The sequence below is a fragment of the Lonchura striata genome, chromosome 9 (genome assembly GCF_046129695.1).
Source record: "Lonchura striata isolate bLonStr1 chromosome 9, bLonStr1.mat, whole genome shotgun sequence".
In the NCBI taxonomy this organism is placed as follows: domain Eukaryota; kingdom Metazoa; phylum Chordata; class Aves; order Passeriformes; family Estrildidae; genus Lonchura; species Lonchura striata.
In genome coordinates this window covers 21,850,089-22,426,804 of record NC_134611.1, presented here as the reverse complement: position 1 = coordinate 22,426,804, position 576,716 = coordinate 21,850,089, and the positions used below count along the sequence as shown (strand labels likewise).

Sequence of the window (576,716 nt, the reverse complement as noted above, 5' to 3'; positions counted from 1 at the left end):
TCATCTCTTCTCACAATTAAATAGGCAGAAGGTGTTAACTGAAGTTGTTGGGCAGCTGGTTTAGGAGATCACAAAATTAATTGATTTTTCCTACATATTAAGTTGTGGAATTCATTGATATTCAGCATGGTAAATCCTATGAGTTTAGATGAAAAAAAAAAAAAAAAGGAAAGCCATTAAGACTATTAAGCACATTGATAGAAACTCTGATGTTAAAAAATAATCATCAGGAAGGTATGGTGGGAAAAAAGCACAGTCCAGCCACGTTGTCCTTCCCTGCCTCCTGCAAGGATCCACTGCCAGCACAGCTGGAGAAGACCCTGTGAGGCTCAGCCCTTCAGCACTGCACTGCCCTCTGAGCACAGACTCACCTCTCCATGGGGAAGCTGCCCACTTTGGGAGAGATTCATGCTCCCTGCAGGATTTCAGAAGCATCTTAACTGACACTTCATAGATGAAAAAGAAAGAAAGAGCTGAGTTTTCACTACTACTTTATGGGGGCAGCATTGCTGAAAAGGTCATGCTGGTATTCCAGGTCTTACTTGCAATATTCATTTTCAAGATCAAAGCCACAAAATCCTTGCCCAGCTTAGACAGGTGCATAGCCACCCAGGAGCAGCGACCATGTGCTCTGGAATTGTCCCCTGCAGCCATCAGGTGACTGGCCAGAGCGAGCTCACAAAATGCCACCACAAAAGGTGCAGGTGAAGTGGCTGCAGGTGCAGGTGGCTGAAGCTCTGCTCTTCTGCAAGGCCAGAGCCCTGGTTAGGCTGTCTCTGAGCCCTGCACTTCATTCTTTCCATATAAAGCCCATGGCTTGCTCAGACCTTAACCACCAGGGAGAACTGCAGAATCTGCAGCTGCAGACTGGAGGATCTTCTGGGTGGAATAATTCAGTGACTGGAAGACTTTAATGCATATTGCATGAGTGAATCAGCTGATCCTTTTAATGCAAGCCTCTTATTTTCTTAACCCCTCCTCTTCCACACTGGCTATCTAAAGAGGAAAGAAGTTGACGATTACAGGAGTGTCAGCCATGGGACAGTTTCACCCTGCAAACTCCAAATGGAAGTTGTGTTGGTAGGATCAGTGCTGTGACTAATGTTATCACTGTACAAACCCTCTGTTTTGTGAACTGTTACTTTTTTCTTTATCCTTTATAAAATGTCAAATTGAAGATGTCTAATACGTGTAAATAATGCAAACTGAAAACTAAATTATCAACACTTTAAAGCAGCATTAATCTCACAGAACATCTTTGGCATCTTTATGTCCTATGTTGCCACTGGGCAACTAGAAAGATCTATCAAAATAACACTAAAGTACTAGTCCTTGAGGACTACGTGACATAATTCTACAAGTGCAAGAAATTACTCAAGAAAGATAATCTAAGAAGCATGCTAAAATACCAAAATACTTCTAAAAAATAATAGGATACAGACTGATTACAAACTTTCCTTATTCAACTTTTTATTAAAATGGAGCTATTTTTACATATTTAAAATACTTTATATCAAAATTACACAATATTTATGAAAACATTTGTATGCAAATGGATAAAAATACATAAAATCAGAGCTAAGCAATATAAAGCAATATATAGCGTGTTTCAAAATGTATTTCAGGACTAGAATACCTGAGTGTACAATAAGCTGGTTTCCTGCATTTCACTGATTTTAACAGTTAAATTTAATAATGTATCTGATCTCATATAAAGCACTTTGGTTGGGAGGAACTGCATGGAAAAGGCAGAGAACAAGCAGAGATATTACTCAAGGCCTGTCTTCAGAATCTTCGGCCACATGAAGATCCACTGTTTGAGATGCTAGGAAGGACTCCCACGTAGCAAGGCACTTAAAAAAACCAAACACATACATATGAGCACAGCAGAGAGATTTTGGTAAACTGTTAGCCAAGGAGAAAAAGAATTTAAAAAATAGCAGAATGCATACACAGTGTCACAAGCTCCTTTTGTAGGACCATGGTAAGAACAAAATACGGTTTCCTAGGCAGCTCAGTGATATGCAAAATGTTAGCTAACATGCTGAGTGAGCTGTAAAGGTCAATTTTACATAATGACAGGCACACACTAGGAGCACTGTAATTGTATGTTGTAGCATGGAAGATGCTAACATTAATTATGCTCTTCTTTAATCTCTTCCTTTAGTTACAGGCAAAGATCTCTTCCAAACAGAAAGCACATTGTCAGCCACTGCTCCCTTGTAATCTCTGTGGATTCCTAATGTATACCCAATTTTCCTTCCAAGTTAAATTAAACCTTTTTTTTTTCTAAATAAGGAAAGAATTCATTTTTCCCCAGAGTAATGGGAAAGAAATAGAACCAGAAAGGCAGACGCTGGGAGTAGGGAAATTGTTATCCTTACAAGTGGTATTTCTCGGTTTATGGAAAAATGTATTTACAATTGTAAAAAAAATTTTTTTTTTATTATAAGCATTGATTCTGCAGGCAGTAAAATGAAAAAAAACAGAAAACCAACAAAATCCCCAAATTACTTTGGTTCAATTTGGCTTAAATGAGTGTTGGCAGCTTGGTAAGCCATTCTAAATCATAAATTAGCATTGAGAGCCATGCAAGGCTGTCACAAGGTAACCTGTAGTGAGTTGATGCTTGTTACCCAAAGCACCACGTTTCTACTATTTCAAGTCTGCCAATAGAACAGGACAGGCAAATTGCTACAGTAATTTCCTTGTTCTGATGCTATTGAAAAAAAGCCCTTGTAATGGAAATGTTCTTACAAAATTTTGACTTATACATTCATACCTGCTGTTTTTGACAATGCAGCTGATTTACTACTTCCTCTACACCATTTTTTTCATGAAGAATCGTTATTATGCATCATAAGTAAGTCTTCTGAAATTTCCCAGGAAATATATATTAAAACCTGGACAGCACACCCCATTTACCTGAACTTTGAATTAAATCAGTGCCCTGAAAACAGTGTTATTTCCTAACTGAAATATTTTGCCATAAACTATTCAAGCCACAGCAACTTGCTAAGCCCAGCTCATTGAAATACCTTTAATCCATCTGCCATTGCTTAGGAGACATGAAAATGACCCTGCTTAAACTTGCAGCACATAACTGTTGGACATTTCTTGTGAATGACTTCCAAACTCTGCCATTAAACATGCAGATTTAATCACACTACACTGAAGAGCTAGGTCCTGGTATAACTGTCTGTGTGTAAGCAGATGAGTGGGAGGAGCTGATAATGTTAAATATAAGCTCAAAACAAAGAAGACACACAGGATGACTGGATCTGGGGGAATCTATGATTATTCAAGGATTCAGAACCAGAGATACCCATAAAATAAAGGATGAGAAAAGTAACAAGAAAAAAACAAATCAGCAGTAGCTTTGTCTATGAAGACATAATCAAGTACAACATGTGGGTCTGCAAGAAAATGAGCAGTTAAAACAGCCATCTGAACTAACAAAGAAAAAGTATGGGCTTATTTTTGCCCAGATTTTTGGCTATTACCAGGCATGATAGAGATAATTCCTGTTAGTCATATTTTGTCCCCTAGACTATGGATACCATGAATTCACTGCCCCAGTCTTTCTCTTTGGATCTTGCTGACAAAAGCCCCAAGTAACTTCTGCTGCTATTGCACACAACAACATTATACTACTGTTCAGAGTATATCTAAGATTTGAATTACTGTGGACAGAGGGAACTAACAGAGCAAGATTCATGTGGAAATCTGCTTTCTTCATTGACTTTTTGGAGAAATGTTATTTTGCAATGGTACACCAGGAAGAAACAGTGAAGATACTGCCAGCCTGAAGAGCGATCTGCAAAACTGAAATCTGATTTCTCATTTAAAAGGTATTTTTGACCTTTTGTATAAAGCCTTTAAGTTTGATCATTAGATTCTCCCCTACTTCATGTCACACTGTGGCAGCTGAGTCTATCTGAGAGGCTTGAGCTGGAACTTAGGCCTCTTGGTTTTGAAATGTCAGTGAGACAGCTGCTAGCAATGTGTCTTCACTGTGGCACTCAAACTCATCAGTTTCTGTTTGTTGGAGCCCAGCCTGGATCCCCATCCTAGAAAGTTGAAGGTGCAGCTGTTTTTCTAAGCTTTTTCTAGGTGTGGTACAAAAAAATGTCGCTTTTTTCTTGAAGAGTCTTTCATTGGCAATGACAGAGGTTTTTCTGAACCACAGTTTAATTGAACTACCATGTAAGTCCATGTTTGCTATTCCATAATTTCAGTAACGTTAATTAGAACACATGTATTAGCACTGGCTGCAATGTAAAAATGGCTTTATGTTATCTTTGCAACACTGAGCCAAGCCGATGTTAAAATGCAGTCATAATACACTGCTTAACCAGACAGATATGACTGAAGTCTGTCCAGACAAAGATGCAAGCATTTTTTTCACACAAGTTATTTAGCTTTTAATTTATCCCTGTTGATATAACCAAAACATGTTTTTCAAAATGTAACAGCAATGGTGGCTCATTTTACTGTCAGACATCACAGTGCTGCTACAGCTGACAAATTTTATAATTAACCACACCAAAACAAAACTAGGTCCCTGTGCCTTAGGCTCAAGCTTTTCACATTGTGAAGCATGAACTGCATAAACGACATTTTGTTAGTGATGTATACTTCAACATTATTACTGAATGACTTTACTCCATTCTCCTGGGAGGTTGAAACTGGAGATCAAAATAGAGGATTAGCCGGTTTTCACAAAGGAGACAGAGAGGAAAACAAAACCCGGAAAATCCAAACTGAGGAAATTAAATGTGTTTGCACAGGATTGAAATTCATAATCCAATTATCGTAAAAGCCCGATGGAAAACATAAAAAAAGCCTAAATACACAAAATTAAATAGACAAGAACTTAATAAGGCTACTTTACCTAAAATATTCTGATTACTACTGGAGGACACATATCTATTCTGCAACATCATTCTTAGAAAAAGCAGCAAAAAGTTCTTCCTGTAGTACAATTACATGTATAATGAAAAAGGAGATATAAAAATAGAACATGTAGTAAGGATGCTAGCAGAAGCAGTGTGTCACATGCCATGTGTGTTTCTGTTCCAGTTCCCAGTTATCCATGGCTGATACCTTAAAAACAGCATATATGAAGTCTTGTTTGTGTCTCAGAGAGACAGAAAGTATTTTCATAATTTCTGTGTGCAGAGGAACAAAAACTAGGCTGCACAGAAATAGTAATTCCCACTCCAGAAAACATCTTCCCAACATTATTTAAAAAAAATTTAAAGGCTGAAGTGAATGAGGGTTCAAAGATGGATCTGCCTTTGAAGCAACCTGCACAGGAACAAACAGGCTCACAGAGGGGAGCTTTTGAAAATCTTGTGAAGTTTGGTAGCTGAACTCCCAGGCATGGCTAAAGTAGGATGTGATCACCACACAAGAGCAGCCAACTTTCTGCTACATGACCAAATGACTGCTTAAATGCATCATTACAGAGGCCTCTAGGGCAAATAACAAATCTCATCTATTTATCTACAGCTTTTACAAGACCGAGGGGTGAATAAGGGCTTTGGAGTTATAGGGAAGTTGCTGTAATGGGGAACAAGTATTGCTTTGCCCTAATGAATCTTTTAGATCAATTTATGCCTGTACAACAATGTAGGTCACAGAAATATACTAAATTGTGCTTGAAACACTTAAGAAAATCAGGAAATTATTTATATTTTTGAAAAATAGTAAAGTGTGCCAGTACCAACAAGAATCTGACTATATCAAAGGTAAATGATTATATGATTAAGATGCAAGGGTTTAACAGGATTAATTTCCCATGTGATAAGTAAAATCAAATGCTATGCTTTAAAAGAAAGCTTCATCATGCTCTAGAAAAACCACATTATTTCAATGCCAAAACTAACTATCATCCCATTTTAGGAAAAAACACCAATCTGTCTGCATTTCCTGGAGTACCCAACAAGCAGTGGAAACCCAAACTCTCGTATATTTGCTGGATTTACAATGTATAACTAGTCTTTGGGCAGGGCTGTAAAACCTAGCCCCTTATTCTGGTGGTTTTCCTGAAAAGAATAGGTTGTTGCCAAAATTCATTGGCTGCTTATGTACTTCCTATACTAAACCCCTGAGAAAAAATGAAAAATTTAGCATATGTTTAATTGCTTCTGTTCTTTGAAGCCAGAGTTCAACAGTGCCTGGTTTAGTTCTGCTAGTCTGCAGCAGCAACACTTCAAACCTGCCAGCTAAGAAACACTGCCAGCACCACCACCAACTCTATCCTGCTTTTGAGTTAGTGATGCTGCATCTTTAGAATATCTATTTCTAAATTAATTAAAATATTCATGGTGACACTCAGTTTCTCAGATGAAAGCTCCACCCTGTGGACAGTTTGTGATTCCAGCTGTTTGGCAGATACCTCTTCTGGACTAAGCTGTTAGACAATGGTGTCATGCCTAAGGCTAGATGAAAAGGAATAAAATAAATGGTACAGTGTTAACATGTGCTGAATCAATGCTATTTACTTCAGAAATAGGAGGAAATTTATAATTTTTTAAAAATTAATACAATTTAATATTGTTCATATTGTTTCATATTTTAGCAATGCATTTACTGTCATTGTTAGTACAATATTATTTTGCATTTAAGGCTTTGTGGAATACAGAGAGACTTAAGGGTCTATTCAACTTTTTTTCCAGAGGAAAGGAAGTACAGAACTGTATGAACCACTGAGACCAGCTACAGGAATACCAAATGATTGGTCTGTCATGGTAATTACTGGCTCCCAGATGATTTTAAATATATTATAACAAAGCTTGCACACTATCACTTGAAAGCTTTCATTTTCACAGGCCTGCACAGGAGCACCCTGTAAATCTGCAACACTGGGCTTTTATTCATGTCTTTGTTACCACAGCATCGAGAAACACAAAACGGCTGTAGAAACAAAGGAACACTTCTTATTCAAGTTTAATAAATGCAGATAGCCAGTGAACTGGAAGACTACAGGAATAACTCTTTTAAAATTTTCAATCGGGAGAATCATAATCGCAGGTAACACTTTAGAGTAACATTTAATTAATGTGAACATTAATTCAGCTTAAGGAAGAGATACTCCTTTATGCTAGCTAAGTGATGCTTGACAAGTTGGCAGCAGAATCCTTAGGCAACTACAGGCAAACATAAGGTCATATTCTTTGCCCATTTTGACAAAAATGAAATGTGGAAATTCTAGTGTACTTTGACATGCTGCTGTGTTGTTTTTGACCACACTGGCTCGGGTTTTATACAGTTTTGAAGGGCTGAATTCTCTACTGCAGCAGCCATCAGAAAATACAAGATGCCTGTCTCTCAGTACTTTGTGGTTCCCAAAATTTAAGGGCTGCAGAGAATGGCTGTGAACAGAAATGACTCCTTATTTGGTTGTGTACTTACAAAATGCAGTCAGCAAGAGGAATAATGAGAAGCACAGTGAAATGCTGCTGTAGAGAAGGGAATGGGACACTGGTCATGAAGAGGCACCAATAGTTTAACTGAGGGGTGGGGGAAGTTGTGGAAAGGATGAGAAGCAGGTAGTCACTAAGCTAGAAAGCAGGAGATGATTCCTCATAGGAGCTGTACAGAAGGACTGGATGACTGAATCACATTCATAGCATCCATTGTGCCTGGGAAAATGCACAGAACATGCTTTGGGGAAGAGAAAAGGCAGGAAATAACATGAGGAATGTTACAGCAAGAAAAGACTTAGTAAGCATCAAATGGTGCATCAAAAGTCTGAATGAGTAACTTCAGACATGTGAAAGAATGCTAATGAACCAAGTAATAATTGAACAAGTGAGAAACACTGTAACAGACACTGTGTTTGTGCATGAGTTTAATGAGTCAGACAAACATTTAAGGTTGAATTATCTTTCCTACTGAAAGCATAAAAATAATATTCTGCTTCTCAGGTTTCTGAGACTCCTTTCCTGAAGTTTCACTCCTAAACAGTAGGAGCATATGCCAGAGCTTCTTCTCCTGCTACTTTCTGGAGTACACACTTGTAGTTTGAGATACACAGGCCCCTGACATTAATCAGTAATCACTTCTTTAATAATTAACCATCACCATTAACCACAGGTCTTAAATAAATGAATTTTAGGTGAAAACTCCCAATCGAAATATTAACTTTATCAAGTTCTTTTGAATATCTGAATTAGATAATGATTTTCTGATAAAACAGAAAGAAATTAGTAAGTGCTCACTTTGCAAACAAGGAGTCGTAGACTTAGCACAATGTTTCTTATTATTTCAACTGCTTAGTAAGATAAGGTGCTTTTTAAAAAATGTAGATCCACAAAGATATAACAGCAAAACCATTTAATGAAGATTTCAATATTCAAGAAAAGCACCAACAAAAGATTGTGCCTCAGTATACACCAACTTGTCTGGTATTTCAGAGGCTATTTAAGAAGAACCTCCAGCAGTTACAGAGACAGCTGAATAATTTTCTACAGTTGTGGCTTAAGAACAGTAATTTCATGTACAATATGTGCTTTGGTGCTCTGGATTAAACTTCTAATTCAGCAAAAAGCATTTCTAGACAGGAAAAAGAACCAAACAATTACTTTTATGTTGTAGCTAATCATTCACAAAGAAAATATTCTAATATATTCAGCATTGTTGTAACATACATATTGCTGCTATAGGAGTCACAGACCATCAATAAATGAAGACAATGTTAGAGGATGCCAAAAGCTTGCTGCCTGATTTCTGAAAATATTTTGATCTTAATATGTAACAACAGATTGTCAATGTCCATGCATCTCACAGACTGCATGTTAATTAATTAGACTTGATGATCAAGAGCTGTCTTTTCAATTATGTTTTAACAAAATGATTTGTAAAATCAGAGCACTACCACTGGCTAATGTACAATCCATAAAAGGCTCAGACTACAGGGCTGAAGTTACATATACCAAAATATATCTGTGAAAATGACTAATTTATGATTAATAGATGGCTCACTGCATTCTGTTTTTTTCCCAAAAGTAAGGAGAAATTATTTTTAAAAACTTGCAAGACATCTGGGGTATTTCCAAAATGCGCATTTCAATCAACATTGAGTTTCCCATGAGGAAACTTCACAGTTACTGTATTTTGTTTTCAAATTGTCCTTCCTAGCATATATTCTTGGAAATTTTTATCAAGAATATTACCTGTGGCATTTGAGCTGAAAATAAAAATATGATGGAATCACATTTAAAGGTTTTCCTCATACAGGTCTGAGCCTTCCAGACGGCTTCTTCATACTCTCACAGCAAAATGTTTCCAAACTGAAATATAGCAGCTGTCATTGAACCAAAAATCACGTTCCAAGTTGTTGTGGTTAGTAAAACAAGAGTGCCCTCTGTCGATGATGAACTCGGGATCAATGACGTGGGCACAATAAAATATATTCTGCTTGAAATCTGTCAAATTAGGGATAAATGCCCCGCTATTCCCACAGAAACTGATTCCAAAGTTATCAAATGTTTGAACTAAAATGGAAAAAATCCTCTTTACAGAGAACCCATGGACTTCTTCACTGAAAGAATGAAAAAAGAACATTTTTGTGAGAAAGAGTTTTACCTCTTCATAATAGCGGAGATTATTCTCAGCCACATTCAAGAACGTTGATCTCATATCCCACTGCATGTTCTGCTTCCACCTGTCCCAATCCGCTTTCAGAGCATTATTGGCACGTTCAACTTTGTCTTCAAGTTTCCCAATCTCTTCTGAGAGCTAAACATTAATATTGAACATTAAAAAATATTAGGAGAATCACCATTTCCAAAATTATTAATTGACTGTAGTGGAGACAAAGAGAACTGCAGAACCAAGGTTGGTATTTAACTTAGCAAAAAAAGTATTTCCCCAGGGATAAATTTGAAATGAATTCTTAATTAATAACTCACTACAACTTCTGAAACATTAATAACAGAAAATAAGGACCAGAATAAAAGTGTTCCTGGAGATCTATTTTTTCACTTAGAGAAGTTACAGACTGTGGTACCTCTTCACTAGCACATGACATTAATGAATCAAAAAAGAAACATATAGAGGGCTTTACTGAAGCAGAATCAATTGTACAAATTAGTTTTGGCATGGAAAACTGAGAAAATCCTGTCAGAATCTTTGATAACAGTAGGGGGATAAGACAGCAGAAATCAAAAGCACAAACTTTCTGATTTCTTGCCTGTCACATTACCATCTTTTCTTGTGGAACTGTGTGTGAACATATGAGGGAAAAAGAAATACAGAAGTAGAGAAAGAAATTATATGAAAGGAGTTTCTTCTACGGAGAAGAAACTCACAGCAATCCAGGAACCAAAACTTAGAGGGCTACTCTACAGACATTACTTGCTTCTAATTGCTGTGAATGCACAAGCTGACTTGTCAGCTGATGGCAGTAAGTGGACAGTGGCCCTGTCTTTAATGAGTTTTTTCTGGTCTTCTCATTAATTCGGTTACCTACTGTCATTTACTCATCAGCTGTGTCTGTTCTGGCTGGCACCAGGTCACAGAACAAGGTAGATTTGTGGCTACAGTGCAAAATCATGTGCTGGGACTGCAGAGCCACTGTTTGCAGCAGTAGGGAAGGCAGGCACAAACACCACCCAAACAAGGAACATCAGGCAGGAAAACTTAATTCCTTGAATTGCTTCCATTGCAACTCGGCCTCCATACATTTCTTCTTCATCCTTATATTCTGCCATAAAGCAAACAGTTTCTTCCTGTGTAAAGTTAGATAGCTACTTTTGTTTTCTGCAGAGCTGGTGTTTTCATTGATAGGAAGTTCAGGATTCCAGGACTAACTTCCAGGATTTTTAAGGAAAGCTTATGCTCCTGGTAGAACACAGAAATGTCAGCACTCAGAGCAAGACATGGAAAGTCTGGGTGTGCAGCCTCCAGCTTGGACCATGCAGGAGAGAACAGTGATCGAGTGCAACAGCAGTGACACTGCCATCAAATGGAACCTGGATCCCATTCTCTTAAAGGAGTCAAGGCCTCCTTAGCTAGTAAAACTGAAAATTTCATCTCAATCTATGTAATCCACAGTCAATAACAAACATTTTTAGTTAGATTTGATCTCCACATTGATTTTCTTTGCCACACTTCTAGGTAGATGACATACTGGTTATTAATGAGGAACAAAATGAAAAAAAAAAGTATTTCCACTTTACTGAAAAGCCCAAGTTCAGTTATCTGGCCAAACCACTAATCAAGCTACAGACAAGGGTAATTTCAACTATTAACATTGCATTCAAAATGAAAAGGCTAATCCAAAGTTTAAATGTGGGGGAATTACCTTGAAAGGAATTACAGACAACTGGATTTGGTATTTTGACCATGTTCCATGCTAATTGCCTTTCCTTCAAATACCAAAAAATGAATGCGCACAGAATACTAAAAATGATGACATTTTAAAGATGATTTAGAGTAGGAAAGGCAGTTGAATCCATTCTCTGCTTTTGCACAACTACATGTTGTAGTAAGAACATGATATGGACAGGTAGACTCTGTTATACAGCTCTGCCTGGATATGCAGTTTAAACAACCCACTCGAAAGCCCCAAAGAAACCATATGTTATATTAAGGCAGGGACTTGGACTTAGGTCTAAAGGCATCATTCTGCATGTCACCAGGTCAAGTAGACATGTTCAAACGTTCAAGGACTACTTTTTCAAAACTGAAAAAACTCATCAATGCTACTCTCTTTAGCTGCCATGACAGCAGAAATTAAAGAAAAATGGCTTGGACTTAAAAAAAACACCTAGATTTTGTTAAGTCCAAGCCAAAACACACCTACTGTGCTCCTCATTTACAAGGTGTAAATTGTTACAATTGATCCTGCAAAGTAACCAGGATTCTGAATCCATTTTCTTCCATTGATCTCACAGAGGCAGCCAGTGTGAGAAATGAAATCTCCTGCCAGTGTGGCCAGAGGCCAGCACAGCACTAATCAGACATGGGACCAGAGCACAGGAAGGTGGGAGCCAGGCTTTGCTAGGGCAGAGTGCTGATAGACATGGACCATGTGACTGTAGCCAGAGACATGGCCCAAGAGCCAAATTACATGGTGACACAGCATTTTACACCATCTCACTATGCAAAATAGCACAAATTTCTATCTGCTACGTGAATTAATCCTACAGCTTGGTGATACTAACTCCTTTTTAGCCTGGAGTTAAAACACAAAATATATTCAGAATGTAATAGATTCAGCATTTCATCTCATTACTTCTCAGTTTCAAGACTGAAAACTAGAATCCTTAAGTTGGCATTTAATGCTTATCTTGCTCTGTCAGAGCACATTAATACCAACATTTTTTCAGAACTATTATCAGCCCTAGTGGCAAGACTAAAACTGAAAAATGCCCGAACTATAGAGGGATACACTAGCATTGCTGTATAACCTTCAGGATGGAGTGTAGGAATCATGGAGCAGCATATCCCATTATCTGTACAGTCACAGCTCTGGAGGTAAGAAATGTCTAAATAAGCAGGAGGGTATGAAAGTTAGGCTCTCTCTGTCAGAGCCTGCATCCAAAATCACAGTCTTGAAACCATCCATACCCTGAATAACTGTTTCCTTTGTGGACCAAATTTTGGAGTAGAAACCAAGGTTTTGGCTTTTGTAGCAGCACCACAAGCAGCTTTCTAACACAGCTCAAGAAAACATTTTTTTCCCAGCTGGTAAGTCTAATGTCCCATAAGGTTTAATTTGCAATTCTAGCCTATTTCATCTGCACTGACCTTAAGGATGTTTTACATTCTTCTGCTGTACAACCCTGTGTTTGTTAAATAATTTAATGTTTGCCACAACCAATACTAAATATCTCACAGCCTTTTATCAGCTCTAATGACAGTCTGAGACTCCTTATCTGTGGTGGAAATGTACTTCAAATGAGATTAGGGTTCATGTCACTCATTGTCAGCAAAATTTCTGGCTACTAGATTGCACTGACAAGTTCAATCTGACATCTATGAGATCATTAGAAGCTACAGAAGTTCTGCTTAGGAATAGATATGTGCAAATACACCCAAACTTGGTGTCTGAGACCAGTTCCAACAACATACCTGTGTAATGACCACCTTTATTAAGAAGTAAGTCTGGTTAGAAGTGTTAGAAAAATATTTCAACGGATGATAAAACTGAAAACACACTAAAAAAATTACCAAGAAAATGAATGGTTAAAAATAGCAGTACACCATTCTCTGTTGCCAAACTATCCTTACTAGAAAAACGCTTCAGCTTCTAATTAAGAAAAAGTCTTCAGGATACAGCTGCCACTCAATTAGAGAACACAGGATTTTATTATCAGATTAGACTAACAGACATCTGTTTTACTGCTCTTCTGAGACTGCAAGGAGAACCAGGCTCTCAAAACCAGGATTTTCTGAAATTACTAAGAAATAGAGGGGTTGGAAATATAAAGCAAAGATCTGAACACCTGGATAATCAGAGTGTCCAAAGCCTTTACCAAACCATAAATGCAGATATGGAATAGAGTGAAAAAAATAAGTTTGGGCGAACTCATTTCAAAATCCTACTGGAAGCAAGTACAAACATCTCATGTTGGATTTGATGTAAACCATTGTCAGTATCAAATCAACATGGTACGATCAATACTATGCTAAAATAAAAATATCCCCTTTTGATTTCTAGCAGCTCAGGAGAAGGGAGTGCATGCATGTTGTCTGAGAGCTCCATCCCATTTTAACAGAAAACGCATCCTGAAAAGATAGCTCATCCTGCCAGGCTATGGTGTCTTTTCTGCAGTAAACAACAATGAGTCTGGCTGCTAAACAAGCTGTATGGAGCTCAATTCATCACTGAATGCACATGCCATGGCTACCCAACTCCCAGCCTAGGGGCCCTCTCCAACTCACCATTTTTTGTGCATTTTAGAAGAGCTTGAGGCAATAAAGAAAACAAAAACAAACAAACAAACAAACAAAAAAACCCAAAACAAAACCAAAAAGAGAAAAAAAAACAAATTACAGAACACAAAATTTCTGCTTCAGGAAAAAAAAAAAAAACAAAACCAGAGATATTTACTTAATGTCTCACTGCAGTAGACAGAGGCAAATTGTTATAGAATATACCATAGCCATTGTAGATATTGGAATTCAGCAATATATTCTTACTTAGTTATCTCAGTGCCAAAAAGATCAAATGAAAATATGCATTTCAAGTGCCAAAAACTATTCATCTCATCTTTAAAAATTATTTATCTCATCTTTACGTGGAAGCTAATTAGAACAAGCCAGATAAAAAATATCTGAAATGTTAAAGATATTATTTTTTTATGTACTAAAAAGTTACTAGCCATTTTTACATATTATTTGCACTATATAACACTTGGTGCTAATACTGTGCTAAAAGGACATTATTTAGGCTGGAGAACTGAATAATCAAAAATTTTAAAAATGCCAGTTCTCATCCCAGAGGTTGTTTTTAATTGGCTACTGAGTCTTGCTGGTGGTTTTGGGGATGCCTGTCCCCATGGGGTACCAGTTACAGTCTGACTTCACTAGCATGAATGAAGGTTTCATACTGGAAGCAAAAAAAAATATCCCTGGACCCAACTAGAAAAAACAGAAACCTGTAAAAACAGAATGCAGAACATTTTACTTTAAATAAGTTTAATGAACAGCTTTGCTGATTCTAATCACCTCCTCTACCTCTCCTACATCAATGAAGCAGCAGCTACAAGAGCTCTGCAGCAACTGTTACTTTCCTTAACTCCAAGTGTAGAAGCAAACAGAAAAGCTAAAAATAAGCCATGGTACAGTTTGTGTTGACAAAGGCCAGTGGCCCAGCTACTGAAGTGCTGCTTCTTTCTGGTGATGGCCTTTGCCTGGCACAAAGAGCTGCCAGAGTGGGGACAGCAGCTCAGGGGACGCGCGTCCTCCTCCCGCGCCTCCCCTGCAGGTACAGCACGGCCTGCAGGAGTCCAGCTTGCTGAAAATACTCACCACATCCTTCTCTGGCTTTTTACTGGCTAAAGCATCAACTTTGGAATCCAGCTCGCCTTGAATTTGGTCTCTCCTTTTCAAAACACCCTTAGTGTGGAAAGAAAAAAAATAAAAAGACATAAACTGCACCAAATTTTAACTCTTTCAGAAAATCATCAAAGAAATTTGCTTCTTGATAAACAAGACCACAGAATGATACCTTTTAATAATTTTTACATGATATATGTTTTATATAAAAAATTAAAATGAAGGCTTATTTTTGCATACCTGTATTTTATCTTACAGGTTTTTCAATAAACTTACTAAATCAAAAATCAGTGCTACAAGATTCTGCCATACACAATATCACTGCCAGTTGTAGAGCAGAACTGCTACAGGAGTTTACTTGGTATCAGCTTAATTTATAATATATTCATTTAAAAACAGCAACCTGAGTTTGCCAAATCTCCTGAACAGAAATATCTTCTTTGAGTAAAATTTACAGTATAAAGTAGAATAATTAGAAATAGTATACAAGGCATTATTGAAATTGTGACTTTAACCTTTAATATTATTTTGTAAGTGCCAAATATAGTTCTGGTAAATCAGAAAAAATAACAAAAAATCAGATAAAGTTACCATAGGAATGAAAGCTTTTCTACCATTAATATGGTTTATTTTCAGCATATGCAATTTTTACCTCCTTTGAAACTATCTTATTAGGTATTGGGTTTTTAGCATAATGTAAAAAAAAAAAATTAGAAAGGGGAAGCAATATCACTCGTTAAGCTACTAAATAGGAACAGTATTACAGATTAAATTTCCATTTCTAATGCTCATTTGCTCTGAGACCTTGATGAAGCCTTACAAATGTCTCTGTCTTTGCTTCCTCATCTGTAAAAGCACACTCAGGTATGCTTATGTTGCAGAAGTGTTTAGTCCTTTTGAAAAAAATCAGAACCAGGACATATATAATTACAAATCTCAAAACCTTTTTTACATTACCTTTCCATAACTGGTTTTACTGCTTCTTCTGCAGAGATGTTCAGTATTCACCTCTAGCATAGGGCATGTTGAAACAGCACAGGGCACGAGCAGCTCTACCTTCTCTAGCTCTCTTATTTGACTGAGTTCTCTATGAAATCTTGACACTTTTTCAAACACGATAGAATAATTCAAGAGCTTAATTTCAAGTAATTTTTCAATGTTTCTTTTTAAACAGGTAATCACTATAAAAACCTGGTAAATCTGACTTTGGGCTTTTCTGAGCAATAGATCAGCAATATAGATGAATGCTCATCAATACCTTGGAATCTTTTGGTCAGGTAAATACAGAAAATGTTTATCTGGAAGCACAAAATCCACGGATAATTTTATGTGGACCCATAACTAATTAATGCTGTAATCTGTACCCTGAGGGAAAGCAGATTTGTTCTGTGTGTCTGTTAGAAAGGGGCTGGTCCAGATGTAAATATTTTAGTTATGCATCTAACTCTTTTCCTAGTTACAGGCTGAACTTTCAACACTGGAAAATACAAGGATTGTACTGTATTGATCACATCTTGCTCTGCACACTTGCTTGTGATCTTGGCAGCACTGGACCAAGGTCCCTGTGATGAGGGGTTAAACACACCTCTGAAAGGCTTACTAGTGGTTGACTTCCACAGGTATTTTTAGGTATTTTATTTTAGTGACTAGTATTTCCCTCTTCAAAGTGCAAGGAGGGAAATAAGCAGATGGTGAATGAAGGGAAAGGAACAGTTGTGGAACAGGAATGAGCTACTGAAGGAAGACTTCTCCCCTGGACAGGACCTCATGTCTGCCTAATACTGTGTTGCAAATGCTGAATCAAGAAAGCTATAAGCGGAAAAAAAATGCAGTGGGCAACAGTAAGGTGTGCAGGAAGAGCCAGGTAATCATCCTGGGGTTATCCTCAGCAATCTTTCTATGCTCTGCATGAAACAGAACACCTGAGAAAGGGTGAGCATGAGTCAGGCTGCAAAATAGAAGGCAATGGGTGGGCAGCATCTCCTCAGTAGCATGAAGACTACAATTGCTTATGGGTAACATAGAAATTCTGAAACATAAGGTTGGAAGTGGAAAAGAAGATGACCTGCAATTGTTAGGACAGTAATCTCTTCAGATCTTTAAGCAAAGCAGCACCTGCCTCCATCTACCAGAAAATAATGGGGACTGTAAGATACGGTACATTTTGTATGGCCCCTTTTTCTGTGAAGCTTGTTTTAAAGACAGCAGTCATTGCAGCAGCAATTCCTAACTCTCAGTAGCTAAGCCTTGAGAAAGTGGCAATACCCTGCAGAGTGCCACCAAAGTCTCAGTTCACTTGGGTCTTGCTCTACCTGTGGGCTGTAAGACTCCTGCAGCCCCTACCCAGAAACCACTGCAGCAGAAGCTGGGCTCCCAGCAGTAACACAAGAACAGATTCTGCAGCTGGCCCTGCTCAAAATCTAGACAAAGAGGGGTTTGTACACATGTTCTGCTTTCTGTAGGCAGCAAAGTGGGAATTATGACATACTGAATTCAGTTACTTTATTATGTTGATTATCCACCAGCACCGACTGTATCAACTTGAGTCTGATTTTTTACTTCCTCTCCAACTGTAAGCAAAATACATACATAAAGGGAACTGAGAGCAGTAGCTTATGGCAAAGACTAACACATGCTTATATAATGTTGCGGGGACTGGAAGTTCCCAGCTGTTCTGGAAAAAGAAAACATACTTAGGAAGAACTCCTAGAAAGGGAAAAACCTCTCCACTCCTTTTCCCACACACAATCTGTCACTCAATGAGTTCATATTTTGGCAGTGTCAGGGAAGGTCTTTCTCAACTGCTGTTCCCAAACCCTGATTGCTACAATGCAGAGCTCACTGAAGATGGCAAAACTAGACACCCTAGCACAGCTAGCCATGGCTGTCTGCTAGGCAAAACTATCAATCTCCTCTTATTTGGACGGGGCACCTCTTGCCTGATAGGCAAGAGAAACAGGACCAATTGGATTCCTCACTAATGGACACGTATGCTGTGCATATACTGAGTAAATACCGGGACTGTGAAGTCACTTTCAACAGCAACAAATTCTCTCCTGGACATGGTCACTGGACTAAGCCAAATTTTATACTGAGTCATAAAGGGTCCTCCAGGAAAGCTTACCATGAGAATTTCACTGTAGAGAACGTACTCATGCAAAACGGGCAGCAGGTGCTCTGAGAGCCCTGCCATTCGCCTCTCCGTGGCCCTGCAGCAGCGCTCGATGCAGCCGGCAAGGCCCTTCAGAGCGTCCGCGATGTCTTCTTCCGACGCCGACCACAGCGTGTGGATGGGGCCGTACTCCTTCATTTCACTGAAATAGTCTTAAAAGGAACATATACACGCATTACTCTTCATTAATAGAGCTCTAAGTGATACGAATTGCAACTTTGTATTTACTGTGAACCAAGCGAGACTGATGCTAATTTTAAATTTGCTCAAACGACCAAGATAAGTAAACTCCAGTTCACTGTTTATCATTAAACTAATCAATTAATTTATTGTAATTAAGTAGCTTTGAGAAATCTATCAGCAAAAGTGCCCCAGACATTTCACAACGACACACATACTCAGGAAGACCTGAAGAGCTGTGAATGACTTGCATTACCTCACACTGTCTTCATACAGGAACCACAGCAGCTGGTCTGACTTGCTGACTTCTACTGCCCTGAATTCCTCTGCTTTTGTATTCCTCTTCCTCTGCTTCTTTACCAAATAGTAATGTTCCAAATACAGTCTCAGTTATTAAAACTAGTTATGTCCCAAAAGCTTCAGAAAAAACACTTAAGTTCACTCCTGCTCAGCAGGTATCTCCTTTGGTAGTTTTTATTAATTTAAATACAGAGATACCTTATTAATTACTTCTCTTATGTTTCTGGACCAAGTGATAATCCATAAACAGAGAAGGCCCACAAATCACTGTGCCATTTGGTAGGGCTAAACATGGGCAAGCTGCAGTTCAGAGGAGGAGACTGTGAACACATTGGTCATGCATTGAAAATGGAATTTTGTCATTACTAAATTTATAATGAAGAAATGTCCTAAGAAAGATGAAAGCAGTTGTGTGGCATAAAGAGTGTAATTTTACTTTGAGATTATTTGGACAAAGAAAAGCCCTCTATGGAAGACATAATCAAGAACATGTTAAGGTACTGCAAGCAGGAATGTTCTCTGTATCAAAGCTATCAACAATTCCTATTCACAGCAGTGTGGCCCTGCACACAAGTGTTCTGACAAGTGTTGTTCGGACAATCTAGAAAGAAAATATAACCTACAACATTTGGGAGCATGTCAAAATTCTTAAGCTTTTCCAATAAATATTTTGGCACTGCTACCTTCAACTTACAGACCTTAGACAACTACTTTCACTGGAGGGAACAATATCAATAGGAACTCTTTTCATCAAAAAACTTTTCTTTTATAACACCCTTTCAATTAAGTGAGGACACACTGAGATCTGGTACTGCACAAGAAAGGTCAAGGACTCAATTATTAACATAGTGCAGCTCTTCAAATTATATTCTATAATATAGACAAGTAAATACTTCAAGTGCTGCCCAGTGGAAATTCTACTGAACAGGCACAGTCTGAGATCAGGATCATCTCAGAATCTCAGGAAAGTCAGTAACTTAGCATTCCAACTAGGTGTATGAACTGCTCTTACTTAAGAAAAAAATTCCGATTAATCCATTCTTCTTGAGAAAACTCTAGTAGGCACAGCTTACCATGACAAAAATTATGTCAAACACTAAAGCTATTAAAAAATTAAAATCTACTTTGTCAATTAAAAAAAGGTGCAGAGCAAAACTAAACAAAGTTTAGAGACCTGGAATCAAGACAGTCTCATGTCACAATGAGATTGCACAGAAAACTGTACATTCCCTTGAAAGTTAAAAACCAAAGGTCAGGCAGCCTTCCAAAAACCACATATTAAAACATTCTTCTATGTTCCTTATAAGTAGCTGAATGACATGCTAAAACTCTTCCTAAGAAAAAAAATTCAAACTTGAAGGTCTGTCAAAAACATGATCAGAAAGAATAACACAATATAAACATCTCCCTTTTTCCTGGAAAGAGTATTTTGCCTGCCACAATGAAAACTAATTTACTTTTTAATTTCTTAAATCAATAAAACTTTTATAAAAGTTTTCTACTTACCCCTTTCTTCCTTGTAAATTCTATGAGCTATTTTATCTAGTAAGTTTATTTTCTGACTAAATGTTTCCAGGTAATTGTTCATTTCTGTAAACATTTCAGGACGATTTTTAACTGCTCCTCTTACTGAGGATGCTACAGCTCTGACGGTCTGTCCCATCCTGCTCAGCAAACCAGGACCCTGCTTCTTGTGGGAGGAGAGTTCCTAAAGACAGAACAAGCTCTCTTTACTTCCAGGTACTTTTGTTAATTCTCTGAAAACAATAAATAAAAGCAAGCTTTTTTTTTAAACAAAATTACATACATAAACCTCTGTCTTTGTAGTGTAGAAATCTTATCATTATTAGACCATGTCAGAACCATCCCTGTCCTGTGCATGTATTAGCTAAGCCTTTCTGAGCAAACACAGGCATGGCATGTATGGCAGTGTCACAAGAATGGTTGAAGATGGCAGAGAACCTTCACCCCTTTGCTCTCAGGGTGAGTTAGCTAGTTTGCAATTTAGCTTTTTGAACAGGAAAGCAGAGGTGATGATTGCAGGAATAAGTCTTTGAGAAAAGCAGACAGTGCTCCTACTGGAGAAAGTAATCCATCTATTTTTTTAAAACTCTTTTTATATGTTGCTAGAATAATCTTTGCTGAAATTCAGAGGCAGGCTTTTCTGAGTACAGAACTCCAATTTGCAACTGGACACATTTTGCAACAATGCAACAGGAAAATATTGGATTTTTCTTTTATGAGATTAGTAAAACTTAAAGAAAAAAAAAGACACTGCCATGCCAAAACAGTAATTAATTAATACCACTGTTTTACTCATGATCTTAGAAATGTATACATTTATCAAAAAACATGCAGAGTTGCAATACTATGAATTTGCCACAAAAATCCAAAATGCAGTAACAAAAACAACTTTGGAAGGTACAGCAATACTTATGGTCATGTGCATGGTTACCAAAGCCACAGAAGGAAAGGTAATCTCAGGTTATGAATATTCCACAAATCCCTGCCTACTTCTGCCACTTCTTTAGCAAGCCATGGGATCACACTACTGAATACTGAACCAGGGAGGCTCCTGATACACCCTACTTACACAACATGTGGTTTCACGTAACTGTAAATAAAAACACAGTCATTTTACCCAGGCTTGTGCAGTAAGAAAAATTTTGAAGTCCTCATTAAAAGTTAAAGTTGGATGGTCAGCAATACGGTTCAAAAATTTATGTAAAGCTTTTCTTCGAGTCTCAATGAATTCATCACTAAATCTTTCCACCATTCCTCTTATTATGAATTTTTCAGGCAACGGCTAAGGAAAAAAAGAAGAAATATATTGTTTAATTTGCATAAAATTCAGAGTATTATAATAGTTCTTCTGCTTACTAAAAAACATAGGTATACCTTGTAAAATCCACCATGCAATAACCCAAAAGCTATATAAAGTTATTGTATTCAACTAAGGTATACAATTTTTCTTGTAATATGCAGTGCAGAAGAACACAAGCACAACTAAGAATGGACATAAATTACTGCAAATTACTGCTAATGCCACAATTAAAAACCTAAGGAATACCTTTACGTGATTTTTGTCACATACATATAAAGATAAGAAAAAAAGGTTGGCTTAGGATTTATGAAACTTCAGAAGCTGAAGAAAGACCTCAAACATCTCTGTATTAAACTGGAGCCATCTTATAAACAAAGAAAAAGAACTTAAGTGTTAACAAACAAACAGGAATAATCAGCGTTGGATGTGCTTCTTCAAGTTTGCTCTTCAACCAAATGAAATCTTGGTATCGTCTTCGAACTTCATATTCACTGGAGTCAAATTCACCTCGGGTTGTCTGAAAACCAAAAGCACAAAAAACAGTCTTAGGTTAGCATACCAGAAAAAAATGTTTTAGATTTTGGAGAAAACTGAGTACTTGAGGGAATGCATATATTCTATGTGGTCTCTGTTACCGGTTTGCTGCTATTTTAAAGAACAATTATCAACTCCTTGAAGAGTTAACACATCCTCTTTCAGCAAGAAGTCAAAGTTCTATTGGGGAAAAAAAAAAGTGAGCACTAAGCTGCACTTTGCGCAGTGATATATAATGATTATCTTAGCACAATGTTTCCAAATTATTGCAATAATTACTTTGGTGTGGCATTTTTCTTTCAGCAATCACAGTTATGTCTGTTACTTTAAGGACGCTTCTCTTGAAGTGATTAGTAGTGAAGAAAGTCCATTTTTAGCACTTTAAACAAAGCCCAAAGAGCTGACACACGTCCCTGAGATCTGGTGACATTACTCAATAATCCTCACATTCAAAACATGAAAACTTCAGCATATCACAGCAATAACACTTCCTGCACTGCTTAATGGATTCTGCAGCCTATCACTGATTCCAGTTTTGCGGCCCCCTGTTATAACTTGCCAACAAAAGATTACAAAATTGTCAGACCCTGAGATTATTTTACCACTGCTCTGTCTTCTGGAGGCAAGCCACAAAGAGCCCATGTTTTCAGTAATGTGTGCTATTTAGCATTCTTTGTTCCACAGAGATTTATAACACAATGCAAGTAAATTCTAAAAACCTCAAAACATGCTTTTGTAATCCAAACATTTTTGAGGGTTGAACAAAAATTTTTCAAGGTATGTGGGAGGAATGCTATTACTTTATCATCAACAACCAGCACTCTAAATTAAGTTTGATAAGAAAGGATAGAAGAGATAAAAAAAGCAAGACCAATCCAACTTACAGCCCTTTCATACTTGCCTGAAGAAAAAATGTTCTTTCGTCTACAGAAACAGGCATAAAGTTAAAATTATTGCTAGCAACATAACAAAGATAGCTCTCTTCGTACTCATTAAATATTTTATGAGGAATTGATATCTCTTCTTATTTAAAGATAATTCCCATTTGAAAATATGCTTTTAAATGAATCTTTTAAAAAGAACTCAAAGTCAAATAAATTAACAGTGCAATTCTCAAAATGGAGCCTGCAGAATATTTACTGGTAATCTCAGAAGACCTGGCTGGTCTCACATGGCTGACTTTCTTCCTTATTTCCTGTAAATAACTTGCATTCAGGACAACTAAAAATACACTTAGTTGTTTCCTAATACTATTTTTTCATTAGAGAATTGTGACAGTTTCCCCAGAAATCACATGCAACTATACATGGGAAGCAAACATCCATGTGTTAGTGGATGCTGCAATTAGAAAATAATGGAACTGAGATAATGTTTATGCAAGACACAAGACTGGTAGCCTGTAAGTTATGCAAAAGTCGTCAATACTTGTGCTAATACAGTGCCTTCAAAGTGGATCAGTTCTTTGGCTGTTTCCTGTTCCTGCTGAAGATCACAACAGAAAATGTTATTGTCTCACAGCACTCATTTTGCCATTGAAGAATTATTAACTACTTTCTCAACATAAAGAAACAAAGCACATGTGTATGCAGCCTCACACTGATTCTTTTTCCATTATATAGCGCAGTTTCATGCAGTTTTAGTAGTTTATAACTCATGGCAAAATTAAAGTTTAAATTTAGCAATATGCCAGAGAATTATGTACAAGAAGAGGGAAAATTCCAATTGTTAAAAAAGTAAGCCATTAAAGCATGAATGGATACTTACCTTTGTGACTACTCTGTATGTGATAAATGTTTCAATGGCTGTAATGTGGCTTTCAGGATCATCGACTGTAATGAAGAGATCTCTTAATTCTGGCCCATCTTCAAATTTATACTGGTTTATCATTGATGAGGGGGATATTGGCACTGAAGGACTGAATGAGTTTACCTCAGTCAGAGATGTATCCTACAGATAAGATATGAGGACATCCATATCAATAATCTTTGCATACAAACACGTCTCTGATGCTAAAATGGAAACCTTTAAAATAATCTGATAGAACAGATAAAACTTGTAGCAGATGAAAGAATTATATAGTACCTAGCAAGTCTATTATCCTTTTCAGTATTTGCGTTGGTGAGGATGTAAGAAATGAGATTTATTCTAAAATAGATTAAAGAACAAAATACTACCATTTGAGAAGAATGTTATGCATAGCTAGAAAGAGAACTTGCCTATGAATAGTAAAATTAGTTATGAATGAAGCACCCATTAATTGTGTAGGGTACTTTATTTTATTAAAATTGTTAGAAGTCAGTTACTGAGGACTTATGATGTTTGAAATATCTCTAATTACCTGAACAGGATGGATAAAAAAATGATGATTCAAAAAACTAAGGTAAATCCAAATCAGAATTTTTACTGGAATTGGCTATTTCAGTTTGCATTTATTTTACAATAAAATTTGAAATGGAAAAAAATTAAAGGTACATAATTTTTTTTTTTTTTTAAGGAAAACAGCAAGTAAGGATGCAGTACAAATTTGCTGCTTAATTCCTAAAAAAAAGTCAAACCACTGTTCTGCTGAAGTGAAAAACCTGTTTTTGATACCACTGACCACTTCCACAGAACTCAATAATATGTCCCCATAACAGCTGCTTCTGCTAGTACATTCAATGGTGCTCACTCAACTGCTGAGAAATAAGGTGGAAATTAGAAATGGGCCAGAAATCTCATCTTCTTCCTTAGATACAAGTCTGGGTGAGATCTACTAATCTAGAATCTTGAAGGATACAGTTACTATGAAAATCAATTGAATTCACTAACGTCATAAAAGAGCTTAACAAATTAATAAATAATGAGAGATAAAGAAATTGAAATAAATAATTGAATTTTAAGTATCAAATACTGCATACAGCTTTTTTAATATATGCAATACAAAGAATTATTTTCATAACAAACTTTAAATTAATCTATTTTCTAGATGTTTTCTAGAAGCATTCCACTGACTACGAGTGGCAAAGAGTTACCCTCTCCAGTGCCTTGTTAACTACGGAGGAAGGAGAACAGGGATGTAGTTTAAGAGAAAACTGCTCAAATGCCAGGACTGGAATAGTGCGAGTCCACACTAACCAGGGTCACGGCATCATTCCAAGGCTGATCCCACAGGAATGAAGGGAACCCCACTTTAGTGCTGCTGAACTGTGTCAGAGTTGCTTTTTGTCTTTTGAGTTCAACCAGATCAAAACTTTCTCTGGAAAGAAACACCTTGTTCTTTTTCTTCGGATTTATCAATGTACTCCCACAAATATGGAAGAGACATTTATACTAGGAATTATGCCCAGAAAGTGCTTATGTACTCGTTCTCAACCCATCACTTACATGCAGTTCTTTGAACAGGGAGACAAAAGCAACACAGAAGACTGAAGACAACACTTTAAATATTACACAGTGGCTTCCTTGTATGACTGTCAGACATTTTACTTTTTCTCAGTGTGTTTCTGCACAACTTCTATACAGCCAACACTATTCTGAGTCGTGCAGAATAAACAGAGCTGTTCCCAGAGCCTGCTAGCACTGGCTGCCCATGGTCTAGATGAAGAATGAGGACTGCTAGCTCAGAGCAGCCCATGCAATTCAAAGTGCTGAGGCAATGGGAAGTTTCTAGGGAAAGAGAAATGCATGTGAGCATGAACGGCCTATAATTTGAGGAGTAATGACTCTGCAAAACCTAAATTGGATCAAGGTAAATGTGTTTCATATTTTCTCATTTTACACGGAGCATTAATGTCATAATGCTTCCTTCCTTCTAGGTTGCTACTAAAAATTGCTCTATTCATGTGAGTGTCTGAAAGTATATGTTTATGTGGAAAGGCTTATGAATATGTGCTTTGAGAAACAAAATATGGGCAATAAAAATCCACAGAATAAGCAAGTCTTAGGGTTTTTTTAATACAGCTCTAGTATTCACATGCACACAAATGAATACACGTGATTTTTAAAGAAGCTTCTATCTCTTTATCCTCATGATAGTTCAGGTTTACTTCCAGTAATTATTGAAGTTCATGTGACCTAAGCCTGATGTCATCACAGAAGCACAGTTTAAAAAAACCATGATAATTTTCTATACAGCTGTAATTTTGTGGTTGGAACTGTATTTGTGTGCATAGAGATGAGGGCAGGAGTTTTGTAGCACAGGAAAAACAGACAGCTCTCAGGTTGCGTAGCCTTCTTCCTCCTCATCCATGCAAAGAACATCAAGGCCCTGTCCCAGAAAATTATGTCCTTTCCACACCTCCCCTGCCCCCACTTATCTGCAGTACCCCTTCTCTTTCCAAGCCCCTTCCCTCATGACAGAGCAGCTGGCAGAGCTGCATGTGCCAGTTCACAAACAGGTTCATGACTTTTATTTACTAGCCAAGAGACCAAAGGAACGGAAAATCCATGAGCTCCTCGCAGCATGAGGGCTCTTTTCTGTGTCTCCTTTCTCTAATACTTGCAGCTACCTTATCTCAGTCTCACATTTGACTGCAACTGGTCAGTAGCACTCCAAAATATGTAAGGGAAGAAAACACTCCTGCAGCCAGAGCAGCCTCAAAACAGGCTATGCACAGAGCTGAGACTGCAGCTCTTTGGAGAAGACACTAAGCCTGGGGTTTGTCTAAACAATGCTCCCTCCTAGAGAATAGGTCCTTGACCCAAGGTTACCTCTGTGCTCCATCCATCCATCCATCCATCCATCCATCCATCCATCCATCCATCCATCCATCCATCCATCCATCCATCTCAGAAATGATCCAGAGCTTGCAATAATCTCAAGCTAAGATCCAAAACAGGTTTTGAGATAAAGGACATGGGGCAGACTTTGTCTTACAAGTGAATAGCTTGGTTGTTGGAGCATTCTTCAAAGAGCAAAGAGATTCAGGAAGACTGATTTATAAGTGCATTTTTTGGCCAAGGAACTATTCTGCCTCAAATCCTTCATGAACTTGAAGAAAAATCTTGAAGAAAAATTAATTTCTATGGAATTCTGAAGTGGCATATACATATTTTTCAGAAATATCATTAAGTTTTCAGTAATTATGAAATACAGACAACCACTGTGAAACAGAGTTTGAAAGCAGAGAGGCTAAAGAATTTAAGTATTAACCAAACTGCTGACAGCTTTGTCAGTGCTACATATCAGTTATCAAGGAATGCAAAAGATAACTGAATGGGTATTTGTGATACAGGCAGTACTCTATACTTTGAAGCTAAGGGAAGAAAGGTTGAAAACATTCCATCTGTCTGACTCATAACTCAGCTCCCAGAATTTGTCTCTGCTGAAAAGAATTACAAACTTTTTCAGTGGCAGTGGAAACTAGGATAAAGTGAAACGCATCTCACATCATGAAATGCTCTATCAGAGCTGCTGAAGATGCTGGTCTCTAATATTTGAGATATGTCAGAGGATACCAGGTCAATGGTTAAATGTCTATGGATTTTCATAAAATAAAAGCCCAGTGTTTACATTCTGAGTAATAACTCAGGGTATTGAGGTTGACAATTCTTAAGAATCTCATTTTTCACCATTTTGTTAGCTGGCACATTCCACTGCCTAGAGTGAGAAAGCTGAAGCTGATGAGAGTGGCAGGCAGCGAGCTCTGCATGGCTGCTGCCATCCTGCTTGGCCTGCAAAGGCAACACCACTGCCTTACAGACACTGCATGAGGAACCCCATTAAGATGCAATTTGAAACAAGGCAGTCTTGGAACACTATGTTAAGGAAAAAATGGTTTTACAAAACTTAGTTGTAAGCTACATTTAGTCTGTCAGATTCCTCTGAATATACAGAAAATTAATAAACCGGGTGTAAAGCCCAACCAATGTCACAGATTTTCATCAGCTCAAAAGATCAGATCTCAAATTGCACTTGAAAACAAACCATGAATTTCTGGTTTATATATACAACCACTACATGCAGGTATCCAAGCTTTGGAAGGAAAGCTGTATTTTCAGATGACAAATTTTCTTGTTTGCAGGAATAACTTATCATGTAGCATGCATTAACAGTAGTTAAGATTTCATATATGTAAAAAATATTTGGCACTAATCCAGGTAGAAATTTAAAGATCTCACTATTTGCGATAAAGCAGCAGTAACTTGTATCAACTCCACTTGTTTTTATTTTTCATTCCCAAGGAGAATTGCTCTTGATATGGAAGCAGCATAAGCATCAATACACTGTGTTGATAAGCAGATACCTTCATGCAGAACTGCCTGAACTTCACCCACAAGAGGAAATGGATGAAAAGTGAGCTTAAACAACTAAAACTATATTTTAGCATGCAAGTTCAGTGAATCATTCACTGGTGCTTTCTAGGAAAATATAATTCAGCTCAACCCTAGTTATGCTTCAGAAAAATACAGGTAACTTGGTGAAATTTAGCCTAATCTCTTGCAAGTTACAGACTTTTAAATCATGTAAGAGTCCCTTCTGGCCTTAAAAGCCATGAGTTTCAGGACTTCTATTACAGTTTAAATACATAGCAATACATACATAAATTCTATTACAGAGTTTAAATACATAGCTCCTAAGAAGGAAGTCCTTATTCCTAGTAGTATTCATTCATACCACAACAGTGTTTCTCACCTACAGAAACATAAAACCCACACATTTACTCCCTATGACAATCTGTCCCACTGAAGAGAAATACATTGTCACTTCTTCAAATGGGAAATGTAACTGCTATTTCTCTGCCATGGCACACATCCTGTCACAGCAGTTCACAAGTCTCAGATGATGAACACCCTAGCCCCATACACATTTTTCCACCCTAGCTCTCTGTATGCATTTACATCCTAGATGCTGCCTCGGTAAGGCAAATAGATTAATGACATGCCCTCTTCTTTAACTACTGAGGAGACAAGAGGTAAGTCTTGTCTTAACCTGTACTAAATCAGTGCTAAATGAGAAACAATATACGTGGAAGCCATACCCTCCTTCATTGGTTTAATTAAAATCAGCACAATCAGCCAGACGGGCACGCATATACCTGGCTGTGTGCCCTCTGAAGGTTGACACTGATACATTGTCAGTTATGTTCATTTTATTCTCGTCATCAAAATTCAGATATTATCTTCTCAAATCTCCCAGGCGAAGGTGTGAGACTTCATCTTTTAAAAGAAAACTCAAACTGAAACTTGGAAACATTAACTTACACTCAAACACAACTGCAATTACTAAACACGGTTGTTTATTTAATAATTTACAGATACATATATGGCATCTGACGAACCTAAGAGATGATAAGGGTACAGCGAGTCCAGATTAGATGGCACATTTCAGGTAAGCGCAGTCATGACTCGCACTGCTGGTCCGAAGCAGCGACTCCGCGTTTCGTGCCCGAGAAGTCACCCGGGACCGCGGGCGCCGCCGGGCGCTGCCCTGCCAGCCCCGCGCCCCGGGCAGCCCGGCCCGCCGCGGGGCCCCGGGGAGCGCCGTGCGCGGGGCGGGCGGGCAGAGCCCGCGACCGCCGCCCGGGGCGGAGCCGCCCCGTCCCGCCCCGTCCCGTCCCGTCCCGTCCCGTCCCGTCCCGTCCCGTCCCGTCCCGTCGCACCACCCCGGTTTCCCCGGCGCCCGCTGGGGCAAAGTACCGGCGAGCCCGCCCGGCCGCCCCCGGCGCGGAGGGCGCCGCCGTACCTTGCTGAACACCTCCAGGTCGTCTTCCTCATCGTCCAGGGCCAGCACCTCGGCGGCGGCGAGCAGCGGCCCCTGGGCCGTGCCGAGGGCACCCGCGGCGAGGCGCGAGTCGGCCCCGGGCCCTTCCCCGCCGGCGGGGAGCGCCAGTCCCGGTCCCCGGCTCTCGGTCTCCATCCCGCCCCGCCAGCGCGGGCGGCGGCCCCGCCGCAGCCGCTCCCCGCGGGACCGCAGTTGGCGGCTGCCCCGCCTGGCTCTGGCCGCGGCCGGCCCGGGACGCGCCCAGTGCGCAGGAGTGGAAGCGGCGGCAGGAGGGCCGCGCTGCCGGGCAGGGCTGGGAGCGGTCGGGGCCGGGAGGTGTTGAGCCAGCCGGCAGGCCCGCACAGCGGGGACTGCGGCTGCGGCCTCTGCGGAGGCGGGACGGGGCGGCTCAACGCCCACAGGCGTGTTCGTGGCGGCGTGGGGGACGCCGCCCGGGCCGCCCCCGGGGCTGCCGGGGGACTGGGCGAGCCGCCCGCGGGGCAGCCGCTGGCCGCAGGGTGTCGGTCTGGAGAGCTCCGTGCGCTCCCGGGCACCCGCCCGCTCTGCCCTCAGCAGCCCCCGGGCCCGGCAGGGCGTACCCAGGCTTGCTTTCCTGCGCTCTCCGGGTTGGTCTTTTTTCCCTTCTGGCAGGCACTCAGGTGCCGCCACCGGGGCAGCAGGCAAAACCCACGCGTTGCTGCTTTGTCTCTTGCCTCTCGTGCAGCTTCTCTTGAGCAGCCGCTATGTCGCTCGTAGCTGGACCCCTTCGCCGTGAGGTCAGGGCGTGGCTGATGCTGAGGCCAGGGACTCTTTGGTGTCAGAAATGTGCTTGTGAGAACAAAGTGACGGCACGTTACATCAGAAAAGCAGCGGGGAGAGAGACACCAAACATTTAAAAGCAGCAGAGCTGTCCTTTTTTTAAAGTACAACCATCGAAACTGTGGGATTTGGAAGTTGCCAGTACCGAGCTGGAAGCAATGGCCGGCGCTGTTGGTTGCAGGAGCCAGGGCCGAGCGGGCAGGGGAAGGCAGCGCTGCCCTGCCCTCCAGAGCTGCCCTGGGCTGGCCGTCAGCGCTGCCCGGCCCTGACACCGACTGCGGGCCGGGCTCCTCAGCGTCTGCTCGGTGTGGAACCGGGCACCTCTCTCCAGGCGCCGCCTGAAACAGCTGAAGTCAACTTTGTTGTTAATGTAAATTTCAGGAGTTGTGGGCGGGCTCTTAAACAGGCAGATACAACATTGTCTTTGTGTATCTCGATTCCCTTGCTGTCAAATTAGAAAAGGCAAGCCCTGTAATCAAACGAAAGCGTTTTGAAAAGTATTCCTTCGTGAAACACTGCAGGCAGCTGATGAGGAAATACATTTGATATTTCACGGTTTTCGGCGAAGTCTTGAACCACAACTTGAAATAAAGGGATTAAAATAAAAAACACCAAACGTTCACTGAACTGTGCAAAGAGACAAAGACTACGTCTGCCTAATTAGAGAGTGTTTACCGAGACATTTTAATTTTTGTTTAAAAAATACTCTAAAGTTGACGAGGAGCCGGGGGCAGTGGCCCGCTCCACGCCTCCGGCGCCAGCAGCGTTTGCTGCAGGGGTCTCGCACGGAGCCGCCGGCAGAGGGAGGTGGGATGCGCCTGTCCTGGAGCCCGGACACTCGCTGATGCCCGAGGACCTTTCAGTAAGTGCAAATAAACAGTTTCTGTAGTATTAAAATAACAGCTGACCCTGGTACGAGATGCCCAGGCTTCTGTTCTTGCCGGCCCTGTGCAGACTGTCCCTATCCTACTGCTCTTTGCTGTTCCTCAGCTCTGAGCCCCTGAGGAGCCCGGGGCTCCTTTGGTGTGCTGCCTTCCTCACAGGCAGCCCCGGGCCCTGGGCTGTGCCGCTCGCCTCCAGGGGCTGCAAGGGCGTGCGGGGCTCCTTGTGGTGCAGGTGCTTCTCACCGGGGTCAAATCTCCAGCTCTGCCTACCTCTGTGTCTTTTACAGCTCCTTTCCAGTGTCGTTGCTGCTCCTGTCCCCTCTGATTACCTTCAGCTACCAAAGACTGTTGAAAAGGGACTATTACAATATATATTTTCTACTCTGTCTTTTGTCCATCAGCAAAAAGTATAGCTAGTTTATTTGCTGACTTTATCTATAGCTGATAGCATATAGTTTCCAGTGGCTTTGCCCTTATTTCCACATGTTCTGCTAGAGGCCTGCAGGTTTTCCAAATAGAATAAGTACTTACAACCTGTATAATGCCCAAGTTTTTAATATGTCTATTTAAATTCAGATGATATACTTGTGAGGCAATAACAAAATAAAACTCATGAAGGACCACAATTTCAGACAATGAACATCAGAGATGATAAATAAAGGGCAGTCAGTCAAAGAAAGTATAAAATTTATGTACTGTAGACTTGAATATTAAGGATGTTGCCTGAATCATACTAATTTTCCGAAGTTTTACTGTGCTCTTGGTTTTTTTTTTAATTTCTGTTTGAGAGAAATATTACAGGATGCTTTAATTGGATTTTTTTCTTATTATAGCTTTTTATTAGCTCATTAATCAAGCTTAGGAAGACATATTTTTATATTCCTTGCTTGTCATGCTTATATTTCTGTGCTTTATATTTGAAGTATCAATCTGTATGGAAAAGGTATTCATTGTCCTTCACTCTGGAAGAATATGCATTGCATTTAACAGCCATTTGGAAGTTTAATCATCAAAAGGACCTCTACTAAAACAAAATAGGAGACTGTTCTGTGATCATTTTCAGCTGCCCTCCCCACCTCCCAACCCCAGTTGTCACTAATTTGTATTAAAAGGGCCAAGTAAGCCAATACATCTTCAGGGTACCTTCCCACCCATGCTGGGTCCCAGGATCTCTCCCCTGCATTGTTTAGCAAAAAGATCATTTTTCTGACTCAGGGACTTTGTGCTCATTTCCTGCTGTAGGATCAGAGATGACTCAAAATAGTTGAATAATTGTTCTATTCAAAGATATTGCAGATAATGTAAATACAGAGCTACACTTAGCAAAGGAGATTTGTGGGTTGCTCTTGTACTTTTATTTCAGAAGTGCATTGCTGTAGATCCTGGTTTTTCTTCATGTGTGTATATTCACCAGCTCCATGTTTCCTGAGCACCAGGGACTTACACATTTTACTGCAGATAACCTTCCCTGAACCTGTGGAATGAGATCTTGGTAATAATTAAGTCAATATATTAGATGTTGTAGCATGAATATTTTTGCCCCACTTATTTAAAGAAGTAGGTATTGCACTGAAACAATACTTTTTGCTAAATAAATTTTAACATTCTGTAAAATACGTTTTTTCTAAATTCCGATGCAATTTTCATGAAATACCCAATCTTCCCAGGCCCTCCTACTCATGAACACTAAATGGAATATTCTCATATGCTAGGGTTGAACTGCAATCACCTCCAAATTTTATTTATTCACTTAAGCCCAAAAAGCTATTTTGTATTACAAAAACGTCAGTATTATTCCTACTTGCATGTTCTCTTTTTCTTTGGTAAGAGTGTTGATCTTAGCTAGTAATCCCTTCCAGAGTTGCTTTTCCTTTAACAAATTAAATTTACAAACACCGAAGCAGAACCAAGCTATTCCTTTGCTCTTATGTGCAGGCTGCATATGATCCCTTTAGGCCACAATACCACGTTGAATACTTAATGTTGACTTGTCAAGTTTCACCAACTGCACAGTGATATGGACAGGATTAAATCTTGTTTCATTTCACCATCTCCCTAGCCAGGCAGCAGCGGGGCATGGAGGGCTCATGGTGTTTTACTCTGTTCCAGCACTGCAGTGCAAATAAGCGTGTTAGTGAATCTGCTGACATTCAGCACCTTGACGCAAATGAGAACGTTTTTCTAGGTCTGAAATGGATTGTCAAGTAGCATTCTTGTCAGGGTTGTGTAGTGCATAAGCAGAAGTCATTATGTTTACACCCAGAAGATATTTTGATGGTGAATTAAGGGCTGACCTTCATATCATACCATTTATTAGAGCAAGCTTTTTAGTAAGCTCCATTTAATGGCTTAGAATAAGGTTAACTATTTATGTTCCCTGCCTGAACTCACAAGGAAGTTAGAACATCAAAACTCTCCATATTGTGAGCTGCTTAGTTTTTCAGCTGACTCTTGTTTTGGGGTTGAAAGGTAATGTTAAGTTCTTGCGTTATTTTTGTTGTTGTTAATTTAAATTTGGAAGATTTTTAAATTGGAATATTGTAAAATGATTCATCTGTCAGATGGTGGATATCCTGCAAGCCTATTTTTTTCAGAGACTATTAGACTGTTTTTTCTTTCTGACTGCCCAAAGGAAATTACAATGTAGTGTACTCATAATCATGTTATCTCTTTTATAGCTGCAGATGATTTTTATGGCATTGCAGCTGTACAAACCCAGGATCGATATCTGGAGATATGCTATCCTTTTAAGTTATGTTACTGCCAAATTTTAGACGTGAAAAGATTCCAGGTGAAGCACTATTTGGTCTCATATATTTTACAATATCTAAAACCAGTTGTCAAGCTTCATTAGATATGAAAGCATCATTTTTTTGGGGGGTGAGGGGGTGTAATACTTTGCAATTTTGTGAAATAGAGTCTATCTGTTCTAATATAGCATTGTCTCTCCTGCTAAAAAAATTGTTTCCTGTTTTCAAATAAATGCTGGTGTCCTAGTTTTTTGAGGAACTGTATATTTAGCAATCTGTACTGTATGGCATGAAATACTAGAGTATCTCCTAGTCAGAAAGTATGCAAAAATACTAATACATTAAATACATATAAAGGCTTATTGAATTAATTTGATACAGGAGTTGGAGTTCTCTCTGGTTTTAATTTTTCTCATGCCTAGTTGGGAACTCTAGGTAAAGAGAAACAGATTAATACTGGACCTCAATTATTCTGTTTATCAATGACCAGGTGTAGTCCTGCTTGTTAAATTTTTAAAAAATGACAATGGTTGATATGAATGTTATTTCTTTACAAGTGTCTGTTTATAATCCATTTAAATTAATCCATTTAAATAGTGCGTTTCAGTTGGTACAGTGTAAGGGCTCTGAAAACACTTTGCAAACTGGTGGTCATTTTTTGACCTTTAGGCACAGGTTTTGCCACCATTTCAAGGTTAATTAGCCTTTACAGAATTACTTTGTATGGATTTAGCAATCTTTATTGTTTTCACATGCTTTCAGTGACCCTCAAAACTTTTTAGTAGGTAAACCTAAGTACATTTGTAGTAGATGTGAGTACTTAAACCAATGCAGAAGACACATCATGGTTGAATTAACACTCCATATTCATGATGTTTTAATAGACTTATTTTTTTAGATAGCAAATTTGTGTGCCTTTTGCCCTAGTTTATTACTAACAGGATGACTATGTTCTATATATGAGATTTTTTTTCTAAGTGCTCAAATTTACATCTGAACTATTGACATAAAATTTTGAACAATACACAATCTAATTAACAATTTAGTACTAATTGATAGAAAGTGACCTACATATATATATATATATATAGGTATTCTTAAAACACATAGAAAATCCATATTGCAGCTACACTGCTGGAGAATCTCTCCCTTTTATCTGAGCTCTTCCATAATACTCTATAGTATAATCCCAATTGTAAAGGACAGTGATTCAAGGTCATTCTTGCTAAAAGTTTCCACTTTTTGTTCTACAAAGATCAGAAAAATTTTAAGAAGCCCCATCATCATAATGCAGAAATAAAAGTATGGTCATGTTTAGTAGATTATGACCCAGAGGAAAGAATGTGAAGAGCATGGCTGCAGAGAGGAATTTTAAGTGATGTATGTGAAACTGCCAAAATGAGAATTGCAGCTGAAGGAAGTGAGCCAGCAGTCTAACTACAATCAATATCCAGGTTAAGTAAACAATTACACTCTGCCACAGCTGGAAGAAAATCCACACAGCCTGACAGACTACCTGAAGTGTCTTCAGGAATAAATTCTGAATTTACTTCTTTACTTCATAAATAGCTTTCTTGTCATTTGCACAGACTGTAACTGTTTGTTGGTTTTTTTGGGGTTTTGGTTTTTTGGTTTGTTGGGGTTTTTTTTGTTTTGTTTTGTTTTTGTTTGTTTGTTTTTGTTTTTGGGTTTTTTTTTAATCTATAAGGCAAAAACTCTTCTCAGTGTATGAAGAGCTGTTTTTAGGTCCTGGTAAACAAATTATGCATTTGAGTTAATAGTGGAGGTTGTTTTAAACATCTGGAAACTGGTGAGACTCTGAAGTGACCAAAGAACAATGTATCTTATCAGACAATCTGATTGGTCAGGGAAGCAGGCTTATGAATAATTTAAAAATATGGAGGACTAATATTGGGGTCTTTTGTGAGCACTGAGCTTACCCAACATAGAAGATGTCAAGCTTAAAATGGAAACAGCTGTGTTTACAATATTTTAGGATAGTTTTATTATCAAAGATTAATGTGTGGAAAAGCTCTTTTGTGAAAACTTGGCAGTTGGTCTAAGATTCTTCTTCCCCTTGACATCCTCTTCCTCTCCTAACTTTGTTATGAAGTTGCTAAATAGCTCAAAATAATTTCAACACCATTAACAGAGATGCCTAAATCTCAAAAAGAGCTGAGATAGATTTATAGAAGAATTAATGTTTTTTACTCTGTGCCTTAGGTAAATTTCTTACCTCTTAGGTAAAACATCTGAGGAAACCCCAAAACTTTCCTGCCGGAATACATACATATAAAACTGGTAGTATAGTAGATAGCTGTTCTACTCATGTGCCCTAATTTTATATTTAACCCCTCCAAATGTCTTCATGATTTAAAAATATCTGTTTCTTCTGGTGGACAGTAAAGTGGCAGAGTATTTCCCATTGCTCAGAACACATAAAAAGCAGCAAACCAGCTACTGTCTGTTCCCCCACCACTGCATGACATGCTTGGGATTAGCTAAACTTTGTGGTGTATCTGTGGGAATGCTATATGGCAAATGTGTGCATGAGACAAGGGGAGCAGACTAGATTAATTTTGTAGATGGGAGGTTTTTTAATTTCCTCTTAGCATGGCTTAGTGTGTTTGCATTGTGTGCAATTTTGGAGGCTTTGTGTCTTCAAAACTGAGAAGTATTTGTCTTCAGATATTGAGAAGAACTATTGCCAAATTCTAGAAAACAATAGCAGAGGAAACAAATTTCAAGACTTTATACCATGATGTAGTCCAAGAATAGAGTGACTTTGGATGGTGTGGTCAGACTGCAGCTGCAAGAGCTCTAGATCAGATGGGAAGGAAGTATTCCAGCACATGTGATTTACAGTGGCAACACAAGCAGTCATTTGCTTCCTGTGGTTTTCTCTTTTGTGAGAAAATGGAAAAGACTAGATTGGTCTGTGTCTTAGAGGGAAAACAATGGGCTTAATTAGGTCATTATTATATTCAGCAGATTTTTCACTTAGGGGTGATGTGATAGCAATGCAATGATGATGTTGACCCAGTGGATTTGCAAGAGAACTTCTGTTTAGAATGGGGTTGGTGGATAGACTGTGGCATTGAAATATTGTGTTCTGGTGAGTTGCAGTGAGTTCTGTAGCTAGCATTGGTACTTGTTTACCACTGAGAGAAAGAGAAAAGCTGTTAGGCAAGATGAAACTGCAGGGGAGAGTAGGTGTACCTCCCCAGCTCCTAGGAATTAATCTTTATCATTTTACATGAAAGCATAAATACATTAAATTTCTCTTCTTTATCCATCTTTCTGATAAGCAGTTGCTAGAAGGATGCTGTAGACTTCAAAAAGGAAGACTGTGGGAAGGAATATATGAGAACTTAAGAGGCATGTAGTACAGTATTTACAGTTAACCTACTCCATACTCTGAAAAGGTTTAGAAATCAGAGAGGTCAATTTCTTCTGCTTTAAGTATGCAATTGTGCTTTTCTTATCCACGAAGCAAAGTTATAAGCTATTTTTGGCTTTGTTGAGCTTCTGAAGCATTAATAGAATAATATTTTCTATATGCCATATCACTTAAGACAGCAAATGACCATCTGCTAGATTGCATTTCTCAGCCTGTGGCCACATATACTATAATAGTTGTTTTGGTGTTCTGTAAAAATTTCTCTTCAGACTGACTAAATGATTTATGCTACCAAATTGTTCACATTTATAAACTGTATATTAAACTATTGAAATGGACTAAAATTTTAGATTTTTCTTGTTCTCATGTGATACACTTGAGGGAAAAAAGCAATGAAGAGAGCACAATTATTAGAAAGGGTACATTTTCCATGTGCAGCATCTCTGAAAGCACCTTTGGTTTTGCTCAAGAGACATTCCAGTTTAACCATTCTTGCACCTTTGAGACTCTATCTTAGATGAGCTTAAACTCAATAGCTGAGTGTAGGGGGAAGGGCCTCAGTGGTAAACTCATCTGGTTTTGAACAGCTGGGAATTACTCCAGCTCTTTAGCAGGCTGGAATACTTTAGGATTGCCTTCATGTGAATTTGTATCTCCGTGTTTCAGAAAGACCTTCAAGCCACCAGGAGGAATGATACAAGGCTTGGAAGACTTATATTTGGCTCCCACTCTGCCAAAAATATCTTGTGTAATTTCCTATAATTTGTATGGGTTCTGTTTGAAGCCCTGTGGTGATAAGGCAATACAGAAGTGTTTTGGATGTAGTGCTGCAGCCATTCTTGCCTCCAGCTATTCCCTCTAAAAGAGTCGTTGAGTAGATAGGAGCAAATCTCCTTTGATATCTGTGTGCCTTTTGAGGGCTTTAGGAGCATCGCCCAAGAAGATTCCTAATTCCTGTGCTTTAGTAGAACTGATTCAGATTATTCACAAGACAACAAATTAGCTGAAGGCTTCCATGAAAATATGCTACTGGTTTTAGGATGCTTTAACTTTAATTTTACATGCACACTGGAACCCAGAAACATGCCTGATAGCAGTAAAGAAGGGAGGAGAAAGGAAACAATAAAAGCAAACATGGAAGTTATGAACTTAAACCCAGATGAAAAAAGGTTTCAACAATCCCCTGTTTATGCAATTTATTTAAAAGTGTAATCTAATTAATTAATCATTTTTTGCTCATCATTTTTAGTAGAAAAAACCCAGGTAATGTAGTAACATGCAGATCTGCATGGAAGCTGAAGGAGTGAGTATCCAGTAAAGGTATGGCCTAAAATACAAATGTTTTTTAAACAAAATTATGTCTATTTAAAAAATGAATTAGTCAATTTTTAGGTAACCATAATGCAGAGTGGAATGGATACAAATTATGTGGTAGTTGATCAAAAGGTAGATAATGGTATGTACTGCTGCATACTGAAGAACCTGAAAATAGGAAATAGCTTCAGTAAGCTGCCTCTGGGGGCTGAGGTTGGCATGATGGACAAATGAGTCTGAAGCCAAGAAACGGGGTAAGACAGATTTTTGGACTGCCCAACCCACATCCTGTTAAAAGAACAAGTCAGTTCAAGTGTTTTCCAATGATGATGGAGCTGACAATTAGCAGAAACACAATTCAGAAAGTGAGGGGATGTGGCACTGAGATAGGCTTTAGTGGGTGTGGTGCATTAGGTCAAAGGTTGGACTTGATCTTGAAAGTTTTTTCCAACCTTAATGATTCTATGTTAGATGGATTACAAGTGTGTAGTGGAAAATAGGTGAGAAATCTGATGCGGTAATCACAAAAGGTAGAATTGCACATTAATTTATGAAGCAGATTAAAGAAATCAATAGCTTTAGTGTAGCTATGTTTTTTGAATCAAAAACACCTCAAAATCAGAGAATGATAGAAAAATTCTATTAGTCTTGTGAGTCTGTAGGGTTGAATTTGCATACTAAAAGGGATCTTTTTAAAGCATTTTATGTTTTAACATTCTGTGCGTGGTTAAAGATTTTAAGTACTACTAGGAGTTGTGACCAGATGGGTGGGCAGCCCTGCATATGGAAGTATTTAACTTCTTCAGAATAACTTGGAGAACAAATGCTGATAGTACTGGTTATTTCTGCTGATAATAGCTGACAGTTTTTTCACTTCATCAATAAGGTTTCATTTAAATAATGAAGATATTCTAGATGTGCTGATTGAGGGATGTATGATGTGTGATTCACATAAAATTAAATGACAAGAGGAAAAGAAATCTGTATGTAACAGAGGATTTCAAAGCTCAATACTCTACAGATGTGAATCAATCTACCAAAGAAGCCCTGAAACTTAAATATAGAAAAGGTCTGGAACTTCCTTTTTCAAAAGCATTAACACTCTCTGGCATTAATACCTGGAACAAAGAAAGAAGCATTGTAGAAATAATATAACTGGATCAATAGCCATATAATTAAAAGTATATTAGCAGAATGTAAAAAGATTGCAGAAAGGACTGACAGGCATAGAAATGTATGCAAAAGAGTTAGAGAAGGATAGGAGCAAGGTGAATTAAAGTCAAGCAGAGCTAGACCTTGCACTGGATATTAAACATGATAAAATTATTCAGCCTTAAGCAAGCAGTTTCAGAAACAAACTACTGAGTTTGTTTCATGTAGTCACTGTTCAGGGATTAAATGTATTGACCTAAAAAAATGAAATATTTTATTCTGTCTTCATCAGAGGCATTGGTGCTGATTGTGGTGAGAAATGGAGGTTGCATAGTAGGAACAAGTCCACAAGCTTAATAAAAACCATTGCAAATGAGATCTAAGCATTTTGGTGAAGGGTGGCGACCAACAGTTCCTTGGCCTGAATGGCACTGGTTTATGAAGTCTCATATCTGACCGCAAATACACAGTGATTAGAGAGAAGGAATAATGACCCAACTGGTTATAGGTGTATTAATCCCACCTTGAGGCCTGGTAACAACTTTTAAAGGAAATCCTTGCTGTACCTGCAAATAAATGCCAGACTGATCCCAGCTGTGGTTGTGAACGGGGCTGTCACAGGGCAGCGGGTGTAGCAGCGCTGCAGGCAGTGCACACACACACCTCCTCAGACACCACGTGTTCTTATGGGCCAGTTTACCCCAGCTTTGGGCTGCAACACTTCTGTGTGATTTAGATATTTAAGTAGTATTAGACTTATTTTAAGTGTCTGAGCATGGCTTAGTCTAGAAATTATTCTTAATTCATTGCCTGTAATTTAATTTTCATGCATACTGGGTAGATCAAGATTTGCACAAACATGAATTTCAGTTATAGGCTAAGATTGTCTCATAGAATGCACCAAAGCTTAATATAGGTGCAGAACAGTGATTGTGGAGATTCCCCTCCCCACAGTGATTTTGTGAGACTCCCCTCCCACTGACTTTCAAATGCAGTGAACTCTGTAAAATTTTAACTTTCTTCTTGAGGATGAGAGAGATTGTGAAGAACACACTTGAGTCTACAATGGCTTTCCCATAATAATCAAACCCACTGGATGAATTTCGAATTTTGTCCTGTAAGGTAAGTGCTTTAGACCCCTTACTAGCACTAGGCATAAATTAAGTTGCAAATTACAATCTGTTCAGAAAAATTAAATTTATTTCTAAATTGTATTTAAGAAGTGAAAAAACCCACAGACCTTTTACCAATAGGTTTCCTGAGAAATTAATTTTCTTCTTGACCATCGGAACCAACAACTTGACAAAAAGCATCCTAAATACCACATTTTCCTCTACCATACCTACAGGGACTGTAAGAAAAATAGGCTTAACCCAAATATCAGAGAGAAAGTGACATTTTGTGACTCATGGTCTTCCCCCCAGTTTAGGACTGTCTGTTGAACTGAAGTTTGAGAAGTTCTTTCCAGAACTGAGATGATGTGGTGGTGGTGGGCATTTTTAGAGCATAGGTAATTTTAGTATTAGAATTACTGCTTAGAGTGCTTATTCTTTATAGAGAGTGCTGGAAGAGGACCATGTAATAAATAATAAGTGTAGGCAATGCTGATAAATTAAAAATACAACCTGGCTTTAGAATTTGCTCAGAGGAGTTTGTTAATCTTTAAATTTTCCCAAAATTTGATATCAAATTATTGGTAATGCCTGGCATCCTTTGTAGGAATGTATTCCTACATCACCAAAAGAGCTCCCATCATTAGTGGGGTGATTGTGTAATCTTCCATTGAAATATTCCACACCATTGGTGTTTCTTGGCAGACTGACATGTTTTCACTTGACATTGCTGTAACCTCTGGGAAAGAAAGCCCTACCTTTTGTGAATAATTCATTAGAGAGCCATCACACTGAAGTATTCCCTTCTTTTGAGGGAGCAGGGGAGGGATACCAAAGCTACTTACTTTTGCTTTTGGGTCTTTTGTTTCTTAATTTTTTTAAATGCTACCTTGCAGTCTTAACACTTCTGAAGTATTCTTTCATAGGAATCTTCTCTACTAACATAGAGCTCAGTTCTGATCCTTTGGTTTGTGAATTAATACATATAATTTTTCCAAAGGGTTCTGGATCAGAGCAGTAGAAAGCTGCTGATGCAGTATAGTCTTTCTGATAATGCCGGGTTGCCTGGAACTGGACAATAATGCCAGTAAATCAAACTTTCAGAAATTCAGCATGACTGGCTGTTTAGTAAAATGTGCTAAAACATGTTTGAAATGGCTGTGTAGACTTACATTGCCAGCAGTGAGCATGTAGGACACAATACACTCCTGGCAGACACAGGGGAAGGAGCCCTTTTGTATTTGACCAGAGAATGAAGGGCTCAGTGCCCACAAGTGTATTTAAAGCACTGGTGAAAATGTTTACATGGAGTTGGTTTGTCTGACTTTTGAAGTGTAAAAAGTCTGTATATTCACTTCACCTGGATAAATATTCCTATTGCTAGTAATGATTTTAAAAAACAAGTTGAAACAGAAGACCCAGTTACAGCTTTTTTAAAAATTTATGTTAGGTAAGCCTTTTTTTAGGTAGCCTGTTTGAAGGTTCTACCAATGACTTTTTTTTCCTAAAATTGTTTCAGTAGCAAGTGTTCACTTTGTTCTTTACTTTTTCACTTGTAGTATGTATTTTTTCATGTCTGCTAGAAAAGCTTGATTCTTAGTTTAAAGCATGTTCTTGATAACAGACAGGCAAGGGCTGGATGAGCTGTTCTATTCTTATGTGCAATATCTTGGGTATTTGAAGGGCTCTTTAGTGATCCCTTCCTCTAAGAAGCTCAAATAATTTCTGGTCTTTTATTAATCTGTCAGAGCAGGGGTTGCTTCTGAATTTATCTTAGTATTTCTGTCTGAAACAGCTGTGCTGCCTATGCTTCAAATTGCCAGCATTAAATCAACATAGTTTTCCTCCTCATTCTTCATCAATTTGTCATATAGATAAGCCCACTACCTGCACTAGCAATCTTCCATTATCCACTGTTCTTGCTGGTTTCTTCCATATACTCCCATCAACACCCGCAAAGGCTTTTTACCCTCAGATATATTCTGTCTTTCTCTCTTTAGTTTTTTAACTCCACTGCATAAGACAGTGTCTACAGATAGCTAATGACTCTAAAATTGAGCATGACATATGACTTATTTTGCCAGTGATATAGCTAGGTGATCTGGACTTTAATATCTTGGGATCATATAAAGGAAATTAAAAAATTATAAAGCAGATAAAAAGAAAAACAAACCACAAGAAAAAGGCATCTTGATGTTTTTTGTTATTTATGTAAACTCTAACATCAAAATTTCTTTTCTAATTACTGAAACTATACACACTGAAAATGTACACATTTGAGGAATAGAAATGAATACACTGCCCTCCATTATGCACTGTGCAGAAAGTGTCCTTCATGATCAGAGTTCTACCCTATGAAATTTAATCTTCATTCAGATTCTTCTGGGTTTTTCCATATATTTGCCTGTCTTTAAATGTGCTTTTGTGACATCTGTATATGTAACCTCCATAACTAAGATGTGCTTATTTGCATTGTAAAAGAGTAAAGTGTTTCCAGTACCAGTGTTATAATGAATACTATATTTAAAAGATCATGCCTCATTTTTCAATGTGCTGTGTCGGCAGCAGTGTTGTAGTCTGTCCTGATATTTCACTGTATAAATTAGACAGCTAAGGAAGGGAAAAGGAGAGCAGCAGATAGATTGAATGACCTGTTCCATATTACAACACACAACTTTGACAGCATGAGAAGCAAATTCCTAGCCCAACCTACTAAATAAGGAGTCATCAGAAATGTAGTCCTGATTTTTAGGAAGAGGTTAGGAGTTTTGAATTGTCTTGAATTTTTTTTTGTCCTTTTTGTGCCTCTCTACAAAAATAATTATAACTGTATACAGTGGCTGTTGTAAACCTCTTTGAAACCATTTCAGAAAATACTGATTCCAATTGTCATTCCATAATGGTTTTCTAAAATGGAAAAAAAAAAAAAAACAAACTTTTTTTTCATAGAAAGAAAAACATTTCAAAAGTTTCTGGTTTTCCTCCTTGGAGCTCAAAAAACAAGTTGAAAAGGGGCATATGCTTTTCAGTGTGTAACTTCCATGTATGCACATACTGGATGCTAAAAAAAGAATGGATAGACTTTAAAAAAAGGAATAGATATATTTACATGGAGAAAGATCAGCAAAATAGTCTAAACACCTGAAGAAAGAAATAGTTAAGAATAGAAAAAAATGGAGACTCCTCTAAAAATGTTGGGCAAGATGTTTGCAAATAGATACTTTAAAGGAGGTGAATCCTGTTTCAAATCAGAGCAAAGCTGCTGGTTCCCTTTGCTTCCCTATGGCTGCTGCAGGTGCCCCAGGCTTTTTCCTCCAGAGCAGCTGTGCTCCACTGACACAAACAGCACTTCCTGGGGACTACATCTTCAGTTACTGGTGCAAGAGTCATCCTAATGTGCAATGGGATATTTCAGTCATGCTTTCCAATGACTACTAAAACACAGCACTGCATAAGCAAATCAAACTGCATGCTTGCAGATAGAGCTGCCATTGACACAGTTACCTGTCTGTTACTCCCTTCAAAGAGGAGCTAATAGAAAAATTGTAGGGCAGCAAGGAAATATGTGAAAAAACCCAAATGCTTAGTGATGTAGTCTTACTACTGTCTGTCTTCCCATCTCCCTCCTAATTTTCTGTTTCAGCTTATGATCTCCAAAATACTGAGTTTTCCTAGCTCAACTTATTTTTTGCCTCACATCACAGAGAATGCCTAACAATGTCAAATATAGAAAAGCTGATTCAAAGTATGCCTATGTCTTCAAAAAGGTCACAGTTTTTACCTGCATAAAGTAAACATTTTGCCTGGGAGAGTGCAATGTGATATACATTAACAGAATGCTTTGCTTTTCCATAACAAAGGTCTTTTAGTTTAGAATTTGTGCATTATAGCAGGGGTAAATCCAAATGATGATTGTAAAGTTCACAGCCTGTTCTGCAGGATAGAAATTAATAGGATAAAGGATAGAAATTAGTAGGATAAATGTTGAGAAATTGTAGCATAATGTTCCTTTCTCTTCCCTAGTATCCATATTTAATATGCAAATATTAAAAAGGAACCACATTTAAGTTGACTTTGGTGCAGCATGCGTTCCTGGCTTCTCAGGACCTCATCCACAACATGCAGAATTTATCTGCCACAGATTTTTCAGCTGTGGAGGTTGCTGATCTCAAAAGAGGTGCAGGATTCTTCACCTAGCTCTAAGGGTTTGTGTGTCAGAGTAGGATGCTGTTGTCTGAAGGTATTGAGATACCCAGTAAAGAATAATGTACACTTCTTGGGGCAAATTAACAGGGACTTAAAAGTTCTTCTGGGTGCTTGGAAACTGAGCCCCACAACAGCCAACAGTTTCTGGACCTAGGCTTTTTTATTTTCATAGCTTTGTGCTTTGGTCATTAGCTTATTCTGCCTAGTTTGCAGCTCGTCAGGTTTTTAATTTGAGAAGTTAAGCCTGTCATCTGGATCCATGAAGTTGTATCTGTAATATGAACAGGAGAATAGTAGCACTTCAAACACCAGCATGTATTTCAGGCAGACCCTGTATACTCATAAAATGTTAGAATTTAGGATCTTTCCAATGACAGCCATGTCTGCTTTGTTTAATGTCAGGCTTCTGAAAGATCTTTTCCTAGCCAATGTTGTTTACCTATCTGTCCCTTAAAGAGAAAGAAGACAGTTCTTGCATTTGAGTTACTCTGTCCAGCTGGAAATGTGTAGTACATTCTTTATTCTACTTATTACAGAGTATGTGGTACCTCCTTGAGTATACCAAGACCACACACTTGCATTGTTATTGTTCATGACATTTGCCAAATGATTTACACTCAAATCTTATTTTTGTGACAGAATTTCAGTCTCATCTTACATTCTCTAATTATTTTGTCATCAAAACTGTTAAAATTCATAAGTGAGGCAGTTTATTTGGAAACAATTATGGTTATAGCCTAGATATTTCCATCTAGGCTGTGTTTTTGAAACATAGCATTTGGCTCTGCAGTATTTGAAAAACTCAGTGATTGAAATCTGAACCTTATGCTACCATGATATAAAGTATATCCTGGTTTTGTTGTCTGCTTGGGGAGGAATCAGGTTTCAGCTTAAATGGTCATGGTTGTGCCTCTGTATTTTGTTTCTGGTAGGTTGTTCTACAAACCTGCAGAGTAATGATACAGAATAAAAGCCTCCTGAATACATCCTAAATGTTTTGACATGCATATGTTTTATAGATATGTAGATTTGCCAGCATAGAATATTTGTAATTTCAAGGTTTTTAGATACCTTATAGTTTGGATAGGATTTTTCTGTCTCAGAAAAGAAATGTCTCTTTATCTTCAAGTTATTTTTTACAGTAGTATAAGGCAATTATAAATATGTCTGGTAAAAATAGTCTCCTTTGATTAATTAGTAGGTGTTGCTTAAATTCATCCGTTTCTTTATATATGTATGTGAATTCAAAGACTGAAGATCAATATGTGTGGAAAAGTTAAGAGCTGCTGGAAAGGGGACAGTGGACAGTTACTCAGCTTCAGCATAATTGAGACTAGAGATGCAGACAACTGCATTTAATATTGATACCTGTGCCTAATTTTCTTCTGATGATTTGTGTAATTTCAAAAACGTGATTTTAAAGGTGAAGCTTTCTATGGAGCTGTCAAAATTTTATATTTCACATTTCTGAAATAATCAAATTACATCCTATACATAACTAGAGAGACTGAGGTGCTTTTCATATACAGTACTGCACTTAGCACAAAAACAAATGCTAATGTGACTATCAGTACAGGACCAAACTTTATCTGAGATCTAGGGTGTTGCCATGGCAATTCCAATTGTTGGAAAAAAATTTCTCTTTTGTGCTTTATTCTGACATTAGATTGCAAAATGATGATTATGAAGAAACATACAACCAAAAATGGGGGGGTGGGGGGGAATGTTTTATGGAGATGTAAAACATACTTTCTGTCATATTTACTTTTTCTGAAACACCAAGTCTGTGCCCAGATTGTTACTAGCTGTATTTTTTGCAGATTCAGATATATTGTTATTTCTCAAGCTGCCATAATAATACTCAATGTTATTTTTCCCAAATGTAATAATCAACATAATAAGGAACTCAGAGGCACATATCCCATTTCCTATGCAAAATATCGGCTTCTAGTGTATGTTATACTGCTGATGTGGTCCTTTTGCTTTTAACAATACTGCCTATGTTAGTTGAAGCATATCTAAAACACAGATCTTGCTTAAGTTATTTATATATATCAGCTCTATAATCTCTGTATAATAGAATAGTTTATCCAAGCCAATAGATCAGTCATTTCTGTTTAGTTATAAAATTGTTTTTCTACCAATGCATCTCACTGTGAGAAAATTGATATGGCTATTACCTGTTCCTTGCTAAATCAATACACAACAAGCTTTAAATAAATCAATAAATAAATAAATACACACTCCTACGCCCCCCCAAAAAACCCAACAGCCAAACAGCAAACCACACAATACTTCCTAAAAAGAAGCAAATGAAGGAGTACAGTTAAAATGTGCTTTATGCTTTACACTGCAATTCATGCTGAAGTTTATTGTGCATTCTTTTATGTAGGAAATGTGTAAAATGGGAAATGTTTCCAGAAGAGAACTAATTCTTGCAGTGCTGCATTGCTGCTTTATAAATAAATCATTGTCCTTTCTCTATTGATCACTGGAACAATCCAGTGGAAGAATGCTTAGTGCAGCCCTTTGCAGGATGGCTGGATTGAGAGAAAAAGCCGAGTAAGTGGGACCCAGCAGCAGGGAATTGGGAAAATCCCACACTAGTTAGAGATCAGGTTTGGTGCATGAAATTCCTGACTTGTCTTTTACTTCCAGAAAAACTGGACAAAGCAGCTGATTTCTACAAGATATTCTGTCTTTCCATAATGTCATTGATCAGGAGAAATTAAATGTGCAACAATACTAGTTGTAATAAGTGGATGATGCTGAAAAATCTGTGTTTAATGTATTGTGATTTTTTTTTTTTTTTTGAGAACACACACAAGAAAAAAGACCTTCCAAATTTACTTAATGATCTCAATTATGATATTTATTTGTCAAGAAATAAGGGCTAAAATCTGCCAGGAATATGTTTGAGTTTACAGACTCTCAGAAATAGTACTGCATTCCTGTGAGTTGAGGTGGAATCTGAATTTTATTTGGTTATCACAGATAGCCAAGATCACAGCTTGCCAATCTGACAATTTGATGATGTCTGATTTTTCAGGACTTCTGGTATCAAGCCCCAAGGCTTTTCTGGGAATAGGAGTTACAATGAAGAGCTGAGAAATACTATTTGGGTTTGCATGTCTGACCAATAAGAACAGTATTGGATCTCGGAGGCATATACTTTTTAAAACATGGATTTTACTGAAGCCTGTGGTTGTCATCTATAGCAAGAGTGTTATCCAGAACAGTTCTAGAATAGAAAGTTCTTATTTTTCATAAAATGAGATTTACTGGTAAATGCAGCGCTCAGCTGATGGCAAGTTATTCAGGGTCATGGTGATGTATTGCTTTTAGGGCATGTTGTCATCGCATCATTTTTTTCTGTTTCTCATTAATTACAAATACTTCCAGGATGCGGGTCTGTAAAATGTAATTATTTATTCCACTGGGTGTTTTATCTCTAGTGCAGCAATGAGAGGCAGCACATGCTGCCGTGTTCTCACCAGCGCGCCGTTGGGTGGCTAACAGGAAGCAAAGACTTTGCTGGCTGCAGGCGGGCGGTGGCGAGGAGCGGGGCGGCTCGGTGGCTCCGGGCGGCCCCGCTGCTGCCGCGGTGCCCGGGGCTCCTCTGCCGCGGCCGCAGCTCCCTGCTCAACGCCCACTTGATGGCAAAAATTCTCCCAGCTTGAATGGTAAACCTGGACCAAATGGACTGCAGGAAACAAATCTGGAGGTACAGAAAGAGACTACGTGTCGATGTTGCTAGCAGGGCAGAAAGCACCTGGCGCAGCCCTAGTTTCCATTGGACTGGCAGTGGATGGGCTTTCCCTTTCCTCTCCCAGTGTCCACGTACCAATCGGTATAATAAAGTTCGTGCCTTCTGCTAGGATGCTAAAAGGCCTGAAATTAACATGAGCATAATAATCCATGAAGTATTTCGTTATCTGAAATAATGCGATCTATTAAACAAACAAAAACCACGGTGTTTATCGTTACTCCTGCATTTCACCGTCTCCCTGTTCCAGCTGGAGCGGAGCCTGGCCGCTGGCCACTAGATGCCACTGTTGTATAAGGACGTGTTGGGCGTAATGCCTCAGACAATGAGTAATTTACTTAGAGAACATGTATGTGTATAATTAGGAGTCATCAATGTCTTTCTTTTAAAATAAAATAAGTTTACCATATCTAATTAGATATTTCTTATAAGATGGATTTAATTCTAATTGGGTAAAGCTATGCTACTGCTTTAAAATACAGCAAAGGATGTATTTGTATTCACTTTCACAGTTTCCATATTTTTTTAGTCCATGCAATAAATGGATCTGATTACACCTTTTAAATCGATGTTCTCTCAAACTGGCATGACATAAATGATTGTTCTGTCATTGTGATTTTACTGCCATTGTTTTCAGCGTGTGAGGTTTTTTAGTGATATCTCTCTTAATCTCATTCTGTCTTTCCCTGTCCTCCTGATTATGATCTTAGATCTGCATCCAAACTCAAGTAATCCATTTAAAGAGCCAACAGTGGCCACCACAGATGACTCTGGCTTGACCATGACAGCACAGGTTTTCCAGCAGCAGTGAGCTCAGTCATCCACAGCTAATGAGCCTGAGCTCCAGAATGTCTGTTGTGCAAGGGGCTTCTTTAAAAGCTCAGATTTCCTGTAGCTGAATGTTTTCAGCGAAAATCTAGATTTTTCAGATGTTGAACTGTAGGCAGCCTATGAAAAATTCAAATTCAGTGGTTTTTTGGAGGGAAAATGAAGACCTTAAAACTTCAGTGCGAATTCCAAAGGCACTGGCTAGTCATTGTGACACCTGGTGTGGGTAAAGCTTACACCCCTTCCCAAAGCAGTTTCATTAGTGCCTGAATTCTCTTCACCAACCTGAGTTCTGGATTTTCCCACCAAAATCCTGTGTTGCCTGCTAACGTAAGAACTATGCTGGTTGTTTCAGATCTGTGGGAGTTTTGGTATGGGCGATCTTCCTCAGATCAGCTCTAGTGACACCAGGCTGCAACACTGGCCACTTCCACCTTATGAGTGCTCCCATCAGGCTATTCCTGCCTCTGTCTGACACGTGAGCCACTCCTGTGTTTCCCAATTATGACTAGAATGTGTCTATTCAAACTTGATGGCATCTTTCAAATTACTTTGAATTATCTCCTGAAAAAAGCTACTTCTGTAACAGAACAATGGCAAAGTGATTTTAGAGTAACTTTCAGATTGTGGTTTATAACTGTGTTGGACCTCAGAAATAGCTTGCCCCAGAGGGCATGGCTTTCTCTGCTATCCCTATCTCTCATATATCAAATTATGGATTATTATACAAAAGTTGTATCTCTGTCTTATTTATTAAAGTGTTGGTTCACTAAATAAAGGATCTCAACAATGATTTCAGCTGGCTGAAAACATGCTTGAAATTTATGTATTTCAGTGAAAGGTTTTCAACAAGCTCTATTTCTGAAGCTGAAGTACTTCAATTCCCAATGACCAAATTCATTAAAATATAAATTAGCGTAAAGAAACATATGAATCACAATGGTATATTTACATATCATCAATTTGGTGTGCCTATAACGGTTTCTTCATGTAGAGTAACAGCTACTGCAGTTTTCACAACCACAGAATTGAATAAATGACTGTGGGGCAAATAAGAAAGCAAAAAGGACAAGGATGAAAATTCTTTCTGCTGAATGGGGAAAAATACTGCAGAATTCTGCAACTGAAATTAAAACCTGTGTTAAACCAGTTTCCTTCACTAAGACATATCTTAGCCAATCAATTAGCATTGACTGTCTCAGTATTCTAATAATAGGAAAGGATTTAAGGAAATGTCATGTTTCGTTTGTATTTTCAGAACTGTAGCTAATTACTGATTATTGCACAAGAGTGAATATCCTCTAAGAAATAGAAGTGAAGAGGATGGAATGAGAATGTCTTATCTCAGGGGAGTTAAATGATCCTCCTGCAGTAAGACCTTTGCATCCTCAAAAGGCAGCAACAGAAATTTCTCATAAAGTTTGACCTGTTGTTCTGTAAGTAATATATCCGAGACTCCAATACAGAGTATCTTGTCAGTTCCTTTTAATAAATGAAGCTGAACTGATACAGAAGCTTGAGTAGTTTCTCTGACCTGTACCAGTTCTCTGCTCTATGCCTTCACATGTATTTCCATGAATTGTTGATACACTTGGCCAGTGAATTTTCTGTGGCTTCAAAGCTAAGCGTTTCACTTTGCCTTGTATAAAACACGCCCAGAAGCTGGATTCTGAAGAAAATACGTAGAGGGGAAAATATTGATTTTAGATGTTAGGATAATCTAAGAAAATTAAAGGGTAAGGGAACCCTTTTTTCTTTTTTTTTAGTATTTGTCATTTGTTGCAAATACTTCCCAGAAAATTACTTTGTAGTGAAGTAATTAGCTCCACATAGCAAACATTAACTACAAATATTGCATTTTTGACATCCAGAAAGTGCCATGACAGTCTTAAGAGATGTTGTTCTACATCTCTTCTTCATCTTTCCAGGGGACAGGAGGAAGAAATGATTGGTTAGTCTTCAAGAATGATGGGCATCAGGTTCATTGCTGGATTTTCTGAAAAGGCTTGTGTTTGATATCATAGAGCACAAACCCGATTAGCTCTAATGTAATTTGTTAGCTTTTGTGATGCAACTCAGTGTGTGTCATTGTGCATTCTCTGATCAAGTAATGTTAGGGAGAGAGTCAAAAGAGCCAAATAGCCACGGATTTATGCCCTTTCTAGAAATGACTAGGACATTTTGAATCCTATAGGAGAATAGACCTTTACATGTCTAACTTACCTAGAATATCTTTAGGAATATAACTTTTAATGCAGTCCCATCTTTCAGAGTCATCCCAGTGTTTCTAGATAAAATTGAAGACATATATGAAATATATATCTTCATATAAAATATGAAGACATATAAAATAAGGAACTGCTGAGTTTTCATCAAACTGAGAAAGAATAAATCATAAGATGTGAAAAAAAATGTTTCATGACTAAAGCTTTTAAAACAATGCAATATTACTGTATTGTCATATCCCACTAGTTCTTCAGTCACATGAGAACACAAAACATGTAAGTAATCTAAGCATGACTATTGCTGCTCTTTAGGAAAATGGTTCAATAATTCATTGATCTCCCATTGCTTAAGTTTACTGCCTAAGATATAATCCTCCTTTTTCTTGATATGGTCAATTTTTTTTGTAAGTGGAAGAATTTTTAATATTCAACTTGGTAGCATTTGAAATCAGCCTGAAATAGAAAATTTTATGAGCGTTTTATAAACTTCATTTAAACTGAATCCTAGGAAATGTGGGAAAAAAGTATTGCAGATGAGTAATTTTTAAGGAATTGGGAGGAAGAGACACCATTATGTAAAGGAATGTTTAGTATCAAAGCATATAAATAGCTTTAGCTGACAGCAGAACAATAACTTCAAAAGTTAACAAATCATTCTCAAATTTTGATAGAAAAGGAAGCTAGAAAAAGAAAGCTAGATTTATTCCATTCTGAAGATAAGAAAGGCTATTTTAATTGTGATTTTAAAGAATTTTTCAGACATGCTCAACTTTTGATTTCAGTGTTTTTCATCCTGATTTGCACTAATAAAAACTAGGTGCAAATGAGTAGTGATGAGTCTGTATTGAAGTTAAACGAATAGTTGAAAATGTCTATGAATATTCATTTAAATTCAAAAATTAACTCCAAATTGATCATGCCTATGACTTTGCGAATTTGCTTTCTACAAGCATGCATGCGCTTGAAATTACCTTTCATGAATATTTGCAAAAGCAAATTTTCAATTAGATATTTCATATACTTGCAGAAAATAATTTTTCAGTGATATATTTAATTATGAGATTTGGATTTTACATCATGCTGCCTGATATTTGTGATCTGTTCTGTGGGAATGCATGTTTGAAGGCCTCCGGGAAGGTTTTAGCTGGATGGAACACTTTGGAAAACCTTTATCTTGTGAATTAAAGGATTCATCAAGAATCACAAACAAATGAGAATATACAAGAAAATAGGAAACTGTGCAAATTTCAACTTCCATTTGAGGATTTTTAAAAAAATATATTGAACATCGCACTTCAGCATTAAGTGAATCTTAGAGTCCAATTGCTCCTCATTTGTGTTGTCAGGCCATGATCATGGATGGCCAAGTTCAGTGACTATGTCCAAGGAGAATAATTTTAAGGAAGTGGATGTTTGGATTTTTAACCATTGAAGACAAGAATCATGATAGATTGCAATAGCTGATAATTTGGGGTAGCTTAGAAAAAGTGGTATACATGCAATGACTGTCACTGGAGCTCCAACATGGGAGTTTCAATTAGAAACTGACTTCATGAAAGAGATTCTAGATCTAATAAGATGTTTGCATAGAACTGTTCTCATGGTGTATCCAGTTTAAATGTTATCTAAAGCCCGCTGACTTGCAGGAAGAACTGACACTATAAACATATTCTTACTAAGGGACACGAGAGAAATGAGAGTTTGGCAAGTCTTCCATGTCAGGAGGAGAAATCAACACCAGCAAATGAGATGAGAGGATGGGGTGTGGGTCTGCTTGGTGCACGTATTTTTGTGTTTCTAGAAACAAGGAGAAGCAGGAAGGATGCTTGACCCTCCATGGATGCAGTAGGATCAGTTCTGGCCGGAGCTGTGGTGTGTGGGGAGGCTCAGAGGAAAAGCTGCTGGCAGCCTGTGGAGGTGACCACGGGACCCCACGGGCCAGCCCAGAGGGGTGAGCTCACCCACCCTGAACAAGGGGAAGGAGCTGCTCAGGGGGAACAGCCTGAGTGAGATTTGCACCTGGCCTTAGCAGCCCCCTGTGCTACTAATCTTGCAGGGGAGGAGAGGTCCTCATCGATAACGGCAGTCTAGGAATGCACTTCTAAATTTCAGTTTAGTTTTGTTTTGTTGTGCACAGGAGTGTAACCACTTATTTTGCTGGACTAAATGCGTCCTGATTTCATCTTTCACCTTGGCAGCTGAACAGCATATTCCCCATGGCTGATTCAAGGCACTTTCTTACTGGTGGAGCAAGGAAATACACACACACAAGTATTCCCTCGGAGCAGGGAGTGGTTTCCCAGCTAGTTACTGGAGCCAGCTGGAGGGCAGGTAACAGGCAGTGCTGAGTCACTCTCTCTCATCAGGCACAGCCAGTGCCTCTAACAAGCAGCAGGGGAGGGGGAGATGGTTTATGATGCATAAGGTACTATAAGAGATATCATACAACTCAAAATAAGATATTGAGTACCTTGAATTCCATGTTCAAATATTTTGCAAGCTCAATATTTTCCACTGTTTATTGAAATAAATTTGTAAGTAATTTAAAGCCAGGAATTATTTGGGGAAATTTCTGAGTGATTTTTAGATAATTTAAAAACAAGAAATGTGGGATGAATAAATTATTTTGTTATATTGCATCTTCATCTCTAGTTTGAATAGTGAGAGAATCTGGCCCCAGTGCCTAGAAGCCATACTCAAGGATTGGATTTCCTGTGTAAAAGCTATACAGTCCGATAACACAATTGTACTGCATATTCAGTTTTGATATGTAACCTTTTAAATAAATTGGAATACTCCTCGTGCCTATACTGGCACACACAGAGAGATCATAAACAATAATTTTGTAAAGGTCACCTCCTCACTAAGCGCTTGAGCTCATGGCAAGCACAGCATAGGGCTATTAAAGGACCTTTATGCTTCTATTTTTGGTGTCTGTTAATATTTTTGCAGCTTCAAAGCTCTGTTTAATATAAAGGCTGTGTAGTGTCCCATGCCATGGGTCTGTGCAGGTCTGTGCTGTGAGACCCTGGGCTGCCTCCCTGTGCATTTTCATGGCAAATGCCTTCTGGCTGTAGGATCTGGGGTTACTCGCAGCGTGGAGCAGCATGCCCGAGGCTGGCAGCATCCTTCCTGCTGGGAATGAGGGGGAACACAGCAAGATCCAAATGGTGCAGGCTTTTGTGTCAGTAGCATCTCAAGACAACCAGGTATCAGGAACCTGGGCAATACATGTGTCAGCAGTGGCTGAGGGATCTGCACAAGGTGAGAGTTACCAGATGCTTGCCAAGTTCAGCTGCATAGCACATTGCTCAGATTTTCCTGCTGCTGCCCTTCTAAGGTGCTAATGAAGTTGTTAGTTGAATAATTTTTTTTGGTCCAATAATTTTCTCTTGGTCTTGCTTGTCTCAAGCAAAATATTTTGTCTCAGAGGAAATGCTTGGAAGTTTATAGTCCATCCAACCAACATTAAAACCACATATATCTGCTGGTCTTCAGAAAAAAAAGCATTTTGTTACAAACTCCCTTTATGCTATACCCGTTGGAACTGTTCTTTCCTGTGATTGACAACATTGCCTAAATCAATATACTTTTATTTTCAGATCTCTATTATTTTGAAGAAATCTACATTTGTCCTGCTGACAGTGTAGGGAGAAGTTATTCCTCACTATAGTGGCATTAGAGGATACCCTCAGCAGGGTAAGTGGAGTCTATCTGGTGTCATTAAAATAGCCCCTAGTCTGAATGTGTGTGATATTTTCTGGGGGGCAGTAGAGCAGGAGGCTGAGCTGGTGCATTTGAACTCTGGGATTATTTCTTTCCTCTGCTGCCTGCTGGTGTAAAGCCACCATGGCTCACAGAAGGAGCAGGATGCTTGTAAGGATATTGGCCATACACAGAGGGGTTGTAACTGGAAAACACCACAGAGTGCCTGGAGAAAGGGTGCTTGATGTTGCAGGCATGGTCTCTCTAGTGGGCAGAGGTTGGTGCTGCCCACACAGGAGGTGGCTCATCCATCTGCTTGTGGGGACACTCCCACACCTGCTCTGGCAGAGCTGGAATTGCCCCCATCCCAGACACAGCACTATGTAAAGCCGGGGTCAGAGCTGGGGAACAGCCCAGGTACCCTCCAGCTTCTACTGCTGCCATCTGTGCTGCTGTGGTGTTTATTCAATACCTAGAATTTTGTTTAAAATTATTTCACTTCTCTCTCAGTGAGAAGCCCTTGAATGTACGAGTCAAAGCTTTGATTTTCTCTTCTGTGGAAGACCTGTGCCCAGCACCTGTCTGTGATCTTGGGGAGGTTACATGCACTCAACAACACAGCTATGTCAGCCTGAAAGTTTAAATAAAGTTTAAAGAGACACTCAGGTGTCTCTTATCCTGGAAAATCTCTTCACTCATTCTGAGTGCAAGCTGATAAAAATCCCTATTTCCTAGATTTAAAGTATCAATGTTGTTAGCTCCTTCTGCATTAATAGATTGTCTATTTTATGGGGTTCTTAATAACTCTACTAAATTTTAACCAATGTGCATGAATGAATTTTAAGGAAAGTCATAACATTATAGAAGTATATATTTGTACTTGTTCCACATTACTATACAAACTGTAGCTGTTTTTTTCACAAGCTGATAATTGTAGCTAGTAATTTTACTCCTTTGGCAGCATTTGTCTGACCTTCCATGCTTTCCCCTGCTCCCTGAATCAAAACTAATTGTTGGTAAAATACTACATAATCTTCCCAAAAAAGGGATAGAACTTCAATCTCATGATAAGAAACAAAAGAGGTAATTTCCCTTGTGATTGATAAGCATAATTTGTAAATGAACCTGCTTTATGGAATGGTGAAAAATGGTTGAAGCAGTTAAAAAAATTAATTGGATATCCAGAAAATAGATTCCCTGTAAGAAATAATATAGATTTGTAAATGCAGAATACAAAATTATTTATAGACATTGAATGAACAAATGAATTTGGCTGACATTGCCTTCCATTTACATAGAAACCATCTTTCACATTTTCTGTGTAGAGCATTTTCTATGTTCTGCTGTGACTGAGGGACAAACAAAGCACATGAGTCCTTTAAGGCAAGAGGAAAACATCCCGAAAGTCATTTTAACTGATTCCAAGAATTGTGCAGCAGGCAGAGATTCAGGGCACATGCAGAGATGGGGGCAGTGATGCCAGGGAAACAGCTGGTGTCTGGAAAGCCCAGTTTGCTGCTCCCCTTACTGCTCTGCGTGGAGACTGGGATGGAGCCCTTGGCTAATCAGGCCAGGCTCCAGCCAGGACACTGCTGGGGAGATTCTGGTCTGGAACTCGTGGCTTGGGAGGCCCCACCCAGCTGGGATTGAGTACAGCAAAACCAGGACCTAACTCCACAGTGCCATGGAGAATTGTAAAACCAGCTTCTTGCTTGAACACACAGACTCAAGTGGGAGAGACTGTACCAAAGAAGGGTTTCTAGGGTGGGCTTGTTTCAGTTCCCCTTGCACGGTAGACATTGCTCCCAGACTACATGGATACACGTGGGCATGTCTGGGTACTTCTGGCTCTTTTATCACAAGACTTGGAAGCAAATTTTTAATCTGTGGGCCTTTGTTTCTCTAATTCTTTCTGATCACCCCAAAGCTGAACAGCTGGTGAAGGACAAAGATATGTGTTTAAGGCACCAGTGCTGCAAAGAAACACAGTGTGGTTTGGTTATGTCATGTCATAACAGCATCCAGCACATTTCTTGTGCAGGGGGACCTAGGTGAACATCTCAATAGATGCAGCTAAATTGCACAAGCAGAGTCCAGCTCCTGAGCTCCATGGAATGGCAGGAACAGCTGGTTTAGAGGCCAGGGAGGATGACTGTCTGATTCCTCCTCTTCCCTCTGCATCCTTTCCCATCTTCTTGGTGAGAAGTACAAGAAACACCCATTTATTCTTCCTAGATGAAACTGTAGCTAATCCATAATGAGACATGCTGGTATTCTTTCTTGCTGCTCAGGTTCATAAAACACTCAGCAAGTTTTTCCAGGCTTAAAGATTCACTGAGATGAGCCTTGCATAGTGACACTGTGTGACCAAAAGCAAAGTGCAAAAATGCCTAAAATTCAGGACCTCAGTTCAACTCACTTTTGTTGGGACATTGCAGACAGGATAATGACATATGAATCCGAAAGAGAATTTTTGTATAAAAAGGCTAATAAATGTTTCCAATTTCTTCCACAGGCATTTTAAAAAAATGAACAATTATGCTGTCCTGTTCTGTTTCAACAATGAAAATAGTAGCAAACTATTTGAAATTAGCCATTCACAGTAACCGTGGCCAGGGAAAGGAAATGATAGTGTCAAGGTATGAGGGAGAGAGAAGCAAAAAAAAAAAAAAAAAAATAGGTTGCCCATTCTCCTTTCTTTCATCTCTTGCACAGTTTGGCAGAGAGTTCGGGAAGGGGCTTTTCGCCTCTTCAGGGAGAGACATAAACTTGGACCACACATTCTCAAACACTGCCAGCTTGTCATTCAGCTCATGCATTCAAGATGTTGCATATTAATAGCACTCCCTGATGACTAGTGGGTAGGGGTCTCTCCACCTATACAAAATAAGCCTCTTGGCACAACAAAGTACAAAAGAGGCCCATATAGGGAAAAAATGCACTTGAGAACTGGTTTGGAGAAACTCTGCACAGATGCTCATGTGCAGATGCATATTTCAGATGTTTTTTTCCTGATTAGCATGCAGCAAACTCACCTGTTTTGCTGCCTAAAGGAGTCACAGTGGACATGGAGAAACACCTGCGTGAGTTCAATTCTGTCTCCCTGTGGATATGATTTCCACCCTTACTCCACTGCTGTTCCATGTAGCCACTGAGACCCTTTCAATCCCCCTCTTGGACATGCCTAAGCCAGCAAGCACAGAGAGGTGCTTTGGGATGGAGACAAAGCATGAGCAGTGCAGGGTGCTGCATGTTGAGATGGGAGGAAGGGAATGAGTGGGTGCATTGGTCACACAGGTGCATTGGGGATGCTCAGGCCAGATGGGTTCTGGTGTGGCTGAGATAGTAGGATGCGCCCCCAGGACCTGCACAAGAGCCTTGTGTTTGTCATCTGCAAATGATCTGACACTCGGCACATACAGTGTTTCACCTGAGGTCTGGTCATGAGATTGAAGCAAATGAAGCAGGCTGTCTCCCCCTCCCCTGCAGTGTGCTGGTTACACGTGTCTGCTGTTAATTCTCACACTGCGCTCTGCAGGCAGATCCTACACACGCATGGGGAATAAATTTCCTTTGTGCTCTGCTCCATTGTAGTTTACTCCAATGGCAGAAAGCATAGCTTAGTTCTAACCATGTGTTTTGTAAAAATGAGCCTCAGGAGGAGAAAGTGGGGAGAGAGTTGCTTATACATGTGTCGGTATCTGATGCAATCCGCAGTGTGAGCCACGTTTTTCTGGATATTTCAGCATACACTGAGAATGACACATGAGTAGTCCAAGCTATTTTCAGAACTGACAGTTTTCCTTTTCACTCCAACAATTGCTTCTTCAATACACTAGAGTATGCAAAGTGCTTCAATAAACTTTTAATTGGGAGTAGGAGTAACAGTGAAACTAAGGGAAAACTTTAGGCAAAACAAGAGCTGACCTCAGCTCATACCTGTTTTGCAGGTTTGTTGTTAACTTTTTAAAAGAGGCTGCACACTTTGGCATTGATGGTTTCTGGCAAGGCTTTTCAGAAGAAGTCCTTTTTATGATGTTCTTGACCCAGGAGAGATCCAGAAATCTGCTTTGATGGGAGCCACGGGCTAAAGGTGTCTGGATATATTTTGATCTAAGCTCGTAGGTATTTCTCTAAAACAAAATATTCAAAATGTTTGAGATTTTCAGAAAATTTCCTCAGATCCTTACAACAGAAAACAGATTACAAGCAAAACTCTCTCATCTACAAGATAAATGTGAGATGGATTTTGCTATAATGGTACTTTCATACCCTTTGCCTGAAGTTTACTGACTGACACCAAGAACGCAAATATGCCAGGGACAGGGTCTCTACTTTTTCTTAAGCTGTCAAAATCAATTAGGGATCTGAGGCATGGTGGTGTATTTCCTAGGAACTTAATTTCTTTCTATTACCCTCCTGACAAAACTAAGCAATCTCTTTGGAGCTTGCAAAGTAAGGTGCATCCCACAGAGCTAATGCTGTGCGCACTACTTGTAGAAAGGTATGTTTAACAAAAGCTGCATTCTGGATGCCCTCCAAATATCATTACTATTGTTTAATTTCAGCTGCAGTTCAGCATCTGTTTAAGATAGTTTCAAAGATAATAATCTCACCAGACAGATACAAAATACAAAACTGATATTTCGTTGCTCAATTATTTTGTTTACTAGTGGTGTTAAACCACTCTTTTTATCTGAATCATGCAGAAGAGCTGTGGGTTTTTTACCTTTAAGCTCCTCTGAAAATATAGCTGTTTAGCATCAGTACCTATTTCTTTCCAGATTACGTTATATGAATGAGTTTGATAAGAGTCACCATGGTGAGGAAAGGATAATGGAATTTCAGGTAAGAGTTCTCCATAATGAATTCATTCCTTACAGCATGTTAACACCCACCCATGGAATTAGGGACCTTTGTAACACAATGCAACAATTTACTAGACATCACAAAACACCAATTATAGAATTGGACTGAAACGAGCTGCCAAATCCTCTGTTCCTGATAAAAGAAGGATAGGTATAGTCATGCCAGCACATTTTAACTCCTTCCTAAAAATTCACTTGGGTCCATTGTGAACATCCTCAGTGATACAGTAGATTGACTGCAGTGCTATGTGTATGACATGAAAGTAAAATAAAATAAAAATGAATAGGTCATGAACAGCAGTGAATATGAACTCAATTTGGATCATATTTTTTTAAATAATTATAGCAGATTGTTAACTTTGAGAATCTCCTGATTTATGCAAGGGAAAATGAAAGAGAGTTGGCTTCTATATTGTATATTTAGCGTGATAAAAGGAAGCCAGTCTGCATGGAAGAAGTGTGCAATTGAAGTTCCTCAGCTGATATTTTATAAAGGCACAATTAAATGTCAGTACTTTACAAAGAACTCTTAAATCCTAAGACTGAATTTCGTCTGTTTTTACTGGTAGCAGAGTACCAAACTGTAAGCAGAACTGAGCAGGATCTGACTTTCCATCACAGACAGTTAATAATTAAATCAAACATTATATTCAACAATAGAACATATGCATCAGCTTCTTTCAAATTGCATTTCCTTCCTGTTAGATCCATTAGTGTAAACCAGACTGCCTTTAGAAAACCCCTTATTGCTGCTGTCTTTCAGCACAGTTCCTGAAATGGATAATGTGGTGCATATTATGGGCAATTACACAGAACTCCCTAGTGACAGGGTTTTAGAGTTTCAGAATAAAACAGCTGGAACTACAGGGCTGTAAACTAATCGGAAAAAGAGACAATAGTAGCACATTTAATGCACGTTGTTAGAACACAGACAAAGACTAGATGTGAAATACTACATATCTCTATACCTACTATATTGCACAGCATCTTCACTGCAAAATCCTGTTTAACTCTTGAAAGACAAGGCAGTCAAAAGCCAAAGATTTTGTCATGAAGAAATGCATGCACTGCTCCATAACCGGAGCTAATTAGAGGAAGAAGCCTTGATCCAGAGCTGTGGTTTTCTCTTAATGTCAGTGTAGTTTGAATCAAATCCAGAACTCTATTCAAAAATTATAATTTATTAATGAATGCATAATGAATACATACCTACATATGCTAAAAAATGATGTCTCCATCCCTCTTTTACTGTTTCAATATATTGAGTATTTAGCATTTGTGTTGCAAAAATTGCATTTGCTCTTTGATATATCTCAGATATTGCCACAATGCATAGTGTTTGATCCTCCATCAGTTTAAATTGATGGCAAAGCTCCCATTAATTTTAGTAATACAGCAGTGAATTTTTAGAATAGCATATGCATCATTTAAAAGCACAATGACCATGATTACATGTGTAATCACAGTAATTGTGCACACAATTACTGGTTGGGTATCTAACTGCCTTTCGAAAATCAGTTGCTCTACTCGTGTGTATACTCACAGTAGTCACTTGTGAAAATGCAGTGCAGCCCAGAGCATCCCCACCTCTGTGCTTGCCCCTGAAATACTACGGGGGAGGACTTGTCTCTGGCAGTAGGGATGTGGGATAGAGAGGTATATGTTTACATTGCAGTGATTTGAACCATAAATAAGAAAGGGAGAGAAACAGCTGCAGTATCTCTTTGGGAAAGTAAAAATGTAAAATTACTTCAACTAATTTTTCAAAAGGACAGAGACTGATTTGCACCAGCTCCTGTCTTGTGAGCCTCCTTATCAGCAGTGTCCAGCAGGCATGGGCATGTTAATGTTTTATAATGGTATGGCAAAATGATCAAATAATATAACAACACCATACTAGAATATAACAAAAAAAAAATAAAACCAAACAAAACCACACTGAGTAAAATTTTGCAGCTTAAAAAATTCAGAAAACAACTAAAGTTTTAACATAATGCAGTAAGTTTCTTAGAATTCAGAACCCAAGAATCAACTGCCGTGGCTCACTCTAATTTAAAAGGTGACCCCTTTTGCTCAGAAGGTTGATTCCTGTAGCTGCAGAGGTATAGAAAAACACATCCTCCCTAGAAAGGGATAAGACTTCCAGATCCATCCTTTTGCCCAGTGAAATGGTAGCAGGAGAAGGTTTTACACAAACCATTTTATCCAGTTGTCCCCCACAGTCCTGGCCTCCCTCCTCCCCTGGGCCATGGCTTTGCTTTCCTGGTAGCAGCTTTATGACCCCACAGTGGAGGGGAGGGATGGAGGAGCTGGGCAGGCTGGGCCTGGCAGCCTGGCCTGTGCTTCTCCCAAGGGAAGGCTGGGCCATGAGTCCACATGAGGGAAAGCAGGTGTCATTAACAGAAAGTGAAAGCACCCTGTCCCAGGGGAGGAATGGGCCCAATTGCAGGGCATGGGAGCACTGGATTTGTGTTAGAATGAGAAGCAGCACAGCCTCTCCCTTGCTGGGCAGGGACAGCCTACAGCACTCACTCCAAGGGACTGGGCAGGACAGGATCCCATGAGAACGGGTCCCACTGCAGCCCTGACCCTATGGGAGAGGCAACTGTTTTTTCAGATGGAAGAATCAAAAATTGGCAATGAATGAAAAATTAACTTTTTCTGAGGCTGCCAGTGGCTGGAGGAGGGCAGCTGGACTGAGAAGCCTTCAGCAGACTACATGTTGTATGTTTACCAAGGAGGAAACCTTGTAAAATGTGCTGGGGCAGATGTAGTGGTTACAAATCACATGTGCTGTCTAATTAAGATCTCAATATCAAATGTTGTAATGTTTGACAATATCTGGTTCTCGACTCACCTTGTTTTAGAGGTGGCAATTTTGAGGCTCATCTCCATATGCGAGATTTCAGTCCCATCAGAGTTTGGGAAGTTTGGTCCTGGGCTCTGGTGTGCTGAGAAGACAACAAATGTATAGTCTCTGTCAGAAAGAAAAGGGAACAGTGGTCAGATGCTTGAAAAATATTTCTTCTGCTACTGGAAAGCTTCAGCACCTTTCCCTTCAACAGCATCAGCTTGTAGCTGAGTTCACTGCATGCACGGCTGTGCTCCCTGGATTCTCAGAGCCCATGGCTGTAGTGACTTGACATGTTTTCAGAATAGCTTTCTGTAAGTTAATCCAGATGGCATGTCCTGTTGCCTCTGTACAAATACCTAGTAAATAGTTTTTAAAACTTTCTTGAAGCACGATTCCCTTCTTGATTCTCTACAACCATCCTGCTGATCATTGTAGCAGATTCTGTTCTTAATTTCACTACAATAAATGTGAAGTAACCTCATTGACATCCAATCAGAGTGGATTTCAGCTCACTGCATTGCCTTAGGTCTGCAGTCTTGTACACAGGAGCTGTTCATGTAGACTAAATTCAGTACAGAGCATTAAATACTGTCACGTTTGTAATTAACATTAGAGAGCGATATGAAGCCTTGAAGCTATGAAATCCCTTAAGTCCTATAGAAAACATTTCTTTATACAGATCTCAAGTGTTTTTTGAAGAAATTCACCCTAAAAGATGGAGAATTGCTGGGACATGAAGAACATAAGGCTCTAAGACTGTATATTGGAGAAAAGTTCCCTCAGAAGTGTGCATTTAGTCACCTTTGGTGACACATGCTGCCTTGCCTGTCACCTCTGCAAGTGTGGCCTCACTTTCACTGTTATTGCAACATGTGTCAAATGAAATGAAAACAGAGATTTGGGAAAGGATATAATTAACCTACTTGTAAACATTAACCTTAAATATCTTGCTAATTATCTCACTAATTTAATCACTGCAGATCTCAAACTTGTTTGTTAAATATTTAATTCTGCAAATTGTTTTTGATACAGAGGTGTGGGGAGCTTTCTGTGAATGTAAGTTACTTTGTAAAACTCCGTAAAACCATTGTTATGTTCACACTTCATTGAACAAACCCTGCTGTCAACAAAACTTTTAATGGAAATCACAAGCAACTGTGCCTTGAGGCAAAGAGATATAGTGCTCTATTATTTTAAAATCTAATGAACACATTGTGTGGAGTGTAGACCAGGGTAAATTTCTTCCTGCACATCTTCAGGTTTGATTCTATGAAAGTCTAGACTAGAAAGCTCTGGGTTTCCTTGTTCCTTTGGTTGCAGTGAAGCAATACAGCTTTTTCTTACCTAATCACCTCTGTATTACTTGAGTAACTCAGCAAGATTATATCCTTGAATTTCAGCCCTTTTTATCAAGTCACTACCTTGGGCTACAAGGAACCTAAAAGGTGTTTTGATACTCCAGTTACAATGCTACCCAAAGTGCCTCTAATTATTCCTGAGAGGAAGCTCTCGAATTTGGTAGTGTTTGTTGAGAAGCTGAAAGCTCTGTTTTTGTTCCTTCCTCCCTGATGGGAAGGGGGCTGTGCTCGTGCTGCCTCCTGCAGACACCCACGGCACAGCCAAGCATTGCAGGGCATGGGGACACCTCCAGTGCTGAGGCTGGGAGAGGAAACAGGTGGGATGTGGGTGCTGGGAACACCCCGGATGGAGCGGAAGGCTAAGACAGGACACGCTGGGGACATCCCGGATGGAGAGGATGGCTGAGCTGGGACACACTGAGGAAGGAGTAGAAGGCTACACCAGGACATGCTAGGGACATCCTGGAAGGAGTAGATGGCTAAGCCAGGACACACTGAGGAACAGCCTGGATGGGAGTGGATGGCTAAGCCAGGACACACTGAGGAACAGCCTGGATGGGAGTGGATGGCTAAACCAGGACACACTGAGGAACAGCCTGGATGGAGAGGATGGCTAAACCAGGACACACTCTTGAGGCTGGAGGCGCCCAAATCCTCTGTCCCATGAGAAGGCAGGGACCCTCAGCTGTGCAGTTCTCCCCTCAGACAGGAGCCCCGTGTTTCAGGCTGTACCCCCATGGCAGTTCTTTGTCAGTGTCATTTTCTCCATTTCTTCTTAACTGAGGAAGAAGGTGGAAGATTGGGATTTGTGTTTCTGACTGTAATTCTTACTAGCAGAGGAAAGTGCAAAGGTATGCTAAAGTCAGGTGGCGGCACACAGCAGACCTGTGACAAGAGCCATTTGATTAGTCAGGTGTCCATATAAATACCTATTTGGGACTATATTACTACCTTATCATATATTATTTAGAATTTCATCCTGATTGTCTGTGGTTGTTTATTACACACTTATGTACTGGTTAGTTCAATAAAAAAAAACAAATTTCTATGGATTTAGCTGAATAAAGCTCTGTTTGTTCCTATTAGTTATATGAAGTTCTTTCTATGCATTATCTCAATTTCTGGGCATTTTTCCCTTAATTTACTCCAAAAATTACTTCAGTACTAATGAATACTGAAAGACAGCCAAGACAGGAAGAACTTTTGGACAATTTATACAAACATGACAGATGATAATAGATTTACTGTAAACATGTCAGGCACAAAAGACTTGACTGCTTTTTTAAATACAGTGATACTGGAAAAGATTTATGGATATTTTCAACTCTTCATTAAAGAGAAAATATTTTGAAACTATAGGCTCTATCCTTTTATCCATTTTTGCCTTCCAGGCTAAGTTGCAAACCTTTGATGTTTTCTTCACCAAAAAATAAAAGTAGTTATGAATTTATTTCTTCCAAGTACTTTCATTTTTGTGTCATTTTACAGTTTTTATTACATTCCTGGCAGTCCAAATGATGGTGTTTGGAGAGTACCTAGAGTCCACAGCTCTAAGTTTTCTGAAAATAAAGACTAAGTTCACTTACTGATGCTTTCTGGCTACTGTATTTTTTCTTCTTTAGTAATAAAAGGTTAATGAAATCTCTGAATACTTTAACTGCCTGTTAGACCAACCAACCAACCAGTTAAAGGTTATTCTATTCTAAATGACTGGACGCTATTTGAATTGATAAAAGTTAACATGAAATAGCTAGTATCTGTTGGATCAGGTTAATAAAAACCAAAGTCTTAGACATGAAAATCATGTATAAATATGGTTGCTGTAGTTGACCCAGATATCAATTTTTACAGCCAGGTGTATTCTTAACTGTTATTGTCGGAGTCAGCTTCCATGCCCTTACAAATCAATAGCAAGCCTTGCTTTCAACTTCAGTGCAGCTGATGTTGTTGGCAGTCAATGGTTTTGCAAGATCAGTTCAAGATACTGGAATGGTTTCAGAGAATTATTGGATTCTTTCTTTCTAAAGTAGTGTTAAACTCATAAGTAGGAATTTAAGGAATTTAAACGTGAAAATATATGCACTTGCAATGCTTCTTAAAACTAGTGTATCTTGCCAAATCTCCTATCAAGTCAAAGCAGTGCACCAAAATGATAGCAGAAAGGATTTTGCAGTGCTCAGACATCTAATCTGGCATACTCACAGTGCTGAGCATGCCCTCATTTTTTGAATAGTGGGAAAAGATGGAGAAAGAGGAGATTTGGGTGGAAAATAAGAGTTTTCATTGCAACCTTAGAAGAATGTTGGCAATTTTGTAACAGAATGATTTAATGTTCTGAGACCATTCAAAGGAAGGCTGGAGGCTTAATAAAGGCTTCATTTTGGAAGAATGGATAGCTGAAAGTAGTATTTTACTAATTCTTATTGGAGGCACATTTCCGGCTTTTGAAAATTAATTTAAGAGCCACAAACCAACACACATTTATGAATAACATAGTGCTGTTGGAAATAATGCAAATGTCTTTATAAATAACGTATTATAGCTTAAATCATTATTTTTAATGCCTTTTTTTTTTTTCCTATATGAACAGGTCTGTACTGGTCTGCACTAATTAAATGTAGGTAGGTTTGTAAGGCCAGATCATCATTACTTCTATGTCCCTGATTTAAATCTGCAGTAAAACATTTCTCCATTTAGTTTGGTGCTTTTGTGTCATATTTCATACACTAGTTGTCTCTTAATTAAATCCATGATAGCCCACCAACACAGACTATTAAAATAACTATACTTTGCACTTGACATATTTATGAGACAGATTCATAAGAGTATAGACTGATACTTGAACTACTCACTGAGAAATGCTAATAAGATTATGATGAAGGTAAGATTAGAACATTCGTCTCCTTTTCACTTCTCTCTTCTTTATAGGAATTTATTTTTATAACTGCAATTCACTATTTCTATTCCAGGCTCTTTGATGTTGCTGTATATACCAACAGTTCTTTCTGTGTCGATTTATTGTGGCAATGAAGAGTGGGAAACCGCTAATTTATATCACCAGGAAAGTGCATAACTGTTGTGTTCCTTGAAGTATGAATGTTTGCAGACGTCTGTAAACCTTCACATGGGACTGACATGTTCAAGATAATACCTTTGGAACTGGGTGATGAACAATATGGATGATGGTAAAGTGCTACTTTGTTTTACTTTTATTGTCTTATTCCCTCAACTCTCCTGGTGGTGTAGAGCTGGCTGAACCTGCTCCTGGAGGAGGGAGGCGACAGTGACATTGTGCCTGTGACCCCTCAGTGCCTGTTTCTGTGCCTGTGACCGCTCAGTTCATGTTTCTGTGCCTGTGACCCCTCAGTGCCTGTTTCTGTGCCTGTGACCCCTCAGTGCCTGTTTCTGTGCCTGTGACCGCTCAGTTCATGTTTCTGTGCCAGGCAGGCCATGCTCTTGCCCATCCCTCAGCTGTGGCAGATGCAGTGGTGTGTCCTAAGCTGTGCAAGCTGCTCTGGGCAGCTGGACTGTCACTGCAGTGTTGGAAATGGCCTGGGTGTATGGCCTCAGTGGGTAAGGAAAACAAGCAAATCCACAAATCATATCACTAGAAAGACTATTAGACATATGCTAAGATTTGATCATTCACCTGTATAGATATCTTGGAATTGCCTTCTTAGCATTATATACAGACAGAGCTGCTGATATAATTTGTTTGTTAACTTTCTTAGTAATTTGATGTGGAAAGTTCAAGGAACTCCATGTTTGAGAAAAATGTTGCTAGAAGTGAAAGAACTGATAAATGAAAACAATCAAGGATTTCTATCATTTTTCAGGACCACGATGTTCACATCTTAGGGACCTTTCCTCTCTATTTTTTCAGATTCCCATTCTTGCATGGAAGAGCTTCCACTCATCATTGTTTTGGGGTCCAGGTGTGGGTATAAATGGAAAGGTCTCTAAATACATGCAGCTTGAAAGGAATGTATTTTACAAGGGGAGTCTATAGAAAGCCATGTCTACATGATGCTCAGATGTTCAGGAGGATAAATACATTGCTCTGTTTCATCCTGTTATTCTCTGTGAATGCAACAAAAACATCAAATTCTGGGATTTCATTTAGAAATTAATACAATATTAGAAAGTAAGAATAATAAAGTTATATTAAATATTTCATCCTCTACAGAAATAAACCAGATATAGTTCAGGGAGCTTCACTAAACACATTAAATCTAATAAAATTGCCTACACGTACTCCTGACACTAGTAGTAATTAAAATAACTTGTTTCAAAAAACTGGTTCTATACATGAATACTTATTGGCAATTATTTCCAAGTTCTTCAAACCAAAGATAAAGTAATTTGATTCACACACAATGTTCTTGTAAACGTGGTTCATACTGGGTTTTATATGCAGCTTAGGACTGTTAATTGCCATTTTGAGCCTCACAGTAAAATAGAGTTCAATATGTCGCTTTTTCTGAAGTATTGAGAAATGTTTGAGAAATGCTTGTCTTAGTCTAATCATCTGTGAATAATTTATTTCTGAGTCCTACTTTTCAGTATAAATGGATCTGACTTTTCTCAGAGCTTCTCAAGTCTAATCAACTTGTTGCATTCATTTAATTAAGGAAATCTGTAGCAAAGTGTGAAGTCTAAGTACCAATAGGCCTTTTTTGTTCTGCAAAATTAGTGTATTTTCATTGTGAATGTGATTGTGATTGTTTATACTGACAGGTCGCCTCCACTGAAGAAATCAGTGTTTTTTCTACACTTATGGGTCAATATGAATAGCGCATAAACTGTTTTCTGAACTGTCTCTCTTATAGTAAACCCACCACCCAGCTTCCCAAATTCACACAAAAGCAGCTTTCAGGCAATTCTCATTTCTGGAAGGGTTATGAGTGTTCTTCCATGCCCCAAAGGGGAAGAAGATATAATAAAGGTATAACATACTAGAGTGGGGCTAAGAGACTGACTTTTTAGTCACAGTTAGCCTGAAAAAGATAATCATACTTGAGGATTAAAGCACTGGCACAAGCTCATGGTCAAGATCTGCATGCCACAGAGTCAGCCACAAAGGGCTGAGCTAAGGTGCTGATTCAACATCCTGGCTGTTTCCCAACTTTACATAATTTGTTCTCATTTCTCTGAGAAATCAGCATTCTAGGAAGGGAATAGCTGGCACAATAAAGGGCTTTGGCATCATATATGCATTTGTTTTTAAAAAGGCCCTATATTTATTTGCTAATAAATGTTCAGAAGTCCATCATTCCTTTCATATTTATGTGATATGAGGAATACTTTTTATTAGAAATATAGAGAGATGCTGTGGAGATTGACATATTATTTTTTTCTCCTTATCCTCAGACAAACTCCAGACTCAGAGAAAAAGTCCTCAACTCTGGTCTAAAATACTGTCCAGTGCTTATGGGTTATAAAATGAAAATCATCAAAACTGTCCTTGACAGGATGTTTCTTTCCATTAGTTGATTAAAATGGTTTATTGTTGCCTACAGCATTGTTACTTTAAATGTATATTTTAACAAAGAGCAGATGTGGCCATGTCTTGCACTGTTTCTCTTTCTGTGGTTTCTGATACAGAAATGAATCACTACCTTGGCAGATCCTCCTGTGGGGAGGGAGAGGGAAAGGTGAGGGATTCAGCAATGGGCTGGGGTATCAGCTGGGAGGGGGTTGTGCAACAGTACTGCAGAAAGTTGGAGGAAAACCATGCAAACCTTCAACCAGCAAGTGCTCAGAATAGAAGAAATCCCCAAAATCTTGAATTATCTGCCTGCCATTGCTGTATGTTTGCTCTGATAAAGCAAGAAGTGGGTTCTGATATTTTTTTCAGACAACTCTTAACGTTTCAAATACAGTGTGGAAATGGAGAGTAGCTGATCCTAAAATATTAAACAAGGTTGTACCCCCATGAACTCTCATCTATCCACTGCTGTTACAAAGAGAACTGAAAAAGTCAAGTCTTTGAGATGTATGTTAAATTTCTTTGTTTCTTTCCCCTCCATGTTTGATGGAGGAGCTGAAATCTCAATACAAATCCTATTTCCAAATCTAGGGGTCATTTCAAGCAATAGTTACAGAAAGGTACCTTTCCATTCCCTAGCACAATTTTTCTAAGGCATGTTGTCATCTGATGATAATAGGGTCTTTCACTAGCCAATCTCAAATTATTGGCCATGTGACCTTATATTCAATAAATATTTATTTGAGAATCATAGGTTAATTAATTTCCATTGTTTCTGTTTTAATTCTATACATGCTTATACTATACAATTAGAGAAAAACACAGCCACGAGTAAATGTTGCTCATACAAAATGTTTCTATTACCCTTTACTTTTAAAACCATTAATAGATTATTAGGAGATGTAAACATTGGAGACCATGGATCATATTTGCATGTTAATCAAATCCATGAATTATACATTATTTTCTATGGAGAGTACTAGAAACAATATTCCTCCTTTCTTATAGCTATAAAAGCTGGAGGTTTCCTGGAGCACAGATCACATCCCCTCTGCAATACCTTCTGATAGAAAGAAAGAAATCCAGCTTTTCAAAGCAATCTCTCACTAAATGAAATAGATTTGTTTGTGTTGCTTTGCAACACACAAGTGTGACAGTTCATTTTAAACAAAATAGTTTTAATAATGTCATTACTAATATCTCTTTGGTCATCTCTCTGAAAAATTGTGTTTTAATAGGAATGTTTCATTTTAATAAATGGCAGAAGAGGCAAGCTGCCCTGAGTCAGCAGGAAGTGGATATACACCAGAGAACAGGCTGATTGTGTTAGATTCATCCAGAACATTGAACAGCACACAGACAGTCCAAGAAAAAGCAACTGGCTGTATTCAAATGATTAGTCTTACTGCTATGCTGTAGCACAGATTCACACATTCTTCTATTATTCCTTGACCTTCTGCCAAAAACTCCCACTTCAAGTAATAATTAGAATTAGTGTTTCCAGTGCATGCTTCCATCTTCCTAACAAACAGTAATGAAATGTGGCTTTTACAAAATATGCAGTTAATTAAACTTTTTTTTTTGAACATTGTTTGATTAATACAGTTCCCCTGTGCTAGCCCCTCATTATGCCTGACTACCTGGGATTGGTGAATTGAAAGAAAAGCACTATCAATAAGATGAGTGAGATTTCAGAATTTTGCACTTTAAAATTGCTTGTGCTTTTAATTTTTTTTCTTTTTCTTTTGTTTAGGTCTTGGAATAAACTGAAAAGACACCCTTTATTTGTAATCCTGTTTTTTTAAGCTGAGGACAGTATTATATAACAACTCTACGAATACCCTCAGTGTGAATTTGAAGAACACATATATCAAGTGCTACAAGATAACAAGTGCATTTCTAGGCAAGCTTTTTGAAAAGGTGTATCAGCACTGTATTGCTTAATAACACTATGCAAATAGATATTCTGATTTAATTTTAAAAATATTATTTCATGCTTTTTAACTGTCTGCCTTAATTATCCAAATGCTGAAGAAGTATAGTCTTTTGATTGATGAGAGTTCCACCCCTTTACCCACATCCCTGCAGATATGAAGCTCCACAGTTTAGCACCATAAATCACTGTGATTGTAAAACTTAACTACTGTATGATCAGAGATCACATGCAGTGGTAGCCTGGATATGCATTCATCCTTCGTTATGAACGTTTTAGGGCTAAATTTATTCTGGATGTTTGGAGAAATATCTGTTTCTTCACTTAAGAAAGCAATTCATTTTAAATAAGCAATTCTTGCAACATTCTTGCAACAATTGGAAATAATCACAGAAGTCTTCTATTTGCAATCTTCATTAATGTGAGTTATTTCATCACTTTAGGAGAAATCTTTTCAGAGGAAAACAACAATTAAACCCCTCCCCCCAGACTCTGACAGCTAAGGATCTATGGATCAGCCATTTTAGTAATTAACCACAATTCCTCTGATTTGTGAATTTCCAGATGATGAGGCAGGAAGCAAGTTACATCTTGGAGAAATTGCCCTCAGGAGAGAGGAAAAACTATTGCGAGGTTGACAGCACAACCTTGTACCGGCACAGTTTCCCTTCCCCAGTGGTTCAAGGAGTTCCAAGCACCCTCCTGTAAATCATCAGCTCACATCTATTTATTATCTTCCAGCCCAGTGCACAACACTATCTGTTACACACGGATACCAGCAATATTGCAAGGTGGACTCAAGGGATAAAAGACAGCAAACCCTGCACACCTCCTATGCCTGAGTCACACCCACTATAAAGCCAGGCTCTGTTCATAAAGCTCATGCTGTTGTCAGAAATGAAACAATATGAACTGTTCTGGTTCAGAGTAGTGTTTTTGTAGTGTTTCTGCAATATGCTTGATCTTATCATCTTGATATCTTTGTGTTATTATACAGAGACAAAATTTATCTGCATAGTAATGGACAAAATGTCATTAAAATATTGCTATTCATTCAATGATTGTTGTTATATTTGGACTAGGCACCAGCTTCACTCTGTGATGCTTGTCCTGGAATATCAATAAATAAATCATAAAAGCCAATGCTTCAAATATTGAAAAATTCACACTTCAAACTGTGTTTTGAACTATACTGAGAGCAATGCCTCAGATTGTCCTTTTGCTTTATATGAACAGAAGAAATTCAAAGTAGGAGGAAGTGTCTCCTGGGATTTGGCATAGGGGAGTGCCACAAACCATCAGCCTTCCTGTCTCTGCTGTGCCAACGAAGCCTCTCCTGGGATGTACCACGAGAAACACACAGTGTGTCTGGGGAGTTAATGTGGCTTCAGATGAAATTATCTCCTGCAGAATCCATCTTGCCTGTTGTTTGAGTGCATGCAAAAGAGCCAGGCAGTGGTGAGGAGCCAGGCCACAGCAGGACAGGTGAAGGCACAGAAAAAAGTAGAAGCATTTTCCTATGACTCTGTTAAGTGAAGTTTTTGCATCACAGACTTATGCCGCTAGTGAAAATGGGACATCACGCCTCTTTTTCTCCTTCTTTCTGGAGCCCAAATTTGGCAAGAGCAAACTTACTGAAGTCCCCACTCTGTTGCCCATTTCACTCCTCACTAGTAACAGATACCTATATTCTATGGTGTGATTGACAGCATTAAAAGGAGAAATGAGGGCAAATGTCCTTCTGAAAAGTACACTCTAGTTCAAGCTCAAGTGTTTGGGCTGATGCCCAAGTTGCAGAATGACTTTCCATGGTTTGCATTGTGTGGGGGACCACTAGGCAATTCTAATGGTTCTTTTTCTTTTGCTTTAAAAGCACTGAAATTAGATGAAAGCTAGAAGTAGGAATGGTATTTTGTAGTAATTGTAAATGCAAAGCTAGATGAGCACTAGAAGTCACTCAGGTACATCTATTCAAAGGCCAGAAGAAAAAGCACTGCAGGTATTCAGTGCTTTATCTGATTAGAAAACAGCCTGGCACAGATGTGATTTCTGCTCCATATATCAAGCTATGGCAGGCTTTTGCTGCTTCATTATGAAAGCATGTGAAGTAAAATAGGTTTTGGAACATAAAAAATGACAAATTTGGAAAAATATCTATATGCCAGATGGGTGTAGGAAGAATCCTTGTGACAAATATATTATTAAGGGAATATGCATAAGGAAAGAAACTGTGCCCAGTTCTTCCAGGGATGGACAGGCAGGAAGGTAGCGTCTCACTGTGTCTAATGTATTTTCATCTAATCTAAATCTAATTAATTATGTTGCATCGCTGACAGACAATCTGGGCACTGCACACAACAATGGAAGGCTGCACCGGGGCTTCGGGAGGGCTGGCGGTAGCTTCGCCCTCGCTGCTTTAGTTCTCGTGGCCGGGGGAGCAGGCCGGGCTGCCGCCATCCCCGCCGGGGAGGGCAGGGCGCGCTCATCCCGGCCCGCCTGGCCTGCCCGGGGCGGCGCCGGGAGCGCCTGGGCGCGGAGCGTCGGCACTCCGGCGCGGCTTCTGCTCCCGTGCCGGGAAGAAATAGGAGCGTTTTGGCAGGGGCTGTCGCGCTGCACTGCTGCTTTGGGGCCGAGCTGGTGTCTGGGCTGGGTCCGGCCGCGCAGCTCCCGGCTGCCGGGCAGGAAGGGCTGCGGCACCGGGAGCTCGCCCCAGCTGCCTGCCCGGGGCCGAGCGTGGGCAGCTCCGCGCCCAAGGGCCGGCACACGGCGCACACAGGGGCGGCTGAGCTCTGCTCCAGCAGCCTCGGGGCCGGCAGCAGCGCCGGGCTCGGCCACGGGCAGGGCTGATGGACCGGGCCCTGCCAACTTGGGCTTCGCAGTGTGCGGCCGGTGGGCTCCTCCCGCCCAGACGGGTGGGCCAGGCCTGCGGGCCCTTGAGGAAACATCACTGCCTCTTCTTGAAAGCAGGCAAGTCAGTATTTCAGCTTCAGGAGCATAATAACCCAGAAATAACCCACGCTCTGGCCGGCCACTCCCATCTGGGCGGCCGACCCGGTCTGATGAGGTCGTAACAGCAGCCAGAGGAGCTGCCAGGGGATAATCACACGCCGAGCCTTTGGCTGTTGCCAGAGATGTAGAATACCTGGTCTGGGTTCAAGGTGTGGCGATCTAGCCGTGATTAATGCGTTCAGAACTGAAACAGAAATGGAGGTAGGGAGGGTGGTATGGCAATCGTATCATTTGGCTTCACATAATTTGATTTTACTGATGCCTCATCCACTATCTGATTACTCTTTTCCTATTTAATCCCAGCCAAACCAGGAGGCTTTTGCTCACAGGCTTTTAGTACTATTTTATTTGGCAGTTATGGAATAAAAGAATTTTAGTATTGCCTTAGAATTTCTCCTGACATCTATCACAACCAATCCAGCTCATATGTGGGTGAACTGTGTTTTGATCCAATTATAAAATTCTATTGGAGTCTTGTTACATTCTTATCCCATGTGCATGTTGAAAAATTCAAGAGCAAAAGAAAATTCTACAAAATGTTTCTCATTTACTGTAGGCTTGGAGACACAAAACTGCATCACATAGTCATTTGTGGAGGCTAATAGCAAACTAGAAAAACAACGTATTCTTCAGGAAAAACCCACCCTGTTAATCAGCAGCAAAACTTAGAGGGAGAACAGTACAATCTGTGTATAGATATTACTGGCAATCGTCTTTTGGAGACACAACATTACTTTTGTTAATTGTTGTAACAAGAACTTTGTTGATGTTCGTCCCAGAAGTTACAATGAAAAAGGATCTGCCAGTCTGAAGACGTTCTGGAGGGTGCATAAAAATGACAAATTTGAAAGAACCCAGACATAAAACGACCAAGGTAACACACAGCTAATGTCCCAATGGATTGCAATGACTATAATACTTAAAAATGAAGATACTTTACATACTCTTAGCATCTCTATAGCAAAAATGCATTATTAAATCAACAGCCCATGCACTATTTGATTACCATGATGGAGAAGTTGATCTAGGATATTTCTGTCTCAACACTTTCACTGTCTTCAGGCTGCAAAATATAATAAAAGGAATTAGGTGTCTTCCTTGCTCATCGGCTATAGAAAGCCATGCAGAGGCGTAGCTTCACAGACAGAGTGCTGCTCCCAGGGGAGGAAATGCACTTGCTCCAAAGCTTTCTGGCTCCATCCTGGTGGAGTCTCTCATGCACCTACAATCCAAATCCCCGTCCTAAAGCTGGGATGTGCCAGGACCAAGCCAGCAGCCCTGGGCTAGAGCCAAGCAACAGTGGCAGGGCCAGGGCCAAGTCTGGAGCTCAGACTTCAGCTGCGAGCTGTTCAGCCACATGGAAAAGCCAACAGCTCTTTGACTTTCCCAAATACTGCTTGGAATTCATCCCTTTCCCTATCGGCCTGTAGGGATCCTGTAGCTGCCCCTAAGAGCAGGGGCTGGGTGGCACTGCTGGGATGGACCTCTGTGCCCTGGCCAGCTGAGCTGTGTCCTCCGTGTGAACCCCAGGCCACTGTGCACCAAGGCAGCAGCAAGGCCATGCCGGGGGTGGGCAGGACACGGGTGGCCCTGCAGAGTGCTGGCACAGGCACCCTGCACTGCTGGGCTGGCTCAGCCTGCCCATGCTGCTGCTGTGGAAATGTGCAGGCAGAGGCTGGGAGGGGAACACCCAGCAGTGGTCACCAAAGCTGAGAAACCCAGCTACATACAAGGATGAGAGATGCATGTGTGCCCACGAACCATGTTAGGTTGTTCCCAAGGCTGTCTGCTCTTGGTTACATCAGTTTGGCCTCTCTGTGATTCCAGTAGCTTGATAGTCCCCTTTTCCTTATTTCTAGGGTACAGACTGGTTGTTGGTCCCCCCCTTCTGGAATCCTGTCTGTTTCTGCACCCCATGGGAGGCTGATAAACGTGGCACCTTTCCCTATGGCTTCCCCTGGTCACTCTGAGGCCCATTATTAAGCTCTGACACAAAAATCTGTTTAGTCACAGAAGCAGATTGCTTCCATGAAGCACAGAAATGTAATTTGCCAGTACTTAAGCTACAATATTGAATACTAACATGAAGTTCCTTTCCCTTTTCAGTTCTTTATAGCAAAAAATACTTGGTGTGAAATCTTGTTTCTATAAGGGTCAGTGATAAAAATCTGCATCAGTGACAGAGCAGCGTCTGCCCTTCCTCTGGTGAGTGGTTTTATTGGTTTTGCATTTAAAGCTGTTCCAATGCATCAGTGCTTTCATTGCCAGTCCAGAGCACTCCTACACTTGCGAAGCTGGTGAAGAGGTCATCTCCATATTCCCCTTGCCCCGGCCGTGTCTCAGGCAGCAGGGCAGCCCTGTGGGGTTTGTCCTGCAGTGCCAATGGCCAGGGTTTCAGCTCTGAGGCAGAGCACACCCCAAGAGCAGCCGTAAGCCAATACACCTCACCTCAGGCTCCAGCCCACTGTAGTTAATCATTAAATAATTCTCCTGGTGATGTTATCCAGTGCTGATAAATTACAGATTTCATTGTTTTGCCTGGAGCGGCATTAAATTGTGTTAATTTCATTGAAGATTGACACTGGCTTTTATTTCCTTTTGCTACTGTTTTGTCCTGTAAAGCGACACTGTCTACAGACTTCAGATTGCTCATATAATTGGTACAATAGATTTTTTTCTTATATTTGGAGAAAATTTTAATCAGAGCCTTTGAAATACCAAGAACCTTGAGATCAATAAAATACTAATGATAGTGTATTAGAAAAGAAATATTAACACAAATCAAATAGCTTTTAAAGCAACGTTATTGTTGACTATGTTTGTTTTACATGTGATCTCAGAATGATTTCTAATTTTATACAGCAGTGAATTTATTCCACCTACAATACACGTTTCTGACACAGGGTTTTCTCAAAAACTGAAGATAAAATACATTATACATCTTCCTGATGAGCCAAATTTTCATCGGTCTGATTCTCTCCTTTGGCAAAAGAAAAAAATATCCCCAGGTAGTCCTACTCTTTTCAGGCAAAAGAAAAAGGCTGTTTTAAGTTAGTGTGATCTTGATCTGTTCTTTGATGACAAATCCCACCTATTTTGGAACAATTAACATAACAGTTCAATGGGTATTGAATAAAGCATATGGAAAATTTTGGAGCTGTAATTTACAACTAAAAAAATGATATTAAATAACCTCTGTACCAGCAGGAATGTGACGCCATACAGTAGACTGTTGTGGTAAATAAGAGAAGGTTTTGATTGTGCACTATTGTAGCTCCCTGAGCAGAATGTTGAGTTCAACTAGGAAATATTGAATAAAACTTCATATCCCCTCTGAGGCTCCATATCACATCTGGTATTTTTAATAGAGGTTTTTCTCAAGGTTTTCATTAGGGTACCTGGGGTTTGCTTTGGTGGGGTTTTGTAATTTTTTTTTAAGCACATGGTATAATGCAGTCTAACCCCCCACTTTGCTGTAAATGTGCACAGAAATTAATTGAACAATAAATTAGGTGTCAGGTGCCTCCAGGCACTGATAGGTATTAATGCTCCTGAGCAGCCTCACCTGGGGCATCCCACCCCCTCCAGGGACTGAGGATTTAAGCTCAGCCCTTTGCATCCCCCTGCTTATCAGCAGTGCTGTGGACCTGCTGCTCTGCAGCTCCTGGTGGGTGCCCCCTGCTGATGTGGACTCTGGCCTGTGTATGGCCTCCAGGCTTGGTGACAGAGCTGTCCTGTAAGTATGGACTTGGCTGGCAGTCTGTAGGGGGGTATCTGGTTTGGACCCTGACCTGCAAATTATGCCCTAAGCTTGGCCCCAGGCCTGTGTGGCTGCTGTGAACGTGCCTGATGTTGGGACTCATGGTTGAAGCTGCCCTGCTCTCTCCATTAGCTGCTTTGTGACTGGTCCTGGTCATGCCTCCCTGTCCTGCTGGGAGAAAACATAGTTAGTTGAATTCAGTTAATACTGTAATGGAGTTTACTTAACCTGGAGGAGCCTGCCCTATCCCATGTCTTCAAAGCCTATTTTGAATTAGAAAGGCAAGATTTCTAAGATTTCTTAGGAGCATAAGGAAGTATGTAGACTTCATATCTTGAAGCAATTCTTCTGCAATAGCCTTTCAGCTCTAGTGTTCCAGACTTTTCCTCAGAGACACAGGGACAGGGGCTGCAGTTCCTGCAGGGATGCAGCTGGTGGAAGCCAGCTGACACAGCTGTAGCTGAGGTAGTGCTGTTCTCTTATCTCCTGTGCAGCCAAAGGGTTTCTGTGCTTGCTCACTTGCCTGATCTTGTGTTAACCTATTCTGTGCAAACCCAAGCTATTGTTCAAGAATTTTGTAAGTCAAGCCATAAGCCTCCTGGCATCTGTGTGTTTTGTGGGGGCCATGGTAGAAAATTTGGGGTGGTGGGAGCTGAGAAGAACTGGAGGGTTTGTCTTAGTTTGCCTTTTTTTGGGACAGAGTGTTAGAAAATGACTTGATCTAAATTGCATGTATTGTTTCAAGAGAAGGACTACAGTTATTTGCAGCAGAATGGATTGAGTTAAAATTCTCCAAAATACCTCCTCAATAAACATCCAGCTCTTAAGAAACTTGGGGCACTGTTTCATACATTTAGCAGAACAACTTACACATGTAGGCCATTTAAAGACATGGGATAAATAAAGCGCCTTATGTTGCATTTCTCCACCATTTAGAAAAATATGGAAAACAGTGTTACTTTGCCTATGTTTTTGTCCAACTCCATACAAGGCTCATCTGACCACCAGGAGGACACAGGATAACTATGTACAGGTTTTAAGCCTTACACTCAGGCTACTGCTTGGGGAGGTTTTCCAATTTTCCTTAAAAAAAAATGAAACAGTCTCTTTATTTTGCCAGATTCTGATAGGGCACGTTTGAAGAAGCAAGAGTGTACTTCTCTGGGATAAGTGCAGGGTTCTCCTCCAGGATATCTGCAAGTGTATTTAGATGTGTGTCTGTAGTATTAATGTGAAGGTAACAGAAGAATATGGGCTTCATCCCACAAAGTTGTAGACTGGAACACCTGCCAAATCAGATGCTTTACATGTGGGGTTTGATTGGCATAATCTTTGAATGTTTTTTGTTCCCAACTGCTCTATGTAGCTTAGCCTAGAAGCTGAAAAAAACTGTGGGTCCCTCCAAGTACTTGGGATAATATATTCTCATTTTAAAACTATGGTTGAATATATTGAGTAAGGGAAAGAAAGGCATGAAATCAAGACTTCAGAAGCAAAGCAAGGCAAAAAGTCACAATGTTTGTTTCATGATGTATCTGGGATCTTACCACCTGGAGAGGTTTGAGAAGCAGACCTTCCAAATAAAAATAGCAGAATACTAAAACATTAATAGTAAAAAGCAGTGGTGAGGTACTTCAAAAAATCTACATTTTACAGAAGTGTAATCATGATTTAAAAATACAAAAACACTGTGACTCAAAAGAGGGAGAGCGTGGGTGTTTGCTGGGGATGAGTCAAAAGAGAAGAAATTTCAATTCCAGAAAGCAAATGCAAAAGATGAAGCTCTGTAAGTAGAGCCTGCAAAAAGGCAGACCAAATTTATGCATTTGTTCTGCATCCAGGGTTCACCTCCATGCTATGCAGAAGTCATTGATTAACTGACATTAGATTGAAATGGGGCAATTAGACAGAGTAAAATGTCTACAGCATAAATTATACAAGAAAAGTGTCTGAAGAGAGCCTCCCCTTTGTCTTTAAGACTTGCCAGCTGTTCCTTTTCTGCCTTGTGATTTTTACCTTTCCAGATAAGCATATTCCTTTCTCTAAATCAATCTGACGGAACAGAGCTGACTGTGTATCACAGGCTACAGCTGTATGTCCAGATACATTTTTAATAGGTCAGCCAGTCCAGTGGCAAGACAGCACTGATTCATGTTAGCAGAGGAGGAGGAAAATGATGCTGTGGAAGCACCTACAGCAGAAAGCACTGCACACTTCCTTGGCCCTGATTACTTTAAGCAGTTTGTCACACGCTTAAACTGAAACATGTGCTTTGGTCCCTTTTGTAGTCAGTGAATCAGATGCTCAGTCTTCTACAGTATTGAAAATTAATTACAAGAGATGGAAATCCTGCTGTTTTCCAGTATAAATAATGGAAGTAAATCTCTGATTCGTTGACAAAAGAAAGCTGAGGCAGTTCTGTAGCTATACTGGCTCGGTTCTCTTTGCTTCTAACAGTGCAAAAATGTGTTTAAATGCTTTTTTGCAACAGGAACAATGAAAACTGGGTGGGTTTTTTTAGAAACAGATTTCTTTAAGACTCCTCTTGTGGTTGTGGCTACCACAGTGTGATCCAAAAACACCTTAGTAGTGAATTCAGCTTATTTGTAAAGGAAAACTGCTCTTTGCCATGGTCCTAGGGTTGTGTGAGTCTCCATGCCACGAGTATGCTTTTGCTCTTGCTCTTGTCCCACTGCCTGGAGAGCCATGGATTGTTAATGAGGCTACCTGAACAAACCCTTCTACAGAAGCACAGAGCAGTTTGAGATATATCCAAGCTGCCACTTTCAGCTGCAGTTTTTACAGCCTGTGTCCATTTACCAAGCCCAGACCTGACTGAATATGAATGGTCACAGTTATGGCAGCACAGGCACACTTGATTCTTTCTCATATCAGTACTGAACAGTGTTTGAGAGTAGAAGATGTGCACAGACCCATCTTATAGGGGATGTTTGATTTGTTCTCAGGGTTGTATTTTGCTTCCTAAAGGCTGCTCTGAGCTCTGACAGGAGTGGGAAAGGCAGCCTGCCCTGATACACTGGGGACAGAGCCAGGCATCTTTACAGTGCAGTGTGCACTGAAAGTCTCTGAAGGACTACAGCAGGTTTGGCTTTTGTCCAGTATAAGCAAAGCAAGCCTTAGCATCCACCTGTTTGAGCAACACAAGGAAAGACCACCTGGCTGTGCTATACAATGACATGGAATGGGCTGTTGTAAATAAACTGGGCACTAAGCATTTCCTGATCTTCCCTTTAATCATGATAACAAGATTAATGCATAAGCTTTTCCACTGTAGAATAATGTGCAATTTGTAGTGTGACCACATGAGATGAAGACTTGATCTTTTGTAAAGTCCAGGTTAATGTTTACAAAATGGGGAAAGGGGAAATGGATGTTTAAATTGTTGTTGGCCTATGCCAAGTGCTTCAGCAAGTAGTCAGTCCTATGCTGAATGCAAGATTTGACAGTGAATTGGCCTGAACTGGTGGTATCTGCTGGATGATCTCTTCAGTTTTGCACTTAACTTTCAACATATTGTCCATGTAATTCAAGTGGTGTTTTCATCCATTCCTTTTCAGGCCTTTGTATAGAAAGGCAGACTTGCTATTTCTGTGTGGTTCTAGCATGGCACTGGTTCTGAGATGCACAAACCTGATGGTATCTCCCCACTTATCTGCAGCAGTCAATACCTGATTCCAGTTTTATCAGGACTGCCTCAAGCATAGGAATGCCACGAAAATCAGGTGTTTATCCTGTTTGTTCAAATTTAATGTGCCCAGTCAAGGAAAAAGGAAACCATGTAAGCATTTGGCTAAGTGGCATTTACATTAATTTTGTACTGGGCTTTATCTGACATGTCAGACACAGACTTAGTATTTCATAAACATGTCTCCCAGCCTTCAAAAATGCAGATTTATGATTTTGAAAATATTTTACCTAAGCTGAGAGCATTTAGCTTTTCATAATTGGGTTTAAGGGTTGTACATATCTCATCCACTCCAATCTGAAGAAAAAAGTGAAGTGTTGCCATTTTTCATGTATGGACCATGAAAAGGTGAAGGTTGACTCTAATGACAATATATAAAAAGAGAAATGTCTCATATGTGCTTGTTCAGTAATTTCTTGGTGGTAAGGAGTATTTATACAGCGCTGAAGTTAAAATATCTGAATATCACAAAGCATGATGATTTTGTAGAGTGAACTTTTATAACTCATTTGAAATGAACCTGTCAGTCATCATTAATGGTCTGTGAAACCCTATCCCAAGGTGGTGCCAAGTCTTTCTCAGAGAAACATTGTGATAAGCTCTGCAGTGTACACAATAAATCAGGGAGTTTCACAATGAGTTACATGATAAGCTTTGCAGGATTGCACAGTAAATCATTGAGTTGAACAATTACACAGTAAGCCTCCTTAGTTTTTTTCTTTATGGGAGCATCTATCAGTAATGGATAAAAGTCAATATTCATATTTTTATACCACTTCTACTACCTATCTCAAATACAATTTATGGACACTTCTTAAGGTTGGTGGTAAGACCACTCTGTTAGCCTTGTGTGCCTGCACATTTGTGATACAGTTAATGCAGTACTGGGGGGCAGTGCACAAGGAGCCTAGAGAAGTCTAAAGACATTGCTGAGGCTGACTCAGAGATGGGAAAGGTACCCTTGGCTTTCAGCAGAGCTGTGCCAGTTTACAGTAGCTGAGCTGGCTTTTGTCTCAGTTCTCCAAGAAGGTATGTACAAGGATTTCCAATTTATGCAGACATTCACATTCACTTTGCTCTACCTTGGTTTTCACTGTCCCATTCAATTTTTTTCAGTCAGCATTGCTATAAGCAGCATCTTTCCTCCTAAACTCAGTTTTATTGATTCTTGTGGTTTACAAGACCATTCCTCTCCCTGCCAGCTCCTCTTATGTGATTTAACCTCTGCACCTATTTGGTAGGTCCTATCCCAATTTATTTTTACCCCCAAATTTCAGCACTTCAGCTGTCTCCTGGACATCTCCCATTGATGTTTCCTTGTCCTTCAATGCTGCAGGCTGAAACTTAACTTCTTGCTTTTCCTCCCAGGCTAATGCCTGATGCCCCTCCCTGCCTGTCTTCAGGGCTCAGACTTGTCTTGTTTGCTTTTCTTTCATCTCCTCCTCCCTCCTCATGTCTCGCTGCTTCCTAGAGACTTGCAGGGCCTATTGCCAAGTGCTCCAAACATTCAGTTTGCATTCTTCTTCCTTGGCAGAGCCTCCTAAACTCCCACTACTCCACCCTTTGTGTGCTGCTTCACAAATGCACACCTTCTAATCTTCCAATCTTGACACGATTAAACAATAATAAACTAATTTCCTGGGCCATTTTGTCATGGTTCCTGCAGGTGTATAAACTGTTGGTGTCAGATTGTAGGAGATGTCTGCCTTTCAAAGAGGAAGGAGTTATGTTTGTATTAATTCTGCCTCCATAAAGCATTACATACTGGAAAGGGCTGTCGTGCACACCAGAACTGCAGGAGCCGAACCTCCATCTGCAGCACGGCAGAAAAGCTCCAGTGACATCAGGGGCTGTAGCTCAGGTTTGTGCTAGCTGAAGGGCTGGCCTTGGGTGGGGACTGTGGCGTGCAAGCGAGGAGTTACTGAGGCCCTTTTACCTCTTTTAGAAACCCACTGCAGACACAAAAAACCACTGGAGAGGATCTCACTGAAAAATAATAAATCTTGATACAATGCTTTGTGGTTTTAGAATGACCCTTCATATTTGTTTTATTGAATATATTGTTAGAAAAATAAAATATTTTGGTTCATGAGCTTCAAGCTGCTGCTGTCTTCTAAAATGTAGGCATGATGCCTGTAAGTGTACATGAGATTTGCTAGTGGTAATCTGTTGTATATGGTGGTGAATTCAGGAAGGACCCCAAGTCTCTGTAAGCCAAGGTTTGTTGTAATCACTGAGAGTAAAGTTCGTGATTTTGTCTGTTTGAAGTCACCTTATTATTTTCTATAGATGTTCAGTTGAGGTGGTTGTGAGGTTAGGAAGAGGGAAGGAGAGGTGAGAAATATGGAACCCTTTCTAGTCTGTGTGCAAGGCAGATCATGTACAGCATACATTGCTAGTTTAAAAGCCCTCAAGAGGATGCCACAGGGCTCTGATGTAGCAAGATATGTGCAATATCAACACTTGCTGCCCTTATTTGAAATGTCATAAAATGGGATGTGTACACTTGGTGCGGAAGGCGGCTGTGTAGCCTCAAAGAAGTATGTGTAGGTAGTATATTGCAGCTTTTTCTGTGTGGTGTGCTTCTGTTGTAGCCAAGCTACAGATTAAATCCTGTCTTGTAGCTGGTGAAAATACTGGCACGTGCCGTTGCATGAACAGCCTCCACACGTGGCACGGAACATGGGTGTTCCCCTTTCGTAGGGGAGCTGCCTTATGCTGGGATGCAAGGAGCCTGCAGCTCAGGTTTGTGATTGGGGTGTGTGTGTTTGTAAAGCATAATGGGGGGAGCCCAGAAGCCTCTGGGAAAGCTGGAATTGGGATGAGGCTGTCAAGACAACAGTCAGACCTATATGTGACCCTCATATGTGCAAGTGTAATGTATGTATTGACACCAACTTATTAAAGCAGGTATTAGGAGCCAAGAGATAAATTTACAAAAGGATTTTATACTTGGGAGCTGGGCCTTTGAAGCTGTTGTTCCTCTCTTTTATAAAAATCAGGAGACATGCTGAAATTGCAAACTGCCTTGTCATCCCTGGAATCAAATCTTCAAATGAAGAGGAAATCTTTTCTTTTTCCTAGAAAAGATGTACTTGCTGGGTCTTTTCAGATACCATTTCTATTTGTGACAGGAACTTTTTCAAGGAAATGAGCAGAAGGTAGAACAGCATGCTGCTTCTGATTGTACATTTCTTAATATGCTTTAGAAATATACACACTGGCAACACTTTTACAAGAAAATACCTCATCTTTCATTAAAGAATGACTTATAAAAAAGCCTTGACTTTTGTATGGCTGTGTATTTCATTAGGTATATTTCATACTTCTCTAACAACTCCTAAATGGCAAATAGTCCTGAGTAGTACTGGGAAAGCAATTTGCTTTAAATGGTTCATTTAGGTGAGTTTAGCAATTTTATTTTGTATATTAACAGCTTTTCTTAGCTCAGCTTTTCCACTTATCAGAATACAGGTGTTTAGTTATTGACAGAGATCGTGCAGAATCTCTGTAAAACAGCTTTACAAAATCAAACATTCTTGCTTTCCAAATGTTATTTTTAATTTCTCCAGATACAATACCATGAGCAGGTAGAGTTAGATTGTTTAGCACTAATGGGGAACACATCTGATTTCATCAGATTTCCTGTAAGCTATAGGAACTGTGCGTGCCAAAGAGAAACTCAAAGTGAACACTAATTCCAAGATAGCACCAGAAGTCAAGTTCTGAGTGTTTTATATAAATGTTTTTACCAAAAGTCATCTTGTAACTTTGATCCTCCCAACGTGCTACTTCTAGCACAAATTCCTATGAAGAAAAACAAAAGCACAGAGTAAATAGAAAAGCAAAGCCCAAAAAGATTCACATCAGCAGGCTTTGCAGTGAAATCATAGTTTATTCTCAAGCAATGATTTCTCTTACTTCCTCCTTATTACCCTTATTTACCCTTCCTTTATCTCAATGCTGGAGTTAAATCAGTATACAAGTGCTTTTCTTCTCTGAATGTCCTTTAATTTGACAGCCTCATGGCCTCAGTGCCCTTCTTTGCCAAATATTGCCTTTTTGTAGACACGAGTTAATTCCTATCATATTGGGAGACAGGCTTGTGCACAGTGAAAGCGCAGCTTGCAAACTGCTTCGTTTCTTTCCAGCCCCTGAGGAATTCTGAATGTGTCAGTAAGTGCAGATAAAACTATCAGCATGTTCCTTCTGCTTTCTTCTGAGAATTTTTCTCAGCCATATCCTAAAATATGGGGTGTTTGTTTTCTTTTTATTTTGCCCACTGCTTGCCCCATCCACTTTCTTTCCATCTCCCCCATTTCCCACCTCCCCTGTAGGAATGCAATGGCAATATATCTTCACTTAATCTCCTTGCTGCAATTTGTTTGCGTGGCTGGAAGGAAGTGCATTGTCACCCATGAGCCTTTACACCTGCCAAAGCTAATGAGCTATGTTTGACCCTCATTCTGATGGATTATTTAGAACTTCACACCCCTAGGAGAGTTGTAGTGTCCCAAAGGAGCAGCTGAGTGCTCCTACAAGTATTTCTAGAAACAAAAGATTTCATATGCTTTCTGTAATACAGATATTGTTGAATAGATCCTATTTCAGATCTAAAATGCATTTTTTCATTGAATATCATAATTCAAGTTTTAATAGCAGAAATATGATAATGGTATTTTTACTGACAGCTGATGCTTCAAAAGTTTATTTGGACCAACGGAGGTGATGCAGAAACAACAGTCCTTCTGCCTGGCCTGACCTGTGGTCCTGTACTTTGTTTTTGGTGTATGTCTTGTCCTCCTAATCACTGACAGCAGTGACTTTACTCCTGAGTGATGGAGACTGAGGTGGGATCAGAACTGGGTCCTAAAACTCATTGCTTTGGTGACATAACTCAATTATGACAAATAGGAAAAGGAGGTGGGTAGTTGCTCTAAAGATATTAAGTGATTAGTGATGGGTGAATATGATGTTTGTGGTCTGATAGGAAAAGCACTCAGAAAACTGAACACACATTTTCCAAAGCTTGTCTGGTGGGGAAGGGGGCCATGAAAGGCTGGTGGTACACCCTAGAGACTTTTCCTATGTCCATCTGGATGTGTAGCAGAGAGGGGGAGTGCTGCCAGTGGCACTCTGCTGATGTGGGGCAGGTGTCCCCAAAGAGAAGGCAGGCTGGTACTCACTGACTTGTTGGGGTTTTTTCTTTTACCTCTATGCAGAGACTGTTATTTTTTGAGGAATTTTCAGATTAAAGTCTAGACAACCTAGAGAGCCTTTCAAAAGATCCACAAACCCTCTGAGTCAGTGTGTTGTATTTATCTCTTAAGGAACCTTGTCATTAGGCTCAAATTAAAAATGAGCTGTCAGTTTCTATTAATAATTAATGCCAAAATGTTAGCACTTTGAAAGACTGTTTCAAGTGTAACACATTCCATTTAATGCTGAACAGTTTTATATTTACAGTAATTCCACCTTTCATCCCTTAATGTCAACCTCTAAATCTTTAATGCTTTAATCACACTTCTTATTTTGATATCCCAAGTGAGCTGTTCTAACCTGTGTCCACTCCCTTTCCATAAGGTGCACATTTTATACTGGAAGGTTAGTCAGCAGCACTTGTTAATTATTAAGGAAAACAAAATGCTACTGCTGGAAAATTATGTTTGTTCCCAGCTGTATGTGTTACCTTTAATCTGTACTGACAAGAAGCAAGAGGAATCATAAAATAATCAGAGGAGCCAGGAGAGAGGATTGTTTGTGAAGAACATTACCCAGCAGAAATGTAGACAGCCTTGATTTGATTCCATAAATGAACCTAATTACTGGGTAATGCATTTTTCTATGGAAATAACATATCTGTAAAATATGTAGCTAAAAGAAGGCTTTGTGAATTTGAAAGCAGGTGATTTTTGCTTTTGAGCTGTGATTCCTATAGCATATTCCTGGACAGCACTGACTCACTGAGAGCTTTTGTCTTGGGCATAGGCAACACAAATATTGTCCATTCTGCAGCATATGTCCGTGAGCCAAGTTCTTTATTTGCAGCCTTCCAATTGTGAATAAGGGAAAATTCTGTAGAGAAACAGGCCACCTATGTGTTGTGAAGTTTTCTTTTTAGAATGCACGTCTTCTGTAAATATCCATGATATAATAAAATAAATACTTGGAATTTTCTTAACGTCAAAGCAAATAATGAATATTCTAGAGAACTAGAAAAGGCACATTACTTGTAAAGAAAGGAGACATTTTTGAACTTGTAGCTATAAAATATATTGCTCCAATTTGTTTCCCTGGCTGTTTCAGTGAAGTGAGACGTAGCTATACAGTGAAGGGTATTTGTGATCAAATTTACATAATATTAATGGGTTATAGAACAATATTAAACTAATCATCTACTGCCTAATTATTGGGATCAGTAGGATGAGACTTCATCTTGCATCTGGCAGATTCTTGTGCCATATATAACATATATATCTACCAACATATAATAAATTTACCAATTTATGTTAGAAATTTGTTATTGAGATGTGTTTTCTGGGATAGATATTTAAGACTGTTATCCATATCTTTTTTACACAAGTCCTATTGCATGGAGAAGGCAGACAAGGTGTTTCACTGTAACAGAAACCTCAGCTTGGCCCTTCCTGTGCAGAAACTGAAAATAAAGTCTGGTGCTGGGGAGGGACCTGCTTTGGCCTTTGGGGGCCCCTATGAATGGGCCCCACAAGGCAGTCCTTGTATGGCCCATGTTTTCATCATGTATGTTTGTTGCTGGGAAGGCACCCAGTCTCTGAATTGGAATGCTAACCATTTTTCTTTAATAATATGTTAATTCTCTTATTCCCCTGTGTCATGTGGTCCTTTTCTTTCGCCTTGTTCATGTTTCTCATAGGTGTACTTGAAAACCTCTCCATTGGCTTTGCATTGGTAGCTGAGAGTTCAAACACGTGTGCAACTCACAGCAAGTACTACCTCACTGCATGGCAATTCTTTTGAAATCAGGGGACTGTTAGACTGAGACCCAAAAAATCTCTATCCTGTTTGGCCTGGCCATTCCCACGCAGGCAAACAGAGTGTTGTGTCAGTCATGTAGTATTTTGCACCCATTTCACCTGGCTGCTAGTGGAAGCATGATGTGGAAAGTGAAATTTGATACTGTATTATGATCAGTTCTAGCAGCATTTCCACCACAGATGCATATATTTCAGTGAAACCAAACTGGAGTAAAAGAAGGTAGGCTATTCTCAGCCTATGAATTTACTCTTGTATTATCAGGTCTCAGCAATATTATCTGCTTCTTTTATCAGGCTCTCATTGTTTGGCTTTTTTTTATAATTATATGAAGAGTGGATGAAGTTCTATTAAGTTATCTGTGACTAGAAAAAAAATTACTGCACTGATACTTTCAATCCTCACTGACATGTAAAAAAGGCATTCAGAGTTTACTGAACCTCTGCCTTGCACATCAAAAAAGAAATAGAAAAATTCCTGCTGATACATTATCATGCAAGCATCCAATTCAGTCTTGTCTTGCTGTGGAGACATGCACAACATACAGGAAAGACTTAATATTTATAAGATGCCCAACAGGACTAAACAAATGGACACATGTAGAACGTGTATGTTATTCATTACAAACATGATTAGTGTTTCTATATAATAGATGTGTTGTTAAAGCACAGTGGATTCTTCGAAGTTTACAAGTTTGTTATGAATTGATTTATTCATGAAATGCTTTGTTTCTATGACAACTTTATTGGTTTGCCTGTGGTCTAAATACATATAGGCATGGCAGGAATTCTACAGTACAAAACAAATTACATGCTCCCACCTGAATGGCTTGATGCCTTTAGGGAATGTACAGAAATTGTCCACAATGAGGGCTGAAATCACCATAGACTGTGCCAGTATGAGAGGGCTTACTTAATAAAGAAAAATGCTTAAAGGTCTTCCACAGCTTCCAACTCTGCAATAAAAGCAAAAGATGGAAACGAAGAAAGGAATCTGGCAGGAAAACATAAAAGGGACCCAAAATCCAATTGCAGAGATGCTAGTGTATTCAAGAAAAAGCCACAGATCAAAGACCAGCACTCTCCCACAAATAGAGCTTGCAAGAAGCTATTAATATTCATAACAGATCTAGACCTACAAAAGAAACTAGAGACCTATTTTTTAGTAAAAAATTAGTGTGAAAGTATAGGAAATTTGTTGATAAAAGGATAGGAAGGCTTGCTAGGGCAACACAAAATGGCATCAGAGAAAATCAATAAGAGGATCAAATAACAGAAATGAAAATACACTAGCAATAATTAAGACAGGGACTTGTAAAAGAGGTCAGAAACCTAAGGAGAGTAACAGTTTTCAAAGCATGCAAGACAAAAATTGTGTAGTAGTGCTTCTGTGAGTGACCCCATGACATAGGGGTCTCTCCAAGACCGTATTTTAAACTTTGGTGGAACGATGATGTGTTGGCTCCTCCTGTCCTGTGTGATGCGAAGTCTTTTGGGAAATGATAAGCAAGAGCAGCAGAAACTGAAAGCTTTCAAAACAGGAGCAGCAGAGAGTGCAGTTCCATGCAAAGCAAGTTTTCCAGAAATGTTTCTTAATCTAAACAAAGCTGCATAGTATTCTGGATCATTTTTAGAAAATTGGTATGAGAATTTCAAAGGGAAGAAGGGGCACTGATAATCCTCTGCCTAGCCTGAAACCCAGTGTGAAAATGCCTTAAATTAGAGCCAACCAGTGCAAATGCAAATTCTGTATTGGTAAACCACAGACTGCATGTCTAGCTCTTCTGCCTCTCTCGGGAACCTGTGCTGTGGTTTAGGTGTTCCATGCTCTCTTGGCTCAGACCAAGTTTTTGCCTTGTAATTTGGCTATTGGGCTGTCATTTATTGAAGTATTTCACTGATTTTGTCTCTTATCATAGAACATTCAGGGGACAGGCATATTTTGCAGCACTATGGATTTAAGGATGTACTGCCTCCTTTGCACTGCAGTGAAGCCAGACTGTACGGCCAGTTGGGTTTGGTACCTAAGATTTGGCTCAGTGAGTGCCTTAGTCAAATATTTTTTCATTTGTTTTGCATTTTTGAACTAGGTCATCTGCTTTGAAAGGTGACCAGGCTGATGGAGACAGGCACTGCAAGAGAGGCAGAGTCCTGAGGCCAGAAAGCAGAGACAAGGAAATGCAGGGAGTGAGATGGGAGGTTGCACATGGCTTTGTGCAGGGCACACAGCATTCATAGCTCGCCCACTAAGGTAAGAAGCCTAAGACAATTGACTAATTTGACATGGAAGCACTGATAAAATAAAAAGCTTCTCCAATTAGTGCATGCTCTCTATTATTTCTGACTTGTGTTCTGACCCAGTCCCTTCCATATTCCTAATTGCCTGTGCTGCACTAAGTGATACTGCCTTCTACACGTTTTTATGAGCTGTGGTCTCCCACAAGAGGAGAGATTTGTGAGCAGCAACTTCCATGATTTACTTGAAATTACACTGTTGCTTCAGCTGGTCAAACTGAGTATTTAAAAACTATGGAATATCTACAGACATGGACTTTAGAGGGAGGGAGTCATCACCTCCTAGAACAGTGAGCCTAATTCTCAGCTGGTCTTCCCTGTGTATCCATCATGCTTGTTTCAAAGCCTTTCATAGTAGCAATGGATTTTTTAGGGGTTTTTTGTTTTAGTTTTCTTCATGCTGGGTATAAGCCCTCGCAGAGAACGGAGTGTTGACATCAGCCAAATAGCTCATTATTCCACCGTGCCTTTGGGACTGAAAAAATGCTGAAGTAAAACTACTGGGTATGCTGAAACAAAATGCAGGGTTTTTTTGTTTCTTTAGTTTTCCATTTCTAGATACTAAATCTTCTGTCTCTGGAAGTAGTTCCCTTTCAGGATTCAATCTGGATATGAAATGTGTGATTTCTTTTCTTTCTCAAGGAAAAGAATAACCACAAAGTCTTTTTCCATTACTATTCCTTTCTTACTGGTTTAACCCCTATGTGGTGCAAATAATGCATTTTCAATTTAGCTTTTAGTTGAAGGAAGTACATAGGCTGAGCAGTGGAACAGGGTATCCTTCAGTAAGGCACGGAGCCAAAAGTAATTCTAAATCTTCCTTAATGAACTGGTAGAGGTTCTGCTTTGCACTCCTGAAATATCTGCTGGCTTTTCAGCACTGGTCACAAGAGACCTAACAAAGAAGGGCTTCTGGTGGAGCACAGCAGGGCACCAGAGGTTTGATGTCCAGAACAACTCCAGAACCTAAGGTACCTGGTCAGAAGCCAGTGGTGGGGCAGAGATGGGCAGCCTGGATGTGCATACCACTCAGCTGTTTTGTTACAGTTCTTTGTGCATCCTCTTCTCATTTTGCAATTGGGAGATGTTTGGAACACGCATCACAGGGAGTGCTGCAGCTCCAGCGTCCAAGTAAGATTGTGGTACACACATTGTACCATCAAGTGCTGCTTGTAACAGATCAGCACAGCTCCTGCTATGTAGTGCATGTGTTTCAGTAAAGAGTAGCTTTTGACAAACCTGCTTGGCAGTGAATTTAAAAACTATTTTTAAAGTCTCATAAATGCTTTTATGGGCTCTTTTAAATGTTGTCTGAGCTATGGAGGAAAATGTTATAGTTTATCCCATAACTAACCACAATATTTAGTTTAATGATGGCTATAAAACAAGTGCAACAAAGAGAAAACTGTCCTGAACTTTCTTGACACTGTATTCAGCAAATACTTGCTCTTTACCTGACACGCCATCATTTACTCCCTCAGCCCTCAGAGAACAGCATGATAACTGAACTATCGACACAGCAGAAGAAATCATAGACAAGGAAAGTAAACGGTGATATTTTGAAATTAATGATGTAGTTCACTTGAGGCACTGTGTGCCTAATAATGAAAAATCTAGAGGGAAGAGTTTGCTTAATGAAATTTTGAATATCTCTGCATTTCATTCATAGACTGTGGAATGTCATATATGCCTTATATATCATATAAGGCATATAAGGATATGCCTTATATGATCTGATGTGGTAAGTTTATACAGGCAGTACTTTCCACACACATCAAATGCTTAATAAAAATACTCCTTTTCACTGTTTCTCTGGGTTTGGGCTTGTGTGTTTGTGTGTGCATATACATGCATTCAGAGGGGCTGGGAACAGGTACCCTTTTTCATTAAGTAAGTGACATTTTCATGCTGGTACAGCATCTATCTATCTATCTTCTTTCTGGCAAAGCTGTGTGCTTTTCAGTCAGCATCTGACTAAAGATCAATGAGAGAAAGCTTTTTGAAGGTGCTTTCAGGTCCTGCGGCAAGGGAGATGATCAGAAAGCTGCCATAAGCTTCGGACCCACTTGACAAATGAGGAACTATTTTGGTGCTCTGTAAACTGCTGTCACATCAGTTAGAAACACTAATTAGAACTACTTTGCTGCTGAAAGTGTCCAGTGCATTAAATACCACTTCTGCTTATTGCAATTAGCTTATCCATTGACTTACACTTTCTACCACAAGACTATCAAAGATGGAAATGCATAAGGGAGTGTTTCATAATTTATGAGGGAAATTAGAACTGAATGGCAAATAGCTTTTGCCTGCTACCCTTTGACCTTTCATTCCTTGCAGAACATGAAACTCACATGTGAAATGTGCTCATCCTTGTTTTTTTTCTAGCTAAGAAGAGTCAACAAACCAGGATGCACAAATAAGCAAATATCAGACTGCCTTTGTCTTGGTGATGTGGAGATTAAATTATGTGGGTAGCTTCTGAAAAGCAATAGGACATTGTCATACCACACAGTCTGTAAAGAGAATTTTATACACTTCCTGTACTAGTCTTCAAATTGGTTCTTGTTGTTAATAAAGCAGGGAGATATTGTTCAATAATTTGTACCATGTGGAATTGGTGGTAACTTTTAATGCCATTTTGAGTTTTACAGGGTAAATTTCCAAATGAAACATCTAGTAAAGAAGTGAAGTTGTAAGGATTCAGACAACTTTATATTTTTGTTGTAAAGTTAAATTTTGAGTCCATATTTAAGCATGCCTTAGGAATAAGAACAAGGAAGCAAAATTTTCTCATACTGTAAAAGCCAGGAGTAGTCCAGCCGTTAGGAATGCCATGACTCTACATTGTACATGGATGTTTTTAGCAGAGAGGGAAAAAGAAAATATTTCAAATAGCTGACTTGCAGTCTACCACCCAACAAAAAATCATGAGGCTTCATTCCTCATTCTGCTTTTTTTACCTTGGTCTAAGCACTTATTCTTTCTGCTTGGATTCCCACTGATGATATTAGTTCTTATTTTGGCTGCCAGGGTATTAAAGACCAGGATTTGTAATTTTAAATATAAGATGGCAATCTTACCACCACTTATACTTTTCAAGAGCTGGAATTATTTTCTCCTGAAGTGCTTTTTGGGTTTTTGTTCTCAAATTTTTGTTGTTCTCTGGAACCAGTCCAAAGAGCACCCATGTTCTCTGCCTTAAAAATTAGTAAGGTGTAACTGTAATGCACATTTTTTTTTTCTAAAGTGCTCTTTTAAATATGCAGACAGAAAACAGAGCAGCAATAGGCAGTTCCATCTAAAAGCTCCTAATAAGAGTCCCTTCAATGATCTGATTGCAAATATATTAAATTCTCTCTGTCTTCAAATTTTTTTTGATGGATGCAGAATATCTGCCTGAAGCCCTGTATTTTGTCAGACTGCTCCATACAGAAATATTTCTGAAAAAGTAATTACTATTTCACTTTCAAAAATTTAAATTGTAAAAGATAAAATACTGTTAATAAAGGAATGGGCTTGCATGCACTTATCAAAATGCAAGTATAAATTATAGTTTAAATTTGTTTTGTTTTTTTGAAGCTATTTACAAGCTTGGGTTTTTTGGTGTTTTAGGAAAGAAAAGTGTCTGGAAGAGCAGAAGAGAATTGCAGTATCTTAAGCCATAATTGAGCCTCCTCAGCCTGCTAACACCAGAGACTGAAGCAGTGATCTCATTTGTGCCCTTTACTTTTGCTGCCTGTAGCTGGGAGAAGGAGAGAATTGGTTTGGTTTTTTAAATTAGATTAACTTGTAAACCAAACCCAACGATGAGGCAGCAGACCATAATTCAGTGTTGCATGCAGAACTGCCTGAGGCCTGCTTTGGTTTGGAGCAGTTCAGCTCTTTGGGCCCTTGGGCAAGCTGCACTCCCTTCAAGTGGCTCTGCTCTTCTGGCTGCCATAGCAGGAGCACAGTGGAGACATTAATTTTTTTTTTTTTTCCCAGAAATTCACTGCATTTTTGAGAGTTTCTGGCTGTTAGGGAGATTCAGATCCATATGGAAGTTATGGAAAACATTTGAGGTTCAGCTGAATCCACCAGCAAAGGTGCTATTGATGCCATTGGAGCCAAGAAGCAATGCCTGGGCAGCAGGAGTGGAGTGTGTAAGCCTCTTTCCTTCATTTCTAATTGTCTGCTGCCTTCTTTTAAGACTGGTAACCTTAGATCAGAGGGAAAAAAGGATTATTTTTAAGCATGATGAAATTTAACTTGTAATTGCTGTTTCCACAGCAGCCAATTGAGAGGTAAGAGCATAGCTTTACCAGACAGCTCATAATCTCTAGGATTTACAGATGCTGCAAATGAGCAGGAAATCAGGGCAGCAGTGACCTATCTGGAGTGCAAGTGCAGTACACACAGATATCCATGCTAAAGGCACAACATTCCTAGCAAATTTTGTCTCTCCTGTGCATCTTTGAAAAGTTTGATGTTTGTGCCAGGTTTCACCTAGTATTCATCACTAGGTGAAATAACATCTGCATTGTATTTAATGTTAGTTTTGGTAGCTCTGCTTGAGACAGGGTGCCACAATATATTCCATTGCTGGTAAGTTTTGACAGGGAAGCAGTAACTTTCTCATTGACTGCTTCCCATGATGTTTCATGTTCCTGTAAAATCAGCTACTTGGAAAAAAGCACAGTATTAATTTTACCTTGCCTTTCCCTTTCTGCTGAGAAAACCCCTGTAAAAAGCAGCACTTCTTCAGCTGTCCGGTGTCATGTGTGTGCTGCAATGCACGTTTTGAGAGCCAGCACTGATATGCAAATGTCTTTCATTTAAAGTCCCTCTATGGTGGCTGGCTAAATTTCTTCCATTCTAAGAAGCAATTTGGTTTTCTTACACCACAAAAGGTAAGCAGAAGAAAGTCTGCTGTCATGTGCATGGTACCTATTGAAAGCCTGCCCTCACACAAAATGTGCCATGGGAGAGAGCTCACTCCCTGCACCACCATTGGCTCCTTGGAAGCAGCAAAGCCCCCAGCCCTGAGCAAGGGGCTGCTGTCCCCTGGGCTCACTTTCCTGCCTGCTGTTTGCCAGCAATGCAGGCACAGCTCGTTGGCTGCTCAAGGCCAAATCTGACCTCCGTGTGTTGGCTGAGACTATTGATTCTGTTGCTCTGGTGCAAGTGTAAGGGTTTCTGTCCTAGAGCGTTGGTAGTGTTAATCAAATTCATGTGTACTTCTGAGTGATCACTGAGGAAATTTTAAAATCCATACCCCATATAGAATGTTCTGAAAAAAAGTGTTTGTTTTTGTCATTCTGTTCACCAACTGCTTTTCTGGATTTGTGTAATCAACAAATATCTAAATGAAGTATTGGCAATCTTTTTTGTGTAATCCCAAAGAAAACATGGAAGAGGAAGTTATACAAGTAGGTTTAGATAATGTCTTTTTCATGATATCAGGGAATCTTTTTTGTTCTGCTTTAGACATTTTTTGTGATTTTTTTTTTCTTTTTTTGTCTTGTATAGAAGACTCCTAGCCCACTAGGGAGACTTTGGGCTTTCTCTAGAAAAAAGGTTTATCTGTCAAATATCTCGGTTTGTTTCCTTCCCCACCTACTACTAATTTTAACATATCACTCGCTTGAGCAGCAATAAAGTTTCTTTAAGTGACTGTATGTGGGCTATGTGAGTGTGGCCATGTCCAAGAGCTGGAGCAAGGGCAGGGAGCTTGGCCATTCAGGTCTGTGCCTGGTGGGGGTCCCTGGCTGCTCTTGGTCCCTTTTTCCTTGCTAGAGGGCGGGATGTTCTGGGGGAACCTCTCCAGTGCAAGGTCCCCTCCTGACAGTTCCCAGGTATTTTTCCATGGAGTGCTGCTGGGGTTCCAACTCCACCTTTTATCCCCTGTGGCCAGTCTTACTCAGCTGCTCTTGGTGTTGTGGAGGCATAATTATACAATGAGGTTTTTTGAATTGATAGAAATTATCTAATATTTATATTAGATATATATATTAATTATATTTAATTTAACCAGTGTATATATCAAAACTCCCAACAGAGCATGCATGTCTAGGACAGCCCAGTTGAATGCAGTTGTCTTGGGAGAAAAAGGCTGTTTGTAAATTAGAATTGGTCCAGAGATATCATTTTGTGCTCTGAATTAGTGGGATAGCAAAACTCTTTGTATCAGCTTTCCTTGTCTGAGAAAAGCTCTTGTGAACTGTCATAGTCCCTTAAAACTTCTGTAGATTGAAAAATTCCAGTGAGGATTTTAAAATGGTATTTGAAAATAAATATAGGGTATATAAAAATACTGAATAAGCAGCTGAGCAGTAGAAAACGCTAAGAAAAATTGCTATTGTGTAAAGATATATAGTTGCAGCAGTAGACTGATATCCAGTAATTTACTACTAAGTTCTAAAAACCAGATGACTGCAAAGTGTTTGCTAAACCATTCTTTTTCATCTGACATGTGGTTGGATTATGTGAACTGACTCACCATTTAAATGGGGCTATTGAGATTGGTGTGTTATTGATTCAGACAATCCTTGACCCCAGGGATAACACTTGCTGTAACAGAGGAAACTGGCTTTTAGAATCCTACATCTCTTTCTGCACCTATGTTATTTGACAATACTGAAAACAAAAAGATTATGGAAGCAAAGAATGAGTTAATACTGGCAAATTCAAGCACCTTGTTTGATGAAATTCTGCTGGTGTACTCCAGTAGAAAAATTGAGAAGTGCTGAGACTTTAGATTCAAATTCTTTTCAAGAAAGCTATCAGTGGGCCAGGATGCTTTCAGAACCTTTTATTTTTTTTTCAGAGAAACCTTAAAATAACAAATAAATAATGCAGAAGACTGATAATCACTGTCTTAACTGAAAACTTGCACTTTTTTATTTTAAGGCTATCATCCCTAGGCCTGTTTGTCTACTTTCTCAATCTGCCATTCATCAAATTCTGAACAGTTATCAATCTCCAGACATTGAGCAGGTAGCCTGGCACTTGCCCAATAGGTACTGGGTGATGCTGCAGCTGTTGAACAAGCCCTTCATCAAAAATTATTCTTTTGCTTTTTATCAGCTGTTTCAAATCCTAGGTTGCAAATCAGTTGCCTCCTTTTTAGTTACACAGAAACAAAATGAGATGCACCTGAATACTTTTAAAAATAATTACTTCTAATATTATTTATCAAGCCAAACATTCATCCATCCTCATGTCTTTCTCTGTAGACTATAGCCCTCAGTCCTTTCTTACTCTTTCATATGCAAACACTATGTCTGTGTTATAATCACTGAGTATAAGTCAGATAAAAACAAAATCTGATGTATTAATAATGAAAATGTTCTTCTGAATAAAAACATGGATTACCATGGAATTTTTGCTAGGATTATGCTGAGAGCCTCAGAACATGTCTCTGTAAGACTTATTCTTCTAATCAAAGTGAACATCTCATTTTTCTATGCCTTTTTCCTAAGCAGGTTGACAAATGATCTCTTTATATGTACAGCTTTTCCTAGGCACAAAATTTCACTAAAATCATTTGGGGAGAGGGCAGTGTCTTATGGGTGATCTTTCTTTAGTCTCTCCAGTGCTATTGAAACAATATGTAGACTGGGTTGGTCTTTGGGAGCCTGAAATCTCCCACTCTGAATGGTGTTGTGAAAACAAATCTCTTTTTGTGTGGGAGTATCTGCACAGAACAGCTGATGTGGGCTCTCCTTGCAGAGCACCGGCTGCCATGTTCACACTACTGGCTGTAGGTTCTGTGGTGGGAGGGAGTCAAATGTGGCTCCCAGTGGGATGTGTGTGTGCTAGGCTTTGGAGATATTTCTCTTGGAGTTTCAGACAGCCCTGAGCCATTTGTTGACCTTTTGAAGGATTCCTAAAGCTGTTAGTCAGAAAGCATTAGTGTTAGATGCTGGCAGTTCTGAATGGTTTACATACAATATGTTGTTTCCTTTGCTTTTACTTGCTTAGATGATGCTTTACCAGTGCCAAGTGGTGGCAGACAAAAAGTTATCAAAAATGGGTATGGACATGGATGGAAGGAAATGCTATGTGTGCAGAAATCTTGCTTTCCTCTCAGGACCTAGGACTACTGTTCACTGAAGTGCCAGTAATGTGTAAAACAACAGCCCTGCCCATGCCCACAAAATGCAATGGCAGTGTCCTATTGCCATCTGTGACTCAAGTCAAAGCATAGCCAGCACAGGTTCAGTGCATTTTTCCTAGTAGTAAAAAAATCTGGTAGAGTCTTCACAGTTATTCCTAGATGGATCAATGTAGCATAACATAGTAGTGTACAGATCAGATGAGTCATATTGAAGCTGACTCCATGCTGACAGAGAATTGCTTTCACTTCAGCAAATTCTTGAAGCACCTCATTTCCTATGAGCTAGATTATTTTTTCATAAATTATGGACAACAAATAAGATATGTTTTAGCCCTTGCCTTTGTTGCTGAATGTGGCAAGCTGATCTGTGAGTAATGGAGCCAAAAAGAGCAATCTGTTCCAGAGCCTCCACAAAGTTTTCCATTGTTTGGGGAACGAATCAGTCCATTCTCTACGTGAAAGGGAAAGTCACGCTTAGGAACTTGATTTGTTGCAATGATCTTCTTTAATGTATTGCAGTGCTGCTGACATTCTTGCTGATATTGGGGTCCTTTGTGTGCTTTGTATCAGTTTTATTTTCTTGCCAGGAAATTGGCTTCCTTATGTGTATAGGTGCTTCAATCTTGGATCCTATCGAGCCCAAAAGTGTGCCTGCTAACATGCTCCAGCCCTGAATGCATTCACAGTGGCACAGAACCAAGGTATGAAAAGCTGGCATTAAGGGTTTTACCCCATCTTCCTATTGCAGAGTTAAATTTTTTCTTAAAATTGACTCCTGTTATATGGGGCATAAAGTGTCACTTAAGAGCTCAGAGTGATATTTGGAAGGGCATGGCTTTTGCCATGACTCAGGTGGTTGCTAGATTGGAGCTGGTTCAATGTTTCTTCTATACTGAGACAGGACTAAGAGAAAAATGTAACTTGAATTCATGTGATTTGGTGAATGCCAACCTGGATGTCCACTCCTCTCCAAGAAGAACAAATTGGTTTTAACAAATTGGAAATTAAAAAATTAACAAATTGGAAATTCCTACCTGGACCTACCTAAATCTAGAATAAGTAGTAGGCATCAGTATTAAGAAACCTTTAACAAGAAGAAAGAAATGGAGACAGAACTGAAAGAGGGAAAGGCAGTGGAGGTAAAATTAACCCATAAGAGCAACTTCATCTGCAAAGATGGGGAAATGGAGAATGCTCAATTTCCTTTCTGATGAAGATGAAGAGCAGGTTTTTATTTTCTCTTAAAAGGATTGTATCATGTATATAAAAAGTCATTCACCATTGTCAGCTGTTACTGTACCTGCTGGATAGGCAGAGAGAAAGAGCTCATTCTTCCAAATGCCTCAGGGACTTGAATAGGGTATGTGAAGAGTGACTAAGGAAAAGGTGGTAGTCGCTGTTCTTCATTGTCTAGCAATGTGGATTGCTATAGGAACAGGGTGGAAGGCCCTGTTGGGTTCAGGGCTAGGCACTGAGACTGCATTTTTGCCCTCTTGTATAGGACTGCTGACATACTGATCCCTTCTCAGTTCAGAAAAAAACTAATTAAATAGCTTCTCTTTCCATGACAGCACAGGCAAAGGCTAGGAGGACAAGGCTCATGCTGTTATCCTGAGCTCCCTCTGGAGTCAGCAGAGCTGCAGCCAGTGGTGCTCAGCTCAAAGCTTTCATCTCCAGGATCTTGCCATTCTAGTTTTCTTGCATGGTCAGACTAGCTGGGTGCAAGTGAATCCAAGAGGTCACAGGTTTCACCTGTCCTGTGACTTGGGGAGGAAAGTCTGAATTCTCAGCTTACTGGCAGAGAAATGACAGTATAAAGAAAATAATTTTATTTAAGATTGCTTATAAATCTTAGCAGTTTTAGGGCAACTCACTACAGTCTAAGGCCACCCTCGATAAGTTTGGGATCCCAGACATTTGCAGTGCAGGGCCCCTATTGACCCCTAGTATCAAGCTGTGCTGAGGTGGGGTGTCCCTGCTCCTGCTTTCCAGGACATCTGTGACTCTCCCAAGCTCTTCTGTTGCACCTTTTATGCTTCATCGAGCATTTGTGTTTGCTGTGTCCTACAGAAATGCCCTGGTGTTCCAGTGACCAGAGCACTGCCCCTCCCTGCACCTTGCCCATTAACAACCCAGCATGTGCCTCATTTGGCAGGGGGAAAAGGGACTTGCCCAAGGCTTCCCAGCATCTCAGAGGCTGTGTAAAATCCGTGCAGGGTCACTGGTGTAAATCCCAGATGTCCTCTGGAGACTGGAAATGCCTTCCTGAGCCACTTCAGCTGAGATGCAGCTGAGTCTGATCCATCAGCTTAAGAGGAGACTGGAAATGCTTGTGAGAAGTTGCTGCTGCTGGGAAAGGAGTTAATTTTTTTCTTCTTCTTCTTCTTCTTTTTTTTTTTTTTTTTTTTGTTTGTTTGTTTGTTTTTTGTTTTACTCCTCAGTTTTTCTCTTTGCTCCCCAGAGAGGAATGTGGGCTCAGCTTACAATGAGTTAGGACTAGACCAGACTCTCTTTAAAGAGAGTCTCTCTTTAAAGAAAAGCCTGAGATTCCAGGGAAGGATTTTGTTCATTTTGTCTGCTTCTCTGTAGAAGATGCTCATTAAAAGGAGAGTCTGAATTTCAAGAGCAGGCCTATTAGAGAGGTAGAAAGCAACTCTGAAACTTGACTTTGGATCCTGATTTCCTCCAAAGTCTTCTGAAATTCATATTTAAGCTGCCGTAATGTGTTCTGCTTAGATATATGCTTTATAGAATATTTCTGGGCTCTACCAGGCTCAATTAACTTCTGGCAGATTTTAGTGGTCGTTTTGAAGCACATTCTGTGGGGTGTGTATTTCAGGGGTCATTCGGCAGTGCCTCACTACAGAGAAGAGCACTATTGAACTCCTTGGAAAAGCTATGAAATTTCATACACTGGCTGCAACCCCAGGAGACTAATCCAGCCCCAAACACTATCACTCTTAGATTTGTGTTTCATTCAAGAAGTCATGAAGCAATCTATTTCGCTAGGGAAAAAAAAAAAAAAAAAAGAAACCATTATTTTATCATCATTCTGAGTACTTTCCATAGGAACAAAATTTATAAAAAATGCCTGAGATCTTTGAGAAGTATCTCAGTTGTGCAGAAAAGCATTACATTGATTGTGAACTTAGCCTTTCTCTGGGTTTTTCTGCTTGTCATTTTTACTTAAATACAAATATTAATGGAGACCTAAACGTGCCCTTTTGCTATTGCCCTTTATTTTGCTTTTCTATAAAGATTGCTCATAATCCTACAGCTATCTTTTTGCACTTTAAAAGGTTCTTGCTTCTTATTGCTGTCAGGATAATAATGCTGCATCATTCCACCTAACTACCAATAAATAGAAATGCAGAGCCATGACTTCTATTCAAAAGCATGCAGACTCCTTTGTATGTTTTGGTATATATAAAATATATCTTTCAACTTGTAGCTGTAGTACAACATCTGAATTAAATCATGACTTATTCTTTCTATTAAAACTGTGTTGTCCTTGCCATTATCCCTTTTTCCGGTAAATGAGTACAATGAAAAATTGATTCTAGCTGTATTGGACTGCAGCAAAGTAACAAAAGATGATTGTTACATTATCAAAGTCCTCTCTGCATCCATAATATAAGAATTGAAAACACCTGTCTTTATCTTCTCAATCAATATTGCACCTGAGTCACATTTTCCTGGAAAACACTTTAAAAGGTGTCCACTGTATGTTATTTAGATTTAACAAATGCATTATTCAGGCTGTCTTCATTTATTTTGATTACCTGAGATTGCTCTGCCATCCCTGTGAGTTATAAAAAGCCTAATATTAAAAGCCACACTAGACTAGTATGTCAGTAACAATATCAGATGGCTTCTCTTATGTGAAGCCGTGTGACAGCTGAACAAGTACACTTTGTAAAATGTATGTGGAAAACTGGTGTTCAAGTGGGACATTTCATGTCATGGCACTCTTTCTATCAAGTGGAGCAGGGCAGAGGGCTTCAGTCAAAGGTAGCTTGACCAGTATGACCCAGTTGGAAGCAGATTTAGGGAAGTGACAGTGGACATTAGTCTGCATTTCTAGAAAGGATAAGCCAGAGCTGGCTGCCTGACACTGTCAGCTGTGCTTTACAGACATGCTTTCTAATACTTATAACATGCAATGCTTAAGAGCAGCTAATTTACTGCATGTCTCAATAGCAGTCTGAAAATGCTGAACATCCAGTAAGAACAGAGAAATAAGTGAGCAGCTCTAGAGACATGGCCATAATTTCAACATGTACATTTGCATATTCCATCTAATGCCTCAAGTCAGATGCCTAAAATTAGTAGATTTATTTGGATGTGTGGAAATAATTGTGATTTGTTTCACAGCAATCAATTTGTGATGCTTTGATTTCCCTTTCTGCAGAATTAAATTATTAAGGGGCAAATATGATTTTCAAGATACTTTTTATCATTCTCTCTGCTTGAAGTTTTGGCAAGTTTGACACACTATAACCCAACATTCTGCCATGAGTAATAAATACTAAAAAAAAACCCCAATCAAATAAAAAACAAATTAAGTATGAGACATGCAAAGAAATGAGGGACAGCAGGCTAGTAGTACCTTGCCAGTCCATATCAAATTATCGGCAACCATGAGAGACAGCAGCAGTGGTCTGAATGAAGAGACTCTGCCCCTCAGCTTCTGTGTGGGGCAGTGTTGAGACTGCAGGGAGTCAGATGAAGGGTTGAGCTGTTCTTCAGAGGTGCCTTCATGATCCTCTGCACACAGACCTCCTTTCTGGCAAGTCCCATAAGGCACAGGCTAATGGGAATTGCAGCAGGTCCATCCCAGCAGAGACAGGGCTGCTGCAGTGGTGTTTAGCAAGGGGTACCTGCTCCAGGATTTGAGGCTGGTACAGTCCTGCCCTAGGCAACAGGGAGAGATGATGGTCATCTGAGCCCTGCTCCAGCTCCTCAGCTCCCTAAACAGAGCTGGGGCAGGACTCAGGGCAGAAAGAATGTCCTTGCTATCCAGGAGAGGTCTTGAACTACACCTGATTGCTGTTTGCATTGTCCCCAAGATGCCTGGTGGTGACCCACAGTGATGTGACACACACTTGGGAAGCAGGAGTAAACAAGCTTGAGTGTTCAAATTTTGGTCAGTACCTGAGGCTAACTCATTCCAACTCAGCCCTGAAGAGCAAGAGGCCACCCCGTTCTAGCAGTGAAACCATCAAAGCCCCTGCCTACGTTTCTCTTGCATTTGGCAGGAGTACCCATAATTTTTTTCCATCTCCTACCCTCATTTTGTTTCTGTTTAAAAATCTTGCTTTTTGTTTTAGCAGAAGAGTAAAAAGATCTGCTTAAAAATTAACTTCAAAGCCCTTAGTCATTGCACAGCTACAAGCACAGAAATATTCCCTTTCAGTCTTTTTTATTCTTTGTTTTGGTGTTTTGTTTTGGTTTTTTTTGTTTTTTTTTTTTTTTTTTTTTGTTTTGTTTTGTTGTTTTTGTTTTGGGGATTTTGTTTGGTTGTTGTTGGGTGTTTTTGTTTTTATAGCTGGGCAAGGAAAGACTGGACCTGCTGCTGCAGCATGCCCTGGGACCACCCCATTCATGCCCCACTGACCCATCAGCACAGTATTTATTCAGGATCCAGTAAAGCTGTGATATTTCCTCACTCATTTGTGCTGTTCCTCAAGTCCCACAGGGGTCAGACCTTGCTGTGGCTCTGTACATGGGCACCAAAATGACAGGGGAGCAGAACAGCCCAGGCAAGTGCCAAGCCTTGTCTTCAGCTGTCCTGGATATTTAAAGTGATAATACAGCAACATCTGAAGTTTGCTTTGGCTCAGGGGAGACCCTGAGTGCCAGGATGCCTCTGTCAAACATTTAACCTTTAACTGGCAATATCACAGTGATACCTTGATGGGAACAGGTTTCTCAGGAGCTGTGCGCACCTCTGCTGCCAGAACAGCCTTGCTGGTGGCATTTGGGAGCTTCTACTTCTGCTCCCAGGCAGACCAAAGGTAAGGAGAAGAACAAGAAATAAGAAATTACATGAAAAAAATGTGTCTAGCTCTGATTAAAAGTTACTCCTATTGGAACTGTACCTCCATGCATCTGTCTGGCCCCTCTCCACATGCCTGTCCCCTGCACAGAGGTGTACACAGAGGATATCTTAGTTGAATTTCTTCCTCTGCTCAGGCCAGGAGTGTTCAGAAGGCTCTGCCTGCACCACTGGGGGTGGTGGGAGGGGGCTGTACACCTGGATCTATGGGAACCTGCAGTCCTGCTATCTGCAGAAATGAGCTGCAAAGCTGCTGCTTAGCTCTAACCCTTAATATATTCATATTATCTCATCAATGCAACTAGCAAGTGAACTAAAAACTGAGTTTATGATGAAATTCTGGCTTTCATTACAGAATTTTGTACCTATTTAAAAAATATATGCAGGAGCATGTTGCTGATTATTTTGAGAACCTATGCAAATTTATTGATTTGCAGTAGGAAAGGCTTGCTGTGAAGTGTAAATTAAGCCATTTAAATCATCTTGCATGGTAACTGGAACATGAGCTCTGTTCGCTCACTGAGTTAATACCGTTTCCCACCATTGTTTTACAGTTGTGCTTGTGGTCATTGCTGGCCTAGAAGAGATAGCTGCTGTCCTCCTGCTTACCTTTGGCAGCAGATAACCCTCCTGCTTTCTGGGCTGGATTTTGTTTGTTGCTATTTGATGGTGTCCCAAAGCATGCTGGCTGCTCCTTTGGCCATGCAGGACTGGCTCCCCTCAGCAGAACAGGACACAGGGTCCTTGAGTGGGGGCAGGCTGCAGAGCCAGGACATCAGTGCTATGTCAAGCTCTGCTTTTCATTGCTACAGGTTACTTAAAAAAACTCTCTGTAGGCAGTTTCCACCTAAATACTTCTGCAAAACATGATCGGGGTCCTATTCAGTTTCATCCCCATCCCAAGTCACCAGCGGGTCAGATGTAATTGAAGATGAGACAGATCCTAATTTTTTTTCATGTCCCTGCATGTGAACATATGGAGGCTGTTTTAAAGATAGACCAAGGGAGATATTAACACATAAATCCTGTAGATAGTTGTATTGGTTTTCAGGCAAATGTACACATGAACATGTTTTCAGAAACATGGAGTTGAAGGCTGAGGTAGAAAAGATTCTCTGGAGTCCCTAACTGAAGCTCTGCCCTCAAAGTGGGGGATTGCACAAAGTAACACACCAGACAGGTGAGGGCTCCTTTACAGGTGCTCTTCACTAATTAAAAAGCTAAGATGGAAGTTTTCTGTGGTGGAATAACTTTCCCCTTCACCTATGTTTTATGCTAACATCACAGTATAGGCTTTTAATGAGTTGCTCTCAAATCTGCTTTTTCCTAACAATAGAAGTAGAGTCATTCCGTAATTGAAGGGTTATTTGATACAGGAATAACGCACATATCCGTCAAGGCAAAACCACCTTGACTTTTGAAGGCCTTGCACATGATGCACATAGCATTTGCCCTTTTAGAAAAGCACAGGCTTTTAGGGTAACAGACCACTGGCTGAGTCAAGTGATATTGAGTGGCTCAAAACTATAACTCAGTCCTGCTATGCAATGCTGCATCCATTCAGGGAAAAAAAACAATGTTCTAAAACTTCCAGATGAAACAGAGAGAAAAAGTTAAATGCAAATGTTAAAATGCGTGTTTTAGTTCTCACATTTTACAAATTTAAGAGGTGCTGAATTTTACTGACAGTTTTCTTGGCAGCAAGTGAATTCCAAAGATGCACATGCAAATATTTGTCAAAACTGAATTTTCAATTTTGCATGCATAAGGATTACTCCAGAAGTGCTGGCATACTCACTTGCTCCCAGAAGAAAAGTAATGTCATGTGGTATGTCTGGCCAATCACAGAAAAACTGTGTATTTTTAATTTTAAATATTCTGATTAATCCATAGAGTAAAAAAATATAGTGAAAAGGAAGTCACTGAATATATTTGAATAATAAATTTAAGATGGTGTGATTGGCTTATATATATTCTCCAAGCAAGGAGAAATAAAATTAATCAAATAAATTATTCATTTTGAATTATTTGTTCAGGTCTGTTTTTACAAGTAATGCCTACTAGTGATGTCTGAATTTTGCAGTTTGCTACAGAAGCTCTCGTATCATGTGTCCTGTTGTCCTGATACCCACTGCTTTGTTTGGGTCTGACTTCTTCACAGGTGAGTTCTGCATTTGCTGTGTTGGTATATCTTCCATGAAAGAATTGCTAAAAGCAATCAGGTCTTTAGTAGCAGGCACTGAAAGTCCAAGGTTCTCGTTGACCAAAAGCCATTAGAAATATAATGGTGCCCATTTCTACTAAATCATTAGAGCACAAATAGCATTGCTCTGCCTTGGCCTTTGAGCAGAATTAGATTCAGGTTAGAGTGCATCTGTACGCTTACCCAGAGAAGCACTCAGTGCTGCTGTCCTAATTGCACCCCAGATATCCAGACCATATTTACAGAGAGGATTTAATGGTTCTGCCACCAAAAGTCTGTTAGCCTTTCATTGCATTTATTTTCATCAGAGAATCCAATCCCTGTGTTCTCTGAGATAAATACAGTAATTAAAATATAATTCATCTTTCTTTGATAGCTACATCATGTATGATACTTGTCTACAGTCTTGTTCCAAGCTCACAGAGGAGGGAGAGCACAAAGTTGAACTATTTAAGTGTTTATCAGTCTCCTGACATTAATAAAGCCCTGCACTGGGAAGGGGACAGTGAGTTGCTGAGCAGAACTGGGCCCGGAGCAGCAAACCACCCCTCGTGGTGGATGAGGAGCTGAGTGTGTGCAGGGGGGCTGTGGGGCTGTGAAGGGCAGTGTCTGCAGCTTTCCTGCAGCCCCAGGTCTCACCACTTTTGTGAAGCAAAGCAACGAGGTGCTAGAGCATCATTTTCCTCCATCCACTAAAGGTGAGTGATGGAATGACAATTGATGCTGCAGCACAGTCCTGCTGAGGGGAATTTAAAGTGCTAAACAATGTGTCTCTGCTCCAAAACTTACGTGTGAAACTGGGGGTTTGATCAAGAGCCTGCCAGCCACATCCTGCTGCCCAGACAGCAGCCAGGGCTGGTGCACAGGGGGATTGTGACAAGGCTGGCAAAACCTGGAGCAGAATGGTCAGCTTTTTTTTGTAAAAACTGCCAGATGATTGTGAATTTCATTGCCAAACATGGCTCTGTTTGAAACACAAAAGTGCACAAATGTAAGTGGCACTGTCAGCTCCCTAAAAATCACATTTTTGGAAGTCTGTAATAGTTGTTCTGTTCCATATGTGGAGGGATTTTTATGAAATGTTCCAGGCAGAAAGTGAAAAACTCTGTGGTATACTGGCACGATAAAGCTATCTTGCATGAATGCAGTGCTTTCCACTTAAAGTGACTTGCATAAGTGGAAATATTATCCCCATTTTGCTGATGAAGAAACTGAAGCCCAGCATTTCCTTTGAGTCACATCCAGTGAGCAAGGATAAAGCCAAGAATGAATGTGCTGACATGCAGGATTTCCCATTGCCACCAGACAGGTTGTCACCACTGAAAATATTTCATTCTGACTTTATAGTTGTCTTCTCCCTGATTAAAGTACCGTCTTACTAACCACTTTATTTCAACACAGTAGAAAAAAGGAATTGTCTGTATTTGCTTCAATCTGTTCTCCAAGGCATCTCATAATGTGGCAGGAGACCTTGCAAGCTGCACTTGCAGTGACTGGGCACACCAGAGAAGAGGCCGTGTCCTAAATTAGCTGATGCAACTGGTGCCTGCACTAAATCTATTTCTGTGCAGGTCTAGAATATATGGAAGGCAGCAAAATGTGGCTCCTAGAAGACTTATGTTGTCTGTAAGGAATCATTATAACTTTGGTTAGAATTGTTAACCATTCAGCAAAACGATACAAGACGTAATTATGTGAGTTATTGATCAATGTGTATTAAGAAAGACCTCCATATAGGTCATTATGAAGCATTATTTGGGCCTCCAAGTGCATCAATAAAATCATTTATTCCTTCACATGGGTACTAAAGAAGACTTAGAAAGATGCCATTTGCAGAAAGCTGCTTTTGCCAGTAAATTATATTTACATCTGCTGCATATGGATAGGCGGGATACAAGCCAAGTATGTGATGGTGGGAAGCAGCTTGCTGCTTCTGTTTTGGGAAAGTTCATCACGGTTGAAATTTTGGACAAATTAGATTCTGAATCAAGCTAGAGAGACAGCAGCAGATGAGCTCAAAACTTTAGTTGCTCCAGAAACTCCATTCAGAATAATATACTATCTCACGTGTCTTGTCTCTCCATCAGAGTTCTGAGGATATTTTCTGGTTGCTGATGAGAGCAGAGAAGAAGAGAGGATCTTGCACTGAAAGGAAGAAAAACACCACATAATCTGCTTCACTCTGAGTTTTGTGTTTGGAAAATAAGGACGTGGAAGAGGTCCATCTTTGCTGCCATTTGGATACAATTACAAGAAAAATTAAAAAGGTATGAAAGGCAAACTATGCCAGTGGGAAATCTGGTCTTCTGCAGTGGTTTGTGCCCAAACACAATATAGATGACAGATAAATTCAACTACACTTTTTGGGCAAACTGTAATGCTTGGAGATGAAGGATACAGGTACAGGCATTTTGTCCTCAGAGGCAAATGAATGCTGCAGTAATTTCCCTGGTACAAAACCAGAGCTGAACATACACCTTCCACAAGGTCCTCTGGCCTGGCTTTGCACCTTTTTAGGCTCTTGTCCTGCTGCCACCTCCCTCCATTGGGCAGCAGCTGGGGGCTGGTGTGGAATAGCCTGGAGCGTTATGATCAGGGTCCAAGGTGGGATCTCAGCCCCAGGGCTCCCCCCTGGGGAGGAGCTTCCCCTTCAACAGGAGGATTCCAGGCAAGAGCTGCTGAGGCGTGGGTGGTGAGCAGCTTTTGCCTTTGCTGGTTGTGCATTTTGTCCCTCTGGATGAGCAAGAAGCTGGATCTGCCTCCCAGTGCTGTGCCTAAAACAGGAGGAAAGCACCGTGTCTGGAGGATCTGTCCAGCAATGCAGCCTGCACGTTACTGTTGCAAATCAGGAACACAGTGCAGATCCTGATGTTGTTTTGCAGTGCAGAAAAAGCAGCCTTTTCTTTAGAGAATGTGATAAAAATGGGCTCTGGCTTAATCTCCACACCTGAGGCTGGATTAGTGACTCAAGCAGGCAGAGCTACTGTTCTGTAACCCAAATAATGTCTGAAATGCAGCTCGGTGGAAATGGCTGCACTGCTCGTTTAGGGAAACAAACACAGAAGGAAGGGGGAGAATGAAGGGCTTTTCAGTCACTGTGCTGATAGTTTGTTGGCTTGTAGCTGTACATATGGAGAGCTGGCTGAAAGGTCACCAGGTGCTTTCAGGGCTGGCTGCTGACAGGCGAGATGTGTGTTAGAGTGAGTGAGCAGGCTGTGCACAGCTGTCCCTCACTTGCTGGGGATGAAAGCCTCATGTGGTGGCAGAGGGGCTCAGGGGCTTCTCAGCATTGCTACTGCTGGAGTGCACAACAGGGCCCTTTTGCAGGACTCTGCAGCTTACCAAAGTCATGGATACTGACTGATCCCTGTGCATTCCCTGGCCAGGGAGCCTCTGATACCAGCATGGAGCATCCTGCAAGGATGCTACTGCCAGCCTTTTCTGCCCAGGGTGTACCTGTGCATTGTCTCACAGCACCTACCTCTGTTTCTCTAGCAACTATTTCACTTTAATCCATGTTCTGAGTCACATAGACAGTGACAGCTCACAAACAGTGAATATTTTGCAAATCTAAAATAAAATTTTCTTGCCATGGATATAGGGGCAGAAGACCCCAGAGAAGACTGAAGACCCTTTCCCAAGCCCTCACAGGACAAGTGCTGCTGAGGCTGGAGCAAACCTTACTCTGCTGCAGGCAGACTTCTGCCTTAGACTCAGTGGCTCCTGGCAAGTAAAATTACAGCAAGTACTACAGTGATTTGCAGAAGTAAATGTTTATTTCACCACTAAAATGCAAATGTCTGGTGTAGTCCCACAAAGTGTACACGCCTGCTGATGGCACTTGTTTGTGGCTGTCCAAGTTTAGATTATTTTTGCCTCTCAAATTTAATAATTTTGACAAGTTAATTTCAGCCTGTTCTTGACAAGGAAAGTACCTGTGAGTAATATAGTTTTGGTGTGTGTCAGTACCAGCCCTGGGCTCTGCCACTTGCCTCCAAGACTGTTTCTTTCAGTAAGGGGCACACCCCGCTCTCTCATGGGCAACATGCTGTGTGACCAGTGTTTTCTCTTTAGCTGGAGGGAGTAGCTAAGCGTGTGACTAAAATCCACCACACCAGAGACAGCTCCCAGCAGATCTCAGAGGAGCTGGCATGTGTCTGCTCTGGTTCCAGGGCTCCCTGGTATGCCCTGCTCCCAGTGCCCAGGACCCCAGGCATGCCTCTGCCTTGAGCATCTCTGACTGCACTTACTCCATCCAGCCCCTCCTCTACAGGTGATGAATACTTGGGTGTGTAAATTCAGAGAAAATTTAAGAAAAATTGGCTAGAGAAATTAAAACTGCCTCAGGCAGCTTAACTTGTACAGCAACACATACAGTACTTAGCACCCTAGATTTCATTATTCTTAACAGCATAACTGGAGTCCTATTTTCACACATTAAATATTCTTGGATTTTTTTTCCCCAATGAGCAGACATATGATTTTTTTTTCCTCTGCCATCAACATGCATGTTTTGTCCTTTAAGAGACTTTTTTCAAATTGGAATACAGATTAGTTTTACCTACGATTTAAAGAACTCCAATGCTTGGTAAGGCCTCAGTTCCTGTTTTTTATGGAAATGCATAGCTGTGGGGCTATGGGGAACTGCTCACTGCTTAGCACTTCTGAGAGCAGAGCTGTGCAAGAATACACTATTTTCACATCGAGGCTTTCACAGACAATGTGAAATTTGACTGTTTGCCATGAAAAAACAATCTCCTTAAGCAGGAATAGGCATGCTTTTGTGCTCTCCCAGGCCAGACCTGCAAAACCCTGAGAGCATGAAGGGAGAGGAAATGTCAAAGCCTATAACAGGCAGGGACCAAATGACCAAGGCCCATTGTATGTGCCTGAGGTAGAGGCTGAGGGTGTATAATGAGGAGACTGGCAATATCTGTGATTTCTGTTTGCCACTGGAAACAGTGAGGGGAAACGCTGGAAACCAAGCCCTGTGGCGGGCAGACTCCCAGGTAAGACACCCACGGTGTGGGTGGGAAAACACCAGAAGGCATTTGCTGAAGCAGAGTGGGGGAAGCTGGGGGTGGCCAACCTGGTGGGGGGAGGTTGGGTAAGTCCTGTCATGGGCTTTGGGAGGGTTGCTAGCATTGCTGTCAGTATTACCTTTTCATTTTCACTTCTTGGGTTAAGACAGTGTGTGCAATGAAAACTTGTGTGTCAGGGTTTCAGTCAAAGGCAGTTTTTGCCCACACACCCCTGCCTAGATCTTGCTGGGCTGTTTCGTCACATCCTTCTAAAGCCCTAGAGCCCTTCAGGGTGAGATTTGTGCAACAGAGAGCTGTTCATCAGAGAGGAGAGTCCTGAGTCTGCCAGCTCACTAAACATGGGTGTCTGCATTTGAGAGGGCTGAGCAGCTTGCTAGGCTCCTCTGCTGTCTAATATAAAGCCCTATGGACTGAAAAAAAGTCTGAGGCTGCTTGTGGACCTGAATCCCATGCTTGGCACTCTGTGCTGTGAGACAGAGGGTCCCCTTGTCTCTGCCTCACGTATCTTACCCTCCCCTGCACTCCCAGGCTGTGGGTCCCTGCTGGTGCAGTGCTGTCCTGCTTTCAGGAATACCAGGCTACCTCATGTGAAGTGTCAAGTGGCACTAGACATTCATGATTAGGAAGTCAAATCCTTCTGTAATTGTCCTGGGACCAGAGTGAGTGAGTGCTCTGGTGCAGAGTATCATCTTTCCTAAGATGATCTTCAGGTGTTTCAGTCCTGCTGCTCATTAAACTTAAGCCTCACCTGCTGGGATGATCTGGGCATATCTCATCTAAATAATTCTTTGCTATTCCAGGGGCCTTAGATATTCCTGGCAGCTTTGTCTGTCTTGTTCTCAACCAGTGAAGCACAATTTAATTTTAGGACTTGAAACATTTTACTCTAATGAAGTCTCTGAGTTTAGAGCACAGGTGAAATGTAGTAATTTATATGGTACAAGAGGTCAAACTAAATGAACTAGTAGTCCATTTTGGCCCTAAATTATGAAGTTCACAGAATGATTTCTAATAATTAATGCATTTGTAAAACATGGATGCCTTCTCAGGAATAATCTGCAAACAGAAAAACAACTTGTTTTGTTAAGCAGACTGTGACAAACAGTTCTTCCAACTTTATGCTATACAGACATGTATTTTTGGATATTCTTTGGGGGGAAAATCTACTGCAGTCAAATCTACACAACCTGCAAGAAAAGAATCTGAAACAAAACTAAAGATATATGTAGATTATGAAAGGTAGAGAATCAGGTTGGAATTCTAATGTAAATGTATGTCACTATCAGTAGAGATCACTTGTAAAGCACTATTTTAACTTGAAAAGCCAAGAACTAGAATATTGAAGTGAAAGTCTTTTTGCATGTGCATTTAGAACAAAAGGCACCCTGTCATTAGAAATTATATATAACAGGCAGATGAGGGTTGTTGTTTTCAGTGTTTGGTTTAAATGCAATAAAGATGAACAAAATTAAAATATGTTCATTGATGCATGAGGATGAAGTCAAGATCAGAAGTACAGTTTCCTAATTTTTAGATTTATTCAAAGACTCTTCCTTTGTATTAACTGCTACAGATGTTTAATGAATACTTAAAACCAAAACACCACTTCCCACCTCCCCCCCCCCCCCCCCACTGTGTTCAGTGTGTTTTGTACAGGCAACCTGATAAAAAGAATATCTAGGAGGAGGGGAAGGCAAAATCAAAGTTGATGTATCAGAACATCTACTGCATGTCTAAATACAATGAAATTTGAACTGTGTGGGTGTATTCACTGATTTTAAAGAGCGTTCATTGATTTTAGTTTTATTATGTTTGGAATTGTGGTATGTTACACAAAGACCATTTTACTGATCTTTATGATTCCATAAAAGCCTATAACAATTTGGATAAAACTGGCTGCTCTGTATTTTTTCTTTGTTTCTACTGTTAGACTTTATGCTTAGCTCCAGGTATAATGAGAACACAGAGCTTTCTTCTCATCTCACTGAAAATTATAGAAACATTGCTACAGGCTCTGGGGCATCCAGGCACAGGATACATCCTGGATCCTTCAACAAAGACACCTGGTTTGGCCATGTGTGGAGTTGGGATATTCTGAGGCTGACATGAACTGAACCTGTGGTAACAACAGAGTGTTGGAAAGGTACCAGTAAGACCAAATTTCCATGAGATTTCAGAGGTGCAATGCCCTGTTCTGATGAGATTCTCTCCTCCAACCACCTGTCTGAAAGTTCACTTCCCAATGTGAACATGGAAAGGATAAGCTTGGTGAAAAGGTGAGTCAGTGTCCAAGCAAAACTCTGAATTTTTCCTTTTTCTGTACAAACAGGAGGGAACTGTAGTCTGAGGAAAAATAAGACACAATATCCAGCAGTGTCAGATATAACCAGGGAATGGTAAGAGGACTTAGAGCAGGGGAGTGGGAGTCCTGAGAGTTGGGGAATATTTATAACTCTGCAGAGATCCCACTGTGTGGACTTGGACAAAGTGCTCCAGATTGATGTGAATATCAGTAGCGATACATAAGACCCCTGTTGGCTTCCACAAGCTTTGAAGTATGTTTGAACCAGACTTCAGTGGCTCAGTATGCACTGCACTACCTGCTCCTGTTCTCCCAGGCTGAAGCACAGACCTCCTGTGTGGAGCTGCCAGGACAAAGCTTCTTTTTCTCCAAGACCTGGAGGAGACAGAACAAGGATGCAAGGTATTGGAAAGAAAGGCTTTTGTGTGGAGAGACTGGACAGTGAAGGACTGGACGGTGTCACCTTTGTGGGAAGAGGCCCCACCTGGTTGGGCACTCCTTGCCTTGGGTGCCCAGGGCAGTTTTCTCTGAGCACAGCAGGGCCTGTTGGACACACTAAGATGTGGCAATTAATCCTTCTGTGCCAATTGGCCAGTCCTTGCAAGGAAGTCTGATAGGACAGTGTTACCACACAGCTGGAAGCCAGAGGGGACAAAAGGCCAGTTGCTGCCAGGCACAGGTGAACCTTGTGTGTAACCTGCACCTCCCAGCCTGTGGCTGGCAGCTGTAAAGCTGCAACTGTTTTTCTGTTCGGTGAATGAGGTTTTCACTATGGTTTCATTTCATCTGATGGGTGAGACGTATTTCCTACAGTTAAGTTGAACAGACAGCACATCATCCTGGCTACATTTTTCAAGGGTGTTTTTAAGTTTGTGCACACAGGTTTTCCACAAGGATGCACTTTTTACTCATACTCTCCCTTTGCTAAGTTATAACAACCAAACCATGCTACATTCAGACTCCTAAGCTTTGAGATAAAAAAAAAAGATTTTCTGAGGAAGAAAGCTTACAGTCTAATTAGTTGATGGTGTTTCTCCTCACAGTTTATACTTCTGGATTGAAGGTTGAGGCAATTTAAGCACTGGCTTTCACCACAACGAGCACCCAGAGCTCAGATAAATTCAGGCAAAGCCCAGGCTTCCCAGGCACAGATTGTATGCCCTGTAGCACCAACCAGTATAAAGATGGAGACTTTAAAACTGATGCTATTATTGCTGATCCCAGCTGGAGAGATTTTGGTGTTAGAAATAAGCTCATGTTTATAGAGATCTTTCTCTAATCCTGGCATGTTTCAAAATCCTGGGTGAGATTTAGTTAAATCCTTGAAGGGAAAAGAGATGAAATTTTAACCTCAAAATCCACAACAGTCCTGAACATAAATGGACACCACAGGATCATTAAAGAGCTTATCTCCATCTCACAAACAGGCCAACACTTGCACACACTGTCTGTGTGTCACAGGGAGGTGTTGCACACCAGCGAGCTGGGTGCCACGTCAGTGTGCTGGGGATGCCTGTGGCAGGACACCAGTAAACTCATGCCACTACAGTCAGTGCCACTGCTGCCCAGACTGCCTTCCTCTTCATTTATTATTAACTAAACACAAGTGTTTGTTCATCTCCCATGCTGAGACCACTGGGGTTGGGAGTAGAGGGGACACAGCACTGCTGTGTGGGAGATGGGACTATGTGGGCAGCATGGGTTCCTTGCCTCCTCACTGGCAACCATGCACAAATTAATGATTAATTATCACTCAGAATTCTACTATCAACAGTCTCAACTGAATTACTGTGCGAGGAGAAGGACCCAAAATGGAAAGTTTCTAGTTTTATGACACCAGTGTCCTTCAGGAAACTCTAGTTCAAAGGGCACTGTTGGCAGTGTAAGTGCTGGGGGGAGGAAGCCACATGCTGCTGTGCTCTTGGTGCTTTGCCATGCTCTTTATCTTTCCCAATTAACTTCTAGAGTGTTCTTTCTACAGCAGCACCAGTTCAGTGGCTGTGAGTGGAAAGTCAGCAGCCCTAATGCAGCAGCACAGCAGCATATTTCCATTAGATTTCTCCAAAAGAGACTCTTCAGGCTTCTGTGAGAACATATTCATGATTTTTTGCATGTAAACTGGTCTCTTTCAAGATGCTGAGTTGTGTTCTTAAAAAGTATCCTATTTAACCCAACAGCAATGAAGCTGAGAGCTATGGGTTTGCTTTAACTAACTGGTTAATGAATTTTTCACCACCACTTTGTTTCACACATTGTCAAAACAAGAAGCTTGTGCTTCAGAGGGGAGGCTGAGTAGACTCCATTATGTAGACTCTTTCAGTGCTAATTTTAAAATTTATTGAGGGTATTTGTAATTTTTTCTGTTTTGAAAGTATCCAGTTGCACTTATTTTTTATTTTTTTTTTTAATTTTTCAGAACTCTACTGATTAGACTCTACTTTTTGAAGCAGTTTCTTTTCTGTCTGGATTTAATGTGTGGTTTGTGTGCTCAGTATTCTATGTGTTTACTATATTGCAGGGCATACACCACAGACCCTACATAATTTTGGTTAGTTTAGGACAGACGATCCTGGCTTTTGTGAGAAATAAATTTATCTTATCAATGGCCAGTAGGATAGTCAGTAGAAACGTCAGATCATGTGTGAATTCAGGTCTCAGACTGACCATGGTCTGCAGGTACAGTTAGAACCTGCACTTGAGTGCCATACAAGCAGAAACTCCTCTTCATGTAGACAGTTTCCCTGGCTGAAAATATCAATTTCCTTCTCCCTTGCTGGGAATACTGCAGTAGTCTTACTGAGAAGCTAAGGACAGGAAAGTTCTGGTGCAAATTCTACTACGCAGTTTTCCAGGGTGGTATTTTTAGACAACATTGTCTCTTGCATTCATTGTGCTCTCCCAAAGACATGACACTATGGAGAGCATTAGAAGGTAATATTTGTGTTAACAGGATTCAAATGCACTCTGGTTTTTAGTCTGATTTGCACCCACATTTAATTGTTGCAGGATTTTTGTGCCTGACAATAATTTACTGCTGGTGCGAATGTCAAGATGTAGCCATTTAGCTCACTGATTTGTGGGAGCAATGAGGTAATTTTATGCCGAGGTCCTCTCATTTGTATCTGCCAGCAATGCAGAGGCAGTCTTTCCTAATCAAGCATTAAAAGTTCTTCTTGATTAATCTCTGACTTTGTTGGAGACATTCCAGATTTAAGCCAGTGTAATTCATTTCAGGATCAGACCCATTAAGCGTTTTCCAATGAGTAATATACTTTGTCACTCCTCTGCTCTTAAAGATTTCCAGAATCACAGAGGTAGTGGTGTCGATCTGGGAGATACATGTATCTTTTGACTCCACTGACACATTCTCTCCCATATCCTGACTTTTGGAGATTTTTCTCTAGGTGAAATTTCTTTATTTCAATTTCTTTCTGCATTCAGCTGGAAGAATTAACAAATGGTGAAGTGTGATACTGTCGATCCAGTGCTCTGTGTGGCCAGGCAATCAGGACAGAAATAATTAACACAGAAAGTGGCCTGCCAGTATCCTGCTGAATGAAATTGGAAGGAGTTCAAATACAAAAAGATTTTTTAGCTTACCACTTCTGGGCTACACATAGCAATAGCCATTTGGAAGGACAACTGCCAGCTTCCATTTCAGCTTGCTTGACAGCACTAACTAGAGCACTAAGAGCATCACTCCATTTCAGCAGGAGCCGTTAGCCAGATTTGAGATGCGAAGCATTATTTCGAGACAGAGGAAGAGATCAAAGAGGGAATCAGGTGCTGCTCTGATGCGTTGTAAGAAGGTGAATTCCTCTGAACATGGAAGCAAATGTGGTGTGGGGAGTGCCTCTGGTTTCTAGCCTGCCAGGCAGCCACATGTGATGTCCCGGCTGTATGGAGACCCTCTGCTCCCCTGGGTGCCTGCTACTTGCTGCTTCCTGCCACCCCCCTGTCCCTGTCTGTTGCAGCATGCCACCATGCAGGGACGATGGCTGGGCACGGGCACACAGTGCCCAGCTGTGTCGCTGTGTCTGTGCCTGTGGGGTGATACAGGAGAGGGGAGCTGCAGCTCCTGCAGCTCTCTGAAGACTACTCTTCCCTTCCTCTTTCTTCCAGTTTCAAAGATGGCTGATGCAGCATGAAAAAGAACAAATGGTGTCTGTAAAGGTCCCTTTAGGGGCAGAGATTTCTCCTGCTGGAGATGTGACCATCCCCTCTTCTACCATGGTGTATCATGGTGTACTGAGCACCCGCTGAGCATCCAGGTTAAAGATGTCTTTGTATGACACTGCTTTGCTTTAGCTCATTTCCTTGGCTTTGCCTCCCAAAATGCTTGCAGAGCCATCCTGCTATAGCAGATTCCCATGCAGAGAATAAGAAAATTGTGCTTTGCATGCTGTAAACTGGTTATCTGTTCTGATAAAAACTACAGCCATACAGACAAAAATTAGTTCTGTCCTGGCAAGCTCAGAGGCTGCTGCATACCTTTCCTGCCCTACAATTAGCAGTGTGTTGCTTTGTCTTACATCTGCCTACATATTCCTTTCAGGAATATGCTTGGCGCTTTCAGTGTTTTCAGAAATGGCAATGGAGCAGACAAATAGGAAAAACAAGGGAAGAGAAAAAATTAGGAGTAGCAAGCTTCTGAAATGGTTTTCCTCTGGAAATTGTTCAGACTGGTGAACTGAGATGCCTGTGGTGAGACTGCATTGCTCTGTGTGGGCTGCCAGTTTGCACATACAATGAACTGTACAGCATTTCTTCCAGGATCCCTAGTTCTGCCTTCTCCTGCTTAGTGGTCCTGAGATTGTCCACTTGTATCTCTGCCACTGGTATCTGTCATGGACAAGCCATTACCCCAAGATCTTACAGACCATGACCTTGCTCCTAGAGCTACTGGACACCCAAAGGAAAAGAAGTGTCATGCAGGAGCTATGCGTTGTTCATATTTACAGGTAAGTCTTGCCCTTCCTTTACTTGTGTTCTGTGGTTCTTCTTGTTGAGCATGAAAGTGATGGTCAGTCTCCTCTCTCTGTTGCAAGATCTCATGATGGACACCTGAAGAGAAAGGAAGAAGCACTGGGATCTAGCTGAGTATTAACTTCAGAAAATGGCTTTATTAGCTGCTTGTGAGAGTAGTGTTTCTCACTGACATTGTCATTTTCTTCCTATCAAATGTCCATGTTTCTCATTAATTCCTATCAGACAAATAAATTCTGATAGGAATTCTCATTAATTTATATCAGATGAGCTCTGTTGTCTTGGTCTGGGGAGCTGTACCTCTTCTTAGAACCAGACATGGGTTGAGAATAGCACCATAATGATTATGAATAATTTTACTTCAAGTTTTTCCATGACTTCCATTGCATCTTTTTTTTTTTTGCCTCAATTTGAAATACAATGAATGTATTTCCTCCTTCTCATGCATCCTGAATTCAAGTTTTAAAATGGACCTTGCTTAATTTGACCTTATCTAGCTAATTTATCTTGTGCCTGTGTTGCTAAACAATGTTAAATGGAGCACGTTTCCTTGTATCTTCCCAAGTAACTAAGTCTCCTGCAAAATTCAGGCTATTAAAAGTGAAGGTGATAGGAGAACCTCCAAGAAATAAGTGAACTTAATATAAAAATTTATAATCATGTCAATTCCACTTTTTAAACAATTTCAGAAATGTTAGTTTGCTAGAATGGCTGGTCAGAAGCACAAAGGTTAGGTTAAGCTTCCTTCGTTAATGGTTTGGCTCAATGCACCCAGCAGTATAATGTATTTTATCAGTGAGGGAAATGATATTGGTTTAAGAGGTTTCATGTAACAGTCATATCCTGGCCAAATGTAATTTTGAAAACAATCAAGGCCATTATGGCTCACACAGAAAGAAAGATAAAGACAGATAGCTGTATATGGGTTTTTAATAAGTAATTCACCCTGGGTCTTGAAACATCAGATTGCCAAGTAATATTATTAATGTATAAGCATGTTGCTAAAATCATGTATTCTTTCCCATTGGTTGACTATAGATATGTTTCTGATGCAAATATCATGTAAGTGTATTGAATCCAAGCTATGTAAATAGACTATATAGTACATCCATCAAGCAGTTGACTAGATTATTCCACACACTAAAGAGCATTTTCTGACATCAATCTACATTCTGCCTAAATAGAACATTTTTCACCAATGATATTATGCATCATTTACTGTATATTTGATACTAATTGTTCAGCATATCGATCACCTGTCACTCAGAGTTTAGTGATCTTTGCAACTTGTCCTGGCAACTTGGAAGTTGCAGGCGCTTGGTTGCCCATTGTCTGTGGTAGCAGACTGAGATTTCCTGGACAGCACTGAAATCTTGCCCTGGGCAGGCAGCATGGAGAGGAGTTAAGTGGGGGTAAGGGCCTGCCAAATTGGTACTTGAAAAAATTACACCCTTTTGATTTTCAGAGATTAGGCTATAGCAGCACACAAACACACTGCAAAGGTTAGCAGATGTCATTTATTCTGTGCTTTTCTGTTTGGAAGCAGTATTTCATTAAAGGGTCAGGATGAGGGCTGGCCAGCACCCTTTACATGGATGAACTGTGCCATTTTGTTCCCTGAGTTCAGGATGCAAAAGGTCTGCACAAGTGTTTAAAAGCAGGGATATTGAGGGACTGAAGAGTCTTTTCTGCATGCAGACTCTGCATAGAAGGCAGTTACTCATCAAAGGACAAAACATACTGATAGCTAAAGGATGTGGCTCTAACTATCAGAAAATCACCAACCACCTGATTAAAAAGGATCTGTTTTAATATAAATATGTTGAACTCTGATCAATTTTAAACATCTGCTTCATATATGAAAATGTGAAGATTATTTTAAAATAAGTTTAACTGCAGCTGGAGGGGAGCTGTTAATATTGACTGTTCTGTATTTCTCACAGCACATACATTATTGAACTCAAAAACTACTGGAAGCAAAGGCTTTATAAATAGGAGAAGAATATATTGATTTAATAATTTCATTCGTTCAGCAGTTCTTTTACAACATTTTTTACAGCACAGAGTGGGGACTGTCTTCTTCCCACGCACTTTATTCACCAAGCAGGTCATATCTTTACTGTATTTTGCCTTATAACCCTTCTGTGTTCCAGGCCTGTTGCTTTTCAGGCTATCATAGCTCCTACTCCCTCCATGTAAAATTGCTGGCTTTACTCCTCTCCAAATCTTTGCTTTAGTACCAGGAGTGCTGGAATGCCAGCAGGGAGCCTTAAGGTCACTAGGGGTAGTCAGGCATGGAAGGACTGAACTGAGCAGCCCACAGGAAGGAGAGAGGAAGGGGTAGATTGAAAATTTTTTTGATGATGAACAGTACATTTTCTGGAAAACAGCATTTCAGGAAAATCAAAATAGGTTAGGGTAAGACTCAACATATTTACAGCCAAAGAAAAATATCTGGGAAGTGGCAGGTGGCAAGAAATTTTGAAAACCTTGAGACAATTCACTCTGATATTTAAAGAACCCAAGACTGTTGATTCTTTGCTTTGAAATGTGTTTCTCAATTCCAAACGGAATTGAAAGAGGGGAAAAGATTATGGAAAGGATTAAAAATAATCCCAACTTGAAGCAAATCTTTGTCTGGAGTTGAATGACAACTGACTGATCTGATTTGAAAAAAACCCATGGGTTTTTTTCAGTTGCAGAACTCAAGTTTGTTATTTTTCCAGCTTCACCCATAGAGCCCCTGGTGACATACACAAAGCGTAATGGATGTACATACTAGCTGTTTCTTTCTCAGTCATCTGTTTCCACTCCTTTCCCACATTTTGCCTTTTTTTAAGAAGAAGAAAGGACTTTACATTAACTCAAATACTGGGCCAAAATCACATTAAAAGAAAAATATTCAAGAACTAATATTAACACTGTCTTAGTGGCTTTGCTTTTCTCAAAGGCATGGTCCTACACTGGTTCTATGGGGATGTTGTCTTCCTCCTGCTCTGGGAATCTGCAGCCTCAGAGGCTGTCCATGTTTCTCATGAATTCCTGACTCTCAGGTTCCAGACTTCTGCCAGAGGCTTCTCTGGCTCAGTCTGGGGATATCTATAACCCATTACCAAGCAAGTAAAGGGAATTCTCACATTCAGGTGATTGCCTTTGCCGTGTATGTTTTGCTTCGGATCTTTTCAGCTGTCGTGGAGGCCTTCTTCCCAGGGGTTATTTATAAAAGATGCTTTGATTCAGGCAGCACGTGGGTTGTATGTGTGTCAGGTAGTGCACACAGTGCGCTCCCCACAGTGGCTCCTTCTTCCTCTCTGCTCTTCTCTCCCATTCTCTGCACAGTGCCTTGGCTGCCCCTTTATCTCTGCCTCCTGGCTCCCTCCCTCCCACCCGCTGCTTCTGTCCTCCAACACGAAAGAAATTTGCTGGATCCACAGCTGTTTTTGGAGGGAGAAAATTGTGTAGCAGCAGCTGCGGCAGCAGGCATTGCAGTGAATTACATGAGGATACAGATTATCTGAGCACTTGTTTCAGAGAGGTACAGCTTATCTCAGATGTAGACTCTGCATAAGCAGTATGGAAATGCCAGCAGCCCAGAACAGTGCGGCTGCCTCCGTTTATTTAGGCTCTTTCCTGCTGGGGCGGGCATGGCCCGTGTGGGGAGGTGGGCACGGTGAGGTCGGGGGCTGCAAACAGACAGCTGTCCTGCCCACACCTCTGCCTGCCCCCAGGCATGGTCATGGCACCCAGAGTGGCCAGTATAAGCTCCTCAGGGCAGGAAATGTTTCCCTTACTTACCCAAGAAGTATAATGCAGAGCAGCAGTGGTTTATAAATAATAGATGTTTAGAAACACTCAGGAAAAAACCTTCAGTAGAATCTACACAGTGAAACCTTACCAAGGCATCCCTGAGACTGCCGGAGCCACAGGCGCGGTGAGCGAAGCCGAAACGTCCCGCCATTCATCTCCCTAACAGTCATCGCTCTCTGCTTTACATAGCTGTTTACTTTTCCAGGCATCTTATGCCACAGCATTAAGACACAACAGGGTGTGCTTTACTGGGACATTAATAATACATCGGGTGCATTGTGAGCCGTGACTGCAAAGGCTGAATGACTTCAGTAGCCCAAGAAATGTATTAATGCTCCAGTAAACCACATCCGAGAGTGGTAATTCAAGTTTTATTTTGTCATTTTATTAATGACGCAACTGACGTGACATTATGTGTGACTCCATCTAATGGCACACGGGCAATGAGGGGGCAGCAGGCCACAGGCAATGCCAGGCACATCAGCCTCTGTCCCCTGCATGCAGGGAGGGCAGCTTTGGTCGGGGGATTTTAACCAGCTGTGTATGCTTTGGGGAAATAGCACAGCAGTAGTAGAGACAGCCCATGCAAAACTGTCTGACATATACAGGGGGGCTTATAATGTTATGAAAGGGCACATATACTACCTGAAATGGGAAGATGGATCTTTTGTATATGCCTAATGCTGAAACTAATAATATCTTTTGGTAGGAAAACCTGGGATACTTGGTAGTCAGAAATGATGAAAGATAGGAAAAAAAGAAAGAAAATTATATCCTAAAGATTTTGAGAAATAAGGAAAGACAGACACCAGTTTATAGAAGCATCTCACCTCATTAAGCATCTTAATTTCCTTTTATTGTCCATACTGCACTGAAGCCTACAAGATGTATGCATGATTTATAAGCAGTGCTGTGCATCAGCTGAGCAGTTTTATATAGGGCTCTGAAAGGCTGAGGCACATGTGACACTCGGGTTTGGTTAGGTGTTTCTGCAGTGTAAGAATCTTGCCTGATTTCATTAATGGTGTTACTTGGCTCTGCCATTCTTGCATGTTATTATTTTGATAAATAAAGTAACTTCTATACCAAATGAAGCCAGGTAAGTATAAGCCACTTTACTTGGATATAATTTTAAAATTAATTCATACCTGGATTGACCTGCATTTCATTAAAGTCCAGTAAATAAATTATTGATGCTTATTTGGACCCAAGAAAGCTTTATAGATAATTTTATAGTAATTGAATATATTTGTTCACTTTAGCATATTTTAGATTTTTTTTACTCTTGATTGTATAGCTGTGCAGTCATAAAGAAAATGTAAAACAACAATGAAAAATGCCGGTGTTCAGATCCCGAGATAAATCCAATAACAGCTGTGACAGGATTGATTACAACAGAATCAGCAAAACCTCTAGCCTCTTTAATGTGGTTTGAGACATAAAGAAGATAATGAAAGATGTTACTTGACAGTAGTAGGATCTATGTTTAGAGCTAAAAGCAAACAGCTCTGAATTTTGGGGTTTTTTTCCTTGTTGAAATATTTTTCCACTGCAAAATAAGATTTTTGGTCAAAATTGACATATTCATGAAATCATGTTAATTTTGATGACATTTTCTTCCAAAAAAAAAAAAAAAGGGGGGGGTATTTTTCAAATGAACCTTTGGAAAATTCTATTTGGAAAAATTAGATAAAAATGAAAAGCACTTTTGGAATTAAATTATTCATGTGTATTTATTGTTTCAGTATCATTTTATACTATGTTACTAGCATTATCCTCTTTTGTGCTCATCTTAGAGAACCTAGTCCTGTTTGCCTTCTCTGCACCTTCCTGCATCTCTGGGTAATTTCATCAAGCCAACCATCAGCTACTGTCCTTGCACAGCTAACTTGCAGATCTACCTGTGTGCTCCCAACCTGTCTCCTCAGTCCAGCCTCATCTCTGGGCTTGTTTCCCTGTCATTTCATGTAGACGACAGTCTGTCAACTCAAGCCCAATGGGGAAGAGACAGAAGTTTTAATCTTCCCCAATTCATGCCTTCCCTGCTAGTCCCCTCTTTGATCACAGCAGACAACCTCACCATCCTGCTTGTCACTCAGGCCCATAATTTGTGTGTCATCTTTGACTCAAATCCTTTCTTAGGTCCTCACATCCAGGATATGGCATAATCCCAATGACTGCTCCTTCTTAGCCTTGCTAAGGTGTTGCCTTTCCTGCCCATCCCCACCGCTGAAGCCCTTGTCTAGCATCTTCTGTGCCTCAATTAGTGCAACACATTTTTTATCCAGCCTTGACAAATGCAACATAGGTCTTTTGGTGCCCACTTAAAATGACACTGTAAGTACTATTTTCTTAAGCCATCAATCTCCCATTTTTATGTCCATTCTTCTTCCCTCTCCTCTTTCATTGCATCGAGAATTACCTATTTGTCCTCATTTTCATGCTTTATCACAGTATGGATCCAGTTATCAACAGCTGCTAAGTACTGCCAGGTGGGGTGACCCTGATGCCAGCTCCATTTGCCCTCATGCTCAGACTTGCACCCCCAGCTCCTCCCACTTTTGAGAGGACCATCCTGCAAGCAGCCACCTTGAATCCTCCTTCCCATCCCACATGAAAGTTTCCAGGTCCTCTTTTCCTGACTAAAGCTGAGCTCTTCCTTTGCTGCCTGTCCCATTGCTCACTATCATCCTGTTTCCCTGTGTATGACACCATTCATTTGCTATGCCCCAGTTCTGTCTCTTGCCTCATGTTGTAAGGCTTTAGGAGCATCTTTCTCTTTTGCCTAATAGTTTAAGGTTCAGCCCACAATCAGGTTTCATGGGGTACAATCCATTATACCTGTGTACACATTACAATAACATGAGCAGTTACTCTTCATTAATATTATTAATGTGAGAATATGGTAAGGTATTTATCAACCCAGGCCCTTTTATTACTTACTTAATATTCTACTGTTTTATTTTCCTTAACTTCTATATTATTGTTTTTATTTGAATAATTAGCTTTGATAGCTATTAAGCAAATATCTGAAGCCTCCTCTAGATCAAAGCATCTCCCACTTCTGTTATAATGAAACACTTGAATTCTTGGACAGTCTGAACAGAAAACCTAGGTAAGAGTCAAAGTGTTTCATTACAAACAACAAAGAGATGTTTTGATCTAGAGAATGGGATTTTAACTATTAATTTTTCATCTTTAAGATAAGATACATTGTAAATATAAAGTGAAATCACAGTAAAGTTCAGCTATTATATTGCATAATTTGCAGAATATGTTGTGGGAACTTATTCATCACATGAGGTGTGTCAGAAGCCTCCTTGGTCCACCCCCTCAGATGCTGTGAGTTTCAAAATTCAGTACAAAACCTGAATTTAAAGTTGAGAGGACATTGCTGGGAACTTTCTGTGATGGGAAGGCCAGTCAGGCCAGTGCCACAGTTGGTGTTGGTCCTACAAAGAGTGACTACAGGGGCTCTGTCTGATCCAGCTAGTGCAAGCCACAGCTGCTGCTAGCATGACACTACAGCTTCTGGGAAATCTCAAATTTGCACTGTTAAATTTCAACTGACTTTTTTTAGGTTTTTTGTTTTGTTTTTTTTAATTCTTTCTATTCTGGCACATTCTGATACCTGACAATGCTCTCATTTACGGTGGGTGTGAAATAGCTGCCTTTCCCATGAACAGTTGTTCAGGTTCTGGGTTTTGCAAGTATATAATTTACACTTCCACCTAAAATATACCATTTTGCAATTTTACTTTGCTAACAGAATGCACTTTAGTGTGGATATTTTGCAATGTCACCAGAAAGTGGGAGGAGAAAAGTGTTAAGGACTGCCAAAAAAAAAAAAAAAAAAAAAAAAAAGAGGGAAAAAATACTGTAAAAGATATATTCACTGTATACACAGGGAAGAGTTATATTCTCACAGAATTTCCCCTAAGCCATGGCAAAGGTGACCACTTCTTAAAGAGTCCTCCCTGTTCCTGGTGAGAAATCCACAGCCTGAGAAATCCATAGTGCCTCTTTCAGGGAGTGTGAGGTCTATGGAGGTGCTAAACTCCCAAAGATCCTTTTGGGAACCAACAGATGATGGATTAATATATTTCATAACAATCTCCATGGAGACCAAAGCTGGGCTGGCGTGCTCCAGGCTGATGGTGATAGAAAACCCTGTTGGCAATGTGGATTAGTGGGTGCTCCTGTCAGAGTCAGAGGCTACCCTGGATGATGTCGTTTATCTCAAGTGTAAATCAGATGTGACTCAGCGGCAGACGCTGCGCAGCCAAACATGCAGAAAAGTCGCGTCAGTGTTGAATCAAAGCCTGAAACACAGATCATTATTTCAAGAGAGTTATGAGAATGCCATTAGTTTCAAGAAGATGATCAGCACTGCTGAAGAAGTGAAAGCCAAGAATTAGAGATATACTGATAGGAAGCTCTTTGGATTTATTAACTGTTTTGTTTGGACTTATTAAAAAGGAATGGCACCTGTTAAAGTATATCACAGGAATGAGCTATCTAGCAGCCCCAGGGCTGTGACTGAAGGGGAGCTCTATGATAAGGTGAGGGCTCTCTATTGCTTTCCAATGACGAGGCACTCAGTTTAAAAAAAAAAAAAAGTTTTGCTTTATAAATTGCTTGTTCAATTCAAGAGTTTTCTCGAGCAAATGGCCCAATTCTCATGAAATACATATATCTGGGCATGAGTCTGAGACATTTATGGTAAATATGACAATTCAAAGTACTCCCATAGCTGTGTTATTTAAGGACAGGAGCCAGCCCTGCCAGGGCAGTCGGTATTCCTGCCTCCTGAGGGGCATTTACTGGGGAGACCTTGGCAGTACCCAAAATATTGCCATTGCTGTGGAGAACACATACAAGTGATAGTGCTTTGACCATTCTTTTTTTGCTGTCTCTTCACAGTGGTATTTCAGGCTGCTGAACTGCAGGCTGTGCCCTATGTCTGTCTTTACCGAAGCATTTCTGTAGCTACTGGTGCACTTCAGGTGCTGCAGGAAACAGACATGTTCCCTCATCCCCATCTTTCCACCAGCCTCCTCGTGCACATCCTGCAGGCTTTGCATAAGCAAGAGCCACAGCTGAAGCAGCTTGGGGCTGCCCCTAGCAGCAGGAGCATCCCATCTCTTTCTATTTCCTCTTGCTGTCTCTCATCTCTTTCAGTGTTTAGTCGCATTTTGGTGTCGGGAGCTTTCTCTCAGTGCAGAAGTGAGCTGGGTACTCTGAGGTTTGAGTCACTCACTGTACATACACACCCCTGGGTCCTTTCAGAGAGGTGTTTCTAATCCCTTTCCTTGAGGGTGTGTTTGCCCCCCTGCTGCCTGCTATGGTCCCCACCACCTTGCTGCCTCTGAGGTTTTCTGCTGTGTGTCTTAATAAGCAAGTACAAGTCACAAGGTAAGATAAATCTCTTCATCTCCTTTTGTTACATCTGTAACAGCCTTTGAGTCATGTCAAAACAACTCTGGGCTCACTTACCTGCATTCAGGAAATTCTTCTTTACCAATGTACACTTCAGACTGTGTAAAAATGAGGCAATTTCTTTTAAATTGTAATTGTCAGTGAGAACTTTGAGACACAAAAGATGCAATCCTGCTATGTGGAAGGTTAAAGAGCGTAGCTTGATAGGTTCTAAAATACTTTTGCAGGTGGATTTCCAACATGTACCTGAGCTATTTACCATGCCACTTCAACTAATTGTTTCTATTCAGACCATTTTCCTTTTCATTTTAAAAGTAGCGATGTGTTGAACCTTGCCAGAAAAACTGAGTCAGCTGGTTACCTTTCTTTTTTGGAAAATAATCATTCTCTCCCCCTATGATACTGCAATAAGATCAGACATCCTGTTTTACACTGTTTTCCACCACTGCCCCATGGGGATGATTGGTCTTTTGTGCATACTCTTTTTTTTTTCCATTTGGTCAAATTTCGTTGCATCTTATCATTATTAAAAGTTAGAGAAGAGATTGAAGACTGATTACAAGAATATGGTGTACTGTGGGAAAAGTCTAGTTGTACAAAAGCTTTATTTAGAGCCAACTAGTTCGTGTTCTGAAAAAGCTACTGCAGACATCCCTGTTGTTTTTATTGATCTTATAGATTCAGTATGGGGGCATTTAGAGTTTAGCTTTGCTTTGGAGACTGGCATATTTTATTTGAGTTTGCTCAAATTTCAACAGATTAAAATGATCTGACAGCTTTTTGAATGTTGGTCTGGAAAAATAGTTTCTCATACAAGGTGAGACAGCTGTCTCCAGAAGAAGAGTTATCCCTCTACATTGTCACCAGATTTCCTGATGTCCAGAAACTCTGGTCAGGTAGGAAGCCTCTGCCAGGGCAGCCTGGCAGGTGGCATTGGGTCCAGCATCCTGCTCTGCAGGCACCTCTCTTCTTGCTGGCACTGTGCCTCCTTCTGGGGCTTCAATCAATTCAGATCAAGCAAGTCCTGAAAATCAGCTGGGAATCCAATCCCCAACTCCCTATGCCATGTCCCTCGCTTTCCAAATCTTTACTGCAGTGGCATTTTCTGTATTTTAAACAGAAATGTTTCAAAACTGTGATATTCCCAAGAATATACAATAGTGCTGTAGTTGCTATTTTACTTAATATTAAAAGGTTAAGAAGCCCATGAAAACATATAGCTGTGTGGAAATTAATGATGCTTATCTCTTGTAAACTACTGCTGTATGTGTACCTATCCACTCATAATGTTTTAAAATATACATAGCAGAGTGCAGATAGTGATAACACATTTGATTTTATCTGCTGCAAATATATATATATTTGTATGTCAGACAAATAACTTCTCTTTCTACACTCTCTATTGATAGAATCCATATAAGATTTAATCTGAGTGTGCTTTTCCATGTTATTCATCTCAACTGTGCACTCAGTAACTTCAAATATTTAAATTGGTTGAAAGTTAGAATATTAATGGCTGTTCTTAGAAATTTAGTAACAGTTACATTTTCCCAGCTGATGGATACTGTCACAAATGGCTACTGCAGGAGTGTAGGTAGGTAATTACTCAGCGACAATTAGGATCTTAGCCCAAGTATATGAAGATTTCCTAGTATATGTAAAGGGAAACACTGGAGCACTTTGAGATCCTGCTTGCTGTAGGAGTGTGTTACCAATCCTAGCTGATAAACCTTGGAGCAGCTGTTGGCAGCAGTGTTGTGTATCACCTAGGTGCTAGGTCTGGGAGAGTGCAGGTTACCCCCTCCAGAGGACACAGTATTTGGTGTAGATTAATGTTGTTTACTCTTAAAATATCAATCCTGGTAAAAGAGAAGACTGCTAAGGAGAAATACAGTTTCTCTCCAAAAGTGCAGGTTTTCAATTAGAAAGACAGAAAAAGAAGCATAAAATTTGCAGAGAATTCAGCAGGCAAGGAAGCAAGCCGTGTGCAATGTTACCCTGCAACTAGCTACCTCCTCTTAGTGCAGACAGAACACATGCTTCATTTAAAACCTGTTTTTAAATACACCCCTAATTATGAAATCATTACCCGAGACCTGCGTGATAAGGAAAGAAGAATTATTATATTAACCTGGGGTCCTCCGTGAACTCAGAGGCATCACAAAGCAGCTCTCCTGCAGTCAAAGCCTGCGCACTCCCTCTTTTCTCTCATCCAGTGAGTCACTTTTTCCTTTTAATCTCCTATTAAAATCCTTTCCATCCTCTTCAGTTTATGACTCTGTTGCTGCAAGGTGGTTTGTGGCACTCGGTATGGCTAATCCTTGGGATCGCATCGTATTGAGAACAGAATAATTGAAAACAGCTTGAAGCAGTTGTAGTTAGGCACACAAATCAATGACAGATAATCATTTAAGCACAAACTGAAACAGACATTTACATGGAAAATAATCATGGCCTTGGAGTTACACCCTGTTCTTGCCATACAAAATCTCTCATGGATTTGGCAGAGTACCATCGGATGCAAAATCTCATTGCCAACGTGCCCATTCCTTTGAGACAGCCCTGGCAAACCCCTGCCGGAAATCTGAGCTCAGCTGTAAATAGGTTTGCATGAAGAGCTGTCCACCTTTGGGTGAAATAAAACTGCACTGTGTGAGGGTCATGGTCTGAGATGAGCAGCCCAGAGCAGTGCAAAGCCACAAGGCTTTATGTGTGTGGCTGCATCTCCCCTTTCAGGCTTCTGCTCCCATCCCAAGGCCCCACCAAGGGAGGGGTTATGCTCAGGTGCACTCTTCTGGGTGTGGAAGAGAAATGATAATGAAGAAAAATTCCTACATTGGAATGTTTCCTGGCTTGGTAGTGCAGATGGGAGCACATATTTCCCTGTCATTTTGCACTGACAATCATATTCATACCAGCTGGTTAAAATGTTTTAATAAATGATTACCTGATGAGAACACTTTATCATGGCTATGGTGCTGGGCTTTGCTCATTTTTGCCACATCCAAATAACCATTCAAATTAAAAAGCAGAAAAAACCCCAATATAATTTAGAATCTTTAGAAAGACACTCGGAAACCTAAGTCCCAACTCCCCTAAAGAGCTCTAATTTGAAGAAAATATGTTGGGGATGTTATATGCTGTCTGTTGCTTGTCCTCAGGGGCTGGAAGAGCTGAGCCTCCATCCCTGTCTGAGGGTCCATTCCATAGCCAGATGAGTAAGTGAGCATTGTTATTTGTGTGGGTCCCACAGCTCTGAATTTCTCTGGGTGAATTTCTCTACAGAGAATATTCCAGTGTGAATATTCCTCTCTGCTTCTTTGTGAGGCTGGGAGCCACAGCTGGCCCAGCACCACCCAGCTCTCTCACTTCTCTCCTGGCTGCAGTGTCTCTGCCAGGAGCTGGTGCCCTGCTGCTGCTGTGATGCACATGCAAGCACAGAAACCATCCCAAAAGGACTGGTCTGGTAAGTTATTACTAGTCACATCTGCTTATACTTATAAGTGGGCAAGTGGGGTTTTAGCCTATTATTTAACCTTTTGCTTTGAAAACATCAACACCTGCACCAGAGAAGTTTCAAAAGTTTAGTTGCCAGTTTTTCTTCCACTTTACATGACTCTGGTGAAAGGGTATTATTTATCAAACTAAGAGTATATTATAATCTTTGCAAAATGGTAAAGATCAAAGACTACCTTGCATCAAGCAGAATTACAGTGCCATAACATTTTTTCTTGTTACAGCTGATATCAATCACAGCATGACAGCAAGCCACAGAGAATATTTTTCACTCGGTATCACTGACACTACAACATCTGAAATACAGCAGCCAGCTAGCATGTGCTCTGGGTGTGAAAGGGAGCAACCGGCAGCATCAGTAAGTGCCCTCAGTATCAGTGCCATTAAGTGCAGCCATTTGGCAGCAAATGCATGCACACAACTTTAATTCTGCCCACGGCTGGTATGGCCTCGTAAGGGAAGAGATAAAAGCCTTTATGAGAGAAGAGGGCTTGATTTCAAGTGACAGTGGTGACATTTTCAGCAATGACCCCCGAGTGCGGCAGAGTCTGCCATATGATACTGCTGCCCCAAAGGCATGGGCACCACCTTCCTCTCTCTGGGAAGAGGTGGGAATTTGGATGAGTGGTGAGGCACCGACCCAGCAGAGCCCTGAATAACATCTGGCTCTGCACACAGTGCCACTGCCAGCAGCTTTCCTGCACCAGCCGTGAGCCAGTTACTTTCTTCCCACGACTCACAATCATATCTTTGTTTTGTTTAGGCTTGAGAGTCTTTTCACCATGGTCACAGACTACCCAAGGAAAGGAATGAGATTTCTCTTGCTCCTCCCCAGGACCCTGCCAGGCTGGTGAGTTCTACAGTTCCAGCACTTAAAGTCCTGCATGCATTGTGTTCCCCAGACTTACCTCTGGGAGCATCTGGTGGAGAACAGAAAGGAAAGGGGAATTATGCGAGATCTGTTTGCGTACATATCCCTTCCATCTCTCCTCTGCACAACAAAAGCCAGCCCATGTACTTCTTGCAATAGATACAAGTCCATAGCATCTTTCCATGCTGTGCTCACAGCCTGTGCTTCTGCCAAGTGCCACCTGAGCTCCCAGCCCCCCTGGGCCCTGCAGCAGGAGCTTGCAGCAGTGGGGCACACTGAGGTGCATCCTGCTGTGAGACAGCACCAGCAGGAGCAGCAGGGACCAGCCTGTGGAGCCAGTGCTCTGCTGCACACAGGTGGGAGCCCAGGAGCTCCAGGCAGAGCGAGGCTGTAGTTTTATTGAGCAGTATCGATTCTGGCAGTGACTGGAGCACTTTGGTTTCTGTATCAGGGTTATATTAATGTTACAATTTCATAAAATGCAACTTCACTTCAAATGGTCCTGCAGCTGTTTCTCAGGCACTTCAATCTCTTTGCAATGAAGAAGAAACAAAGCAAATTCAGTTGTACCTTGTGTACAAGGTTCAACAAATGTAAACCTCTTGCATTTTAAGGATTCTTTTGCTATTTGAATACAAAACTGCATGGTTTAAGACAAAGTGCCCATCTTCAGTTTTTCAGACTTCTTTTTCTTTGCTGCTGAGAACCACACAATGTACTTCCCTGCCAGTTACTAAAATGCTTCTAAAAACTTGAAGAATTATTTGAAAAAGGGTATTCCTATTCCTTATGCATAAAACATGCATGCATATTCATATAAAACATTTAGAAAAATTTGTACCAGTTATAATTAGCATGTTTTGTGCATCTATTTTCTTTGCTATTAAATAACAAATTTGTGGTAACCATAGCAACTGGAACATCACATGATACTGGTGCTATTTTAGGGATAACACAAGTACCTTTCTTAAAGAAGCATTCACACCTCTAAGCTATGAATTTTAATAATTTTCACGATAAAGTATTTGTTGGGTAGATTGTATTCGTTCCTCACTCTAATGTTGATTTAATGTGGAATGCACTACCTTTCATTGCAGTGCCTATGACCACTTAAAAGCTGCGATGAGTTCCTCTTGTTTTGCAAAAAGGAAAGTGACTTAAGAAAGGTAAAAGAGAAGCAACGTGTGTTGAGGGGGAAAGTACAATAAAATGAAGGATTTCTCTTATTGTTTCTGGGGAAGGAGCTCCCATTGGTCATGTGCCTCTTCATGCATGAATGGAAGAAAGAAGGAAGGATGTACTTTAATCCTGGATTGGTATAACACCCACTGGAATAAGCCAGAGGTGTTGCATCAGCTCTAGCGGAAGATGGGAGAGGCCCTTGGGAAGTTCTTTTGGGAAGAGACCAGTTTGGCCATCTAAGCCACTTCCCTCCTGCTGCAGTCAAGTGTGTTCTTCTACTAAGTATGTGCTGTACACCACACCTCATACTATGTGCCTTCCAAGACACCTCTGAGCCTCATAGCTAATGAGATAAAGAACAAGAGATCAAATGCCACAACAGCAACAAGCCATTGAAAGAGATTAGGTGGCAACAAGGTCAGTATCCACATGCTAGGGTAGGGATTCTCTAAAATAAAGTTTTCTATAGTGTCATATTAGAGATAAGAACAAAATGCCTCAAGAATCCCTGCCAATGTTGTGATGAATTGAGGAAAAATGGAAGGACATGGAAGAAATTCTCTTCAGTCTCTGAAACTGGTAATTCAGTTAATTGTGAGAATATAAGATAACCAAACAGGCGCAGATGAGAAATGAATGCTGTTAAAAATATGCTGCCCACACTGATGTTCTAATGAAAAATGCTGGTTGACATGATTAATTGTTTTATCATAGAAGTGTCTGTAGAGATGAAACCCACCCTGAGCTTTCAGGATGGTGTTATCCATCTCCCAGAGCAGAGGTAATGAGGGATCATTCACCCTGGGTGACTCAGGCAGGTGGTTTGGGTTAATACACACACCGAAGAGGCCATTAGGTAGGGAATTACTTTGCCTGAGTCCACCTGCCAAGGTGGAGTTTGGAGCAGAGGAATTTTACCAGAAGGTGAAGAAACATGCTGGGGTTGAGGAAGGGAGCCATGAACTGGAGCTCTGAGGAGACACAGGAGTATGTACAAAAAATGAGGGGTTGCAGGACCTGCCAGGGCTGTGCTGGCAAAGGGCCCTGATGCCCAGGCAGCATTTGGGGCTGGAGGGTGGAGCCCCTAGCACAGCTCAGCAAGCTGCAGGCAGGCTTGGGGTAAGTTGCAAGGAGTAAAAATTAAGGAGAAGTTCAAGTTTATAAACTCACCTAGATTAAAGTTTACAAATCTGAGCCAGACTAGGGGTATGAGCCCAAGTAAAGATTCAGAAAGTAATGCTTTGCCTCTGGCTCCACTCTGTTCTGCCTGCCTTCTGTTTTCCTCAATTCAGGTGTATCATTTGGAATTTTTTTTAACTTCATCCTTTCTTACTTCTGACTTCTGTTTTATCAAGAAAGTCTGATTCTTCTTTGTTTAAAAAAAATATAGGGGTTTTCTTTTCATGAATAATTACAAATTTTCTACTTCAGCTATTTGAAAATTATGGATTTTGTTTCAAAAAATGCTATAGCAAACAGATTGAAAAATAAATTAAAGCGAACATTTAGCTATCTCAAAAATTGAAAGTTTTGATTATCCTAAACTAACCCTTAATTGTTTTCTATCTTAGCTTGTCCCCCTAGATAAATAATCCATGATGGAGCAATCCTTTTTCACCCCTCTTTTGCTACACCCCTGGAGACTTGCAGTGCTTGTTTGAGGAGGCCCTGGCAGGATGTGCTGTGCAGGGGCTGCCTGAGAGAAGAAGCTCCCTGCTTCCCTCCCCGCTCACCCCATGGGTTGTGTTATCCCTTTGGGATTCAGCCTGCTTCATTCTCTCTTGCTGCAGCTCTTGCTGTGCCATGTGTTTCTCTGTCCCCTCCACCAGTGGTTGGGGCATCTTCTCCCTTTGCCTGTGCTCTGCATAGGGACTGGTTCTTGGCTTGGCTAAGGATCTCCATCTTCCCTCCCTCCAGCGCTTCCCTCATCTTCCATTCTTGTTCTCCTCCAAATGCCTGCTTCTTAAGGAAAGTTTTGGGAAAAGATCTAAAAAGGCAGCAGTTTTCAGGGGTTTCAGCTGAGCCTTGAGGGGTGAACCAAAAGTAAACCTATTAGAGGCAAAAAGGGAAAGTTGAACAAAATGTTTTTTCTCTTTCTGCAAGACAGGAACTTCCCAATCTACTTTCTGTTTGGAAGGGGAGCAACACAAAGAAAAGGTTTGGAAGATGCTGGCAAGTGATAAAATACAAAGACATTCTTTTTCTTATATAGTAAATGAATGGTTTTCTGCCTTGCCTTTTGTTAAAGCTCTTAATCCAGCCTGTAAATAGGCACTTTCCATTTGGACTGACTGTTTTAGATATGAGATTAGAGCTGATCTGAAGTAATAGGATGAGAAAACAGGAGAGAGATATATATGAAAGAGAATGATACATTGGCTCACACTTCTGAACTTTCTCTTGCAGCACTTCTCGTATACTGTATGTAAATGTTCTCAAGTACAAAGTGCACTTCATTTTACTGCAGACCTAAGCTAAGGCATGGGCTCTGAGAGCCTGGCTGTTTGATCCCCGGGGGAAGCCCACCTGCCTCAGGGCAAAGCACAGATTCTCTGCCATAAAGCAGAACTTGAGAGGTAATTTTGTTGTGTGGCCTGATTTAGGCTTACAAAATGCTGGAAGAACTCTGCATTTAAGGATGCTGGAAGTGGAGATTCACTCTCCCAGATCCCAGAAATGGCAATAGGAAGCCTGACCAAGCAAAAAAGTCAGCAAAACAGGGACTTGGGACCAAGAGAACTCTTAATCAAAAAACAGATTATCTTAAAAGGAAAACTGTATTTCACATTCATGAAAAAAATTTTACTTTTTAAGCTACACAAACTTTTGCAATGAAGCTATAGCGTTTCTGGCTGCTTCTTTGGGACTATTCCATGGCTTTCTGTGAGTAAGGCTGTGGCATTGTTCTTCTTGGATTTGGAAGCCCTTCAATTCATATTCAGCTGCTGTGGAAAAAATCCTAAAAATTCACAGACTTGTCCTGTTTCCAAAGACACTTCTGACCCAGGCAAAGTATTCTAAAATCCTTAATAATTTTCTGCTTACTGAAAAACTTCACTGACTGAATAGGAATTTTTCCCTAGTCAGATATTAAAGGCAAGAAGAGATTTCTAGTGTGATTCTTAAAGATTAACATATATATATATGTCTATAGGCACAGTGAGAATATAAAATATGATGCATATATTTTCTTCTAAATTTAAAATGAATACATTAATCACTTGCTTTCCATTCTGTATTTAGGAATATTTAGATGCTATTTGATGCTATTTATATTTTCCAGGGTACCTCTTCATAAGAATAATTTTTTTATTAGGTACTACTAGGGCTGTATTTTAGAAGATATTTTAAGCCATATAAAGAGATAAACTGCCAACCAGCACCATCAAGGTCATTTGAAAAAGATGCTCAGACTAGAGAGCTGCAAAAACAAACTTAGTTTCTTCCATTTCTTGTATTATACCTGTGAAAACCAAGTGGAACTTTGCAGATCAATAATTAGGCTCAAGGAAAAAAAAAAAAGTACTTGAACAAAATCTCTCTTGTGCTGCTTACATCTGCTTTATGCATCAGCAGAAGTAAAGATCAATATTTGTGAAAGTAGTGTCCTGAACAGATTTCCTTCCCCATTGAAAATACTGCATGACTAAATAGGAAACCTTTAGAGGAGGGAGTGCAGGATCTGCCCTGGGTTCCCAGTCTGAAGCTGTCAGGGCAGAGTTGGTTGCTTGTAACACTCCCAGCTTTTCCACTGAACAGTATGAACAACAGACTGACATGCATGTGCCTGCTCTCTTTTTATTTAAAATAGTCTTTATCTCCACTGTATACTGTTCCAAGCTATATGGGCAAGTTCTTCCAATCTGCTAGTGGCTTTTGTTTTCTTTTCAATGTAAACCTGTTATCTGTCAAATCCACGACTTACATTAAGAGCATTTTAAATGGTTTTCAGTATTTGTATATAATGCATGTTTTCCTGATCAGCTGAAAGCTGTAAAAAGTTTGCTTTGAATTCTTCCCTAAGATATCTTTTTAAATACCAGTAGAAGGGAAGTTTTAATTCTGTGCTTTAAGCAGTACAACCACTTGAATATCCCGTATTTCAAATACAAAGCCAGAGTATTTAAAACATAAAAATAAATCCTTTATTTGGCTTCAGTATCAGTATGACTGTTAATAAAAGGTGTGTTCTTCATTGCCTGTTTTAACATGACACGGAAAAGGTTTCATTTCAATTGAATTAAATCTCAACTAAGTTAACTAATAAACAGGAATATCAGGTGATGGCATGGCACCACCCAAGTTGCTAATGCAAAATGATGAGTGAGCAGTGAAAGGTCAGTCCTGCGACTGGGGCCTGCAGATGCAACCTGATTTTCATATTGATTGTGTTTTCCAGTGGGCTTCAGGTCAGGAGCTGAGACCTCGGGGCTTGCTCTGTCTGCAGCTGTCTCACTGTCTTCTTTGCTTACCTTGAGCAAGTTCTGCAATATTGCTGTACTGCTTCTCCAAGGATAAAATAGATCTAATGTTTATCAGTGTTGCAAAGGCATCAGCGCTTAGGAAAAGGTCTTAGGTGTTCCCTACGAGGAAGATGCTATGCACAGTAAAAGATTCACTCTGTATGTGTATGTATATATAATCTCAAGGGTTAATGTTTCTCTGCAGGATTGCAGGATATTTATTTTTACCCATTATTACATCCATTGTGAATTACTGTGCTTTTTTTACAAAATGGGTTTACAACCAGGAAAAGAGAAGATACAGGCACCTGTTCTGGGAGGGAAGTAACATAGAACTGTATATGTTATACCAAAAGCATTTGTTGATACATAACAGATCAATATGCAACTGCATAATAAGGTTGAGAGATGAGATTAAATGTTCAAATAGGTGTACTAATTAGAAGGGACATGTACATCCACGTATAGAGAACCTGACTGTGAGAAAATGACAGAGATTCAGCACTACAGTGAATTATAAATGTCAAATTACAAGGATGCATGTAAAAAAAGCTTGTAACTGTTAAGAACTAGACTCTGTATTCATGTGAAAGCTGTTGCCTTTATCATCTTCTTAGATCCCTCTAAGGTGTTCTGTCATTCACTGTCAAATTTTCTACGTAAGATAGTAAGACGTATGTCACACAAGTGTCCAAAACTGCTCCTCTCCCTTTGTCAGGACACACCAATATATTTAGAGGGATTTGTAAGCAGAAGGAATATTAAGCAGGAGATCTGCTTAAGTATTAGCAGTCAGTCACAGAATTTTTCCCCCTCGGATGTGACAAAATCGAACACATGATGCCCAAAATGTAGGGGAAAAGGGAAGCTGCAATGTGTGTTCAGATGGCTGTGGGCTCAATAGGTTATTAGCCATAGTCTGCACAACAAAAATGGATGCTAACTAAATTTTGATGTGCAAGAGCATGTGTTTAATTTGCAAGGTATTTTTTTAATTAAAAGGTAAATAGCATTTATAATTCTTCTCACAGACTGAGAGCAGCAATAACACCTACGGAGCTCTCAAGACACCTGAAGAACTACTTTGATGCATCTGGTCCCTGCGGTAGGTACATTTAACAGTTGACTACTTAAGTGATATTTTTTGTTTTTACACAACACTGGTTATTTCTTCTAAAAATTTCTAACCATCAGTTGCAAGATATTAGTTGCATGAAATGTGTAAAATACTCAACCATGAAAGTGTGGTGAAAGTACCTCCCCAAGTATAATTGACTTGACAAGACATTTACCGTGGTGCAGATGACTTGCATGTGAATGTGAAGGACTTCACATGAATATGAAGGGACAAAGTCTGTCTGCACAAGCTGCGTTCAGACCCTTCTGCACACAGGCCTCACAGACCACAGCAGTGGAATCACAGCTTCTGAGGGTTCCTTTTCTTAGCTATGTCCTCTCCTTCAACACAAGTTTCCAAGCTTGCAGAGTTTATAGTTCATTTCCTCTAAGGTCTTTGAAACTCAACACCCCATTACAGGTTTTGGGCAGTTGAAGTTCCTTCAGCAGAACCCATCCTTCAGCCAGGGTGCTCCTCACTCCCACATGCTGAGGCGAGTCCATGGCTGCACCCACGGCAGAAGCTCTCCAAAGGTTTCACGAATTTGTCAACAGGGCAGCTGAAGCCCAGAAAGGAACCGAATGGGAAGGCAGTGCCAGCTCAGAGGTGGGTGTTGTGCATGGTTGTGTCACCCTGCTCACTATACTGCTGCACTCTGAAACCTGAGCCTCTTCTGCTGGCCCCCAGCAGCACTCAGCAGCCACAACTGCTGTGGAGGGGACCTGCCCAGCTCTGAGAGACAGATGCCTCGCTTGCCAGTGGTCTTTAGGGACAGCATCTCCAGGTCATTTTCCAGTGTGGAGCCCAGCAGCTCACATTTTGTTAGGCTGCTTGAAGTGAGTACAATGGCTGGGAAGAGATGCGCGCTGCTGACACCAGTCTCTCTAATATGTTAAAGCTGGATCATGTTCTGCGCAGAGGGTCTGATGGTATCAGCCTCCAGAGAATCAGTGTCTGACACTCCCAGTCTGTTGTTCATATTGGTTTGGTCTCAGCTGAGCTATTTCTAACAACGAAGAACATATCTGAGCGAGTTACAATTTGCTGTAATCATATTTTTCCAGTTTTTCTCTGTGATAATTACTCCCATAAATATCATTGCTTCACCTCAGCTCAACAGAGTGCTCTCTGTTTCTGTGCTCAGTCTCAACCTTCCGTACTTGGATTGCTGGGGAAGAGCAATGATAGCATTTGTTGTTACCAGAACCACTCCAGCTATGGGACTGTTGGGGTTTCCCGAGCTAGTTCTGTTTCTTTGCAGTATCAGCTGTTAAAAATTGCCTTCTGAATTGAAAATTGTGAGAAAATGCATTAAACTGCACCTATGTTTAAATTAATTAGTTAATGATAATAATAGTAATAATAATTCTTAAAGGTTTGAATTGGTTTTCAACCATGCAGAGACTTGAAAACCAGAACCCAGGATGCAGATTTTCAGTTAAATCTCTCTGGCTTTACTGCTGGTCCCTGGGCTTAGTTTAATGACAGAGAGTGTTTTTAATGTAATCAATGGGCTGAAGACCTCAGTAATTCTAGTCCCTAGCATGGATGCTAACAGCTTGTCTGAGAGCCTTGAAGCCCAAAGACTTTATAAGAGTATTGTCTGGTTTTGACTGCTGGTTAAGAGTTACAGAAACATTTCAACTTCAAAGTGCCAGGCACCAGCAGTACCCAGAAAGGAGATGCTTGGCGTGAGACCTTAAGATGCAAGTGAGTATGTGGGAAATAAAAAGAGGCAAGAATAGAAAGATTGCTGCCCCATTTTAAAAGTGGTAAAATGTGGCAAAAGACTAAAGGACTAGCTAAAGTTACCTCTGTTGCCTGTGGCAGACCTGGCATTTGAAGCCATGTCTCCAGATTTCCAATGTACCCTCTTAACTACAAGGCCATTCCTCCCCTCCAGAAAATGATATATAGGTATATAAATGTGCATTGATGTAATGCCAAGTTATAAACCACAAGCCTTTCAGAACTCATGTCCCTGATAGATTACAAAAGAACTTGAAGTCAGGAGAATTGTGGTTTGTCTGACCTTATGCTAATCATTCTCCCTACTTGTGTCTTGGTCAAACTGAAAATGGATAGAATAATGAACCCTTTTGAAAACTGTAATTTCTGGGTGTTGGTCATGACCCAGTTTTTATAAGTTGCTAGGGTATGGGTATAATCAGGGAAATGGAGATTCTATCTTATGAGACAAGACTGAAAAGCTTGATTTAAACAAAAGAAATTATGAGAAGGAATATTAGTACACTGTGAGGGGAGTAAATATCAGAACTAATTAAGTTCAAGGACAAAATTGGCATCCGAACAAATGGATGTAAATGGGCCCCTAATAAACACAGCCTGGAAATTTTAAGCCAAATTATGAGATTCTGGAACAGTTTACCAAGGGGAATAGTAGAGCCAGAGAAAGTAAGGGCTTTTACGTGGATCTGAATCAGTTTGTGAACTGGGTATCATGCCTCAGAGAACCAGTCTGTCATCCAGACAAGTCCAGTGTCCCCAGAACACCACCAGGATGTAACATCAGGTGATGTTCTGGAAAAACATTGTGAATGGCTACTTCTGTCTCAAATTCCATCCTTTGTATTCTGTTTTCTAGGCTCCTCAGTTCAGAATCTCTTCAATTCTCTTATTATCTCACCAGCCTCGCATTTGAGGTGTTATTCAATATTTCCAGGTAATCCTTCTTTGCTTTCAAGAGCCGATGCAGGAGCATACCTGGAACAGGTCAAGGTAACAACATTGAACTAGAAACTCCTCGTGTTGGCTGCTGAGGATGGGAGAGCGAGGTGGCGGCAGGGGCGTGCAGAGGCAGGTGGCAGGGCAGCACACACAGCGTTCTTCTAGAACAGCTGAAGCCTCTGTGCAGAGGCTGGACACTACCCCCACGGCGCATCCCTCTGGAGTAGACGCCTGCCGAGAGCCTGCTGGCAGCGTCTTCAGTGCCTTCCTTCCCGAGGGCAGGCGGCCGCTCCTGCTGCTGGAACAGGAGAGCGCAGATGCTGGCGCAGCCCCGCACCCCCGGCGTCCTGCCACGGGACGGGGCGGCAGACCCGGCTCGCCTCCTTTCCTTGCCCTGCCTGTGCCCACACCCTCGTCCCCCGCCGTCACCCCGGGCGGGGGCACCGCCTCTCCCCGGGCGGGCGGGGCGGGCGCTGCTGGGGCGGGCCCCGGCCCCGCCCGGCTGCGGCCCCGAGCGCGGCCAGCAGGGGTCTCCGCCGCTCCGCCCCGCTCCGCCCCGCAGGCGGGCTGCGCCCGGGGACGGCCCGGCCCGGCCCCGCTCCGCCGGCCCCGGCAGCCCCCCGGCAGCGCCCTCCCCCGCCTGCCCGCAGCCCCCGCCGCGACGGCGCTGCCGCGGCTCCGCGGGTGCGGCCCGGGCCGGCCGGGCCCCGAACGCCCCCGCGCAGCTTCCGCCCGCCGCGGCTCGGGGCCGGGAAAGCGGGACCGGCGGAGCGGCAGCCCCGGCCGGGATGGGCGGCGGCTGCCGGGAGACAAAAGGCCGGCGCGTGTCCGCCTCTGCTGCAGCGCGGGGTGTGCGGCCGCTGCCCCTCCCCGGGCCGCCTGCGGCAGGGACCGGGTCTGCCGCCCGACCGCAGCCCAGCCGCCCTCCCCGCCTGGCTGCGGCTCTGGGAAGAGGCTGTCATACGTGAGGGGTGCTAGGCAGCGCGGCGCAGGCGGCCCGCGGGGGCCGGCGGCTTGCCCTCCGAGCGGATGCCGAAGCCCGTGTGCGCAGCGTTAACCCCGGGCAGGAAGCGGAGAGAGGGTAATAGAGCGAGTCCTTACAAGCCCGTGTGGAGGTGTGATGGGAAAAAGAAAGGGAGCGGCACATTTTATTAGGCACTGAATCTCCTGAATTATAAGTAGCAAAACCCTAACGCCGTAACTCTGGGCTAGTTGGGTTTTTTTATTCTGGTACAGCGTTTTGCTCGTTACCGCGTAAGCGGTGCCGGTGCGTGCGGAGGCACGGCAGAGCGTGACTGCCGGAGTGGCACCGGGCGGTGCCCAAAGTTCCCGCTGTCCCCGCAGGAGCAGGAAGCATCCCTTTGCGTTGGGGGGCGAGGGGCTGGGGCGGAAGGAGGGGCTGCTGCCGGGCTGCCCCCTCGCAGCCGCCGCCGGAGCCCGCCTGGCTTCCCGTGAGGTCTCCCTGCGATCAGGAGTGAGAGAAGCAAACTCTGAAGTTGTGCCCGAAGAAAAGTTGCCCGACTGGAGAAGTAGGGGAGATCCTGAGTGTCGCCACCTGCTCAATCCTGTTTGATCCTGGGTTCTTCCTGCTTTTTCTGCAAACCCAGGGTAACAGCAGAGTTTGCCTAGGAAGCTTGCCGTAGTTTTATGCAGACAAGGGGAGAAAGAAAACAACCCGTCTTCAGAGTGGCACCTCGCCTTGTTCAGTCTTCTCGTCTCCTGGCCAGGGCTGGAATGGAGGCTAAAGGCGGCCTGAGCAGTGCTGGTGCTGGCTCTCCCCACTCGTAGCCCCTCCTAAAGAAAACACGTCTGAGCCCTCGTGGTGAAGAACCAAATCCGACAAAAGTTGGATCTTTCTCGAAGAGGGGCCCGGGGGCGCCGAGCCCGGCGGCTCCCGTCCGCGGAGCGCTCGACAGCGGCGGAGCGCTCGCCGCGGCTGGGACTTGACCTGCAGAGGGCAATAGTTGGACGCAAATGCCAACAAAGGCAGCGGGGCTCGCTGGCTCGGTGCCGCGGCCGGGACCCGAGAATGCTGTGTAGGTAGGCAGCAGTGCTTAATTAATGTATATTGAAACAAAAGATCGGGTAAAGTGTTTGATTTGTCTTTAGGCTACGTTTTCAAGGCTAATCTAATTCATAACCGTTAGATTTCTTTAAATATATTAACACAAACTTCCAGGAGAATCATGGGGTTGACTCCAGAATTGCCCTAAATGATAATTGTTTACCGGAACGTTTACATTCAGCTGCTTGGATTCGTATTATTGGCGTTATTATTCTTTGCGACTCAGACAGGAGAGATGGAAACGAAGGGGAACTTTCCTAATTTTTGTAGCGATTGTCAGGGCGACCGCGCAGACTTTGTAGGAGGAGGCGGCAGCCGCCCGGCGCCCTGCCCGGCTGAGAGGGGCCATTGTGTGCGGGACCGGGCCCCGTTCAGCACCGGGCGGGCGGACAGCTCCGGCCCGGCCCGGCCCGGAGCCTCCGCCTGCGCTTGGGGCGGGCGGATGAGCACTCGCCTTCGCTTGCCCTAGCAGTCCTTCTCCCCGCTGGTAATGCATTCATCAGGGAGTGGAAAAGAGCATCCCGACGGGCGCACTTTGTCTCCCCGTCGGTGTGTGTAGACGCGGCTGCCGTAGGCGTCTGTGACTTGTGCACATATATGGCTTTAATAATTACACATAAGGCTCTATAACCTCATAATTCAAGAAAGACTAGAAAACGCGACCGAATTGGAGTGTTGGCAGCAGGGGTGATTGCAGGTCTGGATGCATACTCAGTCTCTTCCCAACTGGCCGCCCCCTTCCCCCCCCCCCCCCCCCCCCCCAAATCATATTTATCTGAGATTATGTCAAATTTCAGTGATCGGAAATGTCTTGCCCAAGCCCCATTCCCACTGGAAAAAGTCAAAAGGGCTCCTGGCATTAAGACGACCTTGCGTCATTCCTGATGAAATTAGCAGAGCTACTTGTTTAGAGCTTTGCTAAGGATGCACTTTGGTGACAGTAAGAAGTAAGAAATTTGGGGTTTAACCCCACATCTAAGCAGGATCTGTCTGCTTTCACTAGCTGCAAAGCCTGAGACCAGCACTTGAAAGCGCCTTAGACCCGCAGTCCATTTTTCACTTGTCTTTAAGTGCAAGCGATGGGAATTGCTAACCTCGGCTAAGAAAATTTCATTTTCCCCATCTTGCTAAACGGTTCTGGTCGACATATGTTTGTTATCAGAGAGAGGTGCTATGAACACAGAGCCATTTTCTTAGCAGCTCTTTGACTCTGTGTTACCATAGTCCCACACGGCATTGGTCCTTTCCCGTTGGGAAGTCATGAATAAGAGACTATGAAGCTTGCACGTCAGATCTTCCTCAATTAATCCACCATTAGCATGTTCGGGATCCTCTACTGGATGGTTAACAGCAGCATTGGTAACTGTATGCTGTCCATACCCAATTATGCTCTGCTAAAAATGAACTCTGCAGAAGAACCTTCCTGAGCTGTCAGTGTCTCCCGTTTTCCTATTTTAACGCTTGTGTGTAGTGGCAGGCGACAGATGGTGTAGATCAGATCGATTTGATTGCATTAGGCGATTTTTTTTTCCTCCTCTCTCCCCCCGACTCCTTTTCTGGAAGCCCACATTCATCTGAGAGGCGATCGCCGGGGACATGGGAAGCAAGAGCAGCCGCCGATGTGTGAAAGCAACGAGACATGGCCAGCCAGAGGCGCCGGGGTCCCTTCACGGGGTTTGTTAACATGGTAATCCGGCACCAGGAGAGAAAGCTGCTTTCTGCTGCCCAGAGCCCATTCCCCATCACACATCAGATGACTCCCTGGCTTTACACACAGTTGGAGTTTTGCTCGAAACGTGGATTTAAAGGGTAAGCGCTTCAACGGAGGTGGATTTCTGGTTGTTACTCGGGTAGGTGGCAAAAGGAGCGATCTTCCAGCGATTTTAAAAAGAGGCTCCCTTTAAGCGGGCATGAATATTTGCTTCTTCCTTTCTTCTCTCTTTTTTTTTTTTTTTTTCCCTGCGCCCCCTCCCCTTTCACCAGCAAGCCCCCTAATTCAGAACAATTTCTTACACAGAAAGACGTCGCGCCTCTCTATTGACGGTTGGGATCAATATTCCCCCCTCTGAAATTTGCTTTTCGTGGAGAGCCCGAGCTCTGCTCAGACCTTCGCTCCTGATAGCTTAATTGTTTAATTCCCTCCATCCGATCCCCTCCCTTCTGTGTGTGTGTGTGCGATGTGTGCGTCCCCCTCCGCGGGCACGGCGGAGGTGCCCCCCGGGACCCTTCCGTGGCCCCGCCGGGCTGGCGCTCCGGCGCCCGGGCTCTTTTAGCGCGGAGCGGGGCGGCAGCGCCGATAAACATGGCTTTCCGGAGCCGCTGAACAAAGGTATTTAGTGCCGCGGCGCGCCGCCACGGGCACCTCCCGCACGCCGCGGAGAAGGTGCGAGGCGGGCAGCGCGGCGGGGGCTCGCGGCCCCGGTGCCGCGGCCGGGAGCGCCGGGGCCGGGGCGGGCAGGGGCGCGGGGCGGGCAGGGCCCCGGCGGCGGCGGCGGCGGCCCGGGAGCGGCGCGGCGGCGGCGCTCGGCGCTGTCCGTCGCCACGGGTGCTGAGGGGCCCGCGGGCGGGGGCGCGGCGGGCCGGGCCGGTGCGGGGCGGCGGGGCCGGGCACGGGAAGTTTCGGCGGGCGCTGCATTAGCGGGGAATAGTGGGGGGGCTGTTGTTCGGGGAGGGGAAGGGCAGTGTCAGATGGACACAGCCAGAACAGCGCTGGCGCCGCGCGGGGTTGCGTTTCCCCGAGAATCGCATTCTTTAATATTTAAAAAAAAAAAAAAAAAACAACAACCCAAAAAAAAAACAAACAAAAAAACCCAACCCCACGCAAAGTTTGGATTTCTGCCTAATTCTCGATGCATTTGTGGAGCGCCTCCCAATTTCGGAGAATATCGGTCTAGGGTATCAGTATAGAGTGTTTTCGCCATGACTCGGTGCATTTCACTTTTTCAAACGGCTTTTGTTCAAGTTGAAGGAAACCCACTGCATCAGTTATTTGAGTTCCAACAGCTAATAGGGTGACAGCCTTCAGTTTCACAGCAGGGAAAAATTACAGTGTTTGTTATTTACTTTCCAGCTGCCATTTAGAATACGACTAGAAAGCTTGCTCTGTTACAGGATACAGGAAATAACACCTAAAATGAGATTAAAACAGAGGAGAGTGTGTTGGAAATAATTTTTAATTTTTTTAAGCTAATGTAGCTATCGAAGTATTTTTTTTTCTCTCTCTCTCTTTGTTTTTATCATTTCTTTCAAATTCAAGTAAGAGTCTATGATACAAAACAAATGCTGTCTTCTCGTATGTTTTCATAGGAAGCATAGTGGTAATACGTCAACAGAGGCAAGGGCTCATGTTAAGGAAGAAATCTGTAGAAAAAGCAAGCATCTTGTATTAATTTCAGTTGGAATCTAATCAACAAGCTGGTCAGTCACCGAGTGCAGTGGATAATGAGGGCTGTGTGTGCTGCATAATTACTGATGGCTTGAAGAAGTGCGGAGTACCTCTGCTCTGCGCGGGTTCGGACCGTGCAGTGCTAATTTCATTGCCCCCTCCCCATCACTCACACGGAAGCTGCTCTTAGCATCAAGAGCCGGGGTGAAATAGCACGGAGAAGTTCCTTAGCGCTAGGCGAAGTGTGCCGTGCCATGACGTTGCAGAGATCCTTTCTATTTAGTTGGCGAACAATAAACGTTTATTATCACCGCGGCAGATCATCAGACAAAGCTTCCCCCTCCCGCCTCCCCCAGGCACGAGCGCTGCTGATAAGGGAACCGCTCCGGGTGACAGGCAGAGCCGCAGGCGCCATTCGGAAATAACTTCTTTTATTATTGTTATTTTTCCCCCGGTTCGCCTTTTGCAAACCCTGGCAGGGCGGCGGCAGGTGTCAGGGCGGAGGTGCGCTGCCGCCGCCCCCGCCCGCCGCCGCGGAGCCGCCTGCCCGGCTCGGCGCCTCGCAGCCGCCCCGCTCCGCCGCTCGGGCACGCGCGGCGAGCACGGAGTGCGCCGAATCTCTACTTTGAAGCCTTTTTCGCCTTAGATTTTGTGGCTCTAGGAGGCCTGATAGAGGAGTGCCTCTGCTGAGATCGGAGCCTTTGCTATTTTTTTCTTTGATTTTTTTTTTTTTTTTCCTCTCCATTGCCTTCCTTTCCGCCCTCCCTCCTCTTGGTAGCACATCGAGTCAGTGTGAGTCAGGACTCGTAAAATGCATTTCCAAAGCTCAGATGAAAAGTCTCTCAGGCGTGTCTGCTGCTTTATCGGAGCTTTCCCAAGCCCACCTATGCAAACAGATTTGTAATATTTGTGTGCTTAACCGTGCATCTCTTTTACAGGAATCTGTTGCTGCGTATGACATCTCTTGCAAGCTCCCAGAGAGAATTGATGGCGCATACAGCTAGGGAATAGGATACCAGAGAAGCACAGAGGAAGAATCCAGGCAATCACCAGGTAAAGTCAGCCTTACTTTGATTTATTTCCTTTCATCTCGCCTGCAAGCTCTTGCCCACTCCAGTAAGGGAGCAGGAGAGCAGAGGGACTGTACCTGTGTGTATTAAATGCCTACTCGTCTCGTTCGCTTTCTTAGGATGGGAAGGTTCAGCGTCCACTGGATATGGGACAAGATCGCTTGGCAACCCTTGTGGATTCTCCTTCTTCTGGAGGCGAATTATAGTTATGGATTTATTGTCCCGGTGCAGCACTTCCACCAGCAGCAGCAACAGCAGCAGCTTTCTGACTCTCTTCGGTGACGGGTATTCTTGGGTGGATAATACGGATTACGTTGTTATTGCTTAAGAATACGCGTAGTCGAGGAGAGTACCGGCGGCGGGCAGGCAGGCAGGCAGCGCGACCGCCCCCAGCCCACCAGCTGGCTCCTCACCTCCTCTAGTTGCCAAGGTAGCACCTTTTCCATCTTTTCCTACGCTTTGCAATGTTTCATTCTGTGTCTCTGCCCGGGCGGGGGGAGCTCGAACGCCCTGTCTCTTGCGGAGGGGGGTGCCCGCTGTGTGTGCGTGCGTGGGAGCAAGCCCAGGGCTGGGGAGGGCCGCGGCAGGCTGGCCAAGCTCCTCGGCAGAGGGTGGCCGGGGGAGCCGCGGCCGCTGCGGGCTGCGCCCTCGCGGGCAGCGCTCTTTAGGCTGCGCCGGGGCCGGGGGACGGCTCCCGCCCCGTCCGGGCAGCCCCGGTGCCCCGCCACTCGGTCGGCAGCCCCCAGCCCGCTCCGTCCGCGGCCCCTCGCCCCTCTCCCGCGTGGGACGCGGATGGGGAGCCGAGGCGGCCGGCCTCGCCTGCCAGGGGTCCCTCCCACGGGACGCGGAGTGCCCGCAGGGCCGCGGCGGCCCCGGCTCCGTGCGCGGCCCCGGCAGAGCGCGGGCTGCCGCCCCGCCGGCGCTCACGGCCCCGCGCCCGCAGCGGCCGAGGCGTGCGGGGCTGGGGTGCCCGCGGGCGGGCAGGTGCCGAGCACCCCGTGCTAGCCAGGCGAGGGACAGCCCGCACGGCCACAGAGCGCCCGACGCCCGGGGAACCCCTCTTCCCCGGCTGCCGAGGGGCTCGGCCGTCCAGCGGGGCCGCTCCGGGGAGCAGTTTGAGGCCGCTTGCTTTCAATGAAAGCAGTGCCCCTCTTGCTCTTTTACCCTCACCCTGCAACCTGGTGAGGGCAGGATTAAGAATCCACATTCACACCAGCTCCAGCCCAGCAGAGTTTATCAGATTCTGAGGCCCCAGATTGAGACACAAGTTCAGAGCCAGAGCTGAGGGTTTTTTTCCCCTGTGGTTTATTTGTGCCCTTTTCAAGAGCTCAGGACTCCCCAAATGCTACTTGCAGCTGGACAGGTGGGAGACACAACTAAGGGAGTGCTGATTCCTATAACTGGCCAGGACGTGCCCCATCGCTTTCACGCAGAAAAAGTGCGTCTGTCCTTCTCTCCAATCTCAGCAGCAGGGTACAGGATTTGATTAAAACCCTGATCAGTCTTTCAGATGTTGTGCTTAGGGAAATCCAGGCATAGCATTCATAGTTTCTGTCTTTTTCCCCCCTGCTCCTCTGCTCACAAGCCTGGCAGGAAAAGGAGCAGGGTGTGATCATGCCTGTCTTTTGCCATCCAAGGCCTCTCCACATGCCCATATGATCCTAGGTCTTGTTGCCATGTAGTCACAATTGTAAGACCAGATTTCAGCCTTAAGTGAATTAGATCAGAAGCCATTTTAAAGCAAGACCAGGAGTCCTGTGATAAAACAGCCTTTTTAAATGTATCCTTCCCCAACTTCCACTATGATGGGGCTAGGAATGATTTTTAATGTGGACAAGCCAGACGTGGGGTGATCGTTGACAGCACGAGGTGGGCTGATGGAGAATGTCTTTCTCTCTGACTCTTGCTTAGAGATTTAAATGCTGTCAATGTTCTACTTAATAATTTCCAACAACTGCCAAAGCAATCTTAGTCTGTTGCCTTTAGTAGTGAGTGGAGTGCTGGTTGTAACACAGACGTGTGGATCTGTTATTCTTTAGACACATCTTTGATGCTAGCACTCTGATCCTTGTGTTTCTCTAATATCACTTGAAAGCAGATTTTTTTCCTTGTAGTTTAGTATGTTCAACAGCCTCAGAAAAAATGTTAAATTATGCTTTAAAAAGACATGATCGGCTGCTAAGCCATAGTCAGTTCAGCACCGTAACACAGCCACATTCACAAGTGCTGCAGGAACAGCGATGGAAACACTGTTTTAAAATCCAGGTTTGTATTACAAACCTTCCTCCGGTCAGAGCTTTTAGTTTACATTTTCCATTGAGTCATGACTTAGAATATTATTAAGAGTTCCCATTTCATTACATGAAGAGCATGGATTTGTTTGCTCTTTGCTTGGTTGAGTGCCTTGTGTAGTATGTACTGGAGTTAGCAAATGGCTCTTTATACTTGGTTTCTTCTAGTTGCTTTCTGTAAAGCATGATGAAATGGTTTTGCTGAATAATGCCTTAATGACAGGGCTGATGCATTTTTAATGCATGTACTCTTTGTCATTGTCAAAATTAACATTTTGATGATTGTAGATTTCTCTTCTCTAAAATCTCTAAAATCTTTTGGGAATTGCTTTGCTATGTGGGTTAAAAGAGTTAAAGTGTAGGATCCAATTGGAGAAATACTGGATATGCTTACCAAAATGATTCTAGAATATTGTATAAATGCTCAGTGTGGACTCTTGGATGATGTTTCCAGTAGCATGACCTCAGAGGGACTCCCCCCATTTATTAGTAGTTCCAGGGGTCTGTCACATATACATATTGAAGGACAGAAGGGGTCATTTCTGAACAACAGACGTCTAAGTAGTGACTATTCATGCTGTGGGTCTGATCCTGGCAATGCACGTAGCTTCCATGGGACTGCTCAAGAAAGCAAGCTTGCTCATGTTAAATCCAAAATATTTAGGGCCAAATCCTACTATCCAGTGCAACAGCAAAGTCCCAATTGATTGCACTGTGGGAAAGATTAGACCCCTAGTGAAAGGGATTTTTTTGCAATGCTAGGCTTCCTACTTTGCTTTAGAAATTGCGAATTCTGTGTGCTAAAAAAAATAAGTCTAAAACCTCTCTGCCTCTAGTAGTCAAATAATAGTTCATTAATGGCAAAAATTACACTAAAAGTTTATAGTGGAACATTGTAAAAAATTACTTAAATAAGGGAGTTTAATTGTTTCAGTATGAGCACTTCCTAAGACATTTTAGAATGAGGTTTGTGGCAGCACCAACTGTGCATTAACAGCTATTTTGGTGAGGGCATATTTAATTAATTCAGAATGCTAGATTTCTGTTTTAAAATGGCTTTTGTAATCTGCATCCTGGTAGAAAATCAAATTAAAAATTTACCCCAACAATAATTACTTGAACTTAGCCTTGTCTTTAAAGGCCATAATCCTAGGAAGATTTATATCTCTGGTAATTTTCTCTGCTGGAGTAGCCTTGAAGGCTGCTGCCATAGGTAAGTGTTTGTCACGCCAGGGCCCCCAGAGCGGCCCAGGCGGTTGTTGATGGCAGAGCAGGCGCTGGTGTGGCAGCGGCCCTGGTGCAGCGCAGGTGACACTGTGACACTGGCTGTCCCCCACCCTGCCCGGGCCTTCCCAGAGCGGGGAGCTGCCCGAAGGACTGAGTGTATCTCTGGGCACACCGGGCACATCATGCCCCATGGCAGGAGTGCGAGTACAAAGAGTAGTTTTGGTCCCTGCAGTCCTGTGCAGGCAGGGTCACAGCCCTGCCTGGGTCTACCCACAGTGTGAAGAATTTCTCTGCTTAGCAGTACCCTAAATTAAGTGTAGGGACTGCCACTGGACTTCAGGTGCTCTTTCCAGAAATATTTAAAACTACAGCTGTTACATATGTATATATCCCTGAATGGTATAAATATACTTATTTACACACAGGCAGCCCTCTCTGAATTCAGAGAGCCTAGAGCATAGCAGAAAAGCCCCATTTTCCCAGACCTGACAGAGGCACAACACCCACTCACCTCAGCAGGAGCCATGCTGTTGCAGTGGGTATTTATGACCTGTGTTATGATTCCTCTTGCTGCTGCAAATTTGCCTAAAATAAATGCCCACAGTGGTGCATGTAGATGTGTACAGCTATGCAGATGTTTTTACTTTCTGTTTTTAAGACTACATATGATTTTGAGGGGAGTGTAAGTTTTCTTCCCATAACAAGCTGTTGTCTTCTGTGTCAGTTTAGGTGGCTTCTAGTGTTCATAGGTTTTCCTTGAGGGAACTGAAAACAGTAATATCTATACATCCACGCTGCTCCACAGATACTTCGCAGCTGGAAGAATAAGCTAACTAGCCTCTTTCTATGCCTTTTTACATCACACTAGCTGTAACGTACACAACGGATTTTTATGCACTTTTTACACTTTTTACTTTTTGTGCACTTTACGTACACAAAAGGGTTTTTCTTCTCTTCCTTTTAATAGATCACTATTTTTCTGAAAAGCATCGACCCCAGGTATTACCCATAGCTGTTATGACACCTCACCATTTAGTGTTGTAATGGTAAATCATAACACTCATTATTAAGAGCCATGAATTTTTACCAGAATCATCATCTACCTCCTGAAAGCTTTAATGGTAGAAGCATTTTCTGGGCTAACGCCCATGATGATTACATGTTTTTTATTGCTATCATTTAGTAACCAAATTGCTCAAAAATCAAAGGACCTGATTATCCCATACCTGCAATGCATAAAGCTATTTATAAATGTTGGCTCGATAATAACAATGACTCAAGAGAAATTTAAATGACAGGCCAAAAATAAGTAGTCTAAAAGTGAAAAAACAAGCCAGAATTCATAGAGGTGATGGAAAGAGTCTGACTGCAAAGGACAGAGAGGATCCTGAGGAAGGTAAAGAGAAGAGTCGAGGAGGTGATGGTAGCAGGTAGATGTGACCCAGCTTTTCAGAGGGCAGAGGAGGGGTGAGGCACCAGGGACTGTAGGTGAGGAGGCATCGCAGTGTGGCACTGGAAGTATGTACCAGAAGGGTAGAAACCAGGCCTTGAACACAGGTTTGGTAGTTTGCTTTCTGGAACAACAGTATCTAGTTATGAGCAGCCAACCACAAATTAGGTGAAGTATTCCAGAAAGTAGAGTGGGTTGATTGATGGAAAAAATAAGAGCCTTGAAAAACCTGAAAGGTGGTTTATATGTATTTTTATATATACACACGCACATATAAATATATATGACTACACATATCTAACCAAAATTACATAGTAATGCCCATATAGATAAATGAAATGAGTATCCTGCTTTTGAAATCATTCTCCTGCAGAAACCAGCAGGAAAGCAGTGTAGCCTGGTGTGTGCAAATAGACCTAGAAGCTATGTACAGAGAAAATGCAGCATGGCTATCAAGAAACATTTCCTTTCAGTGAACCCAATACCCCTCTAGCCAGTGGGGATGATATAAAGCAGCAAAGCAATCTCCAGGCAGGACAGCCCTTGCCTGGGAGAAGTAAGATGAACTTGGCCAAGAGACAGCAAGCAGTAGTCACCCTAGGAGGGCTGGAGAGCCGTCTGGGGAGGCCTCTTGCCTCCGACTGTTGCAGCAGCTCCATGGAGCTGAAATGGCTCTGATAATTTCTCAGCACTTTATACCACTAGAAAGAAAGGGCTAGGCCCACAAGAGGTAACTTACACTTTCCAAACTACTCGAGAGTATTTCAGATTAAGTAGATATTTTATCCATTTTGAGGTCAGTTGTCACCACCGTGTTGTTCTGTACCAGCTCATCTGAGTTGCACACAATGTACACCCGTTTCCCATTATTGCATGAGGCATCAAATGTGGAAAAATATAGCTGACTTTAATATTAATTGCTGATTCATAACCTTGTTTGTATTATCAGTGGTTCTTTCACTCGGAAACAATCAGGACAATACCACAAAGTTTATTAATGATCACAGGTCAAACCAATCTTTTAAATCATTGGAAATCAAAGGTAAAGTGATCAACATGGGGCTGGTCTTCTCTAATTGGAGAAAGAGGAACATTCTGAACCAGAACAGTACAGCATGCAATTGTGCAGCCTGTTACCAAAAAAAGAACCATCTTACAGAGGCATTTACATAGATAATGTAGATTTCGTATGACTACTTTTAGATTATCTGCTAGTAATAGCCGTGCAGATATTCACATTCTCCTAAAAGATGTTGATACAAAATCAAATAAAAAAGCATCACTAATTACTACGTTATTAAGGATTTATTTTATTTCTTCAATTTAGGTGGAAAATAGAACAGGGAGGCTTTATGCACTAATGCTTCCCACCATCTGGAAACTCTTCCTTTAACAATCATTCTTCAGGAGATAACTTACCTGGTTACTCCAAGAAAATGCATTTTGTATTGCCCCTTCGTCAATTTGCCGTGATACATTCTGCTGTTTTACAGTTTATTGCTTGCTGTTTTACTGGAGCAGCACTTATTACAGTCTTGATGCTCTAGTTGTTAAAAATGACCACTATGGTAAAAACTGTTTCTTGTTCCCCTACCTTCCTCCTCTGCCTTGCTGTCCCCCTCCCTGTTTACAATACATGCAGAAGATTTGAGGGGGTGAAAGGGATTTTCTGTCTCAACATGTTTTATTTTAGAAATGTCAGGATCATTTAATTTCCTAATTTTTTATTTTTTTAAGGTCTTGAACTATGGAGGAGAGTATTGGAAACTTTCTCAGACCTCAGCTTAAGATGTGATGATTTTTCCATTTTTTAAGAAAGACACCTTTTTCCCCACGTGTTTGCTAGGGTCTGAGTTATACAAAACATAATAACATAATTACTTTCATGGTTTCAGTGCAATCCTTTCTGGTTTTACTGCTCAGTGTCCTTTGTTGTGTTATGACATCATGTGGCTGTCCCATCATGTGTCACACATGTGAGAAATCCATTTGCCTTCAGTTGTTCAAAGAACCTCTTGATGAAAATGGCATCTGCAAGTCCTGCTCTAGGAAGCAAGAGCCAAACCCACTCCCTTTTGCTCTTCTTGTTTGGGTGCTTGTATTTCTATTTAAATTCTTACCAGCGAAGAAGGCAGGACCAGTCCAGACCCTTGGTTAGAGATGAATATAGACATGTTTAGTTTTCTTTTTCTGGAGCTGCAGTGAGGCGGTGCTGCTCACTCTGCTCCAGCCTGTCTGGTAGAGAGGGAGGAAAAACTCCAGTGAGGCAAAGGATGCTGAATGGGTGTGATGAGAAATCCAAGAAAAACAAATCAAATTAATAAATCCACACACGCAATACCTAGCTAGGCTTTTCAGATTTTAGTTTTTATCAAATGCAATTCTATTTTAATTATTCCACATTTCTTGTATGCAAAACTTAAAAATGTGCCCTGTAGAGAGGCTCAGAACAATAGCTCTGCTTTCTCCAATAAAATTTCTCTTCTGAGATTAACTCTGGAGCTAGCAGTGAGGTCAGTGTTTCATTTCATATAAGTCAGCTCATGCTGACAAGGGTCTGGCCTTCTTAGTGATGGGCCGTTTGCTGCTCAGAAGTGTGAGGAATGGCTTTCTGAAATATCGATAGCTCGCCTTCACTAGAGTTCATGATCAAATTTAGCTGGCAAGTATCAATGTGCTACAGCCAGACTGCAGGGCTGAGATGCTCAGGCTTGGGCCAGCTGCTAAGGTCTGCTTCCTAAATCAGAGGCTAACTCTTCCATTAGTGTAAATCAGTGGTTTATAACGATGTCAAATGAGATTTGTGTCAGAGTGGCCCAGACTACAGCCCAGTCTTGGGATTTGAAAAGGAATAGAAAAATTAGGCTGCAACTATCAGAATTCTTTTTTTCATTTGGTCTTGTTGTGCATAGTTGTAAATGTGCCTATACACATATGCATTTTGTTCCCATGGACTTATGGCCATGTGGTTGCCATTTAACATGGACCTAAGAGCACAGAATCTTCCTCCTGGTGTGGTTTGATTGACATGTGCAGAGATCTCACATAAAGGCTCTGGGATCCCGTTTTTCATCCATAAAAGGAAAGCAGGCAAGCTTCATCCCTGGCTAAACCCTTTGCACAATATACATCAATAATGAGGCAGCATCTATTTATACATTGCTCACTGGAAATGACTGAATTCAGACAGAAGTTGGTGAGGCAGCCTGAGCTCCACCAGCCTCCATGGAGTCTATTGTTAGTACCCAGGATGACTCCTTCAGGCAAATGGAGAAGAGAGGCACGATTTGGAGCCTACCATGCCAAGAGAGGAATACCAGCTTCCACACTTGGCAGGTGGTGTCTCCTCTCAGAGAATGCCTTCTCTGGCTCTGCCAGAACTCGGCAGTCGTGGAGGAGGAATGCAGGAGAAATGGTCACAAGAGCGCAGCCCCACTGCTGCTCCCCAGGAAGTGGAATGCTGACTTGGGTTTACCCACAGGGCGAGAGCTTCCTTTCTTTGTGAGATAGGGATATGCCCAAGAGGGAATGGGAGGAAGGCAATTCTACCTCCATATACACTGATGCTGTCTTGCCATATTGTTGCAGAAGGTTTTCAACATTTCTTTACCTAGAAAGAGAAGGATGCAGTAAAAAAGCCCTATTCAGCGTTATGGCATAGGTTAGGTACATCTGTGTGCCAATTGTCCACCAACACGTGTCTGTGATGATGAAAACTGGCTTGTCTGTGAAATATTTATCATAAATAAGGTACTCAGAACCCCTTAGCAGAGCACAGTCCAGACAGTGCTTTTGCTCTATATCCTTCTTCACTCCTGCTTTTCCTCTGTGGCTCTTGTGTACTTTGCCCATATGCTCTAAAGCTATTTTGTTTTCAGTTTTATGTATGTTTTATGTAAATTAGAAGAATCAAGCTCCTCTGCTTGCTAAATTATAAATTGAGTGGAAATTGGCCGACTCTCTTTAGACTATGTAAGTTATACAAGATGTAAGTAATCAAGCTCAGCAGGCTGGGTTGGGGAGGGAAAACACGTCAATAGTGTGGGCCACGTGAGCTGTGTCCATGTGTCTTCGTGTGCTGCTGCTTGCCTTTGCAGCCTCAAATATCTCTTTGCTCTGAAGTGCCAATCTAACTCCTTTTAGACCATTCTCCAAGATGCAAGTTTATTGCCTCCTTTAGTAGTTTGCTCGGTATATTCAGTATGCCTTGTATAAATGAACTGCTCTTAAACGCCTGTTTCCACTCTCTTGCTTTAGGATCAGAGTAGATTCAGACTGCCTCCTCTGGGAGCACTGATTCATTTTCCTTCCCTTCTTCCCCTGTAAGTTAAAATGCCTGTTGATTTTAGTGTCTGTCTCCTTGGCTTACTCCCTGCTTGGCTCTATTTCCCATACCCCACATGGCTTTTCACATGCCTGAATCTTGCCCTGGGTTCTTTTCCTTAGTAGCCCACTGCAACCTCACAGAGTAGGACTGTGGTGCAAGAGCAGGAGCCTGGCAGTGGCTGTGGCAGCCAGCCTGTGAAACCCTGCCAGGAGAGCAGGGAAGTTGGTTGGTGTCTTGGGTCTTGGTGAGATGGTGGAGAATCTGCTGCAGACCAGAAAAGACAGTCTCACTGTAGCCTGTTACGGCACCAGTTAGACCAAGATTTTAGAAAAAGGGGGCTTAAAATCAGACACCTAGGCCTATCTTTACACAGTCAGGTAGGACCAATGTTGTTATAAGCAGATATAAGTACTTCTGAGAGATGAGACTGATTGCAGTCTCAGCACAGACAGGCCTTGGCTGCACCAGCATCCACATGCTGCCAGAGTGACCAGAGCAGCCTTGTGCTGTGGGCAGCAGCTTGTCCACCTCAGCAGAACCAGGTTGCATCTGGGCAGAGCTTGGGGTAGCTCTGCTCTCCATCTTTTAGCTCCATGGCAGGCAGTGAACAGAGAAAAACATCTTCAGAGAGGCAGTGTAGTGCAATTCTTATCAACTGACCAACATTTTAAAGTCAGCATCATGGAGATTGAATCCCATTGCCATGGAAAATACAGGTGAGAAATTTATTGCTCGGGGTGGGGGGGAAATTGTGGGCATTAGGTGGGCTCTGCAGGCATGGCCCTGGGCACAGACCTTTAGCCGGCAGCCTGTCCCCAGGTACTGCACAGCCCTGTGTGCTCTGCTGACTCTGGGAGGGTTGAAGCATGTGCTCAATGAAAAGGGATCCCAAATGAGTAGTCACATGGCCTTCAGGAGTCTCAGGCTAGGACTCACGGCACAAAGGGGACTCTTTGTTCAGGCTGTGCCCTGCAGTTATTTGAAAATGCATGCTTTTTCTTTTAATTCATTAAATACTTTGATTCAGTGATACACCTTCAGAATGTGGTTTATTCTGTGCAGTCAAATGTTTACTGAGGATGATAAAATACATCCAACCTGCCTTTCTAGAGCTGCATCTTTTACTTCAAAAGGAAGGCATAACCTTTTGTTTCCTGGTGTAATTTTTACTGAACCTCTGCCTACTTTATTTATCAGGCCACATATAAATTTATTACCACTTGTGTTTCCAAATAAATGACTCATAGGTTGGTAAGTAGTCTATAAGTCGAGCTGCTATTCCTTGAAACTCATAAAAGGATGATTTTGGTCCATGGAATTGTTAATTAAAGCTGCTTTTCAATACCGAAAAATTAAGTTAACAGTAATTAATGTAGCCAGCCTGGAACCTTAGGAAACTACTGCCAGCAAGTGTCTTTTGGTGCACTCAAGAGGATGCAGTTTGATTGTTGGCACCAACAGACAGGTTGGGAATTGTAAACATGGTAATTAGCAGTAAGTTTCTGGATCTCAACTTGCCAGACTGGCAGTCTGATTCTTGGAGTAGTTGTCGCATGGGAGGAGGGAAAAACAAAGTAAGGGAATTAGAGCAACCTTGCATTGCTCCACCAACATATGCCACTGGACCAATGTTTTTCTTGGCAAAGATGTCTGACAAAGCGCTTAGAAGCAGCATTGCAGCCCTACTGCAAACTGTGAACCTCACTGCAGGCATCAACCAAGCAACTACCTCTGGCTCTTCCATTTAAACTACGAGTGTTGCTCCATGGTAAGGAATTTCAGAGCCTGAGATCCTTCCACTCCACCTCTGTGGTGGAGCACAGTGTTGATAAGGTTATCAACAATAATGGGATTAAAAGAGTTAAAATCCAGCTTTTGCAGTAATCCCGGAGTATTCTATTGTTGAGCTATCAAAGATTAAGGTTATAGTAACCTTATTAATCCTTGGTGTAGTGTAAATAAAAAGGAAATGTCAACCTTAATTCCACCATGAAATTAAATCTTTACTTCTCTAAATGATGATTCAAACGCAGCTTACTGCAGCCAATGTGGTTTATGAAAATGCGTAACCCATGTGAATTTAAGAAATCCAATCTGAGAAACAGAGAGAAAGGGGTGATAAAACATGACACTTGTTTTGTTTAAAATGAAAAAAAAAACATTCAGCTTGTATGTCCGCAGAAACTATACCTAGAACCAAAAAAGTATGGAAAGAACTAGGAAGGGACTGAATGCTCAAGGTGTACATCCATGTGAGGCAGAGAATGCAGCTGCCAGCCCACAGCAGAACAGCCACCCCTGTGCCAGAGAGCAGCCACAGCACTGCTGGTGCTGCTCCATTCCTGTCCTCTGCTTGCAGGACACTGCGTGGCCCTGTTAGTCAGTATGAGGGACAGGGTGCCCTGACACAAGGGCTTAACTGAGCATTGATCCACTTGTGCTTTCAGTGCCAGAGACAATGTGATGAAAACCAAAAAATGTCAGAAGTGAAATGATTGCTGAACCTCCCGCAAACAGCAAGCCTTCACAGGTGCTGGTGTGAAGGGCAGACGTGATTTCCAGAGGGGTGGGAGCTGCCTCTTTTGGTAATGGATGGTTTTCTCCTCACTTGTGCTGGGCACAGCCCCTACTCACCCTGCACACACAGGCTGAACCTATAAGTAGGTCTGAAATTGCCCTCTGGGACTAGCTAACTAAAAAGAAGGAAAGACAGACAGAGCTTTGCTTCGAAGTCAATGGGATCTGTGTATCTTTGTGGAGAGCAGATGGGGAATTACAGTAAGCAGAAGTGGGCTAAGTACCCTTTATTATGCTTTTTTAACTTGGAGGAGAAATAGTGGTAAAATGGGGTGATTCAGAATGATTCTGCATATTAAGTATCTTAGTCACTCACTGCAAGTCTAGGAGAGTAGTAGTTAAGTATCAAGGAGCTGCCAATAGAACTGAGCTCTCTGGAGGGCAAGAGGCATTGCCAGAGAATAAGAGATGGTTTTGGAGGGGCTGGGAAAGGGGCTTTGTCATCTCAGCAAAACCCATTTACCCCATGGTTTCTGCATGTCCTGGGAATTACTGGGTTTGTGGACTGATAGAGCTGGAGACGGGGCATGTTCTGCATCTTCATATTGTTTGCTCCATTTCTCATAAACTCTGATAAAGTTGCATGATGCAACTCAGGCTCATAAAAGAACTCCTTTTAAGATAGGTTTTTTCTTCTTCACTCACTGAATCATGCTCGTCTCTGGTGTGAATTGTCACAGCTCCAGAGCGTGCACCAGTTCAGATGTGCCCGCTGGGTCTGGGCTGTCTCCATCCCCTCCACAGCTGCGCTCGCTGCCACAAACACAAATTGGCTCGCTCTGGCTCTTCTCGTCTTTCCGCAGCGTAGGAACAGATAATGGGCCCGTGGGGTTGTTCAGAAATATTGCTGGTTTCCAGTGCTAGCATAATGGTCCCTTCTAGGTAGTATCCCTTTCCTGGACAATTTCCCAGTAAAATAGTAAATGGCAACTGCAGAGCAGTAAAGGCAATGGCGTATTTGTTTGACTGACATTTCCGAGCCTGCAGAGCAAATGCAATTAGGATCCACATTGTGCTGCAATTTCCTTTCTTCATTTCCGTGCCTTGGAAGAACTACTGTTAGGATCAGCTTAAGTTTGGTCCCTGCTACCTTAGGGTGGTGGAGATGCTCCAGGGATGGAAGACAGCGTGTGCCCAAGCCTGTGTGAGCACCTTTGCATTTGGACTAGTTAGCACCTCAGAGGGCTCAGCTGGGACAGGAGCTGCTGCCACTCCCCTGCTGGCACTGCAGCCCCAGGCAATAGTGATTTTGTTAGTGGGTTTGCACTTCTCCTGGACTCAGCAGAGCTGACACCAGGGTGGCTCTGTGGCACCAGCCCTGCACTTCTCACTGGGGAGTAATCTCTGTCCATGCCCATGATTCTGTGCTGGGCAAAGCACCACAGGGTTTGGGCTACCCTGGCCTTCACCAGGGGCACCCGTTGATTTATTTGGAATATTGCAGGATCAACAGTTGATGTGCTTTGAGCACTTTGATACAGACTTGGCAGCAGAAAGAAATGTGAAAAAACTGTTGATAATCATTCAGATTTGCCTGAAGGAGGTAATTGAAAACAAATTGCTACTAAGAGCCACGGCCATGGTTAATTGTGGTGAAGCACTGTGGGCCACTCACCTGTAGGAAAAGGCTGCTAGAGGATATATGGGGGTCAAAATTGTTTCTGCCCTGGTGGAGAAAGAGGGTCTCAGTCATATAATTTGGTTTATAGGGTTACTCTGTAGAGCCTAGATTCTGATATGAAAATCCAAGCCTGCAGAGAAATGCTTTAATGGCTGGAAATAATGCAGCCAGTGATGGCAGGAGCAGATGTGGCTTGCCTTGGTGGCAGGGGGCTGGCCAGGCTGTGTGGCATCCCTTCTGCCACAGGCAGGTCCGAGTTGACCCCCACAGGAGAGGCACAGGCAGCTGTCACATCCCATCTCAGCAGGATGGAGTCTACAACGTGCACAGAGCCTCACAGCCTGCTCCAGCTGTGAATTTTACCTTTCATGTGGAACATTGCTGCCATGCACTGTTCTATTTGTTAGCAAATTTAAACATTTGCTAACAAATGCTGTTCCTGGTGCTTCTTGGATGTCTGAACTCAAGCAGATGCTGATGCCTGTGAGCTGATGAAGGGTTTTGCACTGTGGGTCCTCTTGCACAGGGTCAAAGAAAGCCGGGACATGGGGTGGCATTGATCTGCTGCCTTGGGGTGACAGGAGGGGGTCTGCCCTTGCTGGGCAGTGGCTCCCCAGGACAAAACTTCTTTGTCTCTCAGAGAAGCTCTTTCCAAAATGCTATTGCAAGGATTCAGGAGATGGTAAAACAATGATAAAAAGGATGATACAATTTTTACTAAATTTCACTTTTTCTAGATATTTTGAATCAGAATTCCTGCAGGGTAAAAAAAATAAATCTGCAGCTTCCTGTATCTGGTGACAAATTCCATACCAGCCTCTTTCAGGACAGGTCTTTGCTCCAGGTTCTTGAATATTTGCTTTGTGCTCAGGGAACCAACTATAGGAGCACACTTCAGCCTGTGCTGCTCTGTTTGCTACTTGTGCCAAGGTGCAAGCATGTGAAAGACAGGACAGCATGAAGAATGGGAACCAAAGTTTCTTAAAGCAGTCTAAATGCAGGGTAACCCTGCTGAGTTTGTGATGTTACATGAGCATTGGCTGAAACAGCTCTGAGGGTTGGGCTACCCCAGTTGGAGCCTCAACTGCAGCATTTCAAAAGGGACATTAAAGCATACACATGTAGCACAAGTATTAGAATATGAAAACCCCCATCTAATCTGAGGTATGGGAAGAGCCATCACCTATCTCTCTTTGGAAGAGAGAGATCCTTTGATAGTTCAACATACCCTTATATAGAAAACCAAAACTTGCTGATCTGACTTATTATTGCTATTATTGACAGCATTTGGGAAGTTGTGTATTTTAGCCATTTCTCTTCCTTTACAACAAAATACCCAAGTGCTGTCCATGCAGAAAAGCCTGTTCCCAAACAGTGAAGCTGGTTTGACAGTGTTAGGGACATGCAGTCATGCTCCCCTCTGTGGGAGTCTTGCCTGCACAAGAGCTGCAGGCTGTCAGGCTTTCCCCACTGGAAAGGCAGCTCTGCTGCACAGGGTACATGAGCAATTGCTCTTGTTTTTAACATGTGGGATCATGAGTTGCTGGGGTTGAAAAATACAGTCAGAATGAAAATACAGGAGACTGACTGAGAAATCAGTGAGTATACTACCTGGATGCTCCAAATTTAGATATTGTAATTGATAAGGGATATAAAATAGATTACTTTTTTCAAGTCAAAAGATACTCCATTAGTGTGATGCAATCTGTGTTTGTTTTAAGAATACAGCTGTGTTTTACAGTCAGGTGTGCACCTGTATGCGCAGACACATGTGAATGGAATAACTGCAGTGTTCCAGCACTGCCAGGAGTTAGGTGCTATAGGAAGTTGGCAGTATGGAATGTACTATCAGCTCCAGGGTCAAGCACACTACCTTTACAACAGCATGGAAGTCTGAGTGATGCTGGGTGAGAATGTTTTCCCCTACATAAATGTGCAGGTGGTAAATATAAGTTCACAATCCCCATATTTTCCTTTATTTTCTCTTTAAGCTGAAGGGAAAAAGTTGTGGGGGGGGGAGAATGGGTTTCCTATGGAAGGAAAAGTTCTTGGGAGGACAACAGCTCTATGCATGCTCTAAAGGTTAATGGATACAAGGAACTGCTGAGCACAAGGTGTGTGTGGTGGGTAGAAGGGGTTCACAGAGGGCCAGGTGGGGTCACCTGGGGCCAGGACATTTGGGAGCTCAGGGAGCTTCAGTGGGCAGGGTGGGGGATTACTGTCATGAACGGACACAACCTAATTCCCCAGAAGAACAACAGATAACCGCATGCTCAAGGCCAGTGCCATGGCCCTGGCTTTGTCCCACGCCCAATGTGGCTCTGCCTGGAGGCACGGGGTGCCTGGGACGGCAGCTCCGGCAGCTCCGGCAGCTCCGGCAGCCCGCTGCCTGGGGCTGGGGCTGGGGCTCGGTGCCGGAGCCTGGGACAGCAGCCCGCTGCCTGGGGCTGGGGCTGGGGCTGGGGCTGGGGCTCGGTGCCGGGAGCCTGGGACAGCAGCCCGCTGCCTGGGGCTGGGGCTGGGGCTGGGGCTGGGGCTCGGTGCCGGAGCCTGGGACAGCAGCCCGCTGCCTGGGGCTGGGGCTCGGTGCCGGCCCCGCGGGCTCTGCGCGGCTCCGCCCGGCCCGGCCCGAGGGGTGCGGCTCCATGGCATCAGCGGGGCCCGGGCTCTCAGCCCTGGAATTCCTCTTGCATATGCATAAAGTACAGCGTGGTGTAAGAGGGTGTGCATGGAAGGAAGCTGAGGAAGCCAGGGAGTTCTTTACTATGGTAAATATTTATATTATTTAGACTAATACAGTCGTTGAATGATTTTTTTTCTTCCCCATAAATTTGGTATTACCTTTAGAATATGAGAGCAGGAACTCACTGGAAATCATAAGATAGAGGTCTTGGTTAAAGAAACTGCAGCTAAGGACCTCTTTCTTTTGGAACATCCAATCTTTCTACTGATGGATTCCAAATAGCTACTCTAAAGCTCTGTGAGACTGAATATGATTTCCAAAGGATATATCCCTACAATTATTTAAGCCCGATATTCACCAGACAAAAGCTTTTGTTGCATTAAACAAATCCCTGCAGTTCTCTGGGTTAACCTGCTGCCCAGTGAAAAGCTGGGGACACCAGATTGGCAAGTGGGTGCAGAAAGGTAGAGGGAATTGGTCTGATGAGCTGAGGAGCACAAGCCGGTACCGTGACCCTTGCTGCACCCTCCCTGCCCAGCACTGCTCTTCCAGGCAGGATTCAAGCCTCTGATACCTCAGTTTTCCTGCCCAATTACATGAAATGAAATCAGGACAAAAACTGTTTACTACAGCATGTTCTAGTTTTTGGATCCAAACAGATTGCTGTACATTGGGTGTGAAACTCCCTAATGTTTTAGAAATTATGCTGGAACGTCTCTGACTGACAGCTCTAAGCAGAGCACTTTCTGAGGTTATGTAAATGCCTAAAAAGAAATCTAACCCCAGATCTTAGTTGTGTAGCAGATTTGAGGCCTGCGAATTCTAGGCACTGCCAGATTTGAAAACCCGGCTGCTACCTTACATAAATACTCATAAATACTTACAGTAAGTGTCCTAAAAAGATCTTTGGTTGCCCAAGTGAGCTAGAAGAAAGCATTGCAGGGCTGCCCCATCTCTACTGGTCACAAAGAACATGCAATCTGCCCAGGGCTGCTTCAGCAAGAGTCGGGAACCTGCCCCCTTCACATCCAGATAGAGCTGTACATACCAGGGATCCCATCCCAGGCAGAGGAAGGAAGTTATTTTCATTTATGATGCCCAGTAACAGGGCAAAGAGACCTTTCCTTCTGTGTGTGCTCTAGCATGACGCAGAAACAATTCTATCACATGTTTATAAATTCCACCCGAGTGTTGCAGCCCTTGCTATGAATCTCAAAAGTGTGTTCAAGATTTATTAGTATTGGGCTCCTTCTGACACAAGGGATGTGTGGGACAAAGAGCAGCAGCTTCTGTGTTATAAGGAAGCACAAAAAATATGTCAGTACACTTGTAATTTTGTGCTTCTAGATGTTGCTATCCAAATGCCATTGTACTTGCAACTATTCTGTGTGCATTAAATCTGAGGTGCAGAATCCTATCTCATATTAAAAATGTGAAAGTAACATTATAATCTCTCTAATGTTTTTGTGAGAAATGTTGTTAGCTCTTATAGCCTTGTCCTTTGTGTGACTTAAGGCAGAAAACCAAGAGTTGCTGCATTTTAAAAAGTTCAGAAAGATGTGCTTAACTTAATAGAAGTCTTTATTTCCAGGGTTTGAATAGGTATGTAAAAACAAGGGGATTGAATAATTGCAAAGTTGGTGTGACAGAGCACACTAAATAATGGCTGTGATTAATTTTGTAGAACTGTTAATGAATAATTGGCAAAATGTTTTCTGTATGCAGCAACTTCTAGAACGAGCTGACTCATTATTGCATTTAAGGAGTGGTACCTTGAGTTGTCATCCGATGCCTATTAAAAATTGCAATTGATTTTTTGTTTTGGAGAGATTGAGTTAGGGTCCTAAAGGACCTGTGACATTTTTCAAACAAAACGCCTGTTGTTTCCTTAGTTCTTTGCTGCTTATCCCAGACTAGGTAAGAAATCAACAGTAAATTACAGCATTGCCCACTTCTCTCCTGAAGGGAGCAGAGGAGAGGGACAGAACACCTGAGCAAAGGGAAAAGCTAGAGGAGGAACAGGGCAGAAAGGAATGACTGGAAATAGCAGACAAAGAGTAGAAATGGAGAAAAAAGCAGAAAGGAAAGAGAAGCAAAAGGAGACAAGGGAATGAAAAGTCAGAGAGCATGGGGACTCACATGGCCCATGGCTGCCCTGATGAGCTGCTGCTGGTCACGGGCCCTGGCTGATGTTCATCCACGTTCAGCTAGCCCGAGGTCTACAAGGAGCATGACTAAGCACCAGTTCCCAGCTAAATCTCAGCAGGTTTACTGCTTGCCAACCCGTGACAAAAGATGAAGTTATGTCCTATCTGGCCACACACTGGGCTGTAGGTCCTCTTTTATTTTTTTTTTTCTGAGATGTTTCTTGCTACTATCAAAAAGAAAGAAAAAAAAATCAGTGGTTGTGATTTAGAGGAGCTAAGTATTTAAAATAAAATATACATTCATATAAAGTGATTTCATATAAAGATTGAGTGATAACCAGATGACTGAAATCAATGCATCCTTATCAAAGGCCAAAGATTATTTTGTATGGTGTTTACACACTATTTCTGTTCTCATTGTACCCTCTTACAGATGTACAGATGGGGACAGTGAAAAAAATATGTTCCATGCAATTACTTGCTGCTGCCTTATAAAAGGCAAAGCCTAGTAAACCTCAATATGGAGTAAACTAATAGCATCCTTGTGAATGAGTAACCTGAGGAATTTTGTCCTACTACTGATAGTAAAAGAAGACCTGTCAATGAGATTCAGCCTTCATAAGAAAAATAGGTTAAGATAAGATTTGAAAGAGTTTGGCTTGGCATTTCCAACCAGTTGAGAATGAATTCTGGACTAGGGTTGGCAAGAGTTAAGAGCATATCTTCTGTAAGTCTTTGTTTTGTGCTTTGGAGAGACTGGTACACTTGTACTCTGGTAATCAGAAACATCTCCTACCCTCACACAAAGAGTAGGTATCTGATAAATGCTCTGATCACAATTTGTGCTTTGCTTTCCTCATCATCAATGCAATTTTAAAATCATGTTTCAGAGGAAGTCCATGCATTCCTCACTGAGCAGGAATAACCCATCAGGTCTGAGCAGGAAGAGTTAACGTCCTAGACACAGTGCTTTGTACAAAGCAAAGAATATAAAGAATATTCCAGGAAAGCCATAAAGAGAGATGATGCAGTAATTATTTCTGGGATGTTAAAAATACTGTTGTGCTTCCAAGTTGCTGCATGAGCCTGCCTGCAGTGTCTGGCTCAGGGTGACTCTGGGGATGGCACTTTCACAGATATCAGCAATGCAGAGTAGTCCCAAGCAGGACCTGAAACTTTAACATGTGATGAGGCCAGAAGGTAGTTTGGTGCAGTGATAATGATTTATTTAATGCAACTAATGTGTGTAAAGATGCATCTGAGACAGTGTGGGTCTGCCAAGAGCATTTTCTTGGACACCACAGTGATCAGTCTAGGCTGGAGGTTGAAGTCTTGAGTAGAGGTCTGTGGGATCAATCTTCTAATTTTTAGTTGGTTTGAGCTGTTCTTAAATAAACTTTCATTAGTTAGGGTGGCACCACTATGTCTACTTCCTACTGAGCAATAGGAAGACAGAAAGAGCATCTACAACAGTAATAGTTTTACACAAATTGATTTAATGTCTGGAATAATTGGAAGCTTTCAGAGCTTGGATGAGGGATGAAGGAGGTGGACAGAAAGAGGTGGAAACAGAGAGGAAGAAATCTCAGCCAGCTGCAGACAAAGGAGAAATGTGTCTGTTTTCTTCTGTCAGCTGAAGCACACCATGTTGCTCATAGGAGCAGGGAATGCTTGTGGCACACCTATGAAGCCATTCTTGACTTTGTGACCTGCTTAGTGACAGGTGAACAGGTGAAGTGGGTGTGCTGCCTTTTACACCCTTCCAGCGTCTCACTCCACAACTGGGACCCACCACAGGGTCCTTCGGGCTGTGGTTTACTGAATGGCCTGCTAAGGGGCCTAATTACAGTCTCAAATTCCCAAAGGTTTTTCTAGTCTGTCTAAAATATTTATGTCTGCAACAATTCAGCCCTGTTTATGTATCCTTTTTTTGCCTGCTGGGTAAAAAGTAGTCTGGCTTTTACAATGTGTCTCTATACAGGGTTTTAGTAGCTTGGATTGCTTTTATATGTTTATAATGAAAGTAACAGCCCCTTAAAAATTGGATTATTGATCATGGGAAGACAGTAGGTATTTTTAATCTTAGGAGAAAGACTACAAATAAATCAAATTATATGAAGTATTTTATTTAAAGGCATTTGATTTTATTAAAACTGCTACATCTGGTGTTTGTATAAATAGAATAATTCTGTTTCTTCATATGAGGGTTCAGAGGAAATCATGGTAGGAGTTAGTGCTTCTCACTCAGTAAATTGTACTGATGTCAATATGTCAAAATTAAACTCTTCCCAAACTGCAAAAAAAAACACTGAAAGATTAAAAAGTAAGGATTTGGATGGCTGTAAAATTCCCATTTCAGCTGATAAATTATCCTCAGGAGTTGTGATCTTTACATGATGCACTGAAAATGTAGGATACCATCATGTGCACCTATATGTACACCCATACATACATACGATGTGTAGTTTAGTATGTGTGTGTTTGTATATTTCTAAACCTAAATGCCTACATACCCATTGCACTGTCATGAAGCACCAAGGGCTGCTTCTGGCCTGGCAGTCTGTGCCACTTCTGTGGATGTCCTGTCCCACCTGTACCTGTAGCAGTCTCTCTGACTGTCCTGCTTGGGATGTGGCTCTTCTCGCCCTAGTGATGATGAACTGCAGCACAAACACCCTTCCTGTCCTTGTTATCACCAGGTGTCTGAATTTGAGGGTTGGTTTGCATGTTCCAGATGTTTGCCAGATTTGAACACAGGAATGTGAGGCCAGTGGGCTGAGCCTCATGAAGCAGAGAAGAGAAGCATTTAGCCTGGAATTTACATCTTCCATAATTTCCAAGGGTGAGGCAGAAAACTGGTTTCTCCCTGGGAGAAGTCAACCAAAGAGGAACTGTGCCTTCAAGGAGGTGGGACTGTGTGAATGCCAATGGTCTTTGTCATTAACCAGCTCTATTCAAGCTGGATGAGGAGCTGACAGGATCTGTCGATTAAATCTCATGCCTTCAAAAGACAGGAACAAAATCACCACTGTAATGTTTGGCAAAGCAAGATGTTTTTGTTTTCTGGCAAGGGTTTAACTCACGTGCAGCCCTGCTACCCTCTTAGGATGTCAAAGAAAGAGGCTTTGCAAGTCAAATGCTGCCTGCCTTACCAGCCTGTCTTACCCCAGTGATGAAGTGCTCCAGCATCAGAAGTCACCTTCTGTGTTCAGCTGAGCTCAACTGGAACCGTGCTCTCTGGCTGTGCTGTAAGTGGCTCTGAAGATGTTACAGGTGCAGAGCTGTGCTGCTGTGTTTCAAGTGATCATAAAAACTCACTGGATAAATTGAAAAAGTGTGACTTTTCATTGTAGCAAGCTTGGACTGGATAAGCAACTCCATCATTGTGCTAAGGCAGCAGATGCAGTCAGTGTTTGGAGGAAATGGTTCATGACCTGATGATACTTCCCAAGAGGTTCAATGAGGAAAAAAAGGATGCTGGAGGCTTCTCATGTCAGAATAACACTGGTGGGACAGGCAAGGGAAGCAGAAGGATCAGACAGTGGGAGAGAATGAACAGAAAGATGCAATGCAAGCAGAAAACCCCTTTGCTGTGCTTCAGGCTTACTCTTGCACTCAAAGATGTGGGACAAAAAGCAAGAGCTTCAGGAAAAGCTCTTCCCTGAGGACCAGCAGAGCATGCCAGGAGGGTGCTGCAGCCATTGTCTCTGCAGCCAAAGTGAAGAGCAAAGCCACAATCTGATGGTGTTGGGCTGCAGCAGATTCAAGATCTGGATCACCCTGAGAGTTGGGTCCGATGGCTCTCCAGAACCAAGGAAGGCCCTCAGGCACTCTCTCCAGATGGGGATTCACAACCAGCTGGGATAGGGTGCTACTGAATGCTGGGATGGACTCGCCCCAAAAGCATCACATCACAGCTGCTCCTTAGCCAGGCAAGTGTGGATGGGCTGTCAGGAGAGCATTCCAGTCAGCGAGCAGCTTGCCCTGGGAATGGATGGTGCTGGTCCCAAGTGAGAGCTGTGACCTGTGCAGGGCCCAGGGCAGAGGAGGCTGCCCAGGGACTTGACCCTGAGGAAGGGCAGCTCTGAGTCTCGGCAAAAGCCAAGCTGGTCTTGCATAAATTCTCTGCTGTTTCAGGCTGGCCAAATTAAACATGTCCCTTACCTTGTCTTTGTCACAACTTTGATAGAAGTCCCAGGTGTGGCTCGGAGCTGCCCCTGTTCAGGGCACTTGGTGGGGCAGGAAAGGGCAGACATGGAGCCTGCCACTGTCAGGGCTTGGCCATCAGACTCCCACTGAGGTGACTCACCGAGGAGCCCTTGGGTAGCAGGTGGACACAGCCTCTGTTCCCTGCTGACCCAATCCATGCAGAGGGCAGCTGTGCTGGAGCCATGGCTGCTCCCTGGAAGGAGGAGAGAGAGATCAGAGAGGGGAATAGTGTGGGCTGGGAGAAGGGAGAAGGTGATAAACCAGCTCCTCAAGGCAGGGACTGAGGTTGATATGCTGTGGTGAGCTGCTCTACCTGACAGGACTTGCCCTGCCAAGGGTAGGTCATCTTTCCTTTGACTCAGGAGGGTGTTGGGGGGTGTTTGCTAGGCCCAGAAACCAGTCAGTGCTGCACTGAGTCTTTACATGGTCAGTTGTGGTACGTTCTGCTGCCCTGTGATCTGCATTTTCTATTTTATTATTTAGGTGAGTTCTGGCTCTTGCTGTCTAGGGGGAATTTCACCTAAGTAAGCACTGGGAAAATTTATCTTTATTCAAATCATAAGCACAAACACCTGTGACATCATTTTTCACTGTAGTATTTTGTATAGGTTCTTTTTAAAGAAGTTAATAAAGCTGGCAGCACAACTCCATTGACTCTCAGCAGAGCACCTCTCTCATTCCTGAGGTCCCTTTCATAACCAGTTATATTAGCACCATTTGTTAGTATCCTGCTTTTCTCTTCAGTATTGCCACGCAATGTGCTTTCTTTTGTAGTACCTAAAGCTTGTGAGATAACTCAGTTTGCCTCCCAGTGGGGGAGAAGGTAGCTGTAATCTGTGTTTCACGTCTTGGGTATCTTGAAAGGACTAGAAATCCCAAATGCAGTAACTTGTGGGTTTTCTGTCTTAGAGAATTAGGATGTCTTTGCATTACTGAGCAGGCAAACAGTGAGCAGTACTTGATCAATAAGAGGCATTGCCAGAGGTCTGCTATAGTCTACCACAGCTGACGGTAAGTGTTGCTATAGGCTATGGAACTAGGAATATAAAATGTCAAATGACAGTAATAATTCATGCATCCTGGGACATATAAAACCAACAGCATGTCAATAGCTGTGGCATGCTCTGCAGAAAATATGCAGGATTTAGACATTGCAGGAGTCTGTTTTATTTTAAACTACACTTTCCTTGATGAAATATAGACTTTCCCTGTTTGTTAAAAGCATTTATTTTCAGTTTCATGTTGCTACTACTCTATTAACATTCTAAGAGCCACACAGCTCAAAGGGGGCCCTGAGATTCAAAAAGCAAAATATATGTATTTACTGAAGAAAAACACATAAAATATTTATAAAACAGAGGGTGCAATACTATTTGAGATTCATGGACCATTTCAGCATTCATAAAAGCAAATATGGTTCTCTTGTTGGTTTCACCTGGAATCAGACTTTACTAGAGAGGTTACCCAGGAGGGACCTGTCTTAAAATGAAACTTATTACAATCATTAATTTTACATGGAAAATCATTACATTTTACATGGAAAGCAGAATGTCTTGTGAAATAAGTGAGAACTTCTCCAATATTCATCTTCTTTAAAAATACTTCAGGATAATTAGTATCACTTTTCTTTTACAAAAAGATATGAGAGAGTGAATTACTGCATCTGGGAGGGCATAGCAGGCGTAAGAGGAAAGATTGTGTGTATCTGATACTTGTTTTCCCCTGTGCCGTTGCTGCTTGGGAACCTAAAAGTGATGGGTGCTGTTTTACTGGCTAAGGCTCCCATAAAAATTCTTCAGATGAAACTTTAATGAGAGAAGGGTAAAAATATATTTGAGCAGCCCTATTCTTATGCTTTCAGGTGTTTGCTCCTGAGAACCTCAGCTGTGGGTTGTCAGGCCTCAATTTCTGTACATTTGCTTGAAAGTAGAAGGGCAAGACAGAAAAGTTGCATGTCCCTCATGATTATATGAATATAAGGCTTAATATACAGGTAATACTTCTAAAAGAATGTAAAATATTAACTGAAAAAAGAGAGAAGGAAAAGCATCACAGAAAGAAATCCACTACACATTATTTAAATCTCCCCCTGCAAGAGGCTGAGGATTCAAACACATACGAGTCGTCTGCTCTTCCATGTGATAGCAGCCCTTCTGCTTCAGAGTTGCACAGTCCTAGCTCTCAGTTGTCTACTTGAGAATTTTTTTAAAGTTACATATTCCAAAAAATGTCTTAAATATAATTTCCATTATTTGAAGACCATAAAGTGATCTTGGTGCAGTAGACTGTACCTATATAGACAGGCACTAATAAATATTTTGGCACATCTTGCTGAAGCTAGCTTGAGATGGAGATGATTAAAATAAATAAAAAGCAAAATTAATCCTGCTAACTGTCTGAGACCTAAGAAAAGGGATGTCTTTGTTCTGACGAGAGCATCTTGGCTCATTCTGCTCCTTTGGCTTGGTTTGGGGAGGATGTATTTAACAGTCCTCCCATGGTACTTGGCAAATATAAAGCTGTCACATTGGATCCTGCTTCTCTTTGTATTAAAAGAATGTCTATGGTGTTTATGTTATGGGAAAAAAGCACTATTTCTACTTATTGTATTTTCATTGTCTCTTTTCTTATGACTGTACTGTTTGCCAGCAGCCAAGGGGCCACTTTGATGCTTGCTTTGATGCCATGGTTTATTGTGTTGCACAGTAGAGCCTATGGTTTTCCTTTCAAATCAGAGCTGGCATACTGGGTGAAAAAAAAAAAAAAAACAACAAACCAAAAATAAAGCTTTTCTATAATTATGGTTATCTCATAAAGTCTGCATTTGTTACAGCTGCTGGGGTGTTGGAAATCAGTGTTTGTAAATACCTATATATTCTGATTTGTTTTCAGCCTCAGAGATGTTTTTGTCTGTCTGTGTTCCTCACCCCCGGCCATTCATGCAAGCAGCCTTCCCTACCTGCACGCCGAGCTGCACTGCCTCGGGAAGATACCAGCCTGTTACCCAGCTTATCTGCATGGTACAACTTCACCTTGTTCCCTCTTCTCACTCTGAGGGATTAGCATCCAAAGAAAACCAAATTAGTCTTGTACCAATTCACCCAGGAAAAGCGAGTAGCCAAACCGACCAGAAGGTTCCTGCTGGCAGAACTGAGTGCAGAAGGAGGCTGGCAGGGTGTGTTCTTTGAGTGCTGCCCAGCTCCACCACGCTCTCTCAGAGGCCCACAGGGACACCATGGGTCCTGCTATGGGGATCCAGACTCTCCTGTGCCCACAGGAAACCCCACTTGCTGGCTCCGTGCTCCATGTGGCAGTGCCAGTTAGGATGTGTGTAATACCTGCTTGGATGTGTCTGTTGCTTTTCTCCATATGTCTTGTGGTCATCTGCGGACTGATGAGGAACCATTCTGTTTCCATTTTGCTGATGGAAAAGGAGAGGCTTTGAGAGGCTGAGTGATTTGTCCAGGATTATGCAGCAGATCAATGGGAGAAAAGGGGATCAGGCCATTCCACACAGGAGTGCCTTTAACTGTCCCATGGGCTTTCTAGGGAAAGGCATACAGGTCCCCAAAGGGGCCGCCCCCAGCAGTGTTCCTCCATTATTTCTATCAGATTATTGCTGCAAACAGTGGAGAAATGCAAAATGTATTATTCATTTCTCCTACTCCTAAAATCAATAGCTATCAAAATACAAATACAATTTAAATCAAAAGGCACTTATTGAGTGCAGATCCTACTAATTAGGTATGATTTCCCAACAATTTCTTAAATTATTTATCCAAGGGATGGGTGGAAGCACTTTATATGTCCCAGAGTGAATATTATAAACCTGTTGTCATGATACAGAAAATGTGAAATGTAGTGCAATGCAGTGTGATTTGTAACCTTGATGAACTAATGTAATATCAATAGACATCAATCTGTGCAAAAAAAAAAAAAAAAATCTGTCTCATCATAACATCTAACAAGATATGTCAAAAGTCAATAACCTTGTGAAATGGACATGTACCATGAAGGTTACAGACTTTGCTGCTAAGAATCAATTAAAAATGTAATACCCACTTGCAATGGAAATTACTACACCACACCAAAAAGGAGATTTACATCATGCATGGACATTTGTCATAAAGGCAGCTCCCTTCAGGCTAGCTGTTGGCTCTGTAAGCAATTCCACTGTAATAGATGGCCTTTTTTTTTTTTCTTATGCTGGTATTGCTTAGTTTAGCCCCATAATCAACACACAAAAATATTTATGCCATATCCAGTTAAATATATTTTTTAAACCCATACAGAAAAGTGCCAATGGTTTTGGAGATTTTTGTGTAAAAATTAGAAAGCAGCTTTCCTGTTAAGTGGAAGATTTACAATTGTCAGTCAATAATGTAGATCAATGTTCTTCAATTTTTAATCATAAGGATTTTTCTCAAGGATTTTTCTTCTTTGGATCTTAATTTTCAAACTTATACTCTCATCCATACAGCAGATCTTAAGGTTCCACCACACCAACCATGCATCAAGTGAAATTCTTGGTCCCATCATATAGGTGTGATACCCACTCACCAAATGCTTTCCAATCAGTGACTTAAAATAAGAGTATGAAATATTATATATGTTTTCTCCTCAGTTTTTGAAATTAATTGATAAAATATTCACTTTTTAGGTATTTTACTTTACCATTGTCCTCTGATAATAATTTCAGGGCAAGTGTAACTTTGAGGCCAAAACAAAATATTTGAACGGGGAGGGAGGCCCTATGGCTTCAAAGACAGCAGCATGTGAGAGGCTGAAGTTAAACTATCAGAGTAATTCAGAGCTTAAACTTTTAGCTTGGTGCTTTCTTCTGTAGCCTTAATGGTGATCAGCTCCCGGGAAAGCCATCGTGAGCCCGAGCAAAAAGCTGTAGTGGTCCCGAGTGCCTGTGTGCTTCAGCTGCTGCAGGCAGCCCACGGCAGCTCGGCAGCGCTTCAGTGCAATCGTGCAACCGGGATTCAAGGCTGAGCCATAATTCAGAATTTCATGGCATTTTAAAGCACGAGTCAGAATTTTAATGGTATTTCAACCTTCCTTATTAGTTGCAAAATAAGTGTCTTTCAGCCGGTGTTCTGCAAATTCCTTCCTGGTGGTCTGTAAAAGACATGGCTTGAAAGTCAGAGCATTGGAGGTGAATGCCAGGTGTGTGGAAATGGATCTTGAATTGGTGGGAGGAATAAGAAATTCTGAAAAAGCACTGCAATAAGATGGCATGGGATAATAAGGGTAGTAGCAAAAAGTTTAAATAAGTATGCCACGAGTAAATTTGATATATAGGATAAAATCAACTTCAGTTATTCAGCTTGTATTTTTGTTGGTTTTAATTAATGAATGTTTGTCTGGCAGGTATGAAAACAAAGTTCAATCTCAGAGTGTTTGAATTAGAGCTCCTAACTGCATCAAGTGAAAACAGACAATACTGCATTTAATGTTTTGCATTTTCTCATTCTGTTTAAATGTGAATGAGCTATCTGGAAGGAATATCCAACATTGCAGATACTGTTTGGTTATATATTCTTCTTGTCTTCTTTTCTTCTGTCTAATGCTTTTCATACATGCTTAAAAAGTGTGTGGTTGTATACATGATTGTATATTAGTGACTGCAAAGGTTACCTAAATTGAGACCATGGACTAATTTTATTTTAAATGCAGGGTAGAAGCACATCTCTTTCAAACAGATTTGTGAAATCCCTTTTGTAAGTTCAAATCACATACAGTAATGACCACTCAACTGAGCTCCTACACACACAATTTATTTGCAACAGTACTAACAAATGCATCTATAAAATGTCACTTGCATTTTGGTGTTCTGAAGTAGGTTCGTCCTCTCCTTTGCCCTGGAAGATTCAGCCCTCTGTTATTGTGTAGAGGATACTAAAGAAAAGGATGTGTTTTTCCTCATGGAGGATGTGTTATCTACTCTATAACGGTACTTGATAGATATTTTGTATTTTGCCTGGGTCTCCCTTTGAGAGAGGCGTAAGATTTTTCTGAGTTGTAACTAACACTGTTTTCTAACCATGAATTGTTATAATTATATAAGATTATGAATATAAGTGAGGTAATAAAACCAAAGCAAACAGTCTAGACTATATCTCTGGATTGTATTCATAGGTTAGAAGTGTGTGGTTTTGCTGATTTCAGAGGGTATAGTTTGGAAACGATCACATATGGAAGACACCAGCTGAGGGGCTATACCTTACCTATGAGCCTACATCAAATAGGTCACGTAGCCTTTTTCCACAGATGTCCTTTCCAAAGATAAAGGTGTGTACATCCTGCAGGTGTTTACAGTGGGCAAACTGAAAGCAAACAAATAGAAATGTGTTCATTCGATAAATTTCTACTGTAAATGATTTTGCCTTAAACTGTGGAAGCATCAAAGAAAAGCTTTGCAGAACAGCTTCTCCATCATTGAACTGGGGTGGCAGAGGATTGCAGCGTTGCTGCCTGGCGTCTGCTGAGGTGCAATCTGCCCTGCACTTGTCCTGTGAAGCAGGAAAGTGCTGTTATATTTAATTTTCAGAGAGAGAGAGAGAGCTAAGACATGGACAGAAACCACGGGACTTGTCTGCACACCGAAGGGAACTCTGCAGAAGCTGAGGAGTTGAAGAAAGCTGTGTGGAGGCCACGGCTAATAACCTAAACCATTGGACCATTCTCACAAAATCTGTGTTGCCAAGTCTGTTGCCACTGAAATCTGAAATCAAACATTAGCAGCCAAGAACATCATGCTAATTAATTGCCTCAGGAGGACACAATTTCCAAGATCTAATGAAAGATGGAAATCCAGCTCCCATATGTCCCATTTGATAGCCCAAGAAAACACGGACACATGTTCAAAGAAACAGTGACAAATGTCCAAGTACTCGTCTCTCAGCTGAATAAAACTAATCACCAGGCCCAGGGATAGAAATGGCTGCTCGTCAGCACCTAGCCTGAAAAGTCAGCCCAGGATGTTGCTGACAAACCATTTTTATTCAGAATGTTGAAGGCAGCTTCAGAAGGTGACAGCTGAATACCACAGCCCCTCTGTTCTACCCACAGAACAGCATTACTCCTGCCTTGCATGCAGCTGCCTTGTCATGGTGCTGGTTTATTATAAAAAATAATAATATGGAACAAAAAAAGTTAGCGTGTCACATTCTTGACAAAATACTGGGGAGAAGACAGAGGTATCAGTGTAGTCACAGATACATGCCAGGGCTGCCTTGCAGTGCTATAAGCTTGTCCTTGCTTGAACTTGACATTGCTGTAGCTGGGATGTTTGTGCCAGGATGGCAGTGGTGCTTAGCCCCAGGGAAGCAGGGAGGGCTGGCCAGCCTCAGCCCTCCCGGGAGAGGCAGGCCTGCCTGGCTGTGCAAGCAGAGCCCCATTGTGAATGGGAACGCCCTATCTCTGTGTGGCTCTGAGCTATATGGAATTGTTCAGCCAGCTTAAAGACATCATGTTTCTTTTAAATATTTCTCGTTTGAAGGATCCGTACCTGCATGAGGAGGTCTGTACTATGTAAAGACCACATGCTATTGTGGCTGCACTCACTGTCTGCCCCATTTCAGGAGTCATCCCTGTGCACGGGAAGTTCCTGCTCCCACTCCTGCTTTGCTGGTGTGAGGAGTTTCACACAATTCCCAGGTTTGTTTGGATAGAGTTGAATGATCAGCTTGTTGTATCAGACCTGACCATGAGGCATGAACATGTTTTGCTTGCCACGACACCATCCCCAGCCTGACTGCCATGCTCAGGTAGGGAATGTCTTGGTCCCAGTGAGCAGGCTGGGAAGCCCAGTGCAGACAGGGAAGGAACACAGCTATAGAGCAGGGCTGTGACAGGCCTTGGTGTCTAATCCAGGATTTCCGAGTGACAACTCATCCACGCAAACTTCATTAGTATTTGCTAAGTGGTCAATTCTTGGAAGCATGCAAAAAATTTTCACTTTCCTCTTTTTACATATGATTCATATGAAACTTCTAATCTAAAAAGAGTATATTGACTCCCTGTTTAGTAAAAATGGGCATGAGGAAAGCAGGTGCAAATTGCACAGCAAATTTTCACTCTTAAGTATTGAAGAAAATATATTTTATTCTGTCTATCCTGAGGAGATTAAAGAAAAAAAATAGGAGGGTCGAGGTAAGTAATTGTAGAACACTATCAATTGTGTATTTCCTCAAGATCACTCCAGTTGTGCAGAATAATGGCATTTCTGAACTTCTGTAACTTCCACCACACAGAGGCACAGCATTTTGACAGGACTCAGTAAATAATTTAAAATCATAAGGGCCATTATGCAGATTGTGTGATAAAGTTAGAGGTAGGGTATTTTTCTGCAATTGGTCTTCAATTTCACTCTAGATTTTAGGTGACATAAAGCTCAAAAGGAGCTCCTAGTGCTACTCTCCCAGAGATGAGATCAACACTTATGACGACATGTTTTGATGACACAGCTCAGAAAATTGAAGAGATTATTATTATGGAAGGACCAGGGTGATAAGTACTGTGTTATATATGAATAACTGTCAGTCAGACAAGCCAAGAAAGGTCATAATCCATTATATTATGTCATAAATGTTATAATAAACTGACATCAGGATGGTAAACTGGGATTCCTGCACTTTTTAAAGTGCTGCTGTTCTTAAATGACACTGTCCTGGAAAGACATGTTGATACTAATTTTTCTCTCAAAATAAAAGACTTTAATGATTCTCAGCAAAACAGAATTAGTATTTTAAATATTTGTTTGGAGTTTTTAATTTTACGTTTTTTTTTAAGAAACTGACTGAATTATCACAACAGTATCCAAGGTACCATGAACAGATGAGAGGAGAGACACAAAAATTTCTGAATATTTACTGTCCCCTCTCCTTTATTTGAATGGTAACTTTCACACTTCACTCAGACACCCTCTGGAGCCATTCCAGCTGAGGATAAGAGAAGCAGGGAGGCAGAGGTGGAAGTTCCTGGCCTGGCTGCTGACCACCCCAAGTCAGAACTGCACCTTTCTGGAATTCACTCCCTTGACATTAACATTTTTCCCAATATCAGATATGAACTGGGGTGATAGTCAGGAATGTATGACAGAGAAAAAAGACAATAGTAATCATATTTTATGTCTTTTGATGCCCAGAGAGAGCAGGCAGCTCAGTGGATGTTACCAGTGCATGGCTCCTCTGAATTAGCCCAGGCTCCCAGAGGAGGATCACCAGGGATTCAAATGAGACACTGTTCTTGCCAGCACCAGAAGTGCTCCATCCATTGCTGACCACCTACGAGCCAGCAGTAAATGACTGTCACTTATGTAAGGCTGTTCCCATCACAGGCTCCCAAGTGAGAGTAAGGGAGGGGAGCTCTGAGCCCATGCAAAACCAAAGCCTTGTGTCCACACTCACTAACACTGAAAATCCTACAAACAAACTGTGTAATGCTGAAATGTGGGTGCATCGGGGGTGAAACAACTGCACCACTCGTCTCCAGCTTTGGAGGGAATGGTATGGTAAGCTCCAGAAATGCAAGAGGAATTAAGGTGAGTTTTCACATCCCACACAGAAGCCAAAGAAAAAAAGCAGGGTAAGTACTTCTGGAAGGTGCCATGCTATATTTACTTGACCACATCAGATCAGAGCTATGGTTTTATGTCAGAACTTAGAATTGCACATGTCCAGCAGACTCCTGCAGATGTATGGTTGTGGTACCAGTGACGTGGGCAGGAGATAGGGCTGGTGAGTCACTGCAGCACTTCCTGCAGGAGCTGCCTGTCTGCAGTGCATCCACTGCACTGCTGATGGAGTGGGGCTTGCAAAAATCACCCGTCTAGTCTAGCTTGTACAGCCTGCAAATAAGCCATGTTTGTACCATGCAGGTAAAATGTTCAGGGTGAAACCAATGTGGGCTAACTTGAATTGTATAAATAACTGCAAATCATTACTCCAAATGAGAGCATAATGTCTGGAACCACAGGCAGGAAAATACATTTACAGACTACCAAATTATCTTGGGATAATAGTGTAATGCTTTTCACTGCTGTACTTTGTGTTCTTATAGCTGAGCAAAGAATACTACAGCTGGAAAAGGCTCTGAATTTTAAAGAGAAGAGATTTCATAAGTAGAGTGCTTCCACATAAGAGACTGCCTTTTCTGTGTTATTTTAGCGGAACATTAGAAAACCCCCAGCAAACAAAAATAATTATTTTTTATGACTTGGAACTACACAGAATAACAGCTGATGATAAACAAACTTTTGGACAATTTGTCTATTTTATAATGTAACCTGCAAAGTGCTTCCTCATTCATATGAGGTTACTTATCCCTGTGATGGCAACAAAATGCTTTTGATCAAATGTGTTTTCAGAACTGGCATAACCAAATCAAGTAGCTAAGCTGCTATATCAGTTTGCATGCACAAGTGCTGTTTGAGTATAGAATTTCTGGAGCACATTTTTAGAGAAAACAGAGTGCCCTTTGAAATCTTGGAACTAAAGCTATATAAATGCCCTAATGCTGTTTATGATGTCTGTGGAAATATATGACACTCAAAGTGCTTTTAGGATGTTCCAAAGTATATCAAAGAGCATTAACTTCAGCACAGCTGGGAATGTCCCCAGATTCACTTATGAATACATGTTTCTTATATCCTCTATATTAACTATAGCTACATACAAGGCCACACTTTATAGCCTTGCTCATTGAGAATAATCCACAGAGTAAGCCTATTAGGTAAGGTTTAGCATCTACATTTTTCTGCTCACATCTGCTTGCCTGACATATATAATCTGCCTGGATGTCACAGTTTACATCCTATTTTCATTGGATGATAATGAAACTTGATCAGTGTCTTCATATCCTTCTCTGTCGCTCCAAGAAATATTTCTGCTTGTCAGGTCCCCCTTACCAGGACCCTCTGGTGTGACCCTTAGCCAGGTCCTTTATTAAAGGGTAGTGCATGCAAGGCTTGAAGGCAACTGTGCAATTTATCTTTGTGCAAAATGTGTGCAAAGTGCTACTTACAATACAATAAGGAAATAAAAAGTGATATAGCAATTTCCTAACCTGAATTTTCTGTACTTCCATTTCTCTCACAAAGGTCTGGCATATCACTGTTTTAGTAGCAATAAGTCAGTATTTGCTTTCTGAAGATTTACGTTTCTGCTGAAGTCTTATGAAACTGAACTGTAGGCACCTCAGTAATTTTAGAACAGCTTAGTCTGAGAGGTAAATTAAAATTAGGGAAAATTAGACCATTTTTAATGAGATGGTTATTACACTGAATAATGATGATTATGGCTTCTGCTTAATAAAACTGTCAGCCAGTGCAAAATATATATTAAGGGAAATTGCATTCCATTATATTTTTATCAACTCAGAAATCTGGTGTGTTGCTTTCCCAAAAACCATGGAAATAATGAAATTTTAGTCAGAGCTTCCTTTTCCAAATAGGATCAAACATGGAGCTTTCGGAAACAGCCCTTTAAAGCCCTGATGTAAATCCCATTAAATCTAGTGTTTGTGAAGATTTCTGCTGACTCCTGTGCCATGAAGATCAGAACTGCACTAAAGTGAGCTGTGTTCCCCCTGTTGTCTCTACTAAATACCTAGATAAGACCACACAGTGAATGCACGCTGAGCTCAATGCTTGCTGGCACACCTGCTTTTCTCTTTTGATTTACCTGGCAAATTAGGAGGTGAAAACAAAGAGGAATATTACCTATTATCTACTCTAATCAATGCAAAAATTAAATCCTGCTGTGGAAATCTTGGCATGGAGGCTCCAGACACTTAGAGATGAGGCACCTCCCCAGAAGCCTGTCCAGAGATATAAATGACCAGGAAATTTGAGTGCTCAGCATTTTTTTGTTTGAAAGTAGGCACAATATCTAATGCTGCCTTCAGCAAGAGCTGCTATCCTGAGGAATGAGATCTGGGGTGGCTCTTTCCTTTGTGCTGGGAGTCTACATGCCAGAAACTGCCAAATGGGCCAAAAAAGGGAGGTGGGAAGTGAAGAGTGCATTCCTACTACCACCCCTTCTCTGTGTAGGGTTCAATCTAAAAGGATATGTTTTTGTGGAATAATTTTATATAAACTAAAACACACTTTTCTTACAGAAAGGTGTTTATTGCAACTGCAGTATAGTACAAATTCCGAGAGAGATCAAATAAGCAGCAAAAACTGCATGACTCAATACATGCCTGTGCCATCTGAACCAGGGAGCCAGGGCACCGAGGTGAGCGAGTGGTGCATGTTAAAACCTGGAGACCATATAATTTTATTTTTTGAGATCACTATTCCTCATAGAAAGAGCAATATATTCTCTTAAATGAGGTTGACAACATGATTAATAAATCACAGCACGTGTGTTTCTTAGGTTTTCATCACATTTTGAAACGTTTGCTAATCAACAAGATTTCTCCATTTATGAAGCCCATTTTGTAGAGTTCCATAAAACAGGTTCAACAGTCACAATTTCATTAGCATTATATTGTTGCCATGGTAATGTGGTACCAATTCAATGGATGAGCTTTTCATCCTGGGCTTATAGAATTGCTCTTCCTGTCAAAAATACATCTATATGGAAACAGCAAACAGACCTGTACTGGAGTACAAGCACAAAATATCACATGCTAATTTGCTAGAAATGAATAATAGCATCAGACCCAGAAATCATTAGAAACATGGTAGAAGTCACTACACACCATACATGGCAAAGTCACACTTCAAAATTAGGGAAGTTCCACACATTCGTTGATGCAGTATTTGAATGTGTTATTTCAAAAGCACTTGGCTCTACTGTGATCATTCTCTGAAATCCTATTAGGAGGGCACAGTGCAACTGGGAATATTGGAGGAAACAAAAGGAGTAACACACTAAAAGAATAAAATGTGAGCTGAAGTTGCGTTGGTCCTTCTCCCATTTGCGTGTTCTGCAGCATGTTCCGGGCTAATTGCTGCCAAATGCAACACCTTGTTTCTCTGGTCTGTAAAACTGGGATAATGCCCCCCCTGCCCCTGTGCAGGGTACCTGGTGTATATCAAATAGTGAGTGATGGCTGGTATTGCTGAACGCTGTCATTACGTCAAGTAGAAATGCTTTTAACAGCTCTGGGAAAACGCACTGCACAGATGTACAATTTGAGAAATGTCACTGGGAGGATCTGGACTCACCCAGGGCAACGCAGAAGAGGTGACAGACTGAGCAGGTAACAGTACATACCAACTTACAGGGGAAGGACACTCACATCATTAAAACATCATGACAGTTAATAATGTTTAAAAAATAAATATTGTAGGCTACAGGAGAACTATCTGCAGCAATCTGAGCAAGGAATGCAATAAACAGCAATACAAGGCAACAGTGGGGTGGCTTGTTTATAATATGTTAAAATACTTTCTTGTGTATTTGCACTGTTTTTTATGATAGTTTCCTATTTAGATAGGAAAAATCTTTTACCATCCTGACACATGATGTTCAGTCTATCATTTCTTAGCTTAATCATGTTGTGTCTTTTGTAGCAGCAAGGGTAAATTGCAGACAGGATAGTATTCAGTATAATCAAAGATATGTTCCACCTTACATGATAAGTTTTGTCTGATTTACAAAAACAGTGTCTTCTCCAGCTGAGTGAGGAAAGAGAGACCTTAACTTGAAGATAAAAAAATTCAGAGAATAGGCTTCTCCTCCATTAGGATGCTATTGTTCACACACAAAAACATAACATTGTTACCACTATTATCTATTTATTTACTTTGACCACGATATAGCAACTGAACTGAGGCTGGGACCTACTTGGCTAGGCACAGCAAACCCACACAGAGTGCTGCAGTCTCTCCTTCAGACAATTCATAAGCCACAAGAGAGGACAGAGAGGAAAGAAAGAGACAGGGAGAGACAGCTTAAGTAATTAACTCTCTAGGTCAGAGAAGTCAGTGGCAGAAGCAACACAGATCTCCAGTCCCTGTACTCTCCATTGGGATGCCTGTCCTGGTGGGGGAAGGATATATTTGGAGATATCCTCCACCACATTCTGAGGGTTCACACTCATACACAGAGCCATGCTTTACACCCTAATTTCAGTGGCTGCATCTGTGTTGCTGAGCAGGGGCAGCCTGAGGCAAAGCTTGCAGTCAGCTGTGAAGCCCACCCCTATTACCTATTAAAACACCTTCAGGCTGGCTCCAGGGCAATCCTGTTAATCCTCTCAGGGACAAAGGCTCAGGGATACCCTAGGTTTTTTTGAGCATGTCAAGGGCACCAGGGTCAGGGTACCTGCCAGAGAAATATTAATGGGTTTCAACACCACAACTGAAGCAATAGGGATCAGGCTTTCTTCCTTTGGAGAAGGGACTTCCAAATTCAAGCTTGAACAGAGGGAGGGAGGGGGAAAAAGACAGGAGATTTTGGTCACAAGAGCACGAAGTCAGTTTACTTCAGAATTTGAAAGCTTTGATCAGGAATATCTTAAACTAGGAAAGCATTGGCTTCGAGATTTTCTAGCTTTCTCCTCTCTCTGTCTCTCAAAAATCCATATAAAGTAAACCCTTTAGACTCTCGGTGAAGAGACATTCATCTTCTGGTCAGTAAATACTTTCTTGTGCTGTGTGGTGCCTCCTGACTTTACTGCTGTTGCAGCCTTTTAAAATGCTTCCAGTAAATCTCATTCAATTTTAACGTTAATTTTTTTATTAAGGAATCTGAAGAGAGTTTATAATAATCCAAATTTAACTTTTTAATAAAAGCAGCAAATAATAGGCTAGCATAGATTTGATCTCATATACATATCTGATAAAAATTAGATCTGTAGTAAAATTTGTTAGCCGGGAGTCTGTTGTCATCATATTAATGAATATAAAAGCTGGCAGCTTCAAAATGGCAATATTACAGTAAGCCTACTTTTTTATAATGGTTTTGTGTTGTGCATTCCATATTGATGAAGATTAAGATTTAGCACGCAGAAGTAATATCCATTATGATGGGATTGTCCACAGTGAATTGAGTAGGACATTTGCTTAATTAAAAGTATTTATCTTAGATGATTTAAGACATATGTCCTACTACTGAACTGATGATGTAAATTAGTTTCTTATAATCAGTTCACCACTGATGACTCCTTATACTAAATAGAAGAAGAAAAAGGTAAGAGAAGAGTCAGAGGAAAATAATAGATGCCACTGCCAGAGAATTTAAAAGAACTTCAGAAATAATAATTAACTAACACTATGTCTTGAGCAGGAAATATACATAATCACACCCCTAATGCAGAGATCTAATAGAGCTCTAAAAGGCTGAACTTCAAGCAGAAAATTTGGAGATGAAAACATGAACACATACCCAGATTCCCTCTCCTATCCACTGTAGCTGTACCTACAGCTGGCACAGAGGCACTGGCGTTTGCAGGACAGAGCTTGGGGACAAGAGGTGGCACCAAGCCCGTGGTGGGTGTAGCTCTGTGACGTGGTGTGGAGTGTCCTGTAGGGGCTGGGCAGGGCACTTCCCTGGCTTTGGGCAGGGGCTGGGAGCTGAACTGCTGGGGCTGGCAGATTAGGACAGAATGGAGAGCAAGGCCAGCATGCCAGGGAGGGCAGGAACCAGTGTGATCTGCTCCTCAGGGTGGTTTTGTGTTTATAAAGACATACCGGGTAGTTTAATCCCTTACACAAATATACTTTTAAGGGAGAACCCCAATGGGTGGAATGTTTCAACCTCTCTTAATTTTACAGTCCTACAGCCCAAGTTTCCTGGACTAGTCCACCTTCCTTCCTTCCTCGCCAAATGACTCATGGAAAGCTGTTATCTTCAGTCCATGGAGAGATTCAAACATCAGCAACTTTCTGGGGGTGCTGCTACAAGGTAGGGCCGCTCCTTCAAACCCTCCCATCCGCTCAGCTGTGCTGCTGACATGAGAAGCTCGAGACTCCCGCTGCGGAGACCGACTTGTCTGCTTCCTGGGAACCCTGCAAAGCTGCCCCGAGACAACTGGGCCCTCCATCAGCCAGACACAAAATCACTCACTAAATAGTTTTGGCTGAGGTTGTTGGACAAAATCTTCATAGACAGAGCCAAGACAACAGGCAAGAAATATTTCTCTTCTTCATGCCACATGTTGTTTTTCCATTATTTCTTCTTTTCTCCTTTTTACACTCCAGGCATATTTTTTCTTTCTACATAGGCTAATAGGAAGAAATGCTATGGCTTACTCCAGTCATTTAATTTAAGTAATTATTTTTAATTCTAATTATGAGCATTCAAATAGAAAGTGGCATTTGTTGATCTATTGTACACTTCTGAAACACTAGGAAAAAAATCTGACCTATTCTCTGCTAATGCCTAGATGACATTTTGGGAACAGGAACCACCCTGGGAAAGGCATGTGCAGTATGGGAGCTGTCAGTGGAGTGCATGGCCATGAATGTGGATTTGATCTGTCCCTGTAATTTTCCAGGTGAGCCTCAGACTCTGCCTACAGCCTGTGCTCCCAGATGACAGCCCCACGATGGCAGATGGAGGGACATCCACGCACTGCACTGGGCATTTGCTGCTCCCAGAGCTGCCACATGCCATGGGACCCCCAGCTGCTGGATGCCTGATGCAGCTCAGCTGCTGCTGGAGATGTGTTGGGGCTGGCTCAGCCCTGCTTGCTGCTGCCTGTCTGCCTTATTCTTCTGAGTTATGCCCCAGCCTGCTCCTGTGCTGTTGTGCTGTCCTGTTGGTGTGCCTCCGGGCTGTACTGAGTTTTCAATTATCACAATGTACAGTGCAGATGCTATGCAAAACAGCCAGTGTGGCTGAGCATGCTGAACTCAGGAGAAACACAGTTAAATAAAAGTACTACTATAATACCAGGAGGCTGATTGGAACCACAAGATACCAGTGTCATATCCTGTGGCTTTTATGTTGGTTGATGTAGATTTCAGACATTAGAATCTAGCTATCCAACAGATAACAACTAGAGGAAATGGATCTGGGTATCTTCAGTTGTGAGTAACTGATACACATTTGCCAATAAATGCAGAACCTGGTAAACTGCAGAAGAAAGAAGGAAAACATTTGAGATACCTACAAATATGTATGGATATATAGAGAGCTCTGACTTTGGAGAAACAAGGTGTGGTTACTTGTCAACTCCAAATTCAGGCAAGGAAATAAACAGCAAGTGTAGGTCTCAATTTCTCTATTTGTACATGCAGTAACAAGCTCCCAGATGATAATGATATTGAGATATCTATGTGGGGATAAAAGACTATGACAAAAAAGCAAGAAATAAGCAACAAATACAATAATGTCAGACTTTCCTGTTATTAACTTCTAGAAAAGCTTAACAGCTGGAATTTTAAAATGTTTTACGTAGACAAATGTAAAGAGAACAACACATTAAATGTGTTTTTTTCCAAAGGAAAATGAAATAGGCATACAGAGAAAATTATTATATTTAGTACTCTCAGGGCAAATTCTAGTTAAGGACTATGAAATAATTTGAAAATATTAATGATTTAGCCTCACAGCTAGCTTTCAGGGAGATAATAATGATAATTATTACTATAAATAAATAGTATCATTCTTGCTCAGAAGAATGGAATATTGACGCCTAGAGAATTCTGTATTTGTCCAAAATACAGAATACATTTTTCTGTGTTTTACTACTGTAACCATCCTCCTCAAGAACTATTATATATTAAGATTATCCTTTTCAAAATACTCTTTGATATACTACTGAGTTTATCAGTTCTGAAAACCAACAAAACGAGCTTCCTTGTGAAAAAGTGCCAGTCAACATCTCCATTTGCATGTGAATTCTCTAGCAGTAACATTTCTGGTAAAAAAAAAAAAAAAAAAAAAAAAAAAAAAAAAAAAAAAAAAAGAAGAAGAGAAAAGGAATCATGAAAATCAGTACAAAATCTGTCAAGGCCCCATCTGTGACTGGGTATCAGAATATCACTAAGAAGCTCCGAGGAACAAAGTTCATTCCAAGTCTAACACATAGAGAATTTTGGTTGATGAAATTAATTCAAGCAGGAAGAAATGAGAGCACATACCATGAAAAACTCTGTTCCTCCACTGAGGATCGAAGACAAGAAGCATCACTGTGTGTGGTCTTGGTTTTGGTGCACAAAGCCATGCTTAAACACTACAATAATCAGTGTGCTCCTGTCTCCTTTTGATAGCCAGCTGCTGCTCTGAGGAGTGCCAGGGAATGAGGCACCTCTGGTCCTAACAAGATGAGGACCCCGATTACATATGATTGTTGCAAAAAGGAAGATTTACAACCAGCTACCTGAAGTAGTATGGAAACAAAATTATAGTCTCCACCCTGGCCTTGAAAATCCCTCTACAAACATGTTTATTTTCTTCTGAATGGGAATATATAAAGGCTGGGGACACTTATTTGTAGGCTATTTTTATATCTCCTCTTCAGGATCTGAATCTTGCATATTAATGAACTACACAAAACAGGAAAACCAAACATTAACACCATTCTAATGCAGCATACTATTTTTCTTTCCCTTTTTTTTAACTGTTAGAGTATGCAAATGTTCAGTTAACTGGTCCTCATGTTTTCTCTTTATTGAATTGCTTTCACTGTGGCAAATAAATATTCATAAAGAAATGTGGACAATAAATCATTTCAAATAGTTCAAAGCCATTTTCTTTCTAGACTGCATATATTTTCGGCTGTAACTCGCCTTTAATATTTCACTCAAAAGACAGACTTGTAGAAGGACAATAGAGATAATGTGTCAAGTAGTAATTAAAACAGGGAGTAATGATTAAAACCATTTTGATCTACATTGTGCTCTGCCAGATTCATAATCTCCTGTGTTTGTTAGGATGACATTCTACTCGCTTTATACAGAAACTCAAAATAAACTTCTGTTTGAAGACACTGCAGAAAAGAAAAGATTTCAGCCTCAAGCTTGTGAGGTCCAGAGCCCTTCCCGGCTCTGGAGTTCAGGTGTATCTTCTGTACCATCCTAGCAAGATAAACTCAAGCAGGCCCTGTCTTTCCTGTTAATATTGTGACTTCTCTGGGAAGCAGTTCCAGCTACAGAGCAGAAGACAAGGAAGGGTCATCCCAGTGTGTACAGGTACATGTTACCTGTCTCACCACTTAGATTTAAGCTAAGAGCTTCAAAAGAAATGAAATTTAAAGATCTTATTAACTTATAAATTTAGGGATCTTGGTTCAAATTCAAGTAATAATTATGCTCCTTGTCTCATTGTATGTTTTGGCTGGTAATACACACATTTGGCCCAAACTCATTATCTTTCCTGATATGTTGCTGACTTCAGGCTGTGATTCAACAGAGCACTTATATACAGACTTAAATAAATTGATTTAGGAAAGCATTCCTATTTGTGTTTAATCTTGGGCAGACATTCAACTTTCAAATCAATGGGACTTATGAAGAGCCCTGACCTTTAGGTCTAAAATATTTGCCAAATCAGTGCACTGATAGAAATATATTGGAAAAGACACATGTCTAATCAGAATTTTAGTCTCTACTTTCAAGGGTAAATACCCATAGATAACACATTATTCTGCTCAAGAAATCAATTTTATAGAATTTATCAGAAAGCATTAAGTCACATTTTCTGTTTATATAAAAAACAGATGAACAGTGTCATTCCCTGATAGTGTATCTGTAATATTTTTCAAATAAATAAATAAATTCAGGAAAAGTGCTGGCACAAAACAACATTCATAACTATTTACCAATACCTTCTCAATTGCCTAGCATGTGGCAATCCTTTGGAGAGCAGAAAGGTGGAAGGTGAGACAGAGAGATTTTGATATCCCACAGACTTGAAGAAATTTGCATATGAAATAGCATGGGAAACTCTTTCCTAAAATCAGCACTTATAAGGGCCATTTATATACATGTGGAATTTTGAGAGATCACATATTTTTATTACAGAATGAGGTCAGCCAGGGTAAAACTATGGATGTTTCTGATATCACCATGTAGAGATTATACAAGTGCACCTATAGTCAAATCTATGAGATTAGAAGAATGATCTGGGAAAATAATTGATGCTATGATTCTATGAAATAAAATAATCATCTTGCTGTTCTTAAAAAAATATTCGCTCTTTGGTTTATTATGTTATTAAGAAGGCAAACAGAGGCTCTCAAACTTTGATCATGGAATGGAAACAGACATAAAAGGGGAAGTAGATTACAACAGGTCCCATCATGTCATGTAATTTGAAGAGTGATGAAGATCATAAGAAGATGCAGGAAGAATCAATGGGTGCTGCATTTCTGTACAACCATTGAGCAATACTGTGATCCACGTCATCCCACTGGGTTCTGTGGGCAGAGTTTGGGAATAATGCACAAAAAGCAGCTGTTGAGCGTTCACCTGGCTCACACAATCACATGGATCTATCCCAATGCTGCCTACACTCCTTTTGGAGGTGGTGAGTCAGGAATATGGAGCTGCTGTATACTCTGAGGTATACGCTATACACTCACTGCATCCATGCTCTGAAGCGAGGCCCCTTCTAGCAAGGGAAAGCACAAGGGTCTTATCCTTCTCTATGACTCTCATATTACCAAAAAAAAAAATCCCCAAAAAAACAACCAATACAAAACCTAAATCTCCCTTTCCGAGGTGAGGGGGAGATTACAACAAATACAAAACAGTCACACAGTCACTGCCTCTGCTAGGCGTTTCCAAATTTAGTCATGAATTGGAGGTAAATTGGCTAATTTAAGTCACCTGCTCTCAATGAAATCAATTAGTGCCTAGCAGGCTCAAAAAGCTTATGAAGCTCGAGGTGAGTGGGTATGGGTTCTCTGTGGATGAAAGGATTTTTCCTGTGTGGGGAGAAGGTCTCTAATCAGTTCTTTAGTTTCTGCTGAAGTCATACTGCTTTATTGAACTTCATTCTAGAGGTATGTTTTGCAACTGATTTAAAGAGTTTAATTTTTTTTTTATCTTTCCTGATACCTTTGCTTAGAGTGTAGTAATGTTTTTTCTATGCTATGTATAACATACAAGTCATAGGAAAAAAAATGTTTCCTGCTCATCACTAGTATTTACACTGTTGTATCTTTTGAGGAACTAGGAAAAGTCACCAGTTCTGCTAACAATCATTATTCTTTTATGCCTATTCCTGTTGTCAGAGTTTTTCTCCTTTTTAACTGATAATATTATGATTTGTATCTGAAAGTCACTTTGATGAATCTGCCTTTTGACTTTGTTTTTTGGTTTTGCTTACTGATGTCAAGTTCTGAAATATAATTCATTTGCTCTGAGTTTGTTGGAGATAGGCAGATTTCTGAACTACTGGATGCTTAACTTCATATCCTAAGCAGTTTAGCTTTTTTCATTACCCTTTTTACTAAAGAAAAGGATAGTGTACTCTTTTTCAAATGTGTAATATTAAGGAACATGTCAAGGCATGCTAATCATAAGGAAGGAAGTCCTACAGATGTTCAAATTCCTTTGCTTTTAGCAACAGTTTAGCACCTATTATTGTCATTCCCTATAGAGCAAAAGAAATTTATATTTGCACTGTACGAACTTCAGACCCTGATGTAGTAGTCAAGCTAATGGGAGATGAAATGCAACACAGATTAGAGTAACTTGATGGGAAAGAAATACTTGTTAATGCTCACCCACAGAAGTGGGGAAAGAAAAAACATTTCCCACTGCAAACATATTTATTTTTTCCATGTTTCCCAGAATTTGTGAAATCACCTGAAATTAGTGGGGTTTAAAGAACCCATGTGTATCTTGCATTGTGTTTGAATAATTTAATTATGTTCAAAGCCTCTGTATTGGAAGGATGCTTGGTTATGAGTTTTGGTTTTCTTTTTTCTTTTTTTTTAATTTTCCAGTCTTCTGGCTTTTCTCCAAGCAGGAGAATAATTCTCACTTATAGCAGATGTAGTCTATCCCTTAAGACTCAGGATCAATCAGACAGAAGGTGATTTTTCTCCTTAGCATCCGAAGATTTACTTTGGTTTAAAAGTCAGCTTTGTGTCCTGCAGACCCATTATTTACTAGAATACATACTGCAAAATCAGCTATACTTTGTTTGAAAATTAACAAAAACTAGATTGATTTCCCTTCAAAGATAAGCAGCTCATCACAGAGGAGTAAGAAAACAAAAGGCTCCTGATGCTATGACAGAGTTAAAAGCAGAAGTTTCACATGGATGATGGGCAAGTGAGCAAAGGGAATGAAGAAAAGGTGGTAGAATGGCGAGAAGGGGAGGGGATTAAAAAAAGGGGAAAGGTGTATTAAAGGAAAAAGATTGGACTAAAGAAGCACATGCAGCCCTGGGGGTATGCTTGGGGCACTTCAAAGAAGTTATGAATAAAAAATCCTGAGCTCTCCTGCAATGTATATATGGATAACATAGATGGTACCTTTATTTTTGCTTCAGATTCTCATTTACTCAAGTAGGAATTGAGGTGTTACATACTAAACCTTGGCCCAAACAGACTTGTATGTTGGGTGCTTTTCTTTACTTTTTGTATTATATATGGTAGAATAGCAACCCTAAGCTTAGTTGGAAGCCTCTAGGCTTCTGTGGTGTAGTAAAATAGCCCTAACAGAGCTGAGATTCTGGACCTAGATGTTCCCTTAAAATGGGACATGAAGGGTCTGTTTTGCCTTTTAGGTTGGCAGTAGTTAATTGAGAAAGACTTTAATCAATACTTCCTGTAATTTAGACCCGATGCAACCAAGAAGCCTGTCTCTGAGAAACTTTCCAACAGGGGTTTGCAATCTCCCAAGGACTCAATGGTATTTTGATGAATAATATTTCTAGCAGGCTAATTTTCTTGCTAATTATCATCAAACACCTAGACAGATATTCTGCTGTAGTAGATATGCTTTGAAAATAACTAAAGTCCCTTCAATCATGAGCAAAAGGAAATTAAAAATTCATATATAAAGTGATATAAAGATTTTTAAATCTTAAAGCAGTATTTCATTACAATATCTTGGTGCTAAGATACATCTTATAGCTGATAGATAAAACACCCCCCATAATTGATTTTGAAATTAAAATTCACAATCCATGGATAAGAGCCCTAAATTTTATATTAAAAAATAAATAATGTTGTAGACATTCTAAATGGCAAACTGTGTTCTCCTCCAACCAAATGTGTTCTGACCAAAGGGATTATATGCATTTTCGGTTTTCTTGAGTGCTTTATTTCCACTTTAAAGGAAAAAAAAAACCTACAATGAAGCTTACCAAAATTCATGAAGAACTTTTGGCATGTAAGTCCCAAGTGTATTCTTTCTATTCCAAAGCATTTTGAGGTTACACTTAGTCATAAATGTTTCTAGTCTACTTCATTTCATTCTGTGCAAGTACTATAAGATGGAGGAACAGACTTAAAAGGAAAAAACAAAAGCAGGTATGTCTCTCTCTGCCATAGTCTGCATCCTTCCGGATCCATCCTGGTGATGCCAAGGCTTGTCCCTCACAAGATCACAACTACTGCTAGCAGGTAGTACTTGCTCGGTGTCACGTTACTGGAGCAGTGCGAAATCAGATCCAAGGGAACCTGTGTTACCCTGGCTTTACTGGGAGCAGGGGAGTTCCCTTCAAATGGCTGGGATGTGCTTGCAAACACAGACCCCAAACTCGGAGCTGGCATTTGAGGATACGATGAGAGTAACAAGTGTCCACCCAACAGATGGGCCAGCCAGGCTGGTACAGAGGGTTCAGCTGCAGCTCTGGCTCTGGGTGGGAGCTCCTCAGACAGGCTGTATCGTCAGGCTTGTATTGACTTTGGTATTTACAATACCTTTGCCTGTAGGATTATGATCAATTTCTTCTGTGATTGAGAAAAAAGATTAAAAATACAAAGGTCTTTTAAATCCGATGGTGTTCTGCTCCTTTCAGGCTTATAACAAATATCCAATGACAGTGATATAGGTTCTCTCAGCAATAAGTGTAAAATTACAAGTATGTACATGTATGTGATCTCATTGTCAGTATTTGACAAGCTTAAAAAATGTTTTGGCTATAGTAGCCACTGATGTAGGTGCTATGCAGGGGTCTTTCAAATTTTTGGAATGCTTGAAACTGCAATTTGCTGTGTGGGCTAAAAGGATTGTATCTGTGGCCCAGCCAGGTGGAGATCAGACCTTCCTAGCTGGCTGTTGTGGCAGTAGTCCATCTAAGCATTCTGCAAGAAGGTGGAATGCAGCATAGCCAAAAGTTGCCATAGCAATAGATTATTGTGCAGTTAGAGTAAAATCTTGGGTATGTGCATACTACAATTAAAGTGATAATTGCTTTGAACTTTTGGGAAGGAACTCTAATGGACATAATCTTAAAAAAAACACAAAAAAACCCCAACAAAACTAATCAACCAGAAGGGGAAAAAAGTCATAAGAACATAAAACCTTGTATTCATTTGTGCAAGAAGTGGGCAGTTCCACAGCACCATGATTTGGGTTTTTCTCCTCTTGCTAAAAGCTAAATTTGTGTTAGGTAACTGACACCCAGCATGATACAGTACATTTTTTTTGTCAGACATATCTTTCAGTTTCTGTGAAATTTGTTGTTTTGCAGCATGAGACTTATATGCAATACACAGTAAAGAAACACAAACAAACACAAATTTAGGCATTAGACAAAGTAATTTTGTTTTATTTGGTGGGGGAAGATTTTTTTTTTAATCATGTTCTATCCCAGTTGTAATTTTCAGTAGAAATAAGATGTCTTACATTTAAAAGAATGTTTGTTATAATGGGTTAATTTCCAAAAGGAATCTGGTTTAGCTCAGATTTTTTTAAATCAAATTGATTCTGCTTGATTTGATGTAGTGATCTAATATGACCTTGATTAAATTAGAGAGAAAATGATGATGCAGACTGTTTGTCCTATTGACAATTGCTACCTTAGGCTAGGATGGCAGTGAATTAATGTCTTGCCCATATTTGCAGGGACCTTGGCTAGGAATTAATTTTTTCTATTCACTTTGACCTTGCTGAGAAGGCAATAACTGTTGCTGATTGTAAAGTTAGACTATTTCACTGGTTCAGAAATAGCTACAGGAGCTCACTCAAAACAGTCCAAGACAGATGACTGGCTTGCCATCTTGCCATCAGCCTAGGAGTGCAGCAAGGACATAGGGAGGTACCAGAAGTAATTTATATTATTTGAGCTTCAGTTTTCCAGTCAACAGCTGAGATTGTGGATAGTCTTTATACATCATCTCACACCAGCAGCTGGGGGCTACAGCTACATACGAGATTAAAAGTGGAAATTTGCTTTCTTCCATGCAGTGTAAAGGTCCTAGGTAAAAGTCATCTCTCTATATAGCAAGGTAGGGAAGAGATTTTCTTGAACTGTCCCATGGAAAACCTGTTTGTGTTTGTTTCTTTTGTCCTATTTGATGGAAGCTAGAGACCAAAATACATGCTGGTTACTGCTTTGGAAGCTCCTGTTTAATTTTCATCCCAAGTTCTATGTTACTGTACAGCAAATTTTTGTTAACTGTAAAGCAATATAGAACTTTGTATGAATTACCTGTGTCTGTTAGTGCTGATGGCTGTTAAATGCTATTACAAAATTCAAGTTCCAGTTGAAGTTTGTTGCAGTGAGCACTGCCAAGACCTGTATAAGACGATAGCCCCTATTAGAAAATTATTTTCAATATATAGTCTTAACTGTGTTTAAATCTTGCAATAGGAGCAATACCTTTCACTGTGTGTATGGCCACAACTGCTGAAGTTACAGGACAGTGAAAATGAATATTTTCCATGTAAATGGAACTCTGTAGGAAGCAACTTGCAGGCATATAAAGAGTATGGTTTAAAATGTGCAGTCCTGGTAATGTTAACAGCACTGGTGAAGCAAGGAAAGGTTTGCTGTTTTAATGGCAACCCAGTATGTATTGAAGTCAACGTGGAAAGAGAAAATGTTGATTTTTGTGTACTATAACATCTAAATGGGAAGATGTCTAAGAACATAAAACTAATATGTGTTTTAACACAGCTGAACAACTAATGTAACTTGTAAATTGTCATTTCTAAGCAAGAAATGATGTACTACCTCTTTATTTTTTTTTTGCTGTTTCAGTTAAAACTAGGACTTCTCTGGTAAACCTGCCTACCAAGCTGACTTATGATGAGACTATCATACAGCTCCTATCATTTGCTATGGTTTTTCTTTTGTAGTGCTCTCATTAGTGCTTTAGTAATAGATTTTGCAGTGATTGCTAGATTTTTTTTGTTTGGTCAAAGTGCATAGTTGGAAGTGTTATAAAGGTACTAACCTAGCCTGCTGCTGTTGCTCAGTGGGCTGATGTCATGTGGAAAGGGGAGACTTCCTCAACCCTTAGTGTGGGGAGATTTACTTGTGTTTAACTTGTCTGTCAGTGCCCCAGGAAAGCTGAGACCCTTATGCCTGACCAGTCTGTCAGTGTCCTGTTTGGAGTAGGCTTCATTGAGCAGTCCTGCTGGATTGGAGGGTGGTTCAACTGACTTGGGGAAACACCAGCAGTGTAAGGGAGACCCCTCAGGTATTTCCCTTCATTTCAGTTTGTGATCTTCTGCCAGTAACTGCCAGTGTTCACAACGGATTTACACTAACAGTTTACAGAGTAACACTATTAATATAAAATTGTGACAGGTTAATGTTAGAACGGTGTTGGAGATAGTGTCTGACTGCAAAAATATACTTGGAGGAATAAAATGTTCAGCATGCAGAGAGCATGATTCTTACCCAATGGGCATTCTGTGAGGGGAGAAGACTGGTTGAGGCTGCTGACTATTCCCAGCAGTTGTGATGGAGTCTTCCCTAACTTCTCTCCCATTCTCAACTGGCTTGTATATAATTTCTTTGTTTCTTTGAGTAACTGTAGTCAGTAACATACCTTTGTTACTGATTGGTGTCAAATTTTCTTACTTCCCTTTTAAAGATACAGTCCAAGAGAATGCAGAGTGCCTGTCCAGTGAGGGGTGGTCACACCTCAGAGGTGGGGAACTTTGAGATGGAGGACTATGTTAATATTATTAGGCTTTAATGATGCGAGTTCATCTAAGGAGAGGGATTTCACCACAGTTGCTGGCTCAGCAGTGGGTCATCTTCCCCTACCTCCCCAGGCTGACAGGTGGTATGTGGTTTATCAGCTGAAAAGCACCATCAAGTTCCCCTCCTTGAAAGGATTTCCACAGAGCCTGGCCAAGGTGTCTTGTCTCTGCTTCATCCTCTATTCCATTCCTGTTAGCAGGTGATGGAGAATTATTGTGGAGTAAGTTTTTAAGTCATGCCAACCACTTTCCATCCAGGGAGTATCAAGTGTGATTTATCCTATAATTTCTGTACTATTAGAACCCCTGTTGAGATGCTACTATAACCACCCAGTTTCTTCTAACTGTACCCTCCCAGTTACCTGTCCACAGGGTCCCCAGTCATTTTCCCAAGATGGGATTTCAACCATGAGAGAAAAGGATATATTTCAGAAAAAAAGGACTAATTGCAATTGTTTGTAAGGATGTTGAATTACTATCAATTACTGTATTTCTCTTAGAAAAACACAACCTTTTTCACAACTACACAACCTTTAGTAATTCCTTTTTGAACTACTAAATTTAGAATGATACAAACACACAGTTTGTTTCAAGGATGTTACCCTGGTGGCAGTTTCTCTTTAAAATATTGTAATTTAAAAAAGGGAACAGTAGCCATTTTGTTTGTCAAATGTTTGTTTTATGAGGCATTTGGAATGCTATCAGAGGTGAAATGAGTTATGCTGCAACTATAGAGACTAATAGTTAAAAAACAGTAGTATTTTGTAAATAATTCAAGAGGCTGGTTTGTACCATGTTAGTATCACTGAAAAGCAACAAAACTACATAATTTCTTAAATCTCCTGCTGATGCTGGGATGAATCCATGCCAATAGCTCAGTGAATATATTGGTGGCGTCTGTCTATTTTGAAGGCAGATCTTCCTCTGATCTCATTGTGTGCTTCCCTTTGGAACTGCAACCACAGAAGTATTTAATTTTGCATGGTTATAAGCTAAGCAATAACTCACCATCTCTAACATTTACCTGAATGAAGAAATACTTGCTGTTGCCAGAAGTTAGGTATGTAGTAAATCCATTCTATAATAGCTTGGCAGTCTGACTTCTTGGAGACTTGGGTGCCTTCTCTGTGCAGGGGAGGGAGAGCCAGCTGACATCTACAGCACTCTTGCATGAGCCCAGTATCACTTTTCTTACTCCATTGCTGCACAGTGAAATGGCTCCAAACCAGGTCTCACTCAAAGGGCAGACCTCACCCTTGTCAGAAACTAGCAGCCACAGGGAATGTAGATGATGAAAATAATACCCTGTATTGGGCCTCAATGCAAATGGTCTGTTCCTTCAGAAAAGAACTTAGTTTTCTCTCTTCTCACCCGAGAGATGCATATGTCTAGAAGGCAGCACCCTCTGCTTCTAACACCTGGAGCTGAACGATGAATGTGAGACCCCTTCCACCACAAAAATTATGATATCTCAGAGGCAACTAAGGGATTTCAAAATATCAAAGATCATAATGTATTTTGTGGTGGGTTTTTTTTCAGAAATTATAATTTTCTCAGAGATAACTGAGTGCCTGCCCAGATTCTCTAAAAGTCCAATGTACGCTTCCTAAAAAGTATTTACAACTTTCTCTCCTTCATGCTTAGTGGTCAGAAATTCTATCTTAATCTGAGCTCTGTAATTGCTTGTGTCCAATCATGCTAAATGTGTACACATTTTAGCTTATAAACACTCATATTTTTTGACTATTCCCTTAGCTAAGGTCCAGCAATATAAGAAGCATATTCAAAACCTGAAAATAAATTGGGGCACATACAGAGAAAACATTCTCAGAGTAGTACAAACCCAGTACATCAATTTAGCAATTCTCAGGCTTAGTAATAAATAGAGAATTTGTCTACAGATATCATCACTAGAGACTGGAGGGAGGACAAATTGCCAGAATTTTCCATCCCCTAAAATATCCTAATGAAATATTTCATGCCATTTAAATAGGAAAAAATATGTCAAGCCAGAAACAAGTTTTACTTTTTAGTATTTCTTTGAATTGCATGGTTATATGATAGTGGTTATCATAAGATGTTTGTGGTGTAAAAATATATGGGTTCATTTTTCTTAATTTTTTTCCTAAGATGATCACATTGAAACTTGTGGTCCTCGCTACATTTTGAAAATTATTAAGCTCTTTAGGAGACAAGCTTTTGTTTACACTGATACAGATGGCTGGAATAAATTAGTGGACTCACTAAAGAACAGCTCATTTGTAGTTTTAAATGCATTTGGGCCCACATGGTGGCCATTTTGTTACTTATTCATCTATTTGTGCTTTGCAGATCAATGCCCAAAGGCTATGTCTGACTAATGGTCAGAGCTTCCTTCTTGCAGAATTTATAATTATGTGTATCTCACACCTAAAGGGCATTGGTACTCCTGTACTGTGCCATACCCTGGGTGATCCTGTAGCTGCCCTCTCTGAAGATCACTGAAGAGTAAATCCAGTTGCAAACAAGCAGAATAGAAAGGCAGTGCACTTCTTCACTACTGTGAATGTTTGAAGTTGAGCGTTTTCCTTAAATCAGTGAAGAAATGCACAAGTTGTAATTACATACTGCAACATCAGTACTGCTATTTGGGAGAGGTAGTCAGAGTAAGCTTCCCTAAATTAAGTCTTGAATTCAAGTCCTCCTGTATTGGATTAGGATGGGTGAGGATAAATGGCATAGTTAACTCTATGGCTCTTCAGTTATGCACCTTTCAGAAACAGTACAGTAAAACCTGTCCCTTTCATACTTCAACTTTTTAATGTGTATATACTTGTTTCCTCTTTGATGCCAGTACACTGAAAATGTGAAACACAAATCTGATGTTGATGAACCTGGCACTGGAACCAGCAGCACTGCTTTCAGCTTTTAACTTGTCCTGTTTAAAGTCACCACCACTGCTACTATGACTCCTAATCTAAGGGAAGAAATCAAATCTGAGAAGCTGTTGTAAGCCTTCAGAAGCAGCTTATATTCTTTGTGGCATTTTCTTGCTAATCCCATTTCTCTTGGACTCTGTGCATACTGGATATATAACCTTTACTTTGATTTTGGTTGAGCCAAACTAAGAGGGCAGAAGCAGCAAATAACTGAAATACAAACCTTTGCACTGTCCTAAGTAGTAAGAAGGTAAAATAGCAACTTGGGTTCACTTCAGGCTTTCCCAAATCCCATGAATTTGACAGGTGAACTTGCTTATTTGTAATGAGCAATCTGGATAGCTACATCAGGCATTCAGATGTTGGGAGATGCTAGCTGTGAGACTGTAACCATCATTCTTCATCATATGCAATGAGGGAGGAACCTGATCCTGGAATAAAAATAGTGTGGGATTAAAGAGTGCCCACTGAGTTCAAGGTACAACTGCACAGCAAATTGAAGTCTGGAATATCTGTCTCTCTAGTACTTCAACTGATGTGAATCGGGGGCAGTTTTGATGAAAAAGTGGGGAGCTGCTTGTACCACATATCAGTACATGGAGACCTCTAGGCTCCCTAATACATCACTGCCAGAATTTGAATGCTGAACTTTTGGAGTTTACAGTTTACCCTTTAAACTTGGAGATTAACTACTGCAATGGCTGGAGGAGGTATCCCTTGTTTTAGATTGCAGGTTGTGTTCCTGGAACCGTTTGAAATTGAAGGACATGGTTTTTCTCACCGTCTGCTGCCCTGCCCTCCTTTGCTCTCCCAGTGAGGCAACCATTCCCAGCACAAGGCTGTAGCTGCTCTGGTAGCAGTGAGTGCCTGGAGCTTTTCTGAGAAAGTTCACATGCAATTATTTCTTTGGCATGTGAACAAATTTTACCTTAAGAGCACCAGGAACAAAAGGTTAATGGCAATTTTTAAAAGCCTATAACTCAACCAAGCCTCAACAGCATTTCATGTCAGAAGTGAAAGCTAAGTCTTTAGTATCCCTGTTCTGTTTCTGCTGCTTTAAAAATCCTGCTGGCAGGAGAAAAAATTTAAAGTCAGAGGCTTAACACTTAATGAAAAAAAGCCCAAACTATATCTGGGCTGTGTAACACTTATTAAAATATCTTATAACTTCTACTTTAGAGAAGATTAAATGTTTGTATTCTGATGCATATTTTGCATGTCTCCCTCTTTTTGTCTATTTCTTTCCTGAAACAAAGTTCAGCTATAAACATGCTCAGTGCTGATAAAAGCACTATTTGCTTTGAGCACTACTTGCTCAGAATCCAGGATTCAGATGGGTGATCCATGGAAGGCCAGCTCTCCCAAACTGCTGGGGAAAGCTGGCAAACAGCAGCAGGCTGATACAGACTGGCTGACTGCCATGCTTTAAAGACATTAAGTTGATTCTCAGTAGAAACATGGAAACAGAAATAAGAGGAGCTGTGAATTAAAGCAGAGTATGGTTAAGCCTCAGAATCTCTTTCTCTGACCTGTGTGTATTGACAGAGTAAGTTTTACTTCATTTGCTGGGAAAAAAATCTACTTCCACGAAATCTACATGGTGTCAATGTTTATTTGTTTCACTGGTCAAAAATCCTGTGGTGTTGGGTTCATTTGAGTTGCTAGATTACATGGGGATAACTAAGAAATTACAACTTGCAGAACAAGACAGAAGATGTGTATAATGGAGAGTTCAGTGCCTGCTGCTAGTCTCTTCTATGTAAACAAGAACAAATGGAGGCAAACTCCAAGTGCTTGGTCACAAAGAAGTTTATTTTGTGTACATGGAAATATTCCTTGTGAAAATGACTTGCACTTAATGTACTTGCATAGTCAATATAGTGCTGTAGGTCAGGAGCAAATATAACTAGATAACTCCCTAGCTAGCATCAGACCACTGAGCTGCTGAGCAATGTCAATATTAGTGAAATGAACCAAAGACTCTTGGATTTGTTAGAGATAAGTACTAGCAATGAAGGTGATCCTGCTTCTGATTCTCCTGCCAACACTTCAGCTTCTTTACATGGGTGATTGTAATCAGCAAGAATTATTATGCAATAATGCTGAAGCAGAGACTTGAGAAAATATAGCTCTCACTTGAGACACAAAAGACCACAACCTTATTTCTTCACATCTTACAAAGGAAAAAACCCTTCCATTGGGCATCTCTAAAGTGCTCACTTAGAGATGGAAAGAAATAAAATAATTACAAGGCAAAGAAAAATTTCCATGGTATTCTGTGAGAGGCATTATCTCTGGAGACATGAAAGGAAAAGGTAAACCAATTCTCTGCCACACCCAAAGGGTCACCAGTGTCCAGAAGCTACTTAAAGTTTTCCAGACTTTTTGTACAGTAACTAAGAGTGGAAAACATTTTTTTTTAACGCTGTACTAAGGTGGGGATAATAAAAACTAGCTGGATAAAATGAGCACTGTAAAAAGAATGGACAGCAGATCCCAGGTATGTTTTAAGAAGGGGAGGAAGAACCCAGGAAGCTTCCTGGCATGCACATTGGGGAAAAAAAAAACCAAACAAAAACAAGATTAGTTTTAAACTCCTCTATCCTTGTGAAATGGGGATAAATGTGCTCTTATTTTGAGGAATCATAGATGTGGCTAAATGAAAGTACACTTTAGAAACAGATGTTAGTGTTTGGTTGGCTGGCTGTTTTGGGCGTTGTTGCTTCCCGAAATGGAGACTCCTTGCTTTCTTTTTAGGCCTGTTCCAGTGGGAATGTTTGTTTCCGTGATACCGTAAAGATTGTGTTTCCAGTGTTAAACAATGGCAATGTTTGGTAGGCAGTGACCCGGCCTTCGCGCACCACTCCCACCTGCTGGATGGATTCTGCGAGGGGAGTCTCCCGAGGGGGAGGGACGGCTCGCTGTCCCTGGGGGAGAAGGGTGAGGGTTCAGGGACAGCCCGGGCCGGTACTGCTGGGAAGGTGTAACCCTGGCAAGGGTCCACTGCTCTTTGCTGGCCGGGAGGGTGACCCCAGGCGCAGCAGAGCTGGCTTCGGCCGTGGCGTGCCGGCTGCTCCTGTGGGATTGTCGGGAGTGGATAAACACAGCCAAAGTGGCGTTTGGCCCTCCCCGCGCAGCTTCTCGCCCACCGCCAGGGAAGGGGAAGGGGCAGGGGCGCAGGAGGCCGGGCGCGCACGTGGGGCGAGGCACAGGGACCGTGCGGAGGGCGCAGCGGCGGGGCGCGGCCCCGGGCCGTTCCCGGCGGGGCGCTGTGTGGGGAGCCCCGCGCAGCGCTGCCGCCCGCCGCAGGCCCGGGGAGCGGGGCCAGGAGCGCTGCCCTGCCCCGCGGACCTGCCCTGCCCTGCCCTGCCCCGCCACACCTGCCCTGCCCCGCGGGGCGGCCCCGGCCCGGCGCGGGGGGCGCCCGCCCACCTGGGCGTTGCTGCCCGGGCTGCCGGCTCCGCCTCTTCCCGCTCTCCGCTCCCTTCCACTCCGGGACTGCGGGGAGCCGGGGGAAGGCGGTGCGGACACCATGGCTCGTGTGCTGAGCCGGGACCCGGTGGACATTGAGGTACCCACTCGCCCTGCCGGGACGTGCGGCTGTCACTAGCGGGGAGGGGGCTGTGTCCGGCGGCGCCGGCGCCCGATAAAGTTTGGCGGCGTTAGGAAGTGCCTCGCCGCTGCCCGCCCGGCGGTGCCCGGAACCTCGTCCCGCCGCCCTGTGCCGTGCCGAGCTGACCAGCCCCGGTGCCGGCCCCCGGGGCTGTCCTGCCGCCCGGGCAGCCGCAGCCCCTGCGGGCCGTGGTGCCGGGGCAGCGCCGGGCGCGCCGCTCCGGCCGTGCCCTGCCCCGTCCTGGCCGCGGGGAGCGCGGCCGGTGCCCGGCCGGGGCGCGCCAGGGGTGGCGCCCGGCGCCTCCCCTCTGCTCGCCGCCTCCCGGCACTCCCCGGCGAACTCGAGGGCAGGGTGTGACCGAGCCCCGTCTCCCCGTGAGCTCGGGTTCCGGGCTCTGGCAGCGTTCCTGCGGGGCAGGGCTGCTCGGGGGCCGGGACCTGATGAGCCCTGGACGGTCCCGAGGTGCGTGGCCGATGGCCTCGGGCTCAGCGTGCCGTGGCTGCCTGTGGGCCAGCGGGGCTGTGCGAGCCCCAGCTCATCGCTGTCCCGCCGCGCACCCAGTCTCCCCGGACCAAAACAGTTGCATGGAAGGCTGGGCAGGAGGGCCGGGGTAGTGCCCTTGCTGCAAGAGGCGCTCTCACCTGTGGCACTTAAGTTTTTTGCATGACATTCCTTGCTGAGGGTCGTACTGGCTGCTGGAAGTAGGGTCCGCACCTGGCCTTGGGAAGGTGGAGCTGAGTATGCTGTGAGCAGGTGTGACCAAGGCTGGTGCCCTGGCGCACGTGGTGAGCTCCTGCTGGTGTTAGCCAGGTTGGAAGGTTGGACTTCAAGGTAGCATTTTCCCACCTTTCACAGGACCTCACATTTGGCTGTAAACTTCAACTCTTAGTGAAGAGTCTAGTAAAACAAAAGCAATGATAAACGAACTTGTGGTTGATAGTCTTGTTCTAGCCTGACACAACTTCGTGTTGTGTTGACGTGTAAAATGTTTAGTTTGGGCTATTGCAGCTCACTGAGGCCCAGACGTAATACACAAATATGCACAGCAAAAAGTTAAACGCATCTCTAGGTCAGTTGTTACTGAATTCTATCATTAGTTCTCGAATTGAGTTTTTGTGTCTAGTCCATTTCCTAGTTGACATGCTGTTTAAGCCATGACTAATGTCCAGAAATGGTCTTGCAGATACTCTGATAAAACTGAAGCATGGAATGGATGGGAAGAATGAACTATCACAGAAGTCTTCCTGGAAATTAGGGAGGCACTGTGGTATGAAATCAGCACTGCCTGTCTTTTACCAGCTCAGTATTTATAGAGCAGCTAGTCTTGGATTTTTCTTTAAGAGTTAAAGTTAATTTTTCTATGACAAAGGTTTGATTTTAGTTGTTTGGGTTTTTGAGTACTTTCCTGAAATTTTTAATGCAAAATATTTCTTGTATTGCATTGTTTTGTATTTCTAGATACTTATTACTCAGATTCAAAGAACAGTGTTATGCTAGGATCCTGTGTTGGTAATAGTATGCAGTACTACATGATTTAGGAGATGGGTTGATGGATTTTTTGAAGGGCTGGTGTTTACTTTATTCTGAGGTTTCAGATACAAATGTTGGTCAATATCTTACTGTATTTTTGTTTTCAGCAGTCATTTAAACTAGCAAGGAAATCAACACAGTCTCCTTCTAACAACATGTACTGTCTGGTCCTTCCCCCATCTGTTCAAATAAGTTTAGTCATTGTATGGTTTGTGTCACAGATGAATATATCAATAATTACTGATAATCTAATTGCAGTATTGCAAACCTGTGTGGTTTTTTGTTAATTGGGTTTTTTTTGGGTTTTTTTTTTCTTCCCCTGGATAGGACTTTATTTTTTTTTGGGGGTGGAAATACTGCTTTTTCAAAAAATGTTTTATCTTTGTCCTTGAAGTAGGGACAGTGCCTTCTAGCTAATTCTGTCATTGTAGAGAAATAGTCTCATAGCTTGTTAAGTGGAGGAGTCTATCAACATGAGCACTGGCAGCACAACTTGAATATTTTGGTCACTTTCTTGGCTACGGTATAAAAACTGAACCAGTGATTTAATGAAACTTATCTCGATGGTTAGTAATTAAAGTTCATATAATAAAATATTACAAACGATCTCTTAAGTCCTGGTGCTACTTTACAATGTATTTAAATAGTTAAGGCAGGATAAAAAGACATGTCATTGTTTAAAGAAGAGCCAAGAATCTGTGTTAGAAATAGCTAAAATCACTGATGGTTCTCCAAGTTATTTTACAGAAAAAAAAAATTCCAGGAAACTGTCCCTAAGAAATCTTGTCCCGTTTGCTTGGCTTAGCCAGCAGCTTCAGCCTCTGGACCTAACTAAAGAAAATGAATAAGTTACATGGAGAGTTGTCTTCCTAAAATCTGCTTTCCAAATTGCAGATGACTAGGTGTGTTTTGATTTAAATGTTTTTGTTGTGATTTATTTGCTTTTGTCCAATTTTGGTTTTTTAACACTAAAATAAAAATAACACCCAAAATACCGAAACAAAACAACAGCTCTCCCCTCAACTACTGGCAACTCCACAAACCCCAAACACTGCTTTTTTAAAAATAAAGTCAACTATCAAAGCGTGCTGCTAATATTCCTTGGACACTGATACACTAAGCAAAAGGAAGGAAAGCTTGTTTAAAAATAGCTCCATGTGAAAGTATCTACCTTGGATTTATGGTATAAGGACTTGCTTTGGGTTTTTGTTTATTATCTCTCTAAATCTTTACAAGAAGTTTTGAAATCTACACTATGAGGGCAGCATTCCCTTTCTAACTTGTAATCTGAAACCGTTAAATGTACATTTAAGCTCCAGAGAATATTTACAGACTTCATTTAAACTTCCCAGTGATACTCTTCTCTTTTGTTTCACTTGATTCCTGACTATCACTGTGTGTAAACCATATATAATTACATCTATTGCAATCTACAGGGTTCTTTGAAGAATTAAAGTTGTCAAATCAAGTACTCGGAAATTAATGAATTGCAAAATAAATATAATAGGATCTCGAATTACATTGTTTGGCATTGTTCTATGCACACTGTGTTTTCTTGACTGCATTCCAGTGTTGCTCTGCAGTCTCTTATCTTTTTACTTGGTGATGTTTGGGTAGTGGATACTTTCCAGCTCTTTGCCACCCAGACTACAATCTGGGGAGAAGAGTAGGTCTCACAGTTTTTTGGAAGGGGCTTATTCACAGCAGAGCAGAGACACTTTGCCACACTGTTGTCACAAACCTGAAACATTCACAGAAGATCAAAACCAGCTCCCCAGGACAATTTAGTATGAAAGAGCAGTATCGTTCTTACAGTAGGTTGGCAGTATGTTGGTCCTTCACAGATCTAGCCTTCCTTCTGAATCATGCCTTCTGTAGATTTAAGGGGAGTTGGGTGTTGATGAGTGGGTAATTCCCTGCTAGACCAGCAGTTGGGTACCTAGAATGCTGTCACAGCTGTTTCCACCCCAGCACTGATGCTTGACTACTGAGAATAAAATGAAAGGTATGAAGGGCTAGAGCTATGCTCTGAAACTGCAATCAGGGAATTGTCTGAGAATTATCAGGGTAAATTTGTGTCACTTTCACTTAAAATGCAATGAACATTGCCACTGTAACTATGTTATGCTTTCTCTTCATTTAGCTTCAGAAAGTATAAATGGCTCTTAAATAATGTATTTTTATTTCAAAAGTTATATAATTCATCCACTTATTTCTTTGGTTTTACTTCAGGGTTCAGAGGAATGTTTCTTTAGGGCCAGAATGTGCCCATTGGGTGCTGACCTTAGTGAGAACACAAGAGGTCCAGGAGTTCTTCAATGCTCAGTAGGCAGCGTGTTTGTTGATTTTGAGTTCCTTCAGCATCAAGTTCTACACTGCTGTCTGAAGGTCCTAATGAATGTGGAATGAGGTTATGGGCTGTTTGAGCAGCTCACTGGTGGTTCAGACAGCACATCTGCACTCAAGGGCTGCAACTGGTTCCAGAGTCAGCCAGGGGAGCAGAGTCCCTTGTGCCATGTTTCCTTCTGCATGGAAGGGTCACTTGGGAAGTGCTTCTAAGTCTTGAGAAAGCATTATTGTACAGCCTGCAAATTCCACAGTGTTTTAATAGCAGGTTTGGTGGCGGTGGCAGTTCTTCATTCCCTGGGATAAACTTAGTAGCTATTACCTAGCATGGGCTAGGACAGGAAGGTAGGCAAGTTTCACTTGTCAGGCTTATTTTTCTCCCAATGCATGTGCAAAAACTGCAGGTAGAAAGGTATGTCTGAGAGCTGGGCTTGGTGTGCTCACAGTGGGAAGCAGGGCTGGGGTTGAAAAATAAGGAGTACTGTAAAAAAACAGGAAACCTCCAACAAGATAGCAGGGAACTCTACTAGTCAGCATGGCTCACAAAATTGTTAGGCAAAGGTTATGTGAATAAATAACTTTCTTTGATCTAGGCTAGACTTTTATTTTAAAAGCCCCAGTTATTACAGTGTCTCTCTCTGTTGTAAATACCTGTCATTTTTTGAAGTTCCATAATGAAGCTTTAATACGTAGAATGTTTTTATGCTACTGCTTTATAGCTTGAAGTGATGATCAGATGGCTGTTCCAGATTGATGGCTGTGTCTTCCTAGGGTCATTTGTCAAGCAGTCAGTGAGAAAACAAAATTTCCTCTTTAGCTGTTTTTGCTTAATGAATTTCTCAAGTATTTTCATTGTTTTAGTGATTTTTTTGTAATAAACTCTTAGCTGAGTGGAGCAACAGTTATAGCTTGATTACTTAGACCTTGTGGAAGATTATAGACCACAGTTATAATGTCTGTCTTGGACAATTGAACAATGATTTACTCATCAGGTTAAAATTTGATCTGGCAAGTAGGAAGGAAAGTCTTCTGTGTGAAACGTGTTTTCTTGTCACGTTTTGTATGCAAATCCTGTTGATGCTCAAGGAATTATGTATGGTCTTGCCTCTACTGTCGATAGTCTGCCAGATTGTAGCAGTCAAGCCCTCCAAATAATTATATTGGGGAAAAAAATTGACTTGTGCTTTTCATTTTTCTTCAACCTTTGTGTTTTAATGTTACTTACAAATTAAACTCCCATTTTTTTTCCATCCTTAAAATTTTTACTCTTTTTGTGTGGTCTTTCATGTAAGAACTGCTATTCCTACCCTTCTTGTAGCTGAGACTTACGAGTTATCACTGTGGTTAGCAACCCTGAAAACAAGAAGGAACTAAAATTCATTTTCTTTTAGTTACAGAAATTAATTTCATGATGATTTTATGTTGTAGACCAAACTGCAATTTTATTCTTTCCTCTGTTTAGTGTTACATCTTTTAAGAAGGTTATATGCATGCTGATATAGAAGGTTGTATACATGCTGCTATAGAAAGCTGATATCCATGAGGCACGATTTTGCCGATCAGCTGTGACAAGAATGCAGCACTGCAGGGCAGGCATTTGAGATGCATTTGAAAGGGTGCAGTTTTAGCAGCAGGGCAGGACTTGCCGAGTTTTCAGTGCAGCCCAGAGGGGTGTGGCTATGTCTGATGGGCTGGCGTTTGCTTGCACCCAAGATTGCTTGGCTCTCTCCATCCTACTGGCCAGTCTACATGCATGGTGCAGTTTGTGCTACCCAAAGACACAAGCTGCTGCTTTTCAAATTAACACTTTGAAAAATTCTACTGTCCATCCTATCCTATACCATTTTGCCAGTGTCAGTAAAATGACCCAGGGAACACAAAAGTAACTGGCACTGGGTTGGGAACACAATTCTAGTTAAAATGTTGAGAAAAGCTGAAATTCCTGGTGGCTGCAGACAAGCTAGATTGAATATGTCCTGTTTGTTCTGGCTATGCTAACCCTTTGACAGCACCGAGTTCAAATCAAAAACTGCTTTCTCTCCCTCCCTGGTTGCCTGGCAACCTTCCTCCTCTTATTAGCATATGATTTCTATTCCTTTTTTTATTTCATCAGTACAGTGTTACACACTCTGCTCCCTGCCCTGTGCTGTTGCCTTTGAGAAGAGCAGGATTTGTGCCTTTATATGAGACTTCGGCAAGTATGTGATTTGGCAAAGAAATCAAACATTTGGGATTAGGAACCTTTGGCCATAAATGCCTTATCAGAAGCTCAGAGGGTGGTGTTTGTGTGGGCATGTTTTTCAAAGTCTTTTCATTTTCATTTGCTGTCATTTTTATACTAAGGGCAGAATTCTTGCAAATCAGCACAGCATAAATCTCTGGCATCTCTACATGTGCAGAGCATCAGTTTGAGATTGGCTACACAGATCTTGGGGGGCATTTTGGCCTCTTGGTCTTTATGCAGTTCTGTAATGCAGTATGCAATGCCATAATTCAAAATATAAATTAAAAAAAATTTAAAAAAAAGTTGTATATATACAGGTCAAACTGACTGGGGAAGAAAGCAGCTAAAGAAGTAAGTGGGAGAATTGAACTAAATTCTTCAGTTTTCTTCTCATAATAATGCTTTTTTGAAATAAGAACATTTTGCATTTCAGTTGGCCCGGTGTATTCTTTTATGAAATAACAGGTGTTTCAGACTGGGTCTATAGTTTAAATTGCTTTTTTTTTTCTGTTCATAGACTCTTACAACTATAATAAATACCCCCCCTTTTTGTTTTTTTTTTTTTCTTCTATTGCATAGGGCAAAGATCATTAGATTCAAGTAGGAGTAGAAAAAACAACAGTAACAACAGAAATTAGACACAGTGAGGAGGAAATGACAAAGCATGTAAGTTTGAGGAGTGTTTATATCAAGATATTTAAAGGAGTTTTTTCTTAATATTATCCAAATCATAAAATCACAAACGAAATAATCTACTTTTTCAATGCCCTTGTTCTGAAGGAGGGTCAGGTTTCTCAGGAAGTATTTAAGGGGGTTTCTAGGGCATGTAGGAAAAATAATTAGGGAGGCCAAAGCTTAGTTTGAACTTAATTTGGCAACTTTTGTAAAGGATAATACAAAATGTTTTTACCAATATATTAGCAGTGAAAGGAAGGGTAAGGCCAACCTTTGTTTTCTACTGGATATGGGAGGGAACTTTGTAATTGCAGATAAGAAGACAGAAGTGCTTAACACCTTCTTTGCCTCAGTCTTTAGTGGGAAGACAGTTTGTCCTCAGGAGAACTGTCCTCCTGGGCTGGTAGATGGTGTCAGGGAGAGGAATGGTCCCCCTGTTATCCAGGAGGAGGCAGTCAGAGAACTGCTGAGCTGCTTGGATGCTCATAAATCTATGGGACCAGGTGGGATCCATCCCAGGATGATGAGGGAGCTGGCAGATGAGCTTGGGAAGCTGCTCTCCATCATTTACCAGCAGTCCTGGCTCACTGGTGAGGTTCCAGATGACTGGAAGCTCTCTAATGTAACACCCATTCACAAAAAGGGTGGGAAGGAAGATCCTGATAATTATAGGCCAGTTAGCCTGACCTGGTAAATTAGCATAATCTGGTAAGGTTATGGAACAGTTTATACTGAGTGTCATCACACAGAACTTACAGGCCAGAGTGTCAGACCCAGCCAGCATGGGTTTAGCAGGGATAGGTTGTGTTTGACCAGCCTGATCTCCTTTTATTGCCAGGTGACCTGCCTGGTGGATGTGGGAGAGGCTGTGGGTGTTGTCTGTGGACTCCAGCAAGGCCTTTGGCACTGTCTCCCACAGAACACTCCTGGAAAAGCTGGCAGCCCATGACTTGGACAGGAGCACTCTGTGCTGGGTTCAGAACTGGCTGCATGGCCGGCCCAGAGAGTGGTGGTGAAGGGTGCTGCATCCAGCTGGGGACAATCACCAGTGGTGTCCCTCAGGGGTCTTTGCTGGGACCAGTTCCATTCAACATCTTTATTGATGACATGGATGAGGGGATTGAGTCTTTCATTAATAAATTTGTGGATAATGCTAAGCTGGGAGCCTGTGTCAAGCATGTGGGAAATATAGGTTGGCTATTAGGAAAAAGTTTATTACAAAAGGGTAATAAAGTTCTGGAATGGTCTGCCCAGGGAAGTGGTGGAGTCACCATCCCTGGATGTGTTTAAAAAAGATTAGATGTGGCACTCAGTGCTGTGGTTTAGTTGAGGTCTTAGGGCATGGGTTGGGCTTGGTGAACTTGAAGGTCTCTTCCAACCTAGTCATTCTGTGATGCTATGATTCTTATGCTGTGGTCTGAGTTTGGCAATTTCTCTTCTTTCCTCTGTCAAAATACTTAGACCTTCCTTTGAAATATCTGGGTTCTTACCGTAGTCATAGATGCCTCCCTAAACCAGTGTGGAATTTTAAGTGGTTTTAGGTCTTGCAGAGACTTCACTATTTGAATTAAGAGTAAGCCCACCTATAAAAGTATTTTATGTTTAATAATGCTTCCAGTATTTAAAGATATAATTTCATAAAGCATTCTTAGTTTGATAAATATTAATGTATGTGATGTTGGTATTTAATTTGTAGATTTAAAGTGATAAACACAATGAAGTTCTTGAAATGCCAAACCTTTCATCTCTGCTCAAGCCAAGGTTCAATTTTATTTTCAGTATGACATTTGCTGCCTGAAGTGTTACAAGTGACTTGACCTTAAAATTACGTTTATTTTAGTTCATTGAAATGGTTGGCCTTTCCAGTTCAACTTGACACCAACAGTGAAAATGGGAGAAGGCAGACATGCTTGCCTGAGACTCTATTTGAAAGCAAATTAAAAAAGTATCTAGGTGATGAATCTAAATATTTCCATTTAGATGGGATGCTAGTCATCAGTTAAAGGCAATCATGGTGCATTCTGACATTTTAATTTCAGGTTCAAAAACAATTATATATGTAATTAAGGAGCAAAGTGTCCAGGCAGCCAACCTGTCTGATTTACGTGCCTTGTTGGTGTGTGTGTTTTTTTAATAGAGGTACCTGTGCACAACACTTTGAGACTGTAGAAGGTGGAAAAAATGAATGTTTGATTTTAGTTAATGTGTTTTTCCTAAGGACACTTTTCTTTCAAGTATTAGTCACACATTCAATGTCATTAGGTTTGTCTTTATCATAGAGATTGGACTCTGTGCCATTTGCAAAGAGGTTGTTGTGATAGCTAGTTTATTTATTAGTATATTGCTGCACGTTTGCCTTGGTTTTTGGTGTGATTTTGTTAACTGTGCTCTGAGAGGCCTTATTTAAATTGGAATGTCCATTGGAATGAACTGTCCTGGCTGGGTTTTTCAGTCAACAAAACATTTGTTCGATGTGGAGAGAATGAAGCAGGCTGTTGTGCAAGAAATGCATGTCTGCTAAGGCAGGGATGTTTTGTTCTGATGTGCACTCCGTGCAGGGCTCTCTGCCCAGCCTTGAGAGAGGTCCTCGTGCTGCCCAATTTCATCTCTGTCAGTCAAATAAAAAATGAGAATATTGTGCTCTGAAGGGAGCCCTTTGCACTCTTGCAATGAAAGGACAGAAGGCAGGATGAGCTTCTGAGAGAGGAAAAACGTGCTAATAAATATGTGGAGGGATCTACAGGGAAGGAGAAATAAAATATACATTGAAAGCAAGCTATTGCTGAGTTTAATAATCACGGCATTTTCCTGTCCAGCTGTTGAACTGTTAGCATCTATACTGGCATCTTGCTCATTATAAAATGCTTGTGTTTTCACTGAATGTGAAGAGCATTCTATGAAACCCAACTCTATTCTGCTCTTAACAATAAGCTGACTACCCTTCCATCCAGGCATGTCTAGCATCCATGCAAAACTCCAGAATTCATTTGTGAAAGTCGGTAGAAGCGTTAGAATAAGTTATTAAAAATGTAGACCCATAATGGGAGTAAAGAAGATTGGAATTATAAAGGGAGGTTTTACACCTGGAAGTTATTATAGTTATTTAGATTGAGCGAGAATAATAACCAATTGTTTTCTAAGATGTATGACACATTTATGAAAAACCTTGAAGGATAAATGGATCTTTTTAGTATGCTACTTCCACAAAGGACTCTATGAATAAAATAATAGTGAGAGAACTCTCAGTGGATGCTGAATACTGCTAATTGATGAAATTATTACTTATTACACTGCAACTGAACTCTGCTTAGAAACACTATTTTCAGTATGATTTTTTGAAAATGACAGCTGAAATGTAAGAGGCTTTGTATTGAAAGTGAATAGTGATAATTTCTTGATATCTTTGAAATGAAAGATATTTCAGTGACAGTTAAAATTGAAAAAAGTGTTTTTTCTTAAGTGCACAGATCATGGACTGTGACTATGAAAATAAAATGAACTTTTCTGAAATCAATAAAGTGGACTTAATGTGGATTTATGAGGCATTTTAAAAATAACTTCAAGTATTCTATTTATAATAAAGCAGTCAATTATTTGTGTCAGCAGTTTTCATATTATGTCACATTTTAAGGTTAAAAAATGGATTTGTGAGATAGAGTATAGCTATTATATTAAGGAAAACTCTTAATTCTAAATTAAATCAGTATTGAAGAATACTGCTGATTTACTGCTCAGGGCAAAAATGGGAATAAGGACCAAATTTTCCTTGGTTTTCTCTTGATGAAATTAGAGCCTGCTGTCCTTCTTGGTATATCTAGTTAGGCCTGTATACTAACTATTATGGATTGTTATCAGTAATTGGTGTGAGCATCTACGCTCAAAAGATCATGTATAGTGTAACATTTTGGAATAGAATATGAGTGAATATGAGATCTAATTTTAGCCTTAACAAATCTGTTCATTAGTGCTAAGATGAACTTCTCTGTTAATTTCAACAGACTGCAGCATCAGAGGGACCAAGTAGGCTTGTGCAAATTCATGCACACGCTTGTGTGTGGAAGTGCATGTATGCTACAGGAACGCAAGATGGGAGATAAAAAGCGGTTCCCTGGCTTACTCTGTTTCTGTTTTAAAGTTGTGTTTGCTATTGCCCTTTTTTCAGTTCCAATTGAAAATGCAAAATTTGAAAGATTTTAGGAAGCACGAACATAGCTTTTCAAAACAGATGGAAGTGAGAAAGTGACAAAAGAGTTTGGAGAAAAAAAAGCAAAGATAACCACAACAGAAGCTGTTCTAGAATGCTGGTGATGAAATGTAGAAATAAAATAAATACAGAACAGAAAAAAAAGAAAATATGATCTCCAAGTATCTATAGACTAAGTAAAGTGTCAGTAACAAATACTAAGCTGAAAGGCCAATACTCTTTTGTTAGGATAGGGAATGATAAGAAAGAGTTTCTGGAAGACTGTAGAATAAGAACCACTTTTTCAGTATAGCAGAATAGCTTGCATACTGCTAAATCATGTCACTAGGTGAGGAGATAAAATGAATTGATTTAGGAACCCCAAGAAGTATTTAGCACAAAAGCGAAGTTAGATAATTTTAAACTCCCAGTATAATGTTCTTTATGCACTTGATCAATGAGCCCTTAGTGAAAAATACAGAAGTCTTGAGAGTTGGGCTAAAACTCTTTTAGTGCTGGAGCAGCATTCATGTCATGTTCTCTGATTTGCTTTTGTAATCTTAGTTGAACAGCAAATCAGTTCAACTTCTCATCCAGATTTTCCTTCCATCCTGTGCAGGGCAAATCAGGAACATGGGAATGGAGGCCTTATTGTTCCAGGGGTGACGCCAGTCATGATTAAGTTATTTTACAAAAGTGTCTGTTCTTGTAATTATTTGTGACACTTCCCCAATTTTTTCCATATTTCAAATGGAAGCCATATTTCAAATACTCTTGTATTTGAGTAGAGTTAAGTGTTTAAACTTAGAGTTTCAGGCTGAGAGCCATCATCCTAGAGGCCGGTGTATAAGTCCAGGAGAGTGAGAGGGAACAACTGTTGTGGTTGTATACCTCCTGTCTCTTTGGTGTTCTGTGTGAATCACCTCCTCAGGGGCTGTAAGAAGAAGCTTAATTGGGCATGCAACTTCCTCTTCTGGAGTTAGTTACCTGCCATTACTTAGAAAGTTTTCATGACTGTGAATGTAGGCCCTGACTCAGGAAAAGGGAGAAAACAAATAGCTAAAAGAAGAGCTAACCTGAAGTTGAGTGGAAAGAGCTCAACATGATTTGGCAACATCCTGAGCTGCATCAAAAGAATTGTGGGCAGCAAGTCAGAGGAGGTGATTCTTCCACTCTTCTGCCCTTGTAAGATCTCTGCCTAGAGTACTGCACCCAGCTCTGAGGTCCCCAACATAAAGAAGATGTGGACTTTTTAGAGTGAGTCCAGAGGAGAGCCAGAAAAATGGTCAGAGGGTTGGAATACCTGTCCTCTGAAGACAGGCTGAGAGAGTTGGGGTTGTTTAGAAGAGCAGGCTCAGGTGAGACCTTAGAGCAGCCTTCTGGTACCTAAAGAGGACCTACAAGAAAGCTGGAGATTTTTTTAACAAGGACATGTTGTGATATGCCAAGGTGGATTGGCTTTAAACTGAAAGAGTGGGTTTAGGTGAGATGTTAGGAAGAAATTCTATACTGTGAGAGTGTTACGATCCAGTTTAAACCCAGAAAAGCAAGGAAAATGAAGTCTTTGTGTACAAACCAGAAAGAACTTAGAATGTTCAAAATATAACCAAAAATGAGATTAAAACCAAATGAGGTTAGATGTTGGTGCCAAAAAATTGGTATGTTTTATTTAATAGTAGAAGAGGCAAAGAGGAAAGAAAGAAAATAAGTGTGCGTGGGGGCTGGGGAGACAGGGAGAGCAGTGGTTAGATGGAAGCATATCACCCATCCGAGGGTCCCAGTGATGTCTTGTTGCTCCCCTCCATCTGCTCTTCTTGGTGGTGAGAGTCCCCTGCCTCATGCCACATGCTGAAGAGTATGGAATTCCATACATTAATACACAGTGTGGGCCAGGTGGGAATGACCATGTGCCTCCCTTGTATCTGTTGCATCATGCTGCAGTGCTCTGGTGCAGAGTCCAGGGACCACTTTGGAGGCCTTTGATGGGCCGTGTCACCCCCTCTGCTGTGGATAAGCTGTTCTTGGGGTGAAGGGCCCCTCAGCTGGGCTCCTCTGCCTGATGGAGGATGGGTAGTCACTGCCTCTCACCAGAGGCCTTCCCAACACACACCCAAAGTCTCTCTCCCCCACCTTTTGGTGCCAGGGTCTGTTCGACCCTGGCAGCTGACAGCCCTGGGGCTGTTGTCTCCGCCCTGAAGGCATTAGGCTTGTACTTTATGAATGTACCCATCCCTGACTTGTTACTTTGTCTTATCTTCATCTCAGAGGCCCATTCAGGGTGTGGAGGTCATCTCTTTAGCTTTTGTAACACAGTTCTGCTGTAGTAGTCAAAAGTCTTTCATGAAAATGTTTAAGTTATAAACCATAGTATTTCAGTCGCTGTGGTGAGGCACTGAAGAGGTTGCCCAGAAAAGTTGTGGGTACTCTTCTCTGGCAGTGTTTGGGGCCAGGTTGAATGGGTTTGAGGAACCTAGTGTAGTAGAAGGTGCCCCTGCCTGCCCATCATATGGGGGTTGGAACTGGATGAGCTTCAAGGTCCCTTCCAACCCAAGCAATTCTATGATTCCATGACGTAAAGATTAAATCCACAATTCTGAAGCTGTCGGGCACAGAAGTACGGGAAGATGGTACTTACAGAAGAGTAATCTTGGTACCTTTCCTTTATATAGTTTCTAAAAAATGTTACTTCTGTTACAGCTTTTCCTGTTGCTGTTTCTTCTCGTAACAAACTGCAAACAAAGGGATACTACTTTGAGATAAATGGGTTTTAATACTTCCATCCTAATTGAATGGTAGTATTGTGGTCTTGTATCTTCTGTTCTAGGGAAGAGTACTTGGAGCTGCCAGCAAGATGGGAATTTTATTTTTTCAAAAGTCCAATAGTTAGATTTTGATAAAGCTTGAAATCCACAGCCTTAGAATCATTACAGTGTGTTTGTAGGAGAAATATTTCATTGTAAATTTTAGAAAACCTTACAAATGATACAAATAGTTCTTCCCTATTCAGAGATCTCACAACAGAGGTAATTTTGCTTAATAAATAAAAGAATTAGAAAATAATGCTCATACATACAGCGTTCTTTAATAAGTATTTAAAAGTAGGTTTTCTCTATAAGCATGAGACAAAGTATAATAGATCAGAATCCAAATGTTTGCTGGCATGTTTATAGATTTGGCAGCTTTATCTCATTATTTTATTTGAAGAGAATCATCTCTGTTTCTGCCCCACGCATTCATCAGTATTTAATGTCAATAAGATTTGAAAATCAAAATTGTAAGAGTAAAGCTCTCCAAGGAATTGTCTATATTTCCTATTGCTGATATATGTTCCCCTCTGATCTACAGCATGTGAGTCCCTGTATACTTACAGTGTCATGTTTCTTTGCTTAAAGGTGTCAACATCACTGTGTGCTTCTGCAAAAGAAGACAATGACATTTTAAAACAAAAAGGAGAAACTGGGAACAGTTTCCTCTTGCCTTTCTTGCATGGGCTGTCAAATTTTGTTGCTTGAAAATTAGGTGTGGGTTTTTTTTTAATTATCAGACATTTAATAATATTTTGTAATATGACTTTATATATACTTACTGCTTATAGGATAGAATTAACAAGCCCTTCACATTTCCATTTTATTTATATATGCTAATTCTTTTTTCCCCTTTTGATTAGGATGCTCTGGTGTATGCACAAAATAGCAAGTCTGTAGTTCCATTGTCAATTTTGCATTTTACTATTGTATTAAACAATTGCTATTGGAATTTTTGTAAGTGTGCACAGTAGGTGCAAAAAGGTAGGCTTACTTGTTACTTCTTCATGTTGCAACAGATTTAGAAAGTCAGTACTGATAGTTGGCATGTTCTTGGAACAAGTACAAATGTTCACATTTGTTTCAAGCACTGAATGTACTAGATCTTTCGGATGTATGTTGTTAGTCTCATCCTTGCATTTCAAGTTCATTTACTGGACTTTGAAAATCACCTTTTAGCAAAGTTTTCAGAACATTGCTTTGCTCAGCTAAAATTAGTTCCACTGATTTTGCCAATGATTAAACTTAAGCAGTATTAACTTTGCTAATTTCTCTCCTCTGATCAAAAGTTAGTAGAGCATTCGCTTGCCATTAACAAATGTGTCTCTAATGCAAGTTTGGATTTTGCTTAAGCAAACCCTCACAATTGAGGGTCCAATTCAGAGATTCAATTATGGGGATACAGTGGCCTTTTTTTGGTTCTGACAAAATTTATTTCCAAAGGCAACTGAGCTTGCTTTGTCTTGTGATCTGTTTGTCTTGTAGAAAAATATAAGTGAGATGTAAATGTATGTGTATGATAACGATCCTTTATGCTGTGATTCTTTCAATAAATAACTCTGTGTGAATGAGCACTTACCAAATAACATTTGTATTCCTCATGTAACAGAACAACTTAATGTGCAAGCATTTGAGACATAGATCAATATTATACTGACGAAACCAAAAAGTTCTGATATACCTATGATGAAAACCTAATATTTTTCTGAAGTTTTAAGTTTTGATTTGTAAAGGAGGGAGATATTTTTGTTAGGAAGATGAAAAAGGTGACTTTGAGTGTAGGGGGTATGGCAGACTGGAGACCACGTATGTGCTTACTTCTAAGGTAACAGCAGTCATGAAACTAAGAATCAATGTTGTTTGTTTTGCACTTTGCCAATTAGTTGGATGATTAAAGACTGTCCAGTTAGGGAGAAAAATGACTAAAATATTAACTGTGTGTGTAGAAAGATAGTTGTACAAAATTTTAAAACCTTGTACTTTTAAAGGCTATAAATTAAGTAACGTTTTATTCAGCCAAATGAATACAAATAGTGAATTTGACACTGATTAAATTTACCAGAGCTATGCTCAGCTATGTCTTCTCTGAATTTTGTATATAAAGGCTAATATTTTTGGATATGGTGTATTGTTTATAGTGTGACAACATGATCGTGTCACAGAGTGTGGTGTCCCTGGAGGGGCTTCAGAACTATTCCTGTGTTGTGGTGAAGGTTAAGCCTGCTTTAGGCTGTGTGGTTTTGATATATATATATATGCTTGTGTTAAAGGCATGAATAATTCACTGATACTGGTACTACTCAGATACTTCAGTAAAGCCTGGAGGGTGAGTATTTGCTTTGGTTTCCCCTGTGAGGGTCAATGCATTTCTACAGAGATTAGTTGTGTTGAGGAGGTAGCATACAGAGTTTCCAGGAGCATAATTTACCACCCAGAGCCCTTCCCATAGAGGAGAGTGGTTGGTATCTATGGGAAACAAGTAACACTTCTTTGGTTTCATTTGAATAAATCTTTTAGAATTTACAGTAATGCCTAGCAAAAATGCATTGCTGAGTTAAAGAAATCAAGCGCTAAGTCTGGCAGTTAAAGTAACAGCATGATTGTGTAAACCCTGCTTAGGGTTGTGTAATTTTGCTGCTTTGTTAATGTGTAATCCATTAATTTTGTTATGTAACAGAAAGTGCATGAAGTATAACACACTTTTGTTAATGTAGATGTATTCATGAGTAAGAGTTTCCCGACTTTTGTGGGAGTGCTTTAGAAAACTGCTCATTTTGATAAGATGTAGTGTTTATATATTGCAGGCAAATCTGAGGACCGAGAAATTCTGTAGTGATAAATTTGAAAATCCCAATATCGAAGTACCTAGTAATGGATCTAGGACTACACCTCTAGGATACGGGTATGCTGTGAGGGTGTCACAGGGTAAATTGTCTTTCTTTAAGATTTAGAGGCTATACGAAGAGTGGAAGAAATCAGGAAAGTGTTTGTTCTGCTATCAGCAGTTTGTCTTGTGATGAAATGAAAAGATGAAGATACAGCACTTAACTGCTATGTTAAAGGCGTGTGGCAGTGCACAGGTAGCATATGCTTATCACTATAGCATCCATTGGCCTTAGTTCTTGATCCATTTTGAAACTATGAGCTTGTGTAGCTCAAAGAAGAATTTTGCCTTGTGATTAAAAGTAGAATCTTTTTCCTGCTGGGTTTGAGCAACCTGTGCCCATATGCACAGCAGGATACAGGGTCAGGCCTCAGTCCTTTGAGCAGATTGGCTTCTCCATCCCTGTCTCCCAGGAGGCTGCAGTGCTGCTGCCCCTCTGGCACTGGTTCATAGGCTGGTCGTCTCTTCAAGCAGTGGAGCCCCATCTTCCAGCTCACGGGACCTTGAGGACGGGTTTGTAGCTATCACAGTAGTATAAAGGGCCAGTTCTCAGGCATGGACAGGAGACGACCTGCAGAATTTGTCATTACTGAAGGAGATCAGAGGTGTTGCACCTTGTCACACCGTGATATACTGGAATAAAATATGTTCACAGTCAACTTGTGGCTTTGCTCACTTGTGCAGCCATTTGTCTCAGTAACAGAAAACATCTGGTAATTTACAAAAATAATTTCTTGGGGGTTTCCGTTGGATTTTCCTAAGGCTGACCACGTTCTTCCCCTGACATTTGTGCTCATTTCACATTTCATCAATCTGTCTATGGGTTTTGTTTCTTCACAATTAAACCAGGCCTGAAATACTGTGAAAGCATGGTCTTTTCACCTTTTTGAAATTTTTTCATGAATTCATGAATTCCTAAGATACATTATCAGCCAGGTTACATAAATAGTTTGTAAAGGTTCTCATCAGTTCTGATTTTCAGTAAGGAAACCACAAGTATCGATTTGTGGGATATTCTGTCATAAATAAGCTTATGGGAGAGATTCACAACATTGCCCTGTATTATTGCTGGAATGGCAAGTTACATAGAGCTAACTTTTGGAAGACATGACACCATAGATACTTACTTTTTGAAATCTTGTGCTTATCTTCTAGTGTAACAAATTCCCCTATGACTAGATCTTGATCTTTCTGATTTGGCAAGGAAACTTCCATGTGTATTGAGGCCTTTACATGGTGTGTAAAGTCCTGCATCTGACTGTCAGTGCTTCATGCAGCTTTCCAAGAAATAGAGTAGATGTGAGAAGTAAAATGGGAATTAGGCAATTCAAATTAGATTTTAATAGTAGTTCTTGCCTTGGTCATCTTCTTCTACACTGATGTGGTTTTTCAACAAAGTTCCTTATTGTGGGTCATCTAATCTCATGAAAACAAAGACATTTGAGTTCTTTAGCCTTTGACTGAAGAGCAATTATACAATTAGTTTCATATTCAGATATACTAGAAAATATTTGTGGAAAAGCCCCAGGTATTTGTTTCTGTTAGTGAAGTAACACTTGCATGGCTTTGAAATTAATTGTTTAGTATGCTCATTACTCTTAGAAAAAATAAATATGTTCTCATTATGTTCACTTGGTGAGCATATGTATCTTGCAATACATTTAATGTTACTTGCTGTGAGGGAGATTACAACTCTTTTTAAGGAAATTGGGTAGATTAATGGAATGGGGTGGGTTAAATTGCTCTCCACATGCATTCCCTAGCATGCCTGGCCTACTCCTGTATTTTAATTGATGTATATAAAAGTGTTCAGCTGAGTTCAGTCCTGTGAAGCAACAGGATTAAATAAGGATATCAGCTGTGTATTGCAGGGGCCAGGCTAGGGAAATGAGCTGTGTGCTAAAAAACAAGGAGACTGATACATGGGACCTTGTTTTGTGCCTGGTCACAGTCTGCATGTGAACTCTTGCATTTTCCACATCTTCACTGTGACAGTACATGTACTGATCTGTGGTGAACTTCAGGAGGTGTTTTGGGGCTGTTCATGGGAAACATTCCCAACAAGCTACAGGATGTCCACAGAATCCTTGAAACAAGCAAATATTTACTTCATATTTTTAAGAATTTCACTGAGTTTTAATATCACAATCTGTGACAGTACCTGACAATAGATTTTTTTGATCTTTATTCTTGCTTTGAATTAGCAGTAACAAATATGAAGATTATTAAACACTAAATACTCCTGGTGTGACTCATTGGTTTCAGTAGGAGGCTCTCCAGAAGAAGAGTGATCTTTAACTGTTGAATTTTTCCAAATATATTGTTTTGAATGAGAGACAGAGTCCACATAAGCAGGACATCTTGCTGAGGTTGTTTCTTTTGGGGAGAAAAATATAAAGCCAAAGATTTCACACCACAGTGCTTTAAAGAAAAGCTTTCAAAATTTGAATTAATGTCATAATTTACAAAGACACTCCTAGACTTGCAGGACTTTTTGATGACTGTCTTAAAGTTACTGCAGTCCCACATCCCACATGTGTTCTGAATTGTACTTTTTTTCTTAATAACATCTCCTCTATGCCTACCCCCCAGTCTCCACTGGCTTTGGAGCATTCCCAGTGAGCAAAGTGCTTCCATAACTTTATATTTTGTTTTGCAGAATATGCACTTAATTAGGAACCACATTTAATTGAAATAGCTGTTTCTGATTTCAGGAAAAGAGTGGCTTTATGAGATGAGAATAAATAGTGTGTGACACTTTCATTGAAATTTAAAGCAAAACATGTTTAGAACTTTATGTTGCATCACTGCAGAGCATGTGCCAACCTGTCTTGATTTACCTGAAAGTGCTCTATCAGGGACAGGACTCCCAGCTGGAGAGTGTATCCTATCCTGGATGACTGCTTTGAAATCACTTACTTGGAGTAATATTAATTCAAATTCCTGGTAAATTACTCAGTGTGATATAACATGCTGTTTTAAAACTTTTACAGCCTTTTCATTAATAGATGATAGTGAAAATTAGAGCTAGTATTTTTTGTGTAGACTTTTTAATCATGCCATTTAAAGTAGAGGCTAAGCAATAAACACCTAATGAATGGCTTATGGTAAGTTTAATATCAGAAGCTGTGTTGCTGTTGGCACAGATCAACATAACCATCTATCAATAAATTCTCAAAATTTAAAAACTGTAGCTATGACTTATACATGCTAGTCATTCTCAATGTACATTACATAAGAGTAGTTTATTGCATTTAAGGGTACTTGCAACCGAATTCGATATCTATTAGACATAACAAATATGTTCCTTTCTAGAAGAGGATGTATTCTGAAATTGAACCATTCTTCTATGTTTTGTATCTTTTAATAATTGTTGTGTTTTAAAAGACCTGAAAAAAATAATTGTCATTGGTAATTATTAAAGCAATTCCTTAAGGTAATTATAGTTGAGCAAGTCATCTGCAAAATATATTTGAATTGCATTCCACAGAGATGGGCTCCTTGCCTTTTATCCCATCAGTGAAATCTTCAAATTAATCTGTGGAAATAGTGAAGGAAACTGTAATACTTTGGTGGTGCCCATAATCATCAGTGCTGTGCAGAGTTGCAGCTTTAACTCGACTGTTCATGTTGTGCTTCTGTGCCACGAGTCACAAACTCAGCATGGGCTCAATTCACTTCTGTGTCCTTACTCATAGCCCCATGTCTGTCTTCATCAACAGAGTGCCACAATGGATTTCTAGTGAACTGCAGTATCCTTATATTCTGATTTGCAGCCATTAATGATAATGGATTTATATCTACTATTAATGAAATAAATGGAGCAGTTATGTAAAAGTGTAAAGAAAAAATTTATAGGTTCTGCATTACTGTACAAGTAGCATCTTGATGTGAAATCCAGAGTTAATAGTACTGTGAAAAGGGATGCATTATGCACCTGCATTCTCTGTTGGGGAAGCTTGAGTCTTGCCCTTTCAACATCTGGAAAGATCATCTGTCAAGAATGAGAGTTTTTGTGGCAGAATAAGCATGGGATTCAGAGAAGGAAGATTGCAGGCACCAAAATAATTCTCCTCACCAATGAACTCTTCCCCTGCTCAGATGGCCAGTGTGTTTGAAAGACTGGAGGTCTCAGGTTTCCTTTCTTGCATATCCAAATATTTTATTTTTGTTTAGTTGTGTGTATTCATTGTTATTTGCAATACATACTCTAGAACTTTCTTCTTTAATTTTGCACTTACTGACTGACCCATCTGAATTTATTTGTTAAATTTACTAAATGTCTGACTAGCCATAAGCTGTGAAAAGCCGACCAGGGAACTGAAATGAATAGGAAGAAAACACCCTCACTAATTTAACTTCTGACACTTCAACTGACCCAAGAGCATTTACATTATTTTCCCATTTAAGCAGTTAACTTCTGAGTTGTTCTTAAACACTAGGGAGCTCTAGCTAGAGCAGCCACTTTGGTCAGCAATCCAAGATTTAGGCAGGTAGTCTGTTATTTATGTAGTGGAAATATAAGCAATTTTATATTGTATATGTGATTTAGTATTTTAGTATTTTCTGTGCCAGTTTTATTTCAGATTTAATTCTGGGACATGCTGTGCTACGTAGTCCTTTTGGATTTCTGCAACTGTTGCTCTTGGAGCCATGCTCCTGCTGCAGAATTCCAACAGGAGCAAACATATGGGGATTCTTCCGTCCTTGGCTTGCCCCACCATTTGTTCCATGTTTTAAACCAACTGGTGCTGTACCCAGTGGAGTACATCTGTTACAGTTTAGTGCTAGAAATTTGCAATTCATTTCAGTTTGCTAAAATAATATTCATGGCCAAGCATGAAGCAATTACAAAAGAGAGTAGACAAAATCTTGCTGCAATTTTTATGTGATGCAGAATCTACTGCCCAGCTTGGGCAATTTGGGCACTCAACAGTCAGGTACTGTTCTGACAGTTGAGTTTGATTATCCTGAGAAAATCAAGGATATCCTGAGACCTCCCTTATGTGGATGTCCCTGCTCTGTTTTAATTAAGGGCAAAATAACTTGGCATAAATAACGACTGAATGCATTTGGTTGTTACATCTTGCCTGAGGTACTCATCTGGGGAACACCCTGAACTGGAGAAGAGTCTTTGCTGCTGGAATTACAGGGGCACATTCAATAACAACCTGTAACTCTTGCAGAAAGTAAACTGCATGTAGGTTGCTAAATAGTCTATATGTTTTTTGAATGTTGTACCTCACTTTGTGCTTCAGGCAAGCTGGGAGTTACTGTGTTGGGCTATGTTGTTGTTTGCAGAGGTGAGGTTTCTGGTTTGAAGGAAAATTGGATTACCAATCATTACTTTCTGAGTAAAGCATTAAGTAGTTGAATAGAAAGTGACTCCTTCACATTTAAAATAAGAAGTCCCCATAATCAGCTCAATAATACAAGAGATAACTGTTTCATTGTAATCACCCTCTGAAGCAGATATTTAAAATTACAAAGAATCACAATATAATATTCATAACCCCGTCACACTCATCATGTTTCTCTAAGTCAGTCTTGCACATCTTTGACATACAGTAACAGAATAAACACACTCTGCTCATCACAGTGGAGACATGTAGTGCTAAAGCCAAGGCTTTTTTATAGCTAAACTTGCAAACTAATTCCAGAAGTTACAACCAACAATGTGCCTGTTTTTGTTCTCCATCACATACCTGAATCTGGATCTGTCTTTTGGATGCCTTTCACACTCATCCCTTGAAATATACAAGGTTGCTTTTGCCATAGAAGTTGGTTACTTGCCTGATTTGTAAAAGAGTTTTGATTCCAAAAATTAGATTTAGTTGAGTTACACTAGGATAGTGCAAGGCATTGCAAACTTCATTCTGCCTATGTTTTCAGACCACCACTATGACCTAAAAGTATGGCTACCTTCCTGAGATTTATTTGTGTCCTGGTAAATAAAAGCATTTTAAGATAAATTACTTAACTCATCAGCTCACTAGGCTTAGAAGGAGATTGTTTTGACGGGGAAATTGGAGTTTATACTGAAATGATGAAACATTCAGAAATAACCCAGATATTTTAAAATGTTTTTGCTTGTTTTGCTTTAGAAGTGTTACTTGAAGTGATACAATGAACCAGAATTATGTGTTTCTATATACTGTACATAAAAAATATCTGTGAATGGAAGCCATTATTAAAGCTACTAAATATAATTCTGTTTTCTAGTAATCCTAGAAATGTCTTTAAATATTCATCATCTAAGTGGCATGGACAATACAATCTAAACAAATTAGTATGGAGTTGGGCTATAATGTGGAATGATTGCATTTGGTTTTACAGAGCGCTGTAAATAAGCGTGTAAAGTGTGATCTAAGAGGCTTTGAACCTCTATGGAAATTTTAATCTATATTTTAATGTCTTTTGTTCTTTTTCCACAGAACATTCTGGCTTTAAATCCCCGAAAACAAACACATGCAACTCTTCACTCAACTGCAGCAAAGAAACTAGTCAAGAAGCAGTGGAAACGGAATTCTGACAAAAACTGTTCAGTAAGTGCACGTTTATCATTGCATCTGGAACATGTTTATCATTGCATCTGGAACAATCATTGAGGCTGAAATCACAGCTGTGGGAGAAATAAATTAGTGTTATTCAGTAGCCGCATTTGGCTTCTAGTTTGTTCCTGTAGATACAAAGTTACTTTGTGATGAGCTGTTTACTTTTCAGAACCTATTGCATACTTTTTCATTTTTGGTGATTTTAGTAAGTGTTTGATACAACTTTTGTGCCTTTTGTTTTGGAGTCTGATCCCTCTCAAGTATTACCATGATGAGCTCCTTGATTTCCATGGGTATCCTCTCCTGCCACTTCCTTCTTCTCTTTCTGTTTTCCAAGTGTCACACTGGACTGAGCAGCACTTAACTATCCTTTCTGAGACTTTTAAAGATAATTTTATTTTGCTACAGAAATAGGGGAGCCTGTCATATGTACCTATTTTTATATATAAATATATAAAGCTTAGATTAAAATGTGACTCTGGATTTTAAATTTTGTGCATTGTATTTTTCAGGAAATAGTTGATTTTGGAATACATATTTTTCTTGCTGTAAACTATCTATATTCTGTATTTCTGCCACTATATATCAGCATTTTCTCTCTAGGTATTTGAATTCCTAGTCTCAGTGTGATATTTGACTAATCCTATCAGACGTTTTTTGTCTCTTTGATCTCTCATCTGATTAGAAGGTTTGTACTGTTTTTACTGTCTTCCTACAGGTTGTCTTACATAATCCTCTAAATTCAGAAACCTTTTAGGTAGAGTACTAGTTTCCTTATGGGCATAATCGTATTAGTGTCTTTTCATAGTGTTGTCAAAACACCTTCTCACACTAAAAAGGAAAATTCAGGTAGGAAGTTAATTTTCTTTGTAATTAAAATATGTTATCCAAAACCCAAGAAAGCACAAACCCAACCAAAAATGCTGAAAAGTTCCTCAGTTTCTTAAAATCATGAAATGTTTGTGAACTTGAATGATTATTTTGGGATGTCTGATGCAGATAGTGCCCACAACTATCTGTTTCTGCTGCAGAGAATGTTGGGCTGCTTAGCAAGTAGGCAGCTGCAGTTTACACTGTCATGTTTTTAGGTGACCTGAAATCAATACCAGGCTGTAAACTCCTCTGTTTTCAGAAGGTGTTTGTTAGGAAGCTCAGGTATCCGTGCAGCAGGGCAGCTGGGTATCTGTAGTAACCTAATTAGCTGTTTCAATGTAAATTATTCTGGTTAGTTAAACTGTAACATTCATAGAAATATTTTACTAATGGGTGTGTTAACACACATTTCCTAAAGTGTCTAGGCTTTCAAATCACTTTGTTATCCTTGAGCTGTTCTTTGTGTCAGCCTTGCTTGATTTTTTTTCATTCAGTTGACTCATAAAGTGTTTGATATTTGCTGTTGATTTTGAAAGTGCATTGTTTTCTAGAAATTGTCTCTCCATGTTCCTGTTGTTAGCTGTGTAGACACCTCATGGTGTCTCAAATATTTCTGGATTCCCAAGGTCTGACCTTGACTTGTGCAAACACTGTGGATTGGGGTTTATTGCTAGCTTGTGGGCTTTGTCTGGATTCTCAGTTGAAAGAAATTCTGAACGTTGTCAAATATTGTAGGATGATGTTTTGGCATAGGCTTGGAGTCTAATAAACAACTTGGTTTTATAATTCTGCAGTACTACCTGGAGATCTGTGTAGTTATTAGCACCCTGTCCTGACAGGAATCTGCTTATGGGGCGCAGTTTACAGAATTAAGTGTTAGAAAGAAACAAATGTGTATATGGGCAGATATAACTACTTTCATTGCGAGTAGTTTTAAAACTGCCTTATTATGTATTATTTGGTAGAAACATCATATTATTTGGTTTGCAAGCTATTATAGGAAATGTAAAGTGCTAGAAGGACCTGTAAAGAGATAGTCCTTATTTTTAGATGGGCAATGATCCTAGTTTTTAAAACTGACAAACTTTTCTTTGCTCAGAGATATGTAACTTACTCTTATGGTATAAGATTTACCACATAGATTACTATTAGCTTACCATAGGAGAAAATGCCCTGAAAAATGAAAAATATCAAATATTTGTCTGGTCTCCCATTGCATAAAAGACATCACTAAAAAATAAGAGACCTTTTACATTCTCCAAATCATTGTTGTTGCGTGGTGTTAATAAAAAAATAAAATGGTTGAATCCTTTCATTGCCTCCCTAAATTAAGAAAGCTAATTTAGGAAAGGATTCATTGAGCAGTTTTCTGTTTTGGTCTGAAGAGCCACTGGCGATAATATGTAGGCCTGCTAATGAATAGATCATCCTCCATTTGAGGTCCATATGAACTTTATTTGTTTCCATTTCCTTAAAATCTGAATTTGACTTTTAACTTTGGATTCTTTTAAAGCTGTTCTGATGCTGCCTTTGCAGAACTACTGTTGAAAGGAAGGTGGGAGTATGAAAATACAAAACTAATTAAATTAACAGCCCTCAAAACTCTGAACAAAAGCTGCATCTGCTGAGGCATGCACACAGTGACTTTGTAATGTCTAATAAACTTCCAGATGGCAGACTTACATATTTCTTCAGAATAATTAAACAAGTGAAATTTTAACTCCTAGCCTGCTCTGAGACACTTTGAATTACCATTTAATGAGTTCTGAAGTGGGAATGGAATGTCAATATCTTTACTCAGCATTGGAAAGGTATTCTCCAAGAGGAAGGTTCAGTTATGCTTTCAATGGGTATTATTGTTTATTTACTATGTTAGCAACCAAGTGTTGCTGTAAAAATTATTTATAGCTTTAGGTGTAAGATTAGTCAGCTTTCCTTCAGAAATTTTAACTCAGATTTGTATCAGAGTAGGAAAACTCTGTGTCATCCTCAGTAACAGTGTTAGAACTAAGCATTAACACTCTTGTTTCTTATGAGTCATGCTGAAAAGGGGTATAAATAGATGCCTCTAGTTATCTGGGGTTACAAAGATTTCTGTTGTCCAGAAAAAATTCAAAGTAGAAGAGTTTTGAAATGGCTGTTCTAACAGTAAGCATTAAAGAAGGGTGCAAAATTTAGGTCACGTTAGATCATCAATTTACAGATAGAACAAAAGCAAAGGGATCAACTGTGAAACTGTGAAGATTTGCTTTGATTTCAGGTCTTTCCTAAGTAGTTCAGGATTGTTTAGACTTTGGTTTAATATTTTTATTTATTGTTTCCAACTCTTTATAATTCTATTTTTGTATGTATTTTGTGCTTACCTACATTTAGGTCGCCAACTAGGGAGGCAACATTGTGTGCATTTGCATTGCACCCAGCACACTGTTTCCTTGCTTTATGAATAGGGTTTCTAAGCATTATGAGACAAATTTTGTTTTAACTTGTACATGTGCAGGTTTGTAATTTAAATGAAATTCACCTCCACAAGTTTTATAAATTGATTTTCCACTGGAGAATTCAGTGGGATATTTTAGTCCACTCTTTTTGGTAATGAAATCTTGTAGATACCTACTAAGGATAGGTGAGAAATTGATATAGATCCACCTATGTATTCAGACTTGCTTCAATTTCTGCATTTAGAAATAATTGTAACATTTGCTCCAGATGGAAATGCTGGAAGTATTTCAACACTACAAGAAGGTGAAAAGGAAATGGGGTTTAAATTGGTTTGTAGCTAATTGCCATAGCCTGTAACAGTATTGATTTTCTGGCAGTAGTAGCATTGTTCTTTGTCCTTACATGTGCTAAGCCTGATCAGCATTGTGGAAAAAGAGCCTCTCTTCCATGAACAGAATAATTTTGATACTCACCTCTTTTTGGTTTTGGTGGTTTTTTTTTTTTGTTTTGTTTTTATTTTTCTTTTTGGCAAGTGCTCACTTTGCGAAAGAGACTTTAACTGTACTCTAATTTTTTCCATCAATTAGAGAAAACCAAATAACCAAATTCTTCACCTTGTCTTTTTCTGTGCAACATTAAGTTGCAACTACCAGATTGCTTTGTGTTAATGATGGAGCTTGAGATCTGCAATTCATGGCAAGATGTAACAGCTCATGTTGCTCTTTACGTTTAGGGGACAAGAGTACTCCCTTAAAACAGTAGTAATAAGAGCTTGCTAAAGCGTCTAAGTGCTTTTCCCTTGGATAGTATTTCTGTGTCTGTCATTGCTATATATAAACATCTGTATAAAGAAATTTTTTAAAAAAAGGTATGTAAGTACCTCTTGATGTACAAATGTCCAGGCTTGCATAGAAAAATCTGTAAACAAGATGATCTTTCTCAGCTATAATCAGCTGTTACTCTAAGTGTTGCCTTCCAGTGAGGTGGAAAAAGTTCACGTGATTTTTGTGCCTAATCATGTATCATGCTTGCAGAATAATCAAGTTAGCATTTTGCAAATAACTGATGGATTGAAGCAGAAATAGTGTAAATTGCAAACAAGTAAATAGAAAACCCAGTACACCGAAGGCCTGAAATCAGGAGCCTTAATTAATAAATGCTTTTTCAGTGAATAATTTGTCAATTTCTAGACATGTATTGATGATTCTGTATTTATAAATAAAAAATAATCCCAAATATTGTAAAATAGAGAACACTCATTAAAGGAAATCAACTCAATTATATTTATAATCTAAACGTATAGTTTACCTTTGCAAATATTTATTTTTGTCTTCATTACATATGAATATGCAAGTTTAGCTCTTTTCTGAATGGGTATACAATGGCAGATGTCTCTCTAATCGCTGCTCTATTCAAACATTAATTGGTAGAACATATGTAGAATTCTACTAGTCTGAATAGGTATAGGATAGCAGCAGTCTCTTTAATCACATCACTATTCAACCACTAATTGGTGTGATGATTAAGGGACATTAGAGGGAGCACTTTGACATCTGATTCTTTGAACTGATGTCTGCTTGAGCTGCGCTGTATTCATCATGGCCAGACTGATTTCTTAAATAAAATGCTCTGATTCCCAAATGTGGAAAATATTGCGTTAGGATCTATTGAGGTGATTAGGGAATTTGAGAATGATTCTTTTATTTAACTAGTGATTGACTGTATATGCACAAACTATTCATATGAATAATACATGTGTTGCTGAGTATCAGAAAGAGCTGAGAAGTAACATCAAGAGATTTTCTCTTTTCTCATAGTGTCAATAATTAAATATTAATACGCATTTTAAAATGTACCAGTTTAATCATTTAGCAGTCAAATTTCTACTCATGCATTTTTTAGATTAACTAATTACTTTGCATTTTCTCTTATCGATAGCATATGCTGGCATTTATAACCCTTTCACTGGAATAAAGTGGTTTACATGTTTATATATGATATCACATGTACTGACTCTAAGAAATGCACATTATGAATTTCCTTGAATCTTATGTTTTATATTAGTTTCAATGTCTTAACGTGTTTTCATTAGAATATCTCAATAGCTCCTAATTTGCCTAGATGTAACAAATTAGTGGTTTTATGCACATTTTGTGTATTAAATTGCAAATATTGGGTGATGGCAAGTTGTGCCAGATGATTTCTTAGTACTGCACAAATGATTCCTTCTCACCCTGTGGCTCTTCTGGGGTGCTGTGCAAAACCACCTCCAACCCTTCAACTGCTGCTGTTCAGAGTTCTTCACGTTTGGTGTTCCTCTTATTTGATATTGGATGATTCCTCTTCTATAGAGAAGCATTCACTTTTTAGTGAGCAGCATTTAGTCCCAGGTATATTTCTGATCTCAATCATTTCAAAACTGAAGTGTTTCAGAGTTGCAAATTGTTTAGCTTTGCACAGAATTATATGACAAAATGAAAAATGCTTATCTGCTTAAAGTACTGAATTCTGGGTAAGTCCAATTCATTCCCTTTCATTAAAGCTGAGCAAATCAGGGTAGAGATAGGATCAGAAACCATTTTCACTATCAACTTTCAACTTCTGCTTAGTATATTCTTTCAGATGTAGAATTCTGTGTACTTTCCTGTGGTTACTGGATGGAGATAGAGGTGCCCTCTTACACTGTTTTTTTTTGGAAAACAGAAAAAATATCAAGACTAGCTTATCTTTCTTCAGACCTTCTACTCCCACCTTTTTTTTTTTTCTTTTGCTTTTGTAAGTTACTGCCTATGCTGAAACCAAGATTGCTCTTTCCTCTACTAGTCTTCCCTCTTCTATAGTGAAGGCCATCAGACATGTGCTGTTCCTTCTGCAAGAGTGTTGGATTATCTGGTATTTATGGTCCAAATTCTGACCCATTAGTTTGGTTTGATTTTGAAATTCTCTTCTTGCCTTTTGAAATGTTTAGTATCTCTTCCTTCCCTGTTTTCCTTATTCCACCAAACATTATGACAGTAGAAGCCATTAGTACATTAATGTTTTCCAATTAAGCAAGTCACTAAGGTCTTGGGTGAATCATGAATCATCTTGATTCAGATTATTTTTTGGTGATAGAAAACAGCCTTGTTGTTTTTCAGTTAGTTGCACACTCACTGGATATTTTTTTAATCTAGTCTCCATTTTTAGTTGGCTTATGAAAATGGGCTGTGGAATAATTGGGGGGGAAGAAGTTTATTCTAGATTTGCCACATCTGCTCTGCCAGTTATTCTTGAGTTCCTTCATCCTCTGAAAGAAAGAAAATAACATTGATTTAACATTGATTTTACATGCCCATGTTGGCGCTTCTAATATCACAATGTAAGTTTTTAATTTTCTCTGCCTGGGGGTATGATTTCTGTTTTCACCTTTTTCCTTTGTTTTTTTTGTTTTGTTGTTTTGGTTTTTTTGTTTGTTTTTTTTTTTTTTTTTTTTTTTTTTTGTTTCCCCTTCCCCCAGTCCCCCTCTGTAAAGGGAAGCATGATGTCTGTCTCTTCTGACCTTTTGGAACCACAAACCTTCTAGTGAGTGCAATTGATAGTGTTCCATGCATTGCTTCAGTTAGTTCCTTGATGACTCAGTGATACATGAGCTGAATCAGTCTGATTAAAAAGAATAAATAATTTTTTTTCTGTGCTCAAGCCTGTAATGTGATGTTCTTGTTAAAAATATATGTTTTATGTTGTAGTTATGGCTATACCATGCTATTTTCATGAAGAGAGCAGGGAGAGCTGTTGATTCTGCATCACCTATTTGCTCTGTTGCACATAATCTGTACTTCTCTTCATTTTCTTCTCATGTATATGGAACAGTTTTCTTACTATCATTTTACAATTTTTCTCTTCCTTTTTAACTTAAATTTGCATAACTTTCTGGTTTTATTCCCACAGTGTTTATGCAGTTCATTTATATTTAGAAATTTGTCTACTCTAGGTATGTGTCATAGTTTCCCTGCTTTTATGATTTTGATTACCAGGCCATTGAGGGAGGCATAGTATGATCATAAAGGCATGCTAAGAACAGTCTTTTGGGTCAGTTTTTGTTTTGTTTGTTTCCTTTTTTTTTTTTTTTTTTTTTTTTTCCACTTGCTTTGCTTAGGAATAGTTCCCCTTTGTGAATTTCTGTAGGGTTTGCCCTTTCTCCTGTTTTTCTTTACTGACCAGTATAACTCTCAGGAGACATACCAGAAGTTATATTTTCTGAAGTTCTCCATCCTCATTCTTTTACCCTCATCACTTTCTGCACTTGGAATTGATTGTAATCTATTACAGAGGTAAGTCATTGATTGTAAGACACTTTGATTTTTTAAATGCAGCCTGTAAACCACAGATCCTAATAGTGGTAGCATGCAAGTATTCTTTGATGTGATAACTGACAAGCTTAATAACAGTCATTTAATCATAAACACAGAATTTTAAAAACAATATGAACTCTTACCAATCTTATAAATTCTGATATAGATCTGAATGGACTTTAACCCTTTAGCAAGTGGATGAAGTCATAGAATAAATACAGAATATACTTTTCATCAATATTTTTTTAAAGTTAGTTCAATATAAATTCTATAGAATAAGGTAGACAGTTCAAAAACATTAATTTTGAGAAGATGATTAGTATTTGAAATATCCAAAATTTATTTGTAATTTGAATCCCAATTTGTAAAGAATAGTTTCACACTGAACTGTAAAACAACTTCAAAAAGTTAAGACTATGAGGATTGCTCATAGGGAGTTGAAACAAATGAGATTGATTGGCAAAGCAGGAAATGTAGAGGGAAAGATGAGAACTTTCAAAAGTCAAGCTGAGTCACTCTGGGTGAAAGAAATTAAAACAAATAGTAAAAGGTTATTCAGCTATATAAAACAAATAGTAGAAGATTCTTAAGCTGTTTAAACTAAAAGAAATAAAAGAACAAGCAAAGTCAGTGTGAAGATAGGATTAAGTATCTTAGGTATTGTCTGAAGTCTTTGTAAATTGTTGTTCCTACTTTCAGTAAAATGGGAATAAAGCAAGAGGTAGCTAAAAGGGGGAGAAAAGTGCAGAAGTGGAAATCATGCCTGACAGGCCAGAAGGAAAACTTGAAGTGTTTTATGTTTGAAGTTAAAGGAACAGAACAACATCCATAAAATTATCACAGAAAAATTGACATGTGAAATTACAAGCTTTGTAGTAGAGCAGTTCTTGTTTAAAGAAGAGGTGATGCAGTTTGCATGTGTTAAAAGACACAGAACTGATGGGCAGCTCTCTCTCTGTTGGTCTCATACTGGCAGCATGCAAAACTTCGAAAACAAAATTTGAAGCAGAGATTTATTAAGTGCATTAGGGAAAATGGAAGATAGAATAAGGCATATTGGGCTTTATTCTTGGGGATAAATTGTGACACACTAACAAGGATTTTGGGTTTTTATTTTTGCCAATTAATAATAAAGTGTCATCTGCTTAGATTAGAATAGGAGCATGGATAAGGAACTGGCTAGAGGGGAAATGAGAGTGAGAAGTGCTTAAAAAAGATCTGCTGGGCTTTTAGCAGAGCTTTTTGAAGGATCAGTCTTCAGATTCATAACATTTAATGTTTTCATTAATGAGCTTGACATAAATATTAGGAGCATGTTACAAGAAAGTTGACACGTACTGTCAATACAGAAGGAACTACAACATCATAAAGAACCATGTGACGCTGAAATTTAGAATAAAAAAGATAAGAATAAATTTAATAGTGCAATTAGGAGGATGTACAGCCAAGGGCTGAGGATGAGAATGACTAGGAGCCTAATATCTGGAATTAAGCAAAAAGAAGATTTAGAAATACCAGCTGATCAGAGGGTGATGGTTCCCTGAACTGGGTAAGAAAATCTGAATGTGAAATGAATGTGAAAACAAGCGGTTAGCTGTGATTGTCCAAGTCGTCACTTATAGTCTCCTGTATGCTTTCATGTTTTGGACTGTAGGGGTTATGTAGAAAAAATTGCTTTTAAATCTCATCAGATGCATAGTGAACATTGACATTTTCATGGGGAAAAATGGTCTGCCTTCAAGTAAGGATCTGGTTAGTGGCCAGTAAACAAGGCTGCACACTGAGCCCAAAGTTGAAAGGCTAATGATTAGGTGTGCCTTCTCTGTTGTGTTTTCTAAATCATGAAACACTTCTATGTAAAACAGCATCTGACAGTGTAATTAAAACTGGGTTTTCTGCATGCATGTGCAGGAGCCAAATCAAGTTTTGAAACCTTTTTTAGGCATTTTAAATATAAGTGCCTGACTGTGCCATGCCTGTGTTTGTTTTATGGTCTGTATGATCTATTCTGTTCTTCTGTTCTTCTGTGTGCCTTACTTCAGCCTTCTGTTTTTATGAACATTACTCAGGCAATGAAGTTAATTGTGTACCCGAATGTTGGTTTCTGTCCTTTTTTTATTTGTGTGGATCATTTGCAACCTGTCTTTACTAAGTAACAAGTTGTAGCTGATAGATGTAGATTTATGCTGTTAAATATCTTTTTGAGGTATGTGGTCTCTGATTTGCTTTCTTTTCACTTGCTACTGATGCAAGTGCTATGCAGACATTAAATGGCTTGGAGGCTGATTTAGCTATATATAAAATTTCTAAGCAAGAATGCTGATTTTTTTATCCCCATCAGAAATACAATGTTAACATTTTCATCATTTTGTGGGGCTTCATTGTAGGTTTGTTTTTGGCTAAATGATGTAGTTATCTTTTGTTTTAGCATTTCTAGTTTTTGACTTCTCTTCCAAGACTCCAAATATCCTTAAAGTTCTAGTTCCTTGCATAAGTATCATTTCATTCACTTTCTTTCTCAGAAGTGGTTGGTGAAAGAAGTCTTTCACTGCTGTGGAACAAAAAAAAAGGACTTTTGGTGAAACTAGCTTAGAATCTTTGTAACTCAGCTCATGGTGAATCATCAATACTTTGATAAGTGTGGACTTAATGAGCATTTGGTTCTAACTTTTGAAGACAGAGCCCATAAACTTGCATTTTAAAGAGAAGTGTGGGAGAATTCACTTTGCTTTGACTTCTGTCATATCTGAAGTATTTAGAAGTAATAAATACTGAATGTCTTTTAATATTGAATCTATAGTTTTTGGGGACAAATTTCAATTTCCTTGTCCTTCCACTTCATTTTTGACCATGCTTGGGCCATTTTTCCTACCCTATACAATCTGCAGGCTAGCTTTATTTTTGGAATAAAGCTGTCAGAAAAAGCCAATGAATCTCAGCCACTAATGCATCCACAGTAACTATTAAGAGTTGCTTGAATTTAACACATTTTAATTGCATAAGAAATCTTATTTACATTGTGTTTCTCAAAGATTGTAACAGTAGTAGTATTGATGAAGAGCAATAACATAAAAGTTGAACATGTTTTACAGAGTCCATTAGAGACCAGAGGGCAGTGGGCATCGGAGTAGGTGTGTAGCCATTTCTTGTGCTGTTGCTGATGCTTTCTCTGGAGTTTTCTTTTTAATTTGTTTTCTTCTGCATTTATTTGTCAGTGAATGGCCAAACAATGTGAGAAGGATCTTGCATATATTTGTAGCAATAAGTCTGAAAAGCTCTGTTGCCACCAGGGCTCTAGAAAAGCTGTGGAGAGCTACAGGGTGTTGCTAGGCAACACCGCATGGCCACAGATAGTATTTTTCTTTTAATTTATTTATTCTTCAGTTTGAGTGTGTCCTGCTTGGAGCCATTTGGGTAATAGTTAAGCAAGCACATAGAAATCAGAGAGCTGCAGGAGTGGAATAAAGGAATGCAATATAAAAATATAAGAAAGGAAAAGCTATGACACATAATTAAATGACCAAGAGAAATGAAATAATTAGTAAGGACTAGAGAGAAAAAGTAAACAAGCATGAGGAAATAAGAGCAGGAGAGAAAAAAACCCAAGATATGAAAAAAAAAGAGAATAGAAAAGATAGGGCATTATTGAAGAAAAATTAAAAATTGAAAGCTCAAACAGTTTATACACAAGGGGAACTGGGAGCTTGCTGCATAGGAATAAGAATTAAAAATCAGAGATAAAAATGACTTCAAGAAGAAAAGGGAGAAATTTGTAATGATGTTAAAAGAATGATTTTTGTTTCTTTTTGATTTGCATCATTCTGTTTATTCCTATTACTCTGTTAGCCCATATGCAATAGTAGCAGTGACACTTAGGAGCTGGGACCTGATTAATAAGTCCAATATGTTTCCCAGAGAGGAAAAATAATTTAAAGTAAGAGTTTCAGTGTTATTTAGAAATTATTCAATCTGTCTGTTTGGAAATAGCATTTTCAAAACTAGGTTATTGCATTTTATAGAAAAAATGTGGGTGATTATACCAAGGGTGCTAGGTCAAGCACTGGTTGCACAGAGGGAGTGGGTTGTTCATACTCTGTGAGTTAAACACGATAAGCAGGGGCAGGTTTGTCCTGTGCAGTGTTCAGGGAATTAAAAGGCCTTAATTTGAAATAGTTGGAGCCATTTATAGGCTTGAATAGCATAGCAGTGTGAGGAAGATTCTGTGCCAGAGTCAGCCTGGCTGAGAGACCCATTTAATTAGCTCAGGAGCTGTGCTACCTGGCTCAAATGTCTTGAGCACTGTTTGTAGGACCCGAATTAGAGTCCTCCAAACACTGCTAAGCCAAATTTAAATCTAGGAGTCCTGTACTGCAGTTCTCTTCTGGTGTATCTTGGCTCTATATGGCCCCGATTGCTTGGGAATTGCTGGGAAGGTGCTTGGCTGGTGCTTTGGGGCATATTTGTATTGTTCACCTCAGCTTGAACATAGCAATTTTCAAGAGACTAACAAGAAGGGGAATACAGCAGCCTGAGCTGTCTGAAGGTAGGCCAGAAGGTTTTGGGAGAAAGCTATTCCGATTGAGACACGAAAGCTTCCAAAGAAGTAAAAAACCTTACAAAGAAGACAGTAAATGGGATACAGAACCAGAAGAGTGCATAGTGCCATAGTGTGGTATTGAGTAGTTAGTGCTCCTCTCTAACACTGTAAACGGAACTGAGACCTGAGGCAATATATTTATCCTGGATCCTGTTCTCAAGCTACATGTGAATAAACAAGCAGCATTTACAGCAGCATTCTCTTAATGCTCTTTTGAATGCCTTGCTGGAAGATGAAGCTACACATGAGCCCTGTTCATTTCTGTGTATAGGAAAGTTATTTTTCACATGATTTCTTACAGAAAATAGTACTACTTATTTTCCTAAATTTCTTCTGGAAGATTCTAAAGCTTGTTAAACATACATAGTATCTTCAAAGAAGTTTGCACTTACTTGAGCAGTTTTCCCTCATTTTTGGTTATGCCTGTATGTCTGTAAATAGGTGTCACAACAGATAGTGATAACTTCATAGGATCTGCAACCATTGTAATAGCCTCATACCTCTGATTTTCTGAAATTTTTCTGGAGAGGGAAAAGGCATTTTAAGTGTTTGTACTGTCCTACTTTGTTGTTTCTTTCCCACACTGTCCCCACCAAGACTTAACTTTCTTAGCAGTGAGTGTAAGCTTTTGTTTTGACTAACTTGTCTTGATGCATGATATTTAAAGCTATAGTTGTGTTGACTATTAAACAGCTTTGTGAGTCTTTCTGCATTCTTATTCATGCTTTCCTTTTTTTTATTTTCCACTTCCATTTGTTTTTTCTGACTGTGTATATTACAGAGTCTGAGGTCGCTGTCTTACTGTGTCTTTTGCAATAAGGTTTGAGATACTAGTCATTACTAAGCACGGTAAGGGATGCATGTAATTATAGTAGTTTTTGCACAATCTTTTTTCTATATAGTATTTTGAAAACAGATTTTAGAAAAGTCTAAATCAGAATAGCTGATTTAGCTATTTTAGATGGCAATTAATATAAAATGTGCTTAAATACTTGGCTTTTCTGGACATCTCAGCAAAAGGACATGTGTTTTGAATCTCAAAGAAAATGGAAATAGAAGAGAAATTACAGCCTATTTTTTTGCCCAAAGATATGTGATTTGTCACTTATGTATCTTCTTCTGGCATGTGTCCTGTCACCTACAGTTACTTCTGAGTTAACATACAGTTAAAAACTTAAGAGCTGAGGTAACATTTTGTTGGGTGTTTGCATATGGTATCCATACTTTGTGAATGAACTTCAGATTATTATTATTATTATAATTAATATTATTATACAAGTATTTAATTATTACAATATTTATTATAAAATTATTTAATTATTGCTATTTTTATTCTTCAGGTTTTCATTAGCTATGATAGTGATGGAAAATCTGAAAAACAATGCTAACACATGTGACACAGCTGCACCAAAGTCTTGATGCAAGGGTTGTGGTTTACTGTCTGCAGTCTTTTTTCTAGTACTTATTTCTTTTACTTGGATAGACACTTCTCAAGTGAATTGAATATTCCCAATTATTCCTCTGAGGAAATTTAGTCTCAGTTTCATATTTTGTTTCATTGCTACTATATAAGGCACTGTTACTTAAGTAGCAATGTGATACTGATGGTAATTTTTGATAACACAGTAACCCAGAATATAAGTGTATATACTCTCCTCTGGATAATTTACCTGGTCAGATACCTGATGATATCTTAATATTTTTTGTGGAATTGTTTCACTCACAACGCTGAAGTATTACACATGTTGCTGTTTTGATCTCCTAAGTCAAGCAGACAGAGGATGGGATTTTTCCTACTCCTTCTTCCAGACAGATAATTAAATAATTATAAAATAATAATAATAAAAAAATATAGAGTTCATTTGTTAGCTGTGGGCACCCTTTGCAAACACCCAACAAAATGTTACCTCAGCTCTTAAGTTCTTAACTGTGTGTTAACTCAGAAGTATCTGAAGGTGACAGGAGACATGCAGGGGAAGATATATAAGTGAGTTGACAAATCACGTATCTTCAGAAAAAAAAATAAGCTGTAATTTTTCTTCTATAAAGTCATATTATGTACTATGTTATGGAAGTCTTTTAGATATTGGAGAGAATTAGGAGCACACAATTTAGCAAGTAGTATGTGGAAGGGGGTGGTGCACGTGTTTCTAAAACTGGCAATAGAAAGATGCGATCTAAGATGTGATCTGTAAGGTTAGGAGACAAGGACCTTGGCATGACCTTGCTGTTGTGGTTTAACCCCAGATGGCAGCTAAGCACCATAGCCACTTTCTCATCCTGCAGTGGGATGAGGGAGACAATAAGAAGGGTAAAAGTGAGAAAGCTTCTGGGCTGAGACATGGACAGTTGAGTAGATAAAGCAGAAGCTGCACATGCAAGCAAAGTGAGGAATTCATTCAATACTTCCTGTGGCAGGCAGGTGTTCAGCCACCTCCAGGAAAGCCTGGCCCCATTGCACACAATGGGGACTTGGGAAGATAAACACCATCACGGAATAAATAAAGTTGGAAAAGACCTCCAACCAAAAGTTGATGACCTCCAACCTTCATACTGCCATGCCCACTCAACCATATTGCAGAGAGTAACCACTCTGGACCTCCCCTCTTCTCTTTCCCCCAGCTTTATGTGCTGAGCATATGGACTGGGATATGCCTCTGGGCAGCTGGGGGCAGCTTTGTCCCCTCCCAAATCCTTGTGCACTCCCAGCATCCTTGCTTAGGGTCTTGATGCTGAGTAAATGCTGCTCAGCAATAGCTGAAACATCCCTGTGTTATCAACACTGTTTTCAGCACAAATCCAAAACACAGCCCCAAGCAGCTGCTGTGAAGAAAATTAACTCTACCCCTCCCAAACCTAGGTGTTTTGGCAAGACTCTTATGTGAAACCACGAGAAATGGTGGAAGAAGATTAGCTTCTGCAGAACTGGTTGGGAGAAAAATTTATTTACTTTTGTTAAATACTGAGGCAACAGCACAATGAAAGGCCACGACAAAGAATTTTCTATCTGAAAAATACTGCTGTTGGACAATAAAATGTGCAATGTAGGAGACGAGAGGTGGCATCCTGGGCTGAGGAAGCAAGCTTGTTACATATAATTTGCTTTTATTCCACTACATAAGGCAGGACCATACTGTTTCAGGATGGTGTTTAAGCATTTAATAGTAAATTTATCTTTAAAAAAGCTTTCATATTAGATTATTCTTTAGCTATGCATGAAAAATAAGAGGTATCTTCTAAGTTAGTACTTTCAAATACATGGGGTTAATTCCTTCAATTCTTGATCATTTTGGTTCTAAAAGAACGAAGGGCTTTTGGGTATGTTTTTCCTTATAGTCTTTGTTGAAGGTCAAGAACATAATCTGTTCTGTAGGAGTACAGTTCTACCTACATTTTAAAGATTCTTCCTTTTTTCCCAGGTTATGAGCTCTGTAAATGTTAATTCTCAATATGAGTCTGGTCTCTACCTGCATAGTCTCATTTTGTTTAATCTGAATGAGTCAAGGGAATATTTATCTAAGCAGAGTAAAGAATCCCAGGGGAAGAGCAAGCAGGGTTGAGGTATGTGGAAGTAATAGGAGTGGAAGGGAGTATAGCATTTGGGATTTTTTTTTCTTAGTCATTAGTTATATTTTCACTATCAAGTAGAAATAGTATATTTAGAAATTCTGTGAAGAACCTGTGTCTCTTTATTTAAACTTAATGCTCTTAAAGAATTAGATTGTAAATTCATGTTGAGAATACCAGGCTCTCCAAGAGGAAAAAGCAGGACTACAACTATATTAAAAAAGAAACAGTGTTTAGATGAAGCTTTTGATATTCATGATGTGTATTGTTCTCTGCTACTGAACCCTGTCCCGTAAAGGGAAGCAGTCATGCAACTGTCCCTTCAGATGCAGGCAGACCAGTAGTTTGTTGCCAAGTCTTCTATTCATCTGCTGATTAAGTTTAACATTTGTTTTTCAAAGAGAAAGAAATGTGGGAGGCAAAGGTTTTCTTTTTTTTTTTTCCCTGAACATTTTTTCTCTCTTTTAAAGCTGAGTCACAAGAGAAAGGAGCATTATAAATTGTCCTACCTAGTTAGTGGCATCACCTGTGTTCTCTGCTCCATTATTATTATTTCCAGCTGTGCCTCTGGTTTCTTGCATATCTTTTGTAGCTCTTTATTCTTCTGAGTTCCTCAGTCTACGATTTTTTTGTTGCATGCTTGGTCCTTTCAGAATGTTTTTTCTCACCCTCCGTGTATCACTACTATCTGATGTGTTATCCATTGCCAAAACACGTGGTGTCTGCATCTGCTCTGACTACAGCAGGTTGAATTCAAGCAAGATACTATACCCTTATGTGAACATGAAGACTGTGATAAATTTGCCACTTGAAATTTCTGCATGAAGCAGCATGAAAAGGAAGTTAGCAGAATGCCATCTCTGCACTGAACATCTTTCACAGTCCCAGTAAAATTGCAAACGAAAGTGTTAACTATGTTTAACAAGTAATTAACTTCTGTATGATTACCTATCTTTAAGGATTAAATGTGCCATACTTTAAACTGGGAAAAGTTAAAAAAAATCCCAAATTGTCTGCTTTCATTTAAGAATTTACAATTGTTTTAACTGTAGTATTTTTGTAATAATTATTACCAAAACTCCACACTGGCAGTTCTGGAAATCAGTACATGCATCAGTATTTTCTGGTATCAATCCTGTATTAACAATATATTCCTGTTTGTGGAGAAAATGTGATACTTGTTCTTGAGTTTGCCTGTGTGCTATTTTTAGTGTCTTAAATTTACTGCTAAAAAAATCTTGAGAAAATTAACATGGTTATGCTAATGAGGCATTGATTAAAGCATGCCACAATTCTATGTAGTGATTTTGCTATTGGTTCTTATTTTATTACTAACACTTAGGCTAGATTTCTGTTGGAAGTCTGTTTTTTTGGATGTACTAATACTTATACTTTCCTAAGACCTTGTCTGGACAATGTAGCTGTATCACATAATGAAAAAAAATGTTATAACAAATATTCTTGTATTATGAATGGCATGCAGTCAAATGTTATGTAAATACCTGAGGGCTCAATATACTTTCTGCAGATATTAGGAATATGTCTGTATTTTAAATTTTTTTTTTTAAAGATATGTTTTTCCTTTGAGAACAACTGGTCAGTTAGCAGTTTAAAGCTGCTCTTTCCCCCCTTTTTGAAAAAGAACCACTTGAGAATGAGTCACAGCAAATAGGAAGAAGGAATTTAGTAAGCAGACATTGCAAAGATGATAATATGTTGCAGGTATGATCAAACAGTCCTTTTATGTGTTAGTTTTTAAGATTGCTCTTTAGGTAAGGCCCTCTGGCAAATGGCATCAGTTTTGTTTAGTTGCTCAGTATGAAGACAGTTTCAGGAGGCTTCCTGTATGGAATACAGCTATTGGCTCTTGAATAACATTAGGGTAAAATGACTTACATACATTGCATTTATTCTATAGCAGATGGGAGCTTAAGTCATTGAGAAGAAGATCAATGGAATCATTTAGCTTTTTGTGTTGTTTCAGTATAGAAAGACAGTCTGTTCCAAATCAAGAGAGGAGTCTGCTAAGAATGTTTAGGTTTCATTGAAATAAAGCACAGTTCACATCAAAAGAAGATGTGCTATTTCAAATTCATAACAATTGACTATTAGTCTGTTTTTAATATTTTTCTTTGGCATGTAAGCCTGTTTAATTAGATTCTACTCTCTCTGTTGTTTCAAGATTCCATAAACTGGAGTCTTATATACCAGCTGCTAAAGCAGGAGTTACTGTCTAAATGATATTCACAATGAGTATTTGGAAGGTTTACAATTATACCCTTGCTAATAAATTGTGCTATTTTCCCCAACAGTTTTAAGTGCTAATCTTCAGAAGGCATTTTAAAATTAGCTAAAATTCTGTCAAGAGATTTACAAAAATTGTTAGCATGAAGATAATTATGTCACAGTCCTTGGACTCCATCTCTGATTGTGTGTATAAATCAGAAAATGTCAGCTGTGTTTTCCCTTAATAATTATCCTTGCAGCAGTATATTACAGTTTGGATTACTATTATAGTGTTGCTTTAGGTTTATAAACCACAAGTTAGTTATTTCTGAAGTTTTCTGCTGATGAAATAATTCACATTTCTGGAATAAGTGATTATTTGTGTTAACACTTCATATCTATCAATAAGAAGATCAATATGAAAATCAGTGTTCTACACTTTTCTACACAGTCCCCCAAATATAGGCAGCTTTTTTGTTACTATTTTGTTAAAGGAGGTCACTTCTACAGTATGGCCAACATTTTCAAAAGAGCTAGCTGATGTGGTCACCCTTGTGGCATATGTGGAATTTGAAGTTCTAAGGACTTTTTGGACCAAAACTTGAGAATCTTTCTGCTGTAATGTCCTGGATGTAGATATTTACAGAAGATTTTGTAGGTCCTCAGTAGTTTTGATAATTTGTTGTTGGAACCTACCTCCTTAAGCATAATGAGTTAAAGTATCAGAGTAAGCTAGTGAATCCTTCAGAATTTGGACTAGCTTCTCTCATTTTAAGGACTCAGAAATATAGGTACAAATACACGTAATAAATTAATAAATTAAATTTGTCTGCTTAAACAGTAGGAAACTGACACAACATACTCTTGGAATCTTTCTCATGGATTATAAAAAAGAAAATGGGAAAAATGGATTTGTTTTAGCATTAGTAGTAATAGTAAATTTGAGCTGAATAGGCAAGAGCTCTTGTCTTTCAATTGCTGTTAATTCCTTAGGTTTAATACTCAGGAAATTTGATGTTAAAAGTGTGAGATTTACTCAAACTTTGGAAGAAAATTTTCTAAAACCATGCAGAAGCAATGAATTCTGAGAATTCAACAATCATAGTACTAACCTTAAAAACCTCTTTCACAGAAGAGAGATGGTATTTCAAGTAGGGCTTTTAATTTGGCAGTGTATCAAGAAGGATAAGAGATCTACTCAACTTCATTGGTGCAGGCTGCCTTAGAATAGGTCTTACACTGTTGTCACTACCAAAGATTTTTATTTCTGAACTATCTCAAAATGTGTGTAGAGAAATAATCTGTAATTTTGAAAGTCTTCTGTGAAGAATTTCAGGATAGATTTAAAATAGCAGGATATGGCTTAGTGTGAGTCCACTCTTGTTCTGATGCTTGGAAGATTTATGGTTGATTTCAATGGGAGTGGGGTCATATTTAGCCCTACTAGATGACAGAATGGGCAAGTTTTAGTTACGGTCTGCCAAGACTGACTCTTACTCCTGTTGTGGCAGAGCAGAGGCAGCAGTGCTTTTGTCATTTAGGGACATCCTCAGTGGTGACACTAGGCAATAGACTGTTGTTGGTTTCTGAGCTACTTCTGCCAAGTTCTTCATTTGACTCAAGGGGCCAAATGAAGAATTCCCTTTCCAATAAGTCAACAAAGAGGCCTTTTTCATCCAAGACAAAAACATAGGCAAGAAAGCTAAGCTGATGAATGTTGAGGGATGGGTTTTAAAAAGTGTGACTTCACTTTTGCCAGAATATCCTAGGTTTTTATTTAAAACTTGAGGGTTTCTTTATTTCTATTCTTACTTGATGGCCAGTGTCAGAGTACTTTGGACTTGTTACTTCAAACAACTGAAAATATAGAATTGTGAGCACATAGTCTTTGCTCCCAAAGCTTGCAGTTTATTTTATTTACAGAAATTGTAGCAGGAAAAAGTAATATTTTCATGGTTATGAGAGGAAAGGCTTTTCAGCTTGTTCATTAATCTTCGTTCTTCCCCATCTTCATACACTCATTATTCATCCTTCTCATTTATGATTATACATTTTACCAATCTGCTGTGTGTCATGCCACAGATAGTTGTGAATATCCAGTCCACATCTCCATTTTTAACTAGTTGTCATGAAGCTTAAGATCTCATATGATAAATAAGCCATTTATTTATAGATAAAATATAAATACTTGCTTCCTGCTCTTGCTTTTTAGTACACTAAAAGAATTCTAAGTATTTATCCTAGAACCCTATAAGAAGCAGTATTTAGACTTTTGTGGGTTTTTTCTGTGTAATGGTGTTTTGACTTCTGGTGACCATGTCCCTAATTGCAACTCTGTTCTTTTTCTTCTCCCAAACTTCTCAAGGGTGATATTTAATTTAGTATTGTGCAGAACTATAGATCTGCCAACAGCAATAACATATAGACTCCTATACAATTATTGAATCAGAGAGTTGAAACTTCTAGACTGTATCTATACCCACAAAAAAATCACTTGGCAGTGAGCCAACAAAAGCAATGTTTTGATTGCTTGCATTTTGATTTTTTTTCTTTGGCTGCTGGTCAAAATGAAACTCCTTGGGTTTGAATTGCTCATTAGACTTAAATATATTGTAACGTATTATGGGCCAAAATACCCTATGCAATATGCTTATACATATAAATTATTTGGTAGCATGGATAATCAAATGAGCTCAGTTTTTGCTACTGATTTAATACTTCAGAATGTAAAACTCACCCTGGTCATGGTCTACTGAAGTTTCCTCATTTCCCAGACATATTCTTCAGAGTATTCTCATGCTTAAAATTTTATCTCAAGTCTTTCTCAGAAACTGATATCCTTTCAGATGATATACAACATTGCATGGGAGCTGACACTCAGACACATGAAGTGCCATCTATGCACCTGTAGCTACACTTATATTTCAGACACCCTTTTCTCCTTCCTCTGAGATGATCAAGCATGCTTGCATGAGTGGAAAAGCAGTGGCTATGCTCAGCAGTTGCTTACTCTCCTGTTCAGTACAAATGCAGTAACTGATGACATGGTCCTATGAGGTCATTCTCCTTCATGAGTTTCCTTCTGGCTCAGTTTTTAGCTAATTTTCTTCTAATGACTCTATGGTTTGCTCTCCAACTACTGTACCTTACATGAGAGCTATTTGGCTGAAAGTAGCTGAGAAAGATACTGTCGAAAAACAATTCTCAGAAATGGTAGAAGTAAGTTCATCTTCTTGCCAAGTGAATTGGTACAGCATCTATTCTTTTAGTCAGTAATTTTGTTTTCTTTTTTTCTTCTGGGTTATCTGGTCATTTTTATATTGGGTGTATAGTTGAGATGGAGTATTTTGTGTGTAAGACTAAATGATCACAGCGTTTTCTTTAGATATGGGCCACTTTTGTTGTCCTTCAGCCAATTAACACAGTATGGTCTATATAGACAAATAGCAACTGAACTTACTTCAGTTGCTATTTACTTCAGCATTTTCTATATGGACAGGACCAATTATTTTAACTTAAGTCTTGAGATGAGTTAGTTGTGCTTTGGATAGTCTGTTATTTTTACATGCTTTATCACACAAGGTCAAGAATGAATTGTGTGATGCTCAGATTTTTTGGACCTGTTGTGAGGTGCTGGTGACACAGGATTGTTAAAACATAGACACTTGGAGCAATATTCCAAATTTTGTTTCCTCTGATTTCTATTTTCCTGGAGGATGGGAGGTTTTATTTTGCATGCATAGTTACTAGCATCTTAGTATTGATGAATTGACAATCCTTCATTAATTAGTATTGTTGATTTGGATTTCTTTTATATATTTTAAATTACTAGCTTGCCTGTATGTGCTTAAAGCTGAAGATCAGTGTATGCTGATCTGATTAATGGAATACTTCATTGTATAGCTTCCATATTGCTTTTTCAATCCCTTGGACTCAAGTATGATTTTGCTATACAAAGGACAACTTATTGTAATATAAACAAACAAATCACTTTAATTGTGGGACAAGACTTACTGTGACATGCATAGTTTTTACAAAGGAGGAAAAAGATGTCAAAAGGTCCAAATATGTGTAGCTCTGTTAATTTTTCTGCTCATAAATGTATTGTAAAAGCATTAAAACATTGTATTAAAAGATCTATAATCTTATCTAAAAATAATGATAGTTTAAATCTTAATTGGACAAGCAAAAATACCTTGCTAGGTCATTTATAAGAATCTAATAATTTTCTTTTCAGTAATGCTTTTATAGCCTCAGATTGAATGTAATTATAAAAGTAAAGAATCAATGCAAATAAGAAAAAAAACAATAGATAACTCTTATTGTCTTTATAACTAGTTTTAAGATGTGGTCTTAAAATTAATTCATTTATTAAATACTGTGAAAGCAATATGACCAAATAATAGCACCCATAATTTCTTTAAAATTATGGCTACATATACAGCCTGGCAATCCTGCCTTTGAGGTTGTTAGCAGTAGGAACTATTTTGCTTGCAACTTGTTTCTTTTAAACCCATATGGCAAAATTATGCCTCCCAGAGGTAACTTTTGGTAATGGAGAAAGTTGTTGGAAGAACAGGGATAACCTAAAAGCCTCCTGTATTGATGAAGCCTCAAGAGAACATAAAAATCCTATGGAAGATGCAGATGATTAGAGAATTCTTGTTCACTGGTATTTCAGACTCACTTTGTACAGACACAAATTACTGCACTTTCCAGCATCTTCTGAATCAATTTTACTGTCTTTGTGGCAGCAGAAGAGAAGCATCAGTGCTCTGAAGTAATGGAGCCAGTCACACATTTAGTAATAATTTACAGAATACATCAAAGTTTTACTTCATTTATTGTGACAAAATTGTTGGCTTCATATTACTTTTAGAAATATTGGTCAGCGCTAATCTGGAAGAAACATTGTAGCTGAGATGTCTGTAAACAATTAGACTTTTCAATTTCTGTTATGTTTTAAAAATTAAATAGGAATTAAATATGACTGGTTTGTTACAACAATACTGCCTGTTTCGTTGGGACAAAATTTATAACTTTTATAATAATAATAATAAAAATGCTCATTTAGGTTTCTGTTCTCCTGTGTGCTATAGTAGCATTGTAGAGAGAAATGATAAGTCGTAGTACACAGAGGTAAATGAAAAAAACATTAAAGAATAAAAAGTAAAACTTCTATAAATTTCGTTATGGAAAATTTATAAGACGATTTCCATGACAACCACATAATAAGATTCATGTTTACTTTAATTCTGAGTTCTCAATGTCTTTTTAATGACTCCTATGTAATTAAAACAGAATGCATAATTTGAAGTAATATAATATAAATCAGTTTTGTTTGCATGATGCTGAATACTGTTAATACTTGTACAATGAACTGTTTAAGAACCTTACATGTCCATTTGTTGCAGAACTGTGAGAAACTGGAAAATAATTTTGATGACATCAAGCACACGACTCTCAGTGAGCGAGGAGCACTTCGAGAAGCAATGAGGTAAGTCTGGGTCACCATAGCAACAGTCACAGATGTGGTAAAGAAAGAGTCATTCTTCATTATTGGGGGAACAAATGAGTTCATTGCCACCATTCAGCTCTATTCTCTAAGGTATTAATTTGTCAGTGGAGAGGCTTCCCTTGAGGCTGTACTTTGGTTTTGAAGCTGCATAAATGTTAAGCCTGACTGCACAGTAAAAAATGTAAATGTTTAATTTGTTATTTAAAATGCTTAAGGGGTGCCTTGCTTTATATTTATACTAAACTGCGAGTGAATGAAAATATTGTTCATCTAAATTCTGTAAGTGTTAAAGCAATTGTACAATGGTGTCTGAACAAACCTGTATTTGCTTTAAATTGATTTTGATTTTTATATATGTAGTTTGTGTGTACTCTGATTTTAACACCAAAATTATGTGATTTTGGTTTTTATAATGGAATGTAAGAATCTGTCTGGTCATTTATGTGTTGTAGAGATGTATATTTTGTTTAATATCATCATATTGTTGCACTTAATACTTATTAGAGGAGGTTAAAATTAGCCAGAAGATGAATTTTCTGCCATCTTTATTTGCACTGCAGAGTATCTGGTACAGGACTCCAAAGTCCTGCCAGATACAGTGCCTGGAAAAGGGAGTGATTACTATGCAGAAAGGTGGTAAGTTTTTCTAAACTAATTTACTGAATAATCAGGAAGATGTTATTTATAGTATTATCTGTGAATCAGAAAATTATATAAGCTTCACTTTTAAAGGTTTTGAAATTGAATAGTAAAATGTAATGATGCAAGCATAGTGTTTCATCTCATTTGCCTGACATCAGGGTAACTTCTTACACTTGAAGTAGTACAGTAAAAAATAAAAACAAAAAACAACTATCCCCCTAAGAATCTACTTGAAAAAATAAATACACCTATTTGCTTTGACTGTGTCCGTTATCCATTTAAATTTATGGATGTGTGTGAATGACTTGATTTGCATGACTTACGTTCACGATGCTCATCTCATGTACACTGACTTTTTGAAAAGGTATCCTTACCTACAAGTATTCTGAACATTTCAACTACCAGTGCTGCAAATAACTGTAATATGTTTAGGGTTTTCTCCCGGTGTGGTCAGTCATCTGTGTACATAAATCTTGCATGTAGTGTCAGTAAATGGAAAGTGATCTAAGATAAAGATTAGGGGACTTTTTGGCAAATGAAAAAGCTACCTTTAGTATTTCTAACAAATTTGATTTCAAGTTCCTGCTGTCCTGTAGCAGTGTTCAGGTTTGTGATGTTTTGCAATACATGACTCAGCAGGGATAATGTTTTAAAAACTTGGGAGCTGACAGCTCTTTGGTGATCAACATTAAATAGCAGGGGGAGCTTTGGCATTTCAAAGGTCATATTTCTGTTACAAAGCCTGTTTAGAAGATTCTTGTGGTTCTTTGCTGTGCACAAGCACTTTACTATCTCATAAATTTGTATCCTGGCTATTTTTGCTATTGTTCAAGCCATTTTGAGAAATAGTTATTGATTGTGAAGAGTGACATATATTGTGCGGTGCTGGAATTCTCTTAATTGCAGTCAGTATTATATGGTTGGTTGTTTCCAGAGTTGCTTTTTTATTTTAAGATAAAGAAAATACCTGCCTTACTAAATTTATACTGTTATGTGTTTTTATAATACTGAAGTGCCTCATGAAAGGTGCGAAATGTTAATTTAGAAAGGTATCTGCATGTAGGTGTACATATATTTCTAAATATGTGTAAAATACACTTGTTTTAGGTTGTGTGGTTCTTTCAACTGCTCTATAGTCACCTCACTTATGGGTGGCTGCATTTTTCTGTTTGGATCCCAGGATTATCTGTACATGTGTAATTCAGATGGTACATTTCTACAGAGTCAAGTTCACTTTTCCTTTCCATAACAAGAGTGGACATTGGACCAGGCATTGGAGACATAGATTTGCTGTCCTCAGTATTATGAGGTACCTGCCTCCTTTGGGTAAGGGAAGCTCGTGGAGAGGGTTGCACATTGCACAAAAGCACTAAAATCATGTGGGCATGAAAGCAACAGCAACAAAAAAATCCTAGTTGGATAGCTAAGTGGATATATGTGGATCTCAGATGAGCCTTTAGTTGAGTGGGCAGTCTGCCCAAATCCTCTCTGATTTCCCAGAGTGGTATTACTGGTCTGCCAGATGAGAAAGACAATGAACACTTTTTCCCAGTGCTCCTGTTTGGAACGAGACCTTCCATTTTAACTTCATCCTTGAGAAAAATGGCCAGTTTTAATAAGGGTTTCATGCACTTCTAGTCTATGAGTATCACTGTGCTCTGCATAAACAAATACTAATATCCAAGAAGGGTCTTGTTCTGTTTCCAGCTCTTCAGTATTCAAATTGAGGACTACATGAAAATTATCTTTCTTGTTTATGTATATAGACATATGCAAAATAAACTTTCTGACATGTTTTGAAATTATGACAAAGCCTATGAACTTTCTCTACTTCTACTTTACACTTATTTTAGATTTTGAATGAGATAATGAGTTGATAGTAGTTTGCCATTATTCAGTATATAAAGAGTGGTATTCTAAGAATTTGGTTTACTTGTGATTGCACATAAAATCCATAAAGAATTCAATTCAGTTAATGTTTTACTTATTTGGTTAATGTACTCCAAATATTTTATTTATTACTGTATTTTAATGCAGCTGCAAAGCAGAAGTAAACAATAAAAATCCATTAGTTTTTTGAATTGGAGCTTATAAATGCACAAACTATTGCTTGCTTACCTTGAATGTGTATATGATAAATTAATTGGATATTTAATGTAGTAACTTGGCAGAAAAATATAGCTATAAACCTATAATGCCAGGTTGTATAAGTAAAAGCATTGCTATTTTGTTAAACAAAGCTCAATTTGTTTTTAATACATAATCACTGAGAAAAATCTGGATCCAAATCATCAGTAAAGTTTCATCTAGAATTTTAAAGGAGCTTTTAGACTGGTTTTTCTGCTATGAGGGGGATAAATATTTGAGGAGCAGGAAGTGGTGTAGCTGAGTGCTGACACTGGTAGGCTTTTCATAGGTGATGAAACCAGAATGTGGGCTGCTACAGTAAGCATTCCTCTGGGAAAGTAGGGTAGACTAGCCTTGAGGAGTCTTAAAATTAAGCAAACAATAACGATAGCCCTGCACCATTAAATTATAAGGTAACTTGGAGAAGTGTGGCAGAAATACAAACTCAGTTATTAATATCAAATTAGATATTAATAAATTACTAAAATAAGGTTTAATGAGTTACTTGGTTTAAAAAGGGCAAATTTCAAAAAGCAGCAGACACAGCTGGCAGGAATTTTTTCCTGCTGAATCTGTTCATTCTGTGTACAGGCATTCATTGTTATCATCAAGAAGATAATCAGAATTGATGAAATTGGGAGACTGAAGATCTAAACATGTGGTCTCTGCATTTTATTGATTGCATACCAGCAAAATATTTTTGAACATGCATCCCCCATATTTGTATATTTATACATGTATTGTCACTATACTAATATTTTACATGCCTTATATAAAAACCACACCAGAATGGAAATTTTTTTTTAAAAGACAGATAAAGATGAAATATAAGTCTACTTAGTTTTTTTTTTTTAGAAATCGTTTATTAATTGCACAGAAAATAGTTTCTTCCCACTTTGATATGGCTTGTCTTATGCATAGTCTGCTTTGGAGATCATTGATCTGGACCATCTTTCCAGCTTAGAGCAGGGTCAAGTAGAGCAGGTTGCTCAGGGCTGTGTCCAACAAAGTTTTTTCGTATCTTCCAGGATGGATGTTTCACAGACTGTCTAGGCAAACATCCTCACATTTAACAAAAGCAAAACTCAAACAAAAAGCTGTCAACACCTTCCCCCCCCAGCTTTTTTTTTTTCCCCAACAGAATTCCACTTCAGCTTTTGCCTGTTTTTTTTCCCTTTTGCTGAGGACTGCTAAGCACAATCTGGCTCTGTTGTCTTTATTTCCTCCCATCATATATTTATACATTTTGATAAGATTCCCCCCCAAGCCTGCTCTGCTCTGTGTGTCCCCAGGTCCGTCAGCCTCACCTCGTGTGACAGACACTCCAGTTCCTTCATCACCTCAGTGCCCCTTTGCTGGGCTCCCTCCTGTACATCCCTGTTTCCCTTGGCCTGGGGGACCCCGCACAGGATGCAGCACTCCAGAGCAGAACTGGGCAGCAGAGAAGAATCTCCACTCTCAATCTGCAAGTAATGCTGTACCTGACACAGCCCCAGGTGCTGCTGGCCTTTGCTGCAAGGACTGGCTCATGGTTCATCTTGTCCTTCAGGACCCCCAGGCCTTTCCTGCAAAGCTGATTTCCAGCTCGTTGTTTGCAACCCGTACTGGTGCCAGGGGTTGTTCCTCCCCAGGGGCAGGATTTCATGGTGGGTTGGTTTGGTTGGTTTTTGTTTGTTTATAATGTGGTTTCTGTAGGCCTATTTCTCCAGACTATCAACAGCAGCCCAACCCTTTAGAGTGTCACCACTCAGCAGGTGGTAGAGTGCTTTTGAACACTGTATATATGTTACTATGTGATTTAGACCTGTGTCTAGTGTACATCTCATGAGCCTGGTGTCAGACAAATGAAGCCATAGCATTTCAAACCAAACTTTTTCTGAGTCTAGTGTTGTGATTGCTTACTTACCAATTGAATTGGTAAGCCACCATGGTGGGTTAAGGCAGTGAGCAATCAGCAAGGCTGGTGAGGTGTTAATACGTAAATGGGTCCTACTTGTAGGCGGATATGGAGATGGTCTGTCTTGTGAACACTGAGTATGTGTGAAAGCTTTGCAAGTCAAAATTAAAGCTGAGTATTTTTGTGTAGTCTTGTTATTAAAGGAAAATTGAAACATAATCATTCGTGCTTTGAAATGGGAAAGTTTGCTTATCTGCTTAAATCAGTATAAAAGATACCAAAGTTCATTTAGAATTTTCCTTTGCATTCATATATTTGCATATGGTTTTAGATAATATTAACAAGGGAGTGAAGCTTCAACTGTGATTTCCAGTTTGCTAGAAACAGTTTCTGTTAATGATGATATTCACTGTTGTCTTGACAACTGTGCAAGCTGGGGTTAGTAATAATCAGGCTTCTTTTAATATGGTCTAGACTCTCAGATGTATTTGACAAATAGTTTCTATGACTGGGCAAAACCCAAGAAAATTGCAGTGTAAGAAGTTCCAAGGTTTCACAAGTATTCATTATTTGCAGAGTAAAAGCTGGAAATTTAAACACGTAAACAAAACAAGTCTGCAGTGTAAACTACAAAATATGTAGTAACCAATTTGTTAGGGCTTTGGCCTGGGATCTGCCAAATGTGGATTCATATTTAGGTTTTGAGTCAGGCAACTTGGTTTTCCCATTTTAAAAAGCACCATAGAGCTCTAAACTTAGAGAAACATAGACATGAAGAATAAGGGATAAGGACAATGAAAATGTCATGTTAAATGTGTTTTTTGTTTCCTGTATTGTTCTTAAACTGTTCTGAGAGATAGGACCAATCTCAGGTAAATAGGGAAGGTGAATTAAGAGCAGTAAAGGCTTCTGAGTTTCCTGATTCATGTCCCAGAGATTGTTCAAAGAAATCCTTCTGGGGAGGTGGAAGCCTTTGAAGTGAATTCCAGTATTCCAAAGTTCTGTACTTCAGTAAAGCCTTCCATACTTTACAGCATTCTCCTGGTGAAGCTGGCAGCCATGGCTTGGACAGGTGCACCCTTTGCTGGGTTAAGAACTGGCTGCACAGCTGGTCCCAGAGCGTTGGGGAATGCTGCTGCATCCAGCAGGCAGGTGGGTATCTTTATAGATGATCCGGTCAAGGGGATAAATTTGTGGAAGACTCCCGGGTTGGATGGGAGCGTTGATCTGCTGGAGGACAGGAAGGCTCTGCAGAGGGATCTGGCCAGGCTGGATTTGTGAGCTGAGGTCAGTGGAGTGAGGTTCAATATCGTGGAGTGCTGGATCCTGCTCTTGGGTCACAACAACCCCTGCGGTCCTGCTGGCTGGGGAAGAGTGTCTGGAAAGCTGCACAGTGGAAAAGGACCTGAGGCGCTGGTTGAGAGCAGCTGAACATGGGCCAGCGTGTGCCCAGGGGGCCAAGGCCGGGGCCGTCGTGGCGTGTATCAGGAATAGTGTGGCCAGCAGGAGCAGGGCAGGGACTGTGCCCCTGCACTCGGCACTGCTGAGGCCACACCTCAGAGCCGTGCCCAGCTGTGGGCCCGTCACCGGGGCAGGCACTGAGGGGCTGCAGCCAGGCCGGGGAGGGGCAGCGGAGCTGGGGAAGGGCTGGAGAGAGACTCCTGGAGGAGCGGCTGAGGGAGCTGGGCTAAGTCTGGAGGAGGCTCAGGGAAGAATTTGCCCTTCTCTACAACTCCCTCAAGGAGGGTTTAGCAAGGTGGGGGTTGGCCTCTTCTCCCAGGCAGACAGAGACAGGACAAGAGGGCATGGCCTCAAGCTGTGCCAGGGAAGGTTCAGGTTGGACATCAGGAGGAATTTTTTTCACTGAAAGGGTTGTTAAGCATTACAACAGGATGCTCAGGGAGGTGGTGGAGTCACTGTCCCTGGAAGTGTTTTAAGAAACAACTGGATGTGGCACTTAGTGCTGTGGTTTAGTTGACAAGGTGGTGTTTAGTCAAAGGTTGGCATTAGTGATCTCAGGGATGTTATCCAAACTTAAGTCTAGTGGCTACTTTCATAGCATCATTGTGTTAATGTGTTTATTTGGTACTGAGGGAGTGAGTCCAAATTTCTCTTCTACTTTCTTCTATATTTACATTTATCTCCTGTGCAATCACTTGAATGGTGCTTTGGGCATGCTTTTTGGGGAAAGCAAGTGACTGCTTCTTGCGTCTTTAACAAAAATGTTGTGCTGCTTCCAAACTGCAACAACACTTTGCATCTTGGGGTGACCAGCTCATATTCCTCTGATATATCTATCTCAGCATCAGGAAGCAAACGCCCTTTACCATGGAGGACATATTAATTAGGTAAGCTACTGACCGGATTATTAATTCAGACCCTTATTTAGAATGCATTTGTCTTAGAAATATTTCCTAAAAAAATTAGCTGCAGAGGTGTTCTCAGAGTGAAAACAAAAACCCCCAAAAAATACCAAAAAAAAACCCCACCCAAAAAAAATCCCATACAGCTGTGGAGTTTAGGAAATATTTAACTTACTCCCCTTGGAATTTATTTTCTATATATGCATCTTCACAATTTTATAAATTTACCATATTATTAATGGCTTATGGAGATGAGATGCTGCAAAATGCTCTTGTTTCTAGTCATGTTTGGTATTGCATAGAAATGCACGTAGAGTGTTAAAACACTTGAGAACTTTTAATAGTACTTCCATTATGAAAACCCATGTGGCTAATATGAGTTTAATTTTGAGTGCCATTTTGAAATCAGAACTTCACTATCATTCTTAGTTTACATTACAGATCAAACAGATTGCCAACATCACTTGCACTGACGAAGCATTAGCCATATGCCTTCGCAGTGCAAGGCTGCCCTGGATGAGGATAGCTATGACTAACCAAGCTGCTTATGTGCTAGAAGCTGTTTAGTGGCATTAACAAGGCACTGTTAAGCTGTGCCCATGCAATTTTACCATGCTCTTTGTTGGCTAACTAACTTCTGAGTCACCCACTAGCCACCCTTTGAGAGCCTGAGATGAATTGCTCAGATCTGGCCACGGTGGAATAATTTCTGTCTATAGATAGATGCTGCAGAGCTCTAACACCAAGCATATATAGGAACCCATTACATTAATGTAATTATTTTTGGGATAATTATTAGAACTTGCATTGTCTTTGTCATTTCTATGGAGAATTAACTTCATATTTCATTTTGCAATTAAAAATAAAAAGGTTCTGATATGTGTCACTCACTGAAAAATTTGTGAAACTAGTGATAATGCTTAATTTTTGCACTAAAGAATGTAACTGCATTGCCTTATATATTTGTTTCAAGTATAAATCAAGAAAATTATAAAGTACCTTGTTTTGGGCTTGATTGTGATAGACTGTTCTGTTGAACATCAGCTTCATAGTACTTTCCACAGAAATTTTAAGACTGAAATGAATTTCCAAGTTTGTCAGCTGATTGCTACATTTTTAATTTATGAATTATATAATTTTTTTGGTCCAGTGACAGGCTGGATTATTTAGATGTTACAGGCCAAGAGATCAAGATAAGTTAGATTGTTTTCCTTTGAATGCTCCTTTAGTCACCTAGCCAGGATAAACTGATGAATACAACTTTCACTCATGATGTTTCTGAATGGCAAATATGAAACAATACTCATTTTTTTTTTGCTATTCCAATTGGCAATGTAGATTTGCAGTTACTTTACATCAGAGGTTTGAATTATGCCTTATAGTGTATAAAGCCCATACATGGATATAGAAAAAAAAATTGTTAGCAAAATAGCAAAATAAATAATATTAACAGATTTGGAAACTAAATTATAATTGCTACTTTTGTTTATATACTGAAATGTGCTTTAGAAAGCACCTTATATGAACATTTTTGATAAAATGTTGTATGTTTCTCATATGCCCTTTTATATGTATTACAGTGACCAAAATATGCTTTGGTCTGTTCTGAGTATGGTAAATACATTGTTTCTGTATTTGTCTGTAGTATTCATAAGAAATATTTCAGAGGGTAGAGGAAAAAAACACCTAGTTTGTGTCACTTCCACTGAGGAGAGCCTGCTTTTGGCTTTGAACAATTTAGTTTTATGATTTAAAGAAAAGAATTGGATAGTAGTCAAAATTTGGTTTTTAGCAAACTGCAGGAGATGTTGTCTGATGTTGGTGGTGAAAGAGATTTTGAAAACCACTGTGACAGATGGCTTGCCACAAAGACTCCAAAGGTGGTGTGCAGGGGGTGCAGCATCGTACTTTTCAGTGACTAACAGCCACTCGTGCAAACCCAGTAGAAAATTACACTACAGAATTTGGAGTTCATTCCATGGGTTCCCTCTTTGTTGTTTTTTAAAATGTGAAGTTTGAAAATATTTCTGAAATGTGTTCTTTGCTACCACAAGCATTCAGGAAAATGCGTTCTGGATTGCCAGAGAGACAATGTATACAATATGGACTAGCAGCTTATACATTTCAAGAAGGTTTTGGTTCATGACATATAAATTTTTTTAAAAAGTACAGATATGAGTGAAGAAATTTTTCTGGTGGTTTTGCTATGAGCCATAGCTTTTTGTAGATTATTTATGCTTGATTTTATGTCGCAGGGTTTTGGATGGTTTAGGTAGAAGGTTGCATTTTATAATTTTAAACTAATACTGCAAGTTGGGGATGTATACAGAAGCTGAATGTGTTGCATCTTCGGCAAAGAAGTCAGATGTTTTAGTGGAAGATGTTGAAGCTCATGCTGTTTTATTTAGAAGTCATATGTTTAATCTGTAGCCAGCCTACTGAGAGTACCACATTCCACATGTATTTAACAAAGGCCATTTCCTACAGTTTTGTCTACAGTCAAAAAGCAGTCTGTCTTTACAAATGCTGTTTTACATAGATCTGCACTTATTTATTTTCAGACATTTAGTGTAGTTCTCAAAAGCCTGAAAAAGTGTAATCTTTTTTTCCTCCTTTGTGTTGTCCCTGGACTTTCTGTTGCCATGAGTGTCTTTGAGCACATTCTCTTTGGAGTTCAGGATACAAAGTAAAGCTAAGGGTTTGAGGAAAAAAAACAATCTTCATTGAAAATTGCATTATTAGGTAGTGTGTCCTTCCACTGTATGTTCATTGTTGCAAAGTAATCATTATCTTTTCTGATTATGGTGGTGTGCTGATTTGGGTGGGATAGTTTGCTTTCTTCACAGCAGCTGCTCTGGGGCTGTGTTTTGGATTTGTGCTGAAAATAGGGATGTTTTAGCTATTTCTGAGCAGCACTTGCACAGAGTCAAGCCTTTCCTGTTCCTCACTCTACCCCTCTGCAAGGATGCTGGGAGTGCAAAAGGAGTTGGGAGGGGACACATCCAGGCCAGCTGACCCTGACTGACTAAACTGCTTTTATCTCAACCCATAAAGTTTCACTTCTACCATTCTGATTCTCTTCCTCATTCCATCAGGAGGATGTGAATGAGTGGCTTGGTGAGGCTTAGTTGCTGGCTGGGGTTAAACCATGACATGTGTTTAGAACCCCTTGGTTATAATGACTATTATTAGCTACTGCTACTTTTCTTTTTTTGTTGTCTCTCAGGAGTTCTAGATTTATATTATACTGGCTGTTGCAGTTTTTGGATGTAAGAGCAAACATCCATTTTCCTGGAAGTGAAGTGTTTTTTATGTTGGGGTGAGGGTGTTTGAGAGATTAAGCTGTGGGTCCAGCTGTGCCCTTAGATATTTACCTTCCATCAGAATTAATCTGTCCTTCCCCTGTGGACTTCCGAATTTAAATCCTGTTTATTTACTTGAGGCTGTTTGGGAGACCAAGAAAAGATTATCTAAATTTAATGTTCTAATGGAATAAACTTGTTTATTGAAAGTAAGACTGTAAAATGTATTGGATTTTTTTCAGTGAGACAGTTGTTAAGATACACTGGAATCAGTACCTTACATTTAACTAATTGAATACGAAATTTAACAGAAAGAGTTTCCCATCCTTATTTCTTCAGAACAAAGATTCCTACTTTACATAGGAATCTGTTTCATTGGAGCTTGCTGTTGAAAAGTTGATGGGCAGCTATTTAAGCCCTAGACCACTTTAGATTTTTTTCACAAAACCACCCAGAAGCTTTCACTGCTAGTGCCTAAGGCAAGGCTACTAAATCTCAAGGCATCTAGAGCTTAGGATCTTAGGCAACAATTTGTACAAAGAAACTGCTTACAGAGTGAGACAAATGTAAGAGTTGTCCTAGAGAATAAAGGGACAAACTATTCTTGATAACACCTCCTGCCATCTTGAATGCCCAGGACTGCATATCTGGGGTGTGCTTTGTAAGGTGCTCACAGTATTGGCAGTGACAAGGTTCTCTGTGGAGCAGGCATTTGTAGAAGGCTTCAATTTGTATGTATTTAGTGTATATAGGTTGTTCAGCATTTAGTTCTGGGCCAAAAATTAAGGTGATTAGTGTTTTTTGTGATTTGTTGGTTTTTTTTTTTTTTTTTTTTTTTTTTTTTTGTTTTGTCTCCAGGAAGAAAAAAAAATGGTATTTTCTGTAAAGTAAGTCCTGAACTGTTCTAAATATTACCATAGAATTGCACCCATTCAAATGAATTTTAATAGTTGATCTCTATATGTAATGTAATGGAAATAATTATAATGTGATTTCCATCAGAATACTTACAAGATTTGATTTATAATCTGATATCATTACAATACAATAATCTTTTAAAACAAATAAATTATTTTAAAATTATTGGACTACTTTTTAAAGTCCTATTTTTAATAGGATTTAATATTTCTACTATTGTCACATTAAAAATTAGGGATTGCTATTACTATAGATAGTACTTTTTAAATTTAATAAAGTCATTATGGCTGCTGTCTTTATAATGACTATTACTTTTATTACTACTATCAAATAGTAGTGTTTAATGGTACTGATTAATACCACAAATAGTTTTCTTGCTACTGTTTTGCCTATTGAAGATTTTTCCACATTTCTGGTCATTAATTAGTATTAACCAAGCATTTCCTTTGTAACTGTTTGTGTCAAATGAAGAAAAATATTTTAAAATTTACATCTGACAGTATTACCAAAAAGGCAAGAAAACACTCTCTGAGGAGTGTTTTAAAATAGAAAAAAAAATAGAAAATAATTTTTCTCTTTATCGTACCTCATATATCTTCCTGATTGAGCAAAAAGTGGCTTTCCTAGTGCCTCTTCTTGCTTATCTGTGTGTTTCTAATGAAGAGAGGATGCACTTGAGCACATGCAGAGCAGTTTCTGTTCCCAGGGAGCTACAGTGGCTTGCTTGTCTCACGGCTGGCTGTTACATGTTGGGCTGTGCCTCACAGTATCCACCCCTCAGTCTTCCCATTGCAAATTTACTTGCATGGCAACTGCTGGTGCTGTTAACCCTCTTCTGTCCTGAAGGATATTCCCTTGTGGCTTCTCAGATTAAATATTTAATTGGGGTGGGAATTGTTCTTGTGATTAAAGAACTATACAGAGCTGTTTAAAAATATTTTAACATGAATGGTTCTATATTTATAAAAGATTCTGGCTCCACTGAGTGTGTTCCACTGAAGAGAGTTGTGGAGCACGGCTGGGAGCCGCTGGCCATGTGGCTGCAGTAGCCTGAACAGAAGATGTTTCTTGAGTGCATCTTTCAGCCTGTGCTGAGGTGCAGCTGCACAATTAGCAGCGTGTGGCATGGCTTCTCCCTGGTAGTTAGAGGAGCACAAATGGCTCCTGTGTGGAGCCACGCGTTCAGTCATGGCCTGCCTGTAAGGTGCTCGGTGTCACCTCCCGGCCGCCGGTACCAGCTGTGCGAGTGCCAGGGGGGGATGCTCCCCTGGAGCATGCCAGCTTCCATGCTGGCCCTGGCATGGCTGGCACAGGGAGGCTGGGGGACACGCATGTCCATGGCGGTTGCTCAAGCCTACAGGACTAGGTTAGAAGTGAGCTGAAATAAGCACTTTTCAGGAAGTGTTATGTCAGGTTTAACGCTGGTTGTTTTGTTGTAGAGACCCTTTGCTTTAAGGCCACACTGCTCATAGACACAGTCATTTTCAGGTATCTTCTGCAATTAGTGATGTAGCCATTCTAGGCACATATCCTTCTGTAGGCAGAATCATAGGGAAAGGCTGGTTATCACCTCAGAAGAGAGAGACCCACTCTTCACCCAGTTGCAGATGAAATCCCTGATTTTCCTTTTATACTACAGGGTGGCATTTAACCAGCAGGTGCTATACATAATTTTTTCCCCCCTTTTTCTTAGTTGAAATAGATCTGTTTCAGTAAGTGTAAAACTCCCTGCTTCTATGATCAAGCTGTATTCCTTTATTCTATTTGGGTACATTGGGTGAATGAAGACTTTACGTCTAATTTGGAAAGGTCCGAGTAATCTTCTTGCTATTGGCAATGCTAACTACTCTTTCTCCTGCTAGTATAACAATGTCATAATACATAAAATTTATTGTTTTAAAACTAAAAATGAAAACAGAGCCTTAAAATGTAAATTCCCTTAATATTTTGTCTTCTATCATACTCATTTAATTCTTGATGTAAAACAATAATTCATTGCTTTTGTGCTGGGAGCACAAAGCCACAAGTTGATAATGGTAACTCAATGTTTGTAATATAAAGTACTGTTCCTGTAGTGTGGTCCAATTACACAATAGTAAAGCAGGGATGTAACACAGCAATGCTGCTTTCCTATTTGTTTCAGTAAGTTTAGCACAGCGGGAAACGTGGCATTCTTCCAAGGTAATGCGTCAAGCTTACAGTTGGATGGAAGTGCAAAGGAAATTATTCCAAGACTTCATGTACCAGCTAATAACTCTCACTGAATGTATGCGACAATTGTCTTGTGAAATGTATTTGATGTCATTTCACTGCAAGGATTTTACATTTTAATTTTGGGATATTATGGTATTCTAGAGATATTTGAAAAAGTTTCTCTGTAGGTGCTACATTTACGGCATTGTAGTTTTAGTAATAAAATGCGATTTCTGTCTGGCTAGAGAGCATGTACACCCTTTTAAAAATATCCTGCTCTATCTTCTGAAATCAGAAAGAAGTACTCCATTAATTAGTTCAAATTATGTACACTGTTTCTCCAAAAATGTCCTATTTTTTGAGGAAGAATATATCTAAAACAAAAATCTTAACTGAAAATATATGCATGATAGCAACAGAATGTCTTCTTTCTTTTTGAAGTGTGGAAAGTAATAATGTATCAGCCATTTGGCAGCTGGGAGAAACCAGAACTGTCGCGGCATCTTTTTTGGTAGTCATTTTGCAGTAGAGACCTGGGGGTTGAATAGGAATCAGAATTTTTGCAGTTTGTCTTATTCTTCATTAGTTTTCACATTGCTTTGAAGCCATTCCCCAAGTCAGTAAATATCACTGTTGCACTGTGGTGTCAACCCACTGCGACTGTCTTAAAGGTACATTGATATTCTTTATAGCTTTGAACACTCCTCAGCAAAATATATTCATTTAAAATACCATGGCAGTGGCTTTATAAACAGTTTTGTGGTATATCTTTTCATGTTTCAAATGTGGTGAGGAGCATTAGCAAATAGTTCACAATTAAGGAGTTAATCTTTAGCCTCACTAACAGTCTTGGAACAGAGGGTGTCAGTGCATACTAAAAACAGTATTGGGTTTTCTTTTTGTGAACCACAGAGTGATCAGAGTACATCAGTTAGTTCCAAACAGGCTATTGAATGCTATCATAGGTAAAAATACCAGCTGTACTGCACCTGGTTTGATTTTATGATTATAAAAGTAAAATTCCTCCATCTCAGGCTTTTTTTTTTTTTTTTTTAATCCCCAGTGCTCATTTTTCAGTCAGCATGCTTAGAAGGGTAACTGACACCGCTTGTTCACATTTTCTCTGTGGTAGTAAGTTTGGGCATACAATAAAGATAATATTTACTACTAGTGTTTAAAGCTTTCCAAAGGTCTTTTAGTTACATACATGCATACACCTTTCTTGAAGCATTTCTGAATGCCTTTGGCAGTATTGATCTAGCCAGTGAACAGTTTGTTGTCATTGACAGTATTTGTTGTTCCAGAGGGTGTGTTTGTTCTAGCTGGTGGGAGTTGTTTCAATGATGACATGTGAAAAGTGCATTAAAAAAAATAACAGAGGAGATACGCAGGGGTTAATCAGCCAACTATCAGCCTTGGCCCATGCTCCTGCAGGCAGAAATAGTATCAGGTTTGGGGAAAAAATAAAAGACTGCTGAGCTTGAAGACCTGAACAGGTCCAGCAAAGCAAACTACGGACAGTTATTAACAGGACCGAAATTGGGGATTAATCACTACTGATATCCCATAGTAATTCCTACTAGCATCAAGAGCACCAACAAATTCTCCATGCAGTTAATATGGTGAGCTTGCTGCCTACAATGTGTGTTGTGTATATTGTCAGCATTTAAGGGTCCTTGTGCATGAGGATTGCCTCACGCAGTGGGGAGTGAAAGAAGAGCGTGTTGAGTGGACGAGGGTACATGCTGATTTGGCAAAGGATATAGAATGAATTCCTGGGTCAATAGTGATAATGATCAGAGTGCCTTTCTGATGAATAATTAAGTATGGGGTGGTCAAAATTTTCCTCTCAGTAGTGACATAATTTGGCATAGTAAGTGCCAATATTTAATGAAGAATACACATTTGGGATTGTCCAAGCTGCTTTAGGCTCTTACAGCTGCTTTCATAGCTTTGTAAGCTCTATTTAGGATTGTAAAAAAAAAAAACAACCACCAAAAAAACCCAAACCAAGCAGCCCCCTTCCCACATTTGAACATCACCTGTCAGGGGTTTTGGGGACAGCAATAACAAAAAGAGGATCAGTCAAAGATAAAGATCAAAACCACAGAGTGACAAAACATGCTTGTCCCTGGATATCCTCGATCAGAGTATCTGTACAACACCTTGCTTTGCTTTGATGACTAGTGCTGACACTGAGATGGTGCTGCTTTTTCAGTAACAAAACTCCAGCTGAACCACTGAGTCAGTATATGCAACATGCTGTGATTTTTTTTCACCTATTTCCTTGCAGACAAACAAACATACAGTGAGAGAACAAGTCATTACAGTATGCATTTTGAATGCTACAGGCAGTCCTGAATTAGAAATAAAAGATGAAATCTAAGTTCTATGAAAATAAATAACATCTCCCTTTAATCCAAAGCCTCATACCTACTGCTATACAAAGCAGAATGACTGGAAAGTTAAAACTTGGTATTTTGTTTATTGTTGTGAATCACTCATTAATTCCCTTGCTAAATTTCATAATTTAATGTTTTCCAGACCTTTAATTATTGTGGCACTGAATTTTCACCAGTAAATTTGTAATTATTTCTGTGCATTGTGTGGCAGTGTTGTCTTTTTTATTTAGTGTGGAACTCCTTTTTGGCAGGAGTAGTGCAAAATAATTTTGAGTGTTTGGAGGTGAAAGGACTGTACCACTTGGATGAAGTGAGGATTATTTCTGAAAGCATAACCTACACTGTTGTTGCTGTCTTAAATATGTCTTAGTGCTTTATTTGCTTTTATATTTAAAATAACAGTTTGATGGTTAACATTTGAAATTCCTACAAGAAAGGAAAGAAAACTTCCAGCTTTTTTATACTGCATCTTGGTTGCAGTGGGAACAATGGGTCAGTGGCACTAAGTATGGTCGGATAGTTTGCTCATTTTCCTCCAGTGGATGGATAACAATCAGTCAATACCTTTCACTCTTTCTTTATTTTTATATAAAAAAAAAATATAAGGAAAAAAAAGCAGTGGGGAGGATTTTTTCTCATCATCATCTGTGATTGCCATGTTATTTTTATGTACGGGGAAGATTCTTTTGGTATAATCAATCTGCTGCTACCCATTTTACTGCCAAGCATTCCTTCTCTATGGTAGCGTAATGTTACCTAGGGAACAGCTTAAAGCTGACACATACAGTGGTGCCACAAATTAATTTCACAGTTATCAGGATATAGGGTGATAACAACAACATGAGCTACTGTGAAATTACCATTGTTCCTATTGAGTTACAGTGTAATTATTACTTTTGTGGCAACTATGCAAATAACTCATGTCACTACTGTAGGATGGGATGTGCGTTCCTTTCTCTGATTCAGTATTTTGTGCTTCAGAGACATCTTTATGTGCTATAAACTAGAACTCTGCTTTGAATTAAAAGCTAAATATGGTTATATCTTCACAAAAAAGAAAGATGAAAAAGAGAAAAGCAATACTTAAGAGACTAAAAACCAAAATACATTGCAGTCTGTCCATTATCACCTGGAATCAGATCTGCAAATACGTGATAATTTAATAAAATAATAACCACACTGTTATTCTTTCATTATTTCCGGAATGAGAGTTGGAACTTTTCTTCAAAAAGGGAGCTTTGAATTAGTTCTATTATGGGATATTTGAATTACTTCTATTATGGGATATTTTCAGGTTTCTTTGCTGCTGTTTTGGTTTGGTAAAAGGGACAGGTGAAGAGATGTTTTATTACATTTATTCTTATTGACAAGTAGGGAAAAAAAAAATTGTGGAGCAAGATGAAGGTGCTGTTTCCAGTATATAAGATGGAATGTATCCTTGGCCCTGGACATTAGACACTGGTTAAAACAAACCAGCTGCTGAGGGTTAGTGATGGCAGAAGACCATGTCCCATTGTGTGGTGAAGCTGGCACAGGTGCTCCTTGTAGTGCTTGCTTAGAACCAGAAAGAAGTAAGCCTGCTTTGGGGGGCTGCAGGGCAGCTTACGTGTTTTCAGAAAGGTAAGATCTGTCAGGTGGTTTTGGTTTTCTTTTTCTACCCATAGGCTGAGATTTAAAAAAATTCTTATGGAGAGCTTGGATGTGCAGCTTGCAATTATGTATGGATAGATCACCATAAGAAGCTTTCAAGATTTTTATTCTAGATAAGTTGCTAATGACCAGATTTTCAAAATTGCTGAGAATTCAAGAGCTTTTAATATTTAAAAAATTAAAGAAAGAATATTTTTGAGATGTGTCATTTAGAAAAACATCGCAGCTACTATTGCATGTAAAGAATGAACAAATGAAACTTGATTAAGTAGGTCCATAATTGTCCAAGAGAAAATCCATATGTGTAAGATAACTCACTATTTTAAAAATTGAGAGCAAGACAAATTTCCCTGAAGGACAAAATTCCAATGACGGGCAAGTTTTTTTTCTTTTTTTAGGGTTTAGTGAAACTTCATTGACAAATAATTGTAATGGAATGATACCCTCTGATTCCACCCCCCCCCCCCCCCCAATTTAAACTCAGTTTATATTTTGTAGTATATAAAAATGAAATTGAAGAAAGCATTCTTTCATCTTAGTTATGACTTTTCAGATATTATTTTGCAAAATAATGTTTTTAACTAATGTTGAAGTATTGTCTTAAATTGCAAATAGCTTCCAAAAGGAATCTGTTTCTTCAGTTCTTGTTTCACTGCATGAACAGGAATACAGAACAGCTTGACGAACCCATTTCTGTGAAGGAATAAATGTAAACAACATTCTGAAGGAGCTGTCTGTGTCCATGAGCATTTCTAAAATGTCTGTCTGTACTATCAAGATTTGAGCTGCAATAGTTGGGATGTTTTTCAGTAGTTTTATAGTTTTAAGTCTGTCTATAGAAAAGCAGTGTTCTGTTTCTTTCTTGTTCTGGATTTTTTTTTTTTTTTTTTTGTTGGGTCAATACAATCTGCTCAGGTTTTGCACTGATGGAATATAGCAGTACCATAAAACCTTTGCAACTGATGATCTGGGGGGAAGTAATCACAAGATAAATAAACCTTATGTTATGGCTCATTTATTATCCATGTGATGAATAATGGTGGAAAAGTGTGTGGTAATTAATGGACTGACTTCATGGAAAGACTCCTGTTTATCATATGGTTGTTGCTCTTTCTAGTGGTTTGCTGACAAGTATATTTATTGCAGTATGAGAAGGTCACTAATTAATATGGATATTATAAGGCTTTGTGATAATACTCTGAAAAATCGGATTGTTTAAAAATTCTCTCTCTGTCCTGTTTTTTCAGTTCTATGCATTGAAAAGCTAAGTCAAGATTTGATGCCCAGGTGCAGTAATCTTTAACCCATATAAATTACATTTGAAAGAAACACCTTGAGCTTAGCAAGAGTTTCTGGAAGATCTGGTGCAATCCTTGCATGCTTTGTTAGGAGTCAGCCTTGTGGAGGCAAGTCATAAAGGTTTAGAGCCACCAAAGGTGGCTCATTGTCCCAGTTTTGGAAGGATTTGGGGATCAGGGTGGTTAGTTGTGGTACTGTGGGGAGCTTCTGCTGGAGCCATGAGTGACCCAGAAGCAGAAGTTCATTAGAAAAATCAAATGTATTTTGTATACCTGATGACCCAAACATAAGTGTTATATATTGACAGGTTTTTAAATGTAAGTAAATAAAATAAAGTTTTTGAGGTTTTTGGTGGATTTTTTGTTGTTTCTTTTTTTTTTAAGAATGTAATTCTGAACCATATGATGGACTCTTGTCCAATGTAACTATGACCTACCACCACAATTTCTTGATAAAAATCTCTGTCAAGACACAGAGCAAAAAACAAGAATAATTTTGTTACAAAATAGGTAGTATCAATTATTTTATTGCTTTTGGGATCATTTATTTATGGTTTCTTAGCTTTACTAGATAAATAAGGATAATTCCATGCTGAATGTAGAGATAGATGATGTTGTAAAAGAGCAAGGAAGTTTAGATGTCTTCCCATGTTTTCAAGTTAAGAGGATGATCTCAGGTGGTTGTTTTAATAGATTTCTTTCCCCTCATCCATGATGACCAGTTTCAGGTATCCTAATAGGGAGATAGGAGTGTTGGTTTTTTTGGTTTTCTTTTTTTTTTTTTTGGTGTTAGTCAGTTAACCTTGTCCCTTTCAGTTCCTTTTTAAATTTTTTTTTTTTTCTCCAGGTTACTTTTTAATGGTTACCCTATGTGTCCCACTAGCACTTCCCTAGTGAAGAGGGACTGAGCCAAGTCATGTACTGTGTAATCTTTCTTCCTTTGCTTATGGAATAGCTGTAGGGAAGGTGGTAGCTTTCCAGACTGATCTTATACTTTCTTCTTCAATCTCTGTGTAATTGATGAGTGGTCAAAGTTCTCAGCAGAAGCTGCCTGAGAGCTGAGGTCCGGCCCTGACTGCCAGGGAAGCAGATTAGGATGTGGTAGTTTACAAAGGGTCAAACCCAACATAATAACTGAGTCACTCTGCTGCTGCATGGTCAGTTTAAGCCTCTGAAGTCAGGTCTGTAAGCAGAGTCCCGGGAAGGTCCTTTGACACGTTCTCATGACCCCTGTCAAACACAGGCAGCCTAATCTGAACTGGAAATAGAACCTGAGCTATAGTATGCACTGTAAATGCAGATAAGTGGATGTGGTATTGGAATGGTTGTGTGTAAAGGTGAGTAAAATATTTTTTCAGGAGTGTTGCTGGAAAGGGCATCAGAGGATAAGGTACCTGTCGTTTTTATGTTCTCAGAACTGGCACCACTTTTTCCTTCACACTGTGACTTTATCCTGGATAAAAAATGAACCATATGAGAATGGGGGAAGTCCTTAGCAATGTTTCAATTGATGATAGGTAAGCTTTTAATGTGAAATTTGCATGTCTCTTCCTGTGTGTCACAAGTGCTGACACTGAGAGCACCTTGGCCATGTCCTTAGTTGAAAAAGCTTTCCTTGGAAGTTTCATCTTCTGGAAAAGACTTAAAATGGCTTGACTGAGATTGTGGCTCTTTACCAGATTGAAAACTGTGGACTTCTTGCTTCAAAATAATAAACCTACAAGTTCTTTATGCAGGGCCACTGAAAATTAACAATTATCATCTGTGCTCTGAAGAATATAAATAGTTCCTCCAGGGAAAAATACATAAATCAATGCCAAATCTCACAAAATTAAAAAAAACAAATAACCTATTTCATTTTGGCAGGGTTGATAATGGTCTGATCCTTGGCTTCAGGGCCAACATATTTTTCTAGGTCTACATAGAAAGATGTTCATGTCATTCTGCCTCTACAGTAAATAAAAAGCTGGATCAGCTCTCCTATGTTGTCTGTAATGAGTTCCAACTGGAGTACTATCCCTCCATCCTTGGCAGCCTAGGCAGCTTTTCAGTGGAAAATTTTCTGTTTCTCAGAAAGCAAGATTTTTAACCTCTTCCTTGCTCAGAAAGGTACAGACACTGTAACATTAGAGATTACCTTAAAAACTGCATTGAAGTTTTGAGATTTATGGACATTAGTATATTTTGTGCTTAGCCAGAAGAGTCCTTCACATTCTGACAGGTCTTATTTCTTGTTTGGAGAATCAACTTCCAGTTTTGCTCTTTGTTATAAGATAGAAGTTCTGGCATCCTTTGCATCAAATAAAGCCTGATACTAAGAGTTGTTTCATACCAGCTACTTCTTTATGATATAAATTTCTTTATCTCTCTCTCTGCCCTGCAATTACTCTGCTCAGTAGTCTTTCTTAATGTTTTTTCTCATTGAAATACTAAAGCCTGCAAGAAGATGAAATTATTTGCCTGCTCAGTTCACCTCTGACCAAGGCAACAAGTTCAGCAGTAATGAAGTTTTAACTGAAGGCAATATATGGCATTGTATATCAAACAATGCCAAATAGGTAAAACTCTATTAGAGCAGAAATGTGATCTATACCATCTTCCCTAGGAGATTATATGGGATTAAGGAATTCCTTGGAAAAGAATGAACTCTTTTCATCATTCTTACTAAGATCTGTGACAAGCTTGCTTTGTCTTTCTACTTTGTCAATTTTCCGATTCCCATGGTGGATGAATCTGATCTGGCGCATCAGTGTGCTGCTTTACAGCTATGAATTCCTTCCCTCAGCACACATGGGAGACTCAGCAATGTCCTGAGCACTTTGGCCAACACTGAGAAAGCTCTTGCATTTAATTTTAAATGAAGCCAATTTCTTACGCTTGAACTTGAACATGAGCTTTGGTGTGTGCACAACATAGAGCCACAGTGCTTGTGTTGGTAAAGGTAATATCTGTGCTGTATGTAGTATTTATGTTGGCTCATGGAAACAGATTCAAGCCCTAGGAATTCAGCTGTTGCTTCTTTTGAGATGATGCCCTGCCACGTGGCCAGTGACCTGCCCTGAAGCAGCTCATTTGCTGGAAGTTCTCAATGGATCAATCCTGACTTTCATCCAGAGACTACCTTCTAAGAACACTAATACTCCTGTAACACCATGGATAGTCATGATCTTGTGTGAGTACATTTCTGTGAGGAATAGAATTAATAATTAATGCATGTTCCCTCTGTGTAAAACAGGATAATCTCTGACAGATGGTGATTTTTAACAAGAACATTGCAGCAATTCAGCATGAAAAGCATGTTTTTTCTGTGTCTCAAAACTAAAAGATGCTTTCATGGAAGTATGTAAAACCTGCACGGCTTTCTTGTACTATGTTACTAGTTTGGGTTATAGATACACTGAATTTTTGTGAGGGTATAATAATAGTGGAGGTAGTGTGATTTTGTCATATTTCATGGCATTATAAAAATGTCTGAATACTTCCTGTCAGTTGTGCTTATATGTAGGTGAACAGCTGAGAGAGAAAACAAATTGCTACTAATAGTAGCAACTTATTAAAAAAGTCTGTCAAAATATTTTTTATCATTTTTACTATTATGGGTAATATAAACATACAACATTTGGGGATTGTTATATGCCTTCTATAGTGTTGTTGAGGAAAGAAGATATTTAATCAGTTCTTAATATTTTTTTGCTATGAAATGCTCCCCAGAGATTTGGAGGTCAAGCTGGGCACCTATCAGTAGAGTCAAGCTGTGCTGGTCTCCAAGGGAAGATCATCTGTCTCTTTCTGAAAGCTGCAGAGATGTGTATTAATGAATGATGGAATGGTTGATGTGCTGTCAGGTGCTTGTCCAACATCAGCATCAGGCTGATGTACTAGAAAGACTGCCTGCTATGCTATAAACATGTTGTATATTTAGATTTTCTCATTGTATGTAAAAAAATGTTAGAAAAAAACATGCACCATTGCATACTTCAGATGGATGGATGTCATTGCTTAAATGAAGGCTTTGAATCACAAATGTCTGTGCAAGTAGCTATTTTCTTCCATTTGTAAAATACTCAGCTAACTATTTCTCAGAATGAGTAATGTACCATATATAGCACCACAACAGTGTCTATAGTGCTCCGTGTAATTCTAAGCAGAAATAGATATGTTTATTGAATACAGCATCTAGTTTGCATCCTTGGAAGTATCCATTTGGACCATCTTTCTCTGGAAATGGGATTTTTGAAATGCTGCACATCTGTTCCACAAAATCTATTTTCCAAGTTTATTGAACAGTATATAGTATTTTTCAAAGAAATGAACTGAGTATTTAATCAGTTTCTATATTGAGGAGACTGAGAACATGTGAGAATATCTTTTAGATGACCAGTCAGGTAAAGTACCTGGTAGTTATGAGACAGTGGAGGGAAATTACTAAAGTCACTTAGATGTTGCCACTTTACCTTCCTGAAGCCCAAGAGCACCTAAAAGCTGCCAGAGTACTTAGGCTGCACTTCCATAAAAGAGCTTCTCAACACTGAACTCTGTAGTAGGTTTCCAAATAGGCTCCAAATAGGTTCCACATTGATTCAGTCCCTCCAGGTTAACTAAGCCAAATGTACAGAGGGAGCTTAGAAACTCTCTGATACCTATAACTAATAGGTTAGAGGTTTACCAAGTGTTTCATGTGTTAAATATGTGAGTTCAAATCCCTGCTCTTCTTGATTTTTGAATAAGTGCCTGAATTTAGAACTTTCACAGCTTAGGGCTCAAATACAAGTTGTCTGATAATAGTTGCTATGAAGTTGTTTTGATTTTTTTTTTTATTATTTTCAGATGGAAAAGCAGAGCTTAAATTTAGTTCCTCATTAGCAAGTGCATAGTGGTAACCTTTGGTAAAGGGAAGGGATGGCTCTGGTTTGTCTCTGACCCTGTCAGATACTTAGCAGCTAGCATCTTGGCTGTTTTTTTGAGAGTCTCTTACATATATCCCTATCTACTCTGTCCATTCATTTAGTGTGTGTTAGGAGCCTGAATATCCAAGTTGAGTTGAAGAAGTCAGCTTTAGTTAACTTTGGGTCTTCAAAGCTCAAGTCTTGCCTTTGAAGATGAAACAGCAGTCAAAAATACTGCTTCAGTACGTGCATTTTGAATTCATGGAAAAGGAATAGCACGTGCCTGATAGGCACAAAATAAAAGCTAATTCTCTGAATGAGAGGTTACACTGCTGAATGTAAGATTTAGAAGGTAGGATATTTAAAAATATCTCTAAAGTTTTGGAATGGTGAGAAGAGCAAATCTTCTGTATCTTCAAGCCTGAACCACTGAACAGGGTCATCCAAGTGATTTGAGCAAAGGTAATTCCAATGTGTGTGGCAATGCAAGTAGGTGTATTGCAATTCTCAAGATAACTGTTATTGTTCTAGTCCTGTTTGTGTTGAGGTGAATTAGAAACAGCTCAAGGGGATTTCATCTGGGATGGCTGGGTTCAGTTTAAAATTCAGAGCTCCTTAGATTGTATCCACAAGTATTTCTCACCATTCACATATCTCTGTTTTATATATCAAAGCCTCTGTTTTTCACAAGTGTAAGCAAATGGGAGAGGATAACCACGGAGAGTCTAAGAGCTGTGTTAAAAATTACATATCTGTCAGGAACCCTCAAGAATTTCTCTGCCTTGGGCATATTTCAGCTCTTACTGTTCTTGATTTGATAATTTGATTAAAAATCTTCAGATGAGAGTGGATCAATAACAGTGTGTCTGCCTCGGTAACTGACTTTGTCTCTCTTGTTATAAATGAGATTTAGCTTTGTATTCTCTGAGTTTTGAATACACTAATCTTCTAACACCTTGTTTTATATTATAATTTCAGTATTAGCATAAGTCATCAAAATAATACTTGGACCTGGACCATGGGAGAGAGATTTTATGATAGGAGCCATCCCAATGTTATAGACTGCTGCGGAGACTTGAAGCAGTGTAAGGAATGACTGGGAGCTGTGTATGCTGCTTTCCACTCTGATGTCACTGGGATGAGGCTCTGTAAGGCCTGATGGTTGCTTTAGGAGTATGTGTTATTAGTGTCGAGTATGTGTGGTGTATGGGTGTGTGGAGTGAGTGATCATCTCACTGCATCTACTGGACAGAGGCTGGAAGTGGAGTCTGCACTGAGAGTAAGAACTGTAGTAGACAGATCCAGAAATGCTCTGCATATCAGAGCCATGAGTGAAAGGGAAATAGTACAGTAAAGCAGTGTTCAAAAAGGGAGAGGTATGCCTGTCCCCTCCACGTGAGGCAAGTATGATAATGTGGTACTGAACAAATAATGGTGGTATCTACAAATTCACCAATCTGTAAAATATATTGTCTCCTTAGTTTGTGTATCACTCCATTGAGATCAATGGGTGGTTGACTGTAATGGACTGACAATTGTCAGCTTTACCTATGTTTACAGACTGAGATAAAGAAAATAAGTTGACCTTGTCTGCCAAATAAGTTCCATGAGTGTGTTTTACATCTGGAAGACTGCTCACACCTTCTAGAAAATCTTTTAAAATTCGTAATGTCTATAGAGTTTTGTGGAACAGTAGTCTGAAATCTGGCTTCTTTTTCCTGTAGAAGTAAGTTGACTTGTAAGAGTATAAAAAAATTTGAAGTTCTATGTTAGTACATGGCATTAGTACTGCACTTTTTAGTATTTAAGTTAGTTATTGTAGCACAGTGGAAATGCTCAGAGAGTATTTCTGTAGAGTTAGGAAGAGCCTAATAGCAGTTTATTCCAAGAACAAGGAAGATTATTCTTTCTGCACTGATTTGCAGCAAGGTTATGAAATATTATGAGACTTGCTAGGCTATGCTGTTATTGCAGTGGATCTGGGAGACATATTGAAGTTACCAGCCTTACACTCTGTTTTTATTTCATAGCATTCTGGTACTGTGAAGTTGAGGGAAGCTTGAGTACTTCTTCACTTTTTCTAACTCCAGATATTCCTGAGCATGTTGCTGATGAAAATACCTCTCTCATGAATGTATGCTGGGGTGCTAGGGCTTTGGAAAGGATTGGAATAAATAGCAAATGAAAACCTTGGAGTGATGATACTGCTTTGTATCTCATGTACTTGCTTTTATGCCATTGCAGTGTAGTTTGTTGATATTAGTGTTCATTTCCATGTGGACGAATTGGATGGGAATTTAACCTGGAAAAATTGTCATTACCAATAGCATACAATTGTAAAAGAAATCCCAATGACTACATGTCCAATATTTTGAGCTTTTGTTTATTTTTTTGTGATTGTGTTGTGGCATGTTATGGCCTTCACATTGGGAGGGCTGGAGTACTTTTTACTGATCCTGCTGCATTTACAGCTCTATAACTCATTTTGGGGAAGTTTGTGATGCTCATCTTGCAACTGGGATGTGCATTCAAACAGGAATAAACTGTTGGTTCTTTGTTCCAAGATTGGACTGGTGAAGCATGAACAGTTGTCTGTAGTGTCCAGTATATCTCTATTGGTTTCTTACACTAATGTTTTCTCATTTTGCTTACAGTCTACTGACCCACTGAAAAGATAAGTAATGAAAATAATTTCATGTTTAATAAATATTTTTCAGCTCTTTGGTTGTGGTTTTAAACAACAGTCCTGTTAAAATTTGAATCAAAGATATTGCACTGTTAGAAGTTGCAATGTCACCATGAATGGTATGATTTTGTTAGTGGTATATCGGCCGCATGAAACAATTGCCAAATCAAGTTCTATACCTGTGTGACAAAATTAAAAGCTTTAAGTACATCTCACTAATGAATTCTGATACTTTTATCATATGGTAAGTGTTCTCAGTACAGATTTCCTAGTGTTGTTTATGGACTGTATTTGATAAGAGGGAGTGTGGATTTGTACAAAGCTGCTGTGTGGTGCAAGTCAGAATATGCCTCCTCCTGAGTAGACAGCTGCCGCAGTAATGTCAAGAAGACGCCATGCTACCTTCCCTGTGGCTTCTCCAGGTGCTATAATGCCTGAAGGAGGTGAAACTGTTGCAGATGTTAGCATCTGCAGCAGAATATGGCTCTGTTGATTAAAACTTGAATAGTCTAACTACGTTAGCAGGAATTAACCCAAAGTGCACTATGGAAATAACACTTCATGTTACCAATACCTTCTTTCTTCCTCCTCCTCCCTCTGTGTTGTAAAATAAATTATGTGTTTCTTCTACTGACAGGAACTCTTGAGGTTCTTTTTTTTTTTAATATTGTCAAACCATTGAATGCAGTCAGACTTCAAAAAGTAAAAATATTTGGATTAAACTATTTTGCATTAGAATTAGCTATACATTTGGGAACTACAGCATTCACTTTACAATCATGATGCACATAATTAAAAACTAAATAGAGTAAATTAATCTGTAGGCTGTAACTTGCCTGCTGGATGGACATTACAGTGGATGCATGGTCCACTCCTCTGTGAGTACACATAGTGTTCATTTTACAAGATCTAGAAAGCATCTCTTTACTCAGTGTTGTACGTGATGTGTGTTTTCTGTATTCTGGCACAAACTTAACATAGCAGAGGGTGAAGTAGCAAAATTTGGTTCTGGAAAAACGGATGAAGAAGGATGAATCTTATGTGTAAGTGACCTAGAAATGCAGGTATAGCTATGACAGGGTAGGATGCAGGTGAATTTTGTGAGGACTGGCTGTGTGAACATGTGGGCAATTCCTTCCCCATCTAAGATGTACCACGGATATGGAAAGTATGTACAGTTGGAGGTAAATAGCTGTCCAGCTTCCAAATTCTTTCTGGTAGCATTTTGTGGTAGAGGTATTTCCAGGCAAGCCTAGTTTTAGGTTTTAAGAGAACTACTTATGGGAAGAACTTTTCTTAAGTCTCTTCATGTACTGAGAGTTACAGAGTCTTACTGCATCTTCTCTTAACTGGCAGCAGCTTTCATTTCATATATCTAACTGTGACTTATATCTGGGCATATTCTTGTTTTTGTATTTCCTTGTTTCTTGTTCTTGATAATGGTTCTTGATAAATGCTTAGTGTTAAAATCTGTATATTATCTACTCATTTCTGGAAAGGGGAATTACTGCCTTGGTTTCCTTCAAACTTATTAGAAACTCATGAGGATGTGCCTACATGCCATTTACCTGTATAAGTGTTTGCCTGGTTTTGGACAGCATTTAAGATGTGCATGTACCTATTTTAGAGAGAATTATAAGGACCAGTGATTTTTAGTTAGCTGGTAGGGTGATGCTGCTCTTCTGAATGTGGCAGTGCTGTTGTGCTGGGCAGTCAAGGTAGGGGATCATAGTTCAGGTGAAAAGCTGCTCATGTGATTCCTGGGTCTGCTGTGGTTTGGATCTGGTAACCTTGAGAGCATCCTATAAACATCCTCTGCACCACCAGGCTTTTTCTGGGTGAGGGGAAAGCTGGCAAGAACTTTCTGTTGTGTTCATTCTTCAAATTTTTTTGTTTACACTAGGATTGATACTTTAAAAGGTGAGAAAAAATTCAAAGGAAAGGTAGGCTACATTATGTATTATAGATCAAAACAATGTGTTGGTTTGTGGGGTGGTCTTGTTTGTCTGTTTTTTTTCAACCAGGATATAAGTCAAAGTTTTAGTTTATAATGTAGCTGCTGACATTAGGAGCAGTTCAAAAAGCTCTGAAAATTTAGCTTCTTGCATCTCATCTGCACTACATATAATGTCTTGTAATTTGAGGCTTCCCTACAGCAGAAGCCTCACGCTACTCGTCATAACAACATTCTTGGAGATTTTACCCTCTCTTAGTGCAAAGTTTCATTAAAACACAGACTTTGCAGCTCGCTAGGTACTGCAAGTAGGAAACACCCCCTGTCACCTAGCTAGGCTGCCTGTAGGCTGGAAGCACTCTGGAAATTGTAGCACTAAAAGGCAACTGTCAGAAGGGACTGATGGTTAGAGGCAGGAGTGCTTCTTCTCTGGAGTTAAGTTGCCTTTTGGCAGTGTGGCTCTGTCAGGAAGATGTGCTTAACATGCTGGCTAAAAATAGGAGAACTCTGAGGCCTATCATCCCTGAGCCTCTCTTAATACCACAGATGGTTTAATTTAGAGATTGCTAAAGTATTTTGAGGGAATTTAAGTCTCATTAGGTGGAAGGGTCTTGTTTCCTACTAACAAATTTCCTTTTATTGAATAACTTTGGATTCATTCAATAGAACTATTAGGTACCATAGTCAAACTTCAGTTTCACTGTATGCATCAGACGGATGGATGCTTTTTGTGACATGTGAGAGTGGAGGTTTCCTTCAGAATAGTTTTTTTTTTTTTCAAAGTTGTTTATTTACAGACTGCAGCATTGGGATGGCACTAATGTTTTTGTTAGCTACTGATTTATGTCAGCCCCAATCCAAATAAAACATTTGATTTGTGCATTCTATTTTAAACAGATGTGCACATGTTTGTTCCCTTCAGACATACTGTATTTTATCAACACGAGGGATCCTTATTTCTTTTATTACAGTGTGTAGTGACTACCAAGAGACAACAGTGTAGCAAGAAAGTTACCTAACTTTAAATTCAGACAAGAAGTGAGAATCTACCATTCAGAATATATCTTCAGAATGTTTCATACAGCTGGAAAACATTTGTGAGAAAAGCTGTGAATATTGTTTGGATTCCTGTTTAACGGAAAAAGATGACAGCTTCATTTTAATACTGGTTGTGATATGTTTGGTGACATACTTGACCAGGTTAAATAATTTTATTCCATGTGGTAATCACAGTGTACAGAGCACTGTTTTGTTCAGTATATTTTGAATGTAGTCTGTTATCATGCATTAATCTTCAGGGTTTTTTTTCTTTAAAAACAATCCTGAAAAGCTAGGCTCCAGAACTTAGATGTAAAATAAAATGATTATTTAATCTAATGATGCAGTATGCACACTTGATAAATTACACTTTATTTTCTTCATGAAACTGATGCAGAATCTACTAGATACTTTCTGTGTGATTGCTATTGCAAGTTGATCAGAGGATCATTAGGGGAAAGACACTTCAAAAAGTCCTCTGTAGGATTTCTCATTAGTGTGGGAGTATATTCCTTATTGCAGTAATTACTGCTATACTTAGATGTAGTGCAGGACAATGTAAAGAGAACTGAATATTGTGAATGTGTAAAGATATCCAGTCTTTCCTATTTACCAGTAATTTCAAACATACTTTGTGCTTTTTGTTTAAAGAACTTAGTTTCCTGGAAGTATTAAATACTAAATATTAATTTGCTTTAATAATAACAGGAATTTGGCATACTTTCAAAAATTTTCACAGGCTTGTAACAGTGCTGGTCACAAGACCTCTCTGAGCATTAAAAAAAGCAAAATTTAGAGACTTGAAATGTTCCACAAATTACACCTCTTTCACCCTAAATAGAAAAAGCATTTTATTGTATGACATAATCCTGATCTTTGCAGCTGAGGCTTCATCTGTATCTAACAGAAGTTGAAAAAATATGTTCTATACTATGAGATTTTGTATTAGAAAACAACTGTTTCATTTGACATGCATAAATATAGGGTTTTTAAAAACAACTGTATTTCAGTTCATTGTCATGCAGATGTTAAATACAATTACCTTGGTGCTCCAGTCAGTGTTCATTCACAAATGTATGATATAAAAAAAAGTGATGTAACATGTCGTTATTTATTAAGGCATTTTCTTTTATCAAAGGAGATTTTAAAAATGTCATTAAAGAACTGAATCACTAACTTCTAAATGTACTGGTTCTATTTACAGTTTAGTTTTCCTTTAAAAATGTCTAATCAATAGGCCTCCAACTTCAACAGAAATCTAAAAAAATAAAACTTTTTATTTCTACATTCATATTAATATCTGTGACAAGAATTCTTCATCTGACACTCAGCAGTCTTGCTGATGTTCAGTTACAGCCTAAATTCCAGGTAACTTTTGAATTGCCTTCACTTTCCAGAACAAATACAAGTAAAAGTAGCAAAATTATTGCTACAACTTCACCTTGTGGTACACTGAAGTTAAAGACAGATGTTTCAATTACTTCCTGGGTTCATGATTTTGTTTGCTTGAAGTAACAGATTGGGCATTATTCTCATGATTACTGTAGCTTTTCACCGTAGATTTACAGCAGAACTGTAGGTTTCTGTACTGCAAGTACTGGTCCCAGAACTGGCATCCTGTAGCATTCTGAAACACTTTGCCACTTGGAATAGGTTGGGAACGAAAAACTTGGCCTAGCAAGGTGTTTGTGTTTAGTTAATACTTACTACTGTTGGGTTTTTGTTTTCTTTTTCTTAATTGACATTTTTCCCACTTCTATTTCCCCACCCCTGGATACAGTGTGTCAGTAATTGAATCTCTTATTTCTTCAAGAATAAGGTAGTAATGTCATACTTTATATTCATGATAAATTCATAAAATATTTAATAGATACTAGCAAGGGCCATTATGAACTATGTAAAAAGATGGAATACTTCAGGGCATTTGTCACACATAATTCATGGCTGATGACTAAACTAATTTCAGCTCTTCTGGTTGAGTTGGGTTGAATACCACACCTTACGTTGCATATATTGTAAGAATATTGAAAATGCTGTAACTCATTATTTTTTTTCTCTTAATAGAAAGGTAACACTAAATCACAACATCTGAAAACAAATCTGGTTTCTTGTTCTTTTGGAACATAAAACTTAGTTAAAATGTTTGTAATATTATTTGTAGTGTGTATGTTGGGTAAATAGTACATAGACCGTAGTAATGAGGTAGATGCATTAAGAAAAACCCTTCTTCCTCCAAAAATAATGGTGCATGCAAAGCAGTACTATAGTTGAACTATAGCTGAATGATTTTTTGCCTGAATCTAAAACCAAAATATGATGTTTAAATTTTTTCATGGAACCTGCATCTAACTGATGTCTATCTCTACATGGTGACTTAGGCTTATACTATAGGAAAAATGTATTATAGAGAAGGATTAGAACAGGTACAATGTTACTGGTGTGGCAGTAATAGGATTCATCCAGTGAAGCAATTACTTCAGTTTAAAATATGTGACTAGTAGTGCGATCAGAAGCAACTTAGAAAAAAATAACTTTATATTTTCATGCTAAGCAGAAAAATGCTGGTGAGTGATATACTCCCACCAGACTGATGTTGAGAGATATGTCAGAAGGTTGTGTAGAGCTATTTTCAGGTTCAGAATAATCACCCAAGAGTTTCATTTAACCATGTAATATTTTTTCATCTTCTCAAAGGCAACAAACATGCAAAGTATAATATACATTTGACATGTATTTTTAACTGTGCTAGAAAATCACTAATTTGCACAAATGATAGGGAGATTCTTTTATGAATTACTGAATCGTGCAAATTATCAAGTGAACAAATACAATAAAAAAAATAATGTATCACATAATGTACTTAGTCTGTTTTGACATTTGTGGTTCAGTGTTGACTCTTTGTGCTAGTGCATCATCCTGCACAGTGCTAGTAAACATATTCAAGTATATTTTAAGAGAGTTCATGCTGAGCTATCAGTAGAGCATTTTTCCCAAGCAGTGTCACTCCCTCTTTGCTGAAAACAAGGAGAGGGTTATGTTGCTGTACGTAATATATTGTGAATATTTCTATTGCTTTTGTTTTGAATTGAGGACAGAGTTTTCCATGGTCATGTTTTGTTAGCAGAAGAATGTAAGTTAGGTTGCTGTATCTTAGCATGTGTAAAGCACCAAAAAGGATTTGTAGAGAGATCTTCCAAAATACTCTCAGGAACTCTGCTCTTAATTACTCTGATTTGAATTGCTTTTTTTTGCATTTTGGGAAAATTAAAAAAAATTTGAGTTATAACTATCAAACTCCTGTCTCTCTGAAAAGTTCCTGATCTTTGCAGGGGCTGAAGAGACTGGTCATTGATAAGGAAGTGAAGGGATGAAGAAAAGATAGAGCTTTTACTGTTCATCATTCCTGTCTTAATTTCCAAAAACACAGACTTCTTATGACTGGAAGAATATCCCATCTGGTTTTGCAAAAATTGCTTCAGTGTAGGAAACAATAAGTAGAAGCTATTTCCAAGAAATTGTTTCCAGTCATAAGAGGACTAGCAGTACATTTCACATCCTCAGTGAAATGGGAAATTAAAGAGTGGATAATTCTATCTTTCTGCTATTCTAGACTTAAAAAGAAAAACAAATTGCATTGACTAAATTAGAAATGACTAAACACCCTTTAGTTGCAGTTGTTGTCTTCCGTTGCATTGCTTTGTGTTATGTGGTTGAACACATATTGACAGCACAATGAATACCCAAATGTTGGTTTGAATTTATACTGGTAATATTTGTTGAACTATCTTCAGAGGCTGAAGATGAAACCTAAGTAGTTCTAGTATCTTTGGGAGTCTTTCTTGACTGAACAATGTTTAACACTATGCAGTCCATCATAGAAAGTACAGCCCCTGAATATACCTGAAATGGAGTTGGAGTGGGATTTCAGCACAAAGTAACTTTCCTTTTCCTGCTTAAAATTTGGAAGCCAATATCAAGATACCTTCATGAAAGTGAGCTAACTGCTTTTAAAATTGCAAACTGGGCAAGTCCTGCCAGAGAGGAATCTGATAAAGCAGCAGCATCATTCACAATCAAAACTCTTACTGGTGTACAGTAACCCCAAATTGGAATATATTCTGCTGTGATCAGGTCCTGGCCAAGGACAGGGGGAACAATAGGTAAACTTGCCTCCTGACTTCCTGGAGCAAGGGATGCAGGAATGGAGCAGACTGACAGTAGTAGCTGTCAGGGAGGTTTTCTTGTTGGCTTAATTTGTAGTATGGGTACAGAGCCTCAGGATTCTTACTGCCGAGAAATTTAATAAGAGCTCTCTGAGTTTGCAGCCAGCAGACTTGGGCATTCACCTGGAGTAAAGAAAACAATTGGCGTCCCTCACTGTTAAGGAAGAGAGACACTGGTAAGTAAGCTATACCTGTGATTGTGTTGATATCATTGGCTGCATCATAAGATCCTGTAAATCCTGAGGTATGAAACTCTGGAATTATTGGATGCATTCATTAAACCCTAATGCTTCTGGGTTAGAAAACACTAAAATCAGAGCATCTAAGTAGGAACAGTTGGGGAGTTGCTAATGGGTACTCTGTGTGATTTTGTGTAGAGGAGGTACTAATGGAGGGTGGAAGAGAAGCATTTTGTACTGATTCCTAGGTTTCTGAAATGTCTGTGTGACTAGTCTGAGAAATGCAGATCTTTGTGGATTTTTTTATATATAAATTTTAATATTTTTCTGTAATTGTTTTCAAATAACGGCATAAAAAAGAATTGCCAAAAGGCAGACATCTGCTCATTTGTAGCAAGCAAAACTATCTACCAAAAGACACTATTTAAATCCTTCCACCAGGTTTTTGAAAATACAGTGCCTTTGGGAAATGGGAAAAGTGTGCTTTTTCAGCCACACTACATTTAGAGTCCGGGGATTGCTGTATTTGATGTAGGTCTAACAATTTGAGCATTTACAAAGAAGAACAATGCCACAAATTCAAGAACAAGTGATCCATCAAACTGTCGTGAACCAACAGATTACTAATTTTTTTATGAATCCTAAGATTTCTTAAAGCTGTGGTTCTCTGAAAAAAAACCCAAACCCACATTTCTTTTAATATTTTTCCAGACAGCACTTAACTGCTGAGCCATCACAGAAAATGTATTCATTCTTATGCCATTAACTTCAGTATGGAAGGAAATGTGACAAATACTTTCTTTTATATAATCTTAAAAGGATGTGAAAATTCTCTCTGCTTAGCTTGTGAAGGTGAAACCTAAAATGCAAGATTTTTGTGCCTTCCTTTTAGCAACAAGTATTTGTCCTATTTTTGCAAACTGACTATTCTTAAGTTGCCCTCCCCAAGTCTTCTTGACATTGAGAGTCCAGAGTTTATGCTGGTAGATCGAGCTTTCTTTGCCAATATATGTTGACCTAAAAGGTCATGCTGTAGTGCTCAGAAGTCAAACTGTTTCTAAGATTTTCATGTTATACTTGCAAAATCCTTGTATATATTTCATATTTTAGATCCTTTGGGTACTGTTATTTTAACTACAGTAATTTTTAATTATCCTAATTTTGAGGTGCCTGTTAAAGTGCTTAAAATAAGCATTTAATTTATAAGGAAGTGAATACTCCTGTAACTCCTCTAGTCCTAAATAACTTGAGACAGACATGAACTCAGATTTTTAGAGTTTGCTTATCTCTGTGGGAAGCCTCAACTGTAGATAGATAAGCAGACATAAATTTGCCATTTTAAAAGGCCATTATTCAGCATACTAGGAGAAATTGCCAAGATAGTGTAAACCACTTGGGCCATGTAGTCCAGCCTTTTGGCCATGTAGCTGGTGAAACTGTAAAGCTTGAACAGCTCTCTCCAATTAAGTAGTTTGCATGGAGGAGATTTGCGTATAGGAGATTTCTACACTGGAAGAAGGAAACTGTGAAGAGGTACAAGTATACAGTGGAGTGCTTCTGTGAGGCAGCCTTGCTACCAAGGGAAGCAGATGTTAAATTTATTTGGTAATCTACAGAAGGGCTCTTTCTGTATTTGCTTTGTTTGTTTGGTAAGTTTTTTTATAGCTTTGTTTTGGTTTAGTGTTTTTTAGCTGGGGGAGATGCCCAGCTAAAAAAAAAATTAAATGATACATTGATTTCACATAATGTGAAGTGTGGACAGTAACTTTTAGCTATGTCATTTATTCATAGTATCATACTGTGAATGCATGAATATTGTAAAACTTTTCCCAGTGAAGGTGGTTATATCAAAATCTGGATATAGCACATACAAAATCAGTCATTTAGTCTTAATGAGTTAGTGTATTTCCCTCTTGCAAATAATTAAGACTGAATTATCAACTGTCTACTATTAAAATGTTACTTATATCTTTAAACTTAATATATAAAGAACGCAACATTGATTTTTAGTATGATTTGTTTTTACTCTGTGCTCACCCCTCTAGTTTCCCTCTGTGATTTCTGTAATTCTGTCACAATGCTCTTTCCATTTGCTGAAGGGATGGTTTTGAATCTATACTTTTCAAGTAAATTTAAGGTAGAAAAGCAAAGCCAAATACTTATCTTAAACATCAAAGCATGAAAGTAAATGCCACCTTTTTAAAAAGATGCCTATATATAATAAAAAAGGTAATATTATTAGGAGTAAGAAATGCACCAGTTATTTGCAGTGTAGAAAATCAGAACTGAAATAGCAGGCAGATTTCCTTTTATCTGGGTCTTGATGACTGAGCATATTAAAAAGTTGCAGTATCACTTACTAAGGTATCTTAGACAAACCTCTTCATTTGAAAAAGAGGATGAAAGGCAGTCCTTGTACATGCAATTTCTAGACAAAATACTAAATCTTAAAATCCTCTGCTGAATTCTTGCAGTTTCCAAAAGAGGGAAAAGACAGGAGTAGTGGCAAATGGTTCTCAAGTCAGTAGCTGCAGCAATTTTAAGTAAGGAAGGGTGAGGACACTGAAGTGCTGGGAGCTCACTTCTGAAGTCTTGCATGAGGCTGGCTTAAGAAACTGCTTAAGCATTTTCATTATAAGCAATTGAATGGTCTGACTGGGTCCCACTGGGGACTACGTATATTAAAATAGAGCACAGTTAAGCAGTCTGCTAATGAGCTGGAGTGCTCACTGTCTGGAAGGACTGAGCTTTATTTAATAAGGAAACTCTGCCTTTCTTTCCAAGTTTTAAAACTTGGGAAAAGGTGGCCAGCTGGGGTCCATGACTTATCTTCTCCATTGGAAGAAGCATCTTTATCAGGTTTGCAGTGCAAAGGTGACTGACCTCTTAATTTTCTCTGGAGTTCTAAACTGTAGTAGCAGCCAAAAATTTTAATTATTTTTTTGATTCTGCAAATCTGAAAGCAAGAGCAATTGGAACCTTTGAAATTTTTATTTTTAATCTGAAATTCAATTATTTAATTTGTGCTTTTTCCTGCCTCCAGATTATGCCCTGTATAGGGTCAAATGTTCAGGTGACACCAACAGCAAAGCTAAAACCCTCCTGGTCTTTTACCCTCTTTTCTCCCACATTCCTACCCCTTGCTAATAGCATAATGAATTGGGAAATTGTGGGAATGCATTGTGTGCAGAAATCAGTGCAGCCTGACTTGAGTGGCAGAATTCTAGATCAGCATTCAGTCAGATATGTGGATAATTTCAGGGTGATGAAAAAGAGAGAATTTGGGAATATTTTGGTACTCAAATCCTAAAAAGGGAAGCTTTAGCTTATCGTGCTGTTACTGCCTTTCCCAAAACTATTTTTTCACAAAAGTTCTTTGTTTAATCACTCTTCTGTTAATTGTGATAGAATTGCTGGCATGCCTAAATTTCAAGACTGATTGTGGTGCTGTAGTAAGACAATCCATTTCTTCTGGGTTTGTAGTTTTTAACTGAGAATATTTTCTTAAATTTTCAATTAATGCATTTTAGTTAGGTTAGATTGTATCATAGGTTGTTTATAAATGTTATTCTTAAATTTAATCAGTGTTTTCAATGCAAATAAATGGTAGATTTGTGCTCATGATATTGAGATATTGAACAGAGTGGCATTTGTAAGATGTGCATAGATGATCAAGTCATTTTGGGAGAAAAACATCTTTGACTAAACTTGTGAAGTGTATCTTTCCTGAAGTGAACCCAGAGGAGTTTTGTTGATGTTAAGATAAAAAGACAACAGGTGTTTCATATTTGGGAAAGGTAATTTACAGAGGACAAGAATCATGCCACATAAAACTAATTTCTGATCTAAAAACCCTAGAAAGGATACTTGATATAAGTAAAAAAAATCTGTAACACTTCTGGGAGAATAGTGCAGGCGAAAGAAGATTATTGTGTACAGGACAAGCCATAATAAAAGCTGTCAGTTCTGTCAACCTTTCTGTCTACGGTCTATAGAGGATTAAAAGGATATTGAACATCGTGTAACAGCTGTCTCCTATGTGAAAGGGATCACTGTTCTGGTGAACATGAATGTACCCGTTTAAAAAGCTCCATAAGGCGGGGTGTGGCTGGGCCACAAGTGGCTGCTTTGGCAGGTAAAGTGCTGCTTTCAAGGACTTGAAGAGCACAGTGCGAGGTCTAACAGGTACTATCAGTGTTTTACCAACAAGTGGGTTTCTTCTGTCTCTTTTACACTACCTGCATAGTATGGGTACTATCAAGTTTATTGTCACAAGCAGGAAACTATATTGTGTTCCTATGATGTTGAGAAAATACTAATTAATATGTAGTGTGGAATTTAATCAAGTGTTAATAGAGAAGTTGTAGATTGACTTTAAGTATTTGGTTTTTGTAACTCTAAAATCTTTTAAGATTTAAATAAAAATATTTTGTTAGCAACAGTAAAACCTTTAACTAGACAGTTTTTCTGTGACAATTTAATGAATTTTGAATGTTGATTAATACTGTTGAAAACACAGCAATTTCACAGTACTTACTATGAAACAAGAAAAAGAAGAGCATGCTTAGAATTAACATTGCTGTAATGCATGGTTGAAATTACTTTCACCATCAATATAAAAAAAAGTGATTTCTAATATGTCGAAAAGATGAAACAGTTTTTCTGATTTGGTATCAGCTGATATACATGCTTTGTGCTACAGTATTCTGTAAGCAGAACTGTGTTTTCTATTTTTAATCTCTCTAACTTGCATAACAGCTTTATTCAGCAACATTATAAATTGGAGAAATGCAATTAAAGTAATATATACAAGTTATATGCATGACGTTGGTGAAAGGCATATTGGAAAATGATTGAAAAATTCCCCGTCCCAGTAAGATGACAGGAGGAATTGAAGGAGAATATCACTTCCCATGAGCAGTCTTGGAGCAGGCTGCTCCCCTCAGTGCAGTGCGGGCAGAGCCTGGCTGTGTTCCCACTGCTCAGCAAGGGGTTAAGAGGAAATCCCACCCACCTGCTTTTCCTCTGCTGGGCTCCATTTGTGTGTCTGATCGCAGACCAAGATAGCTCTGTCCAAAGTATGCAGAAGACATGCCATTAAGCAATGACAGTTTTAGTGCAGAAGTGGAGGTTTCTGAAGGGCTGCATGGTAGTTGACAACAGCTCAGAAGATGGACTGTGAAGTGACTGGTGCACACTCTCCTACACCACTGTCATTAACACCTGATGACAGACAGTGGCTCCTTTATTATATTATCAACATTGTCCATTAAAATGAAGTTATGATGGAAGGTGATAAAAAGTTACAGGACAGAGAAGTGGAAAAGTTTCAGATGAATGGGGAAGAAAGACTACAGAAAACAGGAAGAACAGCCAAGCAGAAGCAAAGAGGAGAGGAGAGTTCCTGCACTCAAAGGGGATTCAGAACTAGATGAGAAAAGAATTATGGCTGTGTAGAGAGCCAAAGAAGAAAAGAGAAAATGAGGCATTGATGAATAGAATGATTTGGAGCCTATGTCCATATGATTCACCACCTCTTAAGTGTCCAAAAATAACCTTGTCTGTAAGTGCCATTATTCTGCACTAGGGTAAGAGGTTTTTGTGTCTGAAGACTAAGTTTCAACTCTGATAATTTCTTCTTTTCGATAAAAAGCACCTCCCTTACAAGTTCTGTAACTGCCAGCAGCAATGCCACATCTGTCTAATCCTGTAGAGTGCCTCTATTTAAAATTTGCTTCCTCTAGTAATGTGAACTTAGAGACAGAGTAGTGTCACTTTTTATGGATCTGCAGAAAGCTTACAGGACTTCAGGTGACTGAAGAGGCAACAGCAACAGTGTGGGAGTCTTTCCTTCTTTCTTTAGATATGAACTAGTATTGTCAATTTACATGATACTGAATGTTTTGTTTCTTACAGCTCCTGTGCATTGCTAACAGGCCTGGCATTTCTCACAAATAGAATTTTTCACATGTCATTCTGCAATATAACCTAAAAGACTGCTGCCTTTCACCCAGTATTAAATATCCAGAACCAGGATATCTATTAGTCTGTATTGCTGTGTTTTGTATGATTTTTGGTGCCCTTTATACTAGAGGTGTTCCTTGGCAATTAGATTTGTTTTTTCCTTGGTTTTTTTTGTAGTCCAAAATTGTTTTCACAGTTGATTCTAATTTAAGATTCTGCTCTCTTTGCCACATTGTACTTACACAGCAAGGTTCTTGGCCTCTCATGTGAGAATTTCTTTTTCTGTTTCTTGACTTTGAATATTCCTGTATTATTCGTCTTTGGTACTCATCAAACCCATGTATCAGCTGTTACAGTGTTTTGGTATTTAAATACCTGACAAAACATCTCCCAGTTAGTCTATAATCCTTTTCTCCTCTTCTATCCATTGTGAAATGCAATGAACACAAAGACAAAAAAATGTGGGATTTTCTTCTGTGAATGTTAGTTTTGGGTGTCTGTTTGTTTGTTTAATTTTAATTAGGGAAATAATGGCAGGTTTTTTTGTTTTTTTTTTTTCAGCTGCCAACAGTAAGTTTTCATCAATGGCTTACAATTTAAGTAGTGGATCTTTATCCTGGTCTCTTATCTTTATTAAATGAGTCTATATATGTCCAAATCTCAGTTTAAGTTTGTCCTTGACCCTCTTTCAGTACAGCAAGAAGCAAGACTGAATGGGGAGAACAAAGGCTAAATTACACAGGATTAGCCATAAGTAATTAAAAGATTGAGCTTTAGGAGAAAAATCTATGTAACGCTCTTCATTTCGGCCATCAAAGGCAAGGGGCATTCAACTTGGGATTTAGATTTATTTGGAAATAATAGATTCATTTCTTCCTGACATGCAGCTTTCTTATTTCAGTGCTTACCGTCCCCAGCTCAGTGTTTAGAGTGGTGCAAGAGACTTGGAACTAAGAAGAGCCTGGTTGGGTCAAAGTTGGGTCTCCTGTTCAAACTGACCTCTTATTTACTGGGTGCAGTTAGCTCTACCATTCTCTCACAGTTAATTGACCAAAGCCTCAGAAAGTACATACAGACCTTCATCGGGGCTATTTCTCTGAGTAGTGGTTAAAGTTTTAGAAATTTCTGCAAGTATTAGAGCTGGAAGCCTTTTTTCAAAATGACTGTTTATGGCCTGGAGAAATGAATTAGGGTTCAATTTGCTTCTAAACCTCTGCCAACAGTATCCATAATAAAGGTTATTTGCTCTGTTTTGTGATACATGAAGATTTGATGGGTTATCAGCTACAATTTGTTGAGGAATATTACTCTGGATTATCAATTTCACCTCCAGTCTTTCAGCATTCATATGATTGCACTTCAAGTAATGTTATTGCCAGTTACATAGACAATTGTTTGCTGCATTTTTAGGTAACGATACTACTAAATTGCCCTTCTTTGTTTGGAAGCAAAAGTGTGTTAAGAACTGGCCTGTGCCTGGAAATGGGATTGTTGGTCAGATATTTTAACTTTAAAATCAAATATTGAGTAATACTTCAATAACTGTACAAAAAAAGCTATTAACTGAAAATTATCTTTGCTATGGCTTTCTTTTCTCTTCTGCAGTGCAAAGACTGGGGTGTTGCCTTTTATGTGGAAATTACTATGCATGTTCAGTGAACGTGGTGTCTTTTAAGATTCACAACAGCCTATATGTTGCTAAAGGAGATGCTGTTCCATGAACAGTGGGAGAAAATCCATTATATAGGGTGTTTTCTGATAGTTGATAGGATTTTTCCTATATTTTTACTAAGGAATGCTGAGATATATTTTCTCAGGTTATCATAGGTGCATAGATAGTCCAGAATGTTGTTTGTTTTGTGTTATTTATTTTTTTTTTGGTAATGAGCATACACCTCTTCATTTAATTTACTAGGAGCTAACAGGTGAATTAGAAATACTTAATCAAGATTTCTAATTTGTTTACAATATTTTGAACCAAAATCATAGTCATAAAATAACCTTCTAAAATGAAAGGTGGGATTTCTCAGGGTGGGAGGACAGTTGAAGGGAAACAAAAGGAAGTATAATGCTTAATAATTCTCCATTGGTATATGCATGTGGAACTGAAGCTCATGGTAATTGTTGGTGTGTTCCCTTAACCAGGGCATTTTTGAAAGGATCAATCACTTGTAGCAATTTATGTAATAACTTTCTCATGTGTGACTCTACTACTTTATTTATTCTTTCTGCCTGATTTGCCAGAATGCGATACCTTTGCTCCTTTGTACAGTAAATGCACTCTGTGATATCTGTGATGGTACGGTCAAAGGATAATTTATTGTCAGATAGAAAAATAGGTCAACACTAATGTCACTTGATGATCAACCCCCCAAGTTTAATAAAACACCTCACCAGCATGCATTCAGCACAGTACTCGATGTTTTATTAGGACTACAGTACCTTACAGTACCTAGCTATAGCAGGCATGTAATTACTGAGCTGTCATGGTGATAAGTGGGATTAATGGCAGCCTGGTGCACTTTAGTCTGCCGAGTGCCTGGAAGATGGTATTATTATAAGAGAAAGTCTGGACTGGCATATTCATGGCACCCTCCCCTCCTCCCCAAAGCTCACATTCAAATTTGCGTTACCTGCCCCTCCCAGCAGCTGACATTTTCAACAGCTGTTATTTGTGAAGCATCTCAAAAATCAAAAGAGAAATAATTTGGTAAAGATGCTTGCTAGTCTGAGCAAGTAATCTGTACACAACTTATCCTGCCAGGTGCCATGCCATTTTGACATGAGATTGTTCTATGTATAATTCACAGAATGTATTTTATGTTCAGTGTGCTTTCTCTGATTTTGAATACAGGACTGTCGTATTTTGAAGAAAACCTCACTGAGGAAAGTGAAGAGTAAAAAGTCGTAATGGAATTGATGTCTTTTTTAATTGCATGATTTTTGAGTTCTGTTATTTCCTTTTTGCTTACACAGGCAAACTGCTCATCTGAGTCCTCATAGTGGTGTTATTTTGTCTATCACATCTCCTTTTTTGCTGGCTTCTAATACTAGAATGTTACTTTTTTTCAAAGAAGAGAAATTCTTGTCTGCTTAGAATGCTAAAAGTATCCTCTTGACTCCATGTGCTGGCCACAACCTTTTGAGGTGCCCCTGTTCCACCTTTCCTTGTTAAGGCCTTTTTAACATGTACCTGTTGCAGGTAATGCTGGGCAGTGTTATCTTCAGCTGCCACAGCTAAACCTGCCAGTGCTTTTCTGACATCCCTCGAGTTGAACTGGTAACCCAGAGTGGTGTTGAACCCATGTTTGTCTTCTGCAGTTTTCCCATCTTTTGCAGCTTGTGAGACCTGTTTACATTAAGTATATCCTCTGGGGCCTTTTTTCTATGACTAGTCTTGTGATAAAATCCAAACAGTCTCTACCACGTGTGCCTTCAAATTTTGTTGGTGCCATATCGTCTGCAATACTCAGCTAGATAATAATGAATAATAAGATGAAGGGCTAATTAATTTCTATTTAACTAGCTTTCCCTTCTCTCATATTCCACCCTTAACTGTAAAAATGACAACAAAAAAACCCCTGTTGTGTGTGATTGACAAAGTTAGAATAGTGTTTTGCTGCAGGAATTCCAATAATTTATTTCCTTTTAATGTACTCTTAATTTCTTTCTATATAGTCCACTGGCCTCTTGTGGCTTTTCTGTGTTTTAAAATTCTCTGTCCCAGCCAGTTCCACAATCTTGTCACCTAGCACTGAATAACAATAATTAAGGTAGACTTGTGGAACTTACGTAAGTATCTGGGCTCAAATGATACCTAAAACCCAAATTTTATTTAATTTTCCATATATTTTTAAACCCACAATTTGCATTAATTCTGACTGTTACTAAACCAGTATCAAAAGAGCATCTGTAATAACCTAATTAATTCTGAGACAAATAGTGAAGCATTTGACCTGTGATAATCATTGATCTATAAAAGCAAGACTGTGTACTAATACCTTTGTGCCTAATAGAGAAGCATTTTACTCCTTCAGCTGACTTTTATCTTTTTCTTAGGTTTGCTTAATGCAAGTTGTGTAGACTGTCCTGAGGACTTAATCCTTGGATGGGACTGGTGCAAACAACCAGACCGTCACACCCCCATGTGTGACTATGCAGAAACAGAAAATCAGTTTTATTACATAGGATGTTTTGTCGCCTTATTGCTTATTTAGGTTTTGTCATTAGAAATGACAGGAAGAAGGTCTTAGGGGTTTTGGTTGGGAGTATGTATAAGACTACTGAATTATTTTCAGAAGTCATAGCCTTGCATAGAAATTCAGGAAATTCATAGAAAAGTGACTTGAAAATTCATCAGCTTTGGACATACAGTAAAAAGTAATTCCCTCCTTTGTGAAATACTGTTGCTTTTGTATATCTGATGGTCCAACATTCAGCATTTATTCCATAATGATACTACCAGAACTTAGTTAATAAATTTAGATTCATAGCACAGTTTTTTTTTCAAATAGAAAAATGAACTGGTCAGAAGTTTAGCAGTCATGGATTCCAGGGAAAAAAAATGCCTCTATGTAATTTGAGGGTTTCCTAATACTTGGACAGGTGTTATCTATGTGCTTGTAAATGCCTTCCTATGTAAAATGCAGTCAGCAAAACATAACTAATCTCTGTTGATGACAGTCAATAATGATCATGTAGCATTTTGAGGTTTTAAATAGAAATTCTGTGTGTTATGCTCTATTGCTTTGTGACTTATCTTTTAGCATGCTTACATGAAAATCTTATGCTTTGGCAGCACTTAGATTCCATGTCTCCTTGACATACTTTCTTTTATTCCTGTAGATGTTTAAAGTGTGCAGATGCCCCCTGTCAGAAGAGTTGCCCAACTAATCTGGACATCAAGTCATTCATCACAAGTATTGCAAACAAGGTAAAGTTGGGCTTGCAGTTGTACATGGCAGGAGATAACAGCTGTTATTTGCAAATTTTGTGGGTGAGATTGCATTTTGAGGCTTATCTTTGTAAAGTCTTCAAAATAAAGTGTTTAGAACAGACATTTTGAAGCTTGAGTCAGCTAATTTTGATTATTTTTACTTCTGTTCTGGGCCTGTACAGATAGTGTATAGTGCAGATCAATTTCTTCATGTCACTTTTCCTATAAAGTTTTTGGATTTGATAGTTTTCAAATACAATGGTATTCAAAAACCTGAGCATTACAACGTCATTATTTAACCTTTCTGCTACTTTCTGCTACCTGAGTTATTACAGTTACAAATCTCTCCTTTCATTAAACCGGCGGGGGGGTATTGGTGGTTTTCTATTTTTTTAGAAGGTATTATAATTTAAATTTCCTATTACAAGACTGGTATAAAAATGATAATCTCAAGCAATATTATCTTGTCCTTTATAGTAAGAGTTTCTCTTTAATGCAAGCGTAGTCACTCACTGGGACTGTTAATAACATACTGCAGGAATAAACGGGCCCCCCTCTTTGGAGGTACTGTACCTTTTCTAAATAGGCTACTATACGATGATCATAATGAAACCTTCAAAACCTTATTCTGAATTGTGATTTACAAATTACTTTTAATGGTCATAAATAGAAATAAAAGTTACTGCAAAGCTGCTGTGAATTATAAGGACATTTGGGATAGCCTAGAGATGACTGGATATTGGTTGCCCCATACTTCTTAATGCTTACTTCATATCTGTGGAATCATCAGCTGCTATGTCACGTACATCTGTATGAACCCAACTAGACTCATAAACTACTGGGGGTGCTATAAAGATTGTGTCTGCTTTTTATACTCTTAACATTTTCACTGTTCCATGCATTTGAAAGGGCCAACACAGGTAATGCTGAGGGAAGTATGTGGGCAACAGCAGCACTTCCATGTGCAAGTGAACAGCCACACTGCTTGTATAAACTGGGTGGTATGGAGAAGACACCAGTAAATCCTGCATCTTAACAAGAAACACTAGGATAAGAGGAGATACTAAAATGTGTGTATCAATTATCATGTAACTACATGTTGCTGTGGTTTGCAGTAATTGGCATTATGCCCAGTATATGCTTATAGACTGTTTTTGTATATAATCTGTATCCTGTCACTGCTGCATTTATTTTCATGAATGTAAGCATCTGTTTGCAACCACAGTATAGTTTGTGGCATATTGTTGCTTATTACCTCTTCAAGCATCGTGAAGCAGGCGAGCAGAGAAGGTACAAGGCAGAAATGGAACTGCTATTCTTTCATCTGCCTGTATCAGGAATAGTGTGGCCAGCAGCATTACCAGAGAGGTCATCCTGGTACTCAGGATGGTACATCCATCATACTCAGTACTGGTGAGGCCACACCTCCAGTGCTGTGTCCAGTTCTGGGCCCCTCACTTTGGGAAGGATGTTGAGACGTTTGAGCGTGTCCAGAGGAGGCAATGAGGCTGGTGCGGGGCTTGGAGCACAATTCCAGTGAGGAATGGCTGAGGGAGCTGGGGGTGTTTAGCCTCAAGAAAAGGAGAAGCAGAGGTGACCTTAGCACTCTCTACAACTCCCTGAAAGGTGGCTGTAGTCAGGTGAGGTTGGTCTCTTTCACCCGGGAGCAGCTGGCAGAATGAGAGGACACAGTCTAAAGCTGCACCAAGGGAAATATAGGTTGGATATTAGGAAAAAAGTTTTTTATGGAAAGAGTGATAATGTGCTGGAATTATCTGCCTGGGGAGGTGGTGGAGTCAGCATCCCTGGATGTGTTTAAAAAAAGATTGGATGTGGCACTCAATTCCCTGGTTTAGTTGAGGTGTTTGGGCATGGGTTGGGCTTGATGATCTTGAAGGTCTCTTCCAGCCTAGTTCCTGTCATGCTGTGTGATTCCGTGATCATAGTGCTGTAGTTTGTTTAGGAAATCTAAAACAAATGTTATGGAAGTATTTTACCAGAAAAGGGGCCTAGTTATCAAAATATAAAGCTGGGAATGAGCAACTAAGGAAGATGGATTGAAGCCTGCAACAGAGGATGTCAGAAAAAGAACTAACACCAGCAATATCCTTTATACAATAAATTTGGTGGGTCTCTTAGACTCTGACCACCTCTAAAATATGATGCCCCTTTGTAACTTGACGGAAAGAGTAATTTATTTTAAAGGCAGATGTTTCTGTTACAGAGCAGAGACAATAAAAGTAGGGTGACTTCAGAGCTTTGGGAGTTATGTTTTGGCAATGCTATACTGGAATAACATCAGTAAACTTCCTTGAACGTTTGAAGTAATCTTTGCCTTGCTGAAGCCAATGAGTACATGCTTACTGATTCTAATAGGGCCAGATTTAACCTGTCAGATGGTCAGTGAGGTGGATCAACCATACAGAATTTGAGTTGCTTGATGATGACTTTTGAATCCTCCTGGAAGCTGCAGATGCATGGTAAGATACTGGCTTTGTCCTGATCAGGTGACCTGATCACTCGGTGTTTTATCAGAATATCTTGGTCCAGAAAAGAATTGCAGCTTACTACTATTCACTCAGTAGATATAACTTTCTTTGTGGAGATCCCAAAGTATCTTAGATTACTGAAATGTAGTCACAGCATATCTTTTTGGACCCTATCCCTGCCTATCAATATCTTCTGTATCCACTCTAAAACTTATGATAAAAGGTGTAACACAGCTTTAGTAACTGCTGTTACCTCATTTTTATATCTGGCTGTTTTGTAAGGAGCTGGAAATATTCACACACAGGAAATTTGGAAAAGTTGGATATTTGGTTTCTGCTGTTCAAAATGTTAGGATGGAAAATTGAATGCCTAAATCAGCACTGCTTCTGTTAATTCAAGTTTGAAGTGTGAGTTTACGTAACAGTTTTATGCTCTTCTTTCTCTCCTTACCTTATAAGAAGAAATCTTACATGGCATGATTGTGGAAGCATTTCTCTCAACCCTAATGCCGACTTTAAAACTAAATAGCCAGCCAAACAAACAAAAAGAATAAACCTCCCAAAATCAGAAGTTAGTAAAAACCTCTGGGGGAGGTTTTTAGCAAGTGGCTGAATTCATAGGCTGAGAAACAAGGCTAGAGAATCCTGCATGCCCATGGCCGGGGGTTTGGAACTAGATGATCTTCAGGGTCCCCTTCCAACCCAAACCAGTTGATGATTCTGTATTTATAGCCTCCATGTCACTGGCTATGCCTCCTGTAATTCATATCCCAAGCAACCTAAGGAAACTAACAGTGCAGAGGGAACCCAGCCTTGACTTGATGGCTACAGTCTGCTGGGTTGAATTTTCCTTTTGATGTATTAGTTTGTGATGCCTTTGCTATAAAATATCTCTTGTAACAAATTCTGTTATTCAGAGAAATTACAGGAAATTCCTATGGTTTACTTTATTAATGGAATCTTTTTATAGTTGTAGGTATGTACTCCTGTTTTTACAGGACTGCATTTTGAAACTCCTTGCTTTCTGTCAAAGTTACAAAGTGGAAGTTGAGAGGGGGGTACCAAAAGTTGAAATGATTCACTTGAAATCATGACCTCATCTAAGAGGTCTAAGACAGATCTAATCATGATCTAAGAGCCCACTACCATGGGTGCTCCTGTGGTGTCCTCTGCTCTCTTTCATTCTGCTGCTGTGGTGGTACCTGCACCATATACTTTTAGAGCAGATAGAAGACAAGAATAATGTGCTTTTGAACACTAAAACATATCATTTATAATTTTGATAATTTTTAATGGAACCAGAAAGTAATTTTTCACTTTGTTATGCATTGTGCTGAACTTCTATTGAAATAATAAATTAGATATTATCATTCAGTAGTCTGAATATTCAGCTTGATGAAAATTTCTGTATTATTGTCACTGAAGTTGTTGCTTAAGATGATCAAGGATATTTTGCATGTCATTGAATATTGTTTTCAATATGATAAATTTGTTTTTGCTGTTTTCATCTTACAAGTAAACTTCCACTTCTAATCCAAAAGCTTATAAATATGTATGATAGCTTCTAGAAGAAATAAATAGATGAAACATAGAACATTCAGGTGTTTTAGGTCAATAGATTCAGGGAATTGGGTACATTTTCTAGACTTACTGAAGATCTGTGAATCTCTCATCACCCACTTGAGAAACTTGCTTCAGCTAGTTAGCCTTCTACTTGTTTAGAGAAGATTGTGTTCAGTAAATTTCCTGTCCTTATCCTTGTGTAAGCAGTATTTCACACAGGTATTTATTTAAACATGATTCATTATTAATATAGACTATTTAGACAGCAGTAAACTGAAAATTAATAACTTTGTCAGGTATTAAAAAGCTCTATTCTATGTTGTTTGTTTCGTTGGGAAATGGCTATAGCAATCATAAAGGGTCAGGGATTCTTGTTCTCTTAAGCCTGAGGCTTTTTAGATATTTACAGGCCATGTACAATGTAGCTGTTCTGCCTTTAGACCTGAGCTCTGGAGTAGAAGAGGGACAAGGGAGGAAGGTTGTTCCCAGGTTGAAAGGGTAATTGAATTGCCTGACTCAATGAGCCTTGAGCCTCTTTGAGAGCAAGGATGTCACTTATGCTGTATTGTGTTAGCTGCTGTGACTCAGTAGAGTCTAGGCCACAACTTCTATTCTCTTTTCCATACAAACTGGATTACAACTCCACTTTATAAAGGTACAATTTATTCCATTGTGTTTTCCTAGTTCGTGTTTCTCAGTTCATAAAGACCACTTGCAATTGTGTCTCTCAGAGATCAGACTTCAGATTCACCAGGCACACGTTACAATTTTTGTTTCCAAATATCAGGTGATGGCAAACAAGAATTCTGACTTCCAGCTGTCCACTTTAAATACCACCACATAGCAAAACCTGTATTCCTTGCTTTATAATGAACAAGTGCTGTCTTAGTTGTTTATTTCTTTAAAAAGAAAAAAAATACGCTGAAGAAAGTCCAAATGTGTTCAGCTGCTGCGGGAGAAGCTTTGCCCCTCAGCCCTGAAGTAGTACCAGGAATGATTTTAGGATTTTATGCCCTCCTTCCTTGTGTTGCTATGTTAAAGCAAGAGGGAATTTGTAAAATGGAGCTTTAGCACTTGACATCATTTAGGACTGGCACAAGCAAATGTTTTACAGCAGCAGAAAATCCTACCATTTCCCAGAAGCATCTCTCAGCCTGAATACTTGTAGGGTGTGCAGCTTTTCTCCTGTTCTGCAAAACAGTGCCATAGAAGCAGCCCTTTAGAAAGCAGCAGCTCCTCACATGCTTTACCTTTGAACTGCTCAGGGAGAGAGTCTTGGAGCTCTTTGTTATCAGACACCTTTATGGTTTGAGTAGTAGCATTGAAAAACAACTGTTGGCGCTCACAGGGATATCAACTTTTGTTACACAGCACAGGCAGAAGGAACGAGTGACTCAGCCTTTACAGTCTCAGTCTGTAATGAAGAACTGGGGGTACAGACGTATTTTTTTTGTTCTCTGTACTCATAGAACTCTGTCACTGTTGCCCTCTGTGACTAGCTCTCACAATTTTATTTGAAGCCATGCATTATTACAATTCCTGACATTGACTCTCCAGTTTTTCCTGTATTCAGAAAGACCATCTTCTCCCATATCCCTTAGTAATAAAGATAAGCTGATTTGCACTGACACGTCAACTGTTTTTAACAGAATATTAGGCCAACATTAGAAAAAGAAGAACAACGACAAAGAGCTCAGTGCCTCCCCAAAAATCCCAAACCAAGTGAAAATCCCACACTGGAAAACAAACTTAAAAAAAAACCCCAATCCCCAAAATCAGCAAAGCCAATGCTGCCCTCTGGATAAAAGGTAAAATTTTGTCCTTGGGCTGTGCAGAACACTGGGAGGGAAATAGAGGAGGGAGAAATTAATGTCAGAAGCAGTAGAGAGAAACTTGTGGAACACAGGGGAAAGTTTTAGGATTTAAGAGGAACCTTTTGGTTTAAATGAAATCAAAGAAAATTTGTGTGGGATTTTCAAGAATGAAATTCTTTTTTTTTCAGAGGAGAAAACAGAGAGGGAACAAACTGGAAGACAGAGAAGGATACTAAGGGATAAGAGTAAATCTGAAGTTTGGGAGATTGAGGGAGTAAAGGAAAATATGTTTGTGGTAATACACTAGAAATAAGAAAAATGAAAACTGTGGACAGAGGAAAACAAGATACAAAAAGTTGTGGACTTGCTAAGAGAAAATAAATGAAGAGAAAGGATTGCCACAGAGAAAGAGTGTTGAGAGACATAGGATTATGACAGGTGAGAAAAACAGAATGATGGGTTTTTTTCTGTGCCAGAGGAACTCTGACTAAATTAACAAAAGACATCTATATGCCATTGCAAAAACTATAGAAAATGACGAGTCACCGTTCATATGTGAAATACTGTAGGTGAGGTGCTGTTAATACAATGGATTGTGGAAGTCAGCTGCTAGGTGACTGGTAGTAATTATATACCGATATTAATCACAATTAATCTTTAAATACTACTTTGAGGCCCCAGGGTTTTCAAAAGTGCTGTTTTATTTAGCTTTCTCTGTTATTCATAGTATATTTCAGGTTGCTAAATAAAATAGTAAGGAAAAAATAATTTAAAAGAAAAATTAGGAATGATGTTAAATTAATGCACATGAAACAGTGACTTTTCTTGAGATGTCTGTTTGTACTTAGTGTAATGGAATGGCTGACAGCTGGTTTCAGTCGCCGTAGTGTAATTATGTAGAATAGACTTTTGCGATGACACTATGTCAATTAAGGAATCTCTCACATTCTAGACTACAAAGGACAAAATGACAGTACAAGATATTTCTTCCGTTCTTTTTCATAAAAAGATAGTGACACTGTGTGAAATTACAGTCCTGTTATGATGACACAAGTCAAATGATGTGAAAGATTTCTGGATTGATTAAAAATCATCAGCATTATAATATAGAATATGTATGATTTGATAAGTTCCTGTTATGTTTTGTTCATTCTTCTTTGGAAGATATTTGGGGGGGGCTGACAGACTGAGGGCGTTTCTTGTTATATTTGAACTGGTGTGTGTCAGTGTGAAAAATGTTCCTTATATAACAACGTACTTTAAAAAGTGATTCTTCGGTCTGTGGAAATGTTTTAATCCAATACATCTTGAGTAAATTTTAAAGCTATTGCAGAACATGAGCTAGAATAGGAGGAGGCAGTGATATTTTCCCATGCATTTTGCTATGTCTCCCTTTTTTAAACTTAAATCCAGATGAAAAAGAATTTGACTGTTTTCTTCTTTCCTTTTAAAGTATTCACACTGTCTCCAAATTCTGATAAAGTCAATGTATTAATTTTTATTACATAAAGCATAATAATGCATATTCTCCATTTTTTTTAGAAAACTACAATATCAAAAGACCATAATGAATTTATTTAAAAAGCTCTTGAATTGAAAGAAAGAATGCTATAAGCATTTCCTGATAGTAAATGCAATTTCTTCTGGTCTCTCAATATTGATCCTATGTGTTTTAATAGATTTTTTTCAAGTAAAAAACAGTCTAATTTGCATGCAAATTATATAATGCTTCCAAATGATACATGTGGAGATCCTCTTTTGTCTGTTTTCCTGTGATTACTGATATTTGTTTAAGGCTTCTTTTTGTTCCCTATGTTAGCAATGTAGTATTTATTGACATTTTGTTGTAGGAAACCACAAAACATCTTATCCAGTTAGATTCATTTATTTCCATGGAAATGCACAGGAAAAAAATTTCTATGAACAAAGGCATAACCAGACATTTATCTCATTAAAAAATTCAGAAACATTCTAGTTTTAGACTTGCTTCCTCTGTGATGTCTGTTAGAAACTGACCAACTGAATCATCTTATTATTTAAACATCTACAAAAATTACTCCGAACTGTTAAGGTAGCTTGCATTATTCCATGCACTAAAGTAACTGTGTTGTTTTAATGAAGCCAGCCTCCCTTTAATTATGATCCTTTCTCATGTACAGCATGTGCGTAGTTACCAGCCTGCCAGGTCTGCGTCTCTGCATGTCTATTTTATATGCAGCCTACTACACACTAGTTTTGTGAAATGAAGTGATCAATATTTTTTTTTTTAAATGTGAATATTCTATGAATATTTTACTTCTAATGCCATTGATAGATATAATGATCTATACATGTTTTCAGCTTAAAAAGGATAAAGCTGCATAAGCAAAATGTTTGTGTAACTAAACATTTTAGATACTATACACATACTACAAACTCATTTATTACTGTCCTAGCATGCTTTGTAGTTTTGTAACACAGTCTGCATAACACCACTCTGTGTAACTTACTAGACTTACTGCATTTATCTATCAGTTTTTGTCAACTATTATAAGAGAGTTTTCTAATTTTTTGGTATGTTAGATAATTGCACAGTAAAGATAGGATAAATGATTATATAGAATAGAAGGACAAAGAGATGAAGCAACTCAGAGCCAGGCACATGAAGGCCTGCCCAGAGCCCAGCCTGCACACTGCAGCGTGCCCTGGCAGGCAGGAGCTTTGCAGGTGGACTTGCTCTTGTGCCACTGCACAGTTGTGGTAGCAGCACATGGCAATATCCTTTTGCTGGTAGAGAGCAGGAACAGTGGCAATGGGAACAGGGCTTACACTGATCTTCAGGAGGGTAGAAGAGGAGAATAAGGGAACTGTGGCTCTTCTGAGAGAATGTTGTAAGTAATTGTGTTTTGGCAGACCATGAAATCAAGTCCAGTCCGAACCTGTGCTTCCAGTTCATCTCTAGAGGTGCCCACGTTAGCGCAGTTGGAACACACTAATGAAGGAGTGCAGTACCCTTGCCTTGCTGTTCTCAAATGTGAATTTTAATTTATCACTAGAATTATTTTATGTGCTAAGACTAGAAGATATATGCTGATTGATAGAATTTATTTAAGGTCTTAATAATTATCATGGCAATGTGTACTATATAGTTTTTGATACTCTTATTTGAAGAGAATGCAGTTCCTTTTTTCTCAGGTGCTACCACTGCTAGTGCCAGCTGCAGGAACTCATGATCATGACAGCAATATCTCAAAACTTCCCAAAGCAGGTCTCTACCTTCATATACTCAATCATATTTCTCCTGAAGTAAGAGCTCAGCAGTAGCTGGCCTTACCCCCATTGAGTCTTCAGTTCCAGCTTCCTTCTTACCAAACTCTGGTATGGTGTTCTGAGGCAGATTTCCTTACATATCCCCTTAACAAACTGTGATCTTGGTCCTATACCTGTACTGACCCTGGGCCTTTCTGAAGTCACTTGTGCCCTGTCTTTCTGTAGCAGAGCTGTGCTCAAAGTTTGGTTTGAGCTTTCAAAAGAAGTAAGATGTGCTTACTTTCAAAAGAAGTAAGATGTGCTGTGTATTGGCACAGCTCAAGTGTGAGAATATACTTTATATATGTAAGAAAATTCATTTTAAAAAAGAAATATTTAACAGCTTTCCTTTCTAGGCATAATAACTAGGTCTGTATATAGATTTTAATTACAAAGCTGAAAAACGTAGAAAATCCTTAATGAAGTTGCTTAAATGGAAATGCACTTTGTTTCCATTGAACCAGAGCTGGAGATAATAAATGTAATGGCACTGGACAACACAGGAAGGAAAACTGCAAGTCTGATATGAGTGAAACATAAAAGAGAACAAAAGTTTATTGAAAACCATTTTGTCTTTGAGTTAGTGAGGAAAAGAACTAGTACTAATTTGTAATTATTTCTTTAGAGTAGAAGAAAGGAATGGCTAGATGCAATTGCCTGAGGAACAGGCATCTAATGCCACTTAGGATGCTGCTGGGTAACTAGGCTGGTCTCATTGCTGCTTCAGAAAGTTGTGGGTCTCCTGCATTGAGTTTCACCTCTGCTGTATTCAAATTTGTGTCAGTGACATTTCCAATATAACTGGACTTCTGTAATTTGCTGCCAGATTTAGCTTGCAGTGTCTTTACAGGTTTTTTAAAGTATCCCTAATAATCTGATATCAAAACAGCATAATAATCTGGAAGAACAAAACTGTTTGCTAATACATACAATTCCATTTTAACTAATGCTCCTTTACATTGGAACAAATGAGAATTGGGAATAATATAATGTCACCACAGGGGGAGTAGCTGAAGGTTCTTCAGAACAGTTGCATAAAGGGGTTGTCTGTTCAGCCAGGATTAGAATTTCAGTGGGATTTAATACTATCTAAAGAAATCACATAAAAGTACGCCTAGGCAGCTGGTTTGTGTTTCCCAGGTGATGGACAGAGGCTTGTGGTCTGCAGTAGACCAGCAGCTGTAAGCAAGGAGTCCAGTTACATTTGCAAATACATTTCTTGAATGTTGGCATTTTCTTGCTAATCTCTGTACGTGTCTGTATGATCTTCTTTAACTTTAGAGAATTATATGCTCAGTCTAATGATATGCCTGTAGTGAATTTGAACCTCCCAAACCAAACTCTTGTCACCCACTGTTGGTTAAATTGTCAGATCTTGACACTGCTCTTTTTATTCCTGAGTGGATTCTTACTCTATGTGGCAAAGTACTTGCTTTGAATAAACACTTCTGTGTGCATTATCCTACCTGATAGAAAGTCCCAGGCATTGCACACAGGGTCTGCTATGACCAAATACTTCACAGTGCTTGAACATCTTCTCTCTGTTCTGGGTCAGCTGCCCTGGGACGGGACAGGACAGGACAATGAAGGTACCTGCTATAATAAACAGTTTCTTACTGGTTATGATTACCGAGGACTGGAATATAAAAAAGGTGGTGCAGGAGGATATACTGTTTTTCAGCCTTTCAGTTACTTCTGGTGTGTAGAATGCCGAAATGAGATCCAGCATTAATTTCTCACTAAAGAAACTTTTGTGGAACTTCAGCCATGTACTAGTTCTAAGGGTACTGTATTGCCTTCTGGTCTTAAGAGGTAACTCTAGATTTAACCCATCTTCATGGACTTGATGGGACTTTTAGAGGAGGTGGGAAAAGTGATTAAATTAAGGAACAACTACATGCTATTATTAACTACACTTCTATACTGACAACAAACAAGAAAATACAGTATGTAAAAAGTTTGCTTTAGTTGCAATATGATTTCAATAATATAGGTGCAGAACTGCCAAAAGTAGTTCTCTCCCTTTAAATGACATTTCAGGTCACTCCTGGCATTTCCTCTGATTCTTCTTTTTAAGACTATTATCCAGCTGAAAAAAATCACCAGAGGTTGTTTTCTCATGGAATCAGACACTGGGAACTTGCTGAAGTCCATTCCTTAGAGTTTTTTATTCTTGTATGGCAAGAATCCTTGCTACTTCTCATATAGCTGGTGACTATTGCTTTTTGGAAGAAGTCCACTGAATGTTGAGAATCTTTGAAGTTGTGAATTGTAGGTAACATATTTAATTAGTTCCCTGGTTTATGCTTTAAGGAAACAGGAAAATAAGTGTTTGCCCTGATTGCTGTGTCTTGAGAAAAAAAAGAGATCAAAAAGAATTCAATAGTGCAATATCGACAGGTGGCTACATGGGAAGTCTTCTCATCATGTGTCTGGGAAAATTGGCACTACTGGTCTTGCGTGAAGGACAGGAAGATCCACATAGGTGGTGTGCACAGATGTGTAAAATAAACTTTTCGTTCCTGAGCTGTAAAGAACTGGTAGTGTAACCGGGACTTTCTGGTCATACCTATAACAAGGGTTGCAACTCATCTACTGCCCAATTGACCTAGAAATTGGAGAATATTTTCAAGCATATAATGCAGCAATTGTAGTTTTTGAAGGTAGATTTGTTAAGCTACTAAAAATCCTACAACCACTTCAGACTGAAGATGCTTTTAACCACTTTACAAGCTAAAAAACAAAAGCTTACCTTTGCATAATCCACAGTTTTTGCTGACTTTCTTCTCAGTGTCTTTGATGGAACTTTGCATAATATATGAATACATTTAAGTTATGTCAATGTTATTTAACATATATGCTTATATATTATTCTACTACAAAATTCTCTCTTGAAGGTTTGAATTTTTGCCTCATTGGTATGTGACTGTCGTCTTTATTTTTTCCTTTCTCTTTTTCCTTCAGAACTACTATGGAGCTGCCAAAATGATTCTTTCTGACAATCCACTTGGCTTGACATGCGGAATGGTGTGTCCAACATCAGATCTCTGTGTTGGTGGCTGCAATTTGTATGCTACTGAGGAAGGACCAATTAATATTGGTGGATTGCAGCAGTTTGCTACTGAGGTAGGTAGGACTTGCAAATGCATTAAATTCTTTGTATGTACTATTGAATATTGCCTGTGGTTACCTTTGTTAATGATTTTTTTTTAAAATTTACTAAGAAAATAAAAGCATAAAAAGCTAGAATAATTATAATTTTTCTTACAGCACACTCAAATGCATAGAAATACATAATGCAGTACATTATAGGAACATAAGGAACATTATTTGTGAACAAGATGGTTCTTTAGACATACTGGTAGTTGAGACAATTTATTTTATAATGAAAGATTTATTTCAGGTGAAATTGTGGATGTTGCTCAAGTAGGCTACATGGGGAAAGATCAAGTGCAGCTGAATCTGTAAGTGCATATTAAGGAGATGCGGAACTGTTCTGGGCATAGGGTAGATTCTATAGCAGAATTAATGGCTTTGAGACAAAGGAGAAACTTCAGATGATTTTTTATTTTTATTGTCCTGTTATTCCAAACCTAAGTACATACATAGTTTGAGGTTGACCTAGTGATACCATGAGTAGCTATTTATATTGGTACAGATTCACAGTATATATATGTAAATTTACTAGTTCATAAAGGTAGATGCATATTTTGGCTACTGAAGCAAAGATTGTTACTTGCTGCTTCATGTTAGAAATTCTTTGCATGGGTTTTTGTTGATATTCTCATGCATTGCTTGTGATAATGTAGTTTTAATGCTCCAAATTCTGTCTGAAGAAAGAGGCAACTACTCATTTGTTAACTTCTTTTGAGGGCATGGAGACTTTCCACCTCACTCAAGGTCTCAGGTGGTACCTCATCTGATCTATCTGAAGTAACATTTTGTAAGAATTATCATTTTGGCCTCTGTAAAAGTGAGGAGTTATGGCTCTATTAAAACCAACATATTCATGTGTTAAGTTTGCACATTTCTATACAGTCATTAACTAATGTATGTGTCTCTATTCTGTATCCTGAGCCATTTGGCTGATCTTATTTACAAACATACAATGAAGTTCCAGTCAACTTTGCAATGCCTGGGAAAAAAAAACAACTTTGTAGAACAGAACCAAAATAGAAATGCAAATCAATCTGGAAGTAACAGATCATATCTATAAGACCAGTATTTTCCTCTAGTGTCAAGCATAGACTTCACACCCTCTTCTCAATTGCTATAGGTCATGATTTGATGACAAAATATTACTATCTGCTGCTGCTGTTCTCTTTATGTGTTTGTATCCCTCCTTTCTTCTCTCCAGGAGACTTGTAAATCTTCTGGAGCACCTGATAAACTTTTCTGCTAGCTGTTGCTGAATCTTCTCTTCTCTCTCTCATTTAAATACTTATCCACTTCATTTTTCTTGAGATTTAACACACAAGGGTAAGAATCCAAAGTTCTCATTTACAGGATGAGATTAGAGACACTGAACTGTGTTAGTTCTATGTTTATGTTCAATAGTTGGGCTTTATCAGCTTTTCTTCTAGTGGCCTTTATTCTATATGTATATAAAAAGCTAGTTGTTGCAAAGCAGAAGAATTCTTTCCTTAAACCCTCTACCAAACCAGAGATAGAAATCTAAAACCAACCAACCAAACAAAAAAGATTAAACAGTTGGCAAGTAGATCATAAAGACAATGATGAAATATTACTGTTTAGGAACCAAATGCAAGTAATATCTGTTATAATTTGATTTGTGTCTTCTTTTAGCCCTTATTCTATGATTAATAGAGAGGAATTATGACTTGATAGATAATACTAAGTATCTGCCATTTTTCTTCAAAAATCTTTAGAAATCTATTAAAAAAAACCCCCAGTGCTAGCATAATGATTGATATGAAAACTGCAGAGGATGAATGGTTTTCAATGTTTCAAGTTTGTTTAAAATTGTTTGTTCCAGGAGCTCTAACAGATAAAATTGTTATATAGTTCTATAAGGCAGTCCAACAAAAAGAACATTTCAAAATTTTTTTTTATCTTTAGTATTTTCATAGTATCTATGTTTCTGTACATCTAATATATAAAAAAGTAAAAGAAAAAAAAAATGTTGTTTATAACCTCTAGGTTTACTGCTGTTTAACACAGAATTTGTGTGTATTTCAGCATTCTTAATTAGTAATAATAGGCAGTTACTTTTGCAATTAGTAATGTTTTTACTTTTCAGTTAAATTTTACTGTGAAAGTAGGTATAGTTGAAAAAATTTAATGGTATGAGTGCTTCCAAGTAACAATCATTATAAAAATAGAGATTATAATATTGAAGAAGATAGTGACGTACTACTGTTCATACAAGAATTGGCCCAGATAGTGTGTTCACAGCTCTCTACCTGTAGAAGTAACTTAGCAAATTGTGTAATTTAGGCATGCAACATGTGTTAGTCTTAATGAGAGCTGCATGGTGATTCTCATGCATGGTGTAATATTTGTCCCACAGGGGCTTATTTACTGAAAACTCCATTGTGCATGAAGCCAGTTTTAGGCTTTTTTTTCCCTTGGAATTAGTCTGAGGATCATACACTTGATGCATTATGAGAGTGAGCAATAATAAAAGGGCACAACTGCTAGCTGAGATAATAGATAAAATTGCAGTAAAGCAGGAATGTGGATTTAAAATGGAAAATATATGGGTATGACATGTGCCCGTTTGTGTTTCTGAACAATGACTGATCATCTGTTCATACTGCAGATAAAGCTCCCTAATTGTAAAATATTTGTCTTGCATACGGTAGAACAGTAAAAAAAAAAATGGCACCTTATGTCGCCTGCATTTTCCTTCTGCCCTTTCATAGTTTTGTTACTATGTTTGGCTCATTCTCAAAGTGAATTGTAATCCAGCCTGAGAAAATGTGAATTTTGACGATTAAATGTTTAAGTAGAAGATGTCCATTTGTATTTGTGATGTAAAATGTGTATACTGGGATGCAGTTACCATGGTAACTGTTGCATCTAGAGAATAACACAGAGTAAATCTCACTATTACAAATGACGAGTGTCAAGCTCAGGTTACACCTGCTACTTGCACAGGTCAAAATTATATTAATGCCTTTATCTGTCTCCTTTGCCCAAGTACTTCAGAATTGGGAAACATCCGTTTCTTGAACACAAGTTCAGTGAAAATATACTGAGATTGCCGTGACAATACATATAAGCATGAGGTATATGGCTGTCAGTCCCAAAATGAACTAAAATCACTGGTTACTCAAGTACAAGTTTGCAAGCTTGTAGTGAAAAGGAAGTGAGGTCTATTAACTTATCTGCTGTCATATTAGTAAGAAACCTTCAAATGATAATGTTTTTGGATAGACTTTATTGAATCTAAAGGTTCTCTTCTGTTTCTGTTTAATCATTCTGAGTGGTGCAGCACAAGCTAAATAAAAACTGTATTATTTTGATCTCTGCATACTAGATATAAACACTAGATCATTTAGTACTGTGGCTCTTGTGCCAGTTACAGTTGTGGTGATTTGTTCCTCTTTGGAGATACATTCTGACTGCTGCTGGAGCAGAAAGAAATTGGAAAAGGAAATTTGATACGTGTTTTTCTGAAAAGAGGGATTGTATGAGCTTACCTTCTGCTCACCTAGGGACAGCTCAGCAGAGTACCTGGGCTGGAAGGAGTGTTCTGGTGAGGGAACCTGAGTGCTGAACCTCCCTTCTCCCCCAGCCCACCACAGTCAAGGGAGAAATGTTTTACCTGAGGGCTTGCCAAGGAGTGGCACACTGTGCCCTTGGGCTTAGGTTCCTCTTTGAGTTGCGAAGTGATAGCTCTGATCACTCTGTCCTGCAGCTGTGAGAAGGTGGTTCTCATGGGGCTGCTATTCCTACAGTAGGATGGCCTTGAGATACCAGGCTGGGCATGGATACATGAGCTGCATCTGCATGAGAAGGGTTGTTCTGGAGAGCTAAGACAGCAGGACAAATAGAAAAAGCCCTTATTTGTGAGTATTAATTTTAATACATCTTTAAGTAATTGCATATTTTAAGTCATCGTGAAGTCCACAATAATAATAAATAAAATTTCAGGCTTGGCTGAAGGGGATGGTGTTGTTTCTACAATACAAATTTGTTTTCTACAATAGTTCAGGGGATGAATCTGAGGACTTCTGGTTTCTCTGGCCAATGCTGAAAGATTTCCCGATATTTTGGCAAGTTATATAAACTTCTCCAAAGCTTTTTTACAGATAGTAAGCATTTTTTTGTTTGTTTTTTAAGGCATTTACATGAATGTTGCTAAGTCCATTTAGTAGTAGGGTTCATGAAATGTTGAGATTTGGACTCTGCAGTGTCCTAGATCCATGGGATATCTTAGGACTAGAATAATGGAGGTTTAAAAAGTCTTTAATAAGATGTTTTGGGGCCTAGTTTTGTAAGCACTCACCTATTTCCATAAAAATCTGAAGTATTGCAACTTTAGCTCTTAAATTGTGGAGGGAAGATCAAGAAGGTTTCATAACTAGCACATGTCTGTGGAAAAAAAACTTCATGTAACATCCTATGCTATCCACTGCAATTAAATGGAATTAATTGGGTGATTATGTAATTTGACAACTTCAAGAAGGTTACTGTACATGCAATTTGATTTATTTTGTATTAAAATATGTGCAAAATATGATATTTGTCTTTAAATATTCAGCTGTCCCATATTAATGTAAACCAGCCTACAGAGAAATATCCATGGAAACCAGTGGGAAAGTGTGAAACTAGTAAAACCAGTTTCTAAATGTTCCTGATTTCATTGCCTGTGTTTTACTGTCTGTGCACTAGTAAAATGTGATAACAATTCAGTGTATACTGATACACTTTACACTAAAATTAATCCCAGCTAGATTCTAATATCTATATCAGTAACTGTTTGGTATCTCAATGCCTTAGTGAAGGAAGCCTTTCCCTATCTGCATTCTCAAAAGCAGCTAAAATGACTTGGCTAAAACTTTGCAGGAAATTGAAACTGGAATCAGTTGCTCAGCAATTGGAACCACTGTAGTTTGTTCAAGTGGGACATTTTGTGGAACCTGAATATGAACTCATGTTTTGCATTATTTTTATATATTTTGGAATTCTGCTCTTTATTTAATGTTTTGGAACATGACCCCTTTGCAGTGAAAGCATGCTTTATTTACAATAGAGAATACAACAAACTGTTGAATTTCATACTGTAGAGAGCACTGAGCAAGTGCACTCACACCTTTACACACACTGAAGTGATGCAAATAGGAGAATTATGATATATTACAAACATGTGAATCATGAGGGGATTTTTTTCAGTTGTTGGAACTTAGCAGAATAGATTGCCTGTTTTGGTTTGGTCAAATTGGAGCTCACTTGTGGACTAAGTCTCCATGTTTTATAAGCTGGGATATCCTGTTGGAGGACTCTAATAGACATAAGACATAAGAAGTGGATAGAATTAATGTGGGTTTAATTTGAATAGGCCCTTGACAGTGAAGTAATGATAATTGTGTCGTATTTGACAAAAAGTTGAAGACTAAATGCCTAATGTTATTAGCATCTGTTGTTAAACTATCTGATCTCCTTTGACGGTGTATGAGAACCAGAAGGAAAGGCAGATATGAGGATGATGACTGAGGCTTTTCACTGAGAGACTCTGCTTCAAAATTCATCACTTGGTCTTATTTTCCTGAATAGGTCTTGGTTAAAAAGCCCTGCAAAACAAAATAAAAACTCCATCCAAACACCAAACAAGAAAGAAATAATGTTTTTGAAACAAAAGTGGAAAGAAGGGTAATAGTATTCAATTTTACCTGCATCCTGAGCATAGTCTGAAGCAGAAAGGACAGTTGAATGTAATGTGCCACTGAACACTTGCTTGCCAGTTACTCATCTCTAGCCACCAAAGGATTTATACAGGGGAATTCAGTGGTATTTAATTAAGTGACTTACAGTATAGGGAAACTTCAGCATGAGGTGAGTAAAAATCTTTTGAAATGCATTAAAGCAGTTTGCTATTTTCACACAGTTACCCTGCCAGCCTTAATATGCAAAACTGCCACTGAATTCCAGATGGCAAGATACTGCCACACAAGCTGACTGTGCTGCATAAAGACAGTTTTACCCTGTTTGCAAATAGGCAGAATTAAAGTTGACCATTCAGCCTGAACTCCTAGGATTTTCTGCATGAGTGCTTGGTTTCTGAAGCTTAACACTGCACTACAGTAGTGTGGAACTTCAGTGTAACATTTATTTGATGGGTATGACTATTCAATAATACATATAAAAATAGTTATGTTAACAATAAAGTAAATTTGGTAGTAAATTTGTTAAGCATATGCATATTCAGGGTGTTCAATATGCACATTAAATATGCAAGTTATATAATTTTTGTTACTGAATAGCCTTCTTAAACAACTATATGAGACTAATGAAAATTTTCTATAATTCAAGCAATTTCTTATTAATATAACAAAGCAGACATTTTAGAAATATCATTGCATTTGGGTTATCATAATCTAGTTTCACAGTGCAATATGAGCTTTTCAGCCTGTGAAATCCATTAATAACCACATTAAACTTTCCCATATTGTATGAATTGTCAGGTTTAAATGATTCTTTCTTTAAAACAATTATCTGTCTCTTGCTTCATGCAGTTTGTTAAACCGCTGTGTCAATTTACAAAGACTGGGGGAGTTTGACACAGAAATTTTAGAGAGGGAAGGAACTAATCATTGGTTTACCTAGCATGAGTGCTCAAGTGCATATGAAGAAAATGAACATTGATTCAATATATAAATGAAAAATTCTAATCATGACTGGAATTGCAAAAGTTTAATGTGAAAACCCTTTGCTTCTTGAGTCGTAAGGAAAGTAAAATCTGTTGGTAAGCTTCTAAATAGTTTAAATATGATATTTATTAAGGCAAATATCAGTGTATGTATTTTAGAGGACTAGTCAGTACTTAGGGAACACAGCTCTGCATTGAAATAGGTGGGGAACAGGGTGGTCTCCTGGTAGTTCTTGAGATGCTACACTGAGAGTGTTTGTGATAATACTGAGAATCCCCATGCAATGCACTCTGGAATTCTTTTGTCTGCTACAGTTATATACTGCTTGGGTTAAACATTTTTCTCCTAATGCCTAAAGTAAAAAGATGTACCTGTGTTCTTCCATGCTTCTAATGTTTAGTAGCCTCTAAGGCTATAAGTCTATTATTTTCCCTTTTGTAGATCATACAAGATAGAGACTCAATTCATTTCCCTACAATTTATGTAATTGCAGAGGAGAATGAAATCTAGTTTGGGCAATGCAGAATATTTCTGCCTTTGCCTCTTACCTGTATATCTGAGTATAGAACTGATTTAATGCAAATCTGGAAACTTGTGTGATATTACCACCAGGTTAGCGGCCCCCTGGGTTCTGTAGAAATGCACAACAGTGGGCAGAGATAGTTCCTAAGTATTTTTAATAGTCAGGACAGGTTGGAGCAGATCATCAGCATTATGGCGGTGAATGAATAATTGGGGCATAGGGAGAACAGTCTAACTTTCAGGTGTGTCTGTGGTTTTTGGAAACCCATTTAAAGAGTAGACAACAAATTAAATAAGATAGGTAAGAAACTGAAATAAAGTCCTATAAAAAATATCTAAGAGAAAGCATCTAAAGCATGGATTAACAATGAAAATATAGCACTGAAGACTAAGTGTGGTTCCTAAAAAGCATTTCAAACCCGCCTAAAGTTTGTCATATACCACCTCTAAAATTCAAGCTATAAGTGATTTTCCCAGGATCATTCAGGTTGTCTCTTGAGGAAGCAAAGCCCCTTTACAGGCACTATAATCCTTTGCATTACTTACAGAGGTATTTTTCTACTAGTGAGAATAATTTGTTTGCAGGGAAATTTTTTGGCATTGCAGAGATTCTCTGCCATCTGGCTGACTTTGCATTCTTATTCTCTTACTGGTAGTCTGGATCTGTCTTCTCTGTACAAGTTATAGTAGTGAAAAACCTGACTTCAGAGATTTTTAAAACAAAAAGGCCCATAGAAGGACCAAACCTTGCTAATACAACATCCCTCACAAATGCACAGATCATGTCATTTGGAAACCTCTAAAATGTTTTGAGTTTGCTATAATATATCAGCTATGTGACAGTACTAGCAGAAGCTTCCATCATGTCAGTCATAATAAAATTTAAGGAGGGAATGTGAAGTGTTTGATCTGTTGATTGTATTGCTTTTCAGGTTTTCAAAGCCATGAATATTCCTCAGATCAGAAACCCGTCCTTACCTCCTCTAGAAAATATGCCTGAAGCATATCAGGTGAAGATAGCTCTTCTTGGTGCAGGACCTGCAAGTTTAAGTTGTGCTTCCTTTTTGGCTCGACTGGGCTATTCAAACATCACCATATTTGAAAAGCAGGAGTACCTTGGGGGCTTAAGGTAATGAAACAATGACAGCAAAGCAATGTTTCCAATTATTGTAGAAAGCATAATGAAAACTGTTGTACATACATAGTTTATATGTGATTGCTTGACTTTTAGCAAGGAAGAGAATAGAAGATTTCAAATCTCTAAAAGTCACTTCTTATTTGAATAATTGATCATTCGTGTTAAAAGAGGAATAGTTCCAGGCAAATTTAACTGAAAATCTGGTGGCTGTCTCCTATATTCTCTTTGTATGTTAAATTCTGGGGTGCAATTATTATTATCAAATTAACATATTAGAAAATTATCAGAAAGCATTTTCCCTTATGCAGAACTTCAAAAATAAGATTAAATACCTGTATCCCTAGTGAAAGAAAGTTTAAAATTCTTTAGACAGATAGTAATTTAGGTTTAGCATGCTTTCCCGGACTACCTTGTGCAAATAGAGGTGACAGTGGCAATCAGTCATCAGTGGATGCAGCTTTAGCAGACCATGGCATATGGGTGAAATAAACCCTCTGCAATTCAACTTTCAAAAAATTACAAATACAAAAAGGAAGGTACGTTCGCAATTTTCTTGTATGGCAAACCCTTGGCTAGTATTTGCAAGTACACTAGAAAATTAATTTTTGCCACTGCAGTACTGGCTGTGGTCAAATCTAGTAGCTTTGTTGGAATCCCTTTTTATGCGATAATTCAGACACTGACTAGTGGAATCCAAGCCATCCAGAATCAAAATTAAATTCTACAATTTAAGATGTGTAAGAGTACCAAATGCTCTCACACAATGTGTTTAAAAAATAAAAATTGTAATGAAACAGAGAGAAAAAGAAGGGTGATGCACTTACATTTCTTAATGCAGCATCACTGGGATCAATAGAGTTGACACGGTTAATGAAATTGATCCATAATGTCATAATGTCAAATACTTATTCAGTGCTCTGCAAGAAGAGAATTGGTTTTGAAGAAATTGAACTGATTACTTGCATTTTTCCCAGTGAGGTTCAGAATTATTCTACCCAATTACCAAGGTGTTAATCCATAGGCATTTAACTGTGAAGCTCTTTTACTTGAACTAGTTACCATAGGGGATTGCAAATTTAGTATGTGAAATACCTATTTACCTGTTCAATAGCACGTGTTGTCATAAATACCAGATGAAAATCAGTCTGTTGCTGTAAAACAGTCAGAATTAATAAGAGGTTTAGGTTTTTAACAAAATGGCTCTTTTTGGTAACAGGTTGGACTTGGCAATACAGTGCAGGACTTCCTGCAGGTGCTTCAGGGACAATGTGCTGTGGTACAATGCTACAGTTGCTTAGTACGTGCTTGTGTATTTGAAGCAGTATGATCTTAAGTTCTTCATGGTTTAACTTGAATTTAAAATAATGTTTTGCCTGTTTCCCCTAATGCAAAAAGCCTTACACAGAGTTTTGCCTGTTCTGTTAGTATCCTTAATAGTCAAGGAGTGTATTTTAAAATATATTTCTTTCTTTTGAGTCTTAACATGTATCAATCTAGGTCAAATTTTACTTCTATTCACTGTAGAAATGCTCATGTGTGTTTTAAAGACATCAGTTCCTTTTGTCCTTATTTTAATCTTGAAACAGAAGGGAGGCTGGCCTGTGGCAGAAGTCATCCCTTATTGCATTTCTAAGTATTTGCAGCATATCTTTTAACAAATGTAGGTTATTGATGTGTGTATTTTGAAGGCTTCATGAACTATTGCAAATTGCTAAGAAGACCAAATCAATTTTGTATTTGGAATGAGCTGTTTCTTATGGCAGTGTTTTTGTAGTCTTAAAGTTTTTTCCAATTGTTTTTAATTAGGTTGTTTCTTGCATCATAGCTAATTTTCATAATATTTTGATGCTAGAAAGGTGTCTAGTGATTGCAATTCCTGTGGTGGGATATTTAAATGTAACATAAATCTGTGCTTCTCTGAACATGTTTGGATTTTTCATATTTATGGGCAGGTTTTCCTGCCCATAAATATGAAAATTTCACCAGTTGTGTAAAATTTATGCTTTATAGTAGAGTAGGCATGAGCACACCATACTCTTGCTTAGAGACCATGAATAGGCTTTGCTCTTTGGCTCCTATCCATGCCACTACTTTACAATGTACCAAAATACTTTCACTATGCCAAGGAGTTGTCCCTTGAGCAGGAGTAAATTGAGGTCACTAAGAAACACCAAGCACCTGTCCAAGCACCTCTGACTTGGGTCAAATTTGAGGTCAATGTGAATTTGTGGGACACTTGGCATCCACTGTGTTCCTCCTCCATCTCTGCCCCTTCTCCTTTTCCCCTCTGTCTCTCCATTACAGAGTCAGAGACCATTTGCTGCTGCTGAAAGAAATTGTATCAGAATTATTGATGTATAGTTGACTTCCATAAAAAGCCTATTTTCATAGTTAATGAGGTATACATGTAGGTATACCTCACAGCATAAAACTAAGTGTTTAATAAGAGCAAAAAAAAGTGTTTTCGGATTCTACCAGCAATGTAACACAAGCAGTGGTGTTCTGGGAGCATATTGTGGAAATGTCAGGGCTTCAACAAATACATAGGTGGCCTGGAAAATAGAACTCTCCTTTTTTTTTTATTAGATTTCTTTATTGAATCTCTGTTGCAGAATCATATTGATACATTAGTTTCTGCCTCAGACACCTTTATTTAGCATGACTTGTGAAAGTTGTATTGACACATTCATTATATCTGATATTTATAACACTTCTCATTGCATACTGGTCAAGAAATGTGTAAAAAGAGCAGTATTAGAAGAAAGGAAGAACACCAGTTTCTTATCAATATAATTAAAGTTGATGCAACTTAAAAGAAATAAAACTCTTCTAGCCTGTCCAAGTAAGATGCTGAAGATGGTATGGTTACTATCCATATGTAAAATAAGCTGCAGTGAATCTCTTGTGCCTCTGCTTTGTTATGGATATTACAGATTCAATAATTTGAAAACAGATTAGACCTTTTGAAGCTTAGAAGTATCTGGGGAGAAGCCTTTACTTTTCTGCATATTTAGGTTTTTATCTTTATTGAACAAAAGTATCTAAAGTTTAACTTCACTGTGTTTATCTGCCACATGTTTTGCACTAGGAATTTCAAACTGGCATATATAGATTTCATTTCACTGGAGATAAGTATATATATATATTTTTAAAATATATAATATAAAATATATATATATATATAAGATTTGTATCAGTAGATCAGTAGATACAAACTGAGATTCTATACTGGCACTGCAGTTTTCCCCTTCTGTGATTCTGGGAACTTGAAGATGTCATTCCTAATCTTCCCCAGGACGAAAAAATGCCAGTTAATAAACATTAAGTTGAAAAACAGTCATGAAGTCAACAGCTGATAAAGTATTTGTCCATCCTGAAAAATAATTAAAAATTTATGAAGTAGAAATGGAGGTACAGTTTTAAATACTCTAGCTCAAAATAGCATATGTACCTATTTTAAAAAATTGTATGGGAAATTTGATACTCATATTGGATAGCTTAATGAAAGATTGCTATGTCACTTTGCTTTCAGTAGCCATGAGGTCTTTTTTTAAATGGGTATCCTAAGCTTAGTGTTACGTATTCTGGTGAACAAAAGGAATGGAGCTAAAGTCCTTTGGAACTCAACATATATTGATTAGTCACGTACAAGACTGAGCAGTGTTGGCCTCAAGGTATACTGCCTTTCTGGCCTATATTTTTAGCATTGGATGAATAATGCTTTTTTGTCACTCTAACAATTAAAAGTCAAGAGTCACATTTCAGCACATTTCCATTCACATATGTCAAAATTATCTAAGGTATAAGTATTTTAGCAAATAATAATAAAAAATATAAAAATAATATTTTCTTAACAGTTACAGGCATTTTTATTTGTTTTAGTATGTCTGAAATCCCCCAGTTCCGTTTGCCATATGATGTAGTGAATTTTGAAGCTGAACTTATGAAGGATCTTGGAGTGAAGGTAATGAAAAATACATCCTGCCTATGTATAGCTCAAAGAAAAAAAAAGAAAAAGAACTCTGCCAAAGATTAACAGCAAAATGTCATGCACATTAGTAAAGAACGATTAAAAGCTATGCTAGACAGAGGCAGGAAGATGCTTCCTCTTGCTCAGGGCATTTGTCTGTCTCCTGTCTGAATGCCACTAGTTTGGAAAAGGGCAATCAATAGTTCTCATCTGGAATGCCTGCATGTGATTAATTGTCTGTAAGAAACAAATTCCTAAATTGCTTTAGGGGTTCAATGTAGCTATTGGAATGATTTGATTTTTTTTAATCAAGTTTTTTTCATGCAAGTTTGGCACTACTTAAACCATTCATACTTGCTACTTCTTTTGTTCGTTCTCCCTGAGTTTTTTTTCTTAATGGTTTATCATACAGTCTTGCATCCAAGTTAATTTTATAATAAAATGCATCAAATTAAAGTGTTAACATGATCATCTGTTATAAACAGTAACAGTCCATTCAACTTCTTGGAAAGCAATATTTATGCATTATTCTGTTAAATAAATGTGTGTTGTTTATAGATAATGGGAACAGTGATTTGTTGTAATTTAGGACTTGAGCTGAAGATTTAGATAGTATTTACAATTGTTGCACATTTTAATAGAAGTTACAAACTTAGAAGGTACCACTGGATCAAAATTTTGAGTACGAGGAGGGATATTTTATGTTTAACACACTAAAGCCTTCCATGAAACAAGAAATTCTTGCATTGAATTCTTTCATGTTGATTCTTTTTGTAAAAGAAGTAGACTGTTGTCACAAGACCTGAGTGAGAACTTTATCTTGCCTGGGTTTTATAAAAATGCTAGTAAGATGCAAGATAAGGTTTAAAGTGCTGCAGGTCTGTTTTTCTACTTTAAGGTTCTCTTTGCAACCCTTGAAAAGACTGACAGAATGAATGGAGGTTTAGTGAGGGATGGTGTTAAACAGAGCACTGAGACACCTTTAGACAAAATTACTGGGCATAGACTGCTGGGAATCCTTTGTAGCCTCAGTTCCCAGGGCTCTCTGTTATGACAAAGTCTCTAGAATGGAGATGGAGATATGGTGATAGAGCCACCATGTCATCCTGACCTGTAAGTCCTCTGTGGTTCTGGAGTGCAGCAGAGAATCTCAATGTAAATTTGTTTCCAAGCTCTGCCATTGGTTTGCAATTGACCCTTTGGCAAGCTGGTTAAATAAGTACCTTAGCTTTGTACCTCTTTAAGCTGGAAATATTTTCTGGTGTTTACTTAAAGCATTTAAAATCTGTGCTGAAAGGTGCTGTGTTGTGTAAATGCTCAGTAGCGCTGTTTATTCAAGTAATTCCACTGAAATTAGTAAGAATTAGTCAGCTAGATAAGGATTACTGAGGTAGGCCCTAGAAGTATTATGAATCCTCACATACAATAGCATTGCTATTTAAATTCCTTCATTAGGTTTTCATAATCTAGGTTTTCATAACATATGTACACAACAGGATAAAAAAATGTAACGACAATTTATGGAGTGTCTTTTGTTGCAAGTGACTATGGAGTCTGTATTGTTTTAAGGATTGCAATAGGACATAGCTTTTCACCGCTGATAAAATTTATACTAAATCTCCAAAGACAAAGAAAGTCAATGTTTTAAGTAGTGTGATTTGTATTTCTGCCTTTTTTTCCCCACCAACCTGAAAAGTGTACTAAATGAAATATAGGCAGATTGAATAACAAACAAGATTCACAGTGACTTGAAGGCTAAACTGTTAAGATCACAAAGTAAAGGGCTTACACAACAGCACTACATTTTGTGAAGTAAAATCACATGTGATGTAAAAAACCTGAGGGAAAACATTCAGGTTCAGAGAGTCTAAGATGTGGAGATAAAAACACACCTACCTATGTCAAGAAGTATGAAATATCAGAAGAGGAATCACATACACTTTTTGTGCTCAAAGGGCTTGGTGTTAGGAGTGATGAACAAAAGGTGTGTGTATCTCCAGTTGCATGACCTCTGCACAGGGACTGCGTCCTTGGTTTCCTGAGCATGCAGAGAGCACCATTCCCTTTCCACACCTACAGCTCCTCTAGGGGCTCAGCCTGGGCAGTGGTTGCTCAGAGCAGGACTGATGATGGAGAATGGCTCTTCAAAAAAAAAAAAAAAAATAAAAAAATTGCACCTTTTGCTTCTGGAATCAAAAAGTAATTGATCAGAAACAAGTATAGATTATAGGTGTGTTTTGATTGCTGTAAGTTATTTCTTTCAATAAATGAATAAATGAACACCAATTACTGCACTGTGGACACTATTTCTTGTCTAAATAAGGATTAACATTTACAAGTCTAAATAAAAACTTATATCATTAATAATTTTGAAAACGTTTGTTAGTTTACCATGCAGAATGTGCTGCTTCATTATAATTGCAATTTTTACCAAGCAATTTTTAATTCTTTCAGATAATTTTTAGGAAAGGCCTTGCAGTGGATGGAATGACACTCTGTACACTGAAAGAAGATGGCTATAAAGCAGTCTTTATTGGAATAGGTAAGAAGAGCTCATGGTCCCATGTTTTGTCCTACTGAAATTGAAGAACTGCCTAGGAATAAACTGGAATTTGTATCTTTGTTAATAACATGATGGGAGAAAGCTTTAATTTGGTGAATTGTGGAAGTATGGAATATAAGAAAAAAATTAAAATCAGGAAGCTAAAATTAGTGGCCTTAAGAGGATTACTAAAAGTTTCAGATTTATATTACAGCTCTTTAAGTAATATGTGAATGTAGCCAAATGGGTTGATTTATTGTTTGTTTAGATAGTTAAAAATGGATGAACTAAAAATTTGCTTGTAATTAATTGCCATATTGGCCTAGAGGGATACACAAGTATAGTTTTCAATTTTTGCGAACAGCTTACTACACCCACACAATTACTGAGTCTATATGTAAGCCAGTGATATCATGCTTGGTTGCTTTTTTTCTTTCATCCATATAAAATGTGTAACATCCTTCAGCTAGGCTGTAGTGAAATGTACTTATGGAGTGGGTTAACAAAACAAGCTGATTTTGTTTTGTACAAAACTGGCATCACGGGTCTGTCTTTTCTCATATACTAGAGAAGTCCTGCGCCTCTCTGCTGTTTGAATCATCACTTCTTTTTAATGTTAGATTAGAATTATTATCCATTTACAATTATTTTGAAGTACAGCTGGACCCATTGCTGCCATATGATAGGCATGTTGAGCAGGCATTGTCTACAGTTGGTATGAGGCTTAATGCTCTTTATTGATCTAGACGTTGCCTAAGTGAACATAATAGGAAACAAGTTGTCCAACTGTTCCTCCTTCCTATTATTGATTACAGAGATGTAATTCTTAGTACAACGACAACTGTTGTTTACCATCTGGTTATGCAGTATAATAAGCTTTGCAGGTCTATTCTGTCGTGTAATGATAGCACAGAGTGTTGTGATTTATGTAATCCTAAATCCTCACATTGTTAGAGAACTTCCATGTATAGAAATTCTGATGTATCATATTTTGATGTAATTGTATACGAGGCAAATGGTGCAACTTTTATTTTTTATTGTTTTCATCCATGTCTTTCAAACCACATTGTGAAATTTCACCAATGAGGAATTAATTCATAAGAATTTGTTTTCTGTGAGTCTAGCACTTAGGAAAAAAAATCTCAGTCATTTTTTTAACATCAGCATCATTCCTCTGCATTTCTGACTCAAGCTTAGAATAACAGTTCAGTTTGGTGTCAGCAGAAATGACCACTGAGCACTTCACATAGAATTGGAGTGTTCAGTTTATTTATCTGGGTTTATTTTCTGACCCTAATAAAGCTATGCTAATATAAATTTTTTTTGGTTAGAAAATATTTATGTATATATATATATATATATATATACACCTACTGACAACATTTTGCCATACAGATACTAGGTAAAGGGACACAGCCAGAATTTTAATAAACAAGAGAAGGTATCTGAAGCATAATTCTCCTTATAGCATGTGTTCATTGATTGTACTAGGAAACAGAGGGTATAAATGCTAATGGAGGATTATGTGTACCTACAAAATTTTGTTATTGGACACTACCTTGCATTTATGATGCCCTTTCTGTACCCCTTGTCTGCCTGTCATCTGACTTTTGCAGTACTGTGTAAGCCACTGGACTTGTGGCCTTGCATAGCGGTAGTGAGAGAGGGGGAGGGCATGCTGAGGGGTTGTGTATCTGTGGAGTTGAAGTTATTAATGCAATAGAGCATTTATAAGCTCTCAGCAGCAGCCATTTCTCCATAATGAGTCTGAACTGCATTTCTTTTTGTGTTCTTTGTCTACTGAACAAACATATTCAATGAAATACCACATTTGGACATTACTCTGAGTCATAGGGGTAAAATAATTATGGAGCTACTTACATAAAAAGGAAGATTTATTTTTTGTTGTAATTTGCTTCAGAATGAATTTGTGCCTTGATGGAAAAGAAAAATGGTAGTTTTAAATTTTCCCTGTTAGTGGAAAAAATAAATAATGAGTGTGTAAAAGAAAATGAAATCCCTGATAGGATGAGAGTACTGTGTGAGAGGGCTTGTTTGCAGCAATGTGATCTTTGAAGAGCACACCTTTAGTCTTGCAAATAAGATGTAATTTAAGATTTGCTCAGTTGGGATTGTACAAAAGTCTATGTGTGATTCATGAAACAGAAGATCACTTGTAAATCACCAGCTACCTGAGGGCAGGTAGAGTTGCACAGAGAACTTGGAAAACTATTTTTCACACAGTCATGCATCAGGGAAAATCTGTTGCCTGTGGGAATAGTGTGTGGTAGGGAAAGTGCCCTCCACTGTAGGTTCTGTCAATGGTAAAACACAGTGACTGAGGTTTGAGCATTCTAGCGAGTGACCGTATTCAAGAAAAATGGATAGCAAAGGCTTTTTGTGAGAGCTGTTTGGACAGGTGTTAAAAGTGTGCTCTGATCAGTTGTTTGCTGTGTTTCTGACATGAGAGGTGAGCATTCCTAAGTTCACTAAACGCAGGTTAACAGACTTATTTGAAATTAATAATAACAAAAGAGTGTGCTTTGCCTCAATCCTTTTCTTACTGAAGCATTGAGGCTACAATGATTTATCTTAAGGGGAAAGATGCTCTCCTCTGCCAGTATATGTAGTCACTGGCTCCAAGTTGAGAAGAATACCTTGTTCTAGACTTGAAAACAATCAGGTGGCCAGTATGTGTCACCAACATTTGACAACCTCTGGGGTCTCAGTGTGAGTCACACCTTACCTCCATCTTACCTTTCCCAATTAGGTTGTGAAGACTGATGTGAAATTTGGGGTTATAAAGGCATATGTTGAGCTAGGAAAGACTAAATCCTAGGAAAAGCTTTCATAGTTACCTGGATAAGCAGTAAGGATCCAGCTAGGCAATGGCAATGTAAGAGATACACCATGCTTCTGGTTTTCTCCAGCAGCCACAATTTCAGCTTACAGCTGACATAAGTATTAAGGGATAGTCCACGAATCTCAGCTTCTTACATCAAAATTAATACTAGACAATGGCATGAGTGATAATTTTAAAGGAACAAAAGGTAGCACCTAAACAATGGGAGGAACAATATTCTTGGAGTTGCTACTGTATTTTTTTAGTTCTTTTTTTCATTGTCATTTAGGTAGGTGCAATTTCTAAACATAGTCTTATTTCATTGAGCAGTTAAAAATGCTAATTAAGAATTAGACATTAAGAATTATTCATTTAAGTTTTCATCTTAGAATTCCAATTCTCTTCCAGTTACAAAACTTCTGGGTTTGTTACTCACAAACATTAATTAATATGAATTAAGTCTCCCAATTAAACTTTCAAAGTTTTAAAACCAACCTCTAAAAGTAAGCATAGAAAAAAAAAATCCTATCCTGTTCTGATTTGGAAGATTACTCAATGTGCTCTGCCTTGAATCAGCTCTGCTTTTTGATAAGGGTTTGTGGAGAATTTGTGACTGAACTGACAGATCATTTTGAAAATCTTGCTTAAAAAAAAATAGTCTTGCATCAGTTGCTGCCTTCTGTAAACACCATAGAGACTCAGGGCAACAGAGAATAAGCATGCTGAGAGCAAAAGGAGAAATCAATGAAGGGGTGAGGGGCTTGAGGAGAGAGCACGTGGTCCTCAGAGACAGCAGAGGAAGGCAGCCAAGGGTATCCTGTGGGGAGCAGAGCAGTCTGAACACTTTGTGTTACTGTGTCTCTTCATGGATTTTCAGAGTGGAATATGATTTTTACCAATAAAAAAATCCAAAACAAAACACGTGTCCATGTCTCTCATGGCTATCAGAGCAAATGCAGAAATACCAGGCTGTTATTAGTCATCCTTCTAGAAGTTCAGCTGCATTCTTTGGAAAACAGGATTCTGTTATTCTTTTAAGACTCCACAAAGCATTTCAAATCCTTTTTGAAAGAGAAAATACATAACAGGTTCTTTATAGAACTATGTAATTGAATATAAATGAATGAACTAAATATTTAAAGGACATTTTTATGTCACATTCAAACGACTACATGGAAATACTCTCACTAGAAACATATTTTCTGCAGACTTTTACAAAATTCTCTAGCCTTATTCTCTAATATTTTATCATAACATAGGTGTTTTATGTAACATTTACACTGTCCTTAGAGAATATCAGATAAAAATATATCCTCAAATAATATTTTATTTGGTAAACTTTTAAGAAAAATCTAAAGCACTCATTCCCAGAAATCGCTTAAATGCTTCAACTTCAGTGTTTGTAGACTTAAACTTGCAGCACTAACTTTCTACTTAACCTCTCATTGAGTAACGAAGCTTTGCTTGTTTATTCCTCCATCTTCTGCTGCTGAATTGCTGTGGTTAGTTTTATTGTATATGGGTATTCAGGAGTCTATTAAATGCTGTGAAATGATGGGTTAGGTGAGTGTACCAGGTAAATTTAAGCAGATTGTTGTTTGAATGTATTCTAAATAGTATATTCTGCTTACAAGGGTTAAAACTGTACATCAACCAAAAAGAAAAGAAATTCCTTGTGGAATGAACCTTTGTGGTAATTGCAGTCATTCTTAGTTAATTAACATAACATTCAAACAATGATATAATAAGATCATATAATTGATTGGAGTGAAATTACACACCAAAAAAAAAAAAAAAAAAAAAAAGTAAAGTGCAAGCATTAATGTACCTTGTTTTAAAAAAAACTCTGCAAGATTGATTTACTCTCTCTTTCCCAAAAAGTAAGTAATCTCCTCATGCCTGTTATTATCTTCTGATTAACTATGCAGTGCCACCTGGTGTGCAGATGGGAGGACTATTACACATCAAGAGCTCTGTTCACACCCACCCACACAGATATAAACCTACATGGCAAAAAGTGAACAGATGTTCATTTTGCTTGTGCTATAGGAAAAAATTGTACATCGTTCTCCTGATTCATAAACTAAATTTGGAGGACATGAAATCTGCATATGGGGCCCATAGGCCCATGGCCAGCACAGACATTTATGGAGGAAATATGTAATGTTCAAAATAGTTCTCATTTCAGGTTGTGAACAGAGTTTTATTTGCTTGCTTCTCTGGTTTTGGTTTACCTTGTATTTCTGAGTTTTCTTTTTCTTTTCACCTGCAATTTCACTTACCTCCTCCAAAGGAGGAGTTTAGAAGCAGAGTTTTTTGAAAACATATCCAGGATTTATCTGTTAGTTGGTTGCTTTTCAGAGTTGATTTGTGTTTCTTGGTGTTTGTGATGCTGTGGGAGGCTGTTAGGGCCCTTAGTGAAGAGCTGTTTGTCTCAGTGCTAATGTAACAAGTCATGTAAATGGCAGTGCACCACGGTGAAAGAGCTTTAGGACAGGCGTTGTGCAGCCTTAGGCTCTTAGGATCACCAGCTCCCTTCTTGGAGGGTCTTTGGTATTGTTGTGTATTATTTTATCATTTCATAAATATTTTGACACTTTACAGGTTATGTAGGTTTTGCTGCAAGGAAGCCAAAGCCTAAAGACAGGCAGATAAACGACTAAGGGAGAAAAATAATACTTTGGAAGGTAGTGCAGGAAAGAATGATGCTGGAAACACAATTAGCTAGATACTCAAAATAAACATGTGCCTGGTGTAGTTTCTGGGTTTATTTCATTGCCCCTTGTATACAAGGGAGATGACTGTTTCAGAATCTTGCCAAAAAGTGATTTTCACCAAGGCTTTTAAATGGTGACAACAGTAGTCTTTTAAGCACTGGTATCCATATACAGCTGAAGATTTTAAAGGTTAAAGAACCAGGTGAAACACTTGAAATTATAGTTTATTGTTGCAAGCCAACATATTCAAATTCATGTATCTGCAAAAAGCTGTGAACCATTGGTATTAGAAATAATATTAATTAGAGAATGAAATAATTGAGATAAGTCATGAAGCCAGAGTACTTTGAAGAATTTGAAGGGCAGCAGTGGTGAAGAGCAGTGGCAGGATCTGGGCAAAGCTAATTCAAAATATTTCATAATTGCCTTACAGCACCTAGACTAATGTCAAAATTAAATTTTAAAAATGTTTTTAAAATAAATATTCCATGAGAAGGCCAGTAATAGATGTGTTTGCACTTTTTAGAAAACAGAATCCAAACTTCACACTGCAAATGCCTGAAGTGAAGTCCCAAGGAGGAAGGTCTGCACAAGTCTGTGCAGTCAAATATAGGAGTTCTTTCTAATCTGCCTCCTGGAGAGCCTTAGCTCATGGCTCACAGCTTGGAGAATAAATGCCTCCTTCTTTAACACTGCATTTCTTGTTTCATATCCCATGTGAATAATATTCTAAATGAATTATACAATCAACTGGTTGTATGAACAAAACTTGTTAACTTTTATTTTGTCTTCTACTACTCTTTAATCTAAAAAGCATTCTTATTAAAAACCAAATACATTGAAAAAGGAACTCTGTGAAGAACCTGTTCTAACATGCTATAGCAGCTATTGAACTTGCTATTATTTCTGATGCAGCATCTTTCCTGGAGACCAACCATGTACATCAATTCAAGAATTTTTATTATGCTTGAGGCATTTTTTTTCTACTGTTGGCATTTGTTGTTAGCTGTTATTTGAGCTCTTTAGTCCTCGGTACTGCTCTGGATATTGGTGGAATATTCCTATGTATACATTGGAAGCACTAGGCAGTTGAAAGTTTTTAGGGCTAAGATTCACAAAACAGCTTATAGTTATGCTATATGTTAATAGTCTTAGGACACTTTCACAAAAATACTAATAATCTGCCCTTGGGCATCCTCATGATATTCACTTGTAAATTACACAGATTTTTCTGCTTTTACTTACTTATCTTTCCTACCAAAACACAACTTACCATAACAATCTCTCCTATGTATGTTTTACAAAACACTCTCCTATCTTTTTCCAAGCTGGACAGTCTGCTTGAAGAACTGATCATCTAAATATAGCAAAATTAATTTGATTCGTCATTGAATATGACAAAATTAGTTTGATTCTTACTGTTTTAAGAGTTGTTAATTTTTTTGTATTTAGCAGATTATGTAATCTAACATTATTTAGCGCTTTTTAACATTCAAGCATATATTTTTAAGCATTTTTATGTTTGAGGTGTATAAAAAAAGAAAAAATGGTGAATGTTATATTTTCCTATTTTGATGTTACTCACTTGAATGCTTTACACCTAAAGACAAGAGCTATGCTTGCCTGTTGTTTACAAAAGTTCACTCCATGACTCAGTTACTTTTATCTTTTAGATGTACAAATATTAATTATGCTGCCATTTTTTACTTCCACATTGATATTCAGACACAGAATGAACAACCTCCTAAAATGCAGTTTGTGAATTGATCCATATAATTTACTTACTCTCCTTTTTTTTGTAAGAAAAGTGTATGTGGATTTAATGCGATCAGACACTTTTTGAAACATTGCTCTACCTACTGTAGGAGGACTGCCATAATACAAAATCTAAATAAGATCTTTAGAAGTTTCCTCCATCGTATTTGCAAAAGATAAAAGCCTGATTAAAAACAAGGCTTGTTGCATTTATTTTTTTGTTTTAAAAGATTATACACAAATAGAGTACCACAATCTCACTTACTTAGTGCCAATTATTGGTGAGAAGATAACAAGAAGTTTTTTGTGTTAATGAATAAAGTGTTAAGCAGTCTTCTTGCCTTATTTATGTCTCAGAAATATAGTGTTCCTGAATCCATATTCCTTCCACTGCCCACTCAACAATGTATCCCCTTGTTGAATTGAATTGGCAAAGTTAAGACAAAACTGGATTTGTGCTGTGGATTTGTAGTACATGCTGAAAGAATTTTAGACATTGCTTTAGGAGATCTTGCTCTGCCACTTCTACTTCATGAGAGTGTTGCCTTGGAAGCCACTGCTGGGCATGGGCAGGGCTCAGGGCTTCCATATGACCCAGGAGGCTTCTGCTTCTCAGTCCTCTGCGTCCCTTTTCATCATTGCTTGGCAGTCAGGCCTTCCTTGAGGAGCAGTTTGATACAGTGAAAGGCAGTTACCTCATTTTAGGGGAAGGCCCTGGCAGTCCTTGAGGCCAGTTTTGGTTCTTCACGGTTCTTCATTTACCTTGGAGCACACGTGCTGGTGATTCTGTTTCTGGATGGGATTCACAGTCTGAGGGCCTTCTGAGTCCTGTAATGTGTGCAGTGTGCGCCCACGGGAATCCCTCACTCCCCGCTTCCAAGTCAACACATTAATTGGAAGACTTTCCCAGAAGCATTTCTAAGTGAACTGTCCAATGAAGTGGCCTCGATTGTCATGGGAAGGCGCATCCCCTGCCCTTCGTTAGTTTTAATGCCATGGGCGGTTTTAAAGGGAGCAAATAATCTGAGAAGAAAATTCTACGTGTGCACTATAACAAAAATCTTTAACTAAGCTATATAAATGTTTGTGCTGCTGTGTCTCTGCTTTTGCATTTATGCTGGTTGTTCTGGCTTATGAACCACTTGCTATGGTCACGATACTTTAAATTCTAATCTAGACTTTTTTAGTGTTCTAATCTATACTTTTCAGATAGGCTCCTAATATCATTACTTTTAGTATGAAATTTAAAATAATTATGCAAATGCATATATTTATGAATAAAAAATTAAAGGCTAAGAGGCATACAAATATTTCTGAGTTTGTGATATGTTGGTGTGTTCTATAGATTTGAGATCAACTTTGTCATTCCTTGTGCATAAAGTCACATAGATAGTCTTCTCTGTACATTTTATAGTATCAAAACATTAAAAATTTGACACTTGGTGACATCATAAAGTGTGGGGTACATAGAGTAATTAAGATTGACTTTTTCTGCTGTTAGTTTTCAGCGTGTTAATGCTAAATTTACTGTAATTTTTTTAAATAAAAATTGCTTATAAGACTAAAATGCAGAAATAAACACACAAAGTACTTTGAGTGTTTGGATAATGGTAATACAAATTACATCTTTATCTAACAGAGAAAATTATTTTCCAAAGGCTGTCCTTGATACTCTTTTTTTGAAATCCTTGGGATATTGTTTGTTAATTTGTGCTAAAAAAGGTACTGAGCTCAATATGAACCATTAGAGAAGGTGCAAATGCATTCAATAGCTAGTGTGATAACTCAGTATTCTCTCAAATGATCTTTGGTGATCATTTTCATAGGAAGAAAAGGGAAGAATTATAATAATTTAAAGATCAACAGATTTCAGCCAATTAATCTGTAATGTTAATATTGTCATTGTATTGAAACTTGCAGTGTATTACTGCATTTCTAAGAGTTGTCAAGGTTTTTTTGTTACTGTTCCATTGATCTAATAGGAGATGGTGTAACTCACTTCAGATTTCATAGGATTATTTTTGTTAGAAATGTTTCTTTGTCTATTTGTGGCTATTGATAATAGATGTGTATTTGGGTGTGATGCATGTGTTTAAACAGATCCTAACACTTCAGTACATACTAGAATGTCAGTACCTGATTGTTATTTAAATTGAAATTTGATTATTAAGCATTGTTAAATATAATTTTGAAATAATACAATATTTATAGCTTTTTCACTAATACTTTGGATTTTTAAAATGCGAACAGGACTATCTTCCAAAGGAAACAGTTATTCTAATTTTATAGATAGCCTGTTGCTTAGTAGTTAGACATTGGAAATATCACAGTTCATTATTTCAATATCTGAGTGACTTAGACATTATTGCATTTCAGTTTCTTGGTAAACACAGGCTTGATGCTTCTATTATGGCCCAGCACAAATCTTTTGTAGGTGAAAAATGATGGCCGAATTTTTATCTGTGAGAAATTTATGACCCTGAGATCAGTTCAGTTGGTCGGAGCATGGTGGTAATGTCACCAAGTTTGTGGCTTCAAGCCCTTCATGGGTCATTCATTAAGAGTTGGACTTGATGATTCTTGTGGGTTCCTTCCACCTCAGTGTATTCTGTCATCTGGAAATATTTGTTTTGTTAAACTTCACCAAGTTAGATAGGAGTCTCTCCAAAAAAAAAAAAAAAATGTTCTCAAAAAGACTACATACTTGAGTGACCACATAGCCTCTTTTTACATTTTTTTATTGCTTGTCTCCTTACACTCAAAGTTTGAGTTCTTGATTGTATGAAGTCTCTTGCAGAAAGAAATTTGCAGTTAGAGAAGACAGAGTGACCATTCTGTGCATGAAGCATAATGTACTTGATTGTGGTCTCTGTACTAATCACTGGAGTAAAGTTCTTGCCCATTTTCTTTCTGTAGTAGCTGCTTGATAAAAAAGCTTGGTGGAAATTTGCATTAAAAAAAAATTCCTTCCTGCAGTAGACAGAATCTGAAGAAATCACCCCTAATTGCTACAACCTATGTCTTTGTGCACAGCTTTTTCTGGAAATCCCAACAAAACTAAGTAAAGAAAATTCTGAAATGTTAGCACTCTTTAAATTGTAGGGACATAAGAGTCTTAATACAACCTCTACATTGACAAGTTGGTTTCTTATTTTTCAGATGCAAATATGGGCCTTTGCATGTGCTGAATGTGCCCTTTATTGTATTGAGGCATAGAAATCACACATTGCAGCTCAGTCACTTCTGTAGACCTGCCAAGAACGGAATATGTTTATCCAGCTTTGGAGGGTGAATAATCCTAGATACAAGTGTACTGTTCAATGTTCTTTCAGAAAGATGTAGAATATGCAAACAAAATGTTTAGTTAAAGGAGAGTTGAGTGAATTGCTGCTGTGGCAGGAGATGGTAGTAGTTTTTCACCTGAAGCAAGCTCATTGCCTTTAATTTTTCACTTGGTTAATAACAAAAATATGTATCATGTACAGCACAATAGATCACTGGAAGGAAGCCTTGTGGTGTGGTGATCTGCTGAGGGTGAGACTTGGGCTCTGGCTATTGTCATCCTGACTGAGTTCATTCTTCTCTAAACTCATGTTGGAAGATTGAAATGTAGCACTGAAAGGACTGTGAAAGTGCTCAGTACTGTAAAATGCTGTGGGGAAGCCATACTGTGTTCCTGCTGGCAAATGTACAGGCTGTTTCTCAAAGCTACAGAAATGTTCATCCCTAAGCACTTGCAGTTGTGTGGCTTACCCAATTTCATTTCTATTCTAGCATTTTGAAAAAGATGTGTAACAGCCAATAGAGCAGATGAAATAATTCAAATTTTATTTGGCATTATTGGTATGAATCCAGCAATATATCAATGATCACAAGGAAGTTGAAATTTTCTATCAGAACTTCTTACTCGCATTGAAACATTTTCTTTAGATTTTTCCCACCAGGATTATGCTGGTAAGGGTGTATTGAATCTTACATACTGTTGTCTGAAATGAAATTTTAATAATTTATCGAAAATGAAATGTATCTCGCATAGTGCCTAATATATATTTATTTCAACCTTTCAGATATGAAATTATCTAGACCAGAAATAGTTTGCTTACATGGTTATATTTTACTTAGATGTTGGAAAAGAGCTTTGAAGACTGATTGCATTTGTGTTGCCAATTTGAAGAGCTGCCTGACTTTGTTTCCTTTGGTTCTTAAAGAAAAAATGCTTGTGCTTGTATAACACCCCTTCTAAAATTCCATGTAGTAGGATCTGCCATGCAGTAGGTGTTTCTAATAAGCATTCAGTAGTAGAAGGGTCAGGGACTAACCAGTGAATAAAAGTCAAAACTCAAAATGAGGTGCCTTTCCTGTTTAGCACTGGGCAGTGATAGATACTGATAATGTTTGATTAATGAGCAGCCGACTTGCACTGGGTGAAAACATCTGTAAGAAATGATTTATTATTTCAAAGGTATTGGAAGCTTACTGTATCTTGTAGATTCAACTGTGTGTGCCTGAATAAAATAAATGAGATGCAACATGTGAAAAATGAAAACACATTACTTGTAAAGGATATGTCACAAGCAGGGTATTTTTGTTCAAGTACACTTTGTCACTTTGGGGATTTTTAATGTTGGTCTGAATACAAATCATTTAACTGGCTCATAAAATCAACCTAGTTGGAATTCTAGCATCTATCATTGAGACAGAAATGAGGGTTAAACTTAATATGCTGGAACATTCCTTAAAGTTTTGCATTTGGCATCATACACAGCTGTTGCAACTGTACATGTAAACAGAAAGAGTTCTCCTAGCAATGTCATAGGAGTGAAAAAAATGTAATGATACCATTTTAACATTAAAATTAGGAAAGTTAATTATTAATTATTCTTAAATATTAGGAAAATTAATTAAAAGTTAGTGTCATTGACAGTGGTAAAATTTCCTGTAAATTTGTCTATGAACCAATGTCTGATTCTCTTCTCCCTACTCAAGCTGTGTTTGAAAATGAACAATGACTTGTAGATGGAGATTCTACTTCTGTGTACTTGCAATTTAGTCCTATAGTTGCTGGGTAGTTCTTTAGCCTGCCTTTGGTTTATAAAGTGACCTTTTTCAGTGCTACGTGTCAGTGGCTGTTGATCCGGTGTCAGGTCCCTGGGTTCTGTGCAGAGCTGCCATGGAGCTGGGAGCACAGAGAGCTAATGATGGTGCAGACTCACCTCCATCAAACTGCACTGTGTGTTCAGACAAGCTGGAGTGCCCTGACTAGGATTAGAGAAAACTGCCTTTTCTCTAGTTTTGGAAATAGAAAAGGTGGGACAGTGGAAATGTATTCCACTCTCCAAATTTCCCCTCTTTTGCTGGGTCAGTGACTGTGAAAAACTTCTTGGTAATAGGTAATTTTTGTAAATCGTGATATATGCTGTTTCATAAATCTACACCTATTATGTGGATATACCTTATCCATTTTCTTACTTTTCTGTTCTAATTCAGTGGACAGCTAAACTATTTTTCTTCTTGGGATTAATCACTGATTATTTATATGTGTACAAATGCTAGTAAAAAAAAATACATGTTTCTATGCTGTGCAAAAAAAAGTATAACCTGATAAAGGTCTTAATAAAGGTGTGCCAACTTTTGGTAAAATTGGATAATACACTGAAATGTCCCTTGAACCTAAATTCACACTGATTTGTGTATGTAAGTTAGTACTGAATAGCAAAAGCCATATTTAGTTCCCTAGGGTCAAAATTGTTTATCAGAAATTTTGTTTAAGATCTTTTTTTGGTAGATTCTATTCATAGCATTTGATCTGTTCTTCATGTTGTTTTGGTCTTACAGGGTCTGATATATGGGAGTTAACTAGTAGAAAAAAATCATCTTTATCTTCAATTCTTTTTCATATTATATCTGAAATAGAAAGAAAAGGAAATTATCTTGTCCTTGGACTGTGCCTCCAGCCAGTGCTTTAGAGTCTTTAAGTAACATCTTATTCATGGAGAGGTTGGTTCATCCTCTCATCAGACCCTAGAAGTCACTTTTCTAAGACATACTAGACAGTTAAAGCTATTATGGAAGTGGAGGGCATCAGGTTTTACTGTCATTGGATTTCATAAAACAGAGCTCCAGCAGTGACAGCTCCCTCTCTTTAATGTGGAAGCCACAAATTTACTACATGAAAGGAGTGACCTTTCAACCTACGGACTGAGTAGAGTTAGAGCAGCTTGCCAACTATGAGGTCTTGGTAGCATCTCTGCAGCAGGTGCTAGCCTAGAGAACATATGGATCAACAGCTGGATACTATCTCCTCTGAGCACTCTCAGGATCCTGACCCATTCGTATTTATGGAGGGAGAGGGGGAAAAAGCCCCAGCATCCAAACCAATCAAACCCAAAGAAGTAGGTAACTAAAATTTATAGTGATGCTACATGGATGTTACAATAATTTAGTCTAGAAGCCAGATTGAAACTTCAGAAGCAAAAGCTGTCAAAAACATTGTTAATGTGATAATTTCTGCACTGAAAAATCTGGATCCTTATTCTTTGGTCAGGCAGCTAAGTCTATAAGCAGTGAAGCATAGAAGAGGTCAGATCTGCTGCAGGCTTATTTGCAGGCTTCTTTTGTAAAAAGTATGCAAAAAGCCAAGGATGATATATCCCCCTTTCCTTATTGTCCACCAATTTCACAAGAAAATCATACTACACCGATAGTTAATACATCTTTCAATGTCCTTTTTTGCTGATTCGTTTAGTGATTATTGCAGCTTCTGAATTAAACTGCCTCACTGTGTTGCAGATGACTACTAAAATCCCACTGAATTAAGGTTATGATTAAGGACAGAACTGTTTAATGCAGTCAGATTTTTGCATGCAACATGTTCTATTTTTTAAAATTTTTTTTTCTTTAATATCTTTGTAAAAAATGCACAGTGAAATCTGTATTTGATCTGTATTATTACACATTTAATTAATTAGTATTTACAGCAAGTTTGATGCCTGGCCCTTTGCATATATGCAGAAATGGAAAATAAAAAACCTTCTAATGATATTGCCTTGCAGTTCTGAGCAGGAACCACACAAAATACACTATCACCGATCTCAGGAGTGCCAGAACTATGCTGCTACTACTTCTTGGCATGTCACCTTTTCTAAGCACTAAATACAACTATTTGATCATTCCCATTTTGTGGCAGAGACTTTTTCTTAAAGGCACAAGGTAACTTCTTCAATGGTTGTGGAATAGGCAAGCAAAAAGCAAGACAATTCAAAGTAGAAAGGTCAAGTTTATTCTCCAGTTGTAAGTCTGGAAATTCAGTCTTCATTGCTAAGACTCTCCAGACAATAAAATTTTCCCAAGACTGACTTCAGGTTAGGTGGCCTAGAAGATGAAGAAGAATAGGAAAAGAGAAGCCTGGTTTAAGCAGGTTTATGTTTGCTTGATATAACTAGCAGACCAAAGAATCATTTAACATCCTCTCTCTCCAGTTTGTCAGAATTCAGTTTAAAAAATGGATTAATTTTCCTCATGTGTGTATGCATCTGTGGACATCTCGGAAAAGGACTCTGTCAAGGGTTGGTCCAGCTGCTGTTTCAGTTGCAGCAGTGCATAAGGGGAAGGAGCAGTGTCACATATAGGTAAGGACTTGAATCCATGATTTAAGTTCCATGTGTTTTGCATAGAACAGTCAGTCCAGCTCACTAGACAAGGCAGGTTTCTTGGTACATACTAAAATCACTTGGGAAATCTGTGGTTGAACATATTGGAGCTATTTCTCATACTTTAGAATGGTAGGGCCTCGTTGCATAACAAATGCTTTGAGGTCAAAGGAAGAATTTTATACAAGGGCAAAAAAGTATTCCTAAATTTTAAAATTATTTTTCACTATTTAAAAAAAAATGTTCATAAACTGATTAATATGTCTAAAAATGTGTTATTAGGATTTTTTGGTGCCTCTTGAAGATTCTGCCACTGTAGAATCTATATATGTGTTTTATTGGCATTTTAAAATTTGAAAACAGATTCAGGTCTTAGTGCTTCAAATGTGCATGGAAATGAGTGAGTAAATGTAAGGATCCCTCCTTAACTCAGGAGTTATTCACAAAGTAGTATTCACAGATGTTGAAATACATTTTGCAGTCATCTTTGTTGGGTGTATTACATCCCAGAGAAATGCAAAAGTCCTCGAGCCACTGTTATTTTGAAAAGTCACTGATTTGGGGTCCTTCAGCTGTCATTGTTTTCCAGTGCAGTGAGACTTTGATAGTAAACTGCCATGCACAAGAATTATAAACTAATGCTGCAAGATAAAGTTCATTCTGCCATTGTGTGCTTTTAAAATCCTGTGCTATTTTTGCCCATGTTCTTCAGCTGGGATGGAAGTGTATCTGTAGCAGTATGACTAATTACCTTTACATGCATTTATCACTAAATAAACTTCACACAAGACAGCAAGATTGTTTACTTAAGCAGTATAATACAGGGAATGGAAGATAGCTCTAGAACATAGGATTACATTGCCAGAATGGCACTATTTATTAAGCTATGATAACGCTAATGTTCCTTTTTGATGTATAGCATGTGTGACTTCAGCTGAACTTGTAGAGAGCCTTAAGGATGTTTCATTGAACATTTAGTATGGCAGCAAGCCAGAATACATTTAGCCTAAACCCAGATGACAGGTTGGTAATGAGGTAGTGATTGATGACCACTGCTTCCATATGAAATCCTGCTTGATATGCTAGGGGGGAAATGCATTGCTAGCTCTTTTTATTTCTTTTTATTCCCTCTGTATTAGTTATTCTTACTATGGAGGAGTAGCATTGGCTGCTGGTTATTCAATTCTGGTTTCACTTTTGGATGAGAATTGAGCACTCAGCTGAGACTGCAGAAGCACAGCCTGATGCTACATTTATATGTATTTCAAATCCTAATTTCAGTGGATTTTTATTGTCAAAAACAACTGCAATTATATCACTTATGAAGCAGCCTATAATATTATTACCTGCCTCTGTAATTTTACAAGTCTTTATTCACTTTCTGTGCCATCTAAATGGCATTGCTTTCCCTTCTGATATAAAAAGAGAAACTTGGCCCAAGGGTTGTAACACATGGGTCAGGCAAACAACCTAAACAAAAGACTGCTGATTATTTTGCCCAGTCCTTGTTGAATGCTTCTGTGTAAAGGTACTTCACTCATTATTTAGATGAGGGGCAAGTTGGTTCCGTGCACTAAGGAGGGTATTTAAGCCATGTCCTTCAGCCAGATTCCAGACTGATGCCAGGATTAGCAAGTAAGGGTTAGGAGGAGGCAGCAGAGGCCTGTAGGGGTTATATCCATAGCTGTACCCAGTCAGACAGGGTGGATATTAGATGTCCCCAAAGCTGGAGGATAACTAATGAGATCACATTAAGGCCTGGTTAGAAATCACCCAGGGATGCAGCAAAGGGCACTAGGGCAGCATAAATATCTAATGTCAAAAGAGACTCATTATTAGCGTTTTCCCAGGCAGAAGTGACTTTTGGTCAGGAAGGGGTGAAGAAGCTTGTCACCCTAACCCAAGTGACATTGCGCTTCCTCAGAGCAAATGTATGAGCAGCAGAAATGGGATCAGTAGTAAGGAGGTTGTGAAGCAGGGCTCAGGCAGTTTCTTCTCTTTCTGCTTCCAAAGATGTAGGGGAAGTTTTCATGCCCTCTGGAGACAAAATGACTGACTCTTCAATAAGGAATGAATGCAATATTAGAATGGCAGATTTGTGGGGTGAACATGCATTGGACCCAAATGAGGGAGTGAGGCCAGGAGCGTGCAAAGTAAGAGCTAAAGTAATCAGAAATGCCTCTTGGTGAAAGAGAGGGTTCTTGTGGAAGTGCAGTAGTCTACAGACACAAAGGAAAGGGATAAAGGAGAAAGGACGGCCACAGCACAGGGCTGGATTCAGATATGCAGAAGAGAAGTTTATCTCTGTGTGCACAAATGGAAAATGAGTATGTCAGGAACCATCATCTGGTCTGTCTAGGTCATTTAGCTTCCACAAAACTAACATTGTTTTTCTTACTGAATCATACCCCTCTGATGTTTTCATTCTTGTTGTAGCTTTTGCTTTTACACTTGCAATCTTTTTTGCAAACTTCTGTTTATTGCATAATAAGCTTTTTGAAGACCACTGGTCTTCTTTTTCTGTTTGGAAGCTACCCATATCCCACATGTTCAGTACCAGAAATTAATACCTTTTAACTTAGATATGTATTTCATTTGAACTTTCCATTCATTTGGCACTTCCATTGCCTAAATTCCTGTTTATTGCTGTAGCATCCCCAGGCAGGCATCCTGTGAGCTGCAGCATTTGGCAATTCAAGTTTGAGATAAAAAACCACTTTCTTTTGGATGTTTTGAGTGAGTTTGTCAAATGTTCACACCCGTTAACTGTCCTTAATTGAGACAACCACGTTTTGTTGTTCACTGACCAGTGACAAGATGGAGCAGGTCCATTGATTTTTACCCTATTCCTCAAAAGACCTTAGTTTTAACAAGTAGTGGCAAGTGAGGACATAGTCTTTCAGTGGAGATTAATGGCCATATGGTGTTGTTGCTTATACACTGGAAAGCTTAGTTATTTACTGTAAAATCTGACTCAAAATTCTATACGCAAATCAGAAACTCCTACTTGGTTTGTTTCCATAACAACACACAAAACAACATCAATCACTTATAGTAGAGCGCCACACTCCATAATTAGGGATGCAGTTTTAAGAAGTGTGGGAGGAGTTCTGTAAAGTGTTTTTATGTTAAAAACAACATTAAGCCTTGTTCTCAAAAGCTTATGCACAAACTTCACTTAACAGAATGTAATTAATTCCATTGGCATTTATGGTATGTCTCCACAGTTCTGATGCAGTGTCTGGAGTGACTACGCATGCCCTGCTCTATTGTGTCTGAATGACTGGAATATGAGCAAGGCTTCCTTGAAGGCAAGCTTGCCTTCTGTATAGGGAGCAAACGTGGAGTTTACCCCAACAGTCAGTCAGCTGACCACTTTACCCTACCAGGCATGGATTTCAGTATGAGAGTAAATGCTTGCAGTACGACAACCTGTAATATTGGAGAAAAGTGACAGCAAGAAAAAACTGCTTAAAGCACTTTATGCAGGAAAAATATTACAAAATTTGCTGTGTATCTTTTAAATGTAGAATTTAAGCCAAAAGGATATCTACCATATATGGTATTTTCCACTGGTATCAGGAGTATTCATACCTGACATGGTGGAGAGTACTCTCCATGCTGTCTTCACTATCACAGTCAAGGACGGATACTGCCATATAAAGCTGTTACAACAACATGACACCTTCAGTGAGGCAGTCCCACAACCCCACTGATGCCTTGCAGTAATTTACAGATTGTATCAGTTTGAAATAATCAAATGAAAATTATTACTTCTCCACTCTACTTACTACTTGGCTAAAAAATGTGGAGAGTTGTGTGTAATTGGATTTTTTTTGTGTTGTTTGTTAGTGTTTGGGGGGCTTTTGCTGATTTTTTAAAAATACACATTATCTATATTTTAAAGAACAAACAAAATATGCTTTAAGTTCTCCTGGCATTTTTGAGGCAATAACTAAAACATTTTCTCTAAAGCATCTTGTAGCTGACAAATCCCTGGGCCCTTAGGCAAGCTGTGTTTGAGTCTTGTTGCTTTCAGCTGCTCCAGAGACAACACGTGGTGTGTGCATAGGAAGGAAAGGCTGAAGGGGAAAACCCTGAATAAAATGAGGGACAGTTAAAAAAAAAGCAGATAAATGGGAGAGAAGACAATAGCAGAGAAATGGGAGACAAGAATTTGTATAATGAAATGGAACTGAAAAAAATTAAGGAAATAAAAAGAAAGAAAAGGTAGATAGAATACATAAACTGGATAAAAAAAAGGCAAATAGGGGAAATAAAAGTGGAAAGACATTAGATTATCCATAAAGATGATAAAATGGGAAGGATTAAAATAAAATAGAAGCTCATATAGTTGTTCTGGCCACATTTTCAATAGTTTTCTTCCTTTGATAACTTGTCAGCTTTCTCTTTAAAGAAAAAGAGTGACTGAATGGAGTAAATGTTTTACTGAGTTTTGATCCTTTCTGTCATAAAATATTAATTGTCATGTATACCAAATAAGTAAGATCTAAAAGTTAAAAAAAAAGTATTTGCATGAAAACCTCTCCTGACTGATCGGCTGTAGTAAGTTCAAAGATGGGGAAATGTGTATATTCTGAGGAATTCTACACCAGTTTTGATTATGTTTCTTATTGACCTCAAAGAATAAGCATATTGTTATATCAGTATATATATTATGGGATTTAAAAAAACCTCATAATTAAATCACAGCTAAGGTTGCTAGGTGACAAGTAAGAGAAGCTATATAATTAGACATGTCCCCAAAAAAAAAAAATCAAACAGTGGAAAGTAGTAATCCTAAAGGAAGGTTGCCATTGTCTGTAATGACACCAAATGACCATCTCATTCAAATGTGCACTTCATTAAAGAGTCACCTCCTGCTTGGCTTCTGCAGCTGAGGTCTCACTACTCTGTGTGGAGTCGGTGGAAACAGGGAGACTTTTAATTAAGTGTGACTTTTGATTTGCTCTCAGAATATCCCTTTGACAGCATATTATTCCTTGGTTTTTAATATTAGCAATCACATGTTTTTCCCAAAGACAAAGGTAGTAGCTGCCCACTGATATGTGTGAGTCTTTCTACCTTTGTCAAACCTGTACAGGCTACTGGCAAAATAGCTATGATGTGACACAGTCTGTAGATGTAATCCATCTCCTTAAAGCAAGGAAGGAAATTAGTTGTAAAAACAAGCATTTTACAATAATTAATAGATGTTGGGTTCTCGATTCCTGTCTCTAGTAACTGGGGAGCTCTCCCAGGCCACCAGGCCTTTCAAAGACCATAGAGAGTGGCCTTTCAAGGACGTTGCTCCCATCTCTCATCACCATGGATGATTCCTGTGTGGGGCACGGGTGGTCTGGGTTCCTCCAGCACTCCAGTTACAAACAGGATAAATCTGCATGCTTCCCACACTGTGAGAGTTCTAGCTTGAAGACCCACTCTTCGAGCCTTTTAAAATCCTGGAGTGTGAATTGCCTGGAAGCCATCATAACCTGGCTTCTATTGCATGGTCCTCAGCAAATTGCTTAAATTTCTTTGCACATCTGTAAAATGCAGGGATAAATGTTGATCTCTTATCTGGGTGTTGAATATTTTGAGGATTGACTGTTTGTGTAGCACCATGCAAATAGAAAGTGCTACAAACAGTAAGCGCTATTTGTTACTCTTGGTATCAAAATAACTCATGCAGCCAAGCGTAGAGTTTGGCTTGCTGTCTGCCTACCTGATTTGCATTCCTACATGCAGTGAAAATACGAAGGTGTTGCTATAATATCAATACCTGCATTTTATAAATTTTATGACTCTGCTGTCTGGTCAGAAATTCCTTATAACATCTGCTATACATTTAATTGCAAGGCTTCAGAAATTTTAAATATTATGTTTTCTTCCTTTTTTCTTCAATGTCACAACAGCATTCCATTTATGGCATCTTTTTCATGGCTTCATTTGCTGAATATGTATTTCTGTTTATTTCTTCCCAGGTTTTTAGTTGGATGTAAGATTTACCCTTTAATAGTAAATGTTTGCCCATTCTATAAAATGTATGCAATTAGGAATTTTGGTTTCAGCCCAGTGTTCTAAATATGTGTAAATAATTGAATGAATAAATAAATAAGTAAGTAGTGAAGTGTCCTCCCCTATGATGCCTCAATAATAATATCTTTGTATCTTGCAAAGACTGCATTTAGAAGCTATGTCACTTCTTCCTCCTTCAACATTTTTTATTTAGATATTCTGAAATATAGGTTTCATTATTTTTTTCCTGAGATATGAGTCTCTAAAAATGGCTTTTTTCTTTTAAGTTGGTGATAGAGATGAGCATGGAAAAAAAAAAGTTGTCTGATATATATAAATGTGTATCTGCTCAGCACTTGATGTCAGGCACAAGGGTTATTATAATTGTAATCTCTCCCTCCAAAAATTGAAGGGCATGAGCTTTTGGGAAGACATGTACTTAAAGGTATGGAGCTGTACCTGTGCATATGCTTGGTGACATGATTGCCAGTGCAGGGCTAATGAACTTTCATCCCACATGCTCTACCTTCAACATGCAGATTTGATTTTGCATTTGAATGCATAAGTGAATACTTGTTTTCTATTTATATATATACTATAATCAGAAATAAAGAATTCAGAATCAGAGGTAGACTTTGTTTTTAGCAGATGATTCTGTTTATCTGAGTCCCTCTCTGACACAAAACTGTTGTTGCTAAGGTTAATTGAAGTCATTCTATGTCTAATTTTATATGTAAAGCAAAACTAATTTATAATTTAAAATACTTGTGTAAAAGTCTTGGTTCCATATAACTGATTTGGTTATGCTGTACTTCTGAAAGAAAATTTTATCAGTAGGGCAGTGGATGTACAAATCAAGATTTTCCGTCTATGCGATGGAATCTTTGCATGAACTTTAAGGAAGCTCTAGGATTGATCAGTATCAGTTGTAACCTGTTATGAAATGACATGAGAAATAGAATTACAGTTCTTACATGTTGCAAACATCTACAACTGTAGATAGTGATATTTGAGAAGTTGTTTTTAAATGCTAACAACAGAAATAATCTGTGAATGGAGGAAAATTGTATTCAGATTTGATTTTACATTGTTGTCTTTATCCTATGGCCTGATTTTTCAAGATTATTGAGTCATTTTGTTGAAAAAGGCAAGCCCAATTCCATCATTTACTCAGAAAGGGACTGTGAGTAGCAAGATGTGCTTTCTGCAAAAAAATGTGTGGGACTAATTAGAAGGATGGAAGGAGTTTTTGGAGAGAAGACATTTCAAAAATTAGCTCTTGACCCTTGTGTGCGATCTGTATTTTCTGTTTTTCCATGTCTGAGCTTTGTTTCTTTGCAGTGTGGGTGTAGGAAGAAGGGGTCTGATTCCTGGTACACTACCACTGGTTTGGAGAGCTCTGTAACTGATAGAAACATACCAGCTATTGAATTTCTCTGTTCTATGAGTGTCTGGTACCTATGCCCTGATAGGGAATACTTTTCTTTTACCTAACTGTAGTAGTGGATTTTTTAAATCCCAGATGAAAAACTCAGAAATCTTTCCATGGCTTAGGACCTCAACCAGGGCGTATTTTGTAGAATTGTAAAATAATTGGAAGGGGCCTTTGGCAATTGTCTAGTGTAGCCCCCTAGCTCAAAGCAGGGTCAGCTGGAGCAGGTTGCCTAGGACCATATCCAGTTTTGAACATCTCTGAATACATAAGCATGCTTGCTCTGAAAGTCTCCTGGCACTCCTGAGGTTCTTTTCCTCCACATCAGTAATGTACAGACATACAGATCTTTTGGCAGACGAGGGATGGGTCCCAAAGGTACTTAGGCCCAAATCAATCAGAGTATTTAGGTGCAAGCCTAGGAAGGGGTTTGTTTGAGGTACTGTACTCAGTTTGGTCTGTAACACCTGTAACTGTGTTACAGTTAATGTCATATTTCTGCAGGGAAACCTTTTTCAAAACTTGATTTTATTGTGAATGCTTTACAAACTATCCGACTTGCCTAGAAATCCCTACTAGGATTTTCTTCTGGCACTTGGGTAGTCACAGAAGACTTCCAATTATGTTTCTAGATGTGTGTTTGTGTTAAATTTTTTTTTTTACTAATGTGAAACTAAGCAAGTTTACTATCTTTTGATCTTCTGCGTCTTTTCATTTCAACTCTAAACAACATATTATCTTTGATTGTATTTTATAATTGCATATAATTATGTAATTATATAATTTTTTTTTTACTACTGTCAGAAGCTTTTAAAAAAAGGTTGGTACTTTTTAAGCATTCAGTTTTCCTGTTATAATATTACATTGTTATAATATTACTGTTATAATAGTACATTGTTATAAGATTACATTAATAAGTTGTTTCTCCTTTGTCCTTTGCACAGTGTTTCTGGTAAGGCAGACATAGAATGTAGCAATTTTTTAGCATAAAGAAATTGGATATAATATCTGCTTTCCTGATTTATTGATTAGCCCAGGAAAGTTCGATAGCTAACTGAGGGTTTCCAAACTGTCAAAATATTCAGTGACAAGTTGATGTTGACATAATTGAAGTTGAATGTATTAATTTTATCTTAGTGATCTAGAAATCAATGCATTTTAATACTGACTTTGTTCTGGGCTGGATCCAAAGCACAGTGAAGGGCATAATGCTGTGAACAACTAAACTTTTTCTAATTGTGCAGCTTTCAGCCATTTCAGATAGTGGAAAGCATATCAAGTAGGTAGGTCTAATTATGGACAGAGAGCAAGAGGTTTATTGACAGTGTGTAGAGATTAATTCGTGTTAAAAAAAATTGTAATATTTAAAATTAGCTTAGTCTGTGCTTATATGTTTACATTGTAGCATATCCTCAAAGCCTTTGACAATTTTGAACAAAAGTTACCTTTTAGTTCAAAACACACCAGCAAATCCATATAATTCCATAGATCCCCAAATAGTCTTTGTTTCAATAAGCTTGCTTTTGTGACTCTCACAGAAATTTATTTTCAGTTTTCTTCTGATGGATTAATAGAAAAGGTGCATTTACTAGAACTGCCAAATTCTACATTTGACAAGAAATTAAACCTATTTTAAAAAGAAAGAATAGCACAAGCTGCATCTTAGATTATGCTAGTTCCGTTGGATTTTGGCACTGGAAACTTGAAATTTCAAGAGCAGATTTTACATACAACAGAAACCTCTAAGCAAATTGAAAGTGCTGTTTAGGATTCATAGAGTAACAAAATGCATACTCCATCTCTGACATAATTTGTCTTGAGGTTTATGAAATAATTTTTCATCGGATTATAATATTTAAAGTAATTAAAGATATAATTTGCTATTTAATAAACAATGCATTTTGTAACTTCATTAAAGATGCTGCCTTTCTTAATTGTAATGGTCCAAAAGGTTGTCAGTGAACTGTACGTTAACTGCAGAGATAATAATGATTTTATATGCTAATAATTTTTAAATTAATAACTCATGTAGTTTTTCAGCCACATGGGGAAAATAATTTACATTCTTAAAGCTTACTTTGGTATTAACCACTTTACTTGGGGATGGTGGATATCCTTGTATAAAATGTTTGTTTGTTTTACATTAGCACTAATGCAAGCATGTAGGACTCACTGGTGTGAAAGGATTATAAACAGCAGCATTGGACAAGCATGAACATTTCAGAGAGAAATCCTTGTTAGAGGGACCTATTGGGACTGTGTAACTTGATTTTCTATTTATTGATCTTGTTTTTGTTACCATTTGAAACTCTCTTTGGAGAGAACCTTCCTATTGTAGTACTACAAATACAAAAATCTGCACCAAGCAGATATAAAGGATTCATGTTCACTCCCAGGTATATTTTTGTGCCTTGCTTGGCTTTAGCATGGGTTGGATGCATTTCTAGAGGAAATATATGCTCCCTTGGGAGTATTTGCATCATCACTGCAGGTAATTTGAAAAGTCTGATTTTAACTTTCTGACATCTTTGTCATAGAAATCTCTTCATGGACTGAAAAGAGACATACAGTCCTACCTCACTGATGCTTTATTACAAAATTTTTTTTTGCTTAAAAAAAGTATAGATTTCCCATTTTGAATTATTTGCTTCCCCATCAAGAGAATAAATTTAAGAGGAGGAGGAAGCTTCTGTGAATGCCTGTACAGGTATCTGCACCTACAAGCCAAGTACCTGACCCATGATCTCCAGTGACCATGTTTCACTTCATCTTCCTGACTGCTGGCCATTGAGGAGGCATTTGGAGATGTGCATCACTATTTCTTTGTCTGTTTTCTAGATAGTAGCCTTACAGCATTGGAGGTTCTGCTGCATTGTATTTTTGACCCAAAGTCTCAGATTTAGTGCCTGTCACCAGTATGGGAAATGCCCAAGGAAAATGCAGGCACTTGATGAAAATGGTATAATTAGTTAATAAAGACACTCTGTCTTTAAGTGAAATTTTGTATTAAATATATGCTGTTTATATGAACATATGCTGTTCTTGAGAAAGGAATTGAGATTTAGTTAATAGATTAAAAAAAAATTCAGATAATTAATGAGTTCTTTGTAATATTTACCCTTACTCAGAACAAGACTTTGTCAAAGCATGAATTTGCTTAGTTATTTCCAGTATGGAAGGCTATGAAGGAGTAGCTATGCAGTAGCTGTAATCTTTTTGTGCTGATCTACCTGTGTAGGAGAATATCAGTTTAACAGAATATTTACGTGGAACTCCTTGCTAAAACTGCTTTTAGAAGGAAAGGCAGATAAAGATGTGCTTAATGATAAGGACATTGATGTGTAGGGGGTAAATGACCTCAGTGAGAATGCTTATTGACCCTCCAGCATGTTACAAGAATGTCATATTTGTTGCAGGCTATTCTGTACTGATGGTGTGTGACAATCTGAGAAGATAAAGCCTCTGATGACACATACTTATTATTCACCTGCAATTATAAAACTCCGTGTGATTTTTTTCATAATTCATAGTGAACACTGGAGTATAATCATGTTGAAAGTGTCTCTTCAGAATGTTGCTTTAAAGAAATGAGTAAGAAAATCTTCTCAAATGTTTTGATAGATGAATCATGGCACTGGAGCTGCTGATGAGGAGCCAATATAGCCAAGTCTATAAATAAGCAGTTACGAGAACTCTGGAAGCATGAATTCTGGTAGTGTGACAGATTCAAAAAGCACTTTTTCTACTGGAGTAGGTTTCAAAAGTTGCTCTCTTCCTATTCTACATTCAGATGCTGTTGTCTAATTAGGCTAATTGGCTGGCAAATTTGCCAGCTTTTAAATTAAATTAGTTTGGAGGTGAGAGAACAAATACCATCAGAAATGTGATTTATTCTTTCTTTCCATAATAATTGTTTCTTTTTAACTGAGTAGAGCTAGGCTTTATTACTTCTAGGGAATTTCTGCTTAATTTACTGTATATGACACATTTCCAGGAGAAAGGAATATTGGCAGCCTATTACTAAACCTTTAAGCAAAGTAATCATAATGGAGAGACTGACCTCCACCTTACTTGGCAGTAATGGATAAAGCTTCAGCAAATAACAGTTACCTGATGTTATTTTAACAAATTCACCTTTCCTTAAGTCAGTACACGTGCATTTTCTTGTGTTTCTCATTGCTTCTGAAGATCCAAAATACACTGAGGGTAATGAGAATGAATTATAGCTTAGATGTGTTTTTTCTTTCAGCTGCTGGTTGTATTAAATCCACAGTTCCTGTGCAGACCTACAAATCTATAACATCCGTTTCAGATGAATTTGGAAACAAGGGGTTGCGTTCTTGTATTCTTGGTGCAGAGATTAAAATTGATCACAGCAGACACAAGGGAGCAGATTTGAGTATCACAGCTCAGTGTGGTTAACTGGGATAGTGCACGGCTCCTGTACTCCTTAACTGTGCACATACAGGTTACGAATATATTGATTGCAAGGGTCAGGGGAGGCTGCAGGGAGGTTATGCTGCATGATGCTATTTGGTAATTTTTAAGGGACAAGAGCTATGAACTCTCATAGCATCTGGGACAGGTACAGTTTAAACCTGACAGATGGAGATTTATGTTTGTGAGCTGGCAAAGCCCTTCAGGTAGAAATAATAAATGGAAATTTGATAGGATGTTTTTTTTATCATAGGTCAAATATTGTGCTGTAGAAAAAGGGAAAAAAAGCGATTTAATTTTCATCAGAATGTACTGATGATAGGTTTTCAGTTGTAGATCTGTGCTACATGATAATAATGTTTAGAAGTCTTTTCTTGAGGCATGATTTTAAAATATATGTAGAGAGTGTTTAACTGAAGTGATTAAAAATGCAGAGTAGGTGAATGATACAGTAGTAGCTACTGAATACATTTTATAGTATCTTTTTGCTCTTTCATGTGGATAAAATCAGTATATAAATATGCTAAGATTTAAGATGAGACAGTACAATACATTAACAAAGAACTGGGAAAAAAATTGTTTCCTATATTGCAACTTCACATAGGGCGTTAATTACTCATTAGCTTTTGGCAGACCCTGATGAATGACATTGATGACTTCTACATATAAAAAAAAGGTGAATCCTTGTAATATTTTAAAAATAGGAATGATCAGAAAATCCTGTATTTTGCAAATATTACTTAGCATGTGGGATTTATTTCCTGAAGGAATAAGTTTTTACAAATATGTCTATAGATCCAGTTACACAGGGTGCAAAGCTGTGATTGACTCAGCCTATTGTTTCAGTCACTGTATTGAAAGAGAATGGGAGCTGTGGATGTAGTGTGCAGGAAAGGATAGTTTTGGGTTTAAGACAAATGACTGTAGCTAGATATTTCTATGATTCTTTACTGCTCTCTTCCATCAAATTTAGGAAACAGTATTATAAAAATCAGTGGTTAGAATTGCAACACAGATACCACCTATTGTCTATTATATTCCTCATATATCAAAAATGCAGGTTGATTTTAGGTAGTATAAGTTGATGTTGTCTCAGTATAGCTCATTGCAACTTCCTTGCTGTACAGTGCCTGAGGTCTGACAAAGGTGTTATTCCAGAATATTAATGACTTAATTACTCTTAATATATTTCTGCAAGATAAATTTGCTGCCTTTGATGTTTTTTATCTGTTGCTTTGTGATAATGTAGAGGCTTAGTATTTATTTTTCTTCATGATGCCAACTGAGTATTTGTGGTTTTTTCTTTGTGAATGTTTATCATCAGTTTTACTCTCATTTTATCCATTCCCAGTGTATTTATTGTATGTAGGCTCTATTGATACAGCTTTTCAAGATTTTTTCCCATGTTGTGAAATGAAAAATTAATATGAATAGATTTTCTATGCTAACATTTGATTTTCCCTTTATAAATTTTCATTTGCTGAGATTATTTAAATATACCAGCATGACTGCTTATAAACAGGGCATATTAGACAGTTAAGTTATAATGAGTCTGCTTGGGGAAAGATATGTCTCCATTGCAAACAGGTATGGTAGTATTTTCTGCTTTCTTTTCAGGAGTCTGTTGCTCTCAGTCTCACAATCCAGTTTATTTTGCTTTCTCTCCCATATATTTGGATTTTCTGTTCTGACATATGGTTTCTGAGATGATGGATTTTTTTGTGTGTCCTTTTAGTTACTGATAGGCAGTCCCTGAGGAGGTAATGTTGCTTTGGGGCCACTCAGCACATTTACTGAACATGAGTAAGCACTGGGACCAGTTTCTGTTCCTCTAGAGTGCTACAGCCTATCACACTGGCAAGTACTATCTGGCTGGTGTTGGGAGGAAGCACAACCCCCTGTCTTTCCTTTGGCAGGTTGCTGCTAGGAACAAACTTGAAGAGGGAAGAGGGAAGAGGGAAGAGGGAAAGGAACTGACATCATTAGCATGTTCGATCTGAAACTTCAGCCTTCCTGGTTCAAGATTGCTCCTGAAAAATGACAGCTCAATTCCATGGTGGGAAGTGACCAAATTCCAGTCAGGACTAAAATTCAGTTTAGCTTTATTGTAAGCAGACTGTAGCAAGCTCTACTCCTGGGTGGAATGATGCATTCTTGTGGTAGAGATGGATTGGACTTAGACTGCTAAATGCATTTTCGCTAGTGACCTTTTCAAATTTGTCGCCAGTATAATAAATGTTGCCAAGATGACTTAAGAAAGGTTTGCAGCAATATTCCACTTTATTCTTTACAGCAGATGTTTCTTCAGTTACTCTGTATTACAATTTACAGAACTCTTATGTTCTACAAATCAAGATTCATAGCAAACTGTTTCAGTGCTTTAAGTCCTGCAATAAACAACACCAGGCAGAACAGAACCAGAGGGAAGGTAAGCAGACGTTTGCATTCATCCTTCTCTGTGATAAGGTTTGCTTCACAGTGATCTTCTCATTTCAGCAAGTTCATTCGCCAGGGCTACCAGCTAACTTCCTAAAATCCTCAACTTGATTACTTCAAATATGGGGAGCATTAAGTATCAGTTTCCAAACACAGAAGAAAGGCTAAAATTACCATCTGTTTCTTAATTTAGAAATCTGTATATGTTTGTGCAATCTAGTATCACTTCTAGTGTGTCCTGTAAAGAATTATGTTTTAAAAACACTTAGTGATACAGTATGCTTCAGTTCCGACGTATGCATTTTTATAGCGTGCTTTTGGAGGATAAGGGCTCAAAATGTTGAGTTCAAAATCTTCATGGTGCTTAAATGAATAGCCACATATTGAGATTTGAAAAATTATCACATAATTTCTCCTGACTGTTGTTTTATCATCTTGAAACACTGATGTCTTTCGTGCAAATACAGTATTTTAGTTATACTTGAGTGTTGCCTTATTAAAATTCAAAGCCACAGGTCCCATAAGTTGACCATAATAAAATTAAAAACAGCAATTAAGACTAGATAGAAGTCTGTAGAGGGTACACTAAAACCTTTAGTACTGGACTGATTACAAAAATATCAAATGAAGGGTGGCGTCTGTATCTGATGGGGCTAATTAGTTATGGTTAATCTTTGGACACTTTGTGATTATGGGATCCCTGGATGTGGTGAGGGCAGACCACAAGGCTGGTTTCTATTCCATGCTCAGGCAGACAACACTGTATTGTCATAATCCTGATTTCCGTCACTCACATGGATTGATTCTGCCTGTCGTTCCCATCTACACTTTCTGATGTCTAGCTCGTGTGAATTTTGGCTACCTCTAAATTTGGCTTGGTCAATTGGTGCTCAAAAGAGAAATTGGATTATAAGAACAAATTTAGTGCTAAATAATCTGACTCCCTTACTCCTATTATTTCTTTATCATTTGCAAGACTTCAGATATTTGTCTCTGTGTCTCATTTAGCAACAAAGTAAGTTGTGAGACCTACAGACTGCATTGCCCCCAGGTTCAGCTGCTTATTCAGATGTTTTTAACAGCCATGGTATGGATATAGCTGTTCAATTTAGAATGCAGTGCAGCAATTGAGTATGGCTGATGCCGGTAGATGTGAAGGGTGTTTTCACATATGCTGTACACACTGTTCCTTCTAACTTGAGGGTAAGAGAAGGCTAACCCTAGTGTAGTTATTTTACTTTTTCCCTTCTAATTTTCTATGAATGAGGCCTTTAGCTATTGTTAGGGAATAACTCCTAAAAACCTTGCAAGTATACATTTTCCAAAGAAAATAAATCATTGATAAAAAATACAGAAAAGGAGCAGTTATATTACAAAATTAATCTACCAGACTTACAGAGAAAACAAATTTGAAAGAGCCACCTGCTGTGGAGATGAGGCAGTAATCTCAACAGCAGGAAATAAAGGAAGGGAGGGAGAAAATACAAAAGCATAGACATTAAAAAAGTAATTAAAACACTTATCTCCATCAACATACGTATCAAACAAACAAAAAAAACCCAACCACCTATAAAACATACTCTATGGAATGTCACAACAGGAAGTAACAAAACTGTCCCCATTAAAAAAAAAATCTCCAGCAAAACGAGAGAGATTCTTTACAAATACGAGCCTCAAAAGTATTTACTGAAGTGCTAATCACTATTGGACTGACCTTGAGAAAAGCTGAGCACTTGCAGAGTATTTGCAACTTTTCTGAAAGTCTAGATACCCAATATGAATATTTTAAAACTGTAGAGAAAGTTACTGTCTAGATAGTAATGGCTGTCTTTCCATGCGTAGTGCATGTCATAGCATGAGTTGTACTGGTATATTTAGCATAATCAGCTCTGAGGCACACTGTATTTGGACTATGGATTTCAATATAGATAATTTTTAAATTGTGCAGTGTTGACCCATGGACAGCAATGTTGTCAGTATAGGTGTGGGTGAATGTGGCTTAGAAACAAATATGTAGAGTATATCCCACTGCATACAAGTCGTTTCTGTCATGTCTAGGTAAAACTATACATTTGACAGTTATGAAAGTTTAGTTTCAGTGTAATCATTCAAGAAAATAACATATTTAAAACTCATGGACCAATTTATACATATAATGGATTGTGTGACATGAAATAAAAGTGCTTTAAATATATAGATTTTGATCTCTAGTCCCCTAGCCCACAAAAGAGACTTGTTCAAGAAGATCAGAGCAATCAGAATTATTAAAGTAGTCCTTATATCTTGGATTTTACAGTGTGCCATGTACCTTTGTAGTCACAGTCTAACCATATGGTACCTGTAGCTGCAAGTCTCTGGGCAAGTGTGAAATGTCATCAGATGTGCTACATCTGAAATATCTTTGTATGGGCTCACAAGGAGAAAGTTGGAACACTCAGTGTGTAAAAAGGCAGGGACATGGGACAAAATGGTGTTTTTCTGATAATTTAAAAGGACCCTTTCAGAAGACAAATGATGGGCTTAGAATTTACCTTCAAAGGGAAATTACCGTAGCTCTGTACCTACTTTAGCGTATCCTTTTTAAGAAAATCAAAACAAAAAATATTAAAAAACTTAGTCAACAAAAGAATTATCAGAAAATGTAATTTTCTCTATAAAATTCACATCAGTCTCTGGCCATCAGCCTTCCATGGCTCCTTACCCCAGGACACATGAAGGGGCACAGCCTTCTCCTGGCCAGAGGTGCAGAACTGCTGCTGCAGAATCTGTGCTGCCTCCTTGCCAGGCTGTGCTCAAGTTTCTTCTGCTGAGTAGCAGGCTGGGGCTCAGCTTGTCTGGGCTCAGCCTCTTGGATATTATTTCAGAAGGTTTGCACTGCCACTGGAGCAGATATGCAGAAAATCAATCCTGTGTTTCTTCTCTCCAGTTCTGTATGGGATTCATGGATTTTTTCTCCTCATTCTCAGTAATATCTGACAGTTAAAGTCTTTCCACCCAATCGTATGATTTCCTGTAATGAAGGCTGTGAAGGACAGGAGAGAAGTTTTCCTTGCAAATGTGATTTTAAAAAGTCTGATTTAACACAGAAACAGAAGCATGGTGATGTTAAAGAGGTGGGAAAATGTCCTTGCCCTCTAACTTTCTAGCTCCAGATGTGTGAAGCAAGAGAAAATTTAAAAAATAATCCATAAATTGGTGAATGGGGTTTGGTGTTTAGTTTCCTTGTTTTAAAAGTTAGAAAAAAGAATATGCATAGCCAGTCAATCACATTTTGTTTATTTTTGATTGAATTTGGATGAATGTATGCATGCAATGTAATTGCAAAACATATTTGAATGATTCAATATTTAAAAAATGTACAAAGTAAGTGTCTTCACTTTTAAAAAGTAGCTCTTGGTATTTTCAAACACAGATTGCATTCACCATCAAAATTCAGTATTATCCAAATTAAAAATGAAGGCAAGAAACCTTTTCACTGTTTGATGTGAGGAAAATGAAGAAAAAAATGTTCTAGTTAGTTTTGTCCCTGTAGGCTCCTGTATATTTACCCTTCACCTTCAGCTCCATTTTATCTTTTTGTCTGGAGATGTGTTTTTAGTCAGCTGCCAGTGAAAACTACATTTGACCCTTACCAAGGATGAGAGCTTATTTTGTGGGTCAGTTATTAAGATCAGTTGAGAAGTTCATTTGAAAATGCAAATTTGCCCAGCCATGTCAGATTACGGTAATCCAAAGAGCAGGTTCAGGCTCGGAAGCATAGCTGTTGCTGGGGAGAGGGGATTTGATCAAAATAGGAGATAGATATGCAGTGCCTGTACTTGCTTTAGTTTCCCTTTCCAGATCAGGCTCATAATTAGAGTAGTAGCAGACTTAGCTGATTGATGTGTTGACATGCCTGGATTTATTTGGCACAGCAGCTGAGTGGACTTGGTGCCCTGCTCTGCAAGCCAATCCCTTACGTTGTCTATGCATCAGTCTGGTACATTGCTGTGTTCATCTGACAAATTTACTCTAATCATTTAGCAATTCGTATCTCAAATGGACTAGGGATTTGTATCTAAATTTTCTGTAAGGGAAAACAATGGACTTGAGACTGTGCATGAAGAAATTTGATATGCATCAGTATTGTGAGAACAGAAAGTACAAGATCTTAACAGGAGGCAGATTATGTTTTTGCTAATACATATGTGCACATGTATATTTTTATGTATATATAAAGGATATAAAAAGAAGTTAAATTTGTGTTTTCCAAAGCCGCTGTTGTAGTGGTTTAGGACTATGGAAACTATAGGGTGTGTCATACATGGGAGAGAGGTGCTGAGGAATTGCAAACTGGGGAAGGAGTTGTGGGTTCAAATGAAGGAAAGAAGCAAAGAGACTAGTGGTGCCTACTGAGAGATAGCTGGAGCATCTGGAGATGGAAAGCAGAGCACAGCAAACCAGAGGGCCAGGAATCAAGATGAATTGCTTTCTGTGCTGCACCTGACCCAGATTGGGACTGTCTAGGTTAGATTTTGCAAAGCTGAACTAGATCTGTCATGCAAGCTGTTATTTTCACAATGTTTCTACTTTCTCTATTCTTAGTAAATGCCGTTTTCCACAGGCCATGAGGCTTCATTGCGTGGTTTGGATATCAGTTGCTTCAGAAGCTTGTTCCCTGGCATCAGCAAGCAAAGCAGCTGAGGCTTCAGGCAGCCCAGGGCTGTGGCTGCAGAAGATGGGGGCTCAGCACAGCCCTCTGCTTGTAGAAGGGTGTGCAGAGCCCCTCCAAACACCAGCAGGGGAGCTGCCTTTCTAATCTGCCTCCTCTTGCCTGCCCTTCAAAAGAGTTGTTCTTCAGTGCAGGGGAAGGAAATAATTGTTATCACTAGCTATTGATACAGATTATTTAAAGATGGAAGATGTGGGATAGTGACAGATTGTTTCAGAACATTAAATACCAAATAAAAAATACCATATAAAAATACCGTATAAAAATCTATTTAGATAACTTGCAAGTGGATTTGGAGAACAGAGAACTGATTTACTTGGCTTCAACCTAAAAAGTAGGGAAAAGACCTTGTATTTTTCTCAGCATTTTTTGTTGGGTGGCTCTTGGCTATGTTGTACTAGTGTGTGAATTCCCTTTTTCTAAAGGCTCTCTCTGATTTATCTTCAAAGAGTATTTCTCTTGGTTCATTATTTTGACCTAAATTGTGTCTTTCATAGGTGACTGGGTTTTTTTAAAATTTTATTTCTTCTCGGAAACCGTTTGCTCAAAACTGCATTTTTCCTCTACAGCTATTTTTCGTTAAGTATTTGCTGTCCCAAGAAGCTATTGGCTATTTATCAATATTTGATCTCTCTGTAAAGCATACTTCTGTGGGGTGAATGTTTATTATGAAATGGTGTCTCTAAAGTGAATCTTATCTGTTCTTGATCTCTTTCTCTGTCTGCCTCAGTCTGCCTATATCTTCACTTGCCTAGTGGCTTGAAGAAGTACTAAATCTCTCTACTTTAACAAAAGTAAATGCAGTAATTACAATAGCAAATACTGAACAGCAAAAGCAGATGCATCAGAATCCAGCACAATACAATTTCCAGCAGGTGCTTAGCAAAGAGCTTCAATCTGTGGTAAGTGTTTATAAGTATAAAAGAAGAAATCCCCTGCATGTCTTTAAAATGTAAATATCACAAAATGTATTTTCAGGGAGTTTTCAGCAAAATGAAAATAGTAAAATAAATAGCAGATAATGCCACGTATATTGACTACCTCTTTGGCAGTTGTTTGGTCATATCAGCCAGGCTAAACATTATTGAACCCAATGTACTCTTAATCCAACTCCTTTTATTTCAGTGATGAAACTGAAAAGACTAGTGATGAACCGAGACAAAAAAATATTGTAACACTTCCTTTATTATACTTTTTATTCAGCCTATGGGAGCTAAAATACTGATGCTGTTAGAGACCAAAGAGTTTTCATTAGGAGATGATAAAAGCAGTAAAAAAAAAAAAAAGAAAAAAAGGGAAAAAATATTTTGAGGTCTTCTCTTTGAGTTTGAATGGAAGCATATTAGGTGAAAAGGAAATTATCTTTAATGCAGGCTGCACATCCCACTAATGACTAAAGTGTTTCTCCCAAGAGTAAACTGAGGCCTCTGAGTTGGTTTATGGATATCTCAGTAGACATGGTTGCATTACTCTGTCCTCTGCCTGCAGGCAGTCACTGAGAGCTTTTTCTGAGGTACTCTTGTTGCCATAGATGATTTTGCAATATATACGCAGAGAAAAATCGATGCCCTTTTAAAAATAGTTTGTTTAATGCATTTTCCATATTGTACTTTCAATAGTACTAAGTATTTCTGGCAGCCTCTTAATATATCCATTATTCATTAGCTGAAATTTCAGTCTACCCAGAAAGTACAGCATTCAAAGGTCTTGAAGTTCAGGATGTGCTAGTATTTTTTAACTTTATTTTTCTGAATATCCAACTATAGATCAGTGTTGGCTTCAGATTCGAATGTTCAGCAACTGAGTCATGATTTTTCTTTAAAAATAGAGATCAAATTTCAGGTTTGCTTTTTGTCTTGTAAGCCTTTTGAATTCACTGAGAGTAAATTTTGTTTTGTTTCACTGAGACTAATCTAAAAATGTTATTTTATTTTTCTAGTATTATATATTAAGTTATATATTATATAATTTCATTCAGAGTTCTACAGGTTTGAAAAACTTCCTTCATATAGGCAACTCATGAAAAAGTACTAAGTTTTCTCATTAGGTAGTTCTGGGCATATGCTGTAATGAGACAGATTTTTGTGGCTTAATTAATACAAAAAGACCCCAAACCTTCCCTATTTGGAAAAGTGCTCTTCAACATGCAATTCTGCATTATTGTAGATGCTAAAATTGTGTTGTTAGGGTTTTCCAGACCAGTGTGTCTCAAAGAGGAGTAATATTAGTCTGCTGCCACCCATGCCTGAGAGGAACACAGGTTGCTTTGTATGCTCCTGTTCTTCCTGCTTGCTCTGAGGATGCCTCAGTGCTAGTATGTTTTCTTACAAAAATTGTTGACATTTACTCAATTTCAGTATGTAATTATCAATTAGCATACTTTTGATAATATTATGAGGTTTTAGATGTAAATATGAAAGTTGAGACTGTTGAAAATACCCTGATTGCATTTGCATTAATAAAATTTCTTAACTGGTGTGTTAGCTGGGCTAGCTTTTGGTGCTGTCCAACCATTCACATCAAGATGAGATGATGTTCTTTGGTAACTGGAAGATGCTTTTTGCTGCTTTCTTTTCTAACTGAAAGGTATTTGTTGCTATTAATTGTTGTGAAGTGAATCCTTGTCTGTATCCTATGGATTCTGTTTAAATGTGTGCTTTTGATAATGAGGAAGAAATGTCAGACAATCAGGACTTCAAGGTTTTTGAGAAAATAATCAAGAATGGCAAAAAAATGATGGTGTACAAATACAGATCAGACCTACAGCACTGCCATTTGTCCTCCTCCCCTCATTAGTTAAGCTGTTTGTTAACTGCCTCATTTGTATTATCTACTTTTGCACCCTGTTCTCTCTAATCCTTTCCCCTGCATTTGTTTTGTTATGAGTTATACAAGTACACACATTGTTGAGGAACCTGATTTTCAAGTGCTTGTACTATTAAACAATCACCAGTTAGGCAAGCTGCAGACTACAAATGTGATGATTTGCAATATTATTTTGGAAACATCTAAGGCTTTGTGAAAGTGCTTGTATTGACAGTGTTTTGAGAACATGCATGTAATTCAAAATATATGTTGGTAGCTAAAATTTTGTGTGTAATTCTTATGTGCCATAAAATATCTATTTCAGGTTTGCCAGAACCAAACAGAGACAGTATATTCCAAGGACTGAGAATGAATCAAGGATTCTACACATCTAAAGACTTCTTACCTTTGGTAGCAATGGCAAGTAAACCAGGTGTGTGGTGCTATGTTCTTGTTGTAATCACATTCAGTAAGTCATTAGCAGTTATATCAAACTGGCTACAAAGCAGCACATCCAGTTACAAAGTACCTTCCACTGAATATGTCTGGGACAGGGTTTTCTCTTGGTGAGGGGCAACCTCAGGAGCATGGTCAACAAAGTTATTCCCAGAGATTATAAACTGAAGAATCATGTATATAAATCTAAATTTACGGCAAATAATTTCCCCTAATAAGTTATATTTGTTTTTTTGAATTATAGTGAAAAGATAAACTTCTCCTCTATATGAAGTATTTTGATAAAAATAGTATATATAAGATGGTTTGAAAAAATCTGATATTAAAAAAGATGTTTCTGACTTGTATAAGCAGCTGAATTGTAGATTGTTGATAAATTCTTTTACTTGATCCCAAGTCATATGCTGCACACATTTAAATCAGCACTGGCTCCTTACCAGTGAACTTACAGTCTAAAACTCAGGACAACAGGAGTATGACAGGAGTTAATAAGAAGGTGCTCAGTTCATAGGCACCAAATGCAGTCTTGTTTTATGATTTCACATCTTTCTTTAAGCTCACAGGTAGCTGCATTTGCCCCCTAAGGAGTACAGATGCTTTCAGTGTCCCTGAATATGAACTCATAAGCCCCAAATATGTGATTTCTATACCACATTTCTTCATGGTCTAGATTCCCCAAATAAAAAAGAAATTCATATGCAGATGTTCTTTTATTTATTTAGGACAGAGTGTGGTATTTTACATCTAACTTAATATAACTTGTTTAATCTACAAATTGATTTTCATTTCAGCATTCAGAAATTTCTTTTAGCATCAGATAGGATTGCCTGCTTATTTAGTAAACTTTTCTTAAACAATTTTGAGGAATATATATTCTGGGGCAGATTATTCTGCTTATAAAAGTGAAGTTTATTATCCCACTTGATGCAAAATATTTCAGAAGGGAAATTCTGCATCCCATCTGTCCCATCTCTTTGCTGTTTTCATCAAATGCTTATTTCTGTCTGTTTTCTTAAGCTCAAAGTAATCTTAAATGATTTGGGAGAAAGGGGTAAGATTTTGGGTTTGCTTTTTGAAGGCAGAAATGCTTAAAAATAAAACAAATTGAGAATATGCAGTCCAACACATTTGTAGATTAACAAAGGGAATATAAATTCTGCAAAACAAAACTCTCTTGAAACATTTTGACTAAAAATACTTTATAGACTTCTAAGATATGTAGCAGTTCCATACTGTAAATCACCTGTCTGCATGAGGCTCTAGATACTGTGATCCACATAGTTCAAAATATTGCAAAGTAGCTCTCCTGATTAGCTAGCATATGTGATAATATGGGGTTTTTTATATTGTCTACAATGGGAAAAAGGATGAACTTGGAAGAACTAACCTTTTCTGATTGACAGTAATAGATAGATCTTTGGTGTTGTCTGTTAATTAACATGGACTCTTTTACTTAATTTTACTGTCGCTAAAGCCACCTTTTGCTCTTTAAGGCATGAAATTGTAAAATAAAATATACACATACTACATCCTACTCTATCCTCCTTTTTCACTGTGACAGTTATCTAAATAATAGACATAATAGACTTATTCATGGTGAGATACATATTCTGCCTGCTTATTAATTCTGAATGCCACTTGTTAATACACTTTCCTAAAAAAGGGTTTCCTCTTGCAAATACATAGCTGTGAATTTACCTCAGGAGTGTGTTCCCAAGAGCAAAGCAGGCTGCTCTGACTGATCCCTTCTAGACTCACACTCTAATGGCACTGTGAGCTGCCAGCCCCCTGCTTCACTTGTGCTTTTTCCACTGCTCAATTTGTATGGACTATTAAGTTCACTAAAAATAAATGAGAAAAATTTAGAGAGAATTTTAGACTGAGAATCTTAATAAATAAATACTAAATGTGACACCACATACATGGGCGGGGGGGATTTATATCATTTGTCATTTGCATTTGCAAAATGCATTCATTAAGCATTTTTCAAGTGGAAAGAGAATAGGTGTATTAGGATGTTGTTTCTCACTCTGCTTATATGTCTAAATGAAAATGATTGTTTACTTCAGTAATACCTGTGTTCCACAATTCCATGTGAAAATCTGCTCTAGCAGGATACTTGAGTTAAGGTACAGTAGGTAAATGGCCAGCTAAGTACCTCCTGACAGGAACTGTCCTGGACTCGTGAGAATATAGCTTTGTATTATTTATGTCAATATTTTTCAACCATTTGTCTAATCAACAGTTGTTATGATGATGTTATGATGTTATATATCACTTAAACATGTGATAAAAGTGCAGTCTCTTCCAGGTAACAGACACAGTTCAGTTTTACTTAACTATTTCTTCTTTAATTGAATCATTAAATACAAACTGTAGATGATAAACATATAAATGTTGTCATTTTCTCCATGTAACTTTTTACAAATTATTTATAGAAAACTACTGTAGATTAAACATTTTCTTCCAGTAGAAAACTAGGAATTACTGTAACAATATTATTTTTCTTCATGTTCAGCTGATGAATAGCCTCAGAGAACCATGTCACCACCAGAACAGTGTCAGTGCATTATAGAAATCTGAGGGGACTGATGCTGGTAGACTACCACACAAAATTGTAACTAATAACAACTGGTCATCCTTTTTTGTTCTTTGTTGTTTTTTTTGTTCTGATTTGTTTCGTTATTGTTTCAGTTTTTTTTTTTTTTAGCTGGAGGATAATGAATCTTATGGGAGAGAAACTTACTTTTTGAATAAAAAAGTCTCACAATTCTCGTTTCAGTCTGACACGACCCACAATCCTACAAACATGTTGTCATTTGAATTCTTTCTCAATAGAAAGATGCAGCTGCTTAGAGTACTGACTATGAAATTATGTATATGAGCATATCTTAAAAGGGGGAATAAAACTGTCTTTCAGTGGAGCAGAATAATTTGATAGTGACACTCCATGCTTGGAAACTGTAAGATGCAATTTTACACTGCTTTGAGTACAAGTACCTTTTGAGCTGTCATGCAGAAATGGTTTCTCTACTTGAAAACGGGGTTTTCCTTTTATCTTTCAGGGATGTGTGCCTGTCACTCTCCGCTGCCACCAGTCCATGGAACTGTGATTGTGCTCGGGGCAGGAGACACTGCTTTCGACTGCGCAACGTCTGCTCTGCGCTGCGGAGCTCGTCGCGTCCTCGTGGTCTTCAGGAAGGGATTCACTCATATCAGGGCTGTCCCAGAAGAGGTAAAACTCAGTAGCAGCATTTCTGAGAAGGCATCTTAGGTATTTCTATGTGGCCTGAAAGCGTGCTACAGGTACTTAGCAGATATCTGGTAAAGGTTTTGTTTATAAAACCTTTATTGAAATGTATGAATGTTTATTAAAGATCTGAGGCTCACTTTGTATACTTTGTATTTAAACAATTTTCTACTGTTGTATGTTCCCTGACAAGGCAGAGAGATGTATTTGCAACCAGGGAATAGAATTTCTTGTAAGTTAGGAAATGAACTAAAATTTTCAATGTGGGAATCAAACAGCCATTAGAGTATTGTAGTTATCTCTTCAGATCATGATTAGATCCTATGATGATATCTTCTGGCTGTTGTTTAAAGAACCTCAATGATTCTGACATTGCCTTGTGAACCTATAAAAGGCTTTCTTTCTTTCCTTTCTTGCTGGTAAGAAAATTACTTACAGTGATTTTGGCTTTGAGTCACTGCCAATGATAGTGAAGCAATGCTATTCATCCCATATTTCAGGATTCTGTTTGGTTTTTAATTTGGCTTTGTACTTTGGTATTTATTAGGTCATCTGTACATTTTGAAATTATTCTGCTTCCTTAATTTATATGTGCTACAGGAGGTTATTTTCAGATTTTTCTTTCTTATTTTGGTCGTCTTTTTCTGTTTGCATTTATTTGGTACATTACACTTTTATATACTTGAGACTAGCACACCATCTAATGCATCTTTATCATTTGTAGCAGTAGTTGGTTGTCTGTTTCAAGAATGTGGGCACCTGAGATCTTCCAGAAGGGAACTGGAGCTGCAAAGAAAGTAATAGAGGGTTTCTTGGTGCATGATTTACTTCTGTTGCACTTCAGTCAAGAGTTCTAGACACAATGAGATTACTGAAACCATTGTACGGCCTTTCATAGAAGCCTGGGTAAATTTCTAAAAGTTGTCAATTTTTGTACTCATCCAATCATGCAGTGAGCCTTGAAAACAGTAAAATAAAAGTAGCTTTATTTAATAATGGCCATGATAGAATCATGACAGGTGGGATATTACATATTCAAAAAATTGTGTAAATAGAGACAGTCAAATTCTGAAGATGATTGACTTAAGCAGTTTTACCACAGCAGAAGATCTTAAGTCTGTATTGTAACTCAGAAAAATGTTGCTTGTACATGGTAGTCAGAATTTAATAAAATCTTAAAATCATAGTAAACACTAATCAGGGCATGGACTAAGTTAATATTAGGCCACTTCTTAAAAGATATTTATGTAAGAGAAATCTTTTGCCCTCAAAGAAGTTAAACATATTCAAAGTAATGAAAACATAAGAAAATATATTGGAGTAATATTTGACTTGAAAGTTTACTTACTGCCACTGCCTGATTTGATAGCATGAGAGACTCTGAAGCTGACAGGAAGATGACTGGCTGCATACTGGACATGGCTGATTTCTGCTATAGTAGAATCCATGGTAACATCTTGAGTCAAAAAAATGTTTCCTGGTTGGTTTGTTTGGGGTTTTTTCCCATGATAATGCAGCATGTTAAAGTTATATATTTTATTGCTTCTACTCCACAGATGGAACTTGCAAAAGAAGAGAAGTGTGAATTTCTGCCTTTCCTCTCTCCTCGGAAAGTTGTTCTTAAAGGTGGACAAATTGTTGCTATGGAATTTGTTCGAACTGAACAAGACAGCGAAGGAAACTGGAAAGAAGATGAGGATCAGGTTGTCCGTCTGAAAGCCAATGTGGTGATCAGTGCCTTCGGCTCCATCTTAAGTGACAGTAAAGGTAACCCTGAATAATGCAGATACAGACTGTTCTTTTAGCTGCATGTCCTGTCCTTCAGCAGTTTTGTGAAATGAGTCTTCTGGAGGTTACTCAGCTTGTGACTGCTGGTCTTCTTACAAGGGTTTGTCTTTCAGGTGCACCTTTTAGAAAAAGACTGGGGGGTCTGGTAACTAAGCAGTTCTCTGCATATTGCTGTATAGAGCTGGAACTCAGCATTGAAGTTCAGTTCCTCAGCATATATTTTCCTTCTCAGTGCAAGTGGGATCTCAAAGAAACTCTTGGGAATTTCTTCTGGTCTCATTAATTAACTCTAGAGAAACTCATTATGTTACATCTTTAAGCTGAACTGTTCTGCTCTCTGAAATATCTTTTTTTTTTTAACTTTGCAAATTAAACAGGCATTGAAACATTCATTATTCTGCTTCAGCTGGTCTGGGTATTACTTATTTCTTGTGCATATACAAGAGAACTGAGACTTCTCTCTTACACAGTATTTCTTAGTTGCACTTTACAAGGTTCTGTCTTAAAAATTAACGATTACTTAATTCTGTATTAAAGATACAGAAATTGGTACATTGATGACATTTCAGAGATTGGATGAATTGTCTCCATTTAGCAGAGAGATCAACATTAATACAGTCAAGAGCATGGGAGCTGAGCAGTGTTTAGACTGTTCTCCTCTGACACTAGGTAGATTTTAGGAGTTCAGGAACCTACATTGAATGTGCCTCAGAATAAAAACACTGACTCAGCAGAGGACACATTGATACAATGAGAAGGTCCTGCTAACCTAGAGGGTCATACAGGTTAGCAGGCTCTGAAAGCCTTGGTGAGCAATGTGCCTGCCTCTCCAGGGCATGGTCATACCAGCCAATTAACCCATGACTTGTTGTCATGGTCTTGTTGTCATGGTCCAGAGCATAAATGCTCTCATAGAGGACTTGGCAAGTGCCTCAGATTGCACAAGACCAGGAGATTTGGTATTCAAATTTCTCAGCGTAATGTACTTTTGTGAATCTTTGCAATCAAGTAAAATGGTAACTCCTCAGTGATGTAAGCAGGCTCTAAACCTGAATGATGTACTCAGCACTGCCTGCTCAGCATTCAGTTGTATAGAATGGTAAACCATCCTGCTACCATGAGGACTCTAAATCCTCTCAGCCTGGTATTTGAGGAACATGTGAAGTGAATACCAGGAGCATTCCTATCTTGTATGTGCTACTAATGCTTTGGGGGAGTTTCTTGCATCCTAGGCAGTTTCTAGACAGTGACTGCTTGCTGGCCTGCTGCTGCCTCCTGCTCTACAGGGCACAGGAGAGAACAGACTGCCATTCCTCTTGGAGCTGTATTGCTGTGGAAAGACTGGCATTTATGTAGGTCATATATTAAGGCTCAGTCTAACCTCCAGGACACAAGAAGAGGAAGATTAAGGTTTTTCTTAAGAGATTCATTAACTACTCTGATGATGAGAATTTTGGCAAATTTTGTTAGTTTTGTGGGTAATTTTGCTTTTAAAACCCTGTGTTTAGGTTTTTTGGAATGGTTTCTAGAATTGCATGATGTAAATCAATATTAACCTATTCAGTCAATATATTTTGGTGTGATTCATAGACCCCATGATACAGGAGCGATTCTGTTTTCTCCCACGTTAAAAATTATCTCAATTAAAAGATTGAACTTACTGTGCTAAGCAGCCAGTAAGTACTGTGCCATAGTACTGTGCCAGTCTTGTATTTCCTAGGGCACATTCACAGTCTAAATTAATTGTTGAGAGGTTTTTAAACAGGAATATAAAATGGGAGGGGAATTGTCATGCAGTGAGCTGATCATGAGAGAATAGAGTCATTTACTTTGGGAGCGAGCAAAATACCTCAGTTTCATGCTGTATTTTTGGTGAAACTGCTGTTAGAAGAGCAATCAATAAAAAGGAAAAATGCAAGTAATTTGTTTTGTATGTTGTAAAAGTGAAAAGAAACTAAGACTCGAGTGCATAAAGTACTTATTTTGAGCATACAATTTCAGTTGCCTTTAAGTCCTTTTTTTTTTAAGCTGTATTAATGAAAGTCAAATTTGCTTTTCGCCATTGAGCTGTATTACAACCAAAACTCCAGATTACTTCAGTGTACATAACAAAAATAAATGAAAAAGAAAAAAAAAACCCACCAAAACATTTCTTAGTGTTTTGTTGTGTTTTTCTGTTTTTGTGGTTGATTGGTTTTTCTAAATTAAGTACACTTCTGTATTCAAGATAAGAAAATATTCAGGTATTCCCCATCGGAAGATGGAGATGAAAATACTTGAGGTACTCAAAACTGGACAATGCCATGAGCAAACTGATTGGACTTGGAACGTGATCTAACTTTGAAGGGGGTGGAATAGGCAACCTCGAAAGGGCCCTTCTGGTCTCAATTATTCTGTGACTGGGTGACTCAGGTGCAGGTTGAATAAACATGTTAATTGCTGCTCATACAAAGAACTGTCAATTGACCTAATTCACAAGGCACCTCGGGGAACTGCAAATGTAGTATTGGTATGGGCTAATATAGCAGGTTATATCCTATAAAAGCTGGTTCTGCTGATAAAACAATAAAGACAATACTGTCAAAACTTGAGAGATTAAAATTAGACTTAGCCCCAGTTCAACAAAGTGTTCAGGGCAGCCTTGATGCTCATGTTGGAAAGTTTTGTAAGAAGCCATAAGTGTGTGGGTGACTGAGCAGAAATAGCTCATAGGTTAGAAAGTTTTTTCTAGTCTATTATCCTCAACAAGATGTTTCCTATTCTTGCATGGTAACTATTAAATTTGCAACTGAGATTCCATGCATTCACAATAGGTATTTAGTCTTTTTTGTTTTGTTAATATAAAATGCTGATGGTGTTTTTGAGCAACAGTTGTAGTGGATATTCATCCTCCCATAGGGAATCATATAAATACATCACTTACTTTAAAAAATTGACTCCTAGTTCCATTTTGTGTTCCTGGAGTTGCTTATAGTTGAAACAGGGGTGTTGCCTTCTAGACTGTTTCAAGGTTACTATTTTACTAAAACCAGTAAAAAACCAGTCTGACAAATTGTTCAAATCCAGCTGCTGCAGAAGGAGTAAGAAAAATGTTTTGCTTCTCCTTGAAGAAAAATTTTTTTGCAAGTACAGGCTGCTTTATTTTAACTGCAAACCCTGCAAGAGCCTTCAAGCCATTGCAACTGACCCACAAAAATAAAGAACTGCGAGAGGAATTTTGTGCTTTTCCTTTGGCTATTGATTTTTCCTTAGTTTGTTATTTTTGAGGCTTACAATGTGCTAGTGAATTACTGAAATGTCTTCTGTCACCATTCCTAATTGCAACTACTCAACATATACACTTAGAGTTTTCTGTGCTCCCTTACACTGTGTTCAGCCTCTGCATCCTGCTTAACACCAAGTCCCATTGATTTTAAAGTCTGAACTTTGAATAACCCTTTTCTAATCCTTCTGATAAGCAAAGGGAACAAGGCTTTAGAACTGCAAAATTTTGTAACAAATGCCCTTGTTTGTATTTATTTTCTTGAATTTCCAATGAGAACCATGGAGAAAGTATGGAAAATAGTACTGAAAATGCACTACAAAATTCAGTGCAGAGCAAAAGACTAAGCCAGGATAGGGGGCTGGCAACCTAATTTTATTTTTGATCCTCTGTTTACCAGGCAGCAGCAAAGAGGAAGAATTTGCATATAACCAGAACACTGAATCTTAGCATGATAGTAATGTCTGTTTTATTTTCTTGGAACAGCAAAAAAGAGAAATGAAAAAATATCCAAGCAAAATCCAAGTACCACCTTTATAAAAAATCCCAGAAGTAGTAAGTTATTTGTGAGCCAAAAATATGTTTTATGAAAATGTTGATATTAGGTAGGTATTGCATCATTGACTGAAGGGCAAAACTTTATTTCATAATTCCAGGAATCAGTCATAACTTTCAGATATTTTGCTTTTACTTTTAGTACAACTGTCATCTTTCTTGGAAACCGTAGCAGCAAACCCCAGGCTTACTGCTCCCCTAGAATAGTTTCAACATACAATAAAGATAACTTTGCCCAAGTTGTTTACAATTTTATATTTTAACCCACTCATAGTTAATTTTTATGTCTGCAGTTTGAAAAGCATTTGCTAGGGAACAAAAGAAAAAAAGTTTGCAGAACTCTGACCTTATAAGTGAAAAAGATTTTAATTTTCATTTGATCAAATACAGAACTCCAAATGGCACAGAAACCAGGAGTTCTGGAACTTGGAAGGACTGTTGAGTTTTCTTCACAGAACCTACTCAGACAACTGGGTAACTTTGACCTCAGAGCACTGAAGCCTTGACTATCTAATGAAAGAGCAGAGGGGAGGAGGAGAGGCTGTGATACCCCAGCTGGGAATGCCCTGGCATCTGCCTGCTAGCACAGCATCTGCCTTGCACCAACAGGCTTTGAGGCACCAGATTTATAAAAAAGTTTTTACATAAAACTTGAATTTATACATGTTCAAAAGAGTCCTATTGAAATAGATAGGAGTTTTCCTGCTGAGTCATTTGGAATAGGATTTTTCTCCACAAATAGGTTTATTGAATGAGTTTGGGTGCAGCAGTTCCATGCTCTGAAATCATTACCCGTTCCCAATATCAAAAAGTGGCTTCATGACGATTTCTAAAGCCTTGTTTACTTAGGGCAGAAATTGTACTCTTTGAGTTGATGCACGTCAGACACTTCAGCTTGCTGATGACAGAAAATAAAATCACTAGCAGGTTGCAGCAGGACCCTGTCCCACTGTAACTGGACCCAGCTTTATCCAGTCAAACCACTTTTTAATCCTATTCAGACAGTAGTGGGGTAGAATGTTAGAAGCATGATTGTGCCTTTCTTTATTTGCTGGGCATTTATACTGGGCAGTGTCAGCAGTTAATCTGTTAGTACATGTGACAGCTGTAGTTATACATTTCAGATTAAGAAAGTTACTGTAGATTTGTATTTTTCAGAAGTAATGCTACTATTCACTTTAAAGGAATTCTGTAAGATGGATATCAAAAATAACATTAATGAGCTACTAAAGCTAAAATTATAGGAACTTAACAAATTGGTTAAACATAAAAACCATTAAACTGTTTATTGAAGCTTCACAGATATACTGCAGCTAATGAGCATTTCTGCTATTTAAATAAGCCCAAATTGAACACACATTACATAGATGCATAATTAGTCATGGCAGTCACACAGAGACTCACTTTTAAAGCTTTATTTGAGAAATCTTTTCCATTTGATTTGTTTCGTTAATTAAAATATTTTTTCTGTATTCACTTATATTTTAATATTGTTTTTGCAAATGCTATAATTTGCTGCTGTGTTTCCATTTGTGTTTGTTTGCTCTGTGAATATAGCGAATTTGGAAAATATATTCAGCACTGTCCTTTTGTTTAGTATTATTTGTGTTAGCATCAGTCGATAGCGGTAGAATAATTAAATTGTATGTTACCTTTCATCCAGAAGGATCTTTTCAAATGATATGTAATATCTCACTAGGCTGGGGAGGAGATTGCAGCACAAACACAGGATTGTAGTTTGAATTTTCAAGAAAAAAGATATGTTAGTTTTAAACTTTGAAGACTGAAACTGAGAGGGTGAAGGTTTTTAAGGGTACTTTTTACCTCTGTCTCAAATCATGCACCAAACATTAAATACCTACTTTGCTTGTTCAGTGTCAAATACCAATTCAGAGAACCAATAGTTCAAGTTCTGATTTGGCTCTTGGGCTCTCTCTCGCCCTTGTAGGGGCAGAGAAAGGACTTTGCTTTCTGAAAAGTTCTTCCCTGCTTTGTGCAGGAGGTCTGGGAGGTGCTGCCTTCAGCCTCCCAGCTACACCAAGTATCAGATCCAAATTGTGAGGATTTTAGGAGCTCTTATATAAAATGCTTTTGAACCATGCCCTTTTTTTATATAACCTAAATCTTGGAGATTATAAGAAAGAAATACATAGCAGTTGGATACCATGTCAACCTTGCCACCAGGGAAGTGTTTTTTCTCGATTTTAAAAATACTGATCAGGCAGACAAATCCCCAGGCCTGGAGAGATGTTTCAGGTGAAGATATGTTGGGCATTCTTCACACTCAAAAAGCTTTTGGTATAATTATCTCCAGACAGCTATTTTAGAACAAAGCAATTCAAAGAGATTTGAGAAAGGTATTAGATATAGGACAACAGAAGTAATACCCTATTTTTCCACAAGATGAAATAAGTAGTCAGAACTCCCAGTTTTACATAATTTCTTTTGAAAAACTACATTTTCGACAGCATGTTGTCCTCAGACACCTTTTCTATGGTTCAGTCCTGTCTCAGACAGAAGTCATCTATTGAATCCCCACTACCAAATCCTGCAGTACCAATTTTTCTTCTGTTTTTTTTCCAAACATGTCTTTACAAGCCTGTACATATTTAACTTGTGAGAGCTGTCTAGACTGCATGCTGAGATGGCACCACTGCATGCAATAAGTTATCCTATATATGACAAATATAAGATGATCAAAAGCTTTCTTGAAGTACAGACAGTCTGAGGCACAAAGAGAAAGTTAATGTATTGATTTCTGAAGGATTTTTGATAATGCTGCTATCAGCCAACTCTTTCCTTTAAAAAAAACCCCACACAAACAGAAAAAGCCCAAACCCAAACAAACCAAACTCCTCATTTTCCAGATGAAAAATGTCTCAGTCTGAAAGTTGTGTTCTATGTGATCTTTCAGTAATTTAGATATTTTCACAGGAAATAATTTCTTAAGTTTTTGAGTTTGTTGCTACCCAAATATTATTTTTGTTAACTTATGTGCCAGGTGGGAGAGACTGTGCAGGCAATAGGTCTTGCAGATAGATTAAATACTTCTGGTAGAAAATCTGCTACAGGCTTTCAGCTTAGAACTGTCTTCTCTGACTCAGGCTTCTGAACAAGTTGCAAAAAATCCTTTGAATTTGAGTCCTCTGGATATGTTTGTAAATGCCGAGGCTGAGGAGGAGAGTGTAGGTGGGACAAATAAGTGACAGTGTTTGTGTCTTGCTTCCTGTTTAATAATTTTGCCCCTTATTATACATATCCTCCACTTTGAAATGCACTTCTAATATATGATTTGGCAGTGAAAGGAGACACAGAGCCTTGGATGAAAATCCCATCACTGTGATGTGTGGGAAAGCTGTGTTTGATGCTTGCTCTGTACTGAGTTGTGTGCTGGAACAATACCATGATTTTGCCCTTTGTGTTGGAGAAGTCTTCATCTTAAACTGGCAGGTTTCTCTTTTACATTTATGACAGTGCAACTACATCAGTTTAATTGACCTTGGCAATCTGCATCTGCCAGTGGTATGTCCCTGAGGGACATTGCAATTTTAAACTGCATTTTATTGCAGCATGTTTGGTTACTGCACACAAAAGCAATATAACCCCCCACCCCCCCGTTTTGATAGATGCCATCAAAATTTGCTAAAACTATTTATTGAAAAGATTATTCTCTTTATCAAGCTACTTTGAAGTGCCTTATGTATGTAGAAATTTAAAAAATATTAACAGAATATTCTTTATGTGTATTTAATGACACTTATATAATGCCATGTGGTATAAAAATATTTTTTATTTTCAAATCTAAATTATTTAGAGAACAATAATATTTCAAGTGCAAAATTACTATATGTACTGTTTTCTAACAGCATGATAAAGATCTTTTAATACATGCTCTAAAAAAATTCAGAAATTGTAGTGAAAAGATACAAAATATATTGTCATTTTCTAACCATTTGATTTTGATTGTGCTTTTATGATATTATTCTTAATATGTGCAACAAGTTTTGAAGTGAGCCGTTCTTCCAGGATGTTCTGGGTTTGAATATTAAGTCAGGATGGCTTTGACTTAATGAGAGATATCTTCCTCAGCATTAAGTTTTCTTATTGTTATCAGCATATATTTGACAGATTTTAGCAATAGTTTTTTCTTTCTTTTATTAACATATCTGTCATTTATTTAATTACAGTCAGAGAGGCCATGGCACCTATCAAGTTTAACAGATGGGGTCTCCCTGAAATAGACCCAGAAACGATGCAAACAAGTGAGCCCTGGGTGTTTGCAGGGGGTGACATTGGTGGTCTTGCCAACACTACAGTGGAATCTGTGAACGATGGCAAGCAAGCTTCCTGGTACATGCACAGATACATCCAGGTGACTTCTTCAAAAATATTTTTATCTTTCCCAGCTTGATCTGCCTTTAGATACTTCAAAAATATTTTCATTGTGGTTTTGATTCATTATACAACTTTTGAGAAAAAAATACATAGATTATCTGGTGATTAGAACATTACATATTAATTCATCTTGGATCACATATTAGAGTTTGGGTAGATGAACTCGGCTTTCTTACATTTTCTTAACACTAAAATTCAAGCAACATTTTCTTGGCCCCAGCTCTGATTTCCACTCAAGGGTAGTAAGCCTCCCTGCACAACAGGCACTGCGAGCAGAAGCCCTAATTGGGTAATTGGGGAAAAGGAGTGAGCTCCTAGGTATTAAAAAGTTAAATCTTCCAGTAGTGCATAAAGTAAAAATTAACTACTGCCAGTGTTGTTACCTGGGGAAGACATTTTTAGTTTACTAATAGTTTACAGAACACTCAGGTTATCTACACTGGAACCCAAGCTTGCTCTGATGAGACTGATAAGTTGGATACAAGAGCTTAACAGAAACTAAACATTAAATGCACAGAGGCAAATAATGCAAAGGAGAATTTATTTGAGAAATGTAATATGTACAGACTTGAAAAACCTGGTAACCACATGACTCCATTTGGTTCTCCTTGCACGTTGCTGACTCTGCCCTAATTTTTGTAGTAGATGGGCACAAAGTCTAGAGGAGCTGAACAGAAACATCCAAGGCAGAGACACAACCTGGAAAACCAACTGACAAAAAGCGTGTTCGTAGTGCAGGGGCCTTTTAAGAGACGTGATACATGATTCATTCTCCCACATAAAGAGATTTGAACAACTGAAGTTGGGACTGTAACAGCTCAATGTCTTTCTCCCCCATCCATCTGCTCAAAGCCTCTCTGATTGCATGTTTGTGCAATTTCATGCTGTTGGGGTCTGATTTCACTTCCTAAAAATACTTCAACTGAAAGCTTGTTGTTAGTATCTGTGCATATTTTTTCGCACTTGTTCTAAAGCACTGTTTGTGTCCTGCCTTCTTAGACCCTATGAAAATGCTGAGTGTGAAACATCTTTAATCCCGGACCTGCTTGCTTAATTTCTCAATGCACAGTGATTTTGGATAACTGTGGTAGAGGAGAGAAGGTATCTCCTCCTTTTTGTCTCCTTATTCAACCTCTTAGAAATACAGGCCACCCTCTCTTATCATGCTGCTTCCTCCACAAAGCTTTTTTTTTTTCTTTTCCCTCGAGAATGTATTTAATACTTTGGAAAAAAATTTGAATAGTCATGGCTTGAGAATTAGAATTTTAAATCAAGCAGACTTGTGATATTAGAGCATTTCTGTTACCCTTTGCAGGTTTCAAGGCAGCTTATTCAACCTTACAGTCTCACCAGGAAGCTAATGGGAAAGCCTTACAGCAATCTTTACAGGAAAGTTTCCAAATGTCAAGTGTCACCTTTCCAGCTGTTAGATGAATGGGTTGCCCAAGGGCATTTATTTGGATGTGCAGCCCTTGTAAAATCTGGTTGCTGTGGTGCAAAATGCTGTAATTTGGCAATTTACTTCACCAGTGTTTGGAGGTGGTAGAAATTTTAGCGTCTGGAGGAGTTTGTTTTTAAAGAAGTTGTTTAGAAAAGGATAAGAGAGGATTGCATTGCCCTGCGTTTATAGGGCCAGGTGTGTGCACGTGTGCCTGCCTTTGTGCTTGTGTGTGTGCGCATGCGCCCCTTTCACAGCTGAGCTGTATTCTGAAAACTTCCCAAAAGCAAATGAAAAAATACCCTTGCACACCACCTTACTTTCTGCTGTGAGATTCTAAAGCAGGTAAACATCCTGTGAACTGAGTGTCTGAATCAAGTACACATTAAATTTTAAATAAATGTATTGATACTGTCTATGTTTCAGTTAAGAAGTAGGTAGCCATTTCCAAAATCACTGACTATTTCAGCACCAGGATCTATAAATGATGCAGTCAGTCTTCATCAAAATAAAACTATTCCATAGGATTTCTCAACTAGTCCAAGACAATGTCAAAGAGTGCAACTCAAACCCACCATCCTGACTACTTGCAGAATGCAGGCACGCTGCTTGTATCCCAACCTACTCCAGGCAAAAGGCTAAATGAACAGATGGGGCTGATATGTGCCCTGAAACTCCAGTCACTGCAAGCTCTGGCACGTGGTCAAGTCAGGCGTGAGATCCAGACTCCAGGACTCTTCAGCAGAAATGCCTTATGTTCAATACTGAGAGTTATTTACAGAAGCTTCTTGGCTGCTCTTATGCTGGAAACTTTCCATCATTAGTTGCCTAAATATCTCCTGTGTCTTAACATATTCCTCCCACTATATGAGGCATAGGTTCATCTCAAAAATTGTTGCCTGCAGCTGTGTCAGGTTAGTTTCTATAAACATGACTGGTCAAAGCCTAACTAAGGATAGCTGTAGTAGAACCTGTTAGGAAATACAGTCAGTCTTCCTAGAACAACTCCTTGCAAGTCTTTAGAGATCCAAACAGAATCAGCCCAAGTCATCTGACTTTCTACTACTCACATTTTCTCACAATTCAAACTTCTTTTGTTATTCCGTGAATGACATAAAAATTTCAGTTAAATCATCTTAGTGATTTATTTAGCTTGGGGATTTTAAGCCTTCGCTTTTTGTCCAACGGTGACTTTATGATCCTGTGCAGAAGCAATGCAGGCTGCTGTGCTCTTCTAGTTCTCAGTTACCATTCATTTATTTTTGAGCAGTGAATGGATTTAATAGTATAAGAGTTTAATATTCAGGGTAACTCACAATTATTGCAGGACTAACTTTTAATTTTCTATGCCTATCTTGAGAGCAAAGACAGTTACAGTATTTTCGTCTTGAATGACTGTGCCAGTCGTAATGCTTCACTCCTGCTCTATTCATACACTTACCTGTGAGCTATTTTCCCATATATGACAGTAAAGCTGCCATTTGCTTCTCACGAAAATCCCTCTTTAAAAGTCACTTTTTTTTCTAAATCACAGTAAGTTTTCATTTATTTAAATCTATTTTCTTCTTTACTGTAACCTTCCACTGTGGAAGTTTCTTTTTTATTTTTCCTAGACTGAAATGTACATGATACATTTAGAGAACAGAGGCCTACATCCCAACTGATATAAATTGCACTTCACTAAGACATTATTCAAGGTGAATTTTAAGCATATCACAGTGTTATTTTGAACCACAATTGTATATTTTCTATTTTTTCTTTACCTCTGCTGCCAGAAAATATATGGGCTTTCTCTCTGAAGGGTATAGTGTTGATTCTTTATCAGGATTGACCATTCTCATATATTCCTTGAGCATGCATGAATATGCATTATTTCATAATCAATACCAGAATTGAGAGGTTCCCAGGAAGCTTGAATTTGAAGCCATTAGTTATGTTGTCTTTTTTTTTTCAGGATAACTGCAGAAAAAAATGAATGTACCTTTGTTTAGCTAGAACAACGTATGAAACACTAGCAGGCAGCAATAAAGCACCATTTGCAAAAAAGGTGAATTAAAGACAGGTTCAGGAAGCCTTGTAATTTAGTTACTAGCCCCTGAATAAGCAGTGTGTCTGTTACAGAGAGAGAAAGCCAGAAAGGAGCTTAGAAAATCTCTGTCAAAGTGGACAGAGCCCTGAGTAAACCTGCTGTAGCAAGGATGCTGGACAAGACAAGTCCTCACATGTCTTTCCAACCACAACCATTCAGAGATTGTATTAAATAATATAAACATACTTACCACAAAGTTAATTAATGGAGAGAGGATAGCAGAAGCAAGAGAGAAAAGACATGTTTTAAGATCAGACTTCAAAATGGAGAAAGCCAGAGTAAGATGGAAGCATTCAGGAAAGCTCTTCCAGGCGCTAGGACTTGTGGAGAAGGCTCTGTGTGAAAAATAACAGTAATACAACTACTTGCTTTCACAGTCCATCTTTGTTAAAGGCCAGAAAATGTAGTTAGACCATATCACTCTGGTTAGGAATTTTCCCCATCTAAAGAAAATTAATGTCAAAAATTGCATCAGGTCTAAGGCTGAGTTCCTGTCTCTCAGCCCTGCATTGCAGCTCCTGTGCTTTTGCCCTCAGGCCAATCCTTTACTCTGTTTAGGGTGAAGTAGACCCACTGCTTGCAATGTGCTGGGGATTTTTCACCGTCCTGTTCCAGTCTCCAAAAAATTGTCATGATTGCAAGAAGTACCTGTAATATTGGTAGCTCAGCTGGTTGGTATCAAATTAAGAGGAAGAATGGACCACACTTTTTGTCCTCTACTTCTGAAGATCAAGAGAAGAGTTATTATAAATACTCTTGGCTGCAGGCTTTCTTTTCCTATTTGTTTGTGCAATGTCAGGGAAATCCTTCTTTATAAAGATTTTTTTTTTTTTTTGTCTTGTATAGGATATATTTCCTATTTTACCACAGATTTGATATATTTTCTATTTTACCACAGAAAGGTCACTAAGAATCACTTTCAAGCAGCATTCATTTTAGGTAAGAACAGCTTTTTGAGATTTAATTGTCCTGCTTAGGCAAATAAACAGTACAGTGGAACTTCAGCTTCATATTCAGCACTCTCTGCCCCTTTGTCTATAGCAAATGACACAGTTGTACAGGCTGTGAATTGTTTGTGATCAATCCTCAGACTGAAATCTAATCGCAGAGAACATTTGAACAATTCTGAATAGCAAATTAATTCAAAGTAGAAAATTGGATTTATTGCTCACACGTGCGCAGAGTGGAGTTGACCAAACAATTTTCCTTAAGCCTTTCTTTGATGTCATTCTGCAAGAATGAAAATCAAAGAGTTTATTGTAGGAGTTCAGTATATCAGTGTTGATTTCTGCTGATTTTGAAATCAGTAGATTTTGCCACTTTCAGATATGTAGGAGACAAAAAGTGCTAGTATTTAAAAAATGCTTTAATTTGAATTGTGTGATCCAGGATTTTCTGGTTTGGCATTGCAAACATTTTGCAGTGGATGAAATCAAACTCAAAGTAAGAAAAAGATTAAAAAGATAAAATTAGCATTCATTTCCCCCCCCCCCCCCTCCTTTTTTTAGTTGTTTTTTTTTTTAATTTGCTGATAACAAAAGCTTTTGAGATGTGGAGTGCCAAGCTGTTTGGTTTTGGAAGAACTCAAATTCTCCTGGTGTAGAAAAACAGCCCTGTGGGGTATGACATGGAGGAAGCAGTGAGCACTCAGGGAGGACAAAATGGGGCATATTTGGCTTTTTATGAAGTGTAAATGCACTGGCCTTCAGCTGAGAGAGGTCATGATACTGAAGCCAGTTGGGTCTCAAGTGTTAGGGATCTTTAGAAATTAGCTTTTCTCAAAATGTCCACTGTTAGGGACCGATTCAGGTTTATATCATTCAGGCTAGGACAATTCCACTGCTTTTAGGCCATCAGAAAATTTGGCCCCAAAATGTATCCTTTTTGTCTGAAGATTCAAAGATCTGGCATCAGAATAGAGTGAGGGGAATCCACACAATCCCAAAACAAAAAAAACCCTCAGGTTTTAAACCAGCCTAGGAAACAAAAGGCACACAAAATTCCTCATTCCACCTGCGCTTTTTTAGTTTTCACAGGTAAAAATTGATTAAATAAGTTCCTAGAAACAAACAAAAACAAAAAATCAACCAAACAACAACAACAACAAAAAAACCAACCCAAAATCCCCAAACAACCAAAAGGCAGCAATTCCTGAGTAGCTGAGGTTTTTAGTCTGCTGCAGAAAGTCTTCCCCAAACTTCAAGTACTGGTTCTTTTTGTCCTGATGAAAAAAGTCTTCTTTTTAAAGACAGAAGAAACTGCTGTGCTCTTAGCTGTGACTTACTAGTCACAGTGTAGGGCTTCTTTGTGTTAGAAGTTTCTGCTTTGTTTCTTTGTGATTTTATTGAGTCAAGCATTTGAGTGAACAAAGATTTAAATTCTACCCACCACAGCCTGATCAGGATGTTGTTCGGTATCCATATATGGAAAAAGCTTTTCTGTCTGCAATTTTTATATTTTTAGATACAACATATACATTAAATACTTTTCACTGACTCTTCAGAGAAAAGACTCTTTCAAATGAAAACAAAAGTAACTGTGGTGGCACAGCCGTAATGTATATGATGTTTTTGATGGCAATCAGATACTAACTTTTTTTATCTTGAAGAATATTCATATTGCTACAATTAAATATAAACTAAACATTAGTTTTTCATTGGTATGCCATTGTGTAGGCTGTATAAAAATCTTTCAAAGTAGGGGAAGAAGGTTCAGAGGTTCAGAATACATAGAGTTAGGGCTGAGTGATCCTCCACATGATGCTTTCCCTCGTTTTTCACAGTTTCTTATACTTTTTATAGATTGGCACCTGAGAAGAGAACTAGAAAGGGTCTGTCTGCATACCCTGGGTTTTTTCAATCTCACTGTTATGGACTGCTGTAGGGAATAGAGATGGCTCTTCAGAAAGGCTGAACAAACCTTTGGACTGAACCAGACTTATCAGTACAGGATGTAAAGTAAATTTTTCTTCATTATTTTTGTTACTGTCAGTGTTATTTCCAGCATAGCATAGTATTTCAGTATTTCAGCATGAAGACTGTTTGGCTGAAGATGTTACATAGGTGAGTGTTTGCATGTTTTTCTGATTTGTAAGTCTGAACACAAAATAGAGTACTTAAACTTTGGGTTATTATATATTAATTATTCCCTTATCAGGACTAATAATGCATTGTATAAAAATAGGTCAGAAAAAAATATTCAGTGGTTTAGTGTTGTTGTTTGTTTGTTTGCTTGTTTTACAGTCCTTATATGGTGTTGCAGTTTCTACAGTTCCAGAACTACCTCTCTTCTATACTCCTATAGATTTAGTGGATATCAGTGTAGAAATGGCTGGACTAAAGTTTCCAAATCCTTTTGGCCTTGCCAGTGCAACCCCTACTACTAGTTCTTCAATGATTCGAAGAGCATTTGAAGCTGGATGGGGCTTTGCTGTCACTAAAACATTCTCCCTGGATAAGGTGAGGAAATATTTTAATATATTTTAATATTTCATGTGTATTTTGCATGTAACCATATCTTTGTATAATTGAAAAATCTGAATCTTTGGGGAATGGCTCTGTTATATCCAACTAGCATAAAATAGCAGGGAATGGTTATGATGAATTGTGTAGCTCAGCTAGTCTGTGAGCTTTCTACAGTGCAGTGACAAAATTTCTGGTTCTGTTTGTTGTTACAATCTTCCCTTATATTGCCCCAACTTCTAATAGTAGTCAACGATTAAGTGAAAAAACTGGTTTTTTAAAATACTGCAGTGAAAATGTTTTCTGTGAAGGATCAGAATGTAAAGGGAATGAGTAACAGCTTTGTCACATAACTCATGAAAGGCAGATTCTGTGCCAGAGGCTGCCAAGATAAGCCATTGAACTGGAGGTGCAGTTGCAATGTGATCGTGTGGCTGCAAGGGGGAGGCTGGGTGGGAAGTAGAAGAGAAAGGTGGAGGCAGCATAAAACCAAGCCTACGGAGAGAAGAACACGGTGACATCAACCTTCAGTAACATGTAGTGGAGGAGGAAGGAGTCAGAATTAAGTCTTGAAGCCTATGGCTCAGTGTGGCACCTTAAAAAAAAGCATTTTGTGTAGTTTTAAGCGTGTAATTGCTTGTTTGAATTCAGAATTGCAACTTCTTGCTACATTCAAAATGATGAAGTGAGACTGAGCAAGGAGTTTAGTGAGTGAAAGAAAATAATAGCTTTGATAAACAGATCACAGAGAAAAGAAACAGGTTTTGAGTGGAGATGTAGATATGGTTTGACTTGTGGAGAGAGGAAGAAAAGGTGAATCCTTTAACATAGGCCTGAGCAACAGTGTGAGTAATAGCAATGTATTGTTAACCAGTAACATACAGTAGTGTGGGCTGAAAAAAGCTTTTGAATTTAATTTGGATACAAGGGCCTTTTATTCTTGGTTCAGAGAGGGGATATACAAGGGTACTGATGGATGGAGCAGAACAGAGAAGGTGGATTTGTTCCTCTTCCACCTTTCCATGGGTAAATACCATAGGTAAATTAACTATAGTGGGTGCCCCTCCATTATGGGGAAGGTCTAAGGACAAAATGCTGTTTGTTGCAGAATACTGTAAAATATGTCAGGCTGGATTCTGCTGTCTCTTACACCTGAAGTAGCCCTGAGGGAGTAAGTGTTTATCTGGATTGCAGATGTGGAGATTCCAATCTACTTCACAGGGCTTCTTATTACAACAATTTTGAGGACATAAATATCATTAAAGTATGTTTGCAACTGACTTACATGTATAACATACCATCAGCTGTAATTATTCAGTGCCTAGACTACAGCCAACCCGTAGCAAGTACTGAGATTTATTTTTTTAACAGTTTTATTGCTGGTATGCTGGCAGTTCTGCCAGACTGCACGTTGATTACTGTGCATCTTGAGAGCTAAATAGACACAGGCTGAGTTCCAGCTTGGGTGGGAGTTCAGGAGGAAAGACATAATGTTGTAGGAAGTGATGTTGGTGCTATACTAAGCAGCAGACTCTGAGTCATTTCTGAAATGGCGACTGCAAAGTGTTCCACTGGATGCCATGCTCTGGAGGTGTGACTCAGATGAAGATATTTCAAGTTTTTTTTTAAGTATTTGTTGCAATAAGATATTGCAGTTATTATTTAAGTTAGTAAACTAAGAAAAGTGTTATCTAGTGAATTCTAGTTCAGTGATTGTTATTTCTGCTTAAACTTCATTCTAATATTCTGATACTGATTTGTGTTGTGTCTAATAGAACAGTGTCCCACCCAAGTGCTGCCTAGTTTTTCTGTTACTGTGTTCTTCCTAGTATTGCACTTCCCACAGGTATGTTTCTGGCATGATTTGAGATGCTTGGCTGAGAGGTGCTGCAGAAGCAAAATTGCTTTTATTTATCAGAGTAACATGGTACTTAATACTTCAAAAATAGTTATTTCAAATGGGAAAAAAAGCTCAGTAGGGTACTGCAGCTCTTATATGGAAAGACTGCTCTTGTTGACTTAATGCTAGAACAAGTGGTTGTAGAGAGTTGCCATAATATGCTGATTTTTTTTGCTAATTTAGCTTCTGATTATGTAGACATAAATCTTGTACAGTTTTCAGCAGGGAGCAGAATGCTCTCTTGATCTGTGATACCAACGGTGGGGATTTCAGACTGAGCTGTCCTGCCCTGTCAGCTAGTCAAAGCAAACTACGCAGCAGGATCAAGAGCAAAGATTTCCTGATCTAAACCTGCGGAGTTGGTGGGAGGAGGGGGAGCAGCTCCCCAGACAGAACAGTTCCCAAGAGTGGAAGAGCTTCTGGGAAGGGAGATAGCTTGCTAGATGCAGTTATTGGCAGCTGAAACTTTTCCACTTCAGCCTTGATTGTATGTGGTGCAAGTAGGATTCTGTGCTCTTCTCTTGTGTCCTCATTTTATCTGTCCTGATAAAACTTAACTGATGGGCTTCATTCTGATTTGCCAAGCATAACCTGCCTGTGTGGCCATGGAGAACTTAGCGGCAGAAATTCTCCCTTTTCTAGAACCAATGACTGAATTTGCCACTGTGTTCAGATACTGATAGAGCAAACCAGTGAATTCCCTGTTTACCATGCGCATCCTTTGGCACTTCAGTGAAAGAGACTGATGAAGGCTAAATATGAATGAAATGAAAATATGTACCCAATCATAAATGGTGGTGAAAAGCATCCACAGCCCAATCACAAATTTCCATACATTAACTATGGTGTGACTGTAATTCTCATAAGACACAGGATTTATTCCATATGAGCTACTTCTCCTTTTCTCTCTTCCATCATCTAGCACAGAAAGCTCCTCTAAAACACAGGGCCAGGGATCCCTGCAGCCCATGTACTGCCTTGTACAGAGGAGTTGTTGGGTAACAGTGCTGGAGTTCAGCCTCTGGACCATAATTTACTCCCCTAGTCTTTCTAATGCTCATGTATCTTGGCCTCACCTTGAAAGCTTCACATGCTGCCCAGAAGGAGTTAGCACAGAGCGCACTGTTTGGTGCCGTGCTCGCTCCCTTTTTAAACACCCACGTACCTTGCTCATAATTGTCTTCATGACAACCTTTGTAGCATTTTCTTTTTCTAGGGTAATTATTTCAACTGGGAGTGATTCAGCAAATTTTTTTCTTGCATACTACTATACTATTGTTAAAACCTACAAAACAGCTAATGTAAGGAATAGCTGAAATTCCTTCAGGGTGTTTATACTTTGAAATATACTGCGCTCTACATACTTTAGAAAGTGCTGGATATTAGCGTAGAGTAAATATTAATCGTAGGGGATTGCTTCTGTATGTGTCTGGTGGTATCTGGGAGGGAGATGGCGACTTGTAGAATTTTATTTATTAAATTAAAAGTCTTTGCACAGCTGCTTTAGTATCAACTAGATTTGATTTCTTCCAGAAAAGGGAATAACTGCTTTTGAAATGGACAATCACTAGGAAAGACAAATGGTAGCAGAATAGAAGTGTCTTTTCACACACATTTTTCTACATTCATGCCTTCCCTTTTTGACTGCAGGATCAATAGCTCATTGCTCTGTTGGTTCAAATAGTATTTCTGTCTTGTTCAGATAACTGTATGCAGCAACATTATTTGTAAATTCTGTTTGCAAGGTATTGAAGGGAAATGGGGGAGCTGCATATTATATAGTCCACAATAAATGGATACCAATTATTACCTCTTTTAGAGCTTAGATGAACAGAAAATTACACGCAGAATGACACATACTGCATTCATTAGACACATAACTGTAAGTGGGAGGGTTTTAGGAGAAATTTTATAGTAAGCTGGATTATTTTCTAAGAATTTATTAGTGAGTATTGTTTAGAACACAAAATTTGTATTAAAACCTGTAATCAGAAAGTTTGTATAAACATAGTATCAAAATAAATCAAAGGTTATATGAGGTGTGTACATCCCTGTGCCATATCCACTACCACAGTGAGGAGTTTAGAGCAGAAATTAGGGTTTTATCGGCTGAATTCAGGCTTTGTTGTTCTTTTAGTGCATTGTATGGTCTGTTTAGAAAGATAAAAAAAACAACTGGGTTAGCAGAAATGTTTGCTTTGATTTTTAGATGCTTCCTTCACTTCTAAAATTTAATTCTAATTAATCAGATACATCTGTCTTTATTTTATTGTGACATGCATTGATTTGTGATGCTGTCGCTTTCAATAATGCAGAAACAGTTGCCTTTATTATGAGAACCAGCAGAAATCAACATGCAGACTAACTTCATTTTTAATCTTTTTTTTTTTCATTACATATGGAGCAAGTTGTGTGGATGATTTTAAAAACAAGCTACAATTAAAATGAGATTAAATCTGAACTAAACCATAGCGGAGGAAACTTTCTAGCTGTAATATATATATATGCAGTTTACAGATGTAGATTTTACAATACATTTTCAGAACCATTTCTAAATAAAGATGATTGCTGACAGAGAATTAATTAATTTGCCCAGTATATATTACATTTCTATGTGCTGTTATTACAATATACATATGCAGGCTCCAGCTAGCTCTTTCTCTGTACATTTGCACTGTGTGCATCTCGCTTCATAATTGAAGGTGGTAAAAAATCATAGTACAATGATGCATTGTTTTCCATAACATTAGTATTTCACAGAAGTGAATCTGTATTACAAAATGTATATTTTTGTATGATATTACAGCATAGTAATTTAGATTAAACTAGTTATAATTTATGGTGCCAAGCCAAAAAGCTATTTAAGATGCATTAAAATGCAGAACCATGACATTTGAAATTCTGATGTTCTTAATATGACAAAGGTTATTCTATGGAGTTTTGCTATAATATGAAATATTAATATTTCACAATACAGTTTTGATGAAGTACAATTTGCCTAGCTTGCATATGATAAAGAAATTAAATGCTTACCAAGGGAGTTCAGTGAGAATTAGAGCCCCGCCTGAACATCTGCTTGAAATGTTATTATCCTGTCCTACTGACAGCATCGCTCCCTCATTGTTTTTAAAGATTGACAGCTGAATATTGTACTGATTTCTGCAGCAAATATGTCTAGGTGAACTTTGTTTGGTTTTTAGGAATTTAGAACATGCTTTTGATTTCCATCCTATAATTTTTTTTTTATACTCTTGACATTTGTAGATGCCAGATTGAGGTCTGGTATGCTGTAGCAAAGATAGACCATTGACTTGCAACGAAATGCCAGTTGATATCTCAGTAAACAGAAATATTACTATTCTTTATTGTGTGGTCTGTATGAAAGCTGTATGGGCTTTCTTTGGGGAGACAAATGATCAGATTGTTAATGTCAAATATAAAAGGGACTGTTTGCCTTTCTACTAAACAGCATTAGACAACTTTTATTAACTACATTTTTGAACAGAAAAATTATCATTTTATGGGATTCCTTAGCACACAACACTCTCAAGTTTAATTATTTTCTTGTTTTACAAGTTTTTAAATAATTATTATTGGTTTTCGTATCTTTGGAGTTATATCCTTCATTTTGTTTAATATTTCTGAAAGAATTTTAATAAGAAATATGGTCTTTGTTTCATAATTTTTGTATTTTTAGATCAGTGCACAAATTCAGCAATGTTTAACAGGAGAGGTAAAAGGCTATGCTACAGAAGTGCTATGGAATGTAATTATTATCTTTTAAAATGCTGTAGTAATGCCTTTTTTTTTATAGAAAATGTGTTATTTAGCTATAAATAAGGAACAAATAATTCTGTGAATCTAAGTAGCAGGAAAAAAACTTTCCTCCTTTTTCCCTGAGAAAAACTGTTTCTCTGATGTGTTCAACTTAAGGATCGGATTTCATCTCTCTACTTAGTTTTATCCTACCCCATTTAAAGAAGGCTGGAGACTTCTTTGTATTCAAATAACTTCAAAACCTTCAAAATTGCTGTCCTAGGAACTAGAAAGGACTGCATTTAACCATTCTTTTTCCTCAGTCTGCACCCCTGGTGATGTAGGGGTTTGGCGTTTTTTCACCATGGCAGAATCCATCTGGAGAGATGTAGCACAGCTTGAACATAGTGAAGGAGAGACCAAAGATCCCAGGCCTGAGAGCTTTAACAAAAGCCAAGATCTTTCCTACCACAGCTGAAGTCTGCACCAGGTAGATGCCCACCTTAAACATGTGCAGGCATGCATCTTGATACCAGTGAATTTGCAAGTGAGGCACTTTGGACCATTAAAAAATCTGGTTTTGCCATGAGTAATTCTGGTTATTTTGGCCACTTAATGAAATATGGCCAATTAATATTTCAAATGCGAACTGCATTTTTAAAGCAAGAGTTTAACAACAATCCGTAAAAAGTTTCTCTCTCTGTGATTGTGTTTACTACTTTGGAAATGAAAAACTTCCTACAAGTTTGTGAAAAAAAAAAATTCAACCTCTGGGGGAATGCTTAGTCCCACAGTTTGTGTAGCATTAAATATCACAGAAATGCTGCACCACTTCTGCAGTGGGAGTCTCTTTTCTGCACGGAGTCTCTCATGGAGAAGTCTGTTATCTCAAGGCGTGGAGCACAATGTGACAGTTCATCAGTGGAAGACAGAGGGATCTGTCATGCAGGGGCGTTGCACTTTGAGTCAGTAAACCTCATCTGTGCTGAAGGATGGATTTTTACAAACAGAGGATCAGCACTTTTCTTCCCATGTTATCACTTTTTATGCCATTCACCCTCATGGAGCAGAGTGAGTGTGGCTGGAGTTTTTATGCCTTATGCCTTGAGCTCGTGGCATAAGTCCCACAAAGTCTGAGATGGCAATGGCTTACCTTCCTCAGAGCTGCACACAAAGCTGGCCAGCAAAGATAAAACCAGATACATGTCTAAAACTGGTTCTTGGTAGGCTGCAGGATTCTCAGTTATGTCTAAAGTATTTGGTTTCTGTTCATCTGGAGACTTTTTACACAGTATTTAGAGATTGTTTCTTTTTCCAGTCTTTTTGTTCTGGAGTCTGGTTTAAAACAGTATAGCCAGAGTGCATATACATATACAAAGTGTAAGTGTGAACATTAATCTTGACCTTGAATATTTCAGGCAGCTTATGTATAAAATATTTATAAATCAGTCTTTAAGGAATTTTTTTATCTGAAAACTGTTGTGTATTATAGTGAAACATAGTGAAACTTAGATTGGCATAACTGAGGAGCAGTTCAAGTGTAATTCTGAAAGAGCATACAGACTGCAACACTGAGTATTTTGCTACATAAGCCTTTATATAAAAAATAGCTTCCAAAATTAGGAGTGCTCATTCCTTCTCAGCATATTATGTACTGTTTTAATAGTGACCAGTACTTGCATGAGGACATAATTTCTGTTCATAATGCGACTATTACCCAGCCGGTCAAACAAAATGGATGCAAATTTTACGCTGGTTAAAAGTCAGAACAGTATTTCTTTTTATCCTGGAGATGCTGCTTTGCTCTTTACTCATTTTGCTTTATTTACCTCATTCTTCTGAAAATACCTGCAAATATTTATCAAGAGAGAGACAAGGAGAGCACACATGCATGATTTTCCAAAACTGCAGGATCTGCAGTTGGCTGTATCTGGAGTACTCAATGTTTTTGAATATCACATCCTGAATAAACAGGATTCTAAAAAGCAAATATGTAACATACTTGTGTAAAATACCATTCAGCTACGTTTTTCTGTGGTTGCTTTGTATGTCCTTGGAAGGTTGTTGGTGATCTTGAAAATGATTAACATAATTTTTTGTCTGGAAAGAATTCAGCTAAAGAGGCAGTTTGAACGTAAGCTAGAAATTAGCAAGTGTAATTCTGAAATTTAGAATTTTCACATATTTTCCATTCTCAATTCAGATTTGTTGCAAACCTTTCATTTTATGCCAGCCAACTGCATTTAACTTTCTTAAGTGGCATTAATATATTTTATAATTTATTAGAAAAGATTGTAGGATATTTTTCTTAATAGTTATATTTACAGCATACCTAAGACAATCAAAGCATAAAGCCATACTTAACATTTCTGCATTTCATCATTAATTACAAACTTCCCTATTTTTTGAAATTGTTATGATGCACTTTAATAGCTAACCACAGACATTCAGGAAAAAATGAAATCCTTATCTTGTCAATATAGAATTCAGAAGTTTCCCTTCTGTCAAGTCATTGGCTTTCTGATTCTCCCCATTTGATTAAGTGCATGTGTTAGAATTCAGGATTTTTTGCTCATTTCCACATTCTAATTATAAAAATAAATCCAAAATACCATCTAGACTCCAGTCTAGGCTTGCTGAGATACTGAAGTGGAATAAAGGAAAAGCGGTTGTTATGATTCAGTTGCTCTGATTTACAGCTGAGCGTTTTTGCTGAGGTCTGCATCCACTGCTGTGGCCAAAGGCTGGCTTCTGCAAATCCGGGGTGACCCTTTGTGTCCCCCCCGTGCCCCCTGGCTGTGGGGTGGCTGCTTCTGTGCTCTGCACCACAGGCTGGGGAGACCTGAAGCACATCATGCAGCAGCTGTTCCCCAGGATTCCTGGCTGGACCATGTGGTTTTGCACGATGTTTGCAGAAATGTGGGCCCAGATTGACTCTACGGGGATGCTGAGATTGGTGTCAAGCATGTATATGGTGCTGTACATCTCGTGTTAAGAATTTTGCAGGCATTAGATGAAATTATGTAACTATCTCTGAACTGGCATTGTTTCCACACCTGAGTTTACAGGGTTTAGCTTAATAATTTTTCAAGGAATTTTTGCTTATTCCACTGTAGCTTCTATGTACAGGTGATACACTTCCCTTTAAGTGTTTGAGTTATCCCAGGTCTTGAGTTCCCACTTGGTAAATTAAAAGGATAAGGCTGTGTTCAACATCTGATTTGCCTACACAAGAAGTTAAGAAAGCAAAAAGCTGATTTTTGAATCTCGTGGTGATATAATTGCATTTACTCCTGATTGACATTGTTGCAAAAGCAGAATGAAGCCCCATATGTTTAAAGAAACTGACAGGTTCTTATGCTAAAATACCTATTACTAATCCAAATATGTATGTGAGTGTATTCTATATAACGTTTCTTATCATTATTTGAGATACAGAATTATCTATTTTTTTTAAACTACAATAGTGATTGTGGGATTTTATCCTTCAGTCAGGTAGTCTATGATTTTTGTGGATAAATCATCTAGAGTTAGTTCCAGGAGGACACAAGTGTATCCATTCTGTGAACTTTGGAATTTCTACTTTAAGAATTATCTAAAAAGCTCTTGTCAATGCTAATTGCAAAATCCAATTTTCAGTCTGTAGAAAAAGGAACACACATTTTTAGGAATCCCTTAATATTCATTTTATATTAGTCTTCAATTGTACTTATAATACAATCTTGTATTATAAAGACATACAACTTTAGATTTGTGTGGAGGACTTGATACTGCTTCAAAAATGATTTCTACTGAATTACACTAATGCTATTTAATTATTATTGACTATTGACATTTTATACTTCATTTTTGCTTTCCTGGTGCATTTTAGACTATGAAGCAGTTAATTACAATGCAAGCTCATTGGTCTCAAAAGCAGCTATCACCACCTTTTCAATGTTCTAGAACATATATTTAAACTTACAATATGTTAGTAAGTTTTATTTTTTTTTCTTTAACTTCTGCTTGCCTGGCTTCTTTGATTTAGTGCAGTATAAGAGGAAAAAAATTAAATTCCTTAACCACATTACAAATGAAAAAGACATAAGCTAATGCTATAGCTGAACGTTTCTTTGTTAGCAGCTGACCTTCTACTCCTAGAGAAAACAAAGTCTTGGCTAGAAGACAGTTCAATAAATGAACAGGCTATATATTGATTTTTCTCCCTCTTCCCTTGTTATGTAATATGATTTCCCTTCCCTTGCAAGGGTTGCTGTTGTACAGGATAGGGCTGGGATCACGGTGGTGGAAGCGTATGGGAATGTGTAGACTAAGGAAGGCTGTCACAGCAGTCAATAAGATCTGAGAGGTGTTGACTAATTGCCTGCTAATTACACAGTAAATTGTCTAATTAAGCTGATGGTTAATTAGGGTACGCTCGCACAGCAGTCTTATGGAATTTTTGTCTGATGTCTGGGAAGCAGCTTGTGTAATTGGCAAACTGGTAAGGACTGGCAGAGACCATGGCTGGGAAGCAGGCTGCCAGTAGATGACAGAATAAGGATGCGTTTGCACAAAGGTTGTCATGTGAACACGCAGGGGTTTGTTAGCCTTCTCCAGCTACGTGGCAGCCAGCACAACGAGGAATCGAGCTGAGAGCTGCTGGAAGCTGTAAATAAAATAAGGCTTAAGCATGTAATATTAGAAAAGCAGTGACGTGTGCTCTTTTATTTTAGTCAGTTTGAACTTTAGATAAACACAGGGTATCAAAATTCTCATGTACAGAACTTCACCAAACTGTGTGACTTGACCATAGCAGTAATTATGGTATTGTGATGTATTTAGTGGAGTCCCAAAATGATCCTTTTTCCAGGGAACTGCTGTATGTATGTTGTTGTTGAAAAAGTATACTTGTTAATAAGGATGCTTGCCAGTCATCATAACCATCATGTGTGGCATTAATGCACTTTAATTGGCATCGTGTCCATCCCTAAATGTGACAGAGTATGAGCAGGTCATAATGGTGTTCTGAGTAAAATATGTGCATGCTGTGCATAACTATAATATCATTAATGAAAATCTAGATTCCAGATTCTGACCCAAAACCAATGGGAAAGGTCAGGAATATTAAGCAGAGAGAACCTGGGCAGGAGTACAGACATCAAATTCAGCCAAGCATGAGTTTGTTGTGACTTAAATTTTTCATTCAGTAAAATGACGTGGTATGTGGACTTTCTTGAAGTTCATTACAAAGGTAAATATCCTGCAGAGTCAGAATTGCACAACACATGATTGGGTCTTCGCATGACACTGTGGGTTAATTTTGAGTTACACATCTGCAAAATCCATGAACAAAATAGCTCTTTGTATCTTGTGAGCTAAACCAAAGTGTGCATGTATATAGGTACTTATTTGTTAAGAATGTTTTGATGTCACTTGAGCAAAGTGAAACAGTATCCACCTTAATTTCTGGAAATCACATTTGTTTCAGAGCTCCACATCGTTTTACTCCTAAATAAGCATTTGGGTTATGTGGTTTGGGCATATAAGTGTCTTTCTGGAAGAAAAAGAAAAATTAAGTGAATTCTGGATTGCTGCTGAAACTTGGTTTTCTTTTTTTTTTTCTTTTAAATTCAAACCACACGTACGTTTCTTCTTCCATAGAAACATAATTTTAAAACAATCAAAATTGGAAAGATTAAATTAGACTTTCTTTGAATTAATAAAACAAATTTTATCCTGTGATCTTGCTGCTTCTACTTACCTGCACAGTTAATAATGCCTTAATGTAGCACCTTCTATGTAGTGAATGTTAGTTTATGATTTTTCCTTCAAAAATAATTGGGTAAAATCATGGTACATTAGGAGCATTCTCACTTTGCCAGTCATCACAGGACTCCAAACACTTACAGGCTAATCTAAAAGGCCTTAAACCTTCTCTGAGGGGAATTTTAACAATACTTGTAATGTTGCTCCTCAGTGTATATTGCCACAGAAGAAAATGCTACAATTCCCCTGAATCAGATCCTGTGAATTGTTGCATAAAACTAAAAAGGTGAAGTACATTGATTCAAGCCAAAACTATACAGGGAGGTCCTGTGTACATAATTTTCTTTCAAATAAAACATACTTTAAATTTACATTTAATATTTATATGTAGGATTTTTCCACATCCATCTGCACATATGTAAAAAAAACTTCTTCAATTAATTTTGTCTTACTGTTTTTAAGGTTTATTCTTTAAAAGTATTGCAGAAAGTATTGGTTTTTCCTCTGACAGCATATTCAGAGCAAAGCTCACTTCACCAGCCAACTGCAGGAACTGAAAGCATACAGTGCAATCATCATAGTTGCTTTCATTTTCTGTCATGGGGCAGCAAATGGATACATTCTAATGCATTTTATTCTCTGAAGACAAAGAAGGGAGTTCAGAGGATAATTGTTACCTTATTATATCCTTCTAAAGGAATTTCTGGCACATGCTATTATGATTTATGCTTTAATAAATCATATAAACCTAGAAAAGCATGTTTCTAGTAATTCACGTGGTATAGTAAATGTATATGTGTAAAGCCCTATTGCAACATGACAATATGTAATAAAAATTGTATGGCAACAATGCTGCTGTTAATCATCAATAGCCAAGTTATATTAGAAATAATTTGTTTTAAACCTACCAATTTTTCTCATATGCAATATCTGATATGTCTGTGGAATCTGTAAAAATTGGAAACATTACCCGAATGTCCCTAATGCAGTCTGTCCCAAAGCATCTTGCTGGTCCATTGTCAAGCCTCATGCTCAAACAATGGAGTGAGAGGAGCGCGGTGTCGGCTTTCTGTTCAGCTTTATTGCCTGCGATGCTTCTCTCCCTGTGTAGTTCAGGAGGGTTCCTGTTTGCACCCTTTTATTTAATCTGTATATCAAGCCATAGAGAAAGTTTAGTAAAGTGGCATTGATTGAAGTGTTTTCAATACTCAGCTTTATAACTCTCAGCTGATTTAGCTGGAGCAGCTGATTGCATTGTTCAAGTGTTTGTGGGAGACTGGGGCATGGTTGAAAGCATGCTGAGCAAAAGTCAATCCAGACAAGATAGGAGTGATGCTGGGATCGTTAGAGGAAACATCCAGAGGCTACAGCAAGAGAATTATCAGTCCTTCCGGCTGAGGGATGCAGTTCCATTCCAGGCTGTAGCTGCAACAACAGATAAGAGCCAGCAGCCTACACCCCTTTTATTTTCTGAACACAAGCTTTGCCATGAGTATCCATGCTTTGTATTTCAAAATTAACCTACTGCCAGCCTGTGCTATATTGGACTGGGTCTTAAATCCATCCAAATATTGTCAGTGATGATGAACTTTGTGGCTTGAATTCTGCCAAGGGAATCAAAACTGCCCCCAGCCTGTGCTGCCTGTTTCGGGGGCACTGGGGTGGAGCAGAAGGAGATGCTGGCAGTTCACAGAACCCACTTATTGCATGTGCTTAGAGCTCCTACCCAGGGTGATCTGTAACAGCCCAAATCCCTTAAGTACAGCAGAAACTTGAGCTTATTTTTCTTTCCTAACTTTGTAAGAATTGAGGAAAAGATGAATATTGGGTTTCTTGTTGCTACTGGATTTTTATTATTCTGTTTAAGTTTATACTGCTGCCAAGAACAGTGTTCTCAGAAGGTCAGTTGATTGCTACTCTTGTGTAGGAGGTATATTTTAAAGACTGACAGGATTACCTGAAGTAGGTGATTTCACGTGGAGGTAACACAGGTCTCAAACACATAAATAAACAAAATCTTATATTCTGGATATATTCAAACTCAGATGAATTTCTCTCTTGATATTTGTGGAGTTTTTTGTTTGATAGCCAGGAATTTTTTGTGCCTTTTAGAAGAACAGAATATTGGAATCCATGTCCAAATTTTTTGGAGTATATATTTTTGAGTGTCACATTTCTTAAACGGTTAAATTTCCATAATTGCTTATTCTAGGCTAAAAATCTGCATCTATCTTGGTTAAACTTGAACAGGTCTATCAGCAAGAACATTCATAGTAGTATACAATAATTTCTTTTTTCTAGAAACAGAAATGCAGATTTAATTTTCACTTCACAATAATACTGTCTATATACAAATACATAGGTTTTTTTACTTGAGCAACTTTACTTTCATAATATAATTTACATTTTCATTTCTATTTTAACACTGTGATTAGAGAAAGTTCTAAAAACATGTCAGAGAGTAAGAATATATCTGAGAGTAAAGTACTAAAATGATAAACAAAGGACCACCAATCTCATTACTTCTTTCTTATGCCCCTCTCTACAATACTAAAAGTGATGCTTTGCTACCCTAACAAAAATTGTTCTTACTGTGTGTTGGGACTTACATACCTGCAGATACATTAGCTCTGTCTTGTGATGTTTATTTAATTGCTTTTTGGGTGTTGTGTTTTGTGTTTCTTACATTCCTCCTTTAACAAAATTTAAAAAAAATTAGTTCCAGAGAGTGCAAAGATTTAATGATATTTTAAATGATCAAAAAAATAACAATTTCTGCACAGTGACATATTTCAAGCTCTGCTAAAAATATACCTGATGGTTAAATTTATGCAGAGGAGAGACTTGATTCTGTGTCCAACATCCTCCATGTCTAGCCTATTCAAGGGTTCACATTCCTACTAGGTCTCTTTCTTATGTGTGTTCCCTGTCTTTTAAGAAATCTTTTTCCAGCCAGCCATTTCTCTCCCTAAAGGAGCAGGTATCATGGGCAGTGGAACAGCCATACCTCTTTGGCCTTTGCAGCGTGCACTGAACTGCTTCCTGCTCCTACTGTAAATGTTGGAATACAACATCACCCCTATTCCTGCTTTTTATCTATTAGTCAGAGTTCACATTGTGCTTGCTGATAGTCAAAACCAGTGTTAGTGCCTGTTACAAAATAATATGACTTAATAGCATAATTGAGGATGTAGTATTTGCATTCAGCTCATGTATTTACAGTGAAGTGTCTTGATACTGCCAAGCTCTCGGGGACAGTAACATCAAGTGCAACAAAGACAAACATTTCTTTTCCAAGTGGTGGAAATGAGAGTTGTTTATTTTAAGAGATCTTATGTAAACGTAACTGGGGGAGGAAAAGTAAGCCAGCATTGCCAGCCAATCCACGCCTGCACACACATATCTCGGCTGGCCGGAGCTTTCCCCTTTGGTACCGTTAGAATTTTCATTTCAAAAAACGACAGTCTGCTGTGGAAGCAGTAAAAATGTTCAACCTGTGGTTTAAATTATTGATTTTTTTGAATATTGAAGCAGTATTTCAAATGGGTTTTGTTTGAGTTACTTCTGGGTAGAGGGTTCCAGAGGTAATTTGATATCTAAAAGGCTGTGTATTTCAAAGCTGTTTCAGTCTTTTGAGTTCCTTCAGCTGATCAGCTGATTGGGTAAAATACCTTATTGTCTCCTGAATTGCAGGCAATAGATAAACTGCAGCTCAGGGTTAGCACATAGACCAGCACACAATGCTCTTGGTGATTTCTTATGTGTACTCGGTGTCCAATCAACTGACAAAAAATACCTCATTTATTTTTAATGCAGTAACTTATCTCCACTTTAAAAAGAAAAAAATTTTGAGATGCTAGTTTTCACAATCAAGATGGGTAGAGCTCTGTTTCCTGTATCGCTTGGCAATGATGCATAATTAAAACAAGGTGAATTCATTGTATAAAATCCAGTATGTGTAAATAAGAAGTAGATACATGTGTTTTCACAAATAGGTTGTTACACTACTGCAGAACAGAATGGCTGTAGTGAAAGAGAAGACACTTTAAAGAACTCAAGTTCATTCCCAAAGGGCTGGGGTGTTGGTGGTTGTGCATGTACAATGTTTAGGAAATTAGCCATTTGCACAACCCTTCGAATCACAGAAAAAAGAAAAAAAGGCATTACTTCAGTAAGGCTCAGATCTGGCAGTGAAGCCATATTAGAATTAATTTTGGAGTTGATGGGAACTGTGAAAACTAAATTAATTGCAGGAATGGATCTGGTTAAGAAGAATTAATACACTAATGACAGTAAATATCACAGAATAATGGTGTGAATCAGATTTTAAGCAGGTTTTTCCCTTAAGGAGGCTATGGGTTTAAGAGTACAAAAACAAAAACAAATTCACTAAAGTGTGGATTATGTAAATTAAGTTGTTATGCAATTTATTTGGCAAGTATGCATATATATGGCATATATGTTTAAATAAAATTAAAATATATGAATATAAGTTGGGAAAAGGTGTGTGGCATACTAGTTTGTGTGTGTGTAGGTTAAGAATTTGCCAGATTTTGTTGGTCCTCTTGGGATCTGCCCTACAGTGTTTTACATTGTAGTTTACAAAATCCCATTTAAATCCTGTGAGTTTCTGCTGTACTGGAGTGTGCACAAAATCATTGTATCCATCCTATTCTAGGTGTGCAGCAAAGAAATCTGCCCTGCTCTGTACTGGCTGCACTAGGGGAAGGTTGTCTAAAGTAGCAGAGGTGTAAAAATCCAGACCCCTAATGTCTCCAAAACCAGAAACATGCAGTCTGTACCTGCCTAAATACTTAATTGTTTTGCCCATCAAGTGAGTATTGACTGTGCTGTATAGATTAGTCTCCATGTGGAGAGATAAGCTTTGGCTGAGGAGAGTCCCGGTAATTCCTGGGTGTGTGAGGTTGCGCTGGGTGTCAGAGCTTTCCTTGGCCCTGATGCAAACTTGGCTTCATTGCCCATGGAATGAGATTGCTCCTGTGATCTGGCATGTGGAAACAAAGGGTATATCCCATTTCTTAGTGACGTTTTGCAGTGACCTGTGCTTTAAATTCTGTGGTTCCATGATAGGAAAAAGGAGGCAAAGACAGCCCCCACATTCTATTTATCGCTAGTATAATTATCCCAAACCAAGGACTACTTGTGGGGCTTCCTCCTTAAGTATCTTTGTCTCTGACTTTTTGTGTTTAGCATCAGAAGCTTTTGAATCCTTGCCGAATTCTAAGTCAATATTTTATTGGAATAAGCAGAAAGCCTACAAGTCAAGCTGCCCTCTCTAGCTCAGGACAGATTTACTCTTAGTATTCCAGGTTTGAGCATGTAAGGTAAGTCTTTTGGACCAGGTCTCAGCTGTCTGTGCCAATAATGGTGCCAGAGATCCAGCCACAGCTGTCGTATACTTTCTTGCACCCCTGTGACAGTAATAGTGGGAACATCTACCAGAGATTCCCAAATGAAACCCCGACTCAATTATAGTGTCTAAAAGCCAACTTCCTATTGATTTCCAGAGAAATGGACTTCATATCTACCTTATCTGTGTGTGCTGCTAGATCCTCTGATGAGCATATTTACTTAGCTGACAGACCTGAGCAATGACTCCAGAGAGGGCTGGGGTTTGGGGCCTGGTATACATTTAGTGAGAGAGGGCATGCTTAGCTTAGAATAATGTTTTCTCTTGATGGTAAACAGGAGAATGGTCCTGCTAGGAATTTCCATGTATCATGGCTGCTTTCAGTTCTTACAAGAATATTTTAATGAGCTTTGATCTTTTTGCTTTATTAAATTTGTTTTATGTCCCACAGGGTGTATTTTTAAAAGCCAATACAATGTGTCATTTTTCATGGGCATTTAAAAATGGGCATTTGGCCAAGCTACTGCTATGAGAACTTCAGGTGAATGTAGAGGAAAACCAGACTTGAGATGGGGCTTCAGTGTCTGCCACAAGCAGATGGGAAAGAGGGCTTGTCTTTTGGCATAAACATTCTTTGTGCACTTCAGCACTTCTCTGTATGGATTTCTGCCTGTCAGAGAGGGCATAACATCTGCAAACACTGAATGTTTATTAAGAGCTCAGTCTGGAAAAGCAGAATCAGCCCATCAGGCTGGAAATCTCCACTTTGAAGCTCTCAAGTGGAAAAAGCCATCTCTGTCTAGATTATTGAGCCCGTGTGTGGTGCCCCTCATGCTGACTGACGGATGATCAGGCGGTGCTCTCAGAGGAGCTCAGATCTCCTGACGACAGACGTGGGCATGCTGCTTCTACCCTTCCTGAGCCTGCTCCATCCAGGGTTTGCATTCCCAAATGCTCTTACTGGGATGTATGCATCCTATCCCAGGTTCCATATGAGCTGTCCTGCCAGAGAAGTACAGTGTTCTAATCAATCAAAATATGCCAGCAGAGTTTGTTCCATGATGGCAGGAATCAGAAAAAACCTGCTAGTCGTTACAAAAATGGTAACTAATTTAGTATGATAGTTTAATTTGCAGTGCAAAGTTTGAGATGCCTTGCAAGTTGATTCATAGAAAAGTAATTTTGAAAGAATGTTGTCATTTGATTTGCCTTTATTTAGCCCAAATCTGTTCTGAAAAGTATTTCAACTACCTTTTTTTTGTCTGGGAACATAAAATCTAACAGTTGCCATGCAATACTCTTACATGTGTCCCTACTCTCATAGCCAATACAAAAAGGAAAATGCTTGGGCTTTTTTAAGAATTTCTAGGTAGAGGAAATCTCCAGTAAAAATGAAAATCTATTTTAAAGATCCTCTATAAAATGTAGTGCTGAATTAAAATGGGTCTGAATCTCTTACAAAATGTTAAAATGCTGAGTTAAAATTCACAGGGGCTGATATTTTCATGGTTTGTTTATCCTCATGATTATGTTATCCAGATCTCTGTATAATCAGGCTCTGAGAATGTGGCTTATCCTTGAAATCCCTGATCTTACAAAAGACCCTTTGACTTCCAGAGGACTTTTACATAGAAGAAGATAGAAGGAATATGTTTAAAACAAAGTTAATGTTCAAGAGCTCAGTTATCAAAGTAGTAATCTGTGGTTAGATTATCATTGGACTGTAAAGGAAAATAGTCCTTTAAATACTTCCACTTTCCCTATACCTTTTTTCCTACAACTTGAAATTATTTAGTGTTATCTGGAGGACTGACACTTTTAGAGTTATATACCTAACTATTTAAACAGCAACCAAATAGAATTGGTATTGTTTCCTAACATTTCTGACCCCTAAATACACAGTACTGTTAATCAATGCTTGTAGTATTTAACATTCTTAATCCAAATGGAAAAAGCAAATACGTAAGTAGGTTCAAGACATACCTCAATATTTGCAATTCATCCCCAGCAGAAAATTTAAATACATGCTTGAAGGAAGTAATGTGACTCTCATTCTAATTAATCAATCCAGCAATAAAAAATATTTTGGATTATATATAAATTTAAATGTAACTTTGGTGATCTGTAACCCCTGATGTTGATTCTTTATGCAAGAATTTTAGCAAGTCTTTAAATAGGATTGTAGTTAAAACATTTTTATTCTTGAAGAAATCATATATTTTTTCCCTGAAGGAAGGCATCTAGTCTCCCTTCCTCCTATGAGAATATAATAGTCTTGATTTACTTAAAGAAATCTGGATGAAAATATTTTAGTGATAGTTCACAGTTTACTAATGGAGTTTAACAAAACAGCCTCTAGGAACAGCTAGAAATACATTGATTATATGGCTTCCCTGTGAGAAAACAGTAATTAAAATTATATCACAGATTCTATCAGGACATGTTAATATTTAATTAGGCAATAAATGAGCTTGGTACAGGTGTCCAGAGTTGTTGACAGGAGCTTTTTCAATCCATGTAGGACTGTCTCTTAAATAAAGTTACCGCTTTGCGTTTTTCCAGTATGAAGTTACATGCCTAATTAGCAGCAATTAGTATTACAGCATTAGAATTATGAGATGAACTGCAATTCTCTTCTATTTTTCTTCTAGAGGAGCTCATTCTGTGGTCTAGTGTGTCTTGGCTTCTAGGTCATCCTGTTAGGAACCTCCTGATACTGATGCTGCTCTATTGCCTTCTTACAGTAATTTGTGTAGCAATTAGAAAACAATAATATAGACACCAACATTGAGTTTTCTCTAATGATGATGTTTGAAAAAAAACTATATTAATTTGGCCTCCCCATCAAGTACAAGAAGAGAATTTGTATTCTCCTTGTAAGCATGGCACCCTTTAGTGAAGTCTGTCAAACTTGCTGCTGCAAGCATGTGATATAATTCTTTCTCTTTCCTGGATCTTATTTCTTCTTAAGGGTCTTACCTGTGTTGCTTCCTCACTGATTTTCTTAGACTCCCACTTCTATAAGTGCCTTTTCATTCCAATTTCATGAGACCATTCAATAGCACTCATCTAGAAAGAAGTTTTAAGAATTACTGCTCCTTTATTTGGTCAATTAAATGCATTTACTTCACAGCAAGTTTTGATCACTGATTAGAGGATGATATTCCCTAACAGCTGAAAATGGGCTAATATTTTTAGATGTCTGTAAAATAATTAATTTGTTAAGACAAGCTAAATTTTTATGATCTAAATCCACTGTAGTCCTAAGGGTAAGCATTATAGACTGCATTATATATGCATTCAATTCCACTTTTGTGAATCTACACAAGTCCTTAGAAGCCACCGTACAGAAATATCAGTTTAGGATGCAGCTCAAAAGCTGCTATCAGTGCAGATATTTTGTTTGTGCACGTACTTCTATTTATTTTATTCTCTTCTCCTCAAATCATTAGCATTGCAGCATTTTGCATTGTGATTTTCTGTTCTTGTGACCTCTAACTGAAAATTAATTAATATTTTAAGGCAATTATTGAACGTTTTTCTCATCAGCCAGCTAAAGCAACCATTCATTGATTAGGTAGTTTACTATATCAAAACACCAAGACCCAACAGTCATGGAATCATTAGGCTGGCAAAGAACCTTAGGATCATCCAGTCCAACTAATAACCCTGAACTGCAAAACCAGATCCGAAAGTGAATGCCTGCATAGAGATTCAACTTTCTTTCAAAAACTATAAGTTCTACTTCTCTCTTCTTTGATAGGTGTAGTTTTTGACTACAATACATTTTGACAGCAGAAATTTAATCATGTCCTTCTGCTTAGACCTTTATCAGAAAGCTGATAAAATGTGTGCTCACTCTGTTCGCTACCAAGAAATTTTTTAAATGTCCTTCAGGTTTTTTTTCTTTCTTTCCTTTCCGTCCCTCACTTCCCTGTCTCACAGAGAAACTGATATAAAGCTGATGAGAATTTGGATTTGCTTTGAAAGCATCTTTTGTTCAAAGACTAATTTTAACCTTGTGATAGAAATTGCTTTTTGTATTCTGTTGAATGTGATCTCTAGTAATTGTTTGTCAAGACAAAGTGCTGTAGGACATAATGCATTTTAAAAATTATCTTTTGTAATTACAGTAGAAGTGCCCTTATATTCTAATGCCTAGAAAACAAGTAAGTATGTAAAAAAAACAAAAAGAGAAAAAGGTTAATCTTTAAATTTTAAAGCAATATGGCCTTGTATTGTTAAAAGTGGCATTTTTTTAAACTGCTGAAGTAAATGTAATTGTCAGCAAAGATCAAATACTTCATTTACATATGAAATATACAACTCAACTAGAAAATATCTGTAAATTTTACATAAATATTATAGTTGCTATTCTATTTTTTGTACTTTTACTCCTAATTTGCGTTGCATTTGAATCTCCTAATTTATTATTTTAGCAAGCTTAAGTTATAGTATTGCAACTTGGAAACAAACTTTGTCAGAATTTAAAAAGTTTGGGTTTGGCTTTTCTTATAAGCAAGGGCAGCAAACCACTCCTATTTGACTTACAGTGGGGAAGGGATTGTTCCACAATTATTCTGAAAAAAAAAAAGTAGATTTTTTTTTTGATACAGTGATCTAGTGAGATTATCTAAAGGTCTTGGGATTTTGCTGTCTTCATCACAAGTTATGGGTACTGATGGCTTTCTGTCTGGGAATTGCATTAGTGAGGAAGGTGTGCTGAGCAAGCAGCAGTGATAAAAGCTTAGGTAGAAATGAAGTTCAGTGTCTGTAAATTTTGAAGTTTCTCATGCGTTCTCATGGTTAAATCTTAAAGAACTAATGAGACAGTATAGAAAAACATTAAATATATGGTAACTAAACCTCTAACTTGTCATTTGTCGTTCACACAATATGAGTGGTTCAGCAGTTTTTCTCCAAAGTCCTGACACATTGCTTTTTCCCTTATGGGGCTGCAGTTTTCTGTGCTAACTTAGTGATTTGCAAAGCCAGCTTACTCACTGAAGCTGTAGTGTTAAATTGATTTAATAAACACAAATGTGATAGTTTAATGTTGTAAAAGCATTTATGAGGCAATGGTATGTTTTTTTAAAAAATAGTTTGTTTAACTCAGATTATTCATGTCAAGAAATAGAGGAGAATATTAAGGAAGATTTCCAAGCACTGTTTGTGTTCCAGACTTCTGGAATATATGTACAGATTTGGGTACTTTCATCTTTGCAAACACAGAACAAACAGACATCAAAAGAAAAATAAAAAATATTTTTAAGGTATCCTTTTCCCCTCTATAGCATAAAAGATCTTGTATGTAAAAGCTGAAGAAGCACAATTGTAAGTTACAGCAAGGTTCCTTTTCAAGTTGTTTTCTGTGCTAGTGGAGAGATCAAAACTCTTATGCATTGAATCACCAGTGTGAAAAATACTGGGAGACTGAGGCAGTAATATGTTTTTACATTCAGTTCTTATTTTGCTGAAGAAACTTAAAAACAATTACTTAACATCATATGACTGTTATATATTATTTGTCTTCAAGGAAAGGAGATCAATGAAGAGGAAAGAGAGGGCTAGGTGTAGACTTCATTGACAAAAGCCATGAAGAAAAAAAAGAGGTGTCTTTATGGTACTATATGTTTCATACCTAATGGTGGAGAGATTAGAGTTTCTGCATGGTGGGATGTTCGGAGATAAGTTTTTCTCTTCAGGGTGGTTTTCATTTTTAAAAATTGGCTCTGTGTGCGCTGAGGGAAGGAGAAGGAGAGAGGAAGTGACATAGATGAGCTTTTGTGCTTGTATCAAAGAAAAAAGTCTGACCTATTCCCTCACTAAAAAAAATGGTAAATGCTGGTGTAAGAAATTCAACAGACAGCACTATGTGCAACATAGCAGTGGTTTGTACGCTGGAAGGTGCCAACCAGTGGCTACATCAAACCTCCTTGGGCAGAGATCATAGGCAAATTTTCTTGCTTTTCTCAAAACATTGGAAGCCAGTAAATCTTCCAATGTCTTGCAAAAATTCTACTCTACTAGATAAAGTCTTGTAACTGTTGGAATGATTTTGTGTTTGTAGAGGTCCTTACTGCACATTTATCTTCCAGTTCGGCTGGAAAAAATTCTGACTTCGGAAATTCAGGACAGTGAGTCAGTGCTTTGGGCCCATAAAAGAAACCCTGCAGGGATGTAGCATGTCTGAGTTCTGATGGAGAGGAGGGGAGGAACAATTCGGAAAGGTTCTATAGGAACAGCGCTGTGTGCAGTGGTATTGTTGCTTCAGGTTTCACTTGCCTTTTGTGGATGGTTAAAACTCCAGAAGGGGTGATACTAGACACAGTCTGGCTAGACAGCTGAGTCACAGAAGAGGCAAATCATCACAAGACCTTGAGTGAGAGTTGGCAGGGAATTACGAGGACATAAGTCTGTGATGCCGTTCTTATCTATGAGGGTGTGCAAACAGCAGTGAGCCAGATTTCCAGAATGCTTTAACTGCTGTGATATTAGGCAGAAAAAGGCAAAGTCTCCCCCATATTTTCACAGAGGTGAAATTGTAATGAAGTTCTACTAGGGAACTTTGACTAGGGTAGTTAGGGAAAATGATGTTGGGGGGTTGATTAAAGCATTTAGAAAATAAGCTCGAAAAACATTTCACACATACTAGATATTGAAGTATATAGAACCTTTTCAATATATTTTTGAAATGTTGATGAGAAAAGCACATCATAATGGTTAAATAACTGCATTTTTTAGCTACTCTGTTTTGTTAATAATTTAAAGAAGGTGATTTATTGAACATAGTAAGGTAGGAACTTAGATTTGAACTGTTTTTTTACATTGCGGTTTACTATGTACTAATTTTAAGTATGCTGTTTTGAAATACTAGACTTAAATTACCTTAATAAGGTATTTATTTAGATTTCTCCTTCACAAAGAAGCCATTGTGGCTGCTTTGGTGCTCACTTTGACATTTAATGAGCAGCAACCCCAGGAATGTACAGATGCATACTCCACTTGGCAAGTATAACGCCCTCCTTTCCTAGAAGAAAGGAAGGTTGAATAAATTAACTTTGTTAGAAATAGTAATCTGCTCATTGTGTTTAATCTTTTTTCTCATATTAATGAAAAGAAACTGACAATGGTCACTAATTCCTATCTGCTTTCATATGTTAGAGCTGAGAAAAGCTTAATTTGAAGTATGAAGTGACTTTCATTGACTTTGGGGGCCAACACTGCAAGTTCTCTGTGTCACTTAGAAGTCTCTCAGAGTGAAGAAAACTCAGGTTAACACTTGTTACAGTGTCATTAAATACATTTTTAAAATCTAAAAATCTTGTCTGAAACCTTAATTGTGCTGCAGTCATTTAGATTGTGGAACACCTGTACTTCAGGAGTGAATAGTTGTACAATTGCTTAATATATTAATAAAAGTTACAATTATTTTTTTTCTATATCCAGAATAAAAAATGCCGGGTGTTCTCTTTAACAACTGTCATGTCAAAGGGGTGATTTTCTCAAACCATTTGTGTTGGATTAGTCTGTCACTGCCACAGGAAAGCGAGTGCCCTTGTGCCACACCAGTCTGTCAGTGTCCCATTACAGGGGCCCTTCACTGAGCAGGCACTGGATCAGAGGGCAGCTCCACTGACGTGTTCGGGGTCACACAGCAGAAGAGACAGCCCTTCCTGGGGCTCCACAGTGGAGTTAGTGACCCACTGCAGCACCCCCAGTGCCCTTGAACTCCCACTAACAGTGTACAGAATGACCTTCTTTATTAATATAATAGAAGATTGTGACAGGTTAAGGTTCAAAGATTACTGGTAATAGTGTCTGGCTGCAAGATTGTATTCAAAACAGTGTATGGATAAGCTCTAATTCCTAGCAAAACCTAGCTTGAGACAATCAGTGTACATAAAAATACAGTTCTTACCCAATAGGCATCCCTATGGGGGAGAAGAGGGCTCCCTTTGACTGAAACCAGAATTGTGATGGAGTATTCCCTATCTTCTCCCCATTTTTAACTTGCTTTTTTACTATTTTTTTTTATGTTTGGGCAGAGCATGTACTGTGAGTGGGAAGTTAGGTATGTTGACTGCATTCTATCTGGGAAGTAGCAACCACATTTTCTTCCTATAATTTTCCATACTGTTATAACTGTGTCTGTAACTTCCCACTCCTCTCCATATTCTGTTTCATCCCCCCCTTAGCATGTACATTAACTGCAATTTTTGTAATTTTCTTTAATTTTACCCCTCTTTTCCCCACAGCAACCCTGTTCTTTCAAGTGTTGATTAACATACTTTTAGCAGAAATATTTTGAAAAAAAATGGGTGGAAAAAGAATGTTTTGAGCTCTGCAAATCAATAGGAACACATCAGAGCTTTGATATGAAAAATCATACAGACTTAGTCTCTTGGTTCTTATTATATTATTATGTATCTTTTATTGTATTTACCTAGTATAACTACATCAGCTGAATAGGCATGAGATGGCACAACTCTTGAGAGACTGCTTTTCTGCAACTGGCCTCTTAAAATGTTTTCTCCAAATACTTATTTTTTCTTTTTTTTTTCCCTTTTTTTTTAGTTTCTAAGAGACATGATTATGAAATAAAAAGTGAACTCAGTTAATGAAGAGCTTCTTGGTTCCCCTAAAACAATACATCTGAGAGAGAGGTGAATGGCTTGATTAATTTCTACATGTCATTAGCTTCCATGCCCTCAGATGACAATGTTAATATTCACAATGTGAATTATTTCTCAGCTGATTGGTTTAGGAGGAACACACAATACGTGTACTTATTCCTTGATCTAGTACTGTGCCAAATAACCCTGTGGATGCCCTAAAACTTGAAATGCCCCTGCTGTCCTGCTTTTATTGGTCATTATAGGCAGCATGGTTGAGATTTTACAGTGCAAACATCTGTAGTAATTGCCACTGCAAATGTGAACAGTGTGAAGCAAAGCAAAATCCAGAATGACTAGTAAGGTATGGACTGATATATTGATACATGCCTAAATAAATTTAGCTGACTAAAAGCTGCTGAGTGTCTGGACTTTATCTTTAAACTGTTGTCTCAAATCTCCCAGCCAATTAGACTTAAGTAGTTTAGAATTCAATGATCTGATTGCAGAGTTCAGAGATTATTAGAGCAAATGGGGCCTGATCAATGCCTTGGGTCATCTTTTCAGAGTGTTAATTAATTAATCAACAGGAACAGAAATATATGTGTAATGCAAATTAAGTCAGTCTCAAGTTACTAGAATACCAGAATTGGTCATACACAGGAGAGGGGGAATCCAAAAGCAGCAGGATATTAGTGCTTTTATCTGTGTAACACCACTTTCTTTGGTGATGTCCTGAACTAGAGATATTTGAAGGATTAGAGTGATTGTTTCTGCTGTGCTGTCCTGGAGGAGTGAATAAGCTTTTCAGGCAATGGAAGAATTCAGTAACTGAAATATTCATGATTCAAAGTCAGCCCTTGATTCTATTTGTTGTCACTGTTTCTCTTCTTTTACATTAACCCCCCAAACCAGGTTCTTTTGCTGCAATCTAGTACCAAATACAGTTTCCCTAATCCCCAAGTCCACATTGAATTGCAATATTTCCCCATGAAACAAAATAATTTTATGTGGTATTTTCTGTTTTCTTTACCAGTTGTTTCTTCAGGTTGTTTGGATTCTTTTCCCCCACAGCTTTGTCTTCTAGTGTGGAGTGACATAAGCTTTGTTCTCCCCTAGTTTCTCCTTATTAAAAGTCTTCTATCTTTGGTCTTCAGAGTACATGAAAATGCTGTGTTGTTTTTCTCAAGGACCATACATCGCCTCCCTTGAATGAGGGAGTTAGATGCTTGATTTGTTTTGGACACTGGAGACATTCTTCTATTCCTGTATGTGGACCTCTCTTTTCACCTGCATGCAGGAACCAGGCCAACTTATTGCTCAGGTCATCTCTCTGTTGAGAACCAGTAAAGTTCTTAGGTTCAAACCCTGAAGTACTTCCTGTCAGGCTTCTTGCTTCAGTTCTGTTGTGGCTTTTTATGCACACAGTAATTTTTATTAACAATAAAAGGGTTGTGTGCATAGTTGGGATAAAAGGTAAAAAATGGGGTTTCAGAAAAGAAAATGAATTATCAGTGTCAGAATTTGGCCTCATAATTCCTACAAACAGGAAAAGTCAGTGTTCAATTAAAACTCCAGAAGGTGGTTTTTCACAAACCCCTTGGACTGGAGCACAAGGGCTACTTCAGCTGCTCTGTCATTACCTGCTGGTTTTGGAGACAGCAATAGCAATTGGCCAGACACCAGAATTTCCTGTTATAATGAAACAACCTGTGGTACCATGTAAAACTTGTTCCTAAAACCAAGGGCCATGAAGTTGGCTAAGCCCAGCCAATGGATCCTTTGCCCAACTTTTCCCTTGTTCAGCTTTCTCATAACCATGGCAGGATACAAAAGATGAAGAGGTTGGTTAGGCAAGTTCTGTGTAGGTACTTCACACTCATCTCAAAGAGACAATTTTCTATTCTGTCACTTGTGTGATTTTATTTTGTATGTACATAGACAGATTCCTTGAATCATCACGTAAGTTATAAATTCCATTTTGTTTCCATGAACTGTGAGTCTCTCTGTGCCTGGGGCTGTCATGTGCTAACAAGAGACAGGAAGAGTGCCAGAGTGTCAGTCATTACAGACTCTTTCCATCTAGTTTACTCTTAACTAGGAGGGGCACATGAGGAACAAGAGCTTAAATAAGGGCAGCATATCCCTCCCACAGGGAACCAAGACAAAGCAACCAGGTGGTAGTGCTTGGATTTCAGAGCCAGGAAGGATTTTTGGAAGCAGAAATGGCTTGGGCAGGAAAGATAAAGTGATGCATGGACACACCAGAGAGGTCTTGAGACACAGAGGTGGTGGGGAGGCAGTGGAAGCCCCTTCTTCTTCGTTGGAAGAAACGAATGTCTGTGCTTCTGGGGAATGGGAGGGGAAGGTCCCTGAGCACCAAAGGGGATCTCAAAAAATCTCAAGGAAAATTCAACAGTGAGGAAACGTAGGCAGAGAGATGTATGTGTGTTTACTACTTCATATGGTTCAGTGTCTCTCTTGTGGTCATTAAAGTGAAGAATGGCTGCTTTTGAGACAGTTTGCAAAGTCTGTGTGTTCCCTGATTCAGCTCTGTGGGATCCTGGAGAGAGAAATTGTCACTCAGATGTTGGCTGTAACTGAGCTCTGGGAAAGAGCGTCAAAGCCATGGGGTGTCAGCCACAGTTGCAGGGTCTAAGCCAGGGTCTCCTTTTAGAAAGGAGAAGAGATTGCCTGGAACCCAAGGCAGATAGGAAAACTTCAGCATGTTTTTATGTGGAAGCAGACAGAGGCTTTGAGAGAGCCTCACAAGAGCTATAATCTAGGCTGTAGTATCTCAGTCTTTGAATTCTTACCTGTAGTATAATGAAACTGAGTGAGGGAACACCAAGGCTTGCACATAGTGAGATAACAAGCAGGACCATTGGTGGCTCCAAGCATTATCTGGCAAACACAAGCACACAAGCGAGCCGCAAAATGGAAATCAGACCACGTACATCATCGTAACTTGCACTAAACCCAGGAGTACCAATTCCCACCAGCAGACAGGCTGTTAGCTCAGGCTTAGTGCCACGCCACTGCAGCTACATAGCTGCTGACTGTTTGGAGCACGGGAGAAGCAGCCCCTGGCTGCGTGGCCAGGGTGACTCCCCTGCGCTGGCCTGGCTGTGCCCGAAGGACGCGGTCACGCTGCCGGGCCCCGCTGTGTTTGCTCACGGGGCACGGTGGCCGCTGTGCTCCTACAGCTTGCTGGGATGGAGGCGAAGCACAAGCTCCTCTGAGGCAATTTAAAAGGACTGAAATGCTCAAGGGGATAATGTGGAGCAAACTGATGCAAATGGTTCCTCTGCATAAACTGCAATTTTTGTAATTCGTTTAGGGAGCGAGGGGAGTGCATTTTGCTGCATGGTTTTGGTTTGCATAAATTCAAAAAATGTTCTTATTTTTTTTTTTTTCTGAAAATATATCGTAACTGTTGAGGGGGAGGTGAAGGTTTTGTGATGAAAGAAAATAATATAATAGGAAAACGGGGGATTAATGTGGTCTCCATGTTCCAGACATACTAGTTATGAAAATAGATGAACTGGTTAGATTACCTTGTATGATATGTAAATGGACATATAACTATCTTTCAATATAAAATATTAGTGCATATTTACTGTATAATAATTAATTCAACTTTATAAGCAAATTAAGATTGCCTCAAATTTACATACAATGTGAAGAAAAGTCCCTTTATCCTCTGTTACTGCAGCATTTGGCAGATTCAGGAATAAATAATCTTTTGTGGCAAGGGTATGCCTTATCAAACATATGCAGATCAGTGCTAATTAATGCTAATTAAGGTTTCCTGTCTATCTAGCTGGAAAAACGTCCAAATGTTATGAAATCCAGTTAGTATGCCTATTACCCTAATTGTTTTATACGGGATGGTTCTTAATTAAAATATGTAAATTTACCTTAATTGCTATATACTAATAGAGGTTCATGTTATCTCACTAAAAATGACAAGATGGTGAGGAGGGGTACTTAAACAAATAATTCTGATACGTTTGTAAATAAATGACCTTTACTCAAAATTATTTTTAATTGGAAATTGGCAAAAGGAACATTTTGCCATCTATGTTTCTCTTTAGTTTTAAATAATGTCAGAATTTATGGTTCTTTGTTAATATAGATCTGGTGACATTGCAGCTTAATTAAGACTACTAAACAAGTCAACATTTTGTGTGTTTACTACGTGTTTCAAAATTGTTTGCTAACCTCAAACTGACCTTCAGAAATGTCATACTTTACAATATTAATCTTTATTTTCACATTTTTTTTGTTTGTGTGTTGATTTTTATCTCTTTAATCATATGGTTTTATATGTGAAGTTTGATGGTGAAGTTTGATTTGTGACTTTTGCTGGTGCCTGGCCCATGCCTTTGCAGCAGAGAGGGGCTGGTGAGCTGCACCTCTTTGAGCTTCACCTGTGACTGTAGGACAGGGACTTTGACCACCTTTGGGGGAATAGTTCCCATGTCTGCTGAGACATGACTGAGGCCCTCACAGGTTTCCACATAAGGTCTTGTATTTGGACAATATTTTGTATGGCAGTTCATAGGTATGCAATATTGGCATTTTCATTATAATTATCATGCCATTTCACACACAGAGCAAACATTTGTCTACTCTGATGTAATGAATGTAATTGGAGAATCTGATAATTTAGAGAACTGCCCTATGGTTGTAGCTTTTTTAAAAACACCTGGTACATTTTAGTCTGTATTATATGATATACATCATTAGCATAAACCTCACTTTGCAAAATCCACCTGAAAGTATTTCCTATTTTGCAGGATATTGTAACCAATGTTTCTCCAAGGATTGTGCGTGGAACTACTTCAGGTCCTCTGTATGGCCCAGGCCAAGGCTCTTTTCTAAACATTGAACTGATCAGCGAGAAAACAGCAGCATATTGGTGTAAAAGCATTGCTGAACTGAAGGCTGACTTTCCAAACCACGTAAGTGCCACTTAATCATAAAGATGCAACATATTTACTAGAGATTTCTAGTTTACAGGTCTATGAAACCCACATATTTAGTATCTTTTCAGTAGAATGTAAATTGCTTTATTGAAATACAAATACATTGTTAAAAACCAGAAAAGCCCATCCAAACAATATTTATGACAGAAAATTCTGTGAAATTGCTGTCATGCAGAGGACAGTCATGATTTTTTAATTAGGCTGCTGTTTAATTTCAAGTAGATAATATCAAGGGAAAGAGTTGATTCCAGTGTGATGCCCAGCAGTTCTGTTGTGAATAATTTTGTATTTAAGATCATATGTAATATATAATAAGAATTGTTACCGTGAATTTAATTTGATCATAAAATGAATATGTGTTCTTTTCATTATTAATTCAAATGTGAAAGATGCTTATATTATTTTTATAAACAATTGAGTACTCTAGGTGAAAAAACCCAATACTTAAAGTTAACTTCACTACAAGGATAGAGTTTTGTTAGAGGCTCTTTGGCTGTGGGGAATATCTGTTTCTGCAAGGTAATAATCCCAATGAGGGCAATGACACCAGCTAGCTGACATAAATGGTTTTCAGCTACTTTTCTTGTGAATAAGGACAATGAGGCAGAAAGTAAAATTCTCTGACTAGAACTAGCAGTTGCAAAGCCTGCATATATTCTATCTTGAAGTTATTACCTCCATGCTTCAACTATGAGCAAAATAAGTGAACATTCCTGTATATATTAAGACATGAAGATAAACAAGAGATTTCTTCTTATTCCTGGTGTTCAATGTGCACATCAGCAAGTATGAAAGTGTTTAAACTTTTCATATTGACAGTAGGAGTGCTGCATGTTTAATATCCTACTTCCTTGTGAATGGACTGTGTGTTTCTTTGCTGATATTCTCATCACTTTATTTACTGTGTCTGAGCTTCATTATAATGAAAGCATGAACCCAAAGATAATATCCTATTCCCTAATTTTGATTTTCACATCCTTTGTAAAAGTCCTGGGTATTGCATTCAGGCAGACTGTTGGCCATTTCTGCTGTGGGAATGCTGTCCCACTGCAGTCTTCACCAAAAATCCCTCACAGCACTTTATGCCCGAGATCAAACCATTCTCCTCTATGAGGAAAAGCACTAGCAGTATTTCAAAAGGAAGATTTGAATTTTCTGAGACCTAGCGTTGTGTGTGGGATGAAGAAGTCCCACTCTTCCAGAGTTCCTGGGGTGAACATCTTCTGATCATCCCTCATTATATGCGAGTTATTACTTTGAGAATGTGAATTCAGTTTCTGCACATTGGCTATGGCTGCTACTGTGGCATCTTTGAGGTTGGTAATGCCTGTGTGGGCACAGGGGAAGCAGCACCCAGCAGTAGACCTTGGCATTGCTTACAGGGATTTTTAAAACATGACTGTGAACTCATCTAAGAACTGTCATATAATTATAATGGTAAATTTGTTGCTAACTGAAAACAGAATTTTGTTCAGAGGAGAAGTCTCTTGGTGCTTATTTTGAGATATTCCGTATAATTACAGTTCACAAAATTTTCTTCACCCAATTGCTGTTCACTCCTCTATAAAGGGTTTTTCAACATTGTGTGTTTTATTAAAACCAAAACCAATTTCTGAGAACTGTTTACGTGAACTTAATTAATGAGCAAAGAGTTATATTTTCTGCTCAAATGAAGGCCAAACACATGAGGACACAAGTGATTACAGTAAAAACAAAACTTACCTTACTAAGGCGAATTTTAAAAGCAAATCAAGATATACACATAATTACTTTTGCTGTGAAATGCAAGTAAGTTAGATTAAGATTTATGTTACAGATGGAAAAGATATGAGCAAAATAGCCACCTCACTAGAAAATGATCCCACAACAGCATTATATCTCATGCCATTGGGAAGAAGCAAACCATAAAGGGCAGCTAAATTCCCCCAACAGAAGCTGGGATGTAAACTGAATTTTGCGATGTGTTGTGCAGAAGAGGACCACCAGTCACAGCTTTGTGGGTGATGCCACTTAACTGTGGCTGATGCCTTTGTAAATCTGGAACTAGCATCTCCCTTGTGCTGTCTTCAACCCCTGTAGTGGGTGGCCTCATTCTTTGTCTCTTCTGTCTTCTGATTCTTGCTTGTAGCTTGCAAATATCTCTGACTGGCAGTCTTTCCCTTTCTGCTCTTCTGTTAGCTCCTCCCTTTGACCCCAAACCCTAATTGAGGGAGAAGCTGCCACCACCAGCAACTTGCTTCAGTGCCACCAGCAGTGAATAAAATATTGTAAGGGTCCAAGCAGAGGTGTCTGGATTTTGTATGCTACCTGGTAAAGTATTATCAAAAGCTGCTTACTGGGGTCAACCTACCACAGGTGGGAAATGCATGAATGTCAGTTCACAACTGGGCCAGAACTGGGACATGCAGTGGTTAAAGTGCTTTAATTATTGGGGTGAAAGAACTAACACTAATGTCACAACAAGTCCCACTTTCGTATTTTATTCACCAAGGGAATACCTGGTTATATGTTGTATTGGTGTACTGTTCAGCCAAAATGTGGCTGAAAAAATGACAGAGTATGGTACATTCAAGAAATTAGTAGGAAATATAAATTCAGCCAAGTACAACTCACCTAATGATATGAACCAGAATTAAAATGATGCAGAAAAAAAAATTGCTTTTATGTTAGCAAATGTCTGTAAAATTTAATAACTGGGAAATGGCTGAGAAAGTTGGAAAAAAGTTATAAAGCCTGAGAGGAGAACTTACTGCTTAAATTTTATATTCACATACTTGACAATAGCTACAATTTGGCCATTATCTATGCTGGGAACTGAGAATACTGGTCGTGGCAGTATGTCTTGGTGACCTGGTAAAGCAAGGAGCTGTAATCTCTTTAGCATTTGCAGTGAGGAGAACAAGCTTGAAAAGAGCAAGGTTTGAAAATAGTAAAATACTCCTCTGCAGAAAAATGTATACCAGGGTTACACTAAGAAGGTGATGAATGCAATTGCTAAATAGTCTTTCTACACCTTTTTATAATTGATGCCCTATAGATGATAATAAGATAAGCAAATCAATTAAAAACCTCAATATGCAAATTAGTTTGGGTCTGGGTACATGCAGGAGGTCACAGAAGTACAAATAAGGGCTTTGACAGGACAGTCCATTAAATAGATTGCAGGTCATTCCCTACCAGAATAAAAGAAGTCCATCACAAACAAGCAAATGTCTGAGAAATTTGTACCACAAGAAAGAACTGATCTTGAAAGAAGATGCCAAATTTAATATTTTTTAATATTGCTACGTTAGTATTCTCAAGTCTTAAAAGTAAGTTTTTGGCCTTCTAGCTCAACACAAATAAGTTTGATCTCCTGCATGACTCTGGAGAATGTGCATAGGATACCAGATTGTCAGCTGTGACTCTGAATCTGTGATTCAGATATCAGTGTCATGATGCGTTGAATTGAGAAACCTCTTCTGCTAGAAACAGTAAGTACTCATGGACCTCCCAACTAAGCTGAAAACTCTTGTCTTAATGTTTGTTCTGCTGCTTGTGGAATGTTGCTGACAGTCTTTCTGACAGTTACTCAGCAGAGAGCAGCTCGTCAGGGCTGAAGCTGTTAAAGATGTATTTTCGTTCAACGTTTTGTTCAGAATGTCCCAGGAACACCTGTTGGGAGTAGCCCTGCTAGAGAGTGTGTGAGAACAGATCACTGGATCCCAGGCTGGTAACTGTCTTCTTTGTAGCATTGTGGGGGTTTTGGTGGTTTTGGACATTTTGGATTTGTTTGGGGTTTTTTTAATCTCCTGAAATGGTGCAATTAGTTTTATATTATTTTTATATAGAATTTATATATATTTATATAGAATTTTTTTCTACCATAGAAGTATGAAATAAGGCTGCTGGTTTTGTTTGGATTTGGTCTTTGTGGGTTCTTGGTTTGATTTTTTTTTTTTTAATTTAGATAACAAACCCAGATTTTGTTTAATTCTACCCTGTGAGGGTGGGAGAAGATAAAGGGCTACAGAGGAAGAAAAATACAATCTTAACGGGCATATATGAGTGCATTGCTACTAGAAATAAATTTTGTTGCAGAAACATGCAATGTTCAAAGAGATGAAGTTATAAGGTGAATAGAAATAGACTTGCAGCATTATTTGAATATTTTGCATAGGGAGGTTAAATTGATTTGTTAGTGTGATCCCTGAAATCTCCTACCTATCAATCTTGTGTTGGACCAGCTCAGACTTTAAAAATAGGTTTCGTCTACAGACTGGGAACATTAATCTATTTATTTAAAACTTTTTCCTCACTAAGTCTGCACTAGACCCTGTAATCTGGTTACTGAGAGGGATTGACCAGAATATCTAAAAGTGCTGTAGATCTCCTTCGAGTCATAAAATTAAGGGACGTTAGGTGGAAAAACTTTTTAAGATACACAGGACTCATAGGCTCACTGTGAGATCAAAGTTGGATTTCTCACTAGAGGTATTAGTAATAATTTATTTTTGCAGGTATTATTATAGCTTTTGCTTTTAATGGGTATTTGGAGGCCTGTGAGATGTTGTACATAGTATTTGCATTTTGAGACACCAGTCACAGACTTGCTTCAGGTTATAAAAAGCAATAGTTTGCTCTTCCTAGGCCTAGTATAGATAGCTTTACCTTTCCATCACCGAGAAATGATACTTTGTACTCCAAATACCTACTAAGTTGTATCTCTTATGCATAAATCTCACGCATCTTGACAAGCTCAATATCTAAAATCTTGGAATAAAACATTTCTAAACAATCAGGTAGGGCCATGCCCATGTGGACCTCACTTGGTACCAACATCAACCCATCATCTCAATGAGGAGGGTATGTGCTGTGCATTCTCAGGCTTATCAGAGGATTTTGCTGAAGGTCCAGATGCTTGTCCATGTGAACTGAAAAGGACACAGCACAAGGGGACAGAACCATAAGCTGGGCTGCCTAGAAGCCTGCACACTCCCAGAAGTGCAGAACAGCTACCTGGGTTGTTTGATCTGAATTTTGGGCCCACAAATCACATTAAAAAAGCTCCAGAAGTTGTTATTGCTGCAGCTTAAACTTCCCAAAGCCAGCCATCATGGATGCTTGGTAGGAGGTGAAAAAACCCACACAGCAGTTGTTAAATTCACCATATGGAAAAGATCCCTTTCACTACAGAAAACTGGCAGTAGGCCCATTCCCTTAACATCAGAGGAAATCCTAGCTGAAAAGGGAAGGTGAGGTTGGAATAAGGCACTCACATTCATTGCCTTGTCCAGGAACTAAATGACTTGGCCCTGGAGAGTGTGGAGCGCAAGAATGGCCGTAACTCCTCCATTTCCAGTGACTACTGTGATGGGTAGAAAGGAGAAGATCTCAGAGCACATGAGACTTTTTCTTCTGTCATTCACCACAAGAAAAAGGGAGGATGAAAAACAGTAAAGAAAAATGCTTCCTAAAAAAGAGAAAGGCTGCCCCAAAAGAGCAGCAGACACATTGACAACATACCTCTGCATGCTCAGGGAAGCTTTCACTTTTCCCCCATCCTGAGGGTGTCCCCATTGCTCCTGATACTGGTTCAGCTCCTTGTGAGTCAGCAGGATGCATTTTTCCCATGTTCAGTCTAAGGAGGAATTCAGCAAGAAGTCTGATTTACACAGTGAACAAAACCAGAGGCTAGTAACAGAAATGTTGATGTGTTGTGTCTTCGAGATCACTTTTGCTTATAAGGAAGGAAGTTTTTTTGGAAAGGTTCTTCCACAACACATAAAATCTGCTTAAGCCTCACATGACCTGAATCTTAATAGAGATGGGTCCGAGCTAAAAAATAGTTTGTAAATTTTCATTCCTTGAGGCTTAGGTGTTAGTAAAAAAAAAAAAAAAAAAAAAAGATAAAATACAGGAAAATCTATCATCTCCCAGCATGTTTTGATAGTCATGTTTGCTATAGCAGATCTGCTTCAGCCTTGAGAAGTAGCAGAGAAGTGGTGTCAAGTCAATGTAGAATCTCTTTTCTGGGAGAGATCTGGGGAACTACAGGCTTAACATCTTTTATCCTTGTATGCAAATTGGTAAAAGCTGTTCTAAAAAATAGAACTAGTAGAAAGAAAACAAACAAAATAGTGAAGAACTCCCTTTGTAGTATGTTATGCCTTAAAAAAATTCTTTGAGGATATCAAGAGAAATTCAGATGATAAAAGTGAGCTCAGATTTCCGTTTGATAGGGTCCTTCACTGAGGAATTTGAAAGAAATTAAGTTATCATAAGATTAGAGGAAGAAACCTACATTAATAAATAACCAGTTAAATATGGGAAATGATGTTATGGAATAAATAGTCAATTTTCACAATGGATAGAGAGCTGCAGGAAAATTCTTTAGGGATCTGTATGGTGTTCTGTGCTATTTAAAATGTTTATTAACAATCTTGAAATTAGAGAAAAATTTAAGAATGTAAACTTTGCTGATGGTATGTAGGGATATAAAGATGAGAGCTGATATAAAGTTTTTTGTAGAATCTTGCATTACTGATTGACTTGCCAATGAACTGCCAGGGAAAAAAAAATGAGAGTAGTATGCAGATGAGAAAAACCAAAGATAAATTTATATGTACAGTTAGTGATTTTAAGCTAAGAGAGCACTATGAAAATCTCAGTTTAATGCTGAATAACATTGAAATAAAGCTTTTCAAACACAGAATTTCTAGAAAAGGAAGAAAGCAAATCAAAAGCCATCACTACGTCAGCATGCTGATTCTTTTTTTTTTCCCTTCACATTTTGAATACACTTTGTGGTTCACATCTTGCTGGATTGGAACCAGAAGGGTGATAGGTGGAAATGAGTGATAGGAGATTCTTCACCACATGGCTCGGCAGCTGTGGAGCTCATTCTCATGGGGCATTGCCAGTCCCAGAGTACACACAGGCTGAGAAAAACCTACTGGAAAAACTATCTGAAAGCTTCACCTCTGACTCAGGGAATTCTGAAAATCTGGGCAAGTTTTTTGGGAAATACTATTGTGAGCTTGCCCTAGGGAGCTGCTGCTGGTGCATGTGGGAGAGGGGGCTCTGAGCTGTGTAACCCATTCCTGGGGATTTACCCTGTCAGTGCACAAAGAGGAGCTCTTAGGTTTGCACCCAGGATCAGAAGCCCTCTCTGCCTCCCAGTCCTGTCTCAACCTTTGGACCATTGTTCCTGTATTACATTTTGACAACCTGATTAGCATGTAACTACATTACTTGAACTGAAGCTGAGATAGAGATATATTTTGTGCTAGTCTGAAATGATGTGCTAAGGGGTTTGTAATTCAAGTGCTACTTTCAATCTACTAAGATTTTCTGCATTTCCAAAGGATCACCTCAGACAATCCTACATACAGTAATATAAGAAAATCTGCTAAAAGTTTACCCAGAGACAGTATTTGATCATGCATGTTCAAATGACCATGTAGTACATGCCATAATGTTTGATGCCAACTGCACAATATTCACACAATGTTGTTTGTTTTTTTTTTTAATTCTAAATTTTTTCAAAAATATGATTATTAATCTGACAAAGAAGTGGAAAGAAACACATACTCTGGCCATCAATTTGGGGGAATTTTATTTTAGGAAAGCACATATCTGTTGCTGGAAACTGGAATTTGTAACTGGAAATAGAACCACATGGTAAATTCAGTGAGATTTTTACAATCAATTTATGATTCAGATGTACATGTTTGTGGTGAAAAATTAGGACTTTGAGGAAAAATGTGAGAAGGTCTTTTATGTTTTGCACTTGGAAACTACTGCTTTGTTGAGAACTAGTTTAGTGCAGAACTGTACTTTCTTCCTGGACATGTTATAAAGCCATGCCTTATTTTGTTTTACTATCACTACTAAGGTTTGAAAAACAGTGAGTAGTTCAGTAAAGTAGAAGACTATTTGTACATATGCTAAGAATATACTTTTGATTTTAAAAGTGACTTATTGATCCCTGGGAAAAAAAAAATCACAGTTCTGTGTGGACTGAGCACATCTTTAAAATTTTAGCCTTGGGGTAAGAAGTAGGAGAAAATTAAAGCAGTTTCTGAAATACTTCACCAGCTATCTCCTAGAAAATGACCCAATCTGCTTGATTATTGGAAAAGACAAATTCCTTAATGGCTAGCATCAGCTGAAGCTGCTTCAGGATGTGCTTTGGCAGTTGCTGCTAAAAATTCCTTTCTGCAGGGATATGTGAGCGGTCATTAAGTAGGAGTATTGACAAAGGAAATGCCCTAAACATAAAGACAGTATGATTAAAAAGATATTTCTGGAATGTAATTCTGCTGACAGTGACATGAAGAGTTGCATATTTCTGTTCATCTTATTAAAGTGTGAACATGCAGACTATTATTTAGAGGGAGAAGACAATCTTTTTAAAATCCAAACTGTTTTATCAGTTTGGTGAGTTACTCTGTGTACAATGGAGTGCTTCAAAATGATCTGTGTGATCTGGTTGGGTATCAGGAGTGCAGATTGTAGAAATGTCCTCCATAAACTGCAACAAAGGAAATAGCATCATGTTTTAAACCCCCTGTATGCTCAGATATCCATTTCACCCCTGTGCTTAAAATAGCAGTAACAACCTTGGTGCAGGGCATTTTCTGGAGATTAATAACTGGCCAGGGTTAATGGCCCTCAGCAGTGCCTCAGGCCATCAACTCCTCCCAGCCAGTCATTACTCCCTGGGAAATGCCCTTTTCTGGGTAGTTATTGTTTTAATATTAAGATGTAGATGCCATTGGATGGAGATTAAATGACCTTGTGGCAATCTTGCAAAATAAATGTTAAAATAAAGGCAAAATTCTACAATTTTTAAGTCAACAACCAATCAAAATTAAAATCTAAAGTTTGTAAAAATGACAGAATTCTGCCAGTCTGATTATCTGTGCAAAATATATATCCCCTAAATACGTCTTCGTAATTTCCAGCTCATGTTTGTCATAGGCAATTGGCTAAATTATAGAATTTGATCTTTTAAAATGCACAGTACCTTTGACATTCATTTTACTGTCTGTGATATGATTTTAGTCTTTTATGAAGCACTGAGTGTATGTGATTTAGATAATTCTGCTTTTTCACCTTTTATATTACAATATTTGTATTATGATAATGATAGGAAAGCAAATGTATACCTGATCAAAGTTGTATGTGTATGCTGTTCCTGTAGTCCATATTCTGTATATTCTGCGATGTGGTGTACATTTTAGACATTCTGCTAGAGCTCTAATGAAGAAAAATATGAAAGCTAGGTCTATATTTAAAAGGCTTGCTCACATACTTATGTAGGCTAGGAATACTAAAAATAAAATGGCATCTAACTGCTGTCCTGGCAGAACCTAGTGTAGATGCAGTTCTACCAGCAAACTGTTTATTTTTGTTCAGAAGCAAGTGCGGCGTTTGCTGCTCTGAACTGTGCGGGTAGCAGGAGAGCTGGCTCTCTGCAGACACGTTCTAGCTCACACAGGAACAGCACAGGCACATGCTGGAATCTATCACAATTACAGCCAGCTCTTCAGTGTGATTGACAGCAGCTGGACTATATCCCAGCCTCCTGTGCTTTCTGGGGAGGGGGGCTAGGGAAAGATCTCAAATTCTGAGTGAAATGTGGGAATAAAGTGTTCCAAGATGTTTTTTCTTTTCTTTATCTACCAAAAGGAACATGTAGATTAGCAGAATTCTTAGTGGGCTCTGAACTGATCTTATCCTATGCCCTCAATACCGCTGGTAGCTTCTAAACTTTTTATGCACATTGTGTTTAAGAACTATGACCATAAACTTTTACATAGTCTTCCTTACTAAACTTCTCATACCTTTCACAATTCCATATTCTAGATCTCAGCTTACCATGTTTTATATTTTAATTATTCTGTTTGTTTATTTTGGGGTTTTTGTTTAGTTTTTGTTTTGATTTTTTTGTGGGTTTGTTTTCTGTTTTTTTTTTTTTTTTTTGGTTTCTGTTTGTTTTTGGTTTTTTTGGGTTTTTTTTGTTCTAATGAACTGTGCTTGAAAGAGCAACTACTAAACATGCAAAATGAGGTGGCCAGCAGGATCCAAAAAGCAATCTTGTTCTCTTCATACAGTCTTAGTCTAATGCACGGTTGTGTGAACACAGACATGCCAACCAATTACCAAGGGATAGCAAATTGCAGTGTGTCAGTGTGGTAACTACCCCTATTGGGAACTTGCAGCAAATACAGCCTGATTCAACACATTTCTTCAATTTTAGACATAGCAAACCAGCCTTACCTCCTATTTTATGGGGTTTGAAAGAGCACTAGAGCAGCCACCAGCTGCAGGTGTGCTCATGAGCAGGTAACTCATAAATCAGCAGTAACCTCATTGTGTGTTGAAATCTTGTGTGCAGAGCTAGTGGAGATGGTCTTTTGAGTGTTGAAGGAAGTGTGTGACAGTAAGTACTTATTTACTGAACACTTAAACCCAAATAAATATTTTAAAGGCTTATTTAAAGGAGACTTAAGTGCATCCTTTGTTGTGAGCCACATAGATTAAATGTAAACTAAGAAACCAACAGAGTGCTTTTCTCTCCTGTTTCCTGCCACTACACTTCCCAGTCACACAAATCTCAGGAAGAATGTTTTTTCACTGGTTATTTTTACATCTTTCTCACATTTTTAAGTGCAGGATTCCTAATGTATTTCAAATTCAATTTTCTTTTACTTCTTTTTATGTTTAATGTTTTTTTATAAAATTGTAGTTACATTGATTTTCTGTCTATACGTAATAGCTAATTTAAGTCTTATGTTTGGAAAAAATATATAGAAGCTCTATTCTTAATTTTCAGGGCAGCATTTATAAAAATCTGCTTCACTTTTCTTGCAGTGTAATATGGTATGATAGACTTATTCTTAGCTAAACCATTCTTGGCTACCTAGCCATTTATGCTCTCTCTCTATAACTGTATTAAAATATGAATATTCTTGCAGAATATTTCATTTAAGTTATTTACTCAGATGAGAGTATCTAAAGATTTTGAGATTTTGTAGGTACCCCAAATTCTTACCTGTGTACAGTGTGTGCATCTTAAAGAGAAGGGTGAGTATTAAAAATATACATGTGTTATATTTGCATTCTCTCAATGTCTCTCTCAGCACACCTCTGGTTCCTAGTAGGACTTTTGCCTTTGATTCTGCCAAAGGCATCCACACTTCACATGATTTATTTTCGATTTATCTTTTTGGGAACACATATACTCACAGCTGGGACATTGATAAAAATCTCACCAACATTAGGTGTTTCATTTAAATGATTATTTGAATGAGGCTGTAAGGCTGTAGAAAATTCAATGCATTTTAATTTTAAAGTGTCCAATCACATAGCAGTATGCTGAGCAAGTTAGGTAACAATTTTATTAAACTTCCAAATACACAGTGAAAATAGTAAGGCCTCTTTCAGTTTCTCAGCATCTTCACATGAGCTTCCCTAAAATATGAAGAGGTGGGTCGAACTGGCTCTTGAGGAGGAAAGATTAGTCAGAAGGTAACTGCCAACTTACAGCCCTTAATTTTGCATCTTCTTTGCTGCTGGAGTGTAGCCAAAAAACTACTTGGGTCATCAGACATAGCAGCTAGCTTGCTACTTAAGTAAATTCTAATGTCTGCATAGAAAAAAAAGCTACCCACTCATGAGATTTTTCTGATCATATCACAGATGGGAGCACTGCAGACCTGCCATCAGGAGGTTCAGTGCATAGTGGCACTGTTGTTTGCTGAATTTTTGGCCTGGCTGGGAAATACCAGGGGATGACAGGAAATATATATGAATAGATCAGTAGAAAACATGGATTTTTATCTTCATTTCTTGAAAAGTTCTGTGCCTGACAGAAAGTAGAGTTTCTGTCTTTGATAATGGACTACTTTATTATAATTTTCACTGCAGAATTATTTATATATGAAACATTTTTTTCCAAATGAAAGATTCTGGTGGGGATGGATCCCACTGGTCTTGCTTTGGCCGTTGAAAAGATAGCATACTTTTAGCCCTGTGAACATTTGCAGATTGTCTCTGATCAGGAGGTGAGCCTTCCCATTGGTCAGGGTGGTTTGGGACTGTAAAGAAGTGCTCCTCTTTGTGAAGTCCCACACCTAGACCAATACCTAGGGAAATACTATTTATATATATATATAGTATTAAAATACAAAAAATATTTAGGGACTGATAGTCTCCCCCATGCAGCTGGCCTTTAAAGCCATCAGATAATGTCCTGAAGGTAGGACAAGCCTTATAGCTTGTTCCTACACATCTTCCTAACTACCACACCCTCACCTCTCAGTACAGCCTAACTGAAGAGTGGTTTGTGCAAAATCAGGTAAATTATCACTGATTTTCATTATATCACTATGAGGATAATGGTGCACAGAGAGAGAGTGGGTGAGCTGTGGAGGATGCAACCTGGCTGACAAAATCATTTACTTCTACCAAGCAACCCTCTGGCACCAGCAATGTCACATGATGAAGTAGATCACAGGGCTCTGAAGTGTAAGAAGGGAGGGGTTTTTCTCTCTGCTCTCTGAGTCACAATTTTCTCCTTTACTAGCACTGATACTGCTAGCTGTCTTGAACCTTCAAAATCCAAGGAAGTGAATTAAAAGGAGCCCTGGGAACAAGAGAAGAGATAGGATGGACTTCTCAGAGATGCTCAGAGACAGATTTGACCTGGGAAATTGCTAGCTGGTGGAGTGTAGGGGTTAGGAAACTGATGAAGTTATTCATTCTGTATTTTGTCTATTTTATGCTGAACTTGTTTTCTAATAAGTTAAGCAGCTTTGCTGCTCAGTAATTGGGGAAATATATACCTAGGGGCAGTCAAAGTCTGGAAAGGATCTTAGGGTTCCTTTCAGTCAACAGCTGCTCATTCCCTCTGTGGGAACAGCCTACATGCCTTGAACATCTTTGTCTCCAGTTGGCTTTCCCTCTCAGAGGGGCACCCTGCAGAGGGTTGCCTGTATTATTGTGAAAATAAAGAGCAATTAGCAAGGTGCTCAAAGAACTGTGGTTAAAAGGACTTTGTGTATCTGGGCAGAGAATTTGATAAGAGAAAAATTTCTAAAGGTGGAGGAAAAAATTCACAAATTTGTGTAGCCTTTTGCCTGCCTTGTTTTTCTTATGTGGTCTTGAGAATCAATAATGTGTCAGCACCCTGGTGAAAAGCTTTTGCTACAGGTCATAGCATGTGTCTGAAATATCATAGAATTAGATATATCCTTTTTCTGTTAGCTTCTCCAATAATGTATTGGCCCCCTCTGCTTTCTCTTTATATTAAATCAGTGTGGAAAGCACAGAAATACAGCAGGGGCATGCCAATTCCACAAGGGCTTGCAGGCATTGTTAGAAAGAAGTACTGCCAAAAATTACTATCTGTTCTCATCTTCTCTTGGTTTCAGTCTTTATTTCCATGCAGTCATATATTTGTTTTCACTCATTAGTAAAGAGACTAAAGGTTGAACTAGGGTAGGTTTCCTATTAAATATAAAATCCCAGATATTCTATCAAATTTCCAGGGAAGTCTTTAGCCACATAGGTAATTTTCATTACAATTTGAAGGGTTTACCTGAAATACTGAAATTTTCAACAGTCTGTCATAAAATGGACATACTACTTCTAGTCATGTTAAATATTTGAACTTCCCTGAAGTGCTCTATACAGATGCTGTATTCTCTTTCATTGTACATATGCTTTGGGGAACTCTTATTCCATTCCCTTTTCACTGTTCAGAAGTTACCACATCTTAATTAGAGTGCCCCAAGTCATGGGGGATGCATCAGATCTTTTTTTTTCTTGACCATTCACCTTTTTTTCAGTTGCATTGAGAATTAGCAGGATTCTCATTAGGTCACATTTCAATTTCATTTTCATTTATGCACATTTCCACGTCTGTGATGTCTGTCTGTACACTTCTGTGTAAGCAGGGCCGAGGTAGCTCCACTGCTGCCCTGGTAGTGCTGACACGGTGCTCAGTCTGACATAGTAGAAGGGCACTTACAAAACCAAGTAAATCCCTTGTTTTCTACAGGTGCAGCAAGTTCTTACGTGCAACCTGCTTAGCTTTCTGCTCCCATCAAAGACACAATTTGTGTTATTTTACAAAGAAAAAGGTTTGTTTATAAACTTTGGGTTTTCTTTGTACAAGGGTGTTAGAACCTAACAACAATCTAGGCCTGATTTTGAAGTTGTAGCCCAGTGTACTCACTGAAATCCATGAAATAATCTCATTAAATAGGCGAATCTCATTGGTAGAAGCAGGATCACCATATGAAAATAACTGCCTTTAAAAATAAGCATCTCCATTTAGCCTGGGATTAGAATCTTTGGTGTTTTCTGCTCATGCTGATTTTCGTAAGTAATACATAGAGCAAATCATAGCATTTTCAAACTTTTATCAACATCTTTCTATACTTAGTTGTGTGCTGGTAATGTTTTGCCTGTTTTTGTGTTGCTCTGTTGTATCTAATTTCCCCTTCCTTTAAAACACAAAGAGGAGATCTCTCTGTAAGGTAGCAAGGCACAGAAAGTGCTTTATTCAGGTTTGCTACAACTGAATAATAAACCTACTAATATCCCCTACTTGTCCCATTTTCAAATACTCAAATATATGCATTTTAAGTGAAAGTGAAGGAGGAAAACAATGGATGGTTTAAGATTGTTAAATTATTTACTGGAGAGTAAATTCCCTGAAAAAAGAAGAGAGAAGAGAAGCAGAATTGCAGGTCAGCAGTGTCAAGACATTCTGCATTGCTTGTCTTTATCATCATGCAGAATCTTTTTATTAAGGCAGTGCAGAAAGAATAGATTTATGGACTGAAGGTACAATCTTTCATATGTCCATATCCATCTAGATTGACAGTTCCTACCAACTTGAATTTCCCAGGAGAGGCAGTGTTACTGGTGTCAGTGGATGGCATCATTTACTTCAGTGTTCCATTATTAAATTGATAACAAGATAATTCCTCTGCTTCTCAGAGACATGACAGGTTTTACAATTGTTAACTTTCTTATTGCATGGGATTTGATGTTCTAGGTAGTTTTTAATAAGAAGCTTATTTTTATTTCAGTTCTGCAACAAATCAAAATTTACAAGAATGTACAGGAAGAGAGAAAACAGGCTGAGTGTACAAGGCAGCAAAATCAGGCTGGTTTCCAGAGCGTTATTTTTATAGCAGCAAATGTTTGTGCTCCTGTTGTTTTTCAATACTGCACATTTGAGTGTATTTGTGCAGTACAGAATGTTTGTTGTGCTTGTACTCCTGTCTTGTACAGTGGGTGTTAGAAGTGTTCTGTACATTGGTAATTCTGGCTCTGTTTTTTTGAGGGGGATCATCTCATCAGCCAGTGACCATTTTGAAAAGCAGAGGGTGGCCATTGGTAGCACTGGATAGCACAAAACCTCCAAGAACTTTTCTGCTGGCTCAGTGTGGCACAGCTGGGACTCATCCTCGACTTGGTGCTGTGTAAGAGGCAGGGTTAGAGAGGAAGGCTGTTGGTGTGAGTCTTGAGAAGTGGAACATCTCGAATGGAACCCAAAAATCTTGTGTTGCTGTTGTTCCCCCCTCGCTGCCAGCTCTTTGCGGGCAGCCTGGCCTACGGCCGGTGTGTTTGGCTCACTCATGTGAAGAACTACGAGAAACCCATCTGCAGGTGTTTTTTCCATGCAGGTATTTACAAGGTTAGTTACTGTGTCATGGAAATGGCAAAGGAGTGCCCTATAAACTGTTCTTTGTGGACTGCTTGCCAAGTACCTGGTGGCCCTGTGCTCTTGTAGCTGCACTTGGGCAGGACCTTCAGGAAAGGTTCTGAGCGCTGGCTTGTTACGGTGTGCGGGTGAGAGATGGTGTGGGGCAGCACTGAGTGAAGGTCCCCTCCTTCTGACAGATGGGGAATTTAATGCTGTGAAACAGTGATGCAGCTGCCAAGTTCTCCTCTCCTTATGTTTGTGTAGATGTAGGTGCCTTTTCCTCTGATGAGTGGTGAACTGAACATCTTATTTTTGCCATTGCTCTAGAAAGATTGTATCATCACTGCCAAACTCCTTCTTACTAAATGCTTCCTGAGGAATTTTGATTTAAAATGTTTGTGTTTGTACAGACTGAGCAGGTCGTGTGGCAAGGCTGTACTGTTTCAAAGGAAAAAATGTGTCTTGAAAGGAAGTTTGAGGTCTTTCCATCTGACCCAAACACAAATACCTTTTGAAGTTTAGCTTGATTAGCATTAATTCTGTGGGTATTGAAATCTGGTTCTTAATAAAATCTTCAATCTCTGCACCCCATCTTTAAACACCAGTTATCCTGTTCCTTATCTCTGCCTCCCAAACAAATAGCTGTTAAAAAGCCCACTCCTTCAGCCTTCTTGAAAGCTCCTCTTGATTTTACAGCTTTCAGGGGAGCGGTCTTTAAAGATGATGCTAAGAATCTCTTTCTGGTTTTGCACTTGAAAAATAAAATACTGTGTCTTTTTGTCAGTATTTGAGAAATCAGAGAGGGGTGCATGTTGTGGCCAGCAGCAGTGTCTAAACAGAGCATCTATGGACATGATGCAGAACTGCCCTCAAGTCTGGTGCAGCAATAAGAAGGTACAGGTAGAAAAGAGCAAGCAGAATTTATGGTGGCTGGTTTCCTGTAGTGCAGGGAGATTATGCACAGTCTGGAAGAGGAGGTTCTGAACAGATGCAGACTCTGGCCAGTGTGTGATGACCAAAATAAATATGGTTATCACAGGCATGAGGATTGTAATTTCATTCTGTATGTTCAGAATTTTTCTTAAATTTGTAGGAATTGACAGTGTTCACATTTAAATCCAGATTGCTGAGACTTTTCTTCAGGCTGTTCGAGTGTACTGAAGCTCCCTTACTCCCTGCAGAGCAGTACTGGACAAATGGTAATTGTCAATGTAGAGTTTTACTGCTTTCGGCTTTAAATAGATGTGACCCAAACTAGACCCAGTTGTTGTTTTGTTTTTGTTTTTTTTTTCTCCTTCTTTTTGTTTTGCAGCCTCTTGCAGTGAATTCTGTATGCTAGGAAAGAAGGATCACTTGAAAACGTACACAGTGGCAAACCTCATCCTTATTATTTCTTTTCGTTCTATTGCATTCATGAGACATCCACACAGAGATAATGGATGAGGAAAAGAACATTCACAAGGGAAATAGATTCTAGTTTAAGCTTCCAGGGGATTATTATAAACAGGGAGAAAAATATTTTAAGGATTATGAGAAGTACCTTGTCAGTGTTCTTTTAAGTAGAACAACTACTAATGCATTAGTCACAGAATTGTGTGAAATGTAGCTTTTTACTGCTTTAGCTACAGTATATTCATCTTATAATGGTGTCCTAACTGGTACATTACATACCCTCCCTTTTCCACCTCCCTTCCCTCCAACAACAAGCAAGTTTTATTGAGGACCTCTTTGTTCCATGAACGATCAGGAAAATGCTGAACACAGAACAGTGTGTGATGTTGCAAACGTGCATTTGTCACTTTATAGGCATTTGGAGGAATTGTCAGTCACATGTGGTGCCGGGGTGAAAAGCCCTTGTCTGGTGGCATCTGTCACAGTGATGGTCAGGGAGGGACAGAGTCTGCAGGGCTGCTGCCCTCCCCGGCCTGGGGAGGGGCGGCAGCATCTCCCACAACAGGCAAAACAGCAGTTTGGGTGGAGGAGAAGAGGGAACAGCCTATACCAGCTATGATTTTGATCTGGAATAAGGAATGGGCCAGGGGTCCCACTGTGCTTCAATCATGCACAGTTTGCAGGCAGCCCACACTCGAGCTGTGACAAAGCTGCAATTTAGCCAACCCTCATTTACCACTTACCACACTTTAGCAGCAGCTTCATTGTGAGATCTGTCAGGAGTCTACTTTTGTAAGCTGGGAAGCATGTGCAGCCTCACACTTGTGGCTCCAACCACTGTAATTAGCTCACGTCAGGTTGCCACTGAAAATTGGAGGAATCAAAAGGGAGGATGTGCTCTCTGCAGATGCTCCTGGGCAGGGCCACATGCTGGACCTCCATGAGATAGCACCTGTTTGGGGCTATTAAATTTGCAGGGTTGGTAATGTGGTACATGGCATTGTAGGTACTGAAAATATGAGTGAGAAGAGACTTAGAAGCTGAAATGTGATACAGTTCTCATTTATTACTTTCCAATAAAACCTCTGCCTGTTATCACTTGTAATTCTTACTTTGTTCTTGCTGTTCTCTTTTAGGTAGATAATAGTCTATATTTTCTTTATAAATTTCCATGTGTGATTTTACGAGTAGATCTGAACCTCAGGCATCACCAATAGTTCCCCTAAATGTTCACACATGACAGTTGATTATTTTTCTCGGGCACTGAATCCAAATGAAAAGACTGTGAAGGTGTTTTGGGGAAAAACAGTCACTTGAGACAAGACAGTTTTGTTAGCACAGAGTACTGGGGGATATTCTTCCACCTAGGAAATAAGTTTATTTTCAAATTATAAAAGAACACTGGGGGAAAAAAAAAAACCAAACCAAAAAAAAACCCATAAAATCCCTACTGTTTTTAAATTTTCATTATTCCCTCTGAGATCATGGCTTTCCCGTTAACAGTCATGGCAAAAATGTAATTTTTGTTTTGAGTTATTTTTGTTGTAAACCACTGCTTCTGTCAAAAAGTATGAGCTTAATTTTAAATATGAATCCTAAAACTAATCAATATTAAATAAACATGTTATCTTAATTAACAGCTCTTTGAAACATCACAGATCATGTTCCTCCTCTTTTGTACACTCCCAGCAGAATTTTCAAATTTCATTAGTAACACTTGATGTAACCTAACTCAACTACTTATGAATTTAAGTCAGCTGCCCTTGTTGTCTTACAACTTTCCCCAATGAAAAATTCGGTTTGTTTTAAAGCTCAATTGTGCAGATTTCTGATGTACTTTGGATTGTGACTGCAACTGTGAAAATCCTTATCATGCTGTCAGTGTCTGAGCTGCTGGGTTGTTTTTTTTGTTTTAGTTGGTTTATAAAAAGCATGAAATTGACAAGATACAGTTTCTAGATAAATTCCAGTTGCTTTAAATTTTTCTCATATATAATTTCTTAGGCAGATTTTTCATAAATTTTGCTTTTAAAATTGAAGTCCTTTAAAAAAGATTCCTGTTTATTACCGGAGCCCTCAGTTTATTTTGAATATTCAAATAGGACACAGAACAGATTTTGTTTCATTAACATTTGACCTATACAGCTATATAAGATTTTTCCCTATTTAAAAAATTACGGTATAGGAGAGAGACTCTTTTTCCCTGTCAGAGGGGAATTAAAGCGTGGGCAGTAATGATTGTGTGTGCTTAATGAAGAGTTTAGTCTTATATTTATGCCAGAGGTGAGCACAAATGGGCACCTGCAGGCAAGGCAGGCACTTCATCAAACACTTCCCTCTCACCAGACTGCCATCCTGCAAACAGCAGCCAGAAGGGTGGGTGGGTGGGTGGGCAGTCTGCAGGTAGGTGGGCTCATTGTAGAGACTCATCAGAGCAAAACAATGGAAATAATGATGATGATACATGGTATTTCCTTTTAAATTAATAGAATGTAACCTCACCATGTCCAATTTTCTCCATACCTGCCTTACTTTCCAAAGTGTGTTTCCCCTCCCTTCTGAAGATACTAAATATCTCCTCCTTCTTATGTAGATAATTTGGGAGTTTACAGTTTCTAGCAATTGTGTGTATTGGACAATTTTTCTACACCATGCTTTTCAGTATTTATTTGAAATGAATGAGTCATTAACCCTCAGAATTACAGGAAAGTTCAAGAGAAGTGTTAAAATGAGGGGGTGGCAGATTAAGCCAACCCTAGATATTAATGAGACAGTAAAACTTGTTTGGAAAACAAGATTAAAATCAAATGTCACATTGCCTGTCAATCACACTTTCATGTGAAATGAAATTTATATGTAAGAGGGCTAAATAAACAAGAGCATGGCCAGACATTTCTCTATTCTCCTCTCCTCGTGTTTCCTTTGAACACAGACTATAGACTTCTATTAAGTTCTTTCTCTGATATCTTTTCTATGTAACCTTTTAGCTGCTGCAATAGTTTCTTGTTGCATTTTTTTTCCAAACATCATCCTTCTAAGAAGTTCTTCATGCAGGAGTTTCTGGGCTGATTTATTTGCTGATCTTACCTCAAATATATCAACCTCAGAATTTCAACCTTTGAGTCCAGAACACATGATTTTATTTTAGTCTTAAATGGAAACTAGAACTGTCACTTGAACTGGGTATTGACCAGAGGAGTAGTTAACATTCATTTAACAGTAAATAGCACTGTATGCAACTGGTACATTGTGTGTTTAGGTGCCCCCCCACACCCTGAAGAATCCTGTTAGATTTTATTTTACATAAAAACATGAACCTCAGGAAATATTCTAGAGGGAGCAGCAGCTAGAAGCAGAATCTGGACTTGAAAGGTGCTCGGTGTAATGAAAAAGAATGGCAATTACACAGAATAGCTTTGGGGAGCTGGGGCCAGTCAGTGCATAGGCAATAGAATCTGCATTGTGGGATAACAAAAGCTGGAGGTTCCCTGGGCCATTCTCTCAATCCTGCAGAACTTCCCCACATCCTGAAAGTCTCCTCCCAGTTACCTCTGGGACACAGAGTAGTTCTGGCTGCCTTTCACTGTTCTGAACTTGCATGGTAAGAGACTCCAGGGTCTGGATTTGATGTGTCCTGGATTCCTGAAGTCATCTGGAATATTGTGTTCATACACTGCCACACTGGAATGTAAATTCATGCACTGATGTCTTTCCTACCTCTAAATAGTCAAAATGCTTCTGTCATTTGTATTAACAGTAGATAACAACTTCATTCCTCAGACATCAAGAACAAGTATGTCTGACAGCTTTGTGGTTGGCTCTGTGTGACTTCATTGTCACTGTGTCGCACGGCAGAGAGAACACACATGGATAGGACCTTCTTTAAAACCCAGGGATATAATAGATGAGTTTGTTCACTGTTTCTTGTCCCCAGTGGAGTCTGCAGCTGTATTTCATTCTCTAGCTCCTGGCAGACAGCTGGTAGTTCCCATATGCAGGCTGTGCAGTTCATGTCTAGAGTCACAGGAATGTACAGTATTACAATAATGTATGTGTGCTCTTTCCAGGTTCTGATTGCCAGCATCATGTGCAGCTATAGCAGGGAGGACTGGACTGAACTTTCAAAAATGGCTCAGGTAATGGTTTCCTAAATCTGTTTCCACATATTTTTTTTAAAATTCTCCTTGAAAACAAGAGCTGCAGTAAGGAATTTCTTGAAAGAAATAGATTCAAAGAGAAAAATGAGAGTTTAAAACATGTCCATTATAATTTCTTTATTCTGTGTTTTCATTAAAATGATGGAAATGTAAATTTAAAGGAAATCTTTTCCATAAAAATGGTCCCTTGGATTTTTAAGCAGTACCTAGAAAGCCTTTAGTCTTTGAGTCTATATACTTTTTATTTGCATTTTAAGCAAACTGTATATTATGACAGATGCCCTGATAAAATTTAATTCTACCTTTGAGAACCCAACTTGATCTTACCTTGCCTAGAGGCACACTAGTTTGACAGCACCAGAAGAAATTTTGAATATAAAACTCTTGAATATTTAAAGTATAAAGGGCTCATTTAATGCTATTCTAGTTTTAATACAGACTTTCAAAAATGATAGCTGAGAAAGTCAGCATCTGTAATAGCAGTCAGCAGGCTTTCTATAATATAAATCCAATCTTACAGAAATGCAAACAGACTATGCACCTGAAATTTCTATTCAATTTGAGGAAAAAACTATTTAATAACATGTACCTGTGTCCATAGGGAGTAGTATAAGAAATACCTATCAGGACTGCACTAATTTCATTCAGAAATTAGTATCTATATCTGAATATAGGAAAGGTGTCTATAACTGAATGGAAAGCAAAGTTGTTACATTTAAATTAAAGCATGTTTTCCACATAAAGTATCTAGAGGAAATTAAAAGCATAGTATTAACAAATTTAAGTAAAGAAAAAATCACCTTATTGTTATTGCTAGCACTACCTCAGATTTAAATGTTTAAATTATAAATATGCTTTTATATATGTATGGGTAGATGTGTAAATATTTTGAATTAGTGTTTTCATATGGCAGACTGTTTGGACATCACTGTTGCTTTACTCAGTGTCCTAAGCCCTCCTGTGGTTATGTAGGGTGACACTTCTCAATTTTCTTTGAACATTTTTAACCTATGAGGAGAAAAGTCACTTTGGGGACTTAGGGAAGTGAAATTAAACATTTTCAGTAGCTAGCTTGGTGATCTTCAACACTATTTCAATTTTTACCTATATATACCTAATTGACCATGACATCATATTTTGAGATCTATGCTTGACAGAAGCAGTGCCACTTTTAAACAGATTAGGATGAATGGCTTTACTGTGCCATTTGCTCCTGTTTTTTCAATCGAGTGGTACTGCTGCCCAACTTTAAGATACATATTTCCAATCCATGCTTGTATTTATGCTACCCCTTTAGAAAAGGAGTGGTTCTTTAAATGCAGGCAATGGTGTGTAACCTGTGTGATAGAAGATTCTTCTGGGAAGTAGTTGCTGGTGTCTGCCCTGTGGAGAGCAGCACTAGTTTGGGGCGCCCTGGAATGCGCAGCTGAAGAGCAGGGCTGTTTAATCGCACGTAGGATCCTGCCTAGGAGGTAATAGATGTGGCTTTCACAGGAGCAGAAGCCCCAGAAGGTCCCACAGTGTCTCAGCAGGAGGACGACCTATTCATCCAAAAGGTCAGCTTGTCAGGGAGGCCGAGAGCCCCGGCGTGGCCCGGCTCGCGGGGCCGGCCGGGGCGGGGAGGCTTCCTGCCAGTGATGGATGGCTTCTCCTGCTCACGCACTGTGGGAGCTGCTGAACCGTGGCCACACAGCAGGCAAAGTTACTCCAGCTCAATAAGCAAAACAAAATGCAGATGCAGAACAAAGCCCTAGTTAGAGTCTCTGGAAAGCAACAGGAGGGATGTTCGTGTCAGGCTGGAGCAGTTCAGAAAGGAAGAGGAGCGTGTCTGCGTGCTGCCCTCGGACAGCTCGGCTCCTTCCCCTTTTAATTGTAACTATTAGCATGACTAATATCTTTGTTTAGACTTTTTTTATTAACCTCCTGTTCTTCAGAAACAAATTTACTTCATGACGAAAGCTATGGCACAGTACAGGTGCCTGCAGAAAATCTGGAGACTGAATCCATTAAAGCAAAAAGGAAACATATATTACAGAGTTACAGTTCTTCAGAGCACAGCAACACCTGTGTAACACTGCCTGCCAAAGCTCTTAGTGCTGCTCTTAGGCCCTGTAATTGCATTTAATTTTTAACATTTTCCAGAACCAACTCTTTATTCTACTCAAATCTTTTTACTTTTTTTTTTTTTTGCTCTAATTCCTTGAGAATCTTTGGAAACACCATCAGTTTTTGAAATTTTTATCTCTAATGATCAATATGCTTCTTTTCTAGGGTATTATAACCATAGCTTTTTCTCTTAAAAAAGAAAAATTAGTCAAGTGTCTGAAGAAATCTATGTAACATGAACAGTAAACACTACAGGAAAGAATACATTACTTGAAATTAGTTTTTAATTTTTTTTCCTTCCACATGTTTCATAGGTTGCTGGTGCTGATGCGCTGGAGTTAAATTTATCATGTCCTCATGGTATGGGGGAGCGAGGCATGGGACTGGCCTGTGGGCAGGTAGGACTGTAACCACAATCTATTTAATGTCTCTTCAGCAGTCTGCACTGCCACACTGATAGTTACACCACAGGGGGCAAGACACAAGCTGCAGATTACCAGCTTGAGATTTTTAGGTTGAATGTGTTTAAATATTTATTGATGAGAGAAAATAAAAAAGAAGCTGAGAATGTAAAAAATGCTTGGTTTTTCTGAGAACAAAAATGCATTATGTATTTGACAATACATGATGAAAACAAATCTTTCAAAAAAGCACATTGAATTTGTTGATTTCCATTTCAGTGCCCTGTAGATGTCTTTTAAATCACAAGCTAGTAATTACTGCATATATCAGTAATGATTTTGAAGGACATGAGATATGCACACATTTCATTTCACAATTTTTAACATATGAACCTAACTGTATTTCAGAATCACAGAAGAGTGCATACATTCTGGTAGTACCATGTACAGATAACACCTTCTCTTGTAGGAGCCTGTGTTCTGTTACCTATAGATTTGGTGGTTTATAGGGTTGAGATTGGAATTATCCATGCCTGATGTCTCTGCTGTGTAGAAATCTGTTGCAGAGTTCATGAGTACATCCCATGACTTTAGTTAGGAGAATGTGTGTTGTTTCGCCCATGGAAAGAAAATATACACAAACCTTAATTCTCATTCTAATACCTTTTTGAAGTTTGTAGATTTTTGCTTGTTTTGGTCATGGCTTGAAAATTGGTTTGGCTCTGAAAAATGCCCAAATATGGTGAATTGAAAGCCTCTAAAAAATCTTGGTTCACAGTCTACCAGGAGGGATTTTTGATTTCCCATCTTAATACATTTTGGGGACAGGGAGAAGAAGAGGAGGAAGGGGATGCAGAGTGGGAATCATGATTATATATCCTAAAGCTGACATATTATTATTCACCTGGCCCTTTTGTAGAGGGCTAGTAAGCATCTGAATTCATCCTCCCTTGCTTAGTTAAACACAAAACTCATAAGGCCTGAGGTGTAGTTAGGTAAACCATTCACTTTCTAAAACCAGTGAAGCTGTAATCTGTGCGACACTTCAAATGGACACACTTCAAGTATAGCTTTATCATAGCAATACTGTCAGGCACAGTGCCCTGGGTATTTTGTTGCTTTCTGTGAACAAATAATGTCAATCTAGTCCATGTTGTGTATTATTATTATTTTTAATGAAAGTAATCTGGATGCTTTTTATGGACAGTGGTCATTTACTGAAATTGTGATTAAAAATGGGAGGGAATCATAAAAGCACTCTAGGATAACACTAGCAAAACAATAGTAGTTATTATTTTTTTTTCCCTGAATTGCATTCAACAACAAATTGCTATTTTAGCCATCTTTATAAGGTCTTGAAGAAATTCTCTCCTTTCAGTCTGCAGAGCATAACTCAGTAGTTTGGTGTGTCCCTGCCTTAGAAGTCAGGACTCTGTGGAAGGTGCAGTCTGGTCAGGGAGAGCCCTGGAGGTTCCAAAATGAAGCAGGTTCCTTTCAAGCATGAGGTTTCTTATTTTTTTTTTAGGTATGTGTTATTTCCAGCTCTCAGTGGTTGGAGTAATGTATGCATGTGAAGTTGCTTAGATGTGTAGTCAGTAGGGAGCTGTCTGGCTACATGAGTTTTTACATACCTTTCAGCTATTGTAAAATCAGAGAAGCAAATGCAAAATCTGAGCACTCAGGGCTATCATGTGGATTTGTGACTCTCCATGGAGGAGATCAGATCCATGAAGAAGGAAGATTACATACACATGTATATTTTATAATAATAACATTTCTGTCTTCCCCACACAGTATGGATATTCTTTGGAATCTTTAATATATACTACTCTTGCTTAAACATTTTCCTGTGTTTTCTTATCTGTCTTATGAAAATGAGAACTCAGAAAAGAATCAACTCTTTTAGATGAATAAATGAATAAAACAAGCCATGTTTAGAGAGCCAGATCCTGATGTTCTTCCTCAGAGTTGGCTAAAATTAAATTATAGTGATTTTAAATGTAGATTATTGAAGCAAGGGATGGGGATAAACTGGATTAAGTAGTGATATGTGCAACAAGATTTATCAGTAGCCCTTCAGGAGGCTTCCATGTACAGTGGCCCCAGGAGACTCCATCAGAACATACAGAAGTGCTAGATAGCATTTTGGTATTTTAGAATTATTTTTTTCTTCCCCTCAGAGCTGAAGTCAAATAAGTCATACATGGGTGGTGTGAGGAAGACAGGGCTCGGATATGCTCGGGAAAAAACCACCACTCAATATCTGGAAGTCAGGGCATGAGGCTTTGAGAGGCAGAGCAGCTTTCCTGGTTGTACAGCGAAGCAGGTTTTCTTAAATCTTTTTGATAACATAATCCACGCCTTCATAGGAATTTTTTTTCAAGGATTAGGTCTCTTTCATGCCTAAGCACATTAAATCCTCAGGAGACTACAGAAATTGCTGAGATGAAGAATAATGGCAGAAAAATGTATATTTTTTACTATTTGTAATGTCTAACATGTTCTGCTTTTTTGTTGTTGTTTAAAAAAAATGGAAAGGAAAGGTTAATTACACTGTCTACTTTTTCTTCTCATTACAATTCCTATGGTGTGCCCACAGGGTAAGTGTAGAAATCTGGGAACATCAGATCTGTTTTTTCTCTATCCTATTTTGTTGTCTAGTATCAAACGCTTTCACTGTTTTATATCAACCACAAATTAAAAAAGATCCTGTTATATCCAAATCATATATATAAAAGTCAGTTCTAAGTATGGCTGTTTGTTTTATACTGAATTACAGTTCTCAGCTTTTATTTGATTTTAATTCTAAGTCATTAGTGCAGACACTCTGGCGCCCAAACAGCGTAGCTAGCCAGAGGGTAATATTAAGAGGTATCTGTACTGCAGCCAATAAGTTACTTAAAGCTGGTTCTGTATAAAATGTCAATTATATTTACTAATGCTGATTAATGATAATAAAATTAAGGTTTGTATTCTTTTGTAACAATCTGCAATGCTATAAAAGTGGATATCATTAAAAATTGTGATAGAGTTTGTCATTAAGTTTACCAACACTGATGCACAGATTTTCCTTGAATCAGATAACCTATGTGTACAAAACATTTAATAGTAAACATAAAGACAACATGGTGAACAGCAGATTATTATAAAATTACAGAGTCACTTCCCCACTATAGTTCAATCCTGTATTAATCTTAACATAATATTATGAAAATAATAAAACAAGTATGTGAGATGGTAGCACTAATATTTCAATGCCTAACTTGTGATGCACTTTTTGTATTTGTGGTGCACTTTTTGTCCTTCACTGGAAACCATGCAAAGATGTTTTAACTTTTTTTTCTTACTTATCGTTCTAAAAATATTCAGAATTATTGTCATGTGAAACCAACAAATTTAAGTGTTTGGTTTTTCTTTTATTTTGGTCTAAAGGTCAACAAGTTTCTCCAACTGCTCTGCCAAGAATGTATAGTTAAATTGAGTCAGTAATCTGGGTTCACTTTGCGTTCCTGCTAGGATGAAACCCCACGCCTGAGAGCTGTAATGGGAATCTCCCAATAAACATTAGAACAAGACTGATTAGGACAAGAGGTACCCAAAGTCTTCAAAATTATCAGTAAGTCTCCTTGGCCCAGTGGACAGTGAAAAACAGCAGAGGGAAGGAAAGAGCAGCTTACAACTACCTGAAGGGACATATCCCCTCAAGATGCTGCAAGAGTAGCTACAAATCAAAGATTATTCTCTGTTATGTCATATGATAGAGCAAGGGGCAAATTGCAGGCTGAATGTTTCAAATTGTGCATTAGGAAAAGAATTCCCTAACAAGGTGATGCAGATGAGAAATGTATTGTCTGGTGGAGCTGTGTACTCTCCATCTCTGGAGATTTTAGTGCTCAGGCAGGCAAAGCTGTGGCCAACCTCACTGGTGTGAGTGCCAGTCAAGTGGGACCTTCCAGTACCTGCCCTCCTGGAGTCCATTCAGACAACCATTTCTGTGGATTCACCCTGTTCAATTCCTAACCAAAGGCACTGTATTCTTTGTACCAAGAATAGAAAATGAGTACTGTACAAAAGGACTTGGTTGTTCACTTGCAGTGAGATAATCAGTATGTACAAGGTCTCAAGTCAAAAGCTAATCTCATATTCAAATATCTTAGCCTTAGTGCTATAAGCAAATATTGCAAAAGTTAATAGTATCCTCGTGTATAACTATTTCTCATTAATTAGTCATACCTTCTAACCCCCAAAATAGAAAAAATCTTTGCCTATCTCAGCATTTCAGCTCTAGGTTTGGGGAATTAAATTTGAGTTTTTTTAGTTTATATTGAAGAAGGAATGTATATGTCTCTTGTGAGCACTGAAATCCAGATTCTGGTGGTTTAACTATTCAGATCATATGTAAAATGAACTTGCTTTGTGGTTCTTTTCTTAACTTTATTTTCATTTTGCTTCACTTGTACTTGCTACAGTGTCTGCTGCTGGCTGTGCTTGTGTTTATTGCCTGCAATTAGGAGGCAAGTTTTATAAAAGCCTACATTGCCTCATTCAGAGGACAACAAATCTGTCAAAAACAAAAAGAAAAAAAACCCCAAAGCCCTGGTTACTCTGCGAAGATGAGAGCTGACTGCATGGCACAATTAGATTTGCTCTGCTGTACCTTGGAAATGGGAAAGATGAGGCTGCTTTTTAATTGAAGTGCACAGCATAGCACGCTAATTCGCTGTTGCTCTGCCAGCAAGGAGCTTGAAGTATTTTAAATAAATGATGCCCCAAACAGAATTTGATTATATCTGTGTTCACGTGACATTCTACTATCAGCCTACAATAATATGCTAGTTAAGTAAAATTCATTGAGTCCTGCAGGCAGTATTAGTTCTCGTTCTTCTCTTCTGTATCAGTTATTGCAACAAATTAATGCAAAGTACAGCAGAGTGGTGCTACACTGGGCTCTAGCAGCAGTGTGGACATTGTCATCCAAAATCCAGTATAAACCAGCATGAGTGAGGTTCGTGCTGATGTTTGTGGTGGAGTTTTAGGATTCGTAGATCTTGTTTTACTCTTGCATTGGCTGCTGTCATCTATTTTGGCTGGTTCTTCACAATATAATGCTAGCTGATCTCAGTGTCTTTGCATCTGCCACTGCCCTCTCTTGCTTTGGGGCATTGTCTTAACTAAATAAATTCTTTCAGTCATAGTTTCTCAGAGTCCAAACTTTTTCAAAGGCACTGTAAATTCTATAAAACTGGATAACTGGGGAGAGGAGGAGAATTGCCTGCTGCTCAAGCAAATGGCTATGAAGAGGAGCCTTGGTAGTTCAACTGAGGGAAAAGCTCAACAGAAGCAAGAAACTCAGTTCCTGAGAAACAAGCATTCCTTGGCTGAGGCAGTGATGCTGTTACTCTGTGTGCAGGGATGTTCTGCACTGGGCATTGTTTGGCTGGGAGGGAATCTAGGATGTGCAGGGAGAAGGGATTCTGCTGATTGCCTGCTTCAACTCCTACAAATGTAGACATAAACATACTTTTTCACAGGTCAGGAGATGTGTTTTGTGGACTTATGTTCATGGTATCGCACTGATCATGGTCCAGCATCATCCTTTATGATAATTTGGTTTTGTTGTTTTTTTGGATTGGTTTTTAATCTTCCCTGTTGTCAGATGTCTCTTTCTTTTCTTTTTCTATTTCTTCATTCTTCAAAACTCTTCTCATAAACTAAATCCTTTTGCCAAGTTCCTTTCAAAGTAAAAATTGATTCATGAGCTATTTCACTGGAAATCTGAGCAGGAAAAGCTTGCTGGTTTTATGGTCACCCCTGGGTAGGTGACATCATTCACCTTCCCCCAGTACCTGAGAATTCATTTCTTTTCTGTTATCATTGCATGATTCAGGTGTAATTAAATGTTGTGATCTAAATTGATTTCTTGTATGCGTCCTTTATGTCCTCATGTATGCTGTCTTTTAAAAGGAGACAATACTTAATAGTGAGGTACAACAGTTAATTGGTGTTTTGTCTGAAGAATTCTGCTTTTTATACACTCAAGGAGAAATGAATTGAAATGCAAAGTTTAATAAATTCATCATCAGAACTCTATTCTGTAATTTCAATATTGTGGTTTGACAACATTTAATCCACTGTTATTGCTTTGAAGGATTTCTAATTGAATTACTCAAAAGACAAAATGGAAAATAAAAAGGGATTATAAATTCTGCAGTAATGTTAACAGCCATACCAACTTGCTGAAAGTTTTTAATTACATGCTATGGCTGTTAATAAGGTTTGAAATACTGTTTATGTGTGGTGATTTATATTTATGTAAGGAAAGCATTCTCTACAGAATGTATTTCCTTAGCAAATGTAAAAGTGATTGTGTTTCCTTGAAAATGATGAAGACATGAAAGCTATTTGGGTTTACCCTTAATTTTAAATCTTACTATGATGGAAGCGTTTCTGTTGAAATTCACATTATGGGTGACAGATGTCACAGAGAAGGTTAGTTTGGTCACAGTATCAGTGACCCGGCACTGTTTTGCTGTTTTAATGACACTTCAAGATTTTGACTGTTTTAATGACATTTCAGTGGCCTAACAGCAATAAAGTATATATGGTGAGTGCTTCCCATAAAGGAACAACCCTTTATTTTTTTCTTTTAAATCAAATAGCAACCTGTACTTGTTCTTGAAATTGTATTTTAATGCCCTGAGATGTTTTTTACGTTTTCCCTGATAAGAGGGAAATGTAGAAAACTTGAGCAAATGCCCGGGCCTTTTGGAGTGCCTTTGGATATGTGATTGCACTGTGAGGCATTGCAGTATTTTGTAGTCATGATAGCTGTTAAACAGGATTTGCTGGAAACAAAGTGATCACCAACAAATAACTGTGCAGGTAAAATAAAATATTTTAAGATTGTTTATCTTGGTGCACATTAGTAATTTTTTTCTTTCTGAGGTTGCAGTTTTATGCCAGTGTTTGATAAAGTTAATTAGCAATATATTAACTAGTCTCTTCACTGCCTACATGAGATTTTTCAGGATTAGACTCATATTTCTTTAAATTTTACCTCAGCTCCTAGGAAATCTAGTTTGCTGGAAAGCTTGCTCCTTACAGTAGCCAAATCTGAATACATGCCCACTTGGTGACCATTTTAAAACTGAGTGGCAAGTTCTTCTCAGAGCATAAGTTTTAAATTCCCTAGTTTTGTGTTTCAAAGGTTTATGTTTTCCTCAATTATTTAGTATTTTCTGCCTTATTATAATAGGAAAGGACAGAGCTTGCCTGGCTGACCACAAGAGAAAGCTATTTGTAGCTGCAGCCTTCATATATTCGAATTCTGTGCTTCCCTTTAGAATATTTCACATATGACGTAAACCTAATCAAACCCTTATGCCTTCTAGCAGATGACCTCTGCATGAACCAAAGTGCTGAAATATTATTTAATCATGCTGCATACCACTTTTTACAATGCTATGAGAAACATTGTTTTGGCTGGCTAGGAACAACCAATATAAAATATTTTGTTCTGTCAGGGTAAAAAGGCATTTTTATTAGTCAACACTTTACCTAGACCAGCACTGTTAAATAAATCTTTCCAGTCAATGTGTCCAAGAAGTTTACTAATGGTAAATGTGCAGTTTTGTATTTTTTACTTGGAATATTTATGCCCAGTTGACATTGGAACAAATAATTTGGTATTTTTTACTGCCAACTGTGCATAAACCTTTCAGGTCAACTATTAGTGGTCTTTAGTCTTGAAACCAAAGGAAATAATCTGAGTTAAATGCCTTTTATATTGCATTAAAATCAATAACTGTAAGTACTCATAGCTAAAGTTTTAACAGACCTATCATAATGAAACAAAAGGACTGTTTTCACTATCATGTAAGGAAGGTAACTATAAGCAAATATAAAATATCTTCTAGTTAATTTTTAAGTTAGAAAGTTTTCTAACAAAGATGTTTCTTCTGGTTGCTTAAATAGCATTTTTTAAATTAAACATAGGTAGGTGAAACAAAGCCCAAACATTGAGAATAAGGAAACACACTATGGCTCAGCCACCTTGACAGAGAGAGGGATCAGTTTTCAAAACAAATTCAGTTATTTTGCTCTTTGTGCTGGGGAGAAAAAAAAAAGCTTTTCTGTAATTCGAAAAAGGAGTAATTACAAAGCTGACTAAAGGCAATAACCAACCTTTCAAGTCTCAGTTGTGCTTGATCTTGATGTCCCTCTAATTGCTGTTCTTACTCCCAACACAAATATGTTTTTTACCTTCCTGTACTGGTCAATCAAAAATCTCCAGCTCATTTTTGACCTTGTCTGCACATGGGTTTTCAGTTATGAGGTGCAGCATTATCCAGAAGGGGTGTAGGAGTGCCATGCTGCTAATAAGATGTCCAAAGAGCATCTCCCACACAGCAGTTTGATAAATGGATTCTTGAATTTGGATGCTGACCTATGTTAAAATTGGCAGCTTTTAGATTAGATAAGTGAAAAACCCATTGGAGTGGGTTCTTTTTGTTTGGCTTATTTTTGTCTGTTTTTGACATACATAAAGCATCATTTGTTTGTGCAGCTCCAGTGAGTACTACAATAAATAAATACTGTAACAAGGTACTTTTCCAATTCTTTTTTAAAATAAAGTTAGGCAATCAAAGGTTATTTGTCTTGGGCTTTTAGCATCTTTCAAAAGTTGTAATTAAAGAGCTGACATAGGGAGAAATAGTTGTGATACCGAAAGAGAATAAGAAAGAAAAAGAAGAAACGGATCTGCTAAAATTTAAAAATTTCTTGCAATTCTGATTCTGCAGAAACCCTTTATGTGTCTTTTAGGATTTATTTTGTTATATGGCTTTGAATTTAAAGTTTCTTTTTTATGTAAACCAATTTATTCTTTCAGTTTTTCAAAGCAGTATGAGAAAAGCCTGTGACTCCTTTGAGAAGTAGGAGCCCCAGTCTTTTGTTGGCTTTTCTCAATGCCTGCTGTTATCTCTCTCCATATCAACAGGGTCTCAGAGTTATGACTTCTCAGTTCAGCCGTGCCCAAAACCTGGACCTAATCCAGAGTGACTTGATTTAGCCCAGTGACACGTTGGTATCACTGGAAGAAAAGGAGAATCTCAATTAGGCTCCTCCAAGTGGAACTTGCAGTGACAGATCTGAAGGAGTAGCTGATCAAATTTTGACACCTTGCTTGCAGCTTTACTTTAAATTAATAAAGTCCAAGCAAAGTGACAGGAGTTTTTTAGTTCTTAAAACTTATCACAGGAAAAAGAAAGTTCAGGCAGGTCTCTCAATTCTCACTTAGATTTTTACCTTAGCAGAAACATTATGAATCGGGAGTCATTACTGTCTGTAAGGTTTAGGGTTTTTTTTTTTTTTTATTGAATTTAAAGATAAATATATGTCTTTACATGGTCTTCAAGTGGTAATGTTTTTGCCTAATTGATAAATCTATAACCAAAAGAATGAATGTAGTCTGAAAAATGAATGGGATTTTCCAAGGTATACTTCTACATCTTAATATGCAGTATTTTGTAAGAAAAAATGTGTTTGTTTCATTAGTAGGACATTCTTAGTTATGTAAGTCATATGATATCTTCTCAGTTTAAAAATATTACAGTTTTTATTCCAATAATAAGGAAGATATTTTGCTGTGTAAAAACAACATAAATGTCTTCATTTACTCAGTAGACTTGTTTCAAAATACTTTTTTTAAAGAAAGGAGCATTTTAGAGTGTGTAAGTGAATAGAAAATAAGTATGTCCTTGAATTAAATCAGCGAACAATAGTCACAGTGCACATTGTTGCTATGGTAGTTTAGTGAAATGGTAACTATGTGGAATTTGCTTAATTTTTCTCATCTGAATTTCTGATCTTTTAGAAATGCTTCCAAAAACCCCACCTCTACAACCTCCCTTCACATTGAAAAGACCTCTTGTTTAGAAGTGCAAATTAATTAATAAAAGGTGAAGGCTTAAGTGGGATGAAACATTTTTATTCTCCTAGAAAAAAAATTGAAATTATTTATGATTGGATTAATTGCTATCCTGAATAGAATTTTCCTGTACCATTTTATAGGAGATATTTAATGACATTTTGAAGTTTGGGAGGTTGGATCTTTTTTGGGTTTTTTTTTTGGCTAAAGTAGTATATCTTGGATCTTATGACAAAAAGCAATACAGTATTGACTGGAAAAGAGTCCTGAATTCTATCATTATCTCTAAAAATTTATTGTGTGGCATTGGTTTCACATCGCATCACATCATGGATTCTTGCTGGAGGGATATAAGCTCTCAACCAGCAGCTACATTTTTGTGAGGCTGTCCAGGCTAACCCAAAACCTCTGATGTAATTTAGGCCAGTTTTTTTAATTTTTCCTAATATATATAGATAGCTTCACATACAACAGTGAAAACTGTTATTCCTGCCTTAGGTTAAACTGCTTCATTTCTTTCTTTTTGACAGCTGCGGTCAATAGATGTTGACCAAAAGCTGTCAAATTTCCTGAGAAATGAGGAAGAATTTTTTACTCTAGATGAGAAGCTGGGAGTTATTCATCTTCTATCCTGGGAAATCCTTCCCTTATTTTGACAGGCTTTAAACAAATTGCTAGCTTTAATTAAGTTTGAAATGGGACAAATGCACAACCTAAACTGCTCCTTTCGAGGATGTAGGAAGACAGTAAAACTAACCATGAGATTCTGCAATGGTGAGTCTTGCTACAGACTGTAATTTTGTGTTTAGCTAGTGGAAATTGGAAGTTTTCTGTAGGTTTAGAGAGAGACCATTTTATGGAGACAATGCTGTCCTCTCATACAAGGAAGGAGAAGAGATAGTGGTATAAAGAATAAATAGTAAAATGCACACACATATATATAAAAGTGGTGAAAGCTACGGATACTGATGTGCAATGCTTTAAGGTGGAATTCCCATACTTTTACTTTTTCTTCATATTTTAATGAATAGCAAAGAGAGTTGGGTGTGAGTTATTAATAAATAAGAGAGTTGTGTTTTTCCTGTTAGTAGGGTTGGGGTTTTTTTTTGTTGTTTTTGTTTTGTTTTTTTTTAAAGTTATGATTTTCTAATGTTTTTTCTAATGGTTTTCTGGACAAGAAATACAGGATGAACATATTTAAACTAACAGCTTGTTAGGCTCATTACATTTATGGGATCTCTGTAAAAGATGCAGATCCACAGGTACACATTGAACCAAGTAGAGTGGATTGAATGTGTGAGGGGTCTATACAAATTATCATTGCTCACTTTCTAAAGCTGCTCCAAATACATCCTCCCCCTGCTACATCATTCTTGTAATCATAAAAGCTCTCCCTCCTTTTCCCATAGCTATGGGTACTATTTTGAAAAATCTATCTACTGCTCAGAAGTTACCTGTAGAACATGTTTTCATGTAAAAAGTTCCTCCAATGCTAATAGATCCAACAGGAATACAAGATTTCTTTCCAAAGAGCCAGTACAGAAAGAAAATCTGCCATGAGAAGGATGCACTGTTGTTGCACATGCTTACTCTTGCCTATCTGTACATAATAAAAAAGACAAATGAAGTCCTCTGTAACTTACTATCAGCATTTAAAAGTACAAAAATGTTGACATAATGCATTGTTTAAAAGTCATAGGCAACAAATATACATCAGAGTAGTCTTGTGGCCACCAAAGTTTTGACATGTATGAGGAAGATTAGACTCACTTTTGCATTAAATACAATAAAGTATTTTAATTTCTGAAACTTTGTTGTTTAGGTCATTGTAGTCAATGATATATGAGATTTAAGGACTTTACATGCAAGGTCTTACTGCACCTTGCAACAATCTTTGTACCATCTAGAACTTCCCATCATCTCCATCAGGATAACGGGCCAGCACAAATCATCAGCGTGATGTGTGGTGATAAATCCAATAGGTCTATGTAAAGAAGCCTTCATACACATATAAAGTCAGGATTTTGTCTGAGAAAAGTTGTGTTCATTCTTTCCACAACTGTACGAGTCCTTGTCCTGCTCTTAGTGAGACAGAACTGCCACTATTATTTAGGGACAGCCTGAAGATTGCAAGATATGGTCCATGTTCTGTAGTACTAATTAGACAAAATCAACTGATGTGCTCTACTGAGTGTTGACCTTTCTTATGAAGTTCTTAGGGAAAATTCCTAAGAGGTTTGGGTTTATTTTATGGCATCTTTCAGACTGCTATTTGTATTCTCTCTATATGTATGCACACGTGTAGATGTACATGCACTCACACATGTGTGCTTCCCAAGGACTGTTTGCACAGTTAAAAAACACATTTTTTACCCTAAAGTAGTTGTAACTCTACCTTTTACATAATTCAAATGCTCTGAAAATCTATTTCAATCCAAGTATTAAAAATATTTCTGTTGTTAATGTGTAAAGTATGCCATGGTTTAATGTAGTCCAGAGAATTAAGTGCAGTTTTCTGCCAGACAAACCTTTTAAAGTCCTTACGCAAATGACTTTTGCAAAACTGGGCACCAAAGCAAGGTGAATTGTAGAGGTGCACCTCAGGCTATCTGACTCTCATCTCTCCATTTATTGAACAGGTATAATTGTAATAAATACCTCAGAGAGGTGTTCTGGATACAGTGTAAAGATTCTGCAGTAACGGGATAGTGCAAAAATGAGAGCCCTGAAAGAACACTGAAAATAGGTCACAATGAAAATTTCCAAAAATCTGCAGCCAGACATTTCTGTGGTAATCTCATCCTGGTTTTGTTTCTTTCCATGAAACACAAGGAGAGGTGACCTACTCTGTGCACAGCATTTTCACGCTGCTTTTTAAACATGCAGGATGTATCTGCCTTGGGGCTGATAGGACAGGGGATTCATCTCATTATTGATGCCAAATGCAATCAGTAGACAACTTGCTGCTTTAATTTCTGAGGACTTATACTCATAGTTATGGTTGTAGTTAAGCTTATCATGTGATCATTTAGAAAAAAAAAGGTGAACAGTTGTTTTTCCTCTAGTATATCTACCCATTGGCAATGAGTAGTTAGGATTAAAAGCTTCATCTAGCCCAAGGCTATAATGAATATTCAGGAAAAATGATTCCGTACTGTTGCTTAGGGAAGTAAAAAGACAACCCCTGTAACATTCAAATCTCCTGTGCCTTTGGAATAAACAAGCATTATTTGATTAACAGGAAGACAGAAGACATGCTGATGTACAGCTTACACCAAAGGAGAGTTTATATGGTATTAAATTACCAACAGATTCTTGTAGGTACAGTGCATGAATCAATATTATGTCTTAGCCAATGATAATTTTACCAGCTTTTATTTAGATGGCATTTGTTAAAAAAAAAATTAAAATACAGCAGATAAACAGAGTGCGCTGCCAATGGATGTTACAGTCCATTGGAGCATTTATTCATTCTTCTGGATTGACACACAGTGCAAAAATATGCTATACATTCTGTTACAATCACATTGTATCATTATTAATGAGAGAACCAACAAACCCAGTTATGTGTAATGAAAGAAGGTAATTTTTAGCAACATGGTAGACTCTGAACCAAAAGCAGTGAAATCGTCTACTAAATTAATATTTTATTTAGTTCATATTGTTGGTTTTGTGAATACAAATGCCCAGTTGTTTTTACAGCTCGTAACATCTTACATATCAAGCCTTTTAGAAAATATTTCTTGACTATGCAGGCTTCGTCAACCACTTTATCAATGAAAAAAGCTGCAGGCACTTTCATGAACTTAGATTGGGGTAAAATATGGTATTTGTGTTGTATTAGCACTGACAGTTTGTTTTATAATGTGATTTATGGGACTCAAGATTCATTATTTCACAAGTTACATGCTTATCCTTGAATGTTTTATAAATCCACGAAAGCAAATCGGAAAAAGCGATTTGTGAATTGGGATCGGTCTTTCAGAAATCCAAGTAGGAGGGAGGTCCTCAATCAGTCAAATGAATTAGGCAAAATGAAGCTTGTACATAACCTCTTCAAAACTAGTTCTTGGTATCATGCTACTCACTTTACTAAATTTGTGCCTGTGTTTAAAAGTTTGCTGAATGGGTAAACCTAATATTCTCAGAAATCTAAAATCTTAAGCTTCGTTTCTTTAGTCAATGATTGCATTTAAAAGTGAATTCTCTGTTTCTAATCACTTTAGTGTTTCTCAAAAATGTGTTTGGTGTTATTGCTGGGAGGGGAGAGAGGGTGGGCTGAGGTGGCTCTCTGGTGTTCACTGCTGCACCAGGAGGAACCTGAGCAGGAGGGTCTGGAGGCAGAGCAAGGAGAGGAGGAGGAGGAGGATGGTGAAAAAATGGATCATCTGGATGTTCCAGCACAACTCTGTTGTAGGATTTGCATTGTAAAGGGAAGCAGCAAGATATATCACTGTGTGTGTGGTTTTTGGGTGTGGCACAAGGGTAAACTGACATTTTTAAAGTTAACCAGCATTGTCTTTGTATGAGATTTATTTAATGTGCAAATTAATTGTATAAAACAGTATCCCCATACTAAACCTACAGAAAAATAGCCTTCAGAAATACCTGTTTCAGTTCAGAATCGTCAAGTTTAATGGGAATTCTAAGTTGTTTTCTATAAAGTTCATTACCTTTCTCATTTCTATCAGTAACTGTCTCACTACACAACAAAGCACTGTTTTAACTTTTGTTTCGTTTTTTCAATGTTTACTCACTAAGCATTCTCTTTTTTCCCCTGGAATATTAAGTGAAATAGGATGAAAGATATTACCTCCTTCACTTGAAGTTTTGAATTATTTCCCTATTAATTTACCTGTGATTTTATAGGGACCGAAAATGGTCAGTTTCCCAAGGCTGATACAAGTGAGCCTTTTGAAAGGGCTTTTTTCTAGTCATGTGCTGTGCAATCAGATATTTAAACTGTTTACTAGCATGAGGAATAGAAGACCATTCCATTACATTAATTGCATTAATCTTGGTGTGTGAGAAGCAGAACTGATTGAAAATAAAGATCTTTACTTTCAGGGGGAAAAAACCCAAACAATTATTGTTTATGACAAAAGACAAGTTAAATTGTCTTAGGTAGAATGAAAACTGGGTTTTATGAAAGACATCTCCCAAAAAGTTGTTCAGTGTGGTTTAAAATAATTGTATTTTTTAAGGCATTAGTGTGTGTTAGAATAAGAATTTTTATGGCATTACTATAAGCACAACGAAGTCAGCATAATGAGTTATGTGGTGCCAACATCCCGAACATTATCACAAGGATTTCTAAGGAGAAGAATTAACATAAAGGATATACAATTCATGTCTTCTAGAGGGTCTCTCATTTCTGCATTGGGCCTCAAGGAAATTCAAAACAGAAATGAAAGTCAAAGCTGCAACTACTTTCATACTGCCGGTGCAGTATTTCATACATATTTCATGGCAGCTGCATGGGCGGGAGATCACTGCTTTTATTGGGATGCCAGAGCTAAGTCTTAGGATTTTACTATTCATGTCAAGCACTGTGTACTTTCTAGGAACACAGCCTGTGGGGGTTTTGTTTGTATTTAACCATTGGTGTAAAAAGAAAAAACAACAAGGGGGTATTTCCTATGTGTTCACTAGACTGTCAACTTTGGTGTCCACTGGATTGTTTTAAATTAAATTTTATTTAGTCTCATCCCATTCTCAGTTACTATATAGCAATGCAGCTTTCTGAGTTTTTTACAATATCCAAATGGGGGAAGATTATTCATATATGACATATTTAATTATCTGAGAGAGTTATAAAGACTTAGTAAATGTAAATAATTGCTGCAGTACTGATTAGCCTACCCACAGGTAATTCTTGTGCTAAATCTTGTAATGGCACCATTCCATTTTTAACCAGAACATGCAGGATCTACATGCATCAGTATTGCAAATTTTAAGGTACTTGTTGAAGAGCATTATGAATTGCTCACAGAAAAATAAAACAAGAGTTACATTGAGCAAGAACCCTTGTATGTGCCAGATGCAGGTGTTAGTTCCACTGAGCTGTCCTCAGTGGAAAGGGTAGTTGATTACTGTCTACATGAGATGTATTCCATAGAGAAGTAAATAACTGGAAATCAGGAAAAGCCAAGACTTGAAGATTTCGATTTCTGGCTTTAACAGAGAAGATTTTGATCTTTCATTTACACTACGGCTATCCCAAGTTATTCTCAGAGTTCAGAAATGCTGAATTGCATTCTGATAGCCCTGCAACCTTGATTCATCTGTGTCCTGATCAAGGCATGATCAGACAATGCTTCAGATTCACATGATTTCATAGGATACTGCTTGTTTTTAATGTAGCTTGCATAAAGTGAGTCATTAAAACCGAAAATTAATTTTTAAAATAAATGGGTAAAATAGTCTCTGTCATCCAAAATGGTGTTTTCCTCTCTCTGGGAAGGGAATATTTTGTGATATCTTTGTCTTCTGAAAAAAAAAAAAAAATTCCTTTTTTTTCACAAATTAACCTTTCTGTAGTGGGTTTCCAATTACTTGGTGTATCTGAAATAAGTTAACTAATGAGATGAAGTTCAGTTCTGATGTGCAATTTTACAATATTGCAGCATAGACACTTAGAGCAAAGTTTTCTATTTCCTTAATATACTTTTTTTCATATTACTTTTAATTATGTTCTATATTTATCTGGCCTGTTTGAACAGGATCCAGAGCTGGTACGGAACATCTGTCGCTGGGTTAGACAAGCTGTTCACATTCCTTTCTTTGCCAAACTGACCCCAAATGTTACTGATATTGTGAAAATTGCAATGGCTGCGCAGGAAGGTGAGTGACTCCAGTGCACAAATTGTGCAGATTTACTAATTTGCTGCATGGGGTAAGATTGGAACATTGCTGGAATAACAGAAAACAACATAAACTAATATGAAAATATTTTTTTTGATATATTTAGAATAAGCACAGTGATCAAAGGTTTCCTAATTTTGTTCATGTGTCTGTAACAGAGCAATATATGAAGCGAATCACATTACACTGTTAACAATAAATTCTATAGTGTTTCCCTGCATGGTCTTCTGTCATATTTATATGTTTATCATACCACTGTAAATGTTTCTGTTCCTATAGTTAGTAGTGAAAATGGTGTGTATGTTCTGAGAAAACAAAAATACACTACTTGAAGGTATATATATTGTTTTTTCCTTAGAGCTTAATGTACAATGTGGCAGCAAGTAAGTTTGCAAGTAGGTGTATTAATCCATCATTTAGAACCATGGTAATTGTTTCTTTGTCACGTTGCTTCTTTTGTCTTGCTGCACAGAAGCTTGGAGGAGGTGGCCACTGTTTTGGGGTACCTTCAGGTGTTGAGCAACTGCTGTAGCAGGTTCTGTCCCACACAGCTGAAGGGCAAAGATCTGCCTGTCAACCTCAGCATTTCCACATGCTGTCTTATAGCCCTTACAGCTCTTTCAGCTGATGCAGCCTGCCTTGAAGATAGTGCTAAATTTGTTAGTCCAGGAGCAGTCATAAAGACCTTTCTGTGCATCCCCTTGCAGTTTGTTGCTTTTGCTCTCGAATTGTTTATTTGAATTTCTAGTTATTTAGAGTTTCACAGGTTTTCTTTAGTATTTTACCCCCTCTTGTTCTTATACACATGATTTAACAAAAAGCGACTGACCTTTTCTTTCACAGGTGGTGCAGATGGTGTTACAGCCACCAACACTGTGTCAGGACTGATGGGACTGAAAGCAGACAGCACACCTTGGCCAGCAGTTGGTCGAGGACTGAGGACCACATATGGTGGCATGTCAGGTAGGTGTTGCCCTTTTTGATGCATGGTACTTCCTTGGAGGCTTTCAAAACATCAGGAGGTCCTTGTAGTGGGCTGGAATATCATGTCTGCAGTCGCACCGAGTCCTTAAAGCTCACTGCTGGTCAATGTTTCTAAGTCATGACAGATGGAACAGATTAAGTGTGAAGGCTCTTGGGTTGCCCTTTCCTTAATGGTAAAGCACTGCATCAGAATACTGTGATAGGGTCACTGGAGAGGGAAGGAAATCTCTTCCCTCGTGACCCTCACTTTTCCTCAAATTTTTCATCCTGTCACAATTGTCAGGCCCCACGTTAGACAGAGGCTAATGAAAGGGCATCGCAGGGGGAAATATCAACAATCCAAATGCAGTGTATGTTTCATAGCCCAGTATCCAGCCTTCCTTGCTCCTTCCCACCAAATGCACCTTTTCCAGAGAGGTTATTTCCTCTTCTTCCCACTGTGGATAAAAATGATAGACAGTACTAGGCAAATGTATGCATATTTTTGTAGCCTATTTCTCAGGATATACAATATCTTGTGTAGCCCATATTTTCAACTCCTTCTTCACAGTTTAATTTTCAAACCAGCTGCAAAACTTTTACACTCCAGTTCAGTGCCGGTGCACACTAATGCATTAATCTATTGACCCTGTGAACTCTGTTGCTGTGACAACACAAACTTAGCTCTGCAAAGACAATACTGTGAGTTTCTTGGCTTTACTGGTATGGAGATTAGTCTCCTTGGTGATAAAGATAGCAGAAAATATACATAAAAGAAGTAATAGCATCCTCCCAATTGAGCTAAATGCTATTCTATAGGACCTGCCTCCTACATCACCCCAAAAAAGTAATCAGAGGAGACCAGACAGGCAAAAATATCCTTTATTTTATGTGACTGGTGTTATCCTTAGAGAACCATAGGAAATGTAGCAAAGATGACTTTTAAACAAACTTTAATTCAGATGAGTGTATTCAGTGGCAAACTGCGTTATTGCCTTAGATAACTATATAGAATTTGGAATTTTTTAAAGATGCTGAAAAGTAAGAAAGTGATAACAATCATAAAAAATCATTATGCCTATTGCATAATGGTTTCACAGTGACAGTCCAATAAGATGTTATATTTTAATATTATGCAAAATGGGAAGAAGAGGGGAACAAGAAGAGAACAGCTACAGCCCATTTCAATTTCTCTAGCCTGCCAGGTTGACAGGAAAAGAATAAAGGAGGTCACAGTGGGTGCTGTGCATTAAAAATTAATAAAAGAACTATTGCAGTAGTATTTTATATAAGTAACACCATTCACATTTTCTCATTTAAGTTGCAATTTGTGAATATTCCTTCCTACCATAATTCTGTCTAATAAAATCTATAAAATGACTGCATTTTAGAGAAGTGTGTCTATGTCACAAATTTGAAACATGTATGCAATGTAAATTACAGTGGCACCTGCATGCCCAACTGTAAGTGGGGATGTACCAGCACTTCTGTGGTTTATAATACTAAATGGATCTGAAGAAAAGTTGTTTCTCTATTTTATTTATGTATATATGTGTGTATGTGTGTATCTGTGTACGTATAAAATTTTTTTCCTGAAGTTTCATATATATCTGGGGGGAGAGAAAATGATATTTTAGGATGCACCATTAGCTATGATGCAAATCTTCTTATTTAAAAAGTATTTAAAATACTGGAAATGTTGTCAATTTACTGTGTTTTGAAAGTGTCATCACTGGGTCCCAGTGCCACAACTCCTTGCACAAAAGAAAGCCACGGAGTCAATAAAGTCAACAGCTTGGTGGCATGTTGCAATACTTTCTGCTCAGCAGTCAGGTGTAGCAGTATACAAATTTCCAAAAGCAGGAAAGCAATTTTAAATCAGGAGAGCTAGCATGCTTACAAGAAGACAAAAAATGGGAGAGCGTGTCATCTTGTCAGAGCAAGGGGCCGGGTGGCCATGCTTCTGTTCCAGCTGTGCCACGGCGGAGACGTGTGGCCTGCAGCCAGCCACTTGACCTTTCCGTGCTCTATTTCTCCTGTCTGTGGAATAGCAGGAACAGCACTTACATGCCTGCAGGCCTGGTGGGAAGTGCTCTGTGGTCTTGGCATCAAAGTTGCTTCACAGAGTAACATATTGGGTTTCTATTTTCATGCACGTAAATTTGTTTTATTTTATTATATGATAGAGTCAGTAAGTTTTTGTTGTTTTTTTCCAAATAATTCCTCTCAAGAGAGAATTAATTTTTGAAGTGAAAGACAGCACTATTATAGAAGCAATAAGTCTGGTTCATTTTCAGCGTGTTTTCCCAAAGCACAGCTGGTTCATTGTTGTTCTGTCGTGCACAAACCTAGGGCAGATACAGCACGCAGCCAAGCTGGATCAGGCTTTCTGGACTTTTCCATGTGACAGATTCTGGAGTGGCAGTGATGTACCCAGAGGCAGAGTGAGTGAGGCAGGAGTTCTGTCCCTCAGGGTGCCACGCTCACGGTGCTGTGTGAACGTGGGCGAGGTGGGAGCGGGTCTCACACAGGGTCCCCGTGGGTGTCCTGGTGAGGTCTGAAAGGCACCTGGACTCAGCAGTGGTGACCCTCAGCATCACCCAGCCCCTGTCTGCCTGCTGGCCCGGGCAGTGACCAGCTCATGGGGCAAGAAGTCAGTCTCTTAAAGTACCAATGCTCCCAGGGATTTATAAATTCACTGTCTTAGGGCAGTGCAGATTTTCTTCTCAGGTGAGTGCACACTCCCTCCTCGGAGTTTCCAACAAAGAGCAAATAACAAAGATGGGTTAGTGCCCTGGCCTAGCAGCTGCCCAGCATTTTGACTGACAGACCTCCCTGTCCACCACTGTTCAAAAATGTCCTCCTATGTGGCCATGTACTAAAAAAATGTTTTCCACCTAAAATTTCCCCTTGGCCTCTTCATCCCTTCTCTTCTTGTCTGCCTCATGCAGAAGCAGCTGTATGCAGGAGGTTAATTCTTCATTTTTCTATATATACAGGAGGTTCATTTTTCATTTTTGGAACAGGATTTTTTTTTTTAATAAATTCTCTTAAATTACTAAATCACAGGTAGTTTCCTGTGATTTATCTAACATAGAAAAAAATAATAAGAAAAAGGTTTATTAACATCACTGCCAAATCCTGAGATGTTTTGAGAACAGATTTTTGTCTCTTATTTTTTTTTAATTTTTTTTTTTTTTTTTAATTGTTCAAAGAAAGAGAGACGTAATAGGATTACTTTGAAAGCCCCATTTAGTTTTGAGTTGTCACAGTCAGTGTTTTCTTGCCAGCCAGTGTTTGGGCAGTGACCTTCCTGTTCTGATCTAATTTGGTCAGCTGAAAATTGCTAAGCTGCAAGAGGAATCTCTGTTTCCTCATTTCTACCCTCCTGTTTCTTTGGTGGATTTCACAGGCAGAGATCCCAGTTCCCAGGTTTGACTAGCAGACTGTAGGACTAGCTTCTCTCTCCTCCACTTCCCTGCAAATACTGAATTATTAATACAAAGTGAAAGAGCTCTCACAGGATACACACTCATACTAGCACAGTCTGCTGACCTGAACATGAGCCTGACTTGGGAGAGCCAGATTCAAATCCCAGGTGTGAGCCCAGGTCACAGCTGGGCCCCCTGGATTCCAAGTCTACCCTACAAATATTGAGCTTTATAAAATCTCTTAGGCTTTCACCTCTACCCTGGTGACAAAAAAAATATTTTCAGTAAAACTTTCACTTTAATTTTGATATATTGTTGTTTTCTAAAGAAAATAAATTTCCAATTTGCACTGTGGAGCATTGGAAGAGTCTAAAGGCTGTCGTAGCCCTGCAGATTTTTGTGTCCATATTATCTGAGAGGACATTGTGTTTAGAGGATCCCCTAGTCTTCATCCATTTTTAAAAATAAATTTAAAGCAACTGCCCATTACTCATAAAGCGTAGTTATCCTAATGAAGTCCATACAAAATATGGTTAAAGAAATAAGCCCTCATGATGAAAGAAAAAATATTAAAAGTAAGATACAGTTTTTCAAGCTGCATAACTGTAATATGTGTTTGCAGCATTAGAGACAGTTTGATTTCCATTAAGAAGTTTTCAGAATGGATCTAGCAGTATTTCAGGTTTGAGAATGTAGAATGTATAAGATTTGGTCATTAATTCTTCCTATACATGGGAAGAGTATTTGCAAGGTATTTGTTTATTAAGAAGAGACTAACGGTGGGGGTTTTATCCTCACAAAGAATAATGACCTCAGGCTCTGAAAGAGATATTTTAGTTTGTGTAAGTATAAATTATTTTGAAAATGCTTATTCTGGTATTTTATAGATACCAGAAAAAGTTGCCAGGTTTCTGAGAAATGTTAATATACCGTCAGCAGCTGCACACTTCCCTAAGATTTCTTTCTTTGAAATGTATTTTAAAATTTTTTTTGAAAAAAGTTTTTTTTCTGTGAGCTTTCATACTGTGCTTCCATATTCCAGATGTGTTTTATAAAAGACATCACATTGCAGCACAATGGGATATCTATTGCAGGCAAAATAGAGCAGAGCTTCTGTTCGAATTTCCATGGTTTTTTGTTCTTTCTCATCTGTTTGTTTCTTTGTTTTTGTCTGGAAGCCAGTTCCTTAGGGGATAAATTTATAAAACCATACACTGGACTTAGCAAAAACTTCGGTTAAAAGCAAATCTCTCTATGGTGTACTCACTATGTATTCTTTTAATGCTTTGTTTCAGAAATATTGCACTATTCTACAGTAGCAGTTCAAATACCTCATGTCTGTGTGCTGTTATTGCTTTGTCCATTTATTATATGCTGTAGTACTTTGGCATTATTTGCACAAATTTATTGTACAGCATGTGCAAGTACATGTGCTTGTTTTCCAGAAAAAAAGAGAGATTCAGGAAGCTGAATCTGTGTTATAACTTCATAGCTGCCCACAAGGGATATTAGAAGGAGGATAGCTAGGTGGTGGATTTAGTCATTAAAAACAGGAATGTGTAATTATTGGAAAACAGCAGAGATGGTTAATTTTAGTTACTTTCTGAAGTTAGTGGAGCTGTCTGTTTTTACAGAAAAACACTGTCCAAAAGCAATTGTGACATTTAAGGGAATGATTTTCAGGGGTTATTAAATTAAAATCTATATTGACATTATTAATAGAGGTATATATTCTGAGATGTATGAATGATATTGAAAGAGAAAAAGTTGAAGTTATAATAATAAAGGCTGCCTTTTAATTTTAATTCAATGACACATCATTAAAAGAAAAGTGAAAAAACCAACTAAGAACATTCACTTTTCTCATCACAGTTCTGTCAGTGACAGTGCAGTGTGGATTTTGTTCAATAGAAATGAATGAAAAGCTGCCCATCACTGGAAACAAAACAAACTGTATGTATGCATAGGCACTCCTGTTTAGTATAAATATTTACCAAGAGTTAAAGACTATTTACATTAACATATATTTATAAAACAGTGTGGAAAGGGGTGAAAAACAAATATATTCCATAGTAAAATTTTAATTTTGTTTTATTATTCCTGTTCAATGTAGCTCAGCCATTAAAAGCCTTATTTGCATATATTATGTCAGGATTCACAAAGAGTCCTCTGTTTTCTGTCGTGTCCTTGCAGCAGTCTGATTTCTCTTAGTGTACTGCCATCACTGGTCTGTGCAGGAGAGATCAGAGCCCTAATAATAGATTTTTGACAGGGAGCTCGCCTGCTACCTGCCCTACACAAATCCTCACTGTTCATGTTTGCTTCATGGCAACAAAGCAGACAGAAGGAAAATGCCAAGTGCTGAATTTGAGGTACAGCCCTGCCATAGCTTGACATTTCAGCAGAATAGCAGTTTATGAGATGCATAATTTTTCATCTGGGACTCAGCTGCCATTTTCATAGAGGCTTGCAGCTCATCGACTGACTGGAAGTAGGGCAAAGGTTTGCAGCATAGATCAAGGTCTACATCCTTCCTATAGCTATTTAAAAATAAGTATTCGCTGGATAAGGTCAGAGAACTAAGCATATTTTTTCCATTTTTAGTATTTTCTAGTCAATTTAATTCCCACAAAGAAAACACTTGGCACTTATAGCACAGGTGCCATTTGTAGTTGATTAAAACTGATCATAATTGATTTAATTCACCAAAAGATTAAATGAGTCCTGGAGAAAGAATGAAGGAGGAGTCTTTACGCAGAGCATTTGAACAAAGCTGTGTTTTCTCCTCCTCTTACTTTGAAAAAAAAGCTCATTCTGAGCCTGAAATGAATGAAGAGTCTTCACTCCTTAAGTGTAATTGGTTTGTGGTTTATTATTGTTAGAGATTGGATTTAAATTTTCACATTCATGCACATGTACTTGGGAAACAAATGCAGTGTAGGTACATGTAAGTGAGTGTTTAATTTAGAATTACACATCTCTGTGAGCTTCAGTAACAGTTCACCATGTCAGAGCCTCATATAGAACAATGGTACAGTACATTGGATTAATTAAAGAAGCCTTGCAGAGAACTGAATTCTCAGTATGTCAAGATTTCAATTTTATGTTAAATATTTTCTAAAGGCCAGACCCTTAAATCTCAGGGGCTGTACCAAGCAGTGAGCTGTGAATTTAACCATAGGCTAACTGCTAATGATAAGGAAAAGAGTCCAAGTTGAGGCAGCTGTAATACAGTCATTGGATTAGGCTATCAATCACTCAGTTCCCTGAGGAACAGGCAAAGACGACAAAACAGTGAAAAGGGAAATTAGGAAGGGAGGGCATGACTAGAATGAGATTCTTCACCAAATGTATCTGTTAGTTGGCTGAATCCCCCAAGCATTGGACGGGAATATCCAGCATTGCTCTCAGACTAAAAGCCAAGTATTTGTTCCAAAGTCCTAGAAAACCATCAAATCATCATTAACTGTTGCTGTTCTGTGTAGGCTGCTAGAAATGCAATTGGCTACATTCTTTTGGTTTAATAGCCTGTAATTTGGTTAATCTCTAAACTGCTGCTGTTGAACACTCTGGATTTACTGTTTCTATCAGAACTCATATAGAATATGTACAGTTGAAATAATTCATTTCAGAGTTGATTGGGGTTTTTAATAAACAGATTACTGTTAAGGTATCGAGTCTAACTCAGGGCAACCAAAGGCATATGTCAGAAAGCAATTCCTATAAAATCATAAATTCTTCTCAGATGTAATAGGAGAAAAATAAGAGAGAAATCACTATAGTATAGGTAGTGGGAAAAGAGCATAGGGGAAAAAACATGAAGGTTTCTTCTGGGTGCAGGGAAAATAAAATTGGGAAAGCTGTTCATATAGTGGTATAGATTAACATGATTAAGTAATGAGCATTCTCATAGTTAGCATCTTGAAGACACAGTCTGATTAACAAAAAATGGAAATAAATAGAGAAGGTAAAAGAGATGTTTAAAAGCAGGTTTCAGAAGTGTTTCAAAGCAGGTTGATGGAGCAGGGATTTGTATTTACAGTAATGGGTATAGATGAATGTACGACAGGTAAACGACAACCTGATAAGGAGGTGTAAGTCAGTCAGGAGCAGAAAACTTTTCCTTCTGGTAATATCAGCAAGATAGAACCCAGTGGTGGTGACTTCATCAACACCATTTGGTTCTTTCCATGTCTGTCAGGTCTGGGGAGAAGGTGTCTTATGATCACCTCTTCTAATTTGAAGCAAAGACACACCCCAAAAAATCTCTTTTGTGTCATGTCTTTTGAAGATTATTGTATTTAAAACTGAAATATTTCTTCTGTAAAAAGATTGCTATAATTAATTTTGGAGGTAATTTAACTACTTTCAGTATCTTATGAATTATTTATTTGAAAAGTACTTGGCATTTAAGTACTTTTTAGTTTATTCTAACACAGGAATGAAAATACTATCAAAATTTTCAAATTGACATTAATTAAAATAATAAAAATCAAGAAAAACTGTGGTGAAGTCTACTGCTAGGTTTGTTTGCCATTAAGTCTCAGCAGGTCTCAGCCTTGCTCACCTCTCTCCGTGGATAGTCACAATGAAGTCAAAATTTCTTTTGACTTCAAAATGATTCTTAAATGAGGTCTAGAGACTGTGATGGCATGCAGTATAACTCTTCAGCCTTTCCTACTACTGAAAGGTTACAAATGACTACAAATGTCTAAATGAGAGAACTGTGTGCCCTCTACTGTCCCAATGACAGGTTGGAAGGGTTGCTCTGGCTGCTGACCTTTTTCTGGCAATCACTAAGTTAGAGTTGGCCAAGCTTTCCTCTCTCAGTGTGCAGGTGATGCACATGTACATTCTGTCATTCCAGAAGAAGTGGGTAGGCGTGTAGTCATGGGCTGAAGCACAAAGAAGATGGTTCCAGGTGGTAGTGTTCAAGTAGGTTTGTAGGTCTACAAAGTTTTGTTGCAGTGTATGTATATGATGGGTTAAAACCTGCATACTTGTTATAAGAGTTTAGGAAGCGTCAGTGTAGGAGGCAGAGGAAAATCCTGACAAAGGAAATAGGGATCCAACTCATGTGATTTCATGTCGATGTTCCAAGCTCCCTGTTGCTGACTGTGTGGGGCCCATAATCATCTTTCCTGCTGACTTGTTATTCTGTACTCCAATCAACAGCAGGGCTTGTGGTACAGGTGGTACTTAAGAGTGGTCAATGAGACAAGAGCCTTCTGTGGAAATTATAAACTGTACCTGTCACTCAGAGCAGAAGCTCTAACTATAATCTCTCCCCCTCAAAAAAAAACCTCAAACCAAATCTAGAATCTGGTCGAATTTGTAAACAATTCTGTGTAATAATTTTATCATCAGAGGTTAAAACCCCTGAATTTGACCTGGTGTGTCTCAGCATGTTCATTTTTTTTCAGTATTACTTTGCATATTGATTTGCTCTAGTCACCAACTGGCATTCATTGTCTGTAGAGCCCATCCATATTCTGGGGAGGGCATATTCTCATGTGTAGAATAAACACACTTTTGCATTTATGAAAAAAAATAGCATCACATTTACAGATCAAAATAGGAGCTAAAAAATAATTAGAAAAATGACTTCTTATGTAACATTTGCTAGCCTGGAGCTTCTTCCTGTTCTTCCTTCTCTCTGTGGGACAGTGTTTGCAGAGTAGGCTGACTGACTACTGTCTTCTCCCATCACTGTGGGGATCCTACCACTGCTGCCAAAGCACCCCAACCTCTCTATTGTGTGTGAGCTCCTCCCTCTGGATCAGTAACCTCGGCAGCCTCAACAGCTTATGAATCTCTGTGAGGATGTTGAGGCTCTCACCATTCCACCACTTACTAAAGTGCTTGATTGATGTGTTTTAGAAATGGATCATAAAGTGTCTTGAAGAGAAGGTTTCACAGTTACATGGAGGTGTGCTTTCTGTGAGTAATCCTGTTGCAGGATATTTTGACAAGCAGATACAGGGGTTTAGAAAAAAAAAAACAAATCCTTGGAACAAGTTTCAATGCAAGGCATTGGTTTACACCAATCAGAACCAGAAGGATATACTTACCTCATTAGTGTTGATGTCCTGCTTCTATGTAGCCTTGAAGAGTTCTGCCACTGGTAAGCTATGATTTATTAGCAACTCACCAGGGAATACATCTTTATTCACCTAAATCCTGCTAACATTCTGTATTTTCTAATATCCTGCTTGAATAAGGAATAAATCCTAATGCCAACTTCACATATAAAATACAGAAGACAAAATAGAGCAGATTTGTTTTACTGGGTAGATTCTGGGTTTGTATTTCACTGGGCATCACTTCATCCCTAGCTAATGATTGCCAGAAGCATTTATAAATGTATTTCACAACCATCAGCATGTTTTTTTTTTTAACCTTTCAAAAGAATACATCTAATATACAGTAGTCAGCTAGAGAATATGCATTTTAATGTACTTTTTCATGCAAGCACCTCATTGTATACAATGAGCTATATAAATGTCCTGTTCACACACATGATATACAAACATATACAAAATCTTTTAGGGAACCTGCTGTAGGAAATCAGTTTTCCAATTTATGATCAATTTTCAGTTTCTGTATTGCTGGGTAATGGAAATTGTCTTTCCTGTTAACATGTACCATGTAACCATCTTCCCTAAGTTCCATTTAAATCCCAGAAGACACTCGTAGTCAGGGATTGAGCCATTGTTATTTGGGTTAAGTGGGAGCTGAGGGAGAACTGTTGAGCACAGTGTCCCACTGTTTCAGAATGAGAAATCCATTGCTGATCCATAGAAAGGGTGTTTTTAATGGCATGAGGTCTGTCCATGGAATGTGTGGTAGCACACCTGACTCAACACAGAGGTAAGGCTGATGCTGTGAAGAATTTTGTTACAGTCAGCTCAAAATGAGGAGAAAGCTGTGTGGGTTTTGCCAGCAGGCATGGCAGTGAAGACATAGCTGACTATGTTACAGTAGTGTCTGGCCATTCACAAATGTTTCATGACCCTATTGAGTGACCTGTTGGTTTCCAAAAGAATGTATGGTTACTCCAGTCTAGATTTTGACTGGGCTGAGCTTATCTTACTCCTGTCAGCTGTTGTGCTGCTTATGCTGTTAAGGCCATGTCAGCTGCTCACCTATTTCAGTACCCCAGAACTGGCAGTGTTTTTCCCAAGTTTTGGATACATGCCCACTCAATAACTGCTTAGCTTTCAATAGTGAGTACTCGGAGAAATCTTCTCATTCTAGGCACTGATAAAGTTTGTGCACTTGCAGAGCAGGTACTGCCAAACACCAAACAATACTCATAAGAATCTGTTCTTAAAAAAAGAAATGAGAAATTTATTCAGAACTTACTTAAGGTGGGATTTGAAGAATTCAGACTTCCAAGGAAAATCTGGTAGCACCTTATTTTCTCAAGAATATTAGGAAAAATCTACTATGTGGTACATTCTGATTTATTGGTATAAGGGAGAGGTTGTTTGCATCTTTGTTGTTTACAAAAGCACTATAGATGATCAGTTCTTGGCAGGTATCCAGAAAGGAGGTAAACTGTGGCAGATGTAGGGAAGTCTTCCTCTGTCTTGTTATGGGGAGTTTTAGTATGGAGTTCCCACCTGTGTGGGGCTGGCACACAGGTTTCTTTCTGATGTGTTTATTTTTCTTTTCATTCAGGCTTAATATTTTACCACTCTGAGGACATCCTCAGCTTACTGCTAGAGTCAGATAGTGTAAAAGGATCCTAAAAAAAAAAGTTAAGCTTAGTCTCCTTTGCAAACTTGGGCTTTTCCAGGGCTGCCTCCACTGTCCTTTGCTATTTCTTTCTGTTTCACATAAATGAGGCTAGCAGAGAAGGCAGGCAGCAGTGGTGCTCTCTTCTGCCTGTGCTACCTGCACTGCCTTCCTGAGCTGTGCCACTGCCATGTGTGTCTGTGTCCTGGAGTCCTCCGGGGCTGTCCCAGGGAGGCCAAGCTCAGAGAAGCAGAGGTGCTGGCCAGGTACAGCTCAGAGATATCCCCTAAGCATCAAGCACTTCACTAGGAGACTCCTGGGCTTCCCCCTCATCCCTGGAAGGTGTCAGGCATTATCAGAGGTGGCTTCCTTTCTTGCTCCATTGATGCGTTAGAAATTTGAGGTGAGTATATTCCTTACATGTTAGTATATGTATTGCTGTCAAACACCTAAATCAGTGTGCACCTATGTTTTGTGGTGAAATTCCAGTGGTTAGGCAAGTAAGTTATGCAGGGTTTACTGGTACAGCTTAGATTTCTCTTTTTGAAAATGCAGGTGTATATTATTTTATCCCTGTCCATTTTCTAATCTGATGTTACAGGAGAAAGTGATATTTTTAAGCTTGGCATTGAAATATCTTCCAATCAGTTAGTGTAAGCATCTGTTGTTTTTATGTATTTTAAAAGCCCTAATAACAACATTGCAATCCCTTAATGCTGTTTCTCACATTCTTTTTACAGTAGGTATATGGCACATATCTTCTGGTTTAAAAAGCTCAAAACAAATTTCAGCAATTTAATCTCGGTGTTAGAAAAAGGATCACAGCAGCTGCTATAGTATTTTGTATTTATACTAGTTTTTGTGAAGATTCATGATGTACTCCCTGGGAGCTAAATATTGACAAGCATGCTCTGGCAAGCAAGATCAAGCTTGGTCAGTTAGCACAGCTCAAGACTCTGCATTGACACTGTGACCCAAGTCTGGAAACTATTATCCTACACCATTTATTTTGGCGTCATAGGTGATAGTGTCCACTTGAATTAGAGATTTCTGCGGTATTTTTGATACTCTAACTCTGGATTCATATTTGATTTAGGACCACAGTACTTGCAAGGTTGGTTATACATCTGCGTTTGATGACATCTTCAGTAGTGTATTGTGTATAGAATCACAAATGACAGCATAAAACTTACATGATTTCAAACCTACAAGCCAGAGGTAAACATTGAGCATAAAATAATTTTAAAATCACATTTATCTTTGAAACTGTAGAACAAACCATGTCCTAAAACTGTTGGTCTATGAAAGCTATTGATCAAAGGTGAAGTTTGGGTACGTATTCATTATGGGAGGTAATTTAGGAGATTAAATTTTTGTGTGTTCTGTAGGTAAGAAGAAAAATCCACTTTTTTACTAATTGTAAAAACACCATATTTTTAATGCTTTTAGTTCACTTTTTGAATTTCTGAGTAAAGAACTTAAGCCAATTTGGGCTTCTAGTAAACTTGGCATATACATTAAATTGATTACCAGATGCATTGTGCAACATATGGCATTGTAGAGCCTTTGTGTGCTTCATAGTATTTTCTTAAATTACCATCATTTATTTTGATTCCAAAAATGCACTTGTCTCGGCTTTCTAGTGCTTTGGACTTAAATGCAGGCTTTCCAGTGCTGAACAGATGTGTTAGAGTTTCACACAGAACATTTCTGCTTTTGTGAGTCTTCCTCTTGGAGTTTTCCATAAACAGTATTGTGTTAGCGATAGCTCATGCAAATGGGATATCTTCATTTTGGTATGTGCACTGATTGCCTAAAATAACCTTCAGAATTTTAAGAATTCTACATAATCAAGAAAAGCACAGAAGCAACACAGTTTTCCCAAAGATACTGCCCCCAAAGTGAATTGTATATGTTTTCTTTTAGGTTAGAGAAAGACAGGAAAGGTGGAGAAAATAGTTCCTTTATGGGTGACAGCAGCAGTCAACCACAGTCCTGAATGCTTATGTGAACCCCTGTATTTCCATGCTTGAGGCAGTGGTGTGAATGGGCATGACACTTTGGGACAAGGGATTTGTGACAAGGAGGGCCAATTGCTGCCTCTTCTGCTCAGGTGGAATTGCTCTCTTTACACCCATCCAGGCCTCCCCTTTCAGTCTTTTCTTCTGGGAGTTAAAAATATTATACTTTTGTATAGCATTTGGACGTCCTCTCCTAGAAGGCATTGTGTAAGTGCCAGATACTGCTGGTGTGTGTTTAAAAGTAGCAGTGTGTGTTCTGATCAGTATTTTAAAATCAACAAACGCTTTGTGGGCCCCTGGCTTTCTGTTAATTGGCCTTTACTTTGATCACTGAAGACCAACAAATGCAGTTTAGGAGTTGTGTTGCTACCATTTTTCTTCAGTGGAAGCTGAGGGGATGAGTAAGTACATCAATTAAGTCCCTTACTCACCCTCTGAGCTACCCTCATTGGATAATTAAAGTGATCTGACAGAGCAATACACTAAATTCCCTCGCACGCCCTTCTGTTGCTCTGAATACATCAAACAAATGAATATTTAGGCCCATTAATGCTGTTATTTTTTATTAATGCAGAAAGCAGAGTTATGGTACGAGTGTATAATTTCTTCTTGAAATCAGCACTGAGTTGTATGACTGGTTGCAAGCAGGACTGATATAACCATGTTTTAATTGCCAACCCTCAGTAATATATCCAGAACTACTAAAGGCCTCTCCAAATAGGGTTTAGGCTTCCTTTATTCCACAAATAGTTTACACAGCATGGGCAAGCAATTATTTTGTTTTCCATTACACCACTGACTCTTCAGCTTTCAGTATGTTCTCAGCTAAAGAAATTGCATGAAATTTCCTATAACTGTGAATATTATAAAAAAGAAGAAAAAGAAAACAAAATTTAAAATTGTAATCCATGCATATCTAAGGCCTCAGCTAAATCCAAGGTATCACCTCTCTGTTGGAGGGGGAGTCTTTCTCATTCATGGAAAACTAAGTGTTGTCCCGAAAATTTAATTTAAAAAAAAATCACAGAATATGCTGTGTTGGAAGGGACCCTCAAGGATCATCGAGTCCAGCTTACAGCCCTGCGCAGCACCATCCCCAAGAGTCACACCATGTGCCCAATGGCATTTTCCAAATGCTTCTTCAACTCTGCCAGGCTGGTGCTGTGACCACTGCCCTGGGGAGCCTGTTCCAGTGCCCATCCATCCACTGGGGGAAGAGTATTTTTTTAATATCTGCCCTAAAAAAAAAAAAAATAAATTCAAAGTGTAAGGAACTAAATATTTAGAAACTTATGTACCTACTTATGAAAGCATAATTATAAGAAAGTGTTCTTGTGTAATGAGCACTACGAATCTGTCATGCAGTGTTTTAATGTCTACAGTAGTTATTAGCTGAATATTTCCATTCTGTGAGCAACTGCCATTCTTGAAAACTGATTGATGTTTATGAATAAAGCACTTTTATTATGTGTTGCCAACCTCTGAGGACTAATCTTATAACCTACAGTGCCTACAAAGGGGTGATGATACCTGCTCTTTCTGGAACTAATCACATCTGAAGAAAGTGAAAGGCTCAAAACATTGTGGGTTTTTCCTGGAAAACTTTAATTGCATTGTAGACTATTCTACTACAAAATGGTTGTAGTGTTTATCTGACAAAAGTGACATTGTGGGGAGAAAATAATTTTACAGGAAGAGATATGTTTGAATATAGGCAACTAACACTGTGAAGTGGCTTGGCTCAAGGCACTGAATTTATTTGTGAGCTGATGAAACCGTGTCTCAATTTTTCATTGTCTGGCTCCAAAACAGTTTTCTGATAGGGCATGCTGGTTGCAAAGTCTTCACTGACCTTACATTAGCTTGTTTTGTGGGTTTGTGCTCTGTCCGTTCGGGCCAGCAGATCTGTAATTTCAGAGAAGAAAACATACAAGAAAAGAGAATGCCCCTCCAAGTGTTTATCTTCTTAAGACCACACTGTCTTGCTAGGGCCTAGAAAATCTTTAATCATGCTTTTAAAGTTTTTCAAAGGAGGAAAGCTGTAATAAAACATTACAGGCAAGTTAGTAGTAAATATTGCTCAGATAGAACTCAAGGTTTGTGGAGGTTTTGTGCATTATTTAAATTTCTTCATCCTCATCCTGTCTCTGTCCCTTAGAGACAGATCTATAAAGGCAGAGTGCCCTCTGGCTCCATCGGGAGATACCAGAAAATGGGAGCTTTTGCTTTCCTCCCAAAAGAAAGCAGAGAAAGAAACTGATGCTAGGCAGCACTGGGCTACAATGTAATGTCTGAGCTCAGCTTGTAGGAGCGAGTTCAGCTGCTGACTCTAACCTAAATGCACAAAGCCCCCAATGACAATATTTGTACTTTGGAAACCACCTAAAGATGGAAGAGTGCTGCTCCAGAGACCCATCAGGTTCTGTATTAAAATTAATAATTGAGCTGAAGAATCTTCCTAATAAACTGTTTTCTGCAGGTAGAGTGAGAACCCAGATGTTCTCTAACTCATAATTTGATCACCAGATTATAGCTGGCCCTGCAACAATCACATGCCATCCAGCCCTTGGTATGAACAGCTCTAGGTTTTGCTCTTGATCACATAAATCTTTGTCTTCCCAGATGCTTTTGTGTCAGAGCTAGAAACACCAAAGTGAAATTCTCAAAATTCTCAAAAACCCCCATGCTTTTCCCAACCCTACCCTGGTAGCAGTAGGCTGCTTCCCAGATATCTCAGAAGACTCTGCTATGGCCCTTCTTTCCAAATGATGACACAGCCCACCAGCTTGCAGGCACATGCAGATCCCCACAAACAGTCAAGGTAGGTAGTTTCCATTTATTGCTGGGAGGAAAAAAGTGTCAAGTAGCTTCCTACTCATCCTATGGCAAGCAAAGTAGGGCTGTGTGCTTCAGCTACCTTAGGTATAGCTATCAGTTCTCCTACTCTTCGTTGTGTGAGTCTTGAGAAATGGGAAGTGTTGAAATAAATGGCTATGATACACATAGTGTTGAAATAAACATTTATTTTAACACATTGTATGTGATGAGCCATTTATTTTAACACTTTTCACTTGAAGTGTTGAAATAACAGGTTTTATCAGGGGACGTGTCATCTACTGTTTTATGTATATGTGAATATGGAAATACATCTACTGAGTGTGCGTGTATATATATATACTCACACAGATTATATGGCTATGTAATAATAATATGGTAGATGTGTATGTAGACACTAATGCACAGGCAAATACAGTGTTTTCTACTCAAACTATCTTCTGTGTTTGTGATGTATTTTTAATATATCTATGTATCTATAAATAGATCTAAACATATTGGTACATAAAATTGTTTATTACTAGATAACAGCAACTGGATGAGATAGATAAAAGAGAGGGATAGACAATAAAATAGATAAACCTCAAAATAGGACAATGATTAACTTGCGTTATGTAAAGCAAGAAAGAAATACTTTATCTGAGCTTTCTACTTATCTAGGCCTAGTTTTTCTTGTTTGCTGTAGTTTCTGAAGTTTTGCATCCCTTTCTGTGATGGACTTCTTAGGCAAGTGGTTATTAAACAGCACATGGTACGAGTCAGGTTTTGTAAATGGCCTGAAAAGCTGTTGTACTGCATTTTTCAGTAATTTTGGCTTTTTAAATACAGTGTAGGAACCTCAATTCCCTGCTCAGCAGGCAATCATGTCTCTTCCAGTGTGTCCTTACTTATGCTAAATTGCCTTTTTGCAGTTAGAATTATGTATGTGCTAAGGCACTGGCACAGACATGTGGGCATACACACACGTCCTGGTTCCAGGGTCATGTTGACAGTGGTGGTCGTTATGGAGGTTAAAACCAGCTCAAACAAAGGTAGCACTGCCAAAGCTGACAGAGACAAGACTGCCTTTGAACAAATCTGTAAATAGCCAGAACCATTTCTACCAATGTCAGTCTCTGCACTGGAATAAAAGGGCAGCAAGCCCTACACCATGATAAAGTGAACTACTCACATCTTTTGAGGGGAAGAATTCAGCGGGAACTCATTTGTCCCTTTGGGATGGCCGCAGTGATCTTGTCTGGTAACTGGGCAATATTTTCTAAATGGGCTGTTCATTGGCTCTTATGCTGGTCCTATTCACATGTCCTTTTCCTTGTATTATGTCCGAAGCTTACCCTGGCTATTAGCACTATTTTATTACCTTTTCATTGCTGTTGTATCATTATTTTAGTTTTATTGATTAGCTACTCTCTGGGTAGCAGGCAGGGTTGTCCTGGCCAGGGGAGGATTGCAGTGCAAAAGTGCCAAACCTACTGGAGCAGCTGACTTGGGCTCCAGGTCATGGTGGACAACAAGAGCAAGGCAGTCAAGGCAAAGAAAGGACTTCCTGAGCCAACCAAAGAACATGAAAAACATTCTGTCAGACAATTTCCAGCTCCAAGTCAAGCCAAAGTAAAAACCATGAGTGAAATTAAATAATGAACATGTGATGAATTGCAACAGAAAATGCTTTGCTGGGTTTCATGCTGATGACCAGAAGTATCGACTTTTTGTGAATCTGTAGTTTTCAGTGAGAGAATGCCTTTGTTACGAAATGTTTAACCACTTCTTGCAGCATTCACAAAACAATTTGTATCTGTCCTCTTGGTTTTCACTACTGAAGTTTGATATGAGTGAAAATAACCCTAGGTCTCCATGGATAAATAATATTTACAGATAAGAAAAAATTAATTTTTCCCTCTCTCTTTCTCAGATTCTAGTCTTTTTATTTAATTGAAAGAATTCTCTGATGAGTACTAAAGATTTACTGATGAGAACTCTGGTGATTTTATGAATTTTTAGCTGAAAGAGCATAAATAATCATTTGTATTAATTCAGAAATGGTAAAATTAAATCCTAAAAAGGACTCTTAATTTTTCTATGTGATTATGGGAGTCCAAGCTTCTTTTTTATTATTTGAGTACAAATATTTTTAATGAAATATGAAGCAAAATTATTGCCTCTTTTTTTCCATTCAGAGATTGGGTTCAATTCTGTATGTTTCAGAAACAGAACCACATCTGATGTAAGCTTTGAAATTAGGAGGATGGGTCAGTAGTTATCAGAAGAACTATTGACACACTATCAGTGTGTCCAGATAGTCATGATATGCTGACAAAAGTCCTGTCAGTTGATATGGTATCAGGAGCCTGCTGTAGCAGAGTTAGATAGAAGTTCTTTCAAATCTGCAGAATCATTAACTTTAGTAAAGCCTTGTGAACAAATCCTGACTTCTCTGTAGTCAGCAGAACCTTTGCCATTGATTTGGTAGAGTTGGTGCTTTGCCCATCACAGTTTTTGAACAACATGAAACATTGAGTAGCCATTGGTTTGATGGTGTAGGCTGACTGATGTAGAGCTATTCCATGAAAGGACTGTTTCCTTTAATTCTCTATTGGTACATTAATAACTAAGATTTTTGGTTTGAAATAGCCAGACCCTGAGTAAATAGTACATTGTTGTTAGTGATTTTGGCAAATGGCTATTAATGAGTAATAATGGACTGAAGGATTGACCAGGCAGGGGAATAGATAGGGAGCAGTGAGAAGAGTCATTGCTGGATCTTCAGAAGTGCTGGACTGTGCAGGATTTAAGCTGTGGCAAGGTCCATCCTGCTCTTGCTTTTTGGGAACTTCCTGTATTTTTTACTGCAGTAAATATTGTGTGTCCCATTTGCAGATCTTGTAACAACTGTGGATAGTCTTTCTCTCTAAACATGTCTGTTCACTGGGTTTTCTTCTGCATATAAATGCATTCTCTGGTCATTTTGAAGGATGTGTCTGCTACACTGTTTCATTAAACTGTCGCGTTATCAGGTAATTGTTTAAACATAATGCCATAGCACTATCAAAAGGAAAGGTGAACTAATGGCATTTGCAAATGTCAGGGATTATCTTAACACTTTTATTATAGTTTATAAAAAGTAGGTTCAGGGCATTCCGTGGCAATTATTTCCACAGAAATTGGTTATTTAAATAAATTGCTAATTATCTGGATATGACAGTATTGAAAACCCTGCTAATGAGTTATTTGATAAGTGTAGCTTATGGTGGCCACCTACAGGTGGCAGAAAGAAAGAGCGAGCAGAATAATTGCAGTCGGAAGGAACGTGATGAAAATGGCTTGTGTGTAACCTGCAAGTTTGCAAATGCAGATTATGTAAAGTACTTTGCCAGTATTAGGCAGTATATACACTATGCTGAAAATGTCTTGACAAAGAATTATGTTTTCTGGTCTTTTTTCCTGATCTCCAGACTTTCTTACCTACTCACTTTCTGAAGCATTGGATTGATATCTACAATGCCTGAACTTTTCCAGACCATTTTCCTTGTATAATGCCTTTCACCCACATTTATTATTTGCTGTCATTGGTTCTTTTTTAATTAGCATGATTTATTTTAACAGTCTGGGACATAACCGTGTCAGTTTTCTTCCAAGAAGGTACCTACAGAGGGAGGAAAGGTCATGTTGCGTAGATTTGGGGGCTTACATTTTTTAGAAGCACAGACTTTAGCAATGATTTATTAGTAAAAAAAATATATATCAGCTACTTATTCTTTGTAATATTCAGGCTCAGTGGTTTAAATCTCAAATCTGTAATATAATATAAAGCAAATTAAAAAATAATTTTACTTGAAAAATGCACAGAGAGGAGAGAATTGACCCAAATTAATTTTTATTCCATCTAGTATCCATAGATACAAAAATTTGGTTTGGGTTGATCTACTATCCAAAGGTATGAGAGTTTGCTTTCCTTTAAAATCTGTTTCTCTTGCTCATAGAGTTTGATAAAGACCACTGAGACTGTTTCAAGATACAGTCTCAGTAGTACCAGTCTGAATTGTCTCTGTTGGCTCTTTTTTAATGGACTGGGATCATCTTTATTTAAAGGCTTCATTAGAGCTACCTCATATATGCATTGAAAACCTTAAACTATCAAATTGGTCCAATACATCGCAAGTGAGAATGTAGCCCAGTATTCAAGACGTCTGAGATTATTTTTCTCTCATTGATGGATCTCTGGGATCAGAAGATCTGAATTGTTTCTGCTAGGAATTCCCAAAGCTACTAGGTTGCTTGAAACTTAACACCAGGCTTCTTGAAGAAAGTTTGGCTCTCCAGCCTCAATCTAGTGAACATTTTTGGTGTTTGACAGGATCAAGTCCTCTCAGGACTGCTAGTACTTATGAAGTCATAATAAAACATGTGTCTTCTGGCATTGGTAAAGGGCATTTTACTTCCTAAGGAAAAACAAACAGATAAGCAGGTATATTGTCTTTCATCATCAGTTTGTCATCAGCCTGCTATCCTCAGTGGACAAGAGCAGCTCTGCCTACCTGTGCTGATGAGGGAGAGGTTTGCTTGATCTGTGTTCTGCTTCGCCTTCATGTTGTGTTTTCACTATTGGATTTCCTTGACCTATAGTGTTAAAAGTCTTACTTTTAATAAAATAAAATAAAATAATAGAGAAAACCAAAGCTTTTTGTTTTAAGGCAAGAAAAAGGTCAGGGGCTTTCACATTTTAAAATAATTTCATTGTTTATGTCTTTCCATAATAGCAAATATTTGTTCCATAATTAATGAGACTCGAAAGAGTAGCTTTCAACATAGAGTAGCATGTCATCTCCATGAGGTATTTTTCCGTCTTTCATTTTTATATCTCACTCGCCTGCCTGAGGTCTTGATAGATGGACTTTGTTTATTAAATCTCATTATTTTACAGCAAGGTAAATGATAGCCACATCTAGCATCTGGTAGCAGCTGTAACACTTCTATCAGGAGAGTACCATATCAGCAGTTTCCTCAGCTACGGGTGCTTAACTAGTGGAATTACAGATCCCAACGTGTCAAAGTATGTGGTAGATGCTTATCTTTTAGTATGTGAGCTGTCTTTCAAATGCATGCTGGATTTGGATCTCAGCTTCTTAAATACCCTTGGATTTATCAGAAAATGTTCTGCAAATTCCCACTACTACTTACAGATCTTTTAAAATTTGGCATTAAATCTCCTTTATTTCAATCTTTTCAAAACTCCTTCTCCGCAAATCTCTGTAATGAAATTTATTACCTTCCTACGTACCTGTATGAAAATGAAGGAAAATAGAGATTGTTAGTCAAATTGAGTTAATTTCTTTTTTTTTTTTTAATTTGCCTTATTTTTTAATAGCTTGACATTAGTATAGTTTCTATTGTTTGCATTCTTTTTTTTTTTTTTTTTTCTTTTATCTGGTAGGTTGTTTCACCATTTCATTAGGCAGTTGGATCTCTATCACAAACAAACCACATTGTATTCCAGCCCAGCAGCTTTTGTTACAGAGGGGGAAGCTTCTGAATTGTTGATGAAAAAATGTAAGGGAGAATGGCTTCAGCTTATGTTGTGCTTGTTCCATATGAGTATACTAATAAAAAAAATGCTGGGATAAATGGTGAGACCTTAGTGAACCCTCTGATTGTCATTACATCCATTTATTTACTCTCATCAGGAGCACTTCTGAAATGTTTTTAAATTCATTTGGGTGAATTATAAATGAATGGAATACTTTTGCAATCATACCAATTTATTGCTAATTTACTAATCACCAAATGTAAGTAATAACTCATATTATGAATATCAAATTCAGCTGGTACTAAGAAGTACCTATGTTCCATAATAAATTCTAAGTCTCATTACTAATTCTGCTAGACTTCATTGAATCATATGCTTGATTTTTTTGAGCTGAATGAAAGCCTTTCTGATTGCCTATTGTGCTGAAACCTTAAATAAGCTGTCATTTGGTCCTTTTCCTGAACTGACCACTATACAGAGACAGTCATTTAAGTGAGAAGGGGACTAATTATATTCTGGAAATAGTTTGTTGTGCAACTCTTTGCTACAAGATGTCTTTAAGGCCAAGGGTCTACAAGCCTTTAAAACCCATTGAAAGCAAACTCTTAAGAGTTATATTGAGGTTACAAGTATATAAACCTTCATGCCTCAAAGCAGGTTGGGAAGAAATTTCCCTGTAGCCACATGATTTTAGAGTTACCAGTGTCTGTATCCATTCACCTTTTTAAAAAACAGCTACCTCATCACACTGAGATTCTGGAGCTGTGTTAGCCTGAAAGCAATGTAGCAGGTCTGATGCTTACTTTTAGCTTTAATTTAAAAAACTGATTATTTGAAGAATTTCTTGAACTACTAGTTTTGATGAGATTACTTTCAGTGGTTTTGGCTGTGGTAGTGTATGTTTTGGCCTATACACCTTCCAAAAGACTTTATTTGTAAATCTGTCAGAGTAAACAGCATGGTTTCCCTATTTTTTTCCTCAAACATATCTCTAAGACTGGACCATGAATTATGTCATATTTGCTCTTTGGACACTTAGCAGTCATCCTCTTTTAAAGAATTGTCCTGTTCCTTTCAAACACATTACAAACAATGGGAAGTAGTTCCTAGTGTCCTAGGGAAAGGTTCTGCTCACTCCAGATTTTTTCTGTGAACTGTTCTGTTGGGATCTTAGATTCTTTAAAGCAGTTTTGGTGAAATTTCACATTTTTGTCTATCAGGCTATAATTTTCCTGAAAACATATCAATAGTGCATCTTGGGTTAGGCTGTCCCTTTCATGTGCATAAAGTTTATTTGCTGTTTCCTCATGCTGTACTGAGGGGGGAAAATACTGCCTGACAGCCACAGCCATACAGGTCCTCAGGGAGTGATGCGTCCTCTCTTACACTATTGTTGCCCACTGATGGCGTCAAATTATCCTAAAGCTTCTCTAAATTAAGTAGAAATTTTAATAATGTGAGGGTTATCTAGAGAAATCCCAACTAGCCTAAAAAATAGCTGGAAGTGTCATCTATGTTGTCCATCATTTAATGAGCAGCATCTGTAGGCATATTTTAATACTCGCATACCATCAGTAGAATGTAGTCAAAACAGATGCATTGCAGACACAGTGTATTAAGACTTTAATCATAATCCTCTAAATATAGCAAGGGATTGTCTGACTCAACCCTATGTACCATTTGAAATACGAGCTCCAGTTTTGGCGATATTACCATAAATGAATGTACCTTATTCTTTTGAGCACTTGACAATCATATTAATAGTTAGAGGAGCCTTACTTAAAGAATTATCTGAATCTACAAACATCCAGAAGGGGAAACAAATAAAATATTAAATGTCAAGTGCAGTGAAATGGCACTTTTAAACAATTTTTAGTTGAACATAAATAAATGAGATGTTTGCTCTTGGACAACATTTAGGTTCAAAAAATCAACCTGATTCTTTATGTAAAAACATAGATTTCTTTATCTACAATGTACTGTGTGGTAAAGTATTGCTTTCTGTCACAGACATTGTTAGTCTTTGCTTTGAGCATCAGCTAAAATGTTCAAGCTAGCTTTGCATTGTTTAGCCAAATGTTTCTGCCATTTTCTGTATTCCAGCCGCATGCATAAATTTCCTGTACAAGTGTTGATACCACTTGCAGCCCACTTGGTGTCAGTTTATAAATGAATATAACCTGTTCACCTCAGAATTAGATGTTAGTTCCTGATGTTGCTGTACCATGAGGGATGTGCAAGTTCCATCAGGGGCAGTGGGATGTTGCTAAGCAGTGTCCTGGTTTTCTGCAGGAAATGCTATCCGGCCCATCGCCCTCCGCGCAGTGTCCGCCATCGCCCGTGCTCTCCCAGGATTTCCCATCTTGGCAACCGGGGGCATCGATTCTGCTGAGGCTGGGCTGCAGTTTCTGCACAGTGGGGCTTCTGTCTTACAGGTACTGCTTCTTTCTTTCAAATGTTAACCTGTGATTAAGATCATAATGTATCTTCCTTTCAAACATTTGGATAGTGCGGAGTTTCTACCATTGAAAAGAATTTTCATGCTTTTCACTTCATGCTGCTTGCTAAGAGACATTCATTTCACATGGAGGTGGAGGTGGAGTTGCCAGAAGAAAATTTTGGGTGTTCCAATACCAATCTGGGAAAAGGCTAACCATGAGTTTGTTAGTACTTATTCTCTATAGCTTAAATGATTTAAAATTTAAACATCTCTCTCTCCCTTGTCATACAAACGGGGTTGACACAGAGTTTAGTTTGACCTATGTGTTCTTCCTGTATTCTCAGTTTTTCATTTCTGCAAAGAGCCTGCTCAAGGTGAGAGTGCTTCCAAAGAGTACTACATTGGTCTTGCAGGGAGCCAGTTTAAAATAACTTTTGTTTAGGCAGGCATCTGTGTCCCTTAGGGATGTTCATTGAAACAGGAGGTGTAGGCTGCACCCACTGCATGAGGTGCTGGCGTTGCACTGGGGTGAGGTGGCAGCTGCATTCAGCAGTCAGGCTGTGTGCATTGCCTGAGGGTTGGTTTGAGCTGCTGGCCACACTGGCATGGCTGCTTAGTCCCTGTCATGGAAGGAAGCCTTGGTGGCCTCGCATTACAGGCACCAGGAAATTGGCCAAAAATCAGCCCCTTACCTCTCTGCCAGGCATGTCTGGGCACCAGTGCAGCATATATGTTAGACTGGCTGAGGAGCAGGTGGTCTTTATGTTATATTGTTGCATTCTGGTACATGTTCATCCCCTTTATCTGTGGATCCCACCACAGACAACAGCAGCTGTGGATCCTGTGAATATCGGCTTTGTGCAACTCCATGGGATGACTAGAGTGGTTTCATTCCCACAATTCACTTTGACATTGAAATTAGATTCAGTGTGACCATCCTTTTTACACAGCTACAGTGACTGCTGCGATTAGTCATTTGTTTGCTGTTTCACAAAAAAAAAAAAAAAAAAAAAAAAAAAAAAAAAAAAAAAAAAAGCCAGCTCAGTATTTTTGTTTGGTTGGTTTTTTTAAATGCACACCAAAGTTAGCATCTCTGGGAGCTGAAGCAGAAGGCTGTTCCTTTTTTATAGACTTTCCATGTTCCTTGGATTTATTAATACCATTTCCCTTTTTTTTTCAGTTGTAATAAAGTAATCCAAACTTTTCTTTTTCATAGGCAGATAAGAGATGAGTCATTCTTACACAATTGTCTGAGAGCTTCTTCCATATAAATATTAAGTAATCGTGCAAATTGCAGGGAAACATTTGTCTACAAAAAAAAAATTAAGATTGCCAAGGATTGTTTTTAGTGCTCTAGATGCATTTCATTTGTTATTGCTAATAGAGCTGCACTTTCGATGGCTTTATCTGCAGCAATGTTACATGATCTGAACTACACAGAATGAAATTATTTTCAGTTCTATGTCTGCCATATCTGTTTCTGGATGACTAAAAATCAAGCAGTATAATGTGCCTTTTGCACTTTTACATTTTATAGATTATGTAGCTGGATTTTATTCTTTCTCTTTTTTTCCTATTGGTTTGTCCCAATGGTAATGGGAAATTCTGAAATATAATTTCATGCTGACATGCCAGTCAGTTCTTGAGAGAAAGACTATTTGATTTACAAAACATTAATTATTGTTTTCCTTTTAGTAGTAATCAAATTCCCTGAAACTGGCTTCCACAAATTACTTGGATCTATACAGATCTTTTTGCCCTTTACAGAACAATTCCTCTTTTCAACAAATTTTTCCCAGAGATACTGAAAAAACTTATTTTGTTATTAGCCTTCACCAGTTTAACTTAAGTCATCTCTAGAACTGATTTTAAACTCATCTGGATCAAAAATATCCTCAGTTTCTGTTTCACTAAAGTAGGGAAGCAGTTTAAACTAATCCCAGATAAATGGATTCTAAAGTGGCTGTGTAGGTACGGATCTGAACTAGTTCAATTGCATCCATTTAAAAATAATCCTTTAGTAAGCTTCATGCTAGATTGTGAATACAAGCCATAAGTCTTTCCCTCATGATGGGAAGGACAGATGGAAGGGAGAAGGAAATGAGTAATCTCTATAGAAAGTCATTAAAGAAATGCACTTCCTGGGACTAGACTGAAATGTATTTGCTTCTCAGATTAGATACATTGTAATAGAAAAAGCCTCATCTTCACAAGTCATCTTTGGACCCTAATTACAATTATGAGGATCATTTCCATTGTTTTCCTTCTAAAGAAGGTCATACAAATTGCCAGCTAATATCCTTTTTGCTGAATCCCAATCTCTCACACATGTCCTTGGTATCAAATGCCCAATTTGCTCCTTCAGCAGCCACAACCTCTGTTGCTTACAGCTTTGACATTCACTTCTGCTTTCTCAATACTGAAATACAGAACGAGTACAGAATTTGTAGATAACATCAAATGAAGTGATCTACTGAATGATTCAGTATTTAAGATTCATTGCACAGCAAGTCCCTGAGTTAAGCAGGTAGAAGCTGGGACTGTGCCGGGGGAATTCTGTGTGTGTGATAGCCTTATCTAAGGTAGCTGCTTTGGATACTGTTGGAGGTGGTTCTGAAGAGACACTCAGACTGACACACCACCAAGCATTTTGTGATTTGACTTCACATTTCCAAAGCCACGAGGACGCCTTATGACTGATCCAGAGGCAGGAAGCCAGCAGCCTGAGCTTTGGCAGTGATGGATCTGTGCCAAAGAGGCACAGGGGGGCTGAAAACTGGGGTGTGTCACTGCTCTCACCACCCTGTCACCCAGCAGTGCTTGGGAAGGGTAGGGGCTGCCAGGTCACCCAGCATTACACACGGTCCCATACTGCAGAGTAGCTCGGGCTGTGCTGATCTATCCATGGAGCCCCGCTCGAGAGCCTGGCACAGCAGCTCTTGCTTGGCCACTGGGCTTCCCTGCCTTGTGTCCCAACAAGTCCTGTGTCTTCTCTGCCATGGCAGTGGGATGTTCATGGCCAGGACAAATAGGAGGCTTTGTGTGAGTTGATTTAATTGCAATGTAGCATATCTGTTAGGGGAAAGGTTTATAAATAATAAATGTTCTTCCATTAAAAGCAAGATCAGGTTTTCTTCTTCAGATATTTCACCTGCAATCAGTTCATTATTTTTTCCAATTGCTTTTATTTTTAAAACATGGGGATTTATTTTCCATTTGAAAAATAGTCGTACACAGGAATGCAAATCAGGAGTCAGGTGGTAAGACATATTTTGCTGTATGCCATGACCACTTCAAGTGGTATTAAGCAGGTATATTAGGAGATGTTGCGGGGAGAGTGTTTCAGTTATCAAAATATGTTCTATCCCCTCCTTTAGAAGATGGAAGACATCATCTTAGTAATGTTCACAAAAAGGTTTGGATGTAAGGAATTCTGCAGGTATGGAAACCAAATAGATTATTGTAGTCAGTAGTACTACAGTCTGAAGATTTTATACAGTAATTCAACAGAGCAGTCTTCCCCTTTATGGACTTCAGAAACACTTGCAAAAAGACCCCACTTGTGTTTTAATTTCTTATTAAAGATGCTGAAACATTTCAGTCATTCTTCAGCAGATTCCATAGCACTATGGTTTTTTAACATACCTGAATCTACCAACCCCTTTTCAGTACAGGCATGAAAATTTAAAAAAAAAAAAAAACCCAACAATTTTAATATGGAGATAATCCTGTACTCATTGTATACCAGGAGCTCCAGAAATGTGTAGAAAGCACCTTTCTGTGATACATGTCATTACAGTTTTCCAGTGAGGTTGAGGTATTTTATTTCTAATTTAAGTAAGCTTTTTTAAATTCCCAATTTATCAAAATTAGATGTATATCAAAATTTTTTGCATGTTTTGAAACATGTATGTGATTTACCATGTCACACTGATGGTTTGTTAGATTTTTGCAAGGTTTTGAAAGAGACATACATTTTTAAAAGTCATCTTGCTGCAGGAAATTAAAATGGGAAACAATTATAGAAAATTCCAGCGGAAAAAGAAAATGCATTATGGAAAAAGCAATAAAAGCATAAAAATATTAAAGTAAAAATCACTTCACAGTAGCCTGTATGATTCAATTGTAGATCAATATTGTGTAGTTAATGCATTAGCAGTAGAGCATTAATTTGCAATTACAGCAGGTGATCTGATCCTCTGTGTTCTGTCCATTGACATAAATGACCTTTTGTTGAAAGAGATTCTGTAGTCATTATTTCTAGCAGATGTAACTGAAAAAAAGAGGTAGAACAAAGGGGTACTTTCTGAAGTATACTTGCTTCATGGTAGATCCTTTCAGCATTATATTCTAGTATGGAATACTTTGTTCACCTGGAATATTGGTAATTTTCATGTAAAGAGTGTGGATTCCTTTTCAAATAAATGCCTTTTCTCACAAAGTATAGAGGTCACACATGTCCTCTGTTGCAGACATGGATGTCTGTAAGCAGTGATTTAAAATCCATCCATGGAATGCTGCTTCTCCGTGGGACAGCCTGTGGCTTTGCCCTGAGCCCTTTTGCAGATCCACCTTCATCCTCCCTTATCTCCCTGCTGTCCTGGCTGGGACGCAGTGCCTGGCAGTGCTGTTCCTGTGGGTGCTGTGCTCTTGTCCTCACCGTGCTGTGTACAGCCCATGTGCCCTTGCTGCCTCCAGGCCTGCCCTGTGCTCCTCCTCATCTCTCAGGCAAGGGAGGAAGGTGGGAGTGTGCCCCCACCACAGGCAGAGCTGCCATGAAGCTGGATCTGCCCCATGCCCTTCTCTCCTGGCAGCACCAGTTGTGGGTGGGACCTCAGGGATCTGAGGAAGAGCAAATCCATTCTGGAAATGGGACAGCCCATGACAGGAAAGCAATAGTGATGAGTTTTGCCTCCGTAAGATGAACTCTCCCTACAACATGAAACACAGTTGTTTTTGTGAGACTGCTTCTGGATTTTTAATATTTTCAACAAACTTTCTTGTTGGTACCTCTTTGGAACAAAAGTCCTAAGGAATTCAGGACAATTTGATTATCGTTTTTATTTAGAAGCCTTTTTACTGAAGCATTTAGCTAAGAGATTTTTACAGCAGCAGGATGGCCCTTTGTGTGTGAATAAGCAGGCTTTTCCATCACAAAATCATGGGACTTGATCTATGAGAAAGTATTTTTATTGTATTTGTGCAAACGTAAACCCTGTAAGGAGCTCTTTTTAAAGGCTACAGAACTGCAAAGTAGAGATCTGGTTCTCTATGTACTTCATTACTCTTCAGTCCATGTCAGTGTCTGTTGAAGTCACTGAAGACTCTGATACTTTAGTTAAGTGAGAATTAGATAGGGCCAAAAAATTCTCAGCCTGGAATTACTATTCATGCCATTTAATGCAGAGTAAAGAACTAAAAAATGTTCAAATCCTGGGAGTGTGGAGCAGGGGAGTGAGGGATCTCGCCCTGTGTTTTGAAATTCCAGGTTAAGTTTCTACTGATAACCATTGGGAAAAAAATACTTTGTCTTGCAATGAATAGCCATGATTTTGAATGCAGACAGAGTCCTTTGTCTCAGCCCTGCATGAGGAGAATGAAGTCGGTGGGTTGCCTGTCCTTACCCCAGCACACGGGGGGAGCACGGGCTGCAGGCTCTGCTCTGTGCCAGGCTGGGTGCTCCAAGGGCTGATAGGCACACTTGGGCACCAGCTGGACACTGAGGTTTCTGACACAGGCTGTGGCTTTAGGGGTAGAGGAACAAAACCTTTCTGTACAGAGCTGTCCATGACACAGAGAAGTTAAGGTGCTAGGCCTAATTCTTCTCTCATTATTAAAGTTTATGGGGGAGGAATAGGTTGCTGAATGCGGTGTCAGGCTACCAAAATTGTATGAGACAAGATTCAAGGGATGGTACTTTAGACCCACCAAGACTTTTAAGAAAGAAAATGCCACTTAAGGCAAAACCACTTTTCAGATGTAAGTCCTTTGATTGAGATAAGTGTAGTCTCCTGTAGAAAGGGCAGTTTTTAGACTGTATTTCCAAAGAAACTTGATACGTATTTGTACATCCATTTTAGTATCTTCCATCACATTTGAGCTTTTGTGGCCATTTTCACTGAAATTTGCCAGAAGGGAGAGTGTTTTACTCTAACAAATTTTGAGCAACAGAAAAGGCAGAGGAGAGAGAGTAGCTGCATTCCTTCACTGTAAGCACAAGCACACTATGAGCTCACCTTTATTAGACCTCAGAGAGCCCGCATGGGACAGCACTGTGTCAGCCACAGGAAAGGCTTTAATTGGCAGTCACACCTTATTAGACGTCAGAGAACCCAACCAGGAGACACAGAGCTGCTGGAAGCCAGGTATCATTAGCTCCACTGCTCACAGAGCCACGCACTGAGAAAAGTCTTCAATGGATACAGCACTGAATGGAGTGGCCCTTCTCTGCAGAGATGAAATTTGCAGTACATGCAGAAACAAAAGAGGGAACAAAGTGCTGTTTGAACATGTCGACGTAAAATCCTAAGAAAAATGAATGTGAAAGAGAGAAGAGAGTTGGGACAGACATACCCGAGCATTCACTTTTGAAAACATTTCATTATCTTCTGGTTTTTTCCTAGCCCAGTGCTAATTGCAGAAATTCAACCTGTTCTCAACTGTCTGTCTTTGCTAATAAAACAAAAAGTAATTAGAGGACTGCCACACTTGCTCCTTTACAGATGATTGGGAGAGAAATTGCTAATTGATAGTGAGAATCTTCTATGAGAATTTCTTTTAAATGAAATCAGAATTTTATCAAACAAAAACAATCTATAAAGTTTTTTCTTTTAGTAGTAAAAAACCATCAAATTAGAACAGGTTTTCATTATTGATTCTTACATATTGTTTAGCCACTTTTTGTAAAAAGTTGCAATATTCAAATCACCACATTGTAAAGTTACAGACTAAAGTCAACACTAATAATGCCTTTTATTTTGTGCAGTTTTGCATTAGTTCTACATTTGGAGCTGCTTATGGGAATTATCTATTAGTTTTCCTTTATTTCTGCTCATTTCACCAGCTAGTAAATGAAGTCTGCATAGATAGGTTTGTTATTTCCTAAATTTGTAAGAATGAATTAAAGCTCATTCTGTAACAATTGCTATTTGTCATTCTCGGAATGAATTCTCATGCAAAGTAGTTTCAACTATCACGTATGGTAGTAATTATTTACTAACAATTAGGTCTCAATTGAGCATCAGTTCAAATGCTGTCCTATAGCAGTCACTCCTGGCCTCTGCAGGGGATTTGTTCTCCTGGGGACCCTGGGTCTGCTCCCCTTTCCTGCCCTGCCTGGGTGTCTACCCTGCTTCTCTGGGTCTGGCAACTTCAGAATTGAGGTGATGGGAAGAATAATTGCTTTGACAATGTGTTTTTCTCCATCTCTCCCAAGGATCCACAATATTGCTTGTCCTTTGAAAGCCTGGTAGTGCTGCACCTATTTTTAATGTGGATTCACCCTACTGATGTGGACTTGTGCTTCTGCTCTCTTGCATGAACAGGCACAGAGTTGTTCTCCAGGTGGATAAATCACATGGTGTGAATTGACACCGAGTGAGTTTTGTTTAAAGTTTACAAAGTAAATGCAACACGGAGATGACTCTTCACAGCGGCTTGGTTAATTGTTGATTAACCAAATTATAGGCAAGTTGGTTTACTCAGCTCAGGTTGATTTCAGACTCTGTTGTAGATTGAGTTCCCTTGAGTACATGTGGAGGTGACTGGAAATTGAATCTGAAACTGTACCCAGCTCCTTGTTGGATATTGAAAATAAATACAATGCATGATAAGCACAGTGGAAAATGCTGTTTCTTTCTTCCTTTCTGTCATCTCTAATAATTACTTACGAAAATTCCTGTGGGGTTGGTGTTTTTGTTTTTGGTTTTGGTTTTTTGTTTAGTTTTTTCTTTATGTTATATGTGTTGTAACTGCAGGGGACTTGTTTTCCAAAAAGGGAGAACACAAAACATTCAGTATTGCAAAGCTCAGTCATCAGAGAAGTTCTTGGAAACTGTCAGTCATACAAAGAAAACACGTTTAAGAATTTTCCCTTTTTATATCATAGTGGCTTGTTGTTCTTTCAGCCAGTGACTGTACCTGGCAGTGAAAGAGAGAAAGGGAGAGTAAGCAGTGGAAGAGGTTGTTCTCAGGGAAGGCACGGTCCTGGAGCCCACACTGGCACAGGAATGCACTGCTGTGCAGCTCAGCTGGGGCTTGGTGCTAGGCTAGCTGCAGTTTGGTCACTGATCTTTCACTTTTCCCAGTGGTAGAAAAATGGGTTTTCTGCCCAGGAAGGAGGGAACAATAATTTTTTTCGTGTTACAGCACAAGCCCCCTGACACAGCTTGATCTGACTGATGAGGGGCTCTTTTATCCATGCAATTAGAACAAAAGAAACAGAGAAAACGTTGGTTTATTCTAAGCTGTCATTTTGGAAGCTGGCAGTACATTTAAGAAAGGGTTTTACTTCCTTCAATATCATCAGTTATGTTGCTGCTTTTCTTGCTGATGTTTATTATTTGGATGGAGATAGGTAAAACAATCCCTAAGGAAATGTGGAAGTGGGTTTTTATCTCCAACACGAAGGATTTGCAGGGTCAGAACTATTTTGTTCACATGAATCTCACTCTTCAGTGGATACAGCAGCTGCTGCACAAATTTGTACAGGCAAGCTGATAGAGGATAAAGTAATTTTAGCTGAAATATAATATGAGAATAGTAGAGGGAAAGACTCACAAGGATGAGGGGTTAATCATTGCAGGACTGAATTGAGGTTCCAAGATAGAAAAATTGCTTTTCTGTTTGATTTTGAGAGATCTTCAGCTTTCAAAATTCTGGTCACAGGAGGATGTTCCTCAGTAGAAGGTTCTCATTAGAATTTGTTGAAAATTTCTTTGAGGGAACTGTTTTTCATTGACAAATTTCATTTAATCAAAATAGATCTCTAGTCCCTGCTGTGTCTGATTCAGTGTCCTGGGATGAACACTGAAGGTCTGCCCTGGATCTGTTAGGCATTAATGAGACTGACTATTGCCAGTGATGAGGAAATAGTTATTCTATCACAGGGAAGTTTAAACATGGAAAATTTCTCCATTTTGACTGATAATCAAAATTCTAACAACGTGTAGAATTAACACATTTAAAGGCAAAAATATTATTTGAGTAAATCAAATCTGTTTCAATCTTTTTGCAACATATTTTGGTTTTGACCTTTTCATTCCAATTAACTTGGATTGCAAAACAGACATTTTCAAGTTAAATGGAGCCATTGCATTCCATGTTGTCAAACAGCACATATTGGTAATTCTGAAACTCTTTTCCACATGATTTTCAGAACACCAGTCTTTTCTGAAAAGTGTGCTTTTCTAGAACTACCCTTATCTCTGACACCTTTCCAAAAATGGGATAACAGACCAACTCGGTTCTAGAGAGGATGGTGTTCCTGTGGGCTTGCTCTCAGAAAACAAAAACTTAAAAACACTGCAAACTGCTGTGTAATACCTGATTACTTTTATCATCAAACTACCAGGTCCGAGTGACTTAATTGGTACCTGCTATAGAAATTTCTTTGGTGCTGAAGGTTATGGCTTGTGAAAACAGGTAAAACATCTACATGATACAACTGGTAATGCTGTCCCTGCAGCTGCAGAACTACTGGGAGAGCTGAAGGATTTTGTTTTCCAGAACAGTACTTATAAGACAGAGGTGAGACCTTTGGGTGTTAATAAATGAAATGTGATATTCAGCATGTATTTAAAGATAGTTGTAGAACCTCTATATGTGATTGGACTGTTTACACAGGGGAGTTAGTTCATCTGCTTCCAAAGCCATCATTCATTTTTTTAGATCTGCAGTACAATGATATAATTTGCTATACATGGCTGATTATGAAGCTGTTTCCTAGAGTCCTCAATGCTCAAGGCACATGGAATCATATTTGTTTTCTTAGGAAAGATGATCGTGATCAGCACTTTTATCATTGTGTGTGCCCACCTACTGCATAAAGGTTCACTTTGTAGTTCCAAGAACTGACAGAATGCTTTAGTGAGATAAGGAAATATAACCATTCCTCTAGGGGTGGTTGACAGGGAAAAACCCCACAGTTAACTCAGGGAGCCTTCTGAAAATTCTTGATTTATTCTGCGTTTCCCTTCTCAAAGACATGGGATACGAAATTGCATCATTCAGGGTCCCTTGATAAGTACCAGTTTCCTACTCCCAAACACCCAGTTTAGCTATTTAGATCGAAGATACATTAATTGGCATTGGAGAACTTAAGGGGAGGAAAAATAGGTTTGAGTAGGCAGGAATTAATGCATTGGATAACATTCTTAAAGGATCCCTTATAGTGCTCTCATCTCCTGCCGTGCCCTTGTCTGATAAGTGCCTAGTGGATTCTCAACTTTTTTCTCCTCCTTTGTCGTTGGCCACTCATGACTGCCCAGTGTTGCTGGAGTGCAGGACATGAACAAGATCTGTCTTGCAGCCCCCAGAATCAGGTACTTGGAGGTCTCTCTGCCAGGAAGAGTAGCCATCCCCTTGGTGCTGGGGAAGCTTCTCTGTAAGCCTGTGTCAGGAGGCTGCTGTGGCTGCAGCACACAGAGCTGTGGGGCTCTTCCTGCTGCCCAGCTGCTGCATCCATGTTTCTGTACCCATGGTTCCTGCCTCGATGCTCCCCGAGTGCCAGCTCAGCTCTGCTTGACACCATGTCAGCATTGTGTTGTCCTCTTGTAGAGAGAATCCAAGCTGTTGCAGGAAATACGGTGTTTATCCCATGAGCTTGTCTTGCATAGACAGGAGACCTTCTTCTCCTTTTAAGTAATTTTGAGTTCCATTATTTACTTACATTAGCCTGTATTTTAGATTAGAATGACAATTTATCTCAAGATTGTCTGATGAACTTTCTTGAGGTATAACAAAATATCTGAAATACTTCACTGACTTACTGAAAACCACATGCCATAGGACTATCCAGTCCTTGGTTGTTTTTTTTTTCAATATAGATTCCTTAAGCCTTTTGTGAATGGTTGCCTGCTTTTCAGAGCCTGGAGTTATTAGCATCTCTGAATCTATCTTTTGTGTGTTATCCCTCCAAGTGTCACTAGTAAGCCCTCTGCTCATTAGGACTTTAATGCTAGGACTCAGTAAAAAAGATTAGGTGGGCTTTTTCCCCCATAATTCAGACAATTCATAGATGTAATATTTCAGTCCTTCAAACTGCTTTCTGAAAGCTGTACTAGACTCTGAATCAAATAGTAGTTCATTAGCTCATGCATATTAGTTCAATCATAATGTTTTAAAAAGGCTATCAGCTATCATCCAATTCAGTTTTGTGTCGATCCAGTATCTGAAGACTTGTTAAGTAACATCCCATCTGCTAACCTCTATCTCTAGAGTCATTTAAGCAGCTAATGTGAGTGAATCAAATCATTCCATCTGTACTATATCAATATTTTGGAAGCTTTTTCTTTTCACAAATTTGTTCTTTAAAACAGAGAGTCTTGAGGTTTTCTCCCAAGTTTGTACCACATTGTCTTATAAACCACTTCCCGTAATGTTCCTAATCCTAAAACCCTCTAGCAGAAGTAATAATTAGATAGAAAGGATAATTTAGGCTACGCATTTAATGTTCTGGTAAGTTGGTGTTCAGCGAGACATGAGGAGGAGGAGCCATCATTACAGATGCAGCCTTTCCATAGACATTGGTGTCCTGAGGTTGTATGCACAGAGATGCCTCTCAGAGGAGATGGTATTTGCATGCTCTCACATTGCAGCTCTTGCCACATTATTATGAGCACTGTGTCAGACAACCTGTGCAGTGTCTGCTGCTTTTTGCTTTGGAAATCTGGGCACAGATCTCCAAATTATTTTATAGGGCTCTTGCCCTCTGCAATAAAATTAGCCTTCTTAATGTTAACAATTCATATAGATATACAGGTGGACAAATAAAATCCTTCCTGAACCATCTTGCATTCATTCACAACTTCAGGTTTTTTTCACAAGAATCCTAATCAATAGAACCTAATCAAGAAAGCAGTAGCTTCAACTATACATTAAATAACAGCTCAGGCATTTTCATAAATTTTTCTCCAACAAAAAGGTGAGTTTATATCTTCAATACTTATAAGGAAAAATATTTAATAGGAAAAGAAAGCTTCTACAGAAAGATCATTAATGTAAAAATTGAAAATATATTATAATATAAAATAGTAAACCTTTTTTTTACCATTTGAGCATGCCAGTAAAAATATTTCAAAGAGAGTCAACCAAATTAATGTCAAAGCACAATTGTTAATGTGTTGTAAACGGTCTCACAGGTATCTCAGAGAAATAATAGTTGTTTATCCTTTTGCTGTGGTCAGAATATTAGAAATTGTGAAGTCAAAGGCCAATTTTGTAATCGAATGGCATTTTGAGAGCTATTTTATTTACAAATCCTGTGCAGTTTAGAACCAAAGCTGAAATTAGTCTTCATCTTCTGGTAAAGCAAGATGCCATTCCACTAAATGCTAGAATTTTATCATTTGAAGGGGAAAAAAGGCAAAAAGAAAGCAGCCAGTGAGGCCTACAAATATAAAAGCATTTGAGATCTCAGAAGGAGTTTAAATCAATGCACTGCCACAGTTACAGCACAGATGAAAGAGCCTGCTGTCTCAATTGCCAGGAAACTACTTAGAAACTCTCACTTTGATTTTTTTTTTTTTTTTGGTAGTCCGTTACATTACCACTAAATGCAATATACGGAGACATCACTGCTTTGATGTTCTACAGCTACAACAAATGGAAACTAATATGGTAGAACAGTAAAGCTATGTGATTTGCATTTATATATACAAATATATACCCATCAATCTTCTTACTTCTAGACCGTGTATCACTGCCACCCATCTGCCTTCTTACTGATACTTCTGTTTTCATAAAAGTGACAATTATTTTACACCCATATCCTGAAGAGAGATACATATATACAGAGGGGTATAAAATTAAAATTTTCTCCAAGCTATTGACTCCCAGAACAAATTCCTCACTTGCAAAGCTTTCTAAGAGTGCTTTGAAACAATTTCAAATTAGAGCACGACAGGGTTTTTCACACAGGTCTTGTCACACCAAGAATACTTACTCTCTTCTTGCAAAACAACACATTATTGAACAGTCTAGATTCTCTGACCTGCTCCAGTCTTTTGAGGTGATCTAGCAGTATATGAGATGATACACAATACCTCTTGTTGGGTGAAAGTAGTGTGGGGGAAAACTGACACAAGCATGTCTAAATCTGCATTTCTGCTGTGGTTTCTGCTGAAATCCCAGCTATTGATGGAATAGAAAAGAATGCAGGTAGGGACTAGGTTCCTTTTTGGCACTATCTTCTCCATCATCACCTGTCCAGCTAGGATTTTGCCATATAATAATGAGTTTATGTAGGGAAAGAGAGACTACACAGCCTGAAGAGGACTTCAATGTTTCCTCTTCTAGTGCTACAGAAAAAGATTTCTCCTCTACAAGATCTCCCAAAGGGAAAATGCGTTGAGCAGGAATTGCTCTACTGGATGATCTGGCTGGAAGTGCCTCAGGCACTCTGTCCAAAGTCTGCATCAATGGCACAGGTCTTCCATGCAGTCCCTCAGGATATGCTAAAGTTTGGACAGGAACCACTTCCATTTTTGTAGAGAGTGGAACAGAAAAAAAATTTAATGTCTGGGTATTTTTTCCATTGCTTCTAGAAACTCAGCTTCTGAACCAAACTGAAAGGTCTTACACAGACAAAGATTTCAATAAACAGTGCAGGGGATTTGTCTCAGTAAACACTTTAGAAATTGGCATCTCTTTATTGTGTAATGATTCTGGTAACAGCAAAGGCATTCATTGTGACTGATGTAGAAGTACTTGTTACCAGCACTGAACTTTTCTTCAAAATATATGAATTAAAAGTTTCAGATTTGTGTGACTGCTCAATAAAAATCTTGTAACCCATAAAAATTAATTTACACAATAATAATCTCCTTACAATTTATTCGAGTTCCTCAAGTAAGAGTTGTAATGTGTCTAGATCCTATGACAAACTCACTTTTTATGTTTATTTAGTAATAGAGCAGAGTGGTCATTTCTTATGAAAGACATCAGCAGGGACCTTTGCATGCCTCTCCCATCACAGTATTTTGCAGAACAGTTTTATTTAGAGCCTTATCCTGTGATTCATTTCACATCCCCATTGCAATGAGATAATTTGGCTGTTTACCAGCAGCAAAGCAGGTATTGTGTCTTTTAGTATCTCAGACATGTCTGCATAGATTAGAATTGTAATTTAAGTTGCTTACAGCGACTTATACTGAGCAGTTTTAGATTTCAGAATATTGAGAGCACAGTATAATTGACCATACATTGCATGCTGGCCTAGGTGTCTCTTTTGGGATATAAGGAGCCATCATTGGAGTTTGGATCTGGGAGAAAAGGAAGGAGATCCCATGTTAAAAATTAAATTGTAGCAGTTCTACTACTGGGACAGAGCCAGGCAATGCAGTAAAAACAAGCTTATGCAAACTTATTTCCCTGCATATTAGTGCAATATGAATAATACATGTTACCTTCCTAACCAGGAAAAATGTAGCACCTTTCTCTTCAAGTCCAGCTTCTAGTGACCAACGCAAGCAAGACAGCAGGACAGCACTTGCAGCAGTAGAGCTGCCAGCTTTGTTGTGACTGTCCCATAGGATGTTCCACAGGGCAGTCTCTCATCTTCCACAGAAGATACTTTCTACCTAAATGTTTCAGGTGAAATGCTGGGTCAGTGAACAGCTGAATGTTAATTTACTCATTAAACAGATCCACTTGGATTATTTAGGATTAAGGGATATTAAGCAGGTGCCATCCCTGCTGTGCAAAGTCCCAGCACTGCTGGTGCCAGAAGCGGGGCTGACGAGGCGCCGGGCAGCGCGTCCGGGCGCCGCTTCGTGCGCTCGTCCGAAGGCGGCTTCTGTTGGCCAGGGTACAGACCACTGCTCTGGCACAGCACAGCAGAGGTGTTCTCACCTGGAGGGTCTCACTGCTGCTCAGGCTTTTGCTTCAGGGTCTGAAGGGAAGCACGTTCTGCTGGGCTTGGTGGGTACCGGCCTGATGCCGAGGAGAGGGGCTGGCTGGGCAGGGCTGGCTGCACTTCCACTGCTGCTCCATCGCAGCAGCCCTTACACAGCGCTTCCCACCTTTATCTCCGCCTCACGTGGTTTCATAGGACATTAAATCAGAAGTGGGAGCGACCACTACCGCATTTTGGATACAGCAATGCAGCAGAGGGGTCTCGGGCTTAGCTCTGATCTGTGCAAGGGAGGGAAGTGCCTGCTCCCGGTGAAGCAGCTGGAGCAGAGCAGGGCATTAATGAGGTGTGAAGGTGGGCTGGTTCAGTTCTTCTGTGATTTTTCCGGATGCCTGAGTTTGAGTCTCACCTGGTCTATTGCCGCTTCTCTTGTGCTGAAAAGAGGACACAGTGTCATTTAAACTGGTGATTCAGAGGCAGCCAGGTATGATGCTAAAAACCTCTCTCTGGTGTAGGAATTGTCATGGCTGATGGGTCTTGGTGACCTTTTATCCTGACTTCGTTCACCACCTTTTAAAATGCAGCAAAGATTTCTACGCTGACTGATGGAAGATTCTTTAAACCTAAAATACAAATCTAACCATCTGATTTGTGTAACATAAGCTCAGAATTTTGGAATTTGCCAAATAGATGGCAAATCTATTTCAGTTGGTTTTGTATGTGTTAATGTTTGAAGTTCTCTTGTTCTAGGAAAGGCCCATAAACATAAGCACTTGCTTTTATCCCAGTGAAATTAGTGAAAAGTATGTCTTTTGCTAATTATCCACACCATTGGGCACCATAGTCATAAGCTTTCTACAAAGGAGGAGGATTGTCTGAGGCCATTTCTTTGTTCTAAGCCTTTCCATGTCATGTAGCATTTTTCTTTAGTGCAGATATTTACATTTTTTTTAAAAGCTGCATTTTGCCTTAAGTTCTGGAGCTTTCTTGGCTTTCCAGGGAAGACAAATAGTGCATTGCATATAGAATCACAGGGAATACAAATAGTTACCTCTTAGTGTGTTATTATCTTACACACATTTTTGTATTATTGCAGTTCGTAACACTGCACCACAAGCTGGAAAACAGTAAAAGCCTCTTTATTTATAAGATTATTACAGGTATTGTCGGGTGTATCTCATGTGTATACATCCTGTCAAAATATTTCAGGATTTTGACAAAAGTGTCTGAACTTGTTTCAAGTGACATGACATGACATGGCTTTTAGCTGCTTTTTATTTTTTTTTACAGTTTTAGTATTTTTAAGAGTAGTAAAAGTCTTACCTATGCACTAAAAATCCCATAGAATTCCTTGCTGTACAAAAAGCATCCGTGGAGTTTTGCAGTTAAATAACCTGTACGGGAAGTAATTATGATGCTCTCTATAATTGCCATCCAAAAAAGATACAGTCTTGAAGCCTGTGGAAGGTATAACAGATCTAATTAATGCCCACACTGTTTCTCCAGAGAAACACTTTTTTTTTTTGTAATGTAAATGCACTGCATAGAAAATGTTATTGTGCTTATTTTATAGCTTTTTTTTTTTTCTTGTTCAGTAGTATGTGGTATTTCCCATTGTGATGTGTACCTGTCTTCAGGACTGCAAGCTGTATTGTCATTTCTGAAATGGGGAAAACAATAGTATATTCCCTGTGCTATTCAAGTGTTGATGTCAATTATGGTTTAAAGTGTGTTTCCACATCCAAGAAGTGTGGATGTGTTTGTGCATGTCTGTGTGCACCAATTCATGTTCTAAAGTGTGTGGATATTTCATTGTTGTGTGCACAGAGTCAAGGTATTATCAGGAGCATTCCTTTCAGCTTTTACTATAAAAGCTGAATCAGAGGCTGAAAACATTGACACATCTGGAATTTCAGAGCATTTCCAGGGACTGATAATTAATGGCACTCAATCAACCCTGCACCTTGTCACTGATGGCTGATTAGAGTTTAGCTAATGAGAAGGTATTCAGACAGCAGTTGGGGATATTTTTATTCATGTCAGTATGGTTGGGGATCTCTGTGGGTTTAAGCCTGAGCTGATATCCCCAACATGCTCTAGAAGAACCCACGTAAATGGCCAGACTATTTTGTGCTGTCAGTAGTTTTGTGTGTACATGTTTAGCTCTGCAGATCAGGGATCACTACTTTATATGTTTATAAAGCTATATTGCTATTTATGCTTCTAAATTATTTAAAATAAAGCGGCCTGGCCTCCCAGTTGCACTGAGTGGCAGAAGGGATTGTTCTGTTCTGTGCCTGGCAATGCTCACCCCGTACACATCAGTTTAATGAGTGTTTGCTGAGACACTTCCATTGGATCCAGATTAATCTCAGGGCTGTCCAGTGGAATGGCAAGAAACAATGGGCCCAAACTGACACACAGGAAATTCCATTTGAATATAAGAAGAAAGCTTCAAGGGAGATTGAACACTGAACCAGGTTCCCCAGAGAGGTGTAGTTGGAGATACTCAAATCCTGACTAGCTGCAGTGTTGGGTAGCCTCCTCTAGTTGACCCTTCTCTGAGCTGGAGGTTGAATAACAGGATCTCAAGAGATGCTTTCCAGTCTCAGCAAGTCTGTGGTTCTGTGATTTGCTAGGCTGGGCCCTAACTGGTTATGCCTGTGCTTCCTGAACAGAGCAGGCTGGGGGGTACCACTGAGTGTCTGCAGGCAAAGCTCTGAGCACAGGTGGTGGCTTGCCTGTGTGCTGGTGTGCTCTCCAGCAGGCACATCTGGGGTGGGCTTGTAGGTTCATCTCTGAACAGCCTCAGGTCTTGTCCAACGGCTGCTGCTGGGAAAACTGGCATAACTGGTGTTATTGAGCCCTTTCTTTCTTGAACTGCAGTGGTGACATCATGACGTAGGATTAATCAGACAGTAATCCTGAATCCTTGTAGTTCTTTCCCAGTGGGGTTGCAGAAAGGGCCGCCTGATAATCAGTAAATCCAAAGAGCTTTTTAATTCCATATGCTTCTCTGCCAGGATGGAGCTGATAACTGACTTGTATTTCACAGGTGTGCAGTGCGATCCAAAATCAAGATTTCACTGTTATTGATGACTACTGCACAGGACTGCAAGCTCTTCTTTACCTGAAAAGCATTGAGGAACTTGAAGACTGGAATGGACAGAGTCCTGCAACCATGTGCCATCAGAAAGGAAAGCCAGTACCTAGAATTGCTGATCTGATGGGAAAGGTATGTTGTTTTGTTGCCATTCCTGTATAGTAACACTATGTCTTTGTTTTGAATGTAATTCAATAATCATTGTATGCAGTTTCTGCTACTTACCTTGATTAATCACTGCTGCTGTCATAATTAGTCACCAAGTCATTTTCCTTCTGAATATTAACAAATACGTAGGCAGCTTAAGAAGACAAACTTGAAATGACTTGATACAGGCTAGCATTTTTACTATAAATATGATCTATTCACGTGATTCATAACATCATGTCTTAAAAAAATACATAGGATGTAAAATTAAAAATGCATTAGAACAAGTTCTGGAACTGCTTGTTTTAATGAAACTCAACTCACTTCATATTGATCCTAATATTGTGCCAGAAGCTCCTGGTATTTTAGCCAGGGTGTAACATCCAGGAGACATGCAAAAATCCTCTTGCCCTGGCTCTGAGCAGCTGAGACAAGTAGTCGCAGCCCAGCTTTTAGCTGGAATGTGAGCTCAGATAAGAGTGGTCCTTCAATCACCATACCTGAGCATCTCGTGGTCTTTCACGTGGGCTGATGCCCAAATCCTCTGCAGGACAGGGAAGTTCTAAGTGAGGATTGGTGACACAGAATTTATTAAATTGTTTGGTAAGATCATTTAAACCTACAAAATCTGTGATGAAATAGGAATGTAGATGATGGTCAGCATGAAATCCTAACCTCTGGACTGTCTTTCCTCTCTGCTCTAATAGTTACCTACTACAAAAGCATTTTTGGAGATTTTTGACAGATGCAATGTGTTGCAGCTGCCCCAGCCCTGCTCACCATCCACCAGGGCACCTGCTGATCCATACTGAGAAGCAGGGAGGTGTAACTGGCTTCCTGCTGATGCCTGGCTGCCTCCTGCTCTAAGCAAAATACCTGCACAGCAGGGAGGCCAAGCTTTTGTTTCTGGTTACTAGAGGGGATCACTTTGAAGACTGATTTCAGTTATACATCATGCCTATTGATTATCCTTCCAAAAATCTGATGTACGACTGTTGAAAATGTTGTAAAAAGTAAAGAATTACAAAAGAATGGGATTTGGAGTGTCAAACGCCTCCAAATCTCTGCTTATCATTGCTGATGACTGGAATTGGATTTAGCAGGAGATTAGAGACTCCTATATTGTTGTTGTTCTCTGTGGAGCTCTGAAAATTATAACATTACATTCAAGGAGGAAAGACAATCCTTTTCCTAAAGCTCTGGATAATACACTGCTTAAAAATAAACCACGATATAAGCAGTTTCATTTTCATCTACTTATGTTAAGCAGTTAAACCAGGCTCAAAGGGTTATAGCTAAACTTCTTTCCTTTAACACCTGTGGAAACCTACACAGCATTTCCAACTCATGTTACAGATTTGTTGTAATTCTTCTTTCAAGCTGCACTCAGTGTTCTGTCTTTGTGTTACCTTTGTATTTTACTATACAGACAGCCATTGTCAAAGACGTTTCTCCTGTCCTTTTGAATGAGGAAAAGAAAAAATTGTAATTTTTAGTCTTTTTTTGCTTGTCACTACATTGATAATTAACTTTAAAAAGGTTGTGTGAAAATATGCTTTAAGGAAGCATTTAATAATTCAAGTGAATCTTAACTTGAAACAGGTCACATGAAAAAGAACAAAAATAAAGCCCTATGTAATCTCTTGTGTGGCTGGCTCTGTTAGATATTTAAAAGACATACAGAATATAATTTATTGTGTATTTGAATTAGCACTGAATTATACCATTGTAACATTCCTACTAAATAATAGCATTTAAAGTTAAGCAGGCTGCATTGTTGATAAGCTATTGGTACATTTTTGGCATAAGCTCTGAATGGCTGTTTGTCCAGGAATGAACAATCAAGGGAAAGGAAGAAAAATAATATAACTCTGGTAACTGGAAATACTGTGATAAATGATCCTACTAGGGGCAATCAAATACAAAGACTTGATATCATTAATATTTATAATATCCTAATTAGCAAGACTGTGCCTAAGCAGTGTTATTAGTGTAACTAATTATGTTATCATAAACTAAGTTTGCAGTATTGTAGGAATCAGTATTCTTACTTTCATAAATTATTATCAGTATTGGATTTCATGTACTTGTGCCTAGTAAATTTAGTTAAGTACTGTAGTTTCATCTCAATTCAAACAGAAACATCTAACTTGCTTGGCAGCAAGTCATTAACATGTTTGTGAGTCTCCTTCTAAAATGAATTCACTAAGAAGCTTGTCCTTAATCTCTCTTTGGAACAGAGAAAATAACCTATTGATATTTTCTCACTGATAAAATAATATGTGAGAATGTGTATGTTATATATGAAGTAAAACGTGAGAGTCAAAATCCTGCCTTATAGAAACATAAGGAGTTGCCCCATTTTGTGTTGGTATATACCATGAGTTTATACCATGAAATGCAGTTTCTTCAGTAAGACATTGTAAGAAGCTAAGCAGCAAATACAAATGAACATTTGCATTAAAAAAAAAAAAAAGAAAAAAAAGGAAGTAAATTTGCTGATTTTGGTATTTTGTAGGTTTGGTGCTGTATTTAAAAATATACAGGAATCATCCTCCTTTTTGTTACGAGATTACTATTATTTTCAAATAGAATCACAAGGATAGGATGTTCAGACATTTTACATTTTACTAATAAGGAACTGAGGGAGAATTATTTTCACCAGCATCAAGAACTATTTGCTTTTTGATTGTATACAAATTCATTGAGCCTCTACCAGTTTTAAATAAATTACAGATTTAGGAGCCATCCTGTTCCCAGATAAGTATGTTCATAATGGTATCTGTTTTGATTCACAATGCAATATTGAATGTTAATGTCTGTATTTTTATGTAATGGTGGACTATTCTTTTTATAATTCATTGTCTCTCCTGGTTTCAGCATCAAACAGATGCTGACTGCAGAGTGTTGCCACAGGAGAGTGACACAGTGGAGTTTTGTCATGAAATATTGTAGTATTTGATGACCAGAGTAAACTAAAAGATAAATACCTTCTTCTAAATGGTTCTCCTAGCCTCAAACTGGAGCTGTCTTGCCATGCAGTGACCAGATAAATGGCAAACTGAACAGTTATCACTGTCAGGTGTTACATTTATCACAATAATTTCCTTCCTAAAGAGAGAGAATACTGAAAGTACTCTGCTAAATAGTGTAATATAACAAGCAGTTAAATAGCAAACATAAAATGCTTTTGCTGAAAAAGAGATTCATGTTGATTAGTATCTGTTCATCCTTCTGCATTAATGAAACTAATACTTCTGATAATTTATAGTCCTTGAAATATCAGAAGCACCACAGCATTGGAAAATATTTGGAAACCTGAGTACTCTTTTTCTGTTTTTCAATGTTGCAGAATCTATTTATTTTTGTATGTAGACCCTAAATTTATCATCTTTGAGCCAGCAGTATTTATTTTCTGATAGTCTTTTCAGTAGCTTTTTCCCTTTTGCTAATACAGCAATTGCTGCTGGAGCCCCTGTCCAGGATGTGACCTGTGCTACTACACTGCCTGTAATAGGAGTGAGATTCCCACTTAGGAATGCCAGCCTCATTGGTTCCCAGCCACTGGATGATACAGGTTTCCATAGTTCCACCAATTTTACTCATTCTTTCCCGTGGTTGTAACCATATCTGTAACAGCTCTTCAGAGAGTCCTAGCACAGATCTGTCCCAGGCTCACAAAGGTGGCCTAAGCCAGAGTTCTGGGCTTCCTTCCTCATTGCTTTTCAGATGGTTTGTTGAGTTGGTTTGGATTGTTTTGGGTTTTTTTTTTCTGTGGGGGGACCTGACATTTGAAACCTTGGCACAGATGACTCTCATTAATATCAACTCTGAATCACCTTTGCATGGAATAAAAGTTGTCAGGTTTAATCTCAGTGTGCAAATCTTGATGCTGAGGTGACAAAATAGCAAAGCAAAGATGACACCACAGTGCTTCTCACTGACTCCTTCAAGGAAGAACTTGTGTAAAATCACACTTATCTCAGAATGAATTTAGGACTAAGATCAAGCGCATGATGCAGTCAGGAAGACAGATAAGATGTAGTGCACACTCTTACAACCCAAAGTTATTAGGGTGACTGCATAAATCAGAGGAAGGACACAGTTGGTCTCCTTACAATACAAAATTAATAGAATTATGATTTTAAATAATGTTCATGAGTTTCTCAGGAACATACATGACCAGGAGCAATAAAGATAACTCTGTTCTCACAAGGTATCTGAACATGGTGTAGTATTCCCCAGAGGTGCAATTTGATCCCCTGTGTGTCTCACAGTCTCACCTTGTCTGTTTGTTACAGGACTCTTTTATTAGTTGCTCACTGGTCTTAATCCAGAGAGCTGAAGTGATTATGTCCCAGAAATGCACTGTGTCAGCTGGTGATCACAGAAGTGATACTGTGTGTCTCTGTAAAAACCTCAATTAAAGTCAGCTATAAAAATCATTCTTAATGTAGTGGCTGCTATACATGCCATAGCTAAACAAAAATCTTGCCATCCATTCAGTAGGTACGTGTGGGTTTATAGGAGAATAATATATATGGGTGTTTCATACTTTGCTGTCAGCACCAGGAGTTATGAACAAGTGATATTTGCTTAATCATGTCTAAATGATAAAAAAATAAAAGTAACAAAAACTAATAATTTAAGCATCTTGATTTCAGAAATAAACAAAACCCCAAACAAGCTCAGAGGGTAGTTCTCAATTCTTAAGGTTGTGCTGTACTAAAAATGTTAAAATTGTATCTGGTAAAAACACATTTATAGACAGTGGTTTTATTCATCAGGCAGATGAGAGAGAATGATGCTGTACATGCACAGTGTACGACTGCAATGAAATTTCATCACCTTAAATTTTGCAACCTTCTGATTTTCTTCTCTGAATGGACTTCCCATTGGAACAGACTTCCCATTTGGACTAAAATACTCATTTCCTACAAGTTATCTGTGGGTATTAAAATATGAGTCTTCCAAACAGTATAAACCTGCTAAATTCTAACTGTACTGCAGTCAAATCTAAATAGTCTTTTGTATGGCAGAGAAAAAGCCTTGCTATACCAACCAGACTTAATACTAAATATTAAATTAACTCTTCTATTAAATAAATAAATTAAATGGGAATTCACAGCCATGCAAGAACCACTGTTGCAGCATAAAGTTTTGTGTGCCTTCAGATTCTTCAAGACCTCTGACTGCCATCACTGAGCAGAGGTTTTCACCCTTCATTTTTGGAAGTGCTCCTTGTTCTTTGGGAAAACAAATTTGCCCAGTATGGTAAAGAACTGTTGCCTTGTTTCCAGCACTGCATTCAAAAAGGCAGAAAAATGCTATTTGTGGCTGGAAATACTGACTGTTTAACATATGTTGATATAGAGGTTGCAATATGATAATTAACATTGTGTGAAAAAAAAAACCCTTTTTCCCATATTGCTATTACCAGGTCTGAAGAAGAGTCAGAGGGGAAAAAATTAGCTTTAAGCTGTGGTGGATTGACCCTGAATGGATGCCAGGTACCCACCAGAGTATTTTCTCACTCTCCTCTACAGCTGGACAGGGAAGAGAAAATCTAACCAAAGGCTCAGAGGTTGAGATAAGGACCCAGAGAGATCACTCACCAATTATCATCATAGGCAAAACAGACTCATTTTGGGGATATAATTGAATTTATTACCAATTTAAATCAATGCAAGATAATAAGAAGTTAAACAAATTTTAAAAACACTTTTTCCCCCACTCCCCAGCTCATTCCCGGGCTTTCCCTCCCCTAGTGGCACAGGCAGATAGGGAATAGGGGTTGTGGTCAGTTCTTCACACACTGTTTCTCCCACGTCTCAGGGACAGGAGTCCTTCCACTGATCACTGCATCAGTACACAGTCCCTCCTGTGGAAGACCAGCTCTCCTCAGACTTCTCCAATGTGAGTTGCCCCCACAAGCTACAGTTCATGAACAGCAGTTCCATGGTGTGCAGTCCTTCAAGAATAGACTACTCCAGCATGAGCTCCTCTCTCAGGTCTGCAGGCCAGGAGCCTGTTCCAGCATGGGCTTCCTGCAGGTTCACAGCCCTCTCTCAGGCATTTCCCCACCCCAGGTGGCTCCTCCATGGGCTGCAGATGATCTCTGCCTCCCCATGGACCTCCAAGGGCTGCAGCTGCCTCACCATGTGTACCAGGGGCTGCAGGGGAGTCCCAGCTTTGGCACTTGGAGCACCTCCTCCCCCTCTTTCTTCACTGACCTTGGGGTTGGCAGTTGTTCCTCTCACATGTTCTCTCTCCTCTCTTCTCCAAGCGCAATTACCTCTGTGCAATAGTTTTTCTTTCCTTCTTAAATATGTTATCACAGAGGCATTTCTGTAATTCCTGACTGGCTCGCTGACGGCCAGCCACGGCTCCATCACAGGCTGGCACTGGCCCTGTTGGACATGGGGAACCTTCCAACAGCTTCTCACAGAAGCCTCTCCTGTAGCTCCCCCTGCTACCAAACCTGGCCTCACAAACCCGAGAGAGCTGTTTGATCCTCTTTCCCATTAGCTAAAACTTGGACCTGAAATATGGCTTTCAGCCAGACAAAGCCTTTTAAATGTAAGCCAGTATTGATCAAGAAACCTCTTACTTTAGGATATTATGGGAACTTGCATCAGCACAGAGGCTCTTGCTGCAAATGCTTGTTGGGTTGCCCAAAAATAAGGCTCTGCCAAAATACGTCTGAACCATTATCTGCAAGTAGATTAAGAAATAAGTCCTTTCCTTCTGCTCCCCACTTAGTCTTTCAGCTCCTCATCTGATGATGAAAGGCCTCCACAGGCATTGCTTCAGGTGATAGTCTGGTGGTTCTCTGTGGGATATCACCAGCAGAGTTTTGGGGAGCTCCAGCAGAGCAGACTCTGCACCCCACTGCACAAGTCATATTTGCCAGCTTTGCTACCACTGGTGAACCTCCCAGCCTTTCAAGCTGAGCTCAATTATGAGTCTGACAAATTTGTAGACAAAAAAGGACCACTTTAAAATCTTCTTTTTTCCTAATTGTTCTATTATGGAAGTTTATGTTGTGATTACCTGCAGTGCTGCTTCTCACAGAGAGAGCAGGTTATGCAAAATATATCTTCCCTAACGGTGAAGCTATTTGCAGTAGAAATGTATAAAACAAAAGGAGCTGGGATTATTAAAGTGTATTTAAAATACTTTAATCTTTGTGGGGTTTATATGTACTGTATTCTACATTTGCTTTGAGCATGGAGTTTAAAGTTTCAGATGCACAGGCAGTAAATGTGGCTATTAAGAAAATCATGTATTTCACGTTAACTCCTTGGCTGTGGCAGTTTTAGTGCATCCACTGCTGGCAGTGGACATCAAGCCAGGAAAATCCAACTCCTGATGCAAAAGGATTTAAAAAAAAATCGAGGCACTGCCAAAAATACATAATTCTTTTTTTGTACTCTGCAGTTTGTTTTACTTAGGGAAACGGCCTGGTCATACCCTGCAGCATGCATTCATTACAGTGATCTTTGACTGGCAGATGCAGAGTAATAAGATGCATATTTTAGTGCTTATTATAATACCCTGTCCAAAAACAACTTGACAAATTTGTGATTTCGACAGTATCTCATTTTGCTGGCTGCAGTGCTCTGTGATTGCCTGGTCCACGTGGCTTCCAGATTATGCATACCACCAATACTGCTCATTAAAATGGCCACAGTTCACCAGTTTCGGTAGCTTGGAACGAACTTGGAATGAATTATTATACAACAAAGAGGCTGCTGTCATGCAGAACAAAAGACAAGCAAAAGAGAGCTTCGGCTTAATGAGGCTAAGTGAGTGTCTCCCCTGCATCACCAGCTACTTGATGGCCTTTGAGCATGGATTTTTTTTCTCCACAGGCCAAAACCTTTGGTCTATTATTTTGTGTTTATGCACCTTGAGGCTAATATACATTTTAATATGCTGCACATGGAGAAAAAAAATCAGCCATTAGATTAGAACATGTGCACTCCCTGTTAAGTTAATGACAGCCGAACATAGAGATAAATTTAGGTTTTCATATTTAATTATAGCACAGTGCAGTACGTTTAGCAAGGATAAATTGCACTATTATTATGCTTCATTTTTTTTGACATCTTTTCATATTAACCATGCACACTTACCCCCACTTCCTCCCCAGTGTCACACATAATGTCTCTGTGCATCATCCTTCTCTAACACCATTAATTTTTTATTCTGTACAGTTGTATATGTATTGTTGTATTTGTTACTTAGGGTTAGCTTGCTGGCTGGATAAAACCATTCAAAGCAGCCCTTGTGTTAGGTGATCTACATAGAGACAGAAAAGACATAAAAAGAACTGGCTTGTGTGGCCAGAAATAGTTCCTCATTCTGCTCCCAGAGCAGGGCTCCCAGCCCTTCTTCCCTGGATGCTTTCAGTGTGGTGTACACTATCTGACTGCAGAGGAGTAGCCCCTTTCTCAAGGAACTGAATAGGAAAAACTAAAGCAGATTGTAGTTGGATAATATTAATATGAATGATGGCAATGTTAATACAAAATGTCTCTGTAACTGCACAAAAACTAAACCAGACCTAATGTTTTAGGTAGTATGTGGCATTTGTTGGGGTTTTTTACATGTGTTATCTCTGTCTGTCAAAGCTGTTGTTCCAAGAATGGCATCAGGAATTAGGCCAGACATCAGCCTTATAGAAAACAACATGAAATTAAACATGAAGGCAGGTTGGCATGCAATTCAGTCTTTGAATGTTCTTATCAAGTTTAATGTGAATATTTGATAGTTTCTGTGCTGCCATGGATTTGATGGTGATGCTGGACTTTTTTTTATTACCTGAGAATGCTTTTAAGATTTGCTTTCAGCTCTGGTCTGAGCTATTCATATAGCTGTAGTTTGTGAAATATATGTTTGCACGCTTCACAAAATTAAGGAAATACTGCTATTTTCCAAAGTGGATTAGAGCAGGTAATAATTCACGGGAAGAAGATTTTACTCCTCCTGCTGTGTGTATAAGCAAGCAGAAGATATTATGCTACAGGCTTATTCCTAGATTATTCCTTATTGGATAGTTGTTTCGTGACAAAAGACACTGTGGCTTGATGACCAGAGGGTCATGACAAGAATAATAATCACTATATGAAAGGGTGTCTGGATCTGGGTGATAAAGCATTCCTCATCACAATCAGTCAGCACTTGCTGGTGCAAGAATTTTCCTCAATGGCAGAGATCAGCTTTTTCATATTAATTGAGAGCAAATCGGTCTCTTTTCCTCTCCCTCTCCTCCTCCTTTCTCCAACCTTCAGTTCTGTACCAGCTTTTCCTGCTAAAGAGTATTTTCTTTGTCAGGTGAAGACAGATTTTGGGGTGTTTGGGATGCTGCAGTATTTGGGGATTGGAATTAGTTGCAGAGCCTTACTCTTTGTGTCCTCACTGAGTAAAGCCCAGGTCAGTAATGACTGATAGCTAATTGTCTGCAGTTCAAGCACTAGAAAATGGGTTGGCAATTAATTTATGTGTGCAAAACTCTTCTCCCTGATTTTGTAAGTGCAGATTTTGATGCAAATTGCATTCATGAAAGCAAGGTTGTGGCTTTCAAAATGTAAGCTATAATTACTAGTGTGGGAACCTGATGATACAAAATTCTTCCTCTAGAATCTACCCCTAGTGAGAGAAGACATTTATTATCAACATTGTGTATTTTTAAGCAGTACTTCCAACCATCTTTTAGTTCATTAAGCCCTGGTAAAATGCTTGGTATTACATGAGGGATAGTCTCATGGAGTTGCAAGCTGTATCCTACAGATATCCAGATGGCTTAGAAATATCTATGCAATCAGAAAGGCCCCTTCTGTATCTACAAGTAGTTATTATTAGTAAAACCTGCTTTTATTTATGTGTCCCCATGTTGTTTATGGTACTAATCACAGACACATACTGATGTGCAAGAAAAGACTAGGACTTCTACATTCTGAAAGAATAATTTTCCCTTTAAGGTTCTCATCTAAGAAAGCTGTATATTTGGATAGCAAGGTACTCTGTGGGCCACAATTTCCATGCCAGAAAAGTGCAAAATTAAGTAGGTGGTATTGGTCATAGACAGCAGACTTAGAATTAATTTTCAGCCTGTTTTCCAAGAACTCTTTTATTTTTATGCTAGTTTTGAGAGGAAGCTTGCAAGAATATCTCTCAATTTTCTTAGGACCAGATTTGGCCCATAAGAATAGCCTCAAGTGTAGTGGCATGCACATATATGAGAAGTATAGAAGGAGTTATTTATGAGGAAAGGCTAAAGAAGGTAAAAGTTCTAAAGTGTCCTATCTATATGATGTGTGTAAACATAAGAGTGGAGTACAGTGATGTACAAATATTTGAAGTTTTCAGTCAGTGAAGAAATGGGGATTTTCTGATGTAGAGTGAAAACTCCACTGAGACTGATGAGTTGAATTAGGAGGGGTGGGAAAAGGTGTTCAGGAAAAGTAGGAGAAAAAATATCCTGATTGGAAGGAAAGTGTATTTGTAGAAATGATGGTGGTTACCTGCTGTGCTGCTGAGATAGGGAGAACTTGTAAAGCTTGAACGCATAGAGTCTAATGGAAGTACTGCTGGGAGAAATTTTGGGTTTCCAGGACTGTGTGCTGGACTTGCAGACTTTTCTCCTGTCTGCAGAAGCTAGACCCTGGCCCTTTCCAACATTACAGCTGTGCAATAGGGGCTACCCATGGAAGCCACTGGATCCTTATAAAGTGTTCAGACAGTGACTTACTGTAAGTCACTGGAGCTGTAAGTATCTAGTAGTATGCAATTCAAATGTCTTTTTGCTTAAAGAATAAGATCAGACTTAACGAACATGGTTATGACCTTTCCCATTTACTTTATTTTTATTGCAATAGAAAGCCCTTTAAGGTTTTTTTGTAGTCTTGTGTGGTTTTGATTCAGCCACATGGGTCTCAGCAGTCAAAGCTGTACTTCCTGAGTTTTTCATGGACAAATGGACTAAAAATGTCTTTCTGTTCCATTATCCATGAGTCACACATTGGCACAGGAGAAGTGTCCCCAGTACCTGAACGGAGCTGGTGGCACACCATTTCTACATGGAGAAGTTGAGAAAAGAGATTTCTGCACTCTGCTGACCTATTCATGCTGAACCAAACTAATTAAGGCCCAAGAAATGTGTTTGGGTTGTTCCAGGGAAAAATTACAGCCAGCCTGTAATCTGTTGCTCCACACTGGGGCTCTGTAATAGTTCGAAGTGGCCAGGCAAGAATTGTATTGATTTCTTGGGATCTCATTCAGGCTGATTGAACTTGTGTGCTCTGATGGTGGATGTTTAAGAACCTACCCTAGCTGTTATTAAGAAGGTGGGTCTAATCCTCACACAGGTAAGACCTTGTTTGCCCTTCATTCAACTCAGCAAACAAGTTTTAATGAAATAGCTCCTTTTATATTTTATGCCATGGCTGTGTTTTTGATTTCCACAGTTGCAACTCTCCAGTGTAAGTCAGTTTGTAACCCATATATTGGTCGGGATATGTCACATTATGTATGTGTTCTTTCATTAATCATTTTGTGTCTTTCTGGTTTGACTGCTTGGAATAATTAATACATTCCTTTCTATTACTATGTTGTATTTTTTCCAAGTTGATGATTTATTTATATAAAAGCCATAAAATACCTTGTTTTATACATTATGTCTGGATTAATGAGAAATGTAGACACATATGACTGAAATGCAGGGATTTTTTTTTTTTTTTTAGATCTGCCAGGACAAGGTCTTGCAGTTGAGTTTAAAGTAGTTTAAGTCTAGAACCTATAAACTATAATTGTATTTATTTATATTAACCATCATTACAGCACAGAGTATTTTATCCTAGATCCTAATCATTACTTAATATTTTCTGAATATTTACTACTACTACTGCAACTAATAATAATATTAAATATATGCCAAAAGGCGTATTTTCTAACTCTAACCCAAAAGTCTAATCTAGTCTCTCCAGTAGTTTTTCCTTGCCTTTACTGAGCCTTCTTTCAAATGCTGAGCATTTCTGACATTTTGAAATGTCATTTCAAAATTTTCCATTTGTAAATTGACAACCAGAAGACTTATTGTAAACACAGAAAGCTCTATAAGCACAAACATATCTATATTTTTCCTTTTACTAAAAATGTATCACCAGACTATAAACAGTTTGTGTACCATTTCCATTAGGAAAATGATATTTTGAAGCTTCTAAAGTTACCAATTAAGGAGCAACCCAAAATCCTTTGGTGACTGCAGCATGAGTGTGCCTTTTCACAATCACCATTTCTTAAGGAGGATGGCCTCAGGGCTGTTTTGGCTGATGCAGAACAGGGCTAATAAATGCCTCACACTTCAGAGCTCCCCTCTCTTTCTTCACAGCAAAGTCAACATCTTTCATTTGACAGACTGCAGCCATTTTCTTATCAATTCTGTCATAGCTTGGTTTGACCTTCAGTCCCTGGTCTGCGGGTGGGCTTTTGTGCCTGCTGCTGGATTTTGGACTTATTTACCCCGATAAAGCGGATGGAGGAAAAACAGTATTTACATTTTTCCACAGGACCTAATTTATATCTCCCTTGTTTATTGCTGAGTTATTTTTGTCTGCGTAGTGTGAATAGTTTGCAAAGGTATTTATAAATTTCACTGATCAATGTGCAGTCTGAAAAGCTTGAAAATCTGTCTCCATTTAAAAAAACAGTTCCTCTCCATCCAGACTGTCTTTAGTTGCCCAGTTCCTAAATGGTAGTTTGGGAAGGGATGCCTCTGGTTTTCACCACTATTTTGAGTGCTGACTCGTGATACAGCACACACTGGAAATACAATTTTTAGTGCAAAATTGAGCATTTATTGAGATGTATTTCAGTGAAAGAGTCTGTTGTAAGACTCTTAACTCTCCATATACCATCCCCAGCTCATCCACAGAGAAAGGTCTCAGTGTAAAGTGTGTGACTGGGTGAGCTGCCCTTGGATTCCCCAGCACAAGGGGTGCAGTCCCCGACCATGGGCATTGGCCAGGATATGCACAGTTGCTACTGTGGAAGGCACCGTGCCACAACATAATTTGCTTTCAGTTTTGAGCATTAAGAGGTTGTGCAGTGTTATCAGTCCAGTACAAGATAATTCCACAAAGCAATTTCAATGGAAACTTGGAGACTCCAGAATTACATAGGTAGTGGTTACATCAAAATCTGAGCTCATAACCGTAGTGTCCCTGCCATCCTGTACTTTAATTTTCTTCCTGTTTTGCAGCTCAGAAATGTGCTTCTTCTGAGACCACACCCCAAATGCTGTTGGGAAAGGGCTGTAAAATTTTAAAGATATATTTGAGGGTATTATACAAGTATAATAATGTAAAAAAAAAAAACTCCAAAGAAATCTAAGTTATTGAACAACTGGATTAAAATTTTAGGCTAGGGATTGTTTTATTGCATATGGGTTTCTATTTGATTTTTACAGTCATGAAGGAATAAAAATTTTTTTGGGAGTTAAGAATATTAAGAATTTTGATTTTAATGTACTGATTGATTTTAATGTAACAATTTATTTCAATGTATTTGCTTGAACAAATATTGCTGAAGACTATCCTTATCTCAGTCAGTATAAAACTCAGTTCAGATGTTTACCTATTGAAAATGTTTTACTTGATTTTAGGGAGGTATTTCTAGATCAGAGATGAAATTGTTTTCTCATACAAATTGAATATTAAATAATTAAGTAGCATTAAAATGAAGGTAATAGTAAAACAATGCTGGTGAGCAAATTGCAGATACCTTATTTAATCTGAAATCAGTGGCACCCCAAAATGTGTCTACTTTCTCTGACAACCTGGCAGAGAAATCAACACAGTTATCCTCAATAGTGCTGCTGTCTTTGTATAATAGACCAAATGGTCATCTTGAGGGCAAAGGAGGATGGTAGGAAAGTCTGCTGCCTTGATGAGTACTAAAGTTTACCCACATTCTCACAGACAGGAGTTTCTGAAATGTACAGTTCTCACTATAATCCTTGGGGATTTTTCCACTCCAAAATCAGCTGGAATTTGAGACATTTGAGCTTTTCCCATGGTCTCTCACTTTTTAAGAAATAGTTGCAAAGAAGTTAAAAATATTTCCAGGTTTTCTCTGCCACAATAGCTCCACAAGAGTGTCTGTTCCTGGCCCTCCATGCCCCACTTTCTGCCCTGTGCCCATCTAGGGGATGCTCTGCATAACTCTGCATAAACTCTGCATCAACTCTGCCCCAAACCAAGAATCCTGCAGTGGGGAGACCTGATAACCCTCTTGGCCAGGTCCTGGCTGCTGTGTGTGACCTGTGCCAGGAAACAGGCAGGATAGCCATGAAAATTTTATATTGTGGTGTTTTTCTGGGCTTAAGTTCTTGAGGAATTTTTAGTGATCTATGCTGGAAGCAAGCTGTGAGTTGTGAAGTGAGCTCAGCCAGAAAGTACAACTTTGTTTGTGCCTCAGATGGCTTTATATGCATAAGAACAGTAAGATTTTTTAAAAGGCCATTGGAAATTTTTACTGTGATCTATTATAGCTGATGTATCTTAAATTATTCTTCAACCCATATCACAGCAATCAGGAACTTCAAATAAAGGTTGAAACATGCTGTGCTTTGTCTTGCTACAGGAGCATGTTCTTCTAGCCAACTTGAAAAAAAATAGGAAATCTTTTAAGTCATACTAAAATACAGCATGAAACTCAGTGTCTGTATCTAGTCTTCATGGGGGATGCTTGAAAGGAGTTGGATTATTTTCCAGGGGAACTTACAGCAGTATTTGTGTATAAATTAACAGCAATGAAAGTGATAAATTAAAATTGCGACATCAATTTCATTCTTAGTTCTGCTTTGCATTTCTATAGAAGGTTTTATTATTACTGTGATTTACCTTCTAAGAGGTAAAAGAATGGAGAGTATGAGGTAGTAGCAGTTGTAATTATCTTCTGAAAATCTTCAGCCCGTTTAAAATGTTGCTGCAGCATGTCTGCTCAGAGACTCAAGTTGGTGTGAGCACACCAAGCCATCCTCCCTCCATTTTATAGGCTGGATTTCCAGCATTTTCCAACAGAGCAGTTCAGCTGTAAGGTTCAGCACTCACTGAAGGAAAGATCTATCTTCCATCTCCCTTGTTGCCTCCATTTATTTTTTTTTTACTTTTTCTCCCTGGCTCCCTGCATTTCTGGCAGCGAGGAGTGGTATGGTGGTGTGGAAGTCCCAGGTGAGCCATCCAAGCACAGAACAGCAAACAGTGCTTGGCTTTTTTTCCTCAGCACTGCCAGTAAAAAGGTCCTTTGTACCTTCTGTGCTGAAACCCCAGGGAAGGCTGCACTCCATGGCTCCCTGCCTTCACTCCTTGGCTTGGTGGATTTTCAGCAGCACACTTCCACGCCAGTGCTGTGTGAGGTGGCTGGATCGGCTTCGGGGCGCGCACACAGCTCTGGGAGCCCAGACTCGGGTAGTGCCTTTGCCTTTCAGCCTGACAGTAAAAGGCACTTCTCCAGCTTTACCTTCTCGGCAGAAGTGGATCTGTGTTGCTACTTGCTTTTGTTTTTATAGGAAGGAAACCATTAAAATCTTAAAACCAAGCAGCCTGTTCCATACCCAAAAAATAAGAATGACAGAGCAGGTGAGACGTGCAAGATAGGTGGAGTTCATTAGTTAAGAGAGACTGCTGGGATATTTTAATGATGAAGGTGGCATAAAACCTTTGCTAGGAAAGGCAACAATATGAACTAAGTGTCCATTTTATCTGGTTTCTTTTGCCCTCTGGAACAGAAACAGAGACACTTAGAAGCAGGCTCAAGGAACCTAATTAAATACTGAAAGGAAATGAAAATGAGTTCACAGTTCTGTTCCCGAGACTCATTCTGTGAATATTCAGTTTGTATTATTTTCAGAAAAATGTAAGACATTATAATTCTCAAGATGTTTCTCATTCTTGAAGAGGGAAACTAGGTGCCTAGGCTGGTGTTTAAATATGATCCATACTCTCAGTAGTGTCATTGTGACCTGCCAAGTATTTGACATAGCTCAGTTTCATTGTTACAAAAAATGAGTCAGGGGATCCCTCAAATCTACTGATTTTTGTTGGGGAAATGTTTAATGACTTTAAAGCAAATTTTTCTTAAGGGATAATTATATTAAAGAAATTGGAAGCAAACATCAACAGTAACTTTTAAAAGCTGTTATTTCACTTAGGAGTATTAAATCAAAATACGATGATTTTATGATCTGTCTGTACTGGTGTCAGTATCAGTGTCCTTGATGTCCATAAAGTGTCACAAAGAAAACTCTATAGCATCCTGAGATTGCTTTGCTTCCTAATTAAGACTACAACAGTGTTTTTAAAAGTGTGAAAGGAACCCTGTGTGGTGTAAAGTAGCCATAGAATGAATGGACAAATAATTTTTCTTGCTGCAGGCACTTGCTTTAAGACTAGGTTGAAGATACAGCTCTTTCTTTGTCTCATGCTAGAACATTGTTCATTTTCTTGGTTTCTTAAAGCTGTAATTGTACTTCTCCTATTTTGGGGGAAAGAAAAAAGAGAGAAAAAAGATGTGTTCTTAAATGTTAAAAAATAACCATGATATACCTTTTATGGTTAGCATTAAGCTTTGTCTCTCTAGTTCTAGGGAGTCCCTTATGGCAGAGAATAGCATTTTTTGAAACTAGCTGGATGTTACACTGTTTTACTTCATTCTGCTTGGGCACTGACATCAGAAGTGATTAGATTCCTATAGGTACCTAACTTCAGAAAGGAGAGAAATGTCTGTGCTTCCAAATTCAATGTACCCGGGAATATTCCTAGGTGCTCGGGCCAGCTGGCACCAAGCAGCCTGTGCTGATGATCAGAAGCTGTTAGTCTCCAAAGCAGGTTGGCTGCAGGCAGGCTGCCTGCTGGGAATGGCTCCTGGAGCATGCTGACTTCCAAAGCCTCTCCAGGAATTGCCTGGGACACTGACAGTCAGCACAGGCCAAAAGCAGGCAAAAAATGCTGTAACGCTTTGTTAGGATAGATGAAAACATCCTTGTGCCCAGGAACATTCCCAGACACTGATTTACTACTGTGGATATAGAGAGTATCTTGCAAAAGACTCTGAAGGGAAAAAAAAAGACAAGTAATGGCAGTATGTGACTGGGCATGAAAGATGGACAGACGGACACAGAAATGAGCTCTATTGGATGTTAGTGAAAATTGCACTCAGAAATAGAGCTCTAACAGCCTGAGGCTTTGAAATCAAGAAAAGCAGTCAGAATTTTTAGAAAATCTCCAGAAATATCTAAGATATAATAGGAAGCAATATAATGATATAAGTGTGTGACTAATACACATATTTTTGTATGGTGTGACTAGTGTATATGTGTTATCCAAGCATAGATGGTCTGAATAAAAGGTAAGTCCCATCTTTCCCGATGCTCTAAAGCAGCTAACCCATGAGTTCATGCATCCCAGAGGATGAATTCAGTTTGTAGGTGGGACAAAGTTGCAGTGGTTCAAATGAGAGCAGCCAGAGGTTCTGTTTACATTAAGGAGTAGTGCAGATGAACAGGCCAGATAGGAACAGGGTTGCAGAGTGCAATGGTTGGTGCTGCAGACTGGTATACCCACTGTGTGCATCCCAGGTTTTCTTACTGACTTCTAGCTCTTGTCTGCCCTCATGGGCTAAATGCTCATTAGCAGCTGGAGCACATTGCAGCTGCATCCCTGGAGCACATACTCAGGTTTCTTTTCATCCAAAATGCAGTTTGTGCATCTGCAGCTGCTGCTGTAAGAAGTGAGGTGTGCTCTGGTCTGAGCTGAACTGTGAGTGCAGAGCTCGTGCAGCAGCACGGCAGCAATGCAGGGCTCCTGGGCACCAGATGAGGCCACCAGTGGAGTAGAGACAAGCCTGAAACTGCCCAGAAGAGGTTTGCATAGACAAGGAAAAATTTTGTGCAAACACAAATGCAGAGAAGAGAAAGCGGCTGGTAATTGTCTCACATATGGGAATTTTTGCACTGGCAAGAAGATTGTTTTGCCAAAGCTTGCTTGCAGTAGCAAAAAGGAAAAATTCACCACATCAGGAAAACAAACTGACTCAGAAAATACAACTTCACTCCATATCTGGCTTAGATGCACTACACAAGAGCAAAAATAAACTTTCAGTGCTGTTTGCAGAAGCATGAACTTTAAACTAAGGGCAGCAACACTAAAGCAGAGAAGAGTTTGAATGCCAGATGGATAGTTAAAACATCAGTAAATACTAGACAACAGAGACTTTGTTGGCATTTTCTGCGAGTCTAAAACTGACAAAAATGTACAGCATAGAAACAATCAAAAATGTACATGATAGAAACAATCAAAATACCATTAGGACAATGTTGATTACCAAAAAAAGCTGAACAAATTAAAATACCAGGAAGTACAGATAACTCACAAATTCTCTGCTTTTAACTAAATGAAGTGCATGATTGAAAGAAGCACGTGGAAAAACTGGGGCAAACAATTTACAAAAGTTCCAGACAAAAAGTCAGAACACTTGGCTGAGCTAGGTAGCACTCTGTACAAGCCCCTGTAGCAAAGTATTTACATGGTGTTTTAAAGGTCTGGGAAGTCCAGGCAAAGAAAAGCTGGAAATGCAGTCAGCGATGCAGTCAGGAGGGCACTTGATTGATAGAATGTCCTCAGCACTCAGAGAAAAAGCATTAAAGCAAGTGAAAGTAAGGAGAGCATAAGTCTCATTGCTGAGGTTTTCCAGAGCCACAGGTCAGGTGGGCAGCCAGGCAGCTGTAGAGAAGATGGGAAGCTGTACATATGCATAGTCTTTTAGCAATTTAACAAGGCATTACACAGACCTGCAGGTGGTAATGTATTTTCCATCTTAAAAAAGTCTTTTCAGTTTCTGATGCAATGTTAATATATTAGCATATGTATTAGATGTAAGAATTATGGCCTGTAACTACCTCAGTATCTTTTGAACGTCCCTTAGTGTGGATACCAGTGGAAGAAAATGCAATTTGATATCAAAACTGTGGTTGAAGAATGCCAATAGTATCAGCAAGCAGAACTAATGGAGCTGGCTGGGATCACTGCCATAGCTGTATACGTGCAGAAACAGAACAGCAAAAGCTGTTGCTGATGATGATTACATTCTCATCTATCTGCTTGAAATGACCAAGGCAATAAATCTAAAATGAAATAAAATGAGATAAAATTGCATTTGACTCCTGGAGCACTGGGATAATTGCTGACCTCCTAAAGGCTATTACCTAGCTCCTAAAAAGTAAAAACCATGCAGGGTAGACCCACACCTGAAAATGTCAGTTTGAAGATTAGTGGGATTCATAAACCATTTCACAACACCTTTCCACGCTTCTCAGATCTGTACAGTCTCCTGAAGTGATTACTAAACAAAAGCATGCTATGAATACAACGGCTGTAATTCGCTGGACTCTTCTCCTGCATGAGGAGCTGTACAAAATACCCCGGGGTGCAGCACTGCAGCGTGTGAGTGCTGAGGCCATTGCATTGCACCGGGCAGGGCAGGGGCGTGGGGCACACGGGCACAGCCCCTCCAGGGCAGGGAGGCTCGTCCAGCAGCAGCAGCCTGGGAGCAGTCCAGCTCACATTCCCTGGAGTCGTGTGTGCAAGTGAAAACGTCAGTTCTTATGGACTTATGGAAAGGGTATGACTACAAAGTGGCCATCAATTATTAGAAAGGGCTTTGTAAAGCCAGAACCAGCAACCCCTCAGTAACCACAGCCTGCAGTGACCCACCTTGCTCGGCATCTGGAAGGGATGGAGATGTACACCCCTGAGTTCTTACCCAGGCTGCTGAACACAAAATCAGGACAACTGAACAGTTGCTGCAGATGGTGCAGTCAGGGGGCACCTCTCTGGAACTCCCACTGCCAAACTGCATTTGGAGCCTGGACTCGTTCATTCATACAAATAACCTGGGAACAAAAATCCTGGCCACTTCTCATCACTGCTACCACTGCCATCGCCTTGCAGCAAATTGCAGTTTGCCCTGCATTGGTGCCATGGCTTTTTGGAGTGCTCTGCACCAGAAGGACTGGATATTTGGGAACAGACTAATGCTCATGCATGTGATTTAGAGGCAAGAAATGGCCCAGCCTTCCTGAGGAGAAGCAGCAATTCTCTCCTGTGTGGTGCCTGCCCCTGCCTTTGTAAGCTGCTCAGACTGAAGCTCTTCTAGGAGCTTTAGCCATTGAAATACACAGCACCTCTCAAAAATATGGAGAAAAAGAGTCAGGCAGACAGATGACATGGATTATCTATAATAACATAAATTATGTCATCTGTGACCTTTAGTGCAGCACTGCTGTTGTAGACAGCATTAATGTAGAGAAGCCACACTAAGTAGAAAATTTTGTTTCCCTCTCTGTCTTAATGGTCAAAATGGCCACAGATGATTTGTTTCTGAGATGTAGATTGAATCACTATAAATACCTGGCATAATTTAAACAAGTTGAATAATGTGAAAAATAATCTTTTTTTTTTTTTTCAAAATTTAAATGAGTATGAGATTTTTAAATGTGGCAGATAACTTAGAGTAGCAATGCTCTGTAGGGCTTGCAGGATCACTCCTATAGGAAGAGGTTATACTGTGGTTGTTATCTGGAACTGGGTGCAGAATGGCTGGAGACAAGACAGCTTATTCAAGCAGCACAAAAGATGCGTCCAGTGCGTGGTGGGTTTCCCTTTTCACGGGAGCCGTGCAGCTCCAGGGATGGTGTCAGGTGTGCTCAGCCAAGCAGGGTGGGCTGGCTGTGGGCAGCCCCCGGGCCCTGTTCCCCCAGTCACTGCAGGGGGCTCAGCTCAGCCAGTGCAGTCCCTGCGTGTTCAGCCACACGGAGAAGCTTGGCGGGGTCAGCACAGGAGTTCCTGTGCATTCAGAGGGTTCCTGGTGCCACGTCAGCCCGTCTGACCCGCACAACAGCCACGGTGGGTACACAGTGCAGAGTGATAGGTGAAGTTTATGGAGCACCTTTGTTTGCTGCAAGGAGCACATGAGCAGTGAAAAAGGGAATGGCCTGTTCAAGCAAGATATGATTGTGGTTCTGCTTAATAGCAGAGGCCAAACTGGATGCATTTACTCACGAGCCTAACTGCATACAAATCAGTGAAGTCTTGCAGTACCAAGATGATCAGAACTCATTTTAAAGCTATTACAGTAATTTAAAACAAGATAGTTTTTTAAAGTACAGTGATGTATGCCTGTAATCTGTGTTTTTAATGATTTGCATGTTAGATTTTTAAAAATCAAATTCCTCCTCTGATTGACTTGAGTGAAAATCTAATCAAATTAGCATTTTAGAATATATGACCATTGTAATGCCATATTCAGAATATAATGATACTTTAGATACTTTAGCTGTTATAAAGACAGATAAATATGCAAGAGAGGCACTGTGGGAGACTTGGACTCTAATGAGGACTCTTCTGGTTTTATACATTTGGTTTTTATATGTTGTCTGTTACTTTAGTACCTACATATCGGTGTCTCCTCACTACTTGATGGTGATATAAGCAGTTATATCAGTTTAGTTAAGATCTCTTTTGTAATGTAGTATTTATATTTGATACATAATTTTGATGTAATACTAATTTTAAAGTGTTTAGCAATTACTTATTTCTTTTCAGCTCTGTTTACAAGTTTTAATAGCTTGAAATTATAAAAATTATTATCACTTTCCTTTAGTGCACCATTTGTATGTTTTCATCTCGCTCTATTTTTTTTTTTAATGTCGTATGTTATGCATTGCTTTGTCACATTTTAAAAACTGCTCAAAGGCCTTAATCAAACCAGAATATCCAAACTCTTCATAGGAGATTATTCAGCATTGTCTCATTCTTCCTCTCACCAACTGAAGTGGGAGTTTTGACTATTGAGGGTGGAAGTACTTGCTATTAATGCTAGAACTATTTGTATTATGACTCTTAGCATGAGATTTAGTGAGTTTAGGATATTGAGGTGATGATGAAAGGCATTGTGTTATTGAATGTGAAGACTAAAAGGCAGCAGTAGGTTCCTTGGTCATAACTGCAAGAGTTGACTAGAGCTCTTTTGTCTGCACTGAATACTTTACATTTAAATTAGGATTTGAAGTAGAGATGGAAGGATTACATGTGTGAGAGATGAATGAGGGAAAGTATTGTAGTCTGTGCAGGAGGAGGATAAGTGTTGTAGTTCATCTGCCGTAAGAGATGGATTACAATGCATCTGAAGTGGAAGAAGGCTTAGATAGGAATTATTAACAGTGATTTGCATTTAAGTAATCTATTAGTTCAATAATATATGTATAGTTATGCAGTGTGTAGTCTACCAGGGAAAAGTGGAGTTTATTTCTAGATATCTTGAAATTATATGCTGTTTACAGTATAGACATTTGGTAATAAGTCTGAAGCTTCCATGCAAAAAAAAAAAAAAAAAAATAGATCAAAACAAAAAGACAGGATAAACAAAAATCAAAACAAAACAAAAATCTGCAAAGGATCCAGCAGATGGGAAAAGTGTAGGCCCTTACCTCTTTTGGAAGGTTTGATTGCTAGCAAAAAGTACTTGACAGGCAAATTTGCAGATGAAACACATACAGCAATGGTGAAAATGCACTTTCTTTGCACACAGGGGAAGCAGTAGTTATTTTACTGAATGAACTGAAAGCCTAGTAGAGCAGCTTTCAGAATCTCAATTTCTTCCACAGTCTGGAAGAGGAGGTTGCTGGTTGCTTTCTCTGTTTAGTCTCCCACTCCCCTGAGAGCCAGAATTTGGTGGGCAGTACTGACTGGGCTATGAATGTTTTCTATGGCCCTGGTGCACACACAGGCTATCAATAAGTACTGCAGGGTCTGGATCTGTATTTTCACCAGGAGATGCTGGATTGGAGTGTGGAAGAGCTAAGGCAGATATAGATATTGTTCTTTTCATCTCCTCCTGGCCACTGGGGTAAATTGGTGGGCTCTGTGGTTGAGTTGCTCAAGGAGCTCTTGAACAGATTCAAATGGATCATTTAGGCAACTTAAATGCAGCTTCCTTGGCCCGCAGAGTTCTCAAACAGTGCTATGCTGCTCCTGGTGCCTGACCCAGCTCATTTAGCCCAAGTGGAATTACCAAACTCAGCTTAATGCTCACCTTGCTGGGTCAGCAGTATCTGTGACTGAGAGGCCAGTTGGTAACCACTATAGCAGCAAGGATATCCATGTTTTCCCATAGTTGTAACACAAGATTTATTCTTCCCTTTTAATAGTCTAGCTGGCATCTCTGAGGCTTCTTTTAAAGGGCCTAGAAAACATACAGTTCTAGGACTGCTGGAGTCAATCCCATCAGTACATGTAGCCCCAGAAGAGACTTGTTAAATCCAAGCAAACATGATTTTAGCAATGGTCTCAACAGCTCAGCTACCAGCCAACTTGCAGAAGGTGGGTAAAAGTATCTAGCAATGGTATTTTCAGGTGATGTACGGCATTCATATAGGAAGTGCATAAACTGAGTATATAGATATATGTATAAATGGTATATAGATGCACATGAAAATGTGAATACTGCATTGATTATTTTTACTTAGGCATCAGTAAAAGTAAAAAATCTTGCTTGAACTAAGTTTTTCCAGCACTAAGGCTTTGACTGATACTGATTCCTGTTTCCTAAACACATTTGAATACAGTTATATTTGCTTGCCTGACAGATATTTGTTAATAGCCATTCTGCTGACATCTTCTTTATGCTGCTGCTTAGGTGACAGAATTTCATCTGCATAAATGGGTGGAAAGTCCTTTCCTCACATGTCCAACAAACTGGAGACAAAGTGCCTGCCAATGTTTTAATTTCTTTTCCATGTTCTGGTTAGAGAGTGAGAAGAATGCTTTCACTCCACAGTGTCATGAATATGGTAATCTATGGAAATCACAGAAAGCAGGTACTTAAGTTAAGCACATACTGTACTACAGGAATCCCTGATGAATTCAAGTCTCTTCTGTTTAGAGAAGATGTTGTTGTCTATTAAGTGACAGACTGCCAGATGTTCATGAAGTAGCACAATAATGTGTATCAGTATCTTCTTTTCTTTACCCCAGAAGGTAACATTTTCTTTATCATCTATGTCATCCTGGCTTTTGATTGTAAATGTCTAAGCTTGCTTCAAATATTAACTCTTTTTTGTTTTATTGATGAATATTTCATTACTTCAGTACATTTGTAGAATGTAAGTTGTTGCTGCACTATAGTAAGCCTATAATTCTAAAATATTTTCCCTCACTTGGTGTATATAAATCAAACATTTGAGTTGGAGTATGAAGAATAATTTGTTTCTGATTTGGAGCTAGAAGAGAAATTTGTGGCAGTGTTAGAAAAATTTAAAAGGAGAAATAATTGTTATTTTAAGTAATATTTCTACCTGCATGTTCAAGCATGGCACTGTATATCTCATGGTGAGGTTACTGCAATGTGTTTTCCTAGAACACATTATTGTTCTGTTTAGACTCAGAGTTACTGAAGAGCTGGGGGTTAGCTCACCCACTTTATATAATCATGGTTTAAAGAGCAGGCAGAATAGTTGAGTTACTAAATGCAATGGTATATGCACATGCTGTGGGCAGCAGAGGTTACAGAATAAGTATATGGGCAGTAATTGCAGATTACTGAGACAGTGCTGTTTACCAAGCAAATAAAAGTTCCAAGAAAAAAAAATGAAAACAACTGAAAGGCAGAGTTCTTTTTTCTGAATAATTGTTGTTTTCTGTCCTTTATTTTGATGGCATTCCCACATCATTAAAGGCACTGATGCCAGAAATGTCTCAGCTCTAAGAAAGAGAGCCATGAGAACCCTTTAGCACAAGGGACAAAGTCCTTGTGGCTTCTTGCTAATGCAACCACAGCAGCTCCAGGGGCTGCAGCAACTAATGTTGGCCCAGGAAACTCTCTATCAGGTGGAAACTGATAGAGTGAAGTATCCCATCCTTTGCAAGACACTCTTCTCCCACGTGCTGTGGGGAAGATCTTGCAGGATTGCCTGCTGGAGGTGCTGACATGAACCCTAGTGCCAGCTCTGACCATAGCAGTGTATGGGACTGACACTGAGAATAGCAGCTATATAAGAGGATTTAGCTTTGAATGCCTGAAAAAATGTCTAACAGAGTAAGAATTTACAGCTTCACTTTCTCCGTTTCTTTCATTAGTTAAGCAGTTTACCTGTGGGGAAAGTTTGTGCAAAATATTCTCTCCATATATCTATGAATATGAAAATGTGTGTTATTTGCCACCTTCAGAGGAATAGAATTCAGCTGTTGTTGCTATTGTTGGGGTTTGGGAGTTTTGTTTTTTGGGTTTATTTTATTTAATTTTATTTTATTTTCCCAGAAGGAACACAAGCTACCTTGACATTGTGACAAGATTTTGTTGTTGTTTCTGGTGCTGCTCTTGTTACTGGGACCTTGTGTTTTCTTTCTCTCTGGAAATGTTGGAGTCGTGTTTCACTGTATTCTCTGAGAACAAGGAAGAAAGCAGACACTGTTTCAGGAAACTTTATAGTAATCTTTTTGTTCTATTATTGTTGTAAAGTTGCAAGAGGATGGAGGCAGACCACTGCTTGAAAATTGTAGCATAGTGTAAAGTATGTATATGTAAGTATTACATATACCTGCAGTATGTGATAATAATTCAATTATAGGCAGCCATTTTGAGCACATCAGACTTTAGAAAGAATAAATAAGTATTCAGAATCAAATGGGGGAAAAAATATTAAAATTGAAACTCCTTTTTCTGGAAAACTTTATACAACACAAATAGAAGTTTTCCATGAACAAATGGAGGTTAAAACATTACCAAAACCTTTGTACTCTGGACATACGAAATTACCTATACAAATCTGATTTAAATTCTTCTGTCTCCTGGGCAGGGCAACTGTCTACCTCAACTAAGTGTTAATGTTTCCCTTATCTGATTGCGTTTACCATGCTCCCATGTCCAGAGATTCACCTGTTTTACCCTCCTCAAAGCCATTAATTCATGTCTGCAATCTTCACACCTTTAACTGTGTCTGAGGTAGTCACGTGGCTGTGTAGCCTCCCCAGGTGTTTCACTCTTAGATTTTACCTGCCTTGCCATTTGTCTCCCCAGTTCTTGAAGCCAGTGAGAAACCTTCCCAGATGTTGTCCCACCAAGGCAGCAAAGGGATGAAGCCCAGTTTTTCTGCTAATTTACAGAAGAAAGTGGCATTTGGGGAGGATAGTAAAACCAACCAGAGATCAGCTGTTCTTTGTAGGAAAGCAGTAGTCAGCACAGATTTATAGAGGGGGAAAAATGACATGGTAGATTAGAGGTCAGTTGATGTTACCTTTAACAAGGCTTTCAACACTGCCTCCCATGGACAAACTGGTGGAACCTGCTGTGGCTGATGCTGCTCTGATCAGGGAGTTGGACTGGACTGACCTCAACTTCCTTTACAATCTCAACCACTCTGTGATTCTGCCAAGGTCATTGATCACCTTTTTCTTTCCAATCATAAGAAAATTTGTATTTTCTCCTCTTTTATTCTGTCCTCTGAGGGAAAGCTGTTAAGAGATTTCAAAGAAAGATCTATTCTGAAAAACAAGACATAGAGAAGAGTCACCTCGTTTGATTTCTAAAACACACTAGTGCTTACCACTATGTGGCAAAGTTTTGCTGTGATAATTATCCATCTGTTTACATAGCTATTAAATATGTGGGTCTTTGTTTGGTGCATAATCTACTGCAACCAGTAGAGACTATTTCAGCAGTGCAATTTCTACTCTCTTTAAGTAGTTCAGTTTGCCAGATATTTTTCAGTCTTTATTCTCTTTCTCACCAATTTTTTGCTATGTGCAAGTAGAGACTTCCACAATTCAAAAACATCAAGTGTGTGAAATAAAACAATTTGGCTTCAGTTTCATTTCCAGAGTCATGAGGGACATTGTGACACAAAATTGTTTACATGCTGAAAGTGCAAAGGAGAGGAGGTATTGAAAAATATACACATACACACCTTCAGATCTTAGTCTGGAGACAAAACTCAAGTATAAAAGGAATGATACAATTACATTCAATGTGGGAAATTCATACATGAGAGAAACAGTATTTTTAAAAAATATGTTGCCTCGTCATTAAATGATACTGCTATCCAAAATGTCCATTAGCCAGTGATCCCTAGAATTACTTATGTAAGTTCTTCCTTTACCTTGTGACCACTGTCCCCTGATAATCCTTTAGTTAAAATTACAGTGTTCAGTGTTCTTTTTGCTGCCATCTCATTAGCATACACTTCAAATCCACTGAGTACTGTAGGAGGCTGTTGCTTATTTTTGGTTTATGATGACACTTAACATGGTGAGCTGACCCTGGCTGGATGTTAAGTGCCCACCAAATCTGCTCTATCACCCCCCTCCTCAACTGGACAAAGGACAGAAAATATAATAAAAGGCTTCTGAGCCATGGCAATCAGGTTGGCTAATCATGATTTTCCTTTGATGAATCCATGCTGAGTAGTCCTCATGACCTTCTTGTCTTCCCTTTGCCTAGAGATGGCATCCAGGATCAGCCTTTCCGTCGCCTTCCCAGGGTTTGAGGTGAGGCTGACCAGCCGGTGGTTCCCTGTGTGTGCTCCTTGTCCTTTTTGAAGACTGGTGTGACATTTGCCCTCTCCCAGTTCTCAGGCATCTCTCCTGACTGCCATGATCTTTGAAAGATGATCGAGCAATGATCCCTGGCAGTTCTTCACTACTTGTGGCTGCATCCCATCAGAGTCCATGGACTTGTGGATGTCAAATTTGACTAAACGGTCTCTAACCCAATCCTCCTTTACTGAGAAGTCTTTCTTTCTCCAGAAGTTCTCCCTGTTTTCCTAGGTCAAGGATTTCTGAGGGCTGGATTTGGAAGCAAAGACTGCAAAGAAGATGTGCAGTATCTCAGCCACCTCTGCAACCCTTTCAAGGCTCCTTTTTCCATGAAGTAGCAGCCCCTTATTTTCCCTCATATTCCTTTTGCTAGAGCGGTATTCATGTTGTCCCAGAGGCATTCCCACCATTCTGATGGACTCAGCCCTGGCCAGTGGCAGGTCCCTCTTGGAGCCAGCTGCCCTTGGCTCAGTCAGACACAGGAGAAGCCTCTGCCAGAGCCCCTGTAGCCCACCACTGCCAAAACTTTGCCATGCAAACCCAATTTACTGTGCCAGCTGAAATCTGTGTCTTCTAACAGTAGGTGGCATCCAGCCTCTTAGGAGCAGACAGGTCCCAGATAAGCAGCCCATGACTACATCATGGAGACATGCATGGATTTTCCCAGAGTAAGGATCAGACCAGTTTCCAAGTTAGAAATGAAGTCTGGGTCACCCGATGCCTATTGCACTGCCCCGTTCACCAGCCTGTTCCGCTGCCTAGGCTGCTTGCTGGTGTGCTCATAAAAACTGCAGCAATCTGAAGTGGAGGATTCTCTCCACTTTTAGCCATTAGGAAACAAGAACCTTTTTTAGTTCATAATATGCTCAATTACCTTTAGATTGATCTGTGAATAAATTATAATCAAAACAGACTTACTCACCTTAAAGCTCTCTGGCTTAAGGTTTCATTGTTGATTCATTAAGTTGTCAGTTCTCTATTGGCAGGGTAATGCCTTTTTATATCTGAATAGAGACAGGTTTAGTGGAAGATACCACTATCTTTAAATGAGCAGGATTTTGGTTTTTTGGTAAGAATTAATTCATCAATGATGAATCACTGGAAAAAGTATTGAAACAAAAATCACAATGTTGCTGAAGATTTATACAGTTCATCAGTTAAAAGGCAGCTTTTGGAAGCAGAGGTGGGGGGAGGATATTTGGAGATTTATTTTCTTTCTGTAAAATAGCAAAATATTTGAAGCTTAAAATTTTGTGATAATGCAATTATAAAGAATGAAATAATTCCAGTTAATGTATTTATTTAGACTACATTCTTGATGTTACAACACAGAAACACATTGAATTATGTCTATATAGAGACAGATGGATACAAATAATGCAGCTATAGACATCACTGATACAGATATATAAGTAGACAAGAATTATCTAATTACTCTGTTTGTTGCAATCTTCTAAGCACTTGCTATGCTCCACATATTCATATTAATTGTTTTTTCTAGGCAGATGTTGGTCTGACAAAGATACCAGTGTATGGAGAGTTTAGTGACACTGGAATATCTGGAAATTAAAAAAATAAAACTACTATATAAAGATTTCAAAAGGAAACAGAGTTAATCACACCAAGCTCTGTGCTTGTGCTTTCATTGGGAATTTTGTTGTTAAATCCCCCATGTGCTTAGGAAGTTGTCCCCTACAATGATTAGAGGCAATTTAATTTTAAAATCTCTTCAATATCCATCTCTTCTGCAGTTATTTCAACATTTTTCACCTTTGCTATATCCAGTAACACACTTCATTAAAATATTTTTTGCCATTTCATATGGCCTTTGACTGCAAAATGTTTGAAACCACAGCTCTGAACAATAAGCAGTCTCCTCAACATTCCATATGTCTGAGCATTACTCATAAGGGGAACCATCAATAAGTCCTTCCTAAGCTCCTGAGGCTACATTTTCATGTATTATTTATTACTATAGAAAAGATTGCTGGTTTTCAGTGTTGTTTAATGAAATTTGGCCTGGCTGCTTGTGAACTGCTAGACCCCAAACACAAAATAACCAGGCCACTTGTAAGGGCACACAGGCACCTTCTGAGAAGTCACTGGAAGCTCACTGTGTATGTGCCAAGCCTGGACCAAGACCTACATGTTTCCTTAATTATTTTAAATTCCATTTAGCCAAATTATTGATTGAAAAACAGCAAATATGAAGGTTGGAGGACAGTTTTGTAGATTAATCATAATTTATGTTTAAAATATGTGGAATATATGGTTTAATTTAACTGCATGCATGTCATTACAAAACATCTGAATTATGGAAATGAAAGCATTGCACACTTCTCAAAATGCCCGCTGTACATTCCAGCTGGCAGCTATGTTAGATATAAAAATCTAAATAATTCCATCTCACAACTATGAAAATTAATTGACCTTTGTAATTCACTTTTCACCTATTCACAAAAATATATTATTTTTCTACAGTTTTCTTTAGATCACCTATTTAATTTCAGTATTTTTAGTGTTTATGTCTGTAGAGATTTGGCGTATATTAAGAGAACAGGAAAGTAAAGGATTTATTCTGCAAGGATTTGGCTGCTGTTCCCAACGATGATCTTCAATCAGTCAAGCCATGAACAACTGTCTCCTCTCTCTAGTACTTCAGTGAAAACCTCAGCAAAATTAGCTTTGCTACCTACTCTCAAAGTCAGCAATTCAATTCCTGGCCGGACAGGAAAGAATCCAAAAACGCTTTGTCATCAGGACTCCTGCCCTCTCAAACCAAAGTTGTTGGCATCAGCACATAAATTATGGAGAGGAAATAGTTCCTTAGTGACACAGCTACTACTTATTCATAGCCAAAAATATATTTATAATCGATTTAGCGTAGGAGACATACAAGAACACTTTTTATCAAAATTCGTAATTTTAGAATTCGGCAAAAAGTTTTAGGTTTTCTAAAAGTCATATAGAGAATTGAGTTTATGTGTGTGTGCTTTAGAGCCTATTGATTTGATTGGTTTTAGACAAATTCTTCTTTCTTTGCTGTTTTAAAATAATTCTGCTTTTGCTGCCTTATTTGACTTCAGTATGTAAGGCCACCACCTCATTGATGTTTGCTCAAAGCCTGATTTTAAGATGTCCTAGAACATTTCATGTCCAGCAACTGCATAGAAAGGAAAGTTTGATGTCTGTAAGGAAGCCTTGAACATGACATGCAGGAGCAGAATTCCCATTGAACAGACAATATCAGAGCACTCTGCCAGTGGGCAGACTCAGCTACTCCATTTGGAGCACACGGGATGTGCAGCAGCCCCAGTCCTGCCCTGCTGCTGCCCAGACTGTGGCTGTGGCCCAGAGCAGGGCTCCGTCCCACCCTGCAGGAGGCACCTCTGGAGAGCTCCTGGACGTGGCAAGGCTGGAGCTGACTTGCTGTTAAAAACGTATTGAGGGCACAAACCAAATCTTGGAAGCAGCAGAGCATTTCAAGATGTCACCCTCTGGTTGTATGCTCAGAGTACCCAAAAGCCACCAGCCAAGGAAGCTTCTGTTTGTCATAGCAAGAAGCCTGAGGTGCTAAGGTTGGGTATTGTGACTGACAGAGATCATTGATGAATTCTTCTCCTAAGGATTAGCGTAAGAGCAGGGTAACCTCTTCTGGATTTACTTCATTTTAAAAAGTAATAATTTGTAAATTTTTAAATAATCCAGGGTTTAAAATTCACATTGAAATTCCCTCTTAAAAAATTGATAAGCACAGCAGTACTGTATCTTGTTCGATATGCTCTTTGAGGTTGTATTATTAGCGTGAATTAATGCCAGCAGCTGCTCAGGCTATGTATCCCCTGTTACTACCTGCTGCTTTCTGCAGTACTGCTGTAGTTTCTGAACAGGCTTGAGTTAGGTGGAAAAAATACTTCTGCAGAATAAGGAACTAGTTTCAGGGAAGGAAGGACATGGCATATTGCATCAAGCAAAGTCCATTTTTATACTGTTTTTTGCTCACCTAAATCTGTGATCATGGCACACTACAGTTGTCCGTGTCTCTTCCAGGTAAGCAATAGGATTTTTTTTTGTTCAGGAAGATGAGTGCTTTAGGAAATCTGATCCAGCTCTTTCGTGTTCTTGGGTGAGACATGAATTTTGCAATTCAGTGAAATCTTCCTCTGGAGTTTGTTTAATTGGGTTCAAGGACTAAATGCTGCAGAAAAGATTGTAAGTGGGACATAGAGGAAAATTAGGATATTATAATGTGTTTCAGTTAATTTGGTGTTTGTTAGCTTTACTTTGACAGGTCAAAACAGCCTTCTGTTATCACACTGCCAAATACATTTTTGTAAGCTTTAAAAATATGTATTGATTTATTCAGATATTGATACAAGTAATCTTGAATACTGGTGGAATCTTTCTAAGTAAACGGATAATTTTATATTACCTTTCCACATAGTATAAAATGAAACAGAAATAAAGTTAGCATTTGAATTATTTAACATGATACATTTTTATATATAAGCAAGTATGCAATGGGGAAATAGACTGTTGGATTCTGACCTGCAATTCAGCTATTTTTCTGCAGTGAGATATTAATATTTTAATATTCAGTATATATTTCCAAGTCAGATCACAGTGTTCATATTTGATTTTTATTCACTTCTCACTCTGGTGCAGTCTTACTGATTTCAATTTCAGCTTCCTGAGTAAGAAGCAAGTTGCAGTCAACATGGACTCAAGGTCTCACCCTTGGGATCAGACTCATCTTTTTGCTACACCCACTAACTAAGCATAATCATGTTTACTGATTTTTGTTTCAGAAACTGCCCAGTTTTGGGCCTTACCTGGAGCAACGCAAAAAGATAATAGCTGAGAACAAGATAAAACTGAAGGCACAGAACATGGCTGCTGAGCTTCCTGAGAAAAAACACTTTGTTCCAAAGAAACCCATTCCAGCAATCAAGGTAACAAAAATACATGCATAAGAAGTGATAGGCAGTTGACATGTACAGTCATTTTTAGCAGTTTGAGTTGGTTATTATTGCTTTTAAGCTTGTTAGAGGGCATCAAAGACAACTCTTTATGCAGACTTTCTAGCTTTTAACCAAAATCGATGGGAAATGATTTGTGATGTACGTGTACAGGTATTTCCCTAATGTCATTTTTCAGAATTAAGATATTCAGGCAATGGATCAGTAGTTGCAGATCAAGCAGGAGTGATGCCTTGAAGAACAAAGCAGAACTGTTTAGGATTTCTTTCAGTTTGAATGCTGCAGTACGAGCTGTTTTGCATGATACCTTTTGATTACATGTGCTGCACTAAATGCCTCCATCCCTCATGTAGGATCGATGGCAAAGGCTGGTGTTCAGTACATAGAAAGGCTGTGTCATAGGTTTAGAGATTGAACTTTTAAAGCTGGAGAATGTTTGTCTAAGTAGCTGATCCACCGTCTACAATGAGTAAATGTCAAGATAAAAATAAAACCTGTGATCCCTATCTACTGCATAATCCATACATTGAAGCTTTTCCCTTCCCTTAGGTAGTCAATAAATATCAATAAAATGAAACGACATGAGTTAATTATTCTAGGTGTTCACTTCAGAGCTTACTTAAACTTCAAGTCTGAATAGGAAAAAACATTGTTTTTCAATCAGGATTCTCATGGAGACCATTTATAAAGCAATATGAAAATTTCATCTGTTGACCTTGTTGACTGTTTTCTTCATATATGGGAGAATATCAGATATCTGCATGAGCAGATGTGTAAGAATTCTTGAAAAAATAAGGCCAAACATAAAATAGAACATGAGCTGTGTCTCAGAAAACCACATAATTCCCAAGAGAATTTTGCAGTTTACTGATACATCCAGTATTCCAAGCTAACTGGTAGGATGGCAGAACCATGGATAGCAGACAAGGAAAAATTTTGAATCGTCTTCCTGTTTAAGTTAATTAGTTTCCAACCTCTGCAGACCTCTCTCAGGTTTCTGGATTGCTTATTTTGGTTTATGCCACACTTTTGAAAACCCCTCCCATCCTCTTGTGCTGAGGTTCTCTTACACACACACACAAACACACACACACACACACACACACACACACACATATATATATATATATATACACACATATATATATATATATATATATATACACACATATATATATATATATATATATATATATACACACACTAAGTTCCAAAGAACAGCAATCTACTCTTTTTTACTCACTATGATAAGCATTTTCAAAGCCAGCTTGACCTCAGAGGTTTCATGGTTCTGTTCTCCTTGCAGGAAAAGTATTGATGTAGGGAAAAAGAGAAAGAAGAAGCAACAGCCAATAACTGCATTTTCAATGAGATGGCTTGCTTCTGAAAAACAGCAGAAAACCAAAAAACTGGTAACCATCCAAAAGCAAGTAAACTGAATGAAGGGAAAAGTTTAGCAAGAGGGAAAAACAGACATGAAGACTAGGAAAAAAAAACATTAAAAAATTGAGGTCAATAATTTATTACACCTAACTCCAAGTAGAAAAGCAAAGAAAGATCCAAGTAGTAGGAGATAGATTAAAACAAAGAAAAAAGAGCCCATTGCAGAGGAAGAGGAAAATTAACTCCCCCAAACAGAAACATCTGTTTACACAGATATTGAATACTTCTGAGTGGTGTCTGAGGAGCTTCTCAGCCAGAGAAATCAAGGTGTCATCTTTCTCACCCTGAAGCCCTTAAAAGGAGATGGGCGCTGCCCAAGCTGACTCCTGGCAGTATTTCAGTCTGACCCTCTCTTTCGAAGGGAATGTTCTCACCATAATGACAGAACCAGCAGTGGGAGGTGTTGATTGGGTCTGCATGGCAAGCTCTGATAGAGGTGGGGCTGCAGGGGTGGCTTCTGTGAGAAGCTGCTGGAAGGTCCCCAGGGCCTGCCAGAGGCACTGGCAGCCAGCTGCAGGACAGACCCTGCTTCTGTTGGTAGCGCTGGCGTGACTGCGTATTCCACACCACGGCTGATTCATTGGCACTGCAGCAGCGGCAGCGCCGCCGGGATAACGTCTTCTAAAAGGCAGAAAAAACAGCAATTTCAGTCACAGGGAGGAGTGAGAATATGGCCTCTTCAGGGATCTGCTTGACAGAGGATTATGAAATAAAGCGCTGGAGGGAAGAAAGGCCCAAGCAATCTGGTAATACCCAAGAATCACCTCTTCCAAGCTCAGGAGTGATGTACCCCAACAAAGAGGAAGTCGGGGAAAAATTCCCAGACGCCTGCAGAGCTGTACAGAAGCTCCTGGACAAACAGACACAGCGAAGTGCATCCCTCAGAGAGTGATCAAGATGATCAAACAGCAGGAGCACCTTTCCTATGTAGGCAGACTGAGACTTGTGGTTATTCAGCCTGAAAAAGAGAAGGCTCTGGGGGCACTATAGGCTCCATTCCTGTACCAAAAGGAGAAGGCAGTTTCCCTTGAAAGAGCTATGACCCCTGCATTGTCTGGTTGTATTTTTGGGGGGTTGCTACAAATTTCCTGATGCCTTCCCAAAACTTCCTCATCCGTCTAATTGGCTCTTGGGTTGGTGATATGTAAATTACAGCACTTCTATAAATTCCACATGCTGTCAAATTGCCATTTATTTGTTAATTTAAAACCCCTCTGTGATTATCAAAAACCTAATTTATTTTTGATGTGTTTTCCCATGGCTTTTCTCTTTATTTTATCTATTTTTCAATATTAACTGAAACTGCATATTTTGATATTTGGCAGAGTTGTTTATTCTTTTCTCACTTGTATGTAATATTATAAATTGTGCTCTATGTGGGTATGTGCCCTGGATCTTTTCTTTTCAGTTGCAGTTTTGTACAACTCACACAGATGTATTTGCCTACCTCAGGTTGCCTCCTTATTGCTTTAATTTCTTTCCTTATATGATCCTGTGTTTTTCTTCCTAATAATTTAGTTTTTTGTCCTTCAGGGCCTATACCACAATATTCAGTCACCATTTATCTGCTTATTTTATTTCCTCCTTTTTCTTATTCCAGAAGGCTTGCTGTAGAGATTGTTTAGTAGTCCAAACATTCTGGCATAGCTCTCTTAGCTAGGGCATGACATGCTGTTCCACCTGCTGGAAAAATATCCACGGAGATCCTCCAGCTCAAATTCCTTTTGTTTGAAAATTTTTTCACCCTTGTTGGTACAGATACATTTACATGGTCTTTTGCACATACATATATGCAAGTCTTTTTTTGCTGCTGTGTATGTAGCTGTCTAAAAGCCAGCACTGCAGGAGGCATTAGCCACATTCAGTCCAGTGCTGTGATAAATCTCTAAAAGCCTCTTGGGAAGTGAGGAATATTGAAGTAAGGACAGCTCTATTTTGCCAGAACTACTTTGTACCATTTGGATCATTTCTGGCATGTATCTGTGTGTTTAACATGAGTCGTTTTGTGCTTGCCTGCCTGGAAAAGGCCATATTGTAATCTTCATCATAGATGTGGAGATGTTACATATTTCAGGTGGAACTATGTGTCTTCCCTAATTTATGGGCCTCTAAGGCTGCTTCTCCCACATGAATCACAGAAATAATCTCCCCTGCAATAGCCCCTAATGGTCTTCTCTTCTCTTCTCTTCTCTTCTCTTCTCTTCTCTTCTCTTCTCTTCTCTTCTCTTCTCTTCTCTTCTCTTCTCTTCTCGTCTCGTCTCGTCTCGTCTCGTCTCGTCTCGTCTCGTCTCGTCTCGTCTCGTCTCGTCTCGTCTCGTCTTACCTCAGAGAATATTCTCATTATTTATAGTGGTTAAGTAAATTTTAGTCTTTGGATATGGGGAGAAATCCTAGAAATCCAAACTTCCTCTTTCCCTCCCTGATCTGAGTGTGGCAGAAAGACTCCTGAAGTGGCTCAACAATATAATATAATAGAAAAAAATAATTTCAGTTGGAAGGGACCAACAATGACCATCTAGTACAACTGCTGGACCACTTCAGGACTGACCAAAACATAAAGCATGTTGTCAAAGGCATTTGTCCAAATGCCTGCCTCTTAAACACTGACAGGCTTTTACCACCTCTCTGAGAAAACTGATCCAGTTCTTGACCAACCTCTCAGTAAAGAAATGCTTTCTGCTGTCCAGTGTGACCCTCCCCTGGGACAGCTTTGAATCATTTCTACATGTATTCTATCACTGAATACCAGGGAGAAGAGATCACAGGTCTCTCTTCATTTCCCCCACCCAGGAAGTTGCAGAGGGCAAACTACAAACTAGACAAGCCCAAAGGCCTCTGTTGCTCCTCATTGCAGCCCTTTCCCCAGCTTTGTTGCCCTGCTCTGGATGCACTCAAGTACCTTCACGTGGTTCTGAATGCTGGAGCCCTGCGCTGCAGGCAGCCTGCCAGGTGAGGCCGGGCAGTGCTGCCACAGTGGGATGCTGGCCTCTCTTGGGCAGCTGTGTCATGTTAGCTGTGCCCCAGGACACAGCTGTGAGCCCTGGGCTGTCCATGTGTGCAGCTCTCTGGCCACAGAGAGCAGGCACAGACTTTCCCTGGCATTTTCCTGGGGAAGGCTGTGAGAAGATCAGAGAAAGAATGAGAAACAATTCTTATCTCCACTTGCTGCACCTGCTGTTGTGCACATGTGGAACGTGTCATAGAGATTTGTTTACCAAAGGGTGATTTCTTGATCTGCCGATGGTGATGGTGTTTGGATTAAAAGACCAAGTAGGTAAAAGCTGTATTGGACTGGCTCTAAGGGTTACTGAGTTTCTTAATAAATATAGTATAACATAGTATAAGATGATATAGTAGAGCAATTAATCAGCCTTCTACAATCATGGAGTCAATGCTCATTATTACCTGGCTGGGGCCTGTGGTGACAGTCCAGGCACAATGCTGACCCACACCAAGCTGTGCCCAGCAGCACCCCCAGATCCCTTCCTGCAGAGCTGCTCTGGGTATATTTTGGTAACACTGCAGTGACTGCGTATTGCACATCATGGCTGATTAATTGGAACAGCACTACACTAGTTATGGGGGCTAGTTAGTTTGCCTCTGATCAGGACAGTTCCATGAGATGTCAGTGGTGTCTCCTACCTTCTTTTCTCTTGCAGCTTTCTTTAATCTAGAATGTATCTGTTGGCAGGATCAGCAGAAGTTACTTACTTTGATAAGCTGCTTGTCCAACTGCATTTTTTCACTGTGATAGTACCTGTTCATCTAGTTTTATAAAATACCTACAAGTTCCCTGGATTTTAATTTAGTTTAAATGAAAACTTGTATCAGCTCTACAGTTTTCTGGTTCAAAGAAACACGCTCAAGCATATTAAACAACATCATAGCTAAAGCAGAAAATTGAGACACTATGTTCTGCTAATACTTTACCTTTTTTGAACATTGATCACTGTATTCCAGCCCTTTATTTTTTGCTCTGTTTAGCCACTTCATGGCTAGTTAATTTTGGAGCTCTCTTGTGTCATAGGCCTCTGTCAGAGGTCTTGTAAAACATTAAAATTACTGGGGTTTTGATTTTTAAGAGGAATTTTTTTTAATTCATTACTTCACAGTCTTCATAAAGGAACTTGATCAGTACAAGAGGCATAATTTTCATTATAGAAACTATAGTGAATTGTGTCACAAAGCTTCATTTAAGTGGACAACTCACAGGCAAGCAATGTGATTTTTTGTGATTGTCCTGTGTTCAGCCAATAACTGGACTCAATGATGTGTGTCCCTTCCAGCTCAGGATATTGTGTGATATGGTATGATTCTATGATTTTACTTATTTTCTAAGGCCCACTTTAGCTAGTATTGCAGCTGTTATACTGAAAACAAGGCTTAGAGATCCCTAAATCTCAGAGTACCTTTAGTAGCTTTTTTTTAAGTATTGGCATAGTGTCTGTAATGTTTCAAGAAAAGTTAGTTTTATATATCTATTTTTAAGCTACTTTACTGTAAATTGACCTTGGTCATATACCCTCAGATTCTGGTAACTTTTTTTATTCTTTAATCCACTGTTTTATTTCTAATGTTTCTTCTTTTCATCCCTCGCTCTCTGACTATGCCTCACCTTTATTGCCAAAAAAGATCAGGTGGAAGGCAGGTACTTCCCTAATGTGTGTTCCCTTTGACTTGCTTTATGACATGCAGGACCTGCACTGAGTATGGCTTTCTAATCAGAGGCCTGTGATGTTCATCATCTGTAGGACACAGCGTGGTCTTTTACAAAAGCATCTGCATAAAGATGGACACAGCAGGTCTACAAGGATCAGAGCTGAACCACGAATTGCATTTACAAATAGAGATTTACTATTATGATGACTAATGAAAAGCTAATCATCATAAAATGGTTGATTCATTAACATTAAAATGCACCTATTGTAGAATTCCAAAACTAATATCCTGCTGAACAGATCTTCTCCTTGTGTATACTCAAACTCACATCTATTTAGCTTAGTGACAAAAAGAAATTTTTTTCTGTATTCATTAGTAACATAAAACTAATGGATTCTCTGATTCTCTCCATAGCAACTGAATTCCCTGACAGTTCCAGCTGCAGGAAAACATTCCTTTCCAGTTTTTTCAGTTATGTTGAGAAAAGGAGGAGAGCACAGCAGTAATCAAAGAGAGTACTCTAGGTCGCTGCTGTCGCAAAGGTGCAAATTTAACTTCCAATTTTGATTTTTTTTTTGGGTTGTTTTGTTTTGTTTTTAAATTGCTGCTGCTAATGCATAAGCCAGAAAGAACACAGCTTGACTTTCAGAACCTGGCTTCTGTTTGCAGGTCTGGCAGTTGGCAAAAAAAAAAAAAATAATCTGTAAACAGTGGAAATTTGATCCAGAGGCCATTGAGATATACTAAGTGTGGAATCCCATAGTGCCATTTTAGACAGTTGCTTTTTGGAGTGAAGCTGCTTTAAACAGTGAAAGCTGATTATTTCTTGGTGCACTGTTTATTTTGTTCCAAACATTTATGATTTGAGAAAACAAGAAGCTCTGAGATGCTGTAAAAGAGTGCACCTGCAGAACATCTTTTAAGTACCATTGCTTTTTTTGCCAATAATGTCTTGAAACTTTGCAAATGAATAAATATACAGTCTTTGCTTGAGAGAAAGAAGAGATTAGAAGACACAACACCAATGAGTGTAAATGAGTAGTAAATCTTTGACACAGTCTTTTGAAATCACTTTCAGGCCCCCAAAGTGCCATCATGCTCCCTATTTGGGATTCTAAGTTCCCAAAAGTGTATTTTTGTGAGCTGTGAGAAGTGAGACTTGGTTAAAAATGCAGAAATCACCATGCCTTATGCATTGTTTTTGTTATTCCCTTTGTAAGTTTGTAGCTGGAAAAAATAAATTTTGATCGTATTGTTTCAAGCAACCATTTCCTGAGCTATCTAATGCTACCCTAAACCTTGGACTGTCTCCCCCATCTTCTCCAGCTGTTTCCCTGGAAGGGCATTAGCCACTTCACTCATTTCCCATTTAAAAAGCCTTTTCTAATTTCTAGCTTTGAATGTATTCATGGCTGGCTGACAATCGTGTGTTCTTGTGCCAACATTTTCATTTAACTTAAATAGCTCTTTTTCCTCCTTGATGTATATATAGAGAGAGACATTATATTCCTGCTTTGCCATCAGCTTCCTAGGCTAAACATCTTGTAAGGCTGTTTTTGTCTTCTCTCATAAGTAAGACACTCCATTCCACAGTTACTGGAGTAGTACATCTCTGTAACCTACTTGAGCTCTGTGGGTTTTGTTAACACCCAAACAATATTTAAAGAATATAAATGTCAATCTAGAACCTCCCTGAGAAAATTACCTATGCTTTCTACACATATGGTTTTTTAGACTGAAAAGCTCTTCACTATCAGGAATTTCCCCCTCTTTATCCTTTTGCAACATAGGCAGGCAGTGGAAAGCTACTCAATTCTATCTTGTGCAGGTTTTACATAATTTCTTTCAATTCTTGAGCACACAGCTCATCACTTGCAGGCAACGTGGATTTATGGCAGTGGAATATTTGAGGGCTGTATACACACAAGAGAGGCTCAAGGATACTTAGTGTTGCTGGGGCCAGCAGATCACACAAAAACACATGTATTTTGAAACCTGTAGCAGGTTAAAAATTCAAGGCTTGTCAACAGACAAGCCTACATGAGAGTTGAAACAAACTGGAGCTGAAGTCTACCACTACAGTATTTCAGCTGACACAGAAGACTGCAGACACCAGAAAACTGCTGTAAATCCAGTAAATCTATGAATGTTTCTGATTAAGAACTGGAAATGAAACGATGGAGGTGTAAGCAGTTCCTAGGATATCACATTTGATTTAGTTACCGTAGTTCATCAGTGGAGTAAAGGGCACAGTAAAGGGCTTCATGATCAAGCATGGTTCTAGTGAAATGCATTAGCCAGAACACTTTCATAGTAGTTAATTGACCTTTTACAGTAGTTTAAGCAAACAGATTTTACTTCAAATTTGCAGTGATTTTGGGCCATGCACAAAATCAGCTTGCACAGCTCGAGTGATGAGTGTTAACTCATTAAGCTGTGATAACTTGTTCACAGTCATCTGTCCACGCTCATCATGCTGCCTTTAGCAAAGTGCCATAGCTGTTTTATGCTGAAAGAGCATTAATGTTCTCTGCATGTTGCTGAGAAGAACTGGAAGGCTTTTAGTATTGAATGAATGCAACCAAGGTATTTCACATGGCAGCAACTATGGGGTTTGGCAGAGAGAAAACATTTGAGTGTTTTTGGAACAAGGAAACAGTACAATGTGCCAGTCTTACCTCCTGGGCATAGGATTTTTTAAATTTTCTAGCTGAACAGTCACTAAGAGAAGCTTCATACATCCTAATACTGCATCCAGTGAACAAAGAAATCTGTCTCTGCATAAAGATAGGATTGTACAAGTGCTGATGACCAGGTAGACCTCGTTCTTTCAAAAAGTAGTGTTGGGTTTTCAAGTTCTTAGCAGACTATGAAGATAAGGTTGGACTCATTTCTGCATTTAATATATGTAGCAGAGATTTCCTTTTTGGTGTATGCTCTGCTGGCATATGCCTTTTGCAGCACTGATACGTAAGGTTGATGCAGCAAGTTCCTATTTGTGAAGTTAACAGATCTTGCAGGATTAGACCCAGAGCTTACTTCTGTGCAGTATTTGCAATAAATTTATGATCATGTCATTTGTGAACCTTGCTAAAGAGAGAAGAGCTATTATTGTTCTCTCTCCATTTTTTCTTTCCTTGCTGTGAGTTCTTAAATCTGTGCTAGTGAGAAATGACCAAAGATGATCTGATTAGATCGTGTCACTCTCATTCCATTTTGTTCCTTGAAGTTTCACCCAATCATGGCAAAACAACAGCACATACAAAATCAAATACTAAATGTGTAACCTATTTGTAGAACGTGTTTGTACACAATGTATACTTGTGTATACTGCCTACGTTCGAAATGTGCCTGTATGGAAAATGCTTTGTATTTTACAGGGGGCATGAAGGTCAGCTATTTGGAAATTTATAAGAAAAATCCTAAATCTCATCAAAATGCGTTGCCAAATCTTCCTCATTGAAGTACTAGAGAGCGCTCCAGTGCAGCTGTACAGACTGCCTAGGTATCTTATAAACGAGTCAATAACTTTTTTTTTCCCCTAGGATGTAATTGGAAAAGCACTGCAGTATATTGGAACATATGGTGATCTGTGCAACACAGAGCAAGTTGTGGCTCTGATTGATGAGGAAATGTGTATCAACTGTGGCAAATGCTACATGACCTGTAATGATTCTGGCTACCAGGTAAGAGCACAGCTGTAATTAGCAGAAAGGCACAATGAGTTATCTTTCTGCTGCTGGGAAGAAAGAATTCACCTTCTGTTAATGAGCAGGTGGTAAAAACAGATGCCTAAAATGTTGAATTCAAAGCCCATCATGCTCCCAGGCTCTGGCTCACAAGGCAGTCCAGACCAGGGCTGGTCCTGTGAGGCTGCACAGACCACGTCAGTGTCCTGACTGCAACTGGGGTTCTTGCTAAGGGGAAGAAACTAAGAAGCCCCAAGTTGAATGGCAGTAAATGTAACTCTTGGTGGTTTTCAGGTTCATGAGGGAGAAAGGGAAGAACACATCCCTTCCCACCAAGGGGATGTGGGGAGACATGGGCTGGTCTTACTGCCAAATGCTTTTTAAGAAACCCAGGTCTTGTTCCCTCAGGTTTCAGGCAGATAAGGTTTTGTTTTGATCTTGATTGAGTTATGAGTCCTTTCTCCAGGAAAACTGCCAGGGTTTTTTGAGCAGCAGGTTGAAGCTTGCAGAAATCATTGTGACCAGAAAATGGCCCAATTTTGAGCTGAGGATCCTGTTTGCAGCAAAGTATTTCTCTGATTGCTCAATATGGGAGCAAGATATATGAAAAATATCAGCATGTCTAGGTGCCATCCCATGCCATGTCCACTGGAGGTGATGGACTGGTCTGCAGTAAAAAAGACAGTACCGGAGAAAGAAAATCAAAATATGGTCTAGCATAACTTTCACAGAATCCAGTATGCAGCAAGCAGTAATTTCTGCATGGATGTTTTCATACATCTTAGTCTGAGAAGAGCTTGTTAAAAAGACATACTTTAACTGAGCACCAAGTGTCCTCTGGATACCTTGAATTTTTGTTTATCTTGAATTCAGTCTAACCAATAATAAGTCTGATGACTTGTATTAGATAAAGTCACAGAAAGAAGTCTGCCATTGCAAATCAACCTCATTTGAAAGAAGTATGTCAGAGCAAAGGTTTTTTCCACTGATACAAGAAAATTAATGGTGTTTTTTTTCCCAAAAATAGATTACTACAATAGGCTTTTAACTGTCTAAATTTCTTAGTGACATTGCAATCTTCACCTTTCCCCTTACATCAGATTTATCAGGAGAATTATATTTTTCATATAAACCTTAGAGAGCATAAGATTGGATTTAGATTTAGTAAATTTTATTTTCTGTAACTGGAAATAAAAATCAGCACCAAAACAACTAAAGTTTAAACTCCCGGAAGGTTTTCTAAGCACAAAAGAAAAATGCTTTTTCCTTATTTAATTAAGGAAATTGAAAAGAAATTAATTGAACACAATTGCAAAGGAATTCTTAATTGCAAGTAAATCAACAACCCCCCTCACCTTCAAAACAGCATCTGCTTTATGGTTCCCTTTGTTTCAGAAATATCCATGCTGTTCTACACAGCTGTCACCTTGTATGACTCCAGCAGAAAAGCTTGCCTTAATTTAAAGTCAGCACTGTAGTCCCAACTTCCTCTCCCTCTTTGAAGTCCCTTTCAAGATGTGCATTGTTGTTAGGGAGAAAGAAAGAAAGAAGTCCTCCTTAAATACTCACGAGCCAGAGCTCTCTTTGTGCTCAAGCTAAAGTAAAACTCAGAGATCCAGAGCAGGCACTACAGACTTCGTGCCCTTGCTGGTTGCTACAGCAACTTCTGTGCCTTCCTAGCACTGAAACCTCAGATGCCTCAAATCTGCCTTAGGAGCCAACCTGCAGCAGCACCAGTACTTCCCATCACCTCCCTGCCTCTCCCAGAAGCTGACAGTGGTCAGGGAGATTTGCTAAGGCTCTGCTCGTTCGCCAGAGTTCAACTTTCAGGCTTGATTTTCCCCCCTAAACTCTTTAAAGTGGACATTCAGTGTTTCTGGTGCTTTTAAAAATTTTTTACTTTTCTAAGTCTTGCTTCTTGGATATTGACACTTTGCAGTTGCATGAAGCTTTTGTTTTTGCTTTTAATTGCCATTTCCGTTATAACCAGAAGCTTATATCATTGAGACTGCAACTGTTATTTCACATTCAAATACACTTATCACACTAATTGGTAATGAGGATTCACTGCGTGGAACGTGAGAACAGAGCAAGCTCTGCCTGTCCCAAACTCTGATATTCCTTTCAAAGATTTGCAAAAAAAAGTAATCAGATGAGACACAATAAGCTGTGTTTTTCTATGCTGTTTATTAAATTCGATTGTTTATGCAGTGCTGAAAGTAAAAGTCAAAAGAATGCCTTGTGATGGGCATTGTGCAGAAGCTGTACAGGTGTGGTCTGGTGTCTCCTCTAAACCAATAACCTCAGCACATTGCTACCTTAGGAAATGCTCGCTTTACATCAAGGAGAAATACCCTCTGAGAATTTAAATATCGTGGTGCAAACTCCTCCTTTTGTAACCAGCCCCTGTGGCCCGTGAGCTTTTGCCGAGGTGTAATTTGGCCCAGCTCTCTAATTTCAGTGGCTGGAGAGGGGTTGTTTTTGTTCCCTGCCGGTGGAACAGTTGCTATAGCTGCAGTGCAGAATCACAGCGAGATGTCTCAGAGCGTTGCAGCGCAGGAAATGCAGACGCTGCAACGGGAGCAGTGCTGACCTTTCCTGCGCGTGACACCAACAGTGTTTATTCCTGCTTGCAGGCTATCCAGTTTGAGCCCGAAACCCACCTGCCCAGGGTTACTGACAGCTGCACGGGCTGCACCCTGTGTCTCAGCGTGTGCCCCATCATCGACTGCATCCGCATGGTTTCCAGGACAACCCCCTACGAGCCCAGGCGCGGGCTGCCCCTGCCCTGAGCCCCCGGCTGCGGCAGCTTCACCTGCTCCGATGCAATTGATTTGCTTTCTAATTAGTCCTTGCAAATCTACTCCTATAAAAAATTGGTTACACCGATAGATGGTACAGCGAACACTGCTTTCCAGTTACTACTTTTGCAGCGTTTAAGTTTTGAAATTACAGAAAGGTGGTCGTGGCTGTCAGTTGTCCACTGTTTGAAGTGTAACTTTCTTGTTACAATTCATGCTGTGATTTCAAAACTTCTCTATAGACTCTTTAATCTCTGTGTATTTTCTGGCTGGAAATATAATTAAGAAAGCATTTTTAATGAACTACAAATCAATGTACAAGCTAACTGTTTTCAAGGAGAGCATTTTGTAATTAAACATTACATTTAGTTTTAAAAGAGTTTCTTAGAAGATGTAATTAACTACATAGCATGCAAACAAAGCGATGTGGCTTCTATTTTTCTATAGACAGAAATGAAAGAGAGTTTAAAATAGGATTTAAGAACTGGATTAATCACTTTCAACTACTACAACATATGGTAGTGTATTTTTATAATCCTTTCTAATTCTTTTTCACACTAGTCACTTTATAGAATAAATTTGCTTTGCACTGACACATGCTGGACTCTTCAGATCTGTGTGTTGCATGGGTGGTTTGATCATTACTTTCCCCCCTCAGTGAACGCTTATAACAACTCTGCAAACAGTCAGAATAGCTTATTAGGAAGTCCAGGTTTCTATCAGGATTCTGAGAAGCAACATTTTTTGCTCCAAGCTCATCCTCTAAGTAACTTTTTAATTGTGCCAATTAATGTTCCAGAATGTACATGTTTCAGGTCAGGGATCTGATTGCATGCAAACGGACTACACACCCTGCAGGCTGTGTTTGCCAAACACAGACACACAGAGTAAACTGGCAAGGTGATTTCTCCCAGTGCTGTGTATAGTTCTAGCAGTTTCACAGCCAAAAATAACTAAATAACTACAGAATCATCTGTCTTATTAAACAGTATCTCAATTTTAATCCATTTTTCACTCACAGTAGGAACTTTCTAATATGAAAATATTGCTGTCTGCTTTACTCCGCTTAAGAATATAAAGCCTTTAGTCTCATAACAATAATAAATGATCTATCAGTTCAATTTCTTATACTGTATATTGTGAGCAGCAAAAGCTTTGATTAAAAAGATATCCTGGCTTTTGTTTCTTGACTTACGAATTGAACACTGAATTATAAATAAATGTTTAAGCCAACTTGGGTTTGTTTGTGATTTTTTCTTTTTGCATCTATTAAACAGATTTTCTTTGTAGAGCCTTGTCAGTTGGTGTTTCATAATCTCTAAGATTCACTCCAGGAACCATTAATGAGTTAACTCACATGTACATTGTTCCATTGATTGCCTAGAGTGCAGAATATATCGTGCTCTTTGCCCCTCTCTGGCACCTCTTTGTCTGCCTTTTACTTGCCTTCCTTTCACCTTCCTTCCCCACACATATAATGTAAATTTGAACATTTTCAAGTGTCATTTCATTTAGTGTCCTTGCTCCACTGTATTGCTGGTGCTTTGGGCTTGCTTGTCAGGCTCAAGTCCAGTAATAGTTTTCTTTTTTTATTTTAATTTTCCTGTTTATCATTGTGGATTTTTCAAACTCAGATGAAACAGGAACAGACAGTCATACTGCTTAGGAAACATTTGTTTGCAATTTCTTTAAAGCTCCTAGTCTTGCAGTAGTTTCTTATCTTACATGAGCTACTGTAGACTCACAGGGAGAACAAGTTGTTTTGTGAATGTTGGTGACAAAGTTTGGAGAGTCTCTGCATGTGCTGCTTGTCCCTCTGCTGAGGAACTGCCTAAGAAGCAGCATGCCCTTGAGTGGGGCAGAAAAAGACATCAAAAGCAGATGGTCTGAAAATAACATTTTATCTTCTCAGACAGCAGATGCAAGGAAAGGTGGCTGTCTTCTCCCAGGCTGCTACCATGTACTTCTTGTTCTACATCCTGCCTACCACGAGCCCTGTGGGTGAGAGGGGCTGTGTCACCTGTGGCTGAGCAGGGCAGCCTCTGCAGGTTCCTGCATCCCCAGACCCAATTATCTTACTGTCCTGAAGGATCACATCTGGTAGGGTGGTTTCTTTGAAATACTGGACAATGCCACGAGACCTAATTTAAGTAAGCACAGGTACCTGATGAACTTAGCAGCAAAATCAGAGCTTTTCCAAGAATATTCAGTAGTCACAGGACATTAAATATTCCACAGTGGCTATAAAGTAATCTTTGGAGAGGTAAAGGCATTCTTTGTGAATCGAGAGTATAATCAAGAGTATAATTTGTTTACTAAAGAAGAAATAATGTTATAGAGGCTTCTTTCTTACTACCCACCCTCTGCCCCACTCTTGTTCTGTCAAGTCAGTTAACAGTTTCAGGAAATGCATTCCCAAATGCATTTGTTTCTAACTCTGACAGTCAGCAATAAACCTGTATGTTGCAGGACCTTGGAGAAATAGCCACATTTAGGTCTCCTGCAGGAATGTCTTAAGTCATCAGGGTAAGGCAAGGTGTAAAAAGGCAGGGGAGAGAGCCACAAAGGACATATTCCTGGGGTTTATGTTTTTCACATTGGTCTTGGGGAATCATCCCATTTAAGAGCCAAGGAAACAGATCAGAAAAATCTGGTCTAGTCTGCAAAATCTGTAACCAGTTATTAAAAAAGAGATATGAATTTTCAAAGTGTAAGAGGTTCCAAATTAAGTTCATATATTTCAGTGATTTAGTTGCACATTTAAGGAATTATGTATTATTAAAGATATGATGGCTGACATCCTCCAACCCTAGCCCTTCCAGTTTTTAGACATGTTGTGCTATTGATTGTTATTATAAAATACTGTGAACTGTATTTGACAAATTAAATTATGATAGAAGTGCCAGAGCTCATCCTCCGGTAGCACATTCTTATTCATATCATACTCCTCAACAGAAAATGCTCCCCATGTTTAGTGGATGCTCTGCAGGCCAAAAATTACTTGAAAAAGCTGCCAAATATGCTTGTGTGAATCCCAAAGCACCCATGTTCATTGGAAAAAAGAGATGTTTTGCTTTTCTAGCAGACTACACAGGCAGTTTGGGTTTTGGCCTCTAGGATGAACTGACATAATATTTCCAAGGCTCTGGATTAGCAACATTAATAGACACATCTAAAAATCACACAAGATTTTTAAAATACTTAAGTTCCTGATTTAAAATGGAATGTTAATTTGATCTCGTAGCAAAAATTAAAACTAGTCTTTGCATGAATCTGTTGGGCAGCCTGTGTGTCCAGTGTTGAAGCCCTACACTGGTATACTGCTCCTTGCTCGGATCCTTTACCAGTTGCTAGAGGAAGCCTTTTTAGCAGCTATTCCTTTGCTCAGTTCATAAAATTTAGCAGGAGCAAAATGTAAGTTACCCACCAAGAACTGCTGCTCTTCTTTATTGTGTCCTGGAGGACACAGAGCTCTGGGAGAGGTGGCCTGGCAGCCACTGAGTGGTTCACTGTCATTTCTGCAGCCTCCCCACCTTGCAGTGCCCACTACTGTCACCTTTGGCTCCTCCAGCTTTGTTGTCTTTAAGCCTTTTATCTCAAAGTGGCAAAAGCGACTGCTAGATTCAAAGCAGATTATCCAAACCAGCTGAGTGCCATCAACCTCATGCCTCATAAACCCACTTAGTTTAATACAATCCAAGACTGTAGCCTTATAAAATAAAATGTTAAACATAGATACTTCCTATCAATAAGATCTTGCCAATGCATTCTGTAAGTATGTTTCATTATTTATCTACTGTAACATCAGGTTGGGCATGTTGTTAAAATTTTATATTTTTCAACGATTCCTAGTAGAAAATATTTTTTAGATAAAATATTTATTTTATTGGCAGAGGTTTCACTTCACCAGGCAGCTCCACTTCTTTGATGAACTGTGGAAGATAGGTTTTCATTGGCAACATCTGGCAAGCTGGCAGACGCTCTCGGCAGCTGGATTGGTAACTTCAGAGTTGCTTCTGGGTCTTTCATATAATTAGTCTGCTTATGGGCCATCTGGGTTGCTTTGTTTCTGCTGTTGCCATTTCCTTTCTTTTCTGAGAAACTAATCTTTCCAGTTGTTACTCCGGGAGATCAATTTTTAATAACTCTTCTTCAGGTTAGTCTGCTGGATCTTGTGCAAATGTCCACGCTTGCCTTGCCCAGGAGTAGAGATCGTGCTTTTATCTCTTCTTTTTCGCAGGTCTGAATCTGTCCATCATGATTTTTGTGATGTGGGAGCAGATCTTCTCATTGCTATCAAGCAGTGAAGCTGGAGGTAAACTTGGCAAGTGAATACTTAGCACCACTGCACAAAGAAAGCCACTCTCCCCATTTCTAGCTCAAGCACACTAAAGCTACCAAAAGGAAATGCAATTGTTCCTTTTCTGTAAAAGAACTGCAGGTTATTAAGCTTTCCCATGGCACACCTAGCTGGATGCTGGGGCAGTGCATGGGAATTAGCTTGGACTCAACCCCGAGCAGAACAAAGTCCTTTCTGCTCAGCAGCTGAACGCTGCAGCCCTTCAGTTTATCTACCCCTTGACAAATGCTAACTAACCTCTGAACGACTGGGGTTTCTTGTGGTGCTGCAGAAATGCCAACCCGCCCATGTACCCTCAGCATTGCAGTGCAATAGGTGCAGCCTATTCCTTGTGCTCTGCGAGGAGCTGCCTTTGCTTTCCCTGCAGGGCCACTGCAGCATCACCTCCTAGAGCTGGCCCAAACCACAGAACTCATCTGTCTGCACTGCATGGGCTTTCCACATATACTGGCAACCAGGACCCTTAAGGACAGCAGTTTAAAGCTGTTTCTCATCTGGTTTTGGGGTACTGTGTAAGGTTCAGGAGAATCTTAATAAATTATTTTCATACAAGTTGACTGAAACAGTGGCAACCATTGATCTGCCTTACCTTTTTGTAAGACCAAACATTTTACTTCAGCGTAGTGATACAGTTAAGGTTGCTCCTCAGTGTTTCTGCCTCCAGTGGTGAGCTCTCTTTTATTGCATTTCAGCAAGAGGCAAGCAGTGTCAAATGCCTCCAGTGGCCAGCTCACACAATCGCTGATTAGATCACATGTCACTGACTGGAGCTAATCATCATCCTAAAGGACATTGTTCTCACCAGTTTAGTCTAGAGACTACTTACCATCGCAGCTGTTACTTCTGCCTGTTGCAGAGAGTTTTAGGCCTCAGCATTGAAAGCTTTATATTCCATTGTTGAGAAATTATGTTTCTCAGGAACATAACTGTCAATCTCATGCAAACCAGATGGCCTGCAGATAAAAGCCACCCATGTTGCTTGTTCAGGTGTATGAGGCTGAATTTTTAAGTCTGAGTTCAACAAGGGGAGCCAGTGAATTCTGTTTCTCCTGTGAGTGTGCTGTATTGACTTTTATTTGTCACAGGCAGAGTGAGTGACGTGGTGATTGATAAACCTCAGTGTAAGAAAAGGGAGCCAGAGGAATGGAAGTGGTCCCGTGCTTGGTGAAGGGCTCCAGGCTGGTGAAAGCACTGGGGCTGGGCAGTGCTGTGACCCTCCCCAGCAGCTCCTTTCCCAGGGAGCTCTGCTTGTGCAGGGGCTGCCCCAGGCTCCTCTGAAGGGTGGTGTGAGCACTCCTCTTTCCTTTGCATAGGCTTCAGTAATTATAGTCTGTCCTCTGGCTGTTGGCAAGACCATGGGTCACCATGTTTTATGTTAGACAAAAGAAAGCACTGCAGGATTCTTCATTGAAACCTTATGGAATTATTATTTTTAACCAAAATCACATGAAATGCAGGTGAAAAGAACATAAAAGTCTGTTTTCCATAAGGTGAAATAGCTATCAGGAAGGTGTCTGGGCTAGTGCTCAGTGGTTGCCCCTGCAGGCACCTGCTCCCTGACTGTAGGGGCTGTCCATTGTAACACATTTGCTGCCTCACCATCTCACACACAGCAGTCTCTTAAGGCGTCCCACACTGCACTCTGTGGATCTTTCCATAGAACTGTGAGTAGGTAAACCCCTTTTGTAAGTTTTACGAGGTGGCAACGTATATGCTGTTTTATGCTACTAGCCTATTTATTGGATTGGCTTGAGGATTTGATGCAAAAGCTGATGATATTGAAAATACCCATCACTTGTATTGTGGCTAAGAAAATCAGCTTTAGAATTAGAAAGACCTTGTATCTGGCATTATGTATGGCCCTTTAGCTTTTTAGCATGGCTGTTCCTTGTTGCTATAGCAACCGAATTAACCATTTCATTAATATAATGGAATAAAACACATTTATTCATTTTTGCACTCACGGGTAATCCACATTCAGCTCTCAGCATACTTGTCAAGCTGTGCCCCTTTCACCTCAGCCCCAGATATTTCTTCAGCATTGCCAAAGGGTTTCTATTTGTATTTTTCCTTGTTGGAGAGAGAGTGAGCTGTTGGTTTTGAAGAACGTTATGGTTTTTGTAATTAAATTTACCTTCATTTCATTGGTTAGCTTCTGCTTAGCATCCCTTAAGTGGAAAAGCAGACTTCACAAGCAGCATTTGGTGCAGAGAAGAGGTGTTCTTCGCATCAGAAAAGAATAAATCGCTTGAAATAATGAAACCTGTGATGGGCTTGTAGGCTAAATTTGGCATGAGGTGTTCTACAGTAAATACTAACAGTACTCAGCTCTGTGTGCTGCCCAGTCGGGTTGCTGTTAAAAGCAGATGGAGTGCTACACTCTTTGTTTACTTTGGGTTTAATGCTTTCCAAGCCCTGCCCACACACTGTAAGGGTTATTAAAATAATAGTTTAATTAAAATAATATGTCTTCCCATCAGCAGAAAGAAGGAGGGTTGCTCCCTGTGTGTGGCACAGCGAGGGCAGTGACAGCCCTGCCCGCACTGCTCTTCTGAAGTGCTGCCAGTCCCATTGCTGTGCTTAATGCTTGCTCCAAAACTCTGCAGAGGCCTGGGATGAAGTGGGGCTTGGCTGAGACCCAGCACCCAGCCTTCCCCTTGGCAGCCAGGGGTTTGGCCAGCAGTAACCAAAACAGGCCCCACAGTCAGCTGGAAAAGCTCTTTGTAATGTTCTGTGCCAGGTGGCCATGGGGGCTGCGGTGACAGAGGTGCAGCCAGGAACTGGAGATGCCCTCAGCTCCAGCTTGCTGTCTGCCAGCGACAGGAAGGGCCCTGGCACACAGCAGAGACATCCCAAACTGAGCCTGCCTTGCAGCAGTGATGGGACACTCAGTACAACAGAGGCTCGTGGCCATTGCTTATCTGACTCTCCTTCCAGCAGCTACCAGTGCAAAATGACACACCAAATTTCAGCCCATGGAAATCTATCATTATTAGCAATTCCACATCTGAACTCATCACAAATGAAGTAACATGTCTGATACAAAGAGGGGTTCAGTTTTGTTTTTGTTTTTAATGTAACTCAGAAGTTAAGAAACTAAGTTTTACTGGAAACAGAGCAGATGTGTAAATGATTTTGAGAAATGAGTTAATTAACTTTGAAGGTATAAATTCCTTAATTAAAAAGACAAGGCATAGAAGTAACAGCACAATGGTATATTGCCTGTTATAATGTTCATTCAGTGCTGTTTGAGTGAATGCATGAATCACATAGTCTACAAGGGCTAGTAGAGTCAGTATCATTCAAGTGCACTGCCTTCCCTACCTGAATTAAATTTTAAGTGCTGCCTCCTAGGCAATCATTGTCTAAGAAATGCCCAAAGATCCAGAAGGAGAAAGTTATATAGCTGGCAAGGTGAAAGACCTACCCTGGACAGAAAAAGCCTAAGCAGAGGTGCTGTGCACATTGCAGATTGTGCTGGTGCCATATTCTCCTCATGCCTTTGTTTCTCTTTGTATATGGAAAGCATCCTCCGATTAGGAGTAGCACAGGACTAAGCTCATTTTACATACTGCGATGCTGTAGGCTAAGCGTTTGGACTGCTACGTGTCATGGTGATGTTTAGCCTTTGCATCATTTGGTTTTGGGCAACTTGTCATCTGGTGTAAGTTTAGCCAGAACATCAAATCATGTAATGGCTAACAGAGCATGTGGCTTCAAAAACCTTGCATCTGATGCTTTTTACCCCCACACAGAGGTTAATACTAGTACAAGAATTAATATACATTACTTTTTTTTTTTCCCCAAAAGATTTCTTATCCTTTGCTAGAACTTGGCATGCATTAAAAATGACAGTTGGGTACTTTACACATTCAACAAATGGGATGGAGTGATTTGGGGGCTACCCTTAGCTGCAAGTCACTGAAATTCCTCTAGTCCAACCACAAAAAAAAATGTATTTTAAAATCCTGTGTGTTTTGAACCAACCGGGAGCCTGGCCTGGCCTTCCTCTCCCTGTTCCCTTGGTGGTGTGGATGCCCGTGCTCCTGCCCGTCTGGGCAAGCTTTTTGTGGCTGGGGAAGCCAGCGGCATCCAGAGGTGCAGCTCAGCCCCACCGGCCGCCGCTGGGCTCCGCTGGACTGCGAGTCCCCATCCCCTGTAAAGTAAAGGTTAAAATCTTGCTTCCGTCTCTCCCGAGGGCTGTTCTGAGGTTGTTTTGCGCTTGATCAGAGAGCTGTGTCCGTGCCGGATCGGGTGTTACTTCAGCCCTGGTGCAGCGGGGACTCCTGAGCCGACACCGAGCGAGCCCCGAGGGCTGTCTGAGGTCTGAGGCTGATCTGCGGCTCGCAGCCGCACCTGCAGCGCTGCGGGGCCAGCGGCTGCTGCGGCGGGACGGGCCGGGCGGGACGGGACGGGCGGGGCAGGGCAGGGGAGGACAGGGCAGGGCAGGGCAGGGGAGGACAAGGCAGGGCAGGGCAGAGGAGGACAGGGCAGGGCAGGGGAGGACAGGGCAGGGCAGGGCAGGGGAGGACAGGACAGGGCAGGGCAGGGGAGGACAGGGCAGGGCAGGGCAGGGGAGGACAAGGCAGGGCAGGGCAGGGGAGGACAGGGCAGGGCAGGTCGGGTCCATCCCGCAGCGGCACGGGCGGCGCTGCCGCCGGCTCGCCGAGGTTCGCATCTCAGCCAGAGGCAAAAGGCGGAACACGACGCGGCCCATCGCGTCCCCAGAGCCCGCTCGCAGCGCCAGCAGGAGTTCCAGTCCTTGCCCCTTCTCCTGACAGCCTGGGGAAGGGGTGGCTGCTGCAGCCCAGAGGTTAGCCCGTCCCTTTGTGCCGCATCGCCGCCCAATGCCACGTCCCGGGCCGTGGCAGCCAACCCGCGCCCGGCCACGGGACTCGGAGGGAGAGACTTGCTTTCCTTGGATGCCTGGCTTCATCCCAGCTACCCGTAATACCGATCTGAGGTCTTAAAAGTGAATCATTTAGCGATGGTCATTTCCCCACAGCTCCCGGGACTAAGCAGCGTTTCCTTTTGTCCCATTTGAATAGCAGCACGCAGTCGGGTGCTGCGATGCCAATAACAGTGTATTCCAGCTTCCCTACGGTAAACATGGAACGGGAGGCAGAGCTATTGCCAGAGAGACCCTGGGTACCAGAATAAAAACAGCATGAGGAGAGGAAGAGGAAGAGGAAGAGGACAAGACAAGACATATTACTGCTACCCAAGTGTGTCTGAATTAGCCAGATAAAGTTACAAACAAATTGGAAATATCTATATTATTGTCAAAAGAGTACAAGAGTGTGTATATATATCTGCTTTATATATTGCACATTTCATATAGGTCCAGACAGATGCTAATTATCGCTTACAGTTGAATTTCTCCTTCTAATCATGTAATGTGAGACACTGATAAAGGCTGGTTACCCCAAAACTATCTCCAAAAGAACATGTCTGCAGCAGACAGATCTTAAAGCCTAGCTGGGGAGAGAAATGGTGTTAGAGGTACTGATGGATGTACCCCTAAGATCCACAGCAAGAGCTGTCTGTAACTGCTGGGTTTTGGCAGCTGCACTATGGGGACACAAGGAACAGCAGGCAGGAGTTTCCAGCAGCCCCTACCCAGGACATGAGAACATTTACCTGCTCTTCACCACGAGACTTGTACATCTGCTCTGCTTTCAAGGAGTCTGTTCACAGGCGCACAGAAAATCTGTGCTCTTCTCTGCATTCAGAGAGCCACTCTGGGATATAATTCCTCTGTGCTGTGTCTTTGCACACCAGCACGTACCCTCACTGCCATCAGCACCAAGCCAGCCACAGATCTGGGCAAGGACAAGGGAGAGGAAGGGGATATTAAAACAAATCACACAAGGGCCCTAATGGCACCAGAGTGGAGGTACTGTGGTTATTTTCCTATTGTAAGTACACAGCCACAAAACCTGCCCCCTGGAATGATAAGAATCCCTTCAGATTTCTCTGTTACAAGAGACCCAGGTAGGTGTGTTAGCTTGCCCCTTAGCTAACACAGCCTGTGTAGCCTGAGAGATCCTGTCCAACAGGGCTTCATTATTTTTCAGGATTTCAATTCTTTTTTTAAGTAAAAAGTATATTGGCTTACAAGAGAATTCCTCACTGTAGATTCAGAAGCACATTCCTGTAGTGCAGACATGTTTTCAGGGGGTGAATACAGGCACAGATCTGCCCTTCATTACTCTGAAGACAGCAGCTCCATCTCCTCACTTTTGCACATCATGGCTCAATGTCATGTCTGGAAGCTGGATGAGGAAACAAGCAGAATATTGGCTCTGTTTGGAAATGGCTCCTCATCTCTCTGCCTGTCTGCTCTGTAAGTGGAGTGTGCCAGAGCCCACATGGGCCCTGTGGTCCAGCGTGGTGTGTATGCAAATCCTTCTCCTGGCTGGTGTGTAATAATTACCTGTGATTATTGCACAGTTCAGCTCATGAGTCAGCCTGGCATGCTCACTGCCTCTGAAATCACTTTACCCTGCACACCTTTCCTGACCTTGCACATCCTATTTCTTTACAGAAACCAGTGCCTTCTGTCAGCTTTACACATTCATCACACCACTTACTCATTACTGCACACCCCAAATCAAAATTAAGGTCACCTAAAGCATTTTTAAAGCCCTGAGCTGTCTCAGGGCAGGATATCTCAATGAGTCCCTCTGTCCTGCTAACCCTCGGCAAGCAGCCAACACCACTGGCCTGAGCTCTGCTTCTTTCAAGCCAAGCCCCCAGCCCTGTCTCACAGCAGGCTCTGAGCTGCTCAGCCAGCCGTGCCATGGTGACAACAGCAAGCAAAAGTCTCACCACTTGAAGTTCCTGTGACACATCCCAGATTTCTCTGACCCAGCTTTCGCACAGGGAAGGCCATAACATCAGCCAGCTGATCCTTTAAATGTGGCAGAAAACAAAGAAATCCAACAGCCCATCTGTGAGGTTGGGTTTCTCCCTCCTCTCCTCAGTAGTTCTGTCCTGGCCTGTCCCTGCACTTGAAGAGCAGCCTGGAGTCGTTTAACATTGCTGGTACGGTGTGAGCAACACACCAGGTGTTAGTGCACTGCACCTTTGGCTTGCACAGTGGGTGACACATCATGCTTACCAACAGGAGCCCTCTCTAGATGAAGGGGGGCTGGCACTGGAGATGAGCAGACAAGCTTGGTCACACCAAGGACACAGCCCAGGGCTGCCTGCAGACAGCTACAAGGAGATTTCCTTGGTGACACCACTCTCAGCAGCCTCTGTAGCATTTTCCATGGTTGCTGCAAGACATAAGGATGAACAGCACCCTGTGAGCCCAGCCTTTCATTCCTGTTTAGTTTCTGACATGGAATTCAGCCTGCTTTAAGGCACAAGTCACTCCTTTGTGTTCAAGTTGTTAAATACATGTGTTCCAAGGGGCCTAGCTCACTGCTGGGAAGGCTGTAACTCATTGTGACTTGCTTAGAGCCATAAATTAGGCACTGACACTCAGGGTAGCCTCTTGACACCGTACAGGCAGAGCACACCCCAGCCATGTGTGGCCATGCCTGCTACCTCCCCCACAGCAGCAGGGTGGGGACACTGGCTGGGACAGAACAGGGAAATGATGCTCTGGGAGAAAGGGACCAAGGCACTTGCCAACCATTTAAGAATTTTCCTGATGATGAGCTGAAAAGATGCAAAACTTATTTCCCAGACACGAGTGCTGTGAATTTGGTAAGAGCTTGCAAGTTTAGTGTTTACAGATGGCTTAATTTGACAGTCATAATCATTATAGGAGCTACTAACCCAATGGGACTTAAAGACTGCCAAAAGAAAAGTATGACAATTAAAACAATACCCCATTCCATGAGTGCTCATAACTTAGTGCCATTACAAACACCATCAGGTGCCCTAATGCATAAGCATCAGGTGTTTGGTTAATTGCACTGCAGTTCAAGCAAGCACTAACACCAAGGAATAAATGGACAGTGGAAATCACACCTTCCTCTGTCCCTCCTCACCCAGCTCCTTGGCCACACAGCTGTCATTATATCAGGCTCAATTACCTTTAATTCATAGGAGAAATGCAACACATTAAATCTAAGGAGGAGTCACAGAGCACACAGCCAAAGAACCTGCCATGTGAAGATATAATCACAGTGTGCATTTATAGCTTTTCATTATTCCACATGTTCAAAACCACATACCATCTGTGTCACCAAGGGCATAGTCACAGACTAAGCCTGTGACTAAGGAAAGGTGTCCAAACCAACCTGCACTGTCTGGCACTCACTAGTGATGTGTGTGTGTCCAGCTGCAGAGAATCAGCTGATGGGCAGTACCTGCTGTCCTCTAACAGCTCCTGGGGGTGTGCAAAGCCCAAGAGGCATGAGCACAAACACACATGCACACACAAACCACCCCATTCCTTTTTGTTTACTGTTGTCCATCTAGTACACTGGCTGCCAGTTTTCTTTTTCCAGAGGCCCTGCACTGCTGGATAAATTTTTTTGCACCCATTTTGAAAGCAGCTTCAGAAATCCTGTAATGTCCACATTATAGGGATGTTGTATTTTCCTCTGACATAGCCCCATCATTATCTATTATTCCCGCTCTTAAAATCCCACCTGCAAGGTCTGCTGCAGAACCTCCTGCTGTCATGGGAAAGGCTGATTGCTAAGTCACTTAGTAATCTGCTGAAGGCTGGACAAAATATTGCTGCTGGGATGATGCTGATGTGCTGGACAGGGACATTTTCAGGGGACTGTTCCTGCTGGGGCAAAAACCCCAGTTTTGCTGAAGAAGTTTTCTCAGGTTCAGGATGGGGAATTTTTGGCAGAAAGAAAAATATACTCTGCATTTCTCTTGTAAGTGTCATAAAAATATCCATTAAGCATAGAGATGAGTAACATTCAGGTTGAGGGCACTGGATCTTCTTGAATGAAAAGCTGGTTCCTCTCTAGGTGTGGAGTGTTGTATTTCAGTCTTTCCTGTTACCTTTCCTCTGTACCAGGAAAATTTATAGCTCAGTTTAGGCTTAGTAGTCACATAAGAAGTAGGAGGTCTTACTATTGTCTCTGCACCAATTAATAGTTAATTAGTGGTAAGAGGAAGAGGTGCAATAGTCTATAATGTGTATGAAATCCAGCATTTGGGTGGGTCTTCCCAGAGAGCCACAATCAGAATTTAGATTTCGAAGAGAGATTAGGTCAGGATTCCTCACTCCAGCAAAGCAGAAAAGGCTTAGTTTCTCTTGATTTTGCTAGAAGATGTTTCCATCAGCAAGAGAGGAAAACAATTTTTAAGCACCAGACTTCAACATAATAGTGGTGGTAGCAAAACAAACTCCATTATTAAACTAACTCTTGGTAAGAGCCAGATGATTTCTACAGACAATTTTACATGCAACTGCTAGATGTAATTTGAAGAGTGAGTGCCAAATTGCCATAGTAATTATTTCTGGGCTGATGTTCCCTCTGTGACATAGTGGCATTTGGAGAATGGGGACTAACCAACAAGTGAAGTGCTGAAGTGGGAGATCACTAATAGTGTTTCTGAGAAAGAGAAATACAGCAAATACCAATCTCCCTCTTCATATGCTCACTCTCAATTTGCACAGAGACAATTTAATATGCTGAACTGCTCCATCTAGTTCATCTCTATTTCTGGCAGCCCTCAAACGAGCGATGCCCACCCAGCCCTGGGCTGAGGCAGGTACAGCTGCCCCGTGCCCTGGGCGGGGCTGGGCTCAGGGGGGACCCTGGCCAGCCCCCACTGCCCTGGAGGGCACAGCGTGCTTAAACCTCTGATGTGCTGGGGGGAGGGCTGGCAATAAACTCATTTAATCTGGTCTGTGAGCAGCTTTGTGTCTGCCTCCACACTCGCTCTCTCACCAGCAGTTTGCTCTGAGTCAGTTTTTCAAATTGGATACGTTTGCACACTGCATAATGTGGGATGGAAAAAAAAAGACTGCCTGGCGTACAATGAATTTTTTTTTGCTTTCTGTTCATTTCTCTGTCATAGTTTCCTTTTTTGTTGTTGATGTAGTACTTTATCAAGTTTAAGCAGCATAATTTTAGTCTGGCACTACAGACATTGTGTTTAGTGAAAAGCAACAGGAAAAGAAAAGAGTAGGTTGGCTTCAAAGACTTCCAGGTCATATTTCTTCTGTTAAAATATCATTTAAATGTGTTAAAAAGATGAATTACTGAAAGTAGAATAACCATTTCATATTTGATCGGAAAAAATTAGCAAATGTATTTAGATTTTGAATATCAAAAGTTGATGGATGACATTGAGATTTGGCCAAGGAAATAAAGGATCCAAAAGGTAGGAATGTAAAATTATGGTTATTTGCCATTTGCCATTGCCTTGTGCATTACTGTAGCAGAGACCTTGGACTATGGGAGACATCTGAGCTACTCCCAGTGGGACAGACTGGATGGATTACACTGAGCTGGCATGAAACCACCACCATATCAGTTCTGCATTGCAAAAGCACTACATGGACAGATTTTAATTTAATTTACACCAAGATAAGACCACAGAGATCTAATGGATGGTTTAAGTGTGTGGGATGTCAGAATTGATGACTCAGAATACATCAGCAAATACAAGCCCCACCTCCTGCTGCTCCCAGGCAAAACCCAAAGCTCCCTGCACTGTCCACTCGTGTGCCCCCCTGCCCAGCACTGAGGGCATTGCTGACAAACTTCTCATTGCTGGGCACAGCACATGGCACCTCACTAATATTTCCAGCTCTGACCATGCTCAGTTTTCACTAGAGATGATCCTTTGAAGCTTATTACATCCATTTGCATCACATTCCTACAGTGAGGAGCATTACACACAGCCACCTGTTCCCTGCAGCAGTTGTCATTGCACCCAAAAAGGAGAAGCCACCACCTCCTGGCATGGTCCGGGCAGGCTGGGACAGCCAGAACCACTTACATCCTCTCCAGTGTAGTACATTGGCACTACAATTGCTTCAGGATTGCCTCAGACCAAGATGAACTCATCAGTGGTTTAGTCTGTCCAAGGCTAATCCCTTTGTAAGTAATCTTATTTACCACATGTACTGGCCATAAAATAATTTTAGCTGTTAACTCTTTCTCTCCCCACAACCAGCCTGACAGAAACACAACCAGATGAGTGCCTGTAGTCCCCTAGCACATCTCCATTCCTAACTTTCACATCCTGACATCACATCTCACTGACACATTGTCAGCACCTTCACTTCCAGTGTGGATGCCTTTTGTGATTAAGGTTAACCCTGCTAGGCTCAGGATAGCCTCATGTGAAAGAATTTTCTCCACTGACATCTTAAAAATACACCTAAAAAACACTTGCCTAATGCCTTCCCCACCCTTCCATGGACTGATGCAGCAGGGATGTGAGAGGGGACTGTCCCACACTGCTGCCACCAGCCCCTCCAGTGAGATTTCCATCTCCCTGCTGGTGCATCCATGGACTCATGCACACACACCTCCAGCTACAGGCATGGCAGGTCTGCTGGAAGTGTCTACTACAGCTCCAAGTGGGCAGCCTCTCCCAAGCAGAGCTTGTGACTTTGTTTTGATTTTCTTCTTAAATATGTCATCACAGAGGTTCTACCAGCCCTCTCATTGGCCCAGTTTTGGCCAGCAGCATGTCCATCTTCAGAGCCATCAGGGACTGGCTCTGCAGGACATGGTGGAAGCTTCCAGCAGCTTTTCCCAGAAGCCATCTTTGTGGCCCACCTGCAACTGAAAACCAGGCTATGCAAAACAGTTTTTCAATATCCATTTAACAAAAATATATATTGTTTTGTTTGTGACTGTTTAAGTTATTTCCCATTCCTAAAATGACAGTAGTCAATATTAAATTGAGAAGTCATTTTTAAATAAGCATTCAGAAGTGAAACTTTCATTTCCTTTTCTGAAATAAAAAAAAACCAAAAAAACCATTAATTTAGGTTTTTCTTCTCTTTAACCAACATAAATGCATCAAAAGCCTGCCTTCTGTTAAACAATTTAGTCTCACCAGAACACCTTTTTTCTTGCCAAAGCTTCCTCCTCACTCATGTCCTGACCAGCCCCATTCCCAGTTTTCCTGACAGAGGGAATAAAGAAAGTGAGCTGCCCCAAGGTTTAGGCTGCAGAGGAACAAGACATTTGGTATTGATGTTTTAGTGACTTTCTAGCACATCTGCCACCAGTTTCCCTTTAAAAAAGACACCCTCTTTCCTCTTATAAGACACACAATTAAGGGGAGACACGATTAAACAGGAAAAAGACAAAACCATCAGTTCAGGGGATGTCATTGCCAGCACTATGTGAGTGACCAGCCCCAGCTGCTGCTCCACCAATACCAACACCCTCAGTGCCCAATTGCCATGGACTTGTCCAGGTCCTCAGCCAATACCAGCAAGTATTTCATAAATATTCCACAAGGCAACCTGCTGCCTTCTGCACTGTTTCCACAGACAGCACAGTAAGGTAATTTCCACCCATAATATTTGAAAATACCTTAATTATTAACTTAGCAAGTCTGCTTGTTAATGCAGTTTTTCCTAAATTATTTCATGGTTGAGTGAGAATTTGGTCATTAAAAAGTAGTAATGAACACACAGATTTGAGGTCTTTGGAAGGCTGTCTTCCAGAGCAAAATGAGGAGGGAAAGGTGCTGTCTCTTTGGGACAAGGTCTGATCTTTAGCTATAGATTTGGTTGTTTGTAACGTCACCTATGAAGAAATGCTTCAACCCTGTGTCTCCCTACCCCAGCCTGCTCTCTGCTGGTCCCTGAGCACAGCTCCTGCATGCTCTCTGCAGTGGGGATCACCACCAGGTGTAGGGTATTACCCACTGTCATCACCATGCAGGGTGTTACCCCCTGCACACCAGGGCTTGGAAGGACACACGTAATCCAGAGCACTGAGAGCCAGCTGAGCCATCTGTGCCATGGGGCTAATGTCCAGAGCTGGGGCAGTGCTCACCCACACAGTGCCACACACCAGTGCCACCTCACTAGAGGTCTCCTCAGGACAACCCCACCCTCCTCTACCCACATCTGGAGTTGTGTTTGGGATTAGTCCCAAGGGTAGCAGTCCCAGTTACAGCCCATCAGCTCTCCTTTATTTCTGCAGCTGTTTGGTTAGCAAGAGACTCATGGACCACTTGGGTCTCATACTCCCCTCCTCAAGCCCTCCCCTCCCTGAGCACAGTTACAGGGGCATTAAAGGGCACAGAAGGAAATGGCACACAGTGGGCTGCAGCCTCTGATCTCAGTGGGCACCTTACAGGGAGGAAGGTGGCACTCACACACAGGTCCATCCTTCAGGCCTGCGCATGGTCGTACTGTCTGATGCAGACTCGAACGTTTCTCCAAACAGCCATAAGCAGGACATGTCCAGGGTGTAAGCAGAGCCAGGGATCACATCCACAGGTCAGATCCCACCCAGCCACTGCCTGAAGCCTCTCGTTTTTTAATGCACTAACAGGGACACAAGCGTATCTCGGAGTTTCTCCAGCTTTGCCAAATACAAATACTGCAGTGCCTTCAGTCCCTGAATGACATATGAAATTAAAATCAGAGAGCAGTTGAATTATTAGCCTCCATACTGAGCTACTTTTAATTTTTTCCAAAATTCTGCATATAAAACAAACAAATGGCAATGGTGAATGGGGCAGTGATTACCAGGGAAATATTTGTAGCAATTAATGTTGGAAATTCAGCTGTAAACCCATCCTACAGAACTTGTGGATTGAAATTTAGTTTGAAATTAGTTTTGTTTTTAGTTTAGTTTGAAATTTAGATTGAAATTAGGTTGACTAATGCTGTTGTTTTCAGAGTGGAGACATAATTCTTTATACTGTTCTATGCATTTATATGCATCAAACATTAACATATCTTAGTTCATATATTTTCAAGATGCCATTCTAAAGGATGATCAGAACCAAGGATGTATCCACCAGATATCTTGGGAATCAACTGTAAAGTATTGAATGAATTGACAAAAAATATTTTGGCTTGTATATAAAGGGTGAAAGGATGTGTAAGTCACAATTGTTTGCTACTATTCTAATCATTCATGCAATGGAGACAGGAGACAAGGAGACAAAGGTTCAAAAGTCACGCAAAGTATCTGTAAACCCAGCTATAATTTGAAGTTCTAGAGGCTTCTTTGCTAGAGAAAAATATAAGAAGCCCTGTGAATATATCAAAAAGTTGTTTTCTCTATTACAAATGCATTGCATCAAATTTGTCTCCATTTCTTTCCTTCATCTCCAGCAAGGAACTCAGATTTGCATAAAATCAGTATTGGCCATTCCTGTCAAATATCAGCTAGATATAAAACACCAGTATTTTAATTTTCCCATCTTAACTTTAACTATAATTTTACATATGTCTTAGTCTCCACTGATTGATTTGACAAAAATCTGGGTATTTAAAGGAATTATGCTGGGAACTACTATGGATTTTCTTTGCAAGTGTTACCCCCTACATCCCCCCCCACCCCCACCCCCCCACCCCATTCACTCCATGTTTGTTAGCTATTCCAAGGTAAGCAGAAAATAAACAATAACAGAAGGGGCTCTGGCAAGTTGCAAATGAGTTCAGTACTTACTTAGCATTCACTACATTGATGCCTTCCCCAGGTGGAATGGGAAATGAAGAGAGAGTGATGGATTTGCTTGGTGGGTAGGGCAAGGGAAAGGACAGGGCTTGCTACAGATAATTTTTTCTTTTAGAAATTCAGAAACATTTCTGCACACTGACCATTACAGCCCTGCCACATGATATGAAATGAAGGCTTAGAGATTACTAGGTGAATCTCATGAGGACAACTTTCAATCTTAAAAGGACTTAGCATAGACAGGGAGAAATTTTCTTGTGTACACTACTACCCCGGCATCCCTCATTCATAAACAATGCTTGGGCATGTGCTGCTCTTCTGCCAAGATGCCCTCTCAGCATTGCAGATCTGAAGAAAACTGTGAGAGAAACAGCAGGAGTAAACCTGGGACTGACTGCAGAGCAGGGGGTACAAATGAGTGAAATAAAAGAGACCATGATGAGATTCAAAATGTAGGCCAAGCCTATTCAGCTCTTGCAATCAAGTGTTTACCGTCTGCTGCAGCATCATTCTGCTCCCATCTTCTTCCCCTTCATTCTGAACAATACAACACTTCAATCTTCTTTAAATTCAAGGACACGAAGTCCCCGAGTGCCCCTCTCACTAGCGCTGAATAGGAAAACAAACCTGCCCGGCCTTACCAGCGTCTTGGCTTACGTCAGTGATGCAGAACATATTGCTTCAAATGCAGACTCTTCTAGGGGTGCCATCCATCCATGCTGACAAGAAATAGAGCGTTCCCTGCCTTTATCGTGTCTGAGAGAGGGGAATGTGTGAAGCAAAGCTGAATGTGTGAAATGCAAATGCAAGCCGCTACATTCCAGTCATACATTTCCTGCATTGTCTAGGAGCATTGCAGGGCTGTGGCTTGGGGATGCTGATCCCCCCAACAGATGGCACATCAGCCCTACCTACGTAGGAAAGACACATTTCTGAAAAGCCAAGAGGCAGGAGCAACACAAGCATGTGAGAAGGGCAGAGCTGTCCCTCCCATCCAGAGCCTTGCATTTCCAGGCTGGGGATCACAATGGAAACTAAAGCAGCCCTATCCCAGGTGCTCTATCAGAGAGAATACCCACTGTAAGATTAAAAAAAGTAATACTAAAAGATTCTTTCAGAGTTTTCATTGGAAAAACCTTTCTGTAATACATTGTTTGGTATTTATAGTAGCATGTGGACATTTGCATCCACACTTGCTTTATGCACAAACACTTCTGCATATATGTATAACGAAGTCCATACACAAGAAAAGCTTGCCACATCTAGGCAAGGTAGATACAGGTATAGCTGGTGTCACAATTCTATTGAGATGCCTTGTTTTGGGCCAATCTGACTATTTCTCAATAATAAATAAACCCTGACAGAGCCTTGTTCTTGCTTAACTACATCGGCAATGGCATCACTGCATATGATTAAAACAAAAAAAAAAAATCATGACTGAACTGAACCACTGATAAAAACTTGGAGTTTATGAAAGACTTGATCTGAACTAGCTCTTTTTTCTAGATGTTTCCAGTTGATTACTTTATTCTAATGCATTCTCTCTTTCCCAAAATAATTTGAAAACACTACTAAGTCCTGTGCATGACTTCCGTACCGTGGGCCATTACAAATACAGTAAGAATCACCTGGGAAGACATTGCAGAACAGTCTGGACTCCCTGCTGGGGCCTACCCATATCCAGACAAATACTGAGGCAACACCAACATCAAGAGGGAGCCATGGACATGGTCTGTTCTTCTGGAAGTCACTGAAGTCTCTTTGGAAGATAGGTTTTCATGCATGAACAAGCCATTCCAGGAGTGGCAGGAGTTATGCACTGAGTTCACATCCCAGGATGCTGTGGCACTGCCTGTGCCCCAGGAGAGCCTGTCCCAGAGCTGGAGCAGCTCTGTGGCCTTTTCCCCTTCCACAGGCCCTGCTGCTGCACTGTCCCTGAGCGATGGCATCGAAGATTGCCACAAAGCCCGTGGTAATTTGATACCTTTGAGGTATTTTTACTGTAAGATTTATTTGAAATTGGCTGGTATAGTTGAAACACCCAAAGGAGGAAAAGCTGTGGGTTAGCACATCTGTGGCATGAGTATCTAGCTTGAGTTTCCTTGGGAAACTAAGTAGTAGTACCACTATGATCCCTGAAGAAACTGTATAAAGATAATTATGTTAAGGTATTGGGGGATTCAAGAATTTTCCTGGTGGCAACTTGAGAAACATCAGTCATTTTTATCCAGTGGATATTATATTTAGTGGGTGAATGAAAAAAAAAATGAATGACACTGTCAGTGCTTTGAGAAATTTTTCTGTGATGTGTTAAATGTGCTTAGTTCATGGAGAGCTAAGAAACCTGATGCAACCTTGCAAGCTATAAACAAACAGTAAGAAACAGCAGATGAAATGGCAGTCCCAGTAAAAGCCCCAAAGCCTTCTCACAGAGCTGACTTGATTGATTTTGCCACAGACAGTTGGTGAGGTCTTTCTCACTATTTCTTGCTCTGAACTGCAAGTATTGCAGTGCCCAACAATGTGCTTGTGATGTACTTTCTGCATAGCTGCAGTTTGACCAGTCCCAAATTTCCTTCCACAATATCACAGGCATACTAAACAAGCATAACACTCATTTTATTACTAAAACCCACTTTCTTAATTGCTGACCAAAAAAAAAAAAAAGCCTACAATATGGCCAATTTAAATGTGATCACTTTTTTTATTTCCTGATGTTCTTAATAGTTACTCTGCCTTGGACTGTTTGCAGCCTTTTGGATCCCGAGCAATAAAAGGAAGGCCAAGAGGCAGGACACAGCTTAGAAGTACACTGCAAGTAGAAAAATGGGTGTCAAATTCAAACCTTTAAGGTAAGTTCTTCCATTGACCACATAAAATGAACAGAACAGGACACTTATCTTCCAGATTTTTACTGATTAGTATTTGGTCTCAACTGAAGTTAACCTAGGAAAGAGTTGCACTGTCTCACCTGGATTAGAGCTGTCTATCCCAAAGACTTTTGTTTGTAAACTAAATTGATTCTGTTTTCACAATGAAGTTTATTGCTGCAATCCAATTCAGTGGTGGCCAGGCAGGCAGGGCTTCTGCAGGCCACCCTGAGATGGCAGCACATTGCCAAGTGCTGCACTGGGCATTGCCCCAGCATGGCACTTCACCACCCCTGGAAAACATCTGTGTGAATGCTATCCTGATTTTCTTCTTAAATATGTCATCACAGAGGCATTACCAACCTCTCTCATTGGGCCAGCAGCATGTCCATCTTCAGAGCCATCAGAGATTGACTCTGTTGGACACAGTGGGAGCTTCTAGCAGCTTCTCACTAAAACCACCCCTGTGCCCCCACCCTGCCATAGAAAAAAATAGGCTGTGCCAAATCAACACAATCGGCACCATTAAAATTCTTATTTCCACGAGGATTATAGGCTTCTATCACACCTAAAGATATTGTCCACAAATTCTGGATAAGAGCCGGAAAAGAACCTAAGAGGATACTTGTGCTTCAAATATTGCACTGACCCCCACATCTGCTCTGGACTTACCAGGATTAAACCTGTATAGCTGCCACCTGAGTCCTCTTGTAGGTATTTAATTTCAAAACTCAAAGCCTCAAAACCTCCTTAAGCTACTAAGTAACACTGAGAATGGCTCCCAATAGCTTCAGATTGCTCTAAAATTTCATGATAAATTTTTAGGCATGAAAATGCTGTCTTTGGGTAAAAAACCTCCCACATCCTATTACATTGAGAAATAAATTATGAAAAATGTTCAGAAGCCACTAACCAGTTTTTCTGCCTGTCATATTTTGAAGAAAACAAAAAACTGTTTTGAGGCAATCCTATACAGAAAACAATTTGCCTATGCCAGCCTGCTTACAGGTCTCTTCTGCTGCTCCTAAAGGCCACCAGTGTCTTGGCTTGATCCAATTACTGCATTGCACAGTTTATCACACTGACCCTTGCCTTTTCCTCCTTTTTGACAGAGCTGAGCTTCATTAAGAAGAAATATGACTTGTCTAGTCAGTGTAAAATCCAAACTCTTGGGTTAGTTCTGTATTTGGAGGCAACCTTGAGTGAACTTCCATTCAACACAAAAGCAGCCTCCTGGTACTCAGTCTCTTTAATGCATTTGTACCATTTAAAGTAGTTGTGTTTGCCATATTGTTTTCACCATTTTGTCACTAATAAAGATTAATATTTATATATGTGTTTGCACATACACATGTTTCTATGAAATGTCTTTCAGTACTCTGGTAAAACAGCAGGAAGATATTTTCCAATGGACTGAAAAGGTCTCTGGAGTTTTATTACTCTGCTCCTCAAAATGTCAGAAATATCAATGAAGTGATGCTTGAAGTGAAAATGTAGCAGTGTCCTATCTTTAAGCTGGAATCATTCTGAACAAACAGAGGTCCTATTCCTTTAAATTCTTCCTCCCCTTCAATTTTAACTCTCTTGTACAGCATCTCAGACATACAATAAGAAATAACCTATAGTTTTATTTCCCTACAAAAGCATTCAAGAAAAATGAATACTCTAGCTTCTCTAGGTCAGAACATTTCCACTGTAACATTTCAGTATAAACACAGAACAATGGCTTACATACTAATTTAGTTCCTTGTTTAAGATGTAAAAGCAAGACTTGCAGAAGCAATGCAAGCAATGCAACTTAGCGAATTTCAAACCTCCAGTGAAGCCCAGCACTGCCTGCCTTGGCCATGGCTCTTTGGTGTGCTTCTCCATGGGAAAGCCCCTCTGCCCAGGGCTGGATGCTCCCAGCTGGCTCTTCCTGCCCTGCCAGCAACCCACGGCTGTGGCAGACCCTGCCTCTGCTCAATGGGGCTTTTTGCACCATCGGTGCCTTTCACAGCCATCTCATGCACCCAGCTGTCTCCTGACTTCTTCCTGATTGTGGGCAGCCCTTGCCCACATGACTCTGGGCTGCCCTGTCCTCTCCAGCTGGATGTTCTGCCTGGGATGGGGTAACACAACTCCAGTGCCTACTTCTCAAAGCTCTCAGCCATGAACTTCGAGGGAGTGTCATACTGCTTTTGATAAAACCAGTCTGACTCATCAGCTTCAAAGTTTAACATCTTGATAATGAGGTGAAGATATAGCAGATATGGTAAAGTATCCTTATCTAAAAATTCTAAGCTGACACAGCTGGCCTGGAGATATATGACTGACAGTCAATCACTTTTTACTATAAAAGTCCAGTCCCACTTTTATTATCAGACTCTTCTAACACACCCCTGTGTGTTAGACTGTGTGTGGAGATTCCTCCCACGGGTTAGTCCTGCAGGATAAGTGGAAGAGATTTGCCTACAGTTGTTAGTGTGGGTAACATCACTCTACTTAATAATTGTGGGGTTTTGATAGTTTTAACATAATTGCTTTGATATAACATTCTATACTATGCTATACTAGTAGATTTATCCTCAATACTGTGTAGTAAATAATTCAGATTAAGACCTTTTTGTTTAACCATTTATCAAAATAAGTAATTCATTGTTATATATCTGGTTTACCATCCATAATGCTGCGGGACAAAGTTGTAGAAGGCTTCAATCACACCTCTCTAATTCCTTAGACTGTTGGCAAAGTCTAGGACTAAGATTGGATCCTGCCACTCCCAGGCTCCTGTGTGAGAAGGAGTTTAGAAAGCAAGGAGGTCCTTCCTGCGCCTTGTGGCTCAACAGGAGGGCTTCTTCAAAGTGTATACTTTGAAGCTCACACTCCACCCTGACACCCTCTGCCAGAGCATCCAGCTCAGAGCCTGGAACTTGGCACTCAGAAAAGATCTGTGCTGCTCCCAGACTCCCCACCACACCTTACACAGGGATCACATCCTCTGCTCAGACACTGCCTGAGAGATGCCTTGTATTCCCAGTATCAGGTACACCAGCATGCCCCTCAGTGAAGCAACCACACAGGTAATCCTTCAGCTTTGTCCATTACCAGATGGCTGGATGGAAGGACTTCCTGGGCAGTATACAGCCTTTCCTCAAGTCTCTGCTCAGCTGTTTGCACCTATGGCATGGCCATCATGCTTGCAGTACCGCACATTCACTGCATTCGTGGAGTACAGCATCTTCCCAAAGCCAGCAGAGCCACAAAGGTTCTAAAATAATAAAACAAATACAAATAAAAGTATATTTTAAACAATGCTCAGGGTCCTGGGTTGGGCTGCTCCTCAGCACTGGGGACAGCAATGCAAGAAGGATTTAAGGAGCTCTTTAGGAGTCAGCATGTGGCTGGATAGGCTGATTAGCCTTGGCAGAGATCCAGTGATGCCAGATCCAGGGTAATTTTCAATACAAATGGAAACACAATGCAGGAAGCCACGACCCATCTGTATGAAAAGTTAGGTCTGTGGAGTTTATTAGTCTGGGCTTCTGGCCACAAGAAAATACCTAATTTGCTTCTGGACTGCATCTAGCCCTGGAAACGACACAGGAGATTTTTGCTGGGCTATGTGTAAGCAGTGAGTAGGTGTCACCTTGATTATCCTCTGTTATATATATCTTTAAGCAGGACAGGTTCTTTTGCACCAGTAGCTTTCATGATGCATAATTAGTGCAGATAAATAAAGGATGAGGTGGGCAAGCATTTCTTACATTTATTCTTACATAGATGAGCTGTACCTTTAACTGTGCTCCTGCAAAAAGACCCATGTCAGCCTGACAAACAGCTGGATGCCATGGCTCCCCATGCACAGCCCATCCCAGGCCGAGGGGAGGAGCACAGGGAGTTAAAGAAGGATGCTCCAGGGGACCAGGGGCAGGGGAGGCCACGCTGCTGTGGCCATGTGTGGGTTGGAGTGCCAGGAGCAGAGGAATGGTGCCACAGGAAACCCAGGCCAGCAACAGCCACACCAGTGCACAGGGGCCTCTTTTATACGGCCTTGAAATTAGCTGCAGAAAGGCAAAAGGGGGATTATTCAACATCCTGCCACAATTCTGGGAAAGAGAGCACAGCTCAGGTCTGCTCCTCCCTGCCATTAGTATGCTGGGAAGGTGCAGAAAGGGTTCAGAACAGTCTGGCCTTGAAGGGATGGGACCCAGGTTTTGCTGTCATGCGACATTAAAGCATTGGGTTCCTGTTGCAGATGAAGGTATATGTTAGACACCACATTGCTCAGCCCTGACAGGACTGTGGCACTTTTAAACATGACCAGAAGCAAGATTTTAGATACCATGGAAGCTTCAATGTCAGAAATACAGGTGCCTATTAATTTAGGCCCATCAAGGGCTGAGCATCTGCTCAGTGTGCATTTGGAGGAGCAGTTTGACAGGTGGAGGTGCTCAAAGTGAGACTGAGGTGTACAGGAAATCTGGCACTACATCTGCAAACTTATCCTCATGTAAATCACTTAACTAAAGTTAATTTTTAAGCTCAAACCCTCCAGTATCTCCCTGTAGTAGAATTTGAATGTCGTAATTGTAATAAAAAACACACAAAACAAACTAAATAAACCAACTTAAAAAAAAAAAAAAAAAACACAACCAAAAAACTCTGAACACATGAACTGCAACAAGGTGCATTCTGCTTTTCCTGTGTGAAATCTCTCATTTTGTGAGTTTATATGTTCAGCTGTGCAGCAGAAGTGCCAACAGACATACAACCCACAGCTCCACAGCCTGGGCACTCTCAACCCAGCAGGGCTGAGAAGAAGGGCAGTGGCAGCAAGGTCCATGCACTCACAGACAAGTTTGCACAACTGATAGTATTTAGAAAATGTGTTTCTCATACAACTCTTTCAAATTCCCATTTCTTACCAGTGTGCTGCGCCCAGTGCAGACTGTTCCAGGACCATGGTGCTGTGTGTGGGTGGTGATCCTGTGAGGCCAGAGCTCCCTGGGAAGGCTGGATGGCAGCAGCATGGGTCACACCCTCTGTTGTCCCTCTCCACAGCCTGAATTTCCCAAGCTGCTGATCTCCATTCACTTCAGGCTGATGGGGGCAGAACAGTCACTGCTTTCCTACAGAAACAGGTGCAAGGAGACTTTTCTTCCACTAGAGAAATGTTGTCTTTTTTTCAGACTCTGCTTCTATGGGAAAGCATGCTGAAAGCTGTAAAAAGTGTTAAGTAGTATCCCAGGTTACGTTTTAACAGGAGAGCATTACCCTCCTCTTTCACCCTTCTCTTACTCTTACAGTCCTTAGAGTACCTAAAATTACCACTGTATGTTGTGTAGCAAGACAGAAAAGTTGTGTCTCACATGGTGATGGACTGGATCACTGCACTGAATTTTATCTTCAGCAACAGGCACCATGTATATCAGGACACAGTTTAAAAGCAATGATCATCTTTTTAATAGATCACATACTGAGTCACAAGCTACATATTCAACAGAAAATCAAGCTAATTGCTCACTTCTTCTGAGATATCCCTGAAGGATAATCGACGTCTGCAGAGCTGTTTCTTAGTTGGAAACTAAATAATTAAGCTGAAGAAATGCATTTCTCTTTCAAGTTTCTCTCTGTATTTTCTTTTATTCTTCTTTGTACCAAATATGTCAGAATGAACATAAGCTATTGACTTTAATTAAAAATTAAAATTAGCTCTAGTTTTGTTTTTTTAAATCCGCATCTGAAAAACAAAAGAGACTGTCAAGGCAGAAAGAGAAAACAGTTCAACTTTTCTGCCACTTCCCATCCCTACACACTTACCCAGAAAATTGTTCACACACCACGCATCATCTTCTTCCCATGTAACTCAGGAGTCTTCAGCAGGATTTTCTGCACTTGGAATTCAGCTTATAACTACAGCTGTGTGGAATATAAATAAAGAAATGGACTGTACCACAACATGATAGATTTGTGAATCCCCCAAATTTGATAGGAATCTTCTTTATTAATTTAACCTATTACTGGCTAATTGCTTATGTACTATAAATCTGCAAAGGTCAATCACCAAACAATAAGAAGGTATGAAACACTAACAAGTCCTAATACAATAAGAATGTAAATCAATAGTCTAAATGAAGCCTTGTATTGCCAATGATGCATGAAAATGTGTTATTGTCAGGGACTACAAGCATGGGTTTCACTGAAAGCAATAAAATAAAAAACCATGTCTTTTGAGAGGAAGGCAGTATAAACAGCATCTGTAAATACTGACTGTACAGTGAACTTTTCCAAAAGGGCAGCTTCAAGAACAGGCCCTTTCAATGAAAGATACTTTCTTGCACAAAAAGTAAAAGGAAAAAGGCACTGATACAATAAAGAAATACTTGACAAAGGCTAGCTCTGAGCTATATGGATGTAAGTGAAGAACAAATTTTATATATATTAAATACTGCATTTTAAACATATGTAAATAACTATTTCTATACATTAAACTTTAGATCTTTTTTAAAGCTGCAGCCTCACTCCAGACAGACTCTACAGCTAACTCCATTCAAACTGTGCCAAGAGGACAGAGTTATTGCAGATGTGCACATCTGGAGGAGGAAGCAGACCCCTCACCTGGAGGCTTGCTGCACTGTATTGCTGTATACAACAATTTAGAAAATTCCCATTTAGAAAATTCTTGCTTTCTTGAGTTTCTAACTGGTTCAGATGAGTGTTAAGGATAAACATTATTTTTAAACCAGCTCTTAATTCTAAAAGGCTGCTGAATAGTGTTGTGTTTGTAGGAGCAATTTAGCTTTATTAAGCAGCCTGCCACAGACTGGGTGAGCTGGGGGAAGCCTCGTGCAGTGCATTGCAGCAGCAGAAGTCAGACAGTCTAGAACCTGATTACTGGGAGCTGAGCTGACACACTGCAAGGAAGGGTGTTACACACTCATCCCCCAAGCCAGACAGCCCATTTCACCTCTGATATTATTGAAGGAATTTCTTATGGCAGCAGAAGTTTGGCAAATATACTTCTCAAAATACATTTTTGTTTCTCCATTTTCATTAAAATTCGACACCAAACTGCCAGTTGTGAGGGTCATTTCATTTCCATGGCATTGTTAGAATATATTTCACAAGCAATGTAGACAGCACTTACTGTGAAATCTGTATTTCTTATTTTCCTGCTGGTAGGAAAATAGAACACTTAAAATCAGTTGGGAACCTGAAGAGTTAGACCTGCTACAGGCAGGTCTAAATTGCTATTATAAAAAGGTCCATTAGCAGGTTTGATCTGAGCAAGGAGGGTGTGCTAGTTTACCATATTAGTGTGATTTCTTCCCAAGCAAAGTCTGCTCATGAATTTCAGCAGTATTGAATTAAAGGAATCTGGTTTTAAGGCCAGGCATGGATACTGGAAACAGTCATATAATAATCTACTCTCATGATTTAGGCAGAAAAAAAGGAAGCATTATTCTTTCTGAACGTTTCCTTCCTCTTTATATCTTCAGATACTCTGCTTTTGCTAAGGTCATTGCATGAATTTAAGATACACCATTCTGGAAACTAAATTAGCCCTCATTTACTGGGAAGTTGAATGCAGCCAGACTAATGGTGGTGCAAATATAATTGGTTCCCAACATGTGTCAATGTGTATACTCCTCAAGCCATGGAAAAGATGCATTATGGGACTAATTTTTAAATGTTAATGGATACTGGATGTTTGCCAGACACCCAGCTGTGCACAAAACATTGAGATGGTAAATAGCTCTTGATCTGTTTAGAAACAAATTATAATGGCTGTTTGGATTCCACATGACTGAAGGCATGGTAACCAGCACAGGCTCACAGGCTGACCCTATTAACTGCACTAAGGGGAATGCACTGATTTTTAAAATCAAAATAAGAGACATAAAATAAGGCTATTAAGATGCCATTTAAATTATTTTAGATTAATATTAAACAAACATCTCAACAACAACCCATAGCACCTGTTACCCTTGCCTACATGAACTAACTTACTTAAGGTACTTAAATTTTGCTAAGTTTCTTCGGGAGGAAGTAAAAAAGAAATGCCTTGATCACACGATTAATTTGATTCTAAAGTTAAGGTCTGAGAGAAAAGCTTACCTGTATTTACAGAATAAAACCTCTCCTGCCACACATCAGCAATGGGTCTCAGTTAGATGCACCAAGGAATAAGATCTCTCTTCATTTGATATGTAATTTTACATAACATAATTTTAATTTTAAGGTCTACAAATATCAGTATTTGCAGGAAATTCCCTACTTGAAATGTCTTATTAATGCTATTCATCTGGTCAGCAAAGCCCAACAGGGAATTTTTAATCAGCTGTATTAGGTGCTTTTGATTACTATACCGTAGCATTAGCAGAAAGCACCATTTTGCAAGTGAAAAATATACTAATTGTCAGCAACACAGGAAAGCTCTTTTCCATAAACCTGTGTGTCCAGCAGTTTGATATTCCTTTTCACAAATAAATAAAACTGTCACATGTATTTATGTAAGCTTCCCCTTTAGGATTTTGCTGCTGAGTTTGAAAAATTCTGAAAAAAAATCCAAACCAAAATTTCACCATAAAACCCCACAAAACCAGTAGGCAATTCCAAGCAGAAGAATACAGTTTCATTGCATCAACAGGGAGTGACTCAAGACTGCCTAAGCTGACTGTGCAATGTCATTAAATCACAGACTGTCAATAATACCAAATTTGCACTCCTCAAGTAACTTTGCAATTGAAGTTTTGCATCTTGAATTTGTTCTTCCTAGCATCTATCCCGTAGCTTGGTTTTTAACTGAGTGTTTTCTGCTAATTTTGGTACCTTACATAGCTCACCCTCTAGGATCAGAAATACACTAATGTATTAGAAAAGGAAGCCTGAGAGTTGCTTCTGAGAGTTCTTTTCAAAATTCATTTTCTCTTTCTCAAAAGAATGTTGCTTTCTCCAGATGTAGAACATCTATGAAAACAAAAGCATCCTGACCATTAGGAAATGTGTTATTCTTAGAGGCACCATCAAAACATGTTAAAGGAGAATATTTTTTTGTGAGAGCTCGAAAGTCTTGATCCATTCTTACAGAGTAAGTAGAGAACTTGGAGAAATGTTTTTTTTCCCACTGCCAATTTCAAGTGACAAGAAAAGGAGATGACAAAACACAAAACCAAAACCCACCTCCCCTTCCTCAGCCCTGCAAGCAGACAAGTCACGAGAGGAGGTGTGGCCCCATGGAGACATGGCCCAGGCATTCTGCCACCCCACTGCGGGCAGGAGGGCATTGCTGCCATCCTCAGCCTGCACAGCCCTCAGCACATCATTTCAGTGGCATCAGGACAACCACAGCAGAGTTTTGCTCTCCCAAAGAGTCCAGGCACTCACGGGGTAGGAACCACAGAAACAACCTTACCTTCTCCTGCCAGCAGGGTATGAGAAGGTCTCAGCACTGTCTGCAGCTACAGGATTTGCGGTGAAGTGTCTGGGTTTGGGCATATGAGCTTTGGTAGTGAGTTGTTCTGGGAACGATTCACTGTTCTTGGAGGTGGTAACCGGATCTCCTCTGAGCTTCAGGATGGAGGACTTTGTGCCTCTGATGCTGCACTGAGAAGATCTGCTGTGCTGCCAGCTCGTGCTGCCTCCACCGATGCCAACAGGCAAAACACGGCGCGACGATGCCCCACAAGAGCCCAATGGGTGAAAAGCTTGTTGCTCATTCCTCATCCTGCCTGGGGGTTCAGGACTGTGCCCACAGCCACATGGATTTCACGCGTGGATAAAGTTGTAACATCATCCATACCAGCTGCAAGCAGACAAGAAATTGGAAGTTCCCTCTCCTAGTAAATCACTGACTCAACATCAGAATTCAGACAGCACAACTACTTCAAGGATCAAGCTATAACTCCAGTTATGTTAGCATAAATCTGAACTAATTCTGCTAAGGCTGGAGAATCTATTCTTAATTTTCAAAAGCAAATGAGAACACTCTGACCAGCAACATTCAGGGTTTGAATGACCTACATACAAAGTGTGTTTTTGCAGATACAGAGTAATTTCATTAGAGTACCTTGCAAAATCTTTTATTTGCATAGCTCGTTTCCATTTCTTTTTAGTGTAATGAGATTTCATGATGAAAGTCAAATACAATCTAGTATAGCAAAAGTGCATGTTACACTGATCCTAATAAGCCCAATGAAAATCAATAATGCTGCTAGTTTCCCTGAAATCAGCCTACATAAGCTCCAAGCACCATGTTCTGCCTAGAGCAGAGTATTAGCAGCTTATATAAGACAGATATTACCTAGCAGAAAATCTGAAAACAACCACAGTTGAGAAAGAGAAAATAAATAGCTGTTACAAATACCACAAAAAAAAATTGAGATCATTGCCTCCTGTCCTTAAGGTGTGGATGAAAGATCAGTTCCCTTTTCATCCAGTCACCAGTGCTGGCTGCAGCCTGCATGAGGGGGAGTCCCCACACCCTGGCTTCTCTGTGCCCTGCAAAAGAAAAAACAACATTGTCCACCCATTTGCTGAAAAAGGATGAGAAATTTTGCTCTGAGAGCAGAAGCCCCATTTTTGCTGGCATAGAAATGAGGGTTATAATAACACTGGGGGAGAAAGTCAAGACCACTGTATCAAGGAGTGGTATTAAAAATTCAGGCAACCTGATGCAATGAACTTTGCCAAGATGCATGTATGAGCTATCATATTTCACTCCTTTTGCTTCCAGCTTGCCCTGCATTCAGTAATGGGAAATGCTGAGCTAAGAGGGGAAGAGAGGGCAGGTCTGAAAGCAAAGACAAGAACACACAAACATCAAGAGACAGAAACAGGCAATTCATCTATATGTTATACAGTATATCTGTGAGCAATAGCCATCATTATGGAGATATTCACTTTGCACGTATTTAAAATAAAATCCTTTGAAGTTTGCCTCTTCTTAAATAAGCTAATAAAGGTAGGAAGCTTAAAATATAATTTACATTACATTAGTAGGCTATTTTTTATTTGCATAAGAAAACGTTTCTCTGTAATGATCTACCTTATGAATGACCTGGGGAAATAATTTCAGGTTGCTTTAAAATGCAACCATTTGTTTCTTATTGGTGAGTTCAATTTCACTAAAAGTTATGGAGTGAGCAGCAATTTGCAATATTGGATAGCCAAAGGTACATAATTATTTCCAGTTTACTATTAAAATAATATTTAAATAATTCAGCATGCAGTTGCTTTTTTCTTTTAATGATGTACTATTAACAGGTTGGCAGATTTCAAGAGTGAGGCATTTTATGAATTTTTTGAATTAGGAAATTCTTACAAATGTGAGAACAAGCTTTTTTTTTGTGTAACGTTTGCATTGTAAAGTCTTCCCTCAGGACAAGAATAGATTGAATTTTTGCAAGAGTACAACTTCATGTAAGTAGCACATTTGTATTTATTTACCAAATGTAAGTAGGGCAATCCTGAATAAAATGATTGTATATAGGACCCACAGATAGGTAGCATATAGCAAAATGTGCCACGGATACATCAGAGATGTACTTCTGCCTTCCACGGGGGGATGGAGCACAGCTCGTTCTGCCTGGTTCAGAGGTTGTAGCAGCTTCTGCCTGTACATCACAGGTGTACTGTACTGTTGCTATGGAGACGGGCTCAAATGAGCAGGAAATTTCATTTTGATAAAGTTCTATTCTTGGCCAGAGGAAGAAGGCTCTATATTCAGCATCACATATGGCATTTTTTAATGTTTGAGACACATGTTCTGTAAACAACAACAGACTTGAAGAGCGAACTGCATTTTCCCTCCTGATGCCAGCACCTGAACAGATCCCCTTGGAGCGGTGGTGCAGCTGGGCACGCCCTGCTGTGCACTGAGCTCCGGAGCAGGGAGAGGGACAGGGAGAGGGGAAGGGAGAGGGGCTGGGAGAGGGACAGGGAGAGGGGCAGGGAGAGGGGCAGGGAGAGGGGCTGGGAGAGGGACAGGGAGAGGGACAGGGAGAGGGACAGGGAGAGGGACAGGGAGAGGGACAGGGAGAGGGGCTGGGAGAGGGACAGGGAGAGGGGCTGAGAGAGGGGAAGGGAGAGGGGCTGGGAGAGGGACAGGGAGAGGGAGAGGGGAAGGGAGAGGGGCTGGGAGAGGGACAGGGGAAGGGAGAGGGACAGGGAGAGGGGAAGGGAGAGGGGCAGGGAGAGGGAAAGGGAGAGGGGCTGGGAGCGGGGCAGGGAGAGGGACAGGGAGAGGGACAGGGAGCGGGGAAGGGAGAGGGGAAGGGAGAGGGGCTGGGAGAGGGACAGGGAGAGGGACAGGGAGAGGGACAGGGAGAGGGACAGGGAGCGGGGAAGGGAGAGGGGAAGGGAGAGGGGCTGGGAGAGGGACAGGGACAGGGGAAGGGAGAGGGACAGGGAGAGGGGAAGGGAGAGGGGCAGGGAGCGGGGAAGGGAGAGGGGAAGGGAGAGGGGCTGGGAGAGGGACAGGGACAGGGGAAGGGAGAGGGACAGGGAGAGGGGAAGGGAGAGGGGCAGGGAGCGGGAAAGGGAGAGGGGCTGGGAGCGGGGCAGGGAGAGGGACAGGGAGAGGGACAGGGAGCGGGGAAGGGAGAGGGGAAGGGAGAGGGGCTGGGAGAGGGACAGGGAGAGGGACAGGGAGAGGGACAGGGAGAGGGACAGGGAGCGGGGAAGGGAGAGGGGAAGGGAGAGGGGCTGGGAGAGGGACAGGGACAGGGGAAGGGAGAGGGACAGGGAGAGGGGAAGGGAGAGGGGCAGGGAGCGGGGAAGGGAGAGGGGAAGGGAGAGGGGCTGGGAGAGGGACAGGGAGAGGGGAAGGGAGAGGGGCTGGGAGAGGGACAGGGAGAGGGACAGGGAAGG

General features: G+C 39.2%; 2 protein-coding genes and 5 long non-coding RNA genes across 22 annotated transcripts; 6 read left to right on the top strand and 1 right to left on the bottom strand.

Annotated features, from left to right (window-relative positions):
* Positions 1-1,453: 1,453 nt before the first annotated feature.
* Positions 1,454-29,862, bottom strand: SNX7 (sorting nexin 7). 2 transcript variants are annotated; one of them, XM_031505529.2, is made up of 9 exons: positions 29,689-29,862; positions 23,790-23,972; positions 21,898-22,008; positions 21,309-21,473; positions 20,174-20,375; positions 18,140-18,339; positions 14,989-15,075; positions 9,595-9,747; positions 1,454-1,853 (listed from the first exon to the last, which is right to left on the bottom strand). In XM_031505529.2, the coding sequence occupies exons 1-9, from the start codon at positions 29,860-29,862 to the stop codon at positions 1,773-1,775; spliced, it is 1,356 nt and encodes a 451-aa protein (XP_031361389.1). In that variant the 3' UTR covers positions 1,454-1,772. The 2 variants fall into 2 exon arrangements, with proteins under 2 accessions (XP_031361389.1, XP_031361388.1); XM_031505528.2 differs by lacking the exons at positions 1,454-1,853; positions 29,689-29,862 and having other exon boundaries at positions 8,059-9,747; positions 23,790-26,260.
* A 1,068-nt stretch (positions 29,863-30,930) lies between these two features.
* LOC110467949 (uncharacterized) lies at positions 30,931-112,201 on the top strand. Of its 5 annotated transcripts, XR_013340473.1 has the most exons (5): positions 74,615-74,633; positions 77,484-77,582; positions 108,391-108,468; positions 110,598-110,777; positions 112,112-112,201. It is a non-coding gene; the product is annotated as an uncharacterized LOC110467949 (long non-coding RNA). The 5 variants fall into 5 exon arrangements; XR_002464945.3 differs by lacking the exons at positions 74,615-74,633; positions 77,484-77,582 and adding an exon at positions 30,931-31,387; XR_002464947.3 differs by lacking the exons at positions 74,615-74,633; positions 77,484-77,582 and adding an exon at positions 48,962-49,067.
* Positions 60,665-72,503, top strand: LOC116183901 (uncharacterized). The gene is made up of 3 exons (XR_004148608.2): positions 60,665-60,715; positions 67,917-68,132; positions 72,189-72,503. It is a non-coding gene; the product is annotated as an uncharacterized LOC116183901 (long non-coding RNA).
* A 21,475-nt stretch (positions 112,202-133,676) lies between the features above and the next one.
* LOC110470327 (uncharacterized) lies at positions 133,677-141,225 on the top strand. Its single transcript, XR_002465389.1, has 4 exons — positions 133,677-133,960; positions 134,366-134,452; positions 135,571-135,639; positions 141,150-141,225. It is a non-coding gene; the product is annotated as an uncharacterized LOC110470327 (long non-coding RNA).
* Positions 141,226-141,734: 509 nt separating this feature from the next.
* Positions 141,735-142,346, top strand: LOC116183879 (uncharacterized). Its single transcript, XR_004148577.1, has 2 exons — positions 141,735-142,019; positions 142,134-142,346. It is a non-coding gene; the product is annotated as an uncharacterized LOC116183879 (long non-coding RNA).
* Positions 142,347-146,758: 4,412 nt separating this feature from the next.
* On the top strand, positions 146,759-189,854 carry LOC110467957 (uncharacterized). Of its 3 annotated transcripts, XR_002464949.2 has the most exons (5): positions 146,759-147,797; positions 150,312-150,426; positions 150,563-150,873; positions 175,868-189,062; positions 189,434-189,854. It is a non-coding gene; the product is annotated as an uncharacterized LOC110467957 (long non-coding RNA). The 3 variants fall into 3 exon arrangements; XR_013340471.1 differs by lacking the exon at positions 189,434-189,854 and having other exon boundaries at positions 188,712-189,417; XR_002464948.2 differs by lacking the exons at positions 146,759-147,797; positions 189,434-189,854 and adding an exon at positions 149,747-150,165 and having other exon boundaries at positions 175,868-181,706.
* Positions 189,855-206,409: 16,555 nt separating this feature from the next.
* On the top strand, positions 206,410-543,267 carry DPYD (dihydropyrimidine dehydrogenase). 9 transcript variants are annotated; one of them, XM_021525448.1, is made up of 23 exons: positions 206,410-206,492; positions 229,615-229,725; positions 253,182-253,264; positions 297,853-297,940; positions 310,062-310,223; positions 318,388-318,584; positions 322,476-322,557; positions 325,018-325,105; positions 362,233-362,340; positions 365,429-365,598; positions 367,170-367,380; positions 375,406-375,590; positions 382,383-382,598; positions 412,794-412,958; positions 434,151-434,219; positions 436,661-436,744; positions 453,398-453,518; positions 454,383-454,502; positions 478,346-478,488; positions 496,619-496,798; positions 529,272-529,415; positions 539,090-539,230; positions 541,870-543,267. In XM_021525448.1, exons 1-23 carry the CDS (start codon positions 206,454-206,456, stop codon positions 542,023-542,025), a joined length of 3,063 nt encoding a protein of 1,020 aa, XP_021381123.1. In that variant the 5' UTR covers positions 206,410-206,453; the 3' UTR covers positions 542,026-543,267. The 9 variants fall into 9 exon arrangements, 6 of the variants coding, with proteins under 6 accessions (XP_021381123.1, XP_021381133.1, XP_021381141.1 ...); XM_021525458.1 differs by lacking the exons at positions 318,388-318,584; positions 322,476-322,557; XM_021525466.3 differs by lacking the exons at positions 434,151-434,219; positions 436,661-436,744; positions 453,398-453,518; ... (4 more) ...; positions 539,090-539,230; positions 541,870-543,267 and adding an exon at positions 415,161-415,420.
* The last annotated feature ends 33,449 nt before the right edge of the window (positions 543,268-576,716 follow it).

Excerpts from the sequence above, each read along its gene's own strand:
- DPYD (XM_021525448.1), top strand. The coding sequence starts at position 206,454 with ATGGCTCGTGTGCTGAGCCGGGACCCGGTGGACATTGAG. Across the intron at positions 434,220-436,660 it reads AACTTTCAAAAATGGCTCAG|GTTGCTGGTGCTGATGCGCT; the intron begins GTAATGGTTTCC and ends CATGTTTCATAG. Across the intron at positions 478,489-496,618 it reads GTGGGGCTTCTGTCTTACAG|GTGTGCAGTGCGATCCAAAA; the intron begins GTACTGCTTCTT and ends TGTATTTCACAG.
- SNX7 (XM_031505528.2), bottom strand. The coding sequence starts at position 23,912 with ATGATAAACCAGTATAAATTTGAAGATGGGCCAGAATTAAGAGATCTC. Across the intron at positions 22,009-23,789 it reads CATACAGAGTAGTCACAAAG|ACAACCCGAGGTGAATTTGA; the intron begins GTAAGTATCCAT and ends TTTGGTTTTCAG. Across the intron at positions 20,376-21,308 it reads TTCTTACTGCACAAGCCTGG|GAACTCTCCTCCCACAAGAA; the intron begins GTAAAATGACTG and ends TTCTGTCTTTAG.